The sequence below is a fragment of the Corythoichthys intestinalis genome, chromosome 6, assembly GCF_030265065.1.
Source record: "Corythoichthys intestinalis isolate RoL2023-P3 chromosome 6, ASM3026506v1, whole genome shotgun sequence".
NCBI classification, from domain to species: Eukaryota; Metazoa; Chordata; class Actinopteri; order Syngnathiformes; family Syngnathidae; genus Corythoichthys; species Corythoichthys intestinalis.
In genome coordinates this window covers 17,215,120-17,731,563 of record NC_080400.1, presented here as the reverse complement: position 1 = coordinate 17,731,563, position 516,444 = coordinate 17,215,120, and the positions used below count along the sequence as shown (strand labels likewise).

Sequence of the window (516,444 nt, the reverse complement as noted above, 5' to 3'; positions counted from 1 at the left end):
TGTTGAATGTATATATTAGTCCGAGTTTTATTCATTTTTTTCTTAATGCATTGCCAAAATGTATATGATCGGGAAAAATTATCGGGATTGATTGGAATTGAATCGGGAGCGAAAAAAAGCAATCGGATCGAGAAATATCGGGATCGGCAGATACTCAAACTAAAACGATCGGGATCGGATCGGGGGCAAAAAAACATGATCGGAACAACCCTAATATCGATCGTTTCCACACACATCCAAGCTGTCCATCCAGGGGCATAAAATACCGCAGAAAATATGAAATAAACATGCTTTTTGCTGTCATAGGCACTTTATATAACAGAATTTCTATAGATATGAATGTAAAACACTCTAGACTCTTGGTTAAAAGCAAAAAAAAAAAAAAAAAACGGGCAGTTTTCATTAATTCTATGTAAATATTTCAAGCTAAAGTTAGCTTAATTTTTCCCATTCGTTTCATTGAATTCACAATGTTTCAAAGTTCATGCATGGTGCAAAAAATATAATAATTACCTTGAATCCTCAACCAATTCACTCTTGAGACACTCCTGCCTCCTTGTATGCAGTAAAACCTTCATCCTGTTTCCACCTAAATCTTGCATTAGAACGCAGGGTGTGTTTGAGTTTATCACAGTAAAAGCCATCTCAACGTTCTGCCAGGGTCAGCGACCTACGGGAAGACGTGGCGCAATTTCTCTGGGAGCTGTCTTGTCAGCAGATGGTGGAGTCTATGGTTTTAATTTAGCTATCTGCTGCAAAAGGGTGTATCAATTTGATTTTTTTTTTTTTTATGTGTGTGTATGGAGAGGGGCACCTTGTATTTTTGGTGCATGCACAGTTGGTTAGGTGGCAAGTAGTCACTAAACATGATGGCAAGCGGTGAAGACATGCCAAATAGTTACAAGTTGAGATCTCTTATATACGTATAGACATTTTTATGTCTGAAGATTGTAGTAATTCAAAGACCAACAATTATGTTGTATAAAGGAAGGTCGGGCCAATTTCTACTGCAATGCACAAAGCCGTTATCATGCTGAAAGTGGATTGTATACAACAAAACTGTTCGAACCTTGGTCACAAATAAATCAGCTGATTATGCAAATGAAACTTCCCCAAGCAAGAGACATTTACAGCGGCAAGAAACTAAAAATGTCAGTTTTTTATGACTCATAAATGTCATATATGTATCTTTTGTCCAGTCTTAGAGGAAGTTTCATCATAACACAGACCTTTCTGGTCTGCCGCTTCCTGGTTGGTCATGTGACATTGACGACAAAGAACCACAACGCTGTCAGTGTAGCAAAATGCCATCCGCTCTGAGGTGGGTATTAATTACTACATAAATCTGTTGAAAGTCCTGCAAATGCAAAACACGAAATTATGTGAAAGATGGAAGTCAGGAGCAGAAATTAGGGAGGTTATGGGGCCTTGGCCTCTAAGGGGCCCAGCACGGGCGTAAAGTGGGCGTGGTTGGGAGGGTCAAACAGAAAGGTAAGATGATGCACGGAGCTGTAATTTAGTGTTTAGGGTGTTAAATTATTTCTGCCAGTTGTCTGAAGGGGCTCACCAAAGAATTTCCACTTGCACTCCATAAATACGGTACTCACACACATGCACACCCGACGATTGTCTTGAGAAGCCTGGAAAAGTGTGGAGGGGCTCGCTCGCGAACAATTGTTCAAGAGCATCCCCCCGTCCTGTTTATGGTCATCACACGCGGACCTTGTCCACTTTTTTTCCGCCACTAATGGAAGTATTTAAGTATGGAAAGGGCAAATTTCTTAGACCTCTGATAACGGAGTAATTATTGTTTAAACATAAAAATGACACTGGTTACAAGCCCAGCCATTTTGTGATGTCAATTATACCCATGCACAAAAACATTCGAGCATAGGTGTATGTGATATTGGTCATTAATGACATCACGATAAAGTGCAGGGAATCTGGGATATGCACATTTGATTGGCTAATATACACTGCTGGCCAAAAGTATTGGCATTCTTGCAATTCTGTCAGATAATGCTCAATTTCTCCCAGAAAATGATTGCAATTAAGAATCCTTTGGTAGTAATATCTTCATTTATTTTGCTTGCAATGAAAAAACAGAAAAGAGAATGGGAAAAAAATTAAATCATTATAATTTTACACATAACTCCAAAAATGTGCTGAACAAAAGTATTGGCACCCTTTGAAAAATCATGTGATGCTTCTTTAATTTGTGTAATTAACAGCACCTGTTACTTACCTGTGGCACATAACAGGTGGTGGCAATAACTAAATCAGACTTGCAGCCAGTTAAAATGGATTAAAGTTGACTCAACCTTTGTCCTGTGTCCTTGTGTGTACCACATTGAGCATGGAGAAAAAAAAGAACACCAAAGAACTGTCTGAGGACTTGAGAAGCAAAATTGTGAGGAAGCATGGGCAATCTCAAGGCTACAAATCCATCTCCAAGGATCTGAATATTCCTGTGTCTACCATGCACAGTGTCATCAATAAGTGTAAATCCCATGGCACTGTGGCTAACCTCCCTAGATGTGGATGGAAAAGAAAAATTGACGAGCAATTTCAACAAAAGATGGTGTGGATGGTGGATAAAGAACCTCGACTGACATCTAAACAAGTTCAAGCTGTCCCGCAGTCCGAGGGTACAACAGTGTCAACCCGTACTATGCGTCGGCGTCTGAATGAGAAGGGACTCTATGGTAGGATACCCAGAAAGACCCAATTTCTGACCCAGAGATATAAAAAAGCCAGGTTGGAGTTTGCCAAAACTTACATGAGAAAGCCAAAAATGTTTTTGAAGAATGTTCTCTGGTCAGATTAGACAAAAGAAGAACTTTTTGGGAAAAGCCATCAACATAGAGTGTACAGGGAAAAAAACGAGGCCTTCAAAGAAAAGAACACGGTCCCAACAGTCAAACATTAAAGAGATTCCCTGACGTTTTGGGGTTGCTTTGCTGCCTATGGCACTGGACTGCTTGACCGTGTGCATGGCATTATGAAGTCTGAAGACTACCAACAAAGTTTGCAGCATAATGTAGGGCTGAGTGTGAGAAAGCTGGGTCTCCCTCAGAGGTCATGGGTCGTCCAGCAGGACAATGACCCAAAACACACTTCAAAAAGCACTAGAAAATGGTTTGAGAGACTTCTAAAGTGGCCAGCAATGAGTCCAGACCTGAATCCCATAGAACACCTGTGGAGAGATCTTAAAATGGCAGTTTGGAGAAGGCACCTTTCAAATCTCAGAGACCTGGAGCAGTTGGCCAAAGAAGAATGGTCTAAAATTCCAGCAGAGCATTTTAAGAAACTCATTGATGGATACTGGAAGCAGTTGTTTGCAGTTATTTTGTCTAAAGATTGTGCTAGCAAGTATTAGGCTGAGGGTGCCAATACTTTTGTCCGGCCCATTTCTGGAGTATAATGATTTTTTTAAAAATTCATTCTCCTTTGTGTTTTTTCATTGCAAGCAAAATACATAAAGATATTACTACCAAAACATTTGTAATTGCAATCATTTTCTGGGAGAAATTGACCATTATCTGACCTGACAGAATTGCAGGGGTGCCAATACTTTTGGCTAGCAATGTAGAACTGTCATTGATAAATGGCTACATCCATGTCAGGCAGCCACTTCCTGGAAATACTGGCTTTTATTAATGTTTTATATACTGTATTATCATCAGTTGGGTACCCAAATTGGACTCCTGAGGCACTCCACTGGCAATTTCCAAACACAAAAAGCACCAGTCTTACAAGTGGGGAACTAGAGTGCACAAGTCCATAGCCTCTAACTCATTAGCTGCCATTGATGGCATTAGACGTACAATCAATTTTGAAATTAACACAATTAGATGATGGATGGACAATTCCTTCTGCTGGAATGCACATCATAAAGATGTTGTTTTTTTTTCTATTCAAGTAATTATTTTGTTGGACTATTTTGTACTTGTAATTTGACTTACTTAGGACTTTTCACTACGCGACCCATAGTAGTGTTGTCCTTAAAAGTCATGTGACTCAAGCACGTTTTTAAGAAGAACTGAAAATAGACAAACGCGAAGTAGCTATTTTTTAGTGCCGTCATTATTTTTACCAACACGGGCAGAGGTGTCCAGGCTGGTCCATCAATATTCCGCAACGCAAAATAAGGTCATTTGTCATAACAAGTGTTTCCTCCCGCGTTATTTACGACCACAGGACACTTCCTGTGTCCTTATAAGGTAACACGCATGTGCGCGTTTGTCCTATATGAGACTTCCTCTTCGGGTTCACTCCACATTGGACATCATCTGATGGTGAGTGGACCGACTAGCGCATACATTTCACAAATCTGGCAATTGCCGCAAATATTAATCAATAACGTGACGATTTTTGTAGAAATTGTGTGAATGCTCAAAATCTATTAACTCATACAACACTAATATTGGGGAAAAAAAGTTTGATTTAACTACAAATAACATACATTTTTCTTGGTATGGATACAGTTTCTCTTGATTATTACTATACTACCAATATAGGTAAAATGGTAAATTGTTTCACTTGTTAAGCGCATTTATACCTTTGAGGTAATCTTTTCATTGTTCTTATATGACTCGCATATGTAAAGAAATACAGTTTTTTGGGGGGCAAATTTTTGAATTATATTAACAGAAAACTGATAATGTTGTAATTATTTATTGAATAACCAAGTTACTCTTGCAAAATTCAATTTTGAGACAAGTTATTTTTGGGGAATGAGTGGTTGGAAATGTTTTATGAACTGTTTGGAGTTGCAGCGCAGATAAAAACAATGTAGAAAACTGGGGCACACAATGGCTACAGTGTAACCTAATTTTTAGGATAATTTAATTCTGAAGTTCTGATTAAAATTGAATTGTAAATATTTTAAAGCAATATTTCCCATTGGAAATAAAATGATTCAATGTAATTAGTGTTGCAACCATTAATCGATTAACTCGAGTAATTCGATTAGGAAAAAAGCTTTGAATCAAATTTTGCTGCTTTGAGTCTTCGTTGAATTAAGACTGGCGTTGTAATGGTTTGTTTTGAAAGTGTTTGCATTTAGTTTTATTGATTTGGGTGGATACACGTAGCTCTCGTAGCAACACTGAGTATGACATAACTCATTTAATATGGCTGAATCCGGCTGGTCCCTGTTAAGACCAACATAAGTTTTTCTTCGAGCTCATGTTTTTATTTATGCATTCATAATTTAGTTTATCAGTATATTTAGCCATTTTTTGTTGGAATATGCGTTTGAACGATTTGTTAAGAGCATTTTTAAAAAGTTAGCATTTGATAGCATTTAAGCTTTTGCTATGCAAGTAAACCAATTGTTCATTTGTTTTACTTAGATCCGTATTTTCTTTATACTGTTTGAGGCTATACTCAGGTATTGTAATTTATTTTTAAATGAGAGTGCAATCCTGCATAGTTTGAAGACACACTCGGGAATTTCATTTTGTATACGCATTTATTGCTCCATCTTGGCAAGCCATTGTTTTACATCTCCTAAAATTTATTCTGCAACGCATTAAATGTCCCTAATCCGATTACTCGATTATTCGAACTATCTCCTTGATAGATTAATCGACCACTAAAATAACCGATATCTGCAGACCTAAATGTAATAACTCAAAAATAATAAACAAAACCAAAACATTTTAACTAATTCACTGCCATTGCCCACAATACAGTATATCACAAAAGTGAGTACACCCCTCGCAATCCTGCAGATTTTTAAGTATATCTTTTCATGGGACAACACTGACAAAATGACACTTTGACACAATGAAAAGTAGTCTGTGTGCAGCTTATATAATAGAGTTCATTTATTTTCTCCTCAAAATAACTCAAAATATAGCCATTAATATCTAAACCCCTGGCAACAAAAGTGAGTACACCCCATAGAAACTACGTACATCCCTAAATGTCCAAATTGAGTACTGCTTGTCATTTTCCCTCCAAAATGTCATGTGACTCGTTACAGGAGTGCTGTCAGCATTGCTGCAAAGATTGAAGGGGGGGGCGGGGCTCAGCCTGTTAGTGCTAAGCAGGGGTCGCGTTAACCGGATATTTTCCGTCGTTGACCGGTTTTTTAAAAAGGTGACGGAAAAAACTGAAGTCCGTCCGTCATTTTGACAGGTTGCAATTCACACCCCAGACCACAGGGTGGCGAGTTAGCATATTAATTAGCTATTGTCTCTCTTAATGCATGACGTCGTTGGCTCTTCTGTCAGAATATTGTAGCGTCACCGGGGTCTGGCGGCGGCACCGTGATTGACACATCAACGCGAGGTTCTTATTGGTGCACCCGGTGTGCCAGCGTGTCATCCAATTGATGGACAAGATTGCCGCCTGTGTATAGACCCCAATCACATGACGTCACAACTCCGCCCCCCTGACTGGAGCCGCCATATTGTGTGTCAGCTCTTCATGTTTACACATTACCGCTACGTACATGCCTCCTATTACGGCGTGTTTTTCTGCTCGTTAATATTAATAATCAAAATGGTGAAGGCGTGTGTGGCGGTTGGTTGCTGTAACAGAGAAGATAGACGGAGAGACTTGAAGTTCTACCGTATTCTGAGAGACCCGAGGATGAGAGCGAGATGGACTGCTGTAATTCGTCAAGAAATCTGGGCACCAAACGATCACCACAGACTATGTAGTAGTCATTTTATATCTGGTAAGATGCATTTAATATATATTTAGAAGATTTTGGGCTGACAACCACAATTAAGATCATTGTGTGACGTTGGTGACTGGGGTCTATATCGTTGCCTCTTTTTCTTTGGGGGCGGAGTTGTTGGCGGTAAGCAGAGTAAAAAGGGAGAAAAATACCACGACTTCCGTGTCTAATTTTTCGTCCCCAAGCAAGCGTTACAATATTAATTAAAAATGAATGAAAACTAAATACTGTACTATTGAATATGTCATCATTATCATTTAAAAAATTTAAGTGACCGGTAAAAATAGACTATGACCGGATTTTTATGACCCTGTCAGTCAAAATGACAGACAACGAAAATGTCTAGCGCAACCTCTGGTGCTAAGACCATACGACGCGATCTACATCTAATTGGTGTGCATGGCTGTCACACAAGAAAGCCCGAAAGCCCGTCTGATGAGACGGGCGGGCTTTCTTGTGTACCGTCTTCAGAAGCGGCTTCCTCCTGGGGTGACAGCCATGCACACCAATTTAATGTAGAGTGGGGCTTATGGTCTGAGCACTAACAGGCTGACCCCCACCTCTTCAATCTCTGCAGCAATGCTGACAGCACTCCTGTAACGAGTCACATGACATTTTGGAGGGAAAATGACAAGCAGTACTCAATTTGGACATTTAGGGATGTACATATTTACCAAGGGGTGTACTCACTTTTGTTGCCGGGGGTTAGATATTAATGGCTATTTTTTGAGGGGAAAATAAATTAACTCAATTATATAGGCTGCACACAGACTACTTTTCATTGAGTCAAAGTGTCATTTTGTCAGCGTTGTACCATGAAAAGATATACTTAAATATCTGCAGAAATGCGGGGGTACACTCACATTTGTGATACACTGTAGATGTCCAGTCCAATTGGATTGGACATCTATTGGCAACATAATTTAAATTCATGAAATAATATTTACGCTGTTAGAACAGTAGTAAGGTTGTTAATCTGTCACACTGGTTTCAGTGTCCTAAGTGTGAATATACCAAAGTTACTGTGGGGTCATTGTAAAAACAGTTCAGTTTTTTTTTTAACCAGTTCTGGTTCGTCTCTGACTATCTTCGGAAGCGATGACATCATTTTAAAAGCAAACTTCTCAATGAAATTGAGCTAGCTCAATGAAATTGAAGAGTTTAGGTCTAGGACATCATGAATTTTATTCATTCAAACTCGTCAAACAACAGTTTTTAATATATGCACCGAAAATTGAAGAGTTTAGGTCTTGGACATCTTGAATTTTATTCATTTAAACTTGTCAAACAACAGTGTTTAATCTACACACGGCATGTGATGCAATTCACCTTAAGTCGGTTGTCAGGTTTTGTCAAACATTGCTACTACCACCGGGTCCAAATTTTTTTGCTAGTTGCTGAAATGTTTTTGCATTTTTGCAATTTGTAATTGCAATTTTGCATTGATTACATGCTGCAGTTTCAGGCAAGGGTGGAACTTAGGGGTTTGTGACCGCACCCAGGCCTCAAAGGGGCCTGGTTTGTGGGTGTGTTTAAAAAATTTCCACTAGCACTTGACACACACACACACACACACATCGGCTGATCGTCTTGGGGGCCCGTGAATAATTGTCTACTAGCACTCCGTCGGACAGTCCACTCAGAGGGTCCCATTTATTCTCATCGCCCTGTTCACATTTTTTTCCGTCACTAGCAGGAGGTGGTCAGAAGATGGTGTTCGAACATGTTCGGAAACATAAAATGAGTTTTCTTTAGATGTGAATGACATTTCTTCAACAGAAAAAAAAAAAGTTAAAATTTGACATTACTTCTATTTGTGTGGGAACCGTATTAAGACTAAAACCAGATTCCTTTTACAGTGACACGCTGCAGATCGAAGGATGTGCGTGTCTAAGTGTCTTCGCTGCGTGGGTGTGGCCTTGGTTGCCCTGGCGATCGTGTGCATCGTGGCCAACTTGTTGCTGCTGCTGCCGGAGCTGAAGCTTCACTTCCTGTTGGAGGGTCATGTGACCAGAGAGGCCTCATGGGCCACGGGACTCTGGAGCTCCGGACTCCTGGTGAGACCGTACGCCAGGACTGTTGGTCATCAACAATATCATGCTGTTGTGTGACTTTTTGTGTCTTGTGATGTTTTGGCTCCTCTCAGATTCTTGTGGTTCTTTCTGAATTTTCTTTATTTGGCCATTGATGTCAAGTGATGTTTTGTTGTGTTTTTCAGATCATGCTTGGCGCGCGAGCATTTTTGCAGAGCAGCCAGACGACAGGATGCTGCGCTTTCAGAACTCAGGTACATGCTCATTACTACTAATAGCAATTGTAGTGCGATGTTTCAAGTAATAGTAGTTTAAGGGGTTCAAACTTAATTTACACTGCTAGCCAAAAGGAATGGCACTCCTGCAATTCTGTCCAATAATGCTCAATTTCTCTCAGAAAATGATTGCAATTACAAATGCTTGGTTGTAATATCTTCATTGATTTTGCTTGCAATGAAAAAACACAAAAGAGAATGAAAAAAAATTATATCATTATCATTTTACACAAAACTCCAAAATTGAGCCGGAAAAAAGTATTTGCACCCTCAGCTTAAGACTAGGTAGCACAACCTTTAGACAAAATAACTGTGAACAACCTTTTCCGGTATCCATCAATGAGTTTCTTACAATGCTTTGCTGGAATTTTAGACCATTCTTCTTTAGCCAACTGCTCCTGGTCACTGAGATTTGAAGGGTGCCATTTTCAGATCTCTCCACAGGTGGTCCATGGGATTCAGGTCTGGGCTAATTTCTTGCCACCTAAGAAGTCTCCAGTGCTTTCTCTCATGTTCTTGTGCTTTTTGAAGTGTGTTTGGGGTCATTGTCCTGCTGGAAGACCCGTTACCTCTGAGGAAGACCCAGCTTTCTCACACTGGGCCCTACATTATGCTGCAAAATTTGTTGGTAGTCTTCAGACTTCATGATGCTGTGCACACGGTCAAGCAGTCCAGTGCCAGAGGTAGCATAGCAACCCCAAAACATCAGGGAACCTCCTGATTTTTTTGTCCTGTAAACTCTATGTTGATGCCTTTTTTCCAAAAAGCTCCACTTTTGTCTCATCTGACCAGAGAACATTCTTCCAAAATGTTTTTGGCTTTCTCAAGTAAGTTTTGGCAAACTGCAGCCTGTCTTTTTTATGTCTCTGGGTCAGAAGTGGGTTCTTCCTGTGTATCTTACCATAGAGTCCCTTTTCATTCAGACGCCGACGAATAGTGTGGGGTGACACCGTTGTACCCTCGGACTGCGGGACAGCTTGAACTTGTTTAGATGTCAGTCGAGGTTCTTTATCCACCATCCGCACAATCTTTTGTTGAAATATCTCGTCAATTTTTCTTTTCCGTCCACATCTAGGGAGGTTAGTTACAGTGCCATGGGTTTTACACTTGTTGATGACACTGCACAGTAGACACAGAAACATTCAGGTCTTTGGAGATGAACTTGTAGCCTTGAGATTGCCCATGCTTCCTCATAATTTTTGCTTCTCAAGTCTTCAGACAGTTCTTTGGTCTTCTTTTCTCCATGCTCAATGTAGTACACACAAGGACATAGGTTGAGTCACCTTCAATCCATTTTAACTGGCTGCAAGTATGATTTAGTTATTGCCATCGCCTGTTATGTGCCACAGGTAAGTAACAGGTGCTGTTAATTACACAAATTAGAGAAGCATCACATGATTTATCAAAGGGTGCCAATACTTTTGTCCGGCCCAATTTTAGAGTTTTATGTCAAATGATAATGATTTGCTGCTTTTTTTTCATTCTCTTTTGTTTTTTCATTGCAAGCAAAATAAATGAAGATATTACTACCAAAGCATTTGTAATTGCAATCATTTTCTGGGAGAAATTGAGCATTATCTGACAGATTGCAGATGTGCCAATACTTTTGGCCAGCAGTGTATCAGTGAGTGGGTTGCATCAAGTATTTCCCCAAATAAGGACTAATGTTGATAATTCACATTGACAAAAAAGATTTGCGTAAAACAATATAAAATAACAATGGCATTATATACGTAGGCCAGATTTTGGATCAATTTATGATATTATTAACTTTTGAAAATAGTTTTTGTCACAATTTTTTTACCTTTGATATTTACTAGAGTTGTTTGATAATTACTTTTCACCCAATAACCGATATCATAAAACCCCAAAAATCTGATATAGATGCAGTCATGGACTTTTTTATTATGGCTAATTGTATTGCAATGCCGACTGGATGCTTTATTAATGCTAAATGTAACAACTTCACGGATTTCCAAATAAAATGAATATTCTGTGAAAAAAAAAAAAAAGAACTTCAACTGAAGGTATGGAAAAAGTGCCTATATTGCACCACTATATTTATTGTTCAAATCAAAATAGTGCAAACATCAGTTACTTGGTTCAAGTGCAAGTGCAACTTCAAAGTGCCAATAAGGCACTGTCGTATGTGACCTTTGACCTCATTACATCCAAACTTAATTACCTCTTAAACTTTAAATTCAAACATTGTGTTAGGTTTCTGAGTGAGCGGGGGACCCAAGCGCAGAGAAGCAAGGCAAGGTGGCAGTGGTTACAATTGTTTATTGCTGTATGTGAAGGCAGTCTTTGTCCAGATAGTCAGGCGGGCGATCAGTGTGTAATCAGGTGAGCTGTGAAGGCAGGCGAGCTGTGAAGGCAGACGAGCAGTGCAGAATCTGTGAACAAAGGTAATATGAGCTAAAGCAAAGCAATACAGAGTTCTAGAATTTTCAAGGGCTAGTGTCACAAACTCTTGGAGTGGAGTTGTTGATCTGGCAATGAGGTGAGGCCAGGGACTAGCTTAAGTAGGCTGTTAACGATGACTGACTGCACCTGGTCCCAGGCTCACCCATCTGTCCAATCCTGCAATCAAGACACATGCACCCACACACACACACACACAAGGAGGAGGAGGAGCAGCAGCGCTCAGGGAGCAGGGGCCTTAACACATTGACACAAAAAATTAGAAAAATAATCCCTGTATTCGTTTTTGAGTTACAGTGCCCTCCATAATTATTGGCACACCTGAAAAAGATGTGTTTTTTTAGCTTCTAATATACAGTGGTACCTCTACATACGATCACTTCGACACACGATCTTTTCGACATCCGACGTAAAATTTGAGCCGCCATTTGTTTCTACATCCGACGAGTTGCTCGAAATACGACGACATGACAGCAGTGCAAACGAACGCAAGGTGGATTTTCTTGTGTGAGAAATCAACACAGTTTTCAAAAAAAGTTGATACAGTTGGAGAAACAAGGAAAAAAGTGATGCTTACCTTTGAAATGAAGATGCAAGTTATAGAAAAATATGAGCTTGGGGTGCGCGTCCCTGAACTGGCTCAACAATACAGCTCCATGGTCCTCTTCCGACCACCGTTCGCCACTATTTATAAGTTAAGGTGACAATTATTATTGTGGTAACATTGCCAAGGAAATCGCCAGCTTCGTCACGTTTTTATCATTTATTTAAGAACTTATCCAACACAAAACGCCCATTGTCTTAAGCAGTTGACTGCTCTCAAGAAAACGAAAGTATTATCTCTACCGCACCGACCTATCTCACTGAGACGTCATCTTCGCGGTGCGTTCAGGGACAGTAAAAAGTGTCCGCCATATTAGAATCCGATTCGTTACATTATTTACAGGAATAATTATTAATTATTTTTCTTTTTATTATATTATTCTGAATTATTTATTTATAACTTATTTGTTTTTCTATGTTTAATTGCCATTTTTAACAGTGCCAGCAGTATTTATTAAGAATTTAGTGTATGTTTTTAGGCTTTGGAACGAATTAATGGAATTATAATGTATTCCTATGGGAAAATCCTGCTCGACATACGACCATTTCGACTTACAAACAAGGTCCTGGAACGAATTAAATTCGTATGTAGAGGTACCACTGTATATATATTTTTTTAATTCAAATAATATGGGACCGGCGGCACGGTGGCTGAGTGGTTAGCACGTCTGCCTCACAGTTCTGAGATCAAGGGTTCAATCCCGGGCTTCGGCCTTCCTGTGTGGAGTTTGCATGTTCTCCCCGTGCCTGCGTGGCTTTCCTCCGGGGACTCCGGTTTCCTCCCACATCCCAAAAACATGCATGGTAGGCTGATTGAACACTCTAAATTGTCCGTAGGTATGAGTGTGTGCGTGAATGGTTGTATGTCTCCTTGTGCCCTGTGATTGGCTGGCAACCAGTTCAGGGTGTCCCCTGCCTACTGCCCATAGTTCACTGGGATAGGCCCCAGCACCTCCGCGACCCTCGTGAGGAAGAAGCGGCATGGAATATGAATGAATGAATATGGGACCTTAATGGAAAAAAAGAGAAAAATCCAACCCTCACTATAAGTGCATTCATTCAGTGGGGAAAAAATCCCACATAAAGAAAAAAATACTTGACATCAAATAATGTGTGTCACAATTATTAGCACCCCTGGTGTTAATACTTTATACAACCCCCTTTTGCCAACAAAACAAGGTCTGGGGGCTGAGATGGCCATGGGAGGAGCTTGATTTTGTGTCTGGTGAACCATTTCTGTGTAGATTTGGCCATATGTTTAGGGTCATTGTCTTGCTGAAAGACCGAGTGACGACCCATCTTCAGCTTTCGGGCAGAGGGCAACAGATTTTGATTTAAAATGTCCTGGTATTTCAAAGCATTCACGGTGCCATGCACCCTAACAAAGTTCCCAGGGCCTTTGGAAGCGAAACAGCCCCACAGCATCACTGACCCACCCCCATACTTCACAGTGGGTATGAGGTGCTTTTAAGCATGCGCATCTTTTGTGGCACGCCAGACCCACTTAGAGTGTTTGTTGCCAAAAAGCTCAAATCTTTGAAAAGATTGAGCTTTTTGGCAACAAACACTCTCAGTGAAAGATGCGCATGCTGGAAAGCAAGGCCGGCCTAGCCTATACGCAGACTATGCAGCTGCTTAGGGCCCCTGACCACTAGGGGGCCCCCAATTTGGCAATTGTTTAATTTATATTCTATTTTCTTTACTACAGTTTGCTTTATTTGACTTTTGTGAGTTTTGATACTTGATTACAAGCTTTAAAAAATACAAGTTATTCCTTAAGTCCTTTGAAGTTCTTTAAAATTTGAAGTATGCAGTGCAACAAAATCTGATTAATATACAAAATATGGACATATGGGTTGGATTGCATGTATGGGTTTCACAGTACACTGTGACGAAATGGTGGGCCAAAAATACGGGCACCTTTGCATTATTTTGCTTAGGGCCCCCAAATGGCCCTGCTGGAAAGCACCTCATACCCACTGTCGTCACTTGGTCTTTCAGCAAGACAATTACCCTCTCTTTTTTCCATTAAGGTCCCATATTATTTGAATTAAAAAATATATATATTAGAAGCTAGAAAACTACGGCTGTCAAACGATTAAAATTTTTAATCAAGTTAATTACAGCTTAAAAATTAATCAGTCGTAATTAATCGCAATTCAAACCATCTATAAAATATGCCATATTTTTCTGTAAATTATTGTTGGAATGGAAAGATAAGACACAAGATGGATATATACATTCAAAATACGGTACATAAGGACTGTATTTGTTTATTATAACAATAAATCAACAAGATGGCATTAACATTATTAACATTCTGTTAAAGCAATCCATGGATTGAAAGACTTGTAGTTCTTAAAAGATAAATGTTAGTACAAGTTATAGAATTTTTATATTAAACCCCCCCTTAATGTTTTCTTTTGAATAAAATGTGTAAAATTTTCAATCAAAAAAATAAACTATTAGCCCGCCATTGTTGATGTCAATAATTACTTACACAATGCTCATGGGTGCTGAAGCCTATAAAATCAGTCGCACCCAAGCGCCAGCAGAGGGCGGCAAAACTCCATAAAACACAATGAACAAGTGGGCTTTTCACTGTACTGTCATTTAAATCTGTCTGAGCGGGGCATGTGCGTTAATTGCGTCAAATATTGTAACGTGATGAATTAGAAAAATTAATTACCGCCCGTTAACGCGATAATTTTGACAGCCCTATGAAAAAAACACATCTTTTTCAGGGGTGCCTATAATTATGGAGGGCACTGTATCTTGAACTCAAACATACAAACAAACTGAGATACATACTAAACTAAACTATAGTTATAGGAGATAATAGGGAAATCCACTCTAAAAACTGATTAAAATTGAATTAGAAATGAATTAAAAATCTAAACTACATAAAACTGAACTAGAAAGGAAAAATCTAAAACTATTATAACCTTGCTTGTGTCTGTGCAGATGCTACGTCAGGCGATGTACTCCTGCGCGTGTCTGCTGTCTTCTGCGTTTTGTTGCCTCGTGAGCGTCACAGGGCTGGTCCAAGGTCCACTTTGTCTCTACAACGCCACAAGTGGACCAACCTGGGGCGTGCCGCTTAAACCCACCGCCGACAGGTAAGACAGGGGTTACCTCATTGGCTTCCACTGACGTTGAATGACGTCCAACTCATTTGGACGTCCATAGCTGTCAATAAGTTTTAAGTACCCATAACACAGGGGTAACAAACTCATCTTTGCCGCATGCCACTTTGAAGTTATTATTTTGTCAACTAGGACTACTTATCAAAACAATCAACTACTATTCTAACAGTTGATTCATTGTGTAATCATTGTTGATCTAACACTTCTTAATAGCAAATATTTTATCATTTTTGATTTTTTTTTTTTTTTAGTCATTCACATTTCTGCGAAAAAACAGTACATATTATCTTATCTTTATTAATTTCTTTTATAAATTGATTTACATATTTATTTCAATTAAAGGAAAAAGCAGTAGTCTCTATTTGATATTTGTTTAACTAAACAAAAAAAGCAATTAAGGAAAATATTTGCTTTTATGTCAAAACATTTATTATTATTATTTTTAATATATTTTACATTAATAGTAGTTTAGTTTGTTAGATAGTAAATTTTCTTGTTGACCTAAAAAATCCTAATAGCGAATAGTTTTATGTTTATTTTTCATTTGGGGAACAGCTCATTTTTCAAATATAAACTTTTTAAATGTTTTTTTTTATTTATTTTATTTTAATAAAGAAAAAAACCCAAAATATTTTATTTGGTATTTACTATTTGCATTTTTTATTTACTGGGTTTTTTTTTCTTAAAAATAAAAAGCAAACAGGAAATATTCTTTTTAAGTTTTTTTTTCCCTATTTTTTTTTTTTTTAATTAGGAAAGGAAAAACAGCAAATATATAATCATTTATATTTCTTAATTTTGCATTTTGTTTGTTTATTGACATTTTTTAAATGATGAAAAAGTAGAAAAAGTTTTGTATTTGTTGTTTTTAATTTAAAAAAATAAATGCATTTCCTCTTTTCATTATTTTATTATTATTACTTATTTATAAATTTACATTTTAAAAAAGAAAAAAACTTTTCTCTTTAAATCAGAAAAGCACAATGTCAATGCACATGATTTACTTTTGCGCGCCACACAAAATTGAGTTTGACACCTGTGCCGTAGCACTTCTCGTTTTTAAAGTTACTATGATCATACCATAGGGATGCCGGATACCTGTACAACATAAGTATGTGGTCAGGTGTATGTTTGGAGCCCAGGGGTGTGGTCCAGTGGAATCTAGTTCTCTTCAGCGTACTAGGGGGCGCCAGTGGGCTGCAGGCACTCCTTTGCGCCGCAAACCTCATCAACACCTTGCTTGGCGTCCTCCTGGGACGTGGGCCAAGTGACCACAAGGTGAGACCATCATTGTCAATCCATAAATAAATCATCCAGTTTTTACAAATAACTAATTGTATGTCTGTTTCAGGTGTGACAACCAAATCACATCATCAACTCAGCGCCACTATTTATGAATCGTTTTAATGAACTGACGCACTTTACAACCAATGAAGCTACAGTTATGGTCAAAAGTTTACATACACTTGTGAAGAACATAATGTCATGGCTCTCTTGAGTTTCCAGTTATTTCTACAACTCTGATTTTTCTCCGATAGAGTGATTGGAACAGATACTTCTTTGTCACAAAAAACATTCATGAAGTTTGGTTCTTTTATGACTTTATTATGGGTTAACAGAAACAGTGATCAAATCTGCTGGGTCAAAAATATACATACATGGATCTGAAAAAGCGAATCATTGACTTGAACAAGTCAGGAAAGTCACTTGGAGCCATTTCAAAGCAGCTGCAGGTCCCAAGAGCAACAGTGCAAACAATTGTTTGTAAGTATAAAGTGCATGGCACTGTTTTGTCACTGCCACGATCAGGAAGAAAACGCAAGCTATCACCTGCTGCTGAGAGAAAATTGGTCAGGACGGTGAAGATTCAACCGAGAATCACCAAAAAGCAGATCTGCCAAGAATTAGAAGCTGCTGGAACACAGGTGTCAGTGTCCACAGTCAAGCGTGTTTTGCATCTCCATGGACTGAGAGGCTGCCGTGCAAGAAGAAAGCCCTTGCTCCAAAAGCGGCACCTTAAGGCTCGACTGAAGTTTGCTGCTGATCACATGGACAAAGATAAGACCTTCTGGAGGAAAGTTCTGTGGTCAGACGAAACAAAAATCGAGCTGTTTGGCCACAATGTCCAGCAATATGTTTGGAGGAGAAAAGGTGAGGCCTTTAACCCCAAGTACACCATGCCTACCGTCAAGCTCGGTGGTGGTAGTATTATGCTGTGGGGCTGTTTTGCTGCCAATGGAACTGGTGCTTTACAGAGAGTAAAATGGGATAATGAAGAAGGAGGATTACCTTCAAATTCTTCAAGATAACCTAACGTCATCAGCCCGAAGATTGGGTCTTGGGCGCAGTTGGGTGTTCCAACAGGACAATGACCCCAAACACACATCAAAAGTGGTAATGGAATGGCTAAATCAGGCTAGAATTAAGGTTTTCGAATGGCCTTCCCAAAGTCCTGGCTTAAACCCAATTGAGAACTTGTGGACAATGCTGAAGAAACAAGTCCATGTCAGAAAGCCATCAAATTTAACTGAACTGCACCAATTCTGTCAAGAGGAGTGGTCAAAGATTCAACCAGAAGCTTGCCAGAAGCTTGTGGATGGCTACCAAAAGCGCTTAATTGAAGTGAAAATGGCCAAGGGACATGTTACCAAATATTAGAGCTGCTGTATGTATATTTTTGACCCAGCAGATTTGAGCACTTTTTTCTGTTCACCCATAATAAAGTCATAAAAGAACCAAACTTCATGAATGTTTTTGTGACAAAGAAGTATCTGTTCCAATCACTTTATCAGAGAAATATCAGAGTTGTAGAAATAACTGGAAACTCAAGAGAGCCATGACATTATGTTCTTCACAAGTGTATGTAAACTTTTGACCCCAACTGTAAATTAAGAGCACGAAACTTGAAGGGAATAAGCTTGTTGATGTGTAAGTTGTTGTTTTTTTTGTTATCTTTACTTCGTTTTCATTGAATTTATTTAAAATTTGTACTGAGATCATTTTGATTTTTTTTTCATCTTTGCTGATTTATTTATTTTAGTATTTGTTGATTAACCTGTTTATTTATTATTTTTGAAGGTGTTATCTAGTCCTATCAATTCTTGTTACTCATTTGTTTTCAATGTCAAGTGTCGTCAATTGTATGGCAGTAGAAGTTCACACCTGCAAGTGGTAGTTTCCACCTCATGAAAGGACTTGACACACGCAATAAAGTTGTTTTTGACCTTTCAACTCGCTTGTCTTTTATTTTGCTGCTAGCAGTACTGCCCGTCATTACTCGGGTTTGTGAAACGTAAACGCAATACAACCGAATCACAGATAAAACATCATTTCCTTAGATTCAGCTGTAATGTAGTAATACAGTGGGGCAAATAAGTATTTAGTCAACCACTAATTGTGCAAGTTCTCCCACTTGAAAATATTGGAGAGGCCTGTAATTGTCAACATGTGTAAACCTCAACCATTAGAGACAAAATGTGGGAAAAAAAACAGAAAATCACATTGTTAGATTTTTTATGAATTTATTTGCAAATCATGGTGGAAAATCAGTATTTGGTCAACACCAAAAGTTCATCTCAATACTTTGTTATGTACCCTTTGTTGGCAATAACGGAGGCCAAATGTTTTCTGTAACTCTTTACAAGCTTTTCACACAATGTTGCTGGTATTTTGGCCCATTCCTCCATGCAGATCTCCTCTAGAGCAGTGATGTTTTGGGGCTGTCGTTGGGCAACACGGACTTTCAACTCCCTCCACAGATGTTCTATAGGCTTGAGATCTGTAGACTGGCTAGGCCACTCCAGGATGCTTCTTACAAAGCCACTCCTTTGTTGGCCTGGCTGTGTGTTTGGGATCATTGTCATGCTGAAAGACCTAGCCACGTCTCATCTTCAATGCCCTTGCTGATGGAAGGAGATTTTCACTCAAAATCTCTCGATACATGGCCCCATTCATTCTTTCCTTTACACCAGGGGTCCCCAAACTTTTTCCTGTGAGGGCCACATAACTTTTCTCTTCTCTGATAAGGGGCCGAGGTCAGTTTGTAACAGAAAAAGTGTGACGATTGCAGGAGTGCCTAAATGTAAAAAATTATTGTTTTTCAGAAAGCCACAATCAAATAACCCTTTCTGGATTCTTCACGGGACAAAAGTAAATAAAATAAAAATAATATGAATACAATGCAAAATAATATAATATAATAATCACACTATTAATTAACTAGATAATAACTAAATAACCCTCTCTGGGTTCTTTACAGAAAAAAAAGCCGGGAAATAAATAACACAAATAAAAAAAAATAATAAATTGTTCAGGGGGCCGGACCAGACCCCTGCTTTACACAGATCAGTCGTCCTGGTCCCTTTGCAGAAAAACAGCCCCAAAGCATGATGTTTCCACCCCAATGCTTCACAGTAGGTATGGTGTTCTTCGGATGCAATTCAGTATTCTTTCTCCTCCAAAAAGGAGAACCTGTGTTTCTACCACAAAGTTCTATTTTGGTTTCATCTGACCATAGCACATTCTCCAGTCCTCTTCTGGATCATCCAAATGCTCTCTAGAGGACTACAGACGGGCCTGGACGTGTACTTTCTTCAGCACGGGGACCCATCTGGCAGTGCAGGATTTGAGTCCCTGGCCGCGCATTGCGTTTCTGATAGTAGCCTTTGTTACTGTGGTCCCAGTTCTCTGTAGGTCATTCACTAGGTCCCCCCGTGTGGTTCTGGGATTTTTGCTCACTGTTCTTGTTATCATTTTGACGCCACGGGGTGAGATCTTGAATGAAGCCCCAGATTGAGGGAGATTATCAGTGGTCTTGTATTTCTTCTATTATCTAATAATTGCTCCCACACTTGATTTCTTTACACCAAGCGTTTTACCTATTACAGATTCTTCCCAGGCTGGTGGAGGTCTACAATTTTGTCTCTGGTTTCCTTCGACAGCTCTTTGGTCTTAGCCATAGTGGAGTTTGGAGTGTGACTGACTGAGTTTGTGGACATGTGGCTTTTATACCGATAATGAGTTAAAACAGGTGCCATTAATACAGGTAACGAGTGGAGTCTCGTTAGACCTCGTAAGAAGAATTTAGACCTCTTTGACAGCCAGAAATCTTGCTTGTTTGTAGGTGACCAAATACTTATTTTCCACTCTAATTTGGAAATAAATTATTTAAAAATCAAACAATGTGATTTTCTGTTTTTTTTTCTCCACATTCTGTCTCTCATGGTTGAGGTTTACCCATGTTGACAATTACAGGCCTCTCAAATCTTTTCAAGTAGGAGAACTTGCACAATTGGTGGTTGACTAAATACTTATTTGCCCCACTGTAGTTTAAAGGGTATGAAAACGCAAAGGGGGTGTGAGACATCAATAGAACCGTTATGTGCCAAGATAACAAATATTGATAAAGTTAACAAAAAAATCAATCACATTAATGAGCAATTATCGAAAATAGATCGAAAATGATGAACATTTCCGAAAGTGTTCCGGAAACAGCCGAATGGGGTGGAGACGTCCTAACAAGGAAACAAAAGGTCGAGGCAGGTGCCATCGTTGTTTATCGACGAGAGAGTTGCGTTCGTGTTTTATCAAAAAATCGCTAAAATGGTTCAAACCTGTCATGCTATGTGGTTTACAAATAGCAATTTGTCGCAATGTAGTACCCATGAGTTCCCGAACGTGAGAAAAAGAGCTGGACTACGCAGACAATGAGTAAAGTTCGTCAGTGCTAAGAGGGCTAATTTTGCAGACCCAGCCTCCGGCACGGTTTTGTGTGGTGCGCATTTTACACCTGAAAGCTATACGAACTATGGGCAAATGAAATCAGGTTTTGCTAATAAATTGCTGCTGAAAGCAGATGCGGTGCCCGGTGAAAGAGGACGACGACTGGCTCTGATGAGACCACCTCACCACCCCAGGCAAAGCAAAGGAGGGAAATGGCCAGAGTGAGTACTCTTTTATAATAAAAAACATATTACGCATTGGATATAGGACTGGGCACATGTATAAATTATCGCTCGTAAAATATATAGAACAGTTCCTCTAATCCCATTCATATTTGTGTCGGTTGGCAGAGCGAAACCAAGAATAGCATATTAAATGATAATTATTCTATACATGACTTTATTTTGCGGTCACGGTGTATCAGCTTCACAAAAAGAAATGCAAAACAAACCATTCGGTGATTCTGTTGCCGCCGGTGTTTCATCAGTGTGATTGCTCCCCTCAATTATCCCTTCATTAGGTTGCATTGGCTTTCGTTTGGACTCAAATTGATAACCCAAAACACCAAAGAAAGGTTCATAACTCTCCTCGTCACCATTAGAAGACCGTTCGTTACATTGGATTCGTCGCTGCAACTAGAAACAAAATTGTCCGCCATCATCGCCGTCATTCAGTACTAAGCACGGAGCCGGTTGTTTCCCTATAGTGACGTCACGCACACAATATGCTAGATTTCCGGCATCTCGGGGGCGGGTCCTTTTAGCTTGACAATCGACCTAATTTCTATCATTTTCTTGGTGTTGCGATGCGTGTAATTACACGAAGTGGCATGATATGAATTCAAAAGGCATGCGTTGATGGATAAATTATGGAATATTAGCATTTCCCCAGGTGTTGTCATACCCTTTAAGGACACCATAAATGGGTTAATGCGCAATAGCTTTTCCATCACTGTGTACAGTATGAATGTCCAGCCGAAATGAATTCCTTAGCAATATTCTGGAAAATTGTACTTTTTTTTTTTTTTTGGTGCATCATCACCTTGTCTAATGCAGATTCTTGACTCTTGACAAGGTGATGGTGCTGGAACTTTTGTTTGGTGCTGTTCCAGTGAGATTTACAAAGATGACTGCCTGAAGAAAACATCAAAATTCCCTTAGTCCTTGATGATATGGGGCTGCATGTCAGGCAAAGGCACTGGGGAGATGGCTGTGGTTAAATCTACAATAAATGCACAAGTTTACATTGAAATTTTAGACAGCTTTCTTATCCCTTCAATTGAAAATATGTTTGTCATTTTCCAAGATGACAATGCATCATGCCACAGAGCTAAAACTGTTAAAGCATTCCTTGGAGTCAATGTCATGGCCTGCAAATAGCCCAGATCTCAACCCTATTAAAAACTGGTGGAAATTGAAAAAAATGGTCCACAGCAAGGCTCCGACCAGCAAGGATGATCTGGCAACTGCAATCAAAAAGAGTTGGCACCAAATTGATGAAGAATACTCAAGTCCATGCCTCAGAGACTGCAAGCTGTCATAAAAGCCAGAGGTGGTGCTACTAAATACTAGCGATGTGTTTTGATTGTTATTTCTTTGTTTGTTTCTCATGATTCCATATTTTTTTCCCTCAGAATGGAGTGATTACATATATATTTCCGTGCTATTGCTCTATAAAAGTAACATTTACTGACCACCACAATGTTTTTTATTCATTTCGTTTCGTGTTTTTGAATGCTAAAGAGTTGCACTTTTGAACTAATTCATTATTTTTTCAAGCTTTTTATACGAGTTTGTTCTACATTATAAAATGTCTGAATGAGTGCTCGTCCGAGACTGGTGATTCCATACTTTTTGCTCGGGGTTGTATATCAATACTTACTTGTCGGTGAAACCTACAGAAGACAGAGGTTATGTGTTCGGTTTCTTATGACTGTGTTCCAAATCACTCAAGAATACATAAAAGGATTATTATCAGACTTGCAGGATGTTTGTACTAATGAACTGAAGAAGTGATTAGGTTTTGGCAAAATGATGTCTAAGGTCACCGAATTCAGAAAACTAATTTTGCGATAACTTGATGCAGGATTGGCCTTTAAGTCATATTTGCAGGGTAGGTGATATGATGACACGAGAAAGAGTCAAAGGTCACATTGGTCAGAAATATGGTGATGCTTTGAATGTGGCTGCTTAGGCAGAAATCTGCTCTCTCAAGAGTGCTTCTCTAGTTCTTGCAATTCACTTTCTGTTTTGAACACAGCAGGTAGAAAGTGAAAATGGGGAATCCTTTCAAAGTAAAATATGTTTTTATTTTAAATCAAGTACAAACACTTGAAAATTCAGACATCACAAAAGTAATTTGTGTATTTGTTTTAATATGTATCTTTTGTTGTTTATGTGTATTACAGTACGTGTCTGTGTGTACTGCACGTGTATGTGTCTATTTTGAACATGGATAGCGTGTGTCGTCAATTATGTGTTGTATTTTGTAATTATGTGTACACCTGTGGTCAACGGTTTTGAGACACTTCACATTCAGTAGGATGAGAAAGTGCCTTAAAACTTTTGACCTGGAGTGCACGTGTTATGCATAATTTCTTGTGTGGGTTATATATTGCATTGTGTGCTTCGTATAGTCTGCATGCATTATGTAAGTGTGTTGTAAATGTGTAAGTACATGTGTTGCTTATGCTTGTGTTTGCATAATATTAAACAAGATATGTGCGATATCACATTTACAATGAAAACAGGTGCGTGTTAGTGACAACAGGAAATGAAACCTGCAAAATTAATAAATTAAATGATGACTGACAAGATTCCTTGTCAAACAAAATCAATACTTCTTGAACATCATGAAAGTTCAGATGGTCCACTTCCTGTTGTGCTTTGAGGTTCTGGTTGGATGTACAGTGGTATGAAAAAGTATCAGAACCTTTTGAAATGTCTCACATTTCTGCATAAAATCACCATCAAATGTGATCTGATCTTTGTCAAAATCGCACAGATGTAAAAACTGTGTGTTGCTTTAACTAAAACCACCCAAACATTTATAGGTTTTCATATTTTGATGAGGATAGCATGAAAACAATGACAGAAGAGGGAAAATAAATAAGTGAACCCTCTGCCTGAGGCAGAGATTTCTTTTCTGTTATGCCCCCCACGGGAAGACGTACACGTTCCGTGCCCCCCCAACTCTCTGCCGCCTCTATAAATATGCTATAGTATCATTTGTATATAAAATTCCTATTATTATAAATACACCTCTGCATAACATTGCGTTCTTTTTAATAATATAAGAAAAAAGTAATAATAGATCAATTTTCAATAAAGTGTAAAAAAAAACCCACATCCATACTGTAAAAATACAGTCAAGTTACATAGTTTGACCGTTTGATACTGAAAATTAAAATGTATTAAAATCAATAAATAATAATAAATTCAAATTGATTAGCAACATTTACTCATCAGGATAATACGCCCCACTATTTGAGAAGTACTGGCCTAAGGAGAGTTAAAGAGCAATTGGAACCAATTTTTACCAAACAATTTACAAAACCAAAATATTAAATGTGATGGTTCACTTACTTACCCCCCCCCCCCGCCCCCCTCTGTCATTGTTTGTATACTGTCCTCATTAAAATATGAAAACCTATAAATGTTTGGGTGGTTTTAGTCAAAGCAGACACTGTTTTATCATCTGTGTGATTTTGACAAAGATCAGATCACATTTGATGGGGATTTTATGCAGAAATGTGACAAATTCCAAAAGGTTCAGATACTTTTTCATACCACTGTATTTTGAGGGAGCATTTGTTTTGTTGGATGTTCAGACTCAAAACACTGGGATGTGGGTGTGTGCGGGCTTCGGGTGTGCTTGTTTTACAGTCCAGGTCCCAGGGTTAACTTAAGCGGTTTGCTCACTGCCTCAGTGCAGCACCTCCCTGTCACCCGATCCGGTCCGGGCGGGGTATATGTGTAGCTGCGGTAGGTCGATACCATCGTTGTGCAGCTCCTCCTGCTTCTGGAGGCCGTGAAGTTTGGCCACCAGGTCGCTGATAAACGCCTGTCGAGAGAAAAAGTATGTACAGATTATTTGAAATGATGTTTACCCAATGGCTGCTATTGACAGTGATAGACATCCAGGGGTGAAAGTGGACCAGAGCGAGCCGGATCTCCTTACCGGCATGAGTTTTCGACCCGGAACGCCGTTCCGACGGTACTTTGATCCCGAAAATATGATGGCAACTGTCAAAATCCTTTGTTTGATGGTTTGCATAAAGTATTGTATTTTGTCAAATGATGCTCTCTGGTGGCGGAGTTGGGTGTGTCTGAACCCTTGCCTTTTCTGACTGAGAAGCAGATGTTTCTGACATGGCTATGGGACAGCTACTTACTCTGGTTCGGCCCACTTGAAGCTGTGTGTTGTTTCAGTTGATGTATGTTGGTTTTGGCATTTGTGGTTAAGCGTGGAGATACTGTTTGCTTGGTTATGTTTAGCAATTTGCTATGAGAGAAGCGTGAATACTAGTGATGGGTCCGTGAGACCTCATGAAGCGTGTCGACACAGTGACACACTGTGCTGACACAGTGTGGATACTGTGTCATTGAATACTGACACCTGCTGGACATAAAAAATCCCTATAGGCAACCCACTTGACAGACTGACACTGAATTGACGACATAGTAACATCAAATTATTTAAGTCTTTGCATTCATATTGCATTATTCCATATTTTTATATTATGTGAACATATATTATAATGTGAAAATGTAAGTAATAATGAATGGGTGAATGAGGATGCTTGTTGACTTTTTGTTCTGATAAAATTTTATTCAAAAACATTTTTTTTATGTTTAAAATTTCGTTGGTTCCTTTTTATTTATCATAAACAAGCAATTTCACCTGCTGTGGACAACACACACTCGCATGGAACCAACGATGCCAGCATGCACAAGAATTTCTTAGCCAGTTGAAAGAGGTTTGGATAATACGTCCATTGGCTCCTCCAGCATTGAAGAAAATCTGCATTGTGTGTCATCGTTGCACTTTTGCAATTTCATCGACAGTTGCATTGCCTCCTTGACTCCCCACTTCGTCATCTAAGTGCTACCATAGCCCATCAAAAAAATTTTTTTGAAGTGGACGATAAATAAATTATAGCTTAATTACTGATTTCTAATGAATTACCAAAAAAGCTACTGTGGGAAAGTAAAGGAATGGCTCTATACCTGTGTTTATCTTGGGGTTATCAGAAACTTCATTCTCATGCTTGGCCCAATAATGCTTCAGGATTGAGGAGGGGGCTACTGTTTGTATATGACAGGTTGAAAGTACAAATGCGACACCTGCAAAAAAAAACAACGTTAATAAAATATCTAGTGTTGTTAGAGCCGCGCGAAGCGATCGGTTCAACATGTTCAGACCAGGACTCGTACCTGCGCGTACGACGTGTCTAGGATGAAAGGCGAGTGCTCTGACCACTATGCTAGCAGGTTAAATTCCGTCAAGTTTTCTTGAAGGCATGAAAACGGTTATTTCCACGCACCGCAAATGACGGACCCGCGTGTAACCGTCACACAAATAAACTAAGAGTTACCTTAAAATTAATTGTATTTTGAATGGAAGATGACAAGTGCATTTTCCCAGAGTTACGTTCATTTCCACAGCATGTAGACAACGAGGAAGTAACCGTGAGATTTGGATTGTTTCAGCAGCTCCATCGCGTTGACAGACGCTCTTCCTTTTGAACCAGTTTGCCGCGTCATGACTGTGTCGACACAGTTCAATGACTTCATGCATCAGTCACGTGATTTCCTTGTAGCGATACGCGCACCGACGCAGGGGTTGCTCCATGAGCTCGGCGCAGGCGCCGGCGCATTACTATCACTGGACCCATCACTAGTGAATACATTAGCATTCGTAGCATCTAAGCTAGCGGACTTTATTATGCAGACTGGGCTGATTTGATTTACTAAATTTACATATTGATTGTACTGGAGGAACGTATGATCACCAAACCAATTGTTTTGTGTAAAATGTTTATTGTTAATATGTGTGTAATTTTGAACATGAGTGCATGTGTGCGTTGCAGCTTTATGATTCATCAAAAGTAGGACAGAACACTATGTAAAAAAAAAAATTAAAAAATAAAAAACGCTTGGTAAATTGATGCAATAAAAAAGCAATGCAACAGAAATTTGATCAGCTCTTTACAAGAAAGGAAAGAGTTGAAGAGGCTTGTTTATTTGATCTACTGTCCATCATTTATTTAGACTCGTCAAGTGTCATTGTTAATTCTCACTGAACGTAAAAGAAGTATAAATGAACATGTGTGGAACTATGTACTTAGTAAAAACAGGTGAAATAACTAAAAACATATATACAGTGCCTTGCAAAAGTATTCGGCCCCCTTGAACCTTGCAACCTTTCGCCACATTTCAGGCTTCAAACATAAAGATATAAAATTTTATTTTTTTGTCAAGAATCAACAACAAGTGGGACACAATCGTGAAGTGGAACAAAATTTATTGGATAATTTAAACTTTTTTAACAAATAAAAAACTGAAAAGTGGGGCGTGCATTATTCGGCCCCCTTGCGTTAATACTTTGTAGCGCCACCTTTTGCTCCAATTACAGCTGCAAGTCGCTTGGGGTATGTTTCTATCAGTTTTGCACATCGAGAGACTGACATTCTTGCCCATTCTTCCTTGCAAAACAGCTCGAGCTCAGTGAGGTTGGATGGAGAGTGTTTGTGAACAGCAGTCGTCAGCTCTTTCCACAGATTCTCGATTGGATTCAGGTCTGGACTTTGACTTGGCCATTCTAATACCTGGATACATTTATTTTTTAACCATTCCATTGTAGATTTGGCTTTATGTTTTGGATCATTGTCCTGTTGGAAGATAAATCTCCGTCCCAGTCTCAGGTCTTGTGCAGATACCAACAGGTTTTCTTCCAGAATGTTCCTGTATTTGGCTGCATCCATCTTCCCGTCAATTTTAACCATCTTCCCTGTCCCTGCTGAAGAAAAGCAGGCCCAAACCATGATGCTGCCACCACCATGTTTGACAGTGGGGATGGTGTGTTCAGGGTGATGAGCTGTGTTGCTTTTACCCCAAACATATCGTTTTGCATTGTGGCCAAAAAGTTCAATTTTGGTTTCATCTGACGAGAGCACCTTCTTCCACATGTTTGGTGTGTCTCCCAGGTGGCTTGTGGCAAACTTTAAACGAGACTTTTTATGGATATCTTTGAGAAATGGCTTTCTTCTTGCCACTCTTCCATAAAGGCCAGATTTGTGCAGTGTACGACTGATTGTTGTCCTATGGACAGACTCTCCCACCTCAGCTGTAGATCTCTGCAGTGCATCCAGAGTGATCATGGGCCTCTTGGCTGCATCTCTGATCAGTTTTCTCCTTGTTTGAGAAGAAAGTTTGGAAGGACGGCCGGGTCTTGGTAGATTTGCAGTGGTCTGATGCTCCTTCCATTTCAATATGATGGCTTGCACAGTGCTCCTTGAGATGTTTAACGCTTGGGAAATCTTTTTGTATCCAAATCCGGCTTTAAACTTCTCCACAACAGTATCTCGGACCTGCCTGGTGTGTTCCTTGGTTTTCATAATGCTCTCTGCACTTTAAACAGAACCCTGAGACTATCGCAGAGCAGGTGCATTTATACGGAGACTTGATTATACACAGGTGGATTCTATTTATCATCATCGGTCATTTAGGAAAACATTGGATCATTCAGAGATCCTCACTGAACTTCTGGGGTGAGTTTGCTGCACTGAAAGTAAAGGGGCCGAATAATATTGCACGCCCCACGTTTCAGTTTTTTATTTGTTAAAAAAGTTTAAATTATCCAATAAATGTTGTTCCACTTCACGATTGTGTCCCACTTGTTGTTGATTCTTGACAAAAAAATTAAATTTCATATCTTTATGTTTGAAGCCTGAAATGTGGCGAAAGGTTGCAAGATTCAAGGGGGCCGAATACTTTTGCAAGGCACTGTATGTACTTAGTAAAAACAGGTGAAATAACTAAAAACATATATATTCTTGTATCTTTAAAGTAGCCTCTATTTACTCCGATTATTTTTTGTACACTCTTGCTATTCTCTTGATGAGCTTAAAGAGGGAGTTTTCAGGGTTGATTATTGGAATTTATTGTTTTATCAGTGGGGTAGGGACCTTCATTTGTGTTGCATTGAATGAGGTGTGGGGATGAGATCCTGCCCCAAGTGGAGGAGTTCAAGTATCTTGGGGTCTTGTTCACGAGTGATGGTAGGAGGGGAGCGGGAGATCGACAGGCGAATCGGTGCAGCGTCTGCAGTAATGCGGACTCTGCACCGGTCCGTAGTGGTGAAGGAGCTGAGCCGAAAGGCAAAGCTCTCGATTTACCAGTCGATCTACGTTCCTACCCTCACCTAGGGTCACGAGCTTTGGGTCGTGACCGAAAGACCAAGATCCCGGATACAAGCGGCCAAAATGTTTTCCTCTGCAGGGTGTCTGGGCTCTCCCTTAGAGATAGGGTGAGAAGCTCGGTCATCCGGGAGGGACTCGGCGTCGAGCCGCTACTCCTCCGCGTAGAGAGGAGCCAGCTGAGGTGGCTCGGGCATCTGGTTCGGATGCCTCCCGGACGCCTCCCTGGAGAGGTGTCCCGGGCATGTCCCACCGGGGAGGCCCCGGGAACGCCTTGGGATCCTGCCAGAGGAGCTGGTTGAAGTGGCTGGGGAGAGGGAAGTCTGGGCTTCCCTGTTAAAGCTGCTGCCCCCGCGACCCGACCCCGGAACAAGCGGAAGATAATGGATGGATGGATGGATGAATGAGGTGTGTCCAAACTTTTGGCCTGTACTGTATGTTAGTTACCGTAATTTTCGGACTATAAGCCGCTACTTTTTTCCTTCATTTTGATACCTGTGGCTTATAGTCCAGTGCGGCTTATTTGTTGATTTTTTTAGGTAACACTTTATTTGACAGCAGTGTCATAAGACTGTCATAAGATCATCAAAATTATGACATGACACTATTATGGACATTACTGAATGCTTATGTCATTAAGTGTCATTTGGCAAATTATGTCACTAACTCAATTTTTGCCCATCTTGGATCTTTTGCATCCATTCAAAAGTGAGATCATTTGCCGGATAACACTGAATGACATCTGTTATAACCATTCATGAATGCTCAGGACAGAGACATTTCATAATTATGATTGTGTAATGACAGTCTTATGGCACCACTGTCAAATAAAGTGTTAGCAAATACAATAACTAGCAACTGATGAAACAATTGGAACAGTAACTGAAGAAATAATTAGCACAGAACATGATTTTTGATTGTTATTTACATCTGTAGTGCTGCAATGCATGCTAAGAGGCATGTTGGATGACAACAGTCAACAGCAGGTGGCAGCAGAGGTTGACACTCTCCCCCAAGGGAGCAGTGATGGCCAAATGAAGCAATAAAGCTTTGCAGTAATTTGTTCAAAGTTTAATGATGGTTCATTTCGTCTTATGACAGTCGGTCGTATGATGCCGCTGTCAAATAAGGTTGTACCGGTTAATATCTTTTGGTGTAAATATCCCATGATACACTGAGGACAGCTGCGGCTTATAGTCCAGTGCGGCTTATCTATGAACAAATGCCATTTTCGTGCCAAATTTGGTGGGCTGCGGCTTATAGTCAAGTGCACCTTATAGTGCGAAAATTAGGATATATCTTTATTATTTAAAAAAAAGAAAAAAAAGAAAAAGGAAAACGTTTACATTAGCTTCAATTTTAATGTACATCCAATGTTCTTAATTTGTTAAAATTGAGGATTTGCATTTAGGAAATGTGGAGGGGCGAATTAGATGGAGTTTGGGATTACTTCTGTTGTTGTTGATTTATTTTGCAAATCTTTGAAAAAATACTATTTTGAACGAAAATGATTTTTTTTTTGTATGTGTTATAGGAATAACTTTGCCAAAAGCAGTTTTATCTGCATTTCAGTGGTTTTAGGAGGTTCGAACCCCCCCTCCAAAAAAAAAAAAAAAAAAATTCTGGCTCTGTGGCGACATTCTTGACAGGGAGTTCTGGCAAGAAATTCTAACCACTTTCACCCCTGTAGACATCCAAACCATTTTGACCAGTTACAATAGATTGGAAGTCTATCACCAAACTGTGGTAAATGAGTTAATCTATTGCAGCCGCTCCCTCATAAAAGAAAAATGTCCAAACTATTTTTAGCAAATGAGTTTTGACCATCTATAGGTCAAGTGACTATTCTAGATAACCAAGACCTGGCGTATACGTAGACATCACATTTCAGGTCATGTAGGCTACAATATTACCGTAAGGTATCCAGGTGTGGACATGTTTTTCCCAAAATTATAAACGTAATAAGCAAGATTTTTTTTTTTTTATTAATGAAAAGGAGATTTGACTCTAAAAACAAATTCACAGAAGAGACGAATTTGCAAACATCCACAACATGTGATTCTTTTGTTTTCTGTTTAGTTTGAAACCAAACTTCAGCTGGGAGTGGCAATACAGACTTGAAAAACCTGCAAGTAAGTCAATTTACATGATACAGCTAAATGAAAAAAACATTTTGTATAAGGGGGTGTTTTTGTTCACCTCTGTGTTGTTGTTGCAAGACTGAAGAATCTCCTAGAACAGGTACACACACAAGGGCACAACACAGAAATATTGATGATTATAGTTGCAGTAGTAGTAGTAATTACCCAATTGCTGTACTATATGACGATATATATCGCCAAAACTTTTCTATCGTCATCGTCGACCTGTTCCTGCAGTGCACGTCAGCAGATCGCACTAAATTTTGGCTAATTTGCTACATTGATGGGATTCCATGTAGTACCACCAATCGGCCTCTAGACGTCTCTCTCTGCTCGCAATAGCGTACGTCAGAGGTGCCCAAGTCCGGTCCTCGAGAGCCCCTATCGAGCTTGTTTCCCATGTCTCCCTCTTTTAACACATCCGAATCAAATGATCAGGTCATCAGCAAGCTTTGCAGGAGCCTGATAACGATACTAATTATTTGATTCAGGTGTGTTGGAGGAGGGAGACATGGAAAACAAGCTGGAAAGGGGCTCTTGAGGACCGGGTTTGGGAACCCCTGCCGATTGAAAATTAAAACACATATAATCCACACGGAAAATAGACAACACATTGTGTCTTAATATTAATATAAACAAATTTATAATTAAGAGGTGGGAATTAGAGTTGCTGTCAGGTTTTATTGGGTTTTTTTTTGGCATAAGTTGTCGGTCCGTTCCTAACTGCATCCCGAAGACCGCGCTATGATTTAGTTTCGCTTTATTTGGCATATTTCAATAATCGGAATTTGAATGTTTGTGAATCGTTCTCGAATCTTCCACGACCTAATCGCGAATAATTTTAGAATCGGAAATGTCACACGCCTCTATTTATTACATTACAGTGTTTCCCACAAATGAACGAGACTGTGGCGGCCCGCCACAGTCTCGTTTGGGCCCGCCACAGTCTCGTTTGCCCCCCCCCCCCCCGCCGAATAAAAAAAAGAAGATAATAATCAGATGCGTCAGTCAGCCGATTACACAGCTGTAGCCCACTCCACTCTACTACCCGCGCGTGCTCTCGCGGGTAGTAGAGTAGCATTTTAGAGTAGTATTTTATTTATTTATTTATTTATTTAAGAGACGCAAGGGGAACGAGTAGGAAGAATGGGAGAACGAGCGAGATAGCGAGAGATAGCGGTCGCATGTCTTAGCAGCACGCTGTTATTTTGTTATTGTTTTTCTGCACAACACCGGCGCGCCAACTTCAGACAAATTATGGCTGACGAAACTTTGATAAATGCGCCCCCCCCCAATTTCGCGAGCTCTCGGACACTCAAAAAATGACTCTCATACCTCTCCTTGCTAAGTTAATGGTACCTCGATGTTCGTTTGTGTGGAAATTTAGTTCACGAGCAACGGGGAAAAAACTATTCACCTTCTCACCAAATCAAGTAAAACTCTTTACACGGCTATTAGAATTCCCCCAGTCCTGTAAATGGGTCAGTTCACAGAAGGACTGTTATTGTTGTGGTAATGTAGTACTTACGAGGGTCAAATAAAAAGGAAAAAGGAGGACTACGACGGCGGTCTGAAACCCGCGGCTCTCGGGCTGCATGCAGCTCTTTAGCGCTGCTTTTTTTTTTTTTTTTTTTAAATGGAAAAAGATGGGGGAGGGAAATATATTTTTTGTTTTAATAGGATTTCTAAGAGGACAAACATGACACAAACATTCTTTCAATTCATTAATACTGTAATGAAGTTAAACTTGTGGTCGCATCGTACAACAGAGTAGTCACGTGGTGCGCTATAGGATCCACTGCAGGGAAAATAAACATTTAATCATGAAGGCTAATTATGTATTTCTAGCCAACTTAGTCATTTTTATACTAGGCTAATATAGCTAGTATTGATAATTATAAGGCTTGTACAAGGCTTTGAATTTTTTTGCTGCTCCAGACATACTGTATCAGTTTTTTTTGGGGGGGGGGTCAAATATGGCTCTTTCAACAGTTTGGGTTGCCAACCCTGAGTCACTACGAGATGTAAGTCGTACTATTGCTACGAGAAAAAAAAGTTGCATTATTACATAGGGTAACGTAGCTGTAATCAGCTACGCATTTTACATACATATACCGTAGCGGAGAGCTATAACATTAGCCTAGCTAATGAAATATTTCAAATATATCTTTGTTATGGTTCTTCTTGGGGGAAAAAAATTATGAAGAAAAAAAAAAAAAATTCGCCGTGGCACGACATGGTGAGGCTGTCCGACTCCGATGCAGCCCACCACCACAGTTTCAAAAAATCCTATGGGAAACACTGCATTATGCTAACTCAGTACTTCTCAAATAGTAGAGAGCGCACCAGCGATGCTGGGGTGGGGGGGGGAAATGATGTGACCTCGGAGAACATAATTTTTTGCTGTACTAGAATAAAGTGTCATTGCACATACGCTTAGTGGGGGGCCATGGCACTCTCATTTTCAGAGTGTGCAGTATTTTTGAACCAAACAAGAACACACAGCAAAGAGCACTGGAGATATGAAAAGCAAAGACGAGGAAATATGACGACGCGTATGTAGTGTTTGGCTTTTAACACAGTGGGAGATGAAGAAAGATCAGTCTCTTTATTGTGTCTTAAAATGTTTGCGGCGGATAGCAGGAAGGCAAATCAATTAAGAGGCCACTTAAAGACATTAAACCCCAATCACATTGATGAGCCTGAATATAAAGTCATCTTAAAAGTCAATATAACTTTTAAATAATTTTAACTTTTAAATAAATTTTCACCCCAAAATTTAAAATGTATTAAATCGTGGCATATCATTATTATGATGCTATATTAACGACCATTTCGTGATAAGATCTTTCTTTTCAATATCGCAAAGCACTAGTGTATATTATACAAATATTAAAAAATTCACAGAGAATTACATCACCTGCAGTCGTTGCCTCCTCTCAGCATCTGTCTTCAAGTCTAGTAGATCGTCAATGTTCACCTCCTCTGGCATGTCCTCCTCCTCATCATCAGCAGCAACAACAACAACAACAACCAAAGTAAGTCCACAAGAATAACAAACTGGTCAAATGTCACCTAGCATAGCAAAATGAGTGGCATGGGTCTCTGAGATAAAAGCCCCTCCCAGTTCAAAAGGATTGGACGTTTAATGGCAGTCAAAGAGATAGAAGTCTGTTTACAAGCACGTCTTGCGTGTGCCTACAGAGGGAGACAAACACTACAGCAGTGCCATGAAGCTGACAGTAGCAGGTGCAGGTACAGTGGGGCAAATAAGTATTTAGTCAACCACTAATTGTGCAAGTTCTCCCACTTGAAAATATTAGAGAGGCCTGTAATTGTCAACATGGGTAAACGTCAGCCATGAGAGACAGAATGTGGAAAAAATAACAGAAAATCACATTGTCTGATTTTTAAAGAATTTATTTCCAAATTAGAGTGGAAAATAAGTATTTGGTCACCTACAAACAAGCAAGATTTCTGGCTGTCAAAGAGGTCTAATTTCTTCTAACGAGGTTTAACGAGGCTCCACTCATTACCGGTATTAATGGCACCTGTATTAACTCATTATTAGTATAAAAGACACCTGTCCACAAACTCAGTCAGTCACACTCCAAACTCCACGATGGCCAAGACCAAAGAGCTGTCGAAGGACACCAGAGACAAAATTGTAGACCTGCACCAGGCTGGGAAAACTGAATCTGCAATAGTTAAAACGCTTGGTGTAAAGAAATCAACTGTGGGAGCAATTATTAAAAAATGGAAGACATACAAGACCACTGATAATCTCCCTCGATCTGGGGCTCCATGCAAGATCTCACCCCGTGGTGTCAAAATGATAACAAGAACGGTGAGCAAAAATCCCAGAACCACACGGGGGGACCTAGTGAATGACCCACAGAGAGCTGGGACCACAGTAACAAAGGCTACTATCAGTAACACAATGCGCTGCCAGGGACTCAAATCCTGCACTGCCAGACGTGTCCCCCTGCTTAAGGAAAGTACACGTCCAGGCCCGTCTGCGGTTCGCTAGAGAGCATTTGGATGATCCTGAAGAGGACTGGGAGAATGAGTTATGGTCAGATGAAACCAAAATAGAACTTTTTGGTAGAAACATAGGTCCTCGTGTTTGGAGGAGAAATAATACTGAATTGCATCCGAAGAACACCATACCCACTGTGAAGCATGGGGGTGGAAACATCATGCTTTGGGGCTGTTTCTCTGTAAAGGGACCAGGACGACTGATCTGTATAAAGGAAAGAAGGAATGGGGCCATGTATCGAGAGATTTTGAGTGAAAATCTCCTTCCATCAGCACGGGCATTGAAGATGAGACGTGGCTGGGTCTATCAGCATGACAATGATCCCAAACACACAGCCAGGGCAACAAAGGAGTGGCTTCGTAAGAAGCATTTCAAAGTCCTGGAGTGGCCTAGCCAGTCTCCAGATCTCAACCCCATAGAAAATCTGTGGCGGAAGTTGAAAGTCCGTGTTGCCCAACAACAGCCCCAAAACATCACTGCTCTAGAAGAGATCTGCATGGAGGAATGGGCCAAAATACCAGCAACAGTGTGTGAAAAGCTTGTGAAGAGTTCCAGAAAACGTTTGGCCTCCGTTATTGCCTACAAAGGGTACATAACAAAGTATTGAGATATAACTTTTGGTATTGACCAAATACTTATTTTCCACTATGATTTGCTTTAAAAATCAAACAATGTGATTTTCTTTTTTTTTCTCCACATTCTGTCTCTCATGGTTGAGGTTTACCCATGTTGACAATTACAGGCTTCTCTAATCTTTTCAAGTAGGAGAACTTGCACAATTGGTGGTTGACAAACTACTTATTTGCCCCACTGTATGTTTTATATCATCATTTGCACGTGTGTGTTTACTTTTCTCTTTCGCTCGCTTTCTCTCACACACACAGACACACATTGTGGGTTTTTATTTGCCATTCCTTAGTCTCATTACTGTTTCGTGTTACTTTCTCCCAGTCTGTTCAGTCCATATATGGTCTCTATTCCAGAGGACACGTGTGACAGGTCTGTGTGTGTTTGTGTGTGTCTTTTTTGTGCTAGGCTCCACCCCCTGTCGTTTATCTGCTGCAGACATCAGTATGATGTCATCACATACAACTGATGTTTGGATTGTTTTTCAAGGACTGATTTGTGGTGTCAGCAATGTCTCTGCACACAGACACAAAGACACGCACACTAATCTGTGTGTTGGTCCATAATAGAAGCTCCATTTGACCTCGTTAGGTTAATGCTGACTTCTTTGTGTGCGCCGGTTATGAGACGTGTATGCGGGAGCATGCAGTGTGGGGGAAGGTACACACTGGGGGAAAAAAAAGCTACGATAAAGATGACAAAAACGTCATGAATATGTTTCAATATTATAAGTAGTAGTAGTTAGGGCTGGGCGATATGGCCTAAAGTACGTATTACGGTAAATTGAACAGATTTACCTGGATAACAATAAATGAGGATAAATTCGCCCTAGCGGACTGTTATATAATTTGAAAATCTGAATGAATACGTGAAATACAAATTATCGGTTTCTCGTTGATTTATTTACACAATTTCAATTTACATATTTAAACAATTGTACATGCAGTCTAAACATTAAGTATAAAAAAATTCCTTGTAAATCATAAGAATTCAAGTATGAACATTTATAACAGCTTTTATGCCTTGAACAATGTACAACATTATAAAAATCGATAGGACGACTGTGCAAACATGTCATTGTGACACAAATGACTTAGTTTGAACAAAACACTTCAAACAGACAACTTACTGTTAATGGCTGCTGTGACATAATTACTCAACACAAGTGTTTACTTCAAGGTTTCAGGTTACTTTCCCCAGAACATTTTTTAATACATGCACGCACACATGCACCCCCCACACAGACAGACAAACAGACACACACACACATATTAAAGCTATATTGCTCTTTTGCCAATGAAACATTTAAGATTTTATAGTGGCAGTAATGACACAGAATGAAGCAAGCACACACAGAAAAATAGCTGTGACCATTAAACGTATTATATTATAGGCTTCTGTTACATTATCGTTTACAGTGTTGTTAATAACGGCGTTAGAATATAACGGCGTTACTAACGGCTTTATTTTCTTCAGTAGTGAGTAATTTAATTAATTATTTTTACTGAGGCGGGAAAGCCGTGCGCTACTATGCTTTACGATGTTGGTTGACTGATGCGAGAAAAGTGAAAAAGACAGATTCACGGACACGAGAAAGCAGAGCAGGAGTGGGGAGGAGGCAAGGGAGGGTGATGCCTTTGCAAACGCGATGGTGGCGAGGTGGCTCCAATAATACCTGACTGTAGCCGATAGCCTACAAACTACGCTCACATGATGCTTCGGTAGATATCACATATCTACAGACTAGATGCAAATAACAGACACGGCGGCATTAGTAACACACATAATAAAGAACTACAAGCGTTAGTAAACAGCCGCATCTTAAAGCAGTAGACTTCTAAAGAAGGCTCTGTTGCAGAGAACCTTCCTAGCGAACCTGAGTAACTTTTTATCGAAAATGCTCCTAAATCGGCAAAACTTAAATCTATCTTTAAATGATGAAACAGCTTTAATACTTACACATTTCGTAAATAGACAGAAGGGAACTAATGCAATAACAGGAGCAATTTTAACAACTTTGACGGTTGATTCACAACATTAAATGACTTCCACGCATAGCAAAGGTTACTATCTAGTTATCGCAATATCGGCAATACCCCTGTGTCTAGTTAAGTTTAGGGTAAAGAATTGGGCATGGGCCAATTTGGGCCAATTGTCCCAAAAACCCTTTAAACTTCACATTGTGTGACCTGTTTATTTTTGGGGAGAAAAGAAAAACATGAAAATTATCACCAGTTTCTTTGCCATGTAACTAATTACTCTTACATTCAGGTAACAGTTACTAACGCAATTACTCTTTGGGAAAAGTAATTTTTAACTGTAATTAATTACTATTTTAAAGTAAGATTAACAACACTGATCATTTATGCTGAATACTTTACCCTAATAAAAGATATCAAAGAAATCAAACATACACACAGATACAAAAGAACGCAACATACTAATTGCTAGATGCAGTCCGTGCCCAATCCACTCATTAAGTTAAGCTGTTTTGACAAGGTTAGAGCCGCTATCCGACTCCATCACGTTTATTTTATAGTGTTAGCCGCTAGCGTTAGCCTATAGCCTGGCTACCAGTAGAAAGCACCCACTCCTGAAATCGTGAGAACCAGGGAGGAAAGCGGGTGAAAGCCCGTTTGAAAGCTGCCAAGAGTCTACTTGTCGGGTGAAAGTTTGGCGACACTCTCTTAAGCCCGACTCCATCACGTTTGCTTGTAGCGATAGCTGCTAGCGTTAGCCGCAAGCATTAGCCTACCAGGCTTCTGTTTGTTTTGAGTTCCTGATAACCATGTGACGTGACTTCATAGGTAAGCCCACTGACTGCTTTCTTAAAGGGGAATGAACATAGCTGAACAACAGAGTCAAAGCGGCATAAAAAGACTATAATTTCTTGTTTCATTAAATTACCAAATTTACCGACATGGTCAAAATTACGTCGGTCATTGTGAAGAATTTCTGTAACGGTAAATTTTCCGGCTCTAGTAGAAGTAGTAGTTTAGTAATTTTGCAAAAATTAAGAGGAATAGAGAAGAAGAACAAGTAATAGTAGTTCTAATGTAAATAGTACAGATAGTGGTAGTGGTCTTGATTGTAATAGTAGCAGTAATTAGCTTCTTGTAGTAGTGGTCAAAATACTAATCGTAAGAGTGTGCGTCAGTAGTAGTTATTAAGGCTGGGCAATTTCAAAGCGGGGAAAAAAGATTAGTTCATTTTCAGTGATCAGCCGTGTCATTTTTAATCGACAATAACAATATACAGATACAAACTGACTAGGTGGGCAGACTTTGAACAGTCCCTTAAAAAGAGTCCTAGATGTTGATGGTTTTTAGGTACTATTTTTCATTAAAATACAAAATAAGTTTCACTTTTTGAGCACCTTAATTTTAATATACAATGATGAATTTGTATAAAAAATACTAGTTTAAAAAAATAACAGTTTTTTTTTTTTTTAAATCTTTTTTTGGGGGGGGGGCTCGTAGTGCTCAGTAGTGCAATGAGTAATACTGTAGTCCGCTATTTGTAGATGTAGTTGTACTAATGGTACTATCAACTAATTGGCTGTCATTGACAGCAATAGATGTCCAATCCACCGGTCTTTGTACTGGATCATTCACTGCCAGCCCCTTCCAATTATAATGAATTGGATGTCCATCACCGTCAATAGCACTAAAACAATTGCCTGGCACGGCCAAACTGTTCTCCCTGTGTTTTTCAAACACTGAGAGTATAGTCTGGGACCCAGCCCATTAACGGCCTCTCGAGCAAGTACAAAATCAATCGACAAATCAGATTCGTTTATTTGCGTGACGTGTTCTTAACGAGCAACGTCACTCTTCCGTGTCGGAAGTCGTCTCCACAACAACACAGATGGCGAACAGGAGAGCCGAGAATATGTTCCAATCCACGGTAAAATCAGTTTTAAATTACCAAAAACACATCGACACAAGTCATTGACAACAGTCTGTCTCGCGCTAGCCATGTTGAATAAACTCCGCTCTCCTCGTATGTTTACTTCCGCGCACAAGTCCCTCGTCTCGCCCGTTGCTGATTGGTCCACTCCGCTGTCTGTTGGCTGTGGCTTGCTCCGCCCTGGAAATTTTATCCGCTTAATGGTGGCCAGACTCAATAGCTGGAACAGCGGTGAGTCTGGAGTACCAGGCTACTAAAACAATCCTTCTCCTAGTTGAAATGGATTAGATGTCTATAGCTGTCAATGGCAGTCAATAAATTAATATTAGCTATCTGTCATAGTAGGAGTATTAGTAGAGGCGTGCGAAATTTCCGATTCTTAGATTATTCGCGATTCGGCCGTGGAAGATTCGAGAACGATTCACAAACATCTAAATTCCGATTATTGAATTATACCAGGTAAAGCGGAAATAAAACACAGTCAGCGCGGTCTTCAGGACGCAATGAGGAACGGACCGAGAGTAAATATCATGTTAAACTCATGCCGCTAGATAAAAAAAACAAACCAATAACACCTGACTGCGGCCGTCAGCCGCTACAAACAGCGCCCAGTTGCTAGTTGCTACATACTGCAACACACGGCTATGGTAGATATCACATGTATCTAGAACTAGATGTGAAATGACAGTCGACGGCTGTGTTAGATCACGTACCAAGAACTAGATGCGAAATGACAGACTTTCCCGCGCTAGTAAACAGGCGCCATCTTAAAGCAGTAGACTTCTCTAGAAGGCTCTGTTGTAGCGAACCTAATTACTTTTTATGTAAAAAAAAAAAAAAAAAACAAATCAGCAAAATCTTGACTTAAATCTATCTTTAAATGATGAAACAGTTTTAAAACTTTCACGTCGAAAGTAGACAGAAAGGAAATTATGGAATAACAGGAGCAATTTTAATAACTTTAACAGTTGATTCACAACATTAAATTAATTGAATGTAGTTTGAAGCTGCCGATACAGAATGGGGACTTGAGTATTTTATTTACTGTTTTTAACGGTTAACTTGATACTGAAATAGTCGTTTGTTTAGCCTGAGAGAATTTTTTAAAAATTTGGGAACTAGTGTACAAAAAATGAAAAGCGGGGCAGGGTGGGGGGTGGGGGGTTTGTGGTGCATCAATAATCGATTTATAATCGAATCGGAGCCTCTGAATCGTAATCGAATCGTTAGGTGCCCAAAGATTCCCACCTCTAGGTATTAGTAATAGTAATTGAGTCAGTAGTAAAAGTGTGTTAGTAGTAGTATTAGCAGTAGTGTTTGTGTCTGTGTGTGTGTGTGTTGTCAGCAGTAACATATGGACTCCTGCTTCATAACCACTCCCCCAACAACACCCGCGCACTCACTCGCAGATGTGACGCTCATAAATCAATAGCACTAATAGCTGTTAGCGTGTGTCTTCTTTGTTGTCTTTGTGTGTTCTCATTTACTTCCCTGATTGGCTGCTCTATTTTTCCATTGATTGACCACTAACTGGACAAACACGCTCATCATCAGTCTGACATCACCAAACTAGAAGCGTGACATCACTACTGAATATTTGTGTGGGAGTATATTTGTCTGTGTAAGTCTTTATACATTTATGTAAATTTGTACTTTTGGGGTGTGGGAGTGTATGTGTATTCAAACACTATGTGTCTGGGTATTTGTGTGTAAGCTTACCGACTTTTTGTGACTGCGTGTACTCATTGTTACAAATTTGTCAGCTGACTGGTGCGTGTGTGTGAGCTTGCGCGTACTACCCAGATGGGACATTTGACAGGAAATGAAGACAACAGAGAGATGTAATTATCTATTTATCACCGGACATACACACACACAACTACACACACGTATACTGGGTAATATCAGGGGACAAATAATTGTCTTCCCCCTTACCTTCATCTATTATGCATGACTGTATGTGTGTGTGTGAGAAGGATGAACAAAGACAACCTTTTACACTCTCACATTAGCAATCAAAATTCTCGTTAATCTTTTTGCCTTTTCCTGACGTGTTAATAACGTTGCCCTACACCGCCCTTAAATCAAACACATTCAGGAGCGTTTGTTGACAGGTGAACGCTATTCCAAAAAAGGAAAAGAAAAGCACTTAATGTAATTCGAGGAGATTACAAACATCATTATAATCTTCAAACTCAGTTTATTCCAACATTTCCATTACCTAATACTGTACATAATAGAAAAAGTATTATACTGTATTATCTAATGATAATAACGGTTAAGCCTGTCGCAATATGCAATAATTCCATTTATCGCGCGATATATAAAAATGAAGGCGGTAATTTTTCCGCTGCGATTTATCGCCTCACGTGCACGTGTGTGCGCGCGTGCGGCAGACGTGCTGTTAAAAGTTCGTTACCAACTGCGCAAAATGCATCTTCGTTTCAGGCCCGGCAAAAACTAGCGCCAGAGCCAATCGTTCCCATTATATCCTATTGTTCAACGTATACCGGCCGCGTCAGTGCTCCGGAGTGACTGTGGACCATCTATGGCGCGCCGGTGTTGTTGACGTGTGGGCGCTCCCGTCAGGAGTGACATTTCATGCGGGGCGGCTATTTTTCGGCACAACGCTGGATATTTACAACGAAGTCCGCCAAAATATTGTAACCGACTTGGCTGCTACGAATAACCTCACTTTGAAAACGAACAGCTGAATGAAATTAAGAGCGCTGTGCTTCAAACTCGTCCTGTTTATGAAAGCCGTCACATGCTGGTGTTGTGTAGTAATGAGCAGACGTGACTTCAGCGGCGCTTGCTACCTTTTTTAATGCGCGGTTGCGCGCACGCACACACTAGATATCATGAAATGGCAAACTAGATGTGCTACGTCCCATGCCATTGGCTACGTGAGCCCAGATTGATTATGGGACATGTAGTCCATATACTACATCGATGAATTCTAGTCATTTGTCACATGAGGTTAAGAAAGCCAAATCAATCCATACCAGTGACTATAGATAATGTTGCAAATATTGTTAATTCAGTACGTGACACAGATGGATTCGGACCATAAATAGGATGTCTTGCTCATGTAGTAAACCTAGCTGCTAAGAGAGCTGTAGCAATCAACGGTGTGCCCTGCCTCACTTTACAAACAGTAAAGATTGTTCTCAGCACTTTTATACAATTTTTTTTCATATCAGTAAGAAGTAAGCACGTAAATATTATGCACTAAAATGCATGTTTATATGATGGCAATTTAATTTGTGCTCGTTAGCAAAAAAAAAAAAAAAAAAAAAAAAAGAAACAAAAAATACAATTGTTATTTTTTTTTGACAGAGCATTAAATGTATTGAATCGGATCGAAAATCGTGTCCCCCGTATCAAAATTCGTACCGAACCATGACTTAACTGTATCGTTGCATCCTTATGGAACACCATTGCAGAAGCTATGACAGGAAATGTTTTCATTTTCCTAAATGCTTAAGTTATTAAGTGCAATTTTTTTTTTTTTTTTAAACACATTTTATTTATTCTGTGTTTCTGTGCGGTAGCAATATTGTTGTTTTTTACTTAAGAGGCAGGGTCTATTGTTTTTAGTTGTGATTTCTTAAAAAGTATATTTGAATTTAAGAGTAAATATTTATCGTGTTTAAATGGGTGTACTTGATCTATTGATATATACTGTATTCGCACTGTGTTATTGTAAATTGGTTTTAAAAAAATTGGGGGGGCGCAATAATATCGCATATCGCAATAATTTATGAGAATAATTATCGCACACTAAAATTTGTTATCGCGACAGGCCTAATAACGGTATTATTTTACTAGTGGCAGAAACACTGGTGTTTTAATATTAAGACAGCTGGCGAGTTATTACTAGAGCTGAAACGAATACTCCAGCAACTCGAGTAACTCGAGTTTAAAAACTGTACTCAGAGTAATTTTATCCACCTCGAGGAATCGTTTAATTTTGCCAACTCTAAGCATCACGTTTTGCCCGGACTACTTTTAATGCGGGACAACGCGCTGACGTCACGTGCGTAGAGGAAGAAGCAATAAAAAAATAAAAATAAATCAATAAATTAAAAAAAAATACCTTACCACAGCCGCTACAAACTACTCCGACGTTGCTAAAAACTATGCCCGCATGATGCTACGGTTGTAGCAGGTAGCGTCTGATGCGTCTCATAGATATCACATGTATGTAGAACTAGATGCGAAATGACAAACTGGGCGGCATTAGTAAACAGCCGCCATCTTAAAGCAGTAGATTCTCAGCGCTAATAAATAAGATGTCGCTCGCTATCACTCGCTCATGTAACGTTAGCCCTGCGGAGGGCTAGGTTTCTATGCAGGTAGATTTGTGTCTTTAATATTCCATTAAAAAAAAAATAATAAAATTTGCTTCAATCAAAAAAAAAAAAACTCGCTTCAATCAAAATATATATTTTCAATAAAAAAGTCACTTCAATTAAAAAAAAAAAAGTGTTTGAATGCAAAAATAAATTTTAAACTAAAAAAAAAAATGCATTTGAAAACTCTTTTTCTTTGATTGAATTTTTTTCTTTTGATTGAAGTCAAGTTTTTTTTTTATTGAAACAACTTTTTTGATTGAAGTAATGCAGTTTTGCATTTGGGCCTTTATTATTTAATCAAAAATAAATTGTTTCAAACAAAAAAAAATATTTTCGGAAGGAAAATCTTCACTTGAATCAAAAATTTTAAAAAATCATTCATAGAAAAAAGGTTTTTGAATGCGATTAAATATTTCAAACTCAGAATTTTGCATTTGAACACTTAATTTTTCATTTAAACTGTTTTCTTTGATTGAAGCAATCCTTTTTTTGGTTTGGGCCATATTATGGGTAGGACATTTAAATTGTGTCTAAATCATTCAATCCCAGAAAAAGATGCTTCAATCAAAAAAAACTATTTTCAACCAATGAAAAAATCATTTTCAAAAATAAAATTGCCCTTCTCTAATATATATATATATATATATATATATATATATATATATATATATATATATATATATATATATATATATATATATATATATATATATTTTAATATATATATATATATATATATATATATATTATATATATATATCTATATCTATCTATCTATCTATCTATCTATATATATATATATATATATATATATATATATATAGATAGATAGATAGATAGATATAGATATATATATAGATATATATATATATTTTTTAATATATTTTTGATTTTTTATATTGAAGGGTCACTTTTTGGGGAGAGCGAAAAGTTTTTAACTCATTTTTTATTTGAAGTACTAAAAGTTTTGAAGGCACTTTTTTTTTAAGTAGAAAGTTTTGATTGAATCATTCTGACACAAAGATCCAACTTGGCCGCTACTTCCAACATATTTGAGTGATAGGTGATTACGCCAATGGCATAAAAGCATGACGAAGCAAGAATAATGCCCACAAGGGCTCCAGCCAGCCATCGGACTCAGCTCGAGGAATTCAAGCCGAAAATAGCGCACCTAAGGCGGATGACTTTGATGCGAGGCAGTGCTTCTATGGTCCGAGAGTACATCTGAGATGCAATTGTTGGCTTTTTAAAACAATGTACATCGAAAATTTGACTGAAAATGGTTCAATATTAGATGAAATGTCTTGTTTTCTCATGTATATTTATAATTGCTCTTTACCTAAAAAAAATGTTTTATCCGATTACTCTATTAATCGATAGAATTTTCAGTCGATTACCCGATTACAAAAATATTTGATAGCTGCAGCCCTAGTTATTACTAGTTAATATATATCGTAAACATAGGAGATGTTAGTAGTACTGTTGTAGTAGTGGTGTTTAGTAATATTAGTGGAAGTATTAAAAGGCTACTACAAGTAGCTTGTTCTTTTAACTCATTAAGTGCCATTGATGGTGCTACGACAAGTATTGCATTATTCTTTTAACTCGTCAAGTGCCGTTGACGGTGATGGAAACCCAAAATAAATGACAGGACAGGAAAGACTGATGTGACAGAGAACATTACGTGTGACAATTTACCTCAATAACATTTTACTTGGAGGGTTGGCAGCTTGACTTAAAGCAGTAATGTGAAGTAATTTCTTCACATGCCAAATAGGGTCACAATTAAAGTAATTAAACATTGTCCAACAAATAAAGCATGAAAAAAATAATTTATATGTTATATGTACTACCTAACATGGAATGGATACAAGACCCATCGAGGTTACAAGATTGGTAAGATATAGGCTGTTATTATTTTCATGATTTGAAGATGCAGGCATTTGCACATAATTTTATGTTTTTGTCTATCTGATGACATTGTTAAAAAAAAAATAATCAGACTTCATGTTCATTTTGGCAGATCCAGCAGCTCTCGTGCATATAAAATAATAATATAAAAACGTTGGAGGGAAAGAAGGAGATGAGTCGTTGATGGCTTTCTCCACTTTGTTGTGGCAACAATAAGAAAACAAAATAATAGCGGACTGCCGCCACAATCGACCGCGAAGTCTTGCTTCTCACTGATCTCCTCCTCGCCTCCTACAACTCCAGCGTCTCTTAAACGGATCGTGCATAGTGTCTTGTTATGAGCTTTTTGTTTACAAATGTATCGAACACACAACGTGCTGACAGTACAACACGACTCGGGGCTCTCGGCAGGAAGTGGCGTCTAATGGCGTGAGGAAATGTAGTTTTTTCACACAAGCGAACAGATTACAAAGCACCACTTCAGTGTTGTCCTGAGACTACATCTCCCATGATTCACTGCGTGACTTGAGCCGCTCGCTGATTCGCTGCGAGATTGACTCAATGCCAACACGCTAAGTTGTCACCTGTCAGCGGCTCTCGCGAAACGCAAACTAGAAGGCTATCATACGATCACCGAGAAAGAAACGCCGAACCGTACAAATGCAATGCAATGCTTGAAGCATGAAGGTGGAAATACATAATACAAATACAAACAAATGTGCACAAACTCACCGGCGGTGTGTGTCTCTTACTGCAACGTGACCGTGAATTACCGCGACGCCGACCCGCTTATATGCACAACCACACCCCTTTCCCGATTAACAGTGGATTAACCCTTTCGGACAAGATCGTAGATGACGCACAATTTAAACACGCTTAACCTAGCGAACGCAACAACAACTATGATCGGGGATTGCCACGAGTTAACTTTTGGCTAACGTCGCTAGCTTATACTGGTCATTCCACAACAGTTGGCAGCTCTGCTTTGACAAAGTCATCAGTCATCTATCCAAAACTTACTAACACTTACTTTTTGGAAAATCCTTGATCATAAGCAGACCGGTTAAGGAAGCAGGCATCTTCAAAGTGTTTGCAGCAGAGAACACTACTCGATGATGGCGTGAAATTCATTCGCTTCGTACGAACGAAAGATGTCCATTTACGTGTCCTGCTATCCTTTGGCCACTCATACAACTTCGTTTGAGTGAGAACAAAACATCCCCACACACCGCCTTGGCATCTTACCGAGAAGCAATTCAACAAACAATACTGTTCTACGGCGGACTTCCCTCATACTTCTAGGTGTGACGTAATTTCCGAAGATTGTCGAAGAAAAGCATTTTCGTTGTCAAGGGCGTTGCTATGGGTTAAACAAAGAATCTGGAAGGGTTGCATAAAAAAAAAAATAAATAAATAACGAAAATATGCTTATAACTGTTTAGCTATTGATATTCAAAAACATGGTTGGCCAACCTTACTTCACATTACAGCTTTAAAGAGTTAACACTAGTGATAGCAGTAGTAGTTGTCAAAATGTCTAAACCATTTGAACTGGGAAGGCTGGCACTTAATGATCCTATTTCAGTGCCATTGACTGCAAAAGATGTCGAATTCACATAAAGTGGGAGGAAGAGGTCTATCAACAAACATGGTCAACGGCAGGCTATGAGTTAAAAATATTCATCCTAACTTCAATAGACCAAAATGTTCTCCGTGTGATGTCAAAAAGTAGTTTGCATTTAGATGTCTTGACAGCAACACAAACTCAAACACACAAAGACACACAGCGAGTGAGCCTGCAGCTGTGTATGTGCTGCTGTCAGCTTCACTTTGTCTCCACTCTCCCAATCGTCTGTGACCTTTAACAATTTGCTCCTACTACGCACGCATCCTCGCCATCTTCAGTTTCTTTTTGTGTTTAACTAACAATTGATTTTTCTTTATGATGACAAACTCTTCCACCACTCACATCATCAACGTTTGCATCGCTTACTGTCATAATTAGGAAGAATAAAATAGTTTGGTAGACGTAGAAGTAATACCAATTGCAGAATTAAGAGTTGTACTGTAATTGTCCTGTTTGCAGTAGTACTAAATGCAGTAATGCTACGATCATTGCAGTAATAGTGAAGTGCCAATAATTGTAGTAATAGTGATGTAAGAGTAGCGGAAATACTACCATTGTTTGTGAAGGTGTAGCAGTCATCTGAGTGTTATAAGCAGTAATAGTAGTTGTATTGTAGAAAGGGTTATAGTTATTAGAGAAGCTTTAATATTATAGTGGTAGTGTTAAATGTCCAGGTAGTGTACTAGCTTTGTACAAATTTGAGCAATACTAGTGTAGTAGAGGTCACAATACTAATAGAAGTAAGTAGTAATATTGTATATTTAGTAAAAATTGAAGTAGTAATAATTTAGTGGAGGCACTAATATATGGAGTAATCATAGTATTGTTGTGGTTGTTCTAATTGCAGTAGAAGTGTGGTAGTACTAACCGCAGTGCAGTAATTGTACTAAAAATTGTAGTAGTGGTAGTTAAGTAAAGGTAGTAGTAATAGTAGTAGCAGTAGTACTAATTGGATTAGTTCTCCTGTACTGTAGTTGCAGTAATAGTCTAGTAGTACTCCTAGTAGTTGTAGTATTGTTATGGTAGTATAATTGTATTATTGGTAGTGGTAGACAGGTGGGTAGAGTAGCCCAAAAAATTTATTCTTGTAAGAGTAGCGTTACTTATAAATAATATTACTCAAGTAAAAGTAAAAGTAGTCATTAAAAATTTACTCAAGTACAAGTAAAAAAGTATTCTTTGAAAAGAATGTTCAAGTAATGAGTAACATTGTGAGTAACTGCTTACTATGTTAGATTTTTTCTCCTCAAAACAACTTCATCTATATGAACTGTTATTATTATGCTGTGCTATAACCTATTACATGACCACGTGAGGCCAAAAAATACACCAAAATCTTTGAATTCAGATGAGAAAAATGAAGCGTCACCCATTCAAAGAACATGAGTGCCCTCTAGTGGAGAAAAAACATTGTTACCTCTGATTGGTAAAATAGTGTACCGCACGAATGCTATTTTTAGACCGTGACATCGCATCGTAAAGCGGAAGTAAAGCGGATATAATATAGACCCGCCCTCACATAGAAACCATTATATTTCTGCTACTTTTCTCAGGTAATCATCCAAAAACGAACATGCCGATCAAGCACTGCTTATATGGAACTTGTGAAGGATGTTTTCTTCATACGTTTCCCGAAACCAAAAACTCGTCGGAAAAAATGTGAAAAATGGATCAACTTACGCGGACGTTTAACGCCAGCAACGTGAAGCCATTCACATTTCATATACAGTAAACATGTTGTTGTGCTGGCATGGTCCTTCAGAGGACAAAGAGGTAAGCCATTTTGATATTTTTACTAACTTTTTAGCAAGGCGTTTTGCCGTGCTGCTTGTCTGACAATGAATGACCAGAAAAGAATTAAAATGGTATCTGACTGCTACCGTTACCTTTTCTGTTGTAAAAAAAAAAATAAAACAAAATAAGTAAGGGGATGTGTAAATAAATTATAGAATTAAGATTTGTTATTAATGAAAAGATTAAAAGTGTTCGATGGCTGTCAACGAGTAGCATTGGCGATTGCTACACAAAAATGTAATGTAATGTAAATTGCCCAAAAGAACGGTACGAGACAACCAGAGGATATAATATATAAGATAGATAGGGTATATGGTGGTAAAGGATATATTGTTGAAACAGGAGAATATCATTGTCAGTGGCGTAAGAAAAAGGTGTCGATAAAAAAGCTATGCTTAGGTCGGCTGGTTTTTTTCCGTCTTCTTCAGCCCTCGACACTCAAGCCATCTCTTTAACTGAACATTTGTATGTTCTCCCACATCTTTACCAGTGAATTTGGCACCTGGGACATCGTTTTCGGACAGAATTGGTAGGTTTAGCTCTGTAAACATCTCCTTCGTACACTATTTCCATTCATTTACTATTGGGGACAAGACCCCGTTTGTCCCCCCCTTAGCAACATTAGCTAATGTCATGAATATTAATGAGCGAAAGTGACGTGAAGCGTGCAGTACGCCATTCAGTCATGTGGTTATTGTTGCGACATCTCATTGGTGAAACTGAGACAACCACTGCCAGCATCACTGGCTAAATTAGAGTGAATATGTAGAATAAAGAGGAAAAATGTAACAACTGTAGTGTTGTGCTGCAAAGATTAAGCGATTAAGGCGAGTATTCGATAAGAAAAAAACATTCTAATTATATTTTGCTGCTTCAAGTATTCGTTTAAAGTCGCGTTGTTATAGTTTGTTTTTGAAAGTGTTTGCATTTAGTTTGATTGATTTGGGTGGATACACTGCCCTCTAGTCTCCCTCATTTCACATAGTCAAATCCAGCTGCTCCCTGTTAAGACCAACATAAGCTAGGTTTTTGTTTGAGCCAATGTTTTTTTATGCATTCGTAATTTAGTTTAAAGGTATACTTCGCCAATTTTTGTGGGAATATGTGTCGGAACTATTTGTTGAGACCATTGTTTAAAAAAATAAATGTATAAAAAGTTTGAATTTTGTAGTATTTAAGCTAGTGGAGTTTTGCTATGTAAGTTAACCAATTGTTCTTTTGTTCTACATATGTAGATCCTTATTTATTTTTATTTTTATACCATTTGAGGCCTAGTTCAGGTATTAAAAAAATTTTTTTTTTCATGTTTTCATGTTTATCATGTTTACTCAATTATTCGAACTAACTAGTTCATCAATTAATCAACTACTAAAATAATCGATAGCTGTAGCTATAGTGTGTTATCAAGCGTAATTAAATTTTTAGGTAAGAAATACGATTTTTTAAAAATAAGATCTAGAGGTTTTTGAGTGAAAACAGTAAAAAAGTTTTTTTTTTCTAGTCACTTCTGAGATGCAATCGTTGGCTGTTTTCAACAATGTACATCGAAAAAAAAGACAATGATTGACTCAAAAAGGTTCAATATTAGATGAAATGTCGTTTTCTCGTGTATATTTATAATGGCTCCTTACCTAAAAAAAAAATGTTTTATCCGATTACGCGATTAATCAATAGAATTTTCAGTCGAATACTCGATTAATAAAATATTCGATAGCTGCAGCCCTATAGTGTAGCCCAGAGCAGCGGCGTCTCATGTAAAAGTAAAAGGTATTGTGGTAAAACTGCTCTTGGAAGTATTTTCCTGAAAAAGTTACTCTCAAGTAAATATAATGGAGTAAATGTAACTCGTTACTACCCACCTCTAGTGGTAGGATGACTGATTATAGCATTAGTGAAAGTGTAGAAGTAGTAATTGCAGTAATACGGTGGTAGTAGTATGTGATACTAATGTCAGTAATTATACTTATGGTAGTAGTTAAGTTGTACAGCAAAAGTAAAAACTGACTTCTTGTGTGCTGCAGTTTTGGTGGCAACCAAGCCCAGTCAGGGTAGTCCCAGTACTCACCCTGCCCGCGTAGAGCTCGTCCAGGCCGCAGTCTATCCACTTCTCCACGTCCAACCTCCTCTGGAGCTCCTTGCGGTTGTACTTGACGGTGACTCGAGCCTGGCGCCGCTGCAGACTGTGGCCGCCCGCCTCACGCTCTCCGCCGCCGCGGGTCCGGTTGGGTGACTGGTGGTTGCACACCTTGTTGACCCGCCGCCCCACTCGGTTCGCCGCCATTGGGGATGGTCAAGTTGGTGGAATTTTCTGAAGCTCAGGTTAATTAACTTAAGTCTTCAAGTTCTAACGAGTAAATTAAGAAGACAAACTAACAGAGTGTTTTTTTGTTTGTTTAGGGGATTAGAAACGTGTGCCAGAAAATATCAAAACAAAAATATTAAAGAGCAGGTGCAATGATGCACACTACGGGCGCGCACACGGGACTTGGACTGGGAGGCAGTAGGGTGGGGAACCACGCGGTGGCTGGCGATGCCTTCAGGTACTGTCGGAATTAAGCAATTACAGCTGATTATTCGGAATTTTCAAACTTCTAACAATGGTAATTTTGCGTTTAAATTCGAATAAAATATATTTTTTTTAAATGAAATGTTAAATGTTTGAGTAATCAATCGCATATTCATGTCCAGAATACGATTGGAGTGTTGCTGCAACCGCAGATTCCGATTTTCACAAATGACATCAAACGCCGCAGTGAGACATGTCCACTGGGTCCTAGCGCTTCCATGTTTTAAGGAAGTTATATTTCATATTCTTTCAAGAGCAGCAACAGCGTCACCTGTAGGCTCAACTAATAAGGACATGAATTGTTCCGATCAAATTTATTCATTTTAGAAGACGAAACAAAAATACTCATTTAAATACTTTTATTTCAACACAAATGATTACTAAATATGGATTTCAATACTGCATTATTCCTATATGTATACTTTAATTAATGAGTTTTTTGTTTGTTTGTTTAGAATTAAGAAAAATACTTGTTGCAGATTGGCTGGAGCAAGTCACGTGATACTGGCGCATAAAACATTTTAAATTAAGCTATTAATTGACCAATATGGACATAATATGAAATACTGTATTAAGGACATTCTTTACAAGAATATAATGTTTTATTTATTTTGGGTAGAGAAACAGGTGCTTTTGGTTTAGCAATTATTGAACAGTAGTGGGCAATTTGTGTCCGATTCTTAATTCTTAAGTTTCAAATGTCCAGTCGCTCAGAGACAATATGCTATTTTATTTGATGCTATGCCCGCAGAAGTGGTCATGCTTTAAAAAGAAAAAAAAAATTGCTTCGTAAACGATATTATTTGAAAAAGAAGATGGTCAAATCCAAATAAGTACTTGACTGCAAACAAGGTGAAAGAAGTGTCTTTTAAAATATTGCATAAATTCTACCCGGCATGTCATTATATGTCCCGGTTTAAAAAGGACATTGATATAAAATGTTCTTTTTGTGCAATCCACTCCGAGACTGCTCAACGCATACTGGAAAGATTTCAGCAACTTTGTCACCAGTAAGACCAAAGAGGACTTAGACGGGATTTGTTTATTCCTCCGAACGCAGATTGAGGTTTTTTGTAATTAATTTGTTAATTTTAATGGCCAATTTTTTCTTCAAAAATGGAAACACAGCACATTGAAACTTTCACAGAAACATTTTACAATGACACCATTTCCTATTTGGAGTTTATCATGTACTGGAAAAATAAAAAGGCTCATAAATCTGTTGATGTTTGTGAAAACACTGGTTTAATTAATAGCGACGGCTCCCCTTGGCATCTATGTTTTGTTTAATGTATGTTGTATTATTTGTTGTTTGTTAAATAAATTAAAAAAAAAAAAAAACACCAAATATGGTCTTCCTGAATGAAATTTAAATGACAGGTGAATTGCAAATCACCACGTTTGTTCTACCTCTCGTAGTAAATAGGTATAATATCAGAGATTTGAATATGCAGTAATCCCTCGCTACTTCGAGCTTAAAACTTTGCGCCTTCAGTCCATCGCAGGATTAAAAAAAGAAAAAAATGAAAAAAGTATTTTTTAAAAAATGTTAATATATATACATGTATAAATGTACAAATCATTGTATGTGTAAATGTACAAATCATTGTTTTCTTATATATATTAGGGCTGTCAAAATCATCGTGTTAACGGGCGGTAATTAATTTTTTAAATTAATCACGTTAAAATATTTTACGCAATTAACGCACATTCCCCGCTCAAACAGATTAAAATGACAGCACAGTTTCATGTGCACTTGTTACTTGTGTTTTTTTGGTGTTTTGTCGCCCTCTGCTGGCGCTTGGGTGAGACTGATTTCATGGGTTTCAGCACCATTAGCATTGTGTAATTACTGACATCAACAATGGCGAGCTACTAATTTATTTTTGATTGAAAATTTTACTAATTTTATTAAAACGAAAACATTAAGAGGGAGTTTAATATAAAATTTCTATAACTTGTACTAACATTTATCTTTTAAGAACTACAAGTCTTTGTATCCATGAATCGCTTGAACAGAATGTTAATGTTAATGCCATCTTGTTGATTTATTGTTATAATAAACAAATACAGTCCTTACAGTATGTATAGTATATTGAATGTATATATCAGTCTTGTGTCTTATTCCATTCCGTTCCAACAATAATTTACAGAAAAATATGGCGTATTTTACAGATGGTTTGAATTGCGATTAATTCCGATTAATTAATTTTTAAGGTGTGATTAACGCAATTAAAAAATTTAATCGTTTGACAGCCCTAATATAGTATCATTTATATATCATAATTATTACATTTGCAGTGCTTAAAAAACATTTATATAACATACACAGCACATATTTTTCAATTATACTTTGGGACAAAAAAGGGGAAAAACTTGTCTTATCGCTATCTCTTTCCAATGCTGTTAAATCTGAATAAATACATTGAAGACACACACACACACGCACACACCCCAAAAAATATTTTATTTAACTCGACTTCAACTTCGCGGATTTTTTATTTTCACGAAAAACGAGGATTCACTGGAATTATTTAGAACCGTAATCTTTATAATGTGCAGCAAAATATTTCGCTGATTGGCTAAAACAAGTCACGTGGTAAATATTTTGCATATATGTGTGTGTGGTGGGGGGGTGGGGGTTCGTTTTTTAATTGAAATGAGAGGAAGATAACAAATAAAATGGCAATATAACCGCTATTTCGCTACATTAACGTGCTTGAGCGATTAATGATGATGAGTAATAATAAAGTAGATGAAAATAAAAGCCTAAATACAAGCACTGTAACTCAGTTTCAGTAGGCGTGTCCATTCCGCCTCACCTGTGTTTCGGGTTTTATCCGCTGCGACATAAAGAAGCAGGAAGTAAAAGCAGGCGTTCGTGACGTGAACGTCGCTTCATATAGTCTTTCGGGGATTTCTTTGTTTGAAATTTAAAGACTTAAACACAAAACAAGACGATAAATATGACTCGCTCGACACTCAGGTGTGCTTTGTTTCTCCTCTATGTCAGCTACGTTGTGTCCGACAGTCAAGCTTCTCAAAATGGGAGCAGCAACGCCAACGGTAAGAACCGCGTCAACCTTTTTAAATTAAGAAAAACTTCGAAGTATTAAAATTTAGTTACTAGTCTAAATGAGCTTATAATTTGTTCATGATAGACGGAAGTTTTTCTGCGACCAAAACGTGTGTTGACAGTAAACATTCATGTTTTATTTAGAACATTTACAGAGTGTACTTTCTAAAAACTTTACTTAAAAAAAGATTTGAAACAGTATATCTACTTATTAATTGTAGAATAAAGGTACTTTACCACCTCAGAGTTTGTTTCATGGCTTCGAAATACCTGAAATCCTATATTTTGACCCAGAATGCTTTTAAACAGGTCATGTGTAATTATTGGGATAATATGGAGTTTTAGTGTTTGGTATTTTGCAGTAAATGTAATTTTTATGTTGTTCAACATCAAGTTCTAACACAAAATGATATTTAATTGATTGCCGCTAAGGCTCAACAATGTTAGTTTTGGATAACATAAAGTGAATTTTTTTTATTCGTTTTCCACAGAAAAACATTTTTATAAAATGTTTGCTGTGTTGTTGTCATAAGGTGTCTTGTTCTTCCTGAAATGTAATACCTTTAATGAATAAACTAGCCTGACAACTTAAAATTCCTGGGTGGGGATAGGCTAAGTTTCGAAAGGATTGTGAAACCCAGGAATAAAAAAAACAAACTAGATAGCTTCCGTCATGGAGGTTCAACAGGTGTGTTTACACTAGCGCACACCTTTTGGCAGTTAGATCAAGAAGTCAAAATGTTAATTTAATCAGTCCTAAAGCTATAAAACTTAAAACATGGACAGACAGCGAGAACCAAAAGTGGTATTTGCCATGTGGCTTTTTTTTTTATTTTATTTTGCGATGTGGCAAAATGGATTTTGTCTTGTGGCAAAATTGATTTTGCCATGTGGCATTTTTGTGCTAAGTGGCAAAATTGATTTTGACATGTGGCTTTATTTTTTTTTGGTATGTGGCAAAATGGACTTTGGTTTGTGGCATTTTGGGGGGGGTATATGGCATTTTTTCGGGGTGTATATGGCCGTTTTGCTGGCCATGCACGTCTATGCCTTTGACGGCCATGCACGTCCAAATTTTCCATTCATTTTAAATGGCAGAAAAACGTGTGGCTGTGAGTTTGGCCATCCACTTACCATTACAGTGCACTGACGTTCAACAGTCACTCAAATCAGGCTTTGCCATTGACGGCTATGCACATCCAAATTTTCCATTCATTTTAAATGGCAGAAAAACATGTTTGGCTGTGATCTTTGACTATACACTTTACATTGGAGCGCATTGACATTCAACTGGCAACCAAGTCAGGCTATGCCATAGACGGCTATGCACACACCAAAAAAAAAAACATGCCACATGGCAAAAAAAATGCCCCGTGGCAAAATCCATTTTGCCACATGGCAAAAAAATGCTCTGTGGCAAAACGCATTTTGGCACATGGCCAAAAAATGACACATGGCAAAATCCATTTTGCCACATGGCAAAAAAAAAAAAAAGGCACGTAGCACAATCAATTTTGCCACATGGCAAATATCACTTTTGGTTCTCGGCCCTGCTGGAAATGTGTATGTCAAATACAGTGCAATGGTACCTTAACTTGGTCAGGTTTTTCCAAAGAATTTTTCATTAACTTTTTGTTGCATTTAAAATTCCAAGCTTCAGGCAAGTTTATCATATTCGTCATTCAACACACACAATGCTATGCTAAGGTGCGTCTCACCGGTCGGTCTGGATCTCTAGCTGGCACGGTGACAGCTGTAAACAGAAATGATGCCATTTTAACTAAGACATCAGCCTCATGCAGGGTTATGTGATTTGGCCACAAAACAATTTTTTTCCTTTGATTCCTTTCATAACTTGTTTTTTGAACATCTATTTTTTTCATAAGAAACTTGAAAGTAGTTAAACAATTCAGTGACGTATAAAGTAAATATTTGAAAACATTTGCGGCACTGAATTCTCTTCCTCTTGCAAACAACACTTTTCAGTCAATATTTGTGAAGTACTCAAAATTCAAAATATACTGTTTAAATAAAAGACAGCCTAGAGATTTTTTTCATTTCAATAGTGACATTACTGATTCTTTGAAATGTGCATTGTTTTCAATAACTAGTGAATTAAGAGTGACATTATATTAGGGCTAGGCGATCTGGCCAAGAAAAGGATTATGATTTCCCCACCCAGTATCGTTTTATATCGATTCTCGGTTCGATCAATTTGAGTGAGCATGTTTCACCGCTTTTGACGGCAATTTCACTGAGGGGCTGACAGTGATCGTTCGGTAAAATGGATTGGACGTCTATCGCCATCAATGGCAGCCAATAAGTTACAGTGCTGGCTAAAAGTATTAGCACCCCTGCAGTTCTGTCAGATAATGCTCAATTTCTACCAGGAAAATGATTGCAATTACAAATGGTTTGGTAATAATATCTTCATTTATTTGGCTTGCAATGAAAAACACAAAAGAGAATGGGTAAAAAAAATGAAATCATTATCATTTTACACTAGGGCTGCAGCTATCGAATATTTTAGTAATCGAGTAATCGACTGAAAATTCTATCGATTAATCGAGTAATCGGATAAAACAAATATATTTTTAGGTGAAGAGCAATTATACATATACATGAAAAAACAAGACATTTCATCTAATCTTGAACCATTTTCAGTCAATCAATGTCTTTATTTTCGTTGTATATTGTTGAAAACAGCCAACAATTGCATCTCAGGTGTAACTAGAATAAAAAAAAAAAGACTAATTCACTGCTTTCACTCAAAAAACTTTTAGATCTTATTAATATATATATATATATCTTACCTAAAAATGCTGTTACGCTTGATAACACACATCACTTAAAAGTTTTTTTCCCACGTGTTTCAATTGAATTTCTCATTGTGTCAAGCCATTTTTAAGTTCTAGTTAAGTTTTAAGTTAGTCTAAACTGTAAGTCCTGATAGGATTTTGAGTTTTTGCAGTGTTCAAAATAAATGTATGATACAGGCTGTATTGGAGCACATTAGGGACCAGTGCTACTTGGTGTTTTATCCAGCAATGATTACTGAGCTAAAATTGATAGTTAGCATGATTACGTTTTTATTTTACACCCTCATCACTCCACAATGCTATGTTATGTTAAAGCCTGTATGTAAGACACGTTAGCCACGCATCGACAGTGGTCATAATTAATTGAAACCTAGCCCTCCGCAGGGCTAACGTTCCGTGAGCTAGTAGCGACAGTAACGTTAATCTTATTTATTAGCGCTTAGCGCTTTTTATTAGCGCTCTTTATTAGCGCTTAGCGCTGTACTGCTTTAAGATGGCGGCTGTTTACAAACGCTGCCCAGACGCGGCCAAGTCTGTCAATGCGCATCTAGTTCAACATACATGTGATCTCAATGAGACGCGCCAGACGCTGCCTGTTACCAATGTAGCATTGTGCGGGCTAGTATTTAGCAACGTCGGCGTCGTTTGTGGCGGCTGTCGGCTGCGGTAAGTTTTTTTTTTTTTTCCCTTCTTCCTCTCCGCACGTGACAGCGCGTTGTCCCGCATTAAAAGTAGTCCTAGCAAAACGTGATGCTTAGAGCTGTCAAAATAAATGATTACTCGAGGTGAATAAAATTACTCGGATCAGTTTTTAAACTCGAGTTACTCGAGTTGCTCGAGTACTCGTTTCAGCTCTATTTTACACAAAACTCTAAAAATGGGCCGGACAAAAGTATTGGCACCCTCATCCTAATACTTGGTAGGGCAATCTTTAGACAAAATAACTGTGAATAACCGCTTCCAATATCCATCAATGAGTTTTCTTACAATGCTCTGCTGGAATTTTAGACCATTCTTTGGCCAACTGCTCCAGGTGTTTGAGATTTGAAAGGTGCTTTCTCCAAACTGCCATTTTCAGATCTCTTCACAGATGTTCTATGCTATGGAATACAGGTCTAGACTCCTTGCTGGCCACTTTAGAAATCTCCAGTGCTTTCTCTCAAACCATCTTCTAGGGCTTTTTAAAATGTGTTTTGGGTCACTGTCCTGCTGGAAGACCCATGACCTCTGAGAGAGAGCCAGCTTTCTCACACTGGGCCCTACATTATGCTGCAAAATGTGTTGGTAGTCTTCATACTTCATAATGCCATGCACACGGTCAAGCAGTCCAGTGCCAGAAGTAGCAAAGCAACCCCAAAACATCAGGGAACCTCCGCAATGTTTGACTGTGGGGACCATGTTCTTTTCTTTGAAGGCCTCGTTTTTTTTCCCTGTAAACTCAGTGTTGATGCCTTTTTGAAAAAAGCTCTACTTTTGTCTCGTCTGACCAGAGAACATTATTCCAAAATGTTTTTGGCTTCCTCAAGTAAGTTTCAGCAAACTCCAGCCTGGCTTTTTTTATGTCTCTAGGTCAGAGGCAGGGTCCTCTTGAGTATCCTGTCATAGTCCCTTTTCATTCAGACGCAGACGGGTAGTATGGGTTGAAACTGTTGTACCCTCGGACTGCAGGACAGCTTGAACTTGTTTGGATGTTAGTCGAGTTTCTTTATCCACCAGCCGCACAATCTTTCATTGAAATCTCTCGTCAGTTTTTCTTTTCCGTTAACGTATAGGGAGGTTAGCCACAGTGCCATAAGCATTATTGATGACACTGCGCACAGTAGACACAGGAACTTTCAAGTCTTTGGAGATGGGCTTGTAGTCTTGAGATTGCCAATGTTTCCTCACAATTTTGCTTCTCAAGTCCTCAGGCAGTTCTTTGGTCTTCTTTCTTTTCTCCATCCTCAATGTGGTACACAAGAGGACAGAGGTTGAGTCAATTGTAAACCATTTTAACTGGCTGCATGTGTGATTTTGTCATTGCCACCACCTGTTATGTGCCACAGGTAAGTAACAGGTTCTGTTAATGGCCATGTCCACACGTAGCAGGGTATTTAGCAAAAAGAAGATATTTTTCTACGGTTTGACCTGTCATCCACATGCGCACGCAGATTTAAACCAGGGTTCTTAAAAACGACGGGTCATGTAGACACTGATCACCGAAAATTTACGTCACTGGCTGCGACAAATTTTGTCCTCACGTCACACATAAGACCAATTTTTACACTTGGAGTATATTAAATAGGCACTTTTTTGCTTCCATTTTTTCTTCAAACTCTTGCTGTGCTTCTTATTGAATAATGGGTATTTTGGACAATTATTTTATTGTTTTGAATGTACTTAAAAATGAATGAAAGCGGTTGGCTGTGGAAGTTTTTTTGTTTGTTTTGTTTTTCTACACAAACGTGCAGGTGTGGACGCAATTATTTTCCCCTGACGTATTAGGGCAGAACCCTCGTTTTTAAAAAACCCTGCTACGTGTGGACATGGCCAATGACTCAAATTAGAGAAGCATCACATGATTTTTCAAAGGGTGCCAATACTTTTGTCCGGCCCATTTTTGGAGTTTTGTAATGATTAAAAATAATGTCAGTCTGTTTTGTGCTTTTTCATTGCAAGCAAAATAAAAGAAGACATTACTATTAAAGCATTTGTAATTGCAATCATTTTCTGGGAGAAATTGAGGATTATCTGACACAATTGCAGGGGTGCCAATACTTTTGGCCAGCACTGTAACTGGTAGCTTTTATACAATTGCGTCTACTATTGTATGTTAGCATTAAGCTATTCGGCACTTCAAAAATGTGATGGTTTTAAAGCAGTTTATTACACTCCAAGTGAAAATTGTTATGCTCAGCTCAAAAAACTACGAGAATTATACACATTGTGCACTAAAATAAAAAATACATTTCTTTATTTGGGGTGCCTGCTAGCTTAATGCTAATATGGTGTACAGTGGTAGACGCTATTTTATAAAAACAGTTCAAGAGCAAAACACATAAAAAGAAATCTTGAAATGAATGAAGCTCGGACATTATGGAAATAAAAATTTAAATTTTGATCGTCAATTTTACCAGCTGTGGATGTTTGTTTTAATTAGCATGCATATGTCTTCCAATATGACATTATGATAAAGGGGTATAGAAAAAATTAAATGTATTGCAAAATATTCTCCATTATGTGTGTTTAGCTTTTCAATTTACATCTACTGGACTACTGGAGTATAACAAACTGCTTGAAAACCATCAGTATTGTATTGTGAGAGACTGCTAGCTATCTGCCAAGCTTTCATCTTTTGCCACCCCACCATGTTTGATTGATAAAATATTTTACAGCTGAAATCTGATATTGACATAAATATTTATCACGTGATCCTCTAGTAAAAGACCGGCTCCCGTTTTGTGATGTTTCACCTATTTACATGTTTGATGTGGACTCTTTTTTTTCAGATACTTGTAGCCTGCCCAAGGAGGTTGGGCCGTGCCGTGCTTCATTCCCTAGATTCTACTACAACTCAAGCAACCAGGCATGCCTTGAGTTTGTATATGGTGGCTGCCAAGGCAATGGAAACAACTTTGTGAGCCTAGCAAAATGCGAGTCCACCTGTGGCCAAGTCTCAGGTGAGCCATGACTTTTTTTTCCTCTGATACATTTATATCTTGTTTCCTTAAAAAAAATCCAAAAATTGGTTCATAACATATGTTAAAAATACTTGTAACATATATATATTTTTTCCCCCAAACTGCTTAATATAAACATAAAATGATTGCCGCCAACCTCTCTCAGTCAAAATGGATTGGATTAAGGCTGTCCCAAACGACAAATTTTCTCCCGATTAGTCAGCCGACTATTTTTATGATTAGTCGACTAATCTAATAATAAAAAAAATAATAATAAATTTAAAAAATGTTTTTGTTTACTCATTTAGCAATGGAATTTTTGTTGACACTTATCAATTCACAAAAAAACATATTGGAACACTTAAATTATTTATTAAAGTACAATAAACACATAAAAAATAATAAATCACAAATAAACAATGAGTTCAAATGCTGATAGAATTAACTAGTGTAGCATCCCGATTGAAAAGGTGGTCTCTTAAACTGATGGTTTACAACTTTTATTCCATCCTTGATGTAATCACACCGTAAGAGCTATGGTGCACACAAAAAAAACATCACAATTGGAAATAAACAAAAACTTTTCACCTTTTTCCTTTTAACCTTATTTATATATCAATGAATTGCCTTTACCTTAATTTATAACCTTATCATTGACAATCTCTCCCTTGAGTGCAATCACTGTATATACTGTATATATTTATGACCTTTTAACCTTATATAATTTTCTATACCAGAAAATAAACCATAACATGAAATAAACCTTTCAGTTAGCATTAAGGACAATACTAAGAGCACTAATAGGCCCATTGTCAATGAAACATTATTATTCAGTAAGGCGACAGCACCCTCTGGTGTACAAAAAAAAAAAAAAATTACAAACGGTGACGGCGCTTGAGTTGTTTATTCACAGCCAACGTGCAGCCAAGCTTGGCATTAAAGAGACAGGACAGTAGAGTGTACCCTCCGTTGCTTCTTTGAAATAAGTCAATGTTTTGGACACTCTGGTGCGTTTTTTTTTGGCTTTGTGCCGCTTTCCCCGCTCGCATACAGAGCATCCGACATTCTGAGCTTTCCACGCATATATATTTTTTTTATCCCTTCATTAACCGTCGACGGGATGTTGTGCTTGTCGACGGATTTACGTCATCGATGACGTCGACTATGTCGACTAGTCGGGACAGCTCTAGATTGGATGTCTATCGCCGTGAATGGCAGCCACGTGTGGTTTTCATTGAAAATAAGGACTTTTCATGTTGCCAAAATGGAATGGATGTCTATCACCGCCAATGACAGCCAATGAGTTAATGTGTTGAAAATAAAATAAAAGATGTGGTCACAAAGCAACAGTTTCATATATATATTTTAATCATTTCACATTTGCAGTGAATAAATATAGTTATTCTGCAAATTTATCATTAATACAATACAAATAAATGATATGTAAAATAAAACTATGAAATGCTATCAACATTGTATAGTGAAGGAATCTGACCTTCTAGCTAGATTGCTGGAATCAAGCTGGCCGCACCCACGATGGTGCAGATCCAACGACTCGGGCCGGCAAGACCCCGGCCAAAAGGCCAAACTCTGCACGTTCATCTTAGTCTTAACACCTTGTACTGACTCCATTTTGAAAGCTGGAAGCACAAGTTGACAATTTATTCAGGTCGACAGCAATCATACAGCACAGAGGGACCCAGGCGAGGATCCGAGGTCACCAACTCACAAGTCAACAAGTCAGTTCCTGAGAAAAAAATGACAATGCTTATTAAACATTCAGTCTTTTGAAGGCTCTCGCGGGGCGGGCCGTGGGCAGGAAAAATGGTGTGTTTAGGATAATTTATCGCAGTTTGGGCTGTATAGTTCGTGCGTCACAGTTGCTGAGTTAGCCTTACTGGGGCAACCGCAGTGGGAGATTTTGCCCATCTCAGCGTTAAAGGAACTCTTGGAGTCTTAGCCGTCGTGTTATCAGTTAGATATCGAGCATTCTTCAGTCCCACCATTTATTCTGGACTGTCCGGAAGAACTGACGTGGAGACGTGGGCTTGTAGATGTCTTGCCTATCACCTGGTAGTCGGCCTCAATCTTGCTCAGTCAGCTGCATGACGCACACGTTGGGCTTCCGTGATAAGAAGGCGTCATTAAGGGTGTAACGGTACATGTATTTGTATTGAACCGTTTCGGTTCTGGGTGCTCGGTTCGGAACGGAGGCATACTGAACGAGTTTCGGACGTAATGTAAAGTGCTGTCAAATTTAGCGCGTTAACGGCCGGTAATTAATTTTTTGAAATAATCACGCTAAAATATTTGACGCATTTAACGCAAGCGCGGAATGCCCGCTCATACATCCCATAAGCCCACCGTTAATTACGCCCCACGGACGGCTCGCTAAGGACGTAACATAAAACGGCAGTTTACCTCTACTGCTGCGGTGCTCTTATTTACAGTGGTCAGTGTTTCCCACAGGATTTTAGGAGACTGTGGTGGGAGGGTCTCTGACCCTCGGGGTAGTGTGTGTGTGTGTGTATACATTTTCAAGCCTGGTGTATCTCTTTAGGCCATTTTGAGACCACTGAATGTAATATAAATTGCTGTATGCTGTGTCGCCGGATCGCGCCAAATGCAGCAGAATGCAGCAGACAGTAGTCCCGTAGCCTGGTACACCAGACTCAGCGGCAATATGTTCCAATCCGCGGTAAATTCGGTTTTCCATGACCAAAAACACATCGAGTCGCTAAAACCAACAGTCTGTCTCGCGCGAGCCATGTTGAATATGTTGAAATGTCTCTCGCTAGTTTCTTGTCGCTTTACCGACGTCGCGTCAGCCCGTCGCTGATTGGTCCGCTCCGCTGTCTATTTGCTGTGGCTGGCTCCGCCCTGGAATTTTTTTTCTGCTGAATGGTGGCCAGACTCATACTCTCGTAGCCAGGCATGAAAATGGGTCAGGGGTTAAAAAGGTGAGAAGGGTGTGGAGGAAATATATTCCAGTACACTGTACACTAGAGCTGGGCGGTAAACCGAAAATTTACCGTCACCGAAATTCTTCACGATGACCGACGTAATTTTGACCATGTCGGTAAATTCGGTAAATTAATAAAACAAAAAAATAGTCTTTTCATCCCGCTTTGACTCTGTGTTGTTCGTCTATGCTCATTCCCCTTTAAGAAAGCAGTGAATGTACTTACGTAGGGAGTCACGTGATCATCAGGAAGCCAATCAAACAGAAGCCCGGTAAGCTAACGCTAGCAGCTAATGCTACAAGCAAAACGTGATGGAGTGTGGCTTAAGGGAGGTTCGCCAAACTTTCACCCGACATTTAATAGACTCTTGGTGGCATCCAGACGGGCTTTCACCAGCTGTCCTCCCTTGTTCTCACAATTTCCGGAGATGGTGCTTTCAGTGCTTTCTACCGGTAGCCAGGCCACAGGCTAACGCTAGCCGCTAACGCTAGCGGCCGCTAGCGGCTAACGCTACAAATGAACGTGATGGAGTCGGATAGCGGCTCTAACCTTGTCGAAACGGCTGAATTTAATGAGTCGATTGGGCATGGACTGCATCTAGCAATTACTATGTCGCGTTATTTTGTATCTGACTGTGTGTGTTTTCTCTGATAGCTTTTTATGATGGTAAAGCATTCAGCATAAAGCACAAATGGCCCCAGCTATTTTTCTGTATGTGCTTAATTCTGTGTCATTATTGCTATCATAAAATCTTAAGTGTTTCATTTGCGGAAGATCAATATAGCTTTAATGTGTGTCTGTCTGTTTGGGGGTTCATGTATGTGTGCATTTATTAAAAAATGCACTGGGGGGGGGAGAGACCCTGAAACCATAAAGTAGACACTTGTATTGAATAATTATGTCACAGCACCCATTAACAATAGATTGTCTTTTTGAAGTGTACTGTTTGAGCTGCAAGTCATTTGTGTTACAATGACATGTTTGCACAGGCATATCGATTTTGACAATGTACATTGTTCAAGCCATACACTCTGTTATAAATGCTCATACTTGAATTCGTATTGTTTACAATTCATTTGTATAAACCTAATGTCTAGACTGCATGTACATTTGTTAAATATATCAAATTGAATGCTGGTAACTAAATCAACAAGAAACTGTTAATCTGTATTTCATGCATTGATTCAGATTTTCAAATTATATAACAATCCGCTTGGACGACTTTATCGTCATTTATCGTTATCGAGATAAATCTGCTCCATTTATCGTGATACATGTTTAAGGCCATATCGCCCACCCCTACTGTACACCCCAACAAAATATTGAGCTCTGTCGACCCACACTGTGTTTCAGTAGGGCCGTGCAGAGACGGGTGGAGGGGCGGGTGCTCGTAGATCAAAAGGGGCCCATGAACAAGTATTTAATACACCCTAAAACAACAACTTCAATTTTAACCAGCTTTAGATAATAATTGGCTGCGACTGTGACATACTTTAATTGGGAGGGGGCAACAGTGAATAGAAATCAAAACTGTCATCAACACTTTCTGGCTGTGACTCAGTCAGTCTGCCTCTTTTCTTCCTTCAACCTCTGCATCAAAACTTCCTTCCTCAACTTGTTCATCTGAGAACAAACCACATCAGATGGTCACTGAGCCACCAACAGCACAGTTTTCTCAAAACTATTATTTCATTATTATCCATACTTAACAACTCTAGCACCTAATGATTAATAAAGCAATGACATAAAATCTTATAGAAAAATAACATTGTAATTGTGTTTATAATTGTATTTAATACCCGACTATCCTTGCAAACTTGTTCTTACCAGGTCTGCATCACCCAGCTGATGAGGTATCCACTGCCTTTAGCAGCGTCACCCAACTCCTTTTTTTTATCCCCAATCTCCTTTCCCTACGAGGCATGTCTATGTAATGAAATATAAATATTAAAAAATAAAAAAATAAAAAAGACTCCCCGGTGGCTTTTAGTTTTAAAGCTTTCTTAATTTCTTTCTCTCTCAATAACGATGGAGGTAGATTTGTGTTTTTATTATTCAATCAAAAAACAAAGTTACTTCTATCAAAAACAAAGTTGCTTCAATCAAAATACAGTATATACTTTTAATCCCAAAAAAGTCACTTCAATAAAAAAAAATTGTTTTTGATTGCAAAAATAAATTTGAGACAAAAAAAGCATTTGAAAACTATTTTTCTTGATTGAAACAAATTTTTCCATTGAAGTAATGTTGTTTTGCGTTTGGGCCACATTTTGGCTAGGACATTTGTGTCTTTATTATTCAATCAAATAAGTTGCTTCAAACAAAAAAAATATATATAAAAAGAAAAACTTTGCACATGTGTCAATCACCGTTTAACAAAGCCTGAGAGGGTTTGAGTAGACTCACTATGAAGCATTTAATAAAGCCAAGCATTTTCTTACTACTTTATTCTTGTTTAAAAAAAATAATTCGGTGGGGTAGTAACATGTTTAAAACTTATCATAATTCTTACATTTTGAAGTTCTTGAAAACCATTTATAAATGATACTTTGGTGAAAAAAGTGAAAAAACATGTCTTATATATATGTATCTTTTTTCCAATGTAAAATCTGAATAAATACATTGAACACGCACAAAAAAATGGGGGGGGGGGGCACTACTTCGCGGTTTTCACTTATTGCGGCGGGTTCTGGTCCCCATTAACCGCGAAAAACGAGGGATCCCTGTATTTCTGAAAAGCTTTAAGAAGCAAGAGTCATTCCCACCACTCGTCGGGCCGGTGTTGTGCCGAAAATAACTCAGGTGGACGACGGGAGCGATACGAGGCGCCCCCCTCCATCCGAGAGCATGCCGCTTAATTTGACTCAACAGTGTGTTTCTTCGTTTACATTACCGCTAAATACACAAGCTTGACGCCAATTTAACGGGAGCTATCTTTTTTTCATGGGAGATTTGGCTAGCTCTGGCAGTGTTCAACGCAAGCTGCAACAAATGGCAGTAACTTTTTTATATCGCAAAATGTGAAAACGATTGAAACCATTACTCACCAAATTCAATCTGCTGGCAAATACAGGCAAGTGTGTATGCTGCGCTCTGGTCTGCACCGGTGTGGATAAGGCCTGCTTTTTGTTTTCGCAGCTTTGCAATGCAACCAAAGGCTCTCCGAGCACTCCATGTTAACGTAAGGAGTGCGCGCGTTTGGAATAATGGAACTCAGCTTGGGCCGATGATTGGTTCTCGTCAGCGAAGCATCTAGAAGGATTTGCTGACTGTTCAAGTGTGACTTTTTTAAAAAACCAATTTCTTAAGTGCTCAGTTTACGTACCAAGTTAATCACATGATGATAATAATAATAATAATTAAATAAAACCTCCCGACCCCCCCCCCCCCCCCCCCCCCCCAAAAAAAAAGAATTTCTCCTCGGATCTACGCAATTCACGGAGGTCGCCCTTTTTGACTTCAAAACGGCGAATTCCGCCGAAAGGTGAGAGATTTTCATGCCTGCATAGCACAGCTATGAGTCTGGTGTACCAGGCTAGTAGTCCCGTCTATGAGCGCGACCTGTTGGCGCGTGTGTGGTAGTAGAGTGGAGTGGGCTACAACTGTGTAATCGGCTGACTGACGCATCTGATTATTATCTTTTTTTTTTTTTTTTTTTTCCGGCGGGGGCAAACGAGACTGTGGCGGGCCGCCACAGTCTCGTTCATTGGTGGGAAACACTGGTGGTGAACAAAAACGATCCAATAACGAATGAACACAAAATACCTCACTGAAAAAGCGAGAGTGAAACAAAAATAGCGATCAAATGCGCAGGTGAATGAATGGCGAGCAAACAGCTGGCGAGTAGGTACGCGGCACGTATGCTGTCAAATGCGAACTCTGAGTTGACTGTAAAATGACAAGCGGTCAGATGACTATTGTTAACGCTGCCTTTATTTGGTTAACAAGACTCAGGCACAATACAACACACGCGGGGATGTGAGCTCAAACAACGGTCTAATAGTACTACCTTGTATCGGCTTAGCTGCCGTAAAGCAAGTGTCGTTATTGCCGCAAATGTAAACAAAGGGCTGCACAATGGATGCATGACAGACAGCGGCTAGTTTCTGAAGTTGGCACCCTTCCTCGGGTGGCCCATCAGCGGCGGTGACGTCGTCTGCCCGTCCGGTGTTAATCAGAGTACGTCACGTTGGGAGGGGAGGCAGCCAGCTGGCGGACGCGACGATCAGCTGACTGACAGTCTCAAAAAAGATAACAATTAAACGGCCAGGCCGTCGCACCACTCAGAAGTGCAGTGAGCAGCGTGGGTAATGCTTAAATGTAACATGGAATAAAAGGGAAGCGGTTGGCACACTAGGTGGGGAATTCAAATTAAAGATGTGATTAACTCAATTAAAATTTTTAATCGTTTGACAGCCCTTACCTGACCTTTACTTTTCGAGACTGTGGTCATAAAGTTTATATGAGAAATTTGAAACTGTTCGGTGTTGGAACTGTTCAATTTTGCACATAAGATTTTTTTTTTTTTTTTTAAGAAAAGGTCTGAGCCAATGTTATTTATTTTTATTTTGCTTTTCAAAATATCTACATTTCAGAATATTGTATTTTCTGTTTTTGAGCAGAATTCTAGCTTTGTATAGGCTAATGTTTCTGTTGTTGAAAACACAAAAGTGTATAATAAACAACTAGCACATTTATATTTTGCATTTTGTTTTCTTCCTGTACGAAAATGTAACGAACCGTGACCTCAAAACCGAGGTACGTACCGAACCGAGATTTTTGTGTACCGTTACACCCCTAGGCATCATGTATCTCTTATGCACTATATTCTGCTTGTTTCCCTTAAACTATGGTGTAAGTGCTATTTACAGTGCCTTGCAAAAGTATTCGGCCCCCTTGAACCTTGCAACCTTTCGCCACATTTCAGGCTTCAAACATAAAGATATAAAATTTAATTTTTTTGTCAAGAATCAACAACAAGTGGGACACAATCGTGAAGTGGAACAAAATTTATTGGATAATTTAAACTTTTTTAACAAATAAAAAACTGAAAAGTGGGGCGTGCAATATTATTCGGCCCCCTTGCGTTAATACTTTGTAGCGCCACCTTTTGCTCCAATTACAGCTGCAAGTCGCTTGGAGTATGTTTCTATCAGTTTTGCACATGGAAAGACTGACATTCTTGCCCATTCTTCCTTGCAAAACAGCTCGAGCTCAGTGAGGTTGGATGGAGAGTGTTTGTGAACAGCAGTCTTCAGCTCTTTCCACAGATTCTCGATTGGACTCAGGTCTGGACTTTGACTTGGCCATTCTAACACCTGGATACGTTTATTTTTTAACCATTCCATTGTAGATTTGGCTTTGTTTTGGATCATTGTGCTGTTGGAAGATAAATCTCCGTCCCAGTCTCAGGTCTTGTGCAGATACCAACAGGTTTTCTTCCAGAATGTTCCTGTATTTGGCTACATCCATCTTCCCGTCAATTTTCCCTGTCCCTGCTGAAGAAAAGCAGGCCCAAACCATGATGCTGCCACCATCATGTTTGACAGTGGGGATGGTGTGTTCAGGGTGATGAGCTGTGTTGCTTTTACGCCAAACATATCGTTTTGCATTGTGGCCAAAAAGTTCAATTTTGGTTTCATCTGACCAGAGCACCTTCTTCCACATGTTTGGTGTGTCTCCCAGATGGCTTGTGGCAAACTTTAAACGAGACTTTTTATGGATATCTTTGAGAAATGGCTTTCTTCTTGCCACTCTTCCATAAAGGCCAGATTTGTGCAGTGTACGACTGATTGTTGTCCTATGGACAGACTCTCCCACCTCAGCTGTAGATCTCTGCAGTTCATCCAGAGTGATCATGGGCCTCTTGGCTGCATCTCTGATCAGTTTTCTCCTTGTTTGAGAAGAAAGTTTGGAAGGACGGCCGGGTCTTGGTAGATTTGCAGTGGTCTAATGCTCCTTCCATTTCAATATGATTAGCTTGCACAGTGTTTTGAGATGTTTAAAGCTTGGGAAATCTTTTTTGTATCCAAATCCGGCTTTAAGCTTCTCAACAACAGTATCTCGGACCTGCCTGGTGTGTTCCTTGGTTTTCATAATGCTCTCTGCACTTTAAACAGAACTCTGAGACAATCACAGAGCAGGTGCATTTATACGGAGACTTGATTACCCACAGGTGGATTCTATTTATCATCATCGGTCATTTAGGACAACATTGGATCATTCAGAGATCCTCACTGAACTTCTGGAGTGAGTTTGCTGCACTGAAAGTAAAGGGGCCAAATAATATTGCACGCCCCACTTTTCAGTTTTTTATTTGTTAAAAAAGTTTAAATTATCCAATAAATGTTGTTCCACTTCACGATTGTGTCCCACTTGTTGTTGATTCTTGAAAAAAAAATTAAATTTGATATCTTTATGTTTGAAGCCTGAAATGTGGCGAAAGGTTGCAAGATTCAAGGGGGCCGAATAGTTTTGCAAGGCACTGTATTTCATATTGGGTGTGTCAGAGTAATAGAAACAGTCGATCTGTGAATATGAGAAAAGATGCTATTCCCTGATTGTTATAATAAGTGTGTTAGAATACAGAAACAGACGGTGCCTACGAAAAAAGGTACCATCTCATTCAATAGATAATTAGTTGGTCATGTTACAGTAAAATAGGGCAATTTTGTAGTTTAAAAAAAAAAAAAATTACCCTTATCATTCATTTAATATTTGTAAATAATAAAGAAACAATGTTAGTAAAATAACCAGTTTTATTTTGGAACTTTTTACGATTATAAATAACAAAAAAGTTTATTGAAATTCAATGAAACGCTTTGTATTATTTCTTTTAACAAAAGATAGGTTCAAGAATTTCCTGTAAATAATAAAATGCCAAACTTAATACTTGTTTTTTTGTAGCTAAATGTGAGTCATTAATTGATGGGTTTACTAATATCCGCCTTCCATAAATTTCACCTTCTGGTGGAGATTAAAAAAGTTGAAATAACTCAATTGTATTTTGGCATGTTTTTATTTATTGTAAATAATCAATTGGAAAAAAAAATTGACAATTTTTCAACCCGTTGTCTAAGAAATCTAAGCTTGTTTTCTCTGCTTTTGTCTTCAGGTTCTGCTACGCCAACACCATCCCCAGCTCTGGCTGAATCATTCGAAATGCAGCAACATTCCCAGCCAAGTAAATATTGCGACCACAATAAACGCCACAAATTGCCAGTACTGGAATTAGAACTCGCGCTAGATTTTGTAAAACTTTGGACTAATGTTGTACCTTTTTTTTTCTTTTCAGGAAAGTCGAATTATGGTGACATCATTGAGGACAAAGGTAACGTGCAGTGATGTTTTTGGCATCCCTTCGAGTCTTTTCGTAGTCATATTTTAGTAATAACGTGATAATAATAAGGTTATAGTAATAATGTAGTAATAATTTTAAAATGCCTTCGTCTCGTTTTCGTCGACGAAAACTCTAATTTCGTCTAGCTTTAGTCTACGCATACTCGATGTTTTCGTCTGTTTTAGTACAGTTTTAGTACAAAAATAAAGGTTTCCAACAGAAATGTATGTTAAAAAAAGTTGGCTGAGAGTTTGACCCTCCCACGCTAAATGCAAATGCTAATGAGAACGGGAATGCTATGCTAACACTCAGAGTTACGTTGAGTGTGTGATAATCACTCAGCACAGACCTTTAAATGCTGCAGCAACGTGGCATATTTTCTCTTGCCAAGATAAGAAAACAAATCTTACCATTTGTTTCAAGACGAGAGGACACCAAACACTGCTACAATGCAGGCTAACTACACATACAATAATGTCTCACATATTGAACATTTGACGGAAGCCATGGCGTTTTCATCTCGTCATCTCTTTATGTTAAAGTCTCCAATAACACATTTTTAGCTCGTTATCGTCTCGTCATCGGCATGAAAAAATTGTTCGGCAGCGAAATATTTACGTTAGCGTCTTTGTTGACGAAGACAACAATGGTAACGTGAGTGATTATCAGCATTTTTAATGTAACGTGACCTTCTCTCTCTCTCTCTGTCCTTCAGTTGTCTCCGCTCAGGAATATGCTGGTATGTTAAAAACAGCAAGTTGACTTAATCCCACAGCAGAGTGGTTTTTGACTATTATTTCCCTCGGGCTAATCAGAGCGCTGCGAAGCGGCGCCGATGGTCGGTCCGTGCAAGGCAGCGTTCCGCAGCTGGTACTACGACAGCGATGAGCGCCGATGCAAGATGTTCATCTACGGCGGCTGCAGAGGCAACAAGAACAACTACAATAGTCAAGAGAGCTGCTTGCAAGCGTGTCACGGTATTGCAACGTCATATCCTTAAAAATCACTAAATTTATTAATATTGATAAAAGTGCCTTAAAAAAATGCTTTGAATTTTAGCTAGTAAGTCTTAGATTCCTTAATTTCCAAATGTCACTTGACACAGTGGTATGAAAAAGTATCTGAAGCTTTTGGAATGTTTCCACTTTTCTGCATGAAATCACCAAATGTGATCTGATCTTTGTCAAAATCTCACTGATGAAAATACAATGTCTGCTTTAACTAAAACCACCCAACCCCAAAGGTTTTCATATTTTAATGAGGATAGTATGCTAACAATTACAGAAGGGGGGGGGGAGAATAAGTGAACCATCACATTTAATATTTTGTCCCACCCCCTTTTGCAGCAATAACTTCAACCAGACGTTTCTTGTAGCTGCAGATCAGTCTGGCACATATATCAGGACTAATCTTGGCCCATTCTTCTCTACAAAACTGATATAGTTCAGTCAGATTCCTAGGATGTTTGGCATGAATCGCTGTCTTCAGGTCATGCCACAGCATCTTAATGGGGTTCGAGTCTGGACTTTGACTTGCCTACTCCAGAACTAGAGGCGTGCGAAATTTCCGATTCTTAGATTATTCGCGATCCGGCCGTGGAAGATTCGAGAACGATTCACAATTATCCAAATTCTGATTATTAAATTATACCAGGTAAAGCGGAAATAAAACACAGCGCGGTCTTCAGGACGCAATGAGTAACGGACCTAGAGCAGTGTTTCCCCTAGAATTTTTTGAAGCTGTGGTGGTGGGCTGCATCGGAGTCGGACAGCCTTACCATATCGTGCCACGGCGAATTTTTTTTTTTCCATTATTTTTTTCCCTTAATAAGAACCATAACGAAGATATATTTGAAATATTTCATTAGCTAGGCTAATGTCGTAGCTCTCAGCTATGGTACATGTACGTAAAATGCGTAGCTGATTACAGCTACTTTACCCTACGTAATAATACGACTTTTTTTCTCGTAGCAATAGTACGACTTACATCTCGTAGTGACTCAGGGGTCGGCAACCCAAAATGTTGAAAGAGCCATATTTGACCCAAAAATAAAAGATAAAAAACTGATACAGTATGTCGGGAGCCGCAAAAAATTAAAAGCCTTGTATAAGCCTTATAATGGTAGCAACACTGGCTGTATGTATTGATACTAGCTTTATTAGCCTACTATCGAAATGACTAAGTTTGCTAGAAATACAAAATTAGCCTTCATGATTAAATGTTTATTTTCCCTGCAGTGGATCCTATAGAGCACAGATGTCAAACCGATTCCAGAAAGGGCCTAGTGGGTGCTGGATTTTGTTCCAACCGATAACGTGCAGAGAGTTTAACCAATGAACTTCCTGCTGAAACAAGCAGCACCTGACAAAGTTTAACTGATTACACATGTAAAAGATCTAACTGGTGAAAAGGTGTCATCTTCATTGGTTGGAAAGCAAACCTGCACCCACTAGGCCCTTTCTGGAATCGGTTTGACACCTGTGCTATAGAGAATGACGCACCACGTGAATACTCTGTTGTACGATGCCACTACAAGTTTAACTTCATTACAATATTAAGGAACTGAAAGAATGTTTGTGTCATGTTTGTCCTCCTAGAAATCCTATTAAAACAAAAAATATATTTCCCTCTCCCTTCTTTTTCCATTTTCAAAAAAAAAAACCTCTGGAGCAGCGCTTAAGAGCCGCACGCGGCCCTAGAGCCACGGGTTGCAGACCACCGTCTTAGTCCTTCTTTTTCCTTTTATTTGGCCCTTATAAGTACTACATTACCACAACAATAACAGTCCTTCTGCCAACGGACCCATTTCAAGGGGTGGGCGATTGTAATAGCCGTGTAAAGAGTTTTACTAGATTCGGTGAGAAGGTGAATAGTTTTTTCCCGTTGTTCGTGAACTAAATTTCCACACAAACGCACATCGAGGTACCATTAACTTAGCAAGGAGAGGTATGAGAGTCATTTTTTGAGTGTCGCAGAGCTCGCAAAACTTTAAAAAAAAAAAAAAAGCGCATTTATCAAAGTTTCGTCAACCGTAATTGCGTATATCCGTCAGCCGAAACAGCACAGATAAAGTACACCTGCCCCTCGTTGTCGAAGTTGGCGCGCCGGTGTTGTGTCGAAAAATAGCCACTCCGCGTGAAATGTTCCGCCTAACGGGAGCGCCTGCACGTCACTCGTACACACAGCTTTTTCTTACCAATCGGTGGACAGGGAAACGACTTTCTTGTACCGTGAATATGTATCATTTTACTCTGCTTGAACTAATAAATCTTGTACTGTGACCGGTGCTCTGAAAATAGAGCAAGGCTTCATTTTGGGCCCCGCCTCTCCGCGCAAATTCAGTCAAACTTTGCTTTCTGTCCAAGACGGCCATCCACTGCCCACTTTCGCCGAAAAGTCTGATCCAAACTATTGTAATGCCCCGGATATGGGGAAGAAGGAGAGAAGTCTGTATTGGCTTACCCACTTTATTGTGGTAACAATAATAAAGAAAAACGATAACAAAATACCAGCGGGCTGCCACGACATGCGACCTCTATCTCTCGCTATCTCGCTCGTTCTCCCAATCTTCCTACTCGTTCCCCTTGCGTCACAGCTCCCCAGGCCGATTGTCAAATGAGTTAAGGTGGCCCCGCATAGTTACGAACATTACAATACACAATGAATAGGTTTCCGCTGAACTCTTCACACTCGGCTGCTGCTAGTTTGAAACAGCCTTTAAAAAATTAAATAAATAAATAAAATGCATCTCATTTGCAAGGCGTGGCGGCTTTTATTTTGGTGTGGCGGTGCGCCACAATCTGTTAAATGTAGGGGAATCCCTGTAGAGTAAATACCATGTTCAACTCATGCCACTAGATTTAAAAAAAAAACAAAAAACAATCATACCTGACTACGGCCGTCAGCCACTACAAACAGCGCCCAGTTGCTAGTTGCTACAAACATACGCCAACATACGGCTATGGTAGATATCACATATATCTAGAACTAGATGTGAAATGACAGACGACGGCCGTGTTAGATAATATACCAAGAACTAGATGCGAAATGAGACTTTCCTGCGCTAGTAAACAGGCGCAATCTTAAAGCAGTAGACTTCTCTAGAAGGCTCTGTTGTAGCGAACCTAATTTTTATTTAAAAAAAAAAAAAAAAAACGGCAAAATCCTTGACCTGAATTTATCTTTAAATGATGAAACAGTTTTAAAACTTTCACGTCGAAAGTAGACAGAAGGGAAATTATGGAATAACGGGAGCAATTTTAACAACTTTAACGGTTGATTCACAACATTAAATTAATTGAATGTAGTTTAAAGCTGCCGATACAGAATGGGGTATTTTATTTACTGTTTTTAACGGTTAACTTGATATTGAAATAGTAGTTTGTTTAGCCTGAGATGATTTTTTAACTATTTTGGAACTATTGTACAAAAAAATTAAAAGCGGGGGGGGGTTGCATCAATAATCGATTTATAATCTAATCGGAGCCTCTGAATCGTAATCGAATCATTAGGTGCCCAAAGATTCCCACCTCTATCCAGAAAGTGTATTTTGTTCTTCTGAAACCATTCTGAAGTTGATTTACTTCTGTGTTTTGGATCATCCATCCTCTTTTTAGCTTCAGTTGTCTGACAGACACCCTCAGCTTTTCCTGCAAAACTTTTGAATTCATTCTTCCATTAATGATTGAAAGTTGTCCAGGCCCTGAGGTAGCAAAACAGCCCCAAATCATGATGCTCGCACCACCATGCATCACAGTGAGGATGAAGGGTTGATGTTGGTGAGCTCTTCCATTGTTCTTCCACACATTATGTTTTGTATTACTACCAAACAATTCAACTTTGGTTTCATGAGTCCACAAGATATTTTTCCACAACATCTGTGGAGTGTCCAAGTGCTTTTTTGCGAACATTAAATGAGCGACAATGTTTTTTGTAGACAGCAGTGGCTTCTTCTGTGGAGTCCTTCCATGAACACCTTCCTTGGCCATTGTTTTACATGTAGTTCATGTGTGCACAGAGATGTTGGACTGTGCCAGTGATTTCTGTTAGTCTTTAGCAGACATTCTAGGGTTCTTTTTTACCTCTCTGCGCTGAATTCTTGGCGTCATCTTTGGTGGACGGCCACTCCTTGGGAGAAAATAGTGCCAAACGCTCTCCATTTGTAGACAACTTCTCTGACTGTCGATTGATGAACATCGACTTTTAGAGATGGTTTCGTATCCTTTCCCATTTGTATACAAATAACCAATCCTTGATCGCAGGTCTTCAGACTTCAGACATCTCCTTTGACCGAGCCATAATGCACATTAGACAATGCTCCTCATCAAGACAATTCTAATCAGGTGTGTGTTTTATAGTGGGCAGGGGAGCTTTAAACCACTCATCAGTGATTGGGCACACACCTGACTTCAATTGTTTGGTGAAAATTGGTTTCAATTGCTCTTCAAGTCTCCTTGGGCAAAGGTTTCAGTTGCCCCCCCATCATTGTTTGCATGCTATCCTCATCAAAATATGAAAACCTATACTGTAAATGTTTGGGTGGTTTTAGTTAAAGCAGACACTGTTTTCACATCTGTGTGATTCTGACAAGGATCGGATCACATCTGATGTGACCTTGTGCAGAAATGTGAGAAATTTGATAAGGTTCAGATACTTTTTCATTCCACTGTATCCCAACCAGATTTGAATTTAAAACTGAATTTGAACTATTTTGCTGGTAGGAGTTTAAGGACTGATTTTATGCAGCCACATGAAGCCACTGCTACGATATTTTCCCCGGAATTGGCATTAAATCTTTTTTAATTGGGTTTAAATTCAGTCAATAGAAATGAATTCGTTAAAATGGTATCTGTTGGATTAGTAGAGTACGTATGTGTGTATGTTCTGCAGTGAGGGTTGTTCCTGCCCCCAGAAAGCTTCGACCATCTGATTCATCCTCAGGTACCCTCCCACGTCTTTCAATGTTGACTTCTTAGTCATGTGACCTTTTAACATTTTTCCTCTCTATTTGTTTAAAGTTACAGAAGAAGAATGCATGTCGTCTCCCGACCCGGGTCCTTGCCGCGCTGCCTTCCCCAAATTCTACTACCACGCGGAAAGTGACAGCTGTAAACCATTCATCTACGGGGGTTGCCATGGGAACAGTAACCGATATGAAAGTGCCGAGGATTGTCTGGCCCGTTGCAGCGGCTTCGCTGATGGTAAATACTACTACGAAGTATATAAGCAATACAGTAAAAGTTTTCAGAACCAAGCTCTATTTAGTACAAAGGTCGTTGTTAGGAACAGCATTAGCTAGTATTATATTGTCCTGTCGTTCTTGCAGGTTTCTTCGCAGGTCGGGACAAATCACGGAGTCGTTGGACAGCAGGTAAGTTGTCACGCGGCAGCTCATCATGTTCCAAAGTCCAAACCAAATTTTTCCAGAACGTAGTGAATGTGTTGTTTGGACGGAGTCTCGTGGATTTAAAAAGAAGGCAGTTATTTGGGAAATTTAAACATACATTTAAACACAAGGGGACCATGGATTGACCCTTGAGGAACGCCACAGGTTGCAGTTTTCGCATGTGAGCAGTAAAGTTCCCACCATTAATCAACTAATCGATGATTAAACTATTTTTTTTAACACTTGATTATTAGGAAAATAAACTATTTTCAGTTGCTATGCACCTTTTCACACCAGCCTGCCGCTGGTGTGAAAATGTGTATAGCAACTGAAACTAGTTTCACACCAGCCTGCCGCTGGTGTGAAACTAGTTTCATAATTCTGCGTTTGACCTGAAAATGTAATTCCGATGCCAAAATCTCATGCGAGCTACATTCATTCTCTTGTTCTTCAGGCTTCTTCGTTCTGCTGACCTTGGCGGCCGTTTGTACTGTTTTGGTGTCAGCCCTGGTGGTGACCATGCTGAGACGAGTGCACCTGACCCGCAGGGCCTCCATCGTCAGGTAGGTGGCGCCCACACACCAATAACCAAACCTAAACCTTTTGTAGCGCTAAGGCTTTTCGATTAATCGATTTTGAACCGAATGCGACTTTTCAGGTTAAAAAGATGTTAAAACATTCAAATCAGTATGTTAGATTTTCAAAACCGCACCATTTTGGGTTATCTAAGGCGCCATAGTTTCCTCTGCATTTCTGCTTCCTCCCACAAGAGCGCGCCGTCTTTAACGATAAGGACAACAACTTTTGCCCAGCCAACTTTGGACACAAATTGCATGACGCCATGAGTAAGTCTCATCTCATGATGCACTAGTGCTGCAACGATTAATCGATTAACTCAAGTATTCGATTAGAAAAAAAGATTCAAATTAGCTTTTGCTGCTTCGAGTATTCGTTTAATTCAAGTGGCATTTTAATGGTTTATTTTGAAAGTTTTCAATTGGTTTTTTATTGATTTGGATGCATACACTGCCCTCTAGTCGTCCTCAGAGTCATTTCACATGGCTGAATCCAGCTGCTCCATGTTAAGACCAACATAAACCAAGTTTTTGTTTGATGTCATGTTTTTTTTAATCCATTTGTAATTTAGTTTATAGGTATATTTAGCCGTTTTTGTGGGAAAATGTGTCTAAACCATTTGTTAATAGCATTGTAAAAAAAAAAATGCAGAATTTAAGCCAGCAGACTTTTGCGATGTAAGCTAGTCGATTGTTCTTTTGTTGTACATAGATCCTTATTTATTTTTTATACCGTTTGAGGCTGAGCGCAGGTATTTTAATTTTTAATTTTCCTTATCCAATTACTCGATTATTCAAACTAACTAGTTCATTGATTACTCGACTACTGTTTTTTTTCCCCAGAACGTAGCACGTAACACGCCTTAATGTGTTTCAATCATTGTTTAAATTCACAGCGGTGCATATTTGTGTTTGTTTAGACAAGGTGATTGCCACCTTGCATATTGTTATTATTGAATGACAGTTTTGCATTAGTCGATATTTTATGTAAGACCAGAGCAAAATATGACAGCACATTACCCTGAACCTGATTGACTCGATTGACTGTCGAGCTGGTTTACAGACTGACTGACTGACTGACTACCTTTTCTCATGTTTGATTTTGTTTCAAATGGTATATGCACTTTGTTCTTTCATTATCGCTTTAATTAACAAAAGAGCTGGAGTCTTGATATAAATAAAATGCTCTTAACCCCAACAGGTTGTTTTGAGTCTATTAAGAGTTTAATTCACTGTCAGTTTCATTTGAAAAAAAAAAAAAAAAAAGTAAAAATAGAAGCAATTATTTGCCATTAGTGCTGCGACAAATAATCGATTAACTCGAGTAATTCGATTTCAAAAAAAGATTCGAAATAAATTTTGCTGCTTCGAGTATTTAATTAAAGTGGTGTTGAAATGGTTTGTTTTGAAAGTGTTTGCATTTAGTTTTATTAAGGTGGATACACTGCCCTCTAGTGGTGACAGTAAATTTGACATGACTCATTTTGCATGGCTGAATCCAGCTGCTCCCTGTTAAGACCAACATAAGCTAAGTTGTTGTTTGAGCTAATGTTTTTTTAATGCATTCGTAATTTATTTCACAAGTATATTTTGCCGTTTTTCGTGGGAATATGTGTTTGAACCATTTGTTAAGAGCATTTTAAAAAAAAAAGGTAGCATATAAGCTAGCGGACCTTCGCTATGTAAGTTAGTTTTGATCGTTTAAGGCTGCACGCACTTTTTTATGTCCCTTATCCGATCACTCGATTATTCAAATTGGTTAGTTCATCGATTAATCGACTTCTAAAATAATCAATAGCTGCAGCCCTTTTTTTTTTTTTTTTTTTTTTTTGCCAAGAAATCGTTATCGATATCGGAAAATTGGGTTTGAGGGAAAATAATTGGGATTTTCTTGTTAGGCAAAATCAAACAGCCCTAGTTAGCGCTTTGAAACGGATGGGTTTTAATGGCTTTCTTATTTTATTTATAAAATGTTTTTTTGTTTGTTTGTTTTTTTATTGTGTGTGCAGTGACAAAGAGGAGCTTCTTCCAGACGTCCACTCGTCCCTGGAGTCGCTCTCCGTCAAGAATTTACCCACCATGGGCAAAGCTTGATTAAGGGTCACTTCATTTGGTACATCCTCCAATCAGAACCAATGCAAAGCAGGGAATTCAAATCTGAAGTGAAAATGTGAGAATTCCAAGAACTCTTTGGCTGCCATTGACGGCATTGGATTTCCAATCGGTTTTGTCTGCTTTGCTGTATTGGGGGTGTACCTAATAAAGTGGACGGTGAGTTTGACTTCATGTCTACTTCCTGCCTTGATGCTATGCTAAGCTAAACATGTAAGCACACTTTAATGGGTCAATGAAAGGATTTATTTTTTCTTTCTTTTCAATTTTTAAATAATTTTGGTGTTTGTGCTCTCTCCACTCGCAGGTTTTTAAAACTGTTTTATCTGATTGCGTATCAGCATTTTGCAGCTTGAGTCACGTGTTACTATCACGTTCAATCAATTTTCTTGCCGTGGACATTTGTTGAACACTTTGTATCATTTGTTTTGCTCGAACTTGATAAAAACTGACAACAGCACATTCAATGGTTTGTTACGCGACAAGTTTGAATCAAACGCTTGCAATCTAATTGAGGAATTTTTAATAAAATCTAAGGTTTTCGTGGGTAAAAGGTCTCTTTGTACTGATATCACGAGTAGGTCAAACCTGTTACATCATGCCATTTAAAAATAAATAAATAAAAACTTATTTAGAATTGGGGGGGGGGGGGGGGGGGCTTTTTAAACTAGGTCAGTACAAGTGACTAATTTGCTTGACCCAGTGCTTAATTTATAAATCAAAAGGTGCCGGAACAAAAGTACATATGACAGCGCAGGGATGACAAGATGGGCACAGGTCCCGGAACATACGCAGAAAATGGTGCTGAATTGAGCTTCTGTCCAAACAGTTGTGCATCCCATCCCTGACCTGTCGCTGGAGGTCCCACATTGTTTTCGGCTCAGTGCGCTCTTTTATCCTTCTGAATCCTCCTGTAAGCGACCTGATGTTGCGGTTCCCGCCTTTTTCTGCGGAAGCTCTACCTGGCAAGCTGATGCCAGGGTACTGGCCTGTTGCTCCGGCTGTTGATGGTCCACTTGGCTGACTGCTGCCGCTGTAGCCGGCCCCCACTCCGGGTGGCGTTGAACCTGACCAGCTGCCACGGAAGCAGCCTCCTGCCCCTGTTGGCTGGCTGTCCGTGAACCTGGCTAGCTGCTGCGGTGCTAGCCTCCTGCTGCACCCGGTCCAGCCCGTTAGCATGATCGACTCAGCTGCCCTCATCGCCGGTTGTTGCTTTTCTGACTCGTTTTGAACCATGTTCCTTGTTTTTGTAAAAAGACTGTAAATGCAACTGTCTTTTTGGCATTTTGAAATACCGTTTGATCCTTGCTACTTGCTCCCCAAATGCCACAAATTTCCAAAGTTTAAAAAAAAAAAAAAAAAAAAATTAACATCGGGCATGATTTGTTGGAGAGTCTCCGACTCTTTCAAATGGTGTTAAATTTTATAAACAACATGCAATTCATTGGGATTCTGTAAATGAACATGCATATTATCATCTTATTTTATACATTTTTAATTTTCTAAATACGTTTTTATATTATTATTTTCTATACACGAGAGGTGCCGGATCTGCCCAAATAAGTCCCGGAACACAGGGAGCCCAAAATCAAGAGGTGCCGGAACGGACCCGGCACAAATTAACCCCTGGCTTGACCCCATTAAGACATGGCGTCAATGGTGCTAAATCAAGGCCAAAAGTATTGTAATCTCAAAAAGAAAACGATTGGGAGAAGAAGAAAAAAATCTCACCACCAATCCGATTAGTTTGCTTAGTGTCTGTGCATTCGTTTCTATGGGAACCGCTCATGGTTACTTCCTTAAATTCAATTATCGGACACGACGGACAGTCAATTACATGCGCTGACATTTTTCTGTTGTCATTCTTATGTGGAGGCAGCAAAGGGAGAAACATTGTTAAAAAGTAATCGATAAATTACTTATAAAGTAACATAGTTACTGTGCCCTGCGATTGGCTGGCAACCAGTTCAGGGTGTCCCCTGCCTACTGCCCGTAGTTAGCTGGGATAGGCTCCAGCAGCTCCGCGACCCTCGTGAGGAAAAGCGGCATGGAAAATGAATGAATAACATAGTTACTTTGATAATATAGTAATCAGTAAAGTAACTAGATTACTTTTTGGAGGCGTAATTAGTCATTAAAGTACTTTTTCAAGTAACCCGTGACAACACTGTCCGCGACCCTCGTGAGGATAAGCGGCATAGAAAATGAATGAATGTTGTTATGAACCCATTAATAAAATGTATTATAAATTGTGAAATTTAACAAAAAATGGAAAAAATCCTGAATTTGAAAAAGGTTTAAAATGAAATGGGCAGAAAATATACGAAAACAATCATTTAAATAAAAAATGTGAAACATTTTGAAAATATAAAAAGGTTCCATATGTTATGGGATAAATACCTGATACTCGGGATTTATTTAAAAAAAAAATTTTTTTTTAAGTACTCCTTTTTCTTCAATTATTCAGTTTTATTCGTTTTTTGAATAAAAAAACATTTTACACATTTAAAAAATGTTTTAGGATTTCCAATTTTTAGCTTCCTCCCCATTTTCTTTAAATGCTATTTTTATGTTCTTATGTATTTCTCCAATGCGTTATGTATATTTTAGGGCTGTCAAACGATTAAAATTTTTAATCGAGTTAATTACAGCTTAATTAAAATTTTTAATCGAGTATTAATTACAGCTTAAAAATTAATCTTAATTAATCACAATCGCAATTCAAACCATCTATAAAATATGCCATATTTTTCTGTGAATTATATATTCTGTAAAATAAATTGTTGGAATGGAAAGATAAGACACAAGATTGATATATACATTCAACATACGGTACATAAGGACTGTGGTGGGCATTTCACTCTACTGTCATTTAAATCTGTCTATGCTGTCCTCACGCCGAAGCGTCTACTTTTTCCAAAGCTAGACAGCTAGTGAACGACGCCTTAATAATCAGACTTCTTCCTTTTTCATCTGATTTATTAATAAAATGGCCTCAAACCATTGTCCTCTTTAGACCGTTGTAAAGCTACAAAAAAAAGTACACAAGCATTGTATTAGCAACAACGTTAGCTTACCACGCTATACAGGTTAACTAAACATAAACAAAAAGCGTCTCATACAAAAAATATAACATTTCGCTTATTAACATAATATGTACATTCTTTACAACAACCATACTTACGGACAAATCTTGTCCAAGGATCATATAAGCACAACAGAGACGTCGTGCAGCCATATAGAACTGGCAAGAAAAAAATAAACCATGTCGCAAAGCGACCACAAGAGTTCGCTGTTAGCATAAAAAGCCTTGCTGTAAACCTTACCAAAAGGCAGAATACTGTCTGAATGGGACATGTGCGTTAATTGCGTCAAATATTTTGACGTGATTAATTTTAAAAAAAAAATACCGCGCGTTAACGCGTTAATTTTGACAGCCCTAGTATATTTGTTTACTCTTTGGCTGCTATTGATGACACTAGACATCCAATCCATTTGAGGTGGGAGTGCTGGCTACGAATGAATGTTCGCACTTCAAATGGGTTGGACGTCTACTAGTAAAGTCATTTGAAGTTGCAGCAGAAGGATGATGGAACGCCACATGATTGGACATAGAGCATTGTCCTTAGCACTGAAAGAGTTAAATGTAAATTCAGGCATCAAGGTGTTATTATATATTTGATCCAATTTAGCATTAAAAAACAAGTACTCTAGATATGGCCCCAAAAAAGTTTTTTAAAAAGTCATAGTATTTAACTGCTTGCCTGCCATTGACAACAATAGAGGTCCAATAGCGTACCGCACGAATGCTATTTTTAGACAGTGACGTCGCCATAGTAACGCGGAAGTTACTAAGACCTAAGACCCCCCCGCATACAGACCATGTTATTTCTGCTTGTTTTCTCCAGTAAACTTTTGGGGGGGAAAAGAACATGCCGATCAAACACTGCTGCTATGGAACTTGTAGAAACGACTCTAGATATTACAACATATGAAGGAGGTTTTCTTCATACGTTTCCCGAAACCAAAAACTGGGAGGGAAAAAATGTGAAGAATGGATCAACTTGCACGGACGTCCAAAAGGCCTTCACATTTCATATGCAGTAAACATTTTGTTGGGGGCCATGGTCCTACAGAGGACGAAGAGGTAAGCCATTTTGATATTTTTACTTATTTTTTTAGCGTGGCGTTTTGCCGTGCCGCTTCTGTCTGACAATGAATGACCTGAAAAATTTAAATGGCATCTGACTGCCACTGTTACATTTTCTGTTGTAAAAAAAACAACGTTAGTAAGGGGGAAGTGTAAATAAATTATAGAATTAACATTTGTTATTAATGAAAAAATTAAAAGGGTTCGTTGGCTGTCACCAAGTAACATTTGTGATCGCTACACAAAAATAGCAATGTAAATTGCCCCCAAGAACGGTCAGAGACGTAAGACAACCAGAGGACATATAAGAAAGACTGGGCATATGGTGGTAAATGATAGATTGTTGAAACAGTGATTGTCAGTAGCGTGAGGTAACGCACACAAGGAAAAGTTGTCGATTAAAAAAAGCTAACTCGGGTTCAGGTCGGCTCTTTTTTTAGCCCTCGACACTCAAGCCATCTCTAACTGTACATTTGTATGTTCTTGTTCTTGCACATCTTTACCAGTGAATTTGGCACCAGGGACATCATTTTCAGACAATTGGTAGGTTTAGCTTAGTAAACATCTCCTTCGTACACTATATCCATTCATTTACTATTTGGGACAAACGGGAGGTTCACCCACCAAGCCACAATCGCTAAAGACATGAATATCAATATTAAAACACAACCATTATACATCATATTTTGTATGCTTTTGTTATGCTTGCATGAGAACATTGTAGCGTTAACCTATTTGAGTGTGCCTTCCCACAGCCTTCACAATATGCCCAAATATGGACTGTTATGTTCCTGTTTTCCAATATGCCATGAATGAATACGATGTGGCAACTGTGGCTAATCAGACTTCGTTCTAGCCACATCCAGTGTTCAAGGTCTCCGCTCAAAGATGTTATTGTATGTAAAAATACCCAGGTTTGTGAGATGTTGAGTTTCGTTTCTCAGTAAGTTTCGTTTCACGGTGGGCTTTGGCACCGCCCTTTCAACAGTATAAATGTCCAGCCTTTATTGTAATTCTTCCTACTTTCTGGGTGATCACAGCTCCTGGCTGGGTCACATCGGTTTGTACCCGAGAGCTCTTGTTCATAAAGGCTTCGAAGAAAAGCAATCCATGGTTGGGGTCGTATTCATTTCTGTAATCGAGCTATCGAGGTAACACCTGTCTTGGAGTTCAAATTTAATTTCCCCGACAGTTATCTTTCAGTGCCAGATGTGCAATCCCTTTCCAGTTCAATGAGTGCCCTTTAAAGAGTTGCGAGAACACTGGTTCTTTAAAAAGACAGTTTTCAACAATCTGAAAAAGTCACAACGGGGTGCAGTCAACAACATCCCCACTCTTCCTCCGCTCCCCTTCTGCCACGTCTTCACTGAGTCCATCCATTCCACTTGTGGGCGTCGGCACGGCGTTGAAGGCGATGAACCCAACGAAGATCAACACCAGCGACACTATGTACAAACCTGAGAACTGAGACAAAGAATATCAAGCTTTCAGGGTCCGGTTTCAAAAGAATTCCGGGTCCTCTTGGCTCACGTGGTAGTGGAAGAGAAATATCCCACAGAAGACTGCGAAGATGTCGGCGGTGAGCATGGACAGGTTGACGGCGGCGGCGCTGCTTTCCTTTATAACCACCGGCATCAGACTGTACAAGCCCAACATGCAGCACGCGAAGGCCCCCAACAGCACCGCTGACCCAAAGAAAATTGATAGATTTTGAAAATTTAACATTGTAAATATTACAACCCCTAGCAAAAATTATGGAATCACCAGTCTAGGTCGAGCACTCACTCTAGACATTTTATCAAGTAGAGCAAACTCGGATAAAAAGCTTGAAAAAAATAATGAATGAAATCATGAACTCTTTAGCATTCAGAAACACTAAAAGAATAAAAAACATTGTGGTGGTCTGTAAATGTTACTTTTATAGAGCAAGTGCAGGGAAATGTATGTGGAGTCCAATGCAGAATCTTGACTCTTGACACCTTGTCTAATGCAGATTATTGATCCTTGACAAGGTGATGATGCTGGAACTTGATGATGCTGTTCCAGTGAGATTTACAAAGATGACTGCCTGAAGAAAACATCAAAATTCCCACAGTCCTTGATGATATGGGGCTGCATGTCAGGCAAAGACCCTGTGGGCGATGGCTGTGGTTAAATCTTCAATAAATGCACAAGTTTACATTGAAATTTTAGACAGCTTTCTTATCCCTTCAATTGAAAATATGTTCACGATTTTCCAAGATGACAATGCATCATGCCACAGAGCTAAAACTGTTAAAGCATTTCTTGGAGAAAGACTTATCTAGTCAATGTCATGTCCTGCAAGTAGCCCAGATCTCAACCCTATTGAAAACCTGTGGTGGAAATTGAAAAAAATGGTCCACAGCAAGGCTCCGACTTACAAGGTTGATCTGGCAACAGCAATCAAAGAGAGTTGGCACCAAATTGATGAAGAATACTCATCAAGACCATGCCTCAGAGACTGCAAGCTTTCATAAAAGCCAGAGGTGGTGCTACTAAATACTAGAGCTGTGTTTTGATTGTTATTTCTATGTTTGTTTCTAATGATTCCATTTTTTCTTCCTCAGAATGGAGTGATTCTGTCTATATTTCCCTGCACTTGCTCTATAAAAGTAACATTTACTGACCACCACAATGTTTTTTTTATTCATTTCTTATAGTGATTCTGAATGCGAAAGAGTTGCACTTTTGAACTAATTCATTATTTTTTCAAGTTTTTAATCTGAGTTTGTTCTACATGATAAAATGTCTGAGTGAGTGCTCGTCTGTGTAAGTTCATTCGAAATTGATGGAAATATGTATTCGTTTGTGGTCTAAAACTTTAGAATTTTGCAGATGAAAACATTTTGAGTAGCTGTCGACCAAAGCTAGAGGAAATCTATAAGATTTCATCGACTAAAACTAGACGGAGACAAACACATTTTGATTTGACTAAAATATGACTAAGACTAATAAGATGATCGACCGATGATCCGATGGGTAGAAAAATGACTACCGAAAGTTAGTTGCGCCAGCGACTCCATCTTCAAGCCTTATATATGTATATGGCGGAAAACACCCAGGTGACGAAGTTCCGCTCTGAGACCACTAATTTGGCCAAATTTCAAAATTGTCCGATACGCATGTGTGATACATCATCGGAAAGTTTAAAATCTCAATTTTCTGGGGGAAGAAAAATTTTGGACTGGAGGGGATTTAAAAAAAAATTTTTTTTAAACAGCAAAACCCTATCTGGAGGTGAGAGCACGCGAGAGCAGAATTACAGACGCCATGACTTTAACGAGATATCACTGCGTACTTACCTTGTTTCGATCCAAAAACTCCATATAGCATGTATCCCCGAGTGTCAAGACACTGTGAATGGCCACAGCTGGATTTTTTGAGGATTTTATGGATGAAACATGGTAATATAACAAGGGTCGTGATGCAGAAATCGCAGACATCAAGGAGTGGTTGGGATTTTCTTTTTCATATATTTACCCTTTTAAAGTTTTTTTTTGTTTTGTTTTTTTGGATCAATTATTTATCATCTAACATATCGGGGGAAATGCGACTAACAAAAAAATACAATTTAGCGATAGTTGGGTAGATATCCGTGACTTTTTTTACAGACGCCATTTTTTTTCATTGTGACGTAATTTGTATAAAAGTTTAAAATATGGGATTGAATAATTTTTTAGTCTTTTTTTTTTTTTTTTTTAAACAAAATATTAGACATCAATTAATGATTCTAAGCTAAAAATGACAGACATTTTGAATAATAAATATAATTACCTTGTTTTCATGGCTGGGTTGTAACAAAAACGGTTGCGCAACATCTGTAAACGGGGTTTTCCAGGGTAAAACGGGAAAATTAAAATTAGTTCGGGGGCTTAATGCGCCATGAATCTCCTATGGCAGCATATAGACCTATTGTTCTATCAAGCACAACAGTTGTTTTGGCTTAAAATACAGAAGTTTCTTTTAAAGAGGAGTGCAAGAGCAGAAACTTCTTTTTCAGTCTTGTCTGTGTTTTCCGCCATATATCTATGACTAGGGTTCTTCCGATCCGATCCCAATCGTTTTAGTTTGAGTATCTGCCGATCCCGATATTTCCCGATCCGATTGTTTTTTGTTTTTTTTTTTGCTCCCGATTCAATTCCAATCATTCCCGATAATTTTTCCCGATCATATACATTTTGGCAATGCATTAAGAAAAAAATGAATAAAACTCGGACGAATATATACATTCACCATACAGTACATAAGTACTGTATTTATTTATTATGACAATAAATCCTCAAGATGGCATTTACATTATTAACATTCTTTCTGTGAGAGGGATCCACGGATAGAAAGACTTGTAATTCTTAAAGGATAAATGTGACTTTGTATATTATGACTAAATATTGCCATCTAGTGTATTTGTTGAGCTTTCAGTAAATGATACTCCAGCCATTTAACTTCTGCTCAAATGCATGATGGGAATGGCAACCATGACGGTGCGTAGGGGCACCAATTGATATATCTTCTCTGGGTTGGGAAAGAACATAGGGTGTTGAGAAAATGATCAACTACTACCTTTCTTCCCCACATTGCCTCCCACATTATTTATAATTGCTGAGAGAGGTATTGTAAGGCTTTAGCCACATAAAAAATGGCTCCAAAGGCTGTCAAAATTCTCTCTACTCATTATACGCTGCCTTTTAGCACTATCTATAGGTAAAACGGCGTCTTAATAGATTGAACGCGACAATGCGTAAGTGGGTCGTGCAGCGCATGCGTTAATTATTTAACGTGATTAATTTTTTTTTTTAAATTACCGCCGTTACCGCAATAAATTTGATAGCCCTACTTTAAGCCAAAACTACTCTGGGTGAGTGGAAGACATTTTGTCTATAACGTTAAATTCAATTAGAAAACGATTTAAATAAAATATATAGATATATTAAAAAAAAGGCATGTCCGATATTTTTTTTGCCGATTCCGATACTTTGAAAATGATGTGATCGGACCCGATCGATCGGGACATCTTTATCTATGACCAATATTATCTATGATAACGTCACGTGATCCTCACCCACTTGCCAGCTCCACTGGATGGCAGACACTTGGTGGAGCTCCAGAACCAACCTGAAACAAAGCCGCATCCACTGTAGGACATTTACAATGATACGACTATATCTTTGGACTCTTACATTTGCACGCTGCTTATGATGACGCCAAAGAGTCCCAGCATGCCTAAGAACTCCAGGCGGCTTCGGTTCTTGACGGTGTACTCTTGCCATACGTTGGAAATGCCGTACAGGGTGGCACTGAGCAGAACCAGGCCGTCGCCCAGCAACATGTTAGAGGCTGGTTAGGATCACGTCATGTGAAGAACAGTTGAGGTGAATTTTAGTGAGAGAGTTTGGGTGAGTGTGAATTTGTGTTCATGTTAGTGACGGGATCTGTGGTTCACTTGAGTAAACGAATCCATTCCGGTTCGTTCAGTAAAAAGATTCGTTCAAACGAATCGTTCAACGAATCGTTCGCCCCCCTCATATCCCTCCCCGCCCAAATGAATCGTTCGGTTAGTGAACGGGAAGTGACGTTGCCGAACGAATCACCAAAGACCGCTTCGCAGTATAACTGAACGGGAAGTGACATTGCTTGGTCCCTCCCTCTCTTGCACACAGGCTCCTCATTGACCACTCGTCGTAGTTTCAGAAATGAGTGACAGGCGATATCATTCTGCTTTCACAAACAGCCTCCCCTCCCGCTGCTGCAAAAGCGAGGGAGAGCTTCCGCGTCGTCTGTCCTAGTTCAATGGGATCAAAGTCATGGCTCGTACTTGCATTTCGATTTAGGACACGGTTAAACATTTTCCTTTTGTGGGGGTTTGGGGTCGGGGGCGCATGGACTTTCTTTAGCATGATCTTGATCACATATACAACGCTGCTGCTACCAGCCAACGCGGCATGCTTGCTGTCACGAAAATAAAAATAAATCGAAAGTTTAATTTCTAAATATGGAACGACCAACACATCATATTTACCTCTCGCTCTGTTGTATTTTAGTTTATATGCTCATCACTATTATTTTTGGTCACTATTGTTAAAACTAAAGTGTAAATAGCTAGTTGTCAAATGTGCTGCTCTGAAATAAAAATAATACTACATTTGGATATTTGACAGTTTAATTGCAAATCAGTATTAAGATGATCGTATTGAATTTTTGCAGTGGTATTAACAAATTAAATAATCCGGTCAGCTCCCCTGTCGTCCCCTCATCTCAGATCGTCAAATGCTGACGAGAAATAATTGTTTGCTCTTTACGAAGTTGCCTTTCTACTCTCATTAGTCTGTTAAGAAAAATGTAGACATATTGCGACACCTCCCGTGTCCGCGTGCGTTGTTTTTGGGCGCTTGAGTAGCACATGATGGACGGATGGACATAATTTGTCAAACCAACCAACACCCGACACGCTCTGACACGAAAGAAAATAAAACAGTCGGAAAAAATTGGCATGTATATACAGTTTCATTGCAAATCAGTATTATGGTGATCATACTAAATATTCTTTTTTTCTGTGCACATATGAGGTAAATATCGCTGCCATGAAGCCTCCATACAATGACAGTTCTCTCCCCCCGCACTGCCGTCACGCGACCGCAGCTCAGCTTTTGCTTGCCTCGTAGCTACCCGCGAAAGTCTTTTAAACTACTGTAAATTTGATAGTATGTCATTATATGTAGTCCCGAGTCTGTTGAGAAAAGTAGTACACTAAACCATGCTCGCTAGGTTTGTGTGGTGTTTTTGTCTGTTTGAGCAGCATTTGATAGGCTCCACATTAACAAATATGTGACAAAGTCATTTCCTTTCATTTTTTGACTCGTTCACCGCATTACTGCAAAGTCAAGTTAGCAGCAAGCTAGGTCAGGAATCGGAGCCTCCGGAGGACCGAGTCACTGAACGGGAAGTGACATAACTCAGTCTTGCCCTCCTGCCTGCACGCTGGCTGCTTATTGGCTACACGTGGAAGTGAGTGACGGACGCCTTGATTCTGTTTCCGCTCCCTCCCCTGCCCGCGATGAGGCTGGCGTCTGATTGGTCGTGTGCGATGTCAGAAGACGCTGCCGCTTGCTCAACGCCCTCCCACGCAGCGAACAAGCACCAACTTCATAGAACGAATCAGTGCAGATGGTGATTAGTTCGGTCTCGTTCACCCAAACAATTCGTTCAAAAAGAACGAATCGTTCGCGACCGATACAACACTAGTTCATGTGTGTGTGAGAGAGGTTTTAAGAATGTGAAAATGTTGGTATGTGTAAGAGTTTCTGGGGGGTCAAACCTGGCGGCATGGGCAGGCATTAGGGGGCCGGGCCTGCCCTGAGAGACTGCTGTGCCCGCCCTAGCTCGATTGACTGTACTGTGTAATTTTAAAAAAAAATCTTCCACAAAAACACACACAAACACGGAGAGGACAAACCCTCTATAGACCCTACTCACATGACGTCACAACCACGCCTCCGCGCCATATTGTCCGTCAACTCGTGTTGACGCATTACCGCTACGTAAATTCCTCCTATTATGGCGTGTTTTTCTGCTCGTTAACATTAATAATCAAAATGGTGAAGGTGTGTGTGGCGGTTGGTTGCAATAACAGAGAAGATAGACGGATAGATACACGAAGTTCTACCGTATTCCGAGAGACCCGGAGAGGAGAGCGAGATGGACTGCTGCAATTCGACGAGAAAACTGGTCTCCAAACGATCACCACGGATTATGTAGTAGTCATTTTATATCTGGTAAGATGCATTTAATATATATTTAGAGGGTTTTGGGCTGACAACCACAATTAAGATCATTGCGAGGCTAATCGCCAACAACATACAGTCTCAAATTCAAGATGCTTATTTCTTCCACCATCATTACATTTTGAATAATATTTAGCTAGTATCAAGTGAAAGAAGTTGGCCTCGTCTACGGATCATCAGTTAAACAGGTGTGTCCAAACCTTTTGCAAAGGGGGCCAGATTTGGTGTGGTAAAAAAGCGGGGGGCTACCATGCCTGATTTACATAGAACAATATAAAAAAAATTTTAGCAAGCCCTTCTGTGTGTCACATTTGCTTTATTATTTTTTTAAATTCATAATTTCAGCAATCTCATCTTTGTGGCGTTCTCTTTCAACACTCGGGCTTTTGCGAAATACTGCTGCTGTGAAATTAAACTAGCTTCAAGTTGCTATAATTTCTCGCTGCGTATCTTCCCTGTAATGTTGTACAAGTCAGCGTGTCTTGTTTGGTAATATCGCGTCACATCGAACTCTTTGAAAACAGCGACTGTCTCTTTGCAAATGAGGCAGACACAGTTGTTGCATATTTTATTGAAGAAATAGTCCAATATCCACCTATCCTTGAAGCGTCGGCCATCGCAGTCAACTATTTTTTTTATTGATTGTCGCCATTTTGGAAAATTGAAAGTAAAGGGTCATACGGGGTAATGTTGCTTAGAGTGCTGCTCTTATTTTTCAAACTTTCGTGAGAATAGGCTGATTTTGTGTGGACAAGATAGTTGTAGTGTACTTCCCATGGGCTCACCACCTGTGGGATGGGCCAAAGGGGTCGGGTGCGTAGGGAGTTGGGGGGCAGCCAAAGGCGGGGGCCTTGGCGGTCCGACCCCCAGCTGCAGAAGCTAACTGTTGGGACATGGAATGTCACCTCTCTGTCAGGGAAGGAGCCCGAGCTGGTGTGCGAGGCAGAGAAGTTCCAACTAGATATAGTCGGACTCTCCTCCACACACAGCTTGGGTTCTGGTACCAATCCTCTCGAGAGGGGTTGGACTCTCTTCCACTCTGTAGTTGCCCACAGTGAGAGGCGCCGAGCAGGTGTGGGCATACTTATTCCCCCCCGGCTTGGCGCCTGTACGTTGGGGTTTACCCCGGTAGACGAGAGGGTAGCTTCCCTCCGCCTTCGGGTGGGGGGACGGGTTCTGACTGTGGTTTGTGCTTATGCACCAAACAGCAGTCTACATGTGTTTTGTGGATTTGGAGAAGGCGTTCGACCGTGTGCCTAGGGGAGTCCTCTGGAAGGTGCTCCGGGAGTACGGGGTACCGTGCCCGTTGTTAAGGGCTGTTCGGTCCCTGTATGACCGGTGTCAGAGTCTGGTCCGCATTGCCGGCAGTAAGTCGAATTCGTTCCCAGTGAGGATTGGACTCCGCCAAGGCTGCTCTTTGTCACCGAGTCTGTTCATAATTTTTATGGACAGAATTTCTAGGCGCAGCCGAAGCGTTGAGGGTGTCCGGTTTGGTGGCCTCAGCATTGCATCTCTGCTTTTTGCAGATGATGTGGTGCTGTTGGCTTCATCAAGCCGCGACCTCCAACTCTCACTGGGGCGGTTCGCAGCCGAGTGTGAAGCGGTTGGGATGAAGATCAGCACCTCCAAATCCGAGACCGTGGTCCTCAGCCGGAAAAGGGTGGCATGCCCTCTCCAGGTCGGGGATGAGATCCTGCCCCGAGTGGAGGAGTTCAAGTATCCTGGGGTCTTGTTCACGAGTGAGGGTAGGAGGGAGCGGGAGATTGACAGGCAGATTGGTGCAGCGTCTGCAGTGATGCGGACTCTGCACCGGTCCGTTGTGGTGAAGAAGGAGCTGAGCCAGACAAAGTGCGTTACAACGTTGGTTGAATGTCGTGAGAAAAGTCAGAGACACTGAGAGAGAAGAGTGTTGTGACGCTGTAGTAAACGCGATGCTAGGCTAGGTGGCTCCAGTATTTCCTGACTGTAGCCGACAGCCTACAATCTGCTCCTAGATATCAAATTCTCATAGAACTACATGCGAAATGACAGACGGCGGCGTTAATAAACAGCTGCCATTTTTAAGCAGTAGACTTCTCAGAAAGGCTCTGTTGTAGTGAACCTTCCAAGCGAACTTGAGTAACCTTTTTTCTAAAATACTCCTGAATTAGCAAAATCTTGACTTGAATCTATCTTTAAATGATGAAACAGTTTTAAAACTGTCTTTAACATGTTGAAAGTAGACAGAAGGGAATAATGCAAAAACGGTAGCAATTTTAACAACTTTAACAGTTGATTCACAACATTAAACGATTTCCAAACATAGCAAAGGTTACTAATGTTTTTTTGTTTTTAAATTTTTTTATTTTTTTTTAATTAATTATTTTTTTTAAAAACATGAAAGGTAACACCAGTTACTTTGCCAAGTAACTAATTACTTTTACCTTCAGGTAACTGAGTTACTAACTCAATTACGTTTTGGGAGAAGTAATTTGTAACTAATTAACCCTTTAACACCTAAGCCTATTTTGCCCGAATTAGCATGCATTTGATGTTGCCTTTATATTTCAAAGAAAAAATTGTTCACAATGGCCAAGTTGGGTCCCTTTTTTCAGGACACCTTGAACTTCATGTCCAAACCGCTGTTTTCTTCACTGACCAAATATAATCCACATTTTGGACCCAAAAAGACAACAACAAAAAAAATCCCAAAATATTTTTTCCAAATTTGTAATGTTGATGTCCCATTGACAACCGAACATGCTCGACCAACCGTTTTGAAGCTTGATAATATTTATTCAACGTGTTAGGATAAACATTCAACAGAAAAAAATAAGATTGGATAGTTTTATGTTTGATAATTCAACACAAACAGCAGGTATGGTCATAGGCGTTGTTTGCCTTTACACATACAATGGTCAAAACAGGTTATATATACAGTACAAAATAGTGAGAAAAAAAAGAAAGAAAGGGTTTGGAGGATCTCTCTTTGTGAAGTTAGCTATTGTACCCATCACCTTATCAAAAGTTTATACGTACATGCAATCAAGCTTCTCGAACACACATCAACGTATATAAAAGCTGAAAAAAAGTATTTTCAAAAATTTTGACGAGTAGTTCAGTTCAATTCAAATTTTTCTGGCATGCGACCCAGTAAAGTTTTTTTGGTTTTTTTTGCACACTCAATAAAGCTTCTTCTTGAACAGGTCACGGAGCTACTCGCCGAGACGTCGACTCATCCGAGGAAAACAACGACAAATACGGCTCATCTTCTTCCTTGAGTTAATGAAATAATGCATTAGCTTGCGCTAAATTTAGTTTTGGATTCATGCTGCACGTTTCAAAGTCGCTCTCTCAATCCAACCGGCTGTTGCTTGCTTCGCATGCTTCCTTTTAGTTGGCGCCTCGCTCGGAAATTTATTAAAAATGTTCACATTTGGTTCGTCCTTGACATCACAACTGCTCTTTTGTCGGTCTTTTGTGCTGCTTTGGGTTTTGAAAAAGGACAAGAAATGATGGAAATATGGAGATAGATATTGTACATGGTCCATGCAGCGTTTTAATGCATATTTATGACTGCAATAAACTATAAAACTCAAATGACATTATCTCCCGTTTTTCTTTGTCGATTGACTTCAAATAAAAACTGTTGTGGACATCAACTTCCGCACTTTCAAATGAGACCAACCAGCGGCACGTGGGTGATGTAATTACAGCGTGACAAAGCTTCAAAGACGACATGCGTAAACGTGTCGCTGCCGACACGTTTGGTGTTAAAGGGTTACCGTAATTTCCGGACTATAAGCCGCTACTTTTTTCGTTCATTTTGAATCCTGCGGCTTATAGTCCAGTGCGGCTTATGTGTTGATTTATTTGTGTTGATAGGCAACCCATGCCTCCTAGCATGCATTGCAGCACTACAGCTGTAAGTAACAATCGTTATTTAGCCTGCATTGTAGCACTAACAATCAAAATTCATGTTCTTTTATGTAATTATTCATTCATTTACTGTTCCAGTGGTTTCAATAATTGCTTGTTATGGTATTTGGCAACACTTTATTTGACAGCGGCGTCATAACACTGTCATAAGACCATCCTAATTATGACATGACACTATCATGGGCATTACTGAATGCTTATGACAGATGTCATTAGGTGTCATCCAGCAAATTATGTTACCAACTCCATTTATGTCCAGCTCGGATCTTTTACATCCATTCAAAAGTGAGATCATTTCCCGAATAAAACTGAATGATAACTGTTATAAGCATTCGTTAATGCTCATGACAGTGTCATGTCATAATTATGTCTAATTGTCTAATGACAGTCTTATGGCGCCACTATCAAACAGTGTTACCAAATACCGCAACTAGCAATTATTTAAACAAACAGGAACATTAACTGAATAAATAATTAGCAAAGAACATGAATTTTGATTGTTATTTATATCTGTTGCTACAATGCATGCTAGGAGGCATAATGGACAACAACAGTGTTGACAGTATGTGGCATGAAAGGTTGACCGTCTCCCCCAAGGAAGCAGTGATGGCCAAATGAAGCTTCTTGAAGCTATGAAGCTTTGCAGCCAATTAGTTAAAAGCTTCATGGTGGTTTATTTGGTCTTCTGACCGTCATATGATGCCGCTGTCTAATGAAGTGTTACCGGCTAATATCTTTTGGTGTAAATATCCCATAATACAGTGAGGACAGCTGCGGCTTATAGTCCGGTGCGGTTTATCTATGAACAAATGCCGTTTTTGTGTCACATTTAGTGGGTGGCGGCTTATAGTCAGGTGCGCCTTATAGTGCGAAAATTACGGTAATTACTTTTTAAAAGTAAGATTAACAACAGTGGTCATAAAGATGAAGTCTAGAATGAAAAGTGACAAAAGCGGAGATTTCATTCTGCCAATTTGTTGCCGAACACAGTTTGCCTGCAACTATTGCTGATCACTTCTCAGAGTTAGCAAAAGAAATGTTCCCTGACTCAAAGATTGCATCAGTAAGTTAATTTTATCAATTGACCTTTTTAATTTATAATTGGACACACTAACGAACTACCTTAAGGTCAAACTGAATTGTGAGCTGAAGTGCCACGAAGTGCAGTCATCAAGACATGATAGAAATTGCCAAAAGTGCTACATACAATTATAACAAAGGTCACTGTTACATTTCAGTAATCATGATGTAGCTGAAGCTATTGATATACAACGTTGTAAGATTCGTCACCAATTTGTAAGGGCATACGTCACTATTTGTATGATTGCCAACGGCCTCGGGTTGACAGGTATGTTTTCGTTTGTCTTATAGATTTTACAATGAACTACCACTTGTGACTTCCGTGACAGAAAAAATTTCAGTGCTCTGATGTAGTAATGTATGTGTAATGACGCCACTGTTCAGGCTAAATTTCTGTTGGAGAAGTGTGCCCCCACTAAAAAATGTAATGCCCCCCCTGCGTAATTTCTTTCTGCAGCCGGGTCTGAAGGGGGTTAGAGGTTTTCAATGGGTTTAGAGGTTTTCAATGTGTATGTTTGACGGTAGAATTGTCCGATAATGAGTTTTTAACCGATATTGTCCAACTCCAAAAATCCAATACCGATATCAAACCGATACATGTTGTCGTGCATTTAATGTGTTATTGCTAATTATATTGTGGTACCTCACTGGATGCTTTAATAATGATAAATGTAACAACTTTAAGGTTTTCTAAATATACATTCTGTGAAAAAAATAACAGAAGTTATAGAAAATAAACACTTTAACGTAATCCTTACCAGATCCCTGATCTCGGCCAGCTAGTAGGTCGGCCCCCACCATGGCGCCCACCCCTAGCAAGCAGACGGAAACCGCAACATAGTGTATGGGGCGGTACCGTGCCTTTAGCAGCCACCAGGACAGAACCATCACCACCGGGATCACGAAGCAGTCCAAAAGCTGTCAGAATACAAAAATGACAAACGTATAGGAGCCGCGTGACATGACTGGCGGAGCTCCCACCTGCACACTTGTCAGCGTGGTGTACTGGTAGGCCTTGACCACGGCGTAGTTTGCCTCCACGTCCACAAGGCCCAGGAGGAAGTACTGCAGCCAGCGTCTGCGACCAATTTGGTACACACTCCCTGAACCTCTCCATTCATTCAAAAAGAGGGACAGACCTAAGAACCAATCTTTGCAATTGTGCACGAATACGTCATCTTGAACGAATTGTTGCTGATTGACTAGCGACCAATGAACAGTCAATGTCAAAATGGTCAAAGAATGGATGGGTTTCCGTAATTTCAAAACACATACAAACAACATTGCCGGGCTATACTATGTCAACCAATAGATTGGTCACCATCATGTCATGGTACATATAGTACATCAAATGACTAATTCATCATTTCAGAGCACATGTAGCCAAACAAACGATCGGTCGCCATCATGAAATGGCACATATACAGTGGGGCAAAAAAGTATTTAGTCAACCACTAATTGTGCAAGTTCTCCCACTTGAAAATATTAGAGAGGCCTGTAATTGTCAACATGGGTAAACCTCACCCATGAGAGACAGAATGTGGGGGTGGGGGGGGGGGGGGGGGGGGGGGGGGGAGAAAATCACATTGTTTGATTTTTAAAGAATTTATTTGCAAATCCTGGTGGAAAATAAGTATTTGGTCAATACCAAAAGTTCATCTCAGTACAGTACTTTGTTATGTACCCTTTGTTGGCAATAACGGAGGCCAAACGTTTTCTGTAACTCTTCACAAGCTTTTCACTCACTGTTGCTGGTATTTTGGCCCATTCCTCCATGCAGATCTCCTATAGAGCAGTGATGTCTTGGGGCTGCCACTGGGCAACACGGACTTTCAACTCTCTCCACAGATTTTCGACGTGGTTGAGATCTGGAGACTGGCTAGGCCACTCCAGGATCTTGAAATGCCTCTTACGAAGCCACTCCTTTGTTGCCCTGGCTGTGTGTTTGGGATTATTGTCATGCTGAAAGACCCAGCCACGTCTCATCTTCAATGCCCTTGGTGATGGAAGGAGATTTTCACTCAAAATCTCTCGATACATGGCCCCATTCATTCTTTCCTTTACACAGATCAGTCGTCCTGGTCCCTTTGCAGAAAAACAGCCCCAAAGCATGATTTTTCCACCCCCATGCTTCACAGTGGGTATGGTGTTCTTCGGATGAAATTCAGTATTCTTTCTCCTCCAGACACGAGAACCTGTGTTTCTACCAAAAAGTTCTATTTTGGTTTCATCTGACCATAACACATTCTCCCAGTCCTCTTCTGGATCATCCAAATGCTCTCTAGCAAACCGCAGACGGGTCTGGACGTGTACTGGCTTCAGCAGGGGGACACATCTGGCAGTGCTGGATTCGAGTCCCTGGGAGCGCATTGTGTTACTAATAGTAGCCTTTGTTAGTGTAGTCCCAGCTCTCTGTAGGTCATTCACTAGGTCCCCCCGTGTGGTTCTGGGATTTTTGCTCACAGTTCTTGTTATCATTTTGACGCCACGGGGTGAGATCTTGCATGGAGCCCCAGATCCAGGGAGATTATCAGTGGTCTTGTATGTCTTCCATTTTCTAATAATTGCTCCCACAGTTGATTTCTTTACACCAAGCATTTTACCTATTGCAGATCCAGTCTTCCCAGCCTGGTGCAGGTCTACAATTTGGTCTCTGATGTCCTTCGACAGCTCTTTGGTCTTGGCTATAGTGAAGTTTGGAGTGTGACTGACTGAGATTGTGGACAGGTGTCTTTTATACCGATAATTAGTTAAAACAGATGCCATTAATACAGGTAACGAGTGGAGCCCCGTTAAACTTCATTAGAAGAAGTTAGACCTCTTTGACAGCCAGAAATCTTGCTTGTTTGTTGGTGACCAAATACTTATTTTCCACTCTAATTTGGAAAAAAATCTTTAAAAATCAAACAATTTGATTTAGGTTTTTTTCCACATTCTACCTCTCATGGTTGAGGTTTAGTCATGCTGACAATTACAGGCCTCTCTAATCTTTTTAATTAGGAGAACTTGCACAATTGGTGGTTGACTAAATACTTGTTTGCCCCACTGTAGCAAAACACTAGGGAATTTTTACAATTAACACGACCTCAACATACTGCTGGACAACTGAAAGCGACGAACTATCTCTCTTTCCCTCTCACTCAAAAAAATAACTTGCGCACAGAAGCGGGACCGCCGTGTGTCTGCCTGTCTCATACACAAATTTATTTCTGAGTCTTTTGAAAAGGAGTAAATCTCTTGCTCAGTAACCAGCAGCATCCATCCTAACGTTGTGCGTGTGTCCCTCAAAGTCCGGGCACCAGACGTGTCTTGAATTCCATTCCGCTACGAGCGACTGTCATAAAGTTATTAGGGAAACTCATCGTATTTAAACATTTATGAATCTTAATCGAATCGTCACGTGTCGAATCGCGATGCATCTAATCTATTTTTTTAGCACTCCCTTAAGCCTGAGTTATGCTCCCGCGTTGCGGTGACGGCGCAGCGACTACGGCGTCATTTGACATTCGATGGTTCTCCGGCCAGGTGACGCGTTGCTCTGTAATTCCCCGCCAAGCCACTAGAGGGGGGTGGTGTTATGTTTGTACAGTTTTGGGGCATGCGTGTTGACTTCCTCTAGTCTAGTTTAACGCAGAAAAGAATAAACAATGTAAGATGGAACGCTTGAATGTAGATCTTTAGCTCATCAACATTGGATAAATATTGATCATACAAATGTTGAGGCGCAGGCGACGCAGATGACGGTTTTGAGGCGGTCTGTCCAACTTTTGATACCGCATAGAAAGTTCTAGCCTCGGGTGGAAACCAGCTAGCTGTAGCAGCTAGCTTCAAACTGGCGTCGAGCACTGCGTCCAGCGTTTTGTCCGAGGTCTGCAAAGCTCTCCAGCCCTATTTGTTTGCTGTGTCCTACAACCAGCCAGGGGGAAGCCATAGCAGATTTCTGGCGTCTATGGAATTTCCCAAACTACGTTGCAAGCATTGATGTTAACGTTATCATAATAGCACCGAGGCACTCTCAATCATTGATGATGTATCGTATGTGAACTGTCTGTTGTTGAAAATTAAACATCAATGCAACTCTTTTGACACCAAACCTGTGCTTTACTTTACACTTTAATTATACACTTGAAGTGGAACACGTAAATAAGTCACAGATTCGCAGCAAACATATGTACACAATCAATCACCAAATATACGACAGAAAGTGATAAAAAGCAGGCAGTTTTTGGCCGACTGGGTCACCGCTTCGTGTGGCCATTCGATTGCGAACACACACATACTGTACTTGTCTCGGTGGTTTTTCAATTTAAAAAAAAAAAAATTCAATCGCTGGCTGACCTCCAGCCCTGTATTTTCAGCAATCTCCTCCCACGAATTGCTTGCCATTTGGCAATCTTCATAATGTCTTGAAGAGACATTGTAGAAGTTGTCGTACTTGCTCTTCGTTGATACTGGGGATGTCCCGATCCAGGTTTTTGCACTTCCGATCCGATACCGATATTGTTTTGACCTTCCGATCCGATACCGACCGATTCCGACCTATCTGAGCATGCGTTAAAGTTAAAAGTTATTTAGCCTCCTTATTTAGTTGTCAGACTCATGCTGAAAAAGGTTTTAGTACTCTTGATAACAACTAGCCTGCTGAATTAGGTGAGTTTGAATAACACACAACGGTTGGTAACAAGAAACTGACCTATTCATTCAGTGACAAACACAAAGCATTATGAATAACAAACAGAAATGGCATAGTCAGTCAGTAAAACGTGCAAATAATATAGTAAACTGTCTTAAAAAAGCAAAACACACCAACAACCTCAGTGGAAAATCTCACAAATCCCCCAAGCTATTAGATACTTTTAATGTTTAAATTCATTTAATTTTGAGAATCAACTGTTAAAGTTGTTTAAACTGCTCCCGTTATCCCATAATTTCCCTTCTGTCTACTTTCGACATGTGAAAGTTTTAAAACTGTTTTAAAGATAGATTCAAGTCAAGATTTTGCGGATTTAGGAGTATTTTAGATAAAAAGTTAATTAGGTTCACTTGGAAGGTTCACAACAGCCTACTAGGGAAGTCTTCTGCTTTAAGATGGCGGCTGTTTACTAACGCATCTGGTTTTCAATACTTCAATGTTGCTAACACAGTCGAGTCTGTCGTGCAGCATCTAGTTCTATATGCATATGATATCTATTATCTCCGGTAAAACGATGTTGACGTAGTTTGTTGCGGCTGTCAGCAGCAGTCAGGTATTCTTGTGTTTTTTATCCAGCGGCATGAGTTGAGCTAAAGCCGTGAGTTGTGCATTGGCATTACCCGGGTCTATGACAAGCATTATGTTTACTTTCGGGATGCAATGCGGTCAGTTTCTCATTGCGTCCTTAAGACTGCGCCGTGTATTAGTTCCGCTTTACTTGACATATTTCAATAATCGGAATTTGGATGTTTGTGTATCGTTCTCGAATCTTCCACAGCCGAATCGCTCAAGAATGTAATGACGGCTGGGCATGTTGTACCGTGGTTCTAAGTGTTGGATGGTGCGTCTTTACTCACGAGAGATAATAGCTCGTCATCCAGAATGAATTCTTCGGCAATGACTCTTTGTTATTCCCTGGGCTTTGGGACTGTCGAGTGCAAGTTTGTCACGCATAGCAAAAGTTTCTGCCAGTGTTAGTTGCGTAGGACCTTTCTTTTTGTCTTCGGTTTTCTTAACATACTCCTCATAGTGTTTGCGGTGGTATTTCGCTAAATGCTTGATTAGCTTGGTTGTATTATAACTTCTTACACTTTACCACTACGCTTGACTTTATTGTGGCATATGTTGCTCTCTGCCTCTTCGTCTTTGTCGTCCTTTAAGGTGAAATGATCCCACACAGCTGACATTTTTAACGATAAAGTCTGTCGGTAAATTGGGAGACGGTAATGTATATGTAGTGTGTTGAAGGTGTGCCGTAAAATGTGGACTGAATTTTAGAGAAACCGAAACAAAAACTGGAATGGACCATGTAAATCGGTGCGTCGGAAAACCCAGACCAGACTTAAAAACTGGATCGGAAGTCTGGATCGGAATTTTTTTGTGTTCCGATCCGCTACTGATGCACATTTTTTTGCCCAATTCAGTCCGATCCGATCCAAATATCGGATCGGGACATCTTTAGTTGATACTCTCGTCGGCTTGGTCCATTTTTGCGTGTAGAAAAATCATGTTTGAGAATGGCGGTGATTTCGCGCTGAACCGGAAACAACAGTCTGAGCGGACCAATCATAGTCCATTTCCACCACGTCACATGTGTTGTGTCAGAAAAAACATCTGAAAATGGCAGTTTGGACAAGGCACCCTTCAAATCTCAGAAGACCTAGAGCAGTTGGCCAAAGAAGAATGTTCTAAAATTCCAGCAGAGCATTGTAAGAATCTCATTGATGGATACCGGAGGCTGTTGTTCACAGTTATTTTGTCTGGGTTGTGCTACCAAGTATTAGGCTGAGGGTGCCAATACTTTTGTATGGCCCATTTTTGGAGTTCTGTTTAAAATAAAAAAATAAAATAAAAAAGTCATTCTGTTTTGTGTTTTTCATTGCAAGCAAAATCAATGAAGATATTACTTCCAAAGCATTTGTGATTGCAATCATTTGCTTGGAGAAATTGAACATTATCTGACAGAATTACAGGGGTGCCAATACTTTTGGCCAGCAGTGTACGTGTAGACAAGGCCTAAGTCAAACAAATGATTGGTTGCCATCATGTCAGGGCAGATGTGGACCAACAAGTGATTGGTTGCCACAATGCCATGGCACATGAAGACCACAAAGGATTGGTCATCATGTCTGGCTTCATGGAGATCAACAATGGATTGGTCGACTTAAAAGAAAATAAATCTAGTCAACGCACATTCATAGACAAACAAATGAATTTTCACCAGAATATTTCACTTTTAAGTGCAAAACAGTTGCATTGAATGTATATTGTGTGTCACCTGTCCTGCAGAGCATGACGGGCGTGTAGCTAACACCGAGAAGCGCGTAGTGCAGGACACTTTGGAGTAAGGGCGCCTCCACGCTAAAACCAGAGCTCAAGTACTGCGATGACACGGCCGTACCGCACACCAGTGCCGCCAGAACCTGACCCAGTGCCAAGGTCCGAGCGAGACGCCTGCCGCCAGAACCAGGAGGTCAGAGGTCACCGAAGCAGACAGGTCTTGACCGGCCCACTCACCATGTCAACGCCCGCCGGACGCCGGCCAGCAGGGCGCACGCTCGAAAGCGTCCCGGCCGGGGATCCGCGTCCGGAGACATCTAGGAAGCATCTGCTCCCTGCCAGCAATTGTTCGTCCACGGCTCATTTTGTGTCTTGGCCCACTGAATGATTAACTCAAGAGGGCAATAGTCTCACTTTTCCTTATCTACAAAGTGTGTGACATGTCACGGCGTCCCTTCATAAATAAGTCACTGAGTGTGCTAACTCCAAGTGATTTCATGTTATGTCAATTGTGGAAGTCCAGCAAAACGGTCCCAGTCTTACATCAATTAAAACAAGTACAGTGATCCCTCGCGACTTCGAGGTCCACATTTCGCAGATTCAGTGTATCGCGGAGATTTAAAAAGTATTTACAGTGGAGCAAATAAGTATTTAGTCAACCACTAATTGTGCAAGTTCTCCCACTTGAAAACATTAGAGAGGCCTGTAATTGTCGACATGGGTAAACCTCAACCATTAGAGAAAGAATGTGGGGAAAAAAAACAGAAAATCACATTGTTTGATTTTTAAAGAATTTATTTGCAAATCAAGTGGTGGAAAATAAGTATTTGGTCAATACCAAAAGTTCATCTCAATACTTTGTTATGTACCCTTTGTTGGCAATAACGGAGGCCAAACGTTTTCTGTAACTCTTCACAAGTTTTCCAAACACTGTTGCTGGTATTTTGGCCCATTCCTCCATGCAGATCTCCTCTAGAGCAGTGATGTTTTGGGGCTGTCGTTGGGCAACACAGACTTTCAACTCCCTCCACAGATTTTCTTTGGGGTTGAGATCTGGAGACTGGCTAGGCAACTCCAGGACCTTGAAATGTTTCTTACGAAGCCACTCCTTTGTTGCCCTGGCTGTGTGTTTGGGGTCATTGTCCTGCTGAAAGACCCAGCCACGTCTCATCTTCAATGCCCTTGCTGATGGAAGGAGATTTTCACTCAAAATCTCTCGATACATGGCCCCATTCATTCTTTCCTTTACACAGATCAGTCGTCCGGGTCCCTTTGCAGAAAAACAGCCTCAAAGCATGATGATTCCACCCCCATACGTCACAGTGGGTATGGTGTTCTTCGGACAGGAGAACCTGTGTTTCTACCAAAAAGTTCTGTTTTGGTTTCATCCGACCATAACACAATCTCCCAGTCCTATTCTGGATCATCCAAATGCTCTCTAGCGAACCACAGACGGGCCTGGACGTGTACTTTCTTCAGCAGGGGGACATGTCTGGCAGTGCAGGATTTGAGTCCCTGGCGGCGCATTGTGTTACTGATAGTAGCCTTTGTTACTGTGGTCCCAGCTCTCTGTAGGTCATTCATTAGGTCCCCCCGTGTGGTTCTGGGATTTTTGCTCACCGTTCTTGTTATCATTTTGACGCCACGGGGTGAGATCTTGCATGGAGCCCCAGATTGAGGGAGATTATCAGTGGTCTTGTATATCTTCCATTTTCTAATAATTGCTCCCACAGTTCATTTCTTTACACCAAGCGTTTTACCTATTGCAGATTCAGCCTTCCCATCCTGGTGCAGGTCTACAATTTTGTCTCTGGTGTCCTTCGACAGCTCTTTGGTCTTGGCCATAGTGGAGTTTGGAGTGTGACTGACTGAGTTTGTGGACAGGTGTCTTTTATACCAATAATGAGTTAAAACTGTACCATTAATACAAGTAACGAGTGGAGCCTCGTTAGACCTCGTTAGAAGAAGTTAGACCTCTTTGACAGCCAGAAATCTTGCTCGTTTGTAGGTGACCAAATACTTATTTTCCACTCTAATTTGGAAATAAATTATTTAAAAATCAAACAATGTGATTTTCAGTTTTTTTTCCCCACATTCTGTCACTCATGGTTGAGGTTTACCCATGTTGACAATTACAGGCCTCTCTAATCTTTTCAAGTAGGAGAACTTGCACAATTGGTGGTTGACTAAATACTTATTTGCCCCACTGTATGTGCTACAGGTAAGTAACAGGTGCTGTTTATTCCACAAATTAGAGAAGCATCACATGATTTTTCCAAAGGGCACCAGTACTTTTGTCTGAACCATTTTTTGAGTTTTGTGTAAAATGATATTATTTTTTTCCCCACATGAAATGGAGATGTGTGCTAAGTTCCCCCCATGCATCATGCAAGACGTCGGATAAGCGGGATAAAATGGATGGATGGAAGCTTTAAATACCCCAAAATCGGATCGCATGCGTTAAAACTTAGACTGAAAAGTTGGACCGCAGTTAGCAACCATTAAGTTTCTTTAAAAAAATTTTTTTTTAAAGTCAATGACACAAAAAAGTAATAGTAGTCCAGAATCGCTGACTGCTTAGTTTTTTAATTCTGAGTGTAACAGAAAGCTGGTGTAAAAAATGCAGTGGTATGAAAAAGTATCTGAGCCCTTTGGAATTTCTCACATTTCTGCATAAAATCACCATCAAATGTGATCTGATCTTTGTTAGACCCATCCTATCTACAGTAAATAAATTCTCCCTAAGATACAAAAGACATTGACTCATGTTAAGATTCAAATATTCTGGCATTTATTTATTTTTTTTTATACATGAATTTCATTTATGACAAATTTATGATACTTGAGTTATAAATGTCTAGAGTATAAAAATTGAATTATGACAAAGATATATACTTAAAAAATATATATATATGACGAAAAAGGTAATTGAGTGTAATGAGTTAGACTGTAGAAATTGGTTTTATAGATATAAGATTGTATAATACATGTTGTATTTAATAACATACAGTATATAAAAACATAAATAACATACATTATCGATACACAAATAAGGAAAAAAAGTAGATTGTAATGTCATCAAAATGAAAGCAGACATGAAATGGTTACCAAAAAAATAAAACATTTCAAATATAAGATGGAAATATGATATGGAATATATAAAAAACAAGAAAACAAAATTTTGGGTTAAAAAAAAAAAAAAAAGGAAAAAAAAAAAGAACATTAAATAAAATACAATTTTATAAAACAAAATTTTTGAAAAAAAAAACAAAAAACAAATGAAAACAGATAACAATGTTTGAAAAATAAAGAAAAAACAAACTTAAATTGAGTTTAAAAAATTGTGAACTGATTGTATTGAACTAAAATGGCGGAGGAAAAAAAGTGATTTTTTTTTTTTAATGAAGTAAATTTATGTGAGATTAAGCCATGAAAAGACTCAATAATGAACAGTGTTGGGAATAACGCCGTTATAAATAACGCCGTTATTTTTTTCAGTAATGGGGTAATCTAATTATTTTTTCTGCCGTTACAACGCCGTTACCGTTACTGACGGTCAAAAGCAGTGCGTTACATACTCTGAATAAATTGAAGAAACTACCAGCCGTAGCGAGTCTACTCTGCTCTGTTTATTTGTCATCCAAGACTTGGGGTGCGTTCAGGTTCGAGAATAGCGCACATGTTTTGTTTTGTGCTTTTTCTTAGCAAAAATATACCACACAGGACGTGCCGGCACTCTGTTTCTTTAATAGCACAAATAACTTCAACATTAACACAAAAGTGCGGCTCTCAGCAGGCCGTGTCTCTAACTCACTCCTGCATCATGTGAGCAAAACAATATTGGCGCCGTGTGCACTTTAGGGTGCCTCGGATAATTCTGTTTCAGAATATTACAGCACGTAATTCTTATGACTCCAGGCTGTTTGTCCCTGCTCATTCAATTAGACAATGCTTTCCAAAGTTTTCTAACATTTCTGTGTTTGCTACACCTGAATGCTAGCCTCGTTCCCATCCCCCACTGTCAGCCAGCAAGAATGCTGCTTCCATCTTGAGGACGACAGACGCTTTGAGGGTGACGGGAGGAGTAGGGGGACAAGGCTACCTGAATGCACCACCTGGATAGATGGGATGGAAGTGATTGTGATTGGCTGAGGGTTAGAGTCATGTGTCATGGTAAGCCAATCAGAGCCGGTGTTTTCACACACAAACCGGAACAGCGCGTGCAGCAAATACACACACGCAAAACAGATGCAGAGGGATATGATGGCAGAGCATTCAGAGGAAAATTTGTCCATTACGAGGTGGAGATATAAACACTATTTCAAGTCAAAATACTTGAATTACAGTAGGCTATGTCTACTTGACCAGTTGTCTCAGCTTGTGAGAGATAGATTTAATTGATTAAACTCACTTTATATTGTTTACTGCTGATTGTTCTTCTCTATTCAACTGACTCAAGTACTGCTCAGAAAATTTCAAATTCTTTGACATACAACAACTTCTTTTTAAAGTAACGGAAATAATTACTTTCCCTGGTAACTAGTGACTTTTACTACAGAGTAATTCAGTTACTAACTCAGTTACTTTTTGGAAGAAGTAGTGAGTAACTATAACTAATTACTTTTTTAAAATAACGTGCCCAACACTGATAATGAATTTTATAAGTGAAATAACATAGATATGTAAACAAAATGAAATAATACTAAAACGTCGCAATATATCAAAATGAAGTGTAAACATATATACTAAATACTGTATACATACATATAAAATGGTAACATGAATACAAATGAAATATTTTTACATAAAAGCACAAACTATTTTAAATTGTAAAATACATATTAAAATAGCATTTGTTTAAAAAAAAATCTTCAATGTAATAAACTAAAAAATACAATAAAAAGGTCTCCAAAAAAATAAATGAATGAAAATCAAAAACTGAAAACCTATAGGAGAAAAAAAAATCAAAGTAATTTGTAGAAAAGATTGTTACCTCATTGGCTGCCTTTGACAGCGCTAGACGTCCAGTTTATTTTGACTGAAGGGGCGCATGAACGAAGCCCCGTCCCATTCAAAATAAATTGGACACCTAGCGCCGTCATTGGCACTGAAACACGAGCATTCAAAATGTCTATCGTTGTCAGTGGCAACCAATGAAATAAAAGTGTGGCGTCTCAGATGCTGGTGAGTGTGGCGCTGGTTACCATAACCACGGTCAGAGTAGCGTTTAACCGACCGCCTTCAGCCTGCAGGTGCAGCGTATCGTTGACGTTGCCAGACTCTGTGGAAAGCCTTAGCTCGCCCAGGAACGAGTCGCACAGCTTCTCGCGGTTGTACGCCTGACCATTCACAACAACAAAATCAACGGCGTTAACTAGGTGTGACGTGCGCGCACTCACCTTGATGACGACTGGCCGGCTTGCATCCTTCCTGTAAAAGATGGCCTTGATGTCGAAGTTGGGAGTGCGAGTTTGTCTGTGCACCGGAGAGCGAATCGAGCGGCCTTCGCAGCGGACGGTCACGTATGTGTTGTTAGCTGCGAGCACACTCACAAGGTCAAGCTTGAAGAAAAGTTCAATAATGTAAAAAGGGAGGAGGGGTGGGTCTAAGTTAAAAAAAAGAAAAAAAACGGATGGATGGATGGAAGGATGAACTTCATAAAATAAATCTAATCATAATATTAATCACAACAATTAAAAATGAAACACAATTTTAAAAACGGTAAAGTTATCAAATTGATCAAAAATCTAAAAATATGTCATAAAACAATCTTATACATAAAGGATCCAAATAATATGCACTGCTGGCCAAAAGTATTGGCACCCCTGCAATTCTGTCAGATAATGCTCAATTTCCGCTAGAAAATGATTGCAATTACAAATGCTTTGGTTGTAATATCTTCATTTATTTTGCTTACAATGAAGAAACACAAAAGAAAATGGGGAAAAAATTAAATCATTAGCACTTTAAAACAAAACTCCAAAAATGGGCTGAACAAAAACTATTGGCACCCTTTGAAAAATCATGTGATGCTTCTCTAATTTGTGTAATTAACAGCACCTGTTACTTACCTGTGGCACATGACTGGTGGTGGCTATAATTAATTCACACTTGCAGCCAGTTAAAATGGATTAAAGTTGACTTAACCTCTTTCCTGTGTCCTTGTCTGTAATGCAATGAGCATGGAGAAAAGAAAGAAGACCAAAGAACTGTCTGAGGACTTGAGAAGCAAAATTGTGGGGAACCATGGGCAATCTCAAGGCTACAAGTCCATCTCCAAAGACCTGATGTTCCTGTGTCTACCGTGCGCAGTGTCATCAATAAGTGTAAAGCCCACGGCACTGTGGTTAACTTCCCTAGATGTGGACGGAACATAAAAAATTGACAACAGATTTCAACGAAAGATTGTGCGGATGGTGGATAAAGAAACTCAACTAACATCCAAACAAGTTCAAGCTGTCCTGCAGTCCCAGGGTACAACAGTGTCAACCCGTACTATCCGTGACGTCTGAATGAAAAGGGGCTTGATGGTAGGATACCTAGGAAGGCCCCACTTCTGACCGAGAAACATAAAAAAGCCAGGCTGGAGTTTGCCAAACTTACCTGAGAAAGGTAACGTTTTGGAAGAACGTTCTCTGGCCAGATGAGACAAAAGTAGAGCGTTTTGGGAAAAGTCATCAACATAGAGTTTGCAGGACAAAAAAAAACGAGGCCTTCAAAGAAAAGAACACGGTCCCCACAGTCAAACATGGCGGAGGTTCACTGATAATTTTGGGTTGCCTTGCTGCCTCTGGCACTAGACTGCTTGACCGTGTGCATGGTATTATGAAGTCTGCAGACTACCAACAAATTTTGCAGCATAATGTAGGGCCCAGTGTGAGAAAGCTGGCTCTCCCTCAGAGGTCATGGGTCTTCCAGCAGGACAATGACCCAAAACACACTTCAAAAAGCACAAGAAAATGGTTTGAGAGGAAGCACTGGAGACTTCTAAAGTGGCCAGCAATGACTCCAGACCTGAATCCCATAGAACACCTGTGGGGAGATCTGAAAACGGCAGTTTGGAGAAGGCACCCTTCAAATCTCAAGAGACCTGGAGCAGTTGGCCAAAGAAAAATGGTCTAAAATTCGAGCATTGTAAGAAACTCATTGATGGATACCGGAAGCAGTTGCTTGCAGTTCTATTGTCTAAAGGTTTTGCTACCAAGTATTAAGCTGAGGGTGCCAATACTTTTGTACGGCCCATTTTTGGAGTTTTGCGTAAAATAATGATTTAATTTTTTCATTCTCTTTTGTGTTTTTTCGTTGCAAGCAAAATAAATGAAGATATTAATACTAGGGCTGTCAAAATTATCGCGTTAACGGGCGGTCATTAATTTTTAAAAATAATCACATTAAAATATTTGACGCAATTAACGCACATGTCCCGCTCAAACAGATTAAAATGACAGCACAGTGCAATGTCCACTTGTTACTTGTGTTTTTTGGAGTTTTGTCCGCCCTCTGCGACTGATTTTATGGGCTTCAGCACCCATGAGCATTGTGTTATTGACATCAACAATGGCGGGCTACTAGTTTATTTTTTGATTGGAAATTTTACAAATTTTATTAAAACGAAAACATTAAGAGGGGTTTTAATATAAAATTTCTATAACTTGTACTAACATTTATCTTTTAAGAACTACAAGTCTTTCTATCCATGGATCGCTTTAACAGAATGTTAATTGTACTAACATTTATCTTTTAAGAACTACAAGTCTTTCTTGTGGATCCCTTTTAACAGAAAGAATGTTAATAATGTTGATGCCATCTTGTTGATTTATTGTTATAATAAACAAATACAGTATTTATGTACCGTTGAATGTTGAATGTATATATCCATCTTGTGTCTTATCTTTCCATTCCAACAATAATTTACAGAAAAATATGGCATATTTTATAGATGGTTTGAATTGCGATTAATTACGATTAATTAATTTTTAAGCTGTAATTAATCCGATTAAAAATTTTAATCATTTGACAGCCCTAATTAATACCAAAGCATTTGTAATTGCAATCATTTTCTGGGAAAAATTGAGAATTATGTGACAGAATTTCAGGGGTGCCAATAATTTAGGCCAGCACTGTATATATAACGTGCAGTAAATTAAAACGAATCCATGAAAAAAATAAATAAAAACTACCAAAACTGAACAAATCGGGAAAAAAATAAAACAACCTTAATGAATGAAATTTATCAAGATTTAATTACGCTTGATAAAGTTATAATAAAAATAGATTGAGATAATGCAGTGAGAGAGAAAAAAACTGAACAACAAAATAAAATCAGGATTTTTGAAATACAGATAAAATTAATTGTAAACAAAGAAAAGATGGAATGAATGATAGAAAAAATAACCAATAAAAGTCCAAAAATATATAAAGAAAATATAGTGTGACATAAATCGTGTGGTATTTCCAAAAAACATTTTTCCTTCATGCCTGTTGCAGTGTTGTTTTTGGCAGCTCTTTTAATTTTTCTATTAGTCTTATGGGCGAAAATACTTTTTGGTCTGAATCATATTTTAGTCATTTCAAAATGCGTTTGTCTAGTTTCAGTCGATGAAATCTCATGCAAAGTTCGTCTAATTTTATTCGTCAGTTACTAAAAATGTATTCATCTGCAAAAGATGTCGTGCAAAAATAAAGGTTTCAAACAATTTCGGATGAACATAGACAAACACATACAGTGGCGGCAAATAAGTATTTAGTCAACCACTAATTGTGCAAGTTCTCCCACTTGAAAATATTAGAGAGGCCTGTAATTGTCAACATGGGTAAACCTCAACCATGAGAGACAGAATGTGGAAAAAAACCCAGATAATGACATTGTTTGATTTTTAAAGAATTTATTTGCAAATCATGGTGGAAAATAAGTATTTGGTCTAGGGTTGTTCCGATCATGATTTTTTGCTCCCGATCCGATCCCGATCGTTTTAGTTTGAGTATCTGCCGATCCTGATATTTCCCGATCCGATTGCTTTTTTTTTGCTCCCGATTCAATTCCAATCATTCCCGATAATTTTTCCCGATCATATACATTTTGGCAAAGCATTAAGAAAAAAATGAATAAAACTCGGACGAATATATACATTCAACATACAGTACATAAGTACTGTATTTGTTTATTATGACAATAAATCCTCAAGATGGCATTTACCTTATTAACATTCTTTCTGTGAGAGGGATCCACAGATAGAAAGATTCTTAAAGGATAAATGTGACTTTGTATATTGTGACTAAATATTGCAATCTTGTGTATTTGTTGAGTTTTCAGTAAATGATACTGTAGCCATTTAACTGTTCTGCCCAAATGCATGATGGGAAGTGCAACCATGAATGTGCGTAGTGGTACCAATTGATATATCTTCTCTGCGTTGGCAAATAACATAGGGTGTTAAGAAAAAGATCAATTACTACCTTTCTTCCCCACATTGCTTCCCACGATATTTCAAATCGTAGGGAGAGGGATTGTAAGGCTTTAGCCAAATAAAAAAAGGCTCCAAAGGCTGCCAAAATTCACTCTACTCATTTTACACTGCCTTTTAGCTCTATATTTGGGTAAAACGGCACCATTACAGATTGAACACGACAATGCGTGAGTGGGTCATGCAGCAAATGCGTTAATTGCGTTAAATATTTTAACGTGATAATTTTTTTTAAAAAAATTAATTACCGCCGTTAACGGGATAAATTTGATAATCCTACCTTAAGCCTAAACTAAAGACTCTGGATGAGTGTAACATATTATGTCTGTAACGTTAAATACAATTAGAAAACGATTTAATAAAAAAATATATATATATATTAAAAAAAGGCATGTCCGATATTTTTTTGCCGATTCCGATACTTTGAAAATGACGTGATCGGACCCGATCAATTGGCATCTCTAATTTGGTCTATACCAAAAGTTCATCTCAATACTTTGTTATGTGCCCTTTATTGGCAGTAACGGAGGCCAAACATTTTCTGTAACTCTTCACAAGCTTTTCACACACTGTTGCTGGTATTTTGGCCCATTCCTCCATGCAGATCTCCTCTAGAGCAGTGATGTTGTGGCTGGCTGTATGTTTGGTATCATTGTCATGCTTAAAGTCCCAGCCACGTCTCATCTTCAATGCCCTTCCTGATGGAAGGAGATTTTCACTCAAAATCTCTCGATACATGGCCCCATTCATTCTTTCCTTAACACAGATCAGTCGTCCTGGTCCCTTTGCAGAAAACAACCCCAAAGCATGATGTTTCCACCCCCATGCTTCACAGTGTTTATGGTGCAATTCAGTATTCTTTTTCCTCCAAACAAGAGAACCTGTGTTTCTACCGAAAGGTTCTATTTTGGTATCATCTGACCATAACACATTCTCCCAGTCCTCTTCTGGATCATCAAAATGCTCTCTAGCGAACCGCAGACGGGCCTGGACGTGTACTTTGTTCAGCAGGGGGACTTCTCTGGCAGTGCAGGATTTGAGTCCCTGGCGGCGCATTGTGTTACTGATAGTAGCCTTTGTTACTGTGGTCCCAGCTCTCTGTAGGTCATTCTCTAGGTCCCCCCATGTGGTTCTGGGATTCTTGCTCCCCGTTCTTGTTATCATTTTGACGCCACGGGGTAAGGAGGGAGTTGAAAGTCCGTTTTGCCCAAAACATCCCCATGCTCTAGAGGAGATCTGCATGGAAACAATTTTCAAGTGGGAGAACTTGCACAATTAGTGGTTGACTAAATACTTATTTTCCCCACTGTAAGAAAACAAAACTTACCAAGCAGCACCTGACACATGTTTCACAAAAGCAGCCTCGAGTGGACACACGCTTACTCACTGGCTGGTGAGTAACCATGAGTGTGGGGAGCGTAAGTGTGTGTTCAGCACGTCACATGTGTGACACGACCAAACACTGCTACGACGCATGCTACTCATACGATAAGAAAATGTCACATTGTGAACTTATGACTGAAACTATGGCGAATTTTCATTTTGTTCTCGTCACATCAGAAAAAAACTGGCATCCATCTTGTAATGTTTCAGTCTCCCAAGACACGTTGCACGTCATCGTCATGAAAAAAATTATTTGTTGACAAAATATTTTCGATATCGTCATCGTTGACGAAAACAACACTGGTTTAGATCTTTAAAGGCTAAAGCAACATTGCATATTCTCTCTTGCCAAGATAGGAAAACAAATCTTACCATGTGTTTCCAAACAAGCAAGATTTAGCGCGGCCTAGCTTGAAACACAGCCTGAACTCCGGTGAGCAGAGTGAGGGAGAAGTGCAGCACATCTCATGTGAGGGACACAACCCAAACACTGCTATGATGCCAGCTGACGTACTCCACGTACATGAAAATGTCATGCATTAAGAACATATGACAGAAACTACGTTGACAGACTACGATGAAAAACTACGTAGTTTCATCTCGTTGACATCTCGTCAGACGAAAACTGGCATTCGTCTCGTTATGTTCTAGCCTCCCAAGCCATGTTTTAAGCTCGTCATTGTCACGTCATCGTCATGAAAAAGAATTGTTCGTTGACAAAATATTTTCATCAGCGTCATGGTCTATTGAAATATTATAGCCATTTAATGACTAATTGAAGTCTTACATATAGCTCCTTAAAAAAACAATTAGTTTAAAAGGAATTGGGAAACATGAAATGAAAAATGCAAAAATGATCAAATTTTTGTCCACTAGCTGTGTTGATAATGACCAAAATGTTAACATGATGTAAAGTATAACTAACCCTCCCTAAAAATAACAAAAGCTATTGTTTTTGCAAACCTACCTCCAAGTTCTTTTCCTTCGAGGACATGCACTTGAGTGACCAGAGACGGGAAACCACACAAACCGGTCCAGCAGGTATGTGGCGGCTGATCCAAAATAAGCTCCCTGCAGCACAACACAACATCAAAACAAAAGCAACCCTTTGAAGCTTCAAAGATTTTTTTATTCTGGACTTCATGTAGTGCTACGTTGTGTCACACCATGCTACGTAAGTAGCAAAAGTTTAAATGTGTCTTGGCACCTGCCGTGTGATGGCACGTCAGTGAAGATGCGCAGCAGAAAGTCTCCCTCCAGGTTGGGTTCAAAGGTGGTTGGGATGATGACATAGCGGCCCTTTTTCAGGTCCACGCGCAGGAATGCAGATCTTTGGAAATAGAAACCTTGAGAGTGTCAAGTCTGTGTATTTGAAACCTTGATTCCAATGGGGTTAGAACATTGTGTACATAACATATTATCAACGGTTGGGTACCCAAAATGTGACCCCTGACACACAAATCAGGAGTCTTACTAGTGGGGACTGAGACCGCTCAAGTCCAAGTCATGAGCTGGTAATAAGTTAATTGATGAAATAACAATAACCCCTCAATACATGTATTTAAATGAATGGAAAATTTGGACGTGAATAGCCGTCACTAGCACGGCCTTACTTGGGTGCCATTTGAATGTTAATGCGATGTAATGGTAAGTGTATGGTCAAAAATCACAACCACATGCTTTCCTGCAACTCAAAATGTATGGGAAATTTGGACGTGAATAGTTGTCAATGTCATGGCCTTACTTGGGTGACAGTTGAATGTCAATGCGCTGTAATGGTAAGTGTATGGTCAAAAATCACAACCACACGTTTTCCTGCCATTCAAAATGAATAAGAAATTTGGACGTGCATAGGCGTCAATAGCATGGCCTTAGTTGGATGCCAGTTGAATGTTAATGAGATGTAATGGTAAGTGTATGGTCAAAAATCACAACCACATGTTTTCCTGCCATTCAAAATGAAAGGGAAATTTGGGCTTGAATAGCCGTCAATGGCATGGACTGACTTGGGTGCCACTTGAATGTCAATGTGATGTAATGCTAAGTGTATGGTCAAAAATCACAATTACATATTTTTCTGCCATTCAAAATGAACGGGAAATTTGGACGTGAATAGCCGTCAATGGCATGGCCTTACTTGGGTGCCAGTTGAATGTCAATGCGCTGTAATGGCAAGTGTATGGTCTAAAATCACAACCATACGTTTTTCAGCAATTAAAAATGAGTGGGAAATTTGGACGTGCATAGTCGTCAATGGCATGGCCTTACTTGGGTGCCAGTTGAATGTCAATGCGATGTAATGGTAAGTGTATGGTCAAAAATCACAACCACATGTTTTCCTGCCATTCAAAATGAATGGGAAATTTGGACGTGTATAGCCGTCAATGGCATGGCCTTACTTGGGTGCCAGTTGAATGTTAATGAGATGTAATGGTAAGTGTATGGTCAAAAATCACAACCACACGTTTTTCTGCCATTCAAAATGAATGAGAAATTTGGACGTGCATAGCCGTCAATGGCATGGCCTTACTTGGGTGCCAGTTGAATGTCAATGCGATGTAATTCATTGGACCGCACCATTTATTGGCATAAGCTTCGTCAACTCCTTCACAACAAACATAAGTATCATTTAGTGAAAGCACAACAAAAACAATATCTCTCAAAAAAAATAATGTTCACAAAAAGAAAAGCGCATCAATCTGTATTAATGAGGCCCTATTCTCACACAGTTAAACAACAGTGCAAAGAGAACTGGCATTCCCAAAATAGCTATGCAACATAACATAAAACTTACTCAAGACTTTGGTCAAACTCTATTTACACATTTCGTTTAGTTCAACAAATACATTGGATGGCAATATTTATTCATAATATACAAACTATCAGAGGTCAAGTACCTTGTGAAGTCAGCACTCAAATGACGTGAATTACAATGGATTGACCAGTACACAGGAAACTACGGCGTCAGTCGAGGGACAAAACACACTATTTGGCTTGATTTCTAATTTAATTTAAAACTCGCCATTGACACATTGTGGTGTATTTAGTGTATCTAGTTTAATTTTTGATATAACATTTTACAAATTTTACTAAAACGAAAACATTAAGAGGGGTTTTAATATAAAATTAGTATAACTTGTACTAACATTTATCTTTTAAGAACTACAAGTCTTTCTTGTGGATCCCTTTAACAGAAAGAATGTTAATAATGTTAATGTCATCTTGTGGATTTATTGTTATAAAAAACAAATACAGTACTTATTATGTTCAGTATGTTGAATGTATATATCCGTCTTATGTCTTATCTTGCATTTTGAATTGCGATTAATTACGATTAATTAATTTTTAAGCTGTGATTAACTCAATTAAAAATTTTAATCGTTTGACAGCCCTAATAAATATATTTTCTAAATTAGAAAGCCGATCCCTTTCACCCGATTCCGATCCCCTGAAAAACGACGTAATCTGCCCAATTTCATATCATGTGATCGGATCGGGAACAGTGAACGCTCATGCTTCAGTGAATGATTGTTGCCAGGCCTTCCAGTCAAAATGGATTGTACGTTTAGCGTCGTCAATGGCAGCCAATGAGTTCATATTGCCAAAAATATCACAAAAATGCTTGATGGCCATTGGTATACACACCTGGCATTGCTGTAGGGGCTGTTGGCTACTCTCTGCTGGGGGGCGTGCATGCGGTACTTGCGGTTCACCTCTACCTGTTTAATAAGTGACAAAAATGCAAAATGTCAACAACTGTTAATCCACTTTTTTTCTTCTGCAATAAAATACATCACACAATCTCATGAGAAATTGTGTCTTCCTGCTGTTATGGGTTGCACTACTGGTATATCATTACAGCGACAGCATATGGCACAGGTGCCCAACTCGTGGCCGGAGGGCCATAACCGGCCAGCCGCATCCGTTTGCATAGTCCGCAAAATTCAATCATGTTTCTTGCTATAATAACATTTTGATAACATTTCTGTCTACAATGACAGATAGAGGTTTGTGTTCTTCTTTATCAAAAAAAAAAAAAAAAAAAATTGAAGAAATCTAAAAAAACATCAACCCATTTTCAACACCTCTTATCTTTGCCAGTGTCGCAGGGTGCTGAAACCGATATCCTAGCTGACTTAGAGAAAAAATGGACTAAACCCTATACTGGTTGCCATTTCACTTAAATTTTTTTGTTTTTAAATAAAATAAAAATTAAAACTGAATATTTAAAGTTTTATTATTATAAATTAATAAGAATATTAAAACGTTTTCCTTTTTTGTTTTCTAATTTAAAATGTACATAAAACAATCAAATGAAAAATGAATGAGTAATACATTAATTAAAAATATATTTATTTATTATTTATTGTCATCATCATCGGTATCATTGACAGTTACAAGATAGCATTGTGAAAAGATTAATTGACCCAAAGAAAAGACAAGTGCTGACGGGAGAAGCCTGGGCTTCTTATAATTTTAACTTGTAATTTTGATAATAATAATATAACTTAAAATAAAAGCATAATAAATATTAATGATAAAATCTGCCCCCCGCAAAAAACCATACATACAATTTTATGTATGATGCAAATTAGAAACAACAGCTTGCATCTGCCATTAAGCTAAGTTTTGGAGTTTTTGAGCTTGTTAAACTTCTGTTTACAGCCATTTCATTGCTAGTTTTTTTCATTCTGCACAGTCCATGAATTTTCTGGTTCTTTCTTTGAATATTGACCCATATCTTTGTATGTACATACAGTGGGGCAAATAAGTATTTAGTCAACCACTAATTGTGCAAGTTCTCCCACTTGAAAATATTAGAGAGGCCTGTAATTGTCAACATGGGTAAACCTCAACCATGAGGGACAGAAGGTGGAAGGAAAACCCAGAAAATCACATTGTTTGATTTTTAAAGAATTTATTAGCAAATCATGGTGGAAAATGAGTATTTGGTCAATACCAAAAGTTCATCTCAATACTTTGTTATGTACTCTTTGTTGGCAGTAACGGAGGCCAAACGTTTTCTGTAACTCTTCACAAGCTTTTCACACACTGTTGCTGGTATTTTGGCCCATTCCCCCATGCAGATCTCCTCTAGAGCAGTGATGTTTTGGGGCTGTCGTTGGGCAACACGGAATTTCAACTCCCTCCACAGATTTTCTATGGGGTTGAGATCTGGAGACTGGCTAGGCCACTCCAGGACCTTGAAATGCTTCTTATGAAGCCAATCCTTTGTTGCCCTGGCTGTTGTTGCCCAGCCACGTCTCATCTTCAATGCCCTTGACGATGGAAGGAGATTTTCACTCAAAATCTCTCGATACATGGCCCCAATCATTCTTTCCTTTACACAGATGAGTCGTCCTGGTCCCTTTGCAGAAAACAGCTCCAAAGCATGATGTTTCCACCCCCATGCTTCACAGTGGGTACGGTGTTCTTCGGATACAATTCAGTATTCTTTCTCCTCCAGACACGAGAACCTGTGTTTCTACCAAAAACTTCTATAATGGTTTCATCTGACAATAACACATTCTCCCAGTCCTCTTCTGGATCATCCCAATGCTCTCTAGCAAACCGCAGACGGGCCTGGACGTGTACTTTCTTCAGCAGGGGGACACGTCTGTCAGTGCAGGATTTGAGTCCCTGTCGGCGCATTGTTACTGATAGTAGCCTTTGTTACTGTGGTCCCAGCTCTCTGTAGGTCAATCACTAGGTCCCCCTGTGTGGTTCTGGGATTTTTGCTCACCGTTCTCGTTATCATTTTGACGCCACGGGGTGAGATCTTGCATGGAGCCCCAGATCGAGGGAGATTATCAGTGGTCTTGTATATCTTCCATTTTCTAATAATTGCTCCCACAGTTGATTTCTTTACACCAAGCGTTTTACCTATTGCAGATTCAGTCTTCCCAGCCTGGTGCAGGTCTACAATTTTGTCTCCGGTGTCCTTCAACAGCTCTTTGGTCTTGGCCATAGTGGAGTTAGGAGTGTGACTGACTGAGGTTGTGGACAGGTGTCTTTTGTACCGATAATGAGTTAAAACAGGTGCCATTAATACAGGTAACGAGTGGAGCCTCGTTAGACCTCGTTAGAAAATGTTAGAGCTCTTTGAGAGCCAGAAATCTTGCTTGTTTGTAGTAGACCAAATACTTATTTTCCACTGTAATTTGGAAATAAATTCTTTAAAAATCAAACAATGTGATTTTCTGTTTTTTTTCACATTCTGTCTCTCATGGTTGAGGTTTACCCATGTTGACAATTACAGGCCTCTCATCTTTTCAAGTAGGAGAACTTGCACAATTGGTGGTTGACTAAATACTTATTTGCCCCTCTGTATGTATTTTTTTAAAAATACAAAATTACATTTTTGCATCGGGAGAAAATACTTTTACTTTACAAGTAAATTGTACATTTTAAAGCAAGTACTTTTGTACTATGTACTTGAGTATTTTTTTTCTTAGATAATTGTAATTTAAGTAATTTTTAGCACCTGTATCTGTACTTTTACTTAAGAAAAATAAAGTGAGCACTTCATCCACCACAACATGCGATATTCGATTAGTTGTTGATTAGTCGTGGCATAGAAATGAACCTATAACTACGATGTGGCCTGGGACAAAGATGAGTTTGACACCCATGCCATATTGAAATGATACTAATTCACTTTTTGTTAAAATAAATAAATAAAAAGGCTGACCCTATGTATTTCAAAACCGATGGCCAAGTTCTCTCCCCGTCCTTGTCTCAGAGAGGCTCTCCGGTCCCTCTGCTGCAGAGACACGAGGGCTTCATCCTCAGCTTTCGAGACGTCGAACAAGAACTGCAACGCACGCTAGGCAGTTACAAATTGATATCACGGGTGTTGTCGCAGCGACCAAGGGCTCACCTGCGGGTTCTGGAGGAAGGTCTGCTTATTGTTGATGCAGCCCCCGGCTCGGTTCATGAGTGCGTTGTCGTGGCGACGCCAGGAGCTGTGCACCGTGACTTCCTCCCAGGTTTTGTGCAAGCTAAAGTAGGACGTGTTGATCAGGCGGCACAGGACTATGTGCGTGAAGTTGGCGATGAAGTCGCTGAACGTCATCCTGGAACGAAAGTGAAAATGAGGTAAAATTTATTGATGATTGAGAAAAATTTGAGGTGGATTTTGCTGGTAAGATTGGGTAATTTTCTTTGAAGATAATCTGATTTCTTTTATTACGAAAAATATTAATATTTCCCCTTAAACTTTGGACATTTTCCCTAAAATATCTGACTTTTAACCCTGTCAGATTTTACTGAACTTCTTTAAAACCTAAAATTAGTGGCTTCAGTTTTACGAAAACCTATTAGCTTAAAATTAGCATGGCGTCAGGATATTTTACTCTCAAAACAATGAATAGTCACACGAGCGTATTGGAAACAGCCAAGAAATCAAACAACATTCAAAGGCTAATACTCAGTGTACACTATGAAAAACAAGCTATATCAACAAAGCCATATCGGGACTTCTTCTAGTACAGTGGTTCTTCTAGGGTTGGGTGAAGGTTAAGAAAAGCAGAGCCCTGTTTTGTACACTGACTAAATGTAGGGAAAGCAGCCTATTAGACCAGGTTTTGAACTGGTTTGCCCTCAATTTACAGGCTTTATTCAATTTCTTTCAAGTGCTAGCCCTCTGTCTAATGGAAGGAGAAATCGGTTTGCACAGTGGAAGGTTGACTGGCACTTGGTATGAGGAAGTATAACAGACCTACAGACAGCGTGAGCTGCAAAGAAAATTTAACCCCCCCCCCCCCCCCCCCCCCCCCGAAAAAAAGTGTCATTTTACTGAAAATAGTATGTGATGCAAGGACACGACAATAAAATGAGAATGTAGTATAGGTGTAACAGTACACAAAAATCTCGGTGCGGTACGTACCTCGGTTTTTAGGTCACGGTTCGGTTCATTTTCGGTACAGCAAGAAAACAAAATGCAAAATATAAATGTGCTAGTTGTTTATTACACACCTTTGTGCTTTCAACAATAGGAACATTAGCCTATACAAAGCTACAATTCTGCTCAAAAAGTAGCGGGTATTTAAAGATAATCCAACAACAATTTGCCTTTCAGACCCCGCGTATTGGTCAGCTTTCTTTCTGAAAGAAAGAAGAAAAAAGAAGTCCTGTGCTAAAGAGAAAAGCAATCCCAATGACAAAGATTTTAACATGAATTTTACAAATTAAATGCCTCAATGAATCTTTTTTTCTTTTTTCTTTTTTTTTATGAACGGTTTTCAAAGGTTTATTGGTCGACTTTCTCAAGTTAAAGCGCCACACAGAAGTTAATAAATTTAATTGTGTAAGCAGGATCGGATCATTCTTATTATTTAATTACAGGTGTTTTAGCTCATTTCAATTGATTTTATTTAAATGGGCTATTATTTATTTTATTATGTGTTTATATTTTACAAATGTGATGCAGTATTCATTTATATTGTATATTTTATGTTGTATAACTTTAGTTCCTACAGTGCTGCTCGAAAGTTTGTGAACCCCACAGCGATGGTCAGATTTTTTGTAAAAAAAACTAAAATAACCTTATTAAATGTTAAGTTATACCCAAATCCACAATACTGACATTCCAAATAATGGACTGAAACAAAAGAAATAGTTATATTGTCATTCTTTATTTAACAAAAGTGGTTGATTTAAGAAAAACTCAGATATCATGTGTGCAAAAGTATGTGAACCCCTTCAGTTAATAGGATATTGCGCCTCCTTTTGCAGAGATTACCTCAACCAAACGGTTTCTGTAGTGACTAATCAGCCTCTCACATCTACTTTGGGGGATTTTTGCCCATTCTTCCTTGCAGAACGCAGTCAGTTGAGAGAGGTTTGATGGGCGTCTGGCATGAACTGCTCGCTTCAGGTCCCGCCACAGCATTTCAATGGGATTTAGGTCAGGACTTTGACTGGGCCAGTCCAGAACACGAATCTTCTTCTTTTTCAGCCATTCCTTGGTTGTATTGCTGGAATGCTTTGGATCATTATCATGTTGCATGATCCACCTTCTGCCAAGCTTTAACTTCAAAACAGATGGCGTCAGGTTATGTTCTAGGATTTGACAATATTCCTCAGAATTCATGATTCCCTGGACTATGTGGAGTTGTCCAGGTCCTGAGGATGAAAAGCAAGCCCAGATCTTGACATTCCCACCTCCATGCTTCACTGTTGGGAGAAGGTTCTTTTGGTGGTATGCAGTGTTGACTTTTCGCCAGACATGGCGGTTTTGGTTGTGACCAAACAGTTCAATTTTGCACCTACATCAGTTGATGAAAACTCTTTTTAATTTAGTTTCGACAACACAACTGTTAAAAAAAAACAAAAAAAAAACTACTGAATTGATTGATTAGGAAATCAGGTTGAAATAATAGAAAATTCCAAAATGTTGAGGGGGTTCACAAACTTTTGAGCAGCACTGTATGTGAATATTAGTTCCTACTTGTTTTGTTGTGGTAGGAGGGTTTTGTATTGAACACGGGGCCGTGGTGGTTATTAATATAGCAGAGAAGACAGCAGTAAATCAACAAAGACAAGTCAACTGTGCCCCGATCTGCCACTCTAGAGATCTGATGGACTCAAAAAGTGGGTTACGATTGCATATTAGTTTGAAAATCGACCGGATCCATCGTATTTTTACACGAGTGACTTCCGCCCGATCCTAGCTACCGGTAGTAGTATTGACGCAGGAGGGTCGCGTCTCACGTCAAATAATAAACTCTGCCGTTCTTTTCGCGTGCGTCGTGTTGAGCCACTTCTGGGACACGTCTAACACGCGGCCGCACTGCGACTGGTGTGCATTGGCTGATTGACTTTAACGCCCGCGTTTCACTGCGTTGTCGCGGCGGCCACGTTGTCGCGCCGCTGACTTTTCTGGGTTCTACTGTCCTACCATGTTGGTCCTCATTATAATAGAGAAGACGGAGTAAATATAATCTACACAAAGAAACTGTAACCCGATCGACTCACAGCCTCGAAAAGTAAGGGTTACATTACGTCAGAAACTCGTTCGGTACGCCTCCGTTCCGAACAGAGCAGCACGTACTGAAACGGTTCAATTCAAATACATGTACTGCTACACCCTTAGAATGTAGACATGAAACAATAAAAGGAACCGTGTAAAATGAAATGAGTTTGATTTCATTTTCCAATGTGAAAATCAACAGCAGAAGGCATAATTATTTGTAATAAATTGAAATCTGGAAGAAATTCTTCGATGTTGACTTGCTAGGTTTTGAATTTGTAAAAAAAAAAAATATTAATATAAACATAATAATATTTATTAATTATTATGAAATTCCAAAAGGTTCGCTGAAATGCACCTGTGTAATTTGTGGGGTTCCGTACCTTTAGCAAGTTTAAGAACCACTGTTCTAGTACTTCTCCTCTCTTCAACTACTTTATGTTACTGTCAGTGTTTCTCTGCAATCAGACATTTTGCAGAATCTCACCAGAACTCGCCATCATTCTGCACGACGACGCCAATTTTCTCGCGCTCACGCTGGCTGACATTTTTCCACTCCGCTGAACTGTAATTCAACAAAGCATTTTTAAAGACAGCTTTTGAAGACATAATTTCAATGTGTGATTTTTGCACAGCGCCGCTCCATCACCTGTCACTCCAAGGTCCGGTCCACTCGCTGCTGCCCCAGGGGTTTCTCAGCCGAATCATTTCCAGTTTATTAGACTTAAAGAAGGCCAGCAAGCCGTGACCGAGACGCACGTGCCGCACAGCCGTCACGGCGTAGGCGTGACCTTTGACAAGGCCGTTGGGTAGGCGAGACTCCATTTCAGCTGTGCCGCTTGCCTACGGGATGTCACAATGGATGGCATTAGTGCCACCGACTAGTGGTCAATCAGTCATTGATGAGGAGTGACAGTGGTAATTTCAGAAAAGAATACACCTGAGGCAATTGCTCTAAGACTGCAAGGAAAGCTCAGCTTCCCCTAAAATATCCTAAAATAAGTGATCAAATGCATACTGTTGTGTGCACGTCATTGGTGAAATACAGTGGGGCAAATAAGTATTTAGTCAACCATTAATTGTGCAAGTTCTCCCACTTGAAAATATTAGAGAGACCTGTAATTGTCAACCTGGGTAAATCTCAACCATGAGAGACAGAATGTGGAAAAAAAAAACAGAAAATCACATTGTTTGATTTTTTTAAAGAATTTATTTGCAAATCAGGGTTTGTTGGCAATAACGGAGGCCAAACGTCTTCTGTAACTCTTTACAAGCTTTTCACACACTGTTGCTGGTATTTTGGCCCATTCCTCCATGCAGATCTCCCCTAGAGCAGTGATGTTTTGGGGCTGTCGTTGGGCAACACGGACTTTCAACTCCCTCCACAGATTTTCTATGGGGTTGAAATCTGGAGACTGGCTAGGTCACTCCAGAACCTTGAAATACTTCTTACGAACCAACTCCTTTGTTGCCCTGGCTGTGTGTTTGGGATCATTGTCCTGCTGAAAGACCCAGCCATGTCTTATCTACTATGCCCTTGCTGATGGAAGGAGATTTTCACTCAAAATCTCTCGATACATGGCCCCATTCATTCTTTCTTTTACACAGATCAGTCGTCCTGGTCCCTTTGCAGAAAAACAGCCCCAAAGTGTGATGTTTCCACCCCCATGCGTCACAGTGGGTATGGTGTTCTTCGGATGCAATTCAGTATTCTTTCTCTTCCAAACACGAGAACCTGTGTTTCTACCAAAAAGTTCTATTTTGGTTTCATCTGACCATAACACATTCTTCCAGTCCTCTTCTGGATCATTCAAATGCTCTCTAGCGAACCGCTGACGGGCCTGGACGTGTACTTTCTCCAGCAGGGGGACACATCTGGCAGTGCAGGATTTGAGTCCCTGGCGGCGCATTGTGTTACTGATAGTAGCCTTTGTTACTGTGGTCCCAGCTCTCTGTAGGTCATTCACTAGGTCTCCCCGTGTGGTTCTGGGATTTTTGCTCACCGTTCTTGTTATCATTTTGACGCCACGGGGTGAGATCTTGCATGGAGCCCCAGATCGAGGGAGATTATCAGTGGTCTTGTATGTCTTCCATTTTCTTAATAATTGCTCCCACAGTTGATTTCTTTACAACAGGCATTTTACCTATTGCAGATTTAGTCTTCCCAGCCTGGTGCAGGTCTACAATTTTGTCTCTGGTGTCCTTCGACAGCTCTTTGGTCTTGGCCATAGTGGAGTTTGGAGTGTGACTGACTGAAGTTGTGGACAGGTGTCTTTTAAACCGATAATGAGTTAAAACAGGCGCCATTAATACAGGTAACGAGTGGAGCCTCGTTAGACCTTGTTAGAAGAAGTTAGACCTCTTTGACAGCCAGAAATCTTTCTTGTTTGTAGGTGACCAAATACTTATTTTACACTCTAATTTGGAAATAAATTCTTTAAAAATCAAACGATGTGATTTTCTGTTTTCTTTTCACATTCTGTCTCTCATGATTGAGGTTTACCCATGTTGACAATTTCAGGCCTCTCTAATCTTTTCAAGTACGAGAACTTGCACAATTGGTGGTTGACTAAATACTTATTTGCCCCACTGTATGTGCTACAACGCGCTCAACTTTTGTTCAGAATCCGCTTGTAAAAGGTTACGATGCTTACTTTTTGTTTCTTCTTGGTGACACACGTGAAAAGACACGGAAGGGATTAGAGGATGCACCACCGCGGTACGGTAAGTCACGTCTCGTGGAAACCACACCCCAAAATATAAACTGGTACGCAAAAGTATCTGAACCTTTAGGAATTTCTCATATTTCTGCATAAAATCACGAACAAATGTAATCTGATTTTTGTCAAAATCACACAGATAAAAATATGGCGTCTGCTTTGACTAAAACCACCCAAACATTTATAGGTTTTCATGTTTTAATGAGGATACAAACAAAGAAGAATGACAGAAGAGGGAAAATAAGCAAGTGAAACATCACATTTAATGTTTTGTGCCCCCCTCCCTTTGGCAGCAATAACTTCAACCAGACGCTTCCTGTAGCTGCAGATCAGTCTGGCTCCGGTGCGACTTTTATGTTTTTTTCCCATTTCATTGTGCATTTTTTGGCTGGTGCGACTTATGCTCAGGTGCGACATATAGTCCGAAAAATATGGTAATTAGTTTAGTATGTGAACTTGTAACTCAATTTATAATCATATGCCTACCTCTATTGAGGCGCTGATGAGTCCTCCTCTTTCGTGGACTTTGACAACTCGCAAGAACAGCTCAGCTTGCTTCTCCATTTGATCTTTGGCACCGCTGTCCTCCATGCAAATGGTCTGCGAGACGCCACCTGTGAAGTCCACTAGCGCGTCGGCCGTGTTACCGCCACTGAGCGCCTCATAGCAGCCGAAAGTTCTAGAAGGAGAGCAGCCCTTGCTTTCACACAGGAAAAGAAATACACAGGCGTGGGCGTCAGCCCGCATACTTGGCATAGGCCTTCTCCACCAGGGCGCTCCAGAACTCGCTGGGATCGTCGGAATGGCAGTAGACCAGCTTGCCGTTAAGGGTGGGAAGACGGTCGTCAATCACCACGTCTGCCCACTCGCCAAACCTCCAGAAGCGGAAGTGGAAGATACCGGCGTACAAGTCGGGCTGGTCGTTTTTCCACTCCTGATCTTGCCAGTCGGGAATCACCTGTAATGACAGTTAGAATGCGGTCTCAGTTGTAAACGGTGAACGCCCGAAAAGTGTGGTGACTGGAAATAATCCTACTTTTGAGAAAACGAAGCTCCTCAACTTACTTCCAGTGTTGTCAGAGAAAAAAGTAATGAAAAAGTAATTTAATTACTAATTATGTCTCATAAAAGTAATCTAATTACTTTAATGATTAGTTTATTATCAAAGTAACTAAGTTACTTTCAAAGTAATTTATCAGTTACTTTTTCGACATAAAAATGACAAATGTCATCGCATGTAATTGACCTTCCGATAATTAAATTTAAAGGGGAAGATCAGAATTTTTCAGATGAGGCTTAATCTTTGAGTTGCCGGAGGTTTAATTAGTCGATAGAGTTGATTTCAACCACCATTGACTCGCTCTAGCTTAGCCACACCGGAGCCCTGAAACTAAAAAATAACTAACAAAAAGCAAGGAATTTGTTAAAAGCAACTCCACCGACTAATTAAACCCTGCTAACTCTAAGACTAAGCCTAATTTGAAAAATTCTGAATTTCGGGTTAGGGTTAACAGCATATCAGTGCCAATGTTAAACAATGCAAATTGACTGCACAATAATAAATAACACACAAATGAATTGCACAGTGCAATAAACATAAAAGTGGGGGCAAGTGCGGATGAGCGTGCAGAACCCAGAAGGACGCTGTACACACACACAGTCAATTTTGCCACAAAACTTTGCGGCAACTACGCACTTTACACTCAGTCGGACTTACAACACATCCCAAAAATGCTAAACAAACACGTCACCTCACGGCATAAATGTGCAACACAAATATGATGTAAACGATGCTTGCAAACTGGGAGCTATGACGACCCGTCATTGTAACGGCAAAGCTACAAAACGGCGGCGCATGTAGCGGCTCCAACCTATCGCTGGAATCTTCCAGAATGAAGGAAAAATGCTCTCGTTCATTCATGTGTGTTTGGGATGGAAGGAGATTTTCACTCATAATATCTCCATACATGGCCCCATTCATTCTTTCCTTTACACAGATATGTCCTCCTGGTCCCTTTGCAGAAAAACAGCCCCAACGCATGATGTTTCCACCCCCATGGGTATGGTGCTCTTTGGATTCAATTCAGTATTCTTTCCCCCTCCAAACACAAGAACCTGTGTTTCTACCAGAAAGTTCTATTTTAGTTTCATCCATAACACATTCTCCCAGTTCTCTTCTGGATTATCCAAATGCTCTCTAGCGGACCACAGACGGGCCTGGACGTGTACTGGCTTCAGCAGTGGGACACATATGGCAGTGCAGGATTTGAGTCCCTGGCGGCGCATTGTGTTACGCATAGTAGCCTTTGTTACTGTGGTCCCAGCTCTCTGTAGGTCATTCACTACGTCCCCCCGTGTGGTTCTGGGATTTTTGCTCATCGTTCTTGTTATCATTTTGACGCCACGGGGTGAGATCTTGCATGGAGCCCCAGATCGAGGGAGATTATCAGTGGTCTTGTATGTCTTCCATTTTATAATAATTGCTCCCACAGTTTACCTATTGCAGATTCAGTCTTCCCAGCCTGGTGCAGGTCTACAACTTTGTCTCTGGTGTCCTTCGACAGCTCTTTGGTCTTGGCCACAGTGGAGTAGGAGTGTGACTGACTGAAGTTGTGGACAGGTGTCTTTTATACCAATAATGAGTTAAGACAGGTGCCATTAATACAGGTAACGAGTGGAGCCTCATTAGACCTCGTTAGAAGAAGTTAGACCTCTTTGACAGCCAGAAATCTTGCTTGTATGTAGGTGACCAAATACTTATTTTACACTCTAATTTGGAAATAAATTCTTTAAAAATCAAACGTGATTTTCTGGGGTTTTTTTTCCACATTCTGTTACTCATGGTTGAGGTTTACCCTTGTTGACAATTACAGGCTTCTGTAATCTTTTCAAGTAGGAGAACTTGCACAATTGGTGGTTGACTAAATATTTATTTGCCCCACTGTATATGGGTTGGACGTTTATCACTGGCACTAAAACGTGATCCTTTGCTGCACTCCCGGTTCAAACAGATTAGACATCTGTTACTGTCAATGGCAGCAAATGTGTTAACTACACTGAAAAAATTGCTGTAAATTTACGGCCAATTTTGAACACTAAAATACCGTTTTTGTGTTAAACAGTTTACTACTGTAGTTAGCAATGCATTGTGGGTTACCAGCATTAAAGTAACACGACAAATGCTGTAAACGGTATGTTAATGTTTCAATTACATGACACCACCGTATTTTTTGGAAACTGATTTTGACTGGAAATTCGGAGCATGGTCAGAAATCTGACATCTTTTACATTGTGGCAATATGGACTGTGTTTTTTGCCAATTTAAATTAAAATAGATACCGCAAATAATTTGCCATCAAATCCTGGAGGACATAATTATCCATAATTTGGATGTTGGAGACTCTTCAGAGGATGACTTTAAATGACATTTGCTGCTCCTCAGTGCTTGTTCTTCAACTTATATTGGGATTTATGTGTACCAATTTATAAACGGTGAGTTAATTAAGTCTTACGCATACCTACGCCATTAGCGCAGACCTGATTATGACCCTACACCATAGCCTGACGTGCACCTCCAAAAAGTCCTGACTACACATCACGTCAACGCGCTTGACGTGAACGTCGAAGGGCTGTGATTGGTCCGCTCAGAACATTGTTTCCGGTTCAGCACAACAACAACACCGTTTTCAAATATTCGCAAACGACTTCTGTGTCGCCTATGCTTAAACATTTGTACTGACAACATTTGTTGTTTAATCTTAATCAGCTTCAGCTGCAAATGCACACGTTTCATCTCCATTGCCATTGCTGTCAATGACCGGTGGAAAATAAAGGAATTCGACAAGAGTCCCCCAAAACCACACAAAGACAAAGCCACACCAATCTAGTGGTATGGCGGTGAATTACTGTGGAAACGTCACTGTCTGCGACAAACTTTGTCCCCACATCACACATGAGACCAATAGACCCTACCCACCGACGTCACAAAACCACGTGCTCGCTGTATGGTTCCGCCCACTTGTCCGTCATTTTGTCTCTGTATTAGCATTGGTTTCAATTGATCGAGGAATTTAAAATGCATTTCATGGAAGACCCGGTGCTTTCTGATGCCGTAAACTCACTGGATGTGTTGCATAAAAGGCGTTATGTGGAAAAGCTTCGTTCTATACAGTCGCCAGATCCATATTTGATGCCCAAATCGATGTTTTTCTCTATATTAACATTTGGAGTAAATTAGACAGGTGCTTTTTTGCTCCAATTTTTTTTTTCTTTTTACAAACTCTTACTTCTTCATATTGAAGAACCCACGCGAAGAATGGGAGTATTATGGACAATGATTTTTCCGACTACGCCAGAGTTCCAGCCCAATCAACTTGCTCAGCCTGTTCTGCTTGACCAGACTATGCCAGCACTCCATTGAGCTCAACCTGTCCTGCTTGACCCGATTACGGCAGATCTCCAGCCTGCTCAGCCTGACCAACATGACCCGACTGCACCATCTCTCTAGTTCCTGTCCGTATTCACTGCCTGCCAACACGATGAAATAAAACCTGTTCTGTTTCGCACCTGACATCAGCTTTTTTTTCTGGACGGAAATATATGCATTCATAGAGTGTAAAGTCATTTTCCCAAATACCGTTAAAACACAGTATATCGTTAAAAACGCAGCGCACTGCAGCTCCTCGGTTGCCTGCTCTTTATTGCGAATTCTGGTAATACAGGAATATACAGTTTTCCTGGATTAGACAACTACTGTTAAATATTTTTACATTACCAAGACTGTAAAATAAGTCTGGTAATGGCAATCTTGTTGACGGACTTTTACTGTATTTTCTATAAATACAGGAATCAACTGTTTTTCTGGATTACGGACTATTACTGTGAAACATTTTTACATTACCAAGACTGTAAAATAACAGTCTAGTAATGGCAATCCTGCTGACAGACTTTTACTGTATTTTCTATAAATACAGCAATCAACAGTTTTTCTGGATAACAGACTATTACTGTGAAACATTTTTACATTACCAAGACTGTAAAATAACAGTATATAAATGGCAACCCTGCTGCCAGCTCTTTACCGTTATTTTACACTGAAATTTTTTACAGTGTTGCTTCTAAGATGTTCAAAAGCAAAGCACTACTTTTGTCTACTTTGATTACTTTTGGTGATTTCACAAATACCAAAGCGATTTGACAGATCACTGAAGTGCAAACGCAGAAAGATGTACCCGTACAAGACTGATATAAATGAAAAAAATTAGTGTTCCATTGAGCAAATGTGTCAGATGACGCCCATGGTTCCCATCTGTATATAATTAGCACCTGTTACCTGGCAACCACATACACTCTTTCACAGTTACATGGCATTGTGCTGATGTGAAGGTCAATCAATGCAACGTTGCCTACAGGCACGTGATGGAAATAGTTCGGAAAGTGGGTGGAGCCAATAGGGGGGTGGACTTAATAAACGGAAAGCCTTGACAGTGCCGTTCAAACATCAGTGAGAAATGGATCAGACAGAAGCAGCGTCCGGCGATGTGGTGTTGGAATTTAAAGAAGACGTGGCACTAACGGAGGTAAGCTTTGACTTAAGCGTGATTTTTATTAACACATTGGCGGCCATTGACAGGGACTGACGTCCAATCCGTTCAGATTCGCTTTAAAACTTTCCCAGTCAAAACAGTTTAGACGTCTATCGCTGTCAATGGCAGTGGAACATGATTCTAATTAGTCCGAGATCAATGTTATTGGTGATCAAAAATAATAAAAAATATATATGGCGGAAAACACAGACAGGACTGAAAAAGCAGTTTCTGCTCTTGCACCCCTCTTTAAAAGAAACTGCTGTATTTTAGGCCAAAACAACTATTGTGTTTGATAGAACAATATTTCTATATGCTGCCATAGCAGATTCATGGTGCATTATGCCCCCGAACTATTTTTAATTTGCCCGTTTTACCCTTGAAACCCCCGTTTACAGACGTCGTGCAACCGTTTTTGTTTCAAGCCAATCATGAAAAGAAGGTAAGTAATCATATTTATTATTCAAAATGTCCGTCATTTTTGAATTACAATCATTAATTGATGTCTAATATTTCGTCTAAAAAAACGACTTTAAAAAAGTATTAACTCGTATATTTTAAACTTTTAAACAAATTACCTCACGATTAAAAAAAATAGTGTGTGTAACTAACATATCTACCTCGTAAGTATCGCTTAATTGTATTTTTTTTTTTGTTACTGTTGCATTTTCCCTGATATTTTAGATGATAAATAATCAATCCAAACAAAGACAAGTTGAAGAAAAAAAAAAAAACATTTAAAAGGGTGAATATATGAAAAAGAACATCTCGACCACTCCTTGATGTCTGCGATTTCTGCATCGCGACCCTTGTTATTTCCATGTTTCACCCATAAAATCCTAGAAAACATCTAGCTGTGGCCATTCGCAGCTGGGATTTGATGTCTAATATTAAAAAAAAAAAAAAAAAAAGACTTAAAAAATGTTTTCACACGCATATTTTAAACTTTTAAATTAATTACGTCACAATGAAAAAAATGGCATCTGCAAAAAAGTCACAGATATCTACCTCATAACTATTGTTAAATTGTATTTTTTTTGTTACTGTCGCATTTTCCCTGATATGTTCGGGCATTTTCATCTCATTCTCGTCTTGCCAGACGAAAACTGGCATTAGTATCGTTCTGTTTTAGTCTCCCAAAACACGTTTTTAGCTCGTTAATCGTCTCGTCCTCATCATGAAAAAAAGCGTTTGTTGACAAAAACAACACTGATAACTACTGTACTTAGCTGTGTACAGCCCTTGCACAAAAGCAGAAAACATCAACATACATTTTGTATGGTGATGCACGATAATACATTTTTCAACTGATATCGATAACCGATAATTTCCCGCCCCTTCCACCCGATAACGTCACGCCGATAAGTCTATTCAAATATGTATGTAAAATTTTAAAGTATACAAAGATCAAATGTTACTGTGCAAAAATGTAATCTAGTGCTATTTTTTTCCACATCAAATGTGAACAACTAGTAAATTCCAACAACTAAACAATGGCAATGACGTTGTGTAATGGTAAGCTTTTGGCAACAATTAATTACTTAGAGAGTAAACACCCAAGTTGCACAAAAATGCCTTTAAAAGTAAGCCATTCCTAACATATATCACATTACTACACTGCAAAAACACCTCCTTAAAACTAGCAGAATTGGACAAAACTGTTGATTGCGCACATTTGGAGGCTAAATCAAGTATATAATTATCGGATTGCATTATCGCTTGAATTTCGTTTTATCTGGATTATCTGTGTGACGTCATAATTGCCATTATCGGTGACCGATATTATCGTGCATCTCTAATTTTGTAGGTAACAAAAAATCAAAAATAAATATTGCTAATATCTGAAATCATTTTAGAATGCTTACATTGACCGATAATATCAAACAACTCTTACGACAAGTCATCAATTCTGCACAATGTGTCTGTCTGGTTGAAATCGTGTAGTCTGAGTCGGGCATTATAAAACCCCTAGCAAAAAGTATGGAATCACCTGTCTCGGTGGAACAGCACCAAACAAAAGTTCCAGCATTAGCACCATGTCCAATGCAGATTCTTGACTCTTGAAAATGTGATGATGGTGGAACTTTTTTTTGGCGCTATTCCAGTGAGATTTACATAAATGACTGCCGGAAGAAGGCATTAAAATTCCCTCAGTCCTTGATGATATGGGGCTGCATGTCAGGCAAAGGCACTGGGGAGATGGCTGTGGTTACATTTTCAATAAATGCACGAGTTTACATTGAAATTTTAGACAGCTTTCTTATCCCTTCAATTGAAAATATTCTTGTCATTTTCCAAGATGACAATGCATCATGCCACAAAGCTAAAACTGTTAAAGCATTCGTTGGAGAAAGACTCATCCAGTAAATGTCATGGCCTGCAAATAGCCCAGATCTCAACCCTATTGATAACCTGTGGTGGAAATTGAAAAAAAATGGTCCACAGCAAGGCTCTGACCTGCAAGGATGATCTGGCAACTGCAATTATAGAGAGTTGGCACCAAACTGATGAAGAATACTCATCAAGTCTATGCCTCAGAGACTGCAAGCTGTCATAAAAGCCAGAGGTGGTGCAACTAAATACTCGAGATGTGTTTTGATTGTTATTTGTTTCTCATGATTCCACATTTTTTTCCTCAGAACGGAGTGATTCCATATATATTTCCCTGCACTTGCTCTATAAAATTAACATTTACTGACCACCACAATGTTTTTTATTTATTTCTTTTAGTGTTTCTGATTGCTAAAGAGTTGCACTTTTGAACTAATTCATTATTTTTTCAAGATTTTTATCTGAGTTTGTTCCACATGTTAAATGTCTGAGTGAGTGCTCGTCCGAGACTGGTGAGTCCATATTTTTTGCCAAGGGTTGTAGTCCGAAAAATACAGTAATTTGATTACCTATTAACTGTCAAACAGTCAACTAACTTTGGCAGCCCTAGTCTTGGAAAAAAACATCACAAGACCAAAACAAGACCAAGGGATTTACAACATTAAGTAACGATTTTCTTTTTGTGATCCTTCCCTTCCACAGAAAATGCGTCTTCGCGTGTCGTCCCTCCAGCGCTCGGGCCAAAAGCGCCAGGACGGCGAGCGACTTCTGCTGCCCCACGAGGCCGTCTACCGACTAGATTTCGGGCATCAGGAGCTAAGCTTCCTTCGCTGGAACGTGTCGCTGGTCGGGAGCGGGCGCATCACGATCACGGGCATTTCGCAACACTGGACGCCCGACCTGACCCACCTGATGACGCGACAGCTCCTGGAGCCCGTCGGCACCTTCTGGCGTGGCCCTGACGACGACCTCAAGTGGCTGGAGGCCGACGTGCAAGAGTTTGGCGAGAGGATCGCCGAACTAGCCAAGGTGCGCAAGGTCATGTACTTCCTGTTCGCTTTCAAGGACGGCGCCGAGCCGCCCCAGCTGCAATGCTCGCTGGCTTTTACCGCATGCTGACTGACCTTTCCTTACAGTCCAATAAAAATGCTAAAACGGATGACTTGTGCCTGGTAGTTGTCATGTTTGTATTCTCAGTTCTTTTTTCATTCAAGCAGCTGAGTAAACTAGAGTGGCGGGGTTATTCTATGTTCTTGTGACGCATTAGGAGCGCACTGTATTTAAGGACGCCTTTGTCTATCAACTGTGTTGACGATTCCCTTGCTTACCGCTTTGTGTACCCTCATCTTCGTGGTCTCTAACGTTTCCTATGGTTGTATCCTACTTTGATCATTTTGGCTTTCTGTGCTCTATTTTCTATTGGACTTTGTGCTCCCTTAGTTGTGTTAAATTTGCGTACTTTTTGGCATGCTCTCTTTGTTGTACTTTGTTATATTCGCTTACTTTGTGGTGTGCTCCCTTCGTTGTACTTTTTAATTAAATAAAAAATTGTTACCTATTTCTGGTCTCTGTGACAGTGGTAAATCTTATTGAATCTGATTTTTTTTTTTTTTTACTCATTCACTGCCATTGACAATAACAGCCATCAAACCTATTTCAACTGTACAGCTGGCATTGAGTGATCATGTTTCAATGAGTCAATAAAGCTTAAAAGAGTCATCCTATAATTATTTAATCATGACAAACTAAAATATTTTGAATTAAAGTGCCTGTGACACGAAAAAGCATGTTTATTTCATAATACACGCAGTATTTTATGCCCCTGGATGATATGGACCGCTTGGATGTGTGTGGAAGCGATCGCTATATTTATTTAGTTTTTTTAATCCAGCGCCATGAAAATGAGTGACTTCCAGCTTCGGTCTTGCATTGAGGAGGAGGGCGCTGTGACGTGTACGGTAGAAGACGTCCTCTTCACTATACAGTGTACTGTTGTGTATGAGGACGAAGGATTCAGCTGATTTTGCGGATTAATACGTTTATTTTTCGCATCACGCCAGCCAAGCGGCTGCAGAAAAATCATTCTGTGTGCGGGAGAGGCGTATGCGCCTTTTTGGAGTTTCAAAAGGTTCCCATTCACCGTGGATATTTACTGTGGGACCATTGGACTTACGAGGAAGTGAGTAAACATCTTGTTTTGTATTATGTCAAATACGAATACAGTGATTACAAAGTAAACACTACAAAATTCCTTTAAATAAAGGACTACTTACGTTTGATCATTGATAGGCATGTAAAAAGTTCTCCTCATGCTCATTAGCAGTTAGCTGTTAGCACGTTAGCTGCACAACAACTCCAGCCACCCTCCTCCCGGGAGCGAACTGTAAATTGCTCTCCGCTGGGCGGTTTGCCGATCCGCGAAGACAATCGACAACCAGGTCGTCATGTCAAATAATCCAGGCTAGTTACGTGTGATTTTCCACTTCGAAGACTTTGAAACATCCCTCGGCTCGGGTTAGCATGTCGGCTAGCTCTCACTCCTTCTGGTTTGTTTACATTCTCCGAAGCCGGGGAAGGGAAATGACATATGTCCGATTTAGGTGTCATAAAATATCGTTCGGGAGGTGCGACAGTAAAGGTAGAGTCGATAGTTTTGACCATTATGGAGTAATTTTGCCATGTCGTCTTGAATAAATGGATTTTTATTATTTCATATTCCATTTAGCACAAGATTGTTATTTGTCATGACCATGCCATTTATTTAGCAATTGGGGAAAATACTTGGATAAAAAGAATATCCTGTAAAAATATGGAAGTAAAGAGACAGAAACAATGACATTTTGCTGCTCTCTTCGTCGCGTTTTCCTCGTTGTGAATAGTTCCCCCTCGACGGGCTGACTGGTCCTTCTCAAGCCATTTATATAGCTATTGGGGGAAAATACTTGGATAAAAAGAATATCCTGTAAAAATATTGGAGTAGAGAGACTGAAACAATGACATTTTGTGGCTCTCTTCGTCGTGTTTTCCTCGTTCTGAACAATTCCCCCTCAATGGGCTGAATAGTAAAACCGATGAGCCCAGTCTACCGCTGACGTCATCCACCTGCTGGGGACGCTAAAGCCCTACAATGGTAGGCGTGGCTAACCGGCAGATTAAAAGACTAATTTCTCGTCATCTGCGCTTTGCTAAATTGTTGTATATAGTCGAATCGTCTCAAAATATGATTCTAATTCACATAATAATGCCATTTAAGACTTTTTTTCTGGTGTCATATGCTCTTTAAATCTTATCTAATCATGTCATATTTGAGATGTATAACAATTATTACCACAGAAATTGCACGGGAATGCCTTGATGGCAAGCTGATAAAAGTCATGTTAATTTTGGGGCATTTCTGGGCCACTTTCAATTGGTTCGAGGTCACTTCTTGTTGATTTTGGGGCGATTATGAGTCAGTTCCTGTTGATTTTGGGTCGCTTCTTATGGATTTTGGGGCAATTGATTACCTTCTGTTGATTTTGTGGCAATTTTACGTCATTTTTTGTTGATTTGGGGGCATTTTTGGGTCCCTTTTTCTTTATTTCAGGTTATTTCCTGTTGATTTTTTGGTTAAAACAGAAGTTTAATAGTAAGAGAAGTACGATACCAGACCATATAAGCATTTCATTTTTTTTTTTTTTTTTTTTAAACCTGTCCTGTTCAGCTGTTTGACACAGAGAATGGAAGTCTAAGTGCCCAGATTCTGAACAGTTTTAATGTTTCACATTGAGAGTCTGACATACTCCCATTGTGATCATTCAAAATACCTTTTTATTATGACAAAGCAGCGAACAGGAAGGGATTATGGGGGGACAGAAGAAAAGAAATACAAGAGAAGAAGGAAAAGAAACACATACACAAACAACAACTAGAAATACATTGAACATCTAAACTAGTTACTAATATGCTGGTGCTATCGTCAGCGAGATGTATTTCCGGTTTACACCATGTGGGGGCCTATTGGCCAGTGAAAGAGGAGAATGGGGGTGGGGGTGTCTATAAGCCTATAAGCTAAGTGATTGAAAGGGGTAGAGTGTACACAAATCAGTTCTGTGATCTAGAACCCAGTAATCGTGTGAATCTCTTATGAGTAAGCCCGTTGGCGACCAACCCTACGCCGCCGCATCGCCAATCCCGGCACCGGGACCCCCGACCCGAGAATGCCCTACCACATCCAGCAGCACGCAGGCCCCACCGGGCGCGCGACAGCCACGCAGACGGGCGGAGAAGCCGCGCGGGCGCCAACCCAGGGCCACAGCCCCCACCCAGCCAGCCCGGGGAGGGAGGGAGGGCGGGCGCGGGGGCGGGGGGCCATGCGCAGCCCATCCCTCCTCCCGCAGCCCAGCAAAGGAGCCATCGTCCCCCCCCCGGGCCACCCGCGCACCCATCAACCGGCCTTCAGGGATGGCAGGAGGGGACGCATCACCAACCCCACGCCTACACCCACCCCCGACCGCCCACCCACCCGGGCCACGAGCCGCAGCCCCCCAACCGGCACGGCACGCCACGGGACCCCCAGCGGCCCACCAAGCCCCAGGCAAGGCAGGGCCCCCCGCCGGTGCAGGCGACACCCCGCTGATACACCGGCGCCCAGTCAGCGACCCGCGACGGAGCGCAGGGCGGATGCCCAGCCAGAGAGGAGAGGGGAAGGCGGAGGCAGGAGAACGCCCAGGAACTGCCAAGGGGCGATGCAAGATCGGAGACCCGACCCCCCCAACCTACTCCCGCGGCCGGCAGCCGAGGCAGAGGGGAGGCCACACCCCAGGAGCCACGCCATATAAAAAAAGTGTGGGACCCACCTACCACCCTATTACTGTGGCTGCCAGGTTCCCGACTGGCAGCCATCACCCAGCACCGTGATGGGGGTGTGAGGGGAGGGTAGTGCAATGTATGCATTAAAATAGGAGAGCTTGGCTTGGGGCAGTGGGACCGCAGCATGGAGCTTCTGCCCAGTCGCCCGTACCACCGCCCTTTGCCAGAGCTCTCCTGTGGAGTATGATGTGTGGTGCATTTAAAAAAGGTGCAGAGATGGCGGGGCCTGTGGTGAGGAGGCAGCCGTGAGGTACCCCCACCCCCAACAGGTCCCAACCATCCCACAACCTTGGTGTGTGGTGCATTAAAAACAGGGGGGAGCCGGGCCGGGACTGTAAAGCCCCGTCCCAACTCTCCCCGGAGAAATGTATGAGCATGTAAGTGCCAAGGTGAAAAATATTTACAGTGCCGAAGTGAGAAGTGCGTGAGTTAAGAGGCAGGCTCCCGCGGGCGTGGCCCCGTCCACCAGAACCACCGGCCGCAGGGCAGAAGAGGCGTCAGGGCCCCGATCAATCTCCGCCCCAGACCACCCATGGCGCCTCCGCGACCGTCCCCCCCCACCCACCGAGCACCCACCCCGCACTCCGAGCAGGCGCCACACCAAGCGCCGGCGACCAGGGGACGTCCACCCCACCGGCAAGGGACAGCAAGCCTCACCCAAGGCCCCGCGGGCCCCAAGAGGCCCCGCCAACGACCCCGCCGGCCGGGGGGCAGCAGCGGCCGCCGCGGCCCAGGGAGGCGGACAGGGCCGGAAGCATATAAGCATTTCAAATGATGTCGAATAATATCAACTTGGTGCTAGTATGTATGCTGGGTTAAAAATCAATGTAGAATCCTGTAGCCTTTGTGCATGGGCTGGTGACAGCAGCTATGCTCAGAGTGACCTGTAGAGAACTCAACATTATTATGCAAGGGAGTTGTTAATTGAGGAGAAGAGCGTAATCACTGAGGGTGAACAAAAAAAGGACCAATAAATGAAAAATACTTAATTTTAAACTTATCACATATAACTACTGCGTCACCAGAAAGAAATAGTCACTATGAAAAGTAATGAAACACACAATTATGATTAAAAATCTGTGCAAAACCCCAGGAAAAGGCATCTTGGGAATTGTCATTGCACTGGCATGGCCGATGATTGCCTGTCTGTATTTGTAATGCGTTAGTCGTCCCCTAGTGGCTCTCCGGGGTAACTGGAGTAAACATAATTTATTGTCTTTTTAGTTAGAGACCTTTTGGTTCATTTCAATTTGTTTTATTTATATGGGACATTTTTTTCTATAACTTCAGTTGAAGTTGTTTTCTAATTTTTCACGAAAAGTCTCTTTTATTTGGAAAAACTTGAAGTTGTTACATTTATCATTATTTAAGCATTCAATGGGGCATCACAATACAATTACCAATAACAAATTAAGTGCATGCCCGCATATATCTGTATCAGTTTGATATCAAAGTTGGATTTTATGATTTGATAACATTGGGGTATCAGTTTAAAAGTCATTATTGGACAACTAATAATAATAAAAATAATAATAACAATAATGGATTTTTATGTGCGTCCTTCAAAAGATATTTTAGTGTGGCTCTGACTTGAAAGTCAAAAGAAATGAATGAGAATTCCTTGTGGGTGTTACTCAGTGAAAATTGAATGAGGACTGTCAATGGGTTAGATTGAATGTGTCATTTATATTCAAAAGAAATTTACTTTAATATCAATACAACCCTGCGTTGCATGAAATTTGAAAAATTTTGAAGTTGGAAAAGTGTGAATCAGGTGTAAAATATGGGAAGAGTCCCATTGGTGTCACAGTTTTGGCAACTGCAAAAACAAAGCACTAACGAATAAATTACTTTTGACTCATTAACTACTTATTCCACCCATTCAAATAAATTGCACGTCAATCGCCGTCAATGGCTGCCAACGTTACTCACACAAAAACATACAGATAGACACAGGCAATATCTGACCTTTTGCCAAAGGCTGTCTCGCGTGGCCAGAGTCGAGCAAGCTGCCACGAACCAGCAGTTTCCCAACTGACCTTGGTGGAGATCGTGGGCACTCAGGCCATCCACGAAAAGGTGAGGCTCTTGGCATAGCTCCTGGGAAAGCGACACAATGAGAAAGAGAACAATGATAAACATGGACAATGAGGCAAGGACCAAAGGAACAGAAAAAGGAAACACCCGTTGATTAGGTTGCCTGAACGGCGGGGAGATTTAAAGCTGGCTGCAAAATGATACAGCTGATAAAACCCACACGCGCGCACACAAAGCAATAAAATATGATGTACAAAGATATCAACAAAAGAAAAAAAAAAGTTTTGTACTATGCAACATTTTTAGAAGTCAATTGGGAGGAAAAATAGTGTTTTTAAGATTTTTTTGAATGCCTACAAGTAAGGGTGGAACTTTGCATAGTGACGGTAGGGACAAAACAGTACCAGCTTTTCAGGCTGCTTTGAAGAAACGTTATTTGCATTACATAATGGGTTCAGTAATAGGTCATTTAGATTGTTTTCACATATGTTGTAAGGATAGAATAGACCCTACCATTATTAAGTGAATTAATTTATGTTCAGAATTACAGTGTATATCAAAAAGTGAGTACACCCCTCGCATTTCTGCATATATTTAAGTATGTTTTCATGGGACAACACTGACAAAATGATACTTTGACACAATGAAAAGTAGTATGTGTGCAGCTTATATAATAGAGTTCATTTATTTCCCCTCAAAATAACTCAAACTATAGCCATTAATATCTAAACCCCTGGCAACAAAAGTGAGTACACCCCTGAGTAAATACGTACATCCCTAAATGTCCAAATTGAGTACTGCTTGCCATTTCCCCTCCAAAATGTCATGTGACTCGTTACAGGAGTGCTGTCAGCATTGCTGCAGAGACTGAAGAGGTGGGGGGTCAGCCTGTTAGTACTCAGGTCATGCGTTGCACTTTACATCAAATTGGTGTGCATGGCTGTCACCCTAGGAGGAAGCCTCTTCTGAATACGGTACACAAGAAAGCCCGCCCATCTCATCAGACCATAGGACATGGTTCCAGTAATCCATGTTCTTTGTTGACATGTCTTCAGCAAACTGTTTTCGGGCTTTCTTGTGAACCGTCTTCAGAAGAGGCTTCCTCCTGGGGTGACAGCCATGCACACCAATTTGATGTAGAGTGGGGGGTATGGTCTGAGCACTAACAGGCTGACCCCCCACCTCTTCAATCGCTGCAGCAATGCAGCTGGACTGCTGGCCAAAAGTATTGGCACCCCTGCAATTCTGTCAGATAATGCTGAATTTCTCCTAGAAAATGACTTATTATAAATGCTTTGGTAGTTATATCTTCATGTATTTTGCTTGCAATGAAGAAAAAAAAACCAAAAGAGAATGAAAAAAAATGTAATCATTACCATTTTACACAAAACTGGGCCATACAAAAGTATTGGCAGCCTCAGCCTAATACTTGGTAGCAGAACCTTTAGACCAGGGGTCGGGAACCTTTTTGGCTGAGAGAGCCATGAACACCACATATTTTTTTAAATGTAATACTGTGAGAGCCATACAATATATTTCAAACAAAAATACAAGTAATATGTGTATTTGATGTAATTTCAACACTTTCAAAGTACAATAACTCTCTGAATTATTTTTAATAACTTACATAAATAATAATAATTAAATTAAATAATAATTAAATAATATTAAAATAGTTTTTAATATTTTGATGTGTCCACAGATTCACCCCATGTTTAAAATTGTTCATCTTATTTCGTCGTGTTTGTGGAACATATCCAGGCAAGTTTCGGCCTGAAACGACTGTTGTACTTAGGGTTTTAAACAAGCAGGGGGCAGCGTTCTCTTCTTGACGTGCATGGGTAATAAGTGTTCGCATTTTAGTGCGAACAAGAAATGAGCCTTCTCGAGACGGTCGTTGTGGTTGAAAGTATTTTTTTGTTTTGTTTCAGGTGACAAAAAGTATAATTTGACTGTGTATATTAGCTTATTGCTTTATTTTAGGATGATTGTGACGTGTACTATGTGTTAATATAGTTCAGAAATATGTTAGTCGTTAAGTATGTTTATGTATGACAGCAGATGTGTTCGTAATGGCGAGCGGACGACGAGTGAATGCTAGTAGTGACTAAAATGCAGAAGTTAAATGTTTTGTCACAAAAACTTGTATTTATTTACTAACATAATTATATAAGAATTCACATTTTAGAGCGAATAAGAAATGAGCCATCTGCGCAGCAATGCGAGACGGACGTTGCTGTTTTTCTCTTGTTTTAGCTGTACAAGAAAAATGAAAATAAAACAAAATTAAATGTGTAGCTACAGATGCATAGCTACTATTTCAACTGACTGACAAAAAATGTGAGCGGCGAGCGCCCCTTATTGGTTGCAGTTTTTAACGTTTCCCCTGTAGCCCTTACGCCCACCAGGTTTTCCCCGAGGTCCTAGGGCCCTTCCCATTAAATAACAAAACTTGTTTTTTTGTTTTTTAAATAATTGAAGATTTGTCTGTGAGCCAGATGCAGCCGTCAAAAGAGCCATAGGTTCCCGACCCCTGCTTTAGACAAAAAAACTGCGAACAACCGCTTCCGGTATCCATCAATGCTCTGCTGGAATTTTAGACCATTCTTCTTTGGCCAACTGCTCCAGGTCTCTAAGATTTGGAGGGTGCCTTCTCCAAACTTCCATTTCAGATCTCTGCACAGGTGTTCTATGGGATTCAAGTCTGGACTCACTGCTGGCCACTTTAGAAGTCTAGAAATCTCCAGTGCTTTCTCTCAAACCATTTTCTAGTGCTATTTGAAGTGTGTTTTGGGTCATTGTCTTGCTGGAAGATCCATGACCTCTGAGGGAGACCCAGCTGTCTCACACTGGGCTTTTGTCTTCCAAAAGGTTTTTGTCTTTCTCAGGTAAGTTTTGGCAAACTTCATCATGGCTTTTTCATGTGTCTGGGTCAGAAGTGGGTCTTCCTGGGTATCCTATTATAGAGTCCCTTTTCATTTGCATGCCGACGGATAGTACGGGTTGACACTGTTGTACCCTCGGACTGCAGGACAGCTTGAACTTGTTTGGATGTTAGTCGAGGTTCTTTATCCACCATCCGCACAATCTTTCGTTGAGATCTCGTCAATTTTTGTTTTCCGTCCACATCTGAGGAGGTTAGCCACAGTGCCATGGGCTTTACACTTATTGATGATATTGCGTACGGTAGACACAGGAACATTCAGGTCTTTGGAGATGGACTTATAGCCTTGAGATTGCCCATGCTTCCTCACAATTTTGCTTCTCAAGTCCTCAGACAGGTCTTTGGTCTTCTTTGTTTTCACCATCCTCAATGTGGTACACACAAGGACACAGGACATAGGTTGACTCAACTTTAATCCATTTTAACTGGCAGCAAGTGTCATTTAGTTATTGCCACCAACTGTTATGTGTTAAGTAACAGGTTTTGTTAATTTCACAAATTAAAGAAGCATCACATGATTTTTCCAAAGGGTGCCAATACTTTTGTCTGGCCCATTTTGGGAGTTTTGTGTAAAATGATGATTTAAATTTTTCCATTCTCTTTTTGTGTTTTCATTGCAAACAAAATAAATGAATATGTTACTACCAAGGAATTTCTAATTGCAATCATTCTTTAGGAAAAATTGAGCATTATCTGACAGAATTGCAGGGGTGCCAATACTTTTGGCCAGCAGTGCACACCTACAGTGGGGGCAAATAAGTATTTAGTCAACCACTAATTGTGTCATGTTCTCCCACTTGAAAATATTAGTGAGGCCTGTAATTGTCAACATGGGTAAACTTCAACCATGAGAGACAGAATGTGGGAAGAAAAAAAAAAACAGAAAATCACATTGTTTGATTTTTAAAGAATTTATTTGGAAATCATGGTGGAAAATAAGTATTTGGTCAATACCAAAAGTTCATTTCAATACTTTGTTATGTACCCTTTGTTGGCAATAACGGAGGCCAAACGTTTTCTGTAACTCTTCACAAGCTTTTCACACACTGTTGCTGGTATTTTGGCCCATTCCTCCATGCAGATCTCCTTTAAGAGCAGTGATGTTTTGGAGCTGTCGTTGGGCAACACGGACTTTCAACTCCCTCCACAGATTTTCTATGGTGTTGAGATCTGGAGACTGGCTAAGCCACTCCAGGACCTTGAAATGCTTCTTACGAAGCCACTCCTTTGTTGACCTGGCTGTGTGTTTGGGATCATTGTCATGCTGAAAGACCCATCCACGTCTCATCTTCAATGCCTTTGCTGATGGAAGGAGATTTTCACTCAAAATCTCTCGATACATGGCCCCATTCATTCTTTCCTTTACACAGATCAGTCGTCCTGGTCCCTTTGCAGAAAAGCAGCCCCAAAGAATGATGTTTCCACCCCTATGCTTCACAGTGGGTATGGTGCAATTCAGTATTCTTTTTCCTCCAAACACGAGAACCTGTGTTTCCACCAAAAAGTTCTATTTTGGTTTCATATGACCATAACACATTCTCCCAGTCCACTTCTAGATCATCCAAATGCTCTCTAGCGAACCGAAGACGGGCCTGGACGTGTACTTTCTTCAGCAGGGGGACACGTCTGGCAGTGCAGGATTTGAGTCCCTGGCGGCGCATTGTGTTACTGATACTAGCCTTTGTTACTGTGGTCCCAGCTCTCTGTAGGTCATTCACTAGGTCCCCCCGTGTGGTTCTGGGATTTTTGCTCACCGTTCTTGTTATTATTTTGACGCCAAGGGGTGACATCTTGCATGGAGCCCCAGATCGAGGGAGATTATCAGTGGTCTTGTATGTCTTCCATTTTCTAATAATTGCTCCCACAGTTCATTTCTTTACACCAAGCGTTTTACCTATTGCAGATTCAGTCTTCCCGGCCTGGTGCAGGTCTACAATTTTGTTTCTGGTGTCCTACGACAACTCTTTGGTCTTGGCCATAGTGGAGTTTGGAGTATGACTGACTGAGGTTCTGGACAGGTGTCTTTTATACCGATAATGAGTTAACACAGGTGCCATTAATACAGGTAACGAGTGGAGCCTCGTTAGACCTTGTTAGAAGTTGAGGTTTACTCATGTTGACAATTACAGGCCTCTCTAATCTTTTCAAGTCGGAGAACTTGCACAATTGGTGGTTGGCTAAATACTTATTTGCCCCACTGTACCTGCTCTCGCTTGCTCATTCACATTAACATGGCCCACTTTAATTCACATAATCACAGCTTCATTCATATACTAACACTCGCAAACTCCTCCACCGTCATATTTGTCATTTGTCTCAATAGAAGTGTTATGGGTGAGCATGTACAGCGTGCAGCCGGTTTTACCTTCGGCCTCTTCCAAACGACGTTGCCGATGTGGTTCCTCTGGTCGAAGAGCGACTGGTCAGTGGCGGGAAACAGGGGGTCCTCAAACAGGACCTTATTTTGGCGACACCGATTCCGCAGGGAGTTGAATGTTTGGTCCTCATAAGCCACCACCATCCTGATGCTTCTGGCAAATAAGAGTTTATGAAACTAAAAACAAGACAGAGTACAGGGCGTATAGTTTCATGTGGTCGTCACCCGCTCAACAGATGTTTAAACATCATGTGTAACCATTTTTGGGGGCGTCACATGACACCAAAATAGATCTCTTGCAAGCTCTTTAGTCTCGTGACTACTGAAAAGGGAAGTTTGTTTGACTCTTCAGACACAAACTAAGTTTGCATTCGAGCATAGCTGCATAAATTCGGTGCATTCAAGGACCATTCAATCACATGAGAATGGAACTTTTCCCTTTTTTTCTTCTTTAGTCGCAAGGAGTTTTGAAAGCCAGTCCTCCAACAACGACAACAACAACAGAAACTATTGTCTCCAACTCCTAAATGAAAAACCAACAATGTTTCCTAAAATTAAAAACCTATTGAATTACTGTCGACACTTTTAATTTGAAAGCTCCATCGGAAGTGATAACCGATAAACATGACTTTTTTTTTTTGTTTTTTTTTTTTTTGCTAAATGTCAAATTCTTTCACACATTTTTTGTCAACAAGTCGACTATTAACAGCCGAATTCGCTTTAAACTGAGGTGAATCGTGCCAAACAGACAAAATACAAAGTGAAAACACGTTTTAAAATGAAAAGACATTAAATGAAAAACCGTTGCGATAGAAAAGAGTGGGGGGGGGGGCAGGGGGCTAGAGAGAGAGAAAAAAATTAGCTTAAAACTGGCGCTTACCTCACAAAACAACAGTTGGGCTTTTTCACCATATATATCTATGTTCTGGAGCACCAGTGCAAATTTTTCGTCTTTTTCTTCGTGTACGGAGGAAGATTATCAATATGGAACCCTAACCCTAACCCTCACATCCAAGAAACGACGTGCTTACTAGTCGCGACCACACGACACCCTTTCAAGCCCACGACGACTCGAGACAAGCGCTAGGGATGCGTTCAAGGTCTGTTTGCCATACTACATGGCAATCTGGATCCCAATAAATCCACTATCGACGTCTCCGTGGCAAACTGTCATTTTAAACACAGTACATTTCAAATATAAATCTCAAGAGAAAGTTTCGGTCTTCTGTTCTTCGTGTGTTGAACGTGTTGACCACCAGATGGCAGCAAAGGTCAAAATGACAGAGAGGTCTCAAGAAATTCCTGCGAGGGTATTAATCTTTAACGTCATCATCAGACACACAGGTTGTGTGTCATGTGAAAAAGTCGCACTTTATACTTCCAGACACACTCACACATGCACGTGCCAGTCACAGGTAAAAAAAAAAATAATTAAATAAAAAATACACAAAACATTAAAAACCTTGAACTCATATTTTTAATGACTTAACTTGCATGTGCTATAGTTGTTTTTGTTTTATTTTTATTCCAGTTATTTTTATTTATTTATTTATTTGTAAATTTATGTTAGTGTGATTTCAAACGATTTAAATTTTAATTGATTTATTTTTTGTTTGCTTCTTTATCAGGTTTATTTAATTGGTATGGCTGCTGCAAATATTTCCTTCATATCAATAGAGTCATTAAATGAACATCTTAAATTAACTTATTTTAAGATTAAATTTACTTACTCGCAGGGGTAGTTGTCTGTGCATATACTGTATACCCTCCTGAGACCCAAGCTTTTTTATGCAATGCATTTTTCATTTCTCTTTGCTGTTTGAGATTAGTAAAACCTCATAAAATTTCACAACAAAATTTGTTTTTTGTATATGAAACCGTTTTTTGTAATAAAAGATGTCCACATATGAGTCCAGTGGGTCTATCATAATACACGAAATGTATTTGCTAATTGGGACCAGAATGATCTACATGGTCAAAACAAATTTTTAGCTTCAAACAATAAGTCGTTCTCCTAAAAATCAAAAGCTAACACAATTTTTTTCATTCCCATTGGATTTGTCTTTAGTGGGACATAGGCGGTCGGAATGGACATGCCCCTGTATTTTGAATCATCTCATTGTCTACATATTGAATTATCCCATAGTGGCAAAATGACAAAATTGAGTCCAAATTCAACTCAAATTCAGAGAAAACACATATGATTTGCATTCAGTATAGTTATTTAGCCTGTATGTAAATATTTTCTTCGCTGAGCTACTGGAGAACCCTTATAGTACATGTGACACCATTAAAAAATCTTAAAATCTTAAATAGCATTATTATTGGAATTAAAATCATATTTTGAGACGACTCGACTACATACAACAATTTGGCAAAGCGCAGATGATTTCATTATAGAGCTCTGGCTAACTGGAGTAGAAATTTCAGCAGATTTAGAATTGAGCCCAATTGAGGAGGAAGTTTCAGAACGAGAAAAAGGCGACGGAGAGCAGACTGCAAAATGTCATCATATATGTTATCCCTCTACTCCATTATTTTTATTGGATATTCTTTGTATCTATGTATTTTTTCCCCAATTGCTAAATATATTGTATGGTCATGACAAATAACAGTCTTGTGCTAAATTGAATATAAAATATTAAAAATGCAACTATTCAGTACGACAGGTCTAAATTACTGCATTATGGTCAAAACTGCTGACTTCTTAAACCTCCTGAACGGTATTTTATGCCACCGGACTTAGTTCGGCTCTTGTGCGGGAATTCGGAGCCTAAGAGCTAGGCTACATGCTAACCCGAACCAAGCGGCTCTTCCAAGTCTCTTCCTCGCCTTTTCAACACGAAAAATAACACACAACTACCCAAACTCATGTTACACACGGCAGTGTGGGTGATTGCCTTCACCGATCGGCCAGCCCCCGGCGGCGAACAGGTTTTGGCTCGTAGTTCCCCTACTGTGGCCCCGGCAGGAATGCTCATTGCCGGGATGCAGCAGGCGGATAAACGCCGAAAATGGCGCATTCTCAGTGGACAAACTGGCCGACGTCGAAGCGCATAGCTGCCCGACCCCAAGCCGAGGATAGCGCTCTCTCGGTGGGCACGCGAAGAGGGCCGAGGGGGGTGGAAGTCTCGACACAATCGGGAACTGTAAGCGAAAGTGTCGGCTGAGGGAGGCGGCCACTCCCGCCTTCTCGGTGGACAGGGAGCACTGTCACCCACAAAATGCAAGCCGCCTCCTTAGTAAAATGGGTGCTATGATCCCAGTATTTCACATAATTTCCCATTCTTTGCGGTGAACAGGATCTTTTTTAAACCCAAAAAGGCTCACAGGCCTCTCTGTGGTGCAGCAACAAAAGCCTGAAGCACATTGGGCTGGTGTGATGCGAAAAATTAACAAATTAATCCTCAAAATTGTCTAAATCTGCAGTACTTCTGCATACAATCGTATGGCTGATAATGACGTGACATTCGACTTCTTCCTCAATCGAGACTTTGGCCGGAAGTCACTCATTTTCATGGCTGGGGTACTTACATATTTTTAATGTTTGTATGTGATCATTTTTATTGTACATATAGTATATAGTTGCGACTAGAATAAATATTTTATTTCAATCCTGTACATTTTTGTTTCTATTATTTATTTTCTCACTAAAGTGACTCATTCCAGCAGATCAACTAGATTGATTGCCTTCATTTCACTAGCTTAGCACATATTTTAAATTATTTCCATTTCAAAAATATCTCTGAATTGTTTACTATTTCAAATACTAATATTTCTGTATATTTTTTACATTTTCTACATCACTCACTCAATTATTTTAATCCAAACCCTTTTGAATGTCCCTGTTTTAAACCTAGTGTAGTGTAAGGGTTAAATTAGTGCGAGTTAAAGTTACAGTGGATAATTTTGGTCAATGATTGACATCTTGCGAAGAAAACATCCTTCCGTTTGTGTCTTTTTTGCTGTCACTCATTCTTTGGCGACTTGCAGCTCTTGAAATGTTGGCCCGCTGCGTCACGCTGACAGCCTTCTTGGCTGCGACGACCTCTCCCAGGATTGCGGGTCGCCCAGACACCCCAGTGTTGGACGCTGACCCACAGACAGAGGTGATTATCAGGTGCGCTGATGGACTCCTTCCACCAGGTGGTGAGGCGATGTCCTGGCACACTCCCTTCGGACCCCTAACCTCAACCGGTATCGACACGCAACTGGCTCCAGTCCACATGGAATATGATGGCAATCTGGTGCTCCACAATGTGAGCGACCTCCACCTGGGTTTGTACTACTGCCTCCTGCGGCGCCATGGCGGGGGGTCCACCATGTTCCCCTATCATCTACGCATGCGCACAGAACATGGCGAACGTGATGGTCCGAGAGAGTTGGACAAACAGGAAGCTATTTCAAACCAGCTCTTCACAGGAGCCGTCACGGCAGCGGTGCTGCTCACTTTCGTGTTCGGGTTTGGTGCTGGAGCTCTGAGCAGCCCCAAAATTCTCAGGTGACAAACCTATTGGAAGCTGCATATCACATTCTTATCATTAGCATTAAATCTTTGTCCCCATAGATGTTTGAGGGCAATCACTGAGAGGCTATCGTCAGCAAGGCGAAGCCAACCTGACATCACCATGACGACGCTGGCTGACTGGCCTTCATCATCATCCTTGTGTCCGCCAGCCAAACCGCAGAGAAGTTTCCGGGAAAAACTCAGTGTGAATCAAGAGGAGGAAAATAATATGTCCACAGCCTACCTGGAGGCCTGCGACCATGTGGACAAGGAGACAAGAAGTAAGAATGAGGAGGAAGTGCAGGAAGTTGAAGATGGGAAGATACAGGAAGATGAAAGAGGAGAAGCGGATGACAGAAAGAACAGAAATGACGACAAAGGTGCAATTAGTCCGTCTTCCCGATCAGGTGATGAAGACAAAAACAAGGTAGCAGAATCGCCATCTTCATCCCATCCACGTCGCATCATCCGCGTCTACCAGTACGACCAAGATGGCCGCCTTTACGACCACATTACCGAGCCAGGTCCCGCCTCAGCGCACAACCAGCGTGCCGCCTCCATAAGCCACCTCAACGCCATTATGGCCGCTGCCTCAGTGGGGCCCATGGACGCTGCCCCACAAAAAGACTCTCTTTAAAATAACGCTTTGATGCCTGCCACACTGCTCACGTGACTAGAACAGCTAGCGCTGACCTGTGATTGTCTGACAATCCGTATGTTTTGCATTGTCTACTTTTTAGATTTTCTTTGTTCACTAGTCATTTCTGATCCACATTCATCACACATTTGGTCCACTAATGATTCAGTTGTATTCCACTTGTGATTTGCCTATGCTCTACATATGTAGCACCTTTGATCCATTTGGAGTGCCCATTTGTTATTCATTTGTATTCTACTTGTGACTTACTTATTACCTAAAAATATTCCACTTCTGCTCCACTAATGATCTTTTTAAAGTCCACTTGTTTTCATTTGTAGTCCACTTATGATCTAATTTTGATTCATCTTTTCTCCACATGTATTCTGAAATTTTGTTCTACACCTCTACACACTTACAATCCATTTGTCATCTCCTTGTGAAACACAAATGATGCACATCTATGACTTTTAGCTCACTTATTACCTGCATTTATTCCACTCTCAATCCACTTTGGATGTATCTCTATTCCACTTGTGATTCCCTACTTTTCCACATTATTATTCAATGACCGATTGTGGAATTGTAGCCTTCTTGAATGATTTTTTAATATACCACATGAAATTCCTTAATTTGTGCCCACTTTAGTCAACTTGTTTTCTACTTTTTGTCCTCATATATTCCATTTGAGACCGTGCTTATAAAAGTCCTAAATGATATTTGTCAGAATACCGATGCAGGCAAATCATCCGTTCTGCTACTATTCGATCTCAGCGCAGCATTCAACACGGTTAATCACAACATACTACTCAGCAGATTGGAACAGTGGGTAGGGCTTACTGACACTGTTCTTCAGTGGTTCACATCTTTTTTACATGATAGGGATTTCTTTGTGTCAAATGGAAACCATCAGTCAGAACGAATCAAATTCACGTGTGGAGTCCCTCAAGGGTCAATTCTTGGACCACTCTTATTTAACATCTATGTGCTTCCCCTAGCTCAGATTGTGGAACACAATGACATCTCCTATCACACCTATGCTGATGACACACAACTCTACATTTCTGTGTCCCCACATGATTATAATACCTTAGTCTCCCTGAGTAGATGCATTCATCAAATCAATGAATGCATGCGCCAGAATTTTCTCCAGCTAAATGTAAAGAAGACAGAAGTGATCATTTTTGGTAGATACAGTAGATAAGCAGGCAGAAATCTTGGCGTAATTATTGACTCAGACCTAAAATAGCCATCTCAAGTCCGTCACCAAATCTGCATGTTACCACCTAAAAATACAGCCACAATTAAGGGGCTTCTGACTAAACAAGACATGGAAAAACTTATGCATGCATTCATTTTCAGCAGATTGGACTATTGCAACGGTATATTTACAGATCTTGATCAAAAATAAGTCAGGAAGCTGCAGCTAGTACAGAATGCTGCAGCCAGAGTCCTCTCAAATTCAAGGAAACTGGACCACATTACACCGGTTTTGAAATCGTTACATTGGCTTCAAGCGAGTCAAAGGATAGACTATAAATACTACTGCTCGTCTACAAAACACTTAATGGCCATGGCCTAAAATACATGCTTGATTTGTTAGATTCCTGTGAAACATATAGACCCCTAAGGTCGTAAGGAACTGGTCTCCTGTATGTTCCAAGAACAAGAACCAAGCAAGGTGAGGCAGCATTTAGTTATTATGCTCCTCACCTCTGAAACAAGTTACATTAAGGTCTGAAGTATGCTCAAACTGTTCAAACTCCTTTAAATCAGGGCTAAAAACGATTTTATTAACACAACATATCCATAACTGCCTATATATCTAAAGCTATTTGCTTTCTATTCTTCTTGTGCTTTATCCCCATTGCTGATCTCAATTATTAATATTATTAGTATTAGTAATATTTTTTAATTTTTAATTTTTTTTCTATTCGTGATTAAATGCGATTGTTACGTATAATTTTATTTCCTGTTTTGATTGTCTTTGTTTTTACGTTCTATTGATGGAATGTGATTTTTATGTTCTCAATGTGATGTAAAGCACTTTGAATTGCCTTGTGTTGAATTGTGCTATATAAATAAATTTGCCTTGCCTTGCGGTGTACTTGAAGACTATCTGTAGGTGTACATTCCACTTGTGCTCAACATCTATTCATAACTTAATTTATCCCGCTTGCAGCTTATTGCCGTTTTCTGATTCTTTTTGTAGACCACATGTATAGTCAACTTTCAGCGCATTTATATTCCACTTAGGATAACTGATTTTAGACCTTTAAAGCAATACTTGATAACTTTTCAGTTTTGGTCGATTTTAGCGACGCCGCTGGACAAAAGCGGTAGTGTTTTGCCTTAAGGAAGACTGCGTTTCCCATGAGGACCAGCGCACACCCGCACAATGTCGTAAAATCATCAGTAAATCTAAAATCAATCTCCCGGTCGCCAGCAGATGGATTAAACAACATTTCTGTTTCCAGCGGCTGTGTGAAGGATGAATATTAATAAGATGATTAATCCAATTGTAGCTAAAAAATAGCATAGGACAGTTAACAAATGTGTGGCTAACCCCACACAAACCTGTCAGCGCTGACGAGTTCGGTTGAGGAGGGGAGTAATGCCAGCGAGAGAAAGCCAGGCCAATGTTTATTCTGTATGTCCTGGGAGCCTCCCTTTATTTCCCCCTTGCAAAAGCTTTTGCATCGACTTCCATCTTTACCGTGGTATGCAAAAACCTTTTGGAATTTCTCACATTTCTGCATAAAATTACCATCAAATGTGATCTGATCTTTGTCAAAATCAAACAGATATAAAAACACTGTCTGCTTTAACTAAAACCACCCAAACATTCATAGATTTTCATATTTTAAGCATCCAAACAATGACAGAAGGGGGAGGAATAATAAGTGAACCCTCTGCCTAAGGAAGACTTAAAGAGTAATTGAAAACCATTTTTACCAAACAATTTAAGTCAGGTGTGCGCCCAATCCCTGACGAGTGGTTTAAAGCTGCCCTGCAAACTATAAAACACACACTTGGTAAGAATTGTCTTGATGAGAAGCATTATCTGATGTGCATCGTGGCTCGGTCAAAAGAGGAAACAAGGATTGTTGATTTGTATAAAGCTGAAAAAGGATACAAAACCATCTCTAAAAGTCTGGATGTTCATTAATCGACAATCAGAGAAGTTGTCTACAAATGGAGAGAGTTTAGCACTTTTGCTTCTCTCCCAAATAGTGGCTGTCCACCATAGATGAAGCGCAGAATACTCAGAGAGGTGAAAAAAAAACCTAGAGTGTCCGCTAAAGACTTACAGAAATCACTGACACAGTCCAATATCTCTGTGCACACATCAACTATATGTAAAACTATGGCAAAGAATGGTGTTCATGGGATGAAGCCACTGCTGTCTAAAAAAAAATGTTGATAGTTTAATGTTTGCAAAAAGGCATTTGGACACACCACAGAAGTTTTGGCAAAATATTTTGTGGACTGATGAAACCAAAGTTGAAGTGTTTGGGAGCAACACAGAACGTCATGTGTGGAGAAAAAATGGAACAGCTCACAAACATCAACCCCTCATCCCCACCGTTTGGGGCTATTTTGCTTCCTCAGGGCCTGGACAACTTGCAATCATTAACGGAAGAATGAATTCAAATGTTTATCAGGATGTTTTTCAGGAAAACCTCAGACCGTCTGTTGGACAGTTAAAGCTAAAAAGAGGGTGGATGCTGCAACAAGACAATGATCCAAAACACAGAATAAATTAACTTCAGAATGGTATCAGGAGAACAAAATACGCGTTCTGGAGTGGCCAAATCAAAGTCCAGACTTGAACCCCATTGAGATGCTGTGGCATTACATAAAGACAACGATTCATGAGAAGAATGGGCCAAGATTAGTCCTGATCGATGTGCCAATGTGCCAGACTGATCTGCAGTTACAGGAAGCGTCTGGTTGAAGTTATTGCTACCAAGGATGGGGTAGGGGGTGGGGGGGGGGGGGGTGCACAAAATATTAAATGTGATGGTTCACTTATTTATTTTTCCCTCTTCTGTAATTGTTTGCATATTATCCTCAATAAAATATGAAAACCAATAAATGTTTTGTTGGTTTTAGTTACTGTTTTTTCATCTGTGTGATTTTAACAAAGATCACATTTGATGGGGATTTTATGCAGAAATGTGAGAAAGTCCCAAAGGTTCAAATACTTTTTCATAACATTGTATAATGAATGAAGAAAGGGGGAAGTGACGTATGCCGTAAAACAGTCAGCACATTTGTAGTTTTTTTGTGTGTGGCAGGGTTCTCGCCATCCTCCTCATAGTTAATTAATGCCGGTGATACAGAACCCCTCAAGATATAAATGAGGTGTCATTCAACTAGTTGTCATTCGACATATTATCACGAATTTAATGAAAATATTTTAGAAAGGTTGAAAAGTTACCTAGTGTTGCTTTAATCCACTTGCGACCCAGTCATTGTTAATCACGGTTAACATGCTGTAAAATGAAATGTTCTGCATTCTTAAAAAAAATACAACAACAAAAAACAATATGTAAGTGTAGAACCAGAGAAATGTGGAATAAACCAAACTGGAATTAGACTCTTCTTTGCTTTGATGTCACTTTGATGAAAAAACAAAACAAAAACAACCTTTTCCATTTAAAATCTTACATCATACTACAAATATTTAACATTTTATTACTGTTGTGAAAGAGTAAATGAGTTTAAAAGCAACAGACAATTTAAATACAACAACAATAGTTAAACCAGTTTGTGTGTGTTTGTGTATAATCCACATGTGTGTGTCTGATTACACCCCCTGTAATGTTGCAGTGTTCCAGTAACATGGGTCAGTGGCAGTGAATGAGTTGCTCACATGACGCCTTTATAGCGAGGAGGAAGAATTCAGACGCTCTTTAAACTCATACACGCACACATAATTGACAATTGACATGATGCCTTTTCAGGCAGCAGGAGAACAAGGACCGGCTGGAGATCAGGTAGTCACTGAGAAATCCTCATCTGAAGATGAAGAATAGAAGAATTTATCCTTCCTGTGTTGGATTTAAACATTTTTTTGTCATCGTTTGATTAACGCATCATGCACGGTGAGAAGATCTCAAAATTTAATACATGCATGCTGTGGCTACAATTTTACTAACTCTTTCATTAATTATTTCGAACATAAATTTGTAAAGCATAATTTGTCTGTCGCCATCAGTGGTACTAACAGTAATTTGTGATCATAACAAACTGGGATGCGTGTGTGTGGAGGGGTTCATGTGACGTAATCCGAAATGGTCAACATGTTGACTTTGAAAAAGTCCTTCACCGACCCACAAAGTTCCCATCATGCATTGGAGCCACCGATGATGGAGATACCCTCAGGCCACCCGGTGACTGGATAGGGTTAGTTCTGGTGTGTAGACAGGAAGTCAGTGCGACAGGAAAGTGGGTCAGATGGTGACCTGGCTCATGTTATAAACTCAAAATGAACAGGTTTGTTCCAGTAATAATCCACATGTGATCAGTTTGTATTGCATTTTAAGTCACTTTGCTGAAAAATACAAGAGAAAAGCTTAAAATACTAAAATTCAGATAAAAACTGACACATTCCACTTGTTTTCTTTAGGTTCACTTTTAGTCCACTTACAATCCACTTGTGGAAAACGTCAAGTCAACTTCTAAATTCTTATCCACTTTAAATTTACTTTTTGTCATGCCAAAAAATGCAATAGAAAAGTTTTCGAGACTAAAAAACAAAAAACTAAATTAGCACTAAGAATGTCTGCTTTTTGATCTACTTTTGGTCATCTTTGACTATTAGTCTGATTATTAAACTTTTAATCACTAATCTGATAAATACAATAGAAATGACTGAAAAACTCAAATTAAAGATACCAATATGTAATTTGTGCTTAAATCCTTCTTCCTTTCTCATGTCTACTCCACTTATGAACAAGTTGTGTTCCACTTGTGATCTGCTCACAATCCATTTGTATTCCGCATTTTTAGAGAACAAAATAAAGCTAAAATGACGCTCACTTTTATAGTCCAAATGCTGTCACTTCTAGTCTGGTTGTAGTCCACTTCTGATCCATTTGGGAGTCACTTGTCGTGATGAATGAAAATTGACAATGTAAATCCTCTTCTTCAGTCCTTAACTTGTGATCCACATGCACTCATCTAGTATTACATTTAAAATCCAACTTTAGTCCACTTGTAATCCAGTTCTATTCCACTTCAGTCATTATGAAATAAAAGTTTACAGGAAGACATTCTCGTTGTTCCTTTTTGTTTAATTGTGATCCACTTTTGACTCCACTTAAAATCAACTTGCGGCAAATTATAGTCCACTTCAATTTTATTCCACTTAACATCCACTTCTATTCCAGTTGTCTTCCATTTTAAAGTATCAAAGTGACAGCTCATAACTGCAGCATGAATTATACACACATGGGTGTAACAGTAAGCGTGTCCTAGCTGAATAATACATGTAGAATACACACCACAATACAAAGCGCAAATAGACATACAGTAATTATCTTCATTAGGTGGAAGCTCCTCTTACAGTTATGAGTTATTCCAGGATTAAAGGACATTTTTGTTTGAAAATTCTCGGCTAACAAACCTTTACTTTATTTGTCTTCTTCTACATATTCATGAAAATGGGTGGTAACTGACAAAGGCTCATCTTGCAGCTCAATGGTCAAAATTTTAGACCACCCGATGGGAGGGCGCAAGGTCTCACTTGCTTTGTTCTTCTTTTTGTTGAGGACATGAACTAAAATGGCTACTCCTCCGTTACTTGTGAACGCATCAGAATAAAATTTGATAGGTACAGTGGGGCAAATAAGTATTTAGTCAACCACTAATTGTGCAAGTTCTCCCACTTGAAAATATTAGAGGCCTGTAATTGTCAACATGGGTAAACCTCAACCACGAGAGACAGAATGTGGAAAAAACAGCCAGAAAATCACATTGTTTGATTTTTAAAGAATTTATTTGCAAATCATAGTGGAAAATAAGTATTTAGTCAATACCAAAAGTTCATCTCAATACTTTGTTAAGTACCCTTTGTTGGCAATAACGGAGGCCAAATGTTTTCTGTAACTCTTCACAAGCTTTTCACACACTGTTGCTGGTATTTTGGCCCATTCGTCCATGCAGATCTCCTCTGAAGCAATGATGTTTTGGGGCTGTCGTTGGGCAACACAGACTTTCAACTCCCTCCACAGATTTTCTATGAGGTTGAGATCTGGAGACTGGCTAGGCCACTCCAGGACCTTGAAATGCTTCTTACGAAGCCACTCCTTTGTTGCCCTGGCTGTGTGTTAGGGATCATTGTCATGCTGAAAGACCCAGCCACATCTCATCTTCAATGCCCTTGCTGATGGAAGGAGATTTTCACTCAAAATCTCTTGATACATGGCCCCATTCATTCTTTCCTTTACACAGATCAGTGGTCCTGGTCCCTTTGCAGAAATACAGCCCCAAAGCTTGATGTTTCCACCCCGATGCTTCACAGTGGGTATGGTGTTCTTCGGATGCAATATTCTTTCTCCTCCAAACACGAGAACCTGTGTTTCTACCAAAAAGTTCTATTTTGGTTTCATCTGACCATAACACATTCTCCCAGTCCTCTTCTGAATCATCCAAATGCTCTCTAGCGAACCGCAGACGGACCTGGATGTGTACTGGCTTCAGCAGGGGGACACGTCTGGCAGTGCAGGATTTGAGTCTCCGGCGGCGCATTGTGTTACTGATAGTAGCGTTTGTTACTGTGGTCCCAGCTCTCTGTAGGTCATTCGCAAGGTACCCCCGTGTGGTTCTGGAATTATTGCTCACTGTTCTTGTTTTCATTTTGACACCACGGGGTGAGATATTGCATGGAGCCCCGGATCGAGGGAGATTATCAGTGGTCTTGTATGTCTTCCATTTTCTAATAATTGCTGGCACAGTTGATTTCTTTACACCAAGTGCTTTAGCTATTTCAGATTCAGCCTTCCCATCCTGGTGCAGGTCGACAATTTTGTTTCTGGTTTTCCTTCGACAGCTCTTAGGTTTTGGCCACAGTGGAGTTTGGAGTGTGACTGACTGAGATTGTGGACAGGTTTCTTTTATACCGATAATGAGTTAAAACAGGTGCCATAAATACAGCTAACGAGTGGAGCCTTGTTTGACCTTGTTAGATGAAGTTAGACCTCTTTGACAGCCAGAAATCTTGCTTGTTTGTAGGTGACCAAATACTTATTTTCCACTCTAATTTGGAAATAAATTCTTTAAAAATCAAACAATGTGATTTTCTGTTTTTTTCCACATTCTGTCTCTCATGGTTGAGGTTTACCCATGATGACAATTACAGGCCTCTGTAATCTTTTCAATTAGGAGAACTTGCACAATTGGTGGTTGACTAAATACTTATTTGCCCCACTGTATATTATTGGGATGTACAGTATATGCATCAATCCTTGGAGGGGATTTTTAAACCATTGGTTACCACTGACGGAGATAGACCTCCAATGCATTTAGAATGGAAGGCTGGCAATGACTAAACGGTCGGTGGGATGTAAAATGTCCTTCATTTCTGGAACGACCTTTATCCAAAATGTAAAGATTTGACTGCCTGTTACATCCTACCATGTATGTTTCATTAGGACCTGAACTGCACTGCTGATGTCCCTGGATAACAAGAACCAGAAGAAGAATCATGGTCATCTTGCAGCAGGTTAACACACATGCACAGACTTGTTTTTAAGTCGTTGGTTGCCATTGACGGCAATAGACGTCCAATTCATTTGATCTGGGAGAGGCTGGCAGCGATCGTTCGTTCGATAGATTGGACGTCTAATGCTGTCAACGGCACTGAAATATGATTACCGGCCCTCATTAGTGAACAAACATTCATTAGGGCTGCACTGTATCCTCTTTGTGTTTCCTTCTTCAATTCCAACTATGTTCGTGTGTGTTGCATGCCTCTCTTCAAGAGTCAGTGAATGCGTTAATGAACTCATCAGTCTTTCTGACAGCCTAATTTGCTGGGACAGCGGCCCCCTTTGATTGGGTGGGCGCTTAAGTAGGGCGAGCCTATAAAATCAGGCAACACACACGCACTCAACGCACACGGATCAACTGATAACGGAGCGGGACTGCAAGTGTTTAGTTGCTTGGCGCTAATGCCATAACCATGGCGACCAAAAGAAGGGGATCCAATTGGCCCCTGGAGGGCTGGGACCCCAACGTGAGGCGTTTGAGCTACAAGTTTGCGGCCGTCATCAAGGTAAACGCACGGTTATCCGTCAAGCCATGACCCGTGTCCGACGTGTCGATCTATATGCAAATGAGCAATTGGGTCACGTGACCAGATGAGGTCTGCGCGCGTCACTGAACAATTTCACTTGTAGGGGGCGCTAGAATGCTTTGTGTTGGTGTGCATAGTATGTTAACTTCATGTTTTTGTGTGGAATGTGAACTTTCTTGGCAAATTTTGTGCTTTTTACTTATAGATGAAAAGAAAAATAAGAAAATGTGGACTCAAAATACTTAAATTTGAATATACTCTATCAGAAATATATATATATTTTTTAAATTCTAGACTGTTGTGTATTGTAAATTTACCAAACACTTAAAGCAACACAAGGTAACTTTTCAACCTTTATAAAATATTTTCATAACATTTGTGATGTTGACTGACATCTAGTGGACTGACACCTTTAGAAGCCTAAATAATGTTTAGTCAATTATTCAGGTTAATTGTGAATAATTTATTCTTGGTTGTATAAAACAATTTGTTATTTGTTTGTTTGGTTTCGTGGGACGGGCTTGTGACATCATGTCGTAGGATATAAGTGCGCAGCGAGAGCTGTTTGGGGAGTGAGTTGGTGTGAAGGCAGAAGTACGCATAAGTCATAGATAAGAGCCAAAACAGCTTTTGACGACGTCCCCGTCTCTCTATCTCTTTATCTATCTCTCAGTTGCTCCTTTGTTATATTTTGGATCAAAAGCGTTTAGATTATTTTTTGGGGGATTAAAGTAACGAAATCAAGAGAGTGGCGTGAGAGTTTTTCTTGGCCGTTGTCCAGTGGAGCGAGGAGAACGTCGGGCTGAGGGCTTTTTTGCGTTGTGGATCCTACAACACCTCTTTTATATCTTGAGGGGGTCTGTATTACTTTCACTAGCACTAATTAACTTCGAGGAGGGTGGCAGGTACCCTGCCACAGAAAAAAAAACTACAAATGTGCTGACTGCTTTCTGGCATAAGTCACTTCCCCCTTTGCTCACTCATTATAAAGAAAGAAGTCGATGTGAACACTTACGGGCAAATTTAGCAAAGATGGCAGAGTAACAAAAGAGACAAAAAGTTTTGTCTGAGGAGGGAAAAAGGAGGTTACCAGGATATACAGAATAAACTTTGGCCCAGCTTTCACTCGCTGGCGTGGACCCCCTGCCCCCCAACCGACGGGTGGCGTGGGGGTGGGAGGGTGAGCCACACAGTTGCTAATTGTCATATGCTATTGTTTAGCCACAACTGGATTAATTAATTACCTTTATTACTATTCATCCTTCACACAGCCGCTGGAAACAGAAATGCTGTTTAATCCATCTGCAGGCGGCCGGGAGATTGATTTTTGATTGATTGATGATTATACAACACTGTGCGGGTGTGCGCAGGTCCTGATGGGAAACGCAGTGCTGGTCGTCACGGGAAACGCAGTCTTCAGGCAAAACATGACCGCTTTTGTACACCGGCATCGTTAAAGTTGACTAAAACTCAAAATTTACCAAGTGTTGCTTTAAAAAAAAAAAAAAAAAAAAAAAGCATAAAATAATACTGTATATAAATGTTTTACCATTCATTATATTATTCATGATTAATTTGAGTATTATGGAATCATTTAACAAAATAAAATTTGCTAAATTGTTTTAATTGGATTTTGATTTTTAACCATTTTTAAAACTGTTTTTTTCTACTTTAATCCCAATTTTTCTCAAAAAAAAAAAATTACATACAAGTAGTTACTTGTCTTATTGGTAGCTAATGCAAATTGGGTAAGCAGTTTATACATTATTCTATTTTTGTAATGTTTTTGTATTTTTGGAATATTTAATTTCTTTAATAAATTTAATTGCAATTCAATAGTGCAACAAACATACTTTGCGTTTATTCTATTTTTTAAATACTCTAATACATTTGATCCACCCTGACGTATTACTAGTAAACGAACACCGGCTTGAATAATTAATTAGTTGAAATTGATGCGCGAAAAACAGTAAGTGTAAATTTGTCATGTAATAAACAAGGTTAGATAAAAAAGGTAAAGGTAAAAAAAATGGTTCATTTTTTATTTTTGGATGTTGGATACCATGTACACAGTGTGTGTCGTCATGGAGACGAGAAGACGCAACAAGTAGAGCCACTTTAATAATGAATGCAGAGCACCCGATCGCCAATGTAAACAAACACGTGTTGATCTTTGACAATGCACATGTACACATTTTGAACTTTTAGAGGCGAGATTAACTCTTTCAGCGTCAGTGTTCACACTAGCGGACGTCTATTCAAAAGTTATCATTAGCTTAACTCATTCACTGGTGGCCCAGGTCACAGATTATGTGTTGTTCAAGTTGGTAACAGAGGGAAATTGACATTAAAACATTCAATTTTGGAGTTTGAATATTCATTTCTAACATGAATTTTCAGCATCGAAAATCAGGTGTAAAAATTTTTTTTTTTTTTTTTTTTTTTAAACCTGTCCTGTTCAGCTGTTTGACACGGAGAATGGAAGTCTAAGTGTCGGGTTGGTCTGAACAGTTTTTTGTTTCACAATTTCACAATTTATTCACACACACACATATTTACAAAGTGTACATCATATCTCAGTGCTGAGCCAAGATTATGTGTGAGTCAGGTCTCCTTAAGAAGCTACTAAAAGCTTATGGTCAGGAGCCTGCATACATCAAGACAATCACAAGAAACGTGATCAGATCATTATCAGATGAGCATAGGGTGAGTTGCAGTTTTTTACAGTGTTCTCTTACAAAAACATAGTAATGTACAATAACTCAATATATATATACACAAACACACTCACACACGCCCACCCACACACACAGAAAAAAAAATAAAAGAAATACTTCCCTAGAAGACAATTTATAACCTAAGTATGTTGGAATTGTCATATTTACTGATCAGGATACTTTTTAGCATCGTTTTAAAGGTGGAGATGGATTTCAACACTTTTAGATTTTCATCGAGCTCATTCCAAATCTGGGGGCCTCGAGTTGCAATGCCCAGGCTGGTGCTAACAAGTCTTCTCTTTTTTCCACTGATGAGGTCTTTGTTTCTGGTGTTATGAGTATGGAGAGGAGTCCAGACTGGAATGAGCTCAGACAGTCTGCTATTCATATTATTTACAATTTGGAACATTGTACATGCGTTATGAAATGTGTTTAAATCAGTGAGTCGGAGAAGGCGTAAATTATAAAACAAGGAGTAGGTGGGAGCATTGAAACTAGCCCAGGACATGGCCCGTACCATCTTCTTTTGTAGAGTTTCTAATTTCTTTAGGTGACTGGGGAACGTGTTGCACCATATGATGTTACAGTAGTTGATATGGGGCTCAAACAACGTTTTGTACAAGGTAAGAAGTGCGGTTAAAGGGAGATGGTGTCGTATTTTGAAGAATAGTCCAACATATTTGGATAGTGTAGATATAAGGTGTTCTATATGGCATTTGAAGTTGAGAGACTTATCAATGAAGACTCCCAGGAACTTTGTGGAATCAACTTGTAATAAATTGTCGTCGTTTACTTTCAGACAAATCCTGTTTGTGTCAACTGCTTTCTTGTTTGATCTAAATACTATGTAATTGGTTTTGTTGATGTTGAGGGAAAGTTTGTTGCACCTGAGCCAGCTATCTATCTTTAATAACTCTGCATTTAAAATATGCTGTAGGTCTAATGGGTTTTTATGTGAAAGAAACAAGTTAGTATCATCAGCAAACAAAATCATGTGTAGTATGTCAGAAGAATTAACAAGGTCATTAATGTAAATAAGAAAAAGTAGTGGGCCCAAAATTGATCCCTGGGGGACTCCATGTTTTATTTCCTTTTTTTGTGAAACGTGATTGTTAATACTTACATATTGTTGTCGACTAAATAAGTAACTTTTGAACCAGTTGTATGCTATTCCTCTAATACCATAATGATGTATCTTATCCAGTAAAATACTATGGTCAATGGTGTCAAAAGCCTTAGATAAATCCAAAAAAATGCCAACGCCACACTTGCCTTGCTCAAAGGCATCATTAATTTTTTCAACAAGATCTAGAATGGCCATGCACGTTGAATTCTTCTTTCTGAAGCCATATTGTGAACTGTTTAGAATGTGAAACTTGTCTAGGTATTCGCTTAGTCTATTGTATACGACTCTTTCTAGTACCTTGGAGAGAGTGGGTAGAATGGCAATTGGGCGGTAGTTGTTCATGTTATTTTTATCTCCAGATTTGTACACTGGAGTGATTCTGGCAATTTTGATCTGTTTTGGCACTACGCCATGAAGTAGGGACAAATTAATGCAATACGCAAGTGGTTTTGCAATTATATGGGCAATGGGAATCATGATCTTACTGCTTATTTCATCTGCTGCTGCTGTATGAGAACTTCTCAGGTTTTTAATAATTGTATGGAGTTCAGTAACATCTGTAGGTCTAAAGAAAAATGAGTTTAAATAATTGCCAGAAAGATAGTGTTTGTAAAATAGACCTACAGGGGGTCTGATTTTGTTTGCAAGTTCCTCACCTATGGAAATGAAGTGGTCATTTAAGTTGTTAGCCAATAGAGAAATGTTGCCATCCAAAGAATCGGGTAGCACTGGTGACTTCTGGCCTTTGTTTATGACTTTATTTAAAACTGCCCATGTTTTTTTAGAGTCACCTTGGGCTGCACTAATATGTTCTGTATAATAGCTACATTTGCTTTTCCTTAAAATATGCGTGAGTTTATTTCTGTATCTATGATATTTGTTTTTGTTTTCATCAGTAGGATTTTTTAAATAAGCCTTGTAAAGTTTTATTGTTTCATATTGAGACCATGACATACTCCCATTGTGACAATTTAAAATACCTCGTTTATCATGACAAAGCAGCGAACAGGAAGGGGTTATGGGGGAACAGAACAAAAGAAAAGAAACACATGAAAAGAAAGAAAAGAAACACAAACAACAAAAAGAAATACATTGAACGCCTACACTAACTATTAATATGTTGGTGCTATCGTCAGCTAAATGTATTTCTGGTTGACACATTGTGGGGGGCCTGTTGACCAGGGAAAGAAGGGGAGGGGGAGTCTATAAGATACAGTGGGGCAAATAAGTATTTAGTCAACCACCAATTGTGCAAGTTCTCCCACTTGAAAGGATTAGAGAGGCCTGTAATTGTCAACATGGGTAAACCTCAACAATGAAAGACAGATTGTGGAAAAAAAAACAGAAAATCACATTGTTTGATTTTTAAAGAATTTATTTCCAAATTAGAATGGTATATAAGTATTTCTCACTTCTTCTCACGAGGTCTAACGAGGCTCCATTCGTTACCTGTATCATTGGCACTTGTTTTAACTCATAACCGGTATAAAAGACACCTGTCCACAAACTCAGTCAGTCACACTCCAAACTTCCCTATGGCCAAGGCAAAACAGCTGTCAAACGACACCAGAGACAAAATTGTAGACCTGCACCAGGCTGGGAAGACTGAGTCTGCAATAGGTAAAACGCTTGGTGTAAAGAAATCAACTGTGGGAGCAATTATTGGAAAATGGAAGACATACAAGACCAGTGATAATCTCCCTCGATCTGGGGCTCCATGCAAGATCTCACCCCGTGGCATCAAAATGATAACAAGAACGGTGAGCAAAAATCCCAGAACCACACAAGGGGACCTAGTGAATGACCTACAGAGAGCTGGGACCACCGTAACAAAGGCCGCTATCAGTAACACAATGCGCCGCCAGGGACTCAAATCCTGCACTGCCACTCGTGTCCCCCTGCTGTAGAAAGTACACGTTCAGGCCCGTCTGCGGTTCGCTAGAGATCATTTGGATAATCCAGAAGAGGACTGGGAGAATGTGTTATGGTCAGATGAAACCAAAATAGAACTTTTTGGTAGAAACACAGGTTCTCTTGTTTGGAGGAGAAAGAATACTGAATTGCATCCGAAGAACACCATACCCCCTGTGAAGCATCGGGGTGGAAACATCATGCTCTGGGGCTGTTTTTCTGCAAAGGAACCAGGACGACTGATCTGTATAAAGGAAAGAATGAAGGGGGCCATGTATCAAGAGATTTTGAGTGAAAATCTCCTTCCATCAGCAAGGGCATTGAAAATGACACGTGGCTGGGTCTCTCAGCATGACAATGATCCTAAACACACAGCCAGGGCAACAAAGGAGTGGCTTCATAAGAAGCATTTCAAGGTCCTGGTGTGGCCTAGCCAGTCTCCAGATCTCAACCCCATAGAAAATCTGTGGACGGAGTTGAAAGTCCATGTTGCCCATTGACAGCCCCAAAACATCACTACTCTAGAGGAGATCTGCATGGAGGAATGGGCCAAAATACCAGCAACGTTGTGTGAAAATCTTGTGAAGAGTTACAGAAAACCTTTGGCCTCCGTTATTGCCAACAAAGGGTACATAACAAAGTATTGAGATGAACTTTTGGTGTTGACCAAATACTTATTTTCCACGATGATTTGCAAATAAATTCTTTAAAAATCAAACAATGTGATTTTCTTTTTTTTTTCCACATTCTGTCTCTCATGGTTGAGGTTTACCAATTTTGACAATTACAGTCCTCTCTAATATGTTCAAGTGGGAGAACTTGCACAATTAGTGGATGACTAAATACTTATTTGCCCAACTGTAAGTGATTGGGAGGGGTGGAGTGTACAAAAATCAGCTCTGTGATCCAGAAACCAGTAATTGTGCGAATCCCTTGTAAGTGTAAACCCGTCGGCAACCGACCCTACGCTGCCCCATCGCCATCCCAGGGCCATGGCCCCCACCCAGTCAGCCCAGAAAATGAGCCATCATCACCCCCCCAGGATCCAGGGTGGTCCCCCGGGCCACCTGCACCGCCATCAACCGGCCTCCAGGGATGGGAAGAGGGGACGTACCACCAACCCCCGGATTGGATTCGATGCACCCTTTTTTTGTTTAAATCACTGAGCGAGATCCTGTGAGATTATGTACAAACGTCGGGACCATGTGGATCTTTACGAGAAGGATCAGGCTAAATGGGCTTTACTCCGAAACGTCAACACTGTTGTGAAACAAAGCACGTTGCTACCGGTACGATGCAGCCATGGTACTCAGTCATTGTAAAGTGCATATGAACCATGTTTATATGGATTAAATATCATTTCAGGTTATTTTGTCACTACACGTTGAAATTTTGTTGTTTAAAAAAACTGCCATTTCCAGGGCGACTACGTGTGGTTGGACCTGAAGAGCGGTAGAGAGTTTGAAGTTCCGATCGGCGCAGTGGTCAAACTTTGTGACTCGGGACAGATCCAGGTGGTGGATGATGAAGGAAATGTGAGTTATGACTTATATCACCTTTCAAAAGAAAACTGGTTCCGAGGCTAGCTAATCATGAAATTAATGTCAATTTGTTGGTGGAACAAATGGTTCTAGATATGGGTTTAGTGTCCTGTGTTATAAAGGATGTTGAAGGTCAAAGAGTTTCTCTAGAACCATAAAGAAAATGAGACTCTAAGGGTCGGATGTTCCTGGGTTCATCCATAAATACTACTCCTGTTCAGGATCATATTTCAGGCACAAAACGATTCCTAGGTAGTACCTCTTGTTGACCCTGAGAACCTAAGGGACCAAGGTTCATGGATCTTCTGCTTATTGTACCAACAAAAAGGTCTCAAACCAAATTTGTGAAGTACCTACCATATTCTGTAAAGCTTTCTAGAGCTGAATCATATCGCCTTTCAAAAGAAAATTATTTCATAGGCTGCCCAAAATTAATGTCAAATTGTGTCAGGATTAAATGTAACTTTTAAACATTTTTTCCTGGACGAAAAGCTTCTATTCGTGGGTTAAGTTTCCTGTGTTTTAAATGATAATAAAGATCAGACATTTTCTTTTTAACTATAAAGAAAACGAAACCCAAAAAGAGAAGTGTTCCTGGAAACCCAAAAAGAGAAATGTTCCTGGGCTTAATACATAAGTACTACTCCTGTGTAGGGTCTACTTTAGGCCCAAAACGATTCCCTGGTACTTACGTTCTCATGGTCCTTAGGATAATTTGAGAACCTAAGGGACAAAGGATAATCGATCTACTGCTTAAGTACCACCACACTAGCAGTAACTAAAACAATTCTCGGAAACTACATTTTGGTACCAACCTGTTGGAGGCAGTCTTTCAGGTCCTCCGCGTGTTCGTTTTCAATTCAGGTGAGACGGCTAGACTGGTCTGCAAAGTAAAAGACTGGAGGCAAGGGATCATTACTGCGCAGTTTTAATTTCAGAAATTTCTGGGTGCATTCAATGACAGAACAAAGCTGTGTAGAGAAATGCACACCGAACAGTGAACTCGGCGTTGCTTATACGCTGTACTTAAAAAGGAGGTGTGTCTGTTTGGTTATTAATTGATCATGCAAAATAGGTCATGAGCCTTGCTGGTTGGCAGTTAAAAGTCCATGATTATTGTTAGCAGTTAAAGTCCATGATTACCTGAGGCAAAACTAACTATCAGCAGTTTCAGTGAAAAACAACTGGTCATGCTTGCAAGCATATCAGAAGATTGCATTAGGCGAGATGTATACAGACTTCAAACCATATAAATATTTCTAGATCTGGAGTAAAGTTGCTTGAGTTTACCCTAAACTGTCCTAACCCTCCATGTGCAGGAGCACTGGATCTCCCCTCAGAACGCCACTAACATCAAGCCCATGCATCCCACCTCCATCCATGGCGTGGAGGACATGATCCGCCTGGGAGACCTGAACGAGGCCGGAATCCTACGCAATTTGCTCATCAGATACAGCGAGAAGCTAATTTATGTGAGTTACGCACTACTTTCCTGGCCTGGTTCTGGTAGTCTAATCAATCTACTCATACCTGACAGCCTATCTAGACTTCTAATTTATCATACAACTTTCTCATGCATTTCCAGCTCTTCACCTTTTGATTCTTTTCTATCTTGCCTTTCTTGTCATTCCTTTTCCTGTTTCCTCCAAAGACAAACTGTGGTGGGAGGGTAAGTTTGCACTTGTATGAGGCTTCACATACTGTTTGTGGCATGTTTAAGATGTTGACTGAAAATGAGGTGGATAAATGGTAGCTTGATAAACGAACCTCTCAGTTAAACAAGTGCCTAGCGGTAAGCGGCTCGGGTATGCGTGCACAGACGTTTTTCAACATGGCCAGCTCGTCTTTCGTGGCTGACACGCGTCCACCTGAGACGCTGGACGCATGTTACATCATCCGCTGATATGCCCCTCTTTGAACACAGCTTGGTAGGATTGCCATCCAAAATAAGAGTCCCTGCTTGGCTGCATGAATCTCCTACTGATAGCTTTGGGAATATTCCAGAAAACCAGCTATCTCATTCTAGGTATGCAGTGGGCAAATAAGTATTTAGTCAACCTCTAATTGTGCAAGTTCTCCCACTTGAAAATATTACAGAGGCCTGTAATTGTCAAGATGGGTAAACCTCAACCATGAGAAACAGAATGTGGAAAAAAAAAAACTGAAAATCACATTGTTTGATTTTTATAGAATTTATTTGCAAATCATGGTGGAAAAAAAGTATTTGGTCAATACCAAAAGTTCATCTCAATACTTTGTTATGTACCCTTTGTTGGCAATAACGGAGGCCAAACGTTTTCTGTAACCCTTCACAAGCTTTTCACACACTGTTGCTGGTATTTTGGCCCATTCCTCCATGCAGATCTCCTCTAAAGCAGTGATGTTTTGGGGCTGTTGTTGGGCAACACGGACTTTCAACTCCCTCCATACATTTTCTATGGGATTGAGGATCTGGAGACTGGCTAGGCCACTCCAGGACCTTGAAATGCTTCTTATGAAGCCACTCCTTTGTTGCCCTGGCTGCTGTTTGGGATCATTGTCATGATGAAAGACCCAGCCACGTCTCATCTTCAATGCCCTTGCTAGATCAGCGTCCTGGTCCCTTTGCAGAAAAACAGCCCCAAAGCATGATGTTTCCACCCCCATGCTTCACAGTGGGTATGGTGTTCTTTGGATGCAATTCAATATTCTTTCTCCTCCAAACACGAGAACCTGTGTTTCTACCAAAAAGTTCTATTATGGTTTCATCTGACGATAACACATTCTCCCAGTCCTCTTCTGTATCATCCAAATGCTGTCTAGCGCAGGGGTTCCCAACCTATTCCACTAAGGCACACTGTGGGTGCAGGATTTCATTCTTACCAAACAAGATGACAACACTTTTTCCCCAATCTGGTGTTTTACAAGTGCAATCAGTTGATTGCAGTCAGGTGTGGCTTGTTTTAGCAGAAGCCTCATTGGTTCAACTGTCTCTGCTGGATCGGCTGGAACAAAAACCAGGACCCACAGTGTGCCTTGAGGACTGGGTTGAAAACCCCTGGTCTAGCGAACCGCAGACGGGCCTGGAGGTGTACTTTCTTCAGCAGGGGGACACGTCTGGCAGTGCAGCATTTGAGTCCCTGGCGGCGCATTGTGTTCCTGATAGTGGCCTTTGTTACTGTGGTCCGAGCTCTCTGTAGGTCATTCACTAGGTCCCCCCGTGTGGTTCTGGGATTTTTGCTCACCGTTCTTGTTATCATTTTGACGCCACGGGGTGAGATCTTGCATAGAGCCCCAGATCAAGGGAGATTATAATTTGTTTTGTATGTCTTCCGTTTTCTAACAATTGCTGCCACAGTTGATTTCTTTACACCAAGCATTTTACCTATTGAAGATTCAGTCTTCCCAGCCTGGTGCTGGTCTACAATTTTGTCTCTGGTGTCCTTCGACAGCTCTTTGGTCTTGGCCATTGTGGAGTGTGGAGTGTGACTGACTGAGCTTGTGGACAGGTGTCCTTTATACCGATAATGAGTTAAAACAGGTGCCTTTGATACAGGTAACGAGTGGAGCCTCGTTAGATCTTGTTAGAAGAAGTTAGACCTCTTTGACAGCGAGAAATCTTGCTTGTTTGTAGGTGACCAAATACTTATTTACCTCTCTAATTTGGAAATAAATTCTTTAAAAATCAAAGGTTGAGGTTTACCCGTGTTGACAATTACAGGCCTCACTAATCTTTTCAAGCAGGAGAACTTGCACAATTGGTGGTTGACTAAATACTTATTTGCCCCACTGTACATAGTGTCTTGGCTTTTCCAGGTCAGCTTTGAGACATTGTCTCTCAGGGTTATCTTCTGGCTAGCTGGACATGCAGATATCTCTGGCCAAGTTGAGTTATGCAAAGGGGTCTCCAATATCCACAAATCTTGATATTTGCATCTCTGTTCACCACAGGTGTCAAACCGATTCCAGAAAGGGCCTAGTGGGTGCAGGTTTGCTTTCCAACCAATGAAGAGGACACCTTTTCACCAATTATATCTTTTACATGCGTAATCAGTTAAACTTTGTCAGGTGCTGCTTGTTTGAGCAGGAAGTTCATTGGTTAAACTCTGCGCATTATCGGTTGGAACAAAATCCAGCATCAACTAGGACCTTTCTGGAATCGGTTTGACACCTGTGCTCTATGCCTTTTCAATCACTACCCTTGGCTTGTTACTAAAACACAAGGTAGAAAATCCCAGCAGCTAAAATGAATTTCCTCTGCAAGAGACTCGATGTGTTATAGCATGCCTGGGAACATCTGTGAAAAAGAAGTTTGTGTTTCCTTACAAAGAATGTGATGAATGAATGAACCTTTAGTGGCAGACAAGACAAAAGTGTGGATGGAAGGGACTGGAATAAGTAGTTTTGTCTTGAGGGTGCAGTCAGCAAGTAGCACTCAACCCAGGCTAAGGCCTTCTTAGTTTGCATGTTCTCCCCTGTATTAGAGCCAGTTTTTACTCTGGCTTCCATTTAAATGTCCAAAGAAAAGCAAACACCCACATGAATGAATGAGTCACCCGTCGTGGCTAATTATAGCCTTCCCTTCGGCCTTTTCCTTTCAGACATACACAGGATCGATCCTGGTAGCAATCAATCCATATCAGCTGCTTCCTATCTATACGCCAGACCAGATCCGCCTGTATACCAACAAGAAAATTGGCGAGATGCCTCCTCACATCTTTGCCATTGCAGACAACTGTTACTTCAACATGCAGAGAAACAATCGCGACCAGTGTTGCATCATCAGGTATGTACCAAGACTTGCGTTAGTTATCCGTGACTTTGAAGCTCTCCTCTGTATCCCGACCCGATTAGTGGAGAGTCTGGAGCGGGAAAGACCGAAAGCACCAAGCTGATCTTGCAGTTCCTGGCAGCGATCAGCGGTCAACACTCATGGATTGAGCAGCAGGTTCTGGAGGCCAACCCCATTCTGGAAGGTCAGTCTGTAGGGAGTGAGAACTGAGTAATACGTCAATTTAGCTTACTTGTTTTCCCTGCAGCCTTTGGAAATGCAAAGACCATCCGCAACGACAACTCGTCCCGCTTCGGCAAATACATCGACATCCACTTCAACAAGAGAGGAGCCATCGAGGGGGCTAAGATTGAACAATACCTGCTGGAGAAGTCGCGAGTCTGTCGACAGGTACGTAACTCAAACACTGACACATAAATCTAGATATGATCATTCAAATTGTGTTTTTGTGTGCAGGCTCAGGATGAGAGGAACTACCACATTTTTTACTGTATGTTAAAGGGCATGACGGCAGAAGACAAGAAGAAGCTGGGCCTCAGCAAGGCGACAGACTACACATACCTCACCATCGTCAGTCCATCTGTTATATCAGCCTCATTATGATTTGATTTGATTGATATTACACTGATCAGTACAAATGCGTGTACAGGGAAAGTGTACCGTTTGTGACGGGCGTGACGACATGAAGGAATACTCCAACATACGCTCCGCCATGAAGGTAACATAGGATTACACCTGACTCCCCTTCCGTTTCCCTTACAATCTAACTTCTTTTTTGCCAATGTTTCTTCAGGTTCTGATGTTCACTGATAAAGAGAACTGGGAGATTTCCAAACTGTTGGCATCCATTTTACACATGGGCAATCTGCGCTATGAAGGTCTTTACAGGCTCTGTTCTATCAAAGCATATTTGAACACTTTTTTAAAAAGTTTTTTCTCTTCATATGGAAAATTTATGGACCTGCAGCACGAACATATGACAACTTGGATGCCTGTGAGGTCGTACGCAGCCCGCATCTTTCTACCACGTCAACGCTGCTAGAGGTCAGAACTAGGGGTGTGACAAAATATGGAAATGGTGATATATCGTGAGACTTTGTATTAGGGTTGTCCAGGTTTTTGTACTTCCGATCCGATACCGATATTGTTTTGCACTTCCGATCCGATACCGATACTGGCCGATACCAGCCTATCTGAGCATGTGTTAAAGTTTAAAGTTATTTAGCCTCCTAACTTAGTTGTCAGACTCATGTTGAAAAGAGTTTTAGAACTCTTAATAACAACTAGCCAGCTGAATTAGGTGAGTTTGAATAACACACAACGGTTGGTAACAAGAAACTGACCTGTTTATTCAGTGACAAACACAAAACATTATAAATAACAAACAGAAATGGCATAGTCAGTCAGTAAAACGTGCAAATAATATTGTAAACTGTCTTAAAAAAGCAAAACACACAAACAACCTCAGTGGAAAATCCACCCCCCCCCCCAAGCTATTAGATTATTTTAATGTTTCGTGCATTAGTTACAATAACTGTATAAAAAGCCTCTCAGGTTTAAATAAACGACTATTTCAGTATCAAGTTAACATTTTAAAACGGTAAATAAAATACTCAAGTCCCCATTCTGTATCAGCAGCTTTAAACTACATTCAATTAATTTAATTTTGCGAATCAACTGTTAAAGTTGTTAAAATTGCTCCCGTTATTCCATAATTTCCCCTCTGTCTACTTTTAACATGTGAAAGTTTTAAAACTGCTTTGAAGATAGATTCAAGTCAAGATTTTGCCGATTTAGGAGTATTTTAGATAAAAAGCTAATTAGGTTCGCTTGGAAGGTTCACAACAGCCTACTAGGAAAGTCTCCTGCTTTAAGATGGCGGCCGTTTACTAACGCATGTAGTTTTCCATACTTCAATGTTGCCAACGCCGTCGAGTCTATCATTTTGCATCTAATTCTATATACATATGATATCTATTATCTACAGTAAAACGATGTTGACGTAGTTTATAGCGGCTATCAGCAGCAGTCAGGTATTCTTGTGTTTTTTATCCAGCGGCATGAGTTGAGCTAAAGCCGTGAGTTGAGCATTGGCATTACGCAAGCATGATGTTTACTCTCGGGACACAATGCGGTCCGTTTCTCATTGCGTCCCGAAGACCGCGCTGTGTATTAGTTCCGCTTTACTCGACATATTTCAATAATCGGAATTTGGATGTTTGTGAATAATTCTCGAATCTTCTACGGCCGAATCGCTCAAGGATGTAATGACGGCTGGGCATGGTGTACCGTGGTTCTAAGTGTTGGATGGTGCGTCTTTACTCACAAGAGATAATGGCTCGTCATCCAGAATGAATTCTTCGGCAATGACTCTTGTTATTCCCTGGGCTTTGGGACTGTCGAGTGCCAGTTTGTCACGCATAGCAAAAGATTCTGCTAGTGTTAGTTGCGGAGGACCTTTCTTTTTGTCTTCGGTTTTCTTAACATACGCCTTACATTGTTTGTGGTGGTATTTCGCTAAATGCTTGATTAAGTTGGTTGTATTAAAACTTCTTACAGCTTTACCACCACGCTTGACTTTATTGTGGCATATGTTGCACTCTGCCTCTTCGTCTTTGTCGTCCTTTAAGGTGAAATGATCCCACACAGCTGACATTTTTACCGATAAAGTCTCTCGGTAAATTGGGAGACGATAATGTAATGTGTTGAAGGTGTGCCGTAAAATACAGACCGGATTTTTGGGAAACCGAAGCAAAAACTGGAATGGATTATGTAAATACCGGACTTTTAAAAAAACTGGATCGGAAGTCTGGATCGGAATTTTTCCGTGTCGGCAGATCCGATACGCATTTTTTTGCCCATATTGGCGTCCGATCCGATCCAAATATCGGATCGGGACATCTCTACTTTGTATCCCAAAAGGTTATCGATAGGCCCCTGTCAAGAATCGAGATATCGTTTTAAAAAGGTGTCAAATAAAAAACAAAAACAAAAAAAAAGGCTGCCATTGACAGTACTCAACGCCCAATCCATTTAGACTGGGAACGTTCGTTTATTCAAAACCAGAGCATTCACAGTCATTCGGTTCGATTTTCGGGGCATTTACAGATCCTGTTGAGTTTGAGTCATTGCCTATTAATTTGGGTGAATTCCCAGGTCACTTCCTGCTTTGTAACGCAAAATAAACAGCAAGTGACTCATAAAATACCCCAAAATCAACAGGAAGTAACTGAAAATCAACAGGTAAATGACCTTAAATGGCCCAAAATTACTCTTTGCCTGGCATTGGCTGCCACTGACGGCCATAGACGTTCAATCCGTTTGAACTGGGAGGGATGTTCAAATGGATTGGACGTCTACTAGTGATAAATTCATTCCAATTCACAGCAGAAGCTTGTTTTTCGGTTTATTAGTTTTTTTGTGGAATATCCTGGAATGATTTCCTGACCAATGTATCGAAAATCGTTGTATCGCAAAATCGTCAGATCATTGTTATCGTGAGCTTTGTATCGCAAATCGTATCGTATCGTGAGGTACCAAGAGGTTCCCACTCCTAGTCAGAACACAGTCACCTTAATCCAGCGGTGTCCGAACTTTTTTCTTTGAGGGCCGCTTGGGGAAAAAATCAGATTATTTTCATTAGTTTTTAAGGTATTAACATTCTTAAAGGGATCCATGGATAGAAAGACTTGTGTTCTTAAAAGATAAATGTTATTATGAGTTACAATAAATTGATATGGAAACATCTCATGATGTTTTCGTTTTTATACAATTTGTAAAGTTTGCTTAACTAATAGGTCACCAATGTTGTTGACGTCGTAGGGCGGTGACATCACATGGATACGCTGCTAGGCTTCCACAGTATGACTCTAGCATAGACTTCATGATGTATTGACGGGACACGGGGCGCGGGGCCGATAAACAGGGGGCCTGCATTGTTGGCGAGGCCGTCAAAGCTGACCAAGTGGAATCACAGACAAAGAGCTTTTTTCGTTGAAAGTTCTTGTGAATAAATTCTTAAATTCCTGAATTCTTTACAGATATGGACATAGGCGGAGTTTGACTTTTGGGGCAGGGGGGGCACAACATGTTGATGACCTTGAAACGTGGTGTCAGCAATAAAATTAACTAACAAGAATATTTATAATAATAAGTTGACAATGAGCGATTTTTTCCATCATTCTTCAGGGGAATTCTAAATCAGGCTGCTTAGGCAATACTTTTCGCCTAGATCGTCATCCATTGAATATGGTACGCCTGCCGGTGTCGTGCCAATTTCGTTACCCCAGTCAAAAATTGTATCCCCTGGGCGGAGCCATATGGAGGTAGATTTGTGTCTTTATTATTCAATCAAAAAAAAAAAGTTGCTTAAAAAAAAATAAAAAAGTTGCTTCAATCAAAATATATATTTTCAACCAAAAAAATGTCGCCTCAATTAAAAAAAAAAAAGTGTTTGAATGCAGAAATAAATTTGAAACTATAAAAAAATGCATGTGAAAGCTTTTTTTATTTTTTTATCTATTGATTGATTTATTATTATTTTTAATTGAAGCAACTTTTTTGATTGAAGTAATGTTGATTCGTTTTTGGGCCACATTTTGGCTAGGGCATTTTTGTCTTTATTAGTCAATCAAAAAATAAATAAAAATATAGATTTTATATTTCCAAAAAACAAAATCAAAAAAAGAAAAATTTCAATCATAGAAAAAGTTTTTGAATGCGAAAAAATATTTGAGATTGAAAAATTTGCATTTGAACACTTAATTTTTCATTGAAAAAGTTTTTTTTGATTGAAGCAATCCTTTTTGTGTTTGGGCCATGTTATGATTAGGACATTTATGTCTAAATCTTTCAATCACTAAAAAAAGTTGCTTCAATCGAAAAAAAAAAACTTTGATCAAAGAAAAAAAAATCATTTTTTAAAATATTTTTTTTCCAACTTTTTTTTTGTTGAAAATTATATGCATAGCAAATGACCGTCTAGGGTGCTCGAAAAATAATTTTGAACCATTATAAGAAATTTTTTTTCTGTTCATGTCATTCATTTTTGTTGCAGTTTTATTGCTTTTCCACTTTTATGTATATCTATCGGAAAGTCAATCACATGCTATGAAACTTTTCAGACACATAAAATCCGCTTATGGATATGGACGTAAAACAGTCTCGATTCTTGGTTAAAAGCAAAAAAAAAAAAACGTGCAGTTAGCATTTATTTTACGTAAATATATCGAAGTACAATGCTAGTCTGTTAGTAAATGCAGTTAGCGTCGTCTTACGTAAACAGAGCTTTTCCGGTGAAAATTCTTGTGAATAAATGCTTAAATCCCCAAATTCTTTATAGATATTGACTTAAAACCGATTGTTGATTAAAATTAAAATTAAATTAAATTAAAATTAATTTAAAATAAATTAATTTAATTTAATAATAAAATTAATTAAATTAAAATTAATTAAAATTAAGATTGTTGGTTAAAAGCAAAAAAAAAAAAAAAAAAAAAACGTTCAGTTAGCATTTATTGTACGTAAATGTTGCGAACTATGATGCCAATGCAGTAGCGGCGAATTTTTCACAACGTTGGCAGGTCATGGCTTAATGATTTTTTGCACAACGTTTCAAAATGTATACATGGTACGAAAAATATAATAATTACCTTGAATCCTCGAACAAATCACTTCTGAGACAATCCTTCCTGTTTGTATGCGGTACAGCTGTCGTACTTTTTCAGCAGAAATCTGGCGTTAGATTGCTGCGTGCATGTGTTTGTCAACAGCTCTTCTTGATGTGGGCGGCCCCCTATTTGAATGCAAGGCGCAGTGCATGACCGATCTGTCCCAATCAATACCATTATGAAGTCTATTTCTCTACTGACATAAACATGACGTCTGTTCAATCCTGTCAATGTGAACCTTAGAGGAACATTACGAGCAGCTAGAGCAAAACGAACAGGAAAGACGGGATGAAAAGAGACGAGAGTAGGGGGAAAAAAACGGTGTCCTGCTAAAATGTAGTACACCTTCAAAATGTACTAGAAGTGGCGATTTTGACACCCAAGAAGTTTTGATTTTCTGTCTTGATTGATTAATCAATTGGGGACTTGTTAGACATAACGTTGCACGGATCACAAAATGTTAGCTTTTATTTGGCAAGTAATAATTTGTGTTTACGCGTGTGCGCGCAGGTGGACGGCAAAGACTTGATGAACTGTCTAACGAGCAGAACGTTGATCACAAGAGGAGAAACCGTTTCCACGCCACTCAGCATGGAACAAGCGCTTGACGTCCGCGACGCCTTCGTCAAGGTTGAACACCGCACCAAAGCACAAGCCTACCATACTTAAGTGACTGAAGCTTTTTGTGTGCGTGCATAGGGTATTTACGGCCGTCTGTTCGTTTGGATCGTCGAGAAGATCAATGCTGCCATCTACAAGCCTACATCCTCACACAGCAAAGTTGTCAGACGCTCAATAGGACTGCTGGACATCTTTGGCTTTGAGAACTTCACAGTCAACAGGTAAAACACACAAACAATACAGCCACGCATGTGACGGCATTAAGTGCCCTTGTTTGTGCCGGCAGTTTTGAGCAATTGTGCATCAATTTCGCAAACGAGAACCTGCAGCAGTTCTTTGTGCGTCACGTGTTCAAACTTGAGCAAGAGGAGTACAACCTAGAGAACATCAACTGGCAGCACATTGAGTTCACCGACAACCAAGACGCCCTCGATATGATTGCCATCAAGCCCATGAACATCATCTCGCTCATCGACGAGGAGAGTCGATTCCCCAAGGTACGCGATGACACCCAACTTCGCCTGACCAATGTGTTAATGTGACAAGGAAAACCATTAGGGGACATTAACCCTTTCAGGGACAGCCCAGGTGACAGCCTGAGTGGTGGTAGTCAGTAGAGAAGAAAATTGATATTGAAAACACTGACTGACGGCAATGAACGTCGATTTCAACTTGGAGGGGCTAGAAGCATTCATTTGATTGCTTCCAACCCCTTCCAGTTAAAATGGATTGGACGATTATTGCCATCAATGGCAGCCAAAGAGTTAAGGTACGTGAGGTCATTAAAAAAAAATATATATATATATATATATATACATATATATATATATATATGTATATATATATATACATATACGTATATACATGGCGGAAAACACTCAGGTAACTTGAAGTTCCGCTCTGAGACCCCCAATTTGGCCAAATTTCAAAATTGTCCTATATGCATGTGTGATACATCATTGGAAAGCTTAAAATCTCAATTTTCTGGGGGAAGAAAAATTTTGAACAGGAGGGCATTTTTTAAAAAAGAAATTTTTTTAAACAATAAAACCCTAACTGGAGGTGAGAGCACGCGAGAGCAGAATTACAGACGCCACTTCAATGAGATATTATCGCGCACTTACCTTGTTTCGATCCAAAAACTCCATGCAACATGAATCACCAAGTCTCAAGACACAGCTGTGAATGGCAACAGCTGGACTTTTTGGGGATTTTATGGGTGAAACATGGTAATATAACAAGGGTCGCGATGCAGAAATCGCAGACATCAAGGAGTGGTCAAGATTTTCTTTTTCATATATTTACCCTTTTAAACGTTTTTTTTTTTCTTCAATTTTTCTTTGTATGGATCGATTATCATCTAACATATCGGAGAAAATGCGACAGTAACAAAAAAAACACAATTAAGCCATAGTTATGAGGTAGATATCCGTGACTTTTTAACAGACACCATTTTTTTCATTCTGACGTCATTTGTTTAAAAGTTTGAAATATGCGAGTAAATAATTTTTTAAAGTTATTTTTTTTAAACGAAATTTTAGACATCAATGAATGATTCAAAGCTAAAAATGACGGACATTTTGAATAATAACTATAATTAATTACCTTCGTTTTATGATTAGGTTGAAACAAAAGCGGTTGCGCGACGTCTGTAAACGGGGGTTTCCAGGGTAAAACGGACAAATTAAAAATAGTTCAGGGGCTTAATGCACCATGAATCTGCTATGGCAGCACATAGACATATTGTTCTATCGAGCCCAACAGTCTTTTTGGCTTAAAATACAGTAGTTTCTTTTAAAGAAGAGTGCAAGAGCAGAAACTGCTTTTTCAGTCTTGCCTGTGTTTTCCGCCATATATATTTTCATATGGCGGAAAACACTCAGGTGACTTGAAGTTCCACTCTGAGAGCCCCAATTTGGCCAAATTTCAAAATTGTCCGATATGCATGTGTGATACATCATTGGAAAGCTTAAAATCTCAATTTTCTGGGGGAAGAAAAATTTTGAGCAGGAGGGGATTTTTTTCTTTTTAAAATTTTTAAACAACAAAACCCTATCTGGAGATGAGAGCACGTGAGAGCAGAATTACAGACGGCATGACTTCACGAGATATTATCCCGGACTTATCTTGTTTCGATCCAAAAACTCCATGTCGCATGTATCACCGAGTGTCAAGACACAGCTGTAAATGGCCACAGCTGGATTTTTGGGGGGATTTTATGGGTGAAACATGGTCATATAACAAGGGTCGTGATGCAGAAATCACAGACATCAAGGAGTGGTCGAGATGTTCTTTTTCATACTATATTCAGAACTGGCTTTAGCTACTATTCTCCTCTTAAATGGAACAAATTGCAAACTACTCTTAAACTGCAGTACAGTCAATCATTCATCTTGGTGATTTTAAATCTCCTTTGTGTGATGTTTTTACTGATTATTGTAACGTTTTCCGTTAGTGTATTTTGTGTTGTTTGATATTTGTGAATGTTTCTCTGTGCTCAGGCCTCTCTTGTAAAAGAGATATTAATCTCAATGAGACTGCCTGATAAAATAAAGATAAAATAAAATTTAAAAAATAGTTACAGACACTATTTCCTTCATCGTGACGTAATTTGTTTAAAAGTTTAAAATATGAGAGTGAATAATTTTTTTAAGTCGATTTTTTTTTTTTTTAACTAACTGTTCTGCCCAAATGCATGATGGGAAGTGAGTAACCATGACTGTGTGTAGTGGCTGCAAATACTGTATCGTCTCTGTGTTGTGTACAATGCAGGGTGTTAAGAAAAAGATTAACTCCTGTCGTGCTTTCCCACGTTGCTTGCCTCAATAGTTATAATTGTTGTGGAAGACATATCAAAGCTTTAGGCAATAAAAGCACGGTCCAAATGAATGCCTGTATCCACTCCACTCACTTGTCACTGCCTCTTAGCTCTGTATATGCGTACAACGGCGCCATTTTAGTCTGTTTGCGGCAATGTGTGAGTGGGTCGTTCCGGGCATGCGTTAAATATTTAAACATGATTATTAAAAATAAATGATTACGACCTGTTAACGCGATAAATTTGACAGCCCTAGTTGTGCCTTATGTTGGCTCAACATGTGTGCTTTGTGTTAAAAGAACACAATTGCTAAATACTGAAGGAAAGCAATTTAATCAGGTGCAAATTATGTATTTCTATAATGTCGGTTCAACATGTATTTTGGGGTGAACATGAGTGCCTTGTGTTGGCTCAACAAGACTGCGTTATGTTCGCGCAACATGAGTGCCTAATGTTGGCTAGACATGTGTGCTTTATGTTAAAAGGACACATTTGCTAAATGCTGAAGGAAAGCAATATTATCAGGTGCAAATTCTTTCCATAATTTTTTTATGTCAGTTCAACACCCCATTTTTTGAGTGCAGCTCTTTAAAATACTGCAATTTATTTATTTAATTTGTAATTGAAAAAAATCAGTGATGGACTGAGGGCGCGAAGTTTGAAGCGCAAAGTACCAAGGCATCACTGTATTACAATTGGATCTCAAATAAGCTAAGCTGCTAAGCTGCAGTCATTCTAGTCGTTCTTCACAAAGGATCAAGAGTATACCCTTTGAATATTGCTGGATTGCCTGCATTCCATTGTTAGTCTTTAAATATCTACTTCTTGAAATGTTATCAAACTGCCACTCCAATGCAATTCCAAACCCCACCAGTAGGGTTTTCCTAAATCAAAGCTACGTATGTTCCAGGGCACAGACAGCACCATGCTGAACAAACTCAACTTCCAACACAAAGTGAACAGCAACTACATTCCGCCCAAGAACAACCACGAGACTCAGTTCGGCATCCAACACTTTGCCGGGGTAGTCTACTATGAAACAAGAGGTAGCAACCCACTACGCACACACTACAACATACAGTACAACATAACTCTGTAATTACATGGAGGTGTCTCCCAGGCTTCCTGGAGAAGAATCGGGACACGTTATATGGCGACATCATCCAGCTGGTTCACTCCTCCAAGAACAAGTTTGTCAAGCAGATTTTCCAGGCTGATGTTGCTATGGTAACACATAAAATAAGTGATTAGGCTAATAAGAAAACATGAATCTTATGTAACTTTCACCTCTCCTGCATGTGTACCTGTGTGTGTGCATGATGTTTTTGGGGTTTCCTTACAGTTTCTGTGTGGTTTTGCTCCTATTCTACATCTTCCATCCAGTCCTCTCCCGAAGGTAAAAAGTTCAAAACATGAGCTCCGACTGCATGTAACAGTTCTTCAACTAAATCTACACATAAACAATCAGTTTTTCATAACCAACAAAATCACCCTGACTCTTCCTATTCCTGGACTTATCTGACTGGACAACTTTTTTTTTTCTTTTTTTTTTTTAAACTTTGCCACAAAGAGGAAGAAGCGCAGGAAGGACAAAAACGACTAACTTTGTGTGTGTATGTGTATGTGTTTGTAGGGGGCAGAGACCAGGAAGCGTTCTCCCACTCTCAGCAGTCAGTTCAAAAAATCTCTGGAGTTGCTCATGAGAACGTTGAGCGTCTGTCAACCTTTTTTTGTACGCTGCATCAAACCCAATGAGTACAAGAAACCCATGGTGAGTCCCTAGTCTCCTTATGTGATTTTTGTTCTTTTTAAACAACGTATGTTCTACTAGCTAGCTACAGTGGTATGAAAAAGTATCTGAACCTTTTGGAATTTCTCACATTTCTGCATAAAATGACCATCAAATGTGATCTGATGTTTGTCAAAATCACACAGATGCAAAAACAGTGTCTGCTTTAACCCTTTAACACCGAACGTGTCGGCAGCAACTCGTTTACGCATATCGTCTTTGAAGCTTTGTCACGCTGTAATTACGTCACCCACGTCCCGCTGGTTGGGCTCGTTTGAAAGTGCGGAAGTTGATGTCCACACCGGTTTTTATTTGAAGTCAATCGGCCAAGAAAAACGGGTGATAAAGTCATTTGAGTTTTATTGCACTCATAAATATGCATTCAAACGCTGCACGGACCATGTATCCATCTCCATATTTCCATAATTTCTTGTCCTTTTTAAAATCCGAAAGCAGCACAAAAGACTACATATCCCAAGAGCCATTGTAATGTCAAGAAGGACTAACCGAATGTTATCATTTTTAATAAATTTCCGAGCGAGGCGCCAACTATTGAAAGGCAGGTATACAAAGCAAGCAACGGCCGGTTGATTTGAGCGAGCGACTTTGAAACGTGCAGAATGAATCTAAAACTACATTTAGCGCAAGCTAATGCATTATTTCATTAACTCAAGGAAGAAGATGAGCCGTATTTGTCGTTGTTTTCTTGGGATGAGTCGGCGTCTCGGCGAGTAGAAGTGACAGCAGCGCGCAAACGGCGAAAGAGTAGGCTGTGTGACGTTGTGTGAGACGCAGCTCCGTGACCTGTTCAAGAAGAAGCATTATTGAGTGCGCAAAAAAACCCTAAACTTTATTCGGTCGCATGCCTGAAAATTTTGAATTGAACTGAAGTACTTGTCAATATTTTTTAAAATACTTTTTTTCAATGTTATATATATTTTTTCTTCACTATAATCGTTTCAATTTTATTTAGATGTGTGTTCAAGAAGCTTGATTGCATGTACGTATATACTTTTGATAAGGTGATGGGTACAACAGCTAATTTAAAAAAAAAAACAACTTCCAAACCCTTTGTGTGTTAGATGATATATTTAATCTTTTTCTCACTATTTTGCACTGTATATAACCTGTTTTGACCATTGTATGTGTAAAGGCCAAAAACGCCTATGACCATACCTGCTGTTTCTGTTGTATTGTCAAATATAAAACTATTCAATCTTATTTTTTTATTGAATGTTTATCCTAACAAGTTGAATAAATATTATCAAGCTTCAAAACGGTTGGTCAAGCATGTTTGGTTGTCAATGGGACATCAACATTACAAATTTTGAAAAAAAAAATATTTTGGGATTTTTTTTGTCTCTTTGGGTCCAAAATGTGGATTATAATTAGTCAGTGAAGAAAACAACAGTTTAGACATGAAGTTCAAGGTGTCCTGAAAAAAGGGACCCAACTTGGCCATTGTAAACATTTTTTTCTTTGAAATATAAAGGCAACATCAAATGCATGCAAATTCGGCCAAAATAGGCTTAGGTGTTAAAAGGTTAACTAAAACCACCCATATATTCATAGGTTTTCATATTTTAATATAGCATGCAAACAGTGACAGAAGTGGGGGAAAAAGTAAGTGAACCCTCTGCCTAAGGAGACTTAAACAGCAATTGAAACCAATTTCTGTGTGCCCAATCACGGATGAGTGGTTTAAAGCTGCTCTGCCCACTATAAACAACACACCTGGTCAGATCCGTATTGATGAAAAGCATTGTCTGATGTGCATCATGGCTCGGTCAAAAGAGCTGTCTGAAGACCTGCGATATAGGATTGTCAATTTGTATAAAGATGGGAAAGGATACAAAACCATCTCTAAAACTCTGAATGGAAGTCTGGATCGACAGTCAAAGAATTTGTTTACAATTGGAGAGAGTTTGGCACTGTTGCTTCTCTACCAAGAAGTGGCCGTCCACCAAAGATGACGCTAAGAGTTCAGCGCAGAATAATCAGAAAGGTAAAAAAAGAACCCTTGAGTGTCTGCTAAAGACTTACAGAAATAACTGGCACAGTCCAATATCTATGTGCACATATCAACTATATGTAAAACTATAGCCAAGAATGGTGTTCATGGGAGGACTCCACGGAGGAAGCCACTGCTGTCTAAAAAAAACCATTGTTGGTCGTTGGATGTTCGCAAAAAGGCACTTGGACATTGCAGGGAGGTTTTGGCAAAATATTTTGTGGACTGATGAAACCAAAGTTGAATTGTGGGAGTAACACACGAGGTCATGTGTGGAGGAAAAATGGAACAGCTCACCAACATCAACACCTCATCCCCACCGTGAAGCATGTTGGAGGGAGCATCATGATTTGGGGCTGTTTTGCTGCCTCAGAGCCTGGACAACTTGCAATAATTAATGGAAGAAGGAATTCTAAAGTTTATCAGGATGTTTTGCAGGAAAACCTTAGGCCGTCTGTCAGACAGTTGAAGCTAAAAAGAGGATGGATGCTGGAACAAGACAATGCAATCCAAAACACAGATGTAAATCAACTTCAGCATTGTTTCAGAAGAACAAAATACACGTTGTGGAGTGGCCAAGTCAAAGTCCAGACTTGAACCCCATTGAGATTTTTTCATTTGTGTGATTTTGACAAAGATCAGATCACCTTTGATGGTGATTTAATGCAGAAATGTGACTAATTTCAAAAGGTTCAGATACTTTTTCATTCCACTGTAGCTGTAATCTCTGATTATTCACGTAGCAACTAACTTGTTCATGTAAGAAGTAACAGTTACAAGTAATTAATATACAGTATGTTGCCCTCGTGTCATTCTTTTTTGGATGACATGATATTTGTGTTTGATGTAGCTGTTTGACCGGGATCTGTGCGTGCGCCAGCTGAGGTACTCTGGAATGATGGAGACCATTCGCATCCGTCGCGCAGGCTATCCTATCCGTTACACCTTTGTGGAGTTTGTGGACCGCTACCGTGTGCTCATGCCTGGAGTCAAACCCGCCTACAAGCAGGTAGCATACTGAGAAGTGACGGAGAAATTGTCAGTTCATATGGATCGGATGCAAGATACAGTAGAGCAACTGCACGAGAAACAGCAGATAAGCAAAAAAGTCGCTGGAGAAAATTCATTTTCACTGATACTGATCAATTGATCTACTGATACCTGAAACTGAAAAAAATACTTAGTTACTTGTCACTAAAGCCCTTTTCGCAGACATCCCGGTAAATTCCCTTGTAAAGTGATGCAGGATTTACTCGCATCGTTGCTTTCACGCATGTAGATGTAACCGGTTTGAAACGCGCCGCGCCCTGACGCGATCCGCTCCCAACTCTCTGACCAGGCTGGGACGCACTGCGCCATAAAGGGTCGAGCCATATGTCATTTTTGGTCGGCATTGACTGTCATAATGTTTGTCAAATCGTGTTTTGTTACAGAGCTGGTTGTGAGAGCATTCCCGACGTCGTACCTGCAGCCAATTCAAGGTCATCAAAACTGTATTTAAACCCAGGCAATCCAAGAGAAGGGTGCCGAGATATTAACTTGCTGGGCGCCATTTCACACCTCGTACTCTCGAATTACGTGCATTTGCTAGCTTGTTCATCTGCCGGCCTTGTTTTAAAATCCCCTACGTTGTGCTGGTAGTTGAGTGTATTTGTTTTGTCATCTAATCAGCTCTCTGCCTACCTTAGGTTAGTACTAGTATTATTGATCCCCGTCAACCTACTGTTTAATAAACCATTGAATAGATCCCTCCGTTGTTTTCTGCTTTGAGGTACAACCTTGTTTCCGCAATTGCAGACCCTAACATCAGCAACAAAATAAACCGCACATTTACAGAGATGGACGATGGGCTGTCTTCCTCAGCTCTACGATCCAGTAGCAATTTAATTTCATTATGTTTTCGGTTTAATTTAGCTACTTCCAGGTTGCTATGTTGATATGTGTGATGTTTGTTTACCGCTTTTCGTCTTACTACGAAGAAATAGGAAGTGACGATCGCCCCGCCGTGATATTTCTGTCATCAGCCATCGTGCTGTGACCCGGGAATTTAACGCTTGATTTCACATACGCCTTGTCCCGGGAAAGTCCCGGACATTACACTAAAACGCGAGCCGTGAAATGTCCGTGTAATCTCCGTGTCAGTCGACCTGGGATATTGCTTTCACATACAAGGGCTGCTCGTTTAATTCCTGGGACGTATACAGTGTTTAGGCGTATGCATAGGCGGATCTACTATTCAAGAGAAGTAGACGGTCGCCTAGGCGTATGCATAGGCGGATCTACTATTCAGGCGAAGTAGACGATCGCCTTAGGCCCCCAACCAATAGAGGGCCCCCAACCAGCTGCCCTTGCCCCAGCGAGCAACGGCTTCGGCCACCGGAGCCAGCACCACCCCCAACTATTCGTCATGTATAATTATGTCAGCATACCAAACAAACAACTAACAAAACAAAAAAAATACAGCCATTTGAATGCTGCATTTATATTATCTCTCCCCCCACACACGCACTACAATGGACTGTTCCACGACGAAGGACTGAGTATCAGTCGCTTAGCTTCATTTAGCGCGGTTTAGCATTGCTTAGCTGTTCGTTAGCTTCACTTAGCCCCTCCGCTGTTTTCACGCCAGTAAGCTCGCTATTTTTACAGCTCACTTGCTACTTTGCATGTCGGCTATCGTTTATTTCGAACACATGAGCGAACGTGCTTTCCATGAGAGCCAAAGAGCAGTGAGGGAGAAGTTGAGAACAGGCCTCTAATGCCTCTTTTAACTTTCTTCTTCTTCACACCGAACATAAAATACACGACAGCACACCGTGTGGCGAAACAATGTAGTACAGTTCCAATCAGTCATACAATAACACTCAACAGCTGGTTAACAGCAAAAGCACGTCATGTTCGTCATATAGATAATGATTTCTGGAGTTAATCCCACATACTTCAGAATTAATATTATAATATGTTTAATAAATACTACATAATACAGATTCTACACTAAGAATAGTTTTCAAATGACACTCTTCATGACAAATATGATTGGCAATGAATAATTATTATAATTATTATACTACTATTATATATAGTAGTATACTATAATAATATTGCTAGAAATGTTTTTAAGAATTGTTTTGAATAATGTTGGAAAGACAAAGTCAGTGTTCTGAATCTGTTTACTTTCCATTCTTTTGCACTAGTAAATGCTATCAGCATTTAACCTCATTGTTTATTTGTGATTAATTATTGTTATTTACATGATTGTTTGTACTTTAATAAAGAATTTAAGTGTTCCAAAATAGTTTTGTGAATTAATAAGCGTCAACAAAAATTTATTAAATTAGTGAAAAAAAGAAAATGATTAGATTAGTCGATTAATCGTAAAACTAGTCGGCTGACCAATCAGGAGAAAATTTGTAGTTTAGGACAGCCCTAGTGTACCACAACATATTACCTCCACACCCTTCTCACCTTTTTAACCCCTGACCCATGAAGAGGGCCCCTGGATATGTTCGCCTTAGGCCCCAATATTGCCAAGTCCGCCACTGGGCGTATGTGAAAGGGGCTTTTGATATGTGGAGATGATTCTCGCATATTTGTGTACACGTGTTCCAGGAGGATCTCAGAGGAACCTGTCAGAGAATCGCTGAAGCCGTGCTGGGCCGAGACGACGACTGGCAGATGGGAAAAACCAAAATTTTCCTCAAGGTAACGTGGAACGATCACGCATTCTAACATTAACAATCTTCATTTCAACCATTGCGAGGACTATCGGATAAAACCAATCACTGAAGTTTTTAAATAAGCTATCTGGACAAAATTATCAGGTTGCCTGTGTAATGACTAGTAACTAGTAACTGTGTAATGAGAATTACCCAGCTCGACTAAAATTTCCAGTCATTTGTTTCTGACAGGAAGTAGTGTGCGCTGGTGTTCCTCATATTTGTGTGTTTGGGGTTCATATTTTTATATTTTGATGTGTTTTATCAGATGAGCACAGAGTTATGACACTTTGCTGATAGTTTCCATTTAGGTCAACATCTGACAGATTTAGTAAAAGTTACTTTTGGTTTTTCTACACAAGTCCGTGGACCGTTGTAGCTTTCAAGCTGTCGTCCAGGAAGCCTGACAGGAAGTAGAAAGTGCAGGAAGGAGCATCGTGCACGCTTTCCTGACAGGAAGGCAGCAGAAGAAAAAAAAAAAAAAAAAAACGCAGTAGGAGGGACCAAGAAGAATAGATAAGAGAATTAGTAACTTCAAAAGTGGTCTCAGACTGCCTGTCAAGCATTTATGAAGAATCTTGAAATCATACATGGCATTGATCTGGAAAATGGAAAATATCAGAGTCTGAAAGTCCACACTTTATATACCAAACTTTATCAATGGGATATGTTTGGACTAAGGTTGTTGATGAAGGTCTCAAATATTGTTGAAAGAGCTACCAATTAAAGATGTGATCAGGTCCGATCACGTCATTTTCAAAGTATCGGAATCGGCAAAAAAATATCGGACATGCCTTTTTTTAACATATATATTTTTTAAATTTAAATCATTTTCTAACTGTATTTAATGTCACAGACAAAATGTCTTCCACTCATCCAGAGTAGTTTTGGCTTAAAGTAGGGCTATCAAATTTATTGCGTTAACGGCGGTAATTAATTGTTTTTAATTAATCATGTTAAATAATTAACGCACGCGCTGCACGACCCACTCATGCATTGTCGCGTTCAATCTATTAAGGCGCGGTTTTACCTATATATAAAGCTAAAAGGCAGCGTATAATGAGTAAAGAGAATTTTGACAGCCTTTGGAGCCTTTTTTTATTTGGCTATAGCCTTACAATCCCTCTCTCAGCAATCAAATATATCGTGGGAGGCAATGTGGGGAAGAAAGATAGGGTGTTAAGAAAATGATCAATTACTAAGTTCTTTCCCAACGCAGAGAAGATATATCAATTGGTGCCCCTACGCACAGTCATGGTTGCACTTCCCATCATGCATTTGGGGAGAACAGTTAAATGGCTGCAGTATCATTTACTGAAAACGCAACAAATGCACTAGATGGCAATATTTAGTCACAATATATAATGTCACATTTATCCTTTAAGAATTACAAGTCTTTCTATCCGTGGATCCCTCTCACATAAAGGATGTTAATAATGTAAATGCCATCTTGAGGATTTATTGTCATAACAAACAAATACAGTACCTATGTACTGTATGTTGAATGTATATATTCGTCCGAGTTTTATTAATTTTTTTCTTAATGCATTGCCAAAATGTATATGATCGGGAAAAATTATCGGGAATGATTGGAATTGAATTGGGAGCAAAAAAAAAAAAAGCAATCGGATCGGGAAATATCGGGATCGGCAGATACTCAAACTAAAACGATCGGGATCGGATCGGGAGCAAAAAAACATGATAGGAACAACCCTACTACTAAGGATGTATTGGTTTGTCAGGATCATCACGACATGCTGCTGGAGATTGAGAGGGACAAGGCCATCACGGACAAGGTCATCCTTATCCAGAAAGTAGTGCGAGGTTTCAAGGACAGGTAAAAAGTCTTTCAACCCATCCATTTTTAGCCTGTGAAAAGCTAGATGCAGGCTGTTCCAGCTGATTTCGGAATAGATAATGATGATTGTGTTTAAAACTGTGATGATCTCCAAATCGATACAATTGCCATTTCAAAGCATGCCTCTGCCAGTGATTGAACCCGTTTGAAATAAATCAACTAATCCATTTACAGATCAACCTTCCTGAGGATGAGGAAGTCGGCCATGCTGATTCAGAAGACATGGCGAGGATATCAATGCAGGAAGAACTATGGCGCTGTGAGGATCATCACCCACATTGCAACAAGAAATATTGCGATCTAGTCCCGATGTCACCCTGAAATTCTGGTTCTTGTTTCAGATGCGGGCGGGCTTCTCTCGCCTCCAGGCTATAGTGCGCTCCAGGAAGTTGTGCGCGTCCTACCACGTGGCTCGGCAGCGCATAAGCGGTTTCCAGGGTCGGTGCCGAGGCTTCCTAGTGCGCCGCGCCTTCAGACATCGACTGTGGGCCTTGATCACTATCCAGGCGTACACCAGGGGAATGATTGCTCGCAGGCTTTACCGCAGACTCAGAGGCGAGGTAGACATTGCTCAGTGTTTAGAAACAACATGTGGGGGTACTCCACACATCAAAAATCTACTGTAGTCTCTCAGTACTCTGAGCTGAAATTGAATTTACTTGGGCTATTATCTGACTCGTATTAGTACCGAAGGAGACTGGAGGCTGAGAAAATGCGTCTGGCCGAGGAAACCAAGCTGAGGAACCAAATGTCGGCCAAAAGAGCCAAGGCTGAAGCGGAACGCAAACATCAAGTGAGCTATTCCACGGTGTCTTCACACTTACATGAAACATGTCCAAAATATTCCTTCGACATCTTATGATGCCTCATTGCTGTTATTCTTGTCCTCCGCAGGAACGTCTGGTGCAGTTGGCCAAAGAAGATGCTGAACGTGAAAAAAAGGAAAAGGAGGAAGCGAGGAGGAAGAAAGAGCTGGTAGAGCAAACGGAGAGGGCTCGTTTGGAGCCCGTCAACGACTCAGATATGGTGGACAAGATGTTCGGCTTTCTGGGGACCACCAGCTCTTTTCCTGGCCAGGAGGGGCAAGCCCCAGCCGGCTTTGAGGTACGTGTACTACTCTTTAAATGTTCAATTGTTCATGCTCATTTTTATTTAGTTGGTCGCTCCACCTCATCTGCAGGATTTGGAGCGGACCCACCGTGAGCTTGAGGAGGAAGACCTGGACGAGGCTCTTCCTCTGCCAGAGGATGACGAGGAGGAGGATCTATTGGAGTACAAGTTTGCCAAATTTGCCGCCACCTACTTCCAGGGAACAACAACGCACACATACGTGCGCCGACCACTCAAGCAGCCACTGCTTTTCCATGAGGATGAAGGAGACCAGCTGGTGGGCCGAAGACCTCATATCCAATCATCATCTCAGGCCTTGACATGATGATAACATGTTCCTGGTCCCCATTTTAGGCGGCTCTGGCTGTATGGATTACTGTGTTGCGGTTCATGGGAGATCTACCTGAACCAAAGTACCACACGGCCATCAGCGATGGGAGTGAAAAGATTCCGGTCATGACCAAAATCTATGAGACACTTGGGAAGAAGACATACAAGCGCGAGCTTCAAGCCCTCCAGGGGGAGGCAGAGGTTAAGTGGGGGAGGATCATAATGGGGACAATGTGCTTTTGATAAAACTTATTATAAAACAACTAATATACGGATATTTCAATTAATGTACCTGGTCTAGAAACCATCAAAGACCGACCGTCTGTTGGAGCAACTGAGCATTCTTGTTTCTTATCCGTGTTTTGGTTGCTTCTCCAGACTCCTCAACCTGAGAGTAATCGCAAGAACAGCATTCGACACAAGCTGGTGTCTCTCACCCTGAAGAAGAAATCCAAGATCACAGAAGAGGTAATTTATTTCCTAGGGCACCTTCTTGCATAGTTTCTGAACGAGGGACAACTTTCAGGTCACAAAGCGTCTCAACGATGGTGAACACGGCCTCCATGGCAACAGCATGTTGGAAGACCGGCCAACATCAAACTTGGAAAAACTTCACTTTATCATTGGTAATGGCATCCTGAGGCCAGCGCTGAGGTGACAAAAACAAAACCGTGCTCAACAACTACTTTCCACTTATCTGACCTGGGCTTAATGATTTTGGTAGGTTGCAACAATTCCCTGTTTTTTTTATCTTAGGGATGAGATCTACTGTCAAATCTGCAAACAGCTGAGTCAGAACCCATCCAAGAGCTCACACGCTCGAGGTTGGATCCTCATCAGTTTGTGTGTGGGCTGCTTTGCGCCGTCAGACAAGTTCCTAAAGGTTAGAACTGTTTTAAAGGGGAAATTCTTAGCTTTCTCCAAATCACATAATTTTGTTTTTTCTAGTGTTATTTAGTGTATGTAAGAATAACCTGTCACCCTCCATTAAATATCTTGCACACTTGTTAAAGAGAAGCTGATTTGACTTGCCCTTGCGGCAGGAGTTCCCAAGACAATCAGTCAATTCGTCAGCGTGGCCAAACTTTATTTACTAGCTGGTGTGACATCATCAAAGGGAGACAGTGTATACACACATACACCAACACATACAACACTTTGGAGAGCCATTCGGCGGACAACTCGTTGTTCTTCAGCGATTCAGACATTGAATCAAATGTAAATGTTTTTGCTTTCGCCGAAGATGGTTTTGAGCACGATATATATGACTAAAATATATTATTGGTCAGCACATGTATGAGCCGGAGGCAAAACCTCTAGCAGATAACTAGAAACGTGGGGAGAACAAGTATTTGATACACTGCCGATTTTGCTGGTTTTCCCACTTGCAAAGCATGTAGAGGTCTGTAATTTGTATCATAAGTTCTCTTCAACTGCGCGGAACGGAATCTAATACAAAAAAACAGAAAATCACGGTGTATGATTGTTAAATAATAAATTTGCACTTAATTGCATGAAATAAGTATTTGATACATCACAAAAATCGAACTTAATATTTGGTAGAGAAACCTTAGTTTGCTATTACTGATACTAAACGTTTCCTGTAGTCCTTGACAAAGTTTGCACACACTGCAGCAGGGATTTTGGCCCACTACTCTATGCAGATCTTCTCCAGAGCCTTCAGGTTTCGGGGCTGCTGCCGGGCGACACGGACTTTCAGCTCCCTCCATAGATTTTCTATCGGGTTCAGATCTGGTGACTGGCCAGGCCACTCCAGGGCCTTAAGATGCTTCTTACGGAGCCACTCTTTAGTTGCCTTGGCTGTGTGCTTTGGGTCGTGGTCATGCTGGAAGACCCAGCCACGACCCATCTTCGGGGCTCTCACTGAAGGAAGGAGGTTGTCAGCCAAGATCTGGCGATACATAGCCCCATCCATCCATAGCCCCAAAAAATGATATTTCCTCCTCCATATTTCACAGTTGGGATGGTGTTCTTGGGGTTGTACTCATCCTTCTTTTTCCTCCAAACACGACGAGCCGAGTTTAGACCAAAAAGTTCAATTTTGGTCTTATCCGACCACATGACCTTCTCCCATTGCTCCTCTGGATCATCCGGATGGTCAGTGGCAAACTTCAGACATGTCTGGACATGCACTGGCTTCAGCAGCGGGACCTTGCGTGCGCTGTAGGATTTTAATCCATGACGGCGTATTGTGTTTCCGATGGTTTTCTTCGAGACTGTGGTTCCAGCTCTCTTCAGGTCATTGACCAGGTCCTGCCGTGTAGTTCTGGGATGATCGCTCACCTTCCTCATGATCAGTGATGCCCCACGAGGTGAGATCTTGCATGGAGCCCCAGAACGAGGCAGATTGACCGTCAACTTGAACTTCTTCCATTTTCTAATAATCGCTCCAACAGTTACCTTCTCACCAAGCTGCTTGCTTATTTTACTGTAGCCCATCCCAGCCTTGTGCAGGTCTATTATTTTATCCCTGATGTCCTTACACAGCTCTTTGGTCTTGGCCATTGTGGAGAGGTTGGAGTTTGTTTGTTTGAGCATGTGAACAGGTGTCTTTTATAAAGGTAACAAGTTCAAACAGGTGCAGTTACTTCCGGTAATGAGTGGAGAACAGGAGAGGTTCTTAAAAAAGAACTAAGAGCCGAAATATTTACTAGTTGGTAATGTATCAAATACTTCTTCATGCAGTTAAATACAAATTTATTATTTAAAAATTATACAATGTGATTTTCTGGATTTTTGTATTAGATTCCGTCCCTCACAGTTGAAGAGAACTTATGATACAAATTACAGCCACTACAAGGCTTGCAAGTGGGAAAACCAGCAAAATCGGCAGTGTATCAAATACTTGTTCTCCCCACTGTAGCCACCGGTGATGGGAAGTTGATTCCTTCAACATCAACATTCTTGAAAATTGGTCAGTTTTGCCTAAAAATTCTTAATTTTCAAGCAATATTCAAGATATGGTCAAGGATGAGAGAAATTCTTTGTCCCCTTGCCTGCCTCCTGGCCTAGCATCACCATAGCCCATTTGGGGCCAAACTAGACCTGCTATTCAACAATGGAAGCAGAGAAACCAACGTACCTATTACAGAATTCTGTGTCCTGTCTACTTCCTAGGATAGCAGCGCAAGGGATTTCAAAGCACACATCTTTGAAATGTCACAAACACACGACAGTCCTCAGTCCAGGTCCACGAAAATCACACCGGGACTGCTGCACAAATCTCACCCATGCTCGTCTAAGTGCATCTTTTTTTGGAAATCCATATGTTGAAATTAGGGCTGTCAAAATTCGTTTTTTAAATTAATCACATTAAAATATTTGACGCAATTAACGCACATGCCCCACTCAAACATAAAAATGACAGCACAGTGAAATGTGTACTTGTTTTTTTTTTTCCGGACCCTAACCCTAACCCTAACCCATGAACATTGTGTAAGTAATTATTGGCATCAACAATGGCGGGCTACTACTTTATTTTTTTATTGAAAATTTTACACATTTTATTAAAACGAAAACATTAAGACGGGTTTTAATATAAAATTTCTATAACTTGTACTAACATTTATCTTTTAAGAACTACAAGTCTTTCTATCCATGGATCGCTTTAACAGAATGTTAATAATGGTAATGCCATCTTGTTGATTTATTGTTATAATAAACAAATACAGTACTTATGTACGGTATGTTGAATGTATGTATCCATTTTGTGTCTCATCTTTCCATTCCAACAATAATTTACAGAAAAAGATGGCATATGTTATAAATGGTTTGAATTGCGATTAATTGCGATTAATTACGATTAATCAATTTTCAAGCTGTAATTAACTCGATTAAAAATTTTAATCGTTTGACACCCCTAGTTGAAATAAAATGTTTGTTTCCAAAACTCTTATATAGTTAAATAGTTAAATAGTTCGGCATTCGGTGGTGGACAGTTCACACAGTGATGCACATACTAAATGGCAGGCTTTCGACATTCGTCTCCCTTGAATGACGTCAACACCAAAAGTGACCAAGATTCGCCAATTGATTTTTCATTTGTCGCTGACGACCTGAAAGACTAATTTAAAACATGCCTATAAAAAGCTGCTTCTGTATCATTTCAAAACAGGTTTGGATGATGGAAGATTTTATTGTATACATTTCATATCCGGGTGTCGTTTTGCTATAAAATTTCTCTTTTAAGAACAGTTAGTATGGAGGGTAACCAGACAGAATGGTGTTGTGCATTCACCCGCAGTACCTAAGGAACTTTATTAGCAGTGGGCCACCAGGTTACGCGCCATACTGCGAAGAACGACTCCGAAGAACATTCGTTAATGGCACTAGAACACAACCTCCATCGTGGCTGGAGCTCCAGGTATGTGGACTTTTACAGACCCAACCTGCAGTCATCTTCTAATTAAGTTCAGCTGCAAAAACCTGAAATTCCACCCTTAAGCTTAATAGCCTCCATTTTGTGTTCACAAAACTAATACAAATCCAGTCAAATAACACCTGTTAAATGCAAATTCAGGCAACCAAATCCAAGAAACCCATCATGCTGCCTGTGACATTTATGGATGGGACCACTAAAACATTGCTGACAGACTCGGCGACCACCGCCAAGGAGCTCTGCAACACACTGGCCGACAAGATCAGCCTACAAGACCGATTCGGGTTCTCGCTCTACATCGCACTCTTTGACAAGGTTGTCTGAGACACTGCATTAACACTATTTTATGTTCAAATTTTCTTCCTAATAGAGTTCTTCATTGTTATGATCTGAACTGATGATGTTGCACAGGTGTCATCTTTGGGCAGCGGAAACGACCACGTGATGGATGCTGTGTCACAGTGCGAGCAGTACGCCAAGGAGCAGGGAGCCCAGGAAAGGAACGCACCCTGGCGACTGTTTTTCAGGAAGGAAATCTTCACTCCATGGCACTGCGCTACGGATGACACAGTCGCCACCAACCTTATCTACCAGCAAACTGTCCGGGGCGTCAAGTTTGGAGAGTACCGATGTGAGCGGGTGAGTGTTTCTATGTTGAATACTTTCTTTTCTACTCATGAGCTTTCCTTCGGTAGATATGCACTTTCTATTCTTAACTCTTAACTCTGACTCACAATATTTTCTTATCCTTTTGACCTAGGATGACCTAGCAGAACTAGCATCTCAGCAATACTACGTAGACTATGGAGCAGAAGTCCTCCTGGAACGCCTGCTGAGCCTCATCCCATCCTACATCCCTGACAGAGAGATCAACTCCTCCAGGACGGTGGAGAAGTGGGCTCATTTCATCATGGCTGCCCACAAAAAGGTATTCCTCAAAAGAGGATCTAGTTATTTCATGAATAGAGGATCGGAACTTTGGTGTCTCTTGTTCAGGGCATCTATGCCCAGAAGAGGTTTGACCCCCAGAAGGTTAAAGAGGAAGTGGTAGACTTTGCTCGTCACAAGTGGCCTTTGCTCTTCTCTCGATTCTATGAAGCCTTCAAGCTGTCAGGTGAGAATCACTTTCTAGTTTCACAACGCATTGAGCGTCACATTGGCTTCTCTGCTTGTAAGGTCCAAGTCTGCCTAAAAATGACCTCATTGTTGCCGTCAACTGGACCGGCGTTTACTTTGTGGACGAGCAGGAGCAGGTCCTGCTAGAACTCTCCTTCCCAGAAATCACTGCAGTGTCCAGCAGCAGGTAAGCATTCTGAGAGCTAGAATTCCTCTTGTACTTCAACAAACAAAGCCTCTTTCATAGGGGAAGTAACCAGGTTTTTACAATTGCTGACCTTCCTGACTATAAGAAACAAACCTACAAATTTATACAGTAGTTCACCCCTATTCAATATTGCAGTTAGTCCAGGTCTACATTAAAAGGTGGTGGACCCCTGTGTCGCTCCATAGGGGCGGAAAGCTACAGAGTCAGAGCTTCACACTGGCGACCATCAAAGGAGACGAGTACACTTTCACCTCCAATAATGCTGAGGATATCCGAGACCTCGTAGTGACCTTCCTGGAAGGACTGAGGAACAGGTCCAAGTTTGTGGTGGCACTGCAGGACAGTCCCAACCAGAGTATGTTTTCACTCTACCAGACTTTGACTACACTGTGACTAGACACTAGACTTCCTATGACTGTACAAGTCACAAGTTGTCTGTTTGGCAGATGGTGAACCGTCAACATTCCTGAGCTTCCAGAAGGGAGACCTGATCCTGTTGGACCAGGACACAGGCGAGCAAGTTCTGAACTCAGGTTGGGCGCACGGTGTTAATGAGAGGACCAATCAGAGAGGAGACTTCCCGGCAGACTCTGTCTATGTCCTTCCTAGCATGACGCGACCGCAGCAGGAGATTGTGGTGAGATCAGATAACCTCTAACAGTTTTAATCAGGCAAAAGAAGACGTAATGATGGTGATGTGATCTAACCAATCAGGCGCTGGTTACCATGACTCCAGATCAAAGGCAGCAGTCAGTGAGGGTGTCACAGCTGGTCCTGCCCGACACTGAAGACTCTGTCAAACCTTACACGCTGGAGGACTTCTCCTATGACTACTTTAGGTACACACACACACAGACACACAAAGGCTCGAAATCCTAACTCTGGCTGAAGACCAGTGGCGGACTTGGCAATTTTGGGGCCTAAGGCGAACATATCCAGGGGCCCTCTTCATGGGACAGGGGTTAAAAAGGTGAGAAGGGTGTGGAGGAAATATGTTCCGGTACACTAGGGTTGTCCTAAACAACAAATTTTCTCCTGATCAGTCAGCCGACTAGTTTTACGATTAGTCGACTAATCTAATAATTTTCTTTTTTTTTTGTTGACGCTTATTAATTCAAAAAAACATTTTGGAAAACATTTTTTATTAAAGTACAAATAATCATGTAAATAACAATAATTAATCACAGATAAACAATGAGGTTAAATGCTGATAGCATTTACTAGTGCAAAAGAATGGAAAGTAAACAGATTCAGAACACTGACTTTGCCTTTCCCACATTATTCAAAACAATTCTAGCATTATTATTATTATTATTATTATAGTATACTACTATATATAATAGTAGTATAATAATTATAACAATTTTTCATTGCCAATCATATTTGTCATAAAGAGTGTCATTTGAAAGCTATTCTTAGTGCAGAATCTGTATTCTGTAGTATTTACTCTACATATTATAATATTAATTCTGAGGTATGTGGGATTCCAGAAATCGTTATTTATATGACGAACATGACATGCTTTTATTTTGAAATGTTCACCGGAGGTACGTTCGCTAAACCACTAACCAAAAGCTTTACACTTCGTAAAAAAAAACATTCTTTGTCATTGCTTGTGGTGTCACTAATAGTTTTTTTTTTTTTTTTTTTTTTTTTTTTTTTTAGCAAATGCTGTTAACCAGCTGTTGAGTGTTATTGCATGACTGATTGGAACTGTACTGCATTGTTTCGCCACAGGGTGTGCTGTTGTGTATTTTATGTTCGATGTGAAGAAGAAAGTCAAAAGAGGCATTAGCGGCCTGTTCTCGACTTCTCCTTCGGTCACTGCACTTTGGCTCTCATGGAGTGCACGTTCGCTCATGTGTTCGAAATAAACGATAGCCGACGTGAAAAGTTGCAAGTATGCTGTAAAAATAGCGAACTTAGTGCTGTGAAAAAAGCGGGAGAGCTAAGTGAGGCTAACGAACAGCTAAGCGGAGCTAAGCGATGCTAAACGGAGCTGAGCGAAGCTAAACAGCGCTAAATGAAACTAAGCGACTGATACTCAGTCCGTCGTCGTGGAACAGTCCATTGTAGTACGTGTGTGTCTGTGGGGGGGTGGGGACATAAATGCAGCATTCAAATGGATTTCTTTTTTGTTTTTTTATTTGTTTGTTTGGTATGCTGACATAATTATACATGACGAATAGTTGGGGGTGCTGCTGGCTCCAGTGGCCCAAGCCCTTGCTCCTTGGGGCAAGGGCAGCTAGTTGGGGGCCCTCTACTGGTTGGGGGCCTAAGGCGATCGGCTACTTCGCCTAAATAGTAGATCCGCCTATGCTTACGACCAAACTAAAGAGTTGTCACTTTTCTTGGTGCAGGCCACCCCCCAAACATACTCTGAGCAGGGTGATGGTCACCAAGAATCGAGGAAAGGACAAACTATGGAGCTGCACCAGGGAGCCTCTCAAACAGCCTTTGCTCAAGAAGGTGGTTCAACATGAAGAGCTCGCTCAGGAGGCCTGCATGGCCTTCATTGATATCCTTAACATATTATCTACTGTCATTACCGTCTTTAGCATTATACTCATGTTATTAAAATAATAAAATATCTTACATTTCTAGCAAGTTTTTATATAATATCTTGTTGATAGAATGTTGTTCCCATGTTATTACATCATTACCAGATTGTTATCACAGTTTTGTTACAATGTTATTAGCATGTTTTGTACCCAGAATCAATTATGAGGTCCGACTCATTTTAATATTATACATATTACTGTATCATGTTGGCACAAAGTTCCCATGTCATTACATCATCACCAGATTGTTATTACCATGTTGTTACAATGTTATTGCCAGGTTTTTGTAGCCAGAGCCAATGAAAAAATACAACATTCTTTAGCGTAAGTCTTACCTGTGATGAAGTACATGGGTGACTACCCATCCAAGCGCATTCGTTCAGTCAACGAATTAACAGACCAGATCTTTGAGGGTGCACTGAAGGCCGAACCCCTAAAGGATGAGGTCTTCTGCCAAATCATCAAGCAGCTCACAGACAACCACGTCAAGTGCGTACTACCTTTGACGTACAGTGGGGCAAATAAGTATTTAGTCATGCACTAATTGTGCTAGTTCTCCCACTTGAAAATATTAGAGAGGCCTGTAATTGTCAACATGGTTAAACCTCAACCATGAGAGACAGAATGTGGAAAAAAAACAGAAAATCACATTGTTTGATTTTTAAAGAAATGTATTTGCAAATCATGGTGGAAAATAAGTATTTGGTCAATACCAAAACTTCATCTCAATACTTTGTTATGTACCCTTTGTTGGCAATAACGGAGGCCAAACGTTTTCTGTAAGTCTTCACAAGCTTTTCACACCCTGTTGCGGGTACTTTGGCTCATTCCTCCATGTAGATCTCCTCTAGAGCAGTGATGTTTTGGGGCTGTCGTTAGGCAACACGGACTTTCAACTCCCTCCGCAGATTTTCTATGGGGTTGAGACCTGGAGACTGGCTCGGCCACTCCAGGACCTTGAAATGCTTCTTACGAAGCCACTCCTTTGTTGCCCTAGCTGTGTGTTTGGGATCATTGTCATGCTGAAAGACCCAACCACGTCTCATCTTCAATGCCCTTGCTGATGGAAGGAGATTTTTACTCAAAATCTCTCGATACATGGCCCCATTCATTCTTTACTTTACACAGGTCAGTCGTCCTGGTCCCTTTGCAGAAAACAGTTCCAAAACATGATGTTTCCACCCCCATGCTTCACAATGGGTATGGTGCAATTCAGTATTCTTTTTCCTCCAACCAAGAGAACCTGTGTTTCTTCCAAAAAGTTCTATTTTGGTTTCATCTGACCATAACACATTTTTCCAGTCCTCTTCTGGATCATTCAAATGCTCTCTAGCGAACCGCAGACGGGCCTGGACGTGTACTTTCTTCAGCAGGGGGACACGTCTGGCAGTGCAGGATTTGAGTCCCTGGCGGCGCATTGTGTTTCTGATAGTAGCCTTTGTTACTGTGGTCCCAGCTCTCTGTAGGTCATTCACAAGGTCCCCCAGTGTCGTTCTGGGATTTTTGCTCCCCGTTCTTGTTATCATTTTGACGCCACGGGATGAGGAGGGAGTTGAAAGTCCGTGTTGCCCAACGACAGCCCCAAAACATCACATCTCTAGAGGATATCTGCATGGAGGAATAGGCCAAAATACCAGCAACAGTGTGTGAAAAGCTTGTGAAGAGTTACAGAAAACGTTTGGCCTCCGTTATTGCCAACAAAGGGTACATAATAAAGTATTGAGATGAACTTTTGGTATTGGCCAAATACAGTATTTATTTTCCACCATGATTTGCAAATAAATTCTTTAAAAATCAAACAATGCGATTTTCTGGGGTTTTTTTCCCCACATTCTCTCTCTCATGGTTGAGGTTTACCCATGTTGACAATTACAGGCCTCTCTAATATTTTCAAGTGGGAGAACTTGCGCAATTGGTGGTTGACTAAATACTTATTTGCCCCACTGCAGATGTGGCGGAAGTAGAAGTTGAACTTCTTCAATGGTTTTCTGCAGGTTTGCCTCTGGGCTGCTAAGTATGCTGCTAAAGCAAAGTGTGCATGTGCTGGCAGGTACAGTGAGGAGAAAGGCTGGGAGCTTCTGTGGTTGTGCACAGGTCTCTTTCCTCCCAGCAACGTGCTGCTGCCGCATGTCCAACGCTTCCTGCAGTCCAAAAGGCAACACCCGCTCTCGGTTGACTGCGTACACAGGCTGCACAAAGCATTACGGTGAGCTCACTTCATGGAGAACTGAGAGTGACAAACAACAGTTAAGTCTTTAGATGTGACTTGAAAACAAAGTCTTCCATGTGGACCAACTGTAACAGAAACGGGTCCAGGAAATACCCTCCTCATCTGGTGGAAGTGGAGGCCATCCAGCACAAGACCACGCAGATCTTCCACAAGGTTTACTTCCCTGACGATACGGACGAGGTACAATGCACACAGACGATTTTGTGTATTTCTAATGTTAATATTTTAAATGGCAATTTTTGGAATTTGGCAGGCATTTGAGGTAGAGTCCAGCACCAAAGCTAGGGACTTCTGTCAGAACATCTCCAGTAGACTGCTTCTCAAATCCTCAGAAGGCTTCAGTCTCTTTGTTAAAATCTCTGACAAGGTGATTTTTAATTATCCATCCGAACAAAGTCCCTCTAACTTTGTGACAGGAATTTATCTAGATGTTTGTGTGTCAGGTGATCAGTGTTCCAGAAGGAGACTTTTTCTTTGACTTTGTCCGACATTTGACAGACTGGATCAAGAAGTCACGGCCAGTCAAAGATGGTATATATGTACAGGTTTTCAAAGCCAGTTTGGCTAGAATGTCATTTAGAACACAAGAGAAATTAAATGTTCCATTTACTTTGCAGGAGTGGTTCCATCTTTGACCTACCAGGTGTTCTTCATGAAGAAGTTGTGGACCAGCACCGTTCCAGGAAAGGATTCTTTCGCCGACTCCATCTTCCATTACTACCAAGTGAGTCCTGCTTCACAGAGAACATCTAATGAAGAGATAGAAAATGTTTTCATTTGTGACGACACCTCTGACCAGGAGCTGCCCAAATATCTGCGTGGCTACCACAAGTGTTCGCGGGATGAAGTCTTCCAGCTGGCGGCTCTCATCTATCGAGTCAAGTTCGAGGATGACAAGTCCCACTTTCCCACTATTCCCAAGATGTTGCGAGAGCTGGTCCCTCAGGATCTCATTCGCCAGATGTCGCCAGATGACTGGAAGAGGGTAAACCTAACAAACATCTTGTGTATTTAAACTGTTTTTTAGCTCATGGATTTCTTAAAATTCTGATCCAAGCAACTGTTTGACTGACTAACATGAAGTTTGGTAGGCATGTCTATCGTTTGTAGACAAGCGGGAAAAAAAAGGCTGAAGAGCCCTACCTGAAAAGATACAGAAATTGTACAATTTTGATCCAAAGTAGATATCTTACTGTGAACATAGGCAAATTCCCTTGACTCTTTCAAAAATTCAGCCTGCAACAATTGTTTTACTTAACAACATGAAATTTGGTCGTCATGTTTATCATGAGCAGACACGCAAAAAAGTCAAGAGGCCCTACCTGAAAAGATACAGAAACTTCTGTTCTGATTTGAAGCAGGTATTTTATGAGAATTACATTGCTGGCCAAAAGTATTGGCACTTCTGCAATTCTGTCAGATAATGCTCAATTTCTCCCAGAAAATGATTGCAATTACAAATGCTTTGATAGTGATATCTTCATTTATTTTTAATTGCAATGAAAAAAAACACAAAAGAGAATGAAAAAAAACACAGTGGGGCAAATAAGTATTTCGTCAACCACTAATTGTGCAAGTTCTCCCACTTGAAAATGTTAGAGAGGCCTGTAATTGTCAACATGGGTAAACCTGAACCATGAGTGACAGAATGTGGGAAAAAAAACAGGAAATGACATTGTTCGATTTTTTTTTAAAGAATTTATTTGCAAATCATGGTGCAAAATAAGTACAGTGGTACCTCGACATACGATCGCTTCGACACACGATCTTTTCGACATCCGACGTAAAATTTGACTCGCCATTTGTTTCTACATCCGACGAAAAACTCGAAATACGACGACATGGCAGCACCGCAGACGAATGCACGGCGGATTTTCTTGTGTGACAAATCGACACAGGTTTCAAAAAAAGGTTGCTACAGGTGGTGAAACAAGGAAAAAGTTGACGCTTACCTTCTAAATGAAAATGCAAATTATAGAAAAATATGAGCGTGGGCTGGGCATCCGTGAAATGGCTAAACAATAAATCTCCACAGTCCTCCTCCGACCATCGTTCGCCAGTCTTTATAAATTAAGCTGACAATTCTTATTGTGGTAACATCTCCATATAAATTGCCAGATTCGCCACGTTTTTATCATTTATTTCAAAACTTATTCAAGACAAAACACCTACTGTGTGCTGCAATTGATGGTGTTCTCAAGAAAACATTAAAAGTGAAAGTGAAACTCTCAAGCTCACCGCTCTCTGTCTCTGGCACGTCAGCCCCGCGGTGCGTTCAGGTAGCACATAAAACGTCCGCCACATTATAACCCGATTCATTACATTAATACAGGAATTATTTTTATTATTTTTATTATATTATTCCGATTTTTATTTATAATTTATTTGTTTTGCTATGTGTAATTGCAATTTGTAATAGTACCAGCAGTATTTATTAGGGATTTAATGTAGGTTTTTGAGCTGTGGAACGAATTAATGGAATTATAATGTATTGCTATTGGAAAATCCTGCTCGACATACGACCATTTCGACTTACAAACAAGGTCCTGGAACGGATTAACTTCGTATGTAGAGGTACCACTGTATTTGGTCAATACCAAAAGTTCATCTCAATATTTTGTTCTGTACCCTTTGTTGGCAATAACAGAGGCCAAACGTTTTTTTGTAACTCTTCACAAGCTTTTCACACACCGTTGCTGGTATTTTGGCCCATTCCTCCATGCAGATCTCCTCTAGAGCAGTGATGATTTGGGGCTGTCGTTGGGCAACACGGACTTTCAATTCCCTCCACAGATTTTCTATGTTGCAGGGACGCGGGCAGGCAGGCAGGTTGTGTGGACCCAATTGCAGGGAAACAAAAGCGGCAAGGCAGGTGAACTCAAAAAACGTTTAATGATATCTAACAAAAACAAAGTACAACTGAAAGCACTGAGGATCAAAAGGGCAAGATTCAAACAAAACTTACTTAAATCGGAGGGACTGGTACACGAGGGTTTGGACCGGACTTGAAATTGACATAGACATAGACATAGACAATGACGCAACAAGGAGTGAACAGAAAATGGGAGCTTATATACACACACGCAAACAAGGGTTAACGAGACAACAAGGAACAGGTGAGCACAGGAGGATAGTCTAGGAGAAGGCACATCAGGTGAAATCAATGGGCAATCACAGGGACAAGTTACACTAGGAGAAAACAAATACAAAACCTAACACTATGGGGTTGAGATCTGGAGACTGGCCAGGCCACTCCAGGACCTTGAAATGCTTCTTACAAGCCACTCCTTTGTTGCCCTGGCTGTGTGTTTGGGATCATTGTCATGCTGAAAGACCCAGCCACGTCTCATCTTCAATGCCCTTGCTGATGGAAGGAGATTTTCACTCAAAATCTCTCGATACATGGCCCCATTCATTCTTTCCTTTACAAAGATCAGTCGTCATGATCCCTTTGCAGAAAAACGGCCCCAAAGCATGATGTTTCCACCCCCGTGCTTCACAGTGGGTATGGTGTTCTTCAGATGCAATTCATTTCTCCTCCAAACACGAGAACCTGTGTTTCTACCAAAAAGTTCTATTTTGGTTTCATCTGACCATAACACATTCTCCCAGTCCTCTTCTGGATCTTCCGAATGCTCTCTAGCGAACCACAGACTGGGCTGGACGTGTACTGGCTTCAGCAGGGGGACACGTCTGGCAGTGCAGGATTTGAGTCCCTGGTGGCGCATTGTGTTACCGATAGTAGCCTTTGTTACTGTGGTCCTAGCTCTCTGTAGGTCATTCACTAGGTCCCCCCGTGTGGTTCTGGGATTTTGACTCCCCGTTCTTGTTATCATTTTGACGCCACGGGGTGAGATCTTGCATGGAGCCCCAGATTGAGGGAGATTATCAGTGGTCTTGTATGTCTTCCATTTTCTAATAATTGCTCTCACAGTTGATTTCTTTACACCAAACGTTTTACCTATTGCAGATTCAGTCTTCCCAGCCCATGTTGACAATTACAGGCCTCTCTAATATTTTCAAGTGGGAGAACTTGCACAATTAGTGGTTGACTAAATACTTATTTTCCCCACTGTAAATCAATATCATTTTATACAAAACTCCAAAAATGGGCCGGACAAAAGCATTGGCACCCTCAGCCTAGTACTTTGTAGCACAACCTTCAGACAAAATAACTGCGAACAACCGCTTCCAATATCCATTAATGAGTTTCTTACAATGCTCTGCTGGAATGTTAGACCATTATTCTTTGGCCAACTGCTCCAGGTGTCTGAGATTTGAAGGGTGCCTTCTCCAAACTGCCATTTTCAGATTTCTCCACAGGTGTTCCATAGGATTCAGGTCTGGACTCATTGCTGGCCACTTTAGAAGTCTCCAGTGCTTTCTCTCAAACCATTTTCTAGTGCCTTTTGAAGTGTGTGTTTGGGTCATTGTCCTGCTGGAAGAACCATGACCTCTGAGGGAGACCCAGCTTTCTCACACCGGGCCTTACATTATGCTGCAAGTTTTTTGGTAGTCTTCAGACTTCATAATGCCATGCACACGGACAAATAGTCCAGTGCCAGAGGAAGCAAAGCAACCCTAAAACATCAGGGAACCTCTGCAATGTTTGACTTTTTTTTTTTTTCCTGTAAACTCTATGTTGATGCCTTTTCCCAAAAAGCTTTACTTTTGTCTCATCTGACCAGAGAACATTCTTTCAAAACTAATGGGTTTTCTCAAATAACCTCAGGTTAATTGTCTCTGAGTCAGAAGTGGGTTGCTCCTAGGTATCCTACCAGAGAGTACCTTTTCATTCAGACGCCAATGGATAGTACGGGTTGACACTGTTGTGTCCTCGGACTGCAGGACAGCTTCAACTTGTTTGGATGTTAGTCAAGGTTCTTTATCCACCATCCGCACAATCTTTCGTTGAGATCTGTCATCAATTTTCTTTTCTGTCCACATCTAGGGAGGTTAGCCACAGTGCCATGGGCTTTACACTTATTGATGACACTGCGCACGGTAGACACAGGAACATTCAGGTCTTTGGAGATGGATTTGTCGCCTTGACATTGCCCATGCTTACTCACAATTTTGCTTCTCAAGTACTCAGACAGTTCTTTGGTCTTCTTTTTCTCCATGCTCAATGTGGTACACACAAGGACACAGGACAGAGGTTGAGTCAGATTTAATCCATTTTACCTGGCTGCAAGTGTGATTTAGTAACGCATTAGTTAGTAACGCATTACTGTAATCTGATTACTTTCTTTCAGTAACGAGTAATCAAACGCGTTCATTTTTCTACACCAGTAATCTGATTAAAGTTTGTTTCCTTTGTGTTTCTGCGTTACTATTTTTTCATTGCCTCATAATGTATGTAGAATGAAGACTATATTAGTCATGTACGAAGAGCATTTTGAATAGAAAATGCTAAAATAAAAGGTTCCCAGTACGTGTTTCCATGACAACCTCTCAGCTACTTCCTGGTTTGGTCTCGCATCACATGTGTTGTGGGACTGAGAAAGGCATGGGCCAGGCGGGTGGACATTCGAGCCGAGTGTTGTTACGTTGTGAGAGAATGTTGATCTGTAGATATCCATGAAAGAAGGGTGAGTGTTTTTCCTTCATTCTGGAGGGTATCAGCAAAAGGTTGGACCCCCGACGTGTAAGTCAGTTACATGTGATGACATTTTTCTGTTGTCATTCTTGTGTTGAGGCAGCAAAGGGAGAAAAATGGGTAAAAAGTAACTGATAGATTACTTTTAAAGTAACTTAGTTACTTTGATAATGAAGTAATTTATAAAGTAACTACATTACTTTTTTTGAGGCATAATCAGTAATTAAATTACTTTTTCAAGTAATCTGTGACACTGGTTATTGCCACCAGCTGTTATGTGCCACAGGTGAGTAACAGGTGCTGTTAATTACACAAATTAGAGAAGCATCACATGATTTTTCAAAGGGTGCCAATACTTTTGTGAGTTTTATGTAAAATAATAATGATTTATTTTATTCCCATTGTTTGTGTTTTTTCATTGCAAGCAAACTCAATGAAGATTAGTACCAAAGCAATTTGTAATTGCAATCATTTTCTGGGAGAAATTGAGCATTATGTGACAGAATTGCAGGTGTGCCAATACTTTTTGGCCAGCACTGTATATGTATTGCCACTGTTCACTCAAATCTTTTGACAATTAAGCCCCAACATCAGTTTGACTTAGAAACATAAAAATTTGTTGACATGTCACTTGTCCATCATGAGTAGACACACAAAAATGCTTGGGCTAAAAAAAAAAAAAAAAATGTCAGGAATACGCAGGCAGGCAGGTGGACCCAAATGCAAGGTAAAGGGAAGCGAGGCAGATGAATGGTGCAAAAATGATTTAGTTAAATCCAACAAAAAACAAAGTACAAAACAAAGGCTGAGGAGATCCCAAGAAAGCACAGAGGCAAACAAAATTGTCACTAAAAAAAGACTGGTTTTCAAAAAAACTTACTTGGAACACGAGGGCTTGGATAGACATAGACTTCGAGACTGACATAGAAATTGACGATGACTCAACAAGGAGTGAAAAGAAAATGGGAGCTTATATACACACACACACGCAGACAAGGGGTAACGAGACAACGAGGAACAGGTGAGCACTGGAGGATGCAGATTGGCGGATACACTAGGGGCCGGTGCAACAGGTGAAATCAATGGGCAATCACAAGGACAAGTCACGCAATTGGGAAAACAAACACAAAACCTAACAAAAAAAAACCACCAACAACAACAACAACAAAGGAAGCTAGCCAGTTTGGTTCAAAGAGGCTATTTTAGAACCAATTTTTTTTTTTTTTGCATTCAAAGCGTGCTTCAAAATAGTAATGCAGATTAAAGTTGTTCGGAAACCGTGTGTGTCACAGTCCGTGGTGGCGTTCTTCAACAAGCAAGCCGGTAAATCCAGAGAAGAAGCCAAGCTGATATTTCTCAAAATCATCTACAAATGGCCGACATTTGGCTCCGCCTTCTTTGAAGTCAAGGTATACACTGAAGCACCTGCTAATGCTCTTTCCTTTTGAAGCTAATTGCTGCCCAGTTTGAACATGTTATTTTTTTTCCTCAGCAAACCACAGAGCCCAACTATCCAGAGATCCTGTTAATTGCCATCAACAAACACGGAGTCAGTCTTATTGACCCCAAAATAAAGGTTTGGTTTTGTGTACATACAAACAAAAAATAAACACTGGGGCTGACTGTTGGTGTCATTTTTGTGTGTTGAGCAGGATGTTCTGATTACCCATCCCTTTACCAAGATCTCAAATTGGAGCAGTGGGAACACATATTTCCACATCACCATCGGAAACCTTGTCAGGGGAAGTAAACTCCTCTGTGAGACCTCCCTGGTGGGTCACCAAATTTTCATAACACGCAACTCTCAAGAAATGTGGTCAGTCAGACTATTTATTTGATTTATGGATACAAACAATGCCTAGCAACAAGCAGAAAACAGGAAAAAAAAAAATTCAACTTGCAATATCTGATCTTCTAGGCACAATTGTTTTTGTTTAATTGCTCATTAATAACTTCTGCCCTTGCAACAGGGAGAAACTAATTTCAATTTAAGAATTTTTTTACCGTGATCATAGGGACAATTTCTTTCTAGCGATAGTCACACAGACTTGGGGGAAAGATAACTCGATTCATTCTTAAATTTTCACTTCCTTTCTGAAACAGGCACCTCGCTTGTTTCTGGCTCCATTGGTTAAACTTGAGTTGTCCGAGAACAACTTACTTGATTCAATGCAATGTTATATGCAGTGAGTTCATAATTCATCATTTTTCAATCATTTAGTGTTCCTTTAATTTTTGAACCATGAATGCAAATGTTCTGCTCAGTAGGCATGTGCCGGTACAGTGGTATGAAAAAGTATCTGAACCTTTTGGAAATTCTCACATTTCGGCATAAAATCACCATCAAATGTGATCTGATATTTGTCAAAATTACACAGATGAAAAACCAGTGTCTGCTTTAACTTAAACCACCCAAACATTTATAGGTTTTCACATTTTAATAAGGATCGTATGCAAACTATGACAGAAGGGGGGGAAATAAGTGAACCATCACATTTAATATTTTGTGGCTCCCCCTTTGGTAGCACTAACTTCAACCAGACGCTTCCTGTAGCTGCAGATCAATCTGGCACAGCAATCAGGACTAATATTGGCCCATTCTTCTCTACAAAATTGCTGTAGTTCAGTCAGATTCCCGGAATGTCTGGCATGAATCGCTGTCTTTAAGTCATGCCAAGTCATGGGTTTCAAGTCTGGACTTGTACTTGGCCATTTCAGAACGGGTATTTTGTTCTTCTGAAACTATTCTGAAGTTGACTTATTTTTGTGTTCTGGATCATTGTCTTGTTGCAGCATCCATCCTCTTTTTAGCTTCAACTGTCTGACAGACGGCCTCAGGTTTTCCTGCAAAACATCCTGATAAACCTTTGAATTCATTCTTCCATTAATAATTGCAAGTATCCAGGCCCTGAGGCAGCTAAACAGCCCCAAATCATGATGCTCCCTCCACCATGGTTCACAGTGGGAATGAGGTGTTGATGTTGGTGAGCTGTTCAATTTTTCCTCCACACATGACGTTGTGTGTTACTCCCAAACAATGCAACTTTGGTTTCATCAGTCCACAAAATATTTTGCCAAAACGTGGATTGACCAAGTGCCTTTTTGCAGACATTAAATGAGCAACATGTTTTTCAGACGACAGTGGCTTCCTCTTTGGAGTCCTCCCCATAAACACCATTCTTGACCATAGTTTTACATACAATTTATGTGTACAAAGAGATCATTTGGCAGAGGTTTTACTTACTTATTTTTCCCCCTTCTGTCATTGTTTGCATGCTATCCTCATTAAAATATGGAAACCTATAAATGTTTGGGTGGTTGTTGAAGCAGACACTGTATTTACATCTGTGAGATTTTGACAAAGATCAGATCACATATGATGGTGATTTTATGCAGAATTGTAAGAAATTCCAAAAGGTTCAGATACTTTTTCATACCGCTGTATGAGGTTCTGACGGTAGTATAACTTTAAGCTAAAAAAAATCACGGTTTCATGGTATATCAATTACAGCTCTAAAATTTGTTACTTTCAGATGCAGTGGGGCAAATAAGTATTTAGTCAACCACTAATTGTGCAAGTTCTCCCACTTGAAAATATTAGAGAGGCCTGTAATTGTCTCTGGTGTCCTTCGACAGCTCTTTGGTCTTGGCCATAGTGGAGTTTGGAGTGTGACTGACTGAGATTGTGGACAGGTGTCTTTTATACCGATAATCAGTTTAAACAGGTGCCATTAATACAGGTAACTATTGGAGCCTCGTTAGACCTCGTTAGAAGAAGTTAGACCTCTTTGACAGCCAGAAATCTTGCTTGTTTGTAGGTGACCAAATACTTATTTTCCACTGTAATTTGGAAGTAAATTCTTTAAAAATCAAGCAATGTGATTTTCTGGGGTTTTTTTCACATTCTGTCTCTCATGGTTGAGGTTTACCCATGTTGACAATTACAGGCCCTCGCTAATCTTTTCAAGTAGGAGAACTTGCACAATTGTTGGTTGACTAAATACATATTTGCCCCACTGTATCTGGGTAAAAAAAAATTCACTGAACCGGATTTTTATTTTTCAAACTATATTAGAAAATTCGAACATAAGTATAATGTTAAGTTAAAATAAAAATAACAAAATATTATTTCGGTGAGCCTAAACCTACAGCCACAGCTCAACATTATTACCATCAGAACAAAAATCAAATAAAAAAGCAAGTGTGTATGAATCGTATCATGTTTACAGTATAGACACACTTTCTTTTTCAACACAGACCGTTGCCAGAGAGAAAAGCACGTTTTACCACCGCTAGACACACTAAACATGCTTGAGTTAACTCTCGTAGCTGATGGGAAACTTTCATGACAGTGTTCACTAACCTTTAGTTGTGTGTAAATGCGTAATCATATTGGAGGTATTGCCTTCGCGGCAGCCACCCTCCGCCAGCATATTTTAACATGTCTGTTTGCCCTCCCCCTCTAAGCCGCGGCCGTCTGTAAATTTTCTGTAGCCAAAGTATTCCCACACCAGCAATTTCATTTTCTTCGATGGGGGAAAAAGTTCAGGATTTCACCTCCTCCAGCAATCGTGTAGCACAGCTAACAATCGGTGGGGGAGGGTTGAGCCTTGCAGCTGAAAGCGAGGGATTTCTCCATGCATTTTGGGACATAAAAAATAGCTAATACCTTAGGGACAGTATGACGGTTTTGAAACCTTGACATTTTAATACCACAGTATACCTTGAAACCAGCAATCGGCACATGTCTACTGATCACATAATAAATCTCAAGCATGGGCGACATCTATAAGCATAAGCCCTCTGCTAAGCTGTGACCAGCCCTTGTACAAAGGAAGAAGGCTTCCACATTCACTTTGAGGCAACATGCATATCGGCCCAAAACCGACAATGAATTCAGATGTCTATATTATCCAATATCCGTAGACTTCATAATATATTGACGGGACACGGGGCCGATTCATTGGGGGCCTAGCTCAGTCAAAGCTGACCGAGGGGAAACACAAGACAAAGAGCTTTTTACGTCGAAAATTTTTGCGAATAAAGGCTTGAATCGCTGATTTTTTTAATAAATATGAATGTAAAACAGTCTTGATTCTTGGTTAAAAGCAACAACAACAAAAAAACGGGCAGTTAGCATTTATTTTACGTAAATATGTCGAATGTGATGCTAGTCTTTTAGCCATTGTGGCGCCGCCTTATCACAACAAAGAGCTTTTTACAATGAAAATTCTTGTGAATAAATGCTTAAATCTCTGAATTCGTTATAGATATGAACGTAAAACAGTCGCAAATCTTGGTTAAAAGCAAAATAAAAACGGGCAGTTAGCATTTATTTTACGTACTGTAAATATTGCGAAGTAGGACGCCAATGCCGTAGCGCAGGGGTGGGCAAACCGGTCCTCAAGGGCCGTAGTGGGTCCTGGTCTTTGCTCCAACTGATCGAGCAAGGACAGTTTAACCAATGAAGTTTCTGCTGAAACAAGAAGCACCTGCCTGTGATCAACTGATTGTGTCTGCAACACACCAGATAGGTAAAAAGGTTTCCTCTTGATGAGTTGGAACAGAAACCCGCACCCACTGCGGCCCATTGTGGAATAGTTTGCCCACCCTTGCCGTAGTGGCTAATTTTCTCCCACTGATTTTTTTCACATTTCAAAATGCATGCATGGTACGAAAAATAATTACCTTGAATCCTCGAACAAATCACTCCTGAGAAAGTTCTTCCTGTTTGTATACGGTACAGCTTTCGTACTTTTTCCACCTATATCCGGCGGTAGATTGCTGCGTGCGTGTGTTTGAAAATAACTTCTCTTGATGATAGGTGTGGGCAGGCCCCCTACCCGAAGGCGTGGCACAGTGTCAGCGCCCCGTGTCCTGTCAAAATATTACAAAGTCTATGCTAATATCATTTTAAAATGCTTTCATCGGCCAATAATATCGGCTACCCGATAATATCGGAGAGCTCTAGCAAAAACAAATGGCTAATTCGTGCTCTAATTCCAACTCTGTGCTGCGCATTTCTCTCAGGGATACAAGATGGACGACCTGCTGACGTCGTACATCAGCCAGATGCTGACCGCCATGAACAGGCAGCGGTCCGAGCGCGCTCACACCAAGTGAACGTCTTACTGGCAGGAGGCCGCCGAGCTCGCCCGCCTGCTGCGTCCCATTGGCCAACGCTGCACTTGGGGGCGGACCTTCAGCCACCAGCTGTGGTGGATGAGTCGTCGACCTTCTGTCAGCTCGGACCTCTGGAGCCTCCCCGAGGAGAGTTCGATCGGAAGCCAAAGCGACGACGACCCCGGCGAAGGTCCGAGCAACTACGGCATCGCGTGTTATCGTGACGATGAAGACTCAAAGTCCAGTGAGGACGATTACCTTTGAAAAGAACAATAACTGGGCTTTCAGGCACAAATTCTGCTTCGTGACAAGCACGTCATGACCAGGAAATATATTTTTTGTATTTAATTCAAATCCTAAGGCTTATTCTGCCTAGTAACAAAGGGTTAGCATGTCACATGACCAAGACATGCTTTGTTTTTTGGTAAATATTTTTGCACCTTAGTTTTTAAACACTAATGTTAGCATATTTTGTTTGTTCATGTTTAAAATTCTAATGACTCCATTTTATTTACCTCTCGAACAAAAAAATTCAACGTGCCAAACTCTCCATGATTAATTTTTGTGTTTGTCTTTCTGTGTGAAATGTAACTTTAATATAACTTGGCGTGTACAATACCATTGGCTGCCAGTGATGGCGGTACACGTCCAAAATATTTGCACTGGACATGTTTTGCCATTAGTGGCAGCCAACAAGTTACAGTAGGGCTACCACGATTACTTCGATAGTCTGTTAATCGCGTCATCTCATTTCGATTCATTACTAAGAAGCCATTTGCAGCCACAGAGGATGACAGAAATCATAGACTATTTACTGTTTAAAATAAATAAGTAAAATACAAAAATTCATGAAAAATTAAAACATTTTTGGTAGTTTTATTTTCCTTTTTAGATTAAAAAAAAAAAAGTTATTAACATATAAGAAAATTATGGACAGCTATGAAGCTTAAAAAGAGAATTTGGACAATTTTGAGGTCAACAACATCTACAAACGATTAATCGTCCATCAAAATAGCCATTGATTACCGTATTTTTCAGACTATAAGTCAGTTTTTTTCTTTTTTCATTGTTTGTCCGGGAGTGTGACTTACGTGTGAAAATATTAACATGTTATTGCATCATTTCACGTTATTTTCACACTAAACCACAAGAGGGCACTCAAAGGCCTGGGATTCAAAATTGACGGTAACTTAAATAAAAACAACTGAGACGGGCTGAACAAAATGGCACTGAAAAGAAAATCATTCTGCAGATTACAAGCTGCAATTAGTGAAATATGTACTGTATGTAACGTTTGCATACCGTACACTTATTCAGTGTGTTGTTTTCTATATCTACGGTATTTTAAATTGCCTTTCAAGATGACGTGTCTGTTATTGGTGCTGGATTGTATCAAATAAATTTTCCCCTAAAATGCGACTTATACTCCACTGCAACTTATAGTCTGAAAAATGCAATTATAAAAAAAAAAAGAGTTATATGAACGGTAAGTTGTGATTTAGTCTAATAATCGTGACAGCCCAAGTGTAAAGTAGGTCATTTATGAGTTACATTGGTAATTTTATACTAGTTCAATAATTACATTGCAGTGTTTTTCTCCAGTAAACAATGTCAGTCAAATAAACCTCAAACTCAACTTCACATTGCTTGTATTTTTACTAATCAATAGAAAGTGACATTGTGAGAACATTTTAGCTTAACGCATAGACTCCATAATGTATTGACGGGACACAGGGCGCGGGGCCGATAAATAGGGGGCTTGTATTGTTGGCGCGGCAGTCAAAGCTGACCGAGTGGAATCAGAGGCAAAGAGCATTTTTCGTTCTTGGGAATAAATGCTTAAATCCCCAAATTCTTTATAGATATGGACCTAAAACAATCTCGATTCTTGGTTAAAAGCAAAAAAAAAAAAAAAAATGTGCAGTTAGCATTGTTGTTACGTAAATATGTAGAAGTACAAAGCTCGAAGTACAATGTTAGTCTATTAGTGAATGTAGCTAGCGGCTGCCTGATGTTAACAGAGCCTTTCCGGTGAAAGTTCTTGTGAATAAATGCTTAAATCCCGCAATTCTTTATCGATATGGACGTAAAACAGTCTCGATTCTTGGTTGAAAACAAACAACAACAAAAAACGTGCAGTTTGCATTTATACTACATAAATATGTCGGAGTACAGTGCTAGTCTGTTAATGAATGCAGCTAGCTGCCGCCTGATGTAAACAAAGCTTTTCCGGTGAAAATTCTTGTGAATAAATGCTTAAATCTGCAAATTCTTCATAGATATGGACGTAAAACAATCTAGATTATTTGTTGAAAACAAAAACAAAAAAACGTAGAGTTAGCATTTATTTTACGTAAATATGTTGAAGTTAGTGAATGTAGCTAGCGGCCGCCTGATGTTAACAGAGCCTTTCCGGTGAAAGTTCTTGTGAATAAATGCTTAAATCCCCCAATTCTTTATCGATATGGACGGAAAACATTCTCGATTCTTGGTTAAAAACAAAAAAACGTGCAATTAGCATTTATACTACATAAATATGTCAAAGTACAATGCTAGTCTGTTAATGAATGTAGCTAGCTGCCGCCTGACGTAAACAAAGCTTTTCTGGTGAAGATTCTTGTGAATAAATTCATAAATCCGCGAATTCTTTATAGATATGGACGTAAAACAATCTAGAGTATTATTTGAAAGCAAAAAAAAAAAAAAACGTACAGTTAAAATTCTTGTGAATAAATGCATAAATCCCCAAATTCTTTATAGATATGGACGTAAAGTAGTCTCAATTCTTGGTTAAAAGCACGAAAAAAATTTGCAGTGAACTTTTATTTTATGTAAATATTGCGAACTATGGCGACATTTTTTTTTCACGTTTCAAAGTGCATGCGTGGTACAAAAAAATACAATAATTACCTTGAATCCTCGAACAAATCACTCCTGAGACAATCCTTTCTTTTTGTATGCAGTACAGCTTTCGTAATTTTTCAACAAAAAATCCGGCGGTAGATCGCTGCATGCGTGTTTGTGAATAGCTCCTCTTGATGTGGGTGGCCCCCTACTTGCATGCGAGGCGCAGAGTATGACCGATCTGACCCGTCAATTCATTATGAAGTCTATGCTTAACGATCCACTTTTAGACCACAGAAATTAAAGTGCACACAGCCCCCCCCCCCAAAAGCTTATAACTCAATCTTTAAAATGATTTAAACACAATCATTTCCCTATTTTGCGACGTTCAACATGCAGAGTAGCACACATGGAGAAATATATAAAAAAAGAGAAAATCACAAAATATATTCTGAGAAACTCAGTAAAGCAGAAAAGGACTTTGGCTAAACTAATTTGGCACAAAAATCATCAACATCTCCTATGTGACAAATACATTCATTTTGCAGAGCAATAGAATCTAATATCAAGCAACCTTGTAGAGCCTCTTGCCGTACATTCACTCTGTCAGTCCAGCTAGCAGCCGCAATTTAATCACACACTAAAAGAATACATTTTCTTATGCAGCTGCTTGCTGTACACATAACAAAAAAATATTTTCCAAGATGAAGAAAAGTCTACTTTTAAAAAAATATTCAATTGAGAGTCCATCAGGTCCAGTCACTTATTTATAAAAAAAATATTCAATTGTGAGTCCATCAGGTCCAGTAACTTTTTGGAAAATTGTAATTCTGCTTTTCCACGATAAAGTTCACTTAAAATTTCAAGTTTCTCTAACTTACATACTGTATACTATACTGGACTGTCTCAGGAAATTAGAATACACAATATTCTAATTTTTTGAGACAGTCCAGTATATTTACAGTGTACAGTGTATCACAAAAGTGAGTACACCCCTCACATTTCTGCAGATATTTAAGTATATCTTTTCATGGGACACACTGACAAAATGACACTTTGACACAATGAAAAGTAGTCTGTGTGCAGCTTATATAATAGAGTTAATTTATTTTCCCCTCAAAATAACTCAAAATATAGCCATTAATATCTAAACCCCTGGCAAGAAAAGTGAGTACACCCCTTTGAAAAAAATGTACATTCCTGAATGTCCAAATTGAGTACTGCTTGTCATTTTCCCTCCAGAATGCCATGTGACTCGTTACATGAGTGCTGTCAGCATTGCTGCAGAGATTGAAGAGGTGGGGGGGTCAGCCGGTTAGTGCTCAGACCATATACCGCACTCTACATCAAATTGGTGCACATGGCTGTCAGAAGAGGCTTCCTCCTGGGGTGTACTCACTTTTGTTGCCAGGGGTTTAGATATTAACTCATTCACTCCCAGCCATTTTCACCAGAGCAAGGCCCTTGGCTCCCGGCCGTTTTTCTGGATTTTGACTGATTTTGCAAGGCCCACAGAAAATTCCGTTCTATTGCTATATAAACATGGAACCCACCAAAAGAAAGATTAGAGTCTCTTCTTTCAGCAGAAAAAAGTAAGTACAGTGGTACCTTTACATACGAAGTTAATCCGTTCCAGGACCTTGTTTGTAAGTCGAAATGGTCGTATGTCGAGCAGGATTTTCCCATAGGAATACATTATAATTCCATTAATTCGTTCCACAGCCCAAAAACCTTCACTAAATCCTTAAAAAATACTGCTGGTACTATTACAAATGGCAATTACACATAGCAAAACAAATAAATTATAAATCAAAATCGGAATAATTCCTGTATTAATGTAACGAATCGGGTTCTAATGTGGCGGACGTTTTTTGCTGACCCTGAACGCACCGCGGGGCTGACGTGCCAGAGACAGACCGGTGAGCTTGAGTTTCACTTTCACTTTTAATGTTTTCTTGAGAACACCGTCAATTGCGGCAGACAGAAGGTGTTTTTGTTTTGAATAAGTTGTGAAATAAATGATAAAAACGTGGCGAAGTTGGCGATTTCTCTGGAGATGTTACCACAATAAGAATTGTCAGCTTAACTTATAAAGACTGGCGAACGATGGTCGGAGGAGGACCGTGGAGATGTATTGTTGAGCCATTTCACGGATGCCCACCCTACGCTCATATTTTTCTGTCATTTGCATCTTCATTTAGAAGGTAAGTGTCAACTTTTTCCTTGTTTCACCACCTGTACCAACCTTTTCTGAAACCAGTGTTGATTTGTCACACAAGAAAATCCGCCGTGCATTCGTCTGCGGTGCTGCCATTGTCGTCGTATTTCGAGCATGTCGTCGGATGTAGAAACAAATGGCGAGTCAAATTTTACGTCGGATGTCGAAAAGTTCGTGTGTCGAAGCGATCGTATGTAGAGGTACCACTGTATATATCTTTTTCCATTCTTTAGAAATCAGCATTAGGAAATAGCTTAGTTTGAGCAATTTTCCAATTTCTGATGAAAAAACGGAGAAGATGAACTTTTTGTAAACGCATACATTTCAAACATAACTTTGACTTTATCCAAGCTATTTTTTGCATTAGTTACATCCCAAACATCTGAATAATGTTTCCTTTTACAAAATACTATGAACAACCAGACAAATACAGTTGTTGATAGCAAAGTAACAATTTATTCACACATGACTACTGAGAGATGACGGTTTGTCGCCGAGATGACGCCATTGTCGCCATGTCAGCCGTGTAAACTTTTCCCTCATCGTTGTCTGGCCCCCAAGTATTTTTGCGTTTCTGCGGGATTTGTTCGGCGAGCCGCTGCACTGGGGGTCCCACTTGTTTTGCTTGGTCGTCCAGCGCCTGGCCTCCCAGGAGTCCACTCGGTTGTTTTGTTCAGTCGGAGCGCCGCCTGGCATCATGCTGCCAGCGCTCTGACCGTGCTGCTCATTGCTGTTGAATCGGGTTGCCTGGTCTTACAAAATGTGCTACCGCCCTCCAGTGGCCAGTTTTATTGCTTTAAAATGGGTTTGGAGCTTTGTTCTTTGTTTCTCAGATAGAGCGGAAAAACAAAACAACTCTTGTGTTTGATAGAACAATATGTCTATATGCTACCATAGCAGATTCATGGCGCATTAGGCCCCCGAACTATTTTTAATTTGCCCGTTTTACCCTGAAAACCCCCGTTTACAGACGTCGCACAACCGCTTTTGTTTCAACACAGCCATAAAACGAAGGTAATTAAATATATTTATTATTCAAAATGTCTGTTATTTTAGTGTAGATTCATTAATTGATGTCTAATATTTCGTTTAAAAAAAAAAAAAGACTTAAAAAAATTATTCACTCGCATATTTTAAACTTTTAAACAAATTACGTCACAATGAAAAAAATGGCGTCTGTAAAAAAAGTCACGGATATTTACCTGATAACTATCGCTTAATTGTATTTTTTTTTTGTTTCTGTCACATTTTTTCCCCATATGTTCGATGACAAATAATTGATCCAAACATTAAAAAATATTGGAAAACAAAAACGTTTAAAAGGGTATGAAAAAGAACCTCTCGACCTCTCTTTGACGTCTGCGATTTCTGCATCGCGACCCTTGTTATATTACCATGTTTCACCCAAAAAATTCCCCCAAAATTCAGCTGTGGCAATTCACAGCTCTGTCTTGACACTCAGTGATACATGCTACATGGAGTTTTTGGATCGAAACAAGGTCAGTACGCGATAATATCTTGTTGAACTCATGGCGTCTGTAATTCTGCTCTCGCATGCTCTCATCTCCAGATAGGATTTTGCTGTTTAAACTTTTTTTTTTTTTTAAATGCCCTCCTGTTCAAAATTTTTCTTCCCCCAGAAAATTGAGATTTTAAGCTTTCCAATGATGTATCACACGTGCATATCGGACAATTTTGAAAGTTGGCTAGATTGGGGGTCCAGAGCGGAACTTCAAGACACCTGAGTGTTTTCCGCCATATGCTTCTTATAAAAAAAAAATTTTTTTAACGCAAAAGACGTATAAATACATTTTTGGGACAATGAAGCATTTAAAAACAACGTATTTATACGTTTCTGGGAGCAAATGAGTTAATGGCTATATTTTGAGGGAAAATAAATGAACTCTATTATATAAGCTGCACACAGACTACTTCATTGTGTCAAAGTGTCATTTTGTCAGTGTTGTCCCATGAAATTATATACTTAAATATCTGCAGATATGCGAGGGGTGCACTCACTTTTGTGATACACTGTATAAACAGGAAGGATTATTCGCACAAAATTCTAATCTGTTTGACGACTAAAAATTTACATTTTTGTGAAATATATCACCCATCGCTACGGCTGCAACATAAAACATGTAGAAAGTAAAAACAGTCTAAATTTCCAAACCGGGCATATTTCGGCTAACGTTGTTGTCATCACTCCTCGATGATGGTGGGCAAATGAGGGTGCGTGGGTGACGTTGGGGCGCTACGCTGGTCCACAGGTGCGTTGACGCTGGAGATGGACCAGACGTCACCCAGCTCTGAAAAAGTACACGAAGGTTAGAAAATGATGCAAAAAAATGCCTTCATCATGAAAACGGTTCATACATGCGGGGTATCATGAGGGGTGTGATATGTGGAAGACCAATGGAAGGGAGATGAGTGATCCATTGGATGGACTCCAGCGAATGCAGGCCTCGTCGGAGGAGTCTGATTCACAACACATACGTGACTACTACTACTTTAAATTGGCAGACATTTTCTTAGTGGAAGTAGTTCCACCATACCTGTTCGAAACTTGCTGTACGGTCCGTTCTTGTGAGTCCGGCGACTGCCGGACAGGAAGGGGAGACCTCTCTCTCGCCACCTATAGATTTGAGGGATTTTGACTCATTGGCTCCCATAGACGGTGGTAGACGTCCGATCCATTTTGCCAGTCAAGATGGATCGACGTCTATCATGGAATACGAAGCATTTGAAATACAAACACAAACGTGTGTTCTCACCAATGGAAAATGAAAATGGAGATGATGAGGATTGCAGAGACGACGTCAGTCAGAATCCACATTAAGTTGTATTCCTCGGGGGTCTGGGAAAGAAGACAATTTTGATTCAAGAAAGGAAGGTTTATGAGAAACAAACTTGACGTTTTAGGACTTTTTTCTGGGCAATATTTTTGTATCGGCTTGCACTTTTTCCATTTTTTTTCTTATAATTATGTATTTTTTCTTGTGTTGCACCAACATTTTTTGCCTCCCAATTCTGACAACCGGCGGTGAAGTATCGGCTGACACGATACCATTTTTTTTTCTTTTAATAGTACATTATTGCATATTTACTTGAGTGTAAAGTAATTGCTATCATGGCTTGAGGCTCTTTCAGACTTTCAGGCTACGTCTACATATAAATTTAAATAAATTTCTCCAGGGTATTTTGCAGACTATTTTTATGCATGTCCACACTTACATTTAAGGTGCGTTTAAGGCCCCACCGCTTCTGCAAGCTTAGAAAGGAGCATCCTCATATGTTACGTCATTGCCCATATGGTTTACCTCTGAACATAGAACTCATTACTCGCCGGTATCAAATTTCAAAATGACTACACCTTCTAGACTGTTGTTATTTTGTGATCACTGTTTTTTTCATGAACGCAATTGAACGCAATTAGTCAAAGTAATTAATGACTTGTTACTAGCCGCTGACGTTGGATTAGTCTCGATCCTGGTTCTGTTGGACCTGAGTGCAGCCTTTGAGACAATCGATCATTATATCTTATTGCAGAGACTAGAATGCGACATAGGTGTTAGAGGAGCAGCCCCCTGCTGGTTTAAATCATATTTATCTAATAGGTTCCAGTTTGTCAATGTAAACCAGCAATCATCACCGTACTCTAGAGTTAGTTATGGTGTGCCGCAAGAATCGGTCCTCGGGCCCATCTTGTTTACGCTGTATATGCTTCCTCTAGGTAATATCATCACAAAACATGGCATTAACTTTCATTGTTATGCTGACGACACACAACTGTATTTATCAATTAAACCTGAGCAGATCGGGCAAGTGGACAAACTAAGCACCTGCGTCCGAGATATAAATACCTGGATGAGCATGAACTATCTTCTACTTAACCCTGAAAAGACAGAAGTCCTTAATAATAGGCCCGTAAAGTGTGAGAGACTCTTTAGCTGCCCAGAAAGTCACTCTGGACAATGTAAGTGTAGCCTCCAGCACCACAGTTAAAAACCTAGGAGTTTTAGTCGACCCTGACTTAGCGTTTAAAGGTCACATTAAACAAACCTGCAGAACGGCCTTCTTTCACCTGCGCAACATAGCCAAAATTAGAATTATTTTATCTATAAACGATGCAGAAAAATTAATTCACGCGTTCGTTACATCGAGATTAAATTTAAAATCCTCCTTCTTATATCTAAGACCATTAATGGGTTGGGGCCATCTTATCTCACCGATGCTCTGGTTCCATACCGCCCCAACAGAACACTCCGCTCTCAGAATGCAGGTCTACTGGTAGTTTCCAGGGTTTCTAAAAGTACTGTCGGAGCTAGAGCCTTTAGCCACCAAGCCCGTTTTATGGAATCAGCTTCCAGCTAATATTAAAGAGACCGAGACAGTCTGCACATTTAAGATTAGATTAAAAACGTTCCTATTCGACAAAGCTTATGGTCAGGCTAGTTGAAGTCTGAGTAGACTCACAGTTTAGTCTGAGCTGCACTAGAAGCTATAATGCTGGGGGAAGTACAGCCATTGAGTTCTATCTCCTTTTTCTCACTCTACCTACCACTTGTCTTACTTTATTTCTATTTTCCAATGTTAATATCTAGTTGTCTTGTCTCTTCATCACTAGTCACCCGGTGTCCCCTCCCCCCCCCTCCCCTCTGGGGAGGGGCTATTTTTCAGCTGCAGCCTCCTGACTGTCCGGACCCCTGGCTGGATGGACGTCCTCGTTGCTACCCGTTTCATCTGGCTAGATGGACCTCTTCTTGCTCCTTTACTCCACTGCATTTTTACGGACTGCAACTTCGCCTGCTAATTCCCATTAGCAGTCCTGATGCTACCTGTCAATCCGTCCTGGGAGTGGATCTCTCCTGACTGTGGTACTCCCCAAGGTTTCTCATTTTCTCCCAAAGACTCTGGAGTTTTTGGAGTTTTTCCTTGCCGACATGGAGGGTCTAAGGATGGGGGATTCCCAGGACTTGAACTTTATTTATTCATCTTTGTTGCTTCATTTGCTGTTTCTGATTGTGTATCATATTGCCTCTGCAAAACCCTTTGAGACAACCTTGTTGTGATTTAGGGCTATACAAATAAAATTGAATTGAACGCATCACACAGGAGAAAGAGTGAAGGGAGAGCATGCTCGGCATGTACAAGCAGTCGCCGAGTTGTGATTGAAATAAATCTTTAGAAAACAACGATAGCCTGACATCGTTACTTGGGATTTTACAATCGATGATCAGTTGCGCTCTCACCACTTGGAAAATAAGAAATAGAAGCATATGGTGTGGTGCTGCGTATATTTTCTGGAAGCTGCAACCAGGAGTGCTTGTGCATAACAGTGGCGACAGTTTTGACAGGCAGAAATGTCATGGAAAAAAATCACGCGCGTCTTTGACTGGGGGTACCACACAGGTCACTTTTCAGGGTTTAATTTTCCTCTACGCATTTTTATATACTCACGTTCAGCATTGAGTTGGGAGGCACCAGCTGGCTGGTCGGAGACAACGCGGGAGACGAGCTTTGTAAAAAAACGCTCATCTCCGCGTCATCCGCGACCACAAATGGGCACTGAATTGACCCATATTATTGCGACGTAGTTTGAAGGTTTAAGAAAAATGTGTGGAGAAGATGAGCAGGAATGTCGTGATCGTCCCCGTACCATACCTGTCAACCGGAGGCCATTGGAAATCTTACAAATAGTGAAGTATGCCCTTACAAATTGGTGACTAATCTTACAAGGTTTTATACAGCCCGCAATATGAAAAAAAAAAAAAAAAACTCATTTTTTTGTAAAATAATATGAATATATTGGTAATATTGTCACATATAACCTGGTGTAATCAAAGAACAATCAATATTTTTAGCTTCATCATGATTACTAAAATTTAACAGTGACTTTTTTCATAATTGTACAGTATGTAGCACTTTTGGCAATTTCTATCATGTCTTTTGATATCTGCACTTCATGGCACTTCAGCTCGCAATTCAGTTCGACTTGAAGGCAGTTTGTTAGTGTGTCCAATTATAAATTAAAAAGGTCAATTGATAAAATGAAGTTACCGATGCAATCTTTGAGTCAGAAAACATTTCTTTTGCTAATTCTGAGAAGTGATCAGCAATAGTTGCAAGCAAATTGTGTTCGGCAACAAATTGGCAGAATAAAATTAGCCTGGTACACCAGACTCACCGCTGTTCCAGCTATAACTATCCTCACAGTGTTTGGAAAAATACAAGGGAGAAAAGTCTGGCTGTGCCTGGCAAGAATAAAATCTCCGCTGTCGTCACTTTTCATTCTGCAGACTGCATCTTTATGACCAGTGTTGTTAATCTTACTTTTAAAAAATGTTATTGTTATTGAATATGGCTTTCTCGTTATATGATGTAAAATTACATTAAATGACAATATTTTTCTCATATTACGTCAAATTTAATAAATACTTGTAATGTTACAACTTGAGTTGTCCGATAATGACTTTTTAACTGCATTTGTACAACTCAAACCGATACCGATATATACAGTTGAGTACTTAACATATTATGCCTAATTGTATTGTGATGTCCCACTAGATGCTTTAATGATAAATGTAAGAACTTCAAGGCTTTTTTAAAATTAACATTCTGTGAAAAAAAAGAACAATTTCAACTGAAGTTATGGGAAAAAGTGTTAACATTTCACATTTTTTTCACCACTATATTTATTGTTCAACTCAAAATAGTGCAATAGTATTTTCATTCATTCATTCATTTTCCATGCCGCTTTTCCTCACGAGGGTTGCAATAGTATTTGTTTCTAATATTGTGAAGTTTTTGTATCATATATTTTGAATGGCTTTAAAATGTGATGCAAGTGACGTAATCACCATGAGAAAAAGGGGCATGCGGACTTTGGCCAGGACGTGCACGGCGTTGGTGGTGACCGAGTCGGCCCCGGCGCACCATGCCAGCGCGTAGAGCCACGGTTGACTGATCACAAACAGGTTGGTGCTGATATTCGCTGAGGCGTATTTGCTGCGAACATGCACAAAGAGACGTCATACACTTTGGCGACTGGAGATCCGGCACGGACAGTGTTTCAACTACCTGATCTGTTGTTGCGACATGCTGCTGTAGTGCAGATTGAGGGTTGTGATGTGCTCGTCTGTCAGCTCCGTGATGGACAGGCGTTCTCCCGACGTCTGCCGCAGCTCGGCGTCGGTGGCATGAACCACATCCCTGTCTTCAGACGGTAGCCAGAGAACCTGCCATAACAGCAAATTTTTCCAGAAGTGGTTCTCAATCTGTTAGACAAGTATTAACACTGATAACGTTGGCTCTATCTAGTGATACTTCAAAGAGACTGAATTAAATGTTCGGACAACAAGTACAATTCAGTTGTCGTCTCCCGCTTATCCGAGTCACGGGGGCGGCAGCCTCAGCAAAGCGGCCCAGACAGCCCTCTCCTCAGCCACTTCCACCAGCTTGTCTGGGAGAATGCCAAGGCATTCCCAGGCCAGCCAGAGATATAATCTCTCTAGTGTGTCCAACTTCTCCCAGTTGGCCATGCCTGAAGCACCTCCCAAGGGAGGTGTCCAGGGGGCATCCTAACCAGATGTCCAAACCACCTCAACAGGCTCCTCTAGATATGGAGAAGCGGCTCTACTCAGAGTCACTCTCAGATGACTGAGCTCCTCACCCTATCTCTAAAGCTGAGCCCCCCCCCCCCTTTGCAAACGGAACTCATTTAACCACTTGTATCCGCGATCTTGTTCTTTCGGTCATTACCCAAAGTTCATGGCCATAGGTGAGGGTAGGAACGTAGATTGACCGTTAAATTGAGAGCTTCGCTTTCCAGCTCAGCTCCCACTTCACCACAACAGACCGCTTAAGTTCCCGCAACACTGTGGACACCGCCCCAATCCGCCTGTTGATCTCACACTCCAACCTACCCTCCCTCGTGAACAAGATCCCGAGATACTTGAACTCCTCCACTTGGGGCAGGCCCTCACCCCTGACCTGGAGCTAGCAATCCAGACTTGGAGGTGCCGATTCTAGTCCCACATCATCTGCAAAAAGCAGAGATGAGATCCCACCACCGAACTCGGCCCCCTCCACAACCCAGCTGCACCTAGAAATTCTGTCCATGAAAGTCACAAACAGAACCGGTGACAAAAGGCGGCGCTGGCAGGGTCCAACCCTCACTGAGAACACGTCCGACTTGTTACAGGCCACACGAACCAGACTCATACTCCTGTTGCACAGGGACTGGATGACCCTGAACAAAGTGCTATCCACCCAGAGTACCCCCCACAGGGTACACCTGGGAACACGGTCATAAGCCTTCTCCAAATCCACAAAACACATGTGGACTGAATTTGCAAACTCCCATGTTCCATCGAGCACGCTAGCGAGGGTAAAGAGCTGGTCTGTGGTTCCACGGCCAGGACGAAAACCACATTGTTCCTCCACAATTTGAGGTTCAACTATCGACTGGACCCTCCTTTCCAGTACCCAGACGTAGACTATCCCGGGGAGAATGAGGATTGTGATCCCCCTATAGTTGGAACATACCCTCTGGTCACCTTTCTTAAAGATAGGGACCACCACGCTGGTTTGCCATTCCAAAGGAACTGCCCCCGATGACCACGCAATGTTAATCAGGTGGATCAACCAAGAAAGCCCTGCTACATCTAAAGCCTTGAGATACCCAGGGTGGACTTCATTAATCCCCGGAGCTCCACTGCCGCGGAGTAATTTCACTACCTGGGCGACTTCTGCCCCAATGATTTGACCCATCCAACCCCAGGCCCCTCAGCTCTGTTTCCTCCATGGACTGCGTGTTGGTGGTAAAAAGTAGGGTTGGGAATCTCTGGCATGAAGCCGATTCGATATGTATCTAGATACACAGGTTATGATTCGATTCAAAAACGATAAATTTTTATGGCCGAGTGATTCAATACGATTCGATACAGTTTAAGAACGATACGGTTCGATACAGAGTGAAAACGATACGATAGTAAACATTTGTTGTGTTTGTTCGTACAGTATTTTAAACATATAAAAAAGACCACATTTCTAATAGCAAAATTAAACAACAAAATTTCATACTAATGTTTTGTTTTATTTTTTTTATGAAAAAAAATTTAGGCTTACTATTTTGTTGGATGGGATTGATAATAAAACTCCAGTGACAGACAACAATAAAGTGCAGCAATTCAATTACTGTATTTCCTGGTGTTTTGAACACACGAGGTAAGTAATTTAAGTACAAACTTTCAACGTAAACATCTTACAAACAAAAAATATTAATTATATGCAGCAGCTCTAGAAAAAAAGAATTAAACCTGCAATGTTATTATCAATAAATAATAAATTATGCTTTACCACTGGTATAATTGGGGGAATAAAAATATGGCATTTTAGACGGACAGGTCAATAATCATTACTTTAACCTTATACACACACCAAAGTCTTTCACTTATGCCTGTGTGTCCAAATTTTTTACTCCTCATCACTGTCCATATCTTTTTTGAAGGGCAGATTTTTTTCTTGAGGAAGATCAAGTAATCCACATGTTCATGTTTAAGAAGACTGCGTTTCGTGGGAAAAAAAATCTCCAGAGGGTCATGCTGCCCTTTCCACCATTGTAGTGGGTTATTTTTCAGGGTTAAAAACTCACGATCTCTGTACCGCTCCAGACTTCACACTAGCTCTATCCCATGAGAACAGATCTGGCTGCCTTCCTCACTACTAGGGATGGGAATTGATACGATTTTTACGATTCCGATTCCATTCTCGATATTGCTTAATGATTCGATTCTTTATCGATTCTAATTTCCGGAAAAAGAAGAACAAACATTTTGATTGGCATCAAGTTTGTTTAATCAGAAGTCACAACCTTACAAACTCACAACGAGGTCAAAAGAGGCCCAAAGCCTCAATGTTAACTGTGGCAATAAGTGGCAAATGCACAAGAATGTGTAACATTTTACTGAAACATTTTTCTAATAGAAATAAAAAATATCGGTATATTTTGGCATATAGGTCGTTGTTCTGCCTTTGGCAATGTCCCCAAACTTTTTCCTGTGAGGGCCAAATAACTTTTCCCTTCTCTGATGAGAGGCCGGGGTCAGTTTGTAACAGAAAAAGTGTGACGATTGCAGGAGTGCGAAATGTAAAAAAAAATATTGTTTTTCAGAAAGCCACAATCAAATAACCCTCTGTGGATTCTTCACGGAACAAAAGTAAATAAAATAAAAATAATAATATATATATATATATATAATAAATAATAATAGCACTATTAATTAAATAGATAATAACCAAATAAGCCTCTCTGAGTTATTCACTGAAAAAGGCCAGGAAATAAATAACACTACTGAGGGAGAAAAAAAACAAAAAAATTCAAAATGCTCTCTGGAATTGTTCAGGGGGCTGGACCAAATATGGAGCCGCGGGCCGTAGTTTGGGGACCCCTGTTTTTATTTACCAGTATATTGAAATGCATGCTTTTTAGTTTTTATGGCGCTTTCACGCTCAAGTGGTGGCGCCCTTGCGCTTCCTCACGCGAAGAAGAGCGCGAAGAAGAAGAAATGCCGCATCCAAGCCAGTGAGCGAGTTAGTGAGAAAGGGAAACACTGCCACGAGCCTACGTTATTTGTTAATGTTTGTAAAATATCCAGAGCCAACGCCTGTATGTATCATCTTCTGTGTTGTTGTTGTGTGTTTCCACTCGCGATCGGACACTTAAATCCAGTTGTAGTGGTTTAAATGATGTGCTAATGCTAGCGAACGCATGCTAACTGTTTGTTATGACTGTGTTAGCAGCTAATCATCGCTGATTTGCGTTGATGCGAACCTGTTTGTTATTGGGGACGAAATTAATTTGTTTCATTTCTATTTTTAGTTTCAAGTGATGGTTGAATAAAGTCAGCAAATTATACCAACGTCTTCTGCATCGTCATTTGGGAGTTTAGCTAGCTGTATAGCCAGGACTGAGCCTTAGCGTCTCGGTGAGGACAGTGCAGTCTATTCCCTCCCGATGCAGTTATTTCCATCTCGCAATGACTGCAAGTCGCTTTGTTGTAATTTTTCCTCGTGAAGTGAAGACACACTTTCTAGCGTTCGAACCTACGTCATTGTTATGTTTACGGCGGCAACGCTCGTGCTAAACTATCGTAACCTTTCATTTTCACCCTTTTTCCTGGTGAAGTGTTGCCAGACTTTGGAGCGAGTGGTTCTTGGCGCCATGCTAGTTTGATGCGTCTGGACTACAAGACACGTCACGACGCAATATGTGTCTTTAGGGATCGTTATAGGGATCGTTAAGGCTTTTTCATTGTGATGTCGAGGCCTCGAAACACTCGGAACCGGTTCTGAATTGGAATCGGATTTCGATTCCCATCCCTACTCACTACAAAGTCCCACTTTTGTTTATCTGGGTGCGTTGAAAATCAATCGCTGGACGTCGCTGGCGTGGGTGCTCAAACTGTCCATTGTTTTAGCATGTTGCTTCGTTTCCACTACTAGTTTCGTTTTGGGCTGTGAAGAAAACGCTACATGTAGAAAGTAAAGACACGCCCGTGACGATCGGGTAATGACTGGGACTAGTAGCGGTTCTGCCGAAATGCATGGGAAGTTGAGGCAACCACGACCGTGTGTTGTGCTTGTCCATATTATATCATGCGTGCGGTCTCAATCTAAGTGCACTGTGTGGTGAATGACAAAAGCGCAGCATGTAAGTGAAAGCTAAATTATTATCCCATTAAGCAATGCATTGAACGAGGCATTAGAAGTCTATCTCTACTATCGGTTCATTGAATATTTAATGGCTAATTACTGTCGAATGGTAACTTTACTATCGATACAGATGTATCTCTCACCTGTAAAACCGGATATCCGGTCCAGGGGTCGCGTTAACCGAATATTTTCCGTCGTTGACCGGTTTTTTAAAAAGGTGACGGAAAAAACAGAAGTCTGTACGTCATTTTGACAGGTTGCAATTCACACCCCAGACCACAGGGTGGCGAGCGAGCATATTAATTAGCTATTGTCTCTCTTAATGCATGACGTCGTTGGCTATTCTGTCAGAATATTGTAGCGTCACCGGGGTCTGGCGGCAGCACCGTGATTGACATATCAACACGAGGTTCTTATTGGTGCACCCGGTGTGGCAGCGCGTCATCCAATTGGTGGACTAGATTGCCGCCTGTGTATAGACAAGTTTCCGATGTACTTCCGGTTTACTTCTTTATGTCTTCCTTCCCCTTCCGTTTCCGCCTGTTTACCATTGAAGTCAATGGCGGTGGAATCGAAGTTGGAAGGTCTTTATACAAGATCCCGGGAATGTTATTTTGATGTAGGCGGGTGGAGAACCAAGCCAAGGCCTCCATGCTTCGTACCATGTCGATTTCCAAACCATGGGTGCTCGTACTCGTCATACAGGAGGTGAGGGAAGGAGATGTACAAAACTGACAGCTCCTGCAGTCATGCCCCCGCTGTTATGGAAGGTAATGTGCTCTAAAAATACGAAACCTAAAATCTGGAGCATGAAACGACTTGTTGCCTTTGCTATTGATATTACGATGATGATTGTAATTACGAAGTTTAATCATTTTTACAACAACTAGCTTCTGCTACTGCTGCTAGCCGCCTGTTGCTAATCGTGTTTGAATGCACCGCATAAATCCAAGTGTTGCAAGTTTTTATTCGTTTGTTTACAGCTGGGAAACGCTGTTATAAAAGGGAAGACAACTTGGCTTGTACGTTGATGGTCATATCGAACATATATCGTTTGCGTTTCACAATGATGATGACAGCTCGACTCCCGGGAGAGGCCGAGAGAGAGGCAGGAATTGTGACAGACGGTGGTTCGCCGATATCGCCGTTATCCAACTACGAACTTGTGAACGTAAATATATGCTATTGGAGCTGGAATTACCGAGGACGGGAAAAAAGCACATCTAAATGCCGCCGAGGGCCTCCGTGATGTCGCTATTTGTTCACAAGGCTCCGGAGCTCTGCGGTCTGATATCACATTCTCGTATGCTATTTTTGCAATACTTTTATAAATGTGATTTATTGACCTGTTTTGGAGTGCACCAATCGTTTTAAATAAAACAAGAAATGGAATTATGTCTAAATGTTTTATTGCGATCAATGCCTGCAATAAAAAAAAGAATGACATACTATTTGTGTTTACATCATATGTACATAACTTTGTAGCATTTCCTTGTAACAAAACAATCCATGTCAGCCCTTCTGCAGTCGGCAAATGTAATATAACTTGTAATTTCACCACATTTTGGTCACTAATGGCCGTAGTATCAATCCATTCCTCACGTTAACACAGGCTTTTGAAGATTCCATGGGTTGCTCTGGCTTGATTTCGTAGTTTTATCGTCGTCAATACACTGCTAATACACTGCTACTCAACCGGGCCGGAAGTGCGAAGCCCATATTTCGCTCAGGAAACTTGTCTATAGACCCCAATCACATGACGTCACAACTCCGCCCCCTGACTGGAGCAGCCATATTGTCCGTCAGCTCGTCGTGTTTACACATTACCGCTACGTACATGCCTCCTATTACGGCGTGTTTTTCTGCTCGTTAACATTAATAATCAAAATGGTGAAGGCGTGTGTGGCGGTTGGTTGCAGTAACAGAGAAGATAGACGGAGAGACTTGAAGTTCTACCGTATTCTGAGAGACCCGTAGAGGAGAGCGTGATGGACTGCTGTAATTCGACAAGAAATCTGGGCACCAAACGATCACCACAGACTATGTAGTAGTCATTTTATATCTGGTAAGATGCATTTAATATATATTTAGAAGATTTTGGGCTAACAACCACAATTAAGATCATTGTGTGACGTTGGTGATTGGGGTCTATATAGTTGCCTCTTTTTCTTTGGGAGTGGAGTTGTTTTGTTGGTGTTGTTGGCGGTAAGCAGAGTAAAAAGAGGGAGAAAAATACAACTTCCGTGTCTAATTTTTCGCCGCCAAGCAAGCGTTACAATATTAATTAAAAATGAATGAAAACTAAATATTATTGAATATGTCATCATTATCATTTTAAAAATTTAAGTGACTGGTAAAAATAGATTATGACCGGATTTTTATGACCCTGTCAGTCAAAATGACATAACCTCTGATCCGGTCGTATCTGTTTATCGTTCTCAAGCTTAGTAAAAAGGAGCTCCTCAAAGTATTCCTATCACCATCCGACAAGATCCCAAGTTTGAAGTCAGTAGCTCCCCGCCCCGACTGTAAACAGAGTGAGGGAGATGCCGCCTTTCTCCCCAGAGGTGCCGGACGGTTTGCCAGAACCTTTTTGGAGCCGATCGATACTCTTCCTCCATAGCCTCACCGAACTCCTCCCACGTCCGAGTTTTTGCCTCAGGGACCGCCACAGCTGCACTCCGCTTGGCCCACTGGTACCAGTGAGCTGTCTCAGGAGACCCACCGGCCAACTATGCCCACTAGGCCTCTTCTTCAGCCTAATGGGCCCCCTCACCTCCGGTGTCCACCATCTGGTTCGGGGGTTTCCGCCATGACTGGCACCAGCTACCTTGCGGCCACAGCTCTCAGCAGCCGCCTCGACAATGGTAGAGCGAAACAAGTCCATTCAGACTCAATGTCTCCCACTGACCCCGAAACACGATCGACGCTCTGTGAGTTGAAAATCAGTCTGACAGGTTCATCCGCCAGGCGTTCCAGCACTCTTTCTCAACACAGACAGTTGCCAGAGAGAAAAAAAAACACGTTTCACCACCGCTAGACACACTAAACATGCTGGAGTTAACTCTCGTAGCTGGTGGGAAACGTTCATTACAGTCTTTACCAACCTTTAATTTTGTATAAATGCGAAATCATATTGGAGGTATTGCCTCTTCGGCAGCCACCCTCTGCAAACATGTTTTACATGTAGGTTGGACCTCCTCCTCTAAGCCGCGGCCAACATTAACGTTTCTGTAGCCAAGAATTCCCATACCACCGATTTCGTTTTCTTCGATGGGGGAAAAAGTTCAGGAGTTTCACCTCCTCTAGCCATCGTGTAGCACAGCTGACTCACTGACACTGAGCAACAACCAGTGGGGTAGGTTTGAGGGAGGATTCCTCCTTGCATTTTTTGGACATAAAAAATAGTTAATACCGTAGGGACGGTATGACGGATTTTTTTTGCCGTTTTGAAATGTACCTTGAAACTGGTAATTGGCGCATGTCTAATTGGGAATAAAGTGAATAAGTGACGAGCATCAACTAATGAGGTAGTAGTAATGTAACAGTGCGCATATGACAATTTAAAGTAAAAGTAGCACCCCCCTCCCCACAATTTTTTTTAATTGTTTTTTTTTTTTTGGGTGTGTGTGTGTGTATGTTCAATGTATTTATTCAGATTTAGCACTGGAATGATCTATATACAAGACATGCTTTTTTCCCCCCACTTTTTCCCCCGAAGTATAATTAAAAAATATATATATATTAGGGCTGTCAAAACGATTGCGTTAACGGGCGGTAATTAATTTTTTAAATTAATCACGTTAAAATATTTGACGCAATTAACGCACATGTCCCGCTCAGACAGATTTAAATGTCAGTAGCGTGAAATGCCCCACTTGTTAATTGTGTTTTATGGAGTTTTGCCGCCCTCTGCTGGCGCTTGGGTGCGACTGATTTTATAGGCTTCAGCACCCATGAGCATTGCGTAAGTAATTATTGACATCAACAATGGCGGGGTACTAGTTTATTTTTTGATTGAAAATTTTACAAATTTTCTTAAAACGAAAACATTAAGAGGGGTTTTAATATAAAATTTCTATAACTTGTACTAACATTTATCTTTTAAGAACTACAAGTCTTTCTAGCCATGGATCGCTTTAACAGAATGTTAATAATGTTAATGCCATCTTGTTGATTTATTGTTATAATAAACAAATACATTCCTTATGTACCGTATGTTGAATGTATATATCCATCTTTTGTCTTATCTTTCCATTCCAACAATCTATTTTACAGAATATATGTATAATTTACAGAAAAATTATAAAATTTTATAGATGGTTTGAATTGCGATTAATTGCGATTAATTACGATTAATTAATTTTTAAGCTGTAATTAACTCGAATAAAAATTTTAACCGTTTGACAGATAGTATGATTTTAAAAATATTTATTCATACAGTGCTGCTCGAAAGTTTGTGAACCCCACAGCGATGGTCAGATTTTTTGTAAAAAAAACTAAAATAACCTTATTAAATGTTAAGTTATACCCAAATCCACAATACTGACATTCCAAATAATGGACTGAAACAAAAGAAATAGTTATATTGTCATTCTTTATTTAACAAAAGTGGTTGATTTAAGAAAAACTCAGATATCATGTGTGCAAAAGTATGTGAACCCCTTCAGTTAATAGGATATTGCGCCTCCTTTTGCAGAGATTACCTCAACCAAACGGTTTCTGTAGTGACTAATCAGCCTCTCACATCTACTTTGGGGGATTTTTGCCCATTCTTCCTTGCAGAACGCAGTCAGTTGAGAGAGGTTTGATGGGCGTCTGGCACGAACTGCTCGCTTCAGGTCCCGCCACAGCATTTCAATGGGATTTAGGTCAGGACTTTGACTGGGCCAGTCCAGAACACGAATCTTCTTCTTTTTCAGCCATTCCTTGGTTGTATTGCTGGAATGCTTTGGATCATTATCATGTTGCATGATCCACCTTCTGCCAAGCTTTAACTTCAAACAGATGGCGTCAGGTTATGTTCTAGGATTTGACAATATTCCTCAGAATTCATGATTCCCTGGACTATGTGGAGTTGTCCAGGTCCTGAGGATGAAAAGCAAGCCCAGATCTTGACATTCCCACCTTCATGCTTCACTGTTGGGAGAAGGTTCTTTTGGTGGTATGCAGTGTTGACTTTTCGCCAGACATAGCGGTTTTGGTTGTGACCAAACAGTTCAATTTTGCACCTACATCAGTTGATGAAAACTATTTTTAATTTAGTCTCGACAACACAACTGTTAAAAAAACAAAAAAAAACTACTGAATTGATTGATTAGGAAATCAGGTTGAAATAATAGAAAATTCCAAAATGTTGAGGGGGTTCACAAACTTTTGAGCAGCACTGTATATATATATATTTTTTTTAACGATTGGTTTTTGAGCACCTTAAATGCAATAATAAATTATGATAAATGTCAAACATGTTACTGTCCCACAGAATTATATTAAACAAGAGTAAAGTAGAAAAAAGTCTTTATTAAATGCTTCATTGAGTGAGTCCACTCAAATCTGCTCACTTTCACACAATGAGTTGCCACAGAAACTATTTAACAAGTTAAATGATGATTGACGCATACGGTGCTTTGAAGTTTCGACTTCCAAGCGTCTCTGGCAAGATCGAACCTTAACGTCTGTCAATCATCACTAACATTAATAAGCAACTCCAGTGCACTGCCTGACCAAGAAAAGCTGTAGGACCGAGAGTGAGAGACTACCGTATTTTTCGGACTAAAAGTCGCAGTTTTTTTCATAGTTTGGCTGGGGGTGCGACTTATACTCAGGAGCGACTTATGTGTGAAATTATTAAAACATTGTTATATCATGTCACATGTTATTTTGGTGTTTTGGAGTGACACTGATGGTTTGGTAAACTTGTTAGCATGTTCTTTAGGCCATAGTTATCTGAATAACTCTTAAAAGCTATGTTACGTTAACATACCGGCCACGTTCGCATTTTGTTGTTCATGCTTGATGTAACATTATCTTACTGTACACTTATTCAGCATGTTGTTCTATATTGTATTTTTAATTTAAATTGACTTTCAAGATGAAATATCTGTTCTATGTGGTCTATTTTATCAAGTAAATTTCCCCCAAAAATGCAACTTATACTCTGGTGCGACTTATATATGTTTTTTTCCTCTTCATTGGGCATTTTATGGCTGGTGCGACTTATACTCAGGTACGACTTACGGTCCATGATCGGATCAGCACAGCTCCATAAAATACTGCATTTATTTATTTATTTATTTATTTTAATTTGGGGAAAAAATCCGCGATGGACTGAGGGCGCGAAGTCTGAAGTTTGGAGCGAGAAGTAGCGAGGGATCACTGTGCTACAATTGGTTGTCAAATGGGGACCGCAAAATATCGTCTCGTGGGAAGCAATTGGCACATGGGCTGCAAATTTGAGACCACTCTCCCATATTAATGGAATTAAAACATAGTAGCGAGGGATCACTGTAATGCAACAGCGCAAATATTGCATATACAGAACCCTGATTCAGACTGTGCTTTATGTATATTTTTTAAAATACTAACACTAATACTTATTACTAATATGGCCTATTTTGATCTTTTTCATTTATCAACAAAAACTCCCAATATAGTCTCAAGAACATATTTTAAAAAGATTCAAATACGACTGGCGCAAATACGACTGAAAAGATTCCAAACCTGAGAAGAGTTGATGTGGGTCAGAACCACTTCCAGAGTGACGTTGACGTACGAGGCATTGTAAGGATGCCCCGGAGGCGGCTGGCGCAGGTCAAAGATAACGCGTCGGCCGCTTCGCGACGCCACCTGCAGGAAGTCGGCCAACGAGGGAACGGATTGGTTCCTGGCCCGCTGGCGGTCCACCTCGCTCAGGGAAGACGCACTTCCGAACGGATCCCTCTGAAAGCGAGATAAACACATCACATGAGCTCCCGTCGACGTTGATAGACGTTCGGTTTATTTGAACCGCGAAGGCTCTTACAGATAAGAACCACTCGCCGGCGTTTAGCCGTTGTATTTCGGGCCAAGTGAACATGCAGGTGTTTTGGTGCGTTCTGTTGGGGAAAACGTCAGCGACATTGGTGGTTCTTCGCAGGGTGTCGTCGTGCATCAGGAAGGGAACGCCGTCATAACTGCCAAGTAGAAAAGTCTTAACTTTTTATAAAGGAACTCACTGAATGCATTGGCTGCTAGTGATCATTTACAGTACTTAAAATACCCCCCCCCCCCAACAAAAATCAACAGGAATGGTCCAAAATCAACAGGAAGTGAGCAAAAAACAGAAAAATGTGACCGTAACTGCCCCACAAATCGACAGCAAGTGACGTTAAATGTCCAAAAATCAACAGGAAATGACCCCAAAACAACAAGAATTGACTCATAAGAACCTCAAAATCAACTGGAAGTGAGCAAAAATCAAAAGAATGTGACCCTGCTAATGCCCCAAAATTAACTGCAATTTGAACCAAAATCATTAGAAAGTGATAAATTGTAAGTATTTGAAAGTATTCACCAGGCAAACACATTATTGCTCAAATATACAGTGGGGCAAATAAGTATTTAGTCAGCCACTAATTGTGCAAGTTCTCCCACTTGAAATATTAGAGAGCCCTGTAATTGTCAACATGGGTAAACCTCAACCATGAGAGACAGAATGTGGGAAAAAAAAGAAACCAGAAAATCACATTGTTTGATTTTTAAAGAATTTATTTGCAAATCATGGTGGAAAATAAGTATTTGGTCAATACCAAAAGTTCATCTCAATACTTTGTTATGTACCCTTTGTTGGCAATAACAGAGGCCAAACGTTTTCTGTAACTCTTCACAAGCTTTTCACACACTGTTGCTGGTTTTTTGGCCCATTCCTCCATGCAGATCTCCTCTAGAGCAGTGATGTTTTGGGGCTGTCGTTGGACAACACGGACTTTCAACTCCCTCCACATATTTTCTATGGGGTTGAGATCTGGAGACTGGCTAGGCCACTCCAGGACCTTGAAATGCTTCTAACAAAGCCACGCCTTTGTTGCCCTGGCTGTGTGTATGGGATCATTGTCATACTGAAAGACCCAGCCACGTCCCATCTTCAATTCCCTTGCTGATGGAAGGAGATTTTCACTCAAAATCTCTCGATCCGTGGCCCCATTCATTCTTTCCTTTACATCACAGGTGTCAAACTGGTTCCAGAAAGGGCCAAGTGGGTGCAGGTTTGCTTTCCAACCAATGAAGAGGATACCTTTATACCAATTAGATCTTTTACATGTGTAATCAGTTAATCATTGTCAGGTGCTGCTTGTTTCAGCAGAAAGTTCATTGGTTCAGCTCTCTGCGCGGTATCGGTTGGAACAAAATCCAGCACCCACTTGGCCCTTTCTGGAATCGGTTTGACACCTGTGCTTTACATAGATCAGTCGTCCTGGTCCCGTTGCAGGAAAAACAGCCCTAAAGCATGATGTTTCCACCCCCATGCTTCACAGTGGGTATGGTGCAATTCAGTATTCTTTTTCCTCCAAACACGAGAACCTGTGTTTCTACCAAAAAGTTCTATTTTGGTTTCATCTGACCATAACACATTCTCCCAGTCCTCTTCTGGATTATCCAAATGCTCTCTAGCGAAGTGCAGACGGGCCTGGACGTGTACTTTCTTCAGCAGGGGGACACGTCTGGCAGTGCAGGATTTGAGTCCCTGGCGGCGCATTGTGTTACTGATAGTAGCCTTTGTTACTGTGGTCCCAGCTCTCTGTAGGTCCCCCCGTGTGGTTCTGGGATTTTTGCTCACCGTTCTTGTTATCATTTTGACGCCACGGGGTGAGATCTTGCAGCTCGAGGCAGATTATCAGTGGTCATGTATGTCTTCCATTTTCCAATTATTGCTCCCACTGTTGATTTCTTTACACCAAGCATTTTACCTATTGCAGATTCAGTCTTCCCAGCCTGGTGCAGGTCTACAATTTTGTCTCTGGTGTCCTGCGACAGCTCTTTGGTCTTGGCCATAGTGGAGTTTGGAGTGTGACTGACAGATTGTGGACAGGTGTCTTTTATACCGATAATGAGTTAAAACAGGTGCCATTAATACAGGTAATGAGTGGAGCCTCGTTAGACCTCGTTAGAAGAAGTTAGAAGTTAACCTCTTTGACAGCCAGAAATCTTGCTTGTTTGTAGGTGACCAAATACTTATATTCCACTCTAATTTGGAAATAAATTCTTTAAAAATCAAACAATGTGATTTTCTGTTTTTTTCCCCCACATTCTGTCTCTCATGGTTGAGGTTTACCCATGTTGAAAATAACAGGTCTCTCTAATCTTTTCAAGTAGGAGAACTTGCACAATTGGTGCTTGACTAAATACTTATTTGCCCCACTGTAAATGCAGTTCTCATACAGTACGACTATGCTTATTGAAATTCTTTTTGGATATTGTCTGTACACTTTTTTTTTTTTTCTAACAGTTGATGTCACCATAGTTTTGCTAAACCCATTTGGCGCGTGGGTGTATTCAAGGCTAACTGGATTAGTGGCATGCTAATTGCATTTCGGCACGCAACTGCCACTTAAACATCACCGGCAAGGTTAAGTCATTCCCTGAAACTTGTGATGATAGATGTCCAATCCATTTTGCCAGCTCTTCCTCCTCCCCAGTCTCCCGCCATCAATAGCAGCCAATAGAACAAAATCAACCTCACCTGATGGAGACGTCAGTCTCCAATCCGTCTCCTCCGGCCTCCACAGCCTTCTCAAAGGACATAATTGTGTTCTCTGGAGCCAACTGACCCCCCAAAGAAAACCCCACAAGAAATACTGTCAGCTTTAGGAAGGGTCACTCTTTTGCCAACCGTTAGGGACATCTTACCGTGGGCGCCCCCCGGTGTCCGATGAGCGTCGGCGGTGCCCCCAGCGTCCCTGCGTCTTTAATGCATGGCGAATACATCCCCAGAGGAACCAAGTAGAGGGAGAACAACCCGGACAAGTAGAGAGCCAGAATAGACACTTGACGCACTGATGACAAAAAAAATATATATAGACAGTATATAAATTATTTATTCCCTCAAATAGATTAACGCAATGCATGGAAGAAATGCGTGTGATGTAGAAATGCTTTTTGGTCGAAACTGCTACATGTTTAAAGTTTTTAATTGAATTGAATTGGCTTTACTATGGCCTTTACTATGGTCTTTACTATTGACCAAAGCACACGGACCGTGCAGATGAGACCTTGGTCAGATGAAACCAAGATAGAGCTTTTTGGCAACAAACACTAAGTGGGTCTGGCATGCCACGAAAGATGCGCATGCTGAAAAGCACCTCATACCCACTGTGAAGTATGGGGGTGGGTCAGTGATGCTGTGGGGCTGTTTCGCTTCCAAAGGCCCTGGGAACCTTGTTAGGGTGCATGGCATCATGAATGCTTTGAAATACCAGGACATTTGAAATCAAAATCTGTTGCCCTCTGCCCGAAAGCTAAAGATGGGTCGTCACTGGGTCTTTCAGCAAGACAATAGCCACGTTTACATGCTGACTTTTATTCATACCGATTCAAATCATTCCGAATGGAAATTTCACATCAGCTGTTTACATGTCACGTCATCTATTCCGATCCAGCGTTTACATGTGTCTGACATGCGCAGATTAATCAAAACAAAGCGTCACGTTGCAAAACATGGAGATCGATCGTCAGATCAGCTGCTGTTTTAACTTTTCGAGTGGAAACAAAACTTCAGAATGACACGCCGTTCATTTAAAAAGTTGTGTGGGTGCGCTGTGCGTGTGCTTGGAAGCCATGTTGCAAGTAACGTTACTTACGTCACCAAGTGACGTCACCACGTCAGTACAGAGCATCCGCAGAAAGAACGCAACCAGACACCATTCCGCTTCCCTGTTTACATGATATAATTTTACTTCTAATCGGTTTGGGAAAAGGAATATTCCACCCCTGTGAATCGGAATGAAATTCCATTCGGTTTGGGCCTGTTCATTCCGAATGAGGTGTTTATATGGAACACATTTATTCGGTTTGAACAAATATTCCGATTGTAATTGGAATATTTGGCTCCATGTAAACGTGGCAATTGACCTGAAGAAAAATAGTCGTGTAAAAACTGTCAAAGACGATTTCTCTTTTCTCAGGTTCTTTTATTCCTAAACATATGGCCAAATCTACACAGAAATGGTTCACCAGACACAAAATCAAGCTTGTGAAACATTATAGGAGAAGATTAGGTGCTGTTTTGTTGCCAAAAGGGGGTTGTACAAAGTATTAACACCAGGGGTGCTAATAATTGTGACACACATTATTTGATGTCAAATAATTATTTCTTTATGTGGGATTTTTTCCGCAATGAATAAATGCACTTGTATTGAAGGGTGGATTTTTCCTCTTTTTTCCATTAAGGTCCCATATTGTTTGAATAAAAAAAATATTAGAAGCTAAAAAACACATCTTAACCAGGGGTGCCAATAATTATGGAGGGCACGGTATTTGGTTAAAAAATTGGCAATTTTATGTCATAAATGTAAAAATACATGAAATGCTTTAATGAATGTGTTCAAATACAAATATGTGAATGGAATGTCACATGAATAGCAATTGTGAATGTGTGGTGTTATCGGTCAAAATAGTTCAGGTTTGGTAAAAAAAAAAATAAAAAATAAATGGAATGTTTTGAGAGTATGATCAAATGCTAATGTGTGAATCAAATTTAACATGAATAGCAATTACGTGAATATGTCAGAATTTTATGGTAATTTTTCGGGTTAAAAAATGGTCAATTTTTGGTCAAAAATGTGAAAATATGCAAAATGTTTTTTGAATATGTTGAAATGCAAATGTGTGAATGAAATGTGAAACGAATAAGAAGTGATATGAATCCATGAGGTTGAATATTTGACTAGATTATTTTGTTAAAAATAGTCCATTTTTGATTTAAAAAAAAAAAAATTTAAAAAAAAGCTAAAATATGCTTTTTGAGTATGATCAGATGCAAATTTATGTTTAAATCAAATGTAACATGAATAGGAATGATGTAAATGTGTGATCTTGAATGTGCCAATGGGATTTAATATAAGTTTTTGGATGACAACTTGTCTTTTTTTTTGGGGGGGGGGGGGGGGGGGTCAAAAGTGAAAATATACGAAATGTTTAGTAAATGCCTTTAAATGAAAATGTGTGATGAAAATGGAACATGAATAGGAATGATTTGAAAGTGCGATGTTGTATGGGTCAATAGGAATCTTTCGGTCAAAAAATGGGCCATTTTTGTTAAAAAAGTTAAAATTGGTGAATGTTTAAGGGACAATGAGTTGATCAAATATAACATCAATTGGGATGGTACAAATGTACCAATATTTAATCGGGATATTTGAATGCAACATGAATTGGAACGATGTTTAATGCGTCTTACCTCTCTTGTTCATGCGAAAAAAGTGTAAAGCGACTGGCCAGGAGATGACGACCATGAGAAAAACGGCGGCCATGTGGAGCACCGGCGCCGTCACCTGAAGACGCACAGGAAATTCGCAATCAGATGCACACTGCGTACCCAACTTTTCCCAAATATTCGAGAGGAATATTCTGCTCAACCTGAAGCGAAAGCAGTAGCGTGGTCCATTCTTTGCTCCACAGGTCGGACAAGACGGCCATGGCAACCACGCAGAAAACCAGAGTCACTGCGATGCCAATCTGAAGCAATTGATAACATTGGCATTAATAACTCTGAATTAATTAAAGAAATACATTTTCAACAACCTTGTGACTCCAGTGAAGGTACAAACGTTGACCCTCGGAGAGAAGACACACAGCCAGCACCTAGGAGCATTAGCATTAGCCAGTTAGCATAAGAGTCCATTGGTACGCAATTTTAATCTTTATAAATACAGTGGGGCAAATAAGTATTTTGTCAACCACTAATTGTGCAAGTTCTCCCACTTGAAAATATTAGAGAGGCCTGTAATTGTCAACATGGGTAAACCTCAACCATGAGAGACAGAATGTGGAAAAAAAAAAAACAGATAATCACATTGTTTGATTTTTAAAGAATTTATTTGCAAATCATGGTGGAAAATAAGTATTTGGTCAATACCAAAAGTTCATCTCAATACTTTGTTCTGTACCCTTTGTTGGCAATAACGGAGGCCAACGTTTTCTGTAACTCTTCACAAGCTTTTCACACACTGTTGCTGGTATTTTGGCCAATTACTCCATGCTGATCTCCTCTAGAGCAGTGATGTTTTGGGGCTGTCGTTTGGCAACACGGACTTTCAACTCCCTCCTCACCCCGTGGCGTCAAAATGATAACAAGAACGGTGAGCAAAAATCCCAGAACCGCACGGGGGGACCTAGTGAATGACCTACAGAGAGCTGGGACCACAGTAACAAAGGCTACTATCAGTAACACAATGCGCCGCCAGGGACTCAAATCCTTCACTGCCAGACGTGTCCCACTGCTGAAGAAAGTACACGTCCAGGCCCATCTGCGGTTCGCTAGAGAGCATTTGGATGATCCTGAAGAGGACTGGGAGAATGTGTTATGGTCAGATGAAACCAAAATAGAAGTTTTTGGTAGAAACACAGGTTCTCGTGTTTGGAGGAAAAAGAATACTGAATTGCACCATACCCACTGTGAAGCATGGGGGTGGAAACATCATGCTTTGGGGCTGTTTTTCTGCAAAGGGACCAGGACGACTGATCTGTGTAAAGGAAAGAATGAATGGGGCCATGTATCGAGAGATTTTGAGTGGAAAATCTCCTTCCATCAGCAAGAGCATTGAAAATGAGACGTGGCTGGGTCTTTCAGCATGACAATGATCCCAAACACACAACCAGGGCAACAAAGGAGTGGCTTCGTAAGAAGCATTTTAAGTTCCTGGAGTGGCCTAGCCAGTCTCCAGATCTCAACCCCATAGAAAATCTGTGGAAGGAGTTGAAAGTCCGTGTTGCCCAACGACAGCCCCAAAACATCACTGCTCTAGAGGAGAGCTGCATGGAGGAATGGGCAAAAATACCAGCAACAGTGTGTGAAAAGCTTGTGAAGAGTTACAGAAAACGTTTGGCCTCCGTTATTGCCAACAAAGGGTACATAACAAAGTATTGAGATGAACTGTTGGTATTGACCACATACTTATTTTCCACCATGATTTGTGAATAAATTCTTTAAAAATCAAACAAAGTGATTTTCTGGGTTTTTTTTCCACATTCTGCCTCTCATGGTTGAGGTTTACCCATGTTGACAATTACAGGCCTCTCTAATATTTTCAAGTGGGAGAACTTCCACAATTAGTGTTTGACTAAATACTTATTTGCCCCACTGTATGAGACAAACGTAATATGGTAGGAAAAAAATGGTATAAGTAGTCCCAGGGTTATGAAAGAGTTCTGTTCCTACACTGGCGACGAAATCCGAATGTCTGTGTAAGTAGGAATTAACTCTTCAAGTACCCAAAAGATAACTATCCAAAATGTCCAAAAGCATTGTACAATGGTACCTCGACATATGATCGCTTTAACACACGATTTTTTCGACATTTGGCGTAAAATTTGACTCGCCATTTGTTTCTACATCCAACGACATGCTTGAAGTACGACTATTCAGGGGGCCCGGCATATTCAGCAAGTTATACAGTGCTGGCCAAAAGTATTGGCACCGCTGCAATTCTGTCAGATAATGCTCAATTGCTCCCAGAAAATGATTGCAATTACAAATGCTTTGGTAGTAATATCTTCATTTATTTTGCTTGCAATGAAAAAACACAAAAGAGAAAGGGAAAAAAAATAAAATTATCATTTTACACAAAACTCCAAAAATAGGCCGAACAAAAGTATTGACACTCTCAGCCTAATACTTGGAAGCACCACCTTTAGACAAAATAACTGCGAGCAACCGCTTCTTGTATCCATCAATGAGTTTCTTACAATGCTCTGCTGGAATTTTAGACTGTTCTTCTTTGGCCAACTGCTCCAGGTCCCTGAGATTTGAAGGGTGCCTTCTCCAAACGGCCATTTTCAGATCTCTCCACAGGTGTTCTATGTGATTCAGGTCTGGACTCATTGCTGGACACTTTAGAAGTCTCCAGTGCTTTCTCTCAAACCATTTCCTAGTGCTTTTTGAAGTGTGTTTTGGGTCATTGTCCTGCTGGAAGACCCATAACCTCTGAGGGAACGCCAGCTTTCTCACACTGGCCCTACATTATGTTCCAAAATTTGTTGGTAGTCTTCAGATTTCATAATGCCATGCACACGGTCAAGCAGTCCAGTGCCAGAGGATGCAAAGCAACCCCAAAACATCAGGGAACCTACGCCATGTTTGACTGTGGGGACCGTGTTCTTTTCTTTGAAGGCCTGTTTTTTTCCCCTGTATACTCTACTATGTTGATGCCTTTTCCCAAAAAGCTCTACTTTTGTCTCGTCTGACCAAAGAACATTCTTCCAAAATTTTTTTGGCTTTCTCAGGTAAGTTTTGGCAAACTCCAGTCCGCCTTTTTTATGTCTCTGCGTCAGAAGTGGGGTCTTCCTGGGTATCCTACCATAAAGTCCCTTTGCATTCAGATGCCAACAGATAGTATGGGTTGACGCTGTTGTACCCTCAGACTGCAGGACAGCTTGAACTTGTTTTGATGTTAGTCGAGGTTCTTTATCCACCATCCGCACAATCTTTCGTTGAACTCTCTCGTCAATTTGTCTTTTCCGTCCACATCTAGGGAGGTTAGCCACAGTGTCATGGGCATTACACTTATTGATGACATTGCGCACGGTAGACACAAGAACATTCAGTTCTTTGGAGATGGACTTGTTGCCTTGAGATTGCCCATGCTTTCTCACAATTTTGCTTCTGAAGCCCTCAGATAATTCTTTGGTCTTCTTTCTTTTTTCCATGCTCAACGTGGTACACACAAGGACACAGGGCATAGGTTGAGTCAACTTTAATCCATTTTAACTGGCTGCAAGTGTGATTTAGTTATCGCCACCACCTGTTATGTACCACAGGTAAGTAACAGGTGCTGTTAATAACACAAATTAGAGAAGCATCAAATGATTTTTCAAAGGTGCCAATACTTTTGTCCGGCCCATTTTTGGAGTTTTGGTTTAAAGTGCTAATGATTTAATGTTTTTTTTCCATTATCTTATGTGTTTTTTCATTGCAAGCAAAATAAATGAAGATATTACTACCAAAGCATTTGTAATTGCAATCATTTTCGCTGAGAAATTGAGGATTATCTGACAGAATTGTAGGGGTGCCAATAATTTTGGCCAGCATTGTAAAGGGTAAATGTAAGTCTGAACATAAGGAAAATAATTCACTTAATAATGTTAGGGTCATTTCGATTCTGACAACATATGGGAGGACAACCTAAATTACCAATGTAACTGATTTCATTATATAATGCAAATAAGGTTGCTTAAAAGTTGGTGGGGACAATTTGAGCATCCTGAAAAGTTGCTAGTGTTATGTCCCTACCGTCCCTATGCAAACATACGACCTTGGTACAACAGGATTTAAAGCTTCAAACAATGGATTTGAGGTCAGCGAATGAACATTCATTCACTGCCACCCTCCGTCTCAATATGGATTGGCCATCTAACAGTGATTAACAGCAGACGGATGATTGAACACCACATGATTGGACATCTATCGTTTACGTATGTTACATTTATCCGAGTCCACTTGGGCCTACTGTACTTGAACGTTGATCATTATAGCGAAATTACCTTTTCAGTACTTTGTGTCAAAACTTTGAAACAGAGTACTGCAATGTGTTTTGCCTACCAGTAGGAGCGCGATGTACGTAAAGATTGCCGCGGCCACCCCCAGCAAAACCAGCGACCAGGGGAACCAGAACCCCAAAGTGCCAAAGTTGAACCTAAAAATATAAGAACGGAAGGGCAAATTACATGTTTGTGAATGTCGTGAATTGATGACTCACCATTCAAAGTCGTCGTAGTCATTTTGAGCCTCAATCCAGAAATACAGGAAAACTAAACTGAGGAAGAAGGTGAGGATCAGGAGGCCGAAACTGACCATCTCCACCTGCAAAATGCCATGTTAAGATATTTGTTCGGGGAAAAAGGACTGCTTCGGAGTGTGCCTGAACTTACCTTGTTGCAGCAGCACTCTCCGGGCTGCGCTCGAGCTCTTTGATATCGTCTCCATTGGCAACCGTAGAGGCCGGCCAGGCAGGAGACGAAGGGTTGGTGTTCGTACCTCTGCAGCAGCTGCCGCCGCACCACCTTGAACTTCCCCAGTTTCGGACGGGTCGCGGACCGACCTCAACCGCAGGCCGGCATCACAGCATGATGACGGAACGGAAGCTTGTCCAACGCACGATTTTCACCTGAAATGTTGACAATGGCATTCATTGGAATTTGCCCAAAACGTATGGAATTAATCTGTGTCGCCGGAGTTTTTATTTGAATTTTTTTTTTTCCAGCATCAGAATTCTGACACTGAATTTTTTTCAGCATTAAAATTAATGCATATCATGCAAAAGCTACCATCTATAAAATTCCTTTTTTTATTATTTATTTTTTATTTTTTTATTCAATGACGATTCTTCAGCGCGCTGCCCAGTCAAAACAGTTTGACCGAGCAGCACCGTTCTAATATCAAAATGACCAGAATTCTCGTACGATGCAGGGAATTTTACGAGTGACCACCAAAAAAAAAGTGTTTTTTTTAAACAATTCCCCCCCCCATATTCATCTAGTCCGACAATTTTTATCATATTCACATAAATCATACATCAAAAACTTCAGGAAGGTAAGGAGCATAAAAGTTACGATTCCCCCAAAATTCGCCAAAAACTTTCCCATTCATTTCTAAAAGGATGCCATTAACGGCCATGTACACTGCTGGCCAAAAGTATTGGCACCCCTTCAATTCTGTCAGATAATGCTGAACCTCTCTCAGAAAATCCTTACAATTGCAAATGCTTTGGTTGAAAAATCTTCATTTATTTTGCTTACAATGAAAAAACACATAAGAGAATGGAGAAAAAAATTAAATAATTATTATTTTACACAAAACTCCAAAAATGGGTCGGATAAAAGTTTTGGAACCCTTTATAAAAATCATGTCATGCTTCTCTAATTTGTGTAATTAACAGCACCTGTTATAGAGCTGGGAATCTTTGGGCACCTAACGATTCGATTACGATTACGATTCAGAGGCTCCGATTCGATTATAAAACGATTATTGATGCACCCCCCTCCTTTTTTTTTTCTTTTTTTTTTAATAAAGTTTTGTACATTAGTTCCAAAATTGTTCAAAAATACTCTCAGGCTAAACCAAACTACTATTTCAGTATCAAGTTAACATATAGCAGTAAACAAATATACAAAAATAACATTAAATAAAAAAACTCCAGTCCCCATTCTGTATCAGCAGCTTTAAGCTACATTCAATTAATTTAATGTTGTGAATCAACCGTTAAAGTTGTTAAAATTGCTCCCGTTATTCCATAATTTCCCTTTTGACTACTTTTGACATGTGAAAGTTTTAAAACTATTTTAAAGATAGATTCAAGTCAATATTTTACCAATTTAGGAGTATTTTAGATAAAAAGTTAATTAGGTTTGCTTGGAAGGTTCGCTACAACAGCATTGCAGGGAAGTTTACTGCTTTAAGATGGCGGCCGTTTACTAACGCCCGCATCTAGCTTTTTGCAGATGTGCTGCTACCGCTACCGAGTCTATAATCCATCTAGTCCTATATAAATGATATCTACCGTAACATTATGTAGCTTAGCTGTACTTGTAGCAGCTTTTCGGCAGCAGTCAGGTATGTTGTTGTGTTTTTTTATCTCGTGGCATGAGTTGAGCTAGAGCCGTGAGTTGAGCGTTGGCATTACCCGAGGGGCCGGTTAATGAGAAGCATAATGTTTAGCTACTCCCGCTCCGTTCCGTCCCGAAGACCGCGCGGCGCGCTGAGTGTGTTGTACTTCCGCTTTACTTGGCATATTTCAATAATCGGAATTTGGATGTTTGTGAATCGTTCTCGAATCTTCCACGGCCGAATCGCGAATAATCTAAGAATCGGAAATTTTGCACACCTCTAACCTGTTACTTTCCTGTAGCACATAACAGGTGGTGGCAATAACTAAATGACACTTACAGCCAGTCAAAATGGATGAAAAATGACTCAAACTCTGTCCTATGTACTTGTGTACCACATTGAGCTTGGAAAAAAGAAAGACCAAAGAACTGTCTGAGGACTTGAGAGGAAAAATTGTGAGGAAGCATGGGCAATCTCAAGGCTACAAGTCCCTCTCCAAACACCAGAATGTTTCTGTGTCTACCGTGCGCAGTGTCATCAATAAATGTGAATCCCATGTCACTGTGGCTAACTTCCCTAGATGTGGACGGAAAAGAGAAATTGACGAGAGATCTCAACGAAAGATTGTGCGGATGGTGGATAGAGAACCACGGCTAACATCCAAACAAGTTCAAGCTGTCCCGCAGTCTGAGGGTACAACAGCGTCAACCTGTACTGTCCGTCGGCGTCTGAATGAAAAGGGACTCTATGGTAGGATACCCAGGAACATCCCACTACTGACCCAGAGACATAAAAAAGCCAGGCTGGAGTTTGCCAAAACTTACCTGAGAAAGCCAAAAACGTTTTGGAAACATGTTCTCTAGTCAGATGAGACGAAAGTAGAGCTTTTTGGGAAAAGGCATCAACATAGAGTTGACAGGAGAAAAAAACGACGCCTTCAAAGAAAAGAACACGGTCCCCACAGTCAAACATGGCGGAGGTTCCCTGATGTTTTGGGGTTGCTTTGCTGCCTCTGGCACTGGACTGCTTGACCGTGTGCACGGCATTATGAAATCTGGAGACAACTAACAAATTTTGCAGCATAATGTAGGTCCCAGTGTGACAAAGCTGGGTCTCCTTCAGAGGTCTTCCAGCAGGACAATAACTTAAAAAAGCACTAGAAAATGGTTTGAGCGAAAGCACTGGAGACTTCTAAAGTGTCCAGCAATGAGGTCCAGACCTGAATCCCATAGATCACCTGTGGAGAGATCTGAAAATGGCAGTTCGGAGAAGGCACCCTTCAAATCTCAGACACCTGGAGCAGTCGGCCAAAGAAGAATGGTCTAGCAGAGCATTGTAAGAAACTCAATGATGGATACCGAAAGCAGTTATTTTGTCAAAAGGGTGTGCAACCAAATATTAGGCTAAGGGTGCCAATACTTTTGTCCGGCCCATTTTTGGAGTTTTGTGTAAAATGATGATGATTTAATTTCTTTCCTTCTCTTTTGTGTTTTTTGATTGCAAGCAAAATAAATGAAGATGTTACTATCAAAGCATATGTAATTGCAATCATTTTCTGGGAGAAATTGAGGATAATCTGACAGAATTGAAGAGGTGCCAATACTTTTGGCCAGCAGTGTACATCCTTACAGTGTATTACAAAAGTGAGTACACCACTTGGATTTCTGCAAATATTTAAGTATGTCTTTTCATGGGACAACACTAACAAAATGACACTTTGACACAATGAAAAGTAGTCTGTGTGAAGCTTGTATAATAGAGTTAATTTATTTTCCCCTAAAAATAACTCAAAATATAGCCATTAATATCTAACCCCCTGGCAACAAAAGTGAGTACACCCCTTTGAAAAAACTTAAATCCCTAAATGTCCCAATTGAGTACTGCTTGTCATTTCCCCCCCAAAATGTCATGTGACTCATTACGGGAGTGCTGTCAGCATTGCTGCAGAGATTGAAGAAGTGGGGGAGTCAGCCTGTTAGTGCTCAGACCATACGCCGCACTTTACATCAAATTGGTGTGCATGGCTGTCACCCCAGGAGGAAGCCTCTTCTGAAGACGTTACACAAGAACGCCCGCAGTTTGCTGAAGATATATCAACAAAGCACATGGATTAATGGAACCATGTCCTGTGGTCTGATGAGACGGGCGGGCTTCCTTGTGTACAGTCTTCAGAAGAGAGCATTTTAAAATTATATTGGATATCATCGACATTGTTTTTTTTTTCAAATGTAGAAATGGGTTAGATCAGGCGTCTCCAACCCAGTCCTCAAGGCCCACTGTGGGTCCTGGTTTTTGTTCCAGCCGATCCAGCAGAGACAGTTGAACCAATGAGGCTACTGCTAAAACAAGCCACACCTGACTGCAATCAACTGATTGCACTTGTAGAACACCAGATTGGGGAAAAAGTGTTGCCATCTTGTTTTGTAGGAATGAAATCCTGCACCCACAGTGGGCCTTCGTGGAATAGGTTGGGGACCCCTGGGTTAGATAGTGTGAACACAAGCAGGAGACGGCGCGCATTAAACAGTGCTCTTCTTTGTCTGTTTTTCTCAATGTGTGTCTGTCGAAGAGTGATATTGCACCACAGAGGGGTTTAACTCTTTATAGGGCACTTGTTTAACTCATCGTCTTCCACTGACAGCGGTGAATAAACATTCATGCCTATCACCATCAATGGCACTGAAACATGAGCATAGAACAAAATCTGCCTATCCCTTAAATACCTGCAACATAAAGCAATTATCAGAGAATCCCAAAATTTGAAAAATGAGGTCCTAATGAAACCTTTTTTTCCAAATTTGTAAAAAGAAAAGTCAGAACGGATGCATGTGTTGACTTGTATCCATTTTTTTTTTTTTTTTTCAAAAAGAAATGTCAAAATTCTGAATTAGTCTCAAAATCATGAAATTTTAGGTGCATCAAATGTGATACATTTGGCAATAAAGGGCTATTACCACAAACAAAAACAGCTAGAATGAAGGGTGTTTTGTCCAAACAAGACATGGGAAAAACCTACAGTGGGGCAAATCAGTATTTAGTCAACCTCTAATTGTGTAAGTTCTCCCACTTGAAAAAATAAGAGAGGCCTGTAATTGTCAACATGGGTAAACCTCAACCACGAGAGACAAAATGTAGAAAAAAACAACAGAAAATCACATTGTTTGATTTTTAAAGAATTTATTTGCAAATCATGGTGGAAAAATAATTATCTGGCCAATACCAAAAGTTCATCGCAATACTTTGTTATGTACCCTTTGTTGGCAATAATGGAGGCCAAACGTTTTCTGTAACTCTTCACAAGCTTTTCACACACTGTTGCTGGTATTTGGGCCCATTTTTCCATGCAGATCTCCTCTAGAGCAGTGATGTTTTGGGGCTGTCGTTGGGCAACACGGACTTTCAACTCCCTCCACAGATTTTCTATGGGGTTGAGATCTGGAGACTGGCTAAGCCACAGCAGGACCTTGAAATGCTTCTTACGAAGCCACTCCTTTGTTGCTCTGGCTGTGTGTTTGGGATCATTGTCATGCTGAAAGACCCAGCCACATCTCATCTTCAATGCCCTTACTGATGGAAGGAGATTTTTACTGAAAATCTCTTGATAAATGGCCCCATTCATTCTTTCCTTTACACAGATCAGTCGTCCTGGTCCCTTTGCAGAAAAACAGCCCCAAAGCATGATGTTTCCACCCCCATGCTTCACAGTGGGTATGGTGTTCTTCGGATGCAATTCAGTTTTCTTTCTCCTCCAAACACGAGAACCTGTGTTTCTACCAAAAAGTTTTATTTTGGTTTCATCTGACCATAACACATTCTCCCAGTCCTCTTTTGGATCATCCAAATGCTCTCTAGCGAACTGCAGACGGGCCTGGACGTGTACTGGCTTCAGCAGAGGGACATGTCTGGCAGTGCAGGATTTGAGTCCTTGGCGGCGCATTGTGTTACTGATAGTAGCCATTGTTACTGTGGTCCCAGCTCTCTGTTGGTCATTCATTAAGTTCCCCCGTGTGGTTCTGGTATTTTTGCTCACCATTCTTGTTATCATTTTGACGCCACGGGGTGAGATCTTGCATGGAGCCCCAGATCGAGGGAGATTGTCAATGGTCTTGTATGTCTTCCATTTTCTAATAATTGCTCCCTCAATTGATTTCTTTACACCAAGCGTTTTACCTATTGCAGACTCAGTCTTCCCAGCCTGGTGAAGGTCTACAATTTTGTCTCTGGTGTCCTTCGACAGCTCTTTGGTCTTGGCCAGAGTGGATTTTGGAGTGTGACTGACTGAGAGGTTGTGGACAGGTGTCTTTTATACCGATAATGAGTTAAAAAAGGGTGCCATTAATACAGGTAACGAGTGGAGCCTCGTTAGAAGAAGTTAGACCTCTTTGACAGCCAGAAATCTTGCTTGTTTGTAGGTGACCAAATACTTATTTCCAGGGCAACAAAGGAGTGGCTTCGTAAGGAGCATTTCAAGGTCCTGGAGTGGCCTAGCCAGTCTCCAGATCTCAACCCCATAGAAAATCTGTGGAGGGAGTTGAAAGCCCGTGTTGCCCAACGACAGCCCCAAAATATCACTGCTCTAGAGGAGATCTGCATGGAGAAATGGGCCAAAATACCAGCAACAGTGTGTGAAAAGCTTGTGAAGAGTTACAGAAAACGTTTGGCCTCCACTATTGCCAACAAAGGGTACATAACAAAGTATTGAGATGAACCTTTGGTATTGACCAAATACTTATTTTCCACTCTAATTTGGAAATAAATTCTTTAAAAATCAAACAATGTGATTTTCTGGGTTTTTTTCACATTCTGTCTCTCATGGTTGAGGTTTACCCATGTTGACAATTACAGGCCCTCTCTAATCTTTTCAAGTAGGAGAACTTGCACAATTGGTGGTTGACTAAATGCTATTTGCCCCACTGTATACACGCAATATTTTTTTTGTAGACAGACTTATTGCAAAAACATATTTACAGTTTTTAACCCCAAAAAAAATCAATCAAGAAGCTACAGCTAAACCAGAATGCTGCTGTCAGTCCATATAAGTACAATGGACCCTGGTCGAACAATGGTTCGGTTCGGCTAGCTGTCATGCCTCCTGGTTTGTTTACGCTAGCCGAAGCCCGGGGCAGGGAAATAACAAAAGCCGGACTAACTCCGGTGGTATAAAATATCGTAGCACAAGACGGTTATTTGTCATGACTGTACCATTTATTTAGCAATTGGGGAAAAATACTTTGCTAAAAAGAATATCCTATAAAAATATTGGAGTAGACAGATTGAAACAATGTCATTTTGCGACTATTTGTAGCATTTTCCTCGTTCTGAATAATTCACCCTCAACGGGCCAAATTCTAAATCAGATGAAACCATGAGCCTGCCGACGTCATCCTCGAGCTGGGGACGCTAGAGCGCTATAATGACAGGCAGGGGCTAAACAGAAGATTAAAAAACTAATTTCTCGTCATCAGAGCTTTGCCAAATTGTTGTATACAGTTGAATAGTCTCAAAATATGATTCTAAGTCACATAGTAATGCTATTTGACTTTTTTTATCCTGTCATAGGCACTTTAAATTCAATCATCGGAGAGTCAATTACATGCGATGACATTTTTCTGTTGTCATTCTTATGTTGAGGCAGGAAAGGGAGAAAAATTGGTAAAAAGTAGGGCTGTGAAACGATTAAAATTTTTAATCGAGTTAATTACAGCTTAAAAATTAATTAATCGTAATTAATCGCAATTAATCGCAATTCAAACCATCTATAAAATATGCCATATTTTTCTGTAAATTATATATACATTCTGTAAAATAAATTGTTGGAATGGAAAGATAAGACACAAGATGGATATATACATTCAACATACGGTACATAAGGACTGTATTTGTTTATTATAACAATAAATCAACAAGATTCTGTTAAAGCGATCCATGGATAGATTGTAGTTCTTAAAAGATAAATGTTAGTACAAGTTATAGAAATTTTATATTAAAACCCCTGTTAATGTTTTCGTTTTAATAAAATTTGTAAAATTTTCAATCAAAAAATAAACTAGTAGCCCGCCATTGTTGATGTCAATAATTACTTACACAATGCTCATGGGTGCTGAAGCCTATAAAATCAGTCGCACCCAAGCGCCAGCAGAGGGCGGCAAAACTCCATAAAACACAATTAACAAGTGGGCATTTCACTCTACTGACATTTAAATCTGTCTGAGCGGGACATGTGCGTTAATTGCGTCAAATATTTTAACGTGATTAATTTTAAAAAATTAATTACCGCCCGTTAACGCGAAAATTTTGACAGCCCGAGTAAAAAGTAATTGATTAATTACTTTTAAAGTATCTTAGTTACTTTGATAATAGAGTAATCAGTAAAGTAGTGCTGCAACGATTAATCGATTAACTCGAGTATTCGATTACAAAAAAAAAAAAAATTCAAATTAAACTTTGCTGCCTCGAGTATTCGTTTAATTAAAGTGGCGTTGTAATGATTTGTTTTGAAAGTGTTTGCATTTAGTTTTATTGATTTGGGTGGAAACACTGCCCCCTAGTCTGCCTCATTTCACATGGCTGAATTCAGTTGCTCCCTGTTAAGACCAACAAAAGCTAAGTTTTTGTTTGAGCTCATATTTTTTTAATGCATTCGTAATTTAGTTTAAAGTACGGCTGTCAAAATTATCGCGTTAACGGGCGGTAATTAATTTAAAAAATTAATCACGTTAAAATATTTGACGCAATTAACGCACATGCCCCGCTCAAAAAGATTAAAATGACAGCACAGTGCAATGCCCACTTGTTACTTGTGTTTTTTGGAGTTTTGTCGCCGTCTGCTGGCGCTTGGGTGCGACTGATTTTATGGGTGAGCATTGTGTAATTATTGACATCAACAATGGCGAGCTTCTAGTTTATTTTTTAATTAAAAATTTTACAAATTTTATTAAAACGAAAACATTAAGAGGGGTTTTAATATAAAATTTGAATAACTTGTACTAACATTTATATTTTAAGAACTACAAGTGTTTCTATCCATGGATCGCTTTAACAGAATGTTAATAATGTTAATGCCATCTTGTTGATTTATTGTTATAATAAACAAATACAGTACTTATGTACCGTATGTTGAATGTATATACCCGTCTTGTGTCTTATCTTTCCATTTGAATTTCATAACACTTTGTGTAATGACAATAAAGGCATTCTATTCTATTCTATTCTATTCTATTCCAACAATAATTTACGGAAAAATATGGCATATTTTATAGATGGTTTGAATTGCGACTAATTACGATTAATTAATTTTTAAGCTGTAATTAACTCGATTAAAAAATTTAATCGTTTGACAGCCCTAGTTTAATAGGTATATTTAGCCGTTATTTGTGGAAATATGTTTTTGAACTATTTGTTAAGAGCGTTGTAAAAAAAAATGTTGGGATTTTATAGCATTTAAACTAGCGGACTTTTGCTATGTAAGTTAGCTAATTGTTCTTTTGTTGTACATATATCCTCATTTATTTTTTTTATACCGTTTGAGGCTCAGGTCCGGTATTTTTTTTTTTTTTTTTAATCAGATTACTTGATTATTCGAACTCACTTGTTCATCAATTAATCGACTACTAAAATAATCGATAGCTGCAGGCCTACAGTAAACTAACAATTACTTTTTTGAGGCGTAATCAGTAATTACATTACTTTTTTCAGGTAATATGTGAAAACACTGGATATAGGTATCAGATTTTTGGAGTTGGACAATATCGGGAAATCCGATAAAGTTATTATCGGACAACTCTACTCATCACCTCTGGAACAAAGTACCTGGAGTGGTACCAGCCAGGTGTGTTCAAGCATAGTTATATAATGCCTAGTCCTAGTAGCCAGAACTGGACCAGGACTCAATGATAGGATACCTGTACTGCATAACAAATTCTAGCCAATTTTTACATTAGGATGCTCCTCTGTGTGAGGATATCAAGTCACTGTAAATAAGAATGAATCCGGTAACTGACTTAAAGCAGGATTTTCATAAGCTCCTTACAAAAACAATAGAGAGACGAAGGGGAAACCCGGAATGACTTCTTCCAAAAGCTGTGCCATCAGACAGGCTATGGCGTATTTACAGGTTTCAACAACAAAAAATCAATCAGGAAGCTGCAGCAAATCTTCAACTTCTCTAACAGAAATATCTGTACTTAAAATCCATGACGTTTACGTCGTCATTTCTGGAGAGGAGTTGAAAAGATGACAAACTCAAGCAGAAGTGGGAGCTTTTTTAGCATTAAGAGTTTAACACCGTAAAATGAGTAAAAATGTGTCTATTTAAAGTCAGAACACGAGCACATTTTAGCGGGAAAAAGGCCTCGCTTACCTGAAAACATGCTTTGACGAGCTTCAACAGAACGCCGCAGTGGCGTCGTGCTTTTGCGCTGCATTCCTTGTGCGGAAGAGAGAGAGAGAGAGAGCTAGAGAAAGAGAGGAGACCGGGACGCTGTTGGTGACGTCACCTCACGGTTTTTGATCCACCTTCCAGGCTGTTTGGGATTTGTCACGTGGTCAAAATCAAAGAAAGCAAAGTACTGCGTGGTGACGTCACACGCACTCAGGGGTTCTGCTTACATAACAGTGAAGCATGAGCAATGCTGCCATGGTAACCGCAGTGCCCGGTAGATGGCTTGATAGTCGCGGTGAATGATTATGTTTGTCATTCTCGGCGACAGACTATGAATAATAGACGTCCAATCCAGTTTGACTAGGGAATTGGCAGTGATCGAACCAGTCAAATTAGGTTGGACGTCTATTGTTGTCAATGGCTAATTAGCAGATTACAAAGATTATCTGCTATCATTGAGGGCCACAAGTTGTCCTTTTTTTTTTTTTTAAATCATAAATTTAAAAATGCTTAAAAAAAAAAAAAAAAAAAAAGAAAAAAAAAAAAAAAAAAAAAAAGAGTATAATAGTATGAATTTGATCAATATTTTTTTTTCATTCCAAATTGAAAATGCACAAACATTTAAAATAAAAAGGAAAATATTTTCATGTATGTCTAATTTAATTAATTTAATTTAATTAATTAATTAAAAAAAAAAAAAAAACGTTATAAAATACGGGTTAGCATTAGTAAATTAAATAAATACATAAATAAATGAAGGGTTAGGTAAAGTAAATGAAAATCAGAAATAAAGATCATTTTTACATGTATTTGTCGGTTTGTCCATGTGTTTGTTTAGTTAATTAAACATAAAAATATATCTGGCGGAAAACACTCAGGTGACTTGCAGTTCTGCTCTGAGACCCCCAATTTAGCCAACTTTCAAAATTGTCCAGTATGCATGTGTGATACATCTTTGGAAAGCTTAAAATCTCAATTTTCTGGGGGAAGAACATTTTTGAACAGGAGGGCATTTTTTTTTTAAAAATGTTTTTTAAACAGCAAAACCCTATCTGGAGGTGAGAGCACGCGAGAGCGCAGTTACAGACTCCATGACTTTAACGAGATATTATCGCATACTTACCTTGTTTTGATCCAAAATCTCCATGTAGCATGTATCACTGAGTGTCAAGACACAGCCGTGAATTGCCACTGCTGGATTTTGGGGGGGATCTTAAGGGTGAAATATGGTAATATAACAAGGGTCGTGATGCAGAAATCGCAGACATCGAGGAGTAGTCGAGATTTTCTTTTTCATATATTTACCCTTTTAAACGTTTTTTTCTTCTATTTTTTTGTTTGGATCGATTATTTATCATCTAACATATCAGAGAAAATGTGACAATAACAAAATAAATACAATTAAGCGATAGTTATGAGGTAGATATCCGTGACTTTTTTACAGACGCCATTTTTTTCATTGTGACATAATTTGTTTTAAAGATACGTGAGTGAATAATTTTTTAAAGTCTTTTTTTTTTTTTTTTTTTTTTTTAAAACGAAATATGACACATCATTTAATGATTCTAAGCCAAAAACGACAGACATTTTGAATAATAACTATAATTAATTACCTTCGTTTTATGGCTGGGTTGAAAGCGGCTGAGCGACGTCTGTAAACGGGGGTTTTCAGGGTATAAAGGACAAATTAAAAATAGTTTGGGGGCTTAATGCGCCATGAATCTGCTACGGCAGCATATAGACATACTGTTCTATCAAACACAACAGTTGTTTTGGCTTAAAATACAGCAGTTTCTTTTAAAGAGGAGCGCAAGAGCAGAAACTGCGTTTTCAGTCTTGTGTTTTCCGCCATATATATAATATACACAGGGCTGTTAACAGACTTGCAGGGGCCCGGGGACAAGAGACCATTATAGGGCCTCCACCCCACCCCACCCCTGCCACCGTCTTGTCACAACAACATACGCAGTACTCTTAACACGTTGCAAGCAATGATAGCGTAAATTGTCAAATTATTCAATTTGAGATGGACGGTTAAATTTAACAGACCGTAATGTGATGTGACACAATATAAACAAACAATTTCCATCTATTGTCCCATGTAGGCTACAAAACAATACAACTGAGAGTGCTATGCCTGCCTGCTAAGCAACAAAACAGTAGAACTAAACATCCTGTGCCTGCCCCCTCCACATCCCTGGGGTTATCAAGCCCACAAACAGTGATGCGCCTGGATTTTTGACAGCAAAGTCATTTATAAGCGTTTGCTATTATGCACAGTGGGTTGTAAACCCAAGATAAATCCAGCCGCCGGACCAGAGTCTCTTCAGCCTCGCACACCTGCTCCCCACAGATTAACATAATAGTATATCCCTGATCTCACATCACCTTCTCTCTCCTCGGATAACGCGAACAGCGTGTCTTGTCATATCGCAGCTCAATAGGCTACAAGCGGCCGGTGACAGACTCGAATCGGGCTTTGGTCATGGTGATCGCGAATGTAAACGTTCAGTGTTTAGTGGCTGTTGTTCACTTACCGACATCACCGTCCAACTCTAGCCCTAATTCTCTGGCTTCTTGTCCCCTTTTAAAAACTTTAGCATTTTTTTCTCATTCACCTTTATGATCTTCATCTCGTTTTCTTTTTTTCTTTCCTGCGTACCCAATTTATCACGACTCGCCATGTTTAGAGTTTATAACAGGGGTGGCCAACCTTGGTCCTCGAGAGTCACAGTCCAGCCTGGTTTATAACAATGGCAGATATCAATTACCCGCTTCAGGGCACGTGCATAGTGTAGCCTGTAGTGCGCCAGAGCGGGGTCAAACCATTCTCTGCTAAGACAGAGGAGGTGGGGGGGGTGTTGTGCAAAAAAAAATAATATTTGAAATATGTAATATGTTACATTTTTTAAGTATATATCGAGTAGAACATTTAAATAAAGAAATATGTGAATATAAAGTAAAATAAATTAAGGGTCATTCAGTAGCCCCTATGGTCCTGAGGCCCGGGTTCAATATACCCGGTTGCCCCCCCACCCTGTCCACGGGCTTGTATATTTACTAGGGCTGTCAAATTTATCGCGTTAACGGGTGGTAAATAATTTTTTAAATTAATCACGTTAAAATATTTGATGCAATTAACGCATGCTCGGAATGACCCGTTCACGTGTTGCCTCAAATAGTTCACAATGACGCCGTTTTAGCATGGACACAGTGGACACAGGCATTCATTGGACCGCGCCTTTTATTAGCTTAAGCTTTGGCAGCCTTACTAACAGTCATGGTTGCCCAACTTCCCATCATGCATTTGGGCGGAGCAGGAGCCGATCTTTTTCTTAACACGCCTAATTGAACGCAACGCAGAACATACTGTATACCATTTGCAGCCACCACTGACAGTCATGGTTGCCCAACTTCCCATCATGCATTTGGGCGGAGCAGGAGACATTCTTTTTCTTAACACGCCTAATTGAACACAACACAGAACATACTGTATACCATTTGCAGCCACCACTACAGTCACGGTTGCCCAACATCCTATTATGCATTTGGGCGGAGCAGGAGACGTTCTTTTTCTTAATATAAAATTACTATAACTTTTACTCAAATTTATCTTTTAAGATAGTGTAAAGCGCTTTGAGCGCCTTGAAAGGTGGAAAAGGGCGATATAAGTATAACACCATAACTACAAGTCTTTCTATCCGTGGATCCTTTTAACAAAGAATGTTAATAATGTTAATGCCATCTTGTGGATTGATTGTTATAATATACAAATACAGTATTTATGTACACTATGTTGAATGTTTATATCAGTCTTGTGTCTTCTTTCCATTCATTCATTCATTCATTTTCCATGCCGCTTTTCCTCACGAGGGTCGCGGAGGTGCTGGAGCCTATCCCAGCTAACTCGGGGCAGTAGGCAGGGGACACCCTGAACTGGTTGCCAGCCAATTGCAGGGCTTTCCATTCCAACAATAATTTATAGAAAAATATGGCATATTTCAGAGTTGGTTTGAATTGCGATTATCATTTTTAAGCAGTGATTAACTCGATTAAAAATTTTAATCGTTTGACAGCCCTAATATATACATATATTAAACATGTATTTTACGTTTTTCTATTACAAAAAAAAACGACTTTAAAAAAATTTAAAAAGGAGAATATTTTCACCAATATCTCAGTGCTCAGTCTTTTTTGTTATCTTTAAAAATGATAATGATAATGATGCCAAATTCTGCAAATATTTTTTGCCCCTTTTTTTATGATAATAATTTTTAAAAAATAAGATTATATCCATGAATTGTATTCCTTCGTGTGTCCATGTTTGGTTTTTATTATGAGAAAAATATATATTCTCGATGTATTTTACTTTTTACAAAAATAAAAATGCATAAATTAAAAAACAAAAAAACAGAATATGTGCAAATATGTGTTTGTGCTTTTTTTCATGTATATCACCTTATGTGTGTGTGTGTGTTTATTGCTAGAGTTCTCTTTGTATCGCGGTGGAGTCCCTCTTTTCCACCCCCTTTTTTCATTGCCTCTTACATAACAGGACCACTGCAGAGGAAGAACACTGCAGCAATGAATGACACACACACCCACACACCTACACACACTGCACCAACTGACTGCAGGCACCAGTATTGCTCTAAACATTTTCCCATCATTCGTGGCATGACCAATTTCTAATCAAAATCAATTACAAACCAGATTATTATTATTAAATATGTTGATAATACACTCCACAGTGTCAACAAATTTCTAAAAAGTTGTGACGATTCTACATTGGTATGAAAAAGTATCTGAACCTTTTGGAATTTCTCACATTTCTGCACAAAATCACCATCAAATGTGATCTGATCTTTGTCAAAATCACACAGAATTTCATCTGTGTGATTTTGACATACAGATACAGTGACTGCTTTAACTAAAACCACCCAAACATTTAGTTATCATATTTTAATGAGGATAGCATGCAAACAATGACAGAAGGGGGGAAATAAGTAAGTGAACCCTCTGCCTAAGGAGACTTAAAAAGCAATTGAAACCAATTTTTACCAAACATTTTAAGTCAGTTGAGTGTCCAATCACTGATGAGTGGTTTAAAGCTGCCCTGCTCACTATAAAACACACACCTAGCAAGAATTGTCTTGATGAGAAGCATTGTGTGATGTGCATCATGGCTCGGTCAAAAGAGCAGTCTGAAGACCTGCGCTCAAGGATTGTTGATTTGTATAAAGCTGGGAAAGGATACAAAACCATCTCTAAACTTCTGGATGTTTATCAATCGACAGCCAGAGAAATTGTCTACAAATGGAAAGAGTTTGGCGCTATTGCCTCTCTCCCAAGGAGTGGCGTCCCACCAAAGATGACGCCAAGAGTTCAGCGCAGAAGACACAGAGAGGTAAAAATGTAATGTTTGCACTTGGACACTCCACAGACGTTTTGGCAAAATATTTTGTGGACTAATGAAACCGAAGTTAAATTGTTTGGGAGTAACACACAACGTCATACGTGGAGGAAAAATGGAACAGCTCACGAATATCAACACCTCATCCCCACCGCGAAGCACGGTGGAGGGAGCATCATGATTTTGGGGCTGATTTGCTGCCTCAGGGCCTGGACAACTTGCAATCATTAATGGAAGAATGAATTCAAATGTTTTGCAGGATGTTTTACAGGAAACCCTGAGGCCCTTTGTCAGACAGTTGAAGCTAAAATGAGGATGGATGCTGCAACAAGACAATGATCCGAAACCCCGGAATAAATCAACTTCAGAATGGTTTCAGAAGAATAAAATACACGTTCTGGAGTGGCCAAGTCAAAGTCCAGACTTGAACCCCATTGAGATGCTGTGGCATGACCTAAAGACAGCGATTTATGCCAGACATCTGACTGAACTACAGCCGTTTTGTAGAGAAGAATGGAACAATATTAGTCCTGATCGATGTGCCAGACTGATCTGCAGCTACAGGAAGAGTCTGGTTGAAGTTACTGTTGCCAAAGGTGGGGCCACAATATATTAAATGTGATGGTTCACTTACTTATTGCCCCCCTTCTGTCATTGTTTGCATACTATCATTAAAATATGAAAACCTATAAATGTTTGGTTGGTTTTGGTTAAAGGAGACTGTTTTTTCATCTGTGTGATTTTGACAAAGCTCAGTTCACATTTGATAGTGATTTTATGCAGAAATGCGAGATATTCCAAAAGGTTCAGATACTTTTTCATACCACTGTATTTTCACCTCTTCATCATCTAAAAACAGTCTGCAAACATCTGGTGAGCGAGGAGTTGATTTTCTCAAATTAACCAACAGGAATGCTGTCCCTCGCACAGAAATCAAGGATTAAAACACTGACGTCTTATTAAAATGATAAACGATTCTAGGCAGGTCACAAGTTAGCCAAAATGAATTAGGAACATTAGCTGCTTTTTTTGGTAATCCTTGATGTAGCCCTAATTATTTCCAGCAACAAATCGTAAATTGCGTTTGACACCCCTAACCAGTGCTGTTAACCTTACTTTGAAAAGTAATTAGTTACCACTTACTTGTTCAAAAAGGAATTGAGTTAGTAACAGTTACCTCATTGTAAGAGTAATTAGTTACTCAACAAAGCAACTGACGTTACTTTTCATGTTCTACACGTTATTACGTTATACATTCTGTAACATCTTTCACATCAAAGATATTCATAGTAACTGAGTGAACTGATTTTTTTTCCATTCAACAACAACAAGAACAACAAAAACATGGTTCACACTTTTTACATTAAAAAAAAATTTAAAAATCACCTAATAGATTGTGTAACGTATGCAAACTTTAACCTTCAAATGCTGGGAGAAGAAAAAAGCCTTTTTGTCTTTGCTGTTGTACTTAAAGGGGATGTAGCGCCCTGGGAAAATTTTGATATTCCATCATTTATCCATAAACGCATGCCTTTTGTATTCATATCATGCCACTTCGTGTAATTACACACAAGAAAATGAGAGAAATTTGGCTCGATTGTCAAGCTAAAACGACCGGCGCCCGAGATCTGGCAGATTGTGTGCGTGACGTCACGTCAAGTGAAGAGAGTGCCACCGGCCACTAGGGGGGCAGCGCCTGTCTGCATCAATATAATTCCTTCTAGTGTGGGGAGAATTAGGGGTGTTTTGAGCTGTTTATGCTGATGCATTGTGTTCGTCCTGCACATATTCCAGGTTCCCTCATGAAGAAACACCGCTCGTTGTCAATAAAAGAGAATTCAGAGTTGGCAGTGAGGGCTGTTTCTTCAACAAGAAAAAGGCTCAGTGCTTTAATACTGAATGGCGGCGATGATGGCAGACAATTTTGTTTCTAGTTTCAGCGACGAATCCGACGTAGAAGGACGTAACGAATGTTCATCTAATGGTGACGAGGAGAGTTGCAAAGCTTTAATCGGTGTTATAGGTGACCAATTTGAGCCCAAACGAACGCCAATGCAGCGTAATGAAACGGTCATTGAGGGGAGCAATGACACTGATGAAACATCGGCAGCAGATCGTGTGGGAAACACCAATGATTTGTTTAGCATTTCTTTTTGTGAAGCTGATACACCGTGACTGCAAAATAAAGGAATGCATAGAATAATTATAATTTATTGCGCTATCATAGCTTTTCGCTCTGCCAATAGACACAAATATGAACGGGATCAGAGGATTTGTTCTATATATTTTACGAACGATCATTTATACATGTGTCGAGTCCTGTATCCAAAGGCGTGACATTTTTTTTTTATTAATTATAAAAGAGTACTCACTCTGGCCATTTCAAGCTTGGCTGCTCCCTTCTTTGCGTAGCTTTAGCCTCCTTTAGCAGTCATCGTCTCTCTCTTGATATCTCGGGACATTTAGGTGGCTGTGCATCTATGGTCGGCACCGCATCTCCTTTGAGCAGCAATCTTTTAGCAAAACCCGATTTCTCTTGTCCATAGTTCGAGAAGCTTTCAGTTGGAAAATGCGCACCACAGAAAAGCGTGCCGGAGGCTGTGTCTAGAAAATTAGCCCTCTTTGCACGGACGAACTTTACCCATTTTCTGTGTCGTCCAGCTTTTTTTTTCGCGTTCAGGAACTCATGGATACTATATTCCGATAAACAACTATTTGTACACCACATAGCACAGCAGTTTTGAACCATTGTTGTGATGTTTTGGTCAAACAAACCCCAACGCTACTCTCTCGTCGTTAAAAAACAATGGCACCTAGCTCCGCCTCGACTTTCAATCACTTGTCGTGACGTCGCCGCCCCATTCGGCTGTTTCCGGAACACTTTCGGTAGTGTTCGTCATTTTCGATCTATTTTCGATAATTGCTCATTAATGTGATTGATTTTTTTGTTAACTTTATCAATATTTGTTATCTTGGCGCATAACGGTTCTATTGATGTCTCACACCCCCTTTGCCGAAACATCCCCTTTAACCTGCACCGAACCTTGACTCCCGTACCGAGGTACATACTGAACCGTGATTTGTGTATTGTCACATCCTTAATATGTATCAGTGCCGCAATGATTAATCGATTAACTCAACTAATTCGATTAGAAAAAAGATTCAAGAGTCAATAATTTGCATAGGAAAGTGTCAAGAGTCAAGAATTTGCATTGGACAAGGTGATGATGCTGGAACTTTGGTTTGGTGCTGATCCAGTGAGATTTACAAAGATGAATGCCTGAAGAAAACATCAAAATTCTCTTAGTCCTTGATGATATGGGGCTGCATGTCAGGAAAAGGCACTGGGGAGATGGCTGTGGTTAAATCTTCAATAAATGCACAAGTTTGCATTGAAATTTTAGCTTTTTTATCCCTTCAATTAAATATGATGGTCATTTTCCAAGATGACAATGCATCATGCCACAGAACTAAAACTGTTAAAGCATTCCTTGGAGAAAGACTCATCCAGTCAATGTCATGGCCTGCAAATAGCCCAGATCTCAACCCTATTGAAAACCTGTGGTGGAAATTGAAAAAAAAAAAAAAAAAAAGGCCCACAGCAAGGCTCCGAACTGCAAGGATGACCTGGCAACTGCAATCAAAAAGAAAGGGCACCAAATTGATGATGAATACTAATCAAGTCCATGCCTCAGAGACTGCAAACTGTCATAAAAGACAGAGGTGGTGCTACTAAATACTAGAGATATGTTTTAATTGTTATTTGTTTCTCATGATTCCATATTTCTTTCTTCAGAATGGAGTCATTCCATTTATATTTCCCTGCACTTGCTCTATAAAAGTGACATTTACTGACCACCACAATGTTTTATTCTTCTAGTGTTTCTTAATTCCTAAGTGTTGCACTTTTGAACTAATTCCTTAATTTTCTTTTTCAAGCTTTTTATCCGAGTTTTTTCTACATGATAAAATTTTTGAGTGAGTGCTAATCCGAGACAGGTGATTGCATACTTTTTGCTCGGGGTTGTAATTAGATTACTCACTGCTGGAAAAAAAAAAATTAACACTGTTAGAAATGCCATTATGAAAGGGAACCACGGATAGAAAAACTTCTTAAAGTAGTAGTAGTAGTTGTTAAAAGATAAATGTTATGAGTTGATATTGAAACCCTCTTGATGTTTTATTTTTTATAAAATTAGTTTACATTAAATAGTATATACAGTGGGGCAAATAAGTATTTAGTCATCCACCAATTGTGCAAGTTCTTCTACTTATAAAGATTAGAGAGGCCTGTAATTGTCAACATGGGTAAACCTCAACAATGAGAGACAGAATGTAGAAAAAAAAACAGAAAATCACATTGTTTGATTTTTAAGGAATTTATTTCCAAATTAGAGTGGAAAATAAGTATTTGGTCACCTACAAACAAGCAATATTTCTGGCTTTCAAAGAGGTCTAACTTCTTATAACAACGTCTAACGAGGTCTAACGAGGCTCCACTCGTTACCTGTATTAATGGCACCTGTTTTAACTCATTATCGGTATAAAAGACACCTGTCCATAATCTCAGTCAGTCACACTCCAAACTCCACTATGGCCAAGACCAAAGAGCTGTCGAAGGACACCAGAGACAAAAATGTAGATCTGCACCAGGCTGGGAAGACTGAATCTGCAATAGGTAAAACGCTTGGTGTAAAGAAATCAACTGTGGGAGCAATTTTTAGAAAATGGAAGACATACAAGACCACTGATAATCTCCCTCGATCTGGGGCAACATGGAAGATCTTACCCCGTGGCATCAAAATGATAACAAGAACGGTGAGCAAAAATCCCAGAACCACACGGGGGGACCTAGTGAATGAGCTACAGAGAGGTAAGACCACAGTAACAAAGGCTACTATCAGTAACACAATGCGCCGCCAGGGACTCAAATCCTGCACGGCCAGACGTGTCCCCCTGCTGAAGAAATTACACGTCCATGCCCGTCTGCGGTTCGCTAGAGAGCATTTGGAGGATCCAGAAGAGGACTGGGACAATGTGTTAGGGTCAGATGAAACCAAAATACAACTTTTGGGTAGAAACACAGGTTCTTGTGTTAGGAGGAGAAAGAATACTGAATTGCATCCGAAGAACACCATACCCACTGTGAAGCATAGGGGTGGAAACATTGTGCTTTGGGGCTGTTTTTCTGCAAAGGGACCAGGACGACTGATTTGTGTAAAGGAAAGAATGAATTGGGCCATGTATCGAGAGATTTTGGGTGAAAATCTCCTCCCATCAGCAAAGGCATTGAAGATGAGACGTGGTTGGGTCTTTCAGCAAGACAATGATCCCAACCACACAACCAGGGCAAGAAAGGAGTGGCTTCGTTAGAGGCATTTCTAGGTCCTGGAGTGGCCTAGCCAGTCTCCAGATCTCAACCCCATAGAAAATCTGTTCGAGGGAGTTGAAAGTCCGTGTTGCTCAACTACAGTCCCAAAACATCACTGCTTTAGAGGAGATCTGCATGGAGGATAAGCCAAAATACTAGCAACAGTGTGGGAAAAGCTTGTGACGAGTTACAGAAAACGTTTGGCCTCCGTTATTGCCAACAAAGGGTACATAACAAAGTATTGAGATGAACTTTTGGTATCGACCAAATACTTATTTTCCACCGTAATTTGGAAATAGATTCTTTAAAAATCAAACAATGTGATTTTCTGTTTTTTTTTTCCCTCCACATTCTGTCTCTCATGGTTGAGGTTTACCCATGTTGACAATTAGAGGCCTCTCTAATATTTTCAAGTGGGAGAACTTGCACAATTAGTGGTTGACTAAATACTTATTTGCCCACTGTACTTATTTTTAATATACTAAAGATGCTTTAAGAAAATACTTCGTAGTAATATTAAATAACGATGGTTTAAATATGCTACGTGACTAATGTGGTCTACAGATCAACAATTTAGCTTTAAAGCTACCAAAAGAAAGCACAACGCTTAAAAGTATGAGAGTGAAACGTATGCAAAAAGTATTTTGAGGCAATGAAAAGGTAACAAAAGACTCAAATTAAACACAAATAGTAAGTACTCTGCGCTTTTAACCAATGTGCGCATGTGTTGGACGTCTCGCAGGAAGGAATTGCAGACAACGGTTGTGTTGGTCTCGTGAAAGTTACAAGCTACGTCATCACCCCGAGCGTCCATTGTGCGCATAAAACATGGCGCCCTCTGTCGGTCAAAACGGTCTACTAGATATTATAGATTTTTAAATCGATGGCAAGATTGTGTTTCTAATAACATATTTTAGTAAGAATACGTCCGAGGTTCCTTTTAACAACACTGCATAGGATGAAGAACTGTCCACAGTAGTGTTCACCGTCCCTGAAAGGTTAAAAATCAACATATTTTTCCCTTAAAGTAATTTAAACTCGTCTATCTTCTATTCCAAATAACATATTGTAATTAGAAACTCCCGCATCATTGCATTCAGTTTTCATTCGCAATTTGCATAAGTCCCGACATCTTTGGAATCCGGTTTCTCCACTAATTAAGAGCAAAGTATGAATTGTATGTGAGGTGCCTTGTTTGCACACCAAACTTAGGGCGTGGTTCATTATTTTGCAGCTCCAGATGAAAGTACAACTCCAGGTAGTCGTTCATTACTTCCAATTAAAGTTTATATGTATGTTTCACGGGTAAAGAAACCACACACTGTTGACTCATCGCAGTTTATTTCTTCTTTTATACACCTTGGGGAAGAGTCACCACTTCTGTCGTACCGATAATAATAAAAAAAAAAAATCTCGAGAAAAACATGCACATTGTCCACTTCACTGCACTTTTGCAGGGTGCATGATGGGTAATTACCAGCTTTTTCCATCGGTTAAATAAAATGCATTATGATTTTAAGTCTTACTGTGTCCCATGGCCTTCTGATTTTTTTTTTGTTTGTTTGATTGTTTGCTTTTTTTCAGCCTCGCCATTTTGAAGAGGTGGTCATTTCGCATGCAAATGAACCACTGCTCACTCCGCCCCTTTTTACAGCATGTCCAATCAAATATTACCGCAGCACTTTGGATCTGTTAGAGGTTAAAAAGACGGTTTTCCAATTTTTTTGTAGTAATTTGATAGTTTTGTTCATTGCACTCTCACGTTCAACAGTTCCAGAAACTCTTAATTGCAGTCAATGGTAAGCAGAGTTAAAAAGGCTGGAATCTGATCATGATATATGGCTCGTGTGCTAGTTATTATTAACCATATAATGATCTTTAACTCATAAGACCAACTGGTCCACGAACCCAGCAATGCTGTGCTAAGCTAACATAAGCTAAGCTAACCTGCTTTAATGCTACAATCACTTGATAACCCAGCATAATCATATCTCTTTCGTACACGAAACGATTTAAAAAAAAAATAATAATAATAAAATAAAAACAGTTGCACATTCTGAAAGCAGACAAGAAAATACAGACATACGCACGTAGAAAACAGCAAATCCAGTCTTTTTTTTCTCACTCTGTGGATGACATCATCGATCCGGCCCCGCCCCCTCTTTTGAAAGTCCAGTGTTGAAGATGGGGGGGGGGGGGGGGGGGGGGGTCGGCGTGTGCTAACGGTTGTTTTTGGCGGCCTCCTTAGCAGCTATGATGAGTGGCGTGAGGCTGGAGAGTGGTTTGGCCATCTTCAGGAATTGGTGCTGAGGAATGAGGGAGACATTTTTCAAAATAAGTGCTTCCTCAAAAGCAAAACATGCATGTAAACACAATCCTGAAGTTTGGTGCATACGATCATTGAAGTGACCTGGACATGCATGAAAATCAACAGGAAGTGACACGAAAAGGCCCAAAAATCATTAAGAAGAGACCCGTAACAGGACTTAAACTACAATTGCTCATATAGGAACAGGAAGTGACCCAGAATTGCCCAAAAGTGACCCAAAATGAAGATGAAGGGACCCAGGAATATCCCAAAACCAACAGGAAGTGACCAAACAATGTGCCAAAATCAAGAAATGACTCAGAATCAAGAGAAAGTGACCCAGAATTGCCCGAAAATCAATAGGAAGTGGACCCAGAAATGCCCCAAAATAAACAGGATGTGACTCAGAAATGCTCTCAAAATTATCAGGAAGTGCCCCAGGAATCAATATGAGGTAAGATAGAAATGTCATGAAAACAGCAGGAAGTGACCCAGAAATGCCCCCAAACCATCAAAAAGTGACCCAGAAATGTGCCAATATCAAAAAGTAACCCAGAGTTGCCCTAAAATCAATAAGAAGTAACCCAAAATCAACAGGAAGTGCCGCAAAATTAACAGGAAGTGACCCGAAAATGTGCCAAAATCAAGAGGAAGTTATCCAGAATTGCCCCTAAATCAACCAGAAGTGAACCTGAAATGCCCCAAAATCTCGTAAGAATTTTTACATGTTAAACTGTATGTTTTTTTTTTTTTTAATTACTTTTATTTTGCAATTATAATATAACCGTATGTTTCCATTTTTTTGTTAGCCAACTGTTTTGTGAAGCAGAAGTTTGTATGCACGCAAGGTCAAGAAAAAAAAAAAGCGTAATGTAGCATAGCATAACATGCCGTCGCTCGGCCAGTGACGGGGTCGCTCCCTCCCGGCTCAATTCCTAGCCAACTGGAATGTATGAAAAATGCATAGTGGAATACTAAACCAAGAAAGGGTACCCAAGTCACACAGGCGTGAAATCGCTCTCACTTTCGTGACTTTTTGGACAGTCAAATTATCGGCACTTTCAGGAGAGCGAGACTCATGATACGGCCGACCCGCGAGGCCTGTCACGCTCACACGGTGCGTTCAGCAACGGCATGCAAAACGCAATCTCCATATTCTGTGGATCAAATCCAACTGCTTTGCGCAGCACAACAACATTTGGCCATGGCTAAACGTACAGTGGTATGAAAAAGTAACTAAACCTTTTGAGGCTCCGCCTCAACGAAACCTCAATATTTTTCATCAGGCACCTGAACACAGGTCTTAAGGCTCCCCTGATGCAGGTTTGAGGTCAACAGATTTTTTTCCCTTGGAGGAGGAACCTGTCTCGTAAAAAAAGGCATTTCCTGTTCTCACTAGGGGGCACGAGGCCTAATGGGTAATATTTCAATGCACTCGTGTTAAGGGTGGGATACCGCACATACATGCCAGATATGAAAAAGATTGAACGTTGTGTCAAGGAACTATTAGTAATTTACTGAATTTGTCATTTTGCCGACAAAATGGCCGACTATGGCACCACGCCCAGGTCGGACCCGTGAATGAAAACGCACCATTTTAAAAACTTAAGATCTCATATGTCTCCTGAACAGTCTCACCAATTTTGAAGATGATCCAACTAACTCCCTCGGCGAAAAGGTCTCAAATGTGCACCCTGTAAATCGATAAAAATTTCATATTCGATCCAAAATAACCGATTTCCTGTTGGGTTTGGAATATGGGTGTAAATGCTTTTTTGGAGCGGTTTTGGACAAGGTATAGACCCCCCAAATTTCATTGCTCTATGCTGACAGACTCTAATGTTATAGGCCAATTTTAAAATTTCAAGGGGGCGCCACTGAGCCATTTTGTTACATTTTTTTGCAACGTTGCAAAATTATCGAAATTTACAATTTTCCACACGTATGTGCAAATTTTGGTGACTTTTCGTGCATGTTCAGGCCTCCAAATTGGCAGTTTTCATTTGCCCTGGGGAAAAAAAAAAAATCATTTGCAAAACAATAGGGCCTTCGCACGCTTAGTGCTCGGGCCCTAAATATAAATAAAAGGTAAGGAGTAAAAGCCCACCTACCTGCAACAGTTCCTTAGCAGAGCCTCTCTTTTCCACATCCATCTCTAGACATTGGTTAAGGAAGTCCCTGAAGGTGGACGACAGTTTCTCAGGGTTCTGCAATTCTGGCGTCCCGTTGGTGGCGATCAAATAGAGTGCCTAAAACATGATAACAGAAGATGACTTTTCTTCCTCATTTACTTCTAGTTTACCTCATTGGCTGCCACTGACGGCGATAGACGTCAAATCCACTTGTACTGGGAGCGTCTATCACAGTCAATGGCAGCCACTGACTAATGCTCAAAGAGCGGCGCTGACCCTGAGAGGGTTTTCGTTAAGGTAGGGCGGCTCGCCCTCCACCATCTCTATAGCCATGATGCCTAAGGACCAGATGTCCACTTTGGGGCCGTAAGCTTTGCGGGTCACCACCTCAGGAGCCATCCAGTAGGGCGTGCCCACCATGGTGCTGCGTTTGCTCTGCTCCGGAGTGATTTGAGCACAGAAGCCAAAGTCGGCTGTGAGAAAAAGAAATAAAAGAAAAAAAGTTTTTTTTTTTTAAGGAACTGCACAACAGACCGTTTCAAAAGAACCCTAGCACCCCCTACCGGTCCAAATGGGCAACAATAACTCAAGAGCGAGCTGCTTATAACTTTGAGATTCAAAAGAGAACGTTTTCAATTTTCTTCAAATTTTGAATTCAATGATTGATACTTTTCATTTTTTCTCTTCATTTAAAGCAATATTTACATCGTTACATCTAGATTGGATTACTGTAACTCCCTACTTGCAGCTTGTCCTAAAAGTTCTCTAAAAGGTCTTCAGCTAGTCCGGAACGCAGCAGCAAGACTTTTAACAGGAACTAATAGAAGAGAGCACATCATCCCTGTGCTCCAGGCCCTTCACTGGCTTCCAGTCGAGTTTAGAATTAAATTTAAAATCCTCCCTCTTACATTTAAGACCATTAATGGTTTGGGGCCATCTTATCTCACCGATGCTCTGGTTCCATACCGCCCCAACAGAACACGCCGTTCTCAAAATGCAGGTCTACTGGTAGTTCCCAGGGTTTCTAAAAGTACAGTAGGCACTTGAGCCTTTAGCTACCAAGCTCCAGTCTTATGGAATCAGCTTCCAGCTAGTATTAAAGAAGCCGACACAGTCTGTACATTTAAGATTAGACTAAAAACGTTCCTATTCCACAAAACTTATGGTCATGCTAGTTGAAATCGGACTAGACTCACAGTTCAAACAGCTCAGTCTAAGCTGCACTAAAAGCTATAATGCTGGGGGAAGTACAGCCACTGAGTCCTATTCCTTTTTCTCACTCTACCTACCAGTTGTCTTACTTTATTTCTCTTTTCAAATTTTAATATCTAGTTGACTAGTCTCTTCATCACTAGTCACCCGGTGTCCCCCCCACTCCCTCTGGGGAGAGGCTATTTTTCAGGAGCAGCCTCCTGACTATCCGGACCCCTGGCTGGATGGACGTCCTCGTAATTCATCTACTGTTTCTGACTGTGTATCATATTGCCTCTGCAAAGCCCTTTGAGACAACCTTGTTTTGATTTAGGGCTATACAAATAAAATTGAATTGAATTTTTCTTTTGGCTTCCTTCAAATTGAAAGCACCATTAGGTTGATGTGCCCTACTTAGATTATTTTGATAGCGGACTAATCACTGATTATTTTTGTCATTAGCTTACCAAACTTATTAATAAATGATATGGCATTTATTCTGGGCTTTACATTTCAGTCGTAAATGTGCATTGGAACAAAACCATGTACCGAAAAAAGTTATATTGTGGAAAGTAAATAAGTTGAAACTGTAACTTTTAATTAAAATTGTAACTTTAAATTTAAAATACCGTATTGGCCCGAATATAAGACGGTGTTTTTTGCATTGAAAAAGAGGGGGTCGTTTTATATTCGCGGTCTAGACATTATATCCATTCACGACGCTAGATGACGCCAGATATCATTGAAGCGATGTTCTGTTATGACAGATCTCAGCTACTCTCCATTCACGACGCTAGATGGCGCCAGATATCATTGAAGCGATGTTCTGTCATGACAGATCTCAGCTACTAGTTTAACCAGCTTGCATTACTTTATTGCAATGTTTTTCCTCATTCAGATTTGTTTCAAGACTACAGTTAGTTAGACATAACTTTGATGGTAAATGCAGTTATTGCAATTTTGTTGTTTTATCACAATAGATTGGTTTATTTACATTTCAAAAACCAGAAGCCATTCATTTACGAATGTGATTGCACTTTAGTTTACATATTTAAATGTTCAGATTTGAATGAGGCAAAATAACATGCTTTTTCTCTCAAATATGTTGTTATAATCATTTATTTCAGATGTACTGTAATTATTTTCTGTATAAAAAAATTATATGGTGTTCAAAAAGTCTTTTTTTTTTCAAACTTGAGTCTTGAAAAAGAAGGGGTCGTCTTAAAATCAGGGCCGTCTTATATTCGGGCCAATACGGTACAACAACTCTGACAACTAGAAGCACTGTTGAAAGTGGATGGATGGATTTAAAAATAAAAATGATTTTTTTTCTTTCATTCATCTTCCTTTCTGCTTATCTTTCAAGGTTCGTGGGGGTGGTAGAGCCTACCCCAGCGAAGTATGGGCAGAGTACATCCTGAATTGTTTGTCAGTTGATCGCAGATAAAAACATAAAAAAAAAAAAAAAAAAAAAAAAAAAAAAAAAAAAAGGTTTTTTTCCCCATCTTTAGTTTTTAACATTGTAAACATTTGAAAAAGCAATATTTTCTTTTTCTTTTCCTCAATTAAAAGTGTAAAAATAAAAATAATTAAAATAGAGTATTATTGTTTTTATCCCTTTGTTCTAAGCTAGGCTAATTTATTTCTGTCTGTTAAGATAATCATTAAAAAGGTTTATTAAATATTTACTCTTGCTAATGAATGCTTACAATTAGGGCTGTCAAAATTATCGCGTTAACGCGCGGTAATTAATTTTTTAAATTAATCACGTTAAAATATTTGACGCAATTAACGCACATGTCCCGCTCAGAAAGTATTCTGCCTTTTGGTAAGTTTTACAGCAAGGCTTTTTATGCTGTCCAACAGCGAACTCTTGTGGTCGCTTTGCGACATGGTTTATTGTTTTCTTACCAGTTCATTATGGCTGCACTACGTCTCGGGCTGATAATGTTGTGCTTATATGATCCTTGGACAAGATTTGTCTGTAAGTATGGTTGTTGTAAAGAATGTACATATTATGTTAGTAAGCGAAATGTTATATTTTTTGTATGAGACGCTTTTTGTTTATGTTTAGTGAACCTGTATAGCGTGCTAAGCTAACGTTGTTGCTAATGCAATGCTTGTGTACTTTTATTTTGTAGTTTTACGACGGTCTAAAGAGGACAATGGTTTGAGGCCATTTTATTAATAAATCAGATGAAAAAGGAAGAAGAATTATTAAGGCGTCGTTCACTAGCTGTCTAGCTTTGGAAAAAGTAGACGCTTCGGAGTGAGGACAGCATAGACAGATTTAAATGACAGTAGAGTGAAATGCCCACTACAGTTCTTATGTACCGTATGTTGAATGTATATATCCATCTTGTGTCTTATCTTTCCATTCCAACAATTTATTTTTACAGAATATATATATAATTTACAGAAAAATATGGCATATTTTATAGACGGTTTGAATTGCGATTAATTGCGATTAATTACGATTAATTAATTTTTAAGCTGTAATTAACTCGATTAAAAATTTTAATCGTTTGACAGCCCTACTTACAATATAATGAATGTTTACACTTAGATGATTAATTGCTGGAATAGAATGCTTTATGATTAACTGCAATAAGGAGATATTATTTTGTTTGATTACTTTAAACATGTTTGAATCATGATGAAAACTGCCTTGTCATTCAGGCCGGTTAAAACCGGCCTTGGTTCCACAGGTCAACTTCCAGGACAAGCCGCAGACATTAAGAAATTAAACTGTGACACATTTAAGAAATGGTATTTTTTGTTGCATTTTATCTAGACGCCATTGCTTAATGAAAGGTATTAGCACACATGTATATAATTCCACCTCGATGCACATACATAGCCAAACAAGTCCAAGGGGTGTCGCCAGCTTGCTTCCCCTTCCCTTTTAGGGAGACACCCATCTGTTGCTAGGGCCAACCCCCACATAAAAAGAAAGGGTGCAGGAGGGTTCAGGTTAGAGCAATTTTGGTGACTGTATAATGTAATCTAGCATTTCACTGTCTAGCCCCGCTCTCCTTGCCCAAGTTCACAAAAAACTGAGTGCCTTCTCTCCTTATTTTGGGTAATATTATAAATGTCTACCTAAGGAATGTTGTTTGTACTTGACAATTAAGTGGTCCTTCGAGCCGGACTGCGAAAGACCGTGCACGGCCTCGTTTTGCGAGGTACTGGGCACAATTCAACACAATGTAATTTAAAGTCATTTACGTCACATCTTATTAAACGAATACAAAAAGATCAATTAAAAATGAAAATAAGTGCAAAATGAACAAAACATCTCATCAGCCCAAAGACAAGAAGAGCACAACTGAAAAGCCCGCTACTGGCAAACTCTGAACCAACAGGCAACAATAAGTCAACTATGAATTAATGTACAGTGATGCCTAGCTACTTCGCGCTTCAAACTTTGCGCCCTCAGTCCATCGCGGATTTTTTTCCCAATTAAAAACATAAATACAGATGAGCTGACCCAAGGTGATCGCGCCGTCTCACGCTCGCTCCATCCGGCCTTCCCTCCCGCCGCTGCTATTTGCACGTCAGAACTGGAGTTGCTTATTAAAGTAAACGATGATTGACACACGGTTAAGATTTGATCTTGCCAGGGAGACCTTCAAAGCACCTAATGCGTCAATCATCGTTTAACTTGTTAAAGAGTTGCTGTGGCAACTCATTGTATGTAAGCTCCTCCCAGGGGATACAATTTTTGACGGTGGTAACTACATTGGCACGTCACCGGCGGGCGTACCATATTCAATGGATGACGATCTTGGCGAAAAGTATTGCCTAAGCAGCCTGATTTAGAATTCCCGTAAAGAATGATGGGAAACAAAAAACGCTAATTGTCAACTTATTATTATAAATATTCTTGTAAGTTAATTTTATTTCTGACACTGCGTTTCGGGGTTTCAATATGTTGTGCCCCCTCCGCCCCAAAAGTCAAACTTCGCCTATGAATAAAATTACTCGGATCAGTTTTTAAACTCGAGTTACTCGATATACTCGAGTATTTGTTTCAGCTGTAGTTTGGTTACTCAGATGGTTGGTTTGCTGCTAGAAAAGCAACCAAGACGTGTCGTACATTTGCATGACTGTGTTGATAACAAATGATAGTTCCATTTTTAAAAAAAATACTGACTGAGCTTAACGGAGCCGTCCATGCCAAGCAGGATGTTGTCACTTTTGATGTCTCTGTGGATGACTTGGTTGGAGTGCAGAAACTCCAGCGCTTGCAGACACTAGGGGGCGATACCAGCCATTACAAGCTTGTCATTATAATAATAATCTCTGAAGCAGTGTTGTTTTAGGAAGCCCTTTTATCATCAGACGACAACTGGCATTCGTCTTGCTATGTTCTAGTCTTCCAAGCCACGTTTGTTCGTCGACAAAATATTTTCGTTATCGTCATTGTTGACGAAAACAACACTGCTTTGGCGTTCAGTACCTCTCGGCAAACGGCCGCTATCTGTGCTTCGTCCATGCAGGTTTCTGTGACGACGTCAGTCAAAGAGCCGCCGGCCAAGTACTCCATCACCACCCAGAGCTCGTCGCCCACCAGGTAACTGCGGCGATGCATGGCGTGTAAATGCATGATGCATCCATAGCGCTGGGCGGCGCCAAGTAAAGAAAGATAAAAGTGTGGGACCTGTCCAGGTAGTTGACAATGTTGGGGTTTTTGTTTTCCCTCATAACTAGGATCTCGTTGATGATGAGTTCTTTCTTGGGTTGCTGCTGCAAGTTCATCTGCTTGATGGCCACCTAAAGGACAAAATTATTGTTTATGTAACATGTACACAAATGCTTCACTCTGAGTCCCACCGTCAGGATCAACATTACCTCAATGGCTGCCATTGACAGTGTTGGACCTCCAATTATTTTTGACTGTGAGGGTTGCCAGCCTCTACCAATCAATCAAATCACATATTTTCCAAATACAGAGTGTATTTTTTGAAGGACTGGGAGAGTAATTCATAAAATCGTTAAAAAAGTTTTGGGTTGTGAAAGATTCAAAAAGTAATATATTCAGGCATAGACATCATAATACTTGACATGTAAGCTCCTTATTCACTGCGCCCCACCTCATTTATTAGAAGTCTGTGGCAGTGCAACTCTCACACATGCTTTTCAGCACAAAGCCGGATTTACATTTAAAAAGTACGAAAGCTGGACCACATACTAACAAGAAGGACTGTCTCAGGAACAATTTGTTGGATGATTCAAAGAGATTATTATTTTTTTCGTACCATGCATACATTTTGAAAAGTTGTGGAAAAAAATCAATGGGAGAAATTAGCCGCTCTGGCATTGGCATTATACCCAGGGGTGAAAGTGGCTAGAAATTCTTGCCGGAACTTCCCGACGCGAAGGTCACCACGGAGCCCAAAATTTTATTTATTTATATTTTTTTTCCTTCTTTTTTTGAAACCTCTTAAACTACTGAAATGCAAAGAAAACTGTTTTAGCAGTTATTTCTATAACACATACAAAAACTGATTTTCATTCAAAATTGTATTTTTTCAATGATTTGCAAAATAAAAGTTAACAAAAACAGCAATAACCCCAACCTCCAGCCCCTAATTTTTATTTTCCCTCATTTCCTCACATACCAAATGCCAAATCTCAATTTTAACTACTTAAGAACATAGAATGTATAGTAAAGTTGAAGTTAATGTAAACATTTACTTTCTGGTTGTTTTTTTTAATAACAAAGACATGAGTAACATACGTTCAGAAAAATAAGTCCAAATGACTTATATAATGCAGAGTGAACTGGAATATATTTTGAAGATCGCGCAAACATTGACTTTTTCAAATCATAAGGAAATGAATAAGTACCCTAACATAAATGAACAAATTTAAGTCCTAAGTGCACATTGACAGTTCAGGTGTTCTGAACCTCCCCATCAGAGCAAATAAAACTAAATATGATAAATAAGTCTCCTCAACTCTTTCGTTGGTCTTAAAGATTTGATCCATTTTATGTTGCATTGCCCTTTTTTGTCTCATCAATTCAACCTTTTTTTTTTTGCTGCTCCAGAAAACATGCACATTTGAACCTATCTCTGCTGATCACATGTCAGTATGGCAGCCAATTGAACGGATAAATGAGTCCAGGCGTTTCGCTTTGCTGCGTGTATTCGCAAATTGATGTGAATCATCATCGTCAGACTCAGAAAGCTGCAGCAGCTGGGGAAACCTCCATGCCGTTCGTGGAGTAAAATAAAACAAATATTGGTGGAAACGGATTACGCTGCACAAGCACTTTATTATGCTTCTTGTCAACACTGGTGTATACAAATCTGATGTTGGTAGATTGTTTTTTTCTTGGAGATGAAATGTATGTGTGGCGGCTTAGCTTTTTTTTTTTTTCCTACATAGCGTTTTGACAGTTGCCATCATATTTTCGGAATCAAAGCACCGTGTATTGGAACAGCATTCTGGCCCTGAATCTTATACCGGAACTGCATTCTTGACCGTTCTGGCCCACTTTCATCCCTGATTATACCTCCCAATATTTACATAAAATAACTGCCAACTGCCTGGTTTTTGCTTTTAACCAAGAAGCGAGACTGTTTTACGTCCATATCAATAAAGAATTCAGCGATTTATGCATTTATTCACAAGAATTTTCAACAGAAAAAGCCATAATGATAACAAAGAGCTAACAGACTAGCATCATTTTTCGACATATTTACGTAAAATAAATTCAAACTGCCCGTTTTTTTTTGTTTTTTTTTTGCTTTTCACAGGTCCCTTTACCTATACTGCAAGAGTATCACTATTACAAGTCTTTTTATATTGTGTTTTATTGTGTACATACTTTTTAATCCATTCTTTGTGTAAGTGTGTGTGCACTCCATGGGGCAGCTTTGAATCTCATGACACTTTGTGTAATGACAATAAAGGCGTTCAATTCTATTTTATTCTATTCTATCAAATAATCCTGGCTATTATGCCAACCTTGAGCTCCCAGTGGGCACCTGGTTCTAAACCATCCCCTACGCCACGGCAACAAGCACATCTTTGTCTACTTTGACCCCCGTGCACCTTTGGAAGAACATCTACAGCAGCTTTCACAACAACAGCTGTATGGTGCTGCCCAGGTGTCCTGTGGCTAAAGTAAGTGGCCAGCATTACTCACTTTATAAAAAAGATTCATCAAAACACCTATCTTTCTAAAACAAACATGTTTTTTAAGAGCCTGAGAGGATGATGACGGCCCAATTCTCAAGCCTGAAGGTGCTGGCCAGGTGGGAGAACTACAAGTCTGTCAAGGCCGGCTACAAGTTGACCCAGAAGGTGCTGGCACGCTCTCCGATCGAGTTGCAGAGCGTCGGGCTCATCATGGCGGTCGTCAATGCCAACACGGTTGCCGGGCGGAAGCTCCTCCCCATGACCACAGAGACACTGAGACAGGCCGGGCGGTCCTCAAGCGACCATCTCTCCCCATGGCCCACATGGCGTCCTTCAGAATGTCGCTGTGGGACTCCCTGATGTGCAGAAAGCACAAGAGCACTTGCTGGAGTTCCTGGTGGTCCCTCTTCAACTGTTTTGGTGCGTACTTCTCCAAGGATGTGACTTCAGAAGCGAAGAAGAACAAGGCCTTAAAGTGGTCGACCGGCAGGACAGGAAAAGGAGCAGAGTCGAGGAGGGCAGAAAGGAGACGGCGAGGAACACGGACTTGTACAAGTCGAGGAAGCTGACCAGAAAACGCAAGGCATAGAAATGTGATTGTTGAAAGATGAGGCTCACATCCTGGTTACACCACATCGATTATTTGCACTGCCTGAATTATAGGACTATCTCATGCGCATTTTATATTTATGTTTATTTAGATTTCATACGTGCACGTCACTTTTGAGATTTTAACTTATCTTATCCTGCACTGTAAAGGGTGGTGTGAGAGAATTTTATTCATGCTTAAAACACAACCATTATACATCATATTTTGTATGCTTTTGTTATGCTTGCATGAGAACATTGTAGCATAGACCATCATTGTTATATTAACCTGTTTGAGTGTGCCTTCCCATAGCCTTCGTAGACTGTATCACAATATGCCCAAATATGGACTGTGATTTTCCTGTGTGCCCTGAATGAATACAATGGGCGCCTGTGGCTTATCAGACTGAGCTTATCTTCGTTCTAGCCAGAGCTGGTGTTCAAGGTCATAAATTGAGGTGGTTTTCCCCTATTTGAGATGTTTTTCTGTAACTTGAGATGTTTTTACCAGGATATGCTATCGTAAGTTTCGGTTTTGTTTCTATGATGTCAACCCATAAATAGAGGCACGCCTTGCATTTCTCTTTTGTCCACATGAGGAGAGGACACTTTGTGCGTGGCTCCGCGTTTGTACCCGAGAGCTCTTGTTCATAAAGCCTCCGAATCAAAGCAATCCATGGTTGGGGTCGTATTCATTTCTCTAATCGAGCTATCGAGGTAACACTTGTCTTGGAGTTCAAACTTGAGCTTCCCTGACAGGTGGTGCGCCACAATTTCATTGTACAACTGTATAATGATAATAAAGGACTATTCTATTCTATAATAAGGTGTGAACATATATAGAATTCATTAATAATGTATTCATATATTATTTTTGATTGATTCTGCATGTTTTCCTCAAGTACTAAGTTTCTGATATTAAGTTGAGTGATTTATTAGCTGTTGAAAACTTGCAGTAAATTAAAAAAAAAAAAAAAAAAAATGAAGTTGCTATTTTGGGCAAAAGCTTATAAGATATGTTAAATATTGCTACTGATCCTGAAAATATAGGTGATTATCTCTGCATTTGGTGATTTTTGTGCATCTAGCCATTTTAAGTTTTGCTATACTTATATAAAAAATAATTAATCTGGATGTTATAAGGGAACGACTTTGAATTTTTTGATGCCGCTGCTCATGGAGACTCATATATGGCTAAGGTAGGTGCTTGTTATGGTTTTAGGTCCATATCAGCTGTGGAACCTGAAGTTTTTGAAAATAGGCCCCCTACGGATCGACCCTGCGCCCCGTGTCATGTCAGGTATTATGAAGTCTATGATTTGGGTTTCTTTTGATTGTTTTTAGCCACAAAGGAAATCAAGCAACCATTTATTCAACAGATTATTTCATGAGAAAGAGCTTGTTGCCTTGTGTAGTTAATACTTTGTATTTGGGGACTGACAGCACAAATAGGTTTGAGAGTCACTTATACTTTCCTTCCTATTTTAACCCCATTGTATCTACCTTTGTTTTTGTTTGTTTGTTTTTTTAAATCTGAACTGACCTCTTGTCCAGTGGCAACATCGATGGCCGTGTAAACAGTCCCGGACGCACTGAGGGAAAATACACAACCACATTTTAACAATTCGGCCCAATTTTTTTTTTCCTTTTTCAAACAATCAAGCACTCACCCTTGTCCGATTTTCTCAAACCGAGTATATTTCTTCTTGGGGTCGCCAACGCTTACAATGGTCCCTGCGTCAGACAAACATCGATAATATTAATATGATTAATTATGATGTAAATGAAGCTATAATGAATTAAGAGGATAGAACAGTGATGATGTCCGTTCAGCCAGGACATCAACAGCATGCTGACTGGCATGTTGAGACGAGTCAGAAAGAGAGGAGAGCCAAAACACGTAAAGGAACAGAAAAAAATGTAAAAAAAAAAAAATAATAATAATAATGTAAACAGTTACAGAAAAATAAAATATATACGACTATATAAAATCATAAATTTATTGACAATAAAAATCCAACGGAAGATGAATAGGAAAAAAATACAATGGGTATGTTTAGATGGACATAATTTCTTCAATCCAATCAGCGTTTGGATTAAAATTATGATCGGATGCATTGTGTTAATAGACACTAAAAATATTGATCCGATTAGGTCCTGCGTGTTCCTGCATCAGAACATCAGTCGGAAAAAAATATTTTCATGTGTGCAGATTGATGCTGCGTTCATGTGGTGTCGTAACTAATCCTTTCCCAGCTTTATACAAATCAACAATCATTGATCGCAGGTCTTCAGACAGCTCTTTTGACCGAGTCATGATGCACATCAAACAATGCCTCTCTCATCAAGACAATTCTTACCAGGTGTGTGTTTTATAGTGGGCAGGGCAGCTTTAAAATACTCATCAGTGATTGGGCACTCACCTAACAAACTGTTTGTTAAAAATTGGTTTCAATTGCTCTTTAAGTCTCCTTAGGCAGAGGGTTCACTTAATTCTTGTCCTCCTTCTGTCATTGTTTGCATGTTATCCTCATTAAAATATGAAAACTTATAAATGTTTGGGGAATGTTTTAGTTAAAGCAGACACCGTTTTTTCATCTGAGTGATTTTGACACAGATCAGATCACATTTGATGGTGATTTTATGCAGCAATGTGAGAAATTCCAAAAGGTTCAGATTCTTTTTCATACAACTGTACTGATGTCCAGTGTTGTCAGGGATTGCTTAAAAAAGTAATTTAATTACTGATTACACCTCAAAAAAGTAATCTACTTACTTTACTAATTACTTTATTATCAAAGTAACTAAGTTACTTCAAAAGTAACTAATCAATTACTTTTTACCTATTTTTCTCCTTTTGCTGCCTCAACATAAAAATAACAGAAAAATGTCATCGCGTGTAATTGAGTTTTTCACATAAGGCTTAATCTTTGAGTTAGTGGGGGTTTAATTAGTCGATGGAGTTGATTTCAACCACCAATGACTCGCCCTAGCTTAGCCATTCCGGAGCCCTAAAACTAATAAATAACTGACAAACTGCACAAAATTAATCAAAACTAAGTCCAACGACTAATTAAATCCCTGTTAACTCCAAGATTAAGCCTAATGTAAAAAATTCTGAACTTCCCTTTTGAAATAAAGACCTAGCCGTTAAAATGTTGTCTATAAAAGTTCTAAAGCAATAAAACAACAAAAATGAATGAAACAAATAAAAATCCTACAACGTACAGTTTTCATAACGAGTCAAAAATCATTTTTTGAACAGATCATGTGACTAGCACGGTGGAGACTTTGCTTTGCTTACCCAAAGCTACACCAGAGGAGGCAAGATGGATATTTAGAATTTCTTTAAACCTAAGCTTTCAAACGCTACCAACAACAACTTGAACAGTTGATTGAACTCGAACAGTGTCAAGATGTGTTTGAAAAAGGGTAAAAGTTTGGAAGCACCTCAAAGGTGGATACTTTGAAGAATGTAGAAAACAAAACCTGTTTTGAGTAATTTCACTTTTTTTGTCATTCCACATGTTCGTTCATAGTTTTGATGTCTTGAGTGAGAATATATAATAGTAGTGAAAATATATAAAACGCAAAATGTGTGTCCAAACTTTTGACTTTCGTTTCAGTCTTCAACATGCTTGTCCCCCCTGTCCCACAAATGTAAAACTCCGCCTATGATTACAAAGTAACTATATAATGTACATAATTACACATATCATAAAGGCTGGTTGCAAACTGTAGAAGTGCTGGCTGTCTCGTTACCTGTCGGCTTTGTGTCGGGGTTTTTTTCGCGACGCGTTGTGCTGTAATCCCAAGTGCTTCATTGTTGAATTGGATATCGAGTATATAGCGATCGAAAGTCTTTCTGAGCCAGAGTTTGCAACGCACGGAGAAATTTTTGTCCTCTTTACTGGACGGATATGTGAAGTAATGGCTTTATCTCCAGTGAGCAAATGCAGCAGTTTGTTGTATCTCTCCGGCTCCTTTACTGTTAGCATCCTGATAGGTAGCCAGGCTATGTGGCACAGTGGCAGACTGCGCGCACACAGCATGTTAATACACGTGACCAGTTTTTTTCCGATGAGAAAACGTGAGATGTGATGTCACTCCCAAACTCAAGAGCAGTATTTTCTATTCAAATGCTCTTCGTACGTGACTACAGTATTCTTCATTCTACATAGAGTATGAGGCAACAACAAAATAGTAACGCACAGGCACTTTAATCAGATTACTGTCTTGGAAAAATGAACGCGTTAGATTGCTCGTTAGTGAAAGAAAGTAATCAGATTACTGTAACGCGTTACTAAGTAGGTGGTTACTTAGTAACGCATTACTGACAACACTGCCGATGTCACAGGTAAGAACAGTTTGTTCCAAAATGTTGGAATTAATTGTTTACATGCGCACCGATCGCCGATCAGATCATCACTCTACATAAAACACCCCTCTCGTTCGGAATAGAATCTTGTTCAGAATGGGCTGGATCGGGTTATAATATTCCGAATGGGGTGTGTACATGTCGCATTTTTATTCCGACCAGGTTTTTAATCCGAATAACAGTATCCCGGTAAACATACCTGATGAAAAATGTGGAATAAAGATAGATAAAGCAATAGAACAGAAATAATATAAAAGTGAAAAAAAAAACAATTAGAAGTAGAACAGGGCATGTAAAAAAAATTAAATACAATAGAAATGTATATAGGGGAATATAGAAAGATTCGAACAGAATTAAGGTAGAAATAATAGATTGTAACACTAGAAAGATAAATTGTTGAGTTGATCAGTTGACCACGTAAGGGAAGATGGGGACAAAACCTGGAAGAACAATCAATCAGACGAGAGGATTGGACAAAGAGGGTGAGACAGTGTGCAGAGTGGATACCAGTCCTGTCAATGACACTGACAGGCAGTATCCTCATCTTACCAGCAGAGGGCGGCCTGAGCACATCTGGACAGGCGCGTGTGGTTCGGGAAAATATCAACATTTTCATTCTTTGTTTTTACGTAGTGAAAGTCATTTTTAATATTTCACTGGCGTTTTAGCAACCCGGGAAACTTACTGAGCTTCTCCAGGATCTCCTCATCAGACATCTTCTTCTTGCGTCCTTTGTCCTGAGGGCGGGGCAGGGAGGCCCCGGCGGCGGGGTTGGCGCCTTCCGCGGCGGAGACGCCTGGCGGGGTGACGGCAGCCGCGGAGGCCGAGGAGGATGACGAGGAGGTGGTGGTCGCCGTGGTGGAGGTGGGGGCCACAATGGGGGAGGTGGCCGCGTCTTTGGTGAGAGGGGGCGGAAGGGGTTCGATCACTGAGCGGGTGTAGATCTGAATAACAAAATAAAGGGGGAAAAAAAAAATCATTTAAAACACAGAAAAGAGAATTCCCCCCGCCCCAATTTTCTATTTAAAATATTTTGTTAAAAATTCAAAGAATTTCTGAATGAATTAAAACAAAAAGAAAGAAAAAAAAAAAGGCTATTGCAATTAGAATATTTAGCGTTTTATTTATTTATTTTTCTAAATAAAAATAACAATTTTTAAAAAATATTACATTTTCCCCCCTTTTTAAAAATTTATTTAATGAAAAAAAAATGTTTAAAATATTTTGATAGTAATCAAAATTAAAAGACATAGTCTAAGAATTTTTTTCATATCACAAAAAATAAAAATATATTTACAGCTTTTTATTTCATTTTAAAATTAAATTTTAAATGCATTTTTTTTAGTTCATATATGGCGGAAAACACGGACAAGACTGAAAAAGCAGTTTCTGCTCTTGCACTCCTCTTTAAAAGAAACTGCTGTATTTTAAGCCAAAACAACTGTTGTGTTTGATAGAACAATATGTCTATATGCTGCCATAGCAGATTCATGGCGCATTAAGCCCCCGAACTACTTTTAATTTGTCCGTTTTACCATGAAAACCCCCTTTTACAGACGTCTTGCAACCGCTTTTGTTTCAACCCAGCCATAAAACGAAGGTCATTAATTAAATTTTTCAAAATATCTGTCGTTTTTAGCTTAGAATCATTAATTGATGTCTCATATTTCGTTAAAAAAAAAAAAAAAAAAAAAGACTTAAAAAAATTATTCACTCGTATATTTTAAACTTAAACAAATGATGTCACAATGGAAAAAAATGGCGTCTGTAAAAAAAAATCTCGGATATCTACCTCATAACTATCGCTTAATTGTAATTTTTTTGTTACGGTTGCATTTTCTCAGATATGTTTGATGATAAATAATCAATCCAAACAAACAAAAAAAAAAAGCTTTAAAGTTTAAAATGGTGAATATATGAAAAAGAAAATGTCGACCACTCCATGATGTCTGCGATTTCTGCATCACAACCCTTGTTATATTACCATGTTTCACTCATAAAATCCCCCCAAAATACGGCTGTGGCCATTCACAGCTGTTTTTTGACACTCGGCGATACATGCTACATGGACTTTTTTGACTGAACCAAAGTAAGTAAGCGATAATATCTCGTTAGAGTCATGGCGTCTGTAATTCTGCTCTCGCGTTCTCTCACCTCCAGATAGAGGTTTTGCTGTTTAATTTTTAAATTTTTTTAAATGCCCTCCTGTTCAAAACTTTTCTTCCCCCAGAAAATTGAGACTGAACCAAAGTAAGTAAGCGATAATATCTCGTTAGAGTCATGGCGTCTGTAATTCTGCTCTCGCGTTTTCTCACCTCCAGATAGAGGTTTTGCTGTTTAATTTTTTAATTTTTTTAAATGCCCTCCTGTTCAAAACTTTTCTTCCCCCAGAAAATTGAGACTTTAAGCTTTCCAATGATGTATCACACATGCATATCGGACAATTTTGAAAGTTGGCCAAATTGGGGGTCTCAGAGCAGAATTTCAAGTCACCTGAGTGTTTTCCGCCATATTTATAAAAATAAAAGAAATTTAAAAACAAATAGAAAATATATAAATCTGAATATTCAACACTTCTGGTGTTTTTTTGTCTACTTTTTAAATTAAAAATGAAAAATAATATTTACAGTTTTATTTACTATTGAGAGGATGAAGGGAATTTTGACGTCAACGATGTCTCAAACGATTCAACGACTATCAAAATAGCTGTCGATTAATTTAATAATCAATTAGTTGTCAATTCATCGTGGCAACCTGAGTGTTTGTGCGTCCAATTTGTGTGTTTCATGCTGTGGAATCTGAAGAAGAGTCATGATGAGGCCATGTTCCCACAATGTAAATCATCAGTGAAAGTTTGCCTAAAAGCTCTTAATGTACGTGCGTTTGTGTTCCCATCAACTCCAATAAAGTCATCACCATGGAGACGCTGGAGGGCGCCATAGCAGCAGCCTGTCAACCGCCAACATGTCTGAGAGCAACTTTAGGCGTGCCTGAGAGAGAGGCAGCTCATTTGTTATTTGGAGACATTTCCTAATTGTGTGGACGCGCCTATGTGTGCTTGAGTGTTTGGCTGTTTGTGTGTGGTTGTTGTGTTTTGTACAACCCCTAGCAAAAAGTATGGAATCGCCAGTCTCGGACGAGCACTCACTCAGACATTTTATCATGTAGAACAAACTCGGATAAAAAGCTTGAAAAAATAATGAACTACTTCAAAAGTGCAAGTCCTTGGCATTCAGAAACACTAAAAGAATTGAATAAAAACATTGTGGTGGTCAGTAAATGTTACGTTTATAGAGCAAGTGCCTTGTCAAGAGTCAAGAATCTGCATTGGACAAGGTGTCAAGAATCTGCGTTGGACAAGGTGATGATGCTGGAACTTTTGTTTGGTGCTGTTCCAGTGAGATTTCCAAAGATGACTGCCTAAAGAAAACATCTTAATTCCCTCAGTCCTTGATAATATGGGGCTGCATGTCAGGCAAAGACACTGGGGAGATGGCTGAGGTTAAATCTTCAAAAAATGCACAAGTTTACATTGAAATTTTAGACAGCTTTCTTATCCCTTCAATTGAAAATATGTTTGTCATTTTCCAAATCCACAGCAGGGGCGGCGTAAGGGGTGAAAAGTGATATTGATTCTAAGGGCCCTTGCCCTGATGGGGCCCACAAAGAAAATTAGAACATTAGTATTTAAATTTGCAAATGATTACGTAATCATTATAACTCTAATAGGAATAAAACGAAGGGTTTCTTTTTCTGGTTTGTTTTAGGCAAAAAGTAAACACCCAGAGAGCATATGTATTGCCAACCGTATTTTCATTAAATGGTTTGGTCCGCCCTTCCTTCGATCAGACCGAAGCAGCACTGCGCATTTACACCAGTCAATGATTCGGGCTGCGCGGTACTGCAGAAATGTTTTCAAAACAAAAATCGGGTTATTTAAAAGAGGAAAGAAGAGAAAGCAAAACAGGAGAGGGGTACAAAAGGGCAACAGGATGTAACAAAGTACTTCACAAAGGAAGGTTGGTTTCTTGTGTCAGTGTAGTGCTGAAAATTAACCTGTTATTTTAGCCCACTCCAGCCCTATCTGGAACCTCGCGATGTCTTTTACAAAGTTCCGAAGCGAGGTCCCAGCTTACTCCGTAAGAAATACGGGATTTTCCCGGCCTCAGTGAGCGACATTCACCTATTCAAAAACATGAATTCCAAATAATGACGGCATTTTTTGGTATCCTACAGATGTTGAAAGTTGGTTTGGAATTATTATTATTATTATTTTTTTTTTTTTTTAAATCGGCTTGAATCCAGTTTGTCAAGAATTTATTGAATTTAGTTTGTCATCAATTAAATTTAGTTTGCTAACAAGGGACCTTGCTTTGGAGCTGTAGCCTATAGTGGAGATCGCGAGTTTCCAGATGGAGCTAAGCCTGATTGTCTGATGTGCATCATGGCTCGGTCAAAAGAGCTCTCTGAAGGCCTGCGTTCAAGGATTGTTGATTTGTATAAAGCTGGGAAAGGATACAAAACCATCTCTAAAAGTCTGGATGTTCATCAATCGACAGAGAAGTTGTCTACAAATGGAGAGTTTAGCACTGTTGCTTCTCTCCCAAGGAGTGGCCGTCCACCAAAGATGACGTCAAGAGTTTAGCGCAGAATAGTCAGAGGTAAAAAAAAATAACCTTAGAGTGTCTGCTAAAGACTTACAGAAATCACTGGCATAGTCCAATATCTCTGTGAAAACATAGCCTACATGTAAAACTATGGCCAAGAATGGTGATCATGGGAGGAAGCCACTGCTATCTAAAAAAAAATTGTTGCTCATTTAATGTTCGCGAAAAGGCACTTGGACACTCCACAGAAGTTGTGGCAAAATATTTTGTGGCCTGATAAAACCAAAGTTGAATTGTTTGGGAAGAACACACAATGTCATGTGTGGAGGAAAAATGGAACAGTTCACCAACATCAACATCTTATCCCCACCGTGAAGCGTGGTGGAGGGAGCATCATGATTTGGGGTTGTTTTGCTTCCTCAGGCCCTGGACATCATGCACTCATTAATAGGGGTGTGACAAAATATTGAAATGGTCATATATCGTGATACTTTGTATCCCAAAAGGTTATGTATATGCTCCTGCCAAGAATCAAGATACGGTGTCAATGTCTAAATAAATAAATAAATAAAAATAAAAATAAACCAACAAGTTGCTACCAAAATCTTCCACCATAATAGTGTCTCGGTTAACTCCAAGGCTGCATTGACTGTGATCGACGCCCAATCCATTTAGACTGGGAACGTTCGTTTTTTCGAAATCAGAGCATTCACAGTCATTCTGTCCGATTTTCAGGGCATTTACAGGCCACCTGTTGTTCATTTTAGGGCATTTACAGGTCATTTCCTCTTGAGTTTGAGTCACTGCCTATTCATTTGGGTGATTCCCAGGTCACTTCCTGTTCTGTAAGTCAAAATAAACAGGAAGTGACCCATAAAATACCCCAAAATCAACAGGAAGTAACTGAAATTAACAGGTAAATAATAGGGTTGTTCCGATCATGTTTTTTTGCTCCCGATCCGATTCCGATCGTTTTAGTATCTGCCGATCCCGATATTTCCCGATCCGATTGCTTTTTTTTGCTCCCGATTCAATTCCAATCATTCCCGATAATTTTTCACGATCATATACATTTTGGCAATGCATTATGAAAAAAATGAATAAAACTCGGACGAATATATACATTCAAAATACAGTACATAAGTACTGTATTTGTTTATTATGACAATAAATCCTCAAGATGGCATTTACATTATTAAAATTCTGTCTGTGAGAGGGATCCATGGATAGAAAGACTTGTGACTTTGTATATTGTGACTAAATATTGCCATCTAGTGTATTTGTTGAGCTTTCAGTAAATGATATTGTAGCCATGCCCAAATGCATGATGGGAAGTGGAACCATGACTGTGCGTAGTGCTACCAATTGATATATCTTCTCCGCCTTGGGAAATAACATAAGGTGTTAAAATAAAGATCAATTGCTACCTTACTTCCCCACATTGCTTCCCATGATATTTCTAATCGTAGGGAGACGGATAGTAGAGCTTTAGCCAATTAAAAAAAGGCTCCAAAGGCTGCCAAAATTCACTCTACTCATTTTACGCTGCCTTTTATCTCTCTATATACAGTGGGGAGAACAAGTATTTGATACACTGCCAACGGGTTTTCCCATTGGCAGTGTATCAAATACTTGTTCTCCCCACTGTAGGTAAAATGGCGCCATTACAGAATGAGTGCGACAATGCGTGAGTGGGTCGTGCAACGCATGCATTAATTGCGTTAACGTCATACATTTTTTAAAAAATTAATTACCGCCGTTATCGGGATAAATTTGATAACCCTACCTTAAGCCTAAACTAAAGACTCTGGATGAGTGTAACATATTATGTCTGTAACGTTAAATACAATTAGAAAACGATTTAATTAAAAAAAAAAAAAAAAAAAATTAAAAAGGCATGGCCGATATTTTTTTGCCGATTCCAATACTTCGAAAATGATGTGATCGGACCCGATCACATCTCTAGTAAATAACCTTAAATGGCCCAAAGTTACCTCATTGCCTGGAATGGGCTGCAACTACTGGCCATAGACGTTCAATCCCTTTGAAGTGGGAGGGATGGCAGCGAATGAACATTCCAGTTCAAATGGATTGCACGTCTACTAGTGATAAAATCAATCCAATTCACAGCAGAAGCTTGTTTTTTCTGTTTATTAGTTGTTTGTAGAATATCCTAGAATGATTTTTCTGACCAATGAATCGATAATCGTTGTATCGCCATATCGTCAGATCATCGTTATCGTGAGCTTTGTATCGCAAATCGTATTGTATTGTGAGGTACCAAGAGGTTCCCATTCCTACTCATTAATGGAAGAATTATGCAAAAGTTTATCAGGATGTTTTGCAGGAAAACCTGAAGCCGTCTGTCAGACGGTTGAAGCTATAAACAGGATGGATACTGCAACAAGACAATGATCCAAAACACAGAAGTAAATCGACTTCAGAATGGTTTCAGAAGAACAAAATACACATTCTGCAGGGGCCAAGTTAAAGTCCAGACTTGAACCCCATTGAGATGCTGTGGCATGACCGAAAGACAGCGATTCATGACAGACATCCCAGGAATCTGACTGAACTACAGCAGTTTTGTAGAGAAGAATGGGCCAAGATTCATCCTGATCAATGTGCCAGACTGATCTGCAGTTACAGGAAGCGTCTGGTTGAAGTTATTGCTGCAAAAGGGGGGGGGCCCCCACAAAGTATTAAATGTGATGGTTCAGTTACTATTTTTCCTCCTTCTGTCATTGTTTGCATACTATCCTCATTAATATATGAAAACTTATAAATGTTTGGGTGGGTTTAGTTAAATAAGACAGTTTTTCCATCTGTTGGATTTTGATAAAGATCAGATCACATTTGATGGTGATTTTATGCAGAAATGTGAGAAGTTCCAAAAGGTTCGGATACTTTTTCACACTACTGTATTTCCAAAATCAATTAATTCCGTAAGTACAGGTGCCACTGTATTTTTGTGCATTAATGCAAAGTCAAATTTAATTTTTTCCTGTGTCTGTCATTGTATTTTTTTTGTTCATTTCCTCTTACCGACTTGGTGTGTTCCGGTCGCGGGGCAATGACAGGCGGCGGCTCGGCTTCGTCTTCGTCTTCATCTTCAGACACAGTGGCAATGGCGGGCGTCTCAGAGACGCTCTTGGAGATCTGAGACAAACACAGGTGAGGACTGATGACTATTAGTAACATCACTTCCTGTCCTTTCTGTGCTAGAGGGCTAGGTTACAAGAAGGCGAAGAGTATATCGGATGTTTGCTGGGCTCGTATCCAAGCTGACTGGCAAGAAGCTAAAAAGTGCTGATTCGGGTTGCAAAGAATGACAACAGTCATCACTTTCCATCCTCCTCTTCATCGACACCTCGTTAAATCATTGGCAGCCGTTGAGGCAGTAAAGGTGAAATCCATTTGAACTAGGAGGGTTGGCATTGAAAGATTGCATTTCGCTCCCGGCCTCCAAGTCAAAATGGATTGGGATGGCTAGCGCAGCGGCAGCCAATGAGTTAACAAATCAATGTCAGCAAATACAGTGGGGCAAATAAGTATTTAGTCAACCACTAATTGTGCAAGTTCTCCCACTTGAAAATATTAGAGAGGCCTGTAATTGTCAACATGGGTAAACCTCAACCATGAGAGACAATGTGGACAAAAAAACAGAAAATCACATTGTTTGATTTTTAGAATTTATTTGCAAACCATGGTGGAAAATAAGTATTTGGTCAATACCTAAAGTTCATCTCAATACTTTGTTATGTACTCTTTGTTGGCAATAACGGAGGCCAAACGTTTTCTGTAACTCTTCACAAGCTTTTCACACACTGTTGCTGGCATTTTGGCCCATTCCTCCACGCAGATCTCCTCTAGAGCAGTGATGTTTTGGGGCTGTCGTCGGGCAACACCGACTTTCAACTCCCTCCACAGATTTTTTATGGGGGTGGGATCTGGAGACTGGCTAGGCCACTCCAGGACCTTGAAATGCTTCTTACGAAGCCACTCCTTTGTTGCCCTGGCTGTGTGTTTGGGATCATAGTCATGCTGAAAGACCCAGCCACGTCTCATCTTTAATGCCCTTGCTGATGGAAGGAGATTTTCACTCAAAATCTCTCGATACATGGCCCCATTCATTCTTTCCTTTACACAGATCAGTCGTCCTGGTCCCTTTGCAAAAAAACAGCCCCAAAGCATGTTTCCACCCCAATGCTTCACAGTGGGTATGGTGCAATTCAGTATTCTTTTTCCTCCAAACACGAGAACCTGTGTTTCTACCAAGAAGTTCTATTTTGGTTTCCTCTGACCATAACACATTCTCCCAGTCCTCTTCTGGATCATCTAAATGCTCTCTAGTGAACCGCAGACGGGCCTGGACGTGTACTTTCTTCAGCAGGGGGACACGTCTGGCAGTGCAGGATTTGAGTCCCTGGTGGCGCATTGCGTTACTGATCGTAGCCTTTGTTACTGTGGTCCCAGCTCTTTGTAGGTCCTCTACTAGGTCCTCCCGTGTGGTTCTGTGATTTTTGCTCACCATTCTTGTTACCATTCTTGTTAGGGAGTTGAAAGTCCATGCTGCCCACAGACTTTCAACTCTCTCCTCACCCTTGGCGTCAAAATGATAACAAGAATGGTGAGCAAAAATCCCAGAACCACACGGGAGGACATAGTGAATGACCTACAGAGAGCTGGGACCACAGTAACAAAGGCTACTGTCAGTAACACAATGCGCCGCCAGGGACTCAAATTCTGCACTGCCTAGCCAGTCTCCAGATCTCAACCCCATAAAAAAATCTGTGGAGGGAGTTGAAAGTCGGTGTTGCCCAACGACAGCCCCAAAACATCACTGCTCTAGAGGAGATCTGCATGGAGGAATGGGCCAAAATACCAGCAACAGTGTGTGAAAAGCTTGTGAAGAGTTACAGAAAACGTTTGAAATCCGTTATTGCCAACAAAGGGTACATAACAAAGTATTCAGATGAACTTTTGGTGTTGACCAAATACTTATTTTCCACCATGATTTGCAAATAAATTCTTTAAAAATCATACAATCTGATTTTCTGGGTTTTTTTTCCCAGATTTTATCTCTCATGGTTGAGGTTTACCCATGTTGACAATTACAGGCCTCTCTAATATTTTCAAGTGGGAGAATTTGCACATTTAGTGGTTGATTAAATACTTATTTGCCCCACTGTACATTCAAAGTATGAGGATGTGTTCAAGTAACATGTTTTCTTACCGCTGTGGTGGACGATGCGAAAGCGTCTGCAGTTTTGTCTGCGGGAAAACACAAAATGTCACATTAAGCCAGGAGGTGCGCGCGTGCATCCATGTGGGAACTGCTTACCTGTGAAGCTCATGTATTTTTGACTGTTGCTGGTCTCCTTGGAGTCGTAGAATTTAAGAACGTCCAGCACGGCCTGGAAAAACAAGGTAGTCATGCTAGGTATGGGAATGACGCTAATAATCATGACTAAATGAAAACTGTACTGTAAAGTGGAATTGACACTTAAATGCCCAGCCTGCCTTGTGGTGGTCTTTTTGTAAAACATTATTAATAACTAGAAGATGAAATTTCTGGAGAAATTGTGAGGGGATGCTTATGCGTCCCTTCCTATGGATTTTCGAGTAACTTCCTTGCCAACTAATTGTCTGCCATTAACAGCACCGTCAATTGCACTGAAAAATGAGCCTTCACAGTAGAGCTGTGCCGACTAGTCGACGTCGTCGATGACAAAAATACGTCGACGAGCACAACATCCCGTCAAAGCTTAATGAAGGGTTCAAAAAATATATGCGTGGAAAGTGGAGAATGTCGGATGCTCGGTATGCAAGCGGTGAAAGCGGCACAATGCCAAAAAAACGCACCACAGTGGCCAAAACAGACTTATTTCAACAAAACAAAGGAGGGTACACTGGTGTGTCCTGTCTCTTCAATGCCAAGCTTGGCTGCACGTCGGCCGTGAATGAACACCTAAAGCACCGTCACAGAGTTGTAATTTTGGAAGACAACAAGCTGGCGGATCGTAAGTCCATCTAACCAACTAACGACACGTTTTATTTAAGTTTCTAAGACTGTCGCGATATGCAATGAGTCCACTTATCGCACGGTAAATAAAAATGAGGGCGATCATTTTCATGCCTGCATTTTATCACCGCGTGCGTGCATACATTTGTGCGTGCGTGTTGATGGCTTATGAGACTCCAGTTCCTTTCACAGATGTTTATTGGTCATCAACACGCCGTAGAATTAAAGTTCTGGCATACAAATTAAGGAAACGCATCTATATTAAACACTGTAAACGTGAGCATTGCTACATTGAGGCTAATAGGGGAAAAAAGACAACCTACTTAGCCTGCTATAAAACATTGGCAGTCTTCTCCAAAACGCAAACTTGCGGTTAAAAGGTGACACTTCAAACATGAAAAATCGCTGGTTAACAGCATTTGCAAACGAAAAATAAATAAATAAATAATTAAATAAAACTATTACTGACACCACATCCAATGATGAAAAGTGCTCCCCCCCCCCCCCCCCCAGTTTCTACTAGTTTAACAGTTTGGATTATTTTTTTTGCAATGTTTTTTCTTATTCAGATTTGTTTCAATACTACAGTTAGTTAGACTTCACTTTGATGGTTAATGTAGTTATTGCAATTTTGTTGTTTTATCACAATAAATTGGTTTATTTACATTTCAAAAACTAGAAGCCATTCATTTGTGAATGTGATTGCACTTTAATTTACATATTTAAATGTTCAGATTAGGGCTGTCAAATTTATCGCGCTAACGGGCGTTAATTTTTTAATTACATACATACATACATATTTAAATGTTCAGATATTAAGATTTGAATGAGGCAAAATAACATGCCTTTTCTCTCAAATATATTCTTATAATCATTTTGTTTCAGATGCACTGTAATTATTTACTGTATAAAAATTAATTTGGCGTTCAAAAACGTCTTTTTACAAACTTACTTGAGTCTTGAAAAAGAGGGGGTCGTCTTATAATCAGGGCTGTCTTACATTCGTGCCAATACGGTAATTCGACAAAAACAACCCCATTTATTTCCAATGGCCCAATTAACTTCCAATTGGGGAAAAAGCTCCTACGATGTCAACTCCAAAATTGACAGGATTTGACTCAGATATGCCCTAAAATCAACAGTCAATTATCCAAAATGTACAGGAAGTGACCCTAGAATGCCCAAAATCAGCAGGAAGTCACCTGTAAGCACCTTAAAATGAACAAGGAAGTGACTCAAAATAAACTCTTTGCCTGCCATTGAAAATAATAGATGTTCAACTCGTTTATCACCAGTCAAAATGGATTAGACGTCTAGCGCAGTCAGCAGCAGCCAATGGATTAGCAGAGAAGTGACCCAAAAATGCCCCAAAATGAATAGCAAGTAATTGAAAATCTACAGGAAATGAAAAAATATTTTCTCCAGAAATTCAATTTTATAGTTGGTATGTACAGTTGTTGGTCTTAAGGTTTGGATGAGTAGCTAGGTAACTATGTTGATAGTTATATTAGATACTAGGCAGGCAAGTAAGTGTGATACACTGCAATACCTGAGGATTCTTCTTCTGCTCCAGTTTGGTGATGTTGGATGTCTGCAGGAGGCGGGCCCATTGCTCGGGCATCCCCTACGCACACACACGAAGATGTTTGATCGGTCAGTCCACAAATGGGTCACATAAACTTGCTCTCACACTAGGTCAGCACATCAAAGTTTACACTTCACTTCCTTTCTGCTCCAACAATTCAGTTGGAGTGACTTGACGAAAAAAGCCACACACAGACGTAAGCGCACACGCAGTCGCTAAAAGAGCTCAGTGAGGCGGATCAAGATTGAAACTAAACAAGGCCTCTTTGTCTGATGGGATTATTGAAAGGAAGAAAAAAAGTTCAACGGCGTGAGACGAACACGCATTCGTACACACACACACTTACGGTGAACTCCCCGGTGACGGCGTCAAATCCGACATGGATGGTGTGTTCAAAATCTGACGGCAGAGAAATCTCGGGACGCTCTTTCTTTTTGTACGCTGAAAGACAAATGACATTTAGTCGTCACGCTTTTCAAGTAAGAGCAAAATGAAAAAACAAAGGAAAAAAACAACTTTTTACCCTCGCAAAAAAATCTCAATGTTGTTTATTACTTTTGACCACATAAAAAAAATCCTAGAATTGCCCTAAAACAGGAATAGGCCCAAAAATTATACAGGAAATGACCCAGTAATACCCCAAAATTGTCAGAAGGTGATAACGAATCAATATAAACTCACCCAAAAGTGCCTTAAAACCAATAGAATGTGCCCTAAAATAAACAGGAAATTATGAATTGTTTTGTTTTTTTTCAGTAAAACAATGAAATGTGTAATATCTATAAAACCGTAGCAACGCAAACCAAAAGTTGTCATGTTTTTAATAGCACAAACGAAGGTAACATTTCCGGGTCGAGCAGGAGTGAAAGTGGGTGGTTCAGTTGAACTCTTGATGACCTAAAAAAATCACTTTTAATACCTGCAAAGCAGTGGCAAACAAAAAAATTTACAGCACAAACGGCACCATTGCGGTTCTATTCCTGGGTCGGTTGCGAGTGACGTCATTACTTTTTTAAAGCTTGTATATACCGTAATTTTCGGACTATAAGCCGCTACTTTTTTCCTTCATTTTGATACCTGTAGCTTATAGTCCAGTGCGGCTTATATGTTGATTTATTTGAGTTAATAGGGAACACTTTATTTGACAGCGGCATCATAAGACTGTCATAAGACAGTCATAATTATAACATGATACTATCATGAGCATTACTGAATACTTATGTAATTAAGTGTCATCCAGGAAATTATGCCACTAGCTTCATTTATTTACAGCTTGAATTTTTACATCCATTCAAAAGTGAAATCTTTTGCCAGATAACACTAAATGACATCTGTTATAAGCATTTATTAATGCTCAGGACAGTGTCATGTCATTAATTATGATTGTCTAATGACAGTCTTATGTCGCCACTGTCAAATAAAGTGTTAGCAAATACCATAACTAACAACTGATGAAACAATTGGAACAGTAACTGAAGAAATAATTAGCACAGAACATGAATTTTGATTAAAATATACATCTGTACAATGCAATGCATGCTAGGAGGCATGTTGGATGACAACAGGTGTTTACAGAGGGTGGCACCAGAGGTTGCGTGTCTCCACCAAGGGAGCAGTGATGGCCAAATGAAGCTTCTTGAAGGAATGAAGCTTTGCAGGCAATTGGTTCAAAGATTCATGGTGGTTCATTTGGTCTTATGACAGTCGTATGATCCCGCTGTCAAATAAAGTGTGACCGTTTACTATTTTTTGGTGTAAATATCCCATAAAACAGTGAGGATAGCTGCGGTTTATAGCCCAGTGCGGCTTATCTATGAACAAATGCCGTTTTCGGGCCACATTTGGTGGGCTGCGGCTTATAGTCAGGTGCGCCTTATAGTGTGAACATTAGGGTAAATATCAGTCTTTGAACTTGAATATGATGACGTTTCTTTCCACAGGAGTGCACTTTCACAAAGATGTTTATTTTTCAACAGCTCACAGAGAAAACATTTACACATACCTATTCTTTTGCCTATGTTTTAGAGTGTCTTATGCTGCAGGCATTTATTGTATTGCAACATTTGTTTTAGGTAGAATTTCTACAAGATAGTTAAGGGCTGACATGTCGGACGGGGAGTGATCTGTCCCTTGCTCTTAAAGGGTACCTTGGACGGAAACACATTTAGTTCTTAAAAGATAAATGTTAGTACGAGGTACAATAATTTGATGTTAAAACCCCTCTTAATGTTTTCGTTTTGATGAAATCTGTACAATTTTAAATAAAAAAAATAAACTAGTAGCTCGCCATTGTTGTTGACGTTGCACAGCGGTGACGTCACATGGCCACGCTGCCATACTTCACAGTGTCACTCTTTAACTATGTAAGGTAGTGATTTAAGTACACCACAAGGTGTCATGAGCGAGTTTTAAATTAATAAGAGCTCAAGACAATGAGTGTGTTTCGTCCCTCGACTGACACCATAGTAGAGTCGGTCACAACAAACATGACTTCTGATAATGGCTCCCAGCATCATACATGCCTGTCAACCCGAGGCCGTTGGCAATCTTACAAATAGTGACGTATGCCCTTACAAATTGGTGACTAATCTTACAACGTTTTATATAGCGTGTAATATGAAACAAAAATAAAACTCAATTTTTAAAATAATATGAATTTATTGGTAATATTGTCACATACAGTGGGGAGAACAAGTATTTGAGAACAAGTATTTGATACACTGCCAATGGTAAAACCCATTGGCAGTGTATCAAATACTTGTTCTCCCCACTGTATACTGTAACCTGGTGCCATCAAAGAACAATATCTTCAGCTACATCATGATTACAAAAATTGTTCATGTCTTGATGGCCGCACTTCAGCTCGCAATTCAGTTTGACTTGAAGGTAGTTCGTTAGTGTTTCCATTTATAAAATTAGAAAGGTCAATTGCTAAAATGAACTTACCGATGCAATCTTTGAGTCAGGGAACATTTCTTTAGCTAATTCTGAGAAGTGATCAGTTATAGTTGCAGGCAAATTGTGTTTGGCAACAAAGTGGCAGAATGAAATCTCCACTTTCGTCACTTTTCATTCTGCAGAGTTCATCTTTATGACCAGTGTGGTTGATCTTACCTTAAAAAATTAATTACCGGCAGTTACAAATCACTTCTCCCAAAAAGTAAAAGAGTTAGTAACTCCGTTACCTGAATATAAGAGTAATTAGTTACTTGGCAAAGTAACTGGTGTTACCTTTGTTTTTTTCCCTAAAAAAAAAAAAAAAAAAAAACAGTAACCTTTGCTATGTTTGGAAGTCATTTAATGTTGTGAATCAACAGTTAGAGTTGTTAAAATTGCTCCCATTTTTGCATTTGTTCCTTCTACTTTCGACATGTAAAAGTTTTAAAACCATTTCATCATTTAAAGATAGATTCAAGTCAAAATTTTGCCGATTTAGGAGTATTTTGGATAAAAAGTTACTGAGGGTTGCTAGGAAGGTTCACTACAACAGAGCCTTTCTGAGAAGTCTACTGCTTTAAAATGGCGGCTGTTTACCAACGCCACCGAGTCTTATTTCGCATGAAGTTCTATACGCATATGATATCTACTGTAGCATCAAGTGGGCGAAGATTGTAGGCTGTTGGCTACAGTCAGGAAATATTGGAGCCACCTAGCCTAGCATCGTGTTTGCAATGGCGTCACAACTCCCTTCTTTCCTTCCCGCTCTTCTCTCTCTGTGTCTCGGACTTTTCTCGCGTCATTCAAACAACGTAGTAAGGCATAGTAATGCACATTGTCTTGTTGCCGAAACGGTGACAAAATATGGAGAAAAAAAACGTAATGCAAGAAAAACATACAGATTTTGAACGTACGGCGTAAAAAAAATCAGTGCTCACTTGTACAAATTACGCCAAACCCGTACAACTTGATAGGTATGATCATAGTTTGTATATTGTGACTAAATATTGCCATCCAGGGAATTTGTTGAGCTAAACGAATTGCTTAAATGTTTAAATAGAATTTGACCGAACTCTGGGTAAGTTTTATGTGTATTATGCATGTATCTTTTGATCGTGAATTTGTGAATGCCAGTTCTCCTTGCATTGCTGTTTAACTGTGTGAGAATAGGGCCTCTTAATACAGATTGAAGCACTTTTCTTTTTGTGAACATTATTTTTAGAGAGATATGAATATTATTTTTGTTGTATTTTCACTTTATGACACTTAGGTTTGTTGTGAAGGAGTTGCTGAAGCTTATGCCAATAAATGCGGCAGTCAGAGCTACAAATCTGAACGCCTTGTCCACTCTCCTTTCTCTCTGCCTTACACCCCATTGTGAATTAAAGGAAAACTACGGCGTCAGTCAAGGGACAAAACACAATCATTGGCTTGATCCCTAATTAATTAAAACTCACCATTGACACCTTGTGGTGTATTTAAATTACTACCTTATATAATTAAAGAGAGATACGTTTTTTGTTTTGTTTTGTTTTTTTGTTTTTTTTTTTAAGAGTGACACCGTGAAGTACGGCAGCGTGGCCCTGTGATGTCACCGCCTAGCGAAATCAACAACAATGGCGACTTACCAGTTAAAATAATTTTACTAATATTATTGAAACGAAAACATTGAGAGGAGTTTTAACATCAAATTATTATAACGTGCACTAACATTTATCTTTTAAGAACTACATGTCTTTCTTTCTGTGGATCCCTTTAAGTTGAATACTTTTTAAGCTTGACTTTTTTTCCAAACTGGTATATTGTTCATCCGTCCAGAAGATGTCACTATAGTAACTCCGGACTCTATAGTTTTTCTTTGGTTTTGCTATGTGCGTTTGTCTTCCCCTAGTGGTGACTTAGTGGAAGCGGCAGGCAAAAAGAACTTTAGTTGGAAAAGAATGCTGAAGGTGTACAGACACTACACAACTCCTCTGGTTTACACCTCGTTGGGAACCCTTGATGAAACAAAATCTGTAAGTCTGCACGTTTTAATAGAGGGTCTGATATCATTTCGGTGTGTTTATTGTGTTACTATGCTGTCATTTATGTGAAGCGAAGCAACACATTTTTGTGCCAAGCTAAATTAGCCACTTCATATGATTTGCTCATAACGGAGCTAGTCTTCACGTGGCTTCTTCTTCGTGGTGTTTGGCAGCTATTTTTTCCGGTCGGCGGTCAGGGGATCAAATCGAAATTTTTTTTAAAAAATTGAACGGTTCCGGGAGAACTGGAGTGTTAGTCCAGGATCTCATCGATGCTCAATGCCCGTCCCTAATGAACATCCTCCCAGTCACAAAGTACGTCTGGCGCCATCAATGGCAGACAATTTTAGCACGGAAGAAAACCGAAAATTCTCTAAAATAAAGAGAAACTGACCGAACGAACACGACCAGCCTTCCCATTCACAGTAGATTGGATCACGACAGCCAATAAATTGAAAAAAATAATAGAAAAAATTAATAATTCACTTTTGTCGCCGCCTCCTGTCAGAATGAAGCGAATAGATCGGTCTTTTTTCTTCTTATCCTCCGGGTTGGGGGGTAAGGGTTTGGAGCCATGATTGACAGGGGCGGGGTCTTTGCTGCAGGAGCCAATCAAGGTGCTGGTGTTCCTCATGGGCGGGGCTGGCGGCTTGTCTTCCACCTCCCCGTTGTCGCACATCTTCTGCAATTGAGAAAACAAAATAGCGACCAATCGCACATGAAGAACCAAGACAACAAATTGACTTTTCAAGACTAATGAAGTTAACACTTTACAGGGCAAGTATCTTTTTTTTTTTGTTTATTTTTGTGGACATTACATTGTGAGATGGCCTACCCTACATGACTCAAAATGTCATGGTTACATACTGTATGTTGTGTTAATTACCGTTCAAGATAACTCAAGAACGAATAAAGGCATTATTATCAAACTAATATTATATGTTTGTAATATGAATCAGAAGAGGTGATTAAATTTTGGCGTCATGGCGTCAAAGATTTCAGTGGCCCGGCTGTGAATGCTCATCTTTCAATGCCATTGACAGCATTATATGTCCAATCCCATTTTGACTGGGAGGACTAGTGGCATTGTTCACTGGGTTAAATGCGAGCGTTAAAAATCTGAATCACTTTACGCACATATTTTTTTGTCAATCTTGTGATTGTCACACCAAGTCCATTTTCTATGGATAGTAAAATCAGATAAAAAAAAAACATCTGAATAAATGTAAAATTATTCCAGCAGGGCCCAGAACCAAAAGTGGTATTTGCCATGTGGCAAAATGGATTTTGCCATGTGCCATTATTTATTTATTTTTTGCCATGTAGCAAAATTGATTTTGCCATGTGGCATTGTTTTGCATGCATAGCCATCAATGGCATAAGCTGAATTGGGTGTCATTTGAATGTCAATGCACTAAAATGTAAAATGTATGGCCAAAAATCACAGCCACACATTTTTCTGCCATTTAAAATGAATGGAAAATTTGAACGTGCATAGCCGTCAATGGCAAAGCCTGCAAAACAGCCATATGCACCCAAAAATGCCACATACGCCCCCCCACCCCCAAAGAAAAAAAATCAACCAAAATTTTGCCACATACCGAAAAAATGCCGCAGGTCAAAGAAAATATGCTACATGGCAAAATCCATTTTACCACATGGCAAAAAAAAAGCCACACGGCAAAATCCATTTTGCCACATGGCAAAAAAAAAGCCACACGGCAAAATCCATTTTGCCACATGGCAAAAAAAAAGCCACACGGCAAAATCCATTTTGCCACATGGAAAAATAAATTTTGCCACATGGCAAAAAAAAAAAAAAAAAAAAGCCAAAATGGATTTTGCCACATTGCAAAAAAAAATGCCACTTGGCAAAATCAATTTTGCCATATGGCAAAAAAAAAGCCCCATGGCAAAATCCAATTTGCCACAAGGCAAATACAACTTTTGGTTTTCGCTGTCTCTCAATTATTGTGCACAAATGGTAAATTAAAAATTTTTTAAACCAAAAAGTCATGTTTTCCCCACTTAGTTTTCCACACAAAGCGATTTTAACATAGAACTTTTTTCCGCACGAAACCAAAATATTTTCTTCTAGATTAATTTATCACGTGAGCAATTTAACATGATATTCTTCATTCTCAGAAGAGGCATTTGATGCCAAACAGTGGAGCAAATAAATGCAGCCAGGCAAAAATAACAACAAAAGGGTATTGAAATCCAACTAAGCCTTAAGATTATAATTTAACTTTTTCAAAATAAAAAAAGATGATCTCACCTGAGCTGAAGCACAACCACCAGAAACAAACTACAACAAGAGTGGTGCGTGGAAACCTCAGACGTCTTTTTACTCAACCGATGTGTGATGTCACTAGGTGAGTCACATGACTGTCACATATACACACAAAGTGCCATGTGGTGTTTCACCCCCCAAAAGAACAATATGACAGTTGTGTGTCTCAGACAACAATCAAGTGACACAGTAAATAAAACATACTGGTTTAAATTTTAAACTAGGACTGCCACAAACCATTGTTTTGATAGTCGACTGAACACCAATTAATTTTTGCTCGTTGCTATATTACTCTGGGCTATACATTTTAGCTGGTAATATGCATTGACTCAAAATTTGAATGCCGCATATCATTGCTCACTGAAGCAAAATCATACATTTGGCAAAATTGCCAAAATACAACTTTATATAAATAAAAAAGATAATTTGATCATCATTGTAGACTACAGAAATAAGAGAATACTTACTGTTTTCAACATTTTTTAATTTGTAAATGAAATCTAAAAATGAAAAAGATGGATATGTACGATTTTCTTTTTTTATCAATAAATTTAAAATATACACTGCTGGCCAAAAGTATTGGTACCCCTAGATTTCTGCTTTGGCAGTAATATCTTCATTTATTTTGCTTGAAATGAAAAAACACAAAAGAGAATGGGGGAAAAAAGATTAAATCATAATCATTTTACACAAAACTCAAAAAATGGGCAGGACAAGAGTATTGGCAATTTGGCACCCATTGAAAACTCATGTCATGCTTCTTTGTGTAATTAACAGCGCCTGTCGCTTACCTGTGGCACATAACAGGTGGTGGCAATAACTAAATCACACTTGCAGCCAGTTAAAATAGATTAAAGTTGACTCAACCTCTGTCCTGTGTCCTTGTGTGTACCACATTGAGCATGGAGAAAAGAAAGAAGACCAAAGAACTGTCTGAGGACTTGAGAACCAAAATTGTGAGGAAGCATGGGCAATCTCAAGGCTACAAGTCCATCTCCAAAGACCTGAATGTTCCTGTGTCAACCATGCACAGTGTCATTAATAAGTGTAAATGGTAAATGGCACTGTGGCTAACCTCCCTAGATGTGGACGGAAAAGAAACATTGACGAGAGATTTCAACGAAAGTTATTGCGGATGGTGGATAAAGAACCTCGACTAACATCCAAACAAGTTCAAGCTGTCCCGCAGTCTGAGGGTACAACAGTGTCAACCCATTTCCCCCCATTCTCTTTTAAGTATTTTCATCGCAAGCAAAATAAATGAAGATATTAATACCAAAGCATTTATAATTGCAATTATTTTCTGGGGGAAATTGAGCATTATCTGAAAGAATTGCAGGGGTGCCAATACTTTTGGCCAGCACTGTATGTACCGTACAATATTTACTTTATTTTCTATATATACACAGCATTGTTGTTTTCGTCAATCATGACGATAACTAAAATATTTCATCGGCGGACAATTTTTTACATGAACTAAAAACGTGTCTTGGGAGACTGAAACATAACGAGACAAATGCCAGTTTTTGCCTGACGAGAAGACAACGAGACGAAAATGCAACATGGTTCCTGTCATATGTTGACGGCGCGTGACTATTCATAATGTACGTGGAGTACACCAGCCTGCATCGATTTGTAACAGTGTTTGTCGTGTCACTCATGTGACATGTGCTGCAGCCCCCTTCCCCACCGGTGTTAGGATTTGTTTCAAGCAAGGCTGCTCTCCAGAAACACATGGTGAGATTTGTTCTTACCTTGGCAAGAGTAAATATGGAATGTTGTTCTCGCCTTTAAAAGTTCTGTGCTGTAGCATTTAGCATGGCGAGAGTAGTCTTAAACTCTCGGACAACTTTTTTTTGTGCATGGAGTTTGTGGTGGATGGATTTAATGAATTGAAAAATAATGTAACATTTCCCTGCTGAGTGTGTGTTATCTAGTGCTGCAAATAAGTATTTCGTCAACCAACAATTCAGTATTCTTTCTCCTCCAAACACGAGAACCTGCGTTTCTACCAAAGAGTTCTATTTTGGTTTCATCTGACCATAACACATTCTCCCACTCCTCTTCTGGATCATCCAAATGCTCTCTAGCAAATCGCAGACGGGCCTGGACGTGTACTTTCTTCAGCAGGGGGACATGTCTGGCAGTGCAAGATTTGAGTCCCTGGCGGCGCATTGTGTTACTGATAGTAGTAGCCTTTGTTACAGTGGTCCCAGCTCTTTGTAGGTCATTCACTAGATCCCCCCGTGTGGTTCTGGGATTTTTGCTCGCCGTTCTTGTTATCATTTTGACGCCACGGGGTGAGATCTTGCATGGCGGCCCAGATCGAGGGAGATTATTAGTGGTCTTGTATGTCTTTCATTCTCTAATAATTGCTCCCACAGGTTATTTCTTTACACCAAGCGTTTTACCTATTGCAGATTCAGTCTTCCCAGCCTGGTTCAGGTCTCCAATTTTGTCTCTGGTGTCCTTCGACAGCTCTTTGGTCTTGGCCATAATGGAGTTTGGAGTGTGACTGACTGAGCTTGTGGACAGGTGTCTTTTATACCGATAATCAGTTAAAACCGGTGCCATTAATACAGGTAACGAGTGGAGCCTCGCTAGACCTCGTTAGAAGTAGTTAGACCTCTTTGACAGCCAGAAATCTTGCTTCTTTCCAAATACTTATTTTCCACTCCAATTTGGAAATAAATTCTTTAATAATCAAACAATATGATTTTCTGTTTTTTTCCCCCACATTCTGTCTCTCATGGTTGAGGTTTACCCATGTTGACAATTACAGGCCTTTCTAATCTTTTCAAGTGGGAGAACTTGCACAATTGGTGGTTGACTAAATACTTATTTGCCCCACTGTATCTCGATTCTTGGCAGGAGCATATCGATAACCTTTTGGGATACAAAGTATCACGATTAGGAGTGGGAACCTCAGGGCACCTCACGATACGATACGATTCGCGATACAAGGCTCACGATAACGATTATATCACGATACAGCGATTATCGATGTATTGGTCAGAAATTGGATACATGAAATTCTACGATACAACTGTTGAAACGGAAAAAAAAAAAAAAGATTTGAAAATAGAAAAAAATACTGTTTAAGTCATTTATTAAACAGTGACACCTTTTCTGTGCAACATTGCTGTAAAATATAAATCTACTGCAAATTGTGCCCCTGCACATATAGAGGAAACCAACCACGACCACTGATATCGCTTGGAGAGATCAAAAAATAAATAAAAAGTGCCGTAGGTGTCAGCAGTTGAGCTTGGAGTGGGGCAATGATAAAATTGGTGGGTCTTTTCTTCGTATATGAACTTTGTTGCTTGGTTTGAGCACTTCCGCTATCTGCTTCAGCAATTAAGATGTCAGACTTGCTCAGTCACAGTCTTCCTCACCTTAAAAAAAACAAAATAAAACAAAAAATATTAGCTACTTCAAAGCGTTTGAGTTGAAATCCTGATTTTTTTTTTTTGTGTTGGAAGTATTGAATTAAAAAAAATATGAATTGAATGTATAGAAATTAAAAATTCAATAATTACCTATTTTTAATATGTAGGCTACATTAATTATCATGCACATCACTTTATATATCTTGGAACCTATTCAAACCATTTTTATAGCTTATTGTATCAAAATGACAGTAATAACAGTTTGTCTAGTAAACTAGATGGAAATTGGTTCTCAAATAAATCAGTAAATTCATGTGGGCTTGTTCGATATTCATTTTCATCCAGTTTAGGGTCCTGGTTTATTTTATATCATTCAACACCAAATGTCATCAAAATAATACATGTAAATTAAAAAGTCAATTACATTGCAAAACTTTCTTACCTCAAGTGATGAAAGCAAAGCTCACAAACTCCAGTGTCCACTACGTCACCAGCTCCCAGTGAAACTTATTTTTCTTAGACAATTCTTGCATACAGCAAAGTCCTTGTTCACCTTGCTTCCTTTCTTGTTGGTGTAAAATCTAAAGTGTGTCCCCATGTGTGATTTGTAGCAATATTTTTCTCATTTTTTCCCTCCACCGTTCTCACGGAGCTTTTTTATTTTTTCAACCCACTTGGAGCTTCTCTTCTTCTCTAGACAACTTGTGCGCACTTTACCCTCACCGCTACTCCCGAGCGCCCCTAGTGGACCGCCAAGGAACTGCTCAACAAACATTGAGCAGTTTACAGCATCCATACTCCATTATATGGCCAATATGTTAAATAAAAGTATCGATTCTTGGCGGGAGCATATCGATAACCCATCGGGTTGCAAAATATCGCGATATATCGCTGTATCAAGATATTGTCACACTCTTAATCACGATATATCACCATTTCGATATTTTGTCACACCCCTAATTGAATATAACAAACCGATAAAAACATATAATATATATATATATATATATATATAATAATAAATGAAAAGCAATTTCTGATCAAATATTAGACTATCAAAATAGCTGTCGATTAATTTGATAATCATCCATTTCATTAATCAGTTACCCTTGCGGCCCTACTTTGAACTAAACACATGGAATCTACCCGACCCTCAATTTGCAAAGTCATTGAAGTCACAAAAAGTGACAAACACACTAAGTGCATTTTGTTTGACCACTATCAGACATCCAAACGTTTACTGTTAGAAAGGAAGTGACCCACTCTTTTTTTGTTGGTCTGGAACACACACAGGTGTAAAGATACACACTACAATGTAATTGGGAGCATTATTTTATTACTCCTTGCACTTTGAAATTGAGTTTCACGAAGATTCTGTATGTACAAAGTTCAAAGGTAACAGCCATATAATGCTACAGTGTTTCATCTAATGTTTCACTTGATTGTTGTCTGGGACACACAGTTGTCATCTTGTCTTTTTGGAGAAAACGCCACATGATACATTGAGTGTGAGCGCACCTGATGGCAGTGTCTGAAATAAGACACCCCGTCAACACCTCCCTGCTAGCTTTAGAGCGTGTGTGTTGTATAATACTGGTGAACACCACAGCTTCTTGTTCTTCTTTGAAGTAATTCATTATTTTTTTCAAGTTTTTTTATCGGAGTTTGTTCTACATGATGGTAAATGGTAAATGGTGTTATACTTATATAGCGCTTTTCCACCTTTCTGAGTGAGTCCTCGTCTGAGACCTGTGATTCCTTACTTTTTGCTAGGAGTTATAGACGCGTCTACCAAATTTCATGTTGCTAAGTCAAACTGGTTTTACAGGGTGGACTTTCAAGAAGAAAAAAAACAGGAAGTCATCAAGTGAAATGACCCATGAAAGCAAAGTAAGATGTGGTGTGGTCATACCAGCACGTACACACATAATGTGTGTGTGAGTATGACTACTTCCTGGAAGGAGGCATTATGGTGTCACAGCCAAGAAGAGCTCATCGTCTGCGAGGATGCATGACGCCCCACCCGACAACAACGATATGTCGTCAAGGCAACCACAACCTCTGACTTGTGTGTATATGCCATTTTGTAAGCCAATCAAGGCTACACGATAAGAAAATCATGAAGGAGTAAAGACCTAAGAACAAGAAAAAACTATGAAAAAGTACAATAGTCTCAGCTGGTTATTACATGCAATATCCAGACAGGGTGGAGCGGTGACAGATGGCTGCATGTAACTGAGCTGCTGTGTTAAAAATGAGAAGATAAAAATATGACATCACCCTAATAATAATAATAATGCAATAACGTCACAATTCCAGTGCGTCTGTTTTGTATCAGGTAGAAAATTGGACAACCGCGCCCAGATCAGAACAATATCACTCCTAAGTCAACATTACACAATTCCAGTGTCAACCTCACGTCAGTATAAATGTCCTTTAAGATTTTACAGTGGGGCAAATAAGTATTTAGTCAACCACCAATTGTGCAAGTTCTCCTTCTTGAAACGATTAGAGAGGCCTGTAATTGTCAACATGGGTAAACCTCCACCATGAGACAGAATGTGGGGAAAAAAAATTAAAATCACATTGTTTGATTTTTAAAGAATTTATTTCCAAATTAGAGTGGAAAATAAGTATTTGGTCACCTACAATCAAGCAAGATTTCTGGCTGTCAAAGAGGTCTAACTTCTTCTAACGAGGTCTAACGAGGCTCCACTCATTACCTGTATTAATGGCACCTGTTTTAACTCATTATCGGTATAAAAGACACCTGTCCACAGCTTCAGTCAGTCACACTCCAAACTCCACTATGGCCAAGACCAAAGAGCTGTCGAAGGACACCAGAGACAAAAGTGTAGACCTGCACCAGGCTGGGAAGACTGACTCTGCAATAGGTAAAACACTTGGTGTAAAGAAATCAACTCTGAGAGCAATTATTAGAAAATGGAAGACATACAAGACCACTGATAATCTCCCTCGATCTGGGGGTCCATGCAAGATCTCACCCCGTGGCGTCAAAATAATAACAAGAATGGTGAGCAAAAATCCCAGAACCACACGGGGGGACCTAGTGAGTGACCTACAGAGATCTGGGACCACAGTAACAAAGGCTACTATCAGTAACACAATGCGCCCCCAGGGACTCAAATCCTGCACTGCCAGACGTGTCCCCCTGCTGAAGAAAGTACACGTCCAGGCCCGTCTGCGGTTCGCTAAAGAGCATTTGGATGATCCAGAAGAGGACTGGCAGAATGTGTTATGGCCAGTTGAAACCAAAATAGAAATTTTTGGTAGAAACACAGGCTCTGGTGTTTGGAGGAGAAAGAATACTGAATTGCATCTGAAGAACACCATACCCACTGTGAAGTATGGGAGTGGAAACATCATGCTTTGGGGCTGTTTTTCTGCAAAGGGACCAGGACGACTGATCTGTGTAAAGGAAATAATGAATGGGGCCATGTATCAAGAGATTTTGAGTGAAAATCTCCTTCCATCGGCAAGGGCATTGAAGATGAGACGTGGCTGGGTCTTTCAGCATGACAATGATCCCAAACACACAGCCAGGGCAACAAAGGAGTGGCTTCGGAAGAAGCATTTCAAGGTCCTGGAGTGGCCTAGCCAGTCTCCAGAGCTCAACCCTATAGAAAATCTGTGGAGGGAGTTGAAAGTCGGTGTTGCGACACAACGACAGCCCCTAAACATCACTGCTCTAGAGGAGATCTGCATGGAGGAATGGGCCAAAATACCAGCAACAGTGTGTGAAAAGCTTGTGAAGAGTTACAGAAAACATTTGGCCTCCGTTATTGCCAACAAAGGGTACATAACAAAGTATTGAGATGAACTTTAGGTATTGACCAAATACTTTATTTTCCACCATGATTTGCAAATAAATTCTTTAAAAATTATACAATGTGATTTTCTGTTGTTCCCCCCCCCCCCCCCCCCCACATTCTGTCTCTCATGGTTGAAGTTTACCCATGTTGACAATTACAGGCCTCTCTAATATTTTCAAGTGAGATTACTTGCACAATTAGTGGTTGACTAAATACTTATTTACCCCACTGTATTTTAATGCAAGCACACCTCTTCTCGCTAAAGTGAAACGTAAAATGGAAAAGTGCCCCGTTTGTGGTTTGTTAGTCATCGGACTACTTCCTTGTTCTTGAGGGATGACTCAAAAGGACGGATGCTGCCATTAGGATTGGAGGTCAGACTGTACCTTACAATTATGAGTTTGTCATTTGTCGTTCAAGTTGAAACAGTGTATTCCTCTTATTAAAAGGTGCTTAACGATTGTTTGTTATGCTTAAATAAGCAGCTGTATCACACGAAATTTGAATGTTGTGGTTAAATCCCATTCATTTCAGCAGTTTTATTTAAAGCGTGTAAACTTTTTTACTGCCAATGATAATCATAGGCATGAAATAAATTTCAGCTGGTATGGTTGGACTTGAGTGATCATGTTTCACTGCCATTGACGATGCTAGAGGTCCAATCCAAATTGATTGGGCGGGCTGAGAGCGATTGAGTTCTAGCCCTTCTAGTCAAAATGAAGTGGACCTCTACCACTGTTAGTGATTTAACTACTGTAATTTTCGGACTATAAGCCGCTACTTCTTTCCTTCATTTTGAATCATGTAGCTTATAGTCCAGGGCGGCCTTTTTGTTGATTTATTTGGGTTAACAGGGTCACACTTTATCATCATAACACTGTCATAAGACAGACACTCTCATGGGCATTACTGAATGCTTATGACAGATGGCATTTAGTGTCATCCAGTAAATTATGTCACTAACTCCATTTATGTCCAGCTCAAATCTTTTACATCCATTTAAAAGTGAGATTATTTGCCGGATGACATCTAAATGACATCTGTTATTAGCATTCGCTAATGACCAGGATAGTGTCATGTCATAATTATGATTGTCTAATGACGATCTTATGGCGCAACTGTAAAATAAAGTGTTACCAAATATGATAACTAGGAACTAATGAAACAACTGGAGCAGTAATTGAAGAAATAATTAGCACAGAACGAGAATTTTGATTCTTATTTACATTTGTAGCGCTGCAATGCATGCTAGGACGCATGCTGGACAACAACAGTGTTGACAGCAGGTGGCAGCAGAGGTTGATTGTCTCCCCAAAGGGAGCAGTGATGGCCACATGAAGCTTCTTCAAGCAATGGAGCTTTGCAGTCAATTGGTTCGAGCTTCCTGGTGGTTTATTTGGTCTTAAGACAGTTGTATGACGCCGCTGTCAAATAAAGCGTTACCGGTTAATATCTTTGGTGTAAATATCCCATACTGTATTGACGTAAAATAAATGCTAAATGCACAGCATTTTTTGCTTTTAACCAAGAATTGAGACCGTTTCACGTCCATATCTATAAAGAATTTGGGGATTTAAACATTTATTCACAAGAATTTTGACCGGAAAAGCTCTGTTTACATCAGGCGGCCGCTAGCTACATTCACTAACAGATTAGCATTGTACTTTGACATATTTACGTAAAGTAAATGCTAGTGGCACTTTTTTTTTTTTTTTTTGCTTTTAACCAAGAATCGAGACTGTTTTACGTCCATATCCATAAAGAATTCAGGGATTTAAGCATTTATTCACGAGAATTTTCAACAAAAAAAAGCTCTTTGTCTGTGATTCTACTCGGTCAGCTTTGACAGCCTCGCCAACAATGCAGGCCCTCTATTTATCGGCTCCGCACCCCGTGTACCGTCAATACATTAAGAAGTCTATAGTTTGTTAGTTGTTGTTCACTAATTAGCGTTTTGACACATCCTACTTTATTTTGTTTGCAAGCTATAATGATCATAAACATGTATTTTTTAATCAACTATGTAGAGAATTTTTATAATGGGAGTTTTGACTCATGTATACAAGTTGATATTTGTATTTTCCGTAATTTATTTTTAGTTATTTATAGCACTTCAGTAGAGAAAAAAATTATGTAAAGGAATGAAAGTGTGAGGAGGAATGGAAATAAAAGAAACAATTTCAAGTGTGAAAAGGTTTACAAAGAGACCAAAAGGTATTCACCCCCTAAAAAAAAGTTGGACAAAAGAATTGAAGAAAAGTGACGCCGACTGAAACTTTTTCTCGCTCTAACTTATTGTCTGTTCAGCCGAACCTCCTTGCCCCTTTGACTGTTCTTTGAACGCATTGTAATGCTTTTTAAAGACTCACTTACATTCATTATTAAGCACGAATAGCTGTCAGGGCGGTTACCAAGGCAACCATATTAATAGTGGAGGCTAGGCTTTTCATGCTGGGAGGTTTTGCTCAATCTAAAACATTTGAATGATCACGTTTCGGTGTTATTGACAGGGACAGATGTCCAATCCATTTGTACTGGGAGGGTTTGCAGCGAATGAACATTCGTGTATTCATTGCCAGCCCTCCCACTTCAAATGGATTGGACGTCAACTAGTGAAAAACTCATTTTAATTCACTGCAGGAGGGTGAGAATAGCAATGAAAGAGTAAATTAGCATGCCTATGACAGCATAACAAAAATCTCAAATAGCATTATTATAATAATTAGAATCATATTTCGAGACAATTCGATATATACAACAATTTGGCAAAGCGCAGATGACAAGAAACTAGTCTTTTAATCTGCCGTTTAGCCCCTGCCTGTCATTGTAGCACTCTAGCATCCCCAGCTGGAGGATGACGTCGGCAGGGTCACGATTTCATCCGATTTAGAATTCAGCCCATCGAGGGGGAAGATTCAGAACGAGGAAAATACGACACAAAGAACAGCAAAATGTCATTGTTTCAATCTCTCTACTCCAATATGTTTACAGGATATCCTTTTTATGGAAGTATTTTTCCCCAATTGCTAAAGAAATGGTATGGACATGACAAATAACAGTCTTGTGCTAGATGGAATATGAAATATTAAAAATGCATTTATTCAGTTCGACATGGCAAAATTACTCCATAATGGTCAAAAGTGTCGACTTATTGCCCCGAAGTCCGGCGTTTGTCATTTCCCTGCCCCGGCTTCAGAGAGCATAAACAAACCAGGAGGCGTGACAGCTAGCCGACATGCTAACCCGAACTGAGCGCCGTTTCCAAGTCTTATTCTCGCCTTTCGAAGCGAAAAATCACACAAAACTACCCGGATCATGTCACACGGCGGCGGAAGAGTTGTCGATTGTCTTCACCGATCGGCAACCCCACTGGCGGCGAGCAAGGTACTGCTCGTCGTTGCCCTGCTGCGGGCAGGAGAGCTCATTTGCCGGGGAAGCAGCTGGAGAATGACCGCCGGACAAACCGGCCAACGTCGGAGGAGCACGTAGCTGCCCGAGCCCAACCCAAGGATAGTGGTCTATTGCTGGGCACACAAGGAGGGCAGAGGGGGCTTGAAGTCTGGACGATATGGAGAACCGCACTAGCATAAACCAAATATAGTGCTCTCCCGGCGGGCACGCGAAGAGGACCGAGAGGGGGATGTGCAACAAGCCGCCGGTCGCTGGCATTTTCGGTGGGCAAGGAACATTGTCAGCCACAAAATGCAAGCCATCTCAGTATTAAAACGTGTGTGTCCCATGATCCCAGTATTTATGATACGAAACACAATGTTTACTCACTTGCTCGTAAGTCCAATGGTCCCACAGTTGTCCGACTTGTTTTGACCAATCTCGGGGTGAACAGGAACTTTTTGAAACCCACAAAGGCTCACACGCATCGCCTTTGTGCAGCAACAAAACCCCGCAGTACATTTAGCTGGCATGATGCAAATAATATACGAATTAATCCACAGAATCAGCTGAATCTGAACTCCATTTGAATGCTATAAAGCAATGCTGTATTGTGAGATGCTGACCCGGGTGACGTCGAATTTGCATTTATCCTCAACCTGAGACTGAAGCTGGAAGTCACACATTTTCATGGTGCGGGATTAAAAAATTGAATTTATAAAATGATCGTTACCACACACATCCAAGCGGTCCATTTCATTCAGGAGCATAAAATACTGCATAAAATATTAAATAAACATGCTTTTTGCTGTCCTAGGCACTTTAATTAATAGCGGACTTATTGTTGCCTATACGTTCCGAGGTAGCCAGTAGAGCTCATGCATGTTTTTGTTGTTGTTGTGCTTTTCATGTCTCGAGGCTGATGAGACATTTAGGGAGCGAGGTGGTCGTAGTTCATTTGATCCTCTTATGTTTTTAATTATCTTTTTGCATTCTTTTAATGCGAGTTGGTGTAAAGCACATCGAATAACCTTAGGTTGTATTGTGTGATACAAATAAATTAGCCTTGCTTAGAAAAAAACAAAAGGGAAAGAAAATGTAAATACCTTATTTTAAATTTGTTTAATTTTTCTACATTATTATTATTATTATTTTTTTTTTAATGTTTAAAAGAGTAAATATTCTCAAACATTGTCAATGTAAAAAAAATATTGGAATGTTTATTTTTTTTTTATTTAAATGAAAAGCTTTAGTTTATAGATTAAAGATTTAAAAAACAAAAAAACAAATATTGTCTGATTCAAGAAAGCAAATGATTACTTTTTTTTATAAATCAAAATGAGATATTTGCACCTGCTTTTGCTTTGGAAAACATACGATTATAAAGTTACATAGTTTGCAGAGTCCAACTTTTTTCAGGGCATAGTTTTCGTTCAAATGCGCATTTATAGCTAATATGTAAATCCCACAGTCATAACAGCAGATAAAAGATTTATATAAAAGCCGATTAGTTGGCTAATCGTAAAAATAATCGGTGATCAGTAGCCTGTCACAATAATCATTTGTGGCAGCCTTAGAGCGCATCAACCGAGTGGCCCCTCCCAATTCGAAGGAAAACAAACACAAACAGAAGGCCAACAGCTGTGCACGTGTTCACACCTCGGCGACAAAACAAACACACGCGCGCTCACACTTGAGATTTAGCCGCCGCTAAGCTCTCATTACAGCGGGCTAATGCTACATTTCGCCACCTGTGAAACTGCTTTTCGTGTAAGCGTGTGTGTGTCTACGTGTCTTGATCACTTATGTTAAATACGCGTACGTACAAACGCTCAGTGACAGTCGGCTAATCGGAAGCCTTTGCTAATCATAGCTTTATCGGCTAAAAAATACCTCACATTTTGCCGTCCACATTTGAAGAAAAAAAATGTGTATACTCTAACCAGTACATGTTTGTGTGCGTGTTAGAGTTCATGTAGAGGACGCGTAAAATTTATGATGTGTCAGTATGCTTGGCATTGAGGTGTGAACAAATCATATGCCGCCTTTTGGCTACAGGCATTGGGTTTGGTTTATAGAGGTGTCAAGAAAGACGACGAAAAAAAAACAGGATGTAGGTCAAGATAGCGAAGCTAAAGTCACTTCAGTATAAAGAGGATCTAATCAAGAGTACTGTCACTCAGGGAAAAAAATCCACACAAAACATATAACCTATTTTCTAACCAACAGACTGACAATGTAACACCAATAACGGACTGACCAACAAATCATTAGCTGGGCTAACGAAATGGTGGAATAACTAATTTACTGAGCAAGTGGTGATTGACTGAATGATTTTCTTTTGAGTGATGAACTGTATAAAGGTAAATAGCTTTCTATCAAAATAGCCAACTGGAAAAATGTAACTTACTAACCAACTAACCCAGTAACAGACTGCATGGTGGCTCGCAGAAAACTTACAAAAAAAAAAAAAAATCTTTTAGGGCCTGAGCACCAACAGGCGCGAGGCCTCATTGTTTTGCAAAGGATTATTATTTTCTTTATTTTTTAAGGGGTAAAAAGTAAAAAAAAAACAATCCAGTAATAGTAGTAAGTACTGTAGACAGCCCCAATAGCAATGTTCCCTCTAATTTTTCATGTGTCTGACTCTGAGCAAACACACAAGCTCCCTGAGCACACTGCGGCCCATGGTGGGCAAAATCAGATGTCTACCGTACATGGCGCCACACACCAGTATCGCGCCTGTTCACGCCTATTAGCATATCATGCCTGTTCACGCCTATTAGCATTCCTACTGCCCGTAAATTATCTAGCAGTAAAAGCATTTAATGATTACTATCCATAAGTCAAAAATCTTGATGTCACTGGAATACACACCAATCTGACTAAAATTGTATCTTATTTTTCACGTTTGGCCTTCCCACTTCCTCAATGGCTGTTCACTTTGTCTAGGTTGATGGCTTCGTCTGCTTCTTGCTTTGACTTTATGCGCATCAGATGGTCCAGATGTGCCACTTCAAGACGATTTCTAGATGCTGAGATCTAACTTCTTCTAACGAGGTCTAACGAGGCTCCACTCGTTACCTGTATTAATGGCACCTGTTTCAACTCATTATCGGTATAAAAGACACCTGTCCAAAATCTCAGTCAGTCACACTCCAAACTCCACTATGGCCAAGACCAAAGAGCTGTCGAAGGACACCAGAGACAAAATTGTAGACCTGCACCAGGCTGGGAAGACTGAATCTGCAATAGGTACAACGCTTGGTGTAAAGAACTCAACTGTGGGAGCAATTATTAGAAAACGGAAGACATACAAGTCCACTGATAATCTTCCTCGATCTGGGGCTCCATGCAAGATTTGACCCCGTGGCGTCAAAATGAAAACAAGAACGGTGAGCAAAAATCCCAGAACCACACGGGGGGACCTAGTGAATGACCTACAGAGAGCTGGGCCCACAGTAACAAAGGCTACTATCAGTAAAACAACACACCGCCAGGGACTAAAATCCTGCACTGCCAGGCGTGTCCCCCTCCTGAGGAAAGTCCAGGCCCGTCTGCGGTTCGCTAGAGAGCATTTGGATGATCCAGAAGAGGACTGGGAGAATGTGTTATGGTCAGATGAAACCAAAATAGAACTTTTTGGTAGAAACACAGGTTCTCATGTTTGGAGGAGAAAGACTACTGAATAGCATCCGAAGAACACCATACCCACTGTGAAGCATGGGGGTGGAAACATCATGCTTTGGGGCTGTTTTTATGCAAAGGGACCAGGACAACTGATCTGTATAAAGGAAAGAATGAATGGGGCCATGTATTTAGAGATTGTGAGTGAAAATCCCCTTCCATCGGCAAGGGCATTGAAGACGAGACGTGCCTGGGTCTTTCAGCATTACAATGATCCCAAACACACAGCCAGGGCAACAAAGGAGTGGCTTCGTAAGAAGCATTTCAAGGTCCTGGAGTGGCCTAGCCAGTCTCCAGATCTCAACCCCATAGAAAATCTGTGGAGGGAGTTGAAAGTCCGTGTTGCTCAACGACAGCCCCAAAACATCACTGCTCTAGAGGAGATCTACATGGAGGAATGGGCCAAACAACCCACAGCAGTGTGTGAAAAGCTTGTGAAGAGTTACAGAAAACGTTTGTCCTCCCTTATTGCCACCAAGGGGTACATAACAAAGTATTGAGATGAACTTTTGGTATTGACCAAATACTTATTTTCCACCATGATTTGCAAATAAATTCTTTAAAAATCATACAATGTGATTTTCTGTTTTTTTTCCCCCACATTCTGTCTCTCATGGTTGAGGTTTGCCCATGTTGACAATTACAGGCCTCTTATTTTCCCCCACTTTAACTACTATACTGATTTATAGTTTAGTATAGTACAATAGTTTTGCTTCGCCAGCTTTCTGCTATACTCGCATACTTTGCTATGTGATCGTGGATTTGTTGCCTGAAAGCTATACGAACTATGGGCAAATGAAATCAGGTTTTGCTAAGAAATTGCTGCTGAAAGCAGATGCGGTGCCCGGTGAAAGAGGACGATGACTGGCTCTGATGAGACCACCTCACCACCCCAGGCAAAGCAAAGGAGGGAAATGGCCAGAGTGAGTACTCTTTTATAATAAAAAACATATCACGCATTGGATATAAGACTGGACACATGTATAAATTATCGCTCGTAAAATATATAGAACAAATCCTCTAATCCCATTCATATTTGTGTCGGTTGGCAGAGCGAAACCGATGATAGCATATTAAATGATAATTATTCAATACATGACTTTATTTTGCGGTCACGGTGTATCAGCTTCACAAAAAGAAACGCAAAACAAACCATTCGGTGATTCTGTTGCCGCCGGTGTTTCATCAGTTTGATTGCTCCCCTCAATGATCCTTTCATTAGGCTGCATTGGCTTTCGTTTGGGCTCAAATTGATAACCCAAAAGACCAAAGAAAGGTTCATAACTCTCCTGGTCACCATTAGAAGAATGTTCGTTACGTCGGATTCGTCGCTGCAAATAGAAACAAAATTGTACGCCATCATCGCCGCCATTCAGTACTAAGCACTGAGCCGGTTGTTTCCCTATAGCAGTACTTCTCAAATGGTGGGGCGCGCCCCCCCAGGGGGGCGCAGAGCGATGCCAGGGGGGGCGCGAGTGACCTCGGGGAACATGCTTTTTTTTTTTTTTTTTTTTTTTTTTGCCGTACTAGAATAAAGTGTACTTGCACATCCACTCCGTGGGTGGCAGTGGCGCTCTCATTTTCAAAGTGCGTGCAGTATTTTTGAAGTAAGCAAGAGCACACGGAAGAGACTCATGCAGAGCTGGACTCACGCAGCGACCCACTGTCTTTCTCACGTGTCCGGCCGAGAAGTGCCGTTTTCGGCTTGGGATCGTCACGACCACCGCCCTCACCTACGGTTCTCCCTCGGCCGCCGAGAATGCGCTTTTTTCGGGCCGTTTGCCTTTGACTTTTAATATAGTGGGAAATGAGGAAAGACCACTGTTTACTGAGTCTAAAAATGATTATAGCGGAGAAGCCAAATCAGTTAAGACGCCACTTAAAGACATTAGACCTCAATCTCATTGATAAACCGCTTGATTGTTTTTCAGCGAAAATGTGCCGAATATTGCCAATTGTCACAATCGTCCCGCTTTGTCAGTGTTATATCAGTAAACCAGTGAGCACTGTGGTGAATCAGCGAAAATAAAAACTTTCCTTCTGTCCAGAGACCTTTCCCCCCCCTTCTATTCAGTTTTGTTTTTTTTCGGTCAAATTTTTTGGCATGTTGTCCTGAAGAGTAAATGTTTCTAATCAATTTGAATTTGTTATTATTTACTGATTTTATTACATTTTATTTTTCAGTATCAAATGGTCAAAAATGTACCTTGAGTGTATTTTTACAGTTTGGATGTGACTTTTTTTTTTTTTTTTTTTTTAACTTCAGGCAAATTGATGCGCATTAAGTCTTTTCTGTTACAAGCAACACAATGTTAAAAAAGTTATACTTTATTATAAGTTGATCTATGTTACTTTTTTTCTTTAATAGAAAAAAAAGGACACAATGTTAGGCTGAGGCGTACTTATAATAGTAATATAGACGAATGATACTATTTACAGTGGCGGCAGAGAGTTGGGGGGGCGCGAAACATTTACGTCTTCCTTGGGGGGGCGTAACAGAAAATAATTGAGAAGCACTGCCCTATAGTGACGTCACGCACACAATATGCTAGATTTCCGGCATCTCGGGGGCGGGTCCTTTTAGCTTGACAATCGACCTAATTTCTATCATTTTCTTGGTGTTGCAATGTGTGTAATTACACAAAGTGGCATGATATGAATTCAAAAGGCATGCGTTGATGGATAATTGATGGAATATTAGCATTTCCCCAGGTGTTGTCATACCCTTTAACTCCGCGGCACTAGCGCACACTTGTCGGCTTGCTAACCTGCACGCCGCGTGTAGGCTGGGCAATACACAAGCAATGTCAATGCTATGATTGACTTCGTAGCGGAAGTGAACCTTACCGTATCATTGGCTGGACACCTGCCATTCACCGAGTTACAACGCAATTATTACGTTTCTGTTGATTTTTTTTTTTTTTTTTTGTGCGCAGCATAGATTTTCTTGTGCACAGAGTATGTGCAAATAGTGCGCGATTGCGCACGCGCAGTTTAGAGGGAACATTGCCCCATAGGATAACGTTCTGGACACTAACACGGGAACGTAATGGGTAGCTGCAAGAGTGGTAATGTCTGCTGTGTGGGAATATTTTACCAGTTAACGGGGAGATGTTGTAATGTGGGCAAAGTGGCCATTTCGCATGGTGGGAAGGAGAGAAATTAGTTCAGGGCAATGTATAGGGCAATGGGGCAAAAAAAAAAAAAAATTCTGCATCTGGGACTCGGTATCTGCAGATTCTCAAAATCAGATGACTCTGACTCGGGTGCAAAAATATAAAATCAGGGCATTCCAATTAATAATAATTTTTCACTCGGGTTGTCCGATATTATCGGGTCGCCGATATCAGCCAAGAAAGCATTTAAAAAAAAAAAAAAAAAAAAGAGATAGGATAATATCGACATTTGTTTTTCATGAACTGTTTTAGTAATATAGGCACTTTTTCAATAACTTGAGTTGAAGTTGTTCTCTTTTTCATAGAATGCTTATTTTGGAAAACCTTGAAACTGTTACATTCATCATTATTAAACAATCACAATACAATTAGCCATAATATGTTAAGTCCAAGACCGCATATATCGGTATCAATTTGATATCTGTATCGGATTTTTGAGGTTGGACAATATCGGGAAATCAGTTATCGGTTAAGAAGTCATTATAGGACAACTATATAGAAGGTAGGGCTGCAGCTATCGAATATTTTAGTAATCGAGTAATCGACTAAAAATTCTATCGATTAATCGAGTAATCGGATAAAACTTTTTTTTTTTTTTTAGATAAAGAGCAATTACACAGTAGGGCAAATAAGTATTTAGTCAACCACTAACTGTGCAAGTTCTCCCACTTGAGAATATTAGAGGCCTCTAATTGTCAACATGGGTAGACCTCAACCATGAGAGACAGAATGTGGAAAAAAAACAGAAAATCACATTGTTTGGTTTTTAAAGAATTTATTTGCAAATCATGGTGGAAAATAAATATTTGGTCAATACCAAAAGTTAATCTCAATACTTTGTTATGTACCATTTGTTGGCAATAATGGAGGCTAAAAAGATCAGTCGTCCCGGTCCCTTTGCAGAAAAACAGCCCCAAAGCATGATATTTCCACCCCCATGCTTCACAGTGAGTATGGTGTCCTTCGGATGCAATTCAGTATTCTTTCGCCCCCAAACACGAGAACCTGAGTTTCTCCCAAAAAGTTCTATTTTGGTTTCATTTGACCATAACACATTCTCTCAGTCCTCTTCTGGATCATCCAAATGCTCTCTAGCGAACCGCAGACGGGCCTGGACGTGTACTTTCCTCAGCAGGGGGACACGTCTGGCAGTGCAGGATGTGAGTCCCTGGCGGCGCATTTTGCTACTGATAGTAGCCTTTGATACTGTGGTCCCAGCTCTCTGTAGGTCATTCACTAGGTTCCCCCGTGTGGTTCTGGGATTTTTCCTCACCGTTCTTGTTATCATTTTGACACCATGTAGTCTGAGATCTTGCATGGAGTCCAAGATTGAGGGAGATTATCAGTGGTCTTGTATGTCTTCCATTTTCTAATAATTGCTCCCACAGTTGATTTCTTCACACCAAGCGTTTTACCCGTTGCAGATTCAGTCTTCCCAGCCTGGTGCAGGTCTACAATTTGCCTCTGGTGTCCTTCGACAGCTCTTTGGTCTTGGCCATAGTGGAGTTTGGAGTGTGACTGTATGAGTTGTGGACAGGTGTCTTTTATACCAATAATAAGTTAACAGGTGCCATTAATACAGGGAACGAGTGGAGCCTCGTTAGACCTCATTAGAAGAAGTGAGACCCCTCTTTGACAGCCAGAAATCTTGCTTGTTTGTAGGTGACCAAATACATATTTTCCACTCTAATTTGGAAATAAATTCTTTAAAAATCAAACAATGTGGTTTTCTGTTTTTTTCTCACACATTCTGTCTCTCATGGTTAAGGTTTACCCATGTTGACAATTATAGGCCTCTCTAATCTTTTCAAGTAGGAGAACTTGCACAATTGGTGGTTGACTAAATACTTTTTGCCCCAGTGTAAATATACAAGCGAAAACAAGACATTTCATCTAATATTGAACCATTTTCAGTCAATCAATGTCTTTATTCTCGATGTACATTGTTGAAAACAGCCAACAATTGCATCTCAGATGTACTCTCGTATCATAGAAGCACTGCCTTGCATCAAAGTCATCCGCTTTAGGTGCGCCATTTTAGGGAAGGAAAATTTTATTTTTCAAAAAGATTTTTTCTTTGATTGAAAATATTTTTTTGGATTGAAGCAACTTTTTCTGGGATTGAATGATTTAGACACACACAAATGTCCGACCCATATTACGGCCCAAAAAAAAAAAAAAAAGGATTGCTTCAATCAAAGAAAAGTTTAAATGAAAAATTCAAATGGAAAATTATGAGTCTCAAATATTTTATCGCATTCAAAACTTTTTTTCTATGATTGAATTTTTTAAATTTTTGATTGAAGTGATTTTTCTTTTGAAAAAATTTTTTTTTGTTTGAAGCAACTTATTTTTTTTGATTAAATAATAAAGGCCCAAATGCAAAACTACATTACTTCAATCAAAAAAGTTGTTTCAATTAAAAAAAAAAAAAAATTAATGAAAATAGTTTTCAAATGCATTTTTGTTTCAAATGTATTTTTGCATTCAAACACTTTTTTTTTTATTGAAGTGACTTTTTTATTGAAAATATATATTTTGATTAAAGCAACTTTTTTTATTGAATAATAAAGACACAAATCGACCTCCATAGAAACCAAGCCCTCCGCAGGGCTAATGTTACGTGAGCGAGTGACAGCGAGCGACAGCTTATTTATTAGCGTTGAGAATTTACTGCTTTAAGATGGCGGCTGTTTACTAATGCCGCTCAGTCTGTCATTTCGCATCTAGTTCAACATAGATATGATATCTATGAGACGTATCACTGGCTACCTGCTACTACCGTTGCATCATACGGGCGGTTTTTAGCAACGTTGGAGTAGTTTGTAGCGGCTGTGGTAAGGTTATTTATTTATTTATTTATTTTTATTGCTTCTTCCTCTACGCACGTGACGGCATCGCGTTGTCCCGCAAAAAAAAAAAAAGTCCGGGCAAAACGTGATGCTTAGAGCCGGCAAAATTAAATGATTCCTCGAGGTGAATAAAATTACTCGGACCAGTTTTTAAACTCTAGTTACTCGAGTTGCTCGATTATTCGTTTCAGCTTTACTATATAGTGAATCTTAAAACAATACATTGCAGGTCACCTTCACCTAATTGGCTGCCATTGATGGCAATAGATTAGTGCTGCAACATTTAATCGATTAACTCAAGTAATTCGACTTGAAAATAGCTTTGAATCAAATTTTGTTGCTCCAAGTATTCGTTTAATGAGTAGCATTTTAATGGTGTGTTTTGAAAGTGTTTATTTACCGTAATTTCCCGAATATAAGGCACACCCGTGTATAACGTGCATCCCAAATTTACTTGTAAAATCTAGGGAAAATTATTGTACCCGTGTATAACGCGCACCCTAATTTTAGCACCAATAAATAGAACAATATAAGAAAACAGAGCTCGTGTAGATACAGAAATGTCATTTTACCGACTGTTGGAACACAGCACAAGCATAGCACATTGGTAGTTCATAACATTACCGTAAACTGACAATATGTACGGTGATAATATGATCTGATAAGTTCTTGAACTTACCAGAATCCAGGAGAAAACAAAACAGATGTGACTTCTCTTTTAGAGGCTGCTGTATATCTTGCTCATTTCATTTCATCATGATGAATAAATGTTTCCTCCATGGATTGATACGGTAAAATGATAGTGAGAACGTAAGTCAGAAATCCGAGAGAGCTCATTGCTGTCCACACGACAGTATCAATGGGAAGTTAGGAACTATTGTTATTTGGGTTTGAGTTTCCCAAGGGGCAGATACAGTTGACGGACACAGGAAGTCTGTGTTGTGTTACGTTTGTTATGGTCCGAGTTGCGGAGCTGCAATAAACGTTGACTCAAATCAGTTCAAGACACTAAATTCTGTGCTTTCTAAAGAGTGAAAAAAGCAGAATTTAACACAGACGAAATCATTCGGCCGATCAGAGTGAAGTATTACCGAAACAAAATGGTGACGTCACATACCGTAATGGTTGGCAACGGATCGCTGCATACGTTTCTTCAACAAAACATGGCCGTGTCAATTAAAAAAAAATTTTTTTAATCGTTTTTTAAATATATATATATATGTATATATAATATATATATATTTCTGTCTCCATCCATGTACTCATATATAATGCGCATCATAATTTTACGAGTTGATTTTGGGGGGGGAAATGCGCGTTATATTCAGGAAATTACGGTAGTTTTGTTAATTTGGGTGGATACACTGCCCTCTAATGACAACAGTGAATATTACATAAGTCATTTAATATGGCTGAAAACTGCTCCCTGTTAATACCAGCATAAGCTCATGTTTTTTGTGCGTTCCGAATTTAGTTTATAGTTTTATCTAGCTGTTTTGTGGAAATAAGTGTTTGAATGATTTGTTAAGTGTATTTTGAAAAAAAAGTTAGCTAGATTTTTGTTGTTGTATCTAGATCCTCATTTATTTATTTTTTTGTAATATCATTTGACGCTACACTTCATTTTATTTTTAAATTAAAGTGCAATCCTGCATAGTTTGAAGAAACACCCAGGAATTTTATCTTATGTTGGCATGTAATGCTCTTTTGAAAGTGCAATCTTAGCAAGCCTTTGCCTTCCTTCTCCGAAAATTTATTCCACAACCCATTAAATGTTCCTAATCAGATTACTCGATTATTCGAATTAACTAGTTTATAGATTAATCGACTACTAAAATAATCGATAGCTGCAGCCCTACAATACTTGTTCAATGTCAACCCTCCCACTTTAAATGAATTTGACATCTACTAGAGATAAACCACAATTTAACTAGACTAGAAAAATTTTTAGTTCACATCAAAGGAATGAAAAGAGCCACGCAATTGGATGTCTATCATCGTCAGTAAATTAATTGAAAAGTGTAAACACGGCCGGGGTGTAAAACCAGGTAACTCAGATGCTAAAGAAAGTTCTCATGAAATTTCACCATACTAGACAGGAATTTTCAGTGCAATGCCACAAGCCAGGACAGGTTTGCACGCATATTTACCATAAGATGCTGCCATTGCATTCTCAATGGTATCACCAGACGGGGTTGAAATCTGTATACTTTTTTTTAACTTTATTTAGTGGCACTGTTTTAGCCTGGCGGAATGGTGATTAAGAAAAGCCTGGTGGCCCACCAGGCTTATAAAGCAGTGTGATTTGTCATGAGCCAACTAACTGACTAAAAATCTGACCAATTGACTAATAAACAAACAGACCACCCAAAAAAATGTAATCATTGACTTTATGATCCACCCATTGATTGACAGTGCTGCTGGCTCACTCACAAACCAGGTAATTAAAAGGACAGACACCCAGATCTTGTGTGAAAGACGGTTGTTCAAAGTTTTTAGGTATGCGATGATAATGTAGAAAATATATTCATTTATTTATTTTGTGTCATCAATTATACTAACACGCATGGTCACTGATGGACTGGACGAAATAGCCCAAAAAATAAAGATCTGTTTTGGGTTTTTTTCATGGCAAGGGATGCTGGGAAATCAAGAATAAATACATACACTACATTTAACACCTAGCATAATGGATTTTTTCCCCCATAACCTGTCACTATGTAAGACTGTATTAGATTTCTGTTGATATTATTCTACTCCAGTCCTGTAGTTGGCAGTAATGATAATTACAAAGTTCGAAAACTCATTTCTACCGCTGCTGTTTTTTTTTAGGTTTCATTACAGAAAGCAACAGTGGTTTGTTTTGGCCGGAGGTCCTAAAAGTCATTTTGAATTCTTTTCAGGGAGGAGAGCAGGAGAGACTTTCTCCATGAAAGGAGTATTTATAGATGACAACATTAGTGCTGCTACACTGAACGTGTCACACATTCAAAATGCTGTAAAAGCCTTAGGAGAAACACGCCGGTACCAAACATCAACATTGGACTGATCGGAAAATGTCTGAAATAGAACAAAATCTTGTTTTGAACCTTTTCTCAATTTATACACACATTTATAACATTGGCTGCCATTGACGGCCAGAGACGTCCAATCCATTTTGACTGGGAGGGGCGATTCCCTCCCAGTCGAATTGGATTGGATGTCCTCTCGCCGTCTAGCAATGAATCTAGAAAATCAGGAAGTCCCATAAATCGTTCATTGATTCATCAATCCAGTACCTAAATGGACTGATACTTTGTGATCTTGTTCATGATCGGCATTAATAGTGGGAATACACATAAAGCTGTCACAGGATACCAATTTGAATCCAGAGCTGATCCTTTCTTATTCACACTGGTTTACCACAATTCAATTTCGCAGACTTCTTCTGTGCCCTTCCTGAGGAGTCTTTGGTACCAGATACAACTTCAGTGTCTTATCTCCGGACACTTGGTCATCTTTTAATTCATTTATTGAACACAGCCCGACCACAGCACTACAATTAAAAGCCAACGTGACCACAAGACTTTGTCTTCCGATTTAAAAGCAAAAATGCCCACAGCTGACATAGCCTTACTAGTGGGAACATGTGAATTATGGGAAAGCAAATAAATGAAATCTGTTCCAGTTTGTGTGATTAACCCTTGTTGAGCCCGAGGTTCGCCACACCTCGCCTCGTTTTGAACACTGAACACAAGTTGAATGAAAAAGTAGAGAAATACACCCACCTTTCGTCTGCGAGTTCGCCAAAATTCAATGGGAGTGGAATTGGAGACGAGGTGTGGATACAACACCGGGCCACGCCGTTCGAAGTGGCCGCTAAAGTGTCTCCTCCGCCGGGGCTGCTTCGTCCTACTCCCCCAAGCCGAGCCAAGCCGCCTCTCCCGGCCTATTGTTAGCTAACCACCGGGGAGCCTCCTCGGCGAGGGAATAACCGCCCATCTGGTGTAAAGCGGCCACGCTATTGGCCGGCGCCTGCTCTCCCTCGCTTCTGATTGGCTGCCAGGGGTGTTCCTTTAACACCACGAGGTTTCCACAGAATCACAAGGAGGGAACACAGGTGTTGCGTTCAGGGAGAATTAGGATTTAGGAGAGACAGCATGCGCATCAAGAGGCAACGCCTTCCTGGCTGACGTCCACCTGCTGGCCCCCCACCTTTTTTTTATATTTTAATATTTCATGTCACGTGGTCACGTGACGCGTTCACACAACCCAAATAATATGAATAATGCATCATAACTCAATTCTATACATGCTTTATTCTCTTTTGTCTTTTGTTGGCATATCTATTTTGTTTTGGAGGGTTGGGGAAAAAAACGACAATCCCCTTGAAAGCCATTCAGCATTTTCCCACATAAACCACGAATAATCCTTCAATTGCTGAGTCTATAATTAATCAGATTTAGAGTCTGCAGCGGTAATTAAATCCACCGAGATCACACGTAGTAGCTTGATTTTTCCTGTTAAACCCAGCGTCAGACTCCTTTACAATACACAAAAACGCAACACAAAATATTCCAAACATGAAACGATACGATTTCACGTGAGCCCAATTCGCTCTCTGGTGAAGACAATAGTGACACCTACAGGGCAAAGAACAGAATGTCACGCAGAGTACTTCATTTTCATTACGTTGTGAAAAACTGCGCATAAACGTGTGCAAAAACAACAGTAGAGCGCAATAACAAATAAAACCATGTACATCGTGCTAAAACTTACTTCAAATGGGGGCGGGGGGGTTGACAACGAATTTACAAAGATGAAAATCTGAATAATATTCTTTTAATAAGTGACAATTACTTTTGTGTATGCAGTAAATTTACTTAATCTCTGACGTTTACGACAAACCAAGTAGTTTTAAAAAAGGGTGGAAAATTGAGGAATCTATTCCAAAGTACACCCTCCACTGACTAGGTCACGTTTATCGAATGGTTCCGATGCAAAACTGCTAACAATGGACGACGCCAGTCTCCTTGGCTCACAGTGTACATCAGATATCTAGCCTTATACATGGGACATCTGTGGTGGAGGACCGATATTGACTGATTAATTGGAATGGCTCGATTATTTACTAATATGTGTCGTCTTACTCGACAAACTACTCGAAAAAATTGTTCAACTGTCAATTTACTGTATCTCATGAGTGCATGTGAATAAAAAGAGGGAATAAATTAGAAAAATGTTATCTTTTATTATTAAGTGACTAGATGTGTTGCCACACTGTTACATGAAGGTTCACTTACAAAAAGTAAATTGATGGGAATGAACTATGTAGTTTGATGACATTTACACACGAAACAAACGGGAAGTGCCTGGAACTAACGGGAAATCCTCAGGAGGTCTTGAAAGGAGTGCAGATCCCTTGCACTTGTGCTCCATCTACACAGAAGAAATAATCAATTTAGTTGCTTGCTATCTGCAAAAGCTTTTTTCTCCGTCAGTGCAGTGCTGGCCAAAAGTATTGGCACCCCCAGCAATTCTGTCAGATAATGCTCAAGTTCTCCAAAAAATGATTGCAATTACAAATGCTTTGGTAGTATTATCCTCAATTATTTAGCTTGCACTGAAAAAACACAAAAGAAAATGAAAAGAAAAATCATTATCATTTTACACAAAACTCCAAAACTGGGCCGGACAAAAGTATTGGCACCCTCAGGTTAATATTTGGTAGCACAACCTTTAGACAAAATAACTGCGAACAACCGCTTCCGGTATCCATCAATGAGATCCTTACAATGCTCTGCAGGAATTTTAGACCATTCTTCTTTGGCCAACTGCTTCAGGTCTCTGAGATTTGAAGGGTGCCATTTCCAGCTCTCTCCACAGGTGTTCTATGGGATTCAGGTCCGGACTCATTGCTGGCCACTTTAGAAGTGCTTTCTCTCAAACCATTTTCCAGTGCTTTTTGAAGTGCCATTGTCTTGCTGAAAGACCCATGACCTCTGAAGGAGACCCATCTTTCTCACACTGGGCTCTACATTATGCTGCAAAATTTGTTGGTAGTCTTCAAACTTCATAATGCCATGCACACGGTCAAGCAGTCCAGTGCCAGAGGCAGCAAAGCAACCTCAAAACATCAGGGAACCGCCGCCATGTTTGACTGTGGCGACCGTGTTCTTTTCTTTGAAGGCCTTGTCCCCCCCCCCCCCCCCCCCCCCGTAAACTATGTCAATGCCTTTTCCCAAAAAGCTCTACTTTTGTCTCATCTGACCAGAGAACATTCTTCCAAAAACTTTTTGGCTTTCTCAGGTAAACTTTGGCAAACTTCAGCCTGACTTTTTTATGTTTTTGGGTCAGAAGTAAGGTCTTCCTGGGTAGAGTTCCTTTTTATTCAGATGCCGACGGATAGTACGGGTTGACACTGTTGTACCCTCAGACTGAAGGACAGCTTGCAGGCATGAAAATGGGTCAGGAGTTAAGAAGGTGACAAGGGTGTGGAGGAAATATGTTCCTGTAGAGCTGACCCAAACGACTAATTTTCTCCCGATAAGTCAGCAGACTATTTTTACGATTAGTCGACTAGTAAAAAATATTTTATTATTATTTTTTTTTTTTATAACTAATTTAGCAGTTAAATTTTTGTTGACACTTACTAATTCACAAAAACATTTTGGAACACAAATTCTTTATTAAAGTACAAATAAACATGCAAATAACAGTAATTAATTGCACATAAATAATGAGGTCAAATGCTCATAGCATTAACTAGTGCAAAAGATGGAATGTAAACAGATTCAGAACACCGACTTCGCCTTTCATTTTAAAGCTATTCTCAGTGTAGAATCTGAAGATTGTAGTATTATCGTATTTACATATTATAGTATTAATTCTGAAGTATGTGGGATTAACTCCAGAAAGCGTTATTTATATGAACGTGACGTGCTTTTATTTTTGAAATGTTCACCGGAAGTACGTTCGCTAAACAGATAACAGCTTCACACTCCGCAAAAAAAACACTTTTCGTCATTGCTTGTGGTGTCACTCATAGATTTTTTTTTTTTCGTTTGCAAATGCTGTGAACTAGCGATTTTTAATGTTTGAACCTTTTAACCGCAAGTTTGTGTAATGGAGAAGACCGCCAATGCTTTATAACAGACTAAAATAGGTTGTCCCCCCCCCCCCCCCCAATTAGTCTCAATGTAGCAATGCTAACGTTTACAGTGTTCAATATACATGTTTCCTTATTTTGTATGTCTGAACTGTGATTCTACGGCGTGTTGATGACCAATAAACATCTGTGAAACAAACTGGAGTCTCATATGTCATCTACACGCACGCACAAATGTACACATGCACGCACGCGTCGATAAAACGCAGCCTTGAAAATTATCGCCCTCATTTTAATTTACCTTGCGACAAATGGACTCATTGCATAACGCGACAGGTTTAGCAACTTCAATAAAACATGTCGTTAGTAAGCTAGATGGAATTATGACCCCCCTTAAAAATTTTCTCCTTTGATCTACACAATTCACATTTTTGACTTCAAAATGGTGAATTTCGCCGAAAGGTGAGTGATTTGTGAACTTGTTTGGATGTTAGTCAAGGTTCTTTTCCACCATCGGCACAATCTTTCGTTGAAATCTCTCGTCAATTGCCGAAACGTGAGTGATTTGTGAACTTGTTTGGATGTTAGTCGAGGTTCTTTATCCACCATCGGCACAATCTTTCGTTGAAATCTCTCGTCAATTTTTCTTTTCCGTCCACATCTAGGGAGGTTAGCCACAGTGCCGAGGCCTTTACACATATTGATGACACTGCGCAGGGTAGACACAGGAACATTCAGGTCTTTGGAGATGGACTTGTAACCTTGAGATTGCCCATGCTTCCTCACAATTTTGCTTCTCAAGTCCTCAGACAGTACTTTGGTCTTCTTTCTTTTCTACATGCTTAATGTGGTACACACAAGGACACAGGACAGAAGTCGAGTCAACTTTAATCCATTTTAACTGGCAGCAAGTGTGATTTAGTTATTGCCACCACCTGTTATGTGCCACATGTAAGTAATTGGTGCTGTTTTCTGAGTTTTGTGTAGAATGATTTTTTTTTTTTTCGATTCTCTTTTGTGTTTTTTCATTGCAAGCAAAATAAATGAAGCTATTACTACAAAAGCATTTCTAATTACAACCATTTTCTGTGAGAAATTGAGCATTATCTGACAGAATTGCAGGGGTGCCACTACTTTTGGCCAGCACTGTATATGCTCGTAAATGTGGACCATGGGAGGCATATGTTAAATATTTCATGGAATTACATTTTTTTCCTCTCCATACAATTTCATGCGGGACATCAAAATGAGCGCGTAACCTGGTTGAAGTTTGTCCGACTGCAATGACTTGTGTAAGTCAAAGCGACTTGGTCTAAAACAGTCTTGCTCACACAAAAGACCAAAATGAAGTCCGAAACAATTTTGAGTAAATGTGAACTAAAACTAGACGAAGACAAACCCATTTTGAAATGGCTAAAATATGACTAAGACTAATAAGTGTTATCGTCCAAAAGACTACAAAGAAAATTAAAAATGCTGCCAAAAACAACACTGCTTCCGTCTAGTCAGCCTTTCCTTTGTCCTGGGCCTTGTGCTTGTGTGTCTCCAAACAATAAAATATATTTTAAAAGGACTAAAGGAAATAACATTATTACTAAAACTGTTGGGAGTGTCACTACTAGGAATACTGTCGGCGCCGCAATGATACGTCAGCGCGACCCGCCTATTGGTGCATATAGTGTGTGCATGTCTGTGACTGACCAGTGGTCGACGTCCGCGTCCTCAAATTGCCCTGCTTCCGCCTCGGCATCCACCTCCATTCCATCTATGGATGCAAATAACATTATGGACCATTTTCTTTATCTGTCGTACTCCTCAACAATGAGGCATAGACTTCATTACCTATTGACATGACACTTCGTCATTCTTTGCCTTATCAGAGGGGGCCGAGCTTCAATTAGTATAGTAAGGCGAAGATGGCGCACGTTCATGTCTTAGCTGTATTCAAGCTTGGATTTTTGAAGAACTATGAAAGCTGAACCGCATACAATCAGGAAGGATTGTCTCAGGAGTGATTTGTTCAAGGATTCAAGGTAAATATTATTTTTTTCCGTACCATGCATGCATTTTGAAACGCTGTGAAAAAAAATCAATGGGAGAATGGGAACCGCTACAGCACTGGCGTCATTCTTCGACATATATACGTAAAATAGATACATAACTACCCGTTTTTTTGCTCTTTTAACAAAGAATCGAGACAGTTTTACGTCTATATCTACAAAGAATTAAGTGATTGACGCATTTATAAGCAGGAATTTTCTTCTTTCTTTACACATGGAGGCGGCTAATTTTCTTAACTGACTAGCCTCGTAGTTGGCAATATTTACGCGAGATAAATGCTACCTGCATGTTTTTTTTGTTTTGCTTTTAACCAAGAATTGAGACTGCTTTACGTCCATATCTATAAAGAATTCAGGGATTTAAGCATTTATTCACCGGAATTTTCAACAGAAAAAGCTCTTTGTTTACATCTGGTAGCCGTTAGCTTCATTCGCTAACAGAGTAGCATTGTACTTCGACATATATACGTAAAATAAGCACTAACTGCACGTTGTTTTTTTTGTTTTTTTTTTACTTTTAACCAAGAATAGAGACTTTTACGTCCATATCTATGAATAATTTGGGGATTTAAGCATTTATTCACAAGAATTTTCAACAAAAAAATGCTTTGTTTACGTCAGGCGGCCGCTAGCATCATTCGCTAACAATATACACTGTATAATGATAATAAAAGGCTATTCTATAATAGGTTTTGATTGTATATATTATTTATTAACAATCTATTTACATATTATTCATAATTAATTCTGCATGTTTTCCGCTAGTATTACGTTTCTGGTGTTAAATTGAATGATTTATTAGCTGTTGAAAACTTGCAGTAAATAAAAAAAACATTTTTTAAGTTGCTATTTTGGTCAAAAACATGCTAAATATTGCTATTGATCCTAAAAATATAGGTGATTATCTCTGTATTTGGTGATTTTTGTGCATCGAGTGTAAAATCTGAGATTTTTATAGCCTTTTAAGTTGTGTTATACTTATGTAAAAATAATTAATCGGGATTTTATAAAGGAACGACTGAATTTTTTGACGCCGCTGCTCATGGAGACTCATATATGGGTAAGTTAGGGGCCTGTTTTGGTTTTAGGATGGTAGCAGCTTTGGTTTTGAAAATATTTGAAGTTTTTGAAAATAGGCCCCCAACGGATCAGCCCTGTTTCCCGTGTCATGTCAATAGGTTAAGTCATGAAGTCTATGAATGAGGTAAAAATTTGGTCCAACCGTCGCACTGTGCATCCATGCCCTGCTGGGTGCGTACGCCACCCATGTGGTAGCGCTGCGCCACGCTCTGCGCCAACATGCCCTCCAACCGTTCCAGTGTGGCTTGGCCTTCCTGGGTCAGCGCAGATAGACCCTCGTCGCACGTGTAAAAGGTGGGGATGTCGGCGTGACCATGCTCTGAATTGAACATCCATACGTCCGGCGTTTAACTCACTGGCTGACATTGAGTGAGTTTTCTGTGCCGTTGACGGCAATAGACGTCCGATTGGACATCTATCGTCGTCAACTGCAGTAGGTGAGTGTTCTTACCAGCTTCTGGAAATACACAAGAGAGAAGGAAGGATTGACTTTTTGCCTGTCACAATTAAAAGAATAATCGACAACTAAAAGTTTATCAAATGAATCCAGATTGAATAATTATAGGCCTAGTAAAACAAGTCGTTACATTGTACCAGAGGTGGAATGTAATGGAGTAAAAGTACTTCATGACTGTACTCAAGTCCATTTTTGTGTATCTATTTTATTTCACTACATTTTACAGCAGGTATCTGTACTTTTTACTCCACAACTTTTCAAATTGTCCCCACGTTACACGTTACTTTTATTTGTTTTCTTTTTCTCTCATTGTGTATTGATAATTTCGTCTTCGTGCATCCGGTGCAATCGATAAGCCCAATGCAACTACACCGTAACTGAGCACTAGAGGCAGCAACACGAGTACCAGAAAGATTAGGCGGGTGAACAAGATATTGACCAATTAAAAACCACCACACTCTTGTACCGTAGGTGGCGGTATGCATCTAATAGTTGCTTGCAATCTGCCATTCATTACCATTGCACTGTACGATGAATTTCTCAATTTGCAAGTTTCCTAAAAATGCACAATTAGACAAAAATGCGGGAAAAAAAGTTGATTTTACAAACTAAAACAAACGTAGAACAGACCATCAGGAAGGCACATTGCCAAATATTTCAATAGATGATTATCGTTGTTTAAATTCTTTCTTGAGCCACATAATAGTAAATATTCATTTCTTTATTTATATCTTTTTAAACATTTTCATTAAAATAAATAAATGACCAAAAAATTGTTTTTTAAAAATATATTTTAGGTTTTTAGCTTATTTAAGAAATTTTGAATAAAAGCAGAAAAAAAATCATTTAAAAAATATATAGAAAAAGGAAATATGATTAAACAGTAAATTTTCACTTTTAATTTTGGGGCATTTTTGTCAAAAAATAAAAAAACGACAAACTAAATGTTTTATTTTTATCTTAACTTATTTAAACTAAAAACAAAAAGGGAAAACAGTGAACAATCATTCTATTCCATGTATTTCTTTCAATTTTTTTTCCTATCATTAAACAAAAAATGGCCAAGATTCTTTTAATTTTTTGAATAATTTAATTCCATTTCTTTCCTTCAGCTGGGGGGGGGGGGCATTAAATATATTTTGATTTCTGTTGTCCTTAATAAAAGCAGATGTTTCATCCCTCTACTAACTCATTGCCTGCTATTGACGAGTGACGTCCAATTCATTCAAATGGTGAGGACAGGCTGTTCACGCTCATTTTTCAGTGCTTGGATGTCCAACACCGTCAATAGCAGCAAACGAGCTATTGTTTTTCTTTAACTAAATCATCCAGATGTAAATATCTGCGTGTTTAGTCTCACCAGCCTCCTCGACATCGTACTCTTCGCCTTCAAAATCATTGTCAGAGTCATCATCTTCGGGATCGGGATGCAGCGCCTGACACTCGCACATGGCCGCAAACATGGACTCCACTGAACACACACGGATAATAACAACTAGGGTTGGACATCTTCCATTCATACAAATACAGTATCTTTGAAGTCAGGATTTATTACAATTCGTCATCCAAACAACAAAGAAAAAAATGTCCCTTTAGTAGCTCTGTAAACAACAGGTAAAGTGACAGAACAAATAAAAAACTGCAACCTATCAGTGAGCACTACAAATCAAGATGAAGAGAAAAAATAAACACACATGCTGCTTTGTCACCGGGCACAAATCGGATCTCTGTGATACCACCTTCCTCTCCATCATCTCCACCCTCATTATCATCTTCCTCCTCACTACCCACTCCGTCATCAGCTTCATCTGCTGCCTTCTCCGCCATTTCAGCATTGTTCTCCTCTGGAGGGAAGCATAATTAGAGAAAGCTGTTAATCGTTATCAAAGATAGTACTGTACTAGTTAAGGGTGTAACGGTACATGTATTTGTATTGAACCGTTTCGGTACGTGGTCCTCGGTTCGGAACAGAGGCTTACCGAACGAGTTTCTGATGTAATGTAACCCTGACTTTTCGAGGCTGTGAGCCGATCGGGTTACAGTTTCTTTGTGTAGATTGTATTTACTCCGTCTTCCCTACTATAATGAGGACCAACACGGTACGACCGTATAACCCAGAAACGTCAACGGCGCGACAACGTGGCCGCCGCGAGAACGCAGTGAAACGCGAGTGTTAAAGTCAATCAGCCAATGCACACCCGTCTTAGTGCGACCGCATGTTAGGCGCGTCCCAGAAGCAGCTCAACACGACGCACGCGAAAAGAACGGCAGAGTTTATTATTTGACGCGAGACGCGACCCTGCTGCGTCAATACTACTACCGGTAGCTAGAATCGGGCAGACCGGAAGTCACTCGTGTAAAAATAAGGTGGATCCGGTGGATTTTCAAACTAATATGCAATCGTAACCCACTAAAACCTAGTCCATCAGATTTCTTGAGTGGTAGATTGGGGCACAGTTGACTTGTCTTTGTTGATTTACTGCTGTCTTCTCTCCTATAATAATAACCATGACCCCATGTTCAATACAAAACCCTCCTACCACAACAAAACAAGTAGGAATTAATATTCACATAGGAACTAAAGTTATACAACATAAAATATACAATATAAATGATTACTACATCACATTTGTAAAATATAAACACATAATAAAATAATAGCCCATTTAAATAAAATAAATTGAAATGAGCTAAAACACCCATAATTAAATAATTAGAATAATACAAAGATCCTGCTTACACAATTAAATTTATTCATTTCTGTGTGGCGCTTTAACTTGAGAAAATCTACCAATAAAGCTTTTGAAAACCGATCATAAGAAAAAAAAAAAGATTCATTGAGGCATTTCATTTGTAAAATACATGTTAAAATCTTTGTCATTGGGATTGCTTTTCTCTTTAGCACAGGACTTCTTTTTTCTTCTTTCTTTCAGAAAGAAAGCTGACCAATACGCGGGGTCTGAAAGGCAAATTGTTGTTGGATTATCTTTAAATACCCGCTACTTTTTGAGCAGAATTGTAGCTTTGTATAGGCTAATGTTCCTATTGTTGAAAGCACAAAGGTGTGTAATAAGCAACTAGCATATTTATATTTTGCATTTTGTTTTCTTACTGTACCGAAAATGAACCGAACCGTGACCTCAAAACCGAGGTACGTACCGAACCAGATTTTTGTGTACCGTTACACCCCTAGTACTAGTCCCATTTCTAGTATTAGTTAACTTTTTCCATGCACAAATGCATGCAAAGACTATGGTGTTAAAGAGAAACTGTGTTGAGTATCCTGACCACTGAGTTTTCCGTTGACCATTACATAGAGATGCTCTTGGGGGTACGCGCTGACGTCTCTGGAGATGGCGTGCAGGCCGATGGTAGGATACTCCAGACAGAAACCCAAACCGGCACCATCGAACCAGGACAGACGACTGCAAACAGTTTAACAATGTGGCGATGTTAGCAGAGATTTGAACTCGGGATGTTAAACCAGAGGTTTCAAAGTCGCGGCACGGGAGTCAGACACACTGGACCGCTAAGGTAAATCATGTGCATTAACGTTATGTTTCTTACAAACAAACAAAAAAACTTTTATAAAAAGAAAACTGAAATAAAGGAATAAGCACTTTTTTTCTGTTTAAAAAAAAAAAAGTTATTGTATTTTATTTTTTTCTGATTAAATTAGGGCTGTCAAAATGATCGCGTTAACGGGCGGTAATTAATTTTTTAAATTAATCACGTTAAAATATTTGATGCAATTAGCGCACATGCCCCGCTCAGACAGATTTAAATGACAGTACAGTGAAATGCCCACCTGTTAATTGTGTTTTGTGGAGTTCTGCTGTCCTCTGCTGGCGCTTGGGTGCGACTGATTTTATAGGCTTCAGCACCCATGAGCATTGTGTAAGTAATTATTGACAACAATGGCGGGCTACTAGCTTATTTTTTGATTGAAAAATTTACAAATTTTATTAAAACGAAAACATTAAGAGGGGTTTTAATATAAAATTTCTATAACTTGTACTAACATTTATCTTTTAAGAACTACAAGTCTTTCTATCCATGGATCGCTTTAACAGAATGTTAATAATGTTAATGCCATCTTGTTGATTTATTGTTATAATAAACAAATACAGTCCTTATGTACCGCATGTTGAATATATATATATCCATCTTGTGTCTTATCTTTCCATTCCAACAATAATTTAAAGAAAAATATGGCATATTTTATAGATGGTTTGAATTGCGAGTAATTACGATTAATTAATTTTTAAGCTGTAATTAACTCGATTAAAAATTTTAATCTTTTGATAGCCCTAGATTAAATATGTAAAATCAAAACTGAACATTAAAGAACAGGAAAATACTATTTACCCAGCACTTAAAATTATCTGATTTTATGAAGTTGTCTTTTAGAGTGACCTGGATGGATAGAATCAGGAGTATATCAGAAGGACAGCCAATACCTGGGAGAATGGACGGAGGTTCTAAATTATGGAAAATCAAGGGTATCGAAACAGTTGGGTACTTGATCTATCTCTTGATCTCTTAATCTATCGCAGATCGAGGAAATAACACTCAAACAACTAAGAAATGGTCTACTGTCAAAGTTCTACAATCTACTTCAGTGGATAAATTTAATGCCTGGAGAAATGACTTGAACGAAAATATTGCTGAGAATGATTTAGTGCTGCAACGATGAATCGATTAACTCAAGTATTCGATTAGAAAAAAATACTCAAATTAAATTTTGTTGCCTCGAGTATTCGTTTAATTTAAGTGGCGTTGTAACGGTTTATTTTGAAAGTGTTTGCATTTAGTATTATTGATTAGGGTGGATACACTGCCCTCTGGTCTGCCTCTTTTCACATGGCTGAATCCAACTGCTCCCTGTTAAGACCAACGTAAGCCAAGTTTTTGTTTGAGCTAATGTTTTTAATGCATTCATAATTTAGTTTATAGGTGTAATTAGCCATTTTTTTGTGGGAATATGTGTCAGAACCATTTTTTTAGAGCATTGTAAAAAAAACTTTAGCATTTTATCGCATTTAAGCAAGTAGACTTTTTCTATGTAAGTTAGCCAATTGTTCTTTTGTTTTACATTGATCCTCAATTTTTAAAGTTTATACTGTTTGAGGCTCAGCTCAGGTATTTTAATTTTTCATATTCCTTATCTGATTACTCGATTATTTGAACTAACTAGTCCATCGATTAATCAACTACTAAAATATTCGATAGCTGCAGCCCTAGAATGATTGGAATGAAGCATGTTTGAAAGCCCAAAAAACACAATAAATACTAGATTAAAACTGATTCAATACAAGTAGTTAACAAGAATGTATATAACTCCTGAAATACTGCATTACATGTTTGGTAACATTCCTGATACATGCTCTAAATGTAACAACTTCAAGGGTACCCTCATACACTGTGTATGGGAGTGTTCGAAAATTCTGAATTTTTGGAAAGATATTACAAAATGTTTATCATGTGTCTTTAAAGTGAATGTACCTATCTCGGCCAAACTTTGTGTTTTGGGTATTTATCCCACAGATGCTGTTAGAACCAAAAAATGAAAAAAAAGTTAGATTTTGGATTACTGCATGCACGAAGAGTGATCGCCTTGAATTGGAAGAACATGGAACCACATTCGTTAAGACAATGGATTAAGGAACTGTCGCAAGGCAAAGGAATGGAAAGACTGACTTACATCTCGAAAGGAAAACCGAAAGAATTTGTGAAAGTATGGGACACATACAGTATATGTATGTTGTATCAACATTCTAAACTAAAGGAATCTGGGAATGTAATGACATCTATATATATTAGATTTTTGATTTTTTTCTTTGCAAGCTGTGTGAGTGTGTGTGTGAATGTGTATAAGATTATTCATTATTTTTGTTTTTTATTCAATTGGGTTGCGAAATATGGCCTTGTGGCCATGATGTTTTGAATTTTCAGTTTTTGTCTTTTAATTTTTTGGAAGAAAAAAAAAAGTGGAGGAAAAAAAAAGGGACAGCGAATGTTAGAGGATTTGGAGATAAAGTCTGAGAGGCCAGACTTGAGATGGTTTGGACATGTTCAGAGGAGAGATAGTGTGTATATTGGCAAAAGGATGCTGAATTTCCATATGCCAGACAGGAGGTCTAGAGGATGACCAAAGAAGAGGTTTATGGATGTAAAGAGGACATGAAGGTAGTTGGTGTGAGAGCAGAGGATGCAGAGAACAGAGTAAGATGGAGACAACCGTTTCGCTGTGGCGACCCCTGAAGGGAAAAGCCGAAAGGATAAGAAGACTGTTTATTTTTGTAAGATTTTTTATTCCTAAAATAATGGAAATACATTTTAAAAACAATGAAAAAAGAATATTTGCTTTCAAAACTTTCAAAAATTATCAACTTTTTTCTTAAGGTCTACAATGTCCCTAAACGATTAAGAGACTATCAAAATAATTGTCGATCCATTTGGAAAATCGATTAGATTGAATAACAACCTTGTGTTGAAGTAAATAAAACGGTGAAGGAATCCACCAGAATGCGGTCTGAATTCAAACTTTAGAAGAAAATGGATTCGGATTTTTTTTGTGCGTCTTTTGCGCTTTTACTTGAAGTTTCCGACGTAAGATAAACTGGAAGTTCCGGTTCCGACTAACGTGTCTAAACATTAGTCCTAAATATAAATCTAGTAAAACATCAACTGCTTTAAACAATCCTGTCAATTCATTTTGAAACCGTAAACATTCAGTAAATGTGAAGTTAAAAGCAGCATTTTGCAATTGTAACTAAACCGACTCACGTTTCAGCGATGTAGAGCGTCCCGTTGCCCAGCTTTTGTCCGTCCAGCACTGCGGTCGTGTCGGCCTGCTGGAGGCGAACTCCCTCGGTGGGAGGCCGGAGGTTCTTCAACAAAACCATAGCGTCTTTCCACAACGATAAGCTCTGCGCTCTCCCTGCGTGTGGCTAAACCAGCCTGGGCTTAGCGTGTGCGTGTCTGGCAGAACAAATCCGAGCATTTATTTATTTACCCTGCTGAGGACAGTCACCAGCTAGCCGGGCCGTGCATGAACTTCCCGACGAGAAAGAACCGAGGCCGTCGTAAACTCCCAGAAGTGGAAAACTGGGACAACTCGAGAGATTCTGGTCCAAGTGTGACGTTTAACGGCTTCATGTGTTCTCGCGAGAACACAACACCAACGCGACACTAAAGAAAGTTCCCGCCCTTTGCTTCTGAATTCACAATTTTTTTTTTTTTTTTTTTTTCCGGGGCGGTTTTGGGCCATGTACAAACATAATTCAAATAAAAACTGTAATTCCCGAGATTTAAGAAAAAAATGTTTATTTTTTCGTTGTAAAGAATTTCCATTATATAGCATTTTCTAAAGTAGTGTTTAGTCAATGACTGGTCACGGTCAGCTGTCATACAAGGACATTGTCGTTATCGGAAACGAAGTACAGTGAAAGACTATGAATGGGGGAGGGGGTTTTAACCCGTTTCAGGGCATTCATTGAACTCACGGTGCCATTGACGTCAATAGATGTCCAATCAATTTAAAGTGGGAGAAAAGGCAGCAGTTCAAATTAACTACAGTCAGCCCTCATTTTTCGCGGTTAATGGGGACTGGAACCCGGCGTGATAAGTGAAAAACCGACAAGTAGCACCCCCTCAATTTTTTTTTTTTTTTTTTTTTTTGTGTGTGTGTCTAATGCATTTATCCAGATTTAGCATTGGAAAGAAATACATATAGGACATGTTTTTTCACTTTTCCCCCCACAAAGTACAATTTTTGAAAAAATGTATAAGGCCAAAAGCACAGACAAGACTGAAAAAGCAGTTTCTTCTCTTGCACTCCTCTTTAAAAGAAACTGCTGTATTTTAACAATACGTCTATATGCTGCCACAGCAGATTCATGCTGCATTAAGTCCCTGAACTATTTTTAATTTGTCCGTTTTACCCTGGAAACCCCCGTTTACAGACGTCGCGCAACCGCTTTTGTTTCAACCTAGGCATAAAAAGGTAAGTAATCGTATGTATTATTCGAAATGTCTGTCTTTTTAGCTTGGAATCATTAATTGGTGTCTATTTCTTTTGGGGGGAAAAAAAAACCTTAAAAAATTATTCACTCGCATATTTTAAACTTTTAAACGAATGACATCACAATGAAAAAAAAAATGGCGTCTGTAAAAAAAGTCACGGATATCTACATCATAACTATCGCTTAATTGTATTTTTTTTTTTTTTTTGTTACTGTCGCATTTTCTCTGATATGTTAGATAAATAATCGATCCAAACAAAGAAAAATTGAAAAAAAATGTCATGAAAAATGAATGAACTCCATTCCAGGGAAATCATATTTTGCTTTTCAAAAAGAGGACACAAAACACAGACATAAATAATCCCCGTTTAGGCTTATATTCAAAGTTTATACGGATCGATAGCATGCATGCACTGTCTGTGCATGTCACACATACAAACGGGCAGTTTGCCCCGACTCTCGGCCGTGTAAGCAATCTTGAAATATTGCTCATATAGAGCAGAGAGAAAACCAATCATTCTCAGGCTTATCTTCAACCCATTTTGATTTTTTTATGACTGTTGTCAAGGCCGGCCCTTCCCCAAAAGCAGTGTTCAATGCAAGCTAGGCGCTAATAACGCACAGCTGCACCGCTACCGAAGCACTCTGTCTCTCTCGCTCTTTGATGACGTAATTGCTGCATGAATTCCGATTTGGGAGCCTTGACAGTACACACTGCCGCGATATTCTGGAAAAATGTGGCCAAGATCGGATTTGAACCACCTACGAAAGTGACCCAGATTGGATTTGAAATGGTCCAGTTCTACGCGACTCGTCACGGTCAGACCGTCAAGTTAATGTCTCAATCGAGTCGGAAAAAAAACAAAAAAATCGGATTCATGCATTAAGACCTGTAGTATGAACGTTAGACTTCTATTCTACGTGTCAAACACCTGAACAGGGCAGGTTAAAAAAAAAAAAGTATGAACCACATATATTTGTATAATTTTTCGTAATTATTTTCTCGATATATATATTTTTTACAATTTTTTAAAATATATTTTAAATAGAAAATTTTAAGGCGATTCAAATAAAGAATGACCCTATTTCATAATTAAATATTTTAGGGAGAAAAAATAAAATAGCAGCATCACGTGACAATTATAGAAAACTGGGAAATCTGATCTTTCAAACACCCACTGCCTCATTCTGATTCATATACTAGTCCTTCTAAAAAATTGCATATTGTGATAAAGTTAATTATTTTCTGTAATGTACTGATAAACATTAGGCTTTCATATATTTTAGATTCATTACACACAACTGAAGTAGTTCAAGCCTTTTATTGTTTTAATATTGATGATTTTGGCAAAAAAGTCAAGAAAAACGAAAAATCCCCAAAAACTAGCATATGATGAAAGGGTACTCTAAAAAAGCTACTAACCTCACCATCTGAATCAACAAATTAAGTCAAAACACCTGCAAAAGATTCCTGAGGCTTTTAAAAACTCCCAGCCTGGTTCATTACTCAAAACCGCAATCATGGGCGAGACTGCCGACCTGACTGCTGACCAGAAGGCCATTATTGACATCCTCAAGCAAGAGGCTAAGACACAGAAAGAAATTTCTGAGCGAATAGGCTGTTCCCAGAGTGCTGTATCAAGTGGGAAGTCTGTGGGAAAGAAAAAGTGTGGCAGGAAACGCTGCACAACCAGGTAACCGCATCCTGAGAAAGATTGTGGAGAAGGGCCGATTCCAGACCTTGGGGGACCTGCAGAAACAGTGGACTGAGTCTGGAGTAGAAACATCCAGAGCCACCGTGCACAGGCGTGTGCTGGAAATGGGCTACAGGTGCCACATTCCCCAGGTCAAGCCACTTTTGAACCTGGAACAGAGGCAGAAGCGCCTGGCCCGGGCTACAGAAAAGCAGCACTGGACTGTTGCTCAGTGGTCCAAATTACTTTTTCAGATGAAAGCAAATTTTGCATGTCATTCCGAAATCAAGGTGCCAGAGTTTGGAGGAAGACTGGGGAGAAGGAAATGCCAAAATACCTGAAGTCCAGTGTCAAGTACCCACAGTCAGTGATGGTCTGGGGTGCCATGTAAGCTGCTGGTGTTGGTCTACTGTGTTTTACCAAGGGCAAGGTCAATGCAGCTAGCTATCAGGAGATTTTGGAGCACGTCATGCTTCCATCTGCTGAAAAGCTTTATGAAGATGAAGATTTCATTTTTCAGCACGCCCTGCTCACAGTGCCAAAACCACGAGATGGGAGAGGGAGAGAGAGAGAAAACCACTGGTGAATGGTCTACTAGTGATGGGTCCGTGAGACCTCATGAAGCCTGTTGACACAGTGTGAATACTGTGTCATTGAATACTGACACCAGCTGGACATAAAAAATCCCTACAGGCAACCCACTTGACAGAGTGACACTGAATTGATGACATAGCATGTAAAATCAAATCATTTGTCTTTGCATTCATATTGCATTATTTCATATCTTTAAATTATGTGAACATACAGTATATTAGAATGTGAAAATGTAAGTAATAATGAATGGGTGAATGAGGATGCTTGTGTACCTTTTGTTCTATTAACAGTTTATTCAAAAACATAGTTTTTTTAATGTTTAAAATTTAGTTGGTTCCTTTTTATTTATTTATTTTTTAAACAAGAAATTTCACCTGCTGTGGACAACACACACTCGCATGGAACCAACGATGCCAGCATGCACAATAATTTCTTAGCCAATTAAAGGGGTGCATTGCGTGCCATGTTCGGCTCAACCATGCATCATGGCACTTTTGCAATTTCATCTACAGTTGCATTGCCTCTTTGACTCCCCACTTCGTCATCTAAGTGGTACTATAGCCCATCAGAAAAAAATTGAAGTGGACAATTAATAAATTATAGCTTAATTACCAATTTCTAATAAATTACCAAAAAAGCTACTGTGGGAAAGTAAAGGAATCTGTAGCTTCTGGAGGATCACAGAACGGCCGGTGCTCTGGACGGCCGGCGGCCGCCATACACACGTCACTGTTTTTAATCCCCCTACCCTCTATGAGTATCTACAGTTCGCACCGAATCCGACAGGTGGCAGCAATGCGCCTGGCTGTTAACCGCCAATCTGAGGAGGAGAACGAAGAAGTGGGCCATTGCCGCAAGACGCTGTGACTGACAGACTTGCTGTGGCCCACGAAGGGGCAGGATCGAGCGATAAGAGCTTTGGCGGACTTTCTAGTTGCCACCGGGCTGAGATGGAATGAAGAGGGTTACTTGTTAGGGATGTTGGCAATTGTTATCCACCAGGTAGCTACAATTTAAATGAAATAAATGGCAACTAAAGGGCTAGTATTTTAGCTGTAAAACAACGTATGCACACGCAGCAGCAATATTAATTCAGAAGAAATATAACAAAATATTAATAAAATGAATGGTTTTACTTTAGAGTTTAGGTAGTTAAATTGATATGATATATATTTTTTTAATCATTTATATAACGTTTTGTTTTCTGGTTAATAATTTCCAATGAAGGTTATGTATACAGGATTTGTCTTGAAATGTTTATTGTATTTTCATTGAAATGTATTATTTGTGTGGCAAGATTAATTATGGCATAAACAATGAAGTCATTTTATAGACACAGGGGATAGGTGTTATTATAATCAATTGGATACATAAAACTTGCTTTAAAAAATAAATTCTTTCATTTGTTTATTCAGGTTGATCATAGAGCTAGGGCAGAAGATGAATCCAACTCCAGTTCAGCCTTGCAGTACTTTGAGCGCCCCAAGTCAGACAGTCAGAGTCTAGACACATTTTCCTCTCAAAGTGCATGAAATTGATGCGTTTTACAAAGAAACATAAAAAAAAAAAATTCTCCCGGGGGGCATGCCCTCGGACCCCCCTAGAGGGCCTGTGTTTCCCTTCGTACAGCGATTCTTTTGGGATGGGCTGAGTCGAAGTCCAGGGCTGCTTTTTAGTCCCAGTCCGTCCCTGCACTGGACCCATCACTATGGTTTACAGACCATGGCATTGCTGTGCTCAATTGGCCTGCCAACTCTTCTGACCTGAACCCCATTGAGATTCTGTGGGATATTGTGAAGAGGAAGTTGAGAGACACCAGACCCAACACTGCAGATGAGCTTAAGGCTGCTATCGAAGCATCCTTGGCATCCATAACACCTCAGCAGTGCAAAAGGCTGATTGCCTCCATGCCACGCCACATTGAAGCAGTCATTTCTGCAAAAAGGATTCCCGACCAAGTATTGAGTTTGAGTGCATAGCTGGTATAATTAATTGAAGGTCGACTTTTTTTGTATTAAAAAACACTTTTTTGTATTGGTCGGATGAAATATGCTATTTTTTTCAGATAGGGATTTTTGCTTTTGACTTTTGCCAAAATCATCAATATTAAAACAATAAAAGGTTTGAACTGCTTCAGTTGTAATGAATCTAAAATATATGGAAGTCTAATGTTTATCAGTACATTAAAGAAAATAATTAACTTTATCACAATATGCTAATTTTTTTAAGGACTAGTATTTACTTTCCAAATATTTGATCATGAAATAGGATCACTTTTTGAATTAAAAATACAATGTTTATAAAAACCAATTCAAAGTAGAAATACACTCGTTATGGCCCAAATAACACCTATATTCATTTTTTTTTTTTTTTATTCATAGTATTTAACTCATTACCCTCCATTGACAATGACAGACGTCCAATCCATTTCAATTGGCACGACTGGCCGTGCATGCTGAACTTTCCATACCATTGACGATGCCAGGTGTCCAATGTATTTTCTGCGAAATGGATTGGACGTGTAGTGCCGTCAATAGCCCCAAAAAATTTCCTGTACGCAAAAATACACAATTTGCGCTTTTTCTCATGTGAAAACCGCCATCTTTTTTAATCCAATAAAAACCACCAAGCCATTTCTTTGACATATATGTTTTATTTTATGCAAAAATTCACAAGTAGCAGCAGCCCAAACAGAAAGTGACATCACAGGGGCTAAAACATTCCGAGAACCGGATCAGAACTTAATTAAAAAATGAACAAGGTTGGATCAGTGTAGTTCCTGGAGTGGGTAAAGGGATGGCAGAAAAAACGGGGATGGTGGGTGGTGCTGGCCAAAAACTATAAATGGGTGAATCTATTCATGCCAAATGTGGCAGTGAAACTTAAGTGCCACAAAACCTGGCAACATAACATATTTGCGTTAGGTCCCAAAAACTGAAAGGTGACATTTTAGTGAGGAAAGGAAGGTAGTACCCCCAAAAAACCTGGGGGTTCATGTACCCTTCTATGGAATGCCACCAGATGGTGGCAAAAATTCACTTAATAAATAAGGCGTCTGGTTTTGAGATGCTGTTAAAGCATTGAAGGCGGGGTCCATTTTGGAGAGGAGCTTAAAATGCCCAAACCAGGAAACCTGTCAATGAGGTTGGACTGTGAATTGCCTTAGTTTTGGTGGGTAGAGGTTGAGGCTTCCAGAGAGGAAGAGGAGGAGGAAGAAGATGTCGATTCGTCGGAGGTTTTATTTGTCCAAGAGGTTCTCCTCTGGGAGTCCCGCCTGAGTAGGTAGGCGTCGACCGAGCCTTTCCTGCGGTCTGTGTTTTTCTGCTTCTCCTCCTGGTTGATCTCCTTCTGCAGCAATAGTGCCATTTTCCGGTCGGCCTCTTCCTGCTGACGGCGGCTCGCTAGCTGGGCTTCCCATTCTGAATACAGCGCCACGGACGAAGACGTGCTAGCAGACGAAGAGGAAGAAAAGCGACGCCCCTGTTCTGTAAGAGAATTGTCGTCCTGCTCTTCGTGCTCAGGGTATTTTCTTTTAGATGTTCCTTCATCGGCGTAAATGCTCTGACTGTGGCGCGGCTCCTCCGCAAAAGAGGCGGGACAGGGGCTAGGAGATTCCGCTCTGTCCCGTTGAAGCTCCGAGATGTCTGCATGAGGGGGGCTTGGCTCACGGGAGAGGAGGATGTTCTCCTAAGAAACGCCAATTGCAGACATAGCAGTCTTAAAATCATGTCTTCATAATAATCTGGATGTGGCGGAAAACACAGACAAGACTGAAAAAGCAGTTTCTGCACTTGCAACCCTCTTCAAAAGAAACTACTGTATTTTAAGCCAAAAGTGTTTGAAAGAACAATATGTCTATATGCTGCCAGAGCAGATTCATGGCGCATTAAGCCCCTGAACTATTTTTAATTTGTCTGTTTTACCCTCAAACACCCCGTATACAGACGTCGCGCAACCGCTTTTGTTTCAACTAGAGCTGAAACGAATACTCGAGCAACTCGAGTAACTCTTGTTTAAAAACGTATCCGAGTAACTTTATTCACCTCGAGTAATCGTTTATTTTGACAGTTCTAAGCATCACGTTTTGCTCGGACTACTTTTAATGTGGGACAACGTGCTGATGTCACGTGCGTAGAGGAAGAAGCACAAAAAAAAAAAAAAAAAAAAAAAAAAAAAAAAAAAAAAACCCATCAGCCGACAGCCGCTACAAACGACGCCGACGTTGCTAAATACTAGCCCGCACGATGCTACGTTGATAGCAGGTAGCGTCTGATGAGTCTCATAGAGATCACATGTATGTTGAACTAGATGCGAAATGACAGACTCGGCCGCGTCTGGGCAGCGTTCGTAAACAGCCGCCATCTTAAAGCAGTAGAGCGCTAAGCGCTAATAAAGAGCGCTAAGCGCTAATAAATAAGATTAATGTTACAGTCACTAGCTCACGTATCGTTAGCCCTGCGGAGGGCTAGGTTTGTATTAATTAGGACCACTATCGATGCGTGGCTAATTTGTCTTACATACAGGCTTTAACATAACATAGCGTTGTGGAGTGATGAGGGCGTAAAATAAAAACTCAATCATGCTAACTATCACTTTTAGCTCAGTAGTCATTGCTGGATAAAACACCACGTAGCACTGGTCCCTAATGTGCTCCAATACAGCCTGTATCATACATTTATTTTGAACACTGCAAAAACTCAAAATCCCATCAGAACCTCCAGTTTAGACTAACTTAAAACTTAACTAGAACTTAAAAATGGCTTGACACAAATAGAAATTCAATTGAAACACGTGGGACAAAATCCTAACTTTTAAGTGATGTGTGTTATCAAGCGTAACGGCATTTTTAGGTATATACAGTGGGGAGAACAAGTATTTGATACACTGCCAATGGGTTTTCCCATTGACTGTGTATCAAATACTTGTTCTCCCCACTGTATATATATTATTTTTTTAATAAGAGCTAAAGGTTTTTTGAGTGAAAGCAGTTAATTAGTCTTTTTTTTATTCTAGTTACATCTGAGATGCAATTGTTGGCTGTTGAATTGTTGAATTGTTGAAAATGGTTCAAGATTAGATGAAATGTCTTGTTTTCTCATGTATATTTATAATTGCTCTTCACCTAAAAATATATTTGTCTTATCCGATTACTCGATTAATCGATAGAATTTTCAGTCGATTACTCGATTACTAAAATATTCGATAGCTGCAGCCCTAGTTTCAACCCATCCATAAAACCTAGGAGATTATACTTATTATTCAAAATGTCTGTCATTTTTAGCTTAGAATCATTAAGCGATGTCTAATATCTCGTAAAAAAAAAAAAAAAAAAACGACTTAAAAAAATTATTCACTCGCATATTTTAAACTTTAAAACAGATTACGTCACAATGAAAAAAATGGTGTCTGTAAAAAAGTCACAGATATCTAAATAATAACTATCGCTTAATTGTATTTTTTTTGTTACTATCGCATTTTCTCCGATATGTTAGATGATAAATAATCGATCCAAAGAAAGAAAAATTGAAAAACATTTAAAAGGGTAAATATATGAAAAAGAACATCTCAACCACTCCTTGATGTCTGCGATTTCTGCATAGCGACCCTTGTTATATTACCATGTTTAACCCATAAAATCCCCCCAAAATCCATCCGTGGCCATTCACGGCTGTATTTTGACACTCAGTGATACATGCTACATGGAGTTTTTGGATCGAAACAAGGTAAGTACGCGATAATATCTTGTTAAAGTCATGGCGTCTTTAATTCTGCCCTGCGTGCTCTCTCCTCCAGATAGGGTTTTCATGTTTAAAAAAAAAAATTTTTTTTTTGTTTTTTAGAAATGCCCTCCTGTTCAAAATTTTTCTTCTCCCAGAACATTGAGATTTTAAGCTTTCCAATGATGTATCACATATGCATATCATAATTTTGAAAGTTGGCCAAATTGGGCGTCTCAGAGCGGAACTTCATGTCACCAGTGTTTTCCGCCATGTACATTTTGGATGATTTTTTGTGGCACTTTACTCTTAAATTTTCCTTACTATAAGTCGTACTTTTCCCATTGCTTGGCTTCATCTGCGATCTGTACTCAGGTGCCACTTATATACACACTTTCCCACACACACACTTTTCCACACTGGAAGCGACGAGAAGGGCGCAGTAGGCGTGATCTTGATTTTATACTTTTAATTTCTTTTTCAGATTATTTTGCCTTAAAATGCCTTGAATTATTATAAGGAAAGCCTTGGGATCACGCCAGAGAAGATGGTTGAAGTGGCTGGGGAGAGAGAGAAGTCTGGACTTCCCTGCTAAAGCTGCTGCCCCGCGACCCGACTACGGATTAAGCATTAGATCATGGATAGATGGGGGTTCGTGGGAAGTGTTGTACGCATTAACTGGAAGTCAATTATTTCTTACGGAGAAAATGAGGTAATGATACGAGCACATTCATGTTATGAGCTTGGTTGTGGAACGAATTGTGCTATATCAGGAGGGTTCACTTTATATAAATAGAAAAAAAAAAGCCCAGTGTATTTATAGATGATGCAAAATACTGCCCCGTGGGCTGGAAGTTTGAGACCCAAGCCTTAATGGTTTGGTTGTGAGATTAATAGTTTGTGTTTTTTAAAGCCTTTTTATGCTCGCTCAATTTACTGCGTGGATACCCATTCATTCTGTCTGTAGTAGGGAACGGGAGTGTTTGTGGCCATTTTAATTTCTAAGAAAATTATTTTTTTATATGCGGAAAACACAGACAAGGCTGAAAAAGCACTTTCTGCTCTTGCACTCCTCTTTAAAAGAAACTGCTGTATTTTAAGCCAAAAGAACTGTTGTGTTTGATAGAACAATATGTCTAAATGCTGCTATATCAGATTCATGGTGCATTAAAGTGCGTACGAATGGAGAAAAAAAAGTCATAAATAGGATTATTTTGTGAATTAGAATCATATTTCGAGACGATTCGACTATATACAACAATTTAGCAAAGCGCAGATGACGAGAAATTAGCCGGTTAGCCACGCCTTGCGGAGTCACGATTTCATCTGATTTAGTATGCAGCCCATTGAGGGGGAATTATTCACAACGAGGAAAAGGCAACGAAGAGAGCCGCAAAATGTCATTGTTTCAGTCTCTCAACTCCAATATTTTTACAGGATATTTTTTTTATCCAAGTATTTTCCCCCAATAGCTAAATAAATGGCTTGAGAAGGACCAGTCAGCCTGTTGAGGGGGAATTATTCAGAACGAGGAAAACGTGATGAATAGAGCCGCAAAATGTCATTGTTTCAGTCTCTCTACTCCAATATTTTTACAGGATATTCTTTTTATCCAAGTAATTTTCCCCAATAGCTAAATAAAGGGCATGGTCATGACAAATAAGTCTTGTGCTAAATGGAATATGAAATAATAAAAATGCACTTATTCAGGACGACATGGCAAAATTACTCCATCATGGTCAAAGCTGTCGTCTTTACCTTTACTGTCACACCTCCCGAACGATATTTTATGCCACCTAAATCGGGCTTATGTCATTTCCCTTACCCGGCTTTGGAGAATATAAACAAACCAAGAGGCGTTACAGCTAGCCGACACGCTAACCCGAACCGACTGATGTTTTTAAGTCTTCGAAGCGGAAAATCACACAAAACTAGCCCGGATCATTTCACATGACAACTGGGTTGTCGATTGTCTTCGCCGATCGACAAACCGCCCGGCGGAGAGCGATTTACAGCTCGTTCCCCTACTACTACGGACAGGAGAGCTCGCTGGGGAAGCAGCTGGACAATGAACGCTGAACAAACCGGCCGACGTCACAGGAGTGTGTAGCTGCCAAATGGTCAACACGAATATGGCAAAATAATGCTTTACTACACGGCGAAGGCGTAAACAGCGAGAGTCATACGAGAGCGGCTGCAGTTGTTGTGCAGCTAACATGTGCAGCTAATGTGTATGAGGAGAGCTTCTTACATATCCATCCATGATCAAATGTAAGTAGTCCTTTATTTAATGAAAGTTTGTGGTGTTTACTTTGTAATCGCTGTATTCGCGGCTATTTTTAACACAAAGTTGCAATTTCTGATCGGTCGGAAAATTTAACAGAACATAGGGCACATGAAGAGGGCAATAAGCCGAGTATAGTGCTCTCCCTGCAGGGGGAATGTGCGACAAGCCGCCGGTCGTCGGCCGAGGGGACAAGGAGCACGTCAGCCACACAATGCGAGCCACCTACAAACTAAAATGATCCCAGTATTTGACATCATACAAAACAATGTTTACTCACTTCCTCGTAAGTTCCATGGTCCCACAGTAGTAGGGTTTGTTTTGGCCAATATCCCCCGGTGAATGGGAACCCTTTGAAACCCCAAAAAGGCTCACAAGCCTCTCCATCATACAGAAAGATTTTTCTGCAGCCGTTTGGCTGGCGTGATGCGAAAAATAAATCCCAAAATGTCCAAATTGAGTACTGCTTGTCATTTTTCCACCAAAATGTCATGTGACTCGTTACAGGAGTGCTGTCACCATTGCTGCAGAAATTGAAGAGGTAGGGGGTCAGCCTGTTAATGCCCAGACCATTCGTCGCACTCTACATCAAATTGGTGTGCATGGCTGTCACCCCAGGAGGAAGCCTCTTCAGAAGACGGTACACAAGAGAGCCCGCAAACAGTTTGCTGAAGACATGTCAACAAAGCACACGGATTACTGGAACCATGTCCTATGGTCTGATGAGACGGAGATAAATTTGTTTGGTTCCGATTAAAGTTGCACCGATACCGATACCAGTATCGGCAAGGGGCGCCAATCCGGCCCGAATTGGTGGTATCGGTATCGACGAGTACCAACATTTAGGGCGCCGATACCAACCACTGCCATCACTTGAACGCAAATGTACTGTCCTCCCCACGTGAGCTAACTTCCCAAATCCCGTTGCATGACATCTGTATATTTTTGTCTCGAAATTACCAAACGAAATTAACTCCTTCGTCTTCAATTTTTAGGATATCATCTACAACGCATATCCGCGATGTTACGCTGCTTATCTAATATGGCATTCACAAACGATTAGCATGCGTAAGCTAACGCCTGATATTATGGCGCCAATGGGATCAGAAAGCTTAAAACCGTGGGACACTAAGCAAACTCATGGTTTCATGATGAACCATTGAGTGGCAAATTAAGAGCGCCGTACTTCCAACTCGTCCTGTTTATGAAAGTCGATTGTCATATGTGTTGTGAAGTAATGAGCAGAAGTGACTTCTGTGACCAGACAACACTCAAGCGGCGCAGCGCGCACACTAGATATCATCAAATAGCAACCTAGATGTGCTATGTTAGATCCCATGCCAACTCTCGCGCGCACACACTAGATGTCATCAAATAGCAACCTAGATGTGCAACATTAGATCCCATGCCATTAGCTGCGTGAGCCCAGAGCGACGCGTAGTCCATATACAACATTGATGAATTAGAAACCGCCATGACTGAATGGAAGTTAAGCAGGCCAAATCAATCCATACCAATGACTATAGATAATGCTGCAAATACTGTTGATTCAATACATGTTACAGATGAAATCGGAAAACAAATAGGATGTTGTGCTTATATGGTAAATATAGCTGCTAAGAGCTGCAGCAATCAACAGTGTGCCCCACTTTACAAACAGTAAAGATTGTTCTCAGCACTTATATACAAAATTTCTTCAGATCAGTAAGAAGTAAACACATAAATATTACGCACTAAAATGCTTGTTTGTATGATGTTATTTTTGCTTGTTAGCAAATAAATAAATAAAAAAATAATAATAATAACAGTTGTATTTTCTGTTTCAGAACATTAAATGTATTGAATTGTATCGAAAATCATACCGAACCATGACTTAACTGTATCGTTGCATCCCTTATACGTACATATATACACATACATATACATATGTGTGTGTGTGTGTGTGTGTGTATATATATATATATATATATATATATATATATTTTTTTTTTTTTTTTTTTTTTTTGCTAACAGAGTGGTATCGGCCGATACTGCACAGCTAGGTATCTGTATCGGGCCCAAAAAATGGTATCGGTGCAACACTAGTTCCGATGGTCTGATGCATGTGTGACGGCGACCAGGTGAGGAGTACAAAGATAAGTGTGTCATGCCTCAATCTCTGCAGCAATGCTGACAGCACTCCTGTAACGAGTCACATGACATTTTGGAGGTAAAGTGACAAGCAGTACTCGATTTGGACATTTAGGGGTGTACGTAGTTCCCATGCGGTGTACTCACTTTTGTTGCCAGAGGTTTAGATAGTAATAATGGCTATATTCTGAGTTATTTTGAGGGGAAAATAAATTAACTCATTATATAAGCTGCACACAGACTACTTTTCATTGTGTCAAAGTGTCATTTTGTCAGTGTTGTCCTATGAAAAGGTTACTTAAAGTGCATGTGACACGAAAAAGCATGTTTATTTCATAATACACGCGGTATTTTATGCCCCTGAATGATATGGGCCGCTTGGATGTGTGTGGAAGCGATCACTATTTTTATTTAGTTTTTTGAATCCCGCGCCATGAAAATGAGTGACTTCCGGCTTCGGTCTTGCATTGAGGAGGAGGGCGCTGTGACGTGTACGGTAGAAGACGTCCTCTACAGTGTACTGTTGTGTATGAGGACAAAGGATTCAGCTGATTTTGCGGATTAATACGTTTATTTTTCGCATCACGCCAGCCAAACGGCTGCAGAAAAATCATTCTGTATGAGGGAGAGGCGTATGCGCCTTTTTGGAGTTTCAAAAGGTTCCCATTCACCGTGGATATTTACTGTGGGACCATTGGACTTACAAGGAAGTGAGTAAACATCTTATTTTGTATTATGTCAAATACGAATACAGCGATTACAAAGTAAACACTACAAACTTCCTTTAAATGAAGGACTACTTACGTTTGATCATTGATAGGCATGTAAAAAGCTCTCCTAATGCTCATTAGCAGCAGCACGTTAGCTGCACAACAACTCCAGCCACCCTCCTCCGGGGAACGAACTGTAAATTGCTCTCCGCCGGGCGGTTTGCCGATCCGCGAACACAATCGACAACCGGGTCGTCATGTCAAATAATCCAGGATAGTTATGTGTGATTTTCCGCTTTGAAGACTTTGAAACATCACTAGGTTCGGGTTAGCATGTCGGCTAGCTGTCACACCTTCTGGTTTGTTTACATTCTCCGAAGCCGGGGAAGGGAAATGACATATGTCCGATTTAGGTGTCATAAAATATCGTTTGGGAGGTGCGACAGTAAAGGTGAAGTCGACAGTTTTGACCATTATGGAGTAATTTTGCCATGTCGTCCTGAATAAATGCATTTTCTATTATTTCATATTCCATTCGGCACAAGACTGTTATTTGTCATGACCATGCCATTTAGCAATTGGGGAAAATACTTGGATAAAAAGAATATCCTGTAAAAATATTGAAGTAAAGAGACAGAAACAATGACATTTTGCCGCTCTCTTCGTCGCGTTTTCCTCGTTGTGAATAGTTCCCCCTCGACGGGCTGACTGGTCCTTCTCAAGCCATTTATATAGCTATTGGGGAAAAATACTTGGATAAAAAGAATATCCTGTAAAAATATTGGAGTAGAGAGACTGAAACAATGACATTTTGCAGCTTTCTTCGTCGCGATTTCCTCGTTCTGAATAATTCCCCCTAAATGGGCTGAATAGTAAAAGCGATGAGCCCAGTCTACCGCTGACGTCATCCACCTGTTGGGGACGCTATAGCCCTATAATGGTAGGCGTGGCTAACCGGCAGATTAAAAGACTAATTTCTCGTCATCTGTGCTTTGCTAAATTGTTGTATATAGTCGAATCGTCTCAAAATATGATTCTAATTCACATAATAATGCCATTTAAGACTTTTTTTCTCGTGTCATATGCTCTTTAAATATCTGCAGAAATGCGAGGGGTATACTCACTTTTGTTATACACAGTAGGACAATTTTGAAATCTGGCCAAATTGGGGATCTCAGCGCGAACCTTCAAGTCACCTGAGTGTTTTCCGCCATATGCATTTGCATTGTATTTATTTACAAAAAAATAATAATAGTAAACTCCTGACTTTTTCATTAGTGAAGGCGACAGATTTTTCTAGTTTTGCAACATCAATAAAACAATTCATACTCACATATCTTTGACCGTCCCTGTTTGAAATCAAAGTGATCGCCGGGCTGCAGTCTGACGGGCTCGACTTGGACGGAAGTCGATACAAGAACCTTTGCGCACACAACAAAAAAGGGGTGTGAAAAAAATGTGATGACATAATATCGTTACTTTATTTCAATAGTTCAATTAAAAAAAATGACAATCAAAATGATTGAGGTCTTTTTGGATTGGAAAATAAGCACCTTACTTTTCTATCTGTCCTACGTTCACCTTCTTGCGGGCTGGTGTGACGACAGCAGGTTTTTTGTGGGAAATAGGTTTGCTGTTCTTTTTTAAAAAAAAAAAAAAAAAAAGTGCATTAGGGCTGTACGATAAGCTCTTTTATTATTCATTAGGAGCACAGGCGCACGCTACAGCATGAATCAGGAGTAGATTCTCACTCCCTTCACCTCTCACCCCCCCCCCCTTTTTATGTAACACCTGGCATGCAATTTATGTTTAGAACAATGCTATTTTTGTTTGGTTCTTCTAAGCTGGATTTGTTTTACATACATGGCGGCTTCTTGTATGGAGGACCAGGAGTGCAAAAATTCAATAAATGAATACACGAAAAAAATTACTAAATATGTCATTAAAAAGCTTCTATTTCAATTTTTATTTATTTATTTCAATATTTATTTCAACATTTATATATATATTTTAGTGCTGTCAAATTTATCACGTTAACGGGCGGTAATTTTTTTTTTTTTTTTTTAATTAATCACGTTAAAATATTTAACGCATTTAACGCATGCGCGGGATGACCCGCTCATGCATTGCCTCAAACAGATTACAATGACGCCGATTTTTGCACATTGAGAGCTAAGAGGCAGAGAAAGGCGAGCGGACACAGGCGTTCATTAGACCGCGCCGTTTATTGGCATAAGCAGCGTTTCCCCTACATTTGAAATATTGTGACGGGCCACCACACCAAAATAAAAGCCACCACGGCTTGCAAATTAGTTTTTTTTTTTTTTTTTTTAAGATTTAAAAATCCACTAATTTATCATTTGTATAATTTAACATGACGTCTAAATGTATTGTGAAGCTCATCTGTACGCACTATTTGCGATAAGTCGTCTGAAATAGCACCTAAAATACAAACTGTTCCTTTTCACGTTTTATTTTGAAAAGTGTATCAGTTCTACTGAAAGCTTGCGGCTGGTACGTCGACTCGGCGCAGAGATGGGACGAAGAGAAAAACGGGACGGGAGAAAAACCCACAGAAAGGCATTTGAAGTTAATGAATGTATTTCTGGGTTAAGACTGTGATAACCTTAATATACTGACATTGACGTAACGTTTAAGTTTTTTATGGGGTGTTTTTGACCTGAATCGTCGCGTCCTACTTCTACCATAGCATTTGACGTCACTCGTTGCTATTTCAGAAGAGTATTTTTTAAATTTTAAAAGTTGGCTAACTTGGAGGTCTCAGAGCGGAACTTTAAAGTCACCTGAGTGTTTTCCGCCGCTACGTTTTAGTCCGCGTCTTAATGGCCACACAGATTATCAACAGCCCTATCGGAGCCATACAGAGCCTGTAAGAATCGTTAGCTCTAAAATAACTAATCATTTATTGTAATGTAATGTAAATGGGCATCATGACATTTTCAAATATATTATAGGTGCAAAATGCAAATTAAAAGGGTAAAACCTGTGCACGCACTTGTGCTCCCATTCTTTTTTCTTTACTCGAACCAAATTATTTTTAGGCCCCATACGCAAGCAAAATGGTCGCACTGTATAGCCCTGTGCATGCAAGCAAGAAGGAATATAATAAACAGTCATCACCTACCAGTTCACTGCTGAGCACTCTGGCCAGGATCTCATCCTGTAGCCTAATGCGCTTCTCTTTTTCCTCCTCCTCAGCCAGGAGTCTTTGGATGAACTCCTCACTGGCGCGTCGCTCCTCCTCGTCTAGCTTTCGCTTTTCCTCCCACAGCTACGACGACACCAATATTCATTTAATTTTTCTAACAATTTCCATGGATTCATGAAAGAAGGGAAAAGCTATCGATATAATTTTTAATGTACTTTCATTGGTTTGTAATTTACTTTTTTTTTTATTTACATGTATTTCAATAAAAAGAGGGAAACCCAGGAATTTTTAAATTTTGTTTTATATATTAAAAGGGGAAAAATTGAAATTCTTTTTATGTATTATTATTATTTTTTTTTTAATTAATTTGTATTTTATAGATTAGATTTTTTAAAAAGTTTTTTTTTCTTTAAATTGAAAATGTATATATTGGCGCTGTCAAAATTATCGCGTTTCAATTAATCACGTTAAAATATTTGACGCAATTAACGCACATGCCCCGCTCAGATTAAAATGACAATGTAATGTCCGCTTGTTACTTGTTTTTTGTTGTTTGGCGCCCTCTGCTGGCGCTAGGGTCCAAATGATTTTATGGGTTTGGGGAGTGAGCATGGTGTAATGACATCAACAATGGAGAGCTACTAGTTTATTTTTTGATTGAAAATTTTACAAATTTTAATAAAACGAAAACATTAAGAGGGGTTTTAATATAAAATTTCTACAACTTGTACTAACATTTATCTTTTAAGAACTACAAGTTTTTCTATCCATGGATCGCTTTAAGAGAATGTTAATAATGTGAATGCCATCTTGTTGATTTATTGTTATAATAAACAAATACAGTTCTTATGTACCGTATGTTGAATGTATATATCTGTCTTGTGTCTTATCTTTTCGTTCCAACAATAATTTACAGAAAAATATGGCATATTTCATAGATGGTTTGAATTGCGATTAATTACGATTAATTAATTTTTAAGCTGTAATTAATTTGATTAAAAATTTTAATCGTTTGACAGCTCTAGTATATATTCTTTATATTTAAATGCATTCATTAAAAAAAGAGAACAAAGGAAAACAGGAAATATTTTAGAAATTATTTTGAAATTAAAAAAGGGAAAAACGATTTGGTTTTTAATAAAGCAAAAGGGGAAAATGGGTAAATATATTGAGTATTTATTATTTTTTCAAAGATTTTTTTGTATTAATTTGTATTTCATAAATTAAATAAAAACAGATTTAATTTTTTTTAAGTTGAAAATGTAAATATTTATATTTAAATGCATTAATTAAAAAAGAGAACAAGGGAAAACAGGAAGTGTTCTTTTATTTATTTTTAAATTAAGAAAAGGGAAAAACTATTTGGTTTTTAATAAAACAAAAGGGAAAAATGGGTAAATATTTTTATTTATTATTTTAAAAAGAAAAATTTTAATTTGTATTTCATAAATTAGGCACAGATTTTATTAATTTTTTAAGTTGAAAATGTAAACATCCTTTATATTCAAATGCATTAATTAAAAAAGAGAACAAGGGAAAACAGGAAATATTCTTTTATTTTTAAATTAAAAAAGGGAAAAACTATTTGGTTTTTAATAAAACAAAAGGGAAAAATTGGTTCATTTTTAATTATTTATATTTTTTAAAGATTTAATTTTTAAATTAATTTGTATTTGATAAATTAGATAAAAACAGATTTTATTTTATTTTTAAGTTGAAAATGTAAATATATTTTGTATTTAAATGCTTTAATTAAAAAAGAAAACAAGGGAAAACAGGAAATATTCTTTTATTTTTAGATTACAAAAAGTAAAAAAATGGGTAAATATTTTTTTTAAAAGTTCATTTTAAATTAAAAAAAATAATAATAATAATATTTTTTATCATTATTTTTCATTGTGGACTACGGAAGACGTATTTCAAATGTATTTTTATGCACATAACTCACTTTCACGGGTTACACGAAACAATGAAGCGGACTAAATCGAGTTTGAACAATTTGCCAAAATTTTAGGAATTTAAGAAACCTATCAGACAAAATTCAGTGCCTACTAGTGAGTTTATGACCTGCTGGAGATGATACTTACTTTGCTCATTTGATCCTGATATTCTTGTCTCAGCTCTCCAGGCTCACTCACCCTTGGGACAAAAACTAAAGCACAAAAAGACACACAAACACAAGTGAGGCCACAATATCCGTCACGACACACTACTGCGTATCACGGGATGCAGCGCGTACCGGCCAGGTCGTTGTTGATGACGTCCTGCCCACTGAGGCGTCTCTGGCAGTGCTGCGGAAAGCTGTTCCGGATCTGCGTCCAGAGCTGCTCGTTGACCAGTGTCTTGTTCCTGTTGTTCAGGCGGGCCCACGTGGATACGCGCTTGCGGCACATGGGGCAACACAGAGTGCTCTTGTCTACAGACTCCAGGAAGCAGACCTTAAAGGGAAAGACACAACTTTATCATGCGCATCCTAGCAGAAGGAATCTTTGCTAGAATTGCAACAATTACTGTAATTTTCCCACTATAAGGCGCACCTGACTTTAAAGGGAACCACGGATAAAAAGACATGTAGTTTTTAAAAGATAAATGTTAGTAAGAGTAATAATTTGATATTAAAACCCCTCCTAATTTTTCCTTTTAATAAATTTTGTAAAATTTTAAAGCAAAAAATAAACTAGCAGCTCCCTATTGTTGTTGACGTCGCAGGGCGGTGACGTCACAGGGCCACGCTGCCGTACTTCACAGTCACTCAAACTATGTAAGGTAGTGATTTAAATACATCACAAGGTGTCAATTGCGAGTTTTACATTTTTTCCCCCTCAACTGACGCCGTAGCTCTCTGTTTTTTCGTGTTTTGTTTTTAGACTGGGTCTACTGTAGAGGCGTACGAAATTTCCGATTGTTAGATTATTCGCGATTCGGCCGTGGAAGATTCGAGAACGATTCACAAACATCCAAATTCCGATTATTGAATTATACCAGGTAAAGCAGAACTAAAACACAGGCGGCGCGGTCTTCGGGGCGCAATGAGAAATGTACCGAAGAGTAAATATCACGTTCAACTCATGCTGCTAGATAAAAAAAACAATCATACCTGACTGCGGCCGACAGCAAGGTGGAACTTGATGCAGAATGACAGACGACGGCGGAGTTAGTACATGTATTAGAATTTGCAATCATTTTCTGGGAGAAATTGAGCATTATCTGACAGAATTGCAGGGGTGCCAATACTTTTGGCTAGCAGTGTATATGTAGAAAGGATATCTGAACACACAGGTCTGATAAGTTTTAAAATTTTGTATTGATGTGCCTTGCTGCTATGTCAGTTTGTAGGTTTTATATTCTGCCATGTTTTTTGTATTTGAAAAAGGTTAATAACATTTTGTTGGGAAAAAAGTTCATATTCTCTAATGTTTCTTGTCCTCCGTGAAAAATGTTAATCTTCCGAATTAATCAAAATGAAATATTTGCAGACATCCCTTCCAATTGTTCTCATTACATACTTTTGGTTCAAATGTACATTTTCAGGGTCCTCCCAGGATTGATCCATCTAAATTCAAGACTTTTAAGACCTTTTTTAATGCCATTTCAACTGAAAATTCATTCTTTTCTCGCACCCATTATTTAGATCATATTGAATCATATTAAATAAATGAAGCACTGAACATCAAATTTAACCTCAATTACTAAGTGGCTTTGACAAAAGAATGGACATATATTGAAGATACAATTAAAACACATTTAAAGTAACATTATAAAGTCAGTCAGAATTTTTTTAAACACACACACACACACACACAATAATTATGGACAAAAAGAGGAGGACAGGATCAGACCAGCCATCTTCTGTAACAGGCTAGCCGCTAGTGCATCTGCCAAGACCCCAGTGAACATGGCTAACTCTCGAGTTAAAACGGCAAAATTCACATTCATTCAAAAGGCAAACCGAAATGTTTAAGCAGGTCCACTGCCTTCGCATGACCCATAAACTGCAACCTAAAGTATCTGGATGTAACTTGAACCCCTATCACATACTCCAAAACAACGGGAATATCGCTGGACTTAACCGTGCAGCAGTTGTGTGTGAAAACAATTTCCCTTGTCGACTGACATGGGAAGCAGTGTGCGTGAAAGCAGGCGTTAAATTCCCGGGTCACAGCAGATGGCTGATGACTTAAATATCATCGCGGCGGCCGATGTAACTTCCTCCCTCTTCGCAGTAAGAGGAAAAGCGGTAAACAAACATCGCAATTATAAACATAGCAAGCTGGAAACAGCTAAATTAAACTGAAAACATGACCAAAATTAAAATGTCAATTATTACGTCGGGCCGGGCCAGGGTTCTTTCTCGCTAACTTTTTGAAATAACTACATATTAACGATGTATGAATGATAAACTAAGGAATACTTGTTATAAAATAAATAATTTGGATAAAAAAAAGAAGGCACTGTATGGTCTTTGCAGAGCCAGAGCGTGCCTATACGCCCTTTTTAATCTTCCCCTCTGCAAGTCCGCAAAACCGCATCTGTTTATTTATATTTAACAAACTTTTCCAGCGTTATTTCGTTGTGTAAATAAATTTATAATGATCATAAAAATATGTAGTCTATTTAAACATTAAGAAAATGTGCGGATTTTTTTCTGCCAACTGAGAATTTGTTATAAAAGACAGGCTTTTATGCAGACATCGTTACAAATGTTATCACACAAAACGCGGGTCGGGCTTTAATACCCGCGATCAGTTCGGGTCGGGCTGGGCTTTTTAGGCCCGATTTTACCTCTATCTTAAAGTTCTGATGTGCTTAAATTGGCTGCAGTTACGAAGTCGGGAATGCTCCCTCCGGAAAAAAAAACACGATTTGGGCAACATTATGTTTAACAAACTTTTCCAGCGTTATTTCATTGTCTAAATGCATTTACAATGGTCATAAAAATATGTAGACTATTTAAACATCTGGAACAAAACGCAATATGACCAACATTGTGACAGCCGATGCCAAACAAAAATGACGTAATATCTGAAACAGATCACCAATGGACTCATTTGAAGTATATGAATGGTGGTCTGTTTTGGTGTTCAGAATCCACAATACTTCTGCCTGCAAGGTTTTCGTTCCACCGACAAAAGGACGCATTCCCGATGCAGAGGTGGATGGATTCTCCGTTTTGCCGGTTGCGGTGGTTTGGCACGCACGAGTTGCATTTCGATTTGTAGCGCAGTGCATCGTAAAAATTCTATGCGTCATCGTCGTTATGGATTTTTTTTTTTTTTTTTAAACTTTGTCACGGATATAATTTAGGTTTCACTGAGATTTTCATGAAAATTAAGACCACGGTGAAAAAATTCCAGACTTACAACAGCTAATTCAACACTTTTAATACCTTTAATAATGGAAAACTAAATTCAATGCTTTTTTAATACTTTTAAAAACCCGCGGGTACCCTGATTTTGCGCTAAAAGGCCATTTAAATTGAGTATGAGCCGATGAGTCGACCCATCGCGAAATGAATGTGATTGACTGACTGGTGAGAATTCAATTCATGCATGTGTTTACCTTGCAAAAGGTATGCTCGCAAGGTAGCGTCACCGGCTCCAGAAACATCTCCAAGCACACTGGACATCGACAGTCATCCAGGGACAGCGTTTCCTCTTTCTTTCCCTCGCCCTCTTTGCCTTCACCGCCCGAAGCATTTTGAGCCACCGTGTCTGCGTCCGAATCTGGTAACATCATTTTTTCTCCTCCCCCTCAGGGTGGGCAGTGCAGGGAGGCCTCCACAGCAAACACGGCTGCTATTAATCATAAATAAACAGAAACGGTTCAATCAAATTAAATCGTTCACTCCTCAGAAACATTGTTGAGCGAAAATGAGCAGATTCCGATATTTTATTATCAATCAACATTATTAAATATTTGGTATGAATAAATGAATTTGTACAATTAATAAAAATGAATTTAGAATGAATAAAACATATACACTAAAATACAGTTATTGGAAAAATAACACTTTAAAGTTGATACATAATACAAAAGCATTAATGACCAACATTTTTTCGAAAACCTCCCTGTTTAATAAATTAAAAAACAACAAACATTTTAAAATAAATAGAATTATCGCAGTTTTTCTTGTTAATATACAGTACTTTTTAAAGAAATCAATTAAAATAATAATAACAATAACAATTGAATCGCTGCCAGCCGTTGACAAGCACAGGACGTCCAGTTCAATAGCGTACCGCACTAATTCTATTTTCAGACTGCGACGTCGCCATCGTAACGCAAAAGTGGGACATTATAGACACGCCCTCGCATACAAACTATATTATTTCTGCTTGTATTCTCCGCTCAAAAAAAGAACACACTGATCAAACACTGCTGCTATGGAACTTGTAGAAACGACTCTAGACATTACGACATATGATGTTTTCTTCACGTCCAAAAGACCAGTTTAACGTCAGCAAGGTGAACATTTGTTGGGGGCCATGGTCCTTTAGAGGACGAAGGGTTAGGCCATTTTAATATTTATTTTTTACTGTGGCGTTTTGGTGTGCTGCTTCTGTCTGACAATGAATGACCTGAAAACTGTTACCTTTTCTCTTGTAAAAAAAAAAAAAAAAAAAACAACTTTAGGAAGGGGGAAGTGGAAGTGGAAGTAAATTATAGAATTAAGATTTGTTATTCATGAGAAAAAAATATAAGAAAACATTATAAGAGTTTGCTAGCTGTCACTGAGTAGCATTTGCAATTGCTATACAAAAATAGCAATGTAAGAACGGTCAGAGACATCAGACAACCAGAGAATATAATATATAAGAAAGACAGGGCATATGGGCAAACGATAGATTGTTGAAACAGGAGAATGTCATTGTCAGTGGCGTAAGGCAATGCACACAAGAAAAAGGTGTCGATAACAAAGCTAACTCTGGATCAGGTCGGCTCGTCTTTTTCAGCCCTCGGCACTCAAGCCATCTCTTTAACTGAATATTTGTATGTTCTTCCACATCTTTATCAATGAATTTGGCACCAGGGACATCATTTTCGGACAGAATTGTTAGGTTTAGCTCAGTAAACATCTCGTCCGTACACTATTTCCATTCATTTACTATTAGGGACAAACAGGAGGTTGACCCACCTAGCAACAGTTGCTAACGTCATGAATGTTAATGAGCAAAAGTGACGTGTTGCTTGCGGTACGGCACTAAACTGGGAGAGCTAGCTGTGAATGCTCATGTTTCATCAAAATGATAACTCCGAGCCTTCCCAGTCGAGATGAAGCACTTCCAACGGAAACCAATCAGTTCAATGAGTGCCCTACGAAGATTAAAAGGATGACAGTCTTAAAACTATTTTACTGGTAACTCTTAATGCCTGCGATATGAAGCAATTGTCAGAGAATCACGAAATTTGAAAAATAAGGTCTTAATTAAACCTTTTTTTTCAAATTTGTAAAAAAGAAAAAAATTAAAATGTGTAATACGCGCTCTAATATCTATAACCCTTGCTAAATCCTGTTTTTTTTTCTCATGGAACATGCAGATGCATGAGTTGACTTGCAACCATTTTTTTTTTATTGAGGAAAGATAGTTCACAATTCTGAATTAGTCTCAAAATCATGAAATTCTAAGTGTATCAAATGTGATACATTTGGCAAGAAAGGGTTATTAAACATTTCTCATCGGGAGGGCTGTCTACTATTCGCGAAATATTGCTTTTCGCGGCCAGTCTCGAATCGTAACCCCCGCGAATAACAAGGGCGGACTGTGCATACGTTTTCCTGTTTACCTTCAATTATCCAGGCCAACATTCCTCAACATCCTAAGCATATGTAACAAATTAGCAAGAAAAACGCCCAAACAAGACGTCCAGTTGAGAAAAAAGTAAACTACAGTAAATGACGTTCAAAACGTAGCTGCTAAATTTAGCAAAGCAGTCAACTTAGCCTCAATTGGAACTAGTCGCAAATTTCAGAATTACAAACTGTGACAGATTAGAACAGATGTTTATATTAAAACCTTATTGTACAAAGGTGTATTACCTGTTGAGTTATGCTCTCTCACTGCTTTTGATAGCAAATAAACTAACTGCTGGACCCAAACATGCCAAGTGAGCTATTAGCTCCGAAGCTACACCAACTAACAAGGCCACCACATAATTCCCACTCTGACGAACAAGCACCAAAGCGCTGCTATAAAACGTTAGAATTGATATACTTTACCCCCAACCCCGACAAATTACTTTTTAAATATTATTTTGGTTGTGAGAAATCTCTGCCATTACCCGCCCAATCCAGCTAGGGACGCCGTGCGCATGCGCGCTACACATCCGAGTGAAAACGTCGTAAAGTATGACGAAGTGTCGGGAAAAGCTGATGACAAGTGTTTGAGTTGACACCGTGAGAGCATGTCTTTTTATGTCAGCTATTTTCATGCAAACAAACACTGTGATGAATCAAACAGGTCTATATATCATCTTTGTGGGAAATACAGTTACTTACTACCACGAAAGTGACAGTCGTATTTTTTATACAAACGCAAATGTGGCATGTTTACGCAAACCCGTCGACAGGGAACAAGTTAACTCAGGTCTGAAAAGTATTGGCACCCCTGCAATTCTTTCAGATAATCCTGAAAGTAGTAATATCTTCATTTATTTTGCTTGCAATGAAAAACACAAAAGAGAATGGGAAAAAAAATCATTTTACACAAAACGCCAAAAATGGGCTTGACAAATCCTGTGATGCTTCTCCAGTTTGTGTAATTCTTTGAAAAATGATGTGATGCTTCACCAGTTTGTGTAATTAACAGCACCTGTTACTAACCTGTGGCGCATAACAGGTGATGGCAATGACTAGATCACACTGGCAGCCTGTTAAAATGGATTAAAGTTGACTCAACCTCTGTCCCGTGTCCTTGTGTGTACCACAGTGAGCATGGAGAAAAGAAAGAAGACCAAAGAACTGTCTGAGGAATTGAGAAGCAAATTTGTGAGGAAGCATGGGCAATCTCAAGACTACCATGCGCAGTGTCATCAATAAGTGTAAAGCCCATGGCACTGGGGCTAACCTCCCTAGATGTGGACGGAAAAGAAAAATTGACAAGGGATTTCAACGAAAGATAGTACCGATGGTGCATAAAGAACCTCGACTAATATCCAAACAAGTTCAAGCTGCCCCGCAGTCCGAGCGTACAACAGTGTCAACCCGTACTATCCTTTGACATCTGAATGAAAAGGGACTCTATGGTAGGATAGCCAGGAAGACCCCACTTCTGACCCAGAGACATAAAAAAGCCAGGCTGGAGTTTGCCAAAACTAATCTGAGAAAGCCAAAAAACGTTTTGGAAGAATGTTCTCTGGTCAGATGAGACAAAAGTAGAGCTAGAGTTTACAGGGGAAAAAACGAGGCCTTCAAAGAAAAGAACACGGTCCACAGTCATACATGGCGGTGGTTCCCTGATGTTTTGGGGTTGCTTTGCTACCTCTGGCACTGGACTGCTTGACCGTGTGGATGGCATTATGAAGTCTGAAGACCACCAACATATTTTGGGCCCAGTGTGAAAAAGCTGGGTCTCCCTCAGAGGTCATGGGTCTTCCAGCAGGACGATGAACCAAAACACACTTCAAAAATAACTAGAAAATGGTTTGAGAGAAAGCACTGGAGACTTCTAAAGTGAGTCCAGACCTGAATCCCATAGAACACTTGTGGAGAGAGCTTAAAATGCCCCCCTTCAAATCTCTGAGACCCGGAGCAGTTGGCCAAAGAAGAATGGTCTAAAATTCTAGCAGAGCATTGTAAGAATCTCACTGATGGATACTGGTAGCGGTTGTTCATGTTCACAGTTATTTTGGCCAACTGTTGTGTTACCAAGTATTAGGCTGAGGGTGCCAATACTTCTGTTCAGCCCATTTTTGGAGTTTTGTGTAAAACGATAATGATTTTTTTCCCATTCTCTTTTTGGTTTTTTCATTGCAATCAAAATAAATGAATATATTACTACCATAGCATTTGGTAATTGCAATCACTTTTTGGGAGAAATTGAGCATTATCTGACAGAATTGCACAGGTGCCAATACTTTTGGCCAGCAGTGAATAAACCAGGGCTAAAAACGCTTTTGTTTACCACAGCATATTCATAACTGTCTATGTATTTCAAATTTCATGCTATAAGCGTTTTTATTTTCTCATTTATATTTCCGATTTCAATGATTAATATGTTCTAAATTATATCGATGATTTAATTGGTTGGTTGGATTGGTTTTTTTAAATGTATAAGTTTATTTTCTGTTTCAATTAGTGCTGCAACAATTAATCGATTAACTCGACTATGGTTTGTTTTGAAAGTGTTTGCATTTAGCTTTAGGGTTTGCGTGGATACACTGCCCTCTAGTCTGCCTAATTTCACATGGCTGAATCCAGCTGCTCCCTGTTAAGACCAACCTAGGCTAAGTTTTTGTTTGCGCAAAAGTTTTTTTAATGCATCCGTATTTTAGTTCATAGGTATATTTAGCCGTTTTTTTATGTGGGAATATGTGTCTGTATTGCATTGTAAAAAAAATAACTAAAAAATTAGGTTAGCATTTTATTGCATTTAAGCTAGCGGACTTCTGCTATGTAACTTAGCCAATTGTTCTTTTGTTGTACATAGATCCTCATTTAGTTTTTTTTTTTTTTTTATACCATATTAGGTTCAGGTCAGGTATTTTAATTTTTTATGTTCTTTATCCAATTACTCGATTATTCGAACTAAATAGTTCATCGATTAACTGACTACTAAAATAATCGATAGCTGCAGCCCTAGTTTCAATTGTCTTTGATTTAATGTGATTTTTACGAATCATTTTATCTCTGCTTGTGGATTTTCATGTGATGTAAAGCACTTTGAATTGCCTTGTGTTGAATTGTTCGTTACAAATAAATTTGCCTTGCCTTTGATGACATCAGGAGGAACGGCGGGTCATTTGGGAAGGTCAAATTTCATTGGCTAAAATAGTTCCAGCATTGATAAATTGGCAGCAACTCCTTGGAAAAACTGGCTTTTATTTACATTTTCTCCTGTACTACACATGAGAAAAATACCATTGTTATTTTTTTTTTTTAAATTTATTAAACAATATTCTTTCTGAGTGTTTTGGAAGCATATCCCCGTCATTTTTCCGACGCCCTCACTGGTTAACAAAACCGTCACTCCACTGGAAAACTTGGCTTGTCTCTTTCTTGCATTCACTTCCCGACTTGAGCGAGCCATTCAGCCCGTCGCCACAACGGTGCTTCTTGAGCTGCCTCGAGTCGGAGAAGCCCCGCTCGCAGCTCTGGCACGAGTACAGCTTGACCCCCGTGTGGATCTGCATGTGCGACTTGAGCTGGTTGGACTGTCGGAACTTGCGTCCGCAGGTGGCGCACTCGTAGGGCTTCTCGCCCGTGTGCACCAGGAGGTGTCGGTGGTAATTCTGCGACGTCCTGAAGGCCTTCCCGCATTGCTGGCACTTGTGCGGCTTGACACCCGTGTGGAGTAACTCGTGCTGGCGAAGCTGCGACTGGAGCAAGAAGCCTTTCTGGCACACGCCGCAGACGTGCGGGCGATCGCCGCTGTGCTGTCGCATGTGGTAGATGTACAGGTGGCGCAGGTGGAAGGACTTGCCGCACGTCTCGCAGATGAACTCCTTGTGCTCGGCGTGGCTCTTTTCATGCGTGCGCAGCGTGCTGATGCTGCTGAGGCTCTTGCCGCAACTCTTGCAGATGAAGCCATTGACGCTCGATGAAGGCCGCCTGCGCCTCTTCGTGCCGCCGGATTTGCCGCATTCCTTGTTCTCGTGGACCAGCAATTGGTGCTTCTGAAGCTGGCAGTTGTAGAAGAAGGTCTTGCCGCACAGGTCGCACATGAAGGGTTTCTCGACGCCGTGGACGAGCATGTGCGATTTTAGTGCCCACGTGCCGGTGAATCCTTCGCCGCACTTCTCGCACCTGCCGACACGAAAGCAATTCAGTTAGAAGGAATAAGTCACAGGTGTCCAAACTTTTTTCTCCAAGGGGCATGTTCAGAAACATCAAAAGATGCAAGGGCCAACTTGAAATGATATTAGCGGGACACACTCCCCAGACACTGCACCACGCCTTCTAGTAGGGGGCCGTCCCACACTCCGCTTCGGTCGGTCGAAGTTATTCTCAAACACATGCAGCGATCCAACGCTGGATTTAGCTTGAAAAAGTACGAAAGCTGTACCGCAAACAAACAGGAAGGATTGTCCCTGGAGTGATTTGTTCGAGGATTCAAGGTAATTATTATAATTTTCGTACCATGCATGCATTTTGAAACGTTGTAAGAAATATCAACGGGAGAAATTAACCGCTACGGCATTGGCGTCATAATTCGTAATATTTACGTAAAATAAATGCTAAATGCCCGTTTTTTTTTTTTAGCTTATAATCAATAATCGACACTGTTTTACGCTCATATCTATAAAGAATTCAATTCAGGAATTTAAACATTTATTCACAAGACTTTTCAACGGAAAAAGCTGTTTGTGGTGGTAAGGCGGTGCCACAGTGGCTTAAAAACTAGCAGCATGTTTGAAATATTTACGTAGAATAAATGCTAACTGCCCAGTTTTTTTGCTTTTAACCGAGAATCGAAGCTTTTTTACGTCCCTATCTATGAAAAATTCAGATTTAAGCATTTATTCACAAGAATTGTGAATTTGTCTTTGTTTCCACTCGGTCAGCTTTGACAGAGATAGGCCCCCTATTAATCCGCCCCACCCCCAGTGTCCTGTCAATATACAGTGTATCACAAAAGTGAGTACACCCCTCGCATTTCTGCAGATGTTTAAGTACATCTTTTCATGGGACAACACTGACTAAATGACACTTTGACACAATGAAAAGTAGTCTGTTTGCAGCTTATATAATAATTTATTTTCCCCTCAAAATAACTCAAAATATAGCCATTAATATTTAAACCCCTGGCAACAAAGTACACCCCTTTGAAAAAACGTACATCCCTAAATGTCCAATTTGAGTACTGCTTGTCATTTTCCCTCCAAAATGTCATGTGACTCGTTACAGGAGTGCTGTCAACATTGCTGCTGAGATTGAAGAGGATGGGGGGTACAGCCTTTTAGTTGCTCGGACCATACGCCGCACTCTACATCAAACTGGTGTGCATCGCTGTCACCCCAGGAGGAAGCCTCTTCTGAACACAGTACACAAGAAAGCCCGCAAACAGTTTGCTGAAGACATGTCAACAAAGCACATAAATTACTGGAACCATGTCCTATGGTCTGATGAGACGGGCGGGCTTTCTTGGGTACAATCTTCAGAAGACGCTTCCTCCTGGAGTAACAGCCATACACACCAATTTGATGTAGAGTGTGGCGTATGGTCCGAGCACTAACAGGCTGACTCCCGACCTGTGCTGTCCCGCACGGAAACGCGCACGGCCAAACCCTCCCCCCCCTCCCCCGGAGCAAGGACTCAAAAACCTCATCTTTATGAGACAGGCGGCGATGAGGGAAAAGTTTATCCCGGCTGTTGCGGCCACAGCACTGCATCTCTCAGTTAGTTATGTGTAAAGAAATTGTTACTTTACTATCAAAAGTAGTGCTGCAACGATTAATCGATTAACCCGAGTATTCGATTGAAAAAAATATTCGAATTAAATTTAGTTGCTTCGAGTATTCGTTTAATTAAAGTGGCGTTGTAATGGTTTATTTTGAAAGTGGTAGCATTTAGTTTTATTGATTAGGGTGGATACACTGCCCTCTGGTCTGCCTCTTTTCACATGGCTGAATCCAACTGCTCCCTGTTAAGACCAACGTAAGCTAAGTTTTTATTTGAGCTAATGTTTTTTAATGCATTCATAATTTAGTTTTTAGGTATATTTTGCCTTTCTTTGAGGGAATATGTGTCTGAACCTTTTGTTAAGAGCATTGTAAAAAAATAAAAAATAAAAAAAACATAAGCATTTTATAGCATTTAAGTTAGCGGGCTTTTTCTTTGTAAACTAGCCAATTGTTCTTTTGTTGTACATAGAACCTCATTTTTATTCATTTATTTATTTATTTTTGATAACATTTGAGGCTCAGCTCAGTTATTAAAATTTTTCATGTTCCTTATCTGATTACTCGATTATTCGAACTAACTTGTCCATCGATTAATTGGCTACTAAAATATTCGATAGCTGCAGCCCTAATCAAAAGCTCTATTTGTCTTGTTGTTTATGTTATTTTGTAAAAGGAAAACATTATTAAGATGTTTGGGATGTAACTAAAGTAAAAAATAGCTGTGTTAAAGTCAAAGTTATGTTTGAAATGTATGCTTTCATAAAAGCTCAATTTCTGTTTTTTCATTAGAAATTGGAAAATTGCTCAAACTAAGCTATTTTCTCATGCTTATTTCTAAAGAATGGAAAAAGATATGAACTAACTTTTTTTTCCTGCTGAAAGAAAAGAGTCTAATCTTTCTTTTGGTGGGTTCCATGTTCATATAGCAAAAGAAAATAGTTTTCTGTGGGCCTTGCAAAATCAGTCCAAATCCAGGAAAACGGCCAGGAGCAAAGGGCCTTGCTCCGGTGAAAATGGCAGGAAGTGAATGAGTTAATGCTCTTGTGAAAGTGCAGTCTTAGCAAGCCTTTGTTTTACATCTCCAAAAAAATTATTCTGCAAAGCTTTAAATGTTCCTAATCCGATTACTTGATTATTTGAACTAACTACTTGATAGGTTAATCGACTATTAAAATAATCGATAGCTGAAGCCCTAATCGTTATAAAGAACAGGAGAGCTTACTTGAAGGGTTTTTCACCGCTGTGGAGGCGCATGTGTCTCTGGAAGTTGTACTTGAGTCCGAAGCTCAGTCCGCAGGTCTGACAGACGAAGGGCTTTTCCCCCGAATGGACCACGTGGTGCTGCAGCAGCCCCATACGGCACTTGAAGGTCTTGTCGCACTCGCCGCACTTGAAGGGTCTCTCGTCAGAGTGCGAGCGCTTGTGAACGCGCAGGTTGCCGGTGGTGGAGAAGCGCTTACCGCACGTCTGGCACGGGTACGGCCGCGCCCCCGTGTGGACCGTCTGGTGCTCACGCAAGCTCTTCTTCCTCAGGAAGCCTTTGCCGCACACGTCGCAAATGAAGGGCTTGACGTCGGAATGCGAGATCTCGTGGTAGCGCAGCACAGCCGCCGAGGTGAAAGTGCGGCCGCAGGTGGCGCAGCGGAGCGGCGCTTTTTCCAGCCGGTGGAACGCTTGGTGGGCGCGCAGCTGGCGGGCCATGCGGAATTTACGATCGCACTGCTCGCATGCTAACATGTTATCTGGGTCGCGCTCTTGGGCTTCACGCAAACGGTGGGACTGTTGGTGTTTGTGCAGCGTCTTGGCCTGAGGAAAGGAAAATTTAACAACGCCATTAGAGCAGCAGTCTCAAACTCAAAGAAAATTATGGGCATCAACATTGTTTTTCACAAAATAAAGTTTGTCAAATTTCCGTCGTCCAGGAATTGCAGAATTTTTACAATTTTTTCTCGTTAACTTATTTTTTTTAATCAAATAAAGAGAAGATTTACCATTTTCATTCATTTTTTGCATATTTATCCAAAAATGAAAGAAATTGTAATTTTTTTTTTTTTAATTTATCAAGCGGCTCAAAAAAGGATTTGGGCAATTTTGACCTCCGTGAAGTTGGCCATTCATGAAATGCATTTTAGTATAAAAATTTTGTCAATTGCTTGTGCTATGTTTGTGCTTGTTTGTACTGTTAAAAGGTTTGTTTGTGCTGCTATTGTTTTAGAGATATTTACAATTCTTTTATAAGTCATTCTGAGGTCAACCAACCCCCCTACCCAATTTTGATTAAAAACGGCTAAGCATGGTGTCAATCGTTTGGGCTTTGTTTGCGCTGTAAAAAAATTTGTTTGTGGTGCAACGGTTTTGGAGTATAAATTGTATATAATGTATTTTTGTATCTTTTGGCAATGCCATTGTATTTCCCTAAAGTGCGGACGACAGGATAAAAAAAAAAAAGTCTTAAATAGCATTATTATGTGAATTAGAATCAAATTTTGAGACGATTCGACAATATACAACAATTTGGCAAAGCACAGATGACGAGAAATTTGCCGTTTAGCCACGCATACCTTTATCATACCTGTCAAGTTGTACGGTTTCGATGTAGTTTGTATAAATGTGTACGCCGTACGTTCAATATCTGTACATTTTTCGTGCATTACTTTTTTTTTCTCCGTTCGGATTTGGTCACTGTTTCGGCAACGAGACAATGTGCATTACTACGTTGGTTGAATGACGCAAGAAAAGTCTGAGATATGGAGAGAGAAGAGCAGGAGTGGGAAGCAGGAAAGAGTTGTGACGCTGTTGCAAACGCGATGATAGGCTAGGTGGGTCCGATATTTCCTGACTGTAGCCGACAGCCTACAATCTACGCCCACTTGATGCTAAACTATATATCACATGCACTACATGCGTAATGACAGACTCGGTGGCGTTAGTAAACAGCCGCCAAGCTAAAGCAGTAGACTTCTCAGAAAGGCTCTGTTGTAGCAAACCCAATTAACTTTTTATCTAAAATACTCCTCAATCGGCAAAATCTTGAATCTATCTCTAAATGATGAAAGTTTTAAAACTTTTAAAAGTTTTAGAAATTGTAACAACTTTAACAGTTGATTCACAACATTAAATGAGTTCCAAACATAGCAAAGGTTTGTTTTCATTTATTTTTTTTGAATGAAAAAAAAAAACATGAAAGGTAACACAAGTTACTTTGCCAAGTAACTAATTACTCTTACATTCAGGTAACTGAGTAACTAACTCAATTATTTTTTTGGGAGAAGTAATTTGTAACTGTGATTAATTACTTTATTTAAAGTAAGATAACAACCCTGGTCATAAAGACGCAGTCTGCAGAATGAAAAGTGACGAAAGCTGAGATTTTATTCTGCTAATTTGTTGACGAACACAATTTGCCTATTGCTGATCACTTCTCAGAATTAGCAAAAGAAATGTTCCCTGACTCAAAGATTGAATCGGTAAGTTCATTTTATCAAATGACCTTTTTAATTCATAATTGGACACACTAACGAACTACCTTCAAGTCAAACTGAATTGCGAGCTGAAGTGCAGCCATTGAAAGACATGATAGAAATTGCCAGAAGTGCTACATACAATTATAATAAAAGTCACTGTTAAATTTTAGTAATCATGATGTAGTTGTCCACTTCTTGCACCTCCCAAACTATATTTTATGCCACCGAAGTTAGTCCGGCTATTGTCATTTCCCTTTTGTCCACTAGAACAGCTAATCTCAACAAAAAAATGGAAACTTTTTACTTTGACAATGTATGATTATCTGAAAAAAAGTCTGAAGTGAAAAAAAAAAAAAAAAAAAAGGCAGCAAATAAAAATATTTTTCAAAAAATAATGTAGAACATAAATAAACACTAAACATGTGCTGATTACCGGTTTCAAAGTATACCGTGGTATGAAAACGTCAAGGTGTTAAAACCACAAAAATTTTCCATCACACCGTCCCCAAGGTATTAGCTATTTTTATGTCCTAACAAGAATGGAGAAATCCATCGCTAGCAGCTGCATGGCTCAACCCTCCCTCACCGGTTGTTGCTCAGTTTCAGTGAGTCATCTGTGCTACACGATGGCTGGAGGAGGTGAAACTCCTGAACTTTTTTTTCCCCATCGAAGAAAACCAAACTGCTGGTATGGGAATACTTCGGCTACAGAAAAGTTACAGACGGCCGCTGCTTAGAGGAGGAGGGCCAACCGAAATGTAAAACATGTTTGCGGAGGGCGGTATCTTTAAAGTGCATGTGACACGAAAAAGCATGTTTATTTCATAATACACGCGGTATTTTATGCTCCTGAATGATATGGACCGCTTGGATGTGTGTGGAAGCGATCGCTATATTTATTTAGTTTTTTTAATCCCGCGCCATGAAAATGAGTGACTTCCGGCTTCGGTCTTGCAATAAGGAGGAGGGCGCTGTGACGTGTACGGTAGAAGACGTCCTCTTCACTATACAGCGTACTGTTGTGTATGAGGACGAAGGATTCATCTGATTTTGCGGATTAATACGTTTATTTTTTGCATCACGCCAGCCAAACGGCTGCAGAAAAATCTTATTTTATGAGGGAGAGGCGTATGCGCCTTTTTGGGGTTTTAAAAGGTTCCCATTCACCGTGGATATTGGCCAAAACAAGCCCGACTACAGTGGGAGCATTGGACTCACGAGGAAGTGAGTAAACATCTTGTTTAGTATTATGTCAAATATTAATACAGCTATTACAAATTAAACACTACAAACTTTCTTTAAATAAAGGACTACTTACGTTTGATTATTGATAGGCATGTAAAAAGCTCTCCTCATGCACATTAGTAGCATGTTAGCTCCACAACAACTGCAGCCGCCCTCCTCCGGGGAATGAACTGTAAATTGCTCTCCGCCGGGCGGTTTGCCGATCCGGGAAAGACAATCGACAACTCAGTCGTCATGTCAAATAATCCAGGCTAGTTATGTGCGATTTTTCGCTTCGAAGACTTTGAAACATCACTCGGTTTGGGTTAGCTTGTCAGCTAGCTGTCACGCATTTTGGTTTGTTTACATTCTCCGAAGCCGGGGAAGGGAAATGACATATGTCCGAATTAGGTGTCATAAAATATCGTTCGGGAGGTGCGACAGTAAAGGTGAAGTCGACAGTTTTGACCATTATGGAGTAATTTTGCCATGTCGTCCTGAATAAATGCATTTTTATTATTTCATATTCCATTTAGCACAAGACTGTTATTTGTCATGACCATGCCATTTATTTAGCAATTGGGGAAAATACTTGGATAAAAAGAATATCCTGTAAAAATATTGACGTAAAGAGACAGAAACAATGACATTTTGCAGCTCTCTTCGTCGCGTTTTCTCGTTGTGAATAGTTCCCCCTCGACGGGCTGACTGGTCCTTCTCAAGTCATTTATATAGCTATTGGGAAAAAATACTTGGATAAAAAGAATATCCTGTAAAAATATTGGAGTAGAGACAAAAACAATGACATTTTGTGGCTCTATTCGTCGCATTTTCCTCGTTCTGAATAATTCCCCCTCAATGGGCTGAATAGTAAAACCGATGAGCCCAGTCTACCGCTGACGTCATCCACCTGTTGGGGACGGTAAAGCCCTATAATGGTAGGCGTGGCTAACCAGCAGATTAAAAGACAAATTTCTCGTCATCTGCGCTTTGCCAAATTGTTGTATATAGTCGAATCGTCTCAAAATATGATTCCATTTCACATAATAATGCAATTTAAGACTTTTTTTTCTCATGTCGTATGCTCTTTAAATGCAACAGTCCGTATGTATTTTTTCAAAGTATTTGACACCCCTGAGTTAGCGCAATATATATCGGGGTCAGCCTAACACTCACAAGATAAATCTTGTCCTTGGCGATTTCCAAATTTCTACCTGATAGAAGCCTTTATCACACAACGTGCAAGGGAAAGGTTTGACGTGGCGTGACGCGTGTTTCTTTAGCTGGTGTTGCTGGTGGAAACCTTTGTTGCACACCTCGCAGAAAAAGCGCTTGTGCTTGTAGAGCTCGCGCCGACGCTTATTCTCCTGCTCCTTCAGGTCTTCCTCGCTCACGGCTGCTGTGTCACAAAGAACACATTCTCATCACGAGCAAGGTAATGATGACAAATGTAGAACCAATGGATGAGTCCATCACGTCACCTGAAAGAGCATGAGCCACCACCATCTCCTCTTCTGATTTCACTATAACCGTTTCAGTCTTTTCAACCTCCTAAACAAGTAAAAATCAGAACGATAAAATATCCAGTCTCATTGGTGTGATAAGAACTGACATTACATTGTGACCGAAACCAAAAAAAAACAAGAAAAGAATGTAAGTTGTTTGATACAGATTAAGTTCTCTTCAGTAACTTTCTATTTTGAGTAATTCTCATTTTATCAAGTTGACATACAGTGGGGCACATAAGTATTTAGTCAACCACTAATTGTGCAAGTTCTCCCAAATATTAAAGAGGCCTGTAATTGTCAAGATGGGTAAACCTCAACCATGAGTAAACCTCAACCATGAGAGACATGTGGAAAAAAACAGAAAATCACATTGTTTGATTTTTTTAAAAATTGATTTTCAAATCATGGTGGAAAGTAAGTATTTGGTCAATACCAAAAGTTCATCACAATACTTCGTTATGTACCGTACCCTTTGTTGGCAATAACAGAGGCCAAACATTTTCTGTAACTCTTCACAAGCTTTTCACACACTGTTGCTGGTATTTTGGCCCATTCCTCCATGCAGATCTCCTCTAGAGCAGTGATGTTTTGGGGCTGTCGTTGGGCAACACGGACTTTCAACTCCCTCCACAGAGATCTGGAGACTGGCTAGGCCACTCCAGGACCTTGAAATGTTTCTTACGAAGCCACTCCTTTGTTGCCCTGGCTATGTGTTTGGGATCACTGTCATGCTGAAAGACCCAGCCACGTCTCATCTTCAATGCCCTTGCTGATGGACGGAGACTTTCACTCAAAATCCCTCGGTACACGGCCCCAATTATTTTTTCCTTTACACAGATCAGTCGTCCTGGTCCCTTTGCAAAAAAACAGCCCCAAAGACTGATGTTTTTACGACCATGCTTCACAATGGGTATGGTGTTCTTCGGATGCAATTCAATATTCTTTCTCCACTAAACGCGAGAACCTGTGTTTCTACCAAAAAGTTCTATTTTGGTTTCATCTGCCCATAACACATTCTCCCAGTCCTCTTCTGGATCATCCAAATGCCATCTAGCGAACCGCAGACTGGCCTGGACATGTACTTTCTTCAGCGGGGGGACACATCTGTCAGTGCAGGATTTGAGTCCCTGGCGGCGCATTGTGTTACTGTGGTCCCAGCTCTCTGTAGGTCATTCACTTGGTCCCCCGTGTGGTTCTGGGATTTTTGCTCACCGTTCTTGTTATCATTTTGACGCCACGGGGTGAGATCTTGCAAGGAGTCCCTGATCGAGGGAGATTATCAGTGGTCTTGTATGTCTTCCATTTTCTAATAATTGCTCCCACAGTTGATTTCTTTACACCATGCGTTTTACCTATTGCAGATTCAGTCTTCCCAGCCTGGTGCACGTCTACAATTTTGTCTCTGGTGTCTTTCGACAGCTGTTTGATCTTGGCCATAGTGGAGTTTGGAGTGAGACTGACTGAAGTTGTGGACAGGTGTCTTTCATACAGATAATGAGTTAAAACAGGTGCCATTAATACAGGTAACGAGTGGAGCCTCGTTAGACCACGTTAGAAGAAGTTAGACCTCTTTGACAGCCAGAAATCTTGCTTGTTTGTCGTTGACCAAATACTTATTTTCCACTCTAATTTGGAAGTAATTTCTTTAAAAATCAAATAATGTGATTTTCAGTTTTTTTTCCCCACATTCTGTCTCTCATGGTTGAGGTTTACCCATGTTGACAATTACAGGCCTCTCTAATCTTTTCAAGTAGGAGAACTTGCACAATTGGTGGTTGACTAAATACTTATTTGCCCCACTGTACATATATATAATTTTTAAAGAACTTTGAAACTAAAATGTTCCACAATTCTGAAATGACCAATGAGATGATAAAAAATAAAAAAAAATAAAAATCTGACCGTAACATGAAGCGACATCTCATCTGTGGCGACCACCAACTCCTCAGGCTTCTGCTGTTCATTTGCAGCTGGAAGTGACATCACGGTTGTGCCTTCTTCGTCTGAGGTACGTTCCTGGAAATTAGGCTCGGACGGTGTCGTCAGTGGGCCAGTCGGGATCTTGAACGTATCGTGAAGTGGTTGGCTAATCATAACCACAGGAACCTGAGCTGTAGCAGCACCCCTGGCGCCACTCGCTATGCTAGCAGACACTCTGGCAGAGTTAATGATGGACATGGTGAGACTCATAGGGGGAGGAGCGACCGGTCGCTTGGTATCTGCTGCTGAGAATCAAAAGACAATGGCATCTGTCACTCAAAACTGGATATAAACAATTCTAAAGAAAACTGTCTCGGCCACAGCCTCATGATTTTTACTCTTTGTCTTTTCGGCCGCAGACGTTTGTTTGTCTCTGAGCTCGGCCTCCATTCGTCCCACTTTGTCCTTCAAGGTGTCATTGTCTTTAGCTAGGCTGTTGAGAAGCTGGCTGAACACGGTGCAGATTTGTCGGATGGCCTCCTTCGTCGCTACACTCAAAATGGCTGTTAGCTGAGACTGTAGGGGAGCGGAAATGATGAGGATCATCATTCACACTGATGGAGACTATTTCAAGAAGATTTTAAGACCTGATAAATGTCATAAATGTTTTCCCTGTAGAGTGTTTTAGAAGTTGACACACTCACTGTATATAAACGGACAAATTATATTTTTTTGTTGCTGTCGTTGTTTCCTGTCCTAATGCAGTTATACAGCGGTATGAAAAAGTATCTGAACCTTTTGGAATTCCTCACATTTCTGCAAAAAAAATCACCATCAAATGTGATCTGATCTTTGTCAAAATCACACAGATGAAAAAACAGTGTCTGCTTTAACTAAAACCACCCAAACATTTATATTTTAATGAGGATAGTATGTAAACAATGACAGAAGGGGGAAAAATAAGTAAGTGAACCCTAACCATCAGGCTGGCACATCGATCAGGACTGGTCTTAGCCCATTCTTCTCTACAAAAATGCTGTAGTTCAGTCAAATTCCTGGGATGTCTGGCATGAATTGCTGTGTTTTGGTCATGCCACAGTATCTCAATGGATTTCAAGTCTGGACTTTGACTTGGCCACTCCAGAACGTGTATTTCTTCTGAAACCATTCTGAAGTTGATTTGCATCTGAGTTTTGGATCATTGTCTCGTTGCAGCATCCGTCCTCTTTTTAATGTCAACTGTCAGACAGACGGCCTCAGGTTTTCCTGCAAAACATCCTGATAAACTTTTGAATTCATTCTTCCATTAATGATTGCAAGTTGTCCAGGCCCTGAGGCAGCAAAACAGCCCCAAATCATGATGCTACCTCCACCATGCTTCACAGTGGGGATGAGGTGTTGATATTGGTGAGCTGGCCATTTTTCCTCCACACATGACATTGTGTGTTACTCCCAAACAATTCAATGTTGGTTTCATCAGTTCACAAAATATTTTGCCAAAAAACCTGTGGAGTGTCCAAGTGCCTTTTTGTGAACATGAGCAACAATGTTTTTTTTTTTTTTTTAGACAGCAGTGGCTTCCCCCGTGGTCTCCTCCCATGAACACATTTCTTAGCCATAGTTTTACATATAGTTGATGTGTGCACAGAGATATTGGACTGTGCCAATGATTTTTGTAAGTCTTTAGCAGATGCTTTAGTGTTTTTTTTACCTCTCTGAGTATTCTGCGCTGAACTCTTGGCGCCATCTTTGGTGGAGGGCCACTCATTGGGATGAAAGCAATAGTGCCAAACTCTCTCATTTGTAGACAACTTCTCTGACGGTCGATTGATGAACATCCAGACTTTTAGAGATGGTTTTGTATCCTTTCCCAGCTTTATACAAATACAAATCAACAATCCTTGATCGCAGGTCTTCAGGCAGCTTTTTTGACCGAGCCATAATGCACATCAGACAATGGTTCTCATCAAGACTATTCTTACCAGGGGTGTGTTTTATAGTGGGCAGAGCAGCTTTAAACCACTCATCAGTGATTGGGCACACACCTGATTTAAAATGTTTGGTAAAAATTGGTTTCAATTGCTCTTTAAGTCTCCTTAAGCAGAGGGTTCACTTACATTTTACCCCCCTCCTGTCATTGTTTGCATGCCATCCTCATTAAAATATGAATGTAATTGCATATAGAATTTATTAATAATCTATTTATAATTTACTTATAATTGATTCTGCATGTACTTTTCCTGAAGTATTAAGTTTCTGATGTGAAAATTGAGTGATTTATTAGCTGTTGAAAAAAAAAGTTGCTATTTTGGGCAAACATTTATATGATATGTTAAATATTGCTATTGATCCTTAAAATATAGGAAATTATCTCTGCATTTGTTGATTTTTGTGTATCTAGTGTAAAATCTGAGAATGATAAGTTTTGTTAACTTATACTGTATTTAAAAAAAAAAAAAAATCGGGATTTTAGAAGGGAACGACTTTGATTTTTTTTTTGATACCGCTGCTCATAGAGACTCTTATATGGCAAAGGTAGGTGCCTGTTTTGGTTTCAGGTCGGTAGCAGCTTTGGTTTTGAAAATATTTGAACTTGGAAGTTCTTGAAAATAACCCCCCTACGGATCGGCACTGCGCCCCGTGTCATGACAATATATTATGAAGTCTATGTTTTTCATCATTTAGTTCGTTTCATTCAAGGACAATACCCTTGTGATGTGCGATAACAATAAACTCTTCTTTTTCTAAAACAGATAGGATTACCAAAATCTTTTATATTTGCTAAATGGCAGAACAACGTACGAAAGGCTTTTCCACACAATTCATCTGCGAACATCGCTGTCAGTAACCATATTTACGTAAGTACAAATAACTACCACTTGGAGGTGATGTTGTTTTTTCGCCTTGGCGAAAAGGGAAATGACGACGGGATTCCCATCTAGCTCTGTTACTCCTCTCAGATAATCTTCACACTAAACTACGTCCGTCATTCAGCGAATCACAAGAAAAATAGCCGCTCACCTTAAACTCAGCGCCGCCCGGTGCCTGCCCCTGCCCGCCGGCGAGGGTCCTTTGCAGGACCTCAGCGGCCGCCTCAACCGCTACCTCCATGATAAGCGCAGCCTGCGAGCGAAAAGTTTCGGCGGTTCTCGCCTCGTAGTCGCTCTGCCGCTCCATCCAGTCTTTTGGCAGTTCTCAGAAAGAAAATAAAATGTACCTAATTATCCTCAACTAAACTACAGAATCCCAACTGACAAGTACATTCGCCGAATTTGTTTAAATAAAAGAGTCAATCTTTTGTGATTGTCGTCAGCATTCGGGACGACCAATATGGCTGAAATGTTTACATCCGGGTCACGGTTGGACATTTGTGACGCAAACAAAAAGCGACAGTTTTGGTTTACATTGAAAAAGCGGACAGGGGAAAAACTCACTCAGTAACAACTCGTTTATATCAATGTGTAGATAAATATTTACATATTCATAAGGGAGGTGTGACTCAATAACTCTGCTTTCCTTTCCATGGCGGTTTGATCCATTAGTCAAACGAAAGCTTGGAAGACTGCTTAGGTACGTACGTCATAACTGTCGCCTAATTGTAACGTCCATCAAAGTTAAAAAAAAAAAAAGTCTGATTTGAACTCTAATCATAATTTTATTGTTATAATATGAATGTAGTAACAAATGTGTCACTCTAACACTCTAGGGGTGTACAAACTATGGTCCGCGGGTCAAACTGTGACCCACCATTTATTGGCCAGCAGCAAATTATGAAAATAGACCCTACCCACCGACGTCACAAAATCACGTGATCGCTGTATTGTTCCGCCCCCTTGTCCGTCATTTTGTGTCTGTATTATCAATGGTCTCAATTGACCGAGCAATTTATAATGCATTTCATGGAAGACCCGGTGCTTTCGGATGCCGTAAACTCACTTGATGCGTTGCTTAAAAGCAGTGATGGCAAACTGAAGCATCATGAAGCAATGAGGCTTTCCATCAAACTGGTTCGCTCCTGGGCCGAAGCATCATGAGGCTTCATTTGTTCTATTGCGCCATCATGTGGAAAATAAAGGTCATGACAGGCAGAGGGATTAAAATGATACCATGGATTTGATGGTGTCAAAAGGGCAGGGATTTGTGATGTGAATGAATGTGCGTGTGTTACTTGAAAGTAGAGCCTAGATCGGGCCTAAAAAATCCAGCCCGACCTGACCCGGCCCGGCCCGCGTGTATTAAAGCCCGAGCCCGAGCAATTAACTTAACTTGCATGGCCGAGCGGGGAAAAAAAGCCGAAGTTTTATTTTTCTATTTATGAGGACCCAGAAGGAGGAAATGCAGGGATGCAATGCATCAGTCAGACCTGGACAGAGCACTGCTTGGAAAATTGTTGTGTTTTGTGTGATCACATTTGTGACGACGCCTACGTGCATAATGATAACAAATTAAAGCCTGTCTTTTGTAACAAATTCTCCCAGTTAAACAAGACTGTAAAATGCATATTCAATAAACATTTATATTTTTATATTTGTGTGTCTGTTCTATCAGGTGGATAGTTCATGCTTCATTTCCTTGGCAAAATGCAGCAACAGACATTTGCTTTAATTCCTTCGAGTTGGCAGAAAAAAATGCAATTTTTCATAATGTTTAAATAGTCTACATACTTTTTTGATCATTATAAATATATGTACACAACGAAATAATGCTGGATAGGTTTGTTAAATATATTTCTGTGTGGGATATTGTGCTCTCATGGACGCACCTCTCTGACAAGGAGAGAACAGCAGCATATACAAAAATAAACTAAAATACTTTTAAATGACATTATTTTAATGACTCGGATCAGAACACACACAAAAGAACAACCTGCCTTAAGGAACAATGAAACAAAATAAGAACATTTTAAGGAACACCACGAACTTCACGATGTCCACCTTTGCACGAAGAGGTGTGGCCCTCGAAACAAATGATAATAAAGATGTTTGACTAATATCATATCCATATCGAAATTCGAAAAGGAAAGGAAAGGTTGCAGAGTTGCAGACTCACGGAGAGCCCCAGAGCGTTCATGTGCGCAAACAATGCACTGCATGGCTCTCCTGCAGCTCATGACAGCGCCCCTTCTCTGTTTTATACAATTTATTTATTTTATAACAAGTATTCCTTAGTTTAAAATTCATATACAATAAATATACAGTATATTTATTTTTAAAAAGTTAGCGAGAGAAGAAGTCCGACCCGACCCGAACGTAAATGATTGACAACGAATCCGATTGAATTGAGGTTTGAAGATGCGAGTTGGGTGTGTCAGTGGCACCTGTCAGCTCATTGTTGTCTCGGTGCGCCAGTTTATTTCGAATCACCCGCGAAACCATGTGTTGGCGATGACGTAGGAAGCCCGTCTCGTGAGGCTTCGGACGTAGCAACGTGCCTTCCGAGGCTTCGGGCGTGGCCACAAGAGTGATCAACACATGCCTCGATGCGCGCTTTGCAGATTTTTTTCCGGTTTACTCGGCACACGCATCGGCGCCTCGGCACAGTAGAGCACATCACTACTTAAAAGGCGTTATGTGGAAAAGCTTCAGTTTATCCATTCGCTAGATCCATATTTGATGCCTAAATCGATGTTTTTCGACCCGCTGTCTTCGTCGTATTTGCCTAACATCTGCTAGCTACCCTGATATTTACAACTATCGTGTCCACACAAAATCAGCCTATTCTCACGAAAGTTTGAAAAACTGTAAGAGCTTGGAGGCTTATAAATACTTCGTTGCTGGTTGGGTGAAACAGGTCCTCGTCCACGAAAATTCGGCAGGAATCTATCTTGTGCTTGGAAAGGTGAGTTACGAAATTTTCAATTCAAAATCTTTTGTTCTTGCTAACATCCACTGTCAAGTCTAATGTATTTCATGTCATTTGTCAATGGAGCTAGGGCTTTTAATGTTTATATGGTTTAGCGATAGCACTCTCACTACATACATACGTGTATGTTGTCGGCGATTAGCCTAGCAATGATCTTAATTGTGGATGTCAGCCCAAAACCCTCTAAATATATATTAAATGCATCTTACCAGATATAAAATGACTACTACATAATCTGTGGTAATCGTTTGGAGCCCAGTTTTCTCGTCGAATTGCAGCAGCCCATCTCGCTCTCTCCTCTCCGGGTCTCTTGGAATCCAGTAGAACTTAAAGTCTCTCCGTCTATCTTCTCTGTTATTGCAACCGACCGCCACACACGCCTTCACAATTTTGATTATTAATGTTAACGAGCAGAAAAACACGTCGTAAATAGGAGGAATGTACGTAGCCGTAACAGGTAAACACGATGTGTTGACGGACAATTGGGCGGCACCAGTCAGGAGGGCGGAGTTGTGACGTCACGTGGGTAGGGTCTATATCATTGATTGAATATGGCCCGATTGTGACATACTGCATAGAGAAGAAAACACGTGTCTATCAAATAATATGTATCACAGGAACATTCAACTTAGCATAGCTAGGCTGCCACAATTAATTCAAATCAAAAACTGATCAATTATCAAATGAATCAACCGCTATTTTAATCGTTGATAGCCTTTTAATAGTAAATATTTATTTTTCGTATGTAACTGTTCACATTTTTTACTTAAAACTGAAACGATAAATTATGCGTACATATTTAAAATAAAAAAACAAACAAAAAACAATTCTCTTTACTCCCATGTGTTTCTTCATATTTCTTTACATTTTTAAAATTGTTTTTTAAGAGGGGGAAAAGGAGCAGTGTGTGTCCTTTTACATTTTAAAATTGAAAAAAAAAAAAAAAAAATTCTTTCAGGGAAATAAAGGAAACGATGTTTGGGGTCTAAAATTTTATTTAAATTCTATTTTAAAGATAAACATGAAGTCAATGCACATTTTCGTCTCATTTACTTTCGTGGGCAAAACAAAATCGTGTGATGGACCAGATCCAGTCCTTAAGGTGCTAGTTTGACTCCTGTGATATGAATAACAGGAATATGAAAGATAAAAAAATTTGGTTGCAAGATTGTTTTGTCATTATGAGGACACAATCAAATCGACAGAAACTGCTTTTATTGTCTTTAATCAATTTACATACATCCACATTTACAAAGTCGACAGAGGACAACTCAATCAGTAAACCTTTATCAGCATTTTATCCTAGAAAAAGTGCCAAATATGGACTAATTTTTACTGGAATGTTCATCAACAGCAAATAATCCCACTAACAACAATCAGTGTGCTTTACTACTAATAATTTACATGCGAGTTGAAGTTTAATTTCCTGCTATTGATCATTTAAATCCTCCAAAAAATCTGCATGTACATTAAAGGTTAATCAAAAACGCCACTAAATAGCTTTATTTCTTACAAACTGCATCTCAGTGATCATAATTAATCAACCAACCATTTTTTTCATCAGTATGTCCCACATTGTGCTAGTTTTAAATACAATCAGCATGATGTCATCTAGTACCATGATTCATATTTCTATGCCCTTTTCATCATGTGCAACAATAGAAGCCAGAAAGTGTCCAATGTTCCTACACTGTTAAAAAAAAAGGGGGGGGGGGCGGGGGGGGGGGGCCGCCATTGAATTTACGGTAAAATACTCACAGCTTTGGTTGCCAGAATTGTACTGTTAAAATGTTAAAAGATTGCTGTAACGCAACAAAAATGCATGTGTAACCACTCTAATGTTGATGTCACTGTGGCAGTCGAGCGTGCTAACTGCTGAGCTAATAGCCGATCTAATAGTCTAGCTTAAACGTCAAGAAAACCTGCTACACCAAGGGTGTCCAAACTACGGCCTGTGGGCCAACTGCGGCCCAGTTCTTTTTGGCCCACGGCAAATTATAAAACTTTTGTTGGATATGGCCCGCACAAAAAAATTGTGTTAAGCCTACAGTCTGTTGAGCTTCAGCACAAAACAACAATGGAGCTACTCACTGTAACAGTGCTTCTCCGTTAGCGTAAGGGTCAAACCTATACATGTTAGAGCTAGGAAACTGTAAAATTTCATTTTATGGAGAAAGCAGTCATCCTCATGAGTCACATTGTCATGTGACAAGTTACTATCTGAAAAGCCACTGAAAATGCATCCATTTCCCTCACCATTTTAATAAAAAGGTAAAATGGCTTTATACAGTGTTGGCCAAAAGTATTGGCACCGCTGCAATTGTGTCAGATAATGCTCAAATTCTCCTACAAAATGAACGCAATTACAAATGCTTTGGTAGTAATATCTTCATTTTTTTGCTTGCAGTGAAAAAAAACACAAAAGACAATGATTTTTTAAAAAATCATCATTTTACACAAAACTCCAAAAATGGGCTGAACAAAAATATTGGCACCCTCAGCCTAAATCTTGATAGCACAACGTTTAGACAAAATACCTGCAAACAACCGCTTTCGGTATCCATCAATGAATTTCTTACTATGCTCTGCTGGAATTTTAGACCATTCTTCTTTAGCCAACTGCTCCAGGTCTCTGAGATTTGAAGGGTGCCATTTTCAGATCTCTCCACAGGTGTTCCATGGGATTCAGGTCTGGACTCATTGCTGGCCACTTTACAAGTCTCCAGTGCTTTCTCTCAAACCATTTTCTAGTGCTTTTTGAAGTGTGTTTTAGGTCATTGTCCTGCCGGAAGACCCATGAACTCTGAGGGAGACCCAGCTTTCTCACACTGGGCCCTACATTATTCTGCAAAATTTGTTGGTAGTCTTAAAACTTAATAATGCCATGCACACGGTCAACCAGTCCAGCACCAGAGGAAGCAAAGCAACCCCAAAACATCAGGGAACCTCCACCATGTTTGACTTTGGGCACCGTGTTCTTTTCTTTGAAGGCCTTGTTTTTTTCCCTGTGAACTATTGATGCCTTTTACCAAAAAGCTCTACTCGTGGAAATCTCTCATCAATTTTTCTTTTCCGTTCAAATCTGGGGTGGTTAGCTACAGTGCCGTGGGCTTTACACTTATTGATGACACTGCGCACGGTAGACACAGGAACATTCAGGTCTTTGGAGATGGACTTGTAGCTGTGAGATTGCCCATGATTCCTCACAATTTTGCTTCTCAAGTCCTCAGACAGTTCTTTGGTCTTCTTTTCTCCATGCTCAATGTGGTACACACAAGGACATCGGTCGATTCAACTTTAATCCACTTTAACTGGCTGCAAGTGTGATTTAGTTATAGCCACTACTTGTTATGGGCCACAGGTACGTAACAAGTGCTGTTAATTACACAAATTAGAGAAGCATCACATGATTTTGCAAAGGGTGCCAATACTTTTGTCCGGCCTATTTTTGGAGTTTTGTGTAAAATGATAAAAAAAAATTTCCCCCACTCTCTTTTGTGTTTTTTCATTTCAAGCAAAATAAATGAGGATATTAATTCCAAAGCATTTATAATAGCAATCATTTTCTGGGAGAAATTGAGCATTATCTGAGGGGTGCCAACACTTTTGGCCAGTACTGTATTTCAGGTGAGTTATCATGAGCTTTCTGAATACGCAATTTTCAAAAAGCTATTACCATTGTAAACATTTACAAAATTTATAGTTAAATTTGGCATGCAAACATGCAAAGGAAAAACAACTAAATGTTGAGAACTCAATGTTTAAAATAAACATGGGATGGAATGGATAAAGTACAATTAAAATGTATTTTTAGTTGAAGAAAATTGGTGAAAGTGATTAAAATATGGGCCTTTACGATGGTTCAGAGTAACGTTGATTTGGCCAGCTGTATACATACAGTATTGTGAAAACATTAGGACACCTTATGGAAGCCTGTGTGTTTTCTAACATATTTGGTCATATGGTTATTTAATATGAAATTTAACCATCTCGAGAGATTCATGTAATCGAACTGAAAAATTAAAACTGAAAAGAAAGAATTTTTATAACTTGCTGTAAAATGTCATTTTAAATAAATGCAATTTCTGTTGAGGAATAAATTAGGACACCCCTAGAACATCATTACCCTGTGTTTTGGAGGCTTGCCTTATTTAAACCTCACATTTAGTTTGGTGTGCCCTTGACTGTTGAAATGAGAGAAAACACCATGGTGAGATCAAAGGAACTGTTTGAGGCCTTTAGGAAGAAGATTGTATACGCTTATGAGTATGGTAAGGGATTTCAAAAGAATATAAAATCAGCCATTCCACTGTCCGAAAAATAGTCTACAGTGGAGAATATTCAAAACAACTGCCAACATGCCCAGGTCTGGCTGTCCAAGCAAGTTCACCCCGAGAGCAGACTGTAGGCTCTTGCTACAGTTGATGTGAAAGTGCATGCCTTTACAATTAGAAAGAAACTCCACAAGTTTAACCTTCATGGGAGGTGTGGAAGGAGGAAACCTTTGCTCTCCAAGAAGAACATGAAGGCCAGACTAAAGTTTGCCAGAGTGAGTGTAGACAAAGACAGGACTTCTGGAATAATGTTGTTTGGACAGATGAATCTAAAATGGAATTATTTGGACACCAGAACAGAGACATGTTGGGCGTAAACCCAATATAGCATTCCAGGAAAAGAACCTCATACCAACTGTGAAGCATGGAGGTGGAAGTGTCATGGTTTGGGGATGTCATAGAATCCACCATGAATTCTATCATGTATCAGAGGGTGCTTCAGGAACATGTGATATCTTTGAAAAAAATTAAAGCTGAAGCAAAACTGGACCCTGCAACATGACAATGACCCAAAACATACCAGTAAATCCACCAAGGACTGGCTGAAAAGTAAGAATTGGGTAGTTCTGGAATGGCCGAGTTAAAGCCCAGATCTTAATCCCACTGAGATTATGTGGGGTGACTTGAAACGGGCTGTGCATGCAAAAAACCCTTCAAACATCTGACAGCTCAAAGTATTCTGCACTGAGGAGCGGGGCAAACTTTCTTCAGACCAATGTCAAAGACTGGTAGATAGCTACAAAGCGTCCCACTGAAATTATTTCAGCCAAAGGGGGCACCACTAGCTATTAGGTGGTAGGGTGTCCTAACTTTTTCCTCAGTTTGAATATGCATTTTTGTTGATATATTTGGTTTTATGAGTAAAACAATATTAATTTTTGTTGTTTACCTGCAATCAAATGACTTTCTTTTCCAGATATGTGTGAACATTTCCTGATAAAGGCCTGAATATTTAATGGAGTGTCCAAATTTTTTCACATGACTACATATTAGTGTTGAACAATAAGACAAAATACTGTATATCATCGTGTTTAACGAATAAAAGTTCGATTTTTTGTCAAGTTTAGACAGCACATACTCTGACCAGTGTTCCGTAGCTCAACAGTTAGCATGTTCGACTGCCATCAGAAAAAGAGCGTGCTGGCATTACCGCCATTAAAACTGAATACGTATGGATCACAGTGTAAAAAAGATTGCAATACTAAATTCATTTTCTGCTGTGATTTTCAATTTAAAAAACCTCCCGTGAACTTTACGGATACCGAAGCACTTACCCATTTTTGCGTGTATTTAAGGTTTTTTTTCCCCACAGTAAAATTCTGGCAACCACAGAAACCTGTATTTTACCGTGAATTTATGTTTTTTTTCTCTACAGTGTAGCACTGAATTATTCTCGAAAATTCGGGAATGTTGGTTGAAAAGGATGGCTGAAAAACTTGAAAATCGTTTAGCGAGCTTAGTTTAAAATCAAGACGGTCTAACCAATATGAATTGAAATTGAGGAGAAATATTTTAAGAAACATTTAAAGTCTTTTTTGGAAAACCTCGAGAGCTCCCGGACAGCCGCCGTCTCAGAGGACATCGTCCGAGTTGTCCTGCGTCGATGTCCGGGCCTTTCGTCCGCGGGGACGCAGCGTGGCGTAGCAGGAGGAAGCGGCCAGGGCCATTCGGCTCAGGCCCACGTTCAGGCAGTGGACCTCGGAAGTCACGGGGATCTCGGAGAACAGGAGCCGATCCCGGCTCACGCGGGCTGGACCGGCGGTGCCGGCATCGCCTGCGCCGTTCTCAATGTCCTTGACGATGTTGAGGATTTCTTGCCGCTCACGTTGCCGTGTCATGCCGCGGATGTTCAAAATGGCTGACACATGTTTCTTCCTGAAACAGAACGGCAATTGACCTTCAATCCATTTGACCCCGAAATGCTGGCATTGATTAGTGAAATCAACAGGAAGTGACTCGAAATAAACAGTTTATAACCCAGAAATGCCCCAAAATCAAAAGGAAGTGGCCTAAAATTAACAGGAAGACACGCAGATGTCCCCAAACCGATAGGAAAAGGCCCCAAAATTACCCCAACAACAGGAAAAGACTCAAGATGAATGTGCAGTTTGATCACTGCTTGCCCTCCCAGTCCAAATGAATTAGACTAGAGATGTCCCGATAGCATATTTTTACACCAGAGTCCGAGTTACCTGGTTTTGAGAATCTGCTGACACAGTCCCGATCATATACCGAAAAAAGGGTTGTTGTTTTTTTATTTGAACAAAACTTCCAAACATGTTACTGTCGAGCTGATTTCATAATGTGAATTATTTTTAAAGAAGAATAACATAAAAAAATACTTGTCTTTATCAAATGCTTCACTGAGTGAGCTCACTTAAATTTCCTCACGTTTTGACGCTCAAGCTGGTGAGAACAGCCTCTCACTTATACAATGAGTCGCCACAGCACATTTATGACTGGGCAGCAAATTTAACAATGATTGACACATTTGTGTCTTTGATCGTAGCGCTACCAAGTTTCTCTTACAAGATCAAAGTTACAAACCTGTCGATCATCGTTAACTTTAAAGTGATCCTCTAACTTAAATACATGTAGGCTCTAATAAACCACAATTGTTCTCTTGTACTAAAATATGTTGGTAGAAACACATAAAATGTTCAATCAATGGCAATATTTTATAATATTTAGTCCATATTTTGACCGTTAGTTGGCGCCATGGTTTGCGGGCTCGCAGTGATGACGTAATTGGTATCTTTCCAAATTTGTAGCGTGTTAAACAATTGCTTATTGCTGCCTAAACTCGCGTAAGTAAAATGCCACGATGTGCTGCTTTTGGATGCAATTTCCAGTCAAATAGAAACAAGGGGTGTGAAGTGAGTGGTCAAGGTGGAATTATTATTTTTAGTGAATAAATGTGCCTAAGTGGAAGCTTCTCCCCCTTTTTGCTCCCTGTATGCACGTACCCTACCCACCACGCGTTACAACTGGCGCCCGAACATTTTTCCTGGATCCTCAGTCAAGTAAGGGATCCGTCTATTTTCTGGATCCGACGGTCCCACCACGTCTGCAATATTGGTTTTGGATCTGTCCATTTTTTTGATTCGTCGGTCCCACAGCAGCTTTTTGGATCAGTCTATTTTGTGGAATCGACGGCTGCGACATTGCCATGGGATCGGTCTAATTCCTGGATCTTCGAGTGAGTAAAAAACGCGGATTTGGATTAGTATTGTTCTCTTTTATGTTGACTATTCTTGGTGGGAGTTTTCCCCAAATCATACTAAATAATCCAAGCACTATGGCACACTACAGTGACGACAGTGACACTGACGTGGACCTCACAACAATGTTGGAGTTCGTCAGGGAACACGTGCTTGCTTACTGCTGAGCTCCCGAGTGAAGAGTGGTCAAGGTGGAAATATTATTTTTTGTGAATAAACGTCCATAGTGGAAGCTTCTCCCCTTTTTGGTACTTTTATACACGTATCCTCGCTACCACGCGTTACAATGTACAAGACATGGATTACACAAGGTGTGCTCTTTGGCCTGTACTGAATGTAAAGCACACGACAGCTCTGGATGCTAACAATCTACATAATTATATTGGGATAAGTTTGAAAACGCAATATGCTTACCTTGAATATCTGCTAATAAAACCGGAGTTCCATACAGCACTCTCTCGAATCACCAGTTTTGCCCAACTTTTGTCTTATCAGGTATTTGCTACACGCATTTTTCCCTGAAGCTCGTCTTGGGAACGACCGACAGTGCTGTCCTGCTCTTCACTTTTCAGATCTGGTTCAAATAGGAAGGGTAGAACTGACTACATGTTGGGAAAGCTAACGAGTGACACGCTGGAATTTCGGCAACGGGACCAGAGACGTCACGCACTGCGACGTAACAAGAATGGTGACCGATCACTTAAAATAATTTTACAAACTTTATTAAAACAAAAACATTAAGAGGGGTTTTAATATCAAATTATTATAACTCATACTAACATTTATCTTTTAAGAATTACTTGTCTTAAAAATAGAGGATCCCTTTAAAAGTACCAAACGCAAGCTTCACTGGACAGTTTGGCCACACTGCTTAGCAGGAGGGAAGTTTGTACGAGCATGAAGCAGAAAAACAAATATACTTTTTAAATTAAAAACCCGATCCTTTTAACCTGATTCCGAGCCTTTGAAAAATGGCGCGATCGGCCCAATTTCCGATCACGTGATCAGATCGGGACATCCCTAGACTGGACATATAATACGTTCAATGGCCACCAATGACCTCGGACTGACCTAACATCTGGAAACTCTCGAACCAGAACTCCCACCTCCATCTGGATAGAGGGAATGTCCTCCAGCTGAATGAGCTCAGAGATGTTAGCCAGCGCTCCGTCCAACCAGCTCGACGGCGATTCCTGACATACATGCAAAAAACTTATCAACTCATTTGCTCCCAAAAACGTATAAATACGTTATATTTTTAATTGTTTCAGTGTCCTAAAAACGTATTTATGGCTACGTTCATACTACAGGTCTTAATGCACGAATCCGATTTTATCGTGTTTTTCCGACTCGAGTGAGGCATTAACATGACGGTCTGAACGTGACAAGTCGCATAGAACTGGACCATTTCAAATCCGATCTGGGTCACTTTCGTATGAGGTTCAAATCCGATCTGGGCCACATTTTTCCAGACTGTCGCGGCGGTCTATACTGTCCAGTCTCTCAAAACGGAATTCATGCAGCAATTACGTCATCAAAAAGCGAGAGAGACGCTACGGTAGCGGTGCAGCTGTGCGTCATTTGCGCCTAGCTTGCCTTGAACACGGCTTTTTAGGAAGGGTCGGACTTGACAACAGTCATAAAAAAAATAAAAATGGGTTGAGGATAAGCCTGAGAATGATCGGTTTTCTGTCTGCTCCATATAAGCATTATTTCAACATTGCTTACACGGCCGAAAGTCGGGGCAAACTACCCGTATCTGCGTGTGAAATGCACGGACAGTGCGTGCATGCTATCGATCCATATACTTTAAATATTAACCTAAACTGGGATTATTGATGTCTGTTATTTGTGTCCTCTTTTTAAAAAGCAAAATATGATGTCCCTGGAATGACGGATGACAGCCAGCATGTGTGGTCATTTGTTTTGATGCTCAGCGCGTGTCGGACTGCGAATTAGTGCGCATGCATAATACTTGAATGGTCTCAATGGACAAAGGCAGTCTGAACGGGCACGCCAAAAAAACAGATATGACAAAAAATCGGATTTGTGCATTAAGACCTGTAGTATGAACCTAGCCTATACGTCTTTTACGTTTTTTTTTTTTTTTCACAAGAGGCATCTCTAGGTTCTGTTGCACCTAAACTGCAATGCACAATGCTCAAAACTCATTTTAAAGCAATACAACTGGCCACTGGAGGGCAGTAGCACATTTGTAAGAACTCATCTCGGGCCAAGAAAGGAAGTGAAGAAAAATAGTCAGGAAACGGAAGTTGGAGGGATCTTGTGAAGACGCGTGAGAATTTGAGAAAAATGTGGAGAACGATCGGGAAAAAAAAAAAAAGGCAAACAACACTGCAGTGTTTTGAAAAGAAAACGAAACCATCGTCAAAGAAGGATTAAAAAAAATTATCTTGATGAGACAGACGGTGACGGCCACAACAGGGTCAGGTTCCCCACGCGGTCTGTGGAACTCACATTGCGTTACTCCTGAGCCAAGGTTGAAACCAATGATGAAGATGATGAAAAAAGTGAGACCAATCCTGATCAGGACTCATCAGATTACCCGGAGCCACCTCATTCAACCGGGAGCAGCCTGGTGAGAACCTTCCCCGTTGTTATGTACGCAAATAGTTCAACAGTTCAATAGTTTTGTTATGTGTAAATAAATTGTTACTTTGCGATCAAAAGCTCTATTTGTCTTGTTGTTGTTAAAGTTATTTTGTAAAAGGAAAACATTCAGATGTTTGGGATGTAACTAAAACAAAAAATAGCTGTGTTAAAGTCAAAGTGCGTTTGAAATGTATGCTTTCACAAAAAGCTCAATTTCTCCGTTTTTTCATCAGATATTGGAAAATTGCTCAAACTAAGCTATTTTCTAATGCTGATTTCTAAAGAATGGAAAAAGATATGAACTAAGTTTTTTTTTCTGCTGAAAGACGAGAGTCTAATCTTTCTTTTGGTGGGTTCCATTTTTATATAGCAATAGAACAGAATTTTCTGTTGGCCTTGCAAAATCAGTCAAAATCCAGTAAAACGGCCGGGAGCGAAGGGCCTTGCTCCGGTGAAAATGGCTGGGAGTGAATGAGTTAACAGAACTATGATTTTACATCATTGATGAGCTCCTAAATCCAAATGCAGTTAGCCAGGACTATTTGAAATTCAACAGGGTTTCTAAAAAAAAATAAATTGATCATCAAAATAGTTGCTAATTTGTTGTTAATTGATCAAATAATTTCTATTTTAATTTAAAATAAAACCTAATTAAATCTAAAGTCCAATTTAGCGCAAATCCAAGCAAATACCAGGTCCTTGAAGAGCACTTTGATCTGCTGTCCTTCGTCCCTGAGGCGTCCAGCCATCTTCTTTCTCATCTTGAGCGACGTGCAGATGATTCGCCCTCGCATCACGGAGCGAAGGTACTCCATCATGACGCGACGGTGAATCACCGCCACTAGCAGCTGCACACACACACACACACACACAAAATTAGTAGCCTATTTTCCATGCTATAATCTGACACTTTTTTCTCTCAAAGGTAGCCTGCTAGTATCATGCTTCATTAATTATTTTCATTTGTTTTGCTTAGTGGCAACATTGCTTCTTCTGGTGCTTTCAGAGTCTCTACCTACTATGGTGACTGTTCCATTATCCAACAACAATCTTGAATTTCAAACACACTTTTAGCTCTGTTTCCTATTGCTAGGATACTCCAGGCTACATCTGTGAAAATATGTTTTTACATGCTGAAGTCCTGTTAATTGTTGTTCCTATTGATGCAAACTTTGAAGTCGTACTCTTTAGTCTTTCGTGAACCAATCACCTTGAAACTTGGTAACTATGTAGCATGGGTCAGTGTCTATCAATCGTCAGAGTTTGATTTTGTATATTTTCTTCAGGGGCTGATTTATTAATTGCAGTCTTATTGGTGCCTGTGTTGCCTCTAGGTTACAAGTAAGCCCATACAGGGGCATGCACTCACAGCCTTCAACCTATAGTGTCCTGGGACACACTTGTACTTGTTTACAGAAGACCCTTGGTGCCAAGACAAAAAAAACAAATCGAGGTGAACTGTGGATAGTTTGAGAGATTAAAATGTTGTATATATGAAGAAGTTGTTTATGTTGACTTGTGATGTTTGTCAGTAGCTAACAACTTTGTACTGTTATGCAGCCTCATTTGTTTTGTTTTTTCTTTTCGGGGATCCAGATTTGTCTCTGAATTGAAATGAAATATGGTAATCAATTTTTTTAACTTGCATATACAGTGATCCCTCGTTTTTCACGGTTAATGCGGACCAGAACATGCTGTGATAAGTGAAAAACCGTGAAGTAACGCAAAAAAAAAAATTTGTGTCTTCAATGTATATATATTCAAATTTTGCATTGGAAAGACATGAACTAATAAGACATGTTTTTTGACTGTTTCTCCCTAAATTTATATATATATATATATATATATATATATATTAGGGCTGTCAAACTATTAAAATTTTTAATCGAGTTAATTACAGCTTAAAAATTAATTAATCATAATTAATCGCGATTATTCACAATTCAAACCATCTATAAAATATGCCATATTTTTCTGTAAATTATTGTTGGAAAGGAAAGATAAGACACAAGATGGATATATACATTCAACATATGGTACACAAGCACTGCATTTGTTTATTATAACAATAAATCAACAAGATGGCATTAAAATTATTAACATTCTGCTAAAGCGATCCATGGATAGAAAGACTTGTAGTTCTTAAAAGATAAATGTTAGTACAAGTTATAGAAATTTTATATTAAAACCCCTCTTAATGTTTTCGTTTTAATAAAATTTGTAAAATTTTCAATCAAAAAATAAACTAGTAGCCCGCCATTGTTGATGTCAATAATTATTTACACAATGCTCATGGGTGCTGAAAACCTATAAAATCAAATCGCACCCAAGCGCCAGAAGAGGGCGGCAAAACTCTATAAAACACAATTAACAAGTGGGCATTTCACTGTACTGTCATTTACATCTGTCTGAGCGGGGCATGTGCGTTAATTGCGTCAAATATTTTAACGTGATTAATTTAAAAAATTACCGCCCGTAAAGGCGATAATTTTGACAGCCCTAATTATTTATATATAGTATAGATATGGTGGAAAACACTCAAGCAGGGGTCGCGTTAACAGAATATTTTCCGTTATTGACCGTTTTTTTAAAACGGTGACGGAAAAAACTGAAGTCCATCCGTCATTTTGACAGGTTGCAATTCACACCCTAGAACACAGGATGGCGAGTGAGCATATTAATTAGCTATTGTCTCTCTTGATGCATGACGTCGTTAGCCTTACTCGGAAAAATGTCCGAACTAGCATTCAGGTGTAGCAAACACGAAACGTTAGGAAGCTTTGGAGAGCATTGTCTAAGGCTACGTTCATTCTACACCTCCGTGAAGTTGGCCCCCCATCAGACGCAAATTTATATAAAAATTATGTCAATCGTTTGTGCTATGATTGTGCTTGTTTGTGTTGCAAAAAGTTTTGTTTGTGCCATCATCGTTTTGCCGTTATTAAACATTGTTTTTTAGGTCATCCAGAGTTCACCCAGCCCCCCATCTGCGGCGGAATGGAACCCCAGTGGTGTCATTTGATTCTGCCTCGTTAGTGCTGGATTGTGCTGCAAAAAGTTTTGTTTGAACTGCTACGGTTTTCGAGATATTCATAATAATGTATAGTGATGACGTCATGTGCAGCCCCCCATCTACGGCGGAATGGAACGGCGATGACGCCATTTTTTTCTTCGTCATTAGTGCTGGTTTGTGCTGCAAAAAGTTTCGTTTGTGCCATCTTTGTTTTGCAGTTATTAAACATTGTTTTTTAGGTCATCCAGAGTTCACCCAGCCCCCCATCTGCGGCGGAATGGAACCCCAGTGGTGTCATTTGATTCTGCCTCGTTAGTGCTGGATTGTGCTGCAAAAAGTTTTGTTTTAACTGCTACGGTTTTCGAGATAGTCATAATAATATGTAGTGATGACGTCACGCGCAGCCCCTCATCTGCGGCGGAATGGAACCGCGATGATGCCATTTTTTTCTTCGTCGTTAGTGCTGGTTTGTGCTGCAAAAAGTTTTGTTTGAACTGCCATCGTTTTGTAGTTATTAAACATAGTTTTTTTTTAGGTCATCCAGAGTTCACCCAGCCCCCCATCTGCGGCGGAATGGAACCCCAGTGGTGTCATTTGATTCTGCCTCGTTAGTGCTGGATTGTGCTGCAAAAAGTTTTGTTTGAACTGCTACGGTTTTCGAGATATTCATAATAATTAGGGCTGTCAAAATTATCGCGTTAACGGGCGGTAATTATTTTTTTAAATTAATCACGTTAAAATATTTGACGCAATTTACGCACTAGCCCCGCTCAGACAGATTTAAATGTCAGTATAGTGAAAGGCCAACTTGTTGTGTTTTATGGAGTTTTTCCGCCCTCTGCTGGCGCTTGGGTGTGACTGCTTTTATAGGCTTCAGCATCCATTACCATTGTGTAAGTAGTTATTGACATCAACAATGGCGGGCTACTAGTTTATTTTTTGATTGAAAATTTTACAAATTTTATTAAAACGAAAACATTAAGAGGGGTTTTAATATAAAACATTAAGAGGGGTTTTAATATAAAATTTCTATAACTTGTACTTATATACATCGGGAATGTAAATGAATTCAAATTTCTAGGAGTTATTGTAGATAGTAAATTATCATGGAAACCCCACATCAGACATATCAAAACCAAGATCTCCAAAAGCCTGTCACTAATAAACAAAGTGAAATCATACCTTGATGACAGTGCACTCCGCACTTTGTACTGTTCTCTAGTGCTCCCATATTTCACATATTGCATTGAAGTGTGGGGAAACACTTACAAATCTACCATCAATTCATTAGTCACATTGCAGAAACGTGCGGTACGAATCATACATAAGGTTGGATTTCTCGATCACACCCACCGTTTATTTGCTCTCTCAAAACTATTAAAAATCAAAGATCTTGTAAACTATCATACAGCTATAATGCTATTTAAAGCAAAAAATGAATTACTGCCCCAAAATTTACAAAACCTATTTAAGGTTCGTGAGAATATCCATAGTCTGCGAGGCTCTGGAGATTTTATGTTGCCAAGATTTCGAACCACTTGCAAACGTTTTCGTGTGTCTGTATGTGGAGTGAAACTCTGGAACAATTTAGACAATCATTTCAAGCAGTGTCAGAATATGCAAAAATTTAAATCGCTGTATAAAAATATGGTCTGGTCACAATATAATGACATTTGCTGACAATGTGTGTTGCTGTTTATGTCAGTTGGTGTAAATATTGTAATTTTTGGGAATGAGCCAACATTAGTTGGTTGTCTGTTGGTTTAGTTGTTTTTGTCTGTTTTTCCTTTTTTCTTCTTTTCATTGTGTGGACATGAGTATCCCACAAGTAAGGATGCTGGACAATGAGATCAGGGGTGGGACAAAATAAGTTTTTTTCTTCTTCCCACTCCCTTTCGAGTACAATTATTTTTGTTGAATTATATTGTATGTTTTTTGTTTCTTTTGTGTGTGCATGCTCGAAATAAAAAAGTTTCATCATCATATTCATCTTTAAGAACTACAAGTCTTTCTATCCATGGATCACTTTAACAGAATGTTAATAATGTTATTGCCATCTATTGCCATTTATTGTAAACAAATACAGTACTTGTGCACCGTATGTTGAATGTATATATCCATCTTGTGTCTTATCTTTCCATTCCAACAATAATATACAGAAAAATATGGCATATTTTATAGATGGTTTGAATTGCGATTAATTGTGATTAATTACGATTAATTAATTTTTAAGCTGTAATTAACTCGATTAAAAATTTTAATCGTTTGACAGCCCTAATAATAATGTATAGTGATGACGTCACGCGCAGCCCCCCATCTGCGGCGGAATGGAACGGCGATGATGCCATTTTTTTCTTCGTCGTTAGTGCTGGTTTGTGCTGTAAAAAGTTTTGTTTGAACTGCAGTTTTCGAGATATTCATAATAGAGCCTAGTTCAGGCCTTAAAAATCTAGCCCGATAAAAACACGACACGGCCCGCTGGTATTGAGGCACGACGCGGCCCGAGCCCGATCAATTAACTACATTTGCAGGCCCGAGCCCGAAAAACCCGATTTAAAAAAAATGTATTTGTTGGAGTGACGCGGGGGGAAAAAAGCAGCAGCAATTTATTTTCATTTCTTCGAGTTGGCAGAAAAAACACAAGTTTTCTTAATGTTTAAATAGTCTACATATTTTTATGATCATTATAAAAACATTCACACAAGGAAATAACGCTGGGAAAGTTTAATATAAAAAAAATATATACATATATATATATGCGGTTTTGCAGACACACAGAGAGGAAGATTCAAAAGGATCACATTTGTGTTGCCTTTGTGTGCATAAATAAAAGTCTTTCGCAACGAATTCACAGTTGTCAGAAAAAAAATGCAACTTTACTCAATATTTAAATAGTCTACATATTTTTATGAGAATTATAAAATCATTTACACAACGAAATAACGCTGGGAAAGTTTGTTAAATATATTTCTGAGTGTGTGGGATATTGTTCTCACATGGACGTGCCTCTCTGACAAGGAGAGGGAACAGCAGCAAAAAAAAAAAAAAAACTACAAATGCTTTGAAATAACATTCTTTATTGTAATGACAACAATACCAAAAATTAATTGTAAAAAAATAAAAATGAAATAAAAGCTTTTAAATTGCGGGTCGGCCTTGACTGCAGTCTGCAACTTGCGGCCTCATGTCCTGCTCTTTATTCCTGTGAAATAAGGGAAATAATTAGACCGGCTCGAACTAAAAATGGCGATTTGAACAGCAGGATATTATGGCTTACTTACAGTGTTTATATTTTTTGGTCGTCGTCATGCAGGAATAAAATTGCGTCCACTGGCAGGTTTCAGTGATGTTCTCCGCTGATCTATTGTGCGGCCTGCAGCGCTGAAAACTGACGTCATCACTTTACATTATTATGAATATCTCGAAAACCGTAGCAGTTCAAACAGCTTTTTACAGCACTAACGACGAAGGAAAAAATGGCATCATCGCCGTTCCCTTCCGCCGCAGATGGGGGGCTGCGCGTGACGTCATCACTATACATTATTATGAATATCTCGAAAACCGTAGCAGTTCAAACAAAACTTTTTGCAGCACAATCCAGCACTAACGAGGCAGAATCAAATGACACCACTGGGGTTCCATTCCGCCGCAAATGGGGGGCTGGGTGAACTCTGGATGACCTAAAAAAATACTATGTTTAATAACTACAAAACGATGGCAGTTCAAACTAAACTTTTTGCAGCACAAACCAGCACTAACGACGAAGAAAAAAATGGCATCATCGCGGTTCCATTCCGCCGCAGATGGGGGGCTGCACGTGACGTCATCACTATATATTATTATGAATATCTCGAAAACCGTAGCAGTTCAAACAAAACTTTTTGCAGCACAATCCAGCACTAACGAGGCAGAATCAAATGACACCACTGGGGTTCCATTCCGCCGCAGATGGGGGGCTGGGTGAACTCTGGATGACCTAAAAAACAATGTTTAATAACTGCAAAACGAAGATGGCACAAACGAAACTTTTTGCAGCACAAACCAGCACTAACGATGAAGAAAAAAATGGCGTTATCGCTGTTCCATTCCACCGCAGATGGGGAGCTGCGCGTGACGTCATCACTATACATTATTATGAATATCTCGAAAACCGTAGCAGTTCAAACAAAACTTTTTGCAGCACAATCCAGCACTAACGAGCAGTGTTGTTAATCTTACTGAAAAAAGTAATTAATTATAGTTACAAATTACTTCTCCCAAAAAGTAATTGCGTTAGTAACTCAATTACCTGAATGTAAGAGTAATTAGTTACTTGGCAAAGTAATTGGTGATAATTACTTTTTTTTTTTTCCCCTCAAAAAAAAAAAAAAAAAAAAAAAAAAAAAAAAAAAAACACACACACACATTGGCCACACTATGTGAAGTTTTTTGTGAAGGTTTTTGGTACAATTGGCCCGAGCCCAATTCTTTACCCTAATTTACCCTTTACCCTGAATCAACTGTTAAAAGTTGTTAAAATTGCTCCCATTATTGCATTTGTTCCCTTCTCTCTACTTTCGACATATGAAAGTTTTAAAACTGTTTCATCATTTAAAGATAGATTCAAGTCAAGATTTTGCCGATTTAGAAGTATTTTAGATAAAAAGTTACTTAGGTTCGCTAGGAAGGTTCTCTACAACAGAGCCGTCCTAAAAAGTCTACTGCTTTAAGATGGCGGCCGTCTACTAACGCATTTAGTGCCATGCAGTGTTGTTAATTTTACTTTAAAAAAGTAATTAATTACAGTTACAAATTACTTCTCCCAAAAAGTAATTGCGTTAGTAACTCAGTTACCTGAATGTAAGAGTAATTAGTTACTTGGCAAAGTAACTAGTGATATTTTTTTTTCCCTCAACAAAAAAAAACAGGTCACACAATGTGAAGCTTAAAGGGTTTGTGGGACAATTGGCCCAAGCCCAATTCTTTACTCTCCACTTAACTAGACACAAGGGTATTGCGATAACTAGCTAGTAACCTTTGCTATGTGTGGAAGTCATTTAAAGTTGTGAATCAATCGTTAAAGTTGTTAAAATTTCTCCCGTTATTGCATTAGTTCCCTTCTGTCTACTTTAAACATGTGTAAGTTTTAAAACTGTTTCATCATTTAAAGATAGAGTTAAGTTAAGATTTTGCCGATTTAGGAGCATTTTAGATTCAAAAAAATTACTTGGGTTCGCTAGGAAGGATCTCTACATCCGGGCCTTCCTGAGAGGTCTACTGCTTTAAGATGGCGGCTGTTTACAAACGCATGTAGTCCTTAAAACATGTTGGCAATGCAGCAGTGTCTGTCATCTGCATCTAGTTCTATAATATGATATCTACAGTGTCATGTGGGCGTAGTTTGTCGGCTATGGCTGCAGTCAGGTATTATTGGAGCCATCTAGCATCGCGGTTGCAACGGCGTCTTCCCCACTCCTGCTCTGCTCTCGTCCCCGTGAGTCCGTTTCTCTCAGACTTTTTTTTATTCAACCAACTTAGTAACGCATAGTAACGCACGCCTTTCCCGCCTCAGCAACGGTAACGGCGTTGCCAAGATGAGAAAAATAATTAATTAGATTACTCATTACTGAAAAAAATAACGCCGTTAGTAGCGCCGTTATATTGTAACGCCGTTATTAACAACACTGCTAACGAGGCAGAATCAAATGACACCACTGGGGTTCCATTCCGCCGCAGATGGGGGGCTGGGTGAACTCTGGATGACCTAAAAAACAATGTTTAATAACTGCAAAACGATGATGGCACAAACGAAACTTTTTGCAGCACAAACAAGCACAATCATAGCACAAACGATTGACATAATTTTTATATAAATTTGCGTCTGATGGGGGGCCAACTTCACGGAGGTTCATTCTACAGGTCTTAATGCACGAATCCAATTTTTTCGTGTTTTTCCGACTCGAGTCAGGCATTAACTTGACGGTCTGAACGGGTCAAGTCACATAAAAGTGGACCATTTCAAATCCGATCTGGGCCACATTTTTCCAGACTGTCGCGGCGGTCTCTACTGTCCAGTGTCCCAAATCCGATTTCAGCTGTGCGTTATTAGCGCCTAGCTTGCAGTGAACACGGCATTTGGGGAAGGGCCGGGCTTGACAACAGTCATAAAAAAATTAAAATGGGTCGAGGATAAGCATGAGCATGATCGGTTTTCTCTCTGCTCTATGTGAGCTTTATTTCAACATTTCCTACACAACCGAGAGTCGGGAGAGGGGTCTGGCTGCAGCCCGTCTTGGAGAGTCGGGGCGAACTGCCCGTATGTGTGTGTGACATGCACGGACAGTGCGTGCATGCTATCGATCCATATAAACTGTGAATATAAGCCTAAACTGGGATTATTTATGTCTGTTATTTGTCTCCTCCTTTTGAAAAGCAAAATATGATATCCCTGGAATGACGGATGACTTGTCATTTGTTTTGATGCTTCTGCGCACTGGCGCGTGTCGGACTGCGAATTAGAGCGCATGCGTAATACTTGAATGGTCTCAATGGACAAAAGCAGTCGGAACGGGCACACCAAAAAAACGGATATGACAAAAAAATCGGATTTGTGCATTAAGACCTGTAGTATGAACGTAGCCTAATTGAATGAGCAGGGTCAAACAGCTTGGAGTCAGAAGTACGTGTGCTATTGTCAAACCTGAACGCACCCCGAGTCTTGGATGACAAATCAACAGAGCAGAGAGTAGACACAACATGGCTGGTAGTTTTTCTTCAATTTATTCAGAGTTGAGTAAGTAACGCACCGCTTTTGACCAACACTGCTATTGAATATGTCATTATTATCATTTTAAAAATTTAAGTGACGGGTAAAAATAGAGTATGACCGGATTTTTATGACCCTGTCAGTCAAAATGACAGACAACGAAAAAGTCTAGCGCAACCTCTGCACTCAAGTGACTTGAAGTTCCGCTCTGAGACCACTAATTTGGCCAAATTTCAAAATTGTCCTATATGCATGTGTGATGCATCATTGGAAATTTTCTGTCATTTTTAGCTTAAGATCATTAATTGATGTCTAATATTTCGTTAAAAAATATATATTATATTCCCTTGCATATTTTGACATTTTAAATTACATCAAAATGAAAAAAATGGTGTCTGTAAATAAGTCACGGATACAACTGGCAACAAAAGTGAGTACACCCCATTGAAAAAACGTACCTCCCTAATGTCCAAATTGAGTACTGCTTGTCATTTTCCCTCCAAAATGTCATGTGATTCGCTACAGGAGTGCTGTCAGCATTGCTGCAGAGATTGAAGAGGTGGGGGGTCAGCCCGTTAGTGCTCAGACCATATATCAAATTGGTGTGCATGGCTGTCACCCCAGGAGGAAGCCTCTTCTGAAGACGGTACACAAGAAAGCCCGCCCGTCTCATCAGACCATAGGATATGGTTCCAATAATCCATGTGCTTTATTGACATGTCTTCAGCAAACTGTTTGTGGGCCTTCTTGTGTACCTTTTTTTTTTTTCTTTTCTTCTGGACATCTTTATACTAGGGCTGTCAAAATTATTGCGTTAACGGGCGTTAATTAATTTTTTAATCACATTAAAATATTTGACGCATTTAACACACATGCCCCGCTCAAACAAATTAAAATGACAGCAAAGTCTCATTTCTACTTGTGTTTTTAGGTGTTTTGCTGCCCTCTGCTGGCGCTTGTGTGTAGTGCTGCAACGATTAATCGATTAACTCGAGTATTCGATTAGAAAAAAATATTCTAATTAAATTTTGTTGCTCCGAGCATTCGTTTAACTAAAGTGGCGTTGTAATGGTTTATTTTGAAAGCATTTAGTTTTATTGATTAGGGTTGGTACACTTCCCTGTGGTATGTCTCTTTTCACATGGCTGAATCCAACTGACCCGTTTTTTAATGCATTCATAACTTAATTTATAGGTATATTTAGCCGTTTTTTTGTGGGAATTTGTGTCTAAACCACTTGTTAAGAGTGTTGTAAAAAAAAAAATAAATAAATAACTTTAGCATTTTATAGCACTTAAGCTAGCGAACTTTTTCTATGTAAGTTAGCCAATTGTTCTTTTGTGGTACATAGATCCTCATTTTTTTTTTTTAAATTATACCGTTTGAAGCTCAGCTCACGTATTTTTAATTTTTCCTGTTCCTTATCCGATTACTCGATTATTCGAACTAACGAGTACATCGATTAATCGAGTACAAAAAAATTCGATAGCTGCAGCCCTACTTGGGTGCGACTGATTTTATGGGTTTCAGCACCATAATTATTATTGACATCAACAATGGCGAGCTACTAGTTTATTTTTTTATTGAAAATTTTACAAACTTTATTAAAACAAAAACTTTTAAGTGGGGGTTTTAATATAAAATTTCTATAACTTAAACTAACATTTATCTTTTAAGAACTACAAGTCTTCCTATCCATGGATCGCTTTAACAGAATGTTAATAATGTTAATGTCATCTTGTTGATTTATTGTTAAAATAAATACAGTACTTATGTACATTATGTTGAATGTATATATCCGTCTTGTGTCTTATCTTTCCATTCCAACAATAATTTACAGAAAAATATGGCATAGTTGATAGATGGTTTGAATTGTGATTAATTTTTAAGCTGTGATTAACTCGATTAGAAGTTTTAATCGTTTGACAGCCCTACTTTATACATCTGTTGCCATCAGTCGGTGTTTTTAATATCAATTTGCCTCTTTTACTAACTACCACAACAAACTCTATGACCTGGGCGAGCAGTAAACGAGTTAATCTAATGATAACTTTTGAATAGACTTTTGAACGGATTGTCTCTGAAAGGGTTTAAACATGGACTCTTGCAGGTTATAGTAAGGTGTTGCTTCTAAATGTATTTTTTGCTTAAATTTAATCAAATTGGGGTCTTGTCTCTGATCGTCACGTGTGCACACTATAGTCGCAAATTTACGGTACTATACACTATTCCCCTAGTAGTGTGTGTGCACATGTGTGTGTACCTGGTAGGGCGGGTTTTCCATCCTACGATATTTCTTAAAATGTTCCTTGATGGCCGCTTCGATCTGCTCGTACGCATCTGTGTTGCTCAGCCACTTTCTTTTCACTAAGCGCTCAAAAAATGGCTGTCGCACACACAAGCACACAAAATATCAGCGACAAATCAGGATTAATTTTCTTTCTATGTGCTGTGTGTACGCAATACCCTGATGTGGAGGAAGAGCCGGTCCGAGAGCACCCGCACCCCCTGTTGGACGATATGATCGAGCGCTTTGTTGGCACGCCGCAGCGAATCGTCGCTAACCGCCGTCGTCGTGTCATGCGGGAGGCAACGCTGGACGAAACCTCTGTCCACAGACACGTGGTGGTTATTGTACTTTATAAATTTAAGATGTTTGTTTGTTGGGTGAGAGATGGTGAAAAGTTAAACCTGAACGGTGGGCAGCAGTTGACCAGCGCGACCGTTTTGGACACGTAGCCGTCCTCGTGCTCTCCGAAAAATCCGTTCTGCAGCCCTTCGTGAAATAAGTCCACTTTACGCTGGAAACTGCGGGACAATAAAGCCAATATGTTGACATTGTTGTGAATGGGAAGGACAGTGAGTGCCCACACGAGAGTATGTAGGAGAAAACAGAGTTTGTCATGCTTGCTATTGCTCAACCACTAGAGGGTGATGGTAAGCAATGTCAGTATTGAAATGATTGCGATTTTGCCAATAAGAAATCTATTGTCTTTACTAGGGATGGGAATTGATAGGATTTTTACGATTCCGATTCCATTATCGATATTGCTTAACGATTCGATTCTTTATCGATTCTCTTATCGATTCTAATTTGGGGAAAAAGAAGAACAAACGTTTTGATTGGCATCGAGTTTGTTTAATCAGAAGTCACAACCTTACAAACTCACAACGAGATCAAAAGAGGCCCAAAGCCTCAATGTTAACTGTGGCAATAAGTGGCAAATACACAAGAATGTGTAACATTTTACTGAAACATTTATCTAATAGAAATAAAAAATATTGGTATATATTGGCAGATAAGTTGTTGTTCTGCCTTTGGCAATATGTGTTAAAGCAGGGGTCCCCAAATTTTTTCCTGTGAGGGCCACATAACTTTTCCCTCCTCTGATGAGGGGCCGGGGTCAGTTTGTAACGGAAAAAGTGTGACGATTGTAGAAGTGCATAAATGTAAAAAGTTATTGTTTTTCAGAAAGCCACAATCAAATAACCCTTTCTGGATTCTTTATAATAATATTAATAATAAAAACACTATTAATTAAATAGATAATAACCAAATAACCCTCTCTGAATTCTTCAAGGAAAAGGCCAGGAAATAAATAACACGATTGAGAAAAAAAAAAAAAAAAAATCAAAATGACCGGACCAAATGTGGAGGTGGGCCGTATTTGGGCCGCGGGCCGCATTTTGGGTCAACGTGTATTATTTTACCATTACATTGAATTGCATGCCTTTTAGTTTTTGTGGCGCTTACACGCTCAAGTGGGGGCGCCCTTGCGCTTCCTCAAGCGAAGGAGTACGCGCTCACGTGAAGAAGAGCGCGCTTACACCCAAAGAATAAATGCCGCATCCATATGAGTGAGCGAGTTAGTGAGAGAGGGAAACACTTCTACGAGCCTACGTTCTTTGTTAATGTTAATATCTACAGAGGCAACGCCTATATGTATCATCTTTTGTGTTGTTGTTGTTGTTGTGTTTCCACTCGCGATCGGACACTTAAATCCAGTTGTGTAGTGGTTTGAACGATGTGCTAATGCTAGCGAACGAATGCTAACCATTTCTTATTACTGTTATTAGCAGCTAATCATCGCTGATTTACGTTGATGCAAACCTGTTTGTTATTGGGGACGAAATTGATTTGTTTCATTTCTATTCTTAGTTTCACTCTTCAAGTGATGGTTGAATAAAGTCAGAAAATTATACCAACGTCTTCTGCATCGTCATTTGGGAGTTTAGCTAGCTGTATAGCCAGGACTGAGCCTTAGCCTCTCTGTTAGGACAGCGCAGTCGTATTCCCTCCCGATGCAGTTATCTCCACCTTGCAATGACTGCAAGTCGCTTTGTTGTAATTTTTCCTCGTGAAGTGAAGACACACTTTCGAGCGTTTGAACCTATGTGCTGTCATTGTTATGTTTATGGCTGCAATGCTCGTGCTTACCCGTCGTAACCTTTCATTTTCACACTCTTTCCTGGTGAAGTGTTGTCAAACTTTGGAGCGAGTGGTTCTTGGCGCCATGCTAGTTTGATGCGTCTGGACAACAAGACACGTCACGACGCAATACGCGTCTTTAGGAATCGTTAAAGGGATCGTTAAGGCTTTTTGATTGTGATGTCGAGGCCTCGAAACACTCGGAACCGGTTCCGAATTGGAATCGGATTTCGATTCCCATCCCTAGTCTTTACAATTTTTTTTTCAAAGTCATTAATTTTTTTTAACATCTACACCCGGGGTCCTCAATTAGCGGACCGCAGTCCACGACTGGAACACGGCACACCTCTCTGCGGACCCAGAGCAAATGGCACTTTCCCCCCCAAAAAAACTTTTTTTCAACATATAGTATTTGTATGAATTGCCGATCCATCGCTATGCGCTACTATTCTATCGCTAAATTCTGTTTAATTTTTAGTCAAATATCTGCCAAGTTCCCACTTCTGTTGTCATCTCTATGACAACCATGCGCTGATTGGCCGAGAGAGCCTGCATGGATCCGCTGACTGGATGAGAAAGCCTGCATGCTAGCTAGAGTGGACGGACCGCAGCAGGGTGAAACACGAGTCGCACCCATACTTTGCAATCCCAGTAGAAGACTGAATCTTACAAAAATGGCATGCTCAAAGTTAACCAAGAGAAGAAAAGTGGACAACGAAAAACGCCGTTTCAATGAGGAATAGACTGACAAATATGCTTTTATTTTACCAACTGCAAGTACCCAACCTTTGTGCTTAATATGCTTCAAGGGAGTTGTTCTGATAAAAAGTGAAAATGTGAAACGTCATTATGTTAAAGAGCTCAGCTCTTTTGAAGTTAAGTTTCCTCCTAAATCAGAATTGAGAAGGCAAGAAATTAACAGGTTGAAGCAGTCACATCAAGAGTGAAGTAGGGTTATTGTTAAATCTATGACACGACAACAAATTGCAACAGAGTGCTGACTCAGAGTGTCTTGGTTGTTGGCCAAACATAAGAAGCTGTTCTCTGATGGAGAAATAATAAAAGGGTGTATGACTGAAGTGATGGCAGTAATGTTCGAAGGTCAAGAAAAGGAGGAAATGACAACAAAAACCAAACAAATCTCACTCTCAGAGTCATCAACCACAAGACACAAAGAAGAAATGGCTGATGATGTGAGTAAACAGCTTTGTGAACCCCAAATACAATTTCTCTTATTGAACAGTGTTTTACAGTTGAAGTTACTGTCAATGATTGTTATGGTTGCACCTTATTGACAGAAATTTTCATTTATGTTCTGTCCATGTAAACATGTACTGTACTACTTGCGCATGTTTTTTGTTTTTTATTCAGCAGTGTTTTACAGTTACAAAATGTACCGTCAATAGTTATTGTTTGCACCTTAATGAAACATGTTTTCAATTGAAGGGATAAGAAAGCTGTCTAAAAGTTCAATGCAAACACAAGTTCCAGCATTACAAGAGTCAAGAATCTGCATTGGACAAGGTGATGATGCTGGAACTTTTGTTTGGTGCTGTTTCAATGAGATTCACAAAGAAGAAAACATCAAAATTCCCTCAGTCCTTGGTGATATGGGGCTGCATGTCAGGCAAAGGCACTGGGGTTAAATCTTCAATAAATGCACAAGTTTACATTGAAATTTTAGACCGCTTTCTTATACCTTCAATTGAAAATATGTCATTTTCCAAGATGACCATGCATCATGCTACAGAGTTAAAACTGTTAAAGCATTCCTTGGAAAAAGACTCATCTAGACAATGTCATGGTCTGCAAATAGCCCAGATCTCAACCCTATTGAAAACCTATGGTGGGAATTGAAAAAAATGGTCCACAGCAAGGCTCTGACCTGCAAGGATGATCTGGCAACCACAATCAAAGACAGTTGGCACAAAATTTTCCATGCCACCAAAAAGTCCATGCCTCAGAGATTGCAAGCTGTCATAAAAGCCAGAGGTGGTGCTATTAATACTAGAGATGTGTTTTGATTGTTATTTCTTTGTTTGTTTCTCATGATTCCATATTTTTTTCCTCTGAATAGAGTGATTCCATATATATTTCCCTGAACTTGCTCTATAAAAGTAACATGTACTGACCACCACACCACAATGATTTTATTCATTTCTTTTAGTGTTTCTGAATGCTAAAGAGTTGCACTTTTCAACTCATTCATTATTTTTTTCAAGCTGAGTTTGTTCTACATAATAAAATGTCTGAGTGAGTGCTCGTCCGAGACTGGTGATTCCATACTTTTTGCTAGAAGTTGTACTGAAAAGTGTTACCAATAAAAAGTATGAGGAAAAAGCTAGTTTTGAATCGCATTGTTTAGCTAGCCATTTTCTTGCTAGCGGTTAGTGTAGCATTTAGCCAAAAACACGAGTTGGGCTTTGTTGTCACAATTTGGATGGGGATAGTTGTTAAGGTCACACTTTCAAAAGTCCAAAAGCGTCAAAGAATTTATTGTTACTGTAAAAAAACCACAGTGAAATTGTTTTACAGAAGCTCTTGATAGTTTAGATCGCATAAATAGAATAGAAAATTAATTTGAGCAAGTGGGCAAATCAAACCCAAAATAATAGGTTGTTCTGAAATAAATGAAGGACTATTCTAAGATGTGTTGATGGGAAGATATTCATGAACGAACAAAAGGTTCTCCCGTACCTGTAGAGGAAGTCTGCCAGGCCGTTGAGGCTGCACTGAGCCACTCTGGAGCCCAAACTTTTATTGATGGAGGCGGAACGCTCCAGATCAACTTGCAACCTCTGTTAAGACAATAAATAAATAAAGATTCAAGGTAAAGATCTATGGGTGGAAAAAAGATATTCAATAACGCAAACATTAATCGGTTGTCCGGCCTCACTAGCATGAAATGAAGGGTTGCAAAATTTTCCGAGTCGGTTTTCTCCTGATTTTGGAAATTTAACTTCAAGTCGCAAAAGGAAAAAAACATTATACAAAGTCATATGTTATATAATACTATGCGAAAAAAAGTCACAATTAGAGATGATGCGATCGGACCAGATCGGGATGCCGATCGAGCGGGTCCGATCACGTCATTTTCAAAGTATCGGAATCGGCAAAGAAATATCGGACATGCGTTTTTTCAATATGTATATATATATATATATATATATATATATATATATTTTTTTTTTTTTATTGAATTGTTTTCTAATTGTATTTAAGGTTACAGACAACACTCATCCAGAGTCTTTAGTTTAGGCTTAAGGTAGGGTTATCAAATTTATCCCGATGACGGCGGTAATTAATTTTTTAAAAAATGTATCACGTTAAAATATTTAACACAATTAATGCATGCACTGCATGACCCACTCACGCATTGGCGCGCTCAATCTGTAATGGTGCCATTTTACCTATATAGTGAGATAAAAGGCAGCGTAAAATGAGTAGAGTGAATATTGGCAGCCTTCGCAGACTTTTTTTTAATTGGCTAAAGCCTTACAATCCCTCTCCTTACGATTAGAAATATCATGGGAAGCAATGTGGGGAAGCAAGGTAGCAATTGATCTTTTTCTTAACACCTTATGTTATTTCCCAACGCAGAGAAGATATATCAATTGGTAGCACTACGCACACTCATGGTTCCACTTCCTATCATGCATTTGGGCATAGCTACAGTATCATTTACTGAAAGCTCAACAAATACACTAGATGACAATATTTAGTCACAATATACAAAGTCACAAGTCTTTCTATCCGTGGATCCCTCTCAAAGAAAGAATGTTAATAATGTAAATGCCATCTTGAGGATTTATTGTCATAATAAACAAATACAGTACTTATGTACTGTATGTTGAATGTATATCTTCGTCCGAGTTTTATTCATTTTTTTCTTAATGCATTGCCAAAATGTATATGATTGGGAAAAATGATTGGGAATGATTGGAATTGAATCTGGAGCAAAAAAAAGCAATCGGATCGGGAAATATCGGGATCGGCAGATACTCAAACTAAAACGATCGGGATCGGATCGGGAGCAAAAAAACATGATCGGAACAACCCTAATAGTAACCTTTGCTATGTTTGGAAGTCATTTTATGTTGTGAATCAACCGTTAAAGTTGTTAAAATTGCTCCCGTTTTTTAATTAGTTAATGTGAAAGTTTTAAAACTGTTTCATCATTTAAAGATAGATTCAAGTCAATATTTTGCCAATTTAGGAGTATTTCAGATAAAAAGCTCCTTAGGTTCGCTAGGAAGGTTCACTACAACGGAGCCTTTCTGAGAAGTTACTGCTTTAAGATGGCGGCTGTTTACCAACACCGGCAAGTGTATAATTTCGCATCTAGTTAATATACATGTGATATCTAGCGTAGCCTCATGTGGGCGTAGTTTGTATGCTGTCGGCTACAGTCAGGTATTATTGGAGCCACTTAGCCTAGCATCGCGTTTGCGACCCCGTCACAACTCCCTCTTTTCCACTCCCGCTCTTCTCTCTCCGTCTCTGACTTTTCCGCGGTACAAAAAAGGTTGGGGACCACTGCAGTGTATTTGTGGCAAAAAAATCCAATGATGATTCTTAAGCATGTATTTTTTTGTCCACAGAGGGGCAGTATGTGCTCCTTAATCCCTTAGTAAAAATGATGATGATTCCCATGATGATAAAGCGTGTGTTGTGTGAGCTCAAAGCGGAAGCTTCCTATGTTGATTTTGGCCTCAACTGAAGAACGAAGTCGGACAACAATCAGAGAAAAAAACCGAGCGGAATGCACTTGTACGTCATGGTGCTTCCATCTCGGGAGACTGAACAGTGTCTGTGTGTAAGCGTGTTACCAAGACAACAACAAAAAGGGGGAGGGGCTTACCTGCATAATAGTTTTTGCAAGAGTGATGTTGTACTCTTCCACGTGCAGCATCTCCATCCACCTTTTCTCCTCCTCGTCCAAGACTTGAGTAAACTCCGTGGTCACTTTCGCCTACAAAGAGGAAATTAGGTTTCAGTGCCAATGATGGCGATAATACGTCCAATCCGTGTAAATTGGGGTGTAAATTGGAAGAATTCGGCAGCGATCGTTCAGTCGCATTTCAAATGGATTGGACGTTGAAGGGAATAGTATCGTTTCTCAAATTTACCGATCGACTGCTTGTATTACTCTAACACACCCAATATAAAATAAATAGCACGTATACCATAGTTTAAGGAAAACAAGCATAATATATTTGCCATAGGGCATAGGAGATACATGACAGTGTCTTATCACGGAAGCCCAACGTGTGCGTCATGCAACTGACTGAGCAAGATTGTCGCTGACGAGGCAAAACATCTACAAGCCCACGTCTGCACCAATCTCGCAATCAGTTCTCCTGGACAGTCCAGTACAAATGGCGGGACACCCTGTCCCAACACAAGGAACACCAGAGAACACCCGATATCCAACTGATAACACCACTGATAAGACTCCAAGAGCCCCTTTGACGCTGAGGTGGCAAAATCCACAACCCTCGTTGCCCTGACAACAGTAACTCCCAAATCCTCCTGTCCAATCCACAAACAGAACATAATTCTAAACAACGCCAAAGCACACCCTTCTTCTGCCCACAGCCCGCCCAGTGAGAGCCTTCAAAAACACTTAATGTTTAACTAATCGTTGTTGTTTTTCTCAGGAACCTTTTGTTGACTTGTGATATGGTGACCCTGAATCCTCGTCTGGGTCCCTCTGTGCTGTATGATCGCTGTTGACCTGAATACAGTGTATCACAAAAATGAACACACCCCTCGCATTTCTGCAGATATTTAAGTATATCTTTTAATGGGACAACACTGACAAAATGACACTTTGACACAATGAAAATTAGTCTGCGTGCAGCTTATATAATCGAGTTAGTTTATTTTCCCCTCAAAATAACTCTTCTTCTGAAGACTGTACACAAGAAAGCCTGGTCTCATCAGACCATAGGACATGGTTCCTGTATTCCATGTGCTTTGTTGATATGTCTTCAGCAAACTGTTTGCGAGCTTTCTTGTGTACCGTCTTCAGAAGAGGCTTCCTCCTGGGGTGATAGCCATGCACACCAATTTGATGTACAGTGCGGCATATGGTCTCAGCACTAAAAGGCTGACCTCCCACCTCTTCAATCTATGCAGCAATGCTGACAGCACTCCTGTAACGAGTCACATGACATTTTGGAGGGAAAATGACAAGCAGTACTCAATTTGGACATTTAGGGATGTACGTAGTTTCTAAGGTGTGTACTCACTTTTGTTGCCAGGGGTTTCGATATTAATAGCTATATTTTGAGGTATTTTGAGGGGAAAATAAATGAACTTTATTATATAAGCTGCACACAGACTACGTTTCATTGTGTCAAAGTGTCATTTTGTCAGTGTTGTCCCATGAAAAGATATACTTAAATATCTGCAGAAATGCGAGGGATGTACTCACTTTTGTGATATACTGTAAATTGTAAACTTGTGCTTGGAAGCCATTTTCCAGCTTTTAAAAAAGGGGTTAAGACGAAGGTGAACGCGCGGAGTTTGGCCTTTTGGCCGGGTTGTCGGATTCTCGCTGGCCCGGGTGGTTGGGATCTCACCGGCCCAGGTCGTTGGAGCTGTGCCAGCGCGGGTTCAGCTGGCGTGATTCCGGCAATTTAGGTAAAGGATCAGATTCCTCTAACGCCTATCCCAGTCAGTGGCAGGCTAGTTACTTCAAATTGATAATAGCAGAAGCAGCAAATGTAATTAAGGTACTCTACATTAGTGTTACTACATGTAAGTACGAGTGAAAAAGTGCAACTTTGAAAGACTTTTGTAAATACATTATTTTACATCATGTAGTTGTGTAATATGTCATTTATTCATCAAATAATCACTAATATTCAGTCATAATTAAAGCAACACTAGGTAACTTTTCAACCTTCATAAAATATTACATTTGTGATGATATGCGTTTGAAAACTAGTTGAAGACACCGCTTCTATATATCTTGAGGGGGTTTGTATCTCTTTCACTAATTAAAAAGTCTCAAATGTGCCGACTGCTTTCCCGCATACGTACCTTCCCCCTTTCCCCATTGGCAGAGCAACAAAAGAGACTAAAAGTTTTGACTGAGGAGGAAAAAAAGGGAGGCTACCAGGATATAGAGAATAAACATTGACCCGGCTTTCACTCACTGGCGTGACGCCCCCCCTCAACCGAACTCGTCAGCCACACTAAGCCACACGGTTGCTAACCATCATATGCTATTGTTTAGCCACAACTGGATTCATCACCTTATTACTATTCATCCTTTCCACAGGCGTTGGAAACAGAAATGTTGTTTAATCCATCTGCAGGCGACTGGGAGATTGATTTTTGATTTATAGATGATTTTACAACCCTGTGCGGGTGTGTGCTGGTCCTCATGGGAAACGCAGTCTTTCTCAAGGCAAAACACTACCGCTTTTGTCCACCAGCATCGCTAAAATCGACCAAAAGTGAAAGGTTACGTAGTGTTGCTTTATTTAGGTTTTGCCACATTTCACTTCAATTCAATAGATATGGTGTTGCTCTGTCTGTTAAGCGCAACATTGCCACCTGGGGGCAGTATAGTGTAATACAGACATACACTTAGACAGGGAGATTGATGCATGGTGTTTGTTCTGAATTGGAAAAAAAATGTAAAAAATATTTAAATGAACTTTTAAAAAGAAAATGTGAATTAAGTATAGTTAAAAATATTATACAAAGTTTTTTTTTTTTCATCAGGGTGATGAAAAACGGTTTTTAAAAAAGCATTTTCATGTTGTTTCTTGCTTTTTTAAATCTTCAAGTTTCTACGTTTTCCTACTTGCTAAATGAGTTATGTACAACATCAGACCAAAATGAGTTGTGTACAACATCAGACCACTCGCTGATGAATAAGTCATACAGGCTTTTTTTTTTTTTGGGGGGGGGGGGGGGGGGGTCATTTTACATTTAAATCGTTTTTCACTAATTGAGTGCAATTAATGGCGATACATGTCCGATCCATTTGAACGGGTTTGGCACCGAATGAATGTTAACTGTTGTGTAGTTATTGTTTGCATCTCACCCTGACGGAGTTGAGGCAATCTTGTTCCAGCCTGTCGATGACGTCTGAAGGCAGCAGGGGTCCCAGATGAGACCCTCTCAAAGGATCCGATGCACAAACCTTGGCCAAAACACTCCTAAAAAAAAGCAAAACAAGAACAAACATATCACGATATGGGCCATTCTTTATCATGTACATGTGAGTGGTTTTAACTTTTGAGACTATAATAAGCCAGCATATTATGATTCATTTACATACTGTAACAGATTTTGTTATCGATTTGTTTCAGTTTCCAGTTGTTTTGAAAGCATCACTCTGACTCACAAAAAGGGAAAGTGGTTGCGCTGAAATTGAATTCTTTGCAGCCATGGGTGTTCATCCAAATCATAATTTATTAATTTTCATTACTGTTTTGTTTTTGCGCCATGAGTTCATGCCATACAACCCTAAAAAATTGTTCCCGTTTTTTTAATCAGAGTTGTCCGATACTGCCTTTTTAACTGATATCCCGATATTGTCCAACACCAAAAATCTGATATCAAACCCATACTAGTATATGCTTTTATGGACTTAACATATTATGGCTGATTGTACAGTAGATGCTTTAATAATGATAAATGTAACAACTTCAAGGTTTTCCAAATAGACATTGTGTAAAATAAGAAAACATCAACTGAAGTTACGCAAAGAGTGCCTATATTACACCACTATATCTGTTGTTGAAATCACTCTGCTGACATATCAAATCCCAAACAGCTCAGTTTAAAAACATCTAATGGTCGATAGACATAACTGCTGTGCTAAGCTGTGACAAGCAAACATCAGTTTTTTGGATGAAGTGAAAGTGCAAAGTGCCAATAAGGGACTTATTCTGTCCTCAGTGTATGTGTGGGTACACGTATCGACAGATGCAGTAGAGAACAAATCAGGCTATAAAAAGAAGTCAGACCCTGAAGCAAAATTGAATTGGCTTATCTGTGATCTTTTCTCTTGACCAGCGCACCGATACTTTTGCAAAACTAAAAACGGCAAAATGTTGTGTCAATAATATGAAATAAAGTCACAAAAAGCAAAGTATACAGCATGTTTCAATATAGCTGGCAAGCAATGAAATAACGTAACCACATTTTACCACCAATGCAAACAAAACAAAATATACACATCTCCAATATACTACACAACGTTCATGAACATAAAACAACGAAAGAATATAACTTACAAGCGATGCTTGTATAAGGCACATAAGGCACAAACAACGTGGTGACATGGCAAGAACTGCTATGGTACATTGGATGCAGACTTTAGCTTCTCCATTTAGCTCTCTCTATTCGCAATGAGCTCAAATCAACATATGGCGTCAGCAGTGCTGGAACTTTTTTAAATTAATTACACCCAAGCGCCAGCAGGGAGTGTCAAAACACCAGAAACACAGGCAGGCAATAAGTAGACATGACAGCACTGCCATATGCATATTTACCCAAAACAGATAATGAAATGCTGATTTCGATATTATTCAATATGATTTTAAAATGCTTTTATCGGCTGATATCACGGGGTACAACTATATTTTTTATTTCATAGACTTCTAGGAGCTGTTCTACAGCATTGCTAATTGGTGTACATGAATGCCTAGCTACTTCGCGCTTAAAACTTCGCGCCCTCAGACTATCGCGCATTTTTTTTTTCCCAATTAAAAAAAAAAAAATGAATGCAGTATTTTATAGCGCTGTCTCAATCCGATCACGTAGTGCAGGGGTGTCCAAACTTTTGGCAAAAGGGGCCAGATTTGGTGTGGTAAAAATGTGGGGGGCCGACCTTGGCTGGCGTCTTTTACGTAGAACAATATATTTAAGCACATTTTAGCAAGTCATCCTGTGCATCACATTTGCGTTATGATTTTTTTAAATTAATAATTTCAACAATCTCGCAACTAGCCTTTGTGGGGTTCCCTTTTGACTCTCGGGCTCTTGGGAAATATTGCTGCTGTGAAATTAAACTAGCTTCAATTTGCTCTAATTTTTCGCGCGTACCTTCCCTTTAATCTTGTCGTCCATGTCAGCGTGTCTTGTTTGGTAATATCGCCTCACACTGAACTCTTTCAAAACAGCGACTGTCTCTTTGCAAATGAGGCGGACACAGTTGTTGCGTATTTTATTGAAGAAATAGTCCAATTTCCACCTATCCTTGAAGCGTTGGCCGTCGCAGTTAACTTTCTTTTTTTTTTTTTTGTTGATTGTCGCCATTTTGGAAAATTGGGAGTAAAGGGTCACACGGGGTAATGTTGCTTCGAGTGCTGCTGCCTTTTAGTGGTAAATGAGGAGCAGCATTTAGTGTGTAAGCTACTTCATATGCTGGTAGCAGTACTGCTGACCAATTTATTAAGTCTGTGTGCAGACCAGACGTTATTGATTTTATGACAGAGGCTGGGGCCGGATGAAATTTGACCACGGGCCGCATTTGGCCCCCGGGCCGGACTTTGGGCATGTCTGACATAGTGTCTCACTCTCGTCACTTTTCTTGGTCAGGCAGTGCAATGGAGTTGCTTGTTAAAGTTAAAGATGATTGACAGTTGAGGTTTGACTTTGCTAGAGACGCTTGTAAGCCGAGACTTCAAACCGCCGCATGCGTTAACATCGTTTAACTTGTTAAACAGTTGTTGTGGCAACTCATTGTAAGTGAGCAGCTCGAGCGGATTTGAGTGGACTCACTCAATAACGCATTTAATAAAGACAAGCATTTTTCTACTTTTTTAAAAAATGGATTGGGCGTCTACTTTTTTTTTTTTTTTATAAATAATTCGGTGGGACAATAACATGTTAAATATTATGATAATTATTACATTTGAAGTGCTTGAAAAACATTTATTAAAATTTATGGATACTGTATATATGTATATATTTTTATATAGTTTTTTTAAAATTATACTTTGGGAAAAAAAGTGAAAAAACATGTCTTATGTGTATCTCTTTCCAATGATAAATTTTGAATAAATACAGTTGTGGTCAAAAGTTTACATACACTTGTGAAGAACATAATGTCATGGCTCTCTTGAGTTTCCAGTTATTTCTACAACTCTGATTTTTCTCCGATAGAGTGATTGGAACAGATACTTCTTTGTCACAAAAAACATTCATGAAGTTTGCTTCTTTTATGACTTTATTATGGGTTAACAGAAAAAGTGATCAAATCTGCTGGGTCAAGAATATACATACATGGATCTGAAAAAGCGAATCATTGACTTGAACAAGTCAGGAAAGTCACTTGGAGCCATTTCAAAGCAGCTGCAGGTCCCAAGAGCAACAGTGCAAACAATTGTTTGTAAGTATAAAGTGCATGGCATTGTTTTGTCACTGCCACGATCAGGAAGAAAACGCAAGCTATCACCTGCTGCTGAGAGAAAATTGGTCAGGAGGGTGAAGATTCAACCGAGAATCACCAAAAAGCAGATCTGCCAAGAATTAGAAGCTGCTGGAACACAGGTGTCAGTGTCCACAGTAGAGCGTGTTTTGCATCTCCATGGACTGAGAGGCTGCCGTGCAAGAAGGAAGTCCTTGCTCCAAAAGCGGCACCTTAAGGCTCGACTGAAGTTTGCTGCTGATCACATGGACAAAGATAAGACCTTCTGGAGGAAAGTTCTGTGGTCAGACGGAACAAAAATCGAGCTGTTTGGCCACAATGCCCAGCAATATGTTTGGAGGAGAAAAGGTGAGGCCTTTAACCCCAAGTACACCATGCCTACCATCAAGCACGGTGGTGGTAGTATTATGCTGTGGGGCTGTTTTGCTGCCAATGGAACTGGTGCTTTACAGAGAGTAAATGGGATAATGAAGAAGGAGGATTACCTTCGAATTCTTCAAGATAACCTAACGTCATCAGCCCGAAGATTGGGTCTTGGGCGCACTTGGGTGTTACAACAGGACAATGACCCCAAACACACATCAAAAGTGGTAATGGAATGGCTAAATCAGGCTAGAATTAAGGTTTTCGAATGGCCTTCCCGAAGTCCTGACTTAAACCCCATTGAGAACTAGTGGACAATGCTGAAGAAACAAGTCCATGTCAGAAAGCCATCAAATTTAACTGAACTGCACCAATTCTGTCAAGAGGAGTGGTCAAAGATTCAACCAGAAGCTTGCGGATGGCTACCAAAAGCACCTAATTGAAGTGAAAATGGCCAAGGGATACGTTACCAAATATTAGCGCTGCTGTATGTATATTTTTGACCCAGCAGATTTGATTTTTCTGTTCACCCATAATAAAGTAATAAAAGAGGGCTACAAGGGGGGCTACATCGCGGTTTTTCACTTTACGCGGCGGCTTCTGGTCCCCATTAACCGCGAAAAACGAGGGATCGTTGTACAAGTGCCTCAGTGACGTGTACCATCAGCAAAATTTAGCACAGTTTCTAAAAAAGGGCGATAATGACAACAGAAGGAACTTGTGAGGATAGGTAGTTTATTATGATTTTTGCAGTATTTATGTCATCATTTTGCCCAACAGTAACGCACACACTGTAATTGTACCTGTTGTATATGTTGTGTAGCCAATCCAGCAGAGAGTAAATGTCAGTAATCTGCAACTGCTGCTCAGTTATGACCTGTATTCGCTTTGCAACCGCCTGGTGGTAACTTTGCATGTACACCTATGGAACATATAAAATAAAAGTTATGGCTTGCAAAATTCAATGTAGAAGATAATAAGATAGCATGATTTTATTTAGTTTAATACACTCTGCAAGCTTGTAACTTAATTTACTTGTACAATAATTGAAAAACAAAAACATCAATGATTTCATTCCAGTAGGGAACAATGGAATGTTTTTTTCATTATAGTACTATAAGAAAATAAAAGTCATGACTTTTGTCATGAATTTTAGGATTATTCACAAACAAATTTTAGGGTACTTTTATTGGTTTATTTATAATAATAAACTAAATTTAAAGAATAATTAAAACCATAAAAGGAATTATTTCATTAAGCGAGACTAATCTCACCATTTTAAATATTACAATGAGACCAAAAAAAAAAAAAAAAAAAGACCATGGGACTTTTTTTAAAAAGGATTTTCAAGTAATTAACAATATAAATAAATATATTTCATCTATTTTTAAAGTAATTTCTTAATCAGAAATGATTGGATTGTAAAGAATGTTTAAAAAATATGTCATTAAATGAAACGATCCGGAAATTTATGGTAAATATTAAAATTGAGTTTTCACAAAAAAACAGTGCTTTAGTGATTACCTAATACATTTATCCATTGGTTTTAGTAATTCCACAAATAGAAATAATTAATCGTACAGAATGTTAAAAAATAAAAAGTATTGTTTTATTCCAATAAACACCTGACATGATAAATTTGTGTTTAATCATATTCGAAAAAATATATCAAATGACTATTTTGACATGTTTTATGGGGTAGTCAACAAATTACCGGTAAATATTGTTTACTTTTTTTTTTTTTTTTTTTTGATGAATCAAAACAATTCATTGTTTAATTATTTTATTTTGAAAAAAAAAAACTATTCCAAATTTAATTGTAAATATACAGCTCAATTATTTTCAAACTAAACAAAAATACTTCATTGATTATTAGCTAATTTATAGAACTAAAAAGAATAATCTACATCTAATTTCTATGTCATGATTATGTATTATTAAAAAAATGAATTCCAATTTGGTTTAAACCATTATTATATGGAATGAGAAAAGTAAAGCGGGATTCCATTTGTTATGGGATTAACTGTATGTTGACTATTTGACCTGCAGGGCTTGGTACTCGTCAGGGTAGATGTTGACCACATTCCTTTTAGCGGCGTCAAGGTCTTCCACCACCCGGGTCTGGATGCGGTCCAGGTACCCGGCCAGTTCGCCGGCAGTGAACTCGGCCCTCTGAGGCAGCGATCCGTCGGCCGCGTCTTCCACCGCCTCCCTCCAGCGCCGCTTTAGCTGCCGTGGTCTTGGCCCGCCCGTCGACGACCAGCTCGCGTCCACCAGCTCCTCCTGCTGAAGGACCTGTCACAGATAGATATTGTTATTGACAAATGATACTATTTACAGTGGCAGCAGAGAGTTGGGGGGGGGGGGGGGGTGCGAAATATTTACATCTGAGGGTGGGCGTAACAGAAAATAAGTGAGAAGCACGAGTTTACACAAAAGTCGAGCTTTATAGTTGCCCAAAGCTGCCACAAGATGGTGCCAAAGTAGTTTATTTAATCCATAGAGGCTACACGTTGACTAAAAGAAGCTCCTCCACTAACTAGCAGTATTGGGCGCTAATGGTGGGAAGATCGATACCAAAATATCGATATTTCTATCCAGCACCTTGATTTTTTAGGTACCGATCCCTAAGCAAAAGTATCGATATTTGGAATTAATATACAGTATTATATTTTCTTTGTCTATTTTTTGGCTATATTTTTGTGTACACTTTTTGTACTACTTTTCCCTTTCACGTTCTACATGCACGTAAGCAGTGCACCGGCGTCTGCTCCCGCCCCCATTTACGTCCCTATCCTGTGTATCGATCAGCATGCTTTTCCTCCGCCCTTCTCACAAGGCACCAACACAGCCACAAAAAACATTTGGAAGCTGGTAGGCTGGTAGCATGGCTGCGGCATTGACGATGGAACGTAAAAGAAGTCTGGTTTGGACATATTTCAATTCAATAAATAGCAACGAGGCTAAGTGCACAGTTTGTGCCAAAACTGTCAGATGTTGTGGTACCTCACGAAACACCTTAAAAACGTGCATCCCGAAGCACATGACGAATTAAATGAAAAACGTGCCGCTCAAGCCGAGGAGGACACGAGAAAAGAGACCACGCCGCCGGAGCAAAAGCAAAGCTCTTTAGAAGTGGCGTTTGCAAAAGGCAGGACTTATCCAGGTAACGTACTGTAGGTGCTAATAGATAATCAGAGACGATATAAGCATTAGTGGCTGATGTGCAATATGAAACGATAAATATGGCATTTTTGTCATCTTACATAAAAAGAACTTTGCAGCACCATTTAATATGCTTTGTAATGGAAAGTTATAGCTACATCTTGTTTGTGAAAAGCAAAGTTCATCCCGCATTATATAAAAAAGGTAAAATGACCATAGTGACATATTTAACAGTGAAGTATTACTGTAACCTAAATGTGAGTCTCCATTTTATTAATTTTTGATACAATGAGGACTAATCAGCCCACATAACATTCCATAGGATAGTCAAGTGAACTACTAGCAAGCAAGTTGGGTATAAAAAAATTTATAAATAATGACTTAACATTTAAAATAGACACATCTCCCCTTACTGTATTTCTAATATTAACTATTATTACTTTTTTTATTTTTTTTATTGCAAGTGACTATTGTTTATTGGATTTGTTTTTAATGATCTATTAGAGGGCAGTAACATGCTACTATGAATTCGTTCTTTAATTAGATCAAAAATATTTAACTTAGGTAGATTAAAATTTGATCAAGTACAACATGTAGCAGGGAAATGTTCTGCGTATATGAATTTAAGGGTCAGGGTTAAGGAGTGAGACTGACGAATCAGATTTTGTTGTTGATGGATTGGTTTGTGAGTTTGTAGGGAAACTACTTTGCTAGTTATTAAAAGCAGCAGTTTTTCCATTGCAATGCATATTTGACACAAAGAGACAATAGTTTTTGAGTGCTTGCTGTAGTTGTACATTAGATATCATCAGAATGGCTAAGAACTCTGCAGGGTTGTGTATATAAATATATATGTGTTGTATATAAAATATGAACATCCGGTATCAATATCGGATCGGGATCGCAATATTTGGCCTTGGTATTACTTGGTATCGGATCAAATCCAAAATCACTGGTATCGCCCATCACTATTGGGCACGTTACCAGGGGTGAAAGTGGCTAGAATTTCTTGCCGGAACTCTCAGATGTGTAGGTCGTCACGGAGCCAGAAATCTAGTTTATTTATTTATTTAGTTATTTATTTTCATTTTTGGAAAGGGGGGGGGGGGGGTCACTGGCACAGTTATTTCTATAACACATACAAAAACTGATTTCTATTCAAAATTGTATTTTTTCAATGATTTGCAAAATAAAAGTTAACAAAAACAGCAATAACCCCAACCTCCATCTCCTAATTTTTATTTTCCATAATTTCCTCACATACTAAATGCCAAATCTCAATTTTAACTACTTAAGAACATGGGATATACATTGATCCCTCGCTACTTCGCGCTTCAAACTTCGCGCCCTCATTCTATCGCGGATCCGTGTCACTGTCCTCCCTCCCTCTCTCTTTGCTGTGATTCAAAAGGCAAGCATGCATTAGAGTTGCTTTTTGAAGTTAACGATGGTGACAGATGATTGAGCCACACATGTCAATCATCATTTAACTGCCAATAAATGTTAACAACTTTGATCTCTGTGTGCATACGCGGGTGGGGAGAGATAGGGAAGCGCGCGCTGTAACGATGTGGCGAGGTTAGAGGCAGCTGGCCCGGCGTGATTGTCCACAAGGTACAGAACGATCGAGAGCAGTTTGTGATCACAAGTCACACCAAGGGAGGTAACAGTGTGTATGTAAGAGGATTTGGTGCGAGGCTCTGTGTGCGCATAGCGGGGTGGGCTGAATGAATGTGCGTGTGTATACAGAAAAAACATTTATTACAAGACAGTATATATAAATACATATTAGAGCTGAAACGAGTACTCGAGCAACTCGAGTTTAAAAACTGATCCGAGTAATTTCATTCACCTCGAGTAATCGTTTATTTTGACAGCTCGAAGCATGCTCGGACTACTTTTAATGCGGGAGAACGCGCTGATGTCACATGCGTAGAGGAAGAAGAAAAAAAAAAAAAAACACTGCCGCCGACAGCCGCTACAAACGACGCCGACGTTGCTAAATACTAGCCTGCACGATGCTACATTGGTAGCAGGTAGCGTTTGATGAGTCTCATAGAGATCACATGTATATTGAACTAGATGCGAAATGACAGACTCGGCCGCGTCTGGGCAGCGTTAGTAAAAAGCCGCCATAAAGCAGTAGAGCGCTAAGCGCTAATAAAGAGCGCTAAGCGCTAATAAATAAGATTAACAATACTGTCACTAGCTCACGTAACGTTAGCCCTGCGGAGGGCTAGGTTTCTATTAATTATGACCACAGTCGATGCGTGGCTAACGTGTCTTACATACAGGCTTTAACATAACATAGCGTTGTGGAGTGATGAGGGTGTAAAATAAAAACTCAATAATGCTAACTATCAATTTTAGCTCAGTAGTCATTGCTGGATAAAACACCAAGTAGCACTGGTCCCTAATGTGCTCCAATACAGCCTGTATCATACATTTATTTTGAACACTGCAAAAACTCAAAATCCTATCAGGACTTAGAGTTTAGACTAACTTAAAACTTAACTAGAACTTAAAAATGGCTTGACACAAAAAGAAATTCAATTGAAACACGTGGGAAAAAATCCTAACTTTTAAGTGATGTGTGTTATCAAGCATAACGGCATTTTTAGGTATTTTTTTTTTTTTTAATAAGATCAAAAGTTTTTTGAGTAAAAGCAGTGAATTAGTCTTTTTTTTTTTATTCTAGTTACATCTGAGATGCAATTGTTGGCTGTTTTCAACAATATAATCGAAAATAAAGACATTCATTGACAGAAAATGGTTCAAGATTAGATGAAATGTCTTGTTTTCTCATGTATATTTATAATTGCTCTTCACCTAAAAATATATTTGTTTTATCCGATTACTCGATTAATCGATAGAATTTTCAGTCGATTACTCGATTACTAAAATATTCGATAGCTGCAGCCCTAATATATATATTTTTAGAATACTACTTTTGAAAAAAGTGACAAAACATGTCTTATATGTATCTCTTTCCAATGCTAAATCTGAATAAATACGTTGTACACACACACACACACACACACACACACAAAAAAAATCTTTCTTTTTTGCTACTTTGCGGTTTTTCACTTATCGCGGCGGGTTCTGGTCCCCATTAATCGCGAAAAACGAGGGATCACTGTATATTAAAATTGAAGTTAATGCGATTGGCTGGCAACCAGTTCAGGGTGGTGGTGGTTTTTCAGAAAAATAAGTACAAATGACTTATATTACGCAGAGTGAAATGGAATATATTTTGAAGATCGCGCAAACATTGACTTTTTTTAAATCATAAGGAAATGAATAAGTAGCCTAACATAAATGAACAAATACAAGTCCAAAGTGCACATAGATAGCTAAGATGTTCTGAACCTCACCATCAGAGCAAATAAAACTAAATATGATAAATAAACCTCCAACTCTTTCGTTGCTCTTAAATATTTGATCCACTTTATGTTGCTTTGACCTTTTTTTGTCGCATCAATTCATTTTTATTTTTTTTTTTGCTGTTCCAGAAAACATGCACATTTGAACCCATCAGAACTAACTATCTCTGCTGATCATATGTCAGTATGTTAGCCAATTGAACGGATAAATGAGTCCAGGTGTTTTGCTTTGCTGTGTGGATTTGCACATTGATGTGACTCATCATCGTCAGATTCAGATAACTGCAGCAGCTGGGGAAACCTCCATGCCGTCCGTGGAATAAAATAGATAATAAATATCGGTGGAAACGGATTATGCTACACAAGCACTTTATTATGCTTGTTGTTAACACTTGTGTATGTAAATCTGATGTTGGCAGATCTTCTTGGAGATGAAATGCATGTGTGGCAGCTTAGCATTTTTTTTTTTAACATCGCCTTTTGACAGTTGCTGTCATATTTTTGGAATCAAAGCACCGTGTACTGGAACACCATTCCGGCCCTGAATCTTATACCAGAACTGCGTTCCCGCCCTGAATCTCTGCGTTCCTGACCGTTCTGGTTCACTTTCACCCCTGCACATTACTTTAAAAAAGTAATTAGTTGTAATTACTCACTACTTCTTCCAAAAAGTAACTGAGTTAGTAACTGAATTACTCTATAGTAAAAGTAACTCGTTACCAGGGAAAGTAACTATTTCCATTATTTTAAAAAGAAGTTGTTGTATGTCAAAGAATTTGAAATTTTCTGAGCAGTATTCGAGTCAGTTGAATAGAGAAGAACAGACAGGTAGTTGTGTTATAGAACCTTGTAATATTTATTGCACCTCACCAGCAACAGATTTATCGTACACTTGAAGTGCAACCAAAATAAACAGATTTGAATTGCTTACCACAGATGTCGACAAAAGCTTTGCCCCGGGACATAAATTACACTTTACATGCACGTTCTTTTCTTTAATTTCGACCTACTTGAAATATTGTTTATATCTCCACCTCGTAAAGGAAAAATTTTCCTCTGAATGCTCTGCCATCATATCCCTCTGCATCTGTTTTGCGTGCGTGTTTGCCGCACGCACTGTTCCGGTTTGTGTGTGAAAACACCGGCTCTGAAGTACGTGCGCTATTAGGCTCGAGCATTTACGTTACAGAATGGGGAATCACGTGAGATTTGACAACAACGCAGCCATATTGGAAGCAGGTCTGGCTTGCGGGACAAACGTTTAACTTGACAGTTTGATAGACACAAACTCGTTACTAAGGTGAAGAACAGATATGAGATCAAACTTCAGGATGTTAACTAGGGCTGTCAAAATGATCGCGTTAACGGCTGGTAATTAGTTTTTTAAATTAATCACGTTAAAATATTTGACGCAATTAACGCACATGCCCCACTCAAACAGATTAAAATGACAGCACAGTGCAATACCAACTTGTTACTTGTGTTTTTTGAAGTTTTGTCACCCTCTGCTGGGGCTTGGGTGCGACTGATTTTATGGGCTTAAGCACCCATGAGCATTGTGTATTTATTGACATCAACAATGGCGGGCTACTAGTTTATTTTTTGATTGAAAATTTTACAAATTTTATTAAAACAAAAACATTAAGAGGGATTTTAATTAAAAATTTCTATAATTTGTACTAACATTTATCTTTTAAGAACTACAAGTCTTTCTATCCATGGATCGCTTTAACAGAATGTTAATGCCATCTTGTTGATTTATTGTTATAATAAACAAATGCAGCTCTTATGTACCGTATGTTGAATGTATATATCCATCTTGTGTCTTATCTTTCTATTCCAACAATAATTTACAGAAAAATATGGCATATTTTATAGATGGTTTAAATTGCGATTAATTACGATTAATTAATTTTTAAGCTGTAATTAACTCGATTAAAAATTTTAATCGTTTGACAGCCCTAATGTGAACAATATTGACCGTTACGAGCAAGCCGAAGACAAATGGAGTAAAGATGTCGACGGGCTTCCACAATTACACGAAATGGACATTCTGCTGTATTTACTGTTTGGTGTATGTTACTAAACTCATCAGCGATTCCGAAATTACAAATCGCTACAAAGCTACGAACAGTTTTGCTGCGGATGGGTGCAGAATCTGCACATTATGACCGTATCAAACGGCAACGCCATCGTTCTTGCAAAGGTAGGCCATGTTTGTTTACTATTTTCATTGCCATGAACCTGAACGCACCCCAAGTCTTGGATGACAAATAAACAGAGCAGAGTAGACTTGCTACAGCTGGTAGTTTCTTCAATTTATTCAAAGTAAGTAACGCACCGCTTTTGAACGTCAGTAACGGTAACGGCGGAAAAAATAATTAGTTAGAGTACCCTGTTACTGAAAAAATAACGCCGTTATGTAACAGCGTTATTCCCAAAACTGCTCACTTGTACCTTAGTTCTTGACGCCCAAAGATGTCAAAGGTCAAACGGCATCCTCACCTGAACCACAAGGCCCAAGTTGGGCCCTGCGGTGGGCGAGCGTAACGACTCACGCACCACCGCCCACAACTCTTTTTGCAGCTCTTCATAAAGCAGCTCCACGTCTTTGGCCTTCCGCCGCCCGCCGTCCTTGCCGCTCGCCTCCTCCGGGGCAGAACCGCGCTCTGGCCCGTTGCACTCCTGTTCCAGCTCCTGGATGTGCGCGTCGGCCAGCACGAGGTCGCGCTTCTTCACCAGCTGAAGGATCTCTAGCACTGGATGCACAATAGAAGACGAGACAAAAAAACAGGTGTCAAATGCATGATTCTGTGTGGTCTGCAAAAGCAAATCATATGTATCGACTTAATTTTTCTTACTAAAATATGAGAATCCTGATATACTGTACATTCTGGAGACCAAAGAAGACAAATGAAATAATAAGTACTAACGATGTCCCGTCCCGATATTTGGATCGGATCGGACACCGATATGGGCAAAAAAATGCGCATCGGTATCGGATCGGAACAAGGAAAAATTCCGATCCAGACTTCCGATCCAGTTTTTTTTTTTTTTTAAATACGGTCCGGTTTTTCCAGCACACCGATTTACATAATCCATTCCAGTTTTTGCTTCGGTTTCCCTAAAATCCGGTCCGCATTTTACGGTACACCTTCAACACACTACATTTACATTACAGTCTCCCAATTTACCGAGAGACTTTATCGGTAAAAATGTAAGCTGTGTGGGATCATTTCACATTAAAAGACGACAAAGACGAAGAGGCAGAGTGCAACATATGCCACAAAGTCAAGCGTAGTGGTAAAGCTATAAGAAGTTTTAATACAACCAACCTAATAAGGCATTTAGCAAAATACCACCACAAACAATGTGAGGAGTATGTTATGAAAACCGAAGACAAAATGAAGGGTCCTACGCAACTAACACTGGCAGAAACTTTTGCTATGCTTGACAAATTGGCACTCGACAGTCCCAAAGCCCAGGGAATAACAAGAGTCATTGCCGAAGAATTCATTCTGGATTACGAGCCATTATCTCATGTGAGTAAAGACGCACCATCCAACACTTAGAACCACGGTACAACATGCCCAGCCGTCATTACATCCTTGAGCGATTCGGCCGTGGAAGACTCGATAACGATTCATAAACATCCAAATTCCGATTATTCAAATATGTCAGGTAAAGCGGAACTAATACACAGCGTGGTCTTCGAGACGCAATGAGAAACTGACCACATTGTGTCCCAAAGTAAACATAATGCTTGTCATAGACCCGGGTAATGCCAATGCTCGACTCACGGCTTTAGCCCAACTCATGCCGCTGGATAAAAAAAACACAAGAATACCTGACTGCTGCTGACAGCCGCTACAAACTACGTCAACGTCGTTTTACTGGAGATAATAGATATCATATGTATATAGAACTAGATGCAAAACGACAGACTCGACTGCGTTAGCAACATTGAAGTATTGAAAACCGGATGCGTTAGTAAACAGCCGCCATCTTAAAGCAGAAGACTTCCCTAGTAGGCTGTTGTGAACACTTCCAAGAGAAATTAATTACCTTTTTATCTAAAATTGGCAAAATCTTGACTTGAATCTATCTTCAAAACAGTTTTAAAACTTTCACATGTCGAAAGTAGACAGAAGGGAAATTATGAAATACCGGGAGGAATTTTAACAACTTTAACAGTTAATTCGCAAAACTAAATGAATTGAATGTAGTTTAAAGCTGCTGATACAGAATGGGGACTTGAGTATTTTATTTACCGTTTTAAAATGTTGATACTGAAATAGTCGTTTATTTAAACCTGAGAGGCTTTTTATACAATTTTTGGAACTAATGCACGAAAAATTAAAAGCATCTAATAGCTTGGGGGGGGGGGGTTGTGGGATTTTCCACTGAGGTTGTTTGTGTTTTGCTTTTTTAAGACAGTTTACAATATTATTTGCACATTTTACTGACTGACTATGCCATTTCTGTTTGTTATCTATAATGTTTTGTGTTTGTCACTGAATGAACAGGTCAGTTTCTTGTTACCAACCGTTGTGTGTTATTCAAACTCACCTAATTCAGCTGGCTAGTTGTTATCAAGAGTACTATAACCTTTTTCAACATGAGTCTGACAACTAAGTAATGAGGCTAAATAACTTTAAACTTTAACACATGCTCAGATAGGTTGGTATCGGTATTGGCCAGTATCGGTATTGGATCGGAAGTGCAAAACAATATCGGTATCGGATCAGAAGTGCAAAAACCTGGATCGGGACATCCCTAATAAGTACACAAGTACTAAAGATGAAGACAAAAAGAAACAAGAAGCCAGGTAGACATGGGTACAAAGAAACAAAGAGAATGGAACAAGGAGACAACGATGTGCAGATGTTGAGGTGTTTGTCTCCCTCGGTGTCCACAGAGGAAGACAGGATGGCACACACACATGCACGCAGGAAGAGTGTGCGTCCAATGGAACAATGTGGGCCCGACGTGGCAGCTTGGAACTTCCACATGTTCCTCATGCTTCAATGCAGAAGTGTAAAATGTTTCCACTTAGTGACCTCAGTGACCTGCTCTTTTTTTAAAGAGCTGTATGAAGTCAAATTGTTAAAAGGGAACCAAACAGTAAGATTCACAAGATCCATTTGAACCAAAAATAGTGGACTGAAAGTGTCATTTTTTATCAGCCTTCACTGCAGACAGACGTATATGACGGTGGTGCAGGAACAGGGCTCTTATTGTTCCAATGCAGGAAATGTCTACCATCTGGGTGGTTGATGCCCCGCCCATGTCCACCCACTTCCTCATACCAGCGTCGCCATACACTCAATTTAAATTTTTGTGACAACTGAGTCAGCATTTCCTTGGGCAGCCATTGGTAGCGCTCTAACGAGGCAGAGATCTTCATGCAGTACATTAAAGTGCCTGTGACACGAAAAAGCATGTTTATTTCATAATACACGCGGTATTTTATACTCTTGAATGAAATGGACCGCTTGGATGTGTGTGGAAGAGATCGCTATATTTATTTATTTTTTTTTAATCCCGCACCATGAAAATGAGTAACTTCCGGCAACAGTCTCGAGTTGAGAAAGAGGGCGCTGTGACGTGTACGGAGGAAGGAGTCCTCTTCACTATACAGCCGTACTGTTCTATGAGAAGGACTAAGGATTCAGCTGATTTTGCAGATTAATACGTTTATTTTTCGCATCACGCCAGCCAAACGGCTGCAGAAAAATCTTGATGTAGGAGGGAGAGGCATGTGCGCCTTTTTGGGGTTTCAAAAGGTTCCCCTTCACCGGTGGATATTGGCCAAAACAATCCCTACTACTGTGGGACCATGGGACTTATGAGGAAGTGAGTAAACATCGTGTTTTGTACTATGTCAAATACTGGGATCATTTTAATATGTAGGTGGCTTGCATTTTGTGACATGTTCCTTGTCCCCTTGGCCGACCACCGGCGGCTTGTCACACATCCACCCGCCGGGAGAGCACTACTAGTATAATCGGCTGATTCCCCTCTTCAAGTGCCTGGTGTTCTGTCAAATTTTCTGACCGATCAGAAATGGCAACTTTGAGTTAAAAATAGCCGTGAATACAGCGATTACAAAGTAAACACTACAAAATTTCTTTAAATAAAGGACTACTTACGTTTGATCATGGATTGGCATGTAAAGGTTCAGCGGTCATTGTCCAGCCGTTTCCTGGCGAGCTCTCCTGTCCATAGTAGCAAGGGAACCAGCTGTAAATTGCTCTCCGCCGGGCGGTTTGCCGATTAACAAAGACAATCGACAACCCAGTCGCCATGGGAAATGATCCGGGCTAGTTATTTGTGATTTTCCGCTTCAAAGACTTTGAAACATCACTCTGCTCGGGTTAGCATGTCGGCTAGCTTTCACGCCTCTTGGTTTGTTTACATTCTCCGAAGCCGGGGAAGGGAAATGACATAAGCCCGATTTAGGTGGCATAAAATATCGTTCGGGAGTTGCGACAGTAAAGGTGAAGTCGACAGTTTTTGACCATTATGGAGTAATTTTGCCATGTCGTCTTGAATAAATGCATTTTTATTATTTCATATTCCATTTAGCGCAAGACTTATTTGTCATGACCATGCCATTTATTTAGCCATTGGGGAAAATACTTGGATTAAAAAAAAAAAATCCTGTAAAAATATTGGAGTAGAGTGACTGAAACAATGACATTTTGCGGCACTCTTCGTCACCTTCTCCTCGTTCTGAATAATTCTCCCTCAACGCGCTGACTGGTCCTTCTCAAGCCATTTATTTAGCTATTGGGAAAATACTTGGATAAAAAGAATATCCTGTAAAAATATTGGAGTAGAGAGACTGAAACAATGACATTTTGCGGCTCTCTTCGTCACGTTTTCCTCGTTGTGAATAATTCCCCCTAATTGGGCTGCATACTAAATCAGATGAAATCGTGACTTCGCTGACGTAATTCACCTGTTGGGGACGCTAGAGCCTTGGTAAGCGTGGCTAACCGGCAGATTAAAAGACTAATTTCTCTTCATCTGCGCTTTGCTAAATTGTTGTAAATAGTCGAATCGTCTCAAAATATGATTCTAATTCACATAATAATCATATTTAAGACTTTTCTCGTGTCGTACGCACTTTAAAGCCATACTTTGAGAAATACATTTGAAACAGAGGCGATTGCTCTGAGACCGCAAGGTAAGCTCAGCTTCCCCCATAATGTCAATAAATAAGTAATCAAATGTATAGTATTCTGTTGGGTGTACATGTCATTGCCTATTGCCTTTGGAATTCCTTACATTTCTGCATATAATCACCATCAAATGTGATCTGATATTTATCAAAATCACGCATATGAAAAATACTGTCTGCTTTAACTAAAACCACCCAAACATTTATAGGTTTCCATATTTTATTGAAGATAGTATGCAAACAATAACTGAAGGGGGAAAAAATCTGTGAACCATCACATTTAATATTTTGTGCCCCCACCCTGTCTTTGTCAGTGATAACTTCAACCAGACGCTTCCTGTAGCTGCAGGTCTGGCGTATCGATCAGGGCTAATATTAGCCCATTCTTCTCTACAAAACTGCTGGAGTTCAGTCGGATTCCTGGGATTTCTGGCATTAATCGCTGTGCTTCATGCCACAGCATTTCAATGGGGTTCAAGTCTGGACTTTTACTTGGCCACTCCAGAACATGTATTTTGTTCTTCTGAAACCATTCTGAAGTTGATATACTTCTGTGTTTTGGATCCTTGTCTTGTTGCAGCATCCATCCTCTTTTTAGCTTCAAATGTCTGACAGACGGCCTCAGGTTTTCCTTGAAAACATCCTGATAATTCAGTCTTCCATTAATGATTGCAAGTTGTCCAGGCCCTGAGGCAGCAAAACAGCCCCAAATTATAATGCTCCCTCCACCATGCTTCGCGGTGGGGATGAGGTGTTGATGTTGGCAAGCTGTTCCATTTTTATTCCCCCACACATGACATTGTGTGTTACTCCCAAACAATTCAACTTTGGTTTCATCAGTCCACAAAATATTTTGCCAAAACTTCTGTGGAGTGTCCAAGTGCCTTTTTGCAAACATTAAATGAGCAACAATATTTTTTTTTCCCCCCAGACAGCGGTGGCTGCCTCAGTGGAGTCCTCCCATGAACACCATTCTTGGCAATAGTTTTACATATAGTTGATGTGTGCACAGAGATATTGGACTGTGCCAGTGATTTCTGTTAGTCTTTAGCAGACATTCTAGGGTTCTTTTTTACCCCTCCAAGTATTCTGCGCTGAGCTATGTTTTCTCATGTATTCTGACCCCTATTTTTAAGGAGACAATAAGAACAAAAGAAAAAAAAAAAGCTAAAAACAAGTTTTTAAAAAATGTTAGATGTTCAACATAGTAATGTAAATAAAGCATAATAAATTCACTGCAAAACTATCTAAAATGTCTTTTTCTAACTCCTATTTGTTTGATTGAAAATTTGATTACTTGATTTCTTTTTTCGGGGAAAAAACATCATAAAAGCTTACTTTATAGACAGACAGACAGACAGACAGATATATATATATATATGTATATATATATATTAGGGCTGTCAAAATTATTGCGTTAACACGCGGTAATTAATTTTTTAAATTAATCACGTTAAAATATTTGACGCAATTAACGCTCATGTCCCGCTCAGACAGTATTCTGCCTTTTGGTAAGTTTTACAGGAAGTCTTTTTGTGCTGTCTAACAGCGAACTCTTGTGGTCGCTTTGCGACATGGTTTATTGTTTTCTTGCCAGTTCAATATGGCTGCACGACGTCTCGGGCTGACGCCTACGTTGTAATGTTGTGCTTATATGATCCTTGGACAAGATTTGTCCGTAAGTATGGTTGTTGTAAAGAATGTACATATTATGTTAGTAAGCGAAATGTTCTATTTTTTGTATGAGACGCTTTTTGTTTATGTTTAGTGAACCTGTATAGCGTGCTAAGCTAACGTTGTTGCTAATGCAATGCTTGTGTACTTTTTTTTGTAGTTTTACGACGGTCTAAAGAGGACAATAGCTTGAGGCTATTTTATTAATAAATCAGATGAAAAAGGAAGAAGTCTGATTATTAAGGCGTCGTTCACTAGCTGTCTAGCTTTGGAAAAAGTAGACGCTTCGGAGTGAGGACAGCATAGACAGATTTAAATGACAGTAGAGTGAAATGCCCACTACAGTCCTTATGTACCATATGTTGAATGTATATATCCATCTTGTGTCTTATCTTTCATTCCAACAATTTATTTTACAGAATATATATATGTAACTTACAGAAAAATATGGCATATTTTATGATGGTTTGAATTGCGATTAATTGCGATTAATTACGATTTTTAAGCTGTAATTAACTCGATTAAAATTTTTAATCGTTTGATAGCCCTAATATATATAAAAAAACAACTCAGTTTCTCAAACTCAAATTAAGTCATAAAATCGATTTATTGTCCAGGCTGTAATTTTAACATAAAAATCTCTGTTGTAACATGAAATATTTGATGTAATATTGTAAATATCACTTTCAGTGATACATTTCACGTCGTAAATAAAAATTTAGTAAGCGAGTGCAGTAACAATTTGACTGTATTTCATCTTATTCACATAATCTCTACTTCAGAAAGGGTATACAGATCGATGTAACAAATTCATAAATGTGCTCTAATGTGTACAATCAATTGACTTAAGATTGTAAGGCGTCATCCTAAGAGAAACGGACTTCGGACGGTGCTGCGTTCCAGCGTCTTTTTGTCCTCTGAGGTGCGTTGAGAGTGATTAACAGGAAGTCCAAGTTTTATGACCTCCGCCAAGCTAGCAAAGGACATGCTAATCATTGACTGCCCCAGTCAGGCAGAATGTCAACGTCTTATCCGCAACTGAAATCTTAATAGAACACTACGATGGCCCCATGCAAACCACCCTTTAAAGCTTTTACTGTCCAATGACTTTCGATAGTTTCCCGCAGGGACGTGGCAAACCAGGGGAAAAGAATTAATGATTGATTATTAATGATAATTTATTATTATTCCGGGGTAGGGTCGTGGGGGCAGCAGCTTTAGCAGGGAAGCCCAGAATTCCCCCTCCCCAGCCACTTCAACCAGCTTCTCCGGCGGGATCCCAAGGTGTTCCCAGGCCGAGAGACATAGTCTCTGCAGAGTTCCCTGGGATGTCCCCAAGGTCTCCCGCTGGTTCGACATGCCCGGAACACTTCTCCAGGGAGACGTCCAGGAGGCGTGCGAACCAGATGGCGGAGTAACCTCAACTGGCTCCTCTCAAGGCGGAGAAGTAGCGGCTCAACACAGATTCCTTTCCGGATGACCGATCTTCTCAACCTATCTCTAAGGGAAAGCCCGGAAACCTGGTGGAGGAAACTCATTTTGGCCGCTTGTATCCAGGATCTTTTCCTTTTGGTCACGACCCACAACTCGTGACCATAGGTGAGGGTAGGAACGGAGATCGACTGGTAAATTGAGAGCTTCACCTTTCGGCTCAGATCCTTCGTCACCACTACTTGCCGGTGCAGAGACTGCAGTGATGCGGACTCTGTACCGATCTGCCTGTCGATCTCCCGCTCCCTCCTACCTTCACTTGTGAACAAGACCCCAAGATAGTTGGACTCCTATACTTGGGGGTGGATATCATCCCCGACCCGGAGAGGGCACGCCACCCTTTACCGACTGAGGACCATGACTGTCAGTGGGACATGCCCGGAACACTTCTCCAGGGAGGCGTCCAGGAGGCATGCGAACCAGATGCCCAAGTCACTCCAACTGGCTCCTCTCAACGCAAAGAAGTAGCGGCTCGACACAGAGTCCCTCCCGGATGACCAATCTTCTCATCCTATCTCTAAGGAAGAGCCCGTACACCTGGTGGAGGAAACTCATTTTGGCCGCTTGTATCCAGGACCTTGGCCTTTCGGTCACGACCCACAACTCGTGACCATAGGTGAGGGTAGGAACAGAGATTGACTGGTAAATTGAGCCTTTTGGCTCAGATCCTTCGTCACCACTACTGGCCGGTGCAGAGTCCGCATCACTGTAGATGCTGCACCGATCCGCCTGTCGATCTCCCGCTCCCTCCTACCTTCACTTGTGAACAAGACCCCAAGATACTTGGACTCCTCTACTTGGGGCAGGATCTCATCCCCGACCCGGAGAGAGCACGCCACACTTTTCCGACTGAGGACCATGGTCCCAGATTTGGAGGCGCTGATCTTCATCCCAACTGCTTCACACTCTGGTGCGAACCGTTCCGCGGAGTATATACGACAGCGCAGGGATGACCAGACGAGCATAGGTCCCGGAACATACGCAGAAAATGGTGCTAAAAACAACACGCAAATGCCCACTTGCCATGCTGTGAGACTTCAATTTCAGATAATATCCAGGGTAGATATGTTATGACCAGAGGTTGCGCTAGACTTTTTCGTTGTCTGTCATTTTGTCTGGCAAGGTCATAAAAATCCGGTCCTTATCTATTTTTACCCGTCACTTAAATTTTTAAAATGACTATCTTGATGCAGTCACTATATGTATATACACAATAATACTTTATAATATAAAGTAACTAACATTAGTGCAGTCATGGATTACAGTAAGCAGGCCAGTACTGTTTCCATATATATTTTTATTGTATTATGTATATACAGGATATATATATATATATATTTTTTTTTTTTCCCCAAGTGGGACCTTCCATGATACTAATACATTTAATAATAATAAAATATTATATAATTCCATTATATATATATTTTTTTAAATTATTATTATTAAATAAAAATGCACGTTGATACGACGCACATAAAGGCAACTTCCAATTTTTTAAAAAATCGTTAGAAAGTTGCATGGACTTACAATCCGCTAGCTTGTTGTTTCCTGTTGTCTTCCGAAATACACCTGGGTGACGACGCGTCAAGTGTTCGTTCACAGCCGACGTGCTACCGTGGTATGCGAGCTCAGCTTAGCAAAAAGAGTACACACAGTGGTGGCACCCTCCATATTTTCCTTGAAATAATTTCAGGCTCTGGCTAGTCTGGTCCGCTTTTTTGGCTTTATGCCGCTTTCACCGTGTTACCAATTCTGCCCTTCTTGGTAATTGGCGGCGTTTTCAACTGCTCGCCGCAGTGGGGAGTGAACCGGCGATTCACTTGATTCGTTGTCATCCTTCACTGCATCAGTCCCTCTTTTTTCACCTCTTTTATCAACACCATCGTCGTTTTGGGGCTTTTTGAAGAAACTTCGGACACTCAGTTGCCTTGACATTTTTCCGAGTAAGGCCAACGACGTCATGCATTAAGAGAGACAATAGCTAATTAATATGCTCACTCGCCACCCTGTGGTCTGGGGTGTTAATTGCAACCTGTCAAAATGACAGATGGACTTCAGTTTTTTCCGTCACCGTTGTAAAAAAACAGTCAACGACGGAAAATATTCGGTTAACGCGACCCATGGTTATGACAACAATTTACAATTATTTAGGCTATACTCTGCCCAGTACGGGCATTACCCACATAACCACAGGTGGGACTTACAGTACACAGTCAGCAATTAGTTTCTCAACAGGTCTAACTTGAAAAACATTTAAAAAAAAAAAAAAAAAATTCAGAGACTACAATAAATAACAAAAACCCATTCTTTTGAGAGTTTCATCTCCCGTCTTTTCTGCCCCAAAGATCCCACCGCCTTACAAATTGTGCAGCCCAAACCCGCATTTCCCAAACTGACTAGCTGCTGCCACGGTAGCAGCCTCCTGCCCCGGCTTGGCTGACTGTCCGTGAACCTGGCTAGCTGCTGCGGTGCTTTGTAAAAGGACAGTAAATGAAACTGTCTTTTTGGCGTGTTGAAATACCGTTTGATCCTGGCTGTTTGCTCCCTAGATGCTGCAAATTTCCCAATTAGGTTTTTTTTATGTAAGGGGCGTGATTTGTTGATCCTTTTCAGTACAATAACAAATTCTCCGACTCTTTCAAATGACGTTAAAGTTCTATAAACAACATGCAATTTTGGGGATTTGTTCTGTAAATGAATGTATGCATATTATTATTTTATTGTATACATTTTTAAAAAAGATTTTATTAATATTTTCTATGCACGAGAGGTGCCGGATCTGCTCAAATAAGTCCCGGAACACAGGGAGGCCAAAATCAAGAGGTGCCGGATCTTGTTCCAGCAGTATCCGCCACAAATTAACCCCTGGGGATTACTGTACAACTACTATTAGTACTACTGTACTACTTTTTGTTAATAAAAAGGTCATCACTTGACACCTTGTTTGCTACCAGGTCACGTTGGATAAGGCACTTTTGGAATGGAAAAGTTAACTGTTGACAGAGGAGGTGTTAATATGGCCCAAAAACTAATTTGCAGTTTTTTCTTTCCAAAAACAGCAAAATTGTCTAAAATTCAATTCGAGGTCAAAAACGAAGAGGATTATGATAGTTTACTGTGTAATAGTGCCCAGCAAGGAATAGTTAGCTGTAGATTTAGACCATGCAGAACTTCAAATAGCTTGCCATATTGATATTGTAGCCATATTATTGTTTATTGATGCTGTTGAGCTGCTGCCGTGCAGAGCGCTGTTGGATATTTGAGTGCAATTTATTTGAGTGTTGTGAAAAGTGCGTGTTACACTTTCTATTAAACGGTCACTGTTTTTGAACAAAAATCCTAACACCCAAAGGATTTTATGGACCAGCATGAATGCCTTCCCAGTTCCCACCCAAGTTCTCCAGAAATACAGTGGGGCAAATAAGTATTTAGTCAACCACTAATTGTGCAAGTTCTCCCACTTGAAAATACAGTATAAGAGAGGCCTGTAATTGTCAACATGGGTAAACCTCAGCCATGAGAATGTGAAAAAAACCCAGAAAATCACATTGTTCGATTTTTAAAGAATTTATTTGCAAATCATGGTGGAAAATAAGTATTTGCTCAATACAAAACGTTCATCTCAATACTTTGTTATGAACCCTTTGTTGGCAATAACGGAGGCCAAATGTTTTCTGTAACTCTTCGCAAGCTTTTCACACACTGTTCCTGGTATTTTGGCCCATTCCTACATGCAGGTCTCCTCTAGACCAGTGATGTTTTGGGGCTGTCGTTGGGCAACACGGACCTTCAACTCCCTCCACAGATTTTCTATGGGGTTGAGATCTGGAGACTGGCTAGGCCACTCCAGGACCTTGAAATGCTTCTAACGAAGTCACTCCTTTGTGGCCCTAGCTGTGTGTTTGGGATCATTGTCAGGCCGAAAGACCCAGCTATGTCTCATCTTCAATGCCCTTGCTGATGGTAGGAGATTTTCACTCAAAATCTCTAGATACATGGCCCCATTGGTTTCATCTGACCATAACACATTCTCCCAGTCCTCTTCTGGATCATCCAAATGCTCTCTAGCGAACCGCAGACAGGCCTGGACGTGTACTGGCTCTTTGGCCTTGGCCATAGTGGAGTTTGGAGTGTGACTGACTGAGGTTCTGGACAGGTGTCTTTATACCGATAATGAGTTAAAACAGGTGCCATTAATAAGGGTAACGAGTGGAGCCTTAGACCTTGTTAGAAGAAGTTAAACCTCTTTGACAGTCAGAAATCTTGCTTGTTTGTAGGTGACCAAATACTTATTTTCCACTCTAATTTGGAAATAAATTCTTTAAAAATCAAACAATGTGATTTTTTTTCCCACATTCTGTCTCTCATGGTTGAGGTTTACCCATGTTGACAATTACAGGCCTCGCTAATCTTTTCAAGTAGGAGAACTTGCACAATTGGTGGTTGACTAAATACTTATTTGCCCCACTGTACATATGTCACATCTCTGCCTATTCAAATTTTAAAGTGTTACTATAAAAATAGACACTTTTCACAACAGTTAGTTTTTGACCAAAAAGTGCCCTAAAATCCAAGGGCGATTACAGACCAGCATGAATGCATTCTCACCCCATTTCTCCATGAATTGCGTTTTGTAGTTCCTTCTCGAAAATGTAAACAAATGTAAACATGATAAACGATAAAACCTACTGGATTTGACAGACTTGAGTTTAACCGTTATGACTTGAATTTCTTGTTTTTTTTTTTTGTTATCTTGATGTGGCCATCAGAAACCAGCATCAAACTTCATCTTCATCTTTTCAACTTCTCCTCAATCACCTTCTTCACGCTAACGTGCATGACAACAACATGCACAACAAAACCTTGTCGGTTCATGTCGACTCCTAAAGGTCTTCCAAACGACACGTTTAGCGAAGCGAGCCATCAGCCTGGAGACTGCGTGCAAGGGTTAGAAGCGGGCGTGGCGGCGTCTCCGCTACTGACCGTGTGTCAACAGAACACAACCCTGTTGAAGGTGAAAACAAGATCTTGTTTGGAAATCACACAATAAAGCACGTCAGTGGATCTGATGACAACAAGCCCACACTTGAACAGGCAAACTCTCTGACATACCTGTTGGAACAAAAGCTGGATGGCCAGCGATAACATTCCTACAGGAACAGAGGACTAGGACAAAGGCGATTGCGCTGAGACTGCAACGGAAGCTCAGCTTCCCCCATAATGTAAAAAATGAAGTCTTCAAACGTATACTGTTGTCTGTACGTACATGTCATTGACTAAATATGCACTACAACTTCGTCAGCTTTTGGTCAGAATTAGGTTCTTATCACTGCAGTTTTCGCCGCTTTACAGTCTTTTAAACAGTGTGGAATCTGTGCATCTCCAGATATAAGAGTGTATTGTTCCACTACACTGTAAAAACTGTGATCAGGTTTTGATAATATTTACGAAATAAATAAAAGTAGACTATACATAATAAAAATGACTGTGTGCAGTTTGCAATCAAAGTGAGCAGAATTTACCAATTTTTAATCATTTATTAATAGCATTTTAATTAGTATTTTTTAAATATAAAACCAACTTAAAATCAGTGAGTAGAATTTATTTATTTTTATAAGCAAAGTCAAAACTGCAGAAAATTGATAAATTTTACTCATTGGAAGGTCTTATTTTCCCGCCCAAGGCATTTTTCATCACACAACAGCAAGTCAGCCACCATTTCACAGACCGTTGGCTTAAAGGTAAGAGCTGTTTAATTGTTCTTAGGTAACGACCCCAGTGTCTGTATCAGTTAAACATTGCTTTGTGTTACTACAAATTGCTAAACGTGCCAACTTTACTGTACTTTCAGTCAAAATTAAGTTCTAGTGTTACTGACTGAAGTCAGTTTGTGTCGTCTTTGATTCAACTAAAGCATTGCAATGATTGAAAAAGTTTGGTTCGACTAAAAGCATTGCAATGATTGAAAAAGTAGTGTGAATTTCACAATTTAATGTGTTTTACCGAGTATAGCGTAATACTGTTATATAATGGATGTAAAGTACAAACTATTCTTTTTTTATTTAATTTAGCGTCCTGGCTCCTGGCCACAGTCAAGTTAACCTCCCCTCCCCCCACCTTAACAAGCCAGCACACCGACACGGAGGAGCACACTTGTGTCTCAGTGGTGAGTATAATCAATTTAGGAGTTTTATCTGAAGTTACTGCATTTAGTTTTCACAATAGAATTGTATTCGTAAAATTTTTACTCAAGTAGCGTGTTAAATGCAGAATTCTTGTCGCATTTTCACTGGTTCGTCTGTTAATGTGTTTTGAGCACAATGGCTGTTTTGCGAAATGCTAGGTTCTGGGGGGTATATCACAAAGCGAGATTAATGGGTTAGCGAGCTATATGTTAATTCCAAAGCTAGGAAAACGCCACATGGAAAACGACCAGAATACGTTTTCTTGTATAACTAATATACCCTATAATGTTGGGTTAGCTGATAGTCTACCTCAGGTGAGGAGGATTTCTCAGACTAGCAGGTAAATTAATGATTTGTACATACTTTTCCACTGCTGTGACATTAATCAATAATAATTATGTCCTGTAATAATGTGACAGCAAAAATGTTTATTGTGGACATTCTTAAGGGATAATCCTTTTTTTTTTTTTTTTTTTTTTTTTTTTTCCATTAGTACGTGGCATAGCGTCTGTACCAGTTTAAATGTCATTGGGAACACACTGGTGCAGGTAAGACACTAACTATGGATAAATACCTTATAAAATCCCACTTCAATAAAAGGAACCTTTAGGATGTCTGACAAAAATATAAAACCAATTCTAAGGTAATATGCATATCAACAAATGACAAATGATAAATATTAAAAGGCGCACAGTCTCTTACATATAATTGTATATTATAGGGTTGAACGATTTATAAAACAAATATCTAATTGTTATGTTTTCAATTAATTATATTTAATATAATTATATACATATTATATATATATATATATATATATATATATATTTATTTATTTATTTTGCATTATTGTTCTCATTTTCTTTGAAAAACACGACCGTAATTTTCGGACTATAAGGCGCACCTGACTGTAAGCTGCAACCCACCAAATTTGACACGAAAATTGCATTTTTTAATTGATAAGCCGCACTGGACTATAAGCTGCAGCGGTCCTCACTCTATTAAGGAATATTTACACCAAAAGATATGAACCGGTAACACTTTATATGAGTATATGATATACTTGAGGATTTAAAACTGGTTTTATGATTTGTCTTTCAGATCCAGGATGAGTTTTATCGAATAACAATGGTTCATCTTGAATCAAAGTTCATGTCCAAGCTGGACGAATTTACGCCTCAACTATTAAAACTCTTCCATACCAAGGGCGGAAGCATGGGGCTGCAGTTGCAGGCTATCTTACTCAAGGTACCCTTCATTGAGCATTATGTTTGCTAATACAGTGTTCTAGGAATATCAACTTTAGAGGAGGTAATGTTATCCTGTGATGAAATAATTGCATGAGAATTTGTTTCATTAGTATTTCCTTATTCAGGTCCCAGAGACGGCATAGGAAGGATCCTTGATAGGGCCTTATTAACAGTAATATAAAACACCTTGTGTTTATTTTTCCATTTCAGACTCCAAGCAACCCAAATATCCACATGAAGAGAGAGATCGTCATTAGATGTTCGATGAAGTTCCTCGGGGAATCGTCAGAGCAACTCTTAAGAGAGTACGATGTAAGTTGAATTACATGTTAAAATAAAAGAAGGTCATCACTCTCATCTCTTTGACTTAATATGTTTTGGGGAAGTCAAATCACAAAATAGCTTTAACTGTATTTCTCCCAGTAGGTCTTGGCAAACTACATCATTGTCCTCTATTAAGTGTTTAAAAGTGTTTATTTTCCATCATGGAACTTTTAAGTGCAAGTGCATAAATAGGAGGTGTTATTTGATTGCACCAATTAGCAGAATTTAAAAGTTTTAAAGTCTTAATAATTGGTGCCTAAGAAGTACCTAAGAAATGCTGGCCAAAGAGCTGCTTTGTGAATACAAATACATTTTTACAGAGACTGAGGCAACTTAATAATAAGTAAATGAGAGCAAAGTTGAACCAATTGCTGTGGAAAATTTATAAATTTTATAGCGTCAGGAATGAACTTACAGTGCCACAACTTTTTTTACCACTATCAGTATGGTACAATACGGATTAGTATGTTAATAGTTTGGATTGGATTAATCACAACAGTCCCAGGTAAAAAAGATGTAATGGATTGATTTCATTTACATATATTTACTACTGTAACTGCTAAAACCTTGATGGTGTGATTGAATTGTTTTGATTTGTGGTAAACTGATGAGATCATTTAAAATTTACCTGGTATGAAAAAATGATTTTATGCATATTTTTAAGTGTTATGTAAGATTTGTTTAAAACACTGACATTAATGGAGTGCAATAGGAACAATAGCTATGACAAACTCCAGTTTTTATTGTCCAAACAGTTGAAGCAATTTGGGAAATAGTGCCTCCCTTGGGTTTATTGTCTGATATGCGCAATGTTCTTGCTATTACAGGATGCTGATGAGGACCGAATACTCCAAGATCTTGCACTTCAAACATTGAAGATCTACATCAAACCGAACCCATCAGAGGCACCAGACATCGGTATTGTGGTGGAGGGCGTCAAAGTGCTGACTGGTCTGGAAAATCTTCCGAGGGCTTGCTCCCTTCTGGTTGGGATTGCTTATGTGTTGAATCTCGCATATCCAAAGGAACTCAAGAACACATTTGAAGTGTTTCAAAAACTTTTCCTTGGCCTCGATGATACAAAGCTCTCCCCAAAAATCAATAGCTTGAAGAACAGGCTACTGGCCTAACAGAAGAGACCTTTGTTGTGAAATTGTTAATAGTTTAACAACAAAGGAAAATTCAACAGATTAACATGTTAATCTGTTGAATTTTCCTTTGTTGTTAATTTACAATGTTGTTCAATTCTTCGTGTTGTTAAAATATGTTCATATGTTGAATTTTTTCTTGGTTGCTTCAATGTTTTCTTGTGAATTATTAAAAGTATGTTAATATTTTAAATTTTCTAGTTTTTCAAATAAATGTTTTATGCTGTTTAATGCATTGAAATCTGTTGATGTTTCTTGATGCCACATTTTACTTAATTTTGGTCAGGATATTGGGTGAATTAGACCCATAAAAATTATGGCAACAAAGTGACACTCAATATTATTGAGTAGAATAAAATCCCGTCATACAAATTAAAATAAAAAAATTAGACAATTATTTTAGGTACAGAAAAATAAAAACAACAGTGTAAATGTGTTGAATTAAGCAACAATGTGCTAGAATATGAGTTGATATAACTTACTTTATTTACTTAATCCAAATAATTTTTATGCATATACTTAGCAAATGTGAATCAATTTCACCCATGTAATTAACAAAGATAACTCAATTTCAACTAGATTATCAATAAATATGAATCAGTTTCCTCCAGATATTCAGTGAATGTAAATTATTTTTGCTCGAGAGTTTTAGTTAACATAAATCAGCTTTCCTTGTGAAATTGAATAAGATTTACTCAATATTTTTTGGTGATATAACTCATCATGTGTTGTCTATTAGTACATCCAACACATTTCTGCTGTTGCTTTTATTAACATGTATTTAATTTTTTGGGTTTAAATTAAGTTAATGTATTCAATACTTTTTAATCAAAATTATAGCGCTTTAAATCTATTCAATTATATTGAGTGTCACTTTGTTGCCACAATTTTTTTGAGTAACCATGGGTCAAATTTTTTAGAGTGTACAGCGAAACGGGACGAGTCATTGGCTAAAGGCTGGGTTTATCCCAACCATTGGACATTGTGCATCTCCAGGGGTCTACGGACAGTAGGTCAGGCTCGGCTGGCCTGGACACTTTGCTTGATGATTGGATGATCTATCGGGCTGAATTCCTTTTTCGACTGAGGAGCAAAATGGGAGGCATTTTTCAATTTTCATTCCGAGTTGAACCAGAGACTTTCATAATCATCCTAGCTTCGCGACATTTGCTTTGTCAAAAACGACTATTGGAAAATTGAGCATCTTTTGTGGAGGTTTTTTTTTTTTTTTTGCTGCATTTGTTTGGAAACTTGACTTCAGGCTAGGCATGTGCCGGTTACCGGTTTCACGGTTTACCGTGGTGTGAAAACGTCGCGGTTTCAAAACCACTAAAATTTTCCATCAGACCGTAGTACGGTATTCGCTATTTTTCATGTGTCAAAAATGCAGCCAGAAGTGGCTTGGCGCGGCAGCGCTCACCCTCTCCCGTTTGTTGCTGTGCGTGAAAGTGACGCTATCGGCTAGACAGTCAGTGAACCCAAAAACAAATACTCCAAACATAAGGCGTACTTTTCTTCAATTTAATGAGCTCTCAAATCGTGGTAAGTGAAATATACAAAATGAATACATTTAAAACGTTGTACAATTTTATTTTTCCATGTGTGAGTAGCTTCAACAGATTAGCAACATGAAAAAGTTCACCAAAAACAAAACACACATTTTCCTTTCAAATTCAATATACAAACTAACTAAAAGCTTACAAAGACGAATGTTAGCCCAGGCTTAGCTGGGAGAGCAACTTTGTCGAGTGTTACAGCCGCAGAGAAAACAAGCTTGATTCGGTTGAATGAAGGGGAAAAGGGGATAGCATCAAAGATCGCTAATTGTGAAAGATGCTCTTGCCCTAAGCACAAATCCACGTTCGCTGGATAGAGGAGAGGTCTCACTCCCAATGATTTTTGTTTGTTTGTTTGTTTGTTTAGATGAATCCTTTCCACAACAATATTTACACTTAAAACTAACTTATACATTTTTAACTAACTTATTAACTTTTATGATTTTTTTATGTTTTTTAACACATAGGCATGACATCATGTAGACTAGAGGTGACACAGTGGCTGAAAATGGCGAAACTTCACTTGAGCTTTTCCACCCTAAAAAAAAGTCATGCAGTAGAATTTTTAAAAAATTTATTCAGAAGTGTTTTTACTTTTTTTATAGAAATTATTTTGTTCTTGCTCTAATCTTGAGCAACTTGAGCTGTGGCTGTGGGTATAGTCTATAAGTTTTATTTATTTTAATTTTATTTAAAATATTTTGTTGTTTTTTTAATTGATAGTTTATTTCAACAATATATTCATGTTCCAATTTGCAACTATGTTATGAAAAATGAAAAAAAAAAAATCCTGTTCAATGGAAAATTAAAAAAAAAAATTTTTTAACCCATACATCTCAAAATAACATTTTGGAGCTATAATTGCAATACTGTGATACTGTGATACTGTGAAACAGCGGTATTTTTGCCCACGGTTATCGTACCGACAAAATCTCATACCGGCACATGCCTACTTCAGGCACTTTAGTTTCTTTCCCTACTGAGCAGCGGATGCCGCTGAGCCCCTCCGCCGTCACAAAGCACTCACAGATGGACACAATTTACGCTTCCCCTCACTGAGAGACCAGCATCTGCCACTGGACGAGAAGAATATCCAGAAGACAAGTAGAACAAGAACACTGGTAAAAGAAGAATATCTAGAAGATCCCCAGGAGAAATGAAAGCTAGCAACAAACACGAGTAAATCATCTACAGTTTCAGAGAAGTTCCACAAGGAAAACACCTAGAACACCGTGTCAAACTCATCTTTGTCACGAGCCACATTTATAGTAAAGGTTTCCTTCGGGGGGCTGAAAAGGACTGCGCCGTTTAATCAACTCATCGATGATGAATAGCTTAACAAATGAATTAACTACAGTGGGGCAAACAAGTATTTAGTCAACCACCAATCATGAAGTTATCCTACTTGAAAAGATTAGAGAGGCCTGTAATTGTCAACATGGGTAAACCTCAACCATGAGAGACAGAATGTGGGAAAAAAAACAGAAAATCACATTGTTTGATTTTTAAAGAATTTATTTCCAAATTAGAGTGGAAAATAAGTATTTGGTCACCTACAAACAAGCAAGACTTCTGGCTGTCAAAGAGGTCTAACTTCTTCTAACGAGGTCTGACGAGGCTCTACTCGTTACATGTATTGATGGCACCTGTTTTAGCTCATTATCGGTATAAAAGACTCCTATCCACAACCTCAGTCAGTCACACTCCAAACTCCACTATGGCCAAGGCCAAAGAGCTGTTGAAGGACACCAGAGACAAAATTGTAAACATGCAACAGGCAGGGAAGACTGAATCTGCAATAGGTAAAACGCTTGGTGTAAAGAAATCAACTGTGGAAGCAATTATTAGAAAATGGAAGACATCCAAGATCACTGATAATCTCCCTCGATCATGGGCTCCATGCAAAATCTCACCCCGTGGCGTCAAACAACAAGAACAAGAACGGTGAGCAAAAATGCCAGAACCACACGGGGAGACCTAGTGAATGACCTACAGAGAGCTGGGACCACAGTGACAAAGTAACAGTATCAGTAACACAATGTGCCGCCAGGGACTCAAATCCTGCACTGCCAGACGTGACCCCCTGCTGAAGAAAGTACACGTCCAGGCACGTCTGCGGTTCGCTAGAGAGCATTTGGATGATACAGACGAGGACTGGGAGAATGTGTTATGGTCAGATGAAACCAAAATAGAACTTTTTGGTAGAAACACAGGTTCGTGTGTTTGGAGGAGAAAGAATACTGAATTGCATCCGAAGAACACCATACCCACTGTGAAGCTTGGGGGTGGAAACATCATGCTTTGGGGCTGTTTTTCTGCAAAGGGACAAGGACGACTGATCCGTGTAAAGGAAAGAATGAATGGGGCCATGTATCTAGAGATTTTGAGTGAAAATCTCCTACCATCAGCAAGGGCATTGAAGATGAGACATAGCTGGGTCTTTCGGCCTGACAAAGATCCCAAACACACAGCTAGGGCCACAAAGGAGTGACTTCGTTAGAAGCATTTCAAGGTCCTGGAGTGGCCTAGCCAGTCTCCAGATCTCAACCTCATAGAAAATCTGTGGAGGGAGTTGAAGGTCCGTGTTGCCCAACGACAGCCCCAAAACATCACTGCTCTAGAGGAGATCTGCATGGAGGAATGGGCCAAAAAAACAGCAACAGTGTGTGAAAAGCTTGTGAAGAGTTACATAAAACGTTTGGCCTCCGTTATTGCCTACAAAGGGTACATAACAAAGTATTGAGATGAACTTTTGGTATTGACCAAAAACTTATTTTCCTCCATGATTTGCAAATAAATTCTTTAAAAATCAAACAATGTGATTTTCTGTTTTTTTTTTTTTCTCACATTCTGTCTCTCATGGTTGAGGTTTACCCATGTTGACAATTACAGGCCTCTCTAATATTTTCAAGTGGGAGAACTTGCACAATCAGTGGTTGACTAAATACTTATTTGCCCCACTGTACAACAATTTGGCAAAGGGAAGATGACAAGAAATTATTCTTTTAATCTGCCGTTTAGCCGCTGCTTGTTATTATAGCGCTCTAAACTCCCCAACAGGAGGATGACTTTGGCAAGGTCATGGTTTCATCTGATTTAGAATTCAGCCCATTGAGCAGGAATTATTCAGAACAAGGAAAATACGACGAAGAGAGCCGCAAAATGTCATTGTTTCAATCCCTCTCCTCCAACTCCAACTACTCTCTACTGGATATTCTTTTTATCTCAGTATGTTTCCCTAATTGCTAAATAAATGGTATGGTCATGACAAATAACATTCTTGTGCTAAATGGAATATGAAATATTAAAAATGCATTTATTCAATATGACACGGCAAAATTACTCCATAATTGGACTATAAATTTTTTTTCCGCCATAAACATGAAGTCGACGTACAAGATTGACATCCGTGGAACGCGGGGCACATAAAATGATGTGGGGGACAAATTCAGACAACTTTGATCGAGAACATTCCCAGAATCAACAACCACAAGCATATTCAGAGTAGTAACAAACTCTAGGAGTACATCAACTTTGCTCTCATGAAAAAAATGAGGACATCTCAAAACATCTCCTTAGAAATATAGAGAATCTTACCGGAGAGCGGCTCCCTGGGCTTGACCTCCACCTCTGGCTCCTTGCACACCAGCTGCTCCTCGGGAGCCTGCGAGGAGGAGTCGGCCCCGAGCTCACGCTTGGCCTTGCCCAGCCCGACCATTTTCATGAAGGACAGACGGCGGCTGGAAGAGTCGCACTCGCTGTCACAACAGTTGGAGTCACCGTTGGCCATAGACTCTTTGCGGAAGCTTAGCGTGTCGCGGTACTTGCCCGCGAACCTGCAGCGGGACCAAAGAGTTCACAGTTACTATTACTCTTGCAAACTTGATCACAACATATTTCAAACTTAGACCTTTCCCTGTATAATAGGGGTCAATCTTGAACTACAGTGCCTTGCAAAAGTATTCGGCCCCCTTGAATCTTGCAACCTTTCGCCACATTTCAGGCTTCAAACATAAAGATATGAAATTAAATTTTTTTGTCAAGAATCAACAACAAGTGGGACACAATTGTAAAGTGGAACAACATTCATTGGATAATTTAAACTTTTTTAACAAATAAAAAACTGAAAAGTGGGGTGTGCAATATTATTCGGCCCCTTTACTTTCAGTGCAGCAAACTCACTCCAGAAGTTCAGTGAGGATCTCTGAATGATCCAATGTTGTCCTAAATGACCGATGATGATAAATAGAATCAACCTGTGTGTAAATAAGTCTCCGTATAAATGCACCTGCTCTGTGATAGTCTCAGGGTTCTGTTTAAAGTGCAGAGAGCATTATGAAAACCAAGGAACACACCAGGCAGGTCCGAGATACTGTTGTGGAGAAGTTTAAAGCCGGATTTGGATACAAAAAGATTTCCCAAGCTTTAAACATCTCAAGGAGCACTGTGCAAGCCATCATATTGAAATGGAAGGAGCATCAGACCACTGGAAATCTACCAAGACCCGGCCGTCCTTCCAAACTTTCTTCTCAAACAAGGAGAAAACTGATCAGAGATGCAGCCAAGAGGCCCATGATCACTCTGGATGAACTGCAGAGATCTACAGCTGAGGTGGGAGAGTCTGTCCATAGGACAACAATCAGTCGTACACTGCACAAATCTGGCCTTTATGGAAGAGTGGCAAGAAGAAAGCCATTTCTCAAAGATATCCATAAAAAGTCTCATTTAAAGTTTACCACAAGCCACCTGGGAGACACACCAAACATGTGGAAGAAGGTGCTCTGGTCAGATGAAACCAAAATTGAACTTTTTGGCCACAATGCAAAACGATATGTTTGGCGTAAAAGCAACACAGCTCATCACCCTGAACACACCATCCCCACTGTCAAACATGGTGGTGGCAGCATCATGGTTTGGGCCTGCTTTTCTTCAGCAGGGACAGGGAAGATGGTTAAAATTGACGGTAAGATGGATGGAGCCGAATACAGGAACATTCTGGAAGAAAACCTGTTGGTATCTGCACACTGGGACGGAGATTTATCTTCCAACAGGACAATGATCCAAAACATAAAGCCAAATCTACAATGGAATGGTTAAAAAATAAACGTATCCAGGTGTTAGAATGGCCAAGTCAAAGTCCAGACCTGAATCCAATCGAGAATCTGTGGAAAGAGCTGAAGACTGCTGTTCACAAACACTCTCCATCCAACCTCACTGAGCTCGAGCTGTTTTGCAAGGAAGAATGGGCAAGAATGTCAGTCTCTCGATGTGCAAAACTGATAGAAACATACCCCAAGCGACTTGCAGCTGTAATTGGAGCAAAAGGTGGCGCTACAAAGTATTAACACAAGGGGGCCGAATAATATTGCACGCCCCACTTTTCAGTTTTTTATTTGTTAAAAAAGTTTACATTATCCAATAAATTTTGTTCCACTTCACGATTGTGTCCCACTTGTTGTTGATTCTTGACAAAAAATTAAAATTTTATATCTTTATGTTTGAAGCCTGAAATGTGGCGAAAGGTTGCAAGGTTCAAGGGGGGTGAATACTTTTGCAAGGCACTGTAAGTATTCTGAAAAAGTTTTCATAGTTTCTGCTACTTCCTCATCAGTATTAGCTAATAAACTATCAAAGTCTTGATTAGCTCAGCTGACAGATCAATGGTAGCACTTATCAGGCTATATGATTTTATTTGATGTTTATTTAACCCCTTCAGGCCTAAGCATGCTGCTAAAGGACATGATGCGTTTGCGTCTCTAAACCAATAAATACACGTACTATTGCCACTTCTGGTAGATGATTGGATGAAACATTACCCATCGAAATCAAATCATGTGGTTGGGCACGCCCTCGTTAATATTTTTGGCTCTTTGAAAATGGCTGACCAAACACAACTTCAAAAAGGATAACCATACTTGTCAACCCGAGGCCGTTGGCAATCTTACAAATAGTGACGTATGCCCTTACAAATTGATGACTAATCTTACAGCCATTTATATAGCGTGCGGTAACACTTTATAATAATTATCCGTTTTAATAGTTAATAGATCATTAGTAAACTGTTGATAAATGATTTATTGTTGATTTGTGAAGTATTTGTTAACAGTTTGTTAAGCATTTACAGGGTGCTCTTAACCTGAAACACAGTTTGTGTAGAAACGTTTCAAGTTTTTTGCGTTTAACGTTTGGCATTAATCTTTTCAGGTTAAGAAATGCCGTTCACTTCAACATAAAGTGTATATAGTTTTAATAAGATCCATCAACTAGCATGGGCATTTAGAATGGGGTCAACCATATTGGAACACCCTGTCAGTGCTTAACAAACTCTTAACAAATACTTCACAAATCACCAATAAATCATTTATCAACAGTTTACTAATGATCTATTAACTAGTAAAACGGATAGTTATTATCAAGTGTTACCTAGCGTGCAATATGAAACAAAAATAAAACTCAATCATTAAAATAATATGAACTTATTGGTAATATTGTCACATTAAACCTGGTGCAATCAAAGAACAATCAATATCTTCAGCTACATCATGATTACTAAAATTTAGCAGTGACTTGTTATGATTGTATGTAGCACTTTTGGCAATTTCTATCAAGTCTTTCGATGGCTGCACTTCATGGTACTTCAGCTTGCAATTCAGTTTGACTTGAAGGTAGTTCGTTACTGTGTCCAATTATAAACTAGGCCTGCAAGCAGGACTGAACAGGCCCTCGAACTTTGGCGCAACTTGGACGTCACGTAAAGTCGGACGGCACGCAGGTCGGAGTGGTGGCAGAGAACCCCCTCTAATCATCTAATGAGAACTTAACATGCTTTAAACTCGCCCTTTTTTTTGAGATGAGAAATTGTTTTGAGTTTTTGAGCATGCAATGGCCACAAATTCTGCTGCCACTGTTGGTGCAAATGACCACTTCTGGACTCTTTGGGGTAAGACTCTCACCAAGCACGGGAAGTTTGGTGCAGATATCATGTATTTCTGCCAAGTTATGACTGTTCAAAATGTGTGGATAGACAAAATGGTGACAGTCTTTATCACTTTCCTGTTGGACCCTTCTGCTTCAACCAAACCTCAATAATTTTCATTTGGCATCTGAACACATGTCTTAAGGCTCCCCTTATGGCAAGGCAAGGCAAGGCAAATTTATTTATATAGCACAATTCAACACGAGGCAATTCAAAGTGCTTTACATCACATGAAGATCATAAAATTCACATTTAAATCAATACAACATAAAAACCAAGACAAAAGATCGCACTTAATCACAGAATAAAAATAAATACAAATAAAACAAAAATAAAAAATAAAACAAAAACTATTACTCCTAATAATAATTGAAATCAGCAATGGAGATAAGCACATGAGGAATAGAAAGCAGGTAGATTGAAATATATAGACAGTTATGGATATGCAGTGCTAAACAAAAGCGTTTTTAGCCCTGATTTAAAAGAGCTAACAGTTTGAGCATACTTCAGAGGTTCGGGTAACTTGTTCCAGAGGTGAGGAGCATAATAACTAAATGCTGCCTCACCCTGCTTGATTCTTGTTCTAGGAATATGCAGGAGACCGGTTCCAGACGACCTTAGGGGTCTGGATGTCTCATAGGAATCTAACAAGTCAAGCATGTATTTTGGTCCAAGGCCATTAAGTGTTTTGTAGACGAGCAGTAGTATTTTATAGTCTATCCTTTGACTCACTGGAAGCCAGTGTAGCGATTTCAAAACCGGTGTAATGTGGTCCAGCTTCCTTGTATTTGTGAGGACTCTGGCTGCAGCATTCTGTACTAGCTGCAGCTTCCTGACTGATTTTTTATCAAGACCTGTAAATATACCGTTGCAATAGTCCAATCTGCTGAAAATGAATGCATGCATAAGTTTTTCCATGTCTTGTTGTGTCAGAAGCCCCTTAATTCTGGTTATATTTTTTAGGTGGTAATAAGCGGATTTAGTGACGGACTTTAGATGGCTATCAAATTTTAGGTCTGAGTCAATAATTACGCCCAGGTTTCTGACTTGATTTGTAGCTGTAAGTGACATTGTTCTAAGTTGCCTACTTATCTTTGACCTTTCCTTTTTTGGCCCAAAAATGATCACCTCTGTCTTCTCCACATTTAACTGGAGAAAATTCTGGCACATCCATTCATTGATTTGATGAATGCATTTACTCAGGGAGACTAAGGGACTATAATCATGTGGGGACACAGAAATGTACAGTTGTGTGTCATCTGCATAGGCGTGATAGGGGATGTCATACTGTTCCATTATCTGAGCTAACGGAAGCATATAGATGTTAAATAAATAAGCAGGTTATGCAGGTTTGAGGTCGATTGATTTTTTTTTCCCCTTAGCGGAGGAGTGTGTCCCATAAAAAAGGCATTTCCTGTTCCCACAAGAGGCGCCAGGCAAAATTGGTAATATTTCAATCCAGTCCTGTTCAGGCTGGGATACCTCACACACATGCCAGATATAAAATAGATTGAACGTTGTATTATTAGTCATTTTCCGAATTTAATGTTTTGCCGAAAAAATGGACGACTTTGGCACCCCGCCCAGGTCAGGCCAGTAAATAAAAACACACCATTTTGATAACTTAAGATTTCATATGCCTCATGAACAGTCTCGCCAATTCTGAGGATGATCAAACAAATTCCCTAGGCGTCAAGGTCTCAAATGTGCACCCTGTAAATCATGGGGCCGGAATGTGGGGGCCAAATGTGGAGGTGGGCCGTATCCAGCCTGCCTCCACATTTGGTCCGGCCCCCTAAACAATTTTTTTCCCCCCTCTCAATACTGTTATTTATTTCCTGTTTTTTTTCCCGTGAAGAACCCAGAGAGGGTTATTTGGTTATTATCTATTTAATTGTTAGCGTTATTGTTACATTATATTATAACTATTTTTATTTTCTTTTGTTCCGTGAAGAATCCAGAAAGGGTTATTTCATTGTGGCTTTCAGAAAAACAATACATTTTTAAATTAAGGCACTCCTGCAATCGTCACACTTTTTCTGTTACAAACTGACCCGGCCCCTCATCAGAGAAGAGAAAAGTTATGTGGCCCTCACAGGAAAATGTTTGGGGACCCCTGCTGTGAATCAATAAAAATTTCACATTCAATCCAAAATACCCGATTTCCTGTTGGGTTTGGAATTTGCGTGCAAGAGACTTTTTGGAGCAGTTTTGCACAACAAATGACCCCTACCAGGCCCTTCAGAGTATGACTCTCAACAAGCACGGGAAGTTTGGCACAGATATGTTGTATATCTGCCGAGTTATGACTGTTCAAAGTCTTTTGCGAGACAAATTGTTGATGGTCATTTTCACTTTCCTGTTTGGACCCCTCCGCTTCAACGAAACCTCAATATTTTTCATCAGGCACCTGAACACATGTCTTGAGGCTCCGCTGATGCACGTTTGAGGTCAACAGATTTTTTTCCCTGGGGGAGGAGCCTGTCTCGTAAAGAAGAGCATTTCCTGTTCCCACTCGGGGGCGCCAGGGGTGTTCAGGCTGGGATAGCTCATATACATGCTAGATATGAAAAAGATTCGCACGCCTGGTGCTCGGGCCCTAATTAAAAAGGTCAATTCATAAAATTAACTTACCGATGAAATTATTGAGTCAGGAAACATTTCTTTTGCTAACTCTGAGAAGTGATCAACAAAGTTGCAGGCAAATTGTATATAGACAAACGTAACAGTTGCAGATCATGTTCATTTTTTCTCTCAGGCGAAAAAGCTAGCTCTTTAGTTAGCTGTCATTGCCGTGATTGGTGATTAAGAGGGCAAGCTTACCTATACAATTTTTGGGGTTTTTAATTGTCTCATTCCAATCACATGCATAACAGTGTTGCATGAAATAAAGTTAGGCATTCAGTCAAAGCTTATTGATATATGAAAAATGGACAGAAAATGAGTTTGTTCCAACTATTTTTTGGAAAAGTGATGATTTCGAGTCCCGCTCATTGGGTGATTTAATACTTTCTCATGCTGCCACAATTAATCGATTAACTCGAGTTATTTGTTTTGAAAAAATATTAAAATTGAATTTTGCCGCTTCGAGAATTCGTTTAATTATGGTGGCGTTGTAATGGTTTGTTTTGAAAGTGTTTGAGATTTAGTTTTATTGATTTTGGTTGGATACACTGCCCTCTAGTGGCAACAGTGAATATGACAGAACTCATTTCACATGGCTGAGTCCAGCTGCTCCCTGTTAAGCTAAGTTTTTGTTTTGGCTCATTTAATGCATTCGTAGTTTATACGCATATTTTTTATTTTTTATATTTATGTTTTTTGTGTGAATATGTGTTTAAACTATTTATTAAGAGCATTGTAAAAAAATAAATAAATAAATAAGAAGTTAGCATTTCATAGCATTTAAGCTAGCGGACTTTTGGTATGTGAGTTAGCCAATGGTTCTTTTGTTGTACTTACAGTGTATCACAAAAGTGAGTACACCCCTCGCATTTCTACAGATATTTAAGTATATCTTTTCATGGGACAACACTGACAAAATGACACTTTGAAACAATGAAAAGTAGTCTGTGTGCAGCTTATATAATAGAGTTAATTTATTTTCCCCTCAAAATAACTCAAAATATAGCCACTAATATCTAAACCGCTGGCAACAAAAGTGAGTACACCCCATAGAATCAACGTACATCCCTAAATGTCCAAATTGAGTACTGCTTGTCATTTTCCCTCCAAAATGTCATGTGACTCGTTACGGGACTGCTGTCAGCATTGCTGCAGAGATTGAAGAGGTGGGGGGGGGGCAGCCTGTTAGTGCTCTGACCATACGCCGCGCTCTACATCAAATTGGTGTGCATGGCTGTCACCCCAGGAGGAAGCCTCTTCTGAAGACGGTACACAAGAAAGCCCGCAAACAGTTTGATGAAGACATGTCAACAAAGCACATGGGTTATTGGAACCATGTCCTATGGTCTGATGAGACGGGCGGACTTTCTTGTGTACCGTCTTCAGAAGAGGCTTCCTCCTGGGGTGACAGCCATGCACACTAATTTGATGTAGAGTGTGGCATATGGTCTGAGCACTAACAGACTGACCCCCCCCACCTCTTCAATCTCTGCAGCAATGCTGACAGCAGTCCCGTATATATATATATATTTATATATATATATATATATATATATATATATATATATAAAAGTTGTAAAGGAATAAAACTGCAACAAAACTGCAACAAAAATGAATAAAATGGACAAAAAATATATTTTTATAATGGGTCAAAATTATTTTTCGAACAGATCATGTGACTAGCACCTTAGACGGTCATTTACTTTGCATATAATTTGGAAAAAAAATGGGGGGGGATTTTTATTTTTCAAATTATTTTTTTTTGATTGAAGCAACTTTTTGGGGGGATTGAATGATTTAGACATAAATGTCCTACCTATAATATGGCCCAAACACAAAAAGGATTGCTTCAATAGAATGAAACTGTTTAAATGAAAAATTAAGTGATCAAATGAAAAATTTTCAATCTCAAAAATTATTTTTTTTTCGCATTCAAAAACATTTTCTATGGTTGAAATTTTTCTTTTTTTTTTTTTTTGATTGAAGTGATTTTTCTTTATGAAAATATATATTTTTTGAAGCAACTTATTTTTTTGATTGAATAATAAAGACAAAAACTTCCTAGCCAAAATGCAGCCCAAACACAAATCAACATTACTTCAATCAAAAAAGTTGGTTCAATCCCCCCAAAAAGAAATTCAATCAAAGAAAAATAGCTTTCACATGCATTCTTTTTAACTTTATTTTTTTTATTCTTTAAATTCAAATTTATTTTTGCACTCAAACATATATATATATTTTTTTTTATTGAAGCAACTTTTTTTGGATTGAATAATAAAGACACAAATCTACCTCCATATGGCTCCGCCCAGGGGATACAATTTTTACTGGGGTAACTACATTGGCACAACACCAGCGGACGTACCATATTCAATGGTTGACGATCTCGGTGAAAAGTATTGCCTAAGCAGCCTGATTTAGAATTCCCCTCAAGAATGATGGGAAACAAATAACGCTCATTGTCAACTAATTAGGGCTGCAGCTATCGAATATGTTAGTAATCGAGTAATCGACTGAAAATTCTATCAATTAATCGAGTAATCGGATAAAACAAATATATTTTTAGGTGAAGAGCAATTATAAATATACATGAGAAAACAAGACATTTCATCTAATCTTGAACCATTTTCAGCCAATCAATGTCTTTATTTTCTATGTATATTGTTGAAAACAGCCAACAAGACTAATTCACTGCTTTCACTCAAAAAACTTTTAGATCTTATATATATATCTTACCTAAAAATGCCGTTACGCTTGATTACACACATCACTTAAAAGTTAGGTTTTTTTCCCACGTGTTTCAATTGAATTTCTATTTGTGTCAAGCCGTTTTTAAGTTCTAGTTAAGTTTTAAGTTAGTCTAAACTGTAAGTCCTGATAGGATTTTGAGTTTTTGCAGTGTTCAAAATAAATGTACGATACAGGCTGTATTGGAGCACATTAGGGACCAGTGCTACTTGGTGTTTTATCCAGCAGTGACGACTGAGCTAAAATTGATAGTCAGCATTATTAAGTTTTTATTTTACACCCTCATCACTCCACAATGCTATGTTATGTTAAAGCCTGTATGTAAGACACGTTAGCCACGCATCAACAGTGGTCATAATTAATAGAAACCTAGCCCTCCGTTACGTGAGCTAGTAGTGACAGTAACGTTAATCTTATTTATTAGCGCTTAGCGCTCTTTATTAGCGCTATACTGCTTTAAGATGGCGGCTGTTTACTAACGCTGCCCACACGCGGCCTAGTCTGTCATTGCGCATCTAGTTCAACATACATGTGATCTCTATGAGACGCATCAGACGCTACCTGCTACCAACGTAGCATCGTGCGGGCTAGTATTTAGCAACGTCGGCGTCGTTTGTAGCAGCTGTCGGCTGCAGTAAGTTTTTTTTTTTTTTTCCCCCCCTTCTTCCTCTCCGCACGTGACATCAGCGCGTTGTCCCACATTAAAAGTAGTCCGAGCAAAACATGATGCTTAGCACTGTCAAAATAAACGATTACTCGAGGTGAATAAAATTACTCGGATCAGTTTTTAAACTCGAGTTACTCGAGTGTTCGTTTCAGCTCTACAACTAATTATTATAAATATTCTTGTAAATTAATTTTATTGCTAACACTGCGTTTCGCGGTCATCAACATATTGTGTCCCTTCTGCCCCAAAAGTCAAACTCCACCTATGGCGAGGTGTACTAATTTTTGTGATACACTGTATTTGTATGCAGATTTTATTATACCTAAGCAGACTTCCTTCTGAGCTCCTTCGACCTCTTTTCTTCTTGTCCGCGGGGGACGGCGTTCCCTGCGGCGAGGGCGTCCCTCCGTTCTTGCCTCGTCCCGACAACCTCATATTCTTCCCCAGCTTGCCCAAACTCTTGAGGGGCGACTTGATGAAGGAGCCCTTCCCTGAGCCGCCTCGTTCCCCTTTGGCCTTCTTGCCCTCGTCGGCCTCGTTGTCGTCCTCCCCGTCCTCGAAGGGGTTACGTTCACCAGGGACATCGCCGTCCAAGAAGGAGCCGGCTGGCGACCAAGAGCGGTCGCCGCGGCCGCCGTCCTCATCGTCGTCGAAGGGGTTGTGGTGGCGCGGGTTGATTTGGAGGCTCATCCTGCGAATGAACAGGGCGTTGTCCAAAGTGGGGCCGCCCTTCAGGCGCATCGGAAGGTTCTTGAGGATTGGCATGATGGAGCTGCGTGCGGGGGGGAACCTACAACACAAGAAAAAGGTGCTCAATAACATGAACATCTGGCAAGAGGTTAGGTAATTTTGTTCACAAGAAGTATAGCTCGGTAGTGCTGGGCATAATACTTGTGTTGAGTTGTTGGGGCCACGGTTTGTTAAAGGGATCCCAGATCTTAAAGACATGTAATTCTTAAAAGAAAAATGTTAGTATGAGTTATAATAATTTGATATTAAAACCCCGCTTAATGTTTTCGTTTTTATAAAATTTGTACAATTATTTTAACTGATAGGTCGCCATTCTGGTTGACGTCGCAATGCGGTGACGTCACATGGCCCGCTGCCGAACTTCCAGCGTGTCACTCGTTAGCTTCTCAAACATGTCGTCGGTTCTGCCCTTCCAATTTGAACCAGAGCGGAAAAGTGAAGAGCAGGACAGCCCTGTCGGTCGTTCACAAGACGAGCAGCAAAGGCAAAATGCAGAGCAGTGGCCTATACTACGAACCGAGTTCAACCTCCCCAGAAGTAATCCAGTTTACCATCGGGTAACCGGAGTTGACAAAACCTGGTTGTCTAGTTTGTGGTCAATCGGTACTACGACGCTGATTATGAGGTTGATTAGTCGAACCTGTGTCAACCCAGAGTTACTGCGCGTTCACATAAAAGGGGGCGGTGACCAGAGTCAAACACTACTTGTGACGATGTCACGGGCACCTTACTTCACGGAGGAGGAATGCGCGATGATCATGCGGAATTATGAGGAATTAAAATCCACCCTCACCGCGAAATCCAACACCGCTTCGGCGAGTAGAGCGCAACGGGTCTGTTGACAGCGAATTTACAGATCGTGTGATTTGTGAATGCGTCAATATGCCAGTTTACTTATGTCCATGAAAAGAAATAAAGCCTGCTGTCAGGACAATAAAATAAGATTTGGTACATTAACAGTAAGAAATAATTGTCACGCATCACCACACGAAACAGGATGATTGTATGTTTAGTCCCCTTGACTGTACGAATACATATGTTTTTTTTTTAGTTTGGGCCTAAAAAATCCAGCCCGACTCGACCCGAGTCCGATCAATAAACTTGATTTGCAGGCCCGAGCCCGACAACCCCCCCCCCCCCCCCCCAAAAAAAAATTATGTTATATTTGTGAGGACTCAGGAGAAGAAGGAAATGCGGGGATGCCATGCGTTGTTGCGTAAATAAAAGCCCGTCTTTTGTAACGATTTTTCACAGTTAAACAAGACTGTAAGATGCATATTCAATAAACATGTATATCTTTTATATTTGTGCGTCTGTCCTATCAGTGGATTTGACATTTAATTTAATCTCCTCGAGTTGGCAGAAAAAAACGCAAGTTTTCTCAATGTTTAAATAGTCTACATATTTCTATGATTATTATAAATGCATCAATTTGAAGCGTTTCCATACCCCACTCCGTATCGCACGGCATACAGTGTTCTTACGCAGATATTCAGCATCACCGATGGAATACATATATTGTCCCTGGCGAAAGAGCACACGGACAGGCACACGCAATCTGCGCGGTTGTGAGGGCCTGACTCGGCGGGTTACATTAGTGACATCTGCCTAGATCAGTTGGCACAGGTAAAGAATTCCCTCAGCTGAAAATCTTTATCTTTCATGGAGAACATCTTCCGGGTACGCCAGCGGATTCTGGCGGTCCCGAAATACCCGTGCCCTCCGGAGAGAGCCCCTCACAATCCGCGCGCCAATGTCGTATGGGTCGTCCAAGTCCGCGGAGGAGTGCTGTTTAAATAGAGCGTGGTTAATTGGAATCCTGATGTTAAGCAAGATCTAACTCTGACACGACCAGGTTTGGCGTGTGGCGTGTGTTGCCATGGCAACACTTCTCGGTTCCAACATATCCACCTTTCGTAGTCTCGCTTAGCCGCGAACTTACGTCGCACGTGATAAAGTTACTCTCGAAGTTACCCTGCTAAGCCAGAAAACCGGCTTCGTAGTATAGGCCACAGGAAATACAGTTGGGCAAATAAATATTTAGTCAACCACCAATTGTGCAAGTCCTCCTACTTGAAAAGATTAGAGAGGCCTGTAATTGTCAACATAGGTAAACCTCAACCATGAGAGAGAGAGAATGTGGAAAAAAAACAAACAGAAAATCACATTGTTTGATTTTTAAATAATTTATTTTCAAATTAGAGTGGAAAATAAGTATTTGGTCACCAACAAAAAAAAAACTACATTTCAGGCTGTCAAAGAGGTCTTCTCACGAGGTCTAACAAGACTCCACTCGTTACCTGTATTAATGGCACCTGTTTTAACTCATTATCAGTATAAAAGACACCTGTCCACAATCTCAGTCAGTCTCACCCACAAACTCCACTATGGCCAAGACCAAAGAGCTGTCAAAGGACACCAGAGACAAAATTGTAGAGCTGCACCAGGATGGGAAGACTGAATCTGCAATAGGTACATCGCTTGGTGTAAGAAAATCAACTGTGGGACCAATTATTAGAAAATGGAAGACATACAAGACCACTGATAATCTCCCTCGATCTGGGGCTCCATGCAAGACTTCACGTGGCGTCAAAATGATAAGAACGGTGAGCAAAAATCCCAGAACCATACGGGGGGACCTAGTGAATGACCTACAGAGAGCTGGGACTACAGTATCAAAGGCTACTATCAGTAACACAATGCGCCGCCAGGGACTCAAATCCTGCACTGCCAGACGTGTCACCCTGCTGAAGATTGTACACGTCCAGGCCCGTCTGCGGTTCGCTAGAGAGCATTTGGATGAACCCAGAGAGGAGTGGGAGAATGTGTTATGGTCGGATAAAACCAAAATAGAACTTTTTGGTAGAAACACAGGTTCTCGTGTTTGGAGGAGAAAGAATACTGAATTGCAACCGAAGAACACCATACCCACTGTGAAGCATGGGGTCGGAAACATCCTGCTTTGAGGCTGTTTTTCTGCAGAGGGACCAGGATGATTGATCAGAGTCAAGGAAAGAATGAATGGGGCCATGTATCGAGAGATTTTGAGTGAAAATCTCCTTCCATCAGCAAGGGCATTGAAGATGAGACGTAGCTGGGACTTTCAGCATGACAATGATCGCAAAAACACAGCCAGGGCAACAAAGGAGTGGCTTCGTAAGAAGCATTTCAAGGTCCAGGAGTGGCCGAGCCAGTCTCCAGATCTCAACCCCATAGAAAATCTGTGGAGGGAGTTGAAGGTCCGTGTTGCCCAACGACAGCCCCAAAACATCACTGGTCTAGAGGAGACCTGCATGTAGGAATGGGCCAAAATACCAGGAACAGTGTGTGAAAAGCTTGCGAAGAGTTACAGAAAACATTTGGCCTCCGTTATTGCCAACAAAGGGTACAGAACAATGTATTGAGATGAACGTTTTGTATTGAGCAAATACTTATTTTCCACCATGATTTGCAAATAAATTCTTTAAAAATCGAACAATGTGATTTTCTGGGTTTTTTTCACATTCTGTCTCTCATGGCTGAGGTTTACCCATGTTGACAATTAGTAGTTGACTAAATAACTATTTGCCCCACTGTATGTTTATGATGTAAAGGATAACATCGAGAGTCCAACCAAATATAAAAAAGGGCTTTTTTCACCGCCACAACAGTTTTGTGAGCATAATTTTGTAAGGGTGCAAAATTTGACAGAACACCGGTCCCTAAAAAAAGGCCCAAATCACACCAGTCCGTGGTGCAAAAAAGGTTGGGGACCCCTGCTCTAAACTGTTATATGAATGTGTTCATGTGTGTAGATTCTTTACAAAAAAGAAATGAAACAACTTTACTATCTAACAATAACTCAAGTGCTAATATGCTTCTCCAAAAGACAATACAAAACGAACCCTTAAGACACTGTTTAGCGTAATCGCAAACCTGCTCTAATCACTTCACATTACACACGAACAAGGACCCAAACGGGACTGCTCATTGCCGCCGGCAAAAATCGATTATCAAATTATTTGGCAACTGATTTATTAATCAATTTAATGGATTAGTTGTTACAGCCTTATGAAAACACCATGTTACCGCTCCGTTCATTAACTTACCTTTCCGTTTGACCCTCCCCTTGCCCAACCATGCCCACTTCACGCCCACAAACTGGCCTCTTTAGAGGCCCGGGTCTGGGCGCCGTCGCCCCCTAGCATCCCCATCAGTTCCGCCCCTGAAATAGGCCAACCCTACATACAGGCATGCCTAACATTTGAGTGTCTTCACATTGTTATAAAATTTGGACGATATTATTTCATTCCATGTCATCTGTGTAAATATGATTGAATTTTGTACTTCAGTTCGATTTTGGGGATGGGGGGGGGTTGCAAATCGAAGTCGCAGTATCAGCCAGAAAAATCGTGATTAGGGTTTTTTTCTTTCCGTAGATGTACGTATGAGTCTCATGCACGCCAATCGTACAGTGATATGAAAAAGTATCTGAACCTTTTGGAATTCCTCACATTTCTGCATCAAATCTGCATCAAATGTGATCTGATCTTTGTCAAAATCACACAGCTGAAAAAACTCTGCTTTAACTAAAACCACCCAAACACTTATAAGTTTTCATATTTTAATGAGAATACTAAGCAAACAATGACAGAAGGGGGAAAATAAGTAAGTGAATTGTCGCATTTAATATTTTGTGCTCCATTGGTAGCAATAACTTCAACCAGACGCTTCCTGTAGCTGCAGATCAGTCTGCCACATCCATCTGGACTAATCTCTGCCCGTTGTTCTCTACAAAACTGCTGTAGTTCAGATTCTTGGAATGTCTGGCAAGAATCGGTTTTTCATGCCACAGCGTCTCAATGGGGTTCAAGTCTGGACTTTGACTTGGCCACTCCAGAACCTGTACTTTGTTCTTCTGAAACCATTCTGAAGTTGATTTACTCCTGTGTTTTGGATCATTGTCTTGTTGCAGCACCTGTCCTCTTTTTAGCTTCAACTGTCTAACAGACAGCCTCAGGTTTTCCTGCAAAATATCCTGATAAACTTTTGAAATCTTTCTTCGAGTAATGATTGCAAGTTGTCCAGGCCCTGAGGCAGCAAAACAGCCCCTAATCACAATTCCCACCACCATGCTTCACGGTGGGGATGAGGTGTTGATGTTGGTGAGCTGTTCCATTTTTCCTCCACACATGGCGTTGTGAGTTACTCACAAACCAATTCAACTTTGGTGTCATCAGTCCACAAAATATTTTGCCAAAACTTCTGTGGATTGTCCAAGTGCCTTTTTGCAAACATTAAACGAGCAATAATTTTTTTTGTTTGTTTTTTTTTTGACAGCAGTGGCTTTCTCCGTGGAGTCCTGGCATGGACACCATTATTGGTCATAGTTTAACATATACTGTAGTTGAGGAGTACATAGAGTGTGCCAGTGATTTCTGTAAGTCTTTAGCAGACACTCAAGGGTTCTTTTTTTATCTCTCTGAGTATTCTGCACTGAACTCTTGGCATCATCTTTGGTGAACAGCCACTCCTTGGGAGAGACGCAACAGTGCCAAACTCTATTTGTAGACAACTTCTCTGACTGTCGATTGATGACCATCCATACTTTTAGAGGTGGTTTTGCATCCTTTCCCAGCTTCATACAAATCAACAATCCTTGATCGCATGTCTTCAGACAGCTCCTTTGACCGAGCCACAATGCTTCTCATCAAGACATTTCTTACCAGGTGTGTATTTTATAGTGGGCAGGACAGCTTTAAACCACTCATCTGTGGTTGGGCATATACCTTACTTAAATTGTTGGTAAAAATTGGTTTCAATTGGTCTTTAAGTCTCCTCAGGGAGAGGGTTCATTTATTTATTCATCCCCCTTTTGTAATTGCTTGCATGCTATCCTCATTAAAATATGAAAACCTCTCAATGTTTGGGTGGTTTTAGTTAAAGCAGACACTGTTCTAACATCTGTGTGATTTTGACAAAGATCAGATCACATTTGGTGTGTTGATTGATTTGGTAATTTTATGCAGAAATGTGAGAAATTCAAAAAGGTTCAGATAATTTTTTATAATACTGTATACAATGTGTTTGAGTGTGCTACATAGTACATATGTGCGTGGGGGCGTACAGGTGCGGATGTTGTTGTCATGTAGTTAGTTTCCAGCCTCACTACCGCCAGAAATAGACACACTGATGTGTCAATGCGGAGCGGGAAGCGATTGTGTGGCGCGGCTTCCCTAAATACCCAGCAGCCTCGGCGGCAAGCCAGGAAACGCACGGCCGGGCAGCGAGCTGTTTTCTTCAAGAGGGTCGCAGGGCATCGCGGAAGCGCGGCGACACAAACAATGAAGCGGAAAGGACAGCGATAGTGTGAAGGACATCAACAGACAGCGGGGCGGAGGAAGGGGGCGCCACTGAGACACGGAGGGTGGCAAATGGTGAATATGTGTTAACACTATCAGGGAGAGTGGTCATCTATTTAAACGTTTTAATTAGCTCAACCCATTCAGACCTGAGCATGCTGCTGAAGGACATGACGTGCATTCACGTCTCTAAACCAATAAACACACTGAATTTAGTTGCTATTGCCACTTCTGGGAAATGATTGGACGAAACTTTACCCATTGAACTCAAATCATGAGGTTTCGCCCTATTTGCCATTTTTGGCTCTTTGAAAATGGCTTAGACAAAACGCAACTTCAAAAAGAAAAGCCTAAGCGCTCATTAAAAGCACATTAACATTAAAAATAACAATAAAAGCATGATATAACCCTACCAAAAATTTGCAGTTTGTTCTGGTGTTTGAGTAGAGTAAAAATCAGCGAAGTATTTGTTTTTGCCCAGCAGAAAAAATCCCGGTCTGAAGGGGACCTCTATCGCCGTCAAAGGCAGTCAAAGAATAAAGCCAAGTGAGGGCACAAGATATTTATAAAACAGAAAATTTTTTTTTAATGAAATTCATATCGAAAGGGTTACAGTTATTTGAATTTGTCTATTCTTATTCATTGTATCAATTTATTACAATTTTTAATTTTTTTATTTTTATTTTCATCTTATTTAAGTAATTTATTTCATTTTATTGAGAATTTCTTTTGCTCATGGCTTATTAAAATCGCCTTTGTTTTCATTTTTATTTATTTATTACAATTCATAGAATGGATTTTTCCTTAAATGGATCCTTCAATGCAGTAATTCATTTAATTAAATGCATTTTTTAGTGCTCATTGCAAAATACGGATTGAAACTGATTGATTGGACATCTAGTGCCTGACACCAGTTTCCTAGATTGACACCAAACTAGTTGGACATGGCCATCACAACAGGACGCATCAAAAAGTCTCAATACCATTCTGATTTGACGTCACCATTTTAGGCTAATTGCTTGCTTTTAATGAACAGTTCGATTGATTGGATGCAGTGTGATTATCGTCAACGATGACGATAAAGAAAGTATTAATTAATTAATTAATAATTTTTTCATGATGACATTGTGACAATTCTGAAGCAAAAACGTCTTGGGAGACTAAAACACAACTAGGGCTTTGCTATGCGGAGATACAGATCTTAGCCCCGCCCAGGTTGGTTTGGGAACAATTCGGGGACATCAACAGGTCACTTCCTGTTGATTTGGGACATTTGGGGGGCGTGTCCTGCTCATATAAGGTCATTTGGGGACACTTGGGGGGCATGTCCTGGTCATATCAGGGCATTTGAGGGGCGTGTCCTGGTCATATCAGGTGAATTGAGGACATTTGGGGGGCGTGTCCTGGTCATATCAGGTCATTTGGGGGACAAGTCCTAGTCATATCAGGTCATTTGGGGGGCGTGTCCTGGTTATATCAGGTCATTTGGGGAGATTTGGGGGCGTCCTGATCATATCAGGTCATTTGGGGGCGTGTCCTGGTCATATCAGGTCATTTGGGGACACTTGGGGAGCATGTCCTGGTCATATCAGAGCATTTGACGGGCGTGTCCTGGTCATATCCGGTGAATTGGGGACATTTGGGGGGCATGTCCTGGTCATATCAGAGCATTTGACGGGCGTGTCCTGGTCATATCCGGTGAATTGGGGACATTTGGGGGGCATGTCCTGGTCATATCAGGTCATTTGGTGACATTTGGGGGACAAGTCCTGGTCATATCAGATCATTTGGGGGGCGTGTCCTGGTCATATCAGATCTTAAGTATAACACCATTTACCATTTGGGGACATTTGGGGGCGTGTCCTGGTCATATGAAGTCATTTGGGGGGCGTGTCCTGGTCATATCCGGTCATTTGGGGACATTTGAGGGGCGTGTCCTGGTCATATCAGGGCATTTGAGGGGCGTGTCCTGGTCATATCCGGTGATTTGGGACATTTGGGAGGCGTGTCCTGGTCATATCAGGTCATTTGGGGGACAAGTCCTAGTCATATCAGGTCATTTGGGGGCGTGTCCTGTCATATCAGGTCATTTGGGGACATTTGGGGGCGTGTCCTGGTCATACCGGTCATTTGGGGGGGTGTCCTGGTCATATCAGGTCATTTGGTGACATTTGGGGGAGAAGTCCTGGTCATATCAGATCATTGGGGGGCGTGTCCTGGTCATATCAGGTCATTTGGGGACATTTGGGGGCGTGTCCTGGTCATATCAAGTCATTTGGGGGGGCGTGTCCTGGTCATATCCGGTCATTTGGGGACATTTGAGGGGCGTGTCCTGGTCATATCAGGTCATTTGTGGACATTTGGGGGGCGTGTCCTGGTCATATCAGGTCATTTGTGGACATTTGGGGGGCGTGTCCTGGTCATATCAGGTCATTTGTGGACTTTTGGGGAGGTGTCCTAGTCATTTGGGGACATTTGGGGGGCGTGTCCTCGTCGTATCAGGTCATTTGGGGACAATTGAGGGCGTGTCCTGGTCATATCAGGTCATTTGAGGAAATTTGGGGGACGTGTCGTGGTCATATCAGGTCATTTGGGGGGCGTGTCCTCGTCATAAAGGTCTGTGCTGAGTTATCATCACATGCTAAATGTAACTCGCAGCGTTAGCATTGTGTTCACATTCACTTTAGCATTAGGCTGATGCTAATGGCATGAGTCCTTTCAAACTCCTGGGCATTTTTTTTACAAATACTTCATGGCGTCCAGAAAGGTGTAATTAATTGAAAATAATGTACCGTTTTCCTGCTGAGTGTGTGTTATCACCAAGTTGGCATTGTCCTTGTAGATGCTACATGTGTGCTCTTCTGTCAATGTTCATTTGAAATTGTTGGAAAACTTTATTCATTTTTGGATTAAAACTTTTGAATTTTACAGATGAAAACATTTTGGGTGAACGACGACTAAAACTATACAAATTACTCTGAGTTTCCGTCAACAAATACTAGACGGAGACAAACAAATTTTGAACTGACTAAAATATGACAAAGACTACTTGAGTTTTATCGTCCAAAAAACTAAGACGACAATTAAAAGGGCTGCCAAAAACAACACTGCGATTTGGACGTGAAATCAATATGTCCATCACAAAAAAAAACTTTGGACAATTTGACATAGGCTGCTTATGTTTAAATCCAACATGAAGCCATTAGGACAAGAGGTTGCCACATTCACGACAACATAAACAGGAAAGCGGGAAGAGAAGACGATAGCCAATCAGAGGCCGCCTATACCTCTGCCTTGACCAGCGCAGTGTGCTGCATATATGTGAGCCTGTGTTTGTCTGTGACTAATGGTGGTGCAGATAAGCCATCCATGTCAAAGGAAGCAGACGGGAACACACAACAGACATAAATAATTCAAACGCACTTCCAGTCAACTTTATCATCACTTCCTCTTCAGCGCTCATCTGTTATTTGGGCATCAATCACCAAACGTGGTGTGGCCGTGTGAAAGTGACCATTCAGTACAAGGGAAATGACGGTGACGACCGCCTTCTAGGACTGTTATCTCATAGCTGAAACAAAGAGAATATAAAATAAAGCGAATTTTGAAAATGAACCCGAAATGTCAGCTTGAACTCCTTGATGCCTAAATTTACTTTTAACAAATATAGGTCAAAATGTATTGGAGGAATACATACGTACATGAAAATGACAAAAAGAACTAAATATAGAATATAACTTAAAAATTGGATAATCCTAAATTTGGGGGGAAAAAAATAAAAGAAAAATAATAGAGGAAAATATAGAAAATTAAAAATAAAATGTAGATAGTAAAAAAATAATTTAAAAAAATAAATAAATAAACACAAGATACAAAAATACAAAAATACAATTAAAAAAAAAAAATTAATGAAAAGGATGAATTGACTAATTGCTTTATAATTTAATACCAAAATATTTTTCAAAATTTTTAATTTGTATTGTTAGGTTTTCTCATAATTGCTGTACTTTGTAATTAAAATGTTTCATGTACAGTACTTACTGTACATACACGAAAATGATAAAAAGAACAAAATATAGAACTAATAAACCTTAAAAATTAATTAATTCATCCTAAATTGGGGGGGGGGGGGTTAAAAGAAAAATAATAGAGGAAAATATAGAAAATTAAAAATATAGTCAAAAAACACTTCAAAGTAAAAAAAAAATTAAAACAAAGAAAATTAAAACAAGTAATACTCAAAAGTTTTTTTTTCTTCAAATAAAAAATATGAATTTATGAATTAAGTCAATTAACCCTTTTGAATTCTGTCCTACTTGAATACTTTTGAAAAAAAAAAATTAGTATTGGTTTTATTAAAGGGTTTGCTAATAATTGCTGTACTTTCTAATTAAAATTTCTACATATTTTACATAAATACTATTTTTATGTACTTACAGTGGGGCAAATAAGCATTTAGTCAACCACTAATTGTGCAAGTTCTCCCACTTGAAAATATTAGAGAGGCCTGTAATTGTCAACTTGGGTAAACCAAGAGAGACAGAATGTGGAAAACCCCCCAGAAAATCACATTGTTTGATTTTTAAAGAATTTATTTGCAAATCATGGTGGAAAATAAGTATTTGGTCAATCCCAAAAGTTCATCTCAATACTTTGTTATGTACCCTTTGTTGGCGATAACGGAAGCCAAACGTTTTCTCTAACTCTTCACAAGCTTCTCACACACTGTTGCTGGTATTTTGGCCCATTCCTCCATTCAGATCTCCTCCAGAGCAGTGATGTTTTGGGGCTGCCCTTGGGCAACACAGACTATCAACTCCCTCCACAGATTTTCTATGGGGTTGAGATCTGGAGACTGGCTAGGCCACTCCAGGACCTTGAAATGCTTCTTACGAAGCCACTCCTTTGTTGCCCTGGCTGTGTGTTTGGGATCATTGTCATGCTGAAAGACCCAGCCACGTCTCATCTTCAATGCCCTTGCTGATGGAAGGAGATTTTCACTTAAAATCTCTCGATACATGGCCCCATTCATTCTTTCTTTTACACATATCAGTCGTCCTGGTCCTTTTGCAGAAAAACAGCCCCATACCATGATGTTTCTAACCCCATGCTTCACAGTGGGTATGGTGTTCTTCGGATGCAATTCAGTATTCTTTCTCCTCCAAACACGAGAACCTGTGTTTCTACCAAAAATTATTACCATTTTGGTTTCATCTGACCATAACACATTCTCCCAGTCCTCTTCTGGATCATCCAAATGCTCTCTAGCGAACCGCTGACGGGCCTGGACGTATATTTTCTTCAGCAGGGGGACACGTCTGGCAGTGCAGGATTTGAGTCCCTGGCGGCGCTTTGTGTTACTGATAGTAACCTTTGTTACTGTGGTGCCAGCTCTCTGTAGGTCATTCACTAGGTCCCCCCGTGTGGTTCTGGGATTTTTGCTCACCTTTCTTGTTATCATTTTGACGCCACGGGGTGAGATCTTGCATGGAGCCCCAGATCGAGGGAGATTATCAGTGGTCTTGTATGTCTTCCGTTTTCTAACAATTGCTCCCACAGTTGTTTTCTTTATACCAAGCGTTTTACCTATTGCAGATTCAGTCTTCCCATTCTGGTGCAGGTCTACAATTTTGTCTCTGGTGTTCTTCGACAGCTCTTTGGTCTTGGCCATTGTGGAGTTTGGAGTGTAACTGACTGAGTTGTGGACAGGTGTCTTTTGTACCGATAATGATTTAAAACAGGTGCCATCAATACAGGTAACGAATGGAGCCTTGTTAGAAGAAGTTAGACCTCTTTGACAGCCAGAAATCTTGCTTGTTTGTAGGTGACCAAATACTTATTTTCCACTCTAATTTTGGAATTAAATTCTTTAAAAATCAAACAATGTGATTTTCTGGGTTTTTTTCCACATTCTGTCTCTCATGGTTGATGTTTACCCATGTTGACAATTACAGGCCTCTCTAATCTTTTCAAGTCTCTCATGGTTGATGTTTACCCATGTTGACAATTACAGGCCTCTCTAATCTTTTCAAGTAGGAGAACTTGCACAATAGGTGGTTGACTAAATACTTATTTGCCCCACTGTATGTGCCCGTCTGATGTGCTTGACTCATTTGCTCCCAAAAATGTGTAAATACGTTCTATTTTTAATTGTTTCAGTATCCCCAAGGCGTATCTTTTTCATTTTTTTTTTCCAAAAAAGACATTTCTGTGTTCTGATTCAATTGAGCTCCAACGCACAAAGCTGAAAATCCATTTTAAAGCAATAAAACTGGCCACTGGAGGGCAGCAAGTTATAAATCAATAAAACTGCAACAAAAATGAATGAAATGAACAAAAAATATATTTATATAATGGGTCAAAATTATTTTTCGAACTGATCATGTGACTAGCAACGGAAAAAATATATGTACATATTTTCCAAATGATTTTTTTCTTTGATTGAAAATATATTTTTTTAATTGAAGCAACTTTTGGGGGAATTAAATGATTTAGACACAAATGTCCTACCAATAATATGGTCCAAACACAAAAAGGATTGCTTCAATCAAAGAAAACTTTTTCGATGAAAAATTACGTGAAAAAACACATTTTTCAATCTCAAATATTTTTTCGCATTCAAAAAAATCAGACCAGCATTCAAGTTTTCCTTTTTTTTTTTTTTTGACTGAATGGATTTTTCTTTTTGAAAATATATATTTTTTTTGAAGCAACTTATTTTTTGATTGAATAATGACAAAAATGTCCTAGCAAAAATGTGGCCCAAACACAAATCAACATTACTTCAATCAATAAAAGTTGCTTCAATCAAAAAAAAAAGAAAGAAGAAAAATAGCTTTCACATGCATTTTTTGGGGGGGGTTTCAAATTTATTTTTGCATTCACTTTTTTTTTTTTTTTTTTTTTTTTTTTTGATTGAAGCGACTTTTTGGGGGATCTGAAAATATGTATTTTGATTGAAGCAATTTTTGGGGGATTGAATAATAAAGACACAAATCTACTTCCATATGGGTCCGCCCAGGGGATACAATTTTTGACTGGGATAACTACATTGGCACGACACCGGCGGGCGTACCATATTCAATGGATGACAATCTTAGCGAAAAGTATTGCCTAAGCCAGGGGTGGGCAAACTATTCAACAAAGGGCCACAGTGGGTGCAGGTTTTTGTTGCAACCCATTAAGACGACACATTTTCACCAATCAGCTGTTTTAGAAGTGCAATCAGTTGATTGCTGTCAGGTGCTTCTCATTTCTGCTGAAACCTCATTGGTTATACTATCTGTGCTGGGTCAGTTGGAACAAAGACCAGGACCCACTGTGGCCCTCGAGGACCGGTTTGCCCACCCCTGGCCTGAGCAGTCCGATTTAGAATTCCCCTCAAGAATGATGGGAAACAAAAAACACTCATTGTCAACTTATTATTATAAATATTCCTGTAAGTTATTTTTATTACTGACACTGCACTCGGGGTCATCAACATGTTGTGCGCCCCCCTGCCTCAAAAGTCAAACTCCGCCAATTATTTCAAGCAATTGTCGAATAAAACTAAACAAGTTTGAAATGACTAAAATATGACTTTTCATACAGAAGAATAGGACAAAAATTAAAAGGGCTGCCAAAAACAACGCTACTGTTACGAATAAATCAGTACAAATTAAATGACTCATCCGAGTGAAAACTGCGCACACAGAGCAGATGTCCACTCTCAGTTTGAGCATCCCATAATAATGCCAGCATCAGTGCGCCACATGACAAGTAAAGCCTGACATTCCAGAAGGATCAGAGTCATCCTTTCGGATTTCGGGGTAAAACGTCTGCTCAGCAGCAAAACATCTGCGACCGATCCCAAAAGTCACGTGACCGGAATGCCGTCACACCCAGGAAGTATGCCCAGCCCACAAGCATACAGCAAGTTGCAAACTGGACCGACTATCATCAGGGTTGTATAGACTTTTTGTATCACACGGTGCTGAGACGGTGCGTTTACAGTCGGGCGTGTTAGCGTTTATCATAGATCAAAGTTCATTAGTTGATATGACTTCAACTAAAATCTGATGAGCAAGGACGATCAGGTTTCAGTGCCATTGGCGGCGATAGGCGTTCAATCCATTTAAACTGGGAAGTGATCGGCAGTCATACACGGGAGAGAAAAAAGCCAATGATGGCTATAGATGGCTAATCAATTTGGAAATCAGAGTTTTGCCATTTATTTTTTGCTTATATTATTATATATTTTTCCTGTTGAGTTACTTACATTTTCAAGATAGATTCCGAAAAAGATTATATATTTACAGAATCTGTAAATATATATATAAAGAGAATATTTACACTTTTCAATACGTTTTTTTATTTGAAAATATTTTTTAATAATAACAATAAAATATAACATTATATAGGTTTATTCTGCTTTGTTTGATTAAAAAATATTTTTTAAATGGATATTTACGGGGGGTTTGCGAAAATTTTGCAAAAGAAGAATTTAAGAACTAGAGTATTTTACTTTTTTCATTAAATCTGTTTTCAATTAAATAAGAATCATTATTGTTTTTTATTCTAAAATGTTTTTAAGTAACTAAAATAAAAAATAAAAAATTTTACGTTTGAATTTTTTAATAAAATTATAATCAGATAATTACTCATTTTTTCATTTGTTTCAAAAATTTTAATGAGTCAAATAAAATCAATAAATAAAAACAATACTGTAACCGTTTATTTTAATTCTTGTTTGTTGATTTAAAAAATCCTATTCCGGTAAGTAAAATAAATAGACAACTTCTCCGACTGTCGATTGATGAACATCCAGACTTTTAGAGATGGTTTTGTATCCTTTCCCAGCTTTATACAAATCAACAATCCTTTATAGCAGGTCTTCAGCTGTTTTGACCGAGCAATGATGCACATCAGACAATGCTTCTCATCAAGACAATTCTTACCAGGTGTGTATTTTATAGTGGTAAGGGCAGCTTTAAACCACTTATCAGTGATTGAGCACACACCTGACTAAAATTGTTTGGTAAAAAAATGGTTGAGTCTCCTTAGGCAGAGGATTCACTTAGTTATTTTTCCTCCTTCCATCATTGTTTGCATGCTATCCTCATTAAAATATGATAACCTATTAGGGCTGCAGCTATCGATTAATTTAGTAATCGATTCATCGATGATTTAGTTAGTTCGAATAATTGAGTAATCGGATAAGGAACATAAAAAAATACCTGAGCTGTGCCTCAAACGAATTTAAAAAAAAAAAAATCTATGTACAACAAAAGAACATTTGGCTAACTTAAATAACAAAAGTCCGCTATCTTAAATGCTATAAAATGCTTTTTTTTTTTTTTTACAACGCTCTTAACAAATGGATCAGACACATTCCCACAAAAAATGGCTAAATATACCTATAAACTAAATTACGAATGCATTAAAAAAAATAGCTCAAACAAAAACTTGGCTTACGTTGGTCTTAACAGGTTGCAGACGGATTAAAAACATAGCTCAAACAAAAACTTAGCTAATGTTGGTCTTAACAGGTAGCAGATTGATTCAGCCATGTGAAATTAGGTAGACTACATGGCCGTGTATCCACCCAAATCAATAAAACTAAATGTAAACACTTCCAAAACAAACCATTACAACGCCACTTTAAATCAACGAATACTCGAAGCAGCAAAATTTCATTCGAATCTTTTTTTCTAATCGAATACTCGAGTTAATCGATTAATCGTTGCAGCACTATAACCTATAAATGTTTGGATGGGTTTAGTTAAAGCACACACTGTTTTTACATCCGTGTGATTTTGAAAAAGATCAGATCACATTTGATGGGGATTTTATGCAGAAATGTAAGAAAATCAAAGAGGTTCAGATACGTTTTCATACCACTGTATACTGATGTCATAGGCTGAAATTAGAGCTGAAACGAATACTCGAGCAACTCGAGTTTAAAAACTGATCCGAGTAATTTTATTCACCTTGAGGAATCGTTTAATTTTGCCAGCTCTAAGCATCACGTTTTGCCCGGACTACTTTTAATGCGGGACAACGCACTGATGTCACGAGGGGAAGAAGCAATAAAAAATATAAAAAACCTTTCCGCAGCCGACATCCGCTACAATCTACGCCGACGTTGCTAAAAACTAGCCCGCATGATGCTACGGTGGCAGCAGGTAGCATCTGATACGTCTCATAGATATCACATGTATAGAGGCGTGCGAAATTTCCGATTCTAAGATTATTCGCGATTCGGCCATGGAAGATTCGAGAACGATTCACAAACATCCAAATTCCGATTATTGAAGTATACCAGGTAAAGCGGAAATAAAACACAGTCAGCCTGGTCTTCAGGACCCAATGAGGAATGGACCGAGAGTAAATATCATGTTCAACTCATGCCGCTAGATAAAAAAAGAAAACAATAATAACTGACTGCGTCTGTCAGCCGCTACAAACAGCGCCCAGTTGCTAGTTGCTACAAACATACGGCAACATACGGCTATGGTAAATATCACAAATATCTAGAACTAGATGTGAAATGACAGACGACGGCCGTGTTAGATCATACTGTATACCAAGAACTAGATGCGAAATGACAAGACTTTCCCGCGCTAGTAAACAGACGCCATCTTAAAGCAGTAGACTTCTCTAGAAGGCTCTGTTGTAGCGAACCTAATTACTTTTTCTCTAAATTTTTTTTTTTTAATAAATCAATCCAAAAATCGGCAAAATCTTGACTTGATCTATCTTTAAATGATGAAACAGTTTTAAAACTTTCACGTCGAAAGTAGACAGAAGGGCAACAACAACTTTAACGGTTGATTCACAACATTAAATTAATTGAATGCAGTTTAAAGCTGCCGATACAGAATGGGGACTTGAGTATTTTATTGACTGTTTTTAATGGTTAACTTGATGCTGAAATGAAATGAAATTTGTTTAGCCTGAGAGGATTTTTGAACAATTTTAGAACTAGTGTACAAAATATTTAAAAAAAAAAAAAAAGGGGGGGGGGCACTTTTTTTTCACCCAAAATCAACTTGTAGAATCATGGTGCGCATTATAAACGGGTACATGGATAGATATAAACCAATTTTTTTTATTGACACTGCCACGTTGTGTTGAAGAAACGTATGTGGCGACCCGTTGCCGAACATTACGGTACGTGACGTCACCTTTTTGTTTCGGTAATACTTCACTCCAATCGGCCGAATGACTTCGTCTGTGTTAAATTCTGCTTTTTTCACTCTTCATAAAGCACAGAATTTAGTTTCTTGAACTCATTTGAGTAGACGTTTATTGCAGCTCCGCAACTCTGACCATAACAAACGTAAGCACACAGACTTCCTGTGTCCATCAACTATATCTGTCCCTCGAGAAACTCAAACCCAAATAGCAATAATTCCTATTGCGACTGTCGTGTCGACAGCGATGAGCTCTCACGGATTTCCGACTTACGTTCTCACTTTCATTTTAGCGTATCAATGTTTTGAACTACCAATGTTAGGGTGACCATATTTTGATTTCCAAAAAAGACGACACTCAGCCCGGCCTTAAGATACTTGAATTTTACTCCAAGTTCACTCAAGATGCCTATATCACTTTAATATATTTAAAGTGTGCCCCCTCACTCTGGATGGAAAAATGCATTTTGGAAAAAAATAAAATATATATATATATATATATATATATATATATTAGGGCTGTCAAAATTATCGCGTTAACATGCGGTAATTAATTTTTTAAATTAATCACGTTAAAATATTTGATGAAATTAACGCACATGTCCCGCTCATACAGTATTCTGCCTTTGGTAAGTTTTACAGCAAGGCTTTTTGTGCTGTCTAACAGCGAACTCTTGTGGTCGCTTTGCGACATGGTTTATTGTTTTCTTGCCAGTTCAATATGGCTGCAATATGTCTGGACTTTTACTTGGCCACTCCAGAACATGTATTTTGTTCTTCTGAAACCATTCTGAAGTTGATTTACTTCTGTGTTTTGGATCATTGTCTTGTTGCAGCATCCATCCTTTTTTTAGCTTCAAATGTCTGACAGACGGCCTCAGGTTTTCCTTGAAAACATCCTGATAATTCAGTCTTCCATTAATGATTACGAGTTGTCCAGGCCCTGAGGCAGCAAAACAGCCCCAAATTATAATGCTCCCTCCACCATGCTTCGCGGTGGGGATGAGGTGTTGATGTTGGCAAGCTGTTCCATTTTTTCCCCCCACACATGACATTGTGCGTTACTCCCAAACAATTCAACTTTTGTTTCATCAGTCCACAAAATATTTTGCCAAAACTTCTGTGGAGTGTCCAAGTTCCTTTTTGCAAACATTAAACGAGCAACAATATTTTTTTTTTCCAGACAGCGGTGGCTGCCTCAGTGGAGTCTTCCCATGAACACCATTCTTGGCAATAGTTTTACATATAGTTGATGTGTGCACAGAGATATTGGACTGTGCCAGGGATTTCTGTTAGTCTTTAGCAGACACTCTAGGGTTCTTTTTTACCCCTCCAAGTATTCTGCGCTGAGCTATGTTTTCTCATGTATTCTGACCCCTATTTTAAGGAGACAATAAGAACAAAAGAAAAAAAAAAAGCTAAAAACAAGTTTTTAAAAAATGTTAAATGTTCAACATAGTAATCTAAATAAAGTATAATAAATACACTGCAAAACTATCTAAAATGTCTTTTTATAACTCCTATTTGATTGAAAATTTACTTGATTTCTTTTTTTGGTGAAAAAACATCATAAAAGCTTACTTTTTGAGTAATAGGCTGTCAAAATTATCGCGTTAACGCACGGTAATTAATTTTTTAAATTAATCACGTTAAAATATTTGCCGCAATTAACACACATGTCCCGCTCAGACAGTATTCTGCCTTTTGGTAAGTTTTACAGCAAGGCTTTTTATGCTGTCTAACAGCAAACTCTTTTGGTCGCTTTGCGACATGGTTAATTGTTTTCTTGCCAGTTCAATATGGCTGCACGACGTCTCGGGCTGACGCCTACGTTGTAATGTTGTGCTTATATGATCCTTGGACAAGATTTGTCCGTAAGTATGGTTGTTGTAAAGAATGTACATATTATGTTAGTAAGCGAAATGTTCTATTTTTTGTATGAGACGCTTTTTGTTTATGTTTAGTGAACCTGTATAGCGTGCTAAGCTAACGTTGTTGCTAATGCAATGCTTGTGTACTTTTTTTGTAGTTTTACGACGGTCTAAAGAGGACAATGGTTTGAGGCCATTTTATTAATAAATCAGATTAAAAAGGAAGAAGTCTGATTATTAAGGCGTCGTTCACTAGCTGTCTAGTTTTGGAAAAAGTAGACGCTTCGGAGTGAGGACAGCATAGACAGATTTAAATGACAGTAGAGTGAAATGCCCACTACAGTCCTTATGTACCGTATGTTGAATGTATATATCCATCTTGTGTCTTATCTTTCCATTCCAACAATTTATTTTACAGAATATGTATATAATTCACAGAAAAATATGTCTTATTTTATAGATGGTTTGAATTGCGATTAATTGCGAATAATTACAATTAATTAATTTTTAAGCTGTAATTAACTCGATTAAAAAATTTTAATCGTTTGACAGCCCTAATATATATATATATATATATATATATATATATATATATATATATATATATATACACATACATAATAGTGACGGGATTTGTCGTTCACTTGAGTAACCGAATCCATTCCGGATCGTTCAGTAAAAAGATTCGTTCAAACGAATCGTTCAACGAATCGTTCGCCCCCCTCATCTGCCTCCCCGCCCAAATGAATCGTTCGGTTAGTGAACGGGAAGTGACGTTGCCGAACGAATCACCAAAGACCGCTTCGCAGTATAACTGAACGGGAAGTGACATTCTTGGTCCCTCCCTCTCTTGCACACATTGACCACTCGTCGTAGTTTCAGTAATGAGTGACAGGCAATATCATTCTGCTTTCACAGACAGCCTCGTCTCCCTCCCTCCCGCTGCTGCAAAAGCGACACAGACAGCCTCGTCTCCCTCCCTCCCGCTGCTGCAAAAGCGAAGGAGAACTTCCGCGCCGTCTGTCCTAGTTCTATAGGCTCAAAGTCATGGCTCGTGCTTGCATTTCGATTGAGGACACGGTTAAACATTTTCCTTTTGTGGGGGGAGCGGGGGGTTGGGGTCGGGGGCGCACGGACTTTCTTTAGCATGTTCTTGATCACATTTCACGCAGCATGCTTGCTGTCACGAAAATAAAAATAAATCGAAAGTTTAATTTATAAATATGGAACGACCAACACATTATATTTACCTCTCGCTCTGTTGTATTTTTGTTTTTATGCTCATCACTATTATTTTTAGTCACTATTGTTAAAACTATAAGTGTAAATAGCTAGTTGTCGAATGTGCTGCTCTGAAATAAAGACAATACTACATTTTGATATTTGAGTTTAATTGCAAATCAGTATTAAGATGATCGTATTGAATTTTTGCACTGGTATTAATAAATAAAATAATCCGGTCAACTCCCCTGTCGTCCCCGCATCTCAGCTCGTCAAATGCTGAAGAGAAATGATTGCTTGCTCTTTACGATGTCGCCTTTCTACCCTCATTAGTCTGTTAAGAAAAATGTAGACATATTGCGACATCTCCCGTGTCCGCGTGCGTTGTTTTGGGGCGCTTGAGTAGCGCATGATGGACGGATTGACATAATTTGTCAAACCAACCGACACGCTCTGACACGAAAAAAAATAATAAAACACTCGGAAAAAATTGATATGTATATACAGTTTCATTGCAAATCAGTATTATGGTGATCGGATTGAATTTTTGCACTGGTATTAATAAATAAAATAATCCGGTCAGCTCCCCTGTCGTCCCCGCATCTCAGATCGTCAAATGCTGACGAGAAATAATTGTTTGCTCTTTACGATATCGCCTTTCTACTCTCATTAGTCTGTTAAGGAAAATGTAGACATATTGCGACATCTCCCGTGTCCATGTGCGTTGTTTTGGGGCGCTTGAGTAGCACATGATGGACGGATTGACATAATTTGTCAAACCAACCAACACCTGACACGAAAAAAAATAAAATAAAACACTTGGAAAAAATGGACATGTATATACCGTTTCATTGTAAATCAGTATTATGGTGATCATACTAAATATTCTTTTTTTCTGTGCACATATGAGGTAAATATCGCTGCCATGAAGCCTCCATATAGTGACAGTTCTTTGCCCCCTTCATTGCCGTCACGCGACCGATGCTCAGCTTTTGCTTGCTTCGTAGCTACCCGTGTTTTAAATTACTGTAAATTTGATAGTATGTCGTAATAGGTAGTCGCGAGTCTGTTGAGAAAAGTAGTACACTAAACCATGCTCGCTAGATTTGTGTGGTGTTTTTGTCTTTTTGAGCTGCATTTGATAGGCTCCACGTTAACAAATATGTGACAAAGTCCTTTCCTTTCATTTTTTGATTCGTTCACCGCATAGTCATTACTGGAAAGACAAGTTAGCAGCAAGCTAGGTCAGGAGCCGGAGGACCGAGTCACTGAACGGGAAGTGAGAAAACTCAGTCTTGCCCCCCTGCCTGCACGCTGGCTGCTCATTGGCCACACGTGGAAGTGAGTGACATACGCCCTGATTCTGTTTCCGGTCCCTCCCCTGCCTGCGATGAGGCTGGCGTCTGATTGGTCGTGTGCGATGTCAGAAGACGCTGCCGCTTGCTCAACGCCCTCCCACGCAGTGAACAAGCACCAACTTCATAGAACGAATCAGTGCAGATGGTGATTAGTTCGGTCTCGTTCACACAAACAATTCGTTCAAAAAGAACGAATCGTTCGCGACCGATACAACACTAATACATAAAATGCAGACCCATTGTATTGTCCAGTCAATACACATACACACAGTAGGCTATGTGTCAACTAAACATTTTTATAAATTACTATAGCGACAATTGTCCTTGACAATTGTTATTCCCATTCAATTGATATTCTCATTCAACGTTCTAGATTGCACACAAACAATAACCGAAAAAAACTGACAAACTATTTAACCAGCATGTTTCCAAACATTGCAGTTCAAAACTACGTTTCCCATAATGCCTAGCGTGGTTTAGCTTACTGATAGTTAGCTGAGGCAAAAATCAAACTTTGCTATAAAAGTTTACAATCATCGGCATCGTAACGATGCGACACCAAACGGGATTTTACAGTCAAAGCTCCGACAGAAGTCAACAGTTGCCATTATATACGTATTTCACATAAAAAACTTAACAACTGGGCAGGCGTTGTGGCCAAAACGTCAACCCAGTAGATGGCGGTAATGCTTCATGATAGGGGTAAACTGCCAACAAAACCAAGAAGAACTTCTCCTTCCCTCCCTTCTAGTAGGAGCCATGTCAACTGCTGCCACCCAGCGGCCGGAGGGATTCTCTTCAAATTGGTCCCGTGAAAAATCATAAAAACCGGACATTTTTATGAAATTATAAAACTCGCCCAGACGACGAGGATACTACGTGAAAGTAGGACTTGTCTGGGCAAAAGAGGACGTTTGGTCACCCTAACCAATGTGCTATGCTTGTGCTGTGTTTCACCAGTCAGTAAAATGACATTTCTGTATCTGTACACGAGCTTTGTTTTCTTGTATTCTTCTATTTAGTGGTGCTAAAATTAGGGTGCGCGTTATTACCAGGTACAATAATTTCCCCTAGATTTTACAAGTAAATTTGGGGTGCGTATTATACATGGGTGCGCCTTATATTCGGGAAATTATGGTAATCGAATCGGAGGCTCTGAATCGTAATCGAATCGTTAGGTGCCCAAAGATTCCCACCTCTAAAGTTGAACTAGATGCGAAATGACAGATTCAGCGGTGTTGGTAAACAGCCGCCATCTTAAAGCAGTACACTTCTCAGCGCTAAAAAATAAGATTAACGTTACCGTCACTCGCTCACGTAACGTGCGTAGGGCTAGGTTTCAATTAATTAAGACCACTGTCGATGCGTGGCTAACGTGTCTTACATACAGGCTTTATTTAATCTGTAAAAATATAGCCCTGTAGAGTGATGAGGGTGTAAAATGAAAATATGATAAAGCTAACTGTCAATTTTAGCTCAGTAGTCATTGCTGGATAAAACACCAAGTAGCACTGGTCCCTAATGTGCTCCAATATAGCCGGTATCATACTGTAACGTTGACAAAGAGTCACCCGCTTCGTTAGGTTGCAATTATTTCTTTTTTGGGAACTTGTGGAATGTCAACAACAACAGGAAGGCACGTCTCTCGCTCTCCCGCACGTCACGCGGTGCATTCAGGAATGCATGCAAATATCCCCGCTATATTATAACCTGATATGTTACAATACATTTACAGTGGTACCTCTACATACGATCGCTTTGACACACGAACTTTTCGACATTCGACGTAAAATTTGACTCGCCATTTGTTTCTACATCCGACGACATGCTCGAAATACGACGACAATGGCAGCACCGCAGACGAATGCACGGCGGATTTTCTTGTGTGACAAATCAACACTGGTTTCAGAAAAGGTTGGTACAGGTGGTGAAACAAGGAAAAAGTTGACGCTTACCTTCTAAATGAAGATGCAAATGACAGAAAAATATGAGCGTAGGGTGGGCATCCGTGAAATGGCTCAACAATACATCTCCACGGTCCTCCTCCGACCATCGTTCGCCAGTCTTTATAAGTTAAGCTGACAATTCTTATTGTGGTAACATCTCCAGAGAAATCGCCAACTTCGCCACGTTTTTATCATTTATTTCACAACTTATTCAAAACAAAAACACCTTCTGTCTGCCGCAATTGACGGTGTTAAGAAAACATTCAAAGTGAAAGTGAAACTCAAGCTCACCGGTCTGCCTCTGGCACGTCAGCACCGCGGTGCGTTCAGGGTCAGCAAAAAAAGTCCGCCACATTAGAACCCGATTCGTTACATTAATACAGGAATTATTATTATTACGATTTTGATTTATAATTTATTTGTTTTGCTATGTGTAATTGCCATTTGTAATAGTACCAGCAGTATTTTTTAAGGATTTAGTGAAGGTTTTTGGGCTGTGGAACCAATTAATGGAATTATAATGTATTCCTATGGGAAAATCCTGCTCGACATACGACCATTTCGACTTACAAACAAGGTCCTGGAACGGATTAACTTCGTATGTAGAGGTACCACTGTATTTTGAACACTGCAAAAACTCAAAATCCTATCAGGACTTACAGGTTACTAACTTATATATAACTTAACTAGAACTTAAAAATGGCTTGACACAAATGGAAATTCAATTGAAACACGTGGGAAAAACTTTTAAGTGATGTGTGTTATCAAGCGTAAAGGCATTTTTAGGTAAGAAATATATATATGGTGGAAAACACAGACAAGACTGAAAAAGCAGTTTCTGCTCTTGCACTCCTCTTTAAAAGAAATTGCTGTATTTGAAGCCAAAACAACTGTTGTGTTTGATAGAACAACATGTCTATTAGTGCTGCAACGATTAATCGATTAACTCGAGAATTCGATGAGAAAAAAAAGATTCAAATTAAATTTTGCTGCTCCGAGTATTCGTTTAATTATTGGGGCGTTGTCATGGTTTATTTTGAAAGTGTTTGCATTCAGTTTTATTGATTTGAGTGGATACACTGCCTTCTAAGTCCCCCTCATTTCACATGGCTGAATCCAGCTGCTCCATGTTAAGACCAACATAAGATAAGTTTTTGTTTGTGCTAATGTTTTTTTTTTATGTTTTCGTAATTTAGTTTATGGGTATATTTTGCAGTTTTTTGTTGGAATATGTGTCTGAAACATTTGTTAAGAGCATTGTAAAAAAAAAAAAAAAAAAAAAAAGTTAACGTTTTATAGCATTTAAGCTAGCGGACTTTTGCTATTTAAGTTAGCCAATTTTTCTTTTGTTGTACATAGACCCTTATTAAATTTTTTTATACCGTTTGAGGCTCAGCTCAGGTATTTAAAATTTTTTCATGTTATTAATCCGATTACTCGAATATTCGACCAACTAGTTCATCGATTAATCGACTACTAAAATAATCGATAGCTGCAGCCCTAATGTCTATATTCTGCCATAGCAAATTCTTGGCGCATGAAGCCCCCGAACTATTTTTAATTTGTCCGTTTTACCCTGAAAACCCCCGTTTACAGACATCGCGCAACCACTTTTGTTTCAACCCAGCCGTAAAACGAGGGTAATTATATTTATTATTCAAAATGTCTGTCGTTTTTAGCTTAGAATCATTTATTGATGTCTCATATTTCGTTAAAAAAAAAAAAAAAAAAAACGACTAAAAAATTATTCACTCGCATATTTTAAAACTTTTAAACAAATTATGTCAATGAAAAAAATGGAGTCTGTAAAAAAAGTCACGAATATCTATCTCATAGCTATCGCTTAATTGTATTTTTTTTTTTTTTTTTGTTACTGTCGCATTTTTCTCTGATATTTTAGATGATAAATAATCAACCCAAACAAAAAAAAATGGAAAAAAAGTTTAAAAGGGTAAATATATGAAAAAGAAACTCTCGACCACTCCTTGATGTCTGCGATTTCTGCATCGCGACCCCTGTTAAATTACCATGTTTCACCCATAAAATCCCCAAAAAGTTAAGCTGTGGCCATTCGCAGCTGTGTCTTGACACTCAGTGATACGTGCTACATGGAGTTTTTGGATCAAAACAAGGTAAGCACTCGATAATATCTCATTAAAGTCATGGCGTCTGTAATTCTGCTCTCGCGTGCTCTCACCCCCAGATGGGGTTTTGCTGTTTAAAAAAAAAAATTTTTTTTTTTTTTTTAAATGCCCTCCTGTTCAAAATTTTTATTCCCCCAGAAAATTGAGATTTTAAGCTTCCCAATGATGTATCACACATGCATATTGGACAATTTTGAAAGTTGGCTAAATTGGGGATCTCAGAGCGGAACTTCAAGTCACCTGAGTGTTTTCCGCCATATACAAGATCTAGGGCTGTCAAACGATTAAAATTTTCAATCGAATTAATTACAGCTTAAAAATTATTTAGTCGTAATTAATCGCAATTAATCGCAATTCAAACCATCTATAAAATATGCCATATTTTTCTGTAAATTATTGTTGGAATGGAAAGATAAGGCAAGATGGATATATACATTCAACATACGATACATAGGGACTGTCTTTGTTTATTATTACAATAAATCAACAAGATGGCATTAACATTATTAACATTCTGTTAAAGCGATCCATGGATAGAAAGACTTGTAATTCATATAAGATAAATGTTAGTACAAGTTATAGAAATTTTATATTAAACCCCTTCTTAATGTTTACGTTTTAATAAAATTTGTAAACATTTCAATCAAAAAATAAACTAGTAGCCCGCCATTGTTGATGTAAAAAATTACTTACACAATGCTCATAGGTGCTGAAGCCTATAAAATCAGTCGCACCCAAGCGCCAGCAGAGGGCGGCAAAACTCCATAAAACACAATTAATATGTGGGCATTTCGCTGTACTGTCATTTAAATCTGAGCGGGGCATGTGCATTAATTGTGTCAAATATTTTAATGTGATTAATTTAAAAAATTAATTACCGCCCGTTAACGCGATAATTTTGACAGCCCTAATAAGATCTAAAAGTTTTTGGAGTGAAAGTAGTGAATTGGTCTTTTTTTTTAATTCTAGCCACACCTGAAAGGCAATTGTTGGCTGTTTTCAACAATGTACATCGAAAATAAAGACATTGATTGACTGAAAATGGTTCAATTTTAGATGTCTTGTTTTCTCATGTATATTTACAATTGCTCTTTTCCTAAAAAATATATGTTTTATCCAAATACTCGATAAGATTTTCAGTCGATTACTCGATTACTAAAATATTCGATAGCTGCAGCCCGAGTTGATATAAAGTGTTTTCACGAGCGGCAATCAAATCATCAATCGACATAAACCACCCTTCTCCTCTGGAATAGAATCTTTATCGTGAATGGGCTGGATCGGGTGAGAATACTCTGAATGGGGTGTGTACATGAAGCATTTTGATTCCGACGTAATGAATTAATAGCCCATCCCTATGATGCCGTTTAAAGTGCAGCAATGGGGTCAACGGCCAATGAGGTCAAAAGAGTTCAATGGAAAATTCTTTTGATTTTCACCAGGAAATGAAACATGCCAACGTCAGCAAAAAGACAAAAATAATCCCAGAGGACCCCCCCCCCCCTCCCAATTCCGTTTGTTTCTAAAGAAAATATTCAGAACCCCTTTGGAGTTCTTTCTGGCTCATTCATTCATTCACCAATGAATTCATTGACATCAATGCTGTCCAAAAAGGCAGGAAATGGAGAGATGAAAAAAGACGGATGTCAACTTTCAGCTGCTTTTTCTTTGATGTGCCAGAAAACGCAGAGCAGAATAGAAAAAAAGTCAGCATGGGCGCGTTAACATTGAACGCGCGCGCGCACACACACGCCCTTTTTGTTTTTCCTTGACAAGTGAGAAAATTCCAGGGAATGTTTTGTCTGAGTCATCCAACATGCAAACAAGCGCTATTGTCTATCACAGTCAATCATTTATTCCCGTTACCACTTCTCCGCTTGTCGCGCCAGCCCTTTTTCCCCCTCTCTTACAACACTCGAACACACCACCAGCAATAACGTAATTAAATGCACCGTTAAACATGGCACTAACATTTTTTTTAAATTGATCAATGTGTGAAAATCTTGCATTGAGCCTTTGTGCCTCAACATAACTTGTTCCTTGATAAGTATTGTTAGCCATTAACTTGCAAGTGCCTCTTCGCACACAATAAACATTAACTCCTTATACTGCACGTATTGGCTGCCATTGCTGGCGCTGGCCTTTCATTCGGCCATCACGGTCGAAATGGATTGGACGTCTAGGGCCATCAATGGCGCTCAAACGTGAGCATTCATAGCCATGCTTCCTAGTGTAAATTAATTGGACGTGCATTGTAGGGTTACAGCTTTCGATTAACGTATCAACTAGATAGTTCTAATACTCGAACAGGGCCGTCAATAGACCTGCAGGGGCCCGGGGACAAGAGACCATTATAGACCCCACTCACATGACGTCACAACCACGCCTCCGCGCCATATTGTCCGTCTACTCGTCGTGTTGATGCATTACCGCTACATAAATTCCTCCTATTATGGCGTGTTTTTCTGCTCGTTAACATTAATAATCAAAATGGTGAAGGCGTGTGTGGCGGTTGGTTGCAGTAACATATAAGATAGACGGAGAGACTTGAAGTTCTACCATATTCCGAGAGACCCGGAGAGGAGAGCGAGATGGACTGCTGCAATTCGACGAGAAAACTGGGCTCCAAACGATCACCACGGATTATGTAGTAGTCATTTTATATCTGGTAGGATGTATTTAATATATATTTAGAGGGTTTTGGGCTGACAACCACAATTAAGATCATTGCGAGGCTAATCGCCGACAACATACAGTTTCAAATTCAAGATGCTTATTTCTTCCACCACCATTACATTTTGAATAATATTTAGCTGGTACCAAGTGAAAGAAGCTGGCCTCGTCTACGGATCATCAGTTAAACAGGTGTGTCCAAACCTTTTGCAAAGGGGGCCAGATTTGGTGTGGTAAAAATGCGGGGGGCTACCTTGGCTGATTTACATAGAACAATATATTTAAACAAATTTTAGCAAGCCCTTCTGTGTGTCACATTTGCTTTATTATTTTTTTTTATTCATAATTTCAACAGTCTCGTCTTTGTGGCTTTCTCTTTCGACACTCGGACTCTTGCGAAATACTGCTGCTGTGAAAAAATAAACTAGCTTCAAGTTGCTATAATTTCTCGCTAAGTATCTTCCCTGTAATGTTGTCGTACATGTCAGCGTGTCTTGTTTGGTAATATTGTGCCACATCGAACTCTTTGAAAACAGCGACTGTCTCTTTGCAAATGAGGCAGACACAGTTGTTGCATGTTTTATTGAAGAAATAGTCCAATATCCACCTATCCTTGAAGCGTCGGCCATCGCAGTCAACTTTTTTTTTTGTGTGTGTGATTGTCGCCATTTTAGAAATCACACAGGGTAATGTTGCTTAGAGTGCTGCTCTTAAAGTTTTTCAAACTTTCGTGAGAATAGGCTGATTTTGTGTGGACAAGATAGTTGTAGATATCAGGGTAGCAGATGTCAGGCAGAGAGGGCGAAGACAGCGGGTCGAAAAATATTGATTTAGGCATCAAATATGGATCTGGCAAATGGATAGACTGAAGCTTTTCCACATAATGCCTTTTATGCAACGCATCCAATGAGTTTACAGCGTCTGAAAGCACCGGGGCTTCCATGAATTGCTCTATAAACTGAAGGACTAATTGAAACCATTGAGAATAGGGCTAAACAGAGACGGACAATATGGCGGCCGGGTACAGCGACACATCATTCTGTGACGTTGGTGAGTAGGGTATATAAATTATGGGGCGCCGTTTGTAAAGCAGCACATGCTGAAAATTACGACAACATTTTCTCACATTTAGCGCCACACAGTGTTTAAAATGGTGTGAAATTTTTATTTTTGCCCATTTACAACATTATTTAGCAACTTAAATATTTATTTTTAAATAAGAAGTTTTGGACCTGATTGTTTAAATCCAGAACTAAATATTTAATTTAAATCTTAAACTTATATCCTATATCCTAAATGTTAAATCAGGAAACGGTCGGAACTAAATATTTAGCTTAATATGCAAATTCACATGACTGGAGACCGGAAGTAACAAAATAAAAGCTGGTGGAGCAGCTCAGACTGTCTGTTTACGTTGCTTGAAAATGAATAAAACCTACTCAACGGTGGCCGTCTGCTCTTAGACATGAGTCATTGTGATAGTAACAATATATAGGTAAAATACATATTTAGGAGAAACTATTTAAAGAGCATTTTGTGTGCTCCAGCTTTTATTTTGTTACTTCCGGTCTCAAGTCATGTGAATTTGCATATTAAGTTAAATATTTAGTTCCAACCATTTCCAGATTTAGCATTTAGGAAATAGGATATAAATGTAACATTTAAATTAAATATTTAGTTCTGGATTTAAACATTCAGGTACAAAACTTATTTAAAAATGAATATTTAAGTTGCTAAATAATGTTGTAAATGTGCAAGACAAAGTGACTCAAAATATTTACACATCGTTTTAAACACTGTGTGGCGCTAAATGTGAGAAAATGTCGTAATTTTCAGCATGTGCTGCTTTACAAACAGCGTCCCATAATAAACTTACGAATACACATAAAAAATAATCATTAGCATTTATTGGTCTTAACAGAGAGCAGCTGGATTCAGCCATGTTAAATGAGTTAGGTCATTTATTTTTTGCCACTAGAGGGTAGTGTACCCACCGAAATCAATCAAACTAAATGCAAACGCTTTCAAAACAAACCATTACAACGCCACTCACACTAAACGAATACTGGATGCCATAAAATTTGATCCGAAGCTTTTTTCTAATCGAATTACTTGAATTAATCGATTAATCGTTGCAGCACTAGTGCATTGTTGTGAACAATAGGCAATCAAGTAAATACAATGGGAAAAATATATATTTATATAAACTTTAAAATGTTGTTGTGGGACATTACCCCCAATTTATTTATTATAAGAATACTGTCTGTCACTCATCAAGTTCATGCCTCAGAGACTGCAAGTGGTCATAAAAGCCAGAGGTGGTGCAAGTAAATACTAGAGATGTGTTTTGATTGTTATTTCTTTGTTTGTTTCTCATGATTTCATATATTTTTCCTCTGAATAGAGTGATTCTATATTTATTTCCCTGCACTTGCTCTATAAAAGTAACATTTACCGACCACCACAATGTTTTTTATTCATTTGTTTTAGTGTTTCTGAATGCTAAAGAGTAACTACAATATTGGCCTGAATATAAGACTGTGTTTTTTGCATTGAAATAAGACTGAAAAAGTGGGGGTCGTCTTATATTCACTGTCTAGACATTATACTCATTCACGACGCTAGATTGCGCCAGATATCATTGAAGCGATGTTCTGTCATGACAGATCTCAGCTACTCTCAAGTTTAACCAGTTTGCATTATTTTATTGCAATGTTTTTCCTTATTCAGATTTGTTTCAAGACTACAGTTACAGTTAGACCTCACTTTGATGGTTAATGCAGTTATTGCAATTTTGTTGTTTTATCACAATTGATTGGTTTATTTATATTTCAAAAACCAGAAGCCATTCATTTACGAATGTGATTGCAATTTAGTTTACATATGTACATGTTCAGATACGAAGACGTGAATGAGGCAAAATAACATGCTTTTTCTCTCAAATATTTTGTTATAATCATTTGTTTCAGATGTACTTTAATTATTTTTTGTATAAAAATTAATTTGGAGTTCAAAAAGTCTTTTTTCAAACTTGAATCTTGAAAAAGAGGGGGTCTTCTTATAATCAGCGCCGTTTTATATTCGGGCCAATACGGGAATTAATTTTTAAGGTTTTTTCTATATTTTGTTCTTTTTATCATTTTCATGTATGTACAGCAAGTACTGTACATGAAAAAAAGTATTTATGAAAAAAAATTGAGAACTTAATTGAAAAGTACAGCAATTATGAGAAAACCATTAAATAACAACAATACAAATTAAAAATTTTGAAAGTATTTTAGTATTAATTAATAAAGGAATCAGTCAATTCATCCTTTTTATCCATTATTATTATTATTTTTTTAATTTTCTGTTTATTTTGAATTTTTTTTTTCTATATGTTCTTCTATTATTTACAAAAAAAAAAATTCCCCCCAAATTTAGCATTATCCAATTTTTAAGTTATATTCTATGTTTAGTTCTTTTTATCATTTTCATGTATGTACAGTGAAAAATAGCATTTATGAAAAAAATAGAGAATTTAATTGAAAAGCACAGCAATTATGAGAAAACCTTTAAATAACAACAATACAAATTAAAAATTTTGAAAGTATTTTAGTATTAAATAATAAAGGAATCAGTCAATTCATCCTTTTTATCCATTAATATTATTTTTTTAATTTTCTGTTTATTTTGAATTTTTTTTTCTATATGTTCCTCTATTATTTACAAAAAAAATTCCCCCCAAATTTAGCATTATCCAATTTTTAAGTTATATTCTATGTTTAGTTCTTTTTATCATTTTCATGTATGTACAGTGAAAAATAGCATTTATGAAAAAAATAGAGAATTTAATTGAAAAGCACAGCAATTATGAGAAAACCTTTAAATAACAACAATAGAAATTAAAAATGTTGAAAAGCATTTTAGTATTAGATAATAAAGGAATTAGTCAATTCATCCGTTTCATTAATTAAAAAAAAATTTTTTTTTAAATTTTTGTTTTAATTTTCTGTTTATTTTGAATTATTTTTTACTATCTATATTTTATTTTTAATTTTCTATATTTTCCTCTATTATTTTATTTTACCCCGCAAATTTAGCATTATCCAATTTTTAAGTTATATTCTATATTAAGTTCTTTTTGTCATTTTCATGTATGTATGTATTCCTCCAATAAATTTTGACGTATATTTGTTAAAAGTAAATTTAAAAAGCTTTTTCTCTCAAATATGTTGTTATAATCATTTGTTTCAGATGTACTGTAAATATTTTCTGTATAAAAATTAATTTGGTGTTCAAAAAGTCTTTTTTTCCCAAACTTGAGTCTTGAAAAAGAGAGGGTCGTCTTATAATCAGGGCCGTCTTATATTCGGGCCGATACGGTAATTCATTATTTTTTTCAAGCTTTTTATGCGACTTTTTTCTACATAATAAAATGTCTGAGTGAGTGCTCGTCCAAGACTGGTGATTCCATACTTTTTGCCAGGGGTTGTATATTTTTCTGTTTCATGCTCGCACACCCTCTCACCCTCATTCCCGAAAAGCAGTGCCACCAAATTGTTTTTCTTGGTCACCAGTGCAGCTATAGCGTTTGGTACTTAAAGCTAACAATGTAGTTTTGATCTGGCCAGAGAGGCGTCTCTCTGGTAGCTCTGCGATCAAAGGCACAAATGTGTTAATTATTGTTAAGGTTGGTACACAGTCTGAAGTGTGGTGTGGCATATCATTTATTGTGTAAGTGAGAGGCTGTTCTCGGTAATTGAACGGGACTCTGTATCGGCAGAGTCTCAAAATCAGGTGACTTGGACTTGGACGCAAAAATATGCGATCGGGACATCAAGGATTTGGGTGTTTATCTGTGAATGATAAAGATTAGTGTATGTAAAAGGAATCCTGAAAGCCATGTCTCAGCCCAATTGCTGCTTTTCTGAAGAAAAACAGAAGTTCACATTTAATAATTTTTTTTTTTTTTTTTTTAACTCACATTCTGTGATGGGACTATTGCGCAGGCGCACATTGTGGTGGCAATGTTCAAACGATATATTGTGCAGGCCAAATGTACATTATTTATTTAATCTGTATTATGATTTTTTTTTTATATAATTCCAAAAATATATAAAAATTTATAAAATTTAAAAAATGAATAACAACAGGCATTAACTGTTTAATGTCCCCAATAACACTATAAAGTTTTTGTTTGTTTTTTACTTCTAAAGGGCCAAATGTAACACAAAATGATTAACATAATAATATAAAGTACTGCACAAATTTTTAAGTTTTGAACGCTGTGGGTGTGAAGTTGAACAGAATAATATATATATTATATTATATATTTTATTTTTGAAATAAACAATAAAAAACAAGACTGTAAAATGCATAAAATTTTAGAACCATCAATACAAATACTTACTCAGCATTTTTTGGGCATATTTATAATCTATATTTAGCAATTACAACATGAAAACAATAGCATTTCATTAATTCATGCGCTGCCATTGACAGAGATAGACCATAAGCGGATTTTAAGGGGGGCAAAGCCCCCCCCCGGTGGCCAAAAAGTTTCATTGCATGTAATTGACTTTCCTATGTGTATACATACACATATATATATATATATATATACAAACAAATATACATATATATACACAAACATATACACATATATATATACACAAACATATACACATATATATATACATATATATATATATATATACACATATATACATATACACACACACATATATATACACACATATATATACATATATATATATATATATAAGTTGTAAAGCAATAAAATGGCAACAAAAATGAATGAAGTTAACAAAAAAAAATTTATAATGGGTCGAAATTATTTTTGAAGCACCTTAGAAAGTAATTTGCTTTGCATATAATTAGAGAAAAAAATATTTTTAAATGATTTTTTAATTTGATTGAAAATATATATATATTTTTTGATTGAAGCAACTTTTTTAGGGATTGAATGAATTAGACACGAATGCCCTAATCGTAATTTGGCCCAAACAGAAAAAGGATTGCTTCAATCAAAGAAAAAATTTTAAATTAGAAGTTAAGTGTTCAAATGCAAATTTTTCAATCCCAAATATTTTTTCGCATTCAAAAATTGTTTCTATGATTGAAATTATTCTTTTTTTGATTGAAGTTATTTTTCATTTGAAAATCTACATTTTTTTGAAGCAACTTATTTTTTGATTGAATATTAAAGAGAAACATTTCCGAGCCAAAATGTGCCCCAAACACAAAACAACATTACTTCAATCAAACAGTTGCTTCAATCAAAAAATAAATAAATAAATAAATAGATAAAAATTAACCAAAGAAAAATAGCTTTCACATGCATTTTTTTGTTGTTGTTTTTTGAGTTTCAAATTCATTTTTGCATTCAAACACATTTTTTTTATTGAAGCGACTTTTTTTGGGTTGAAAAAATATATTTTGATTAAAGCTACATTTTTTTTGATTGACTAATAAAGACACAAATATACCTCCATATGGCTCCGCCTAGGGAATACAATTTTTGACTGGGGTAACTACATTGGCACGACACCGGGGGGCGTACCAAATTCAATGGATGACGATCTTGGCGAGAAGTATTACCTAAGCAGCCCGATTTGAAATTCCCCCCAAGAATGATGGGGAAACAAACAAAAAAAAAAAAAAACACTCATTGTCAACTTATTATTTTAAATATTATTCTAAGTTAATTTTCTTGCTGACACTGCGTTTTGGGGTCATCAACATATTATGCCCCCCCAGCCCCAAAAGTCAAACTCCGCCAATGAGATAGACGTCAAATCCATTTGAACTAAGATTGCTGAAGCGGTGCCATTGACGGCGAAAAACGTCCAATCCGTTTGGACTGGAAGAGAATTTAAATCCCAGTCCAAATGGATTAGACGTATCAGTGGGCGCCATTGTTGGTAATTCATAAAATATAATATCAAAGCCGTTAGAACGTTAAGAGGTTTGTTGATCTATTTCCATAGTTTTCAGTGCTGTGAGTCAGAATTTGACAAAATTAGTGTGAAGTCAAAATATATATTGGAGAAAAAAAGCTCATTTTAAAAGCAACTCTAGTTCCTCTATCACCAACACTGGCAGCTAATAATGGGTTATTCAACATTCTTTTGAGAAAATTGAAAACAAACCACGGACTCCACCACGCATCCACTCCATTCCTATAGTCCCAACAATAACAAGTGCAAAATTGACTTTCACCACCTTGCAAAAGTTTTAACAATGACGTTAACGTCAACGTAACGCACTTTTGACATTTTTCTGTCAAGCTTCGACACGTTTCACCTCATTTCTGCACTTTAATTACCACGCTCTTTAATTGCGATACAAGGTTCGAACGTGTGCACCTACCGCTGCGAGCCATGATGGCGTCTCGGTGGTTCGACGAGAAGAACTTGAGGGGATAAAAGTGAAAGAGTCTCCCGTGGAAGAAGAAAAAAAAAAAAGTGGGTTTGGTTCTGCTCCCCTCGAGGACGAAGCAAAAGTAACGCTTGGGACGCTAGAGAAGTGTTGCCTTCACTGACGCTCGGAAATGTCGTCATAAATATAAAGCGGCTGACGCTGAGTGACAACTAGGCTTCCTGTGTATGGAGGTCACATGCGTGTCCTCTAAATTGACCACGCCCACAAAAACCGCAGGAAAAGTACTGTGTGTGTGCGTGTGTGTGCATTCCTGCAACTATAGGACCGGCCCATCAGTCATCAGCTGATACACACACACAGCTACAAAAGCGCTGACACAATCCTCATGGACTTTCAGCACAGGTGAGCACCACAAGTATATGTACCATAAACATCAGGAGTGGGAACCTCTTGGTACCTCACGATACGATACAATTGGCAATACAAAGCTCACGATAACGATGATCTGACAATATGGCGATACAACGATTGTTGATACATTGGTTGGAAATCATTCTAGGCAGTGGCGGACTTGGCAATTTGGGGGCCTAAGGCGAACATATCCAGGACCCTCTGCATGGGTGAGAAGGGTGTGGAGGAAATATGTTCCGGTACACTAGGGCTGTCCTAAACGACAAATTTTCTCCTGATTAATCAGCCGACTAGTTTTACGATTAGTCGACTAATCTAATAATTTTCTTTTTTTTTTTTTCTAATTCAGCAATGAAATTTTTTTTAACGCTTTTTAATTCACAAAACCATTTTGGAACACATACATTCTTTATTAAAGTACAAATAATCATGTAAATAACAATTATTAATCACAAATAAAAATGAGGTTAAATGCTGATAGCATTTACTAGCAGTGTTGTTAATAACGGCGTTACAATATAACAGCGTTACTAACGGCGTTATTTTTTTCAGTAGTGGGTAATCTATTTAATTTTCTCATCTTGGCAACGCCGTTCCCGTTACTGAGGACGGAAAGGCATGCGTTACTATGCGTTATTATATTGGTCGAAAAGTCTGAGGGAAACGGACTCACGGAGATGACAGAGCAGAGCAGGAGTGGGGAGGAGGCAAGGAAGTTGTGACGCAGAGCAAACGTGATGCTAGGTAGCTCCAATAATACCTGTTGTAGTCGATAGCGTACAAACTACGCCCGCATGTTATGGTAGATATGGTAGACACGGTAGATATCACATGTACTGTATATAGATATAACTAGATGCAAAATGACAGACACGGCACTAGATGCGTTAGTAAACAGCCGCCATCTTAAAGCAGTAGACCTTTTATTACGGCTCTGTTGTAGAGAACCTTCCTAGCGAACCTAAGTAACTTTTTATCTAAAATACTTCTAAATCGGCAAAATCTTGACTTGAATCTATCTTTAAATGATGACACAGTTTTAAAACTTTCATATGTCGAAAGTAGAGAGAAGGGAACTAATGCAATAAAGGGAGCAATTTTAACAACTTTTAACAGTTGATTCAGGGTAAAGGGTAAATTAGGGTAAAGAATTGAGCTCGGGCCAATTGTACCAAAAACCTTCACAAAAAACTTTACATAGTGTGGCCAATGTTTTTTTGGGGGGTTTTTTTTTAGAGGAAAAAAAAAAGTAATTATCACCAATTACTTTGCCAAGTAATTAATTACTCTTACATTCGGGTAATTGAGTTACTAACGCAATTAATTTTTGGGAGAAGTAATTTGTAACTATAATTAATTACTTTTTTTCAGTAAGATTAACAACACTGTTTACTAGTGCAAAAGAATGGAAAGTAAACAGATTCAGAACATTGACTTTGCCTTTCCAACATTATTCAAAACAATTCTTCAAAAAATTCGAGCATTATTATTATAGTATACTACTATATATAATAGTATAATAATTATAATAATTATTCATTGCCAATCATATTTGTCATAAAGAGTGTAATTTGAAAGCTATTCTTAGTATAGAATCTGTATTCTGTAGTATATACTCAACATATTATAATATTAATTCTGAAGTATGTGGGATTAACTCCAGAAATCATTATTTATATGACGAACATGACATGCTTTTATTTTGAAATGTTCACCGGAGGTACGTTCGCTAAACCGCTAACCGAAAGCTTTACACTCCCTGAAAAAAAACATTCTTCGTCATTACTTGTGGTGTCACTAACAGCTTTTTTTTTTTCGTTAGCAAATGCTGTTAACCAGCTGTTGAGTGTTAATGTATGACTGATTGGAACTGTACTGCATTGTTTCGCCACAGGGTGTGCTGTCGTGTATTTTATGTTCGGTGTAAAGAAGAAGAAAGTTAAAAGAGGCATTAGTGGCCTGTTTTTAACTTCTCCATCACTGCACTTTGGCTCCTATGGAGAGCACGTTCACTCATGTGTTCAAAATAAACGATAACTGACGTGCAAAGTAGCAAGTGAGCTGTAAAAATAGCGAGCTTAGTGGTGTGAAAAACCCAGGAGAGCTAAGTGAAGCTAACGCACAGCTAAGCGGAGCTAGGCGATGCTAAACGGAGCTAAGCGAAGCTAAACGGCGCTAAATGAAGCTATACGACTGATACTCAGTCCGTCGTCATTTAACAGTCCATTGTAGTGTGGAGGAGAGATAATATAAATGCAGCATTCAAATGGCTTTCTTTTTTGTTTTGTTATTTGTTTGTTTGATATGCTAATAATACATGACAAATAGTTGGGGGTGCTGCTGGTTCCGTTGGCCCAAGCCCTTGCTCGTTAGGGCAAGGGCAGCTGGTTGGGAGCCCCCTACTGGTTGGGGGCCTAAGGCGATCGCTTACTTCGCCTGAATAGTAGATCCGCCTACGATTCTAGGATAGTCTACAAACAACTAATAAACAGAAAAATAAGCTTCTCCTGTGAATTGGAATGAGTTTATTAGGGCTGTCAAACGATTAAAATGTTTAATCAAGTTAATCACAGCTTAAAAATTAATTAATCGTAATTAATCGCAATTCAAACCATCTATAAAATATGCCATATTTTTCTGTAAATTATTGTTGGAATGGAAAGATAAGACACAAGACGGATATATACATTCAACATACTGTACATAAGTACTGTATTTCTTTATTATAACAATAAATTAACAAGATGGCATTAACATTATTAACATTCTGTTAAAGCAATCCATGGATAGAAAGACTTGTAGTTCCTAAAAGATAAATGTTAGTAGAAGTTATAGAAATTTCATATTAAAACCCCTCTTAATGTTTTCTTTTTAATAAAATTTGCAAAATTTTCAAACAAAAAATTATCTAGTAGTTCACCATTGTTGATGTCAATAATTACACAATGCTCATGGTGCTGAAACCCATAAAATCAGTCGCACCCAAGCGCCAGCAGAGGGCGACAAAACAAGAAAAAACATAAGTAAGAAGTGGATATGACACTGTGCTGTCATTTTAATCTGTTTGAGCGGGGCATGTGCGTTAAATGCGTCAAATATTTTAACGTGATTAATTTTAAAAAATTAATTACCACCCGTTAACGCGATAATTTTGACAGCCCTAAATTAAACATTGGCTCGGCTTTATCTCGGTGGCGTGACGCCCTCCCACCTCGTCAGCGCTGACGAGTTCAAGTGATGCAGGGGGCTGTTGCCACACAGTTGCTAACCGTCATATGCTATTGTTTAGCCACAACTGGATTCATTACCTTTACTACCTATTCGTCCATCCCACAGCTGCTGGAAACAGAAATGTTTTTTAATCCATCTGCAGGCGACCAGGAGATTGATTTTTAATTCATTACTTTTGACTAGACTGTTCGGGTGTGCACTGGTCCTGATGGTCTTCCTTAAGGCAAAACACTACCGCTTTTGTCCACAAGCGTCGCAAAAATCGACCAAAACTGAAAAGCGACTAAGTGTTGCTTTAACTTTAACTTTACAAAAAAATAAGAATTGAAGAATCCACAATGAGTACACATGAATGTGAACATACATGTATGAATATACTTGTTTTAATCTTATTAGTTTTACTTTTAAATTTGATACATAAGAATATTTACCTATATTTATTTTCTATCTTTTGAATATGAATTTAAAATGTAATTCAAACAAGATTATTACATGTATCGTAAAGAAACACAAATATGAACACGTGTAAAAAAACTCAAAAGGTAACAATAACATTTTTAATATAGTTATTATCATGACACACCCACATACAGTTAAAATGTGCATTCATGTTAGTTATCTTTTCACCTCATCTTTATACTCTCACTACTTTGCCCTCACAACAACGCTGTTACATAATATCCACAGACACACACACACACACACACACACTCACCCTTTATCACACATGCATACACACTAATGGTGCTCAGTACTGTCTTAACTTGCCTTGTTTAACCCTTTGATTCCTGAATTTACATTTAACAAATATAGAGTAAATAAAATACTGAAGGAATACTTACAGTGGTATGAAAAAGTATCTGAACCTTTTGGAATTTCTCACATTTCTCCATAAGATCCCCATCAAATGTGATCTGATCTTTGTCAAAATCACACAGATGAAAAAACTGTCTGCTTTAACTAAAACCACCCAAACATTTATATTTTAATGAGGATAGTATGTAAACAATGACAGAAGGGGGAAAAATAAGTAAGTGAACCCTAACCATCAGACTGGCACATCGATCAGAAATGGTCTTGGCCCATTCTTCTCTACAAAACTTCTGTAGTACAGTCAAATTCCTGGGATGTCTGGCATAAATCGCTGTGTTTTGGTCATGCCACAGCATCTCAATGGGTTTCAAGTCTGGACTTTAACTTGGCCACTCCAGAACGTGTATTTTGTTGTTCTGAAACCATTCTGAAGTTGATTTACTTCTGAGTTTTAGATCATTGTCTCGTTGCAGCATCCGTCCTCTTTTTAACGTCAACTGTCTGTCAGACGGCCTCAGGTTTTCCTGCAAAACATCCTGATAAACCTTTGAATTCATTCTTTCATTCATGATTGCAAGTTGTCCAGGCCCTGAGGCAGCAAAACAGCCCCAAATCATGATGATCCCTACACTATGATTCATGGTGGAGATGATGTGTTTATGTTGGTGAGCTGTTCCATTGTTTTTATCAGCTTCGCCAGATTGCTAAGGTGAAATCTATTGTTTCACGCTCTGATATGGAAAAATTGATTCATGCTTTTGTCACAACTCGGCTGGATTACGGTAATTCTTTGTATGCAGGTGTCGGTCAGGCGGCACTGGCCCGTCTGCAACTTGTACAAAACTCTGCTGCTCGACTCCTAACTAGAACCCGCAGGCGTGAACATATCACCCCAATTTTAGCATCTCTTCACTGGCTCCCGGTACATTACCGAATACATTTTAAGATATTATTATTTGTTTTTAAATGTTTGAATAATCTTGCGCCGCCATATTTGTCAGAACTGCTTCAGCCTTACAATCCAACCAGAACCCTCAGATCAGCTGACCACCTGCTTCTAGTAGTCCCAAGATCAAGGCTGAAGCTTAGGGGTGACCGTGCATTTGCGGTGATGGCGCCCAGGCTGTGGAACCAATTACCACTTACTATTAGACAGGCCCCCTCACTTACGGATTTTAAATCACGTCTTAAAACTTTTTATTTTTCTTCAGCTTTTAATGTGCAATGACAGTTTATGACCTCGTCTTTTATTTATTTTATTTTATGTGTTTGTTTTATCTTTCAAAGTTGACTTATTTTGCTGTGTTTTGCTATGTAAAGCACTTTGGTCTCCTTGGCGGATTTTTAAATGTGCTATACAAATAAAGTTGATTGATTGATTGATTGATTGATTGATTTTCTCTCCACACATGACGTTGTGTGTTACTCCCAAACAATTCAACTTTGGTTTCATCAGTCCATATAATATTTTGCCAAAAACTTCTGTTGAGGGTCCAAGTGCCTTTTTGCTGACATTAAACGAGCAACTATGTGTTTTTGGGGGGGCTCTCTGAGTATTCTGCACTGAACTCTTGGCAACATCTTTGGTGGACGGCCACTCCTTGGGAGAGCAACAACAGTGCCAAACTCTCTTCATTTGTAGACAACTTCTCTGACTGTGGATTGATGAACATCCAGATTTTTAGAGATGGTTTTCTATCCTTTCCCAACTTTATACAAATCAACAATCCTTGATCGCAGCTGTTTTGACCGAGCAATGATGCACATCAGACAATGCTTCTCATCAAGACAGTTCTTGCCAGGTGTGTGTTTTATAGTTGGCAGGGCAGCTTTAAACCACTCATCATTGATTGGGCACACACCTGACTTAAATTGTTTGGTAAAAAATAAGTTTCAATTGCTCTTTAAGTCTCCTTAGGTCGAGGGTTCACTTATTTTTTCTGTCATTGTTTGCATGGTATCCTCATTAAAATATGAAAACCTATAAATGTTTGGGACTAAATACTTATTTACCCTACTGTAGTTGATGAGTACACAGAGTGTGTCAGTGATTTCTGTAAGTTTTTAGCAGACTCTCAAGGGTTCTTTTTTACCTCTTTGAGTATTCTGCTCTGAACTCTTGGCCTCATCTTTGGTGAACGGCCACCCCTTGGGAGAGAAGCAAGAGTGCCAAACTGTATTTGTAGACAACTTCTCTGACTGTCGATTGATGACCATCCATACCTTTAGAGGTGGTTTTGCATCCTTTCTCAGCATCATACAAATCAACAGTCCTTGATCGCAGGTCTTCAGACAGCTCCTTTGACCGAGCCACAATGCTTCTCATCAAGATAATTCTTACCAGGTGTGTGTTTTATAGTGGGCAGGGCAGCTTTGAAACCACTCATCTGTGATTGGGCACATACATTACTTAAATTGTTGGTTTCAATTGGTCTTTAAGTCTCTTTAGGCAGAGGGTTCATTTATTTATTCATCCCCCTTCTGTCAATGCTTGCATGCTATCCTCATTAAAATATGAAAAAACACCCAAACATTGATAGGTTTAGTTAAAGCAGACACTGTTTTTACATCTGTGTGATTTTGACAAAGATCAGATCACATTTGATGGGGATTTTATACAGAAATGTCAGAAATTCCAAAAGGTTCAGATACATTTTCTTACCATTGTAAGTACATGATAATAGTATTAATGAAAAAAAATATCTTTCTGTAACAGCTGGGCGGATTTTGACGAAATTTTACACAGTTGCAGTTTATCACCGACGTGTTAGTCGACCTGTTTAAAGCAACACTTTCAATGCCATTGACGGTGCTAAACGTCCGATCCATTTGGAATGGGAAACCAGCAAGTGACAAATTGTCAGTTAATCATTCCAATTTCTATGTTAAATATCAATTCTGAGCAGCACTGCCATTGATCATCCATTCGGCAAAAAAGAATCAACTTATTACCTTCTTGTTCTTGTCTTTTTCTGCTCTGACGGTTAGAAGAACATTCCAAGATGGCTCCTCACATCTCGTCCACAATCTCCTCCGGCTTTGGGAGAGTTGTGCTACTCATTTCCTGTTTGCTTTATTTTCTAGCGGCAACAGGAAACGGTCATGCTTTCCTCTTCCTCTCCTGTTGACACACACACATATGTGTGTGTCTATAAATAAGCATTCTGTAGATACAGAAAGAAGTGAGCTCCAAATAGACAAAACAATGACGTCACGTCATGAGTGGGGAATCCCTGGGGGTTACTGTAATCTTCTGATTTAACCCCTAGAAGCCTGAATTGTTATATAACTGGTTCAGCGTCATTGAGGATGATGGGACGTCCGATTCATGGGGTTCTTAAAGTGCGTACGACAGGAGAAAAAAAGTCTTAAATAGGATTATTATGTGAATTAGAATCATATTTTGAGACAATTGGACTATATACAACAATTTAGCAAAGCGCAGATGACGAAAAATTAATCTGCTTGTTAGCCACGCCTACCATTATAGGGCTCTAGCATCCCCAACAGGTGGATGACGTCAGCGGAGTCACGATTTCATCTGATTTAGAATGCAGCCCATTGATGGGGAATTATTCACGAGGAAAACACAACGAAGAGAGCCACAAAATGTCATTGTTTCAGTCTCTCTACTCCAATATTTTTACAGGATATTGTTTTTATCCAAGTATTTTTCCCCAATAGCTAAATGAATGGCTTGAGAAGGACCAGTCAGCCCGTTGAGGGGGAATTATTCAGAACGAGGAAAACGCGACGAAGAGTGCTTCAAAATGTCATCGTTTCAGTCTCTCTACTCCAATATTTTCACAGGATATTATTTTTTTATCCAAGTATTTTTCCCCAATAGCTAAACAAAAGAATGGTCAGTCTTAATGCTTGCTAAATGAAATATGAAATAATAAAAATGCATTTATTAAGACAACATGGCAAAATTACTCCATAATGGTCAAAACTGTCGAGTTCGCCTTTACTGTTGCACCTCCCGAACGATATTTTATGCCACCTAAATCGGGTTTATGTCATTTCTCTTCCCCGGTTTCGGAAAATGTAATTAACCAAGAGGCCTGACAGCAAGCTGACATGCTAACCTGAACCGAGTGATGTTTCAAAGTTTTCGAAGCGGAAAATCACACATAACTAGCCTGGATATTTTCACATGACGACTGGGTTGTTGATTGTCTTGGCCGATCGGCAAACCGCCCGGTGGAGAGCAATTTACAGCTAGTTCCTAGCTACTACGGACAGGGGATCTCGCCGGGGAAGCAGCTGGACAATGACCGCTGCCCAGAGGCGTCGCATCCCATTAGGCAAACCAGGCAATTGCCTAGGGCACCCAGCCAGCAGAGGGCAAACAGATTTAGCACACGCAGCTTTACTGCACTGTCGCAGAGACAGTGCCTCAGAGTGACTGTGAGCGGCGATTTGGCTTTTTTTAATTGGCGTATATCCAAAATGAAGAGAAGTTATCCTTCTGGAAGCGACGAAAGAAAAAAAAAGCAGAAGAGGAGAAAAGGAAGGAAGACAGCGGTGATTGTATTATGTTACTGTAGTTTTATGTCCTAATGTATTAGAAGCTGGGCACTTTGAGTGTCCTAAAAAGTGCTCTATGAGACCGAGGCATTATTATACTTTTATTAAATATGCAAGTCCAACTGTGCCCCTTACTTGCACACACTCGAAGGGCCCCATGTTGCTTGCTGCCTGGGGCCCCCGGGGACCCTTGCTACGCCTCTGCCGCTGCCAATCAATGACAATGACATGCCAATCCATGATCAAACGTAAGTAGTCCTTTATTTAAAGAAAGTTTGTTCTGTTTACTTTGTAATTGCTGTATTCGCGGCTATTTTTAACTCAAAGCTCCAATTTCTGATCGTTCGGAGAATTTGACAGAACACCGGGCACTTGAGTGAAGAGGGGAATAAGCCGACTATACTAGTAATGCTCTCCCGGCGGGGGGATGTGCGACAAGCTGCCGGTCGTCGGCCGAGGGGACAAGGAGCATGTCACAAAATGCAAGCCACCTACATATTAAAATGATCCCAGTATTTGACATAATACAAAACATGATATTCACTCACTTCCTCGTGAGTCCCATGGTCCCACAGTAGTAGGGCTTGTTTTGGCAAATATCCACCAGTGAGTGGGAACCTTTTGAAACCCCAAAAAGGCGCACACGCCTCTCTCTCATAAAGCAAGATTTTTCTGCAGCCGTTTGGCTGGCGTGATGAGAAAAATAAACGTATTAATCCGCAAAATCAGCTGAATCCTTAGTCCTTCTCATACAACAGTACGGCTGTATAGTGAAGAGGACTCCTTCCTTCGTACACGTCACAACGCCCTCTTTCTCAACTCGATACTGTTGCCGGAAGTGACTCATTTTCATGGCGCGGGATTCAAAAAACTAAATAAATATAGCAGAGCTGAAACAAATACTCAAGCAACTCGAGTAACTCGAGTTTAAAAACTGATCCGAGTAATTTTATCCACCTCTAGTAATCGTTTATTTTGACAGCTCTAAGCATCACGTTTTGCTCGGACCACTTTGAATGCGGGACAACGCGCTGATGTCACGTGCGTAGAGGAAGAAGTAAAAAAAAAAAAAAAAAAACACTGCAGTCGACAGCCGCTACAAACGACGCCGACGTTGCTAAATACCAGCCTGCACGATGCTACGCTGGTAGCAGGTAGCGTCTGATGAGTCTCATAGAGATCACATGTATGTTGAACTAGATGCGAAATGACAGACTCGGCCGCGTCTGGGCAGCGTTAGTAAACAGCCGCCATCTTAAAGCAGTAGAGCACTAAGCGCTAATAAAGAGGGCTAAGCTAGGGTGACCATATTTTGATTTCCAAAAAAGAGGACACTCGGCCCGGCCTCGAGATACTTGAATTTTACTCGAAGATCACTCAAAGATGCGTATATCTCCCACTTTTTTTTACCCAACAGGCTTTATTCTTCCTAAAAAAAAATTATCAAAGAATAAAAAAATAAAAATATATATAATTATTATTTAAAAAAAATAATATAATGCAGACTCATGGAAATGTAGTCCAGTTAATACACACACACTGTTGGCTATGTGCCCACTCAACATTTTTTAAAATTACGATTTCGGGAGCATAAAACACTGTGTGAAATATGAAATAAACAAGCTTTTTGGTGTCATACGCACTGTAAAAATGGTATTGATAAAAAAGTGTGAAATTTAATACAGCTAAAAATGAGTAAATCCTATGATAAAAAGAAATCATGAAAATATCCAAAATAAGAAATAGATGTAAAAATAGGAAAATGAATAAGAAATGAACAAATAAAATTTAA

At 39.4% G+C, this 516,444-nt stretch overlaps 14 protein-coding genes across 37 annotated transcripts; 5 read left to right on the top strand and 9 right to left on the bottom strand.

The window, feature by feature from the left end:
• Positions 1–7,636: 7,636 nt before the first annotated feature.
• LOC130917922 (transmembrane 4 L6 family member 5-like) lies at positions 7,637–16,569 on the top strand (the record flags this gene model as incomplete). The annotated part of the gene is made up of 6 exons (XM_057839702.1): positions 7,637–7,653; positions 8,574–8,751; positions 8,913–8,981; positions 14,994–15,148; positions 16,261–16,453; positions 16,527–16,569. Coding segments are annotated over 6 exons (618 nt in total), but the record flags the coding sequence as incomplete, so codon positions are not given.
• Positions 16,570–24,610: 8,041 nt separating this feature from the next.
• Positions 24,611–52,196, bottom strand: LOC130917670 (protein phosphatase 1 regulatory subunit 14A-like). Of its 2 annotated transcripts, none has more exons than XM_057839301.1 (4): positions 51,787–52,196; positions 34,377–34,457; positions 31,515–31,547; positions 24,611–24,958 (listed from the first exon to the last, which is right to left on the bottom strand). In XM_057839301.1, the coding sequence occupies exons 1-4, from the start codon at positions 52,000–52,002 to the stop codon at positions 24,821–24,823; spliced, it is 468 nt and encodes a 155-aa protein (XP_057695284.1). In that variant the 5' UTR covers positions 52,003–52,196; the 3' UTR covers positions 24,611–24,820. The 2 variants fall into 2 exon arrangements, with proteins under 2 accessions (XP_057695284.1, XP_057695285.1); XM_057839302.1 differs by having other exon boundaries at positions 34,377–34,454.
• A 2,920-nt stretch (positions 52,197–55,116) lies between these two features.
• On the top strand, positions 55,117–81,768 carry LOC130918066 (kunitz-type protease inhibitor 2-like). The gene is made up of 11 exons (XM_057839945.1): positions 55,117–55,353; positions 61,671–61,841; positions 71,919–71,987; positions 72,099–72,134; positions 72,859–72,882; positions 72,959–73,120; positions 78,033–78,083; positions 78,161–78,343; positions 78,469–78,513; positions 78,983–79,091; positions 81,113–81,768. The coding sequence occupies exons 1-11, from the start codon at positions 55,254–55,256 to the stop codon at positions 81,195–81,197; spliced, it is 1,035 nt and encodes a 344-aa protein (XP_057695928.1). The 5' UTR covers positions 55,117–55,253; the 3' UTR covers positions 81,198–81,768.
• A 4,725-nt stretch (positions 81,769–86,493) lies between these two features.
• LOC130917720 (solute carrier family 35 member F2-like) lies at positions 86,494–105,452 on the bottom strand. Its single transcript, XM_057839377.1, has 8 exons — positions 105,373–105,452; positions 105,134–105,309; positions 99,144–99,271; positions 98,921–99,080; positions 90,564–90,720; positions 90,446–90,498; positions 86,896–87,050; positions 86,494–86,829 (listed from the first exon to the last, which is right to left on the bottom strand). Exons 1-8 carry the CDS (start codon positions 105,450–105,452, stop codon positions 86,668–86,670), a joined length of 1,071 nt encoding a protein of 356 aa, XP_057695360.1. The 3' UTR covers positions 86,494–86,667.
• A 2,731-nt stretch (positions 105,453–108,183) lies between these two features.
• LOC130918042 (calpain-5-like) lies at positions 108,184–158,491 on the bottom strand. 4 transcript variants are annotated; one of them, XM_057839911.1, is made up of 14 exons: positions 158,389–158,491; positions 148,789–148,954; positions 143,411–143,542; positions 129,425–129,633; positions 129,162–129,354; positions 126,605–126,798; positions 126,443–126,520; positions 122,863–123,058; positions 122,674–122,796; positions 119,628–119,701; positions 117,190–117,312; positions 116,950–117,053; positions 110,535–110,671; positions 108,184–110,474 (listed from the first exon to the last, which is right to left on the bottom strand). In XM_057839911.1, exons 2-14 carry the CDS (start codon positions 148,942–148,944, stop codon positions 110,310–110,312), a joined length of 1,884 nt encoding a protein of 627 aa, XP_057695894.1. In that variant the 5' UTR covers positions 148,945–148,954; positions 158,389–158,491; the 3' UTR covers positions 108,184–110,309. The 4 variants fall into 4 exon arrangements, with proteins under 4 accessions (XP_057695894.1, XP_057695891.1, XP_057695892.1 ...); XM_057839908.1 differs by lacking the exon at positions 158,389–158,491 and adding an exon at positions 149,681–149,954; XM_057839909.1 differs by lacking the exon at positions 158,389–158,491 and adding an exon at positions 149,681–149,954 and having other exon boundaries at positions 148,789–148,951.
• Positions 134,175–138,272, top strand: LOC130918043 (olfactory marker protein-like). The gene is made up of 2 exons (XM_057839912.1): positions 134,175–134,254; positions 137,294–138,272. The coding sequence occupies exons 1-2, from the start codon at positions 134,186–134,188 to the stop codon at positions 137,708–137,710; spliced, it is 486 nt and encodes a 161-aa protein (XP_057695895.1). The 5' UTR covers positions 134,175–134,185; the 3' UTR covers positions 137,711–138,272.
• A 325-nt stretch (positions 158,492–158,816) lies between the features above and the next one.
• On the top strand, positions 158,817–221,212 carry LOC130917533 (unconventional myosin-VIIa-like). 10 transcript variants are annotated; one of them, XM_057839038.1, is made up of 52 exons: positions 158,817–159,055; positions 162,605–162,675; positions 170,424–170,537; positions 171,863–172,015; positions 172,195–172,212; positions 175,124–175,308; positions 175,377–175,498; positions 175,562–175,704; positions 175,771–175,884; positions 175,964–176,032; positions 176,108–176,192; positions 176,282–176,358; positions 181,494–181,613; positions 181,683–181,825; positions 181,891–182,101; positions 185,333–185,468; positions 185,543–185,649; positions 185,765–185,818; positions 186,056–186,193; positions 189,073–189,231; positions 191,832–191,924; positions 193,681–193,775; positions 193,971–194,055; positions 194,138–194,356; positions 194,482–194,589; positions 194,691–194,900; positions 194,977–195,183; positions 195,261–195,437; positions 195,615–195,704; positions 195,763–195,890; positions 195,993–196,119; positions 199,501–199,620; positions 199,777–199,950; positions 200,047–200,274; positions 200,396–200,563; positions 200,632–200,749; positions 200,812–200,938; positions 201,145–201,314; positions 201,406–201,596; positions 201,674–201,798; positions 203,320–203,477; positions 203,856–204,009; positions 205,571–205,726; positions 205,825–205,930; positions 206,004–206,117; positions 206,194–206,281; positions 206,368–206,474; positions 206,550–206,735; positions 212,642–212,758; positions 212,842–212,925; positions 213,002–213,121; positions 217,380–221,212. In XM_057839038.1, the coding sequence occupies exons 2-52, from the start codon at positions 162,658–162,660 to the stop codon at positions 217,470–217,472; spliced, it is 6,609 nt and encodes a 2,202-aa protein (XP_057695021.1). In that variant the 5' UTR covers positions 158,817–159,055; positions 162,605–162,657; the 3' UTR covers positions 217,473–221,212. The 10 variants fall into 10 exon arrangements, 9 of the variants coding, with proteins under 9 accessions (XP_057695021.1, XP_057695023.1, XP_057695024.1 ...); XM_057839040.1 differs by lacking the exon at positions 172,195–172,212; XM_057839041.1 differs by lacking the exon at positions 185,765–185,818.
• Positions 221,213–221,338: 126 nt separating this feature from the next.
• LOC130917913 (glycerophosphodiester phosphodiesterase domain-containing protein 5-like) lies at positions 221,339–261,527 on the bottom strand. Of its 2 annotated transcripts, XM_057839693.1 has the most exons (17): positions 261,405–261,527; positions 251,371–251,606; positions 251,199–251,302; positions 251,042–251,135; positions 247,027–247,086; positions 246,862–246,960; positions 246,683–246,776; positions 244,135–244,280; positions 243,968–244,050; positions 241,271–241,421; positions 240,970–241,188; positions 229,615–229,772; positions 229,395–229,542; positions 225,309–225,391; positions 225,090–225,169; positions 224,911–225,012; positions 221,339–224,843 (listed from the first exon to the last, which is right to left on the bottom strand). In XM_057839693.1, the coding sequence occupies exons 3-16, from the start codon at positions 251,294–251,296 to the stop codon at positions 224,921–224,923; spliced, it is 1,605 nt and encodes a 534-aa protein (XP_057695676.1). In that variant the 5' UTR covers positions 251,297–251,302; positions 251,371–251,606; positions 261,405–261,527; the 3' UTR covers positions 221,339–224,843; positions 224,911–224,920. The 2 variants fall into 2 exon arrangements, with proteins under 2 accessions (XP_057695676.1, XP_057695675.1); XM_057839692.1 differs by lacking the exon at positions 224,911–225,012.
• A 12,006-nt stretch (positions 261,528–273,533) lies between these two features.
• Positions 273,534–333,769, bottom strand: LOC130917691 (serine/threonine-protein kinase PAK 1-like). The gene is made up of 16 exons (XM_057839334.1): positions 333,527–333,769; positions 307,623–307,818; positions 302,522–302,616; positions 302,140–302,214; positions 299,910–299,982; positions 299,802–299,839; positions 297,611–297,724; positions 290,644–290,902; positions 287,251–287,314; positions 287,124–287,172; positions 282,504–282,616; positions 282,303–282,420; positions 281,997–282,096; positions 276,926–277,122; positions 276,629–276,766; positions 273,534–274,515 (listed from the first exon to the last, which is right to left on the bottom strand). Exons 2-16 carry the CDS (start codon positions 307,813–307,815, stop codon positions 274,429–274,431), a joined length of 1,713 nt encoding a protein of 570 aa, XP_057695317.1. The 5' UTR covers positions 307,816–307,818; positions 333,527–333,769; the 3' UTR covers positions 273,534–274,428.
• A 1,196-nt stretch (positions 333,770–334,965) lies between these two features.
• On the bottom strand, positions 334,966–347,614 carry LOC130917534 (methylosome subunit pICln-like). Of its 2 annotated transcripts, XM_057839045.1 has the most exons (8): positions 347,462–347,614; positions 347,233–347,396; positions 343,732–343,868; positions 342,138–342,287; positions 341,804–341,914; positions 340,129–340,443; positions 338,548–338,611; positions 334,966–335,177 (listed from the first exon to the last, which is right to left on the bottom strand). In XM_057839045.1, exons 2-6 carry the CDS (start codon positions 347,349–347,351, stop codon positions 340,334–340,336), a joined length of 627 nt encoding a protein of 208 aa, XP_057695028.1. In that variant the 5' UTR covers positions 347,352–347,396; positions 347,462–347,614; the 3' UTR covers positions 334,966–335,177; positions 338,548–338,611; positions 340,129–340,333. The 2 variants fall into 2 exon arrangements, with proteins under 2 accessions (XP_057695028.1, XP_057695027.1); XM_057839044.1 differs by having other exon boundaries at positions 347,233–347,610.
• Positions 347,615–353,381: 5,767 nt separating this feature from the next.
• LOC130917567 (E3 ubiquitin-protein ligase rnf168-like) lies at positions 353,382–373,158 on the bottom strand. 2 transcript variants are annotated; one of them, XM_057839126.1, is made up of 8 exons: positions 373,049–373,158; positions 370,328–370,563; positions 367,008–367,206; positions 366,856–366,920; positions 364,745–364,891; positions 363,158–363,237; positions 362,933–363,020; positions 353,382–354,445 (listed from the first exon to the last, which is right to left on the bottom strand). In XM_057839126.1, exons 2-8 carry the CDS (start codon positions 370,502–370,504, stop codon positions 353,921–353,923), a joined length of 1,281 nt encoding a protein of 426 aa, XP_057695109.1. In that variant the 5' UTR covers positions 370,505–370,563; positions 373,049–373,158; the 3' UTR covers positions 353,382–353,920. The 2 variants fall into 2 exon arrangements, with proteins under 2 accessions (XP_057695109.1, XP_057695108.1); XM_057839125.1 differs by lacking the exon at positions 373,049–373,158 and adding an exon at positions 372,807–373,042.
• A 2,646-nt stretch (positions 373,159–375,804) lies between these two features.
• Positions 375,805–389,791, bottom strand: LOC130917577 (zinc finger protein 345-like). Of its 5 annotated transcripts, none has more exons than XM_057839145.1 (7): positions 389,466–389,791; positions 386,843–387,020; positions 386,427–386,749; positions 384,498–384,567; positions 384,231–384,415; positions 379,551–380,134; positions 375,805–376,730 (listed from the first exon to the last, which is right to left on the bottom strand). In XM_057839145.1, the coding sequence occupies exons 1-7, from the start codon at positions 389,619–389,621 to the stop codon at positions 375,932–375,934; spliced, it is 2,295 nt and encodes a 764-aa protein (XP_057695128.1). In that variant the 5' UTR covers positions 389,622–389,791; the 3' UTR covers positions 375,805–375,931. The 5 variants fall into 5 exon arrangements, with proteins under 5 accessions (XP_057695128.1, XP_057695131.1, XP_057695129.1 ...); XM_057839148.1 differs by having other exon boundaries at positions 384,333–384,415; XM_057839146.1 differs by having other exon boundaries at positions 384,231–384,412.
• Positions 389,792–393,774: 3,983 nt separating this feature from the next.
• LOC130917241 (tumor necrosis factor alpha-induced protein 2-like) lies at positions 393,775–513,160 on the bottom strand. Of its 4 annotated transcripts, none has more exons than XM_057838448.1 (15): positions 513,075–513,160; positions 469,126–469,593; positions 459,385–459,623; positions 437,479–437,732; positions 430,469–430,720; positions 429,229–429,347; positions 424,727–424,841; positions 421,523–421,633; positions 419,359–419,459; positions 414,924–415,040; positions 414,699–414,840; positions 414,496–414,618; positions 403,167–403,322; positions 400,933–401,054; positions 393,775–398,515 (listed from the first exon to the last, which is right to left on the bottom strand). In XM_057838448.1, the coding sequence occupies exons 2-15, from the start codon at positions 469,566–469,568 to the stop codon at positions 398,212–398,214; spliced, it is 2,598 nt and encodes an 865-aa protein (XP_057694431.1). In that variant the 5' UTR covers positions 469,569–469,593; positions 513,075–513,160; the 3' UTR covers positions 393,775–398,211. The 4 variants fall into 4 exon arrangements, 3 of the variants coding, with proteins under 3 accessions (XP_057694431.1, XP_057694430.1, XP_057694432.1); XM_057838447.1 differs by lacking the exon at positions 513,075–513,160 and adding an exon at positions 505,656–506,034; XR_009063437.1 differs by lacking the exons at positions 393,775–398,515; positions 400,933–401,054; positions 403,167–403,322; positions 513,075–513,160 and adding exons at positions 407,946–408,689; positions 408,769–408,875; positions 505,656–506,034.
• LOC130917242 (uncharacterized) lies at positions 450,721–454,391 on the top strand. The gene is made up of 4 exons (XM_057838450.1): positions 450,721–451,490; positions 452,611–452,757; positions 452,970–453,071; positions 453,911–454,391. The coding sequence occupies exons 1-4, from the start codon at positions 451,317–451,319 to the stop codon at positions 454,211–454,213; spliced, it is 726 nt and encodes a 241-aa protein (XP_057694433.1). The 5' UTR covers positions 450,721–451,316; the 3' UTR covers positions 454,214–454,391.
• Positions 513,161–516,444: the final 3,284 nt, after the last annotated feature.

What these genes read in the sequence shown, in the direction of transcription:
- LOC130917670 (XM_057839301.1), bottom strand. Translation starts at nt 52,002, where the DNA reads ATGGCGGCGAACCGAGTGGGGCGGCGGGTCAACAAGGTGTGCAACCAC. An exon ending in ACGAGCTCTACGCGGGCAGG is followed by an intron (nt 34,458 to 51,786) that starts GTGAGTACTGGG and finishes GCTGATGATGAG; the next exon opens with GAGGAGGACATGCCAGAGGA. An exon ending in AGAGGAGGCAACGACTGCAG is followed by an intron (nt 31,548 to 34,376) that starts GTGATGTAATTC and finishes TACCTGTTCTAG; the next exon opens with GAGATTCTTCAGTCTTGCAA.
- LOC130918066 (XM_057839945.1), top strand. Translation starts at nt 55,254, where the DNA reads ATGACTCGCTCGACACTCAGGTGTGCTTTGTTTCTCCTCTATGTCAGC. An exon ending in TGACATCATTGAGGACAAAG is followed by an intron (nt 72,135 to 72,858) that starts GTAACGTGCAGT and finishes TCTGTCCTTCAG; the next exon opens with TTGTCTCCGCTCAGGAATAT. An exon ending in ACCATCTGATTCATCCTCAG is followed by an intron (nt 78,084 to 78,160) that starts GTACCCTCCCAC and finishes ATTTGTTTAAAG; the next exon opens with TTACAGAAGAAGAATGCATG.
- LOC130917720 (XM_057839377.1), bottom strand. Translation starts at nt 105,452, where the DNA reads ATGTCTCCGGACGCGGATCCCCGGCCGGGACGCTTTCGAGCGTGCGCC. An exon ending in GTCCGGCGGGCGTTGACATG is followed by an intron (nt 105,310 to 105,372) that starts GTGAGTGGGCCG and finishes TTCTGGCGGCAG; the next exon opens with GCGTCTCGCTCGGACCTTGG. An exon ending in CCACGCTGACAAGTGTGCAG is followed by an intron (nt 99,081 to 99,143) that starts GTGGGAGCTCCG and finishes GTATTCTGACAG; the next exon opens with CTTTTGGACTGCTTCGTGAT.
- LOC130918043 (XM_057839912.1), top strand. Translation starts at nt 134,186, where the DNA reads ATGGATCAGACAGAAGCAGCGTCCGGCGATGTGGTGTTGGAATTTAAA. An exon ending in AAGACGTGGCACTAACGGAG is followed by an intron (nt 134,255 to 137,293) that starts GTAAGCTTTGAC and finishes TCCCTTCCACAG; the next exon opens with AAAATGCGTCTTCGCGTGTC.
- LOC130918042 (XM_057839908.1), bottom strand. Translation starts at nt 149,712, where the DNA reads ATGGTGAAAAAGCCCAACTGTTGTTTTGTGAG. An exon ending in TCATCAGCGCCTCAATAGAG is followed by an intron (nt 126,799 to 129,161) that starts GTAGGCATATGA and finishes GACATCCCGTAG; the next exon opens with GCAAGCGGCACAGCTGAAAT. An exon ending in TCGGTTTTGAAATACATAGG is followed by an intron (nt 119,702 to 122,673) that starts GTCAGCCTTTTT and finishes CTTATTAAACAG; the next exon opens with GTAGAGGTGAACCGCAAGTA.
- LOC130917533 (XM_057839034.1), top strand. Translation starts at nt 163,135, where the DNA reads ATGGCGACCAAAAGAAGGGGATCCAATTGGCCCCTGGAGGGCTGGGAC. An exon ending in CATCGTGGCTGGAGCTCCAG is followed by an intron (nt 199,621 to 199,776) that starts GTATGTGGACTT and finishes ATGCAAATTCAG; the next exon opens with GCAACCAAATCCAAGAAACC. An exon ending in CTCACAGACAACCACGTCAA is followed by an intron (nt 204,010 to 205,570) that starts GTGCGTACTACC and finishes ATGTGCTGGCAG; the next exon opens with GTACAGTGAGGAGAAAGGCT.
- LOC130917913 (XM_057839692.1), bottom strand. Translation starts at nt 251,296, where the DNA reads ATGGTCAGTTTCGGCCTCCTGATCCTCACCTTCTTCCTCAGTTTAGTT. An exon ending in GAGACTGACGTCTCCATCAG is followed by an intron (nt 241,422 to 243,967) that starts GTGAGGTTGATT and finishes TCTACTTGGCAG; the next exon opens with TTATGACGGCGTTCCCTTCC. An exon ending in ATGTCGCAACAACAGATCAG is followed by an intron (nt 229,543 to 229,614) that starts GTAGTTGAAACA and finishes GCATGTTCGCAG; the next exon opens with CAAATACGCCTCAGCGAATA.
- LOC130917691 (XM_057839334.1), bottom strand. Translation starts at nt 307,815, where the DNA reads ATGTGCGACAACGGGGAGGTGGAAGACAAGCCGCCAGCCCCGCCCATG. An exon ending in AGCAGAAGAAGAATCCTCAG is followed by an intron (nt 299,983 to 302,139) that starts GTATTGCAGTGT and finishes TTGTTTTTCCAG; the next exon opens with GCCGTGCTGGACGTTCTTAA. An exon ending in GGACGGCTCCGTTAAGCTCA is followed by an intron (nt 277,123 to 281,996) that starts GTCAGTATTTTT and finishes TTTTTCTCACAG; the next exon opens with CCGACTTTGGCTTCTGTGCT.
- LOC130917534 (XM_057839045.1), bottom strand. Translation starts at nt 347,351, where the DNA reads ATGGTTTTGTTGAAGAACCTCCGGCCTCCCACCGAGGGAGTTCGCCTC. An exon ending in ACGCTCTACATCGCTGAAAC is followed by an intron (nt 343,869 to 347,232) that starts GTGAGTCGGTTT and finishes AACTGTTTGCAG; the next exon opens with TCGTCTGTCCTGGTTCGATG. An exon ending in GCCCGGTGACAAAGCAGCAT is followed by an intron (nt 341,915 to 342,137) that starts GTGTGTTTATTT and finishes GTGTGTGTTCAG; the next exon opens with TGGAGTCCATGTTTGCGGCC.
- LOC130917567 (XM_057839126.1), bottom strand. Translation starts at nt 370,504, where the DNA reads ATGATGTTACCAGATTCGGACGCAGACACGGTGGCTCAAAATGCTTCG. An exon ending in AACGTAGGACAGATAGAAAA is followed by an intron (nt 363,021 to 363,157) that starts GTAAGGTGCTTA and finishes GTGTGCGCAAAG; the next exon opens with GTTCTTGTATCGACTTCCGT. An exon ending in ACAGGGACGGTCAAAGATAT is followed by an intron (nt 354,446 to 362,932) that starts GTGAGTATGAAT and finishes GGCGTTTCTTAG; the next exon opens with GAGAACATCCTCCTCTCCCG.
- LOC130917577 (XM_057839145.1), bottom strand. Translation starts at nt 389,621, where the DNA reads ATGGAGCGGCAGAGCGACTACGAGGCGAGAACCGCCGAAACTTTTCGC. An exon ending in TGCGGCCGAAAAGACAAAGA is followed by an intron (nt 386,750 to 386,842) that starts GTAAAAATCATG and finishes TTTGATTCTCAG; the next exon opens with CAGCAGATACCAAGCGACCG. An exon ending in AGATGTCGCTTCATGTTACG is followed by an intron (nt 384,568 to 386,426) that starts GTCAGATTTTTA and finishes TTACTTGTTTAG; the next exon opens with GAGGTTGAAAAGACTGAAAC.
- LOC130917242 (XM_057838450.1), top strand. Translation starts at nt 451,317, where the DNA reads ATGTGTTTTACCGAGTATAGCGTAATACTGTTATATAATGGATGTAAA. An exon ending in AGCACACTTGTGTCTCAGTG is followed by an intron (nt 451,491 to 452,610) that starts GTGAGTATAATC and finishes TTTGTCTTTCAG; the next exon opens with ATCCAGGATGAGTTTTATCG. An exon ending in AACTCTTAAGAGAGTACGAT is followed by an intron (nt 453,072 to 453,910) that starts GTAAGTTGAATT and finishes TTGCTATTACAG; the next exon opens with GATGCTGATGAGGACCGAAT.
- LOC130917241 (XM_057838447.1), bottom strand. Translation starts at nt 505,846, where the DNA reads ATGACGACATTTCCGAGCGTCAGTGAAGGCAACACTTCTCTAGCGTCC. An exon ending in AACTGCTGCCCACCGTTCAG is followed by an intron (nt 414,841 to 414,923) that starts GTTTAACTTTTC and finishes GTCTGTGGACAG; the next exon opens with AGGTTTCGTCCAGCGTTGCC. An exon ending in TGGAAAACCCGCCCTACCAG is followed by an intron (nt 403,323 to 414,495) that starts GTACACACACAT and finishes GTGTGTGTGCAG; the next exon opens with CTGCTAGTGGCGGTGATTCA.